The following is a 576,716-nucleotide window of genomic DNA, read 5'->3' as shown; positions in this document are numbered from 1 at the left end:
CCATTGAAATTCCATATATAGTTAGTTGCACTAACTATATATCGCGCACCCGCAATCCACTGCTGATGATGTCACATATTACATCATTCATGACATGGTCAGTGACATCACTGATGACATCACTGATGACATCTCAAATGACATCACTGATGACATCACTGATGACATCTCATTTGACATCATTCTTGTGCTAATACGATAAACCTCTTCAGACTCTAATATAACCTTAGATACACTCAGTGTATACAGACACTCACACACTGTCACTCATCCATGGAGTTACTCACACACCTAGTCAGTCATGCAAAGAAACAATCTCACCTCCATTTCCTCAACTATACAGTTATACACACCTTACTTATTCAAACATATACTAACACATATTTACTCTCTTATACAATCCCTGATACAAGTTCACAATGATCCATACAGCCACTCACACATTCAGTGGCTCTCATGCACAGTTATTTATATATGCCAACTCTCACATGTACTGTGTTTTACATATGTACTTACTATGACATGTAGCATTGAGATATCCATTCACTCATCAATACACTCATGCACACAGTCAACCGCCCATGTAGCTTTTTCCACATGCACTCTTGAACTCATACACCTAGTGAATCAACTGCTCACACATCTATGCACAGAGTCACACACCTCCCAGCCACCCCCACACAAACTCAATCTCCCATAGAAATACTTGGGCAACCAATTAATAACACATATAGCCTCTCGTATAGCTAATGATCAACACATGCAGCAGTTTACATCACAACAGACATAATGATGCACAAATTAAGACAGTTTAGTCACTAACCCATGCATTCAGTGAGACACATTTAATCACTCACTCATACAGTCAGTCACGCACCTACTAAATCCTTCATCCAGACACTTATACATCCACTCATTATTCAATATCTAAGACATATTTTAACTTTACAGAAACATACAGTCACTGGATGTTGTCATCAGTGATGTCATTTGAGATGTCATCAGTGATGTCATCAGTGATGTCACTGACCATGTCATGAATGATGTAATATGTGACATCATCAGCAGTGGATTGCGGGTGCGCGATATATAGTTAGTGCAACTAACTATATATGGAATTTCAATGGTTTTGTGTGAGTAAAATAAGGTTTTCTAAATGCTAATTCCTAACTATATATGGTCTATAACCTATGGTTTTTTCAGTGAATTTTCAAGGTTTTGTAAATGCTAATTCCTAACTATATATGGTCTATAACCTATGGTTTTTTCTGTGAATTTCATTGGTTTTTTAACAGCTAATATCTGTAGCTGTAAAATGTATTCTTCTTTAAATCCAAAAATATATTTTATATGTTTATGAATAATTTTTTTTTTAAATATTTTTTTTTCTTCGTTCCCGCTTCGCGAATCGGGAAGCTTCCCGTTAGCTGACCTTGATGCCGCGAAATAGACCGCGAGCCGGTAAACGTTTCTTTACCGCAAGTGCCGCGTTAGAAAACAACATCGTGACGCCTCCCGTCCGCATGACGTTTCACGTTGTCGCGTGATACGTCATATGACGTGCTACGTTAGCGAACTGGTACGCGAAGCGAGTCGCAAAGCGCAGGTTTCTGGAAGCAAACCGGGAGGCCCTGCAAAGCGCTTAACGTAAACACAGCAAGTCATGTGACTTGGTAATAACACTTTTCATTGGTTCATTTCACTTTTGGTTTCCTAATGATGTAAGACTAGGTCATATAATCTAAAATGAACACTTTTGAATGGTTGAGAACTCTTGTTTTTCCCAAATGATGAAAATCCCTCCTTCTTTCCTCACTCTGACTTTCATCATTGTGAGAGAAAGACCCTTTGTGATCACTGAGCAATGGCTTCTTTAGTAGCTTCAGCTGGTGCTTCCCCACCACCTCCACCACATCCAAGGAAGAGTGGACCACCTGCTCAAGTTGTAATTCAACAAGAAGAAGAAGAAGAGGAACAGGAGGACGAGCACGAAGAGAGGCAGTTTTTGCCTGAGCAGCCCAAGACGTCTCACCGGAAAGAAAACTTCATTTGGCAATTTTTTTAAATTCCCAAAGGTCAGAAAAAAGTAAATGCAAGATACGTAACTTGCCTTATATGTCAAGATAGACTGTCCAGAGGGACCGACAAAAAATACAGTTTCGGAAACTACACAATGCATCGCCATATGACTAGGTGGCATCCTAACAACTACAGTGCTGCACAGTTTCGGAACGACCTAGATAATCTCCCTATTATGGCCAGAAGATCTGTTGTACCGGAAGTAACGGGACCAGAGGGCAGGGAGATGGTGCCAAATATACAAATGAGATTTGGTGATGTAAAACACACCTGCGCATTTTGCGATGGATTCATTTCCTACGGAGAAAAAAGCATCACTCTGATCAACAGAGCTATTGACTATCATATGCAAGTTTGTCCGAAACGCCCAAAATAATAAATACTTCTTTTTTTTGTTTTGTTGCTCCTGTTGAGCCCTTTACAATGAATCGTTTTCATTGCCCCCTCCAAGAAAAACCCAAAAAAATATAAAACTGTTCCGAAAAATTCAAAAACAGTAAAAAAATGTTCAGAAAAATAAAAAATAAAGTTCTTTTCAGAACTACCTCCCCGTTATTAAAAAATTGGTACAATATTTGGAACTGTGCCAACCTCTATTTCTCTTAGTTCGCTTCCTAGTTCGCTCGCTGGTACGCGAACTGGAAGCGAACCAAAAACAGTAAGTATAAGGGAAGGAAACACACACTTATGTTAAAAGAAAGACAGCTATAGGGGAGTAAACTAGAGATACCATTACCCATAATCCACTGCTGATGATGTCACATATTACATCATTCATGACATGCTCAGTGACATCATCAGCAGAGGATTGCGGGTTTTTTGGCAACATGCCTTATCCACGGTTTAATAACGCTGCCTTTTGCTTTATATAAGTTTTCAAATTGTATGAAATATATACCAATAGGTCGTTATGAACCTTTAGGTAGTGCTTTTGTTCATGAGGTCTGGTCGCTTCCATACACATACAGATGTTTCAAAGATGATCAAGAAGTTTATCTGAATGGAGAGGAATGCACTGAGACGCCAGATCATTCACTAATGTGTAGGCACATACAGTTACACGATTCATGCAACAAACACCGACCAAATATGGCTTGCGTGTTGCAAGGCACGCCAGTTCCTGCTATCATCCCCACGTTCAAGTTGTTGGAAAATGGTAGTTATTTGATGCTCAATAATGAAGATTGTTCTGAGTTAATTAAAAGTATTCCTTTTATCGTAACAGTAAGTGAACGGGTTATTTGCTGCAGAAATGTTCTATTTCCTCCCACACATGAACATAGGGAGTTTTCAATCTGGCCACAAATACCAACCTTGGGACACGTTTCAACGGCATGGCAAGAATAAGAGCTCTTTTGTCTCAGAGAGAGGTGGCCTTGAGTTCGGCCCGTGAAACTTTCGTACTTCACATAGCGAACACCCGTACACAGGTTTGCCTTTCAATTTCAGCAACATGTTTCCGACTATCTTTAACGCATCCTCCACAAAATCCCTGGCACACTTTTTTAAAGTTGTTACCAGTGGTCTCGTGACTTCATTTGAGAAAATCTTTGGAGTCATCCCTGCTCCCTTCCATTGTATTTTCTGCACTCTGGTTCGTGGATTGGCATTTTTACTTGCATTACCAGCGGACGCTCTTGTGCTTTTTTACATTTTTAAATATGGATGTCCCTCCTATGCAACCTCCGACCCTGCAGCTGCTGACACTGTTCCGCAATCGCATGCTAGAATATTATGGCACAATGCCGTTGGCGATATTAAGCACGGCATATGGATTATCTTTTCGGTTCTCCTACTTCACCTGTGTCCAGCCTGTATTTCACTGCCTGACCTGTGATTTCGATTGGGCCATTGATTTGTGTCTCTGCGGACCGGTTTCTCCTGACGTCGACTTTAATCAGCTGATGACTCCTATCATTACTCACGAGTTGGTTTGTCCTGGCGAAAGGATTATGGCTGTGGCATTGATGCATGGACTACTTGGTCCCTGGAATTTACTGGCGGCAGCACAGTCTTTCTTGGAACAGAGCTTTCTTGAAAACCCACCGAGCTGTCCTCTGATGGTGATAGAGTATCCGGTGCTGGGAGAGCACGTATGTTCTTTTCCGCTTTTAAATTGGATGGCTGAACTGTTTTCGGATGAAGACGGTGACTTCCTATTGGAGGCTGTTGCAGCTTATTTTGCATACACAGTTATGTCATAGACCTTTTTCATGTTTGATATGCTGAGTACTAGCATTTCATTGACAATTCATTGACTTATTTGTCAAGTTTTTATTATTTACCTTGCCTATTGGCTTAAGACTCGATAAAGTACTTGGCTGTTTTATTTTTCTTTAGCATTGAATTTTCCTAGTTTTTAATGCTTTACCTTGCGGACCGTCCACATATAAACTTGCAATCTGCTCTCATGAGATGGCACTTCTATTATCTTATTCAGTTCGTTTCCGGATCATGAGGAGGTGTCATCTAGGTCCTGGATATCTTTACACCGTGTTAAGTTAGCATGGGCTCATTACCGGTTTAAACGCCATTTTTCCTTTTTTGCAACTTCTGCACACGACACTTAGTTGTTGCTTTAGCTTTCCACCTAGTAGTTCATCGTGGTTTACATGAGAATAATATGTTATTGGTCTACTATCTGCTTTACTTGTTAAACTATATCTGTACAGCGAGTGCTAAAGTTTCAAGAACAACACGATACAGAATTGTTATGAGGTCTGATCTCCACGACTTCATACTCATAACATAAGTGCAACTTCTGCCAATTCTGGGCATGAGGCGGGTTTTATATTGCTTTGCCGAACACACATACACAACAGTTGATGCGGTTCACATGAAGAGAGAGCTGGTGTATGCTGATGTGATTCCTTCAAATCTAAGACACTAAAGTATGGGCACGCCCTAAACCAACACAAAGAGACCTTCTTAGCAAATAATATAATATGTGTATTAGGGAGGGTGAGATATAAGCAACCGCGGGCCGTGGAGGGAGTTACGATGGGGCAGGGAGGCGGGGAGGGGGAGAAGCAGGGTGGAGCCCTCTCTACCTTGCCCCTCCCCCTCCCCGCCTCCCTGCCCCACCGTAACTCCCTCCACGGCCCGCGGCTGCTTATAAGTGTTGCTAACTCTTATTCATTTACAGCATGTTAACATACTGTCACCATTCGCTTTTTATGTACTAGTAACTATGCTGGTAATTTTGCTACTGATAATATGTGTACTTGTATTCTCCACCCTGCTTCTCCCCCTCCCCGCCTCCCTGCCTCACCGTAACTCCCTCCACGGCCCGCGGCTGCTTATAAGTGTTGCTAACTCTTATTCATTTACAGCATGTTAACATACTATCACCATTCACTTTTTATGTACTAGTAACTATGCTGGTAATTTTGCTACTGATAATATGTGTACTTTTATTATCTAAGGTACTACGCCTGAGAAGACGGCATTAGTAAATAAACATTTCAAATACACATCTGTTCTTCTTAACTCCATGTTCTGGTTTCTAAGAAATCTATAACGACCGACTGTTCATGAGTTCCACGTATCCTGAGGTACTATAAGTTCATATTCTGGATTGTCTAAACATTGAGAGTTTGTTATATCCAATGTGACACTGTACCTAGCTTGCTAAATAGTTTTTGATTACTAACGTGAGTTTTGGGACACCCTAATTCGCCGAGGTTCCAATCCTCTGTCCACAGTTCTGTGTGAGAACAGAAACCCTGCGACAGGGGCACCCCCGACCCTTGCTGGAGCTTCATCACACTTGCGATACAACTCCAGCAATGCATTCGCCGAGGTTCCAATCCTCTGTCCACAGTTCTGTGTGAGAACAGAAACCCTGCGACAGGGGCACCCCCGACCCTTGCTGGAGCTTCATCACACTTGCGATACAACTCCAGCAATGCGCCACCTTTACGGCACAGATACATCACGCATCTGTGCTGTTTTTGCCCCATGATGCGCCGCATTGTAAATGCAGCACACCATAGGTGACGGAACAGCGGCACAGAATGACTAACACATCCCTGGTGATGCGCCAGTCATCATAAATGTATCCCTATGCTTCTTATCTTGTTAGAGATGAACCGCCATATGTATCATCAAAGTTTTTTGCATTTCCTAAATAGCGAACTTTAAGGAATAAATAGCGATTCTTTACCATTCCTAGTTTGCGATGAGCTATTTGCTAATTAGCCGAATGTAGCCCAATGAAGCCCAATGTAGCCCAATGTAGCCCAAAGATGGCCGCCAGACACACAAAAAAACAAATGTAGCCCAAAAATCAGCCAGATGTAGCCCAACTATAGCCCAGTGACAGAATGACCAATCAGCTTCGCAAACCTCCGTTACGCGAAGCGGAGCGCTGTTACAGATATATATCTTTTTTTGAACGTTAATTTCTCAAAATCCACTGGAGCACATATATTGAGACCTAGCAAAGGCACATCGGGCTACCAGTCCCTAATATTTTGCCAAGTTTCGTGCAAATCCATTCAGCCGTTCAATTATTATTTTTATTATTTTTTTTTGCCCCGCGGGGCCCTTTTAAAACCTCCACATCAAACCTAGGGGGTCAGCGAGGATCTACTATGCCCCCTTATAGTTATTTCCCCCTTTGTTTTGACCTCCTCTTGTCTCTCGATCCTACCGAGAGACAAGATGGCGGCCGCTACGGACTGTTTGGAATGTTGACAGACGCCGGAGAACCAATCAGCTTCGCTTCACAAAGCTCCGTTGCGCGAAAAGTCCGCGAACCAGAGCGCTGCCTGGTCCGCGCTTACAGATATATATCTTTTTTTAAACGTTAATTTCTCAAAATCCACTGGAGCACATATATTGAGACCTACAAAAGGCACATCGGGCTACCAGTCCCTACAATTTTGCCAAGTTTCGTGCAAATCCATTCAGCCGTTCGGGCTAAAAGTGAGGCCAACCGCCCTATGGAAAACTCAATGTTAAAAACACGTTTTGGGACCCCCCTTTTTTCTCGGCCCCCCCTGGACGAACCCCCCCCAAATTTTCAAGGGCTGCTCAGAAACAAAATGTGCCATTTTCCTGACAATTTCAGCCAATTCCGTCCACAAACGCCAAAGTTATTAGACATAGAATTTTCAAAAAACCCATAGAGAAAAAATCCTAACTATATATACCTACTGGCGACCGCCAGTAGGTAATATATATATATATATATATATATATATATATATATATATATATATATATATATAAATATATCCTTTGCTCCTCGCTATCGCCTCCAATTCACTCCTGGAAAAACGAGCGTAGACCCAATTTATTCGTGCAGTTCATTTATTTAGCCTTTTGCCGCCATTACGCGTTTCAGGAGAAACCTCTCTTGAACACATGTATCATCAATCGCCTTTTAAAGTGCCAGTGCAAAGCAGCCATACATAAACATGGTGGAAAGACTGTTTAACAGAGCACATTTCTCATATATTCACCAAATTTCAAAACACATTTCAAATTGTTTTTCTAGTGTTTCTAATTTGACCCATAGTGGGTACCTATTTTTTTATTACAAATTTGTAAGCAAAAACAAATACTTGCATAAATGCCTGTAGTGCCTGTTGTATACCACCATGCAGAAATAACTTATTCAGTGTTATAAATAAATAATAAACTTAATAAACAGTGAAATACCCTAAAGTGATAAAGAATAAGTAACATATTACAATACGCAGTTTACCAGCAGGACGACCTAACCTGTATAAACCGGAACTCTTTAAAGTGCAAGTGCATTCTGGACAGTAACCGAAACATATCTATTTGCAATAACCAGGGTAAATCTTTTGATAAAACCATCTTAAATATAAAAAGTATCAAAAATATATATATACCTTCTATTCAATGATTATTCAAAACTTAATCCCTAATTTCAATAAATATGTTAAAAGCTAATACTATCCATAAATACATTTACACCCTAAAAAATTATATATTTCAGTAGTTTGGTAACACCATCAGGATGAAGTTCATTCATACAGAAATCATTTTCTTTCATGCAATCCACTATACACAATTTCCTGCACAAGTCATGTCTTGGAAAAAGGATGGTATCAGACATATTCTTGGATTTTTTTGTAATATCAAAAGGTACACCAAAGTGATCAGAGAATCTGTTACTTACCTCCAATGCCTTAAGGTCCGAAACTATGTAACAAAATATATTAAACATAGGGCCTTATTTTGACTTTGGAGGTGTGGGAGCAGGGCCACCATGCCACCGCTTCACTCCCACACCATCAAAGCCAAAATAAACTGCCCGCCAGTTTTTGATTTTCTAAGTCGCTAGAGGGCAGTTCTTTGGCGTTCCCACAGCGGTGCCTTTGAAATAGCCACCGCAATGGGCATGCCAAAACAAGTTCCTGCATGGCATGGTCTGTTAAGTCCATGCTGTGTAGGAACCAGGTGCACATGCAGACAGGGGGACCACCATGTGCCCCCTGCATGCACTCCAATTACCCAGAAGCAACAGGGAGCCTTATAGGGCCCCCTTTGTTTGCCCTCACCACAGTTCTCATGGCGGGCTTACTGCCATGATAACCGTGGCAAAGAGGAAACTCGTAATCTGCCGGGCGGTACCACAGTGGCCCTGTTAAGCATATTGCGACTTCAAGACAGTCGCAACACCGCCGTTGCGACAATGCCAATGTGGTCTGCCTACTCGAGTTGGCATGGGCAGGTTGTACCACTGGTGCGGCGGTGCCCGCACTGCCACTGTGGTTACGGCGGTCCAATTGACCCCAGTAGTCATAATAAGGGCCATGGTATAAAGGCTAGTTTCATGAAAAGTCTTTTCAAAGCTAAATATCTATTACCTGGCCATGTAGAAAACAAGGTGAGAATCAAATTGACATACCAAAAGGTTTCATATCTTTGTCTATGCGGTCTCCTTAATCTGATGCTCTTAAGCACTCTACAAAACAAAACATACTTCCCTACACTCTTGCCATTATCAGACTGTAACCTGCAGATCTGTAACAGTTATTAGTCCTAAAATTACGTCCCTTATCGATCTGTTCCACTAGGATGTTAACTACTTCAACTATAGGAGACTCCACTGGATCCAAGTTCCTTTCCGTGCACCAACACACCCAGGTCTTCCAAACTCCTTTTACCTGTACTAGGTTCCAGGAGCCCAAGATTCCTTGAGGACTTCTTTAGCTTCTCCTGAAAGGCCTGACATATCTGAAGATCACCTGACACTTTCCATTCAAGAAGGGTCAAAGTTCTTGTCTGCACCAGATGATGCTCCTCTACAACTACGTCTTTCAGCAGACCCTCAATTGCAGTAGGAAAAAATTAAACTCCACAGGCGAGTTCCAAAGCCATTGCGAACCATGCCTGCGAATCCCAAAATAGAATTATTTAATAACGGAAGAATCTTTCTCGTCTCACTGTCTGAAGAACCCACTGAATAATTGCGTTTGTCCCCTTCCAACTCTGAAGGAATGCAATCACAGCAAAAGCCGCCTGATCTGGCATCCAACTGAAATACTTACTCAGTTGAAATGTCAGTCTGCTCTATTTCCATAGAACCCCAAACCTGAACTAATTTCCTGAAAGTCTCATTGTTCAGTGTCCAATCGCTCCAACCCCTCAATCTTGAATTCCAGTCCACATTTACATTTGCCTTCCCAGTCAAATACCCTGCCCTCAAGCTGATTTTGTGGTTTCTAGGCTAAATCTGCTATATATATAAAGATTTTGTTTGTCCTAGGCGATTTATATAGGCCACTGCAGAAACATTGTCTGTTATCAATAAAACTGCTCTGCCTTGTAAACAATATCCGAAGCTCTTGAAATCATAAAGACCTGCTGTCAACTCTAAATAGTTTGTGATGCAACCTTTCGGTGCTTGACCACAATCCACCAGTTTCCTATAAACTCCAACTAATTATACTCGCATCTGACTCCAGAATGAAATCTGGTGAACACCCAAAGATTGCCAGGCCATTCCAGGCATTCAAATTCTTCAGCTACCAGACCAGTTTTACCTTCGCCTCTTGATTTAACGATAAGCTAAGCATGTGAGCGTGCTGAATTTTGACTGTTCATTGTTTTAAACTGCACTTAAACTCTACGCTGTTGTACTTTTAAAATCACTTCTCTTAACTTTCCTTAAGACCCGCACTGCTCCCCCGTCCACCACGGGTTTTACCCGCTTGAGTGGAAGGAGTACTCGGCACCTTTCTCACCCCAACCCACTTCCGGGCAGGAGACGGGAGGGGCGGAGCTCACTTCCTTTTTACATAACTGTCAGATCATCGGCGCAGCGGACGTGCACAAGCTGACAAGGAAGCTAAGCATGTAAGCGTGCTTAATTTGAACTGTTCAATGTTTTAAACTGCACTTAAACTCTATGCTGTTGGACTTCTAAAATCACTTCTCTTACCTCTCCTTACGACCCGCACTGCTCCCCGGTCCACCACGGGTTTTACCCGCTTGAGTGGAGGGAGTACTCGGCACCTTTCGCGCCCCAACCCACTTCCGGGCAGGAGACCGGAGGGTGCAGTGTTCTCACCCTATTTACACTGCTGTTAGATCCTCAGCGTAGCGAACGCGCACAAGCTGACAGGGAAGCTAACAGCCTGATTCATGTACGGGCCGTTTTGCGTGTCCCTAATAGCGATCAATAGCGACTCGCTATTGAGGAAACGCAAAACGGCATTCATGTACTTTTCTGAGAAAAAATAGCGACTCGCATGCGGGCGCTAAAGCCGTTAGCGACCCACAAAAAACGCAGAATAATCGCTATTTCCGGCTACCTGCGATCGGGATTGCGACTCGCAATCCCGATCGCACGAGATTGCGCTCGCAATCCCGATTGCACGGGATTGCGAGTCGCATTCTCGCGGGATCAGGAAAACGGGAAGACGCATTCCGAGCACCGTGATGACATCACAACCAGGAAGCAGCCAAATCCCACCCCCAAACACCACAGTGACGCTAACAGTCGACTGTCCACGACGGAAAGCTGCCACCAACCCGCCGTTTGCGCATCCCGACCCCGCCGAAATAGCGACCGCTATGGCAGAGGACCCGCAGGCCGGACCCAGCAACAGCGCTGGCCGAAAGCGCAAATTGAAATTTTCGGAACAGGAGCTGGAGAACCTCATAGAGGGTGTGGTGGCCAACCACGACCAGCTGTTTGGTGCAAACTCCCGGAGGGTCCCGGAGCAGGAGAAGAGGAGGATCTGGGTGGGGATTGCCGCAAGTGTGAACTCTGTGGGAGTTGCGGACAGGTCCCTGGAGGAATTAAAAAAGCGGTGGTACGACCTCCGAGGGCGTGCCAAGGAGAGGGTTGCGGAGCGCCTTGGTGAGGCATCAGGCACCGGAGGAGGTGGCCCGACTGTCCCACCCAACACCCCCCTGGAGGACCGGGTAGAGGACACGTTGGAGAGGGAGGCGTGTGTTGGCGTCACCCCTCTGGACTCCTCCCGCCCCACCCAAGACACCCAAGGTAAGTGGCATGCGACTGCGACCCTGTCCCTATGACCGCCCATGACCAAATAGGCTCACTCATTGGCCCTTAGTCATGCCGTGCATCAGGAAATGCCCTGAAGCATTGTGGGAGACGTAGTATGTCCACAATGTAGTACTACCACAATGCGGCCCGAAAGGTTCCAAAGTGCGCAAATACACAGCCACCCAGGGAATGACACCCAGCATGCATGTAACATCTGCACGTCTGTCAGTCACATGCACCTAATGAGTATCCACTTACCCTCACAGGTGCAGGAGATAGCAGCGACAGTGAGAGGCTGCTGATCGACGAGGAGGCCCAGGAGGAGGAATCCCTACCTGCCACCCAGCCACCAGCCCCTGCGCCAGCGCCAACACCAGCAGCCAGGCCACCCACCTTGCCTGCTGCATCCGCCTCAGGCCCACCGGCTGCCAAGGCCAGGCCACCCACCTTGCCTGCAGCATCCGCCTCAGGCCCACCGGCTGCCAAGTCCAGGCCACCCACCTTGCCTGCAGCATCCGCCTCAGGCCCACCGGCTGCCAAGTCCAGGCCACCCACCTTGCCTGCAGCATCCGCCTCAGGCCCACCGGCTGCCAAGGCCAGGCCACCCACCTTGCCTGCAGCATCCGCCTCAGGCCCACCGGCTGCCAAGGCCAGGCCACCCACCACACCTGCCGCACCTGCAACACCAGCTGCTGCAAGACCTGCAGCTCGTCCACCACCATCTGGGCCAGCCACATCGGCTACACAGCGGCCGACCACCAGGAGGGGCAATGGCCACTTCCACGCATGCATGAGTGTGGAGCGGCGCATGCTGCGTTTACACCAGCGCCAGTCGCAGCAGCAGGGAGCCATCCAGCTCCAGCTGCAGAAGATCGGCCGCAATGTTGCGGGAGTGGGCGACAGGGTGGACCGCATGACGGCGGCCATTGAGCGCATGACGACGGCTATGGAACACAACACTGCTGCGCTGGTGAAGCACCGAAGTGTTGCTAGCAGGCGCCACCACCAGTTGCTGAGCCGGCTGTCCACCTACAGCCGCTCAAATTATGCCTCGGCAAATGCCACCACCCTGCTTGCGCGCCGCTCCTTAACCCAGCAGCACCAACTCGTCCAGTGCTGCGAGGATATCACCCGGGTGCTGGAGCATTTGACAACCGCGGTCACCGCACTGCACGCACCTGTGATTCCGGCAATTGTGGGGGGTGATGATGCTAGTGAGGGTGCCTCTAGTGTCAGCAGCCACTCTGCCACGCAGGCCCCCCCACCTAGGCGCAGCGCAAGGGCTGCCCCACCTCCAGCTGCCCAGGAAGAGGAAGAGGCTCCCAGGCGCCAGCAAATTGTGCGCCGGAGACGGCAATGACATTGTGACAGGGACACAGGCGCAGGCTGAACTTAAGCCTGCAATGGAGCGTCTCATGCAGTATGCATGAATACTGCTTTTTGTATATAGTTGTTACGAACACCCATTTATTTTTTTGTGATTCAAACAAATACATTTATTTTGGTGCACACATACGCCTTGTGTAATCATTACAGTTTGCATGCAATTGTGATATGTGGGGTGGGGGAAGGGGGTGGGCTAGAAATTGTTAGCTGTGATGTGGTTGCGACGTCTGTGGCCTTCAGCTGGGTTCTCCCCGCGTGCATGGTGCGCATGTGCTGGTGGCCGGTCGTCCCCCTCAGATTCACTGCCTGAGATGTCAACTGGTATCCGGCGCTTGGTTGCAATGTTATGAAGCATTGCACAGACAGCCACAATGCGGCAGCACGCTGCAGGACTGTAATACATGGCCCCACCTGTCTTGTGCAGTATACGGAACCTGCTCTTGAGCAGGCCAAATGTCCTTTCAATACAGTTCCTTGTCCGGATGTGCGCAACATTGTAGCGGCGTTGCTGAGGTGTGGCAGGGTTGAGGTAACGGGTCAGGAGGTATTCCCGTAGGGCGTAGCCACTGTCACCTGAATGAGAGGAGCAGATGTTGATTGCCTGTGCAGCGCAGTTACTTCATAGCAATGTGACATTGTCGACAAAGTGTACTTACCAAGTAGGTGTCCTTCCCCAAACTCTCCCCTGATCAGTCGTGTGTGGAGTCCGCTGTGCCTGAAGATAAAGGAGTCATGGGTACTCCCTGGGTACTGGGCCACAATGTCAGTGATGATGGTCTTGGCATTGCAGACCATCTGTATGTTGAGGGAGTGGTACGACTTCCTTGTTGCTGTACATATACTCCGTGCCAGCTGGTGGGCAGATGGCGACGTGGGTACAGTCTATGCAGCCAAGGACATGGGGAAAATGGGCAACATTATAAAATTGTAGTTTTGTGAGGTCCAAATCCTGTTGGCTCGTGGGAAATGTGATGTGCTGGTGGAGCTGGGTGAGCATGGCGTCAACAAAAGTGTGGAGGCAGCGTGACATGGTGGGCTGGGAAATCCCCCCAGCAGCGGCTACTATGCCCTGGAAACTGCCGGATGCCAGGAGGTGCAGGCTGCACAATACCTGCACATGTGTGGGCACAGAATTGTTTCGCCTTGTTGGGTGCTGCATGATGGGGTCGAGTTCTTGTATCAGCCAGGTGATCATTTCCCCATTCAGCCTGTATTTGGCATAAATCTGTTCTCTGGTTTGCCCCAGCAAGGTGACCCGCTGCCGGTAAATCCGTGCCTGCCTCATGCGTCTCCTCCGTGCTGCTCGCTGTAGCCTTCGCCGCCTCACCACCATGTACATCCCAGGCATTGTGGAACGCCTATTGCTGCTGCTGAATGTCCTTATGTGTGATTGGTCAGGCCTGGACCTGTTGGTGATTGGCTAACAGTTTTTCAAAATTTGGTTAATCATGGCTTTTATGGTTACCACCTGCTTTGAGTTGTCCTTAAATTGCGCCGCGCTAATGTGCGATTTAGCGATTTTTCGCTAATGTATTTCTTTCATGAATGCCGATTGAGACAATATTGCGTTTCGCTATTCGATTCGCAGATTCCGTGGTTGGTCGCTATTTCATTTTCGCTAATGCTCGACTTCCCGGAGTCTGCGACTTTTACAGCGTAATCGCTATTCCGCTCGCTATTATTTTTTAGCGATTTCGCTATTTCGTACTTGAATGCCGATTCCGTGTTTTGCACCCGCAATTGCGTTTTCGCTGCCATTGCGGGCGCTATTTCGCTTCATGAATCAGGCTGTAAGTGTGTGAGCATGCTAAATTTTAACTGTTCATTGTTTTAAACTGCACTTAAACTCTACACTGTTATACTTTTAAAATCACTTCTCTTACCTCTCCTTACTACCTGCACTGCTCCCTGGTCCACCACGGGTTTTACCCGCTTGAGTGGAGGGAGTACTCGGTACCTTTCTTGCTCCACCCCACCCCACTTCCGGGCAGGAGACCGAAGGGGGCGGAGCTCTCTCCCTATTTACCCCGATGTCAGATCCTCCGCGCGCAGGCGACACGCTGCCGGTGAGCCCAAGGTGTGCCAAAGGAAAGCCCATCTGCGCCCGTCCATGCCCAGAAGGGTCTAGGGGCCACAACCCCTGCACCTTTTTCCAGCAACTTCATATTTTATAGCCCTGAGAACTATATTCACTAAGAAAGGACGTAAACATAAATTTCAGGCACTCACTCAATGCCGCTAACGGACACTCACGTTGCTCACATTGCAACTTTGCCCTCCAGCCATCCAACAAAAATATGAATCCTGTGACCACCCCACCTCCCCTCAGGATGTTCCTTCTGAACTGCATATCACTCCCAAAACACTCAACTGAACTTGCCTTTCTTCTGGAAGAACTAAAAATTGATGCTCTTTTTCTAACTGAGACATGGCTTCACGCTGAAGCAGACCCCGTCCTCATCCAAACCCTCCCCCCGGTTATTCAATACTGAGGGCCGATCACAAGATTGGTAGAGGAGGGGGCATAGCCATGGTGCACAAAGACATATATAACTGTCGCATCACCACAGGTCAATTTCTCACTGCCCTTCCCACCTCTCTTGTTAATTTAACCTTCACCACTTCCAACTTTACTGTGCTTGGGGACCTCAATTTCCACTTAGACGACCCAAATGACCATATGGCCAAGGAATCAATTACAAATGTATCTACACTTCAGCTCACTCAGAAAGTCCTATCACCCACGCATATCAAAGGCCACCTACTCGACTCGGTCTTCAGTAACCTACATGAGCTCATTGTAGGCACCCCAAAATATCTTCCTTGGTCGGCTCACTTCTTGGTCCCCCTAACTTGGGCAGTCCAGCATCTCCCTTCCCCCCAAAAACTATCCCGGTTTTGGAAAGGAATTGGCCCAAGTTCTCTACTGACCATTGGATGTCAGTTCTCGAAGCCTCTAGACCAGTTAGTGATCCTAATCCCACCCTGGCCAATGAAAAGTTCAACTACTGGATCACAAGCTCCCTTGACTCAGTTCTCCCTAAAAGACCCACCCTCAAGAAATGCAGACAGAAAACGGCCCCCTGGTTCTCACCAGAGCTAAGAGACTCAAAACAAGAATGCAGAAGACTAGTGCGAAGGTGGAGACAGAAGTACTCTGAATCCAGAAAGCTAGATTACAGAGAGGCAATTAGACGCTACAAATCTGAAATTAAAGTAGCCCAAGTTACCTTCTATGAAGAGAAAAGCAACTCAGCCGCAAACTCCAACAAAGTAATTTTCCAAATTGCTAAAACTCTTACCAACCTGCCCCAGAAACAACAAACTTCAGAGGGGGCACTTATACAATGCAACAACGTGGCGGAGTCTTTTCAATAGAAAATTCAAAATATTTATCTGTCCGTCCCAGCCTCCTAGAGTGAACAACCCATTCTTCATATCTCAGGACTGCCCGCTGAAACTCAAGTCTCACTTAGGCAATTTCCTCTTCTGGGCACAGCCTTACTGGATTTAATCATGGCCAAAGTAACCTCAGGCTCACCCACTGACCCTGCCCCCCTCAGTCCCTCAAGTTAGTTGCAAACATCATCCGCCCTGCAATCCTTGATCTTTTTAACTCATCTATTCATTTCATTTCATAATCTTTATTTCGGTACATTAGTACCATAAAAGATGCATAAAAAACACATACATATACATTAAAACATGGTTGATGTTATTGAGAAATACCAAATGAAATAAAGTGCAGTTACAGGAAGGCAATTGTGAGGGCGTATATCATTCATTAAAAACCTTATTTAAATAGTTTAAAAAGGCATTTATACAAATAAAAACATAGAACATTCGAAGATATATCCATAGTTATGCTAGACAATCTGACACTGATAATAGTTAAAATATATATTTTTTATATGTTCACTGTATATTCATCAATGATACGGTTAGAAATGTTTTAGCATAGTGCAACTCTTAGGTCCAAGACAAGGAACTTCTCTACAATTTCAGACCAGCTTTAGTTCTTATAAAATGTATGGCTAGCAAAAACCTACTAATACCAAAGATAATGACCTGGCTAGTATCAGTTTTCAAAATCCTTCCTGCCTCTTTGTATGATCTTACACCTATGTTTAAGCAGAGTGATCCATCTTTTCTGGGGGCCGCATAAGCCGGACAAAAAAACAAGATGTGCAAGTCATCTTCCTTAACCTCGCCTGAGCATAAAGTGCATAAGTCATTACTGTTGTTTGACCACCTTGCTACACTTGTGTTTATCATCAAGATACCATATATATATTTCATATATAGTGTTTTAGCAAGTGGTGGATATACTTCATCTAAAAACCTTCATAACAAGCACTATCTTTAAACATAAGTAACTTGCTTGTTAATGATCCGCTCAAACTATCTGAACTACCGCCAGAAGCTGCCCCGCTTGTAGCAGTTTTTGTGGGTGTACCCTCGTTGCTAAAAGGGGTAGCGGAATCTTCATCGGCCCTGGTGAACAAGGCAAAATCATGGTGTGCTGTGGCGTGTAGTGGTGGGTCTGATATTGCTAATAATGTGATCTTTGCTCGCAGGGTAAGATGGATTGGAAAAAGGCAGAAAAACATCCATGGCGATTGTGTGATTGTTAATTTTAACACCTCTAACGTGGCCCATAGACTGTTTTGGGATGGTTCCAACATCACCAGGGAGGATTATTTAAGACCTATCCCCTTAGGGTATTTTTACCCGCCCTCACTACCGGCTTTGGGTCCACGGCACTCTCACCCAGCCAATTGTAGGGAGTCTAGCCGACCTTTGACAGGTGGGCATATGCCCACGACTCAGCCACACCTCATCCCTGGGGGCACCCCGCCCCCTACGATCACGGCGTTAAAGGAGCCCCAGCATACGGGAAATGAGCCATTGCCAATGATCCAGTCCAACCGTTATGCCCCTCTTTCAGACATAGAGGAAATGGATTAACAACCAGCTAATACACAAAGTATATGTACCAGGCCCCTTATACTAACAGAAATAGATGCCTGTAAGATTATCAGTTGGAATATCGCAGGCCTAAGAGATAAGAGGACAGATATAGCATGGTTGGAGCTGATTAAGGCACATGATATTATTGCTTGCCAGGAAACGTGGGACAGTTCCCCTGATTTTTGGGTGGGTGGATTTATCACTTTTACTACACCTGCAGTCCCAAGTAGGTCAGGGAGAGCTAAGGGGGGCCTAATGTCTCTGTTTTCCCTTAAACTGAAGGGGAGCCTTAGACAGATCCGTTGTGAGTCGTCAAACCTTCTAGTTGTAGAATGGGTAGTCTCACCAGTTTGCACTATTCTTTTCATTAACTTTTATAATGCTTGGGAGAGAATTAACGAAAGAGAACATCTGGTTGGGTTGGATAATTTTCTCTCACTGTTTAGTCTAAATAAATACACTAATTTTGAATTGGTTTTATTATGTGATTTTAATGTACATCTCTGTAATGAACTATGTAGTAGAGATGATCTGGAAGATTCACAGTATAACCAGGTGCCACATTTTAAACACACCAAGGAGGGGGAGGCTCTTGAAGAGCTCTTGGCTACTTATAACCTGTTCGAAGCAAATATCACAGAGACGGGCGATAGGTTAGTCATGTTTAAGGGTACATCCCCTGGTTCTATAATAGATTATATTTTTGTGTCACCAGGTATTTTAGCCAGAGTTAGGAGACATTATGCATTCTTTGTAGCCCATAGTGATCATAACCCTGTTTTGCTTGTGGTACATGGAGATGATTGGCTGCATACCAGGAGTCAGGAAGATTTCCAGGGTCCAGCAGTACGTCCAATAGATCAAGGACGCAGATTAAAATGGGCGAATGTGGTTCCTGAGAACTTCATGCAGGAAATTTTACCAAAGATTGGGCCCCACATAATGACCTGCCAGGAGGTTGGCACACCCGTACAAGCAATTATGAGTAGCTTTGAATTTATCTGTTCAGAGGTCTCTACCGCTCTAACTGTCAAACGCACCCAAGGTACTCCAAAACCACATAGGTGGTTTGACGATGAGTGCTCAAAAGCTCATAGGTTATTAATGGGGGCACTGAAAAGTAGTCCGAGAGATAGGGTTCAGATCTCAGCAGCTAGAAGGGCGTACAAAGCTGCTATTAGGGGGAGAAAGAAAGCACTCAAAGAAGCGGCATGGGACAACTTAACTTCAGCAGCAGTTGTTCGGGATAGCTCACAGTTTTGGGCTACTGTGAACCAACCATTTCTCTCCGAGTCAGAGAACTGCCCTATGGACTGTGTGATACCTGACGATAAGTGGTTAACCCACTTTGGTACCATTTATGGTCCTGGTGAGATGACCGATCAAATTGCACCCTGGGAACCCTTAGTGTGTCCACCATTGGTCTTTACCACAGGAGAGGTCGAAAGGGCCATCCTAGAAACTTTTAAAAAGAAAGCCCCAGGCCCGGACGGGGTGCCTGGCGATTTTTACTTGTTTGCTCCAAAACTGTGGGCGGGGGTTTTAAGTCAGGTTTTCACAGCGGCAAACAGCAATACTTTCCCCAAAAGTTGGGCAACCGCAGTCATCGTGCCAATCTTTAAAAAGGGTCGGCGCGATGACCCAGGTTGCTACAGGCCCATTTCCCTTCTGGACTCTGCAATGAAGATCTTAGGCAGAGTCCTCTTGTTCCAGCTGAGAGAAAACATCAAGAAGGGGGTGGGGCTGTCCAACCTACAGTATGGATTTAGGGACAAGAGGGGAACTGTGGACCAATGTCTCAACCTGCAACTATTAATATCTAAGTACACAGTTGCCAAGGAGGGGTCCTTGTTTCTTGCATTCATGGACCTCTCCTCGGCCTTTGATATGGTCAACAGGGCCAAATTGTGGCCAGCCATGCTGGAGATGGGTGTGGATGGCTCTTTGGTGAACTTTATAGCCTCTTTACATCAGGACTTGTTTGCCAAAGTGAGAGTGACCAAAGAGGGCAGGTGCACCAACTGTTTCAGATCGGAGAGAGGGGTACGTCAGGGCTGCATCCTGGCCCCCCTCCTTTTCACGATTTATATTAATGGGCTTGAAAAACATCTGTTGGCTGTGGAGGGGGACGTTCCGCGTGTAGGAGAGAGAAAAATACCAGCTCTCCTATACGCGGACGATGCTGTCCTGATAGCTCGCACTGGGGTGGGTCTCCAACGCTTGTTGGACTCTTTCGGCGACTTCATGGACCAGCTTAATCTCAAAATTAACACAAAGAAGTCCCATACCATGGTGGTGACCCGAAAGAAGCGCAAAGTTAACGTATTGCATTGTAAGGGGGAGGTTTTGTCCCGAGTAACATTGTTCCCCTACCTGGGCGTCACCTTCGACGAGAAGGGTACATGGGGTCCACAGATGAAGGTAAAAAAGCTGGCTATGACTAGAGCCGCTTCGGCACTTGTGGGGTTCGCAAACAGACTGGGGGCTAGACCCATGGAGGCTCTTCTTAAATTATATAATGCAAAATGCATAGCAATAGCCTCATATGGTGCACCACTATGGGGGTACTTGTCTCATGATCTTTTACAAAGGGCAGAAAATAAATTTCTTCGACAACTACTCTCTGTCCCTCAATCTACCCCTACCTTCTTTTTGCACGCAGAGCTGGGCCTAGACTACCTATCAGATAAGCTGAGACTTGCTCCTTTAACGTGCTGGTTGAAGCTATGGCTGAACGAAGAATTATCTCTCAATCATGCTATCCTGATGGATGTTATGTCTCTTGACCACAGGAAGAAAATCCCCTGGTTAGAATATGTCCGACTAGCTTTTGAAAAACTAGGTCGCCCGGGACTATTCAATTTGCCATCATCTATCAGGGTTGATAACATTAAATGGGTCAAGAAACATTTCATGGAGAATGCAAGGCTGGCACGGGAGGAGCTCGAGTTGCCAAAAACATCAGTAAGAGCACATTATATATTGCTATCCTCCCCATAGAGCCTTACCTTAGCTATGTTAATAAACCTTTACATAGACACCTCCTAATTAAATTTAGATTTGAACAAATTCCTTACGTATTGGGCTGCTTCAAGCAATGGAGCACGCCGGAATTGGGTGTCCCATGCAAATGTGATGATTTTTCGAGCCAGGATACGTTGCATTTTATGATGTTTTGTAGTTTTTTAGAGAGCCAAGAATTAAATATTTGGTGCCCGTTTTAAAAGATAGTGGTTTTATTCAAGTTAGGCCTGCATTGCTATACCTACAGTCTTTAGGTAACATCTTCATTACATACTCTGTGGCTAGCTTTCTAGTCGCAGCGTTTAGAATTAAGTCAAGGCTGAATAAGGGCATTAATGTACCATGAATGTTGATATATACGACCTGTTAATTATGATTGTACATACGTCCTGCTTCCCATGATTGCTTATTGTGTGGCTAACTCTGATGAATTGTATGTACCCTTTTAACTTGTATATATTATTGTGTTTTATTGTATTGGCTTTTATGATTTTAATCAAATCGAATAAAGTGTATTTTGACTGACTGACTGATCCGCTCACTCTTTCATTTAACATGCTATGTTCCATGTATGAGCAGAAAGATGATTTTAAAAATGTTCTCGAATTTCAGGTTATTATTAACAGATCATCCAAGAAATGTGCTAGACTAATCTTATTTAAGCAAATTCTAACATGTTTAAGCCATGCGATACTATTACAGTTGTCCAATTCCATTATTTATTTTAGGCCATCCTTGTAATCTAACAGCTCGTGGGTTGACCAAAGTCTGACCCAGAGCATCAACGGTCTCAGAATTGCATGGTGGTCGGTGCGTTTCATATTCATATCTAGAATAAGTAGTATTAGTGGTGTCCGGACAGGTAGTCTTAGTAAGGCTCTATAGAATTTATTTTCACCGACATCAAAAGTTTTTTTACACATGGGTCCCAATAATTAAGCTCCATATAATGCTGCTGATTGTGCTTTAAACTTAAAAACCTCTAATGTTGGTGAAACTGCTTTGCTAAGGCTATTTCCATGCCTTTTTATAATCGATAACATGTTTTGCGTTAAAGTTATTTTACTTTTTCTCTACCCCCCCGCCAACATGCCTGCTCTGGATCTCATTCACACCTCCTCGTACCCACTCAAACTAGTCACCAAACTGTATGCCCTCTCCCTACTGTCCGCCCCCATTTCTTCTGATCGTGCTCGAGAGGCATGGGGGGCTGATCTTGGCACCGAAATCTCTACAACAGACTGGCTCTATTGTTGCAATCAGACTAAAAAGCTGTCTTCAAATTACTGGCTTCGCTTGATTCATTTCAAGTACTTACATAGGCTTTACCGTACTCCGGTGCAATTACATAGGCTTGGGCTCATTCCCGATGATAATTGGGTCCGCTGTGCTGCCCCTGCGGTGGATTTTGTTCATCTGGCTTGGCTTTGCCCTAGGGTTTCGGATTTTTGGGGGCGGTTTGTTCCGCCATCTCTGACATTACTGGTGCGATGGTGCAGCCCGACCCACCTCTGTGCCTCCTCGGGTTTGTTAAATACTGCCCCAATGCCGCCCGCCACCTGATTGCGAGGCTTCTGGTCCTTGCTAGGCGTAGGGTGGCCATGTGTTGGGGTCGTAAGCCGGCTCCCAAATTTGAGAGTTGGTTGGAGGACGCCTCCCGGTGCCTCACTCTCCTGTCGGAGTTTTGGGATTTGATGCCTGCCAGATCCCGACCAGTTGACATTTGGGGCCCTCTGATTGCCTACCTCCTTTCCCGCTCTCGCCCTATTGGCGCTGCCACTCCCGCGCTCCCCGCCGGCCCTGGGTCCGCGGCGGCCGCCGGTGCTTGTCAGTGACTACCTTCCTATCCTGTTGTGCGTGACTTTGCCCCTTTCTCCCTTGCCCTTCCTTGTTGACCACGCTCAATTTGTACTTCTGAATGTGGGAGGGTTCTTTGACTGAGCTGGAGCTGGACCATTCTTTCAGTGTTTATTTACAGTGCTGACGATGAATATCAGTGTATGCTGGAGCGCCGAATTTGCTATTCATGCTGTGTATTATATTACAGTATTGCACGATGTACTGTGTCTGTCTTGATCTTTTTCAATAAAGGTTTTCAAAAATAAAAAAAATTTAAAAATAAAGTTATTTTACTTTTTTCTATCTGTGTTTTCCACGATAGATTAGAATCTAGAGAAACACCTAAATAGCTAAAATTCTCAACATGTTCCAATTATTGGCCGTTTAGAGTCATGTTTTCCATAAAAGTTTTGTGCGGGTTTATAGCCATGTATTTCGTTTTATTGGTATTAATCTCAAGGCCTTTTTTCCTCCAGTATGTTTGGAATATATTTAATAGGCATTGTAGACCCCTGGGTGTTTGTGATAAAAGTATGGTGTTGTCAGTGAAGAGGGAGCTGGGACCCTTTCGCCCCCCAATTTTCGGGCATCATTGTTACAGCCCTCCAAAAATGATGCTATGTCATTAACAAACAATGAAAACAGTGTGGGTGCCAACACACATCCTTGACGAACCCCCCTCTTTATCGGGATTTGTCTTGTTAGCTCGCCTCCTGGGCCCCACCTAACCTTGGCATAGTTATTTTCATGCAGCTTCATGATCTGCTCTAAAAGGTTGGCTGGTAGCCCTTGGCGGCTGATTGTCTCCCATAACAGTTTTCGGGGGATTAAGCCAAACGCAGCCCGAAGGTCTATGAAGGCTACATATAAATGGCCCTTTCTTATATTTACATACTTCCAGCACAAGCAGCAAAACCCAAGGACCTGATCTATAGTACTTATTTTGGCTCTAAACCCTGCTTCGAACTTTGAGAGCTCTGCTTGTTCCTCCATCCAAATGTTTATATGATTTAAAATATGCCTTGCGCAAATCTTTTGTAAAATATCTCATCTATTCTTTCTGGTACGGTCCCCCTTGCCTGGAAATGTGCCCTGGTCAAGGCCCTTCTAAAAAAAACTAACCTTGACCAGTCTGACCTAGCCAACTATCGTCCCATTTCCCTCCTTCCCTGGCTGAGCAAGGTGCTTGAAAAGCACATAAACACTGCTCTGGTAGAGCACTTAGAATCCAACAATGTCCTCCATTACTCCCAAACCGGTTTCCGCCCTCAGCTGGGGACTCAGTCTGCTCTCCTCGTGGTAACTGAAGAAGCCAGAAGGATACTGGACCAAGGAGGCACTGCCACAACCATCCTCCTTGACCTCAGTGCTGCTTTTGACACTGTCAATCATAACACCTTGATCCTCCGACTCAAGAGCTTAGGAGTGACCGGCACTGCACTAACTTGGCTCCAGTCCTTCCTCAGTGACCGCTTCTTTCATGTGTTTGAAGGAGATGTTGTCTCCAAGCGGCTGCCTCTTAGTTGTGGGGTACTCCAGTGCTCCTCCCTGAGCCTTACTCTATTTAACATCTACATGAGAACCCTGGCGGATATTGTCCACCCATTTGGCATAAAGATCATCACCTACGCAGATGACACGCAACTTGTGGTGGCGTTAAATCACCTGAGAGGTCATCTAGCACCCTAGGTCCTTGCCTAGAGGAGGTTGCCAAATGGATGGAATTCTCTTGCCTCAAACTAAACGGGGATAAGACTGAGCTCAGGCTCCTTGGCAACTCTCCCTCCTTCAACCCTTCTCTGCTTTGGCCTGAATGTCTTGGTCCTGTACCAGATTCAAAAGACCAGATCAAGAGCCTCGCCATGTGACTTGACCGCTCTCTCAGCTTTAACTATCAGGCTACTAAGCTCTCAGCTACTTGCTACGGCTTGCTGAGGATGCTTGGCAAGATCCTTCCCCTTCTCCCTTTCCAGGCGAGAAGGATCCTGGTACAAGCCCTCATCCTTTCCCGCTTGGACTACGGAAATGCTCTTTATCTGGGAGCCCCTCAACTCACCATCCATAAGCTCTAGACTACCCAAAATTGTGCTGCCCATCTGCTGCTGCAGATCCCTCACAGTCAATCTGCTTATCCAGCACTAAGAAATCTTCACTGGCTCCCTATCAGGGCTAGGATTCTGTTCAAAGCCATGTGCCTAGGACACAAGGCCTGTGGTCCAGCTACTTCCCAATCCCTGGTCATGCCCTATCATCCATCCAGAAACCTCTGCTCCAGCTTCTCCTTCTCTGTCGTTACACATAGAATACGGAGGGCCAGACGGGGTGGGCGCTTCTCTTTCAATGCTGCTAACTCCTGGAGTTCTCTCCCTCTCCATCTGCGGAAGGAGTCTAACCTGTTAGCATTTCGAAAACTCATGAAAACTCATCTTTTCAACACCACCCTCTAACACTTGCTTCCCTGCCCACTTGTACCATCCGCAGCACTGGGAGGCCTCTGGGTAGCCATGCACTATACAAGTTCTATTTTGTTCAATAACCTGTTCCTATAGCATAATCCGCTCTGAAAGGCCCTTGCATTTATCCTTTGCAGAGACAGTTAGTGTAAGGGGCCAGGAAAAATCACCTGAATAGAAGAGGACAGTAGACCTAAAAGTCTTGCTAGCACTCGCAGAGTTAAACAATCCTTTTTGAGGTTGTATTGTATTTCCTTCTGAATCTTGGTTATTTTTCTTTAAGGGAAGAAAGAAAACCACAACTATTATGAACTCTAAAAACTCAAACGAGCATGAGGGGATAACAATGGATTTTTCTTTGTTCACTATGAATCTCAAGCTTTCCAGTAGGGATTTGATCATATCCATATCTCTTAATAGTTGAGATTGACATTGGGACATGATCAGACTATTGCCTACATAAATGATTGTGTGAACACCCCTCTCCCTCAGGTAGGAAACAACTGCCCTCATTACCTTGGTGAAGCACCATGGTGCTGAAGAAAGGCCTAAAGGAGGTTAACAAGACTGGCAAAGTCGATTCTGCCAGGTGAATTGGAGGTAAGATTGGTACTCCCTCACCATGGGGATTGTAAAATAGGCATAATTGAGTTCCAACTTTACTAGCCAATCATTCTTCAGCAACATGTCTCTTAAAAGATGGATCCCTTCCATCTTGAAGTGTCTGTGCACCAGGAATGCTCAATTCTCTTAGGTTTATAACACATCTCCATTCCTTGTATTTCTCCTGTACCAGGAAGAGAGTTCTTACGAAGACTCTGCTCTCTATCTTTATTTCTATGCTAGCCCTCTTTACCACCATACATTTTACTTCTTCATCAACTACGATCTGTTGGTTTGCATACAAGAAAAGCTCCCTTGGAGGAGTAGTTTGAAATGGCATATTCAAGAAATCTATTCTAAAACCCTGGATGGTTTCCAAAGCCCATGGATCCTGAGTAATAGCTTCCTACACACGAGTAAAATGTTTGAGGTGGCACTGTTCCCCGGGGAAAGAAAAAGGAGAAATAATTGTATCCACCCTGGTATCCGGAGGGACCTTGGCATTGAGGTTTGTTTCACCTCACACTTTGATAACAGCCCCTTTGAGGATATAAAGTAGGTGCTGCACCGGCCTGATAGCCTCTGCCATTGTGTCTCTGCCTATATATAAAGAACATGGGGCCAGATGTAGGAAGGCAAATACCGGTCTGTAACGGCCGATTTCGGCCGTTACCGACCGGTATTTGGTTCCTGAGATGTAGGGGGCCTAAATTTGAACAATTCTGTAAATTTACCGATTCGGTAAATTTGCCGAATTGGTAAAATACTGAATCAGTAAATTTACCGAATCGGTAAATCTAGATGTAGGTGGCATTTAAATTAGTGCCACCGGCCCTTAAGAATTCGTTATTTACTATGCAATACTATTACATGGTAAATAACGAATTCCTGTGTATATGCACATCTGTGCATGTACACCTGTGCCATGTGGCACACATACATGCCCTAAGGGAATGTATGTGTGTCACATGGCACACAAGCCAGAATAAGGGGTGCAACAGGGTGTCAAAGTGACACCCTGTCCCCCTTGTCAATTCGGTAATTTTACCGAATCGGTATTTACCGATTCGGTAATTGCCATTGATTCCTATGGGCCTCAAAGCCCATAGGAATCAATGGCAATTACCGAATCGGTAAATACCGATTCTGTAAATACCGAATCTTACAGATTCGGTAAAAATTACCGAATTGTTTTCTACATCTGATTTACCGAATCTAGAATACCGAATCGGTAAAATTCGGTATTCTAGAGTCGGTAAATAAGAATTACCTACATCGGGCCCTAAGACCATTGGAAGCCCCTTCTGCCAGCCTGGCCAAAAACACCTGCATTGAAGACCCTATATATATTGGTCTGGGCTTTGTCGAGGGCAGTGAAAGTTGCTACATATTTGCCCAGGCTCTTGTTATGTTGTTATGTTAGCACTACTTATATAGCGCACTGCCACCCCATGGGTATCCTGTCGCTGTATTAGGTGGTTACTGCTACAACACATAAGTGAGTAGCACTTGCTGGGTTAGGACAGGCTACCTGTTTTACTCCTTAGGAAAGAGCCATGTTTTAAGTCTCTTTCTGAACTGTATTAGATCCTCAGTCTGTCTCAAAGTTAACGGAAGCTCATGCCAGAGCAGGCTGCTTCAATACTAAAAGCCCTTCTTCCAATTCTCATTGTTTTAGTCCTGGATCTGCTTACCAAGTTGGCAGATGAAGATCGTGGGTTTCTCGTCGGGGTATACCATTTAAATTTGTTTTGTCGTGGGACAGGCCCAACTCCATGTAGTGCTTTAAACACGATACAGAGTGATTTGAATTGTATCCTCTGCATCAGAGGATATCAATTACACTCCCTTAATGACATGGCAGGTCAGTTGGGAAGCCATTGTTTGGACTCTTTGGAGTCTCTTAATTAGGAAGTTGAGAGCACCTAATAGTATAGTATTACTGTAGTCTAATCAGCTTAGGATGACACTTCTTACCAATAGGACTCTAGCAGATACAGGGAGCATAGGAAGAATCTTTTGTAATGCTCTAATGAGGTAATAGCAGTTTTGTTCACATGGGCTTCAAGGCTGAGTTTGTTATCAAAGACTACACCCAGATTACTCAATGTTTCTGGTGGTATTGGGGGCTTGTTTGACGGATGGGCCAAAAATCAGCCGGAAAAGGGGTGGGGATTTTCGATGCCATGTGTAGGATCTTGGTTTAGTCACTGTTGAAATTCAGGGAGCCTCTTCTAGCCATCCTGCATTTTTTTGCATACACTCCTGAAAGCTATTGAGTGACAATGATTAATCCCCTTCCAGTGATAGGATAAGTTGTGTATCATCCGCATAATTCACTAAGTTAACTTTGCATGACTTGATGATTGAAATCAGGGGGCTCATTTAGATATTAAAAAGTATGGGACTTTATTGCTGAGCTCTGAGGGACACCATGTTTAATGTTTCTAAATTCAGATTGGAAGGGGGTAAGGCTACCGCCTGTTGCCTGTCAGTTAAATAGGACTGGAGCCTCTTTCCTACCGTACCACCCACTCCATTTGCAGCCAGCCTATTCATAAGAGTTTTGTGGTTGACCGTATCGAATGACTGATTGACCTTTGTCAGCTTGCATTCTAAGTTCGTCCATGACTGTTAGTAGGGCGGTTTCAGTTCCATGCTCTGGTCGAAAGCCAAATTGCTCATCTTCCAATTTGTGGTTAGTTTCAAGAAACAGAGAGAGTGTTTTGCTGACAAATCATTCGCTAATTTTCACTGGGTAGGGTGGAAGGGATATAGACCTGTAGTTAATGGGGGACCCGGGGTCTAAGAAAGGTGCCTTCAGAAGTGGCTTAACTAAGGCCTGTTTCCAAATAGATTGTATTACCCCACTATTCAGGGATTGGCAGCAAACCTTATGGAGTTGTGGGAAGAGCTCTCCCTTATCTTCTTTCCACACTCGGTGAGGTAAAGGATTTAGCGTGGACCCTGAGGACACAATCAATGCTAACTTGTTAAAATCATCCTCTGAGAGAGTCTCAAAGTGTTCGAGAGTCTCTATCTCATCTTTGTCCACCTTATCACTTCTCTGAACCAATAATCGCATCTTACCCACCCTACTGAGTGATTTGTGGGGGCCAGTTTCCAACCCCTTAATGATTTTGCTGTTTTTGTTCTTCAAAGAATACAGCGAGACTATCACAAACACCTTGAGTGGGGATAACCTATTTTTGAGGCAGTCTGGTTTAGATTTGTCATTCATTATTTTAAATATGCCTCTGCCGCTGTTAGATACATTCAGAATAGCGCTGGCATAGTGTTCAGTTTTTGCCTTTGAGATCTCCATTTCATAATTACTCATATCTACTTTCAGGGCTATTTTATCCTCCTCCACATAGCATTTCCCCCATTTTCTTCCTGCCTGTTTGCAGCCTGTTTTTAGGAGTTTAAGCTCTATGTTATACCAGAGTGCTGATGGGCTGTATTTTGGAATTATTTTATTGGAACAATACGATCTAAAATATCTCTTATCTGTTTGTGAAATTCTGTGTAATTATAATCCACTGATTTATTTATGTCGAAGAGACAATCCTTTCAGGGTTTGCTTTCAATATTCTTAAAAGTGTATTCCATTTTCTGCCAAGGCGGTTAGTCTCCACATTGGCTATGTGCTGGATCAATCTAGGGTTTGATACCAAGAATTTTATTAAATAATGATCTGTCCAGCATAGAGTTGAATGTTTTCTATTGCCGTGGCATTTTTGGCTGAGAATATTAGGGGCCCGATGTAGGTAATCTCGATTTACCTACTCTTAAATACCAAATCATACCGATTCGGTATTTAAGAGTAGGTAAATTGGAAGTAGGCAGATGTACGTAATTTTTCTTTTTCAATTACCGAATCTGTAAGATTTGGTATTTACCGATTCGGTAAATACCGAATCAGTATTTGCCATTAATTCCTATAGGCCTTGAAGCCCATAGGAATCAATGGCAAATACCGATTCGGTAATTACCGAATCGGTAAATACCGATTCCTGCCAGGGGGAACGGGGTGTCACTTTGACACCCTGTAGCACCCCAATGACAGGCTTGTGTGCCATGTGGCACACATACATGCCCTAAGGGCATGTCTGTGTGTTACATGGCACAGGTGTACATGCACAGATGTGCATGTACACCTGAATTCGTTATTTACCATGCAATAGTATTACATGGTAAATAACGAATTCTTAGGGGCCTGTGGCACTGTTTAAAGCGCCACCTACATCTGCATTTATAGATTCGGTATTTTTACAGAGTCTGTATTTACCAATTCGGCAATTTTACCCATTCGGTAAATACAGATTCGGTAAAAATACAGAATCTGTAAATACATGCCCCCTACATTGGAAAAGGCATTTACCGGTCGGTAACGGCCGAATTCGGCCGTTACCGACCGGTAAATGCCTACCTACATCGGGCTCTAGATCTCTTAACCATATCTTTGCTAAAGAGTAGGCCCTTAGGGTTTTCTGTTGCTTCTTTCTCAGCCATATTGGGGTTGACCTTCATCAGGACTTCTTCGAGGCTTTCTACATTTAGTCCTGCATTAGCATACCCTAGGAGAACAATAGGGTGTGGCTCCAGCCTCTCAGGAGGTGTAGGACTAGCAGGAGGTAATATATGCTCTTCAGACATGTCAATAATCCTTGCCAGAGGGCCGACGACATCAAGGAGGTTATCTTGCCATAGTTTGAGGGATCTCTCAATTCCTTTTCTAGGGTCTCTACCCATTTTGAAGAGAAAGGTAAATAATTCTGGGAACACGTTCAGAGTAAGGCATACTTACATGAATGACTGACCTTAAACATTCAGCCTTAAGGACATTCCTCACTTCCTTCTCAAGTGAATTCCTAATCCACCTATTAATGAAACTGTCCACATGTTCGAGGGGCCACCACCCCGCAATTCTGGGCTGCTTAATATTGTGCGGTGAGAACATTTCCTCTCCTAGAAGATTCTTGACTACATCTTTAGAGGTAGAAGAAACCACATCATTGGAAAGGTGGGATTTTAACTCTAGAGTCTGCTTACCATTCTCCAAAATCCCGTCACAGGTCGACTGAGCCTTTTTACCTGTCATAGAGTAAATTAGGCAACCTATTTACCAATAATCGACACTTACAACAATTCCCAAGTGCCTTTCCCCAAAGGACCACTGACCAAAAATCGAGTTTAAAGATTTATTACAGAAATTAAAACAGCTGAAGATACAGACACCTCAACACGAGGTTCAGAAGATAAATAGGCACTAATACAAACATAATCCTACGGAAAAGTCTTAGGCGGCTTATGAATAAAACGAGAATCAGTTCCAGAATCATCAGGCTAACAAAAATTGCTGTAACTTGGATTCTAGTATGCATTAGAAAAAAATGTCAAATTAATCTGTCCCTACTCTGTACTAAGTGAAATCCCTACTCAACAACAGTCCATCCTAACCAAAAGGTGTCAGCCGTGGTGACTTCCCAAAGAAGTTCGCCCACTCCACTCTTAGACTAGAGTTCCTCATCCAAGCTAAGCTCCTTGCCCAACACGACCACTCTCTCTAACTCCTCAGCCCATCTGCTCTGCCTCCACCCTCGGGGTACTGTCCCTAATACGAAACCCCACAATGTGAGCGACACGCCCTCAGGTACGTCCCTCTTGAAGGTGTTAACTTCTGAAATTTTCCACCATGGCACTTGTCCATCCTTGCCCGTGCAGACGTCCTTGGATCCCAGACTCTTCATCCTTTCAAGTTGCTCTTTCAAATTCCTAATCTACTCCTCCATGTCTGAGTCTAACATTTCTAGCTCTCATACACAATGGGCCCTTCTACTCTACTGTCGGCTCGGTGATGCACCTGCAAAGAAATACATACTATTCGGCTCACATTCTATCAATGTTGCAATATTTTCTAAAAACATCTTCTTTTACCAAACTACAGTTAAATGCTAAGCAAAACATTTTCGATCAGGCCTGCACAATTTCCATGAACTAGGCCTCTGCTTGGTTTATAGGCCCAATGTTTACATGAACACTTCACTCTAATTCTCTAGGCCTCTTACTTTAAGCAAATGCATTTTCTAACTTAAACTAATTATCGAGTACATAAAGCACGGTTATACTTTTCAATTAGTAAATCTGAAGGCACAATAGTAAATCAGTTAAACACACTTCTCATTAGTGAAAGATTTCATTTCAACAGCATCTCTATGTTATGTAGCAAGTGTGGATTTGCACTTTATGACATTAGTTCTGCACATTTTCTGATATCAATCCCTCTAGTACTCTATCCCACATTGCATCTAAACATGATTAGAATCCTCTATGCATATACGGGTGCTGACTACTTGTACATATGATGCACCCCCACAAATTTCACTGTAAATGGTGCTCTCTCAGTTCCCCCCTTTGATGACCCGTGTCATCACCACCCTCACATCATCCTCAGGGTAAGAACCAACTAAACAGAACTTGTGGCCATTTTCCCTCGCTTGAGCATTTCCAACGCTCTCAAGCTGCGGTATTGACTGTCCTGCAGCCTCTCCATTCGCATTTCTTGCGCTCTCATGGATCTTGCCAATCTAGTGGACCTGTACCACTTGTACAATCTCACCAAACCCCACAATCCAATCACACAAGCCACTGCTATGAGAAGGGGTTTCAGTACAAACCCAAGGAAACCCTTCCCTAAATTGGCAAACCAGCTTCCAACTTTCCCAAATGCCTTGCCAACCGTCTCCCATGCATTCTCTTGTGTCAAATCCTCGATTTCATAATGGATTGCAGTAATATTGCTTATATATTTCTCCAGATCCTTAGATTCGTCTGGAATGTAAGTACAACATTCCTGGACCTTCAAACGTTTACAGACTCCGCCCTCTTTCGCTAGGATGACGTCGAGAGCAAGACGTTTCTGTAAAACCATTGTCCTGATTGACGACATCTCACCCTCAACCAACACCAATGACTTGGCTGTATTCATCGACAATTCATCCACTACAGTTGCCAATCGCCGTATCTTTATGTCATTCAAAATGACTCCCAACATAGGTATCGCTGCTCCAAACACATCTCCCACAATTGCTCCAGCACTTTCCCCTCGCTTTCCCCTCCTTTGAGGCCCTCCCTCTAATAGTGCAAAATCCTCGGTATGAAAAATCTTGGGAAAAATAATTGCTAGGTAGCATGTTCCATACCACTTCTCTGGCAATCTCACATACGCATTCCTTCCGCAAACAAAATACACAGTAGGAATCACCTGGACCACACTCTTCAAGAAGTCTTTCGTGTAATATTCCAATGTGAAGGTGTGATCACATGTAGTATGACCCACATACACATTCTCATAATACGTCTGTGGTCGGTGAAGGCACAACTTCCCTTTCTGTACTTCATCTAGAGCTATTGGACCATAACTCCCTCTTGACTTATGCTGTTTCTCTTCTTCGGTCCAATCTACCTTGCCTTGCCCTGAATCCCGCAACTGTTTTTGCTTCGTGTATCTATCTTCCACTTGCTCAATGAATTTCTTCTCTATCTCTGATAGTGAGCAGGTCAAGTTGTGTCGGTGTGCATATGGGGTGTCTAGTTCTTGTGTGGGAATGAAAAAGTATCTGAGTCTGTCCTCTGACTTATAATAATCCCACTTGTTCAAATGCTTGTAATTCGGTACTTCTGGTAACACAGCATCATAATTCGAAAAGAAATATTCAAAATGATTTCGCCCATATAGTATACTAATCAGCAAACTACAGGATATTCCATATGTCAATGGAAGGTGATGGTATCTAATACCCTCATCTACTGAGGCTGACAGTTGCATACACACATAACAGTCCTTCGCATCCATCGCCTCAATGTATTCATACAACAACTTTGCATACGCATTTTGTCCAAAATTTCCTTTAGACAGATCAGTATGTAACCTACGACTTTCATCAGCCAGCAAGGCTTTCTCTCTTCGCTCTCTGTCTTCTTTCTGGCTAGGGGTGGTAGGTGTCGGTGTCCCCACAGCCTTCTCTACCTGTTCGTGTGGTGCAAAATAGGAAACTAAAACTACTATAGCTTTCAAGATGGTAGCGCTCCCGCGCCTCTTATATCAACTGCAGAATTACCCCTACCCTATCGCACCCCAGTGGTTTCGACAGGTCAACTCAGTCTTGGGCCGCTTCCTGTGGGCTGGGGGGCTGCCAGGGTGGCGCTGCGTACATGCTTCTTATCCACTTATTGTGGAGGCTTAGCCACCTCGGATTTGCTATCCTATTACCAGGCCGCTCACCAACTGATCCTGAATGATTGGTGGTATGGAGACAGAAGGGATCCGGCTTATGCCCTCGAACGCACATTGATTGGCGACAATACGCTCCATACGATCCTCTACTCAGCCCGGCTGCGCCGGACTTTGCCAATGGTCACAAGACTCGTCTTTGCAGTGTGGCGGCAGGCTTTACGTCGCATGGGCTGGTGGGGTAGACTGACCGCGGAAACGCCGCTGTGGCATAACGGCCTACTCCCCGAACTTTCCACGTTATCGGGATTCGATGGCTGGGACGCGATCGGAATCTCGCAGCTGGGTCATGTGATGTCCGGGGGGGGGCGCTCAAATCATTCCAGGAACTCAGTACAGAGTTTGATATGCCCCAGTCCCAGTTTTTTCGTTATTTGCAATTTCGACACGCACTGACACCCAGCATTGCCAACCTTGATTCGCTTCCTGAATTTAGTCCGATTGAGGCGAAGGTTTTCATGGGTGACCTCAGAGATAAGAAAGTCTCCCAATTTATCAAACGATGGTCACTCACTGCTCCTCCACCCTTCTTCCCCTGAGGACGGCCTGGGAAGCAGACATTGGTCCCCTGGATGAGGATGATTGGAGGGAGGCCCTGGAATCCCCAAGGGGGATGGCCATTGCAATGCGGTTTAGACTAATCCAATTCAAAGTTCTACATAGGGCCTACTACACCCGTGAGCGTCTGTGGAAGGCAGGCTTGATTGGGTCACCGGAATGTTTGCGCTGTGGGGCTACGGTGGGCACATTGCTCCATACGGTATGGTCGTGTCCTAGACTGATTGGTTTCTGGAGGGGTGTGTGGAGCTGCCTGTCTGAGGTGCTGGGTTGGGATCTTCCCCGTACGCATCGCCTAGGTCTACTCCACATCCTGGAGGGAGTTGGTGGGAACATATATAAACGCCACTTGTTGTTACTGGGGCTGGTGGTTGCCAAAAGGGACCTGGCCTGGGCTTGGAAGGATGAGAGAGCCCCCCCCCCCTGAGTGCGTGGAGAGCCGGACTAGACTTTTGTATGGGTCTAGAGCGACCAATATTTGAGGCACAAGGGTGCCCCCGCAAGCACTTTAAGGTATGGAAGAGATGGGCAGACTATAGGGGATTGACACTGGACCCCCCTGCGGAACCGGAGGAAGATATTTAGGCATACGATGTCCAGCGGGCCTATGAACTACACCACGATTGCCATGCCACGACCAAGCACTAAAGCTATCTGTATACACGTGCACGGGGTTAGGGAGGGACGTTGGGGGGGTGTAGGGGGGTTGGGTAGTTGGGGTTGGGAGGGATAGGGGCGGGTATGGCCGTTTCCTGTCATTTATGCTTTCTCTCGTTTTTGATTGGACTCTGGTCCTGTGCTGTAACTGTACCAAGCTGCTTGGTGGTGTTCTCCTGACTGTGGGGAGCCACACTTATTACCTTGCCCAATCCTATCATTAAAATTTGTTGTGAAAAAAAACCTACTATAGCTATAAGGAGAATCACTCCTCCTAAAAGAGTGCCTACTATGCACTTGGCTCTACGATTCGGGTTTCCAGGCGCCATGGTCTCAGCACAAAGTAGTTCGTTTTTCGGAAAGCACCCAAAAGTCTCTTTCTTTGTTGTTTGAGTCTCTCGAACCACCTTGGAAAGCGGAAATCCCCGTTTCAGTTCTTCTTTTGTTACACCAACAGACAACCCTAACCCTTCTCCGTCCTCTGTGGAAAGTCCCTAAATTTGTTCTTCTTCCACTCGGCTCTAGATTAAGTTCAACAGCTATTTACAAAGTCTTTTCAAAGTTCTGTCAAAGTCTTTTCAAAGTCCCTACAAAGTTCTTAATAATCTATGATTATACGTGCTCCGATTGCCTGCAACACATAGTCCAAAAGTTCCATGCGGAGCACGACTGCGTCATAAGATGGTATTCCGGACCAAATGTAGGAAAAATCAGTCTATCCAGGAGTAAATCACGTATCTTGCTCAGGAGAGGGGGATTAGGAATTGTGAGTGTCAATATGCCTTCAATTTCAAGTCCAGGTACCAACAGTATCACTTCCAGCTTAACATTTGGGATCGTACTGGTCACCGCCACTGACCTCACCCTCCCTGACCTCAGTACACCTGGCATTTGTGAATGGGTAGGTCCACTCAGGAGTGGCGTATCTTCGGCAAGGTACTCTCACCCTCCTTGACCTTCTCGGACCCCTTTGCTCTGATTCTTGTTCTCCCTCCTCCGGATCTGATTCTTCGGACACAGGAGCAAGATCTCTTTCGGAAGCCAGTCTCACATTCATTCGCCTCCGTCTCTCGGGCCAATGATCCTCTGCACTTCTTGCTCTTCTGCTTCTCGTTTGCACACTCTGTTCGTCCCCACTGTCAGCCTCTTCTGCACTCAGATCACCTTCATCGCCACTTCCCCTTTCTGAAGCAGACTCAGTGTCACTGTTGTCGTGGACACGTTCTGCTTGATCAGGAGAGTCACCAACTTCCACTGGCACCCCCGCAGCTTGACTCGACCCCTCCTGTGGGTCCTCTTCCTCGTCAGAATTTCTCTCTTCTAGAGGAGCTGTTCCTTCTAGGGGTGCTGGGACTCGGCGGGTGTGAGAAGCATGGATCCAGTTTGGCAATCCACCACACTTCACAGCAGTAGTTGTGACCAGAATCACCTGGAAAGGTCCTCTCCAACGCACATCCAGGCAGCTCTTCCGCACGTGCTTCCGCACCAGAACCCAGTTACCAGGACACAGGTCGTGACAAAGGTCGCTAGAAGCCGGAATTTCAGCAGCCTGCACCTGAAGAGACACAGAACGTATGACATCAGAAAGTCCCCTGCAGTAATCAAGAATCACATCATCTGTGATATTCAGCAAGGCAGTTGTAGGAATAGATGGCAGTCTCATAGCCCTCCCCATCAGCACTTCATGAGGTGAGAGCCCTGTCCTCCTGTCTGGGGTACTACGCATACTCATTAGTACCAATGGCAATGCATCGGGCCACTTCAGGGATGTGGATGAGCACACTTTTGCCATTCGGGCCTTCAGGGTTCCATTTATTTGCTCCACTATGCCAGAAGCCTCTGGACGGTAGCTACAATGCAGTCTCTGATCAATGTTCAGGGCAGAGCAGAGCATCTTCACAACTTCGCTATTAAAGTGCTTTCCTCTGTCCGATTCCAAAGATGTCGGAACCCCGAATCGTGGCACTAGCTCCCTCAACAATAGTTTTGCTACTGTGAGTGTATCGCACCTACGAGTGGGATATGCCTCAACCATCTAGAGAACACACACACAATCACCAAGACATACCTGAGGCGATTGCACCTCGGCATCTCAATGAAATCCATCTGCATCCTATAGAAGGGTCCACCGGACCTCCCAATGTGACTCAATGTAACTGGAGTTCTTTTCCCAACATTCATCTGCTGACAGGTTACACATCTCTGGCATACTGCTTCCGCAGCCTGCCTAAATTTCGGATTGTACCACATTTGCCTGAACACACGCATCATCGCATCCCTTCCCAGATGCACAGGACCATGTATCTGTCGTGCCATTGCACTCACCAGTTCATTCGGCAACACAGCTCTTCCATCAGCCGAAACCCACATGTCCAAATCTCCTTTGACACAACCAGCCGATTCCCACACCCTTTTTTCATAATCGGACTCCTGTCCCTGCATGTCTCTCAACTCTTCCCATGTGTCTGCCACCTCAAGCATCATGCTTAGTTCGGTTCTTTCCCTTGGTCCCTCAATTGTTTGTTCAGTAAATGAGTATCCCTGCTCCGCACAATATCGTGCGACTTCGTCAGCATAGCGATTCCCCATTGTCACAAAATCTGTTCCTTTGGTGTGGGCTGTGCATTTTGCCACGGCTATCTCTGCAGGACCTTGCAAGGCCTCCAGCAATAACCTGATAAATTCGCCATTCCTGATTGGGGAGCCCGATGATGTAATGTAGCCCCTCTGAGACCACAACTGACCAAAGTCATGAACCACCCCAAACCCATATTGGCTGTCAGTGAATATGGTGATCCGAATCCCGTTGGCTGCCAAACAGGCACGCGTCAACGCAATTATCTCAGCCACCTGCGCGGAGTGTACTCCTTCCAGGCATGCCGCATCAATTATTCCAGAAATAGTACAGACAGCAAACGCTGCTCTCAACTGACCAGTATTGTCTCTTACACATGAGCCATCCACAAAGTAAATTTCATCAGGGTCTGTCAATGGCACATCAACAATATCCGGTCTGGGTTTGGTGCATAGTTCAGTCACATCAAGGCAGTCATGGTCTTCCCAATTATCTTCTAAATCATTTGGTAATGGCAACAAGGTAGCAGGATTCAAGACAGAGCACCTCCTGAGGGTCACATTCTCCGCCGCAAGTATAACCTGCTCGTAGCGTGTGAGCCTGTTGTTGGTCAAGTGCTGTGTCTTGGTCCTGGTCATCAACAATTCCACAGAATGAGGTACATGCACGGTCAGTGGATATCCCATCACGATACTTTCACATCTCTCAATGCTGACACCTGTTGCAGCAACGGATTTGAGACATCCGGGCAACGCTGCGGCTACTGGATCTAAAGTAGCTGAGAAGTATGCGACTGGTCTACGGACTCCTCCATGATCTTGCACTAAGACTGCCAATGCACACCCTCTCTCTCACAACAGAACAATGCAAATGATTTGGTGTAATCGGGCATTCCCAGAGCCGGAGCGCGACACAGGTCCTCTCGCAGCTCGAGAAAAGCCATCAAACAATCAGTGTCCCATGGCACCCGGATCACTCACGTCCTTGTGCGTCAGTTTCTGCAATGGCTTCGCCTTCAGGGAAAAGTTAGCAATCCACTGTCGGCAATAGCCAACCATGCCTAGGAACATCCTAACCTCTTTTTGAGTTGAGGGCACCGTCATTCTCATGATCGTCTCAATCCTGTCAGGCGACACTTTTCTCTTTCCCTTCTCTATTCTGTGACCCAGATACTGCACTTCAGAGAGGCAGTACTGTAACTTGCTGGGGACACCTTGTGTCCATTCTCTGCCAAATGGTTCAGTAGGGCAATGGTGTCAATCCTACAAGCATCTTCTGTGTCTGACGCAACAAGGAGGTCGTCTATGTACTGTACGAGAACAGAGTTCTGTGGCAGTACCAAACTCTCAAGATTCCTTTTCAATAACTGATTAAAGATCGATGGGCTCTCTGTATACCCTTGAGGGATACGACACCATGTTAAAACGTGACTCTCTATTTTGAACGCAAAAAGAAATTGGCTCTCCTCGTGCAAAGGGATGGAAAAGAAAGCCTGACACAAATCAATCACAGAAAACCATTCAGCTTGGAACGGTATCTAAAACAATATCACTGATGGATTTGGTACCACTGGACAGCATGGAACAACTATGTTGTTAATCTTTCGTAAATCCTGCACAATCCTGTACTTCCCACTTGGCTTCTGCAAGCCCATGATCGGAGAGTTACAGGGACTGCCCATAACCTCCTTCAGGATTCCCTGTCTAATCATGGACTCAATCACGGGTTTTATACCTTCAAGTGTTTCTGGGGTCAGCTTGTACTGGGGTGTTCTCGGGAATTCAGCATTCGGTCTTACTTGAATTCTAACTGGCTCTACTCCTTTGATCAATCCGATCTCCTCCCCTGTAAAGTCCGATACCTCCGGTGAGACTGAATCTCTCAAATCCCAAGGGAGTTCTTCCACTGTCAAAGCAGGGTACAATTCAATGCATAAATGTAACAAAAGGAGGGAGGGAGAGAGGCAAGTGGATTCGGTCTCCCTTGGTAATACGTTTAAACAAAATAGAATCCACTCAGAAAGTGGTAGTGATCCCTAAAGTGATGGGGAGCACACAGTGTTGTTTAAATGCCCCTCACACACCAACAGGCCCCTTGGTGTCATGCTTCATCATCGGGGCCTTCGCACCCCTCTACGGGATGCGGCGTGCTACGACTCACGGATACGTAGGAGCACTTGATAGTGAACTATGTGTAGGTGTGTGTTTTGGGGAAGAAGTGTGAGTAGTGAGGTGAGGTGAAAAAGTGGAGGTTTAAAAAAATACCTGGCTCATAGGAAAAAATTATTTATTATGTCCTCGGCTGGTATTGTTAAAAAGTGCAAGGTGAGGTTCACAGATATACGTATTAGGGTATATCAACCTTTAAAAACGTCGACATGTTTCGGAGTACAACGACTCCTTCTTCAGGACGAGGATATGCACGTTATCCTCACCTTACTCACACAATGTTGCAATATTTTCTAAAAGCATCTTCTTTTACCAAACATTTCTACAGTTAAATGCTAAGCAAGACATTTTCGATCAGGCCTGCACAATTTCCATGAACTAGGCCTCTGCTTGGTTTATAGGCCCAACGTTTACATGAACACTTCACTCTAATTCTCTAGGCCTCTTACTTTAAGCAAATGCATTTTCTAACTTAAACTAATTATCGAGTACATAAAGCACGGTTATACTTTTCAATTAGTAAATCTGAAGGCACAATAGTAAATCAGTTAAACACACTTCTCATTAGTGAAAGATTTCATTTCAACAGCATTTCTATGTTATGTAGCAAGTGTGGATTTGCACTTTATGACATTAGTTCTGCACATTTTCTGATATCAATTCCTCTAGTACTCTATCCCACATTGCATCAAAACATGATTAGAATCCTCTATGCATATACGGGTGCTGACTACTGTACATATGATGCACCCCTACAAATTTCACTGTAAATGGCGCTCTCTCATCATCACTGTAGAGGGCATCCCCATCAATATCCCCTTGATCAAGATCAAGTACATACTCATCATACAGCTCCTGTGTCTCCCTGGAGTTCCTCTTCCACAAACTCAATTTCTTGAGTGTCCAAGATATGTGTGCCGCTAGGGGCACCTAATTCTATTGTGTCGTATCAGACATCTCTCTCTTTTGTGCCAAATAAGGCACCAATCCCTTTTGAGGTGCGTAGACCTCCCATCCTTTTTGATGTCCTTCAACTTCCCATCCTCTTAAAGATTATGGTCCCTTTCACAGTATGGTTGGTCTTTCTTCTTCTTTACCTCCTTTATTCCCGGTATCAGAGTCTCCATCCGAAACAAACCAGTTCTTGTTATCTTTTCTTCTTCATAACTTGGTCAATGGTCTCATGTACACCATTACTCATTTTTGTGTTAAATTAAGTTTTTTATGAGTTGCTCATTAATTTTTCTTTCTGTGATCTCATGAGACTCTCTCTCCTTTTCGGGCATAGTGTAAGGAAGGCAAAACTGTATACACGGGACTCTATTAGAAAGAAGTAGAGCTTGTAAGCAGGGCTCCATAAATATTAAATAATCAAAATAACTCTAGCAGTAATCAAGGACTTAAGCAAGCCAATCCTTGTTATAAAGTATAAGAAGCAGCAGTGTGCTAACAGGTGCTGCAGGTGATCAGCTGTTCATAAAGATACTGCAAATGTCAACTGCCAGTGTAACACGTTCAATTATCTCAAGGTGGCAACACAAGCAAATCAATGGGACTCAGCCCAAACCAATATAGCAGTGAAGCTGTGCGTTGGGTCGGCCTAATATCGTTGGCTAACGCCTTTCTCTAATTCCCCACTGCACGCATCAAGATTTGGACACGTGACCAGCATGCTTGTGTGGCAATGAGGAAGTATCTCGCCTGTGCCCACAAGCACTGATCTGGTGCGGCTGTGGTGCGGAGAGCAAGGGAAGAGTTCCCACAAGGTCGCAGGGGCTGTGCACAGGGTGGAGTGGCCCGTGACAGGCCGGCAAGCACAAGCGGGTGCCGGCAGGCACATGATCTGGCACAAAGAATGAGCCAGCTAAGAAACAAGCTGTTTGCATGGCTCAGATAACTGTGAGGTATGGCCCAGAGACAAATACGAAGTATTAAACTGAAAATAAACAGAGAAATGTTTCCATACATTGGAAACCAATCAAATTAAATAACACTAAACAGTCACAGTACACTAGAAGAGAAATACCAACATAGAAGCTGTAATATCAAAATAGTTCTAACCCTACTAACAATACAAAGATTATAAAGAACCAAGTGCTACATATCTGTGCAAGGAGCAGCATTTAAAAGAGGAAGGTGATTCTGTGCCTGGACTATTTTTGTGTATTGTGACTGTTCATTTCTAGATTGCTTTCAGCTTTATGATGTTGTGTTTTTTAAAGTGCTGCTGCGTTGACATACATTTAAGGAATAATACATAATGTTAGCCTCTGGTCTTGTAATGAAATTAGCTGAGCTTCAGCATTTTAGATAACTTACTGGTGTGATATCAGTGCCTTTGCAAAGCCAAGAAGGGTTGAAGTGCAGTAAGTGAGTCTAGATATGACGGCAGCTTGAATCAGCATTTTCCTATGTACCAACAGAAAAAAAGGGAAAACAAATTCAGCATTTTGAAGAGGCAAAGGCAAGTTGAGGTGTTTTTTAAAAAAAAGCTTACCAAAAGACAGTTAGTTGTCAGAAATTACTTCATTACTCCTAGGTTTTGAGCAGATTAAACTGGAGGCAGAGTGGTGGGCAGATCTTCAGGCCACCAAGATTTGTTTCAATCAGTTGGACTGCCTAAGACTTCAATTTCAATCTTAAATGAATTATTTCTTAATGTGTTCAAGTTCATTCAAATCTCTATGGTTGACATTTAGCGCTTGATATTTGATTGTAGTTGTGAAAATTCGCTATCCAGTTTCAAAATGAGTTGAGTATTCTCTGCATAGGAATAGAAGATGAACCTTAATGAATCAATGGTTTTTGCTAGTAAGGACACAAAATGATCGAAGAGGGCAGGGCTTAGTTGTGAGCTTGTAAGACACTGCCTTAGGTTTACCTAATATCAGATTGAAATGGTAGAAAAGTAGTAACCCCGTCTTCTCATGGAACCCCTTGCTAATGCACTTTGCTCTGTAAACATTTTATATCATCTATACGAGGACGACACTCAACTTTAGTTGAAAATCTCTTCACCAGAGGACTTCTTCTCCCTCAACGCCATTCTTCATAATACCCAAAGTTGGCTCAATGGCAACCACCTCATGCTTAATACCAAAAAAACTGAGTTCCTCCTCATCTCCCCTCCCAATCATGCACCCAAGATAGACTCATGGCTGAAGCATCTTACTTCCTTTGATTGCGCCCCTCACATCATTGACTCCGCAAAATCCCTGGGAATCACCATCGACAAACATTTAAATATGCAGGAAAAAATCTACAATACCACCAAAGGAGCCAACTTTCAGCTGAGTATCTTAAGGAAACTTAAACCCTTCCTCCCACAGTCCGATCTAAAAATGGCGGTCCAAGCACTAGTACTACCAAGACTGGACTATGGAAGCACCACTCTCTGTGGTCTTCCTAAATACAAACTAGCACCACTCAGAGCATCACTTAATGCGGCGGCCAGGCTGGTCTCCGGAATAAAAATAAATAACCACATCACCCCGGCCCTTAAGGCTTTGAACTGGCTACCATACGAGTCGAGGATACAACTAAAGATCGCCTGCATGACACACAAAGCCTTACACAGCAACACTCCCAGCTATTTATCACAAAAGCTAGAACGGTCGGGAGGTGGCAGACAATTGCGAAGCGCAAGCTCACTTCTCCTAAAACCTCAATCCTTCCACAAAAAGAGAACTGGATGCAGAGCTTTCTCTGGTATCGCACCGAAGATCTGGAACAACCTTCCCCCAGACTTATGCAGAATCCCTTCCTTTACCACCTTCAAAAAGGAAGCCAAAATGTTTCTCATGAACAAATTGTCACCCTAAACCTTTAACTCCTAGAAGCCTACCTGCCTTTGCTTGTATTCAAACAGCAATGTCTACCTCACCTATATTTTATTATATGCGATCCCCGATTGTATGTACAACTTTTGATAATTATGTCCTGTAAAGCCCCCTGACAACCCCATAGGCTCTGTCTGCACTCTGCCTCTGCTATTATCAAACAGCAATGTCTACCTCATTTGTATTGTAATTTATGCGATTCACGACTGTATCTATAACTTGTGATAATCAGGTACTGTAAAGCGCTCTGATACCCCCGTGGGTCATGTCCGCGCTAAATAAAACTTTATAAATAAATAAAATAAGGCACAATTTCCCACAGCTATTTTATTTTGGCTAATTAGAAAGAGGTATTTTGTGGGAAATGGTATCAAATGCTGCCCATTAGTCAGGTACAATTAACATAGTAGCAGTCCATGAGTCAAGCCAATTTCATATATCTTCTAGGACACAGATTAAATGCTGAAACTGCTTAAATTCAGACTGATGAGGGTGTGAGAGGTCCCACTCTTACTGTTGAGAGCAGAGAACAGAGGTGACATAGGATGCAAGAATTTTAACAAAACCTGAATGCAATGTGATTGGCATATAGTTTGCACAAAAAAAAAACTACAGGTCAGTGTCAGTTGTTTTCAATAGAGTGAGGACAAGGGCCTGCTTCTACTCCAAAGGAAGCAATCATGTTGAAGAGATTAAAAACCTTTGTGAAAACTAACTCTAATATAGATGCCCAGAGTCTGAAGTATCTAGCTGGGCACAGGTCAAGCAGCAAGCCCAAAGTGATGAAATTTAACTTGGAGGTAATATAATCATCTTTCATAGGAGGGAATCTATTAGGAGCATATAGCAATTTGAGAGAGTTGCCTGAAGTGGGGTTAAACTCAACTGAGTGTTAAGATGCAGAGTGTAAGTTTTTGATTTGAGTTTGTAGCGTTGACGGTTTTCATGCTTGACTTCTAAGGCAATATCATATTCCAACATAATTATGGCGATTCAGATGGAAGGCTACTTCATAGCAGAATATGAAAGCCATCCATCAAATGAGCATATTCATAATGTTTTCATTGCTTGCATGTGCATGATGGCTAAATTAGCAGGCGTCTCAGGTAGTTATTTATGAACAGAAAGGAGGCATGACGTGAGGTCACATGAGTACAAGTCACTGGAGCACCAGATCAAGTGCTAGGCTTTCATATGGCAAATTAAGGCAATTCACAGAAAGCAAACCAAGGTTGCAGCTTTTCATGCCCAACTGATAATGATTTGTAAAACAAAAAGCCCAAGACTGAAAATGAAATATGGTTGTGTCATGGAGTAAAGTTGTCCCCAATATATGTGAGACCAGAGGCGAGGAATGTTTTAGAGGAGAGTGGTAGAGATGATTCTGCTAGGGAAAAAACACAAAATATCTTTCTACACTTACACAGGCACACCACCCTATTTGGAAGTCATTCCAGGGAGGACATGCCACTAGCAGACCCTCATCCACCACTTCTATCAGTTCTACCAGGGTGGGGTAGCAATTTAGTCAAAAAGGTTGGCGAGTGGTAGAGTTGATGACCAATCCCAGCTGTCCTATACAGATCCTTTAATAGCTAATTCTGTGAAGGGCCTCCATGAATGGCAGACTTTTATCAAAAGATAAAATATAGTGTTAGCAATATGCTGGGAATCCCCAAAGAATGTCAGTAAGCCTAGTCACAAGGCTGTTCACAATGTACTCCGGCTCCCTGAATGCCAGTGTAAACATTTGCTGGTGGAGTTTTCTCTTTCTGGCACTTTGAAAGGAAGCGCAGGATTAGTCAGGTAAGTAAAATTCCTTAATTCAGTTACGGAGTATACGACCGGTCAGAGCAGTCATTTTATTTATATTTATTTATAGCATTTGTAGAGCGCTTCTGCAACCCTACGGGCATCCTGGCGCTGTGTACATATTGCTGAAAATATTGTGCATCAGAGGAGGGGGATAGTATAAAGTTCTGGTGAGATTAAACGTCATCAACACCAACTGCCAGACTGACTATTCCACATGCCACCATTCAACCACAGAACTCGTGGTCATGGTGGCATGTGTGCTAGTGTTAAAGAAACAGAACCCAACACATCTCTTCCTCGTACAATAATGAGAAAAGACAAAATAAAGAAAGATAATAAAAGAATTAACACAGAATTAAACATGGTTAAAAACAATAATGATGTATCAAAATTTAACATAGTCCTTGAGCAAAACAGGAGGTCTCCTTTCTCTTGCAGAAGGATTAGAACTGGGCTCTACTTGAGTGGTGGAACTGGAACCACTTTGAGTACTGGACATCAAGCTGGGGTCAGTAACACATCTCTGCTTTGACAACCTCTCCATGTTCCACCACTTCCCATCAGTGAGTTTGACATAGCTCTCTCTCAAAGTAATGATCTGCATAGGACACGAAAACCTGGAATGACCTCTGGCATCAAAACCAGGAAGTTTCACTTTAACCCAATCCCTGGCTTTTAAAACAACTTATTTCCTTCCCTTTATTGGCTCACTGGTAATATACTTGCTCTGAGCTTTGTTAAAATTAGCTTTCACTAATTCTGTCTTGACATTGGGTACATTTAAATTTCGCTTACAAGTTCTACCCAATTTGGTGGAAGCCAATCTACCCTTTAATAGTGCAAAGGGGGATACTTTAGTAATAGCATTGGGAGTAGTATGCAAAGCCCAGAGTAAATCCACCAGTTCCTTTTTCCAATCCAATCCATTAGCCAGGTACAATTGAATGAGGTCTTTTATGACTCTGTTGCAGCGTTCCACTAGGCCATTACTGCGGGTATGATATAGCGAAGTAGTGTTGTGTTTGAACCCCTCAATGACACAAAAAAACGTGCAATTCTTTTGATATGAACTGAACCTTGTTGTCAGTTATGAGTTCAATTGGGGCACCCTCCCTCAAAAATAAAGACTGGAGAAAAACCATAACTTCTTCAGTGTTAGCAGACCTCACACATTTCACTTCAGGCCACCTAGAACCATAATCCACAACCACTAGACCATACCTATGCTGTTCAGCCAAAACATACATGGGTCCAATAATGTCTAATCCTAATTTGAACCACGGTTTGTCAGAAACAGGAACCACCTCAATAAGACTGGGAAACGTAACTTTAATGTTGTCACTATTGGCACATGCAATACAGTCTCTGACAAAAAGTTCAACTGCACTACCCATCCCAGGCGACCCAAAAACTTCTCTAATTGTTCTTTTTATGGCCCTCATACCCACATGAGCCTTGTGGGCCAAAACCAAAACCTTGTTCTTCAAAGAATCTGATACAACCAACAAATCTGTTCTTCTCAAAATGCTCAAAGGCACATTTAATTCAGGAAAAACATGTTTGAATAAACTCACTTGACCATCTTTAGGTATCCAAACATTACCTAACATACCAATAACCTGTTGAATGGATTCATCCTCTTGAACGACCAACTTTCACTCCTCCTCAGTAATGCAATTGAAACTAGAATCCCTCATAGAAGCCACAATACAAAATTGATCCTCCAACTGTCGTTGTAAATAATTTGTAAATAATTTGTACTGTATATATTTTAAACTGTATGAAATGTTTTTATCTCTTTGTATGATTTTTAACTAAATCGAATAAAGATATTTTGACTGACTGATCCTCCAACTGCTCCTCAACCTGCTCATTAGAAAGAGGTAACCTGGATAAGCAATCCGCAAAAATGTTTTGCACAACAGGAATGTATTCCAATTGAAAATGGAATTCCATCAACCTGCAATGCCACTTGGTAATACGGGGAGTAGCATTGATGACTCCTTTAGTAGAAAATAAATTAACCAAAGGCTAATGGTCCACCCGGATAACAAACTCCGAACCCCATAAATATTGCCTAAAATAATCCACACCGCACAAACAAGCTAATGCCTCACCCTCAACAACTAAGTAAGTGGACTCTGCACTCCTTAATGTGCGAGAAGCAAAAACAGTAGCTTCCTCCTTTCCCTCTCTTCTTTGGAGAAGGACGACACCCAAACCATACAGGCTGGCATCAGTGACGACAATGGGCTGATCACGTGTGTCAAAAGGTTGTAAAGGGATGGCATTAGTCAACTCTAACTTTATCAATTGAAATTCATTCTCTAGAATGGGAGACCATAGAAATTGTTGATTTTTCTTCATAAGGTACCTCATGTTATGTGTTTTGTCACTACAGTTGGGGATAAACCTAGCGTAGAACTCTAACATGCCAAAAAAAGATGGGATCTGGTCCTTGTTATGAAGAGTAGGAAATCCCTTTATGGCCATCAACAAATCCTCCTTGGGTTCTACCCCCCTGGCAGACAACTTGTAACCCAGGTGGTCCACTTCGTCCACTGCAAATTTACATTTCTCTGCCCTTAAAGTGGCACCTCGGTCAGTTAGAATAGATAATAAAGTGGCCAAAGTTTTGTCAAGAGATTCTACATCTTTGCCCTAAGCCAAGATGTTGTCTTGAAAACATTTGACATTGGAACATCAGAAAACATGGCCTCCATGACCTTTTGAAATACAGTAGAAGCTAAAGCAAAGCCTAAAGGCATTCTTTTGAACCTGTAAGCCCCAGAAGGAGTCACAAAAGATGTGAGGTGGTGACATTCTTTCTTAAGTGTAATCTGATGGTATGCAGAGGACATGTCAAGAGTAGTAAAAACTTTCGCATCCTTCAAAGAACTCAATATTTCCGTGATATTAGGTAGGGGATGTCTGTCCACCCATATCCTATCATTTAGATCCATCAAATCTATGCACATTCTAAGGGCCCCATTCCCTTTTCTTGCTAAAACTACTGGGGACAACCATTCAGAACTCTCTATGGGTTTAATGATGCCTTGGCGACAAAGACATTCTAACCCTAAGAACAATTCTTTCCTAATGGCAAGTGGTACCCACCTGGCCTTGTGCCTAACAGGTTGAGCGCCATGTTTCAAAAGTATTTGATGAGAAAATCCCTTTATTTTTCCAAGACTTTGGCAAAAAACTCGTGGAACGGATGCTTTCCAATCATGTACCCCCACAGTGAAAACAGCTTTAAAATCGTCTTTGGGAACGTCCTGTTCAGGACTATTGGAATCTAAAATGATGCCCAGGTTTTTCTGTTCCAACCATCTAAGAAGTGAAGAGCCATCTTAACCCCTTCAGCGCTGCGCGAATTCCGCTGCGGTGCTGAAGGTTCTAAAGAACCAATGGACTCATGACGGAACGGTTCCGTCATGAGCACAGCTCAACCGACGCTCATGACGGAACCGTTCCGTCATGAGCATGGAAGGGGTTAAGCCACATACACGGTGCCAGGGGTAGAATCCCCCTTAAAAGTTAAAGAACAATCAAATTCCCCCAAAACCTGAACAGGCTTACCTCCATAAGCTATAGGTTTAACCAGGGATTTTCTTAAGGGAACATCAACTAATTTGCTCCATTCTTCAGGACCAAGTAATGTGAAGAAAGAACCAGAGTCAGCCATCAAAGAAATGTTGTTATCATTTATATCAATTTGGCAATATGGTCGCCTGACACTTACAGGATGAATCTTTAAAACATCAGCATCACTTACTGTATCATTGGTATTGTGAGAATGATGTACAACAGACAAAAATTCATCAACATGAGCACTAGATATCACCATGATCTGATTTCCATCCTCGCTGTCTGAGTTAGAATCCACTTGGGACATAGAATCGACAGACAGACCCTTTTTGGTTGAGGATTTTCCAATGACTGGTCTAGATTTACACACCTTTGCAAAGTGCCCCTTCTTTTTGCACTTAGCGCAATATTTATTAGCGGCACGACAGAAAGAAGCATTGCCCTAATGATTTCTACCACCGCACTTATAACATTCTACTATTTTATGTTTGTCACCCTTGATGTCCTTCTTGTTGACAGCCTTGTCTACAGCAACTGCGAGAACCTTGATTTCTAAAGCCATTTGGTCCATGTACATGGCTGGCGTTTCTATATTCTTAGCTATCTCTACAGCTTTGTCTAGAGTTAAGTTTTCTGTCATTAAAAGTTTCTCCTGAATCTTTCTAATATTGGTTTTCTCAACTAACTGGTCCCTCAACATTTCATCCTCAAAGGATTTGTAATCACAAATTGCTGCTAACACTCTCAGATCGCTAAAAAATGCCTCCACAGATTCACCAGGCAATTATTTCCTCATGAAGAATTTTGGCCTTTCCATGTTGATGTTGTGTTTCTTTTTAACTCTAGCATTCATCATCCTTATGGCAGATGCATATTCATCAATCCGGTCACCCTCCCATATAAACACAGCTGAGGGTAAATGGTTTAAAACTTTCCTTCCTTCTGTGCCCAAAGAGTGGCGTAACAACGCAAGTTTTTTCTTTTGTGTAAAAACGACTGCCTCAATGGTTTCTAGATAAGCCTCAAATCCTTCTAACCAAAACTCCCACTCCACGGGAGGATTTCCAGGAGTGGAGAGAAAAGGAGATGGAATAAGTACAGATTGGTGCATAATAGCAAATGAGTGCTTAAATGGTACAAGAAAACAAAAGAGAAGAACAGAAGGTGCAGGCAAAAGGAATGAAAAAAATGCGTACTAAAATGTATATTCAAAATGTAAAAAAAGATTTAGTTGACAAAAAGCAGAAAGGAACAAAAATAATGATGATTAACACATTTTTGTATCAACTTCAGTTGAATATACAGAAAGAAAATGTTGAGGTGTGCACATCACAGATGCGCTGGGCGAATTCAATGAGCAAAGAATGTTTAAACAACAAAAAAAAATAGTTTTTCCAAAGTACCTGCTGTGCGCGTCACCGACGAGCACTTGAAAATGCTTAATTAATTGCAAAAGTAGAGAATTAGACAAGGTACATGGTGTGCGCATCACCAACGTGCACTTTGAATGTGGAGAAAACAGGTGTGTGTATCACCAATACACAAACTGTTGGACGCCTAGATGAGCGTCGTGGTTGCGGCAGGAATCTAAATAGGTTGCCCCCGTAACAGAAAGACAGGAAATGTCATGCCAGGAAAAGGCGAAGAGTTATGATGGTTGCCAGGCCAACATGAAAGCAACGGTACACAGGAGAGTCTTGGTTGCTAGGATGCCGGGAAACCACTGAGGAAGCCAAGCTTGTGGTGATGTAACCAAAATGTAAATACCAACCAAAACTTTGCTGAAACGGACCCTGCCTGGAGGCATCCTTACCTTGCTCGTTGGTGTTGTTTGTGAAACCCACAGCTTGCCGGACCCGCTGCGCGGGTCCCGCTGCGTGTGCAGCCTCCGTGGGGCTTTGGGAGGCGGCCAGCTCATCTTCAAATCCCAAGTGTACCGGCAGGGCTGCGAGCGTTCTAGCAGGGACTCCATTGCCCAGGAGTCCCTGCGTGTTCCACCTGTGGACGCTCTCCCTGCCGGCCACGCCCCCTGTCCCTGGACTTGGTTAAAGCTGCACCCTCCGCGCTCACTTGCGGGAAACTTTGCTGAAACGGACCCTGCCTGGAGGCATCCTTACCTTGCTCGTTGGTGTTGTTTGTCAAACCCACAGCTTGCCGGACCCGCTGCGCGGGTCCCGCTGCGTGTGCAGCCTCCGTGGGGCTTTGGGAGGCGGCCAGCTCATCTTCAAATCCCAAGTGTACCGGCAGGGCTGCGAGCGTTCTAGCAGGGACTCCATTGCCCAGGAGTCCCTGCGTGTTCCACCTGTGGACGCTCTCCCTGCCGGCCACGCCCCCTGTCCCTGGACTTGGTTAAAGCTGCACCCTCCGCGCTCACTTGCGGGAAACTTTGCTGAAACGGACCCTGCCTGGAGGCATCCTTACCTTGCTCGTTGGTGTTGTTTGTCAAACCCACAGCTTGCCGGACCCGCTGCGCGGGTCCCGCTGTGTGTGCCTCCTCCGTGGGGCTTTGGGAGGCGGCCAGCTCATCTTCAAATCCCAAGTGTACCGGCAGGGCTGCGAGCGTTCTAGCAGGGACTCCATTGCCCAGGAGTCCCTGCGTGTTCCACCTGTGGACGCTCTCCCTGCCGGCCACGCCCCCTGTCCCTGGACTTGGTTAAAGCTGCACCCTCCGCGCTCACTTGCGGGAAACTTTGCTGAAACGGACCCTGCCTGGAGGCATCCTTACCTTGCTCGTTGGTGTTGTTTGTGAAACCCACAGCTTGCCGGACCCGCTGCGTGGGTCCCGCTGCGTGTGCAGCCTCCGTGGGGCTTTGGGAGGCGGCCAGCTCATCTTCAAATCCCAAGTGTACCGGCAGGGCTGCGAGCGTTCTAGCAGGGACTCCATTGCCCAGGAGTCCCTGCGTGTTCCACCTGTGGACGCTCTCCCTGCCGGCCACGCCCCCTGTCCCTGGACTTGGTTAAAGCTGCACCCTCCGCGCTCACTTGCGGGAAACTTTGCTGAAACGGACCCTGCCTGGAGGCATCCTTACCTTGCTCGTTGGTGTTGTTTGTGAAACCCACAGCTTGCCGGACCCGCTGCGCGGGTCCCGCTGCGTGTGCAGCCTCCGTGGGGCTTTGGGAGGCGGCCAGCTCATCTTCAAATCCCAAGTGTACCGGCAGGGCTGCGAGCGTTCTAGCAGGGACTCCATTGCCCAGGAGTCCCTGCGTGTTCCACCTGTGGACGCTCTCCCTGCCGGCCACGCCCCCCTTGACATTTCCTGCTTATTTAAGAGGGTGGAGCTACCGCAGCGCGGTAGCGCGCGGGAGCGACCGGGGCGAAGACCGGGCAAAGAGCGGGCCGTTTGAGGCCGTTCGAGGTCTAGGATGTCTGGTCTGGGCCCCTTCTCTTTCGCCCAAGCCCCGCCATTTTCCAAACCTGTATTATCCGATCCCACTGTTTGCGCTGGTTGTCTACATTTTTTTACATATGTGCACACGAGCTAGTCGCAGCAGGGCTGCCAAGGGGGGGTTGGTTCACAATGGTCCCATGGATGATTTTATCACACGCACAAATATTGCTATAGACCAAGAGATTACTAAACTTCAAACTCGAGTTTCCCTTGACTTGGCGGCTGCTAGGAAATTGTCGCTAGAGTTTGCTATCTCCAAGAAATCTTCTTTAGGGCACATAGCACCAGCCATTACTCCGAAGCGTCTGAACAATCAACACTGTGTAACTACGCTGGCGGATGTTCATGACACTCCGGTTTTGCCTATCTCTCTACCACCCCTGTGTCCTCCACCTTTGTCCGTAAGCCCGTCCCCATCTGTGGTCAGCCCTCACCATCAACTTACCCCCATTCTTCATTCTCCAGATATTTCCGATGTGTCCACCTGTTATGGCACACTCGATAGTATTAAGGACAATCTGCACAAAAGGAAGCGCACTCCAAGGTCGGCTTTCTCACGCAAGAAGGCCAAAATTGCTGGGGCACACCTAATCAATGTTGCTAACATCCCGGTGAATGGCGGTATAGGAGGGTATGTTACCCCGTTACAGGCTTCTCAGTGTATTTATACAGTTGGCGCAGCACCCGTAGCCACTAAAGGTAACACACCTAAAGAGAAAGCAGATCTCCACTTAAAGGACCCGGAGGGGAGGGAAGGAGAATTTATAGGAGTAGTTTGGGAGACCCTAAAAAGACTCCTCTCTCCCCTGGATTTAAGACTCTCTCGACTTGAGAACCATCTATTAGAGATGGATAAAAGTATTATAGCCTTGGCTACTCTTGGCTTACGAGGTCTTGAAAACCAAGGTCTGATAGAGAATAATACAGCACCACAGATTCTAATCCCTTCCCCTACAGCCCCGCAGAGTTCAACTTCTCACCCCACTGTGCCAAGCCGTATACAGCCTATCCCTAAACCTCGTACCAAGGGAGTCGCTATCAAAAACCCTGCACCCCTGTCTGGGGCAAATACCCCAAAGGCACCCACCTCTCAAACCCACACCCGTACAAATATGGCTGTTCCTAGGAGGCAGAATACTACCAGTTCCTCCCATCGTCCTACTCAGGGCTTACAGAACAATACTACCTCCCGTTCCACCTTCGGCTCACATAACAAGAGCAATTTTCGAGGGGGGTATATTGATCTCCCTCCAGAAGCCAATGACTACGTGGTGGTATTGACGGGTGTGCCGGAGGCAGCGAATGGCCACCATGAAAATCATTGGTCCTTAAAGAACAAGGTCATGCATTGGCTCAATACGCACAGACCGATTTCTAATGGCCGGACAAGTAGAGTCAAAATGGTACGTAGAGTTTCCTGGGTGGGTTCCTCACGGAAATCTATACCCGGCGACTGTATAGTCGTGACGTTTGAAGACTCATATACGGCTAACTATATCTGTTCATGGGTTGCTGAGGATGAGGGCTTATTCATTACCCCGAGGCCATTGTCTTTCTTCTACCCACCTCGAGATGTACAATCTTATGGGGGCAATTGGTCTATGGTTCACCATCAGCCCAGAAGGGGTTATAATACCAAAGAGCACAATCCAACTAGAACCTGGTTCGGGATATCAACTTCGAACAGGTTCAACTGTCTTGAGGATGTGGATTGACTGCCCAAGCCCCCTGATCCGGCTTTGCCTTCTACGACTTCCGCACCCCAGGTGGAAGTTGGCTTTCCTCTATTGTTGACTACCCTTGTTGGGACTAGCCCTGCCCCCCTTACCCAACCTAGGGCACAGGCCCTGTCAGCACAGGGTGCGCTGCATTCGCTTAATACCTATAGTGTCAATGCAACTGTGTGCGAAACAGTTGCTGTTTCGACGTCCCATACAATTCCTCCCCAGCTCTCCCTACTTGTCGGCCCTAACAGTGATCCCCCTGCCCTTGCCCCTTCGACCTGCCAGAGTCCCATAGATAATTCCCTGCTGAAGATCTTAAGCTGGAATGTGGCAGGGCTCGCACGAAACTTCAATAAGCCAGATTGGAACTCCTTTGTTGATCCTTATGGGATCTGTCTCCTTCAAGAAACCTGGTGCTTGGAGCCCCTCCACAGGGTAGGTTTCACGACATACTCTGTGCCAGCATCCAAACCACAGGGCAGCAAAGGCCACCCATTGGGTGGCCTTCTTATTTGGATCAGTATTGCACTGGGATTATCCATAAGGCACATAAACACCCAATCTCCTGATCTTTTGAGACTCGCTATACAGTGTCCCGGGGGCAGGAAGTTAGAAGTGTTTAATCTGTATTTAAGGGGGGCCAGGGGGGGGGAATTCATTGCTATCCTCAACTGGTGTAGAAGAGGAGCTCAGAGCCTGCAACATTGACTCCCTTGTTGTCCTGGCTGGAGACCTTAACTGTTGCTTTGAACCGTTAGCCAGCGAGGACATCCTGGACACCTGGGAAGATGACACTAAGAGAGGTATTCCTTTGCTTGCTCTGGACCCGATTAAAAAATGGACTCAGAATGTCATCGATCTCAAGTCACTCTGTCTAGAATACGATCTCAGAGCCACCAATGGTCGATCGAAATCAGATTCTAGGGGAGTGCACACCTATAACAGGGTGGGTCACACCTCTAGAATTGATTATATATTGTTAAACCATAATCTATGGCAGCACTTCCGTGACATGGAAGTTCTACAAACATCCGATAGCGACCATAATCCCTTGGTCCTGACCCTCACCCTCCCGTGGGAAGATGGGAATCCAACTTTGCCTCGATCCATCTGGAAATCTTCCCATGAAGTTGTCCCATCTAATTGCGGTAGGAGATTAAAATGGGCTAAAGTTGTTGCGGACGAGGGGAGAATGGCTCAAGCTGAGACCATAATGACAAACGTAAAGTACCACCTAGGTGCATCGGATTCCATTAACGATGTCCTTACGGTATTCACAGAGACTGTCTCTGCCCTGAGTAATTTGTTTATAGTCCCTCAGGGTAGGGTTAAGGCTTTTGGGAGAACGTCAACCAAGGGTAGAGACAAATGGTACTCCTCTGCTTGCCGTGCTGCTAAAAGTGAACTTATCCGGGCGGTTGATATTAAAGACCCAGATCAAATCAGACTTGCTAGGAAAAGTTACAAAAAAATTCAAGCTGTGGCAAGGGAAGCACATGAAACCAATTTTTGGAGAGACCTAATGGACGCTAGCTCCAAAAAGGATACGAAGGGTTTTTGGGATTTGCTCAGAGGTAGGGATAGGCCTGTCGATTCACAACTGACTTGTAACATCACAGGGGAGGCCTGGTTTGCACATTTTTCCAAGCTCTACTCCATTCCATCAGGGGTTCCAGGACAGAACAGGGGTCCCAGGTATAGAGTGTCGGCCGGTAACACAGACAATGACCACACCTTTGCAGCCAAGGAAGTTGAAGGAGTAATTAGGTGCCTTGTTGCCAACAAGGCCGCAGGTCCAGATGGCGTCCCGGGTGAATTGCTACGGGTCAACACAGAGGTGTGGAGCACACTCATTGCCCTACTTCTGAATGAGGCCATGTCTGGTGGATGCCTCCCGGACTCCTGGATGGGTGCGGAAGTCGTCCCGATTTTTAAGAAGGGCTGTAGGGACGACCCTGCTAACTATCGACCTATTAGCCTGCTCGATTGCACCCAGAAGGTAGCAGGCAAAGTAGTCTTAGGAAGGATTTTGCAGTGGGCCGAAGAAAATCAGGTCCTGTCTGACTTCCAGGCCGGTTTTAGATCAGGAACTGGAACTATTGAACAGACATTCCGATTTTTAATGCTCTATTGGTAAGTGGTCGTACTGGGCAAAGGCAGTCTGTATCTCGCATTCATAGACCTGCGGACTGCCTTTGACCTAGTCCCACGTGACCAATTGTGGGATGTCTTAGAGGGTTTGGGTATTCCCCCGTATTTGCTGGCTTTGCTTATTAAGTTCCATGAAAGCAACTTTGCACAAATCAGATGGGGCGAACAGGGCCAAAAAACATCTCGTATCACTGTAGATAGGGGTGTCCGCCAGGGGTGTGTGCTAGCCCCCACTCTGTTTTCACTCTACCTAAACGGAGTGGTGGAGCATCTTCTTAAATAACCATCAGACGCACCCTCCCTGGCGGGCAGGAAGATACCAACTCTCTTATTTGCAGATGATACCCTGTTGATTTCGAAAACTCCGGTAGGCCTCCAAATGTTGCTTACTAGGTTCAAGGACTTTTGTGACTCCAGGGGTTTAGTCATTAACATAAGCAAAACCAAAATTCCTGGTCTTGAACCCCCCTAGGAAGCCAGTCCATCCTCCAACCTTAGACTCAGTCCCCCTTGAAAGGGTAAGGGAATTTGACTACCTAGGCATCCGACTCTGCGACTCCATGAGTTGGAAGGCTCACCACCAAAAAATCATTCTGACTCATAGGATTTTTGGGCTGGGTATGGAGGATAAGATCTGTGAGGAAATCGCTCCTCCAGTAAGGTTATCCCCGCAGACTCAAATTGTTTTAGCCACCTGATGCTTTGTTTCCCCTCCCCCATCATTTTACCAACGATTGTATATTATTGCTCTTTGTACAAAATGTTAGGGGTTCGATTTGCTAAACTGTTTTATATTTTTATCTGTTTTTGTACTGTAATGCTTTTATGAAATGATAAATATTTCAAAATAAAGCTATTCAACAACAACAAATACCAACCAAAATGCCCCGGAAACACTGGCAGGCACAAGGAAGAAGGTGGAGTGATAGAAGGACGTCAAAGAAATGGCTCTGCAATGCGGAACAAAACAACTACACAGTGGCCTGGAACAACCACAATGACAGGGACACGCCGAGCGGAAACAAAACGACGGTCAGAGAAAAAGCAGAGGAATGCAGATTAAGGCCCCAGGAAATGTCAACTCACCACCAAAGTTGCAGAGCAAGAAACAAAGCTCTCTAGGTTCAACAATGATCCAGAAGCTCGAAGAAGATGGCGGTGAGTGAAGAAGCTCCAAAGAGAAAGGGTGTGCTCTGCAAGTCCAGGGTTCAAATCCAGTCGCCGCCAGTAAAATGAAGCACAGGAATCGTCAGGTAAGTAAACTTCCTTTATTCAGTTACGGAGTATACGACCAGTCAGAGCAGTCACCAACCGCAACTGCCTGACTGACCATTCCACATGCCACCATTCTACCACAGAACTCGTGGTCATGGTGGATTGTGTGCTAGCATTAACCCCTTCGCTGCTAGGCCTTTTCCCCTCCTGTGCTAAGCCTTTTTTTGGTGATTTGGGGTAGTGCGCGCTTAGGCCCCTGTAACTTTTTGACCACATAAGGTATCCACGTCAAATTTGCGTCCTTTTCTTCCAACATCATGTGGATTCCAAAGGCGCCCAGGGTTTGTGGATTCCCTTGGAGGGGTCCCAGAAATTAACCAAAATATAGTGACATTTTTAGTTTTTTTCAGAAAAATGGGAAAAACGGGCTGCAAATGAAAGCCTCTGGATTTTTCCTTGAAAATTTTATCAAAAAAGGGTTTGTGGGTCTGAAATCTCCATTTTCTCAGCTTTTAGGGAATGACAGTCTTTTGTCAGAGAACCGATATTTTTCACACAGTTTTGGCATTTTTCTGGGACATAGACTATTTTTGCTATTTTTAGAGCTTTCCACCTCCTTCCAGTTAATGGTAGAAATGAGTTTGAAAGCAAAAATGGATCCTAAAAAGCTGTACATTTTCAGAAAGTAGACAAAATTCTGAATTCAGAAAGGGGTCATTTGTCTAAATCCATGAAGGTTTCTTTATAAAAACTAAATGTTAAATATTGGAATAATTGAAAATGTGTTGAAACAAACAGCCTTTGGTCTCAACGTTTTCACCTATAACTTTTTCTAATCTTGACATCTCTTGAAAAGCAATATACCGTTACATCCGTTAGACCTTCCTGGTTGTGGGGATATATAGGACTTGTAGTTTCACCAAGAACCCGTTGAACCCAGATCCAAAAACTGAGCAGCAACTTGCAATGGTATTTTTTCATTTACTGGGTATAGAGCAGTTTGTCTTGGAAAATGTATGCATGGAAAAATCTGTATGAAAGACACCTATGTATTTCTGAATTGGGTACAAAATATAGAGTTCAGAAACAGTATATAATTGCACATTTTCAAAATTGGGAATACTCATACTAGCATGAGAATTATTGGTCATTTTTCAAAAAAAAAACTTTTTTACACAATGTCTTTCATTGAAAGGGAGAAATGCATGAAAGCTCAATTGGTAATAACAGTTGATTTACAAATCTGAATTACCCGAAGTCTCCCGATAATAATGGTAACTCACTTGTGTGGGTCGGCCTTATGCCTGCGACAGGAAACGGCGCAAAATGCAACGTGGTCACACCTCAATTTTGCAGTTACAAACTGACCCTTTTATGCCAAAGTGCCTACCTGTACTTTTTGCACCCTAGCTCTGCCGGCACCTAGGGAAACCGAGCAAACCTATACATTTTTAAAAAGTAGACACCCAGGGGAATTCAGGATGGGGTGACTCGACTACCTACCACCAGGTTTTGTTACCCAGAATCCCTTGCAAAGCTAAGACTTTGACCAAAAAAACACATTTTCCTCACATTTCTGTGGTGGAAAGTTCTGGAATCTGCGTGGATCAACAAATTTACACCCACCCAGCGTTCCCCCAGGTCTCCCGAAAAAAATGTTACCTCACTTGCGTGGGTAGGCATAGTGGCTGCGACACGAAACAGCGCAAAACGCAACGTGGTCGCACCTCAATTTCCCAGTGAAATCTTGTGCTTTTTGGACAAAGAGACTACCTTTTGTTTTTGAGTCCTAGCTCTGCCAGCACTTAGGGAAACCTAGCAAACCTATACATTTTTTAAAAGTAGACACCCAGGGGAATTCAGGATGGGGTGACTCGACTGCCTACCACCAGGTTTTGTTACCCAGAATCCCTTGCAAAGCTAAGAATGTGACAAAAAAACACATTTTCCTCACATTTCTGTGGTGGAAAGTTCTGGAATCTGCGTGGATCAACAAATTTTCACCCACCCAGCGTTCCCCCAGGTCTCCCGGAAAAAAAGGTACCTCACTTGCGTTGTTAGGCATAGTGGCTGCGACATGAAACAGCGCAAAACGCAACGTGGTCGCACCTCAATTTCCCAGTGAAATCTTGCGCTTTTTGGACAAAGAGACTACCTTTTGTTTTTGAGCCCTAGCTCTGCCAGCACCTAGGGAAACCTAGCAAACCTATACATTTTTGAAAAATAAACACCCAGGGAAATTCAGGATGAGGTGACTCGACTGCCTACCACCAGGTTTTGTTACCCAGAATCCCTTGCAAAGCTAAGAATTTGACAAAAAAAACGTTTTCCTCACATTTCTGTGGTGGAAAGTTCTGGAATCTGCGTGGATCAACAAATTTCCACCCACCCAGCGTTCCCCCAGGTCTCGCAAAAATAAATGGTACCTCACTTGCGTTGGTAGGCATAGTGGCTGCGACATGAAACAGCGCAAAACGCAACGTGGTCGCACCTCAATTTCCCAGTGAAATCTTGCGCTTTTTGGACAAAGAGACTACCTTTTGTGTTTGAGCCCTAGCTCTGCCAGCATCTAGGGAAACCTAGCAAACTTATATATTTTTGAAAACTAGACACCCAAGGGAAGTCAGGATGGGGTGACTCGACTGCTTACCACCAGGGTTTGTTACCCAGAATTCCTTGCAAAGCTAAGAATTTGACAAAAAAAACACATTTCCCTCACATTTCTGTGGTGGAAAGTTCTGGAATCTGCGTGGATTAACAAATTTCCACCCACCCAGCGTTCCCCCAGGTCTCCCGAAAACAAAGGTACCTCATTTGCGTGGGTAGGCATAGTGGCTGCGACAAGAAACAGCGCAAAACGCAACATGGTCGCACCTCAATTTCCCAGTGAAATCTTGCCCTTTTTGGACAAAAAGACTACGTTTTGTTTTTGAGCCCTAGCTCTGCCAGCACCTAGGGAAACCTAGCAAACCTATACATTTTTGAAAACTAGACACCCAGGGGAATTCAGGATGGGGTGACTCGTCTGCCTACCCCCAGGTTTTGTTACCCAGAATCCCTTGCAAACCTAATAATTTGACGAAAAAAAACACATTTTCCTCATATTTCTGTGGTGGAAAGTTCTGGAATCTGCGTGGATCAACAAATGTTCACCCACCCAGCGTTCCCCCAGGTCTCCCGAAACAAATGGTACCTCACTTGCGTTGTTAGGCATAGTGGCTGCGACATGAAATAGCGCAAAACGCAACGTGGTTGCACCTCAATTTCACAGTGAGATCTTGCGCTTTTTGGACAAAGAGACTACCTTTTGTTTTTTAGCCCTAGCTCTGCCAGCACCTAGGGAAACCTAGAAAAACCTATACATTTTTGAAAACTAGACACCCAGGGGAATTCAGGATGGTGTGACTCGACTGCCTACCACCAGGTTTTGTTACCCAGAATCCCTTGCAAAGCAAAGAATTTGACAAAAAAAACAAATTTTCCTCACATTTCTGTGGAGGAAAGTTCCGGAATCTGCGTGGATCAACAAATTTCTACCCACCGAGCGTTCCCCCAGGTCTCCCGAAAAAAATGGTACCTCACTTGCGTGGGTAGGCATAGTGGCTGCGACATGAAACAGCGCAAAACGCAACATGGTCGCACCTCAATTTCCCAGTGAAATCTTGCCCTTTTTGGACAAAAAGACTACCTTTTGTTTTTGAGCCCTAGCTCTGCCAGCACCTACGGAAACCTAGCAAACCTATACATTTGTGAAAACTAGACACCCAGGGGAATTTAGGATGGGGTGACTCGTCTGCCTAACCCCAGGTTTTGTTACCCAGAATCCCTTGCAAAGCTAAGAATTTGACAAAAAAACACATTTTCCTCACATTTCTGTGGTGGGAAGTTCTGGAATCTGCGTGGATGAACAAATTTCCACCCACCCAGCGTTCCCCCAGGTCTCCCAAAAAAAATGGTACCTCACTTGCATGGGTAGGCATAGTGGCTGCAACATGAAACAGCACAAAACGCAACATGGACACACCTCAATTTCCCAGTGAAATCTTGCCCATTTTGGACAAAAAGACTACCTTTTGTTTTTGAGCCCTAGCTCTGCCAGCACCTAGGGAAACCTAGCAAACCTATACATTTTTTAAAACTAGACACCCAGGGGAATTTAGGATGGGGTGACTCGTCTGCTTACCCCCAGGTTTTGTTACCCAGAATCCCTTGCAAACCTAAAAAGTTGACCAAAAAACACATTTTCCTCACATTTCTGTGGTGGAAAGTTCTGGAATCTGCGTGGATTAACAAATTTCCACCCACCCAGCGTTCCCCCAGGTCTCCCGAAAACAAAGGTACCTCATTTGCGTGGGTAGGCATAGTGGCTGTGACAAGAAACAGCGCAAAACGCAACATGGTCGCACCTCAATTTCCCAGTGAAATCTTGCCCTTTTGGACAAAAAGACTACGTTTTGTTTTTGAGCCGTAGCTCTGCCAGCACCTAGGGAAACCTAGCAAACCGATACATTTTTGAAAACTAGACACCCAGGGGAATTCAGGATGGGGTGACTCGTCTGCCTACCCCCAGGTTTTGTTACCCAGAATCCCTTGCAAACCTAATAATTTGACCAAAAAAAACACATTTTCCTCATATTTCTGTGGTGGAAAGTTCTGGAATCTGCGTGGATCAACAAATTTTCACCCACCCAGCGTTCCCCCAGGTCTCTCGAAAAAAATGGTACCTCACTTGCGTTGTTAGGCATAGTGGCTGCGACATGAAATAGCGCAAAACGCAACGTGGTTGCACCTCAATTTCACAGTGAGATCTTGCGCTTTTTGGACAAAGAGACTACCTTTTGTTTTTTAGCCCTAGCTCTGCCAGCACCTAAGGAAACCTAGAAAAACCTATACATTTTTGAAAACTAGACACCCAGGGGAATTCAGGATGGTGTGACTCGACTGCCTACCACCAGGTTTTGTTACCCAGAATCCCTTGCAAAGCAAAGAATTTGACAAAAAAAACAAATTTTCCTCACATTTCTGTGGAGGAAAGTTCCGGAATCTGCGTGGATCAACAAATTTCTACCCACCGAGCGTTCCCCCAGGTCTCCCGAAAAAAATGGTACCTCACTTGCGTGGGTAGGCATAGTGGCTGCGACATGAAACAGCGCAAAACGCAACATGGTCGCACCTCAATTTCCCAGTGAAATCTTGCCCTTTTTGGACAAAAAGACTACCTTTTGTTTTTGAGCCCTAGCTCTGCCAGCACCTACGGAAACCTAGCAAACCTATACATTTGTGAAAACTAGACACCCAGGGGAATTCAGGATGGGGTGACTCGTCTGCCTAACCCCAGGTTTTGTTACCCAGAATCCCTTGCAAAGCTAAGAATTTGACAAAAAAACACATTTTCCTCACATTTCTGTGGTGGGAAGTTCTGGAATCTGCGTGGATGAACAAATTTCCACCCACCCAGCGTTCCCCCAGGTCTCCCAAAAAAAATGGTACCTCACTTGCATGGGTAGGCATAGTGGCTGCAACATGAAACAGCACAAAACGCAACATGGACACACCTCAATTTCCCAGTGAAATCTTGCCCATTTTGGACAAAAAGACTACCTTTTGTTTTTGAGCCCTAGCTCTGCCAGCACCTAGGGAAACCTAGCAAACCTATACATTTTTTAAAACTAGACACCCAGGGGAATTTAGGATGAGGTGACTCGTCTGCTTACCCCCAGGTTTTGTTACCCAGAATCCCTTGCAAACCTAAAAATTTGACCAAAAAACACATTTTCCTCACATTTCTGTGGTGGAAAGTTCTGGAATCTGCGTGGATTAACAAATTTCCACCCACCCAGCGTTCCCCCAGGTCTCCCGAAAACAAAGGTACCTCATTTGCGTGGGTAGGCATAGTGGCTGTGACAAGAAACAGCGCAAAACGCAACATGGTCGCACCTCAATTTCCCAGTGAAATCTTGCCCTTTTGGACAAAAAGACTACGTTTTGTTTTTGAGCCGTAGCTCTGCCAGCACCTAGGGAAACCTAGCAAACCGATACATTTTTGAAAACTAGACACCCAGGGGAATTCAGGATGGGGTGACTCGTCTGCCTACCCCCAGGTTTTGTTACCCAGAATCCCTTGCAAACCTAATAATTTGACCAAAAAAAACACATTTTCCTCATATTTCTGTGGTGGAAAGTTCTGGAATCTGCGTGGATCAACAAATTTTCACCCACCCAGCGTTCCCCCAGGTCTCTCGAAAAAAATGGTACCTCACTTGCGTTGTTAGGCATAGTGGCTGCGACATGAAATAGCGCAAAATGCAACGTGGTTGCACCTCAATTTCACAGTGAGATCTTGCGCTTTTTGGACAAAGAGACTACCTTTTGTTTTTTAGCCCTAGCTCTGCCAGCACCTAAGGAAACCTAGAAAAACCTATACATTTTTGAAAACTAGACACCCAGGGGAATTCAGGATGGTGTGACTCGACTGCCTACCACCAGGTTTTGTTACCCAGAATCCCTTGCAAAGCAAAGAATTTGACAAAAAAAACAAATTTTCCTCACATTTCTGTGGAGGAAAGTTCCGGAATCTGCGTGGATCAACAAATTTCTACCCACCGAGCGTTCCCCCAGGTCTCCCGAAAAAAATGGTACCTCACTTGCGTGGGTAGGCATAGTGGCTGCGACATGAAACAGCGCAAAACGCAACATGGTCGCACCTCAATTTCCCAGTGAAATCTTGCCCTTTTTGGACAAAAAGACTACCTTTTGTTTTTGAGCCCTAGCTCTGCCAGCACCTACGGAAACCTAGCAAACCTATACATTTGTGAAAACTAGACACCCAGGGGAATTCAGGATGGGGTGACTCGTCTGCCTAACCCCAGGTTTTGTTACCCAGAATCCCTTGCAAAGCTAAGAATTTGACAAAAAAACACATTTTCCTCACATTTCTGTGGTGGAAAGTTCTGGAATCTGCGTGGATCAACAAATTTCCACCCACCCAGCGTTCCCCCAGGTCTCCCAAAAAAAATGGTACCTCACTTGCATGGGTAGGCATAGTGGCTGCAACATGAAACAGCACAAAACGCAACATGGACACACCTCAATTTCCCAGTGAAATCTTGCCCATTTTGGACAAAAAGACTACCTTTTGTTTTTGAGCCCTAGCTCTGCCAGCACCTAGGGAAACCTAGCAAACCTATACATTTTTTAAAACTAGACACCCAGGGGAATTTAGGATGGGGTGACTCGTCTGCTTACCCCCAGGTTTTGTTACCCAGAATCCCTTGCAAACCTAAAAATTTGACCAAAAAACACATTTTCCTCACATTTCTGTGGTGGAAAGTTCTGGAATCTGCGTGGATTAACAAATTTCCACCCACCCAGCGTTCCCCCAGGTCTCCCGAAAACAAAGGTACCTTATTTGCGTGGGTAGGCATAGTGGCTGTGACAAGAAACAGCGCAAAACGCAACATGGTCGCACCTCAATTTCCCAGTGAAATCTTGCCCTTTTTGGACAAAAAGACTACGTTTTGTTTTTGAGCCCTAGCTCTGCCAGCACCTAGGGAAACCTAGCAAACCTATACATTTTTGAAAACTAGACACCCAGGGGAATTCAGGATGGGGTGACTCGTCTGCCTACCCCCAGGTTTTGTTACCCAGAATCCCTTGCAAACCTAATAATTTGACCAAAAAAAACACATTTTCCTCATATTTCTGTGGTGGAAAGTTCTGGAATCTGCGTGGATCAACAAATTTTCACCCACCCAGCGTTCCCCCAGGTCTCTCGAAAAAAATGGTACCTCACTTGCGTTGTTAGGCATAGTGGCTGCGACATGAAATAGCGCAAAACGCAACGTGGTTGCACCTCAATTTCACAGTGAGATCTTGCGCTTTTTGGACAAAGAGACTACCTTTTGTTTTTTAGCCCTAGCTCTGCCAGCACCTAAGGAAACCTAGAAAAACCTATACATTTTTGAAAACTAGACACCCAGGGGAATTCAGGATGGTGTGACTCGACTGCCTACCACCAGGTTTTGTTACCCAGAATCCCTTGCAAAGCAAAGAATTTGACAAAAAAAACAAATTTTCCTCACATTTCTGTGGAGGAAAGTTCCGGAATCTGCGTGGATCAACAAATTTCTACCCACCGAGCGTTCCCCCAGGTCTCCCGAAAAAAATGGTACCTCACTTGCGTGGGTAGGCATAGTGGCTGCGACATGAAACAGCGCAAAACGCAACATGGTCGCACCTCAATTTCCCAGTGAAATCTTGCCCTTTTTGGACAAAAAGACTACCTTTTGTTTTTGAGCCCTAGCTCTGCCAGCACCTACGGAAACCTAGCAAACCTATACATTTGTGAAAACTAGACACCCAGGGGAATTCAGGATGGGGTGACTCGTCTGCCTAACCCCAGGTTTTGTTACCCAGAATCCCTTGCAAAGCTAAGAATTTGACAAAAAAACACATTTTCCTCACATTTCTGTGGTGGAAAGTTCTGGAATCTGCGTGGATCAACAAATTTCCACCCACCCAGCGTTCCCCCAGGTCTCCCAAAAAAAATGGTACCTCACTTGCATGGGTAGGCATAGTGGCTGCAACATGAAACAGCACAAAACGCAACATGGACACACCTCAATTTCCCAGTGAAATCTTGCCCATTTTGGACAAAAAGACTACCTTTTGTTTTTGAGCCCTAGCTCTGCCAGCACCTAGGGAAACCTAGCAAACCTATACATTTTTTAAAACTAGACACCAAGGGGAATTTAGGATGGGGTGACTCGTCTGCTTACCCCCAGGTTTTGTTACCCAGAATCCCTTGCAAACCTAAAAATTTGACCAAAAAACACATTTTCCTCACATTTCTGTGGTGGAAAGTTCTGGAATCTGCGTGGATTAACAAATTTCCACCCACCCAGCGTTCCCCTAGGTCTCCCGAAAACAAAGGTACCTCATTTGCGTGGATAGGCATAGTGGCTGTGACAAGAAACAGCGCAAAACGCAACATGGTCGCACCTCAATTTCCCAGTGAAATCTTGCCCTTTTTGGACAAAAAGACTACGTTTTGTTTTTGAGCCCTAGCTCTGCCAGCACCTAGGGAAACCTAGCAAACCTATACATTTTTGAAAACTAGTCACCCAGGGGAATTCAGGATGGGGTGACTCGTCTGCCTACCCCCAGGTTTTGTTACCCAGAATCCCTTGCAAACCTAATAATTTGACCAAAAAAAACACATTTTCCTCATATTTCTGTGGTGGAAAGTTCTGGAATCTGCGTGGATCAACAAATTTTCACCCACCCAGCGTTCCCCCAGGTCTCTCGAAAAAAATGGTACCTCACTTGCGTTGTTAGGCATAGTGGCTGCGACATGAAATAGCGCAAAACGCAACGTGGTTGCACCTCAATTTCACAGTGAGATCTTGCGCTTTTTGGACAAAGAGACTACCTTTTGTTTTTTAGCCCTAGCTCTGCCAGCACCTAGGGAAACCTAGAAAAACCTATACATTTTTGAAAACTAGACACCCAGGGGAATTCAGGATGGTGTGACTCGACTGCCTACCACCAGGTTTTGTTACCCAGAATCCCGTGCAAAGCAAAGAATTTGACAAAAAAAACACATTTTCCTCACATTTCTGTGGAGGAAAGTTCTGGAATCTGCGTGGATCAACAAATTTCTACCCACCCAGCGTTCCCCCAGGTCTCCCAAAAAAAATGGTACCTCACTTGCATGGGTAGGCATAGTGGCTGCGACATGAAACAGCACAAAACGCAACATGGACACACCTCAATTTCCCAGTGAAATCTTGCCCATTTTGGACAAAAAGACTACCTTTTGTTTTTGAGCCCTAGCTCTGCCAGCACCTAGGGAAACCTAGCAAACCTATACATTTTTTAAAACTAGACACCCAGGGGAATTTAGGATGGGGTGACTCGTCTGCTTACCCCCAGGTTTTGTTACCCAGAATCCCTTGCAAACCTAAAAATTTGACCAAAAAACACATTTTCCTCACATTTCTGTGGTGGAAAGTTCTGGAATCTGCGTGGATCAACAAATTTCCACCCACCCAGCTTTCCCCCAGGTCTCCCGAAAAAAATGGAACCTCACTTGCGTGGGTGGGCATAGTGGCTGCGACATGAAACAGCGCAAAACGCAACATGGTCGCACCTCAATTTCCCAGTGAAATCTTGTCCTTTTTGGACAAAAAGACTACCTTTTGTTTTTGAGCCCTAGCTCTACCAGCACTTAGGGAACCCTAGCAAACCTATACATTTTCGAAAACTAGACACCCAGGGAAATTCAGGATGGGGTGACTCATCTGCCTACCCCCAGGTTTTGTTACCCAGAATCCCTTGCAAACCTAAAAATTTGACAAAAAAACACATTTTCCTCACATTTCTGTGGTGGAAAGTTCTGGAATCTGCGTGGATCAACAAATTTCCACCCACCCAGCGTTCCCCCAGGTCTCCCGAAAAAAATGGTACCTCACTTGCGTAGGTAGGCATAGTGGCTGCGACATGAAACAGCGCAAAACGCAACATGGTCGCACCTAAATTTCGCAGTGAAATCTTGTCCTGTTTGGACAAAAAGACTACCTTTTGTTTTTGAGCCCTAGCTCTGCCAGCACCTAGGGAAACCTAGCAAACCTATAATTTTTTGGAAACTAGACACCCAAGGGAATTCAGGATGGGGTGACTCGTCTGCCTACCCCCAGGTTTTGTTACCCAGAATCCCTTGCAAACCTAAAAATTTGACCGCAAAAAAACACATTTTCCTCGCATTTCTGTGGTGGAAAGTTCTGGAATCTGCGTGGATCAACAAATTTCTACACACCCAGCGTTCCCCCAGGTCTCCCCAAAAAAATGGTACCTCACTTGCATGGGTAGGCATAGTGGCTGCGACATGAAACAGCACAAAACGCAACATGGACACACCTCAATTTCCCAGTGAAATCTTGCCCATTTTGGACAAAAAGACTACCTTTTGTTTTTGAGCCCTAGCTCTGCCAGCACCTAGGGAAACCTAGCAAACCTATACATTTTTTAAAACTAGACACCCAGGGGAATTTAGGATGGGGTGACTCGTCTGCTTACCCCCAGGTTTTGTTACCCAGAATCCCTTGCAAACCTAAAAATTTGACCAAAAAACACATTTTCCTCACATTTCTGTGGTGGAAAGTTCTGGAATCTGCGTGGATCAACAAATTTCCACCCACCCAGCGTTCCCCCAGGTCTCCCGAAAAAAATGGAACCTCACTTGCGTGGGTGGGCATAGTGGCTGCGACATGAAACAGCGCAAAACGCAACATGGTCGCACCTCAATTTCCCAGTGAAATCTTGTCCTTTTTGGACAAAAAGACTACCTTTTGTTTTTGAGCCCTAGCTCTACCAGCACTTAGGGAACCCTAGCAAACCTATACATTTTCGAAAACTAGACACCCAGGGAAATTCAGGATGGGGTGACTCATCTGCCTACCCCCAGGTTTTGTTACCCAGAATCCCTTGCAAACCTAAAAATTTGACAAAAAAACACATTTTCCTCACATTTCTGTGGTGGAAAGTTCTGGAATCTGCGTGGATCAACAAATTTCCACCCACCCAGCGTTCCCCCAGGTCTCCCGAAAAAAATGGTACCTCACTTGCGTAGGTAGGCATAGTGGCTGCGACATGAAACAGCGCAAAACGCAACATGGTCGCACCTAAATTTCGCAGTGAAATCTTGTCCTGTTTGGACAAAAAGACTACCTTTTGTTTTTGAGCCCTAGCTCTGCCAGCACCTAGGGAAACCTAGCAAACCTATAATTTTTTGGAAACTAGACACCCAAGGGAATTCAGGATGGGGTGACTCGTCTGCCTACCCCCAGGTTTTGTTACCCAGAATCCCTTGCAAACCTAAAAATTTGACCGCAAAAAAACACATTTTCCTCACATTTCTGTGGTGGAAAGTTCTGGAATCTGCGTGGATCAACAAATTTCTACACACCCAGCGTTGCCCTAGGTCTCCTAAAAAAAATGGTACCTCACTTGCGTGAGTAGGCATAGTGGCTGCGACATGAAACAGCGCAAAACGCAACATGGGCGCACCTCAATTTCCCAGTGAAATCTTGCCCTTTTTGGACAAAAAGACTACCTTTTGTTTTTGAGCCCTAGCTCTGCCAGCACCTAGGGAAACCTAGCAAACCTATACATTTTTGAAAACTAGACACCCAGGGGAATTCAGGATGGGGTGACTCGTCTGCCTAACCCCTGGTTTTGTTACCCAGAATCCCTTGCAAAGCTAAGAATTTGACAAACAAAACACATTTTCCCCACATTTCTGTGGTGGAAAGTTCTGGAATCTGCGTGGATCAACAAATTTCCAACCACCCAGCGTTCCCCCAGGTCTCCCGAAAAAAATGGTACCTCACTTGCGTGGGTAGGCATAGTGGCTGCAACAGGAAATGGTTCAAATCGTACGGTGGTGAATTTACAATACCCTATTGCAAAACTAACTTGATTTTTTTGGGGGGGCACCTGAGTTTTTGGCCCGGGGCTCAGTGGCCATCTTTCGCAACTACCAAACCCAAACAGTTCTGAAAACTAGACAACCGGGGGAGTCCAGGGAGGTATGGCATGCGTTGGTCCCCCAATGTTTTCCTACCCAGAATTCCTTGCAAACCTTAAAATTAGGTAAAAATATCACTATTCCAAACTTTTTTGCGTGGGATCTCCGTGCCGGCAAAAATGTCCTACCACCCAGCGTTCCCCTTGTTCTCCCGAGTAAAATGATACCTCACTTGTGTGGATCCTCCAACGTTCCTTTACCCAGAATCTCTTGCAAATCTCGATTATATCTCAAAAAATTCAGATTTTTCACACATTTTTGTGTGGGAAAGCCTGGCATTACTGGGCTCACACAAATTTCCTCCCACTCAGCGTTCCCCAAGGTCTCCCGATAAAAATTGTACCTCATTTGCGTGGGTAGGCATAGTGGCTGCAACAGGAAAAGGTCCCAATCGTACGGTGGTGAATTTAAAATACCCTATAGCTACATAACCTTGATTTTTTTGGGGGGGGGCACCTGTGTTTTTGGCCCGGGGCTCGGTGGCCATCTTTGGAAACTACTAAACCCAAACAGTTCTGAAAACTAGACACCCGGGGGAGTCCAGGGAGGTATGGCATGCGTGGGTCCCCCAATGTTTTCCTACCCAGAATTTCTTGCAAACCTTAAAATTAGGTACAAATATCACTTTTCCAAACTTTTTTGCATGGGATCTCCATGCCGGCAAAAATGTCCTACCACCCAGCGTTCCCCTTGTTCTCCCGAGTAAAAGGATACCTCACTTGTGTGGGTGCCACAAAGCCACAAAGCAGAACAGGCTAAAAATGAATTTTTAAAAAAAGTCCTATTTAAGTTTGACAAATTAAGCTCCCTACCTTAGTCACAGGCCTTTGGCCCACCCACACAAGTGAGGTATCATTTTACTCGGGAGAACAAGGGGAACGCTGGGTGGAAGGACATTTGTGCCGGCAGCGAGATCACACCCAAAAATGTATGAAAAAGTGGATTTTTTAACCTAAATTTAAGGTTTGCAGGGTTAATTTAGCACAAGAGATGAGTATAGTGGCTAAGGCAGATTGTGGGGGTGAAGAAGGATTGAAGTCTAGTAAAACCGAGGCAGCCGTGATGGTGGGTAGCGAGATATTTTTTAATCTGAGAACATTCTGTATGTCCCCCCAAAAGGTCTTAAATTTGGGGCAAGAAAACAACATATGTACTAGATTGGCTGCATCGGTTAGACATTTAGGGCATTTAGTACGATTACTAAAAGAGGCGTTATGAGACAATCTAGAGATTCTTTCAGGTGTATAATAGAGCATACAGGTCGTTCTAAATTGTTGTAACCTAAGGCTGGATGACCGTACTAATATGTTAATGTTAGCCAGGGAGTGCTCAATTTGATTTGAAGTGATATTTAAACCTAGTTGAGTGCCCCACTTCGCGGCCAGTTTGTCGCCATCATTTGTTTTAAAGGTACTAAGTGTTTTGTATGCCTCGCTAATAATTGATTTATTTTTGTTTGAATATAGACACGTCCATATATCACATTCAGTGATATTTTGAATCTTTTTTTTATTAATCAAATAATCGTGCATTTGCAGGTGTTTGTATCTTGTGGCTTCTGGTAAGTCATATATCTGTTTGAGCGTATTGAATTCCAGAAACCCCTGCATGCCGTACAGATCCGCCAATACCTTAATCCCGAGCGCCGCCCAGTTATAAGTGATAGCATCCGTGAAAATAGCCGGAAGGCCTGGGTTGCCCCACAACGGCAGCTTCGGGTGAAAAAAAGTTGTTTTACAAAATTTTAGTACATTGACCCAAATCCTAACGATGTCTCTAGCAGTCTTAAATCTCACCCTCTTGTAGTAATTCGGGTCATTAACTCTAAGTAAAAAAAATTGTGAGTCTTGTTTCAACATAAAAAAATGAAAAAAAAGAGCTCGGTCTCCATGCATTAAGGAACGTAGACGTGTAAAAAACGCAGACCAGAAATACATTTTAAAGTCTGGAAAGTTCAGCCCTCCCTTATTTGTATTATTTTTCAACATTTTTAGTGACCTTCTAGCCTTTTTATAACTCCATATAAAGCTACTCAGTACCCCATCTAGATGCTGGAAGAACTTATTATTTAGTGCGAGTGGAATAGATAGGAATAAATAAACAAACTTTGGCAAAACCTTCATCTTTATAAGATTAATTCTACTAATCAAATTCAGGGGCACTCTGTTCCATTTTTTTAATAGGAGAGTAGTTTTTTTGATCAGCTCATTATAGTTTATGTTATTAATATCTTGTAGTCTGGCCGTTAATTTAACCCCTACGTAGGTCGCTTCTTTACAGATCTCGGGGATAGCCACTGTAGGGGAGTGATTAGCTATAACTTGCGTCTTCTGACGATTAAGCTTGTAGCCTGACACCTTCCCGAATTTCCCAGCCTCTATAGATATTCCTTTCAGTGCTTCGGCAATGTCAGAAGTATAAACGGCAATGTCGTCCGCATAAGCTGTCATTTTCAGCTCCTGTGAGCCGGAGCTAAAAGGCACAATCAGGGTTTGAGAGTGAAGGGCGAGCAAAAATGGTTCTAACGAAAGGGCAAATAAAAGGGGTGTAAGGGGGCAACCTTGACGAGTCCCACGCATGATGGGAAATTCTGGTGAGGTCAAGCCCCCGTAGCTAATACAGGCGATAGGCTTGTCATAGAGTGCTTGTATACCCTTCAAAAAGTTCCCCCCAAAACCCATTTTGGACAGCACACTCCAGAGATAGTCCCACGCCACTCGGTCAAAAGCTTTTTCAGCGTCTAATAGGATCATGCCGAGTGGGGTGGACTCAGTCTCCGCGACATCGAACGCCGTGATGGCCATATTTACATGTGTCGTTGTATCTCTCCCGGAGATGAACCCGTGTTGTTGTGGGTTAACAATTTGGGGCATGACTGGGGCTAGTCTAAATGCCATAATTTTGGTGAATATTTTCGCATCGGTATTTAGTCTTAGTCTTAGAGATGCATCCTCCCGTAGGGGGATTGACGGGAAAGTCATCTTCAGTCTCTGTCTCAACCTCGTAATCCTCGTATGAGTCCAACTCGATATCCACTGAAGCCATTGTATGTGCTACGAGTTCATTTTGTGTCCCACTTTCAATATCCTCCGAATGGACTTCTGGTATCCCCTCTAAATTATTTGGGGTTGAGTCACAAAGTGCTGGTCGGGTGGCATTTATAGAATCCTGCCGTAGTCCATGGGTTATGATAGAAGGATTACCCCCTTTAGGCAGTGATTGTACAACATCAACATTACAGTCAGCATTGCTGTCCCCCAGTATCATTAGCTGTGCACTCGAGGGGTCAGTAGAAGGACTTTCCAAACCAGCATCTGCTTTGGCATTAATATCAACATCTTGACTGTTTGAATTCATTGCTGTTTCTCCCCCCTCCTGTATTGCCCCCCCTGTTTTAGCTGTCAGTTTGGGCCCCGTTTTAACTGTCTTAGGGGTAGAGCCCTTGGAGCCCTGCATTTGTGTCCCAGCCAAAAGGATAGGTGGCCTCAGTACCTGTTTAGCAGTTGTGGCTGTAGTTTTCTTTCCCTCCGGTAAAGCAGAACCCCCGCTGTCCACTGATGAGGTGTTTTCGATAAGTGCCTCCACAATCGGCGGGGGAGAAACCACTGCTGCCGTTGTAGATACTGGTGCTGCTGCTGCAGGCGTGATGACTATAGCGGCGGGGGCTACGGGGGGGGGGGCCGCCGCCACCACCGCCTGTTTGCTGTTCCTCGTTTGGCGTGGCGGGATTGGGTTCGGATTCTTAGGAGACATTCTTCTGAGCCACAAAACGCCGGCCGTCACTCGCCGGCTAAAAGTAAGTCCAAACCAGCCGATCCCTGAGTTACTGATCCGTTCATGTAGCAACCACCGGAACAGCAAAGCCGGATCAGAAAATAGAAGCATCAGCTTGTTGTGAGGAGGGAGACCGCCAACGTAGTTTGATTTTTAAAAAGAAAAGGATCAACCGTGCTAATGTTTTTTTTTACGTGTGCAGCTCAATGCATTGTAGTTGTAGTTCCATTTAGCACTCTCGTGTCCTTGCTACGCTCTGGAAGGGAGAGGAGAACAGAGAGCCTGCAGGTGAGTCAACCGGCACGGACCCTCACTCCGCCATCTTGGATCCTCCTCCCCATCTACCTACCCAGAATTCCTTGCAAACCTTAAAATTAGGTACAAATATCACTTTTCCAAACTTTTTTGCATGGGATCTCCGTGCCGGCAAAAATGTCCTACCACCCAGCGTTCCCCTTGTTCTCCCGAGTAAAAGGATACCTCACTTGTGTGGGTGCCACAAAGCAGAACAGGCTAAAAATGAATTTTTAAAAAAGTCCTAATTAAGTTTGACAAATTAAGCTCCCTACCTTAGTCACAGGCCTTTGGCCCACCCACACAAGTGAGGTATCATTTTACTCGGGAGAACAAGGGGAACGCTGGGTGGTAGGACATCTGTGCCGGCAGGGAGATCCCACCCAAAAATGTATGGAAAAGTGGGTTTTTTAACCTAAATTTAAGGTTTGCAGGGGTTTCTAGGTAGGAAAACATTGGGGGACCCACGCATGCCATACCTCCCTGGACTCCCCCGGGTGTCTAATTTTCAGAACTGTTTGGGTTTGGTAGTTTCCAAAGATGCCCGCCAAGCCCCAGGCCAAAAACTCATGGGAACCCCCTTGCAAAACCAAATTGTTTTGAATGAATTAAGTTTTCAGTTGGAGAACGTGCGATTCAGGGGACAATATCGCATGAAAATTGTGACAGACAATTTCAAGTTTGCAAGAGATTGTGGACAAAAAACAACAATAGAATTCACCAGAAAGACATGACCATATACTACCATGAATTAACAATAACATCTAAATTTAGAAAGTTATTTATAGCTATAATATACACCATAACTGAGTTACTCAAAAGACAAAGAATCAAGCACGGCTATCTATTCCTCAAAGACACACACATACAGGTTGGATTTGGCACGAGGGCAAGTGATGGTTCAGTACATAAAATTTTATTAACATGATATTTCAAAAAAATGAAATGCTCTGTTAATAAATAAATGCATAAAAACCGAACCAGTGACTCGCAACTCGTGAGCTGTAAAGCCACGAGAAGGCACCAACCGTTTTACAGGCCATTCATGCACCTTTCATACCTGATACAAACCAGACCACTGACACCATCTGGAAGGAAAAGCAACACATTACAACAATCACAATAAGGGACAAGGTACACCCTAATGCAGAAAGAGAATTTTTTTTTACTGCACAGCCATCTAATCCGCAAGCACACACACATACTGGTTGGATTTGGCACGAGTGTGAGTGATGATTCAGTACATACAATTGTATTCGAAAGTAATTTCACAAAAAAAGAAATACACTGCGTATAATTGAAAGTATGATTAACTGAACCACTGACTCACAGCTCGTGAGCTGTAAAGCCACGTCAAGGCACCAACCTCTTTACAGGCCATTCATACACCTTTCGTACGTGTGACACATTCAAAACATTCACACCGCCAGCCGCGGACCCATCACATTTCAACACTCACACCAGCAAACAGCGCCATTCAAGGGCCCATCACTTTCACACGCCCACATTTCTGACACTGCAACTACACAAAATGATGGACTGCGTGGAGTGTCACTCAACTAGCAGTGTGTGTAGTGACCAACAGAAAGTAACTACTCACACACCGCCAGCCGAGCGCCAGTCCACCCACACCACCATCCAAGCACCAGACCATGCACACCGCCAGCCAAACACCACTCAGCGCACACCGACAGCCAAGCACAACTCCGTGCACAGACAGCCAAGTACCACTCCACACACACCACCAGCCAAGCACAACTCCGTGCACAGACAGCCAAGTACCACTCCACACACACCACCAGCCAAGCGCCACTCCACACACACCGCCAGCCAAGCACCACTCCTTGCACAGACAGCCAAGCACCGCTCCACGCACACCATCCAGCCAAGTACCATTCCACCCACACCACCAGCCAAACACCACTCCACACACACCACCAGCCAAACACCACTCCATGCACAGACAGCCAAGTACCACTCCACGAACACCACCAGCCAAGCGCCACTCCACACACACCGCCAGCCAAGCACCACTCCGTGCACAGACAGCCAAGTACCACTCCACAAACACCACCAGCCAAGCGCCACTCCACACACACCGCCAGCCAAGCACCACTCCATGGACAGACAGCCAAGTACCACTCCACACACACCACCAGCCAAGCGCCACTCCACACACACCGCCAGCCAAGCACCACTCCGTGCATAGATAGACAAGTACCCCTCCACGCACACCGCCAGCCAAACACCACTCAGCGCACAACAACAGCCAAGTACCACCCCACACACACCGCCAGCCAAGCACCACTCCACGCACACCGCAAGCCAAGCGCCACTCACTGCCAGCCAAGCACCGCTCCACGCACACCATCTAGCCAAGTACCACTCCACACACACCGCCAGCCAAACACCACTCCACACACACCACCAGCGAAACACCACTCCGTGCACAGACAACCAAGTACCACTCCACGCACACCACCAGCCAAGTACCACTCCACACACACCACCAGCCAAGCAGCACCCTGTGCACAGACAGCAAAGTACCACTCCACGAACACCACCAGCCAAGCGCCACTCCACACACACCGCCAGCCAAGCACCACTCCGTGCACAGACAGCAAAGTAGCACTCCACGCACACCACCAGCCAAGCGCCACTCCACAAACACCACCAGCCAAGCACCACTCCGTGCACAGACAGCCAAGTACCACTCCACACACACCACCAGCCAAGCGCCACTCCACACACACCGCCAGCCAAGCACCACTCCGTGCATAGATAGCCAAGTACCCCTCCACGCACACCGCCAGCCAAACACCACTCAGCGCACACCGACAGCCAAGTGCCACTCCACACACACCGCCAGCCAAGCACCATTCCACGCACACCGCAAGCCAAGCGCCACTCACCGCCAGCCAAGCACCGCTCCACGCACACCATCCAGCCAAGTACCACTCCACACACACCGCCAGCCAAACACCACTCTACACACACCACCAGCCAAACACCACTCCGTGCACAGATAACCAAGTACCACTCCACGCACACCATCCAGCCAAGCACCACTCCACACACACCACCAGCAAAGCAGCACTCTTTTTGCATGGGATCTCCGTGCCGGCAAAAATGTCCTACCACCCAGCGTTCCCCTTGTTCTCCCGAGTAAAAGGATACCTCACTTGTGTGGGTGCCACAAAGCAGAACAGGCTAAAAATGAATTTTTAAAAAAGTCCTAATTAAGTTTGACAAATTAAGCTCCCTACCTTAGTCACAGGCCTTTGGCCCACCCACACAAGTGAGGTATCATTTTACTCGGGAGAACAAGGGGAACGCTGGGTGGTAGGACATCTGTGCCGGCAGGGAGATCCCACCCAAAAATGTATGGAAAAGTGGGTTTTTTAACCTAAATTTAAGGTTTGCAGGGGTTTCTAGGTAGGAAAACATTGGGGTACACCCTAATGCAGAAAGAGAATTTTTTTTTACTGCACAGCCATCTAATCCGCAAGCACACACACATACTGGTTGGATTTGGCACGAGTGTGAGTGATGATTCAGTACATACAATTGTATTCGAAAGTAATTTCACAAAAAAAGAAATACACTGCGTATAATTGAAAGTATGATTAACTGAACCACTGACTCACAGCTCGTGAGCTGTAAAGCCACGTCAAGGCACCAACCTCTTTACAGGCCATTCATACACCTTTCGTACGTGTGACACATTCAAAACATTCACACCGCCAGCCGCGGACCCATCACATTTCAACACTCACACCAGCAAACAGCGCCATTCAAGGGCCCATCACTTTCACACGCCCACATTTCTGACACTGCAACTACACAAAATGATGGACTGCGTGGAGTGTCACTCAACTAGCAGTGTGTGTAGTGACCAACAGAAAGTAACTACTCACACACCGCCAGCCGAGCGCCAGTCCACCCACACCACCATCCAAGCACCAGACCATGCACACCGCCAGCCAAACACCACTCAGCGCACACCGACAGCCAAGCACAACTCCGTGCACAGACAGCCAAGTACCACTCCACACACACCACCAGCCAAGCACAACTCCGTGCACAGACAGCCAAGTACCACTCCACACACACCACCAGCCAAGCGCCACTCCACACACACCGCCAGCCAAGCACCACTCCTTGCACAGACAGCCAAGCACCGCTCCACGCACACCATCCAGCCAAGTACCACTCCACCCACACCACCAGCCAAACACCACTCCACACACACCACCAGCCAAACACCACTCCATGCACAGACAGCCAAGTACCACTCCACGAACACCACCAGCCAAGCGCCACTCCACACACACCGCCAGCCAAGCACCACTCCGTGCACAGACAGCCAAGTACCACTCCACAAACACCACCAGCCAAGCGCCACTCCACACACACCACCAGCCAAGCACCACTCCATGCACAGACAGCCAAGTACCACTCCACACACACCACCAGCCAAGCGCCACTCCACACACACCGCCAGCCAAGCACCACTCCGTGCATAGATAGACAAGTACCCCTCCACGCACACCGCCAGCCAAACACCACTCAGCGCACAACAACAGCCAAGTACCACCCCACACACACCGCCAGCCAAGCACCACTCCACGCACACCGCAAGCCAAGCGCCACTCACTGCCAGCCAAGCACCGCTCCACGCACACCATCTAGCCAAGTACCACTCCACACACACCGCCAGCCAAACACCACTCCACACACACCACCAGCGAAACACCACTCCGTGCACAGACAACCAAGTACCACTCCACGCACACCACCAGCCAAGTACCACTCCACACACACCACCAGCCAAGCAGCACCCTGTGCACAGACAGCAAAGTACCACTCCACGAACACCACCAGCCAAGCGCCACTCCACACACACCGCCAGCCAAGCACCACTCCGTGCACAGACAGCAAAGTAGCACTCCACGCACACCACCAGCCAAGCGCCACTCCACAAACACCACCAGCCAAGCACCACTCCGTGCACAGACAGCCAAGTACCACTCCACACACACCACCAGCCAAGCGCCACTCCACACACACCGCCAGCCAAGCACCACTCCGTGCATAGATAGCCAAGTACCCCTCCACGCACACCGCCAGCCAAACACCACTCAGCGCACACCGACAGCCAAGTGCCACTCCACACACACCGCCAGCCAAGCACCATTCCACGCACACCGCAAGCCAAGCGCCACTCACCGCCAGCCAAGCACCGCTCCACGCACACCATCCAGCCAAGTACCACTCCACACACACCGCCAGCCAAACACCACTCTACACACACCACCAGCCAAACACCACTCCGTGCACAGATAACCAAGTACCACTCCACGCACACCATCCAGCCAAGCACCACTCCACACACACCACCAGCAAAGCAGCACTCTGTGCACAGACAGCCAAGTACCACTGCACGCACACCATCCAGCCAAGTGCCACTCCACACACACCGCCAGACAAACACCACTCCACGCACACTGCAAGCCAAGCGCCACTCCACACACACCGCCAGCCAAGCACCACTCCGTGCACAGACAGCCAAGTACCACTCCACTCACACCACCAGCCAAGCGCCACTCCACAGACACCGCCAGCCAAGCACCACTCCACACACACCACCAGCCAAGTCAGTAAGGACAAAAGAAGACCAACCGGCACCAAGGGAGGCGGACAGTAAAAAACAACCAAAATTAAAACCAACATTGAAACAAAACTCAAATCCTAGGGCCTAGTGGGCCAAAAAACAGGAGGCAAAACGTCCAAAAAAACGGGCCGATTTGCCCCAAGGGCGGGCAGAAATTCAAAAACATAATTACTTGCCACCAGGAAGCGACCAAGGGGTCGCTTCCTAAAAACTAAATTTAAATTCCCTGGTGCTAGTGGGCATTTTCTGCCCCCCCCCCCCCTGGGGGCAAAACGGCAAAAAAAACGGGCCGATTTGCCCCCAGGGTGGACAGAAAAACAAAAACACAATCATGGCCACCTGGAAGCGACCCTTACCCAAGGGGTCGCTTCCCAAAACAAACACATTGCCCCAACAAAAATCCCTGGTGCTACTGGGAAATTTCTGCCCCCCTCCCCTTGGGGGCAAAACGGCCGAAAAACGGGCCGATTTGCCCCCGGGGGGGCAGAAAAACAAAAAGTTAATTGTGAGGCCACCTGGAAGCGACCCTTGCCCAAGGGGTCGCTTCGTAAAAGCAAAAAACAAAATCCCTGGTGCTAGTAGGCATTTTCTGCCCCCCCTGGGGGCAAAACGGCAAAGAAAAACGGGCCGATTTGCCCCCACGGGGGACAGAAAAACGTAAACAAAAAACATGGCCACCATATTGCCACCAAAAAACAACCCTGGTGCTAGTGTGGAATTTCTGCCCCCCCAGGGGGCAAAACGGGCGAAAAAACGGGCCGATTTGCCCCCAGGGGGGGCAGAAAAACGAAAACATAATCATAGCCCGCCTGGAAGCGACCCTTGCCCAAGGGGTCGCTTCCTATAAACTAAATATAAATCCCTGGTGCTAGTGGGGTCATTTCCGCCGCACGATCGCGACGCTGTGCGCGATCGTGAGGCAGAAATGCCCTGCAAAGAGACATCAGGGGAGAGGAAAATCTCTTTCCTCTCCCCTGATGCCTCTTTGCGGCCCCAAACCCCCCCCCCCCCCCAGACATGAGAAACCCACATTCTTTCCAAGCGCGCAGGAAGCAAATGGCTTCCCGAGCGCTGGGAATCCCTGATGATGTCAGCGCGCGCTGTGAGCGCTGCCGTCATCAGGGATTCCCATGGGGGGCGGGCGGGGGCGGCAGCGGAAACTCTTCCGCTGCCGCCCCCAGCAAAACGAGCAAGATCGGAGACCCTCAGGGGGAGCGCCAGCGCTTCCCCCGAGGGTGGGGCTGATGACGAGCTGGCCTTGTCATCAGCGCACGACCGGTGTGCGCCATGACGAGCCCAGCTCGTCATCAGCCCCGAAGGGGTTAAAGAAACAGAACCCAACACACTTGCAGTGGCAAAATGTCGGTCTTGGTTTTCATCACCATAGTGACTTCCCCCTTTGGCATGACAAGCTGGTTTGGTGAAAAAACCACCAATCTACCACCATGATGGATAAAGCAAGATGTGGGATAATTTCAGACACCATTTTGGCTGAGAAGGCACATGATCTAACACATCAGGGGAAAGACATTAAAAGGGTCTAAATCAGATTAGAAGTCTGTATTATATATGGAAGAAGTGTTAGTGAAAGAGGCCACATTTTCAGATAAAATTACTGGTGAGAAAGAGGGGACTGGCCTCATGACTGACAGTAAATTAGCAGTATGACTGAGACTCCATTATCAGAGATGTAACAAATTGTAATTGTATTTATATAGCGCTTACTATCCCTAACGAGGTATTGAAGTGCTTTATGGCAAGTAGCACGCTATTCTGGAACCCAAGGTTAGTAGTTAATGCTATATTACAGGGATATGGTTTTAAAGAGGAGATGTTGTGATCAATGAAATGAGGTACCAGCAAATTGCAGAATTACAATAAGGATTAAGGCAGGCAGGCATGAGACTGAGAGGAGGCATGAATAAAAGTAAAAAATAAAAATATTGAGAAATAGAGGCATGTAGAGGATGGAGGGTCAGAAGAGGGTCGCTCTGAAGAAAGAAAGGAGAAGGAATCATTTGGAAGTATGTGAAGGTCAGTCCTTCATACATGGTTTTAGGAGCATAAGGGGAGACAGCTTTCTGAGATAGCAAGCAATCGGATAAGATAAGCCGAAGAAATAAACATTATACGTGGGGCTCCATATCTGGGTCAGATAGCTTAAACATGGGATTTCAAGTGTACACATCATTTAACGTGAAGAGGCCTAGCGGTTGTGTGTAAAGCCTAGGACAGCTCTTTTCAGGGGCGGCTCCTCCACAATGGCGGTTGAGCGTCGCCCTACCGGCTCAGAGCCAGCAATTAAAAAATAAAACTATATTTTATTATGGTTTCATTTTTCAGCTGCTGGCTAAACCTGCGCTGTAGGGAGTGATGGGGCCGTGCCATGGGAGGGAGGAGGAATTAAGTGGCATGTGCACTTCTAAGTGTGGAGGCATGTTTGGCCGGCCGTCTTAGGCTGGCCAAACAGACATGCACAGTTAGATTTCTCCAAACCCAGCTGTACTACACAGCTGGGTCGGAGAAACAGCACAGACTTCCTGTGCCTGAACGAGTGTTAAAACAGCCAGCTCAGGCCTAATCCCTAATCTGCTCTCATGCTGTTGGTAATAGAACGAGAGGAGCATGGGGATTGCACAGGGAGTCTATGATACTGTCCAGTGTCTTCTGGGACTAGAAAGCAGTGGAACACTGAAGTGCAAGGCGGCCACCAGCTTCAGATAAGTCTTATTTTATTATTTTATTATTAAATCCATTCCGCTCCCCCTCACGCCTCCTCCACCAGCCCACAACTTTCTGATTATGTTGGTCACTAATGGCTGTTTTAAACATAGACAGGAGTGTCCTACTTTTGGTACAGAGTCTGTACACTGCACCAGGGAGCTAGTGCAGAAAAATACGGTCTCAAGATATTTTGTAATTAGCTGTTTTTTTACTCACTCACTAAAAATTAGTTATTAGGCACTGACTGAGACTATCTCGCAATTGGGCAGTCATATTTATACGCTGTATAATCCCATCCAAGTGCATGCTGTGTGTGTTTGTGGCTATTGTAGTATATGTATATCCAACAAAAAGGGGGGGGACACAGGGGCAAGTTGACGAGGTCCAATGTACATACCCCACCAAGGCTGGGTACAAAACGTGGTACAAAGTTCCTCTAAGGTCACAAGGAAGAGAAGGAGCGATACTGTGGTGTGAGTTGGGGTAGGAATGACCCCACTGGTCGTGCAAAGAAAGGGGGAAGTCCCCTTGTCGGAACTAGGGCTCTCACATACCCAGCAAGCTAGGTGTCATGCTTCATCATATGAGCCTACCCCTCGTCTGGTCGGCACTGCAATACCTGACGGGCACCCGTACCGGGGCTCTTTGTCGGGGATCTTTTGTTCCTGCCGGTGGGTGCAGTGGGGGTGAGAGGCCTAGTGTTGTAGATGTGAAAGGGGGTTGAGTGAATCTAAAACAGGTCAGTTTGTCCTAACAATCCATTTATTATAAAAGGTACGCTGCCTGATTAAAAGGGAGGGAGAGGGGTGAAAAGACTAGGAGCAATGTGTCTAGCTGTGTGTACCCTGCTCTCGAGTGATCGACATGTTTTGTGCCTTAAATGTCGTGAAGATCTGGACACTGCCTCAAGATCAACGAAAATACTATCTACACTAAGTGGATAAGTGAAAAATCTACAAACCACTTTGTCTAGTTGATAACCTACACTGTTGTCAAGTATTTACTTGCAACAGTTGCCGGCGGGTGAGATGGACTCCAATAGGGTCCAGAGTTTCAGAACGCATTGAGCCCAAGACCTACCCTGCTGCCGGAACCAGCATATTGTAGTATATGCTCTGGGCCTCATTTATGAGGCCGTGCGTCACTTTTACGCCGCCTGTGCGTCACTTTTTGTGACGCACCAGCAGCGTAAAAAATGTGCCTTGTTGCACCATATTTACAAAGTGACGCATTTAGGTAGATGCGTCACTTTGTAAATCCCTGCGTTACATTATAACTACGCCAGGTATAATATATGCAGGGGGGGCGTTCTGACGCAAGAAAGGGTCATAGAAGTGACGCAGTGAAATCTATAAGATTTCACTGCGTCACTTCTAGGACACAAATGCGTCAATTTCTTACGCCTGCCTCACAGCAGGCATAAGACTGACGCAGGCCCTTTCATATGGGGCTTGCCCCATGTGAAAGGACACATTGCTGGAGTTGTGTCACTTTTGTGACACACTAGCAATGCGTCACTTTTGGGCCATACAGATACGTCAGAAATACTGACGTATCTGTAACTCCTTGCGCCATGATGCTTGATACTGTAAATATGATGCATCATTGGTGGCGCAGGGAGGGTGCAGTGAAAAGTGACGCATCGCTGTTTTCACGCAGCGATGCGTCACTTTTCATAAATGAGGCCCTCTGTATCTATAAGTGAAGCAGAGTGATAAAGGCATGTGGGCTCCATTTTGTCCCAAATGTCTTTTCTCTGATTTGTACATACCGTTCCTTCAGACAGACATTGTAATGTAATGTAGGCCACTTCCTCGATGTGCTGAACTGTGGTAACATTTTCTTTATGGTAAGCAACATTGTGTCTGTCTGTTTGACTACCCAGCTTGAGCTGTCACTTTACACTGTGGGAGTGAAGCTCCACAATTGTGTTTTCACACATTTGAATGAGGTCTGACACAGCACAAAAAAAAAACGTTATTCGCACTGGACATGATGGTGCAACGCAATCAGCGTCCCCGTAACGGAAAACATCTAAAAAAACAACAGACGATAGGAGAAAAAGGAAAAACGTTCTAAGATACCGATCAATTAAACTCTCATATCTTGCTCTAGCACACAGCGAGTGTAAATTGTTCGTGTTCTGAAGAGATTACTAAACGATTTCATTCTAACACTGGTGATAAATATGCGCAGGTTGAGGGAGATCGTCATGTCTACCGGCACCACTGTACAAATACTCTTATTCTTCAGGCTCCTCTTGTTTACACGGACGAAGCCGCCACCCTGTGGCTGATACTAGGAATTGCATCAAAGTGCGCAGGAAAAGTAACAAACCCATTTGATGTATGTATTCTAACAGCAAGGCCACGGGAGTTACCGGATAATCACATTTTGCGGCAGAGTCGACTAAATTATGCGGCAAGAAAAGCAAAATTATGCGGAATAAGGCGGTACATTTTGTTACAGTATTACTTCCTTATTTTGTCACTTTTACTCAGGTTAACTGTCTTTGCAAGGGTGTCACCTCATTAGAGCCAGTTTAACTCCAAATACATTAATAACAAACAGAAAGGGGACCAGTCAACCTTTATAATACCACAGCGCTGCAACGTGTTGGTACCTTATTAGTAACTTTTGATTTGTTTGAGTTAGGAGCAAAATTTTTTATTGAAATCTGGAGATTATGCAGTAGATGATAGATTATGGGGCAAACGCGGCAAATCCGTAATTATGCAGGGAAAATGGTGCAGCTGCAAAATATCCTAATTGCCATGGTTGGTCTAAATGTACTGTACTGGGCTGCATGACAAACTCATCATGGTAGGACTGGGACAAAATGAGCCTAGGGATCCAATAAGGTAGCCAACATTTGTGGATAATAATGTGTCATGAGCCACTGTTTGGTGACTTTTGGGGGATCATTTGTGGCGATATACAGGGTAAAGCAAATTTCCCCAGCTCTTCTTTCAAACCGTCCCTCTCAGTACTTTTATCTTTCATCTTTTCTCTTACCTTTCACCTCTGGTGGTTTGATGAAAGTTTATTCAGCTGTTCAGGTATTCTGCTCCTGTGTTGTGTAGGGCTTTGTATGTGTGCGTGAGAAGATGGAATTGGCTGCATTTGTGAATGGGGAGCCATCGAAGCTTCCTGAGATGCAGTGTAATGTGGGTGCAGCATAGGGGGTAGCCTATGAGTTTTGCAGTGGTGTTCTGGATGGTCTAGAATCTGCGTAGGAGTTGTTTGGAGATTCCAGCGTAGAGTGTTGCAGTAGTCTAGCATGCTGGTGATGAGTGCTTGTGTGATGGTCCGTCTGGTGTTCTGAGGTAACCATTTAAAGATTTTTTGCAGCATGCATAGGTGGTGAAAGCAAGAGGTGCACACTGAATTGACTTGAGCCGTTATGTTGAGCTTGTCATTTAGGATGATCCCTAGATTTCTTGCGTGGGCTGTGGGCGTTGTTCCTAGCTCCAATGGTCACCAGGTGGAGTACCATGGGAAGCTCTTGTTGGTGTTGAGCTGCAGGCAATTCGATAGCATCCAGTCTGCTCCCATGGTCACATAGTTGGTCAAATTTGTTCTACTTGTTTTGTCCATCGGGGAGAAGATGAGTTGGGTGTCACTGGCGTAGGAGATAACGGTGATGTCTTGTGTTCGGATGATGTTGGCAAGCAGTGTCATGTATATATTGAAATGGGTGGGGCTGAGGAACAATCTATGTGTCCCTGTGGGACTCTGCATATCAATTTCTTGGTATATTAAGTGAACGGTGGCAGCCTGAACCTTTAGGATATTCATGTGATGACAGAACAGAATTATTTGGGAGCAGATCCTTGAATGCCAATCTCGTAGAGTTTTCTGATGAGGATTTTACGAGAGAGATGTGCTATCTACTGGAGGAGAGCTGTAAGGTCACAGTCCACTCTCTGGTCACCTCTCAGTTGGATTATGCTAACAGCCCTTATCTGGGGTTACATACCTATCCGATTCACAGATTACAAATAATTCAGAATGTGATGGCAAGGTTAATTTCACAGGTACCCTTCCAGCACCATATGGCTCTTCATTTGAGACAGTTGCACTAGCCCCCAGTGGCCAGGAGGATAGAGTTTAAGGCTCTGACTCTGGCCTTTAGAGCCACTAGTGGCTTTGGCCCATGCTATCTCAAGAAGAGACTTAGGGGCATATTACCAAGCAATAGCGATAATTATCGCTATTGCTTGGTTAGAGACAAAAATGTATCGCTGACCTGCGGCGATTTTTATCGCAGATAAACCTTGGTAATACCAAGGTTTATCGCAAATGCGTTAAAATCTTCCGCAATGCATGAATATCGCTGAAAAGTCCGCGATATTCATGCATTACCGAGCTAATGCTCTAAGCCATGTTATCCACCTCCATTGGATAACATGGCTAAGAACTGCTCAGGGCAGGTGTTAGCTTTTGGAGATATTCGCGCTTAGCATGAATATCTCCAAAAGTTGGTAATTGGAGATAGCGATGTTAGCGACTGTTTCCAGTCGCTAACATCTTGGCACGCCCACTTTGCATGTCATTAGTGATACATTTCTCTGACATGCAAAGTGGGTCCCAAGATGGTCGCTATCTCCTACTAGCTGTCGCTAACTGGTGTTAGCGACAGCTAGGTAATAGGGAGATCATTTTATCTCCGCTTTCTTGGCTTTTAAAGCCAAAAAAGCAGAGATAAACCCCCTTGATAATATGCCCCTGAGTCTTTATCAACTAGAGCGGACCCTGAGATTCAATCACTTGCGACTCCTTCTTGTCCCACGATATATTAAAACCTGACAAAGTTGCAGGTCCTTCTCAGTAAGGACAGCAAAACTCTGGAATGCTCTGCCTGCCCACCTGTGCCTGATCGATACAGAGCTGGAGTTTAGGAAATGCTTAAAAACCTGGCTGTTTACTTAGGTGTAATCTCCAGGTCAGTGTTTTCGTTAGCCTGCTACTAGCTCTGGAACACCTCTTCTGAGGTAGCCGCGTGCTCAACAAATGACTATTGATTGATTGACAGTGTTGAAGTCTTCACAAAAGTCAGGCAGGATGAGGGACTCTGTTTCTCCTCAGTCCCGGATGATTTGAATGTCATATGTGGCTGCTTTGAGTGCTGTTTCGGTGCTGTGTTTCTTTCTGAGTCCTGATTGAGCATTGTCTAGAAAATGGTGTGTTGGAAAGGGGAGTCTCTGGTTGGCGCAGTGCAGCACTGGCGACAAGCAGGGACCCTCTCTTCCACGTCAGGGCTAAGGGTTACCTTCAAGAACAACCTCTGCTTACCCTCTAGGTAGTGTGGCGCAAGCAGTCTAGGCTAATCTCTGGGGCACATAGGGTTAAACATTTGCAGTATCACACCATCACCACCAACCCACCACACAATGACACCAAACTGTATTGAAAAAAATATATTCTCTTTATATTTTCTTAGCAGCAAGCTTGTAAATACAGTCTTAGTTATTTCAAAGATGCGAGGTTCCAGTTACTCTTAGCCAAACAAAAGTCAGTGTCTAATCAGCTTATTTCTGAGATAGTTCTTGTAACACAAAGGCAAAGTTTCCACAGGTAAGGGGTTTTGGGGCCTCCTGCCCTGTGTTAGCGCTGTGCCGCGCTGCGGCGCTCTTGGGGGCTTGGCCCGGCTTCTGCCCGAGCGTCTCCTCCCACCCCACGCCTCTTGCGTGAGCGGCGCGGTCTGGATTCTCTCCCTACCAAGCACACAATGGTTGGGCACAGCGCACAGTACCTTTCTGTTCCTGGTCTTTGGTGAGGCGGACGGCTGGAAGGAGGGGCTGTCCCACGGCGCGTTGTCTTCCCTGGGGGGTGCGGCGGCCTGCGGATCTCAGCTGCAGGTCACAGGGCACCCGGGACGGCGGTGCGTTTACGGGACAGGATTCTTCCGGCACGGTTCGCTTCAGGCTCTGAAGGGGGAGGCTGCAGCAGGCGGGGCTGAGGGGGGCGCACTCCACGAGGCGCGGTGCACTGATCAGGCGAGGCCCGACAGCGAGTCACTTCCCAGCTGCGGGGATGAGGGGTCTCAGCGCCCAAGTTACGAGGGGCACAATTTTGGCAGCGTCTGTCTTTGCGGGGCGGCCTGTGCTTCGGGGGGCAAACAGGCGGCGATGCTAGGACCAGACAGGTCTTCCCTTTCCTATGTGAGCGCTGCTCAGCGTGGAACAGTCACGGTGCTCGGACCAGCAGGGCCAGTCCTCACTTTGTAGCTGGCACACAATCAGGCCACAGTCACGGTGGTCGGGGGAGGGACACGGCTGCACGAATTGGCAGAGAGCGTGGCGGAGGGCACAGCGCTCTCAACTCTCCTCCACTCGGCGCTGTAGGGACACACAGCACACGCCAGCAGCAGCTTCCTTCAGGGGGGTAGCGCCCACTGTTCCTGGGGCGCTGGTCAGGGGGCAAGTTCCCCAGCAAGCCCTTGGAGATCTTTAGCAGAGTTTGGCACAAAGTTCAATAAAAGCAAAAGTCTCTTGTAGTCTCTTCTTTTCCTCTCCTTCTGCAGCAAGGCACCAGACACAGGCCAGAGACAGCACTCCTCCTTGTAGTCTTCTTCCAGGTCCTTCTCTTCGGGCAGAGTTTCTTCTGTAGCGCAAACAGGATCTAATTTACAAGGAGCAGGGCTCCTACTTTTATACCCAGTTTCTTTTGTTCTTACAGGCCAGGGGGGCCTTTGCATAACTGCTCCAGTCCCTGAGCACTTGTGGTGGGTACTTCTGCTTCTGCATTCAGTGTGAGGGCAGGCACATCAGCCGCTCCCCAGGGGGGCGGAGCCAGCATTGTGGGGACAGGGGCAGCCAGGAGCACTTTGTTGACAAGCTTCGGTCCTTCCTGGGCCAGGTGCAGGCTGAGTCATCAGTCGCTCCCCAGGGGGGCGGAGCCAGCATTGTGGAGGCAGAGCACAGCCTGATGCATCATTCAGGGAAACTCCCACCTCCCACTAAGGTGTCATCCTGCTATTCACCACCTGTCACCTCCCAGCTCTGTCACTCACACAACTCAGACAGTCAGATACACACAAAAGCAGAGGCGGGCTGAAATCGTTAGGCAAGCAAATGCTAGCTTTCTAAAAGTAGCATTTGCAAACACAGGATATTAAAATAAACTTTACTAAAAGAATGGGTCAGCTCAGGCAGGTCCCCCAGTTCAGCAATCTGTTCCCCAGTAGGCTCCAGGGCATCCCCCTCAAGGTCTGCTTCCTCCTGGACCGTGGGAACTTCAGGGGCCGGTTTCCCGCGCACCCTGCGCCTTCTCCCTAAGGCCGGTTCCTGGGCCTCTCCTTCAGGCCCCAGGACCTCTTGAGTACCCCTACTGGCTGCCATTGACCGGGTGGTCACGCACACCCAGTCAGGCAGACCCACCATCTTCAGGTGAGTTGTCTTCTCCACCTTTTCCCAAGGGGAGTCCTCCAAGTCATTCCCTAGCAAACAGTCTATAGGCATGGTTTTCCTCACACAGACCTGCAGAGTACCAGAGACCCCCCCCCCACTCGAAGGGAACTTGAGCCATCGGACACTGACTCTCTGAATTGTCAGCATTGACAACCCTACAGTAGGCATGGGGTACAACCTGCTCTTGAGACACCAGGTGCTGCCTCACTGCAGTCACACTGGCTCCTGTATCTCTTAGAGCCTCAGCTTTCCTACCATTGATGGTCACCACCTGCCCATATTTCTTAGTGTTAGAGGGCAGGTAGTTTGTAGGGACCATCTCACTGTCTCCTAGTGAGACTAGGGTCATCTGTAAATGTAAATGTAATGTAAATTGATACTTGTATAGCGCACTACTCACCCGCCAGGGTCTCAAGGCGCTTGTACGAATACCGCTGTGGCACCCATCCTGGCTTTCCCTGTGAGGTGTCCACTCCTGGGCACCCCCAAGGTGGAGGCCAGGCATCCTTAGCGTTGTGGGGGCCGTTGTGGAGATTAAGAAAGCAATTGCCCAGAGTTGCAGAGTGGGACTCCATGGTTGGAATAGGCACCGAGGCGAGAATTGTCAGGTCCGTGGAATTTTTGAGCCCAAGACCCGCCGAGGCGGGGAATTGAACTCTGGTCCCGGGTTAGACCTCTGCATCAGGGTCTGCCGCTCTAACCATTGATACAAAAGGGGATGATGGACGGAGCGTTTGAGCAAATCAAACACTCACCCCCAGTCAACTGATCTGGTTTTAATCCATCACCATTCTTTAGCCCACTCAGCCACCCCATTTCAAACATGGCTATATGCAAATCAGTCTGACCCTGTGCCTCATGGGAACAGTACAGCCCGAACTGCCAAGCCATGTCTTCCATGGACCGGAAACAAGCATCCTGGGACCGGTTTCGGATTCATAATCCTCATCAGCCAGGCTATCTTGAATCCAGTGGCCAAGTGAGCAAGGGACTCACGTCTGAGCATACCCTGCCACACTTAGGGCGAACAAAGCGATACAAAAGGGGATGATGGACGGAGCGTTTGAGCAAATCAAACACTCACCCCCAGTCAACTGATCTGGGTTTAATCCATCACCATTCTTTAGCCCACTCAGCCACCCCATTTCAAACATGGCTATATGCAAATCAGTCTGACCCTGTGCCTCATGGGAACAGTACAGCCCGAACTGCCAAGCCATGTCTTCCATGGACCGGAAACAAGCATCCTGGGACCGGTTTCGGATTCATAATCCTCATCAGCCAGGCTATCTTGAATCCAGTGGCCAAGTGAGCAAGGGACTCACGTCTGAGCAGACCCTGCCACACTTAGGGCGAACAAAGCGATACAAAAGGGGATGATGGACGGAGCGTTTGAGCAAATCAAACACTCACCCCCAGTCAACTGATCTGGGTTTAATCCATCACCATTCTTTAGCCCACTCAGCCACCCCATTTCAAACATGGCTATATGCAAATCAGTCTGACCCTGTGCCTCATGGGAACAGTACAGCCCGAACTGCCAAGCCATGTCTTCCATGATTTGTTCAAATGCTCCGTCCATCATCCCCTTTTGTATCGCTTTGTTCGCCCTAAGTGTGGCAGGGTATGCTCAGACGTGAGTCCCTTGTTCACTTGGCCACTGGATTCAAGATAGCCTGGCTGATGAGGATTATGAATCCGAAACCGGTCCCAGGATGCTTGTTTCCGGTCCAGGGAAGACATGGCTTTGCAGTTCGGGCTGGACTGTTCCCACAAGGCACAGGGTTAGACTGATTTGCATATAGCTTTGTCTAAACTGGGGTGGCTGAGTGAACTAAAGAATGATGATGGATTAAACCCAGATCAGTTGACTGGGGGTGAGTCTTTGATTTGTTCAAATGCTCCGTCCATCATCCCCTTTTGTATCGCTTTGTTCGCCCTAAGTGTGGCAGGGCATGCTCAGACGTGAGTCCCTTGTTCACTTGGCCACTGGATTCAAGATAGCCTGGCTGATGATGATTATGAATCCGAAACCGGTCCCAGGATGCTTGTTTCCGGTCCAGGGAAGACATGGCTTTGCAGTTCGGGCTGGACTGTTCCCACAAGGCACAGGGTTAGACTGATTTGCATATAGCTTTGTCTAAACTGGGGTGGCTGAGTGAACTAAAGAATGGTGATGGATTAAACCCAGATCAGTTGACTGGGGGTGAGTCTTTGATTTGTTCAAATGCTCCGTCCATCATCCCCTTTTGTATCGCTTTGTTCGCCCTAAGTGTGGCAGGGTATGCTCAGACGTGAGTCCCTTGTTCACTTGGCCACTGGATTCAAGATAGCCTGGCTGATGAGGATTATGAATCCGAAACCGGTCCCAGGATGCTTGTTTCCGGTCCAGGGAAGACATGGCTTTGCAGTTCGGGCTGGACTGTTCCCACAAGGCACAGGGTTAGACTGATTTGCATATAGCTTTGTCTAAACTGGGGTGGCTGAGTGAACTAAAGAATGGTGATGGATTAAACCCAGATCAGTTGACTGGGGGTGAGTCTTTGATTTGTTCAAATGCTCCGTCCATCATCCCCTTTTGTATCGCTTTGCTCTAACCATTGAGCCACACTTCTCCGAACAGGATCTCCCATCTGGTTAGGCCACGCCCACCCCTCGCAACTCCTGCCTCTATAAATCATGTGTCTATACAGGAAGCGCAGCGGACGAGCGCAGCGGGCGCGACGATTGCGCGCCAAAGGCACGCATGAGGCAAGCCCGTCTGCGCCCGTCCGCGCTCGACTGGGCTCAGGGCCAGAACCTATGCCAGATCCTTCTCCCACAAGGGTAAGATATTCCCGTCGAGACCTTCTCAGTCTCAGACCCGCTAATGATAGCACTTGCAACTATGTATACGACCTAAACGGTCCCCTTACCAGCTGCATTATCTGCAACCCAGTCCAGTTACAACTCCCCAAACTTTCTGGTCCCCCCCCGGGCCTTAAACTAGCCACATTAAACTGCAGGTCTCTTCCCATGCATGCTATGCTCATTAATCATCTCATGGTAGACCACGACCTGGATATTCTGTTCCTCACAGAAACGTGGATCACCGACCACTCGGATTCAGATGTAGTCATGGCCCTACCCCCGGGCTTCCTTATCCAGTCTCAACCACGCCCCACCGGCAGAGGAGGCGGACTAGCCATCATCTTCCGGGATCACTTATCTTGTAGATCTAGCGATGCCCAAATCCTGGACTCCGAAAGCTGCTTCTTTACCATCCAGCTAGCCCCGACAAGTACTCTGTCTGGCCTATTGGTATATTGTCCCCCTGGCCACTTTGGCCCTTTTGCGGTCGCTCTCCTTGAATCCATATCATCCTCGGCCCATCTCACCTCCAATTTTTCTATACTGGGAGACTTAAACATTCACTTCGACGACCCTCTAGACACAGGGGCATCCGACCTGATAAATGACCTGGCGGCCTATGGCCTCCTCCTTATCAACTCCGGAGCCACACACATTAAGGGACATTTGTTAGACCCAGTGTTCACTAACTGCCTTTCCCTACAAACCAAAGAGTCCCTCCCTCTCCCGTGGACGGACCACTTTTTGGTCACTATCCACTTACCAGGGTCATTCAGGAAACCCCCAAAACCAGCTACCTATACCAGGGACAGGGCATGGGCCAGACTTTCGGCGGAGGACTGGACCAAAGCCCTAAACTCTACAACCCCTAGTCTGCCTGACGATCCGGCCACTGCCGACAAACTGTTCAGGGAGTGGATTTCCACCTCCCTCGACTCCATCCTCCCTATAAAAACTCGGGAGGAGAAAAACAGGAAAATCGGCTCTGCCCCTTGGTACAGCCCTGAACTCAGATCTCTCCGCAAAGAATGCAAAAAAGCAGAGAGACTGTGGAGAAAGGAATGGCTCCATGCCAGTAAGGATGCCTACCGCAGGTCGGTGAGAATCTATAAATCCACCTTGAAGCTTACTAAAGCCGCCTACTATGACGCCAGAATACAAAATGCTACCAACTCGGCTAGAGAATCTTACCTTATCGCCAAAGAACTGCTAAAAATACCAGGGCCATCTTCTTCGCACCCACCCCCACCGGACAGAAGTAATGAACTGGCATCCTACTTCGATTCCAAAATTGCCCGGATACTAGCCTCCCTTCCACCTCCTAGTCCATCCAATCACACCGACCAAGAGGCGGCCACTATTCCTCTGGGCAACAGCTTACATCCCCAGCTGTCCACTTTTAGAGCTATATCTATGGACGAAGTAGCTTCAGCACTGGCCAAGATGAAAAGCGGCTCTCCTCTTGACCCGGCCCCTGTGAGATTCTTAAAAACTGTGTCCCCTAGCATAGCCCCTACTATCATGGAACTAATCAACATCTCTCTTTCGCAAGGCTCTGTTCCCCCGAACTGGAAGAGCGCTGTTGTCAAGGCTCTTCTCAAAAAACCTCAACTGGACCCCGCGGACATGGCCAACTACAGACCTATCTCGCTTCTCCCATGTAGAAGCAAGATGGCTGAGAAATTGGTTAATGTGCAACTTTCCCAGTACCTCGAAGTCAACAATCTCCTGCGTCGGTCCCAAACTGGATTCCGCCCCGGCCATGGCACGGACACCGCGCTCCTCACTGTAATCGAGAAGGCAAGGTGCATTTTGGATTCAGGAGGGTCAGTGGCGGTGATCCTCCTGGACCTCAGTGCAGCCTTTGATATGGTAGACCACCGTGTCCTTCTCAATCGGCTGGCCAGGGCAGGAATCGTGGGTACTGCGCTCGCTTGGATAGACTCATTTCTATCAGGCCGCTCATTTCAGGTTTGGGACGGCAACTCTCACTCTGCCCCTCTTCCACTCTCTAGCGGAGTCCCCCAGGGGTCTTCGCTTAGTCCCACCCTGTTTAATGTCTACATGGCCCCCCTTGAGGATGTTGTTGCCCCCTACGGGATAAAAACAGTGAGCTATGCGGATGACACGCAACTGGTCGTCTCACTATCCCACCTTGACAACCACCCAGATAACCTGTTGAACTGCCTCCAGGACATTCACAACTGGATGAGCGAGTCCTCTCTTAAGCTCAACGGAGCGAAAACTGAAATCATGCTCATGGGCAAGAAATGGACAACCATCCCCCATTCGGTCTGGCCAGACGTCCTCGGTGAGGTGCCAACCCCGAAAAAGGAAATCAAGACACTGGGAGTCTGGCTAGAACCTGAGTTGACCATGAAGACCCAAGCAGCCAAAACAGCAGGAATCTGTTTTGGGCTCATGCGATCCATCCGCAAGATCCTCCCACTTCTTCCTCCGTTATCAAGGAAACTACTGGTTCAAGGTCTTATTCTTGCCCGTCTCGACTACAGCAACGCCATCTACCTCGGGGCCCCTGAGTCCACCCTGGCTAAACTCCAACGCATCCAAAATGCGGCGGCGCGGCTCATTATGGGCCTCCCCCCCAGAGCATCGGCCAGACCTGCCCTCAAGGTCCTACACTGGCTCCCGGTGCGGCAGAGGGTAGAATTCAAGGCCCTGTGCACTGCCCACAAACTCATCAACGGCGTTGGCCCAGCTGCCCTGAAGGATATGGTCACCCCCTACAAAGCCCCCAGACTCCTGCGCTCGGACAACGAACGCTTGGCCATTGTCCCTAGATTCAGGAAGGTACGCACCGGTGGTCGACGCTTTTCGGTCAAAGCGTCCTCAGGTTGGAATTTACTCCCCCGCAGCCTGCGTCTGGAATCCTGTTACCCCCTCTTCCGTAAAAGACTGAAAACTCTCCTCTTCCCCAAATAATACCCCTCCTCATTCCCTCCGGTCTCCAATAACTTTCACAGCGCGGGGATGCCTCCGGGTCACCAGGCGCTCTATAAATCGCTAAATAAATAAATAAAAAAATAAATCTCCACCCCCAGGGACCATCACTTCTTCTCCTAAGTGAACACTAGTCACTTGCCGGGGTGGAGCACCAGTGGGTGCTGTTTTTCCAAATGTGCCCCGGGTCACCACATCTGTAACAATTGAAGGGCCCCTTTGGAACAGGTTTACCTGTCGGGGCCCCGTTCTGCTTCTGGGGTGGGGGAGGCTGAGAACCTTTCTGCTGGTTCCCTTGGGGATTACTTTGGGGGCCTTTAGGGAACCCTTTCTGTTTACCCCTGTCCCCCCCATTCTTCTGCTGGGGACCCTGCCCACCCTTGGCGGAGTCTCCCACTGAACCCTATAAGAATAAGGAGCAAAAAGACGTGGCCACCGCCGGCTGGCGGTTGGGAGTAGATTTTTGTCCAGCGCACGGCTGATTTGAACACATACCAAATAAAGGTGCAGACCACCGGCTCTAAGAAAACGACCAACACTGACTGAATAAGATCTCTTGAACATTTGGAAACCCGCTGCCAACTTGAAAATAAAGACGACTAAAACGAGAAAGCCCTGATGAGAACTTGTCAAATGACAGAGCAAGTTCGAAACGCGTCGGCAATAGCAGAAAGGATTTAAGTGATCTGTTTATTAATCAGACAATTGAAAAATTTGTATTTGTTACAATTTATTTTGTCTCTTGGTCCTTACTGCGAACAGCTTTATTCTTATAATTAAGTTTTTGCTAAATATCATATAACGATTGACGCTTCTCGTATGATTGTATTCACATATTTATGTACACTAAATGATTGTATGTTACTTTGTCACATGTTCTTTTGTCAAATATTCTTTGTCAAATGTTTTTGAGCTAAATGTTTTTTGTATATGTTTTATTGTATGCACGTAGTGTTTTTCTCATGCAATTAATGCCTTAAATTAATGAGATTTATATAAAAAGTAAATGGTTTAAATAAATCAGACCATACAAATCATAACAAAGATTTGGTTTGTTGCTTGAATTAAAATAGCCATCAAAAACTGCAGGGTCGGCATTTCTTTCTTCATAAATTATTCTATGGTCCAGCTTACCCTGTGTCCCGGGACCTAACTCCTCAGTTTTCGTAAGCTTTCTAAAAGTAGCATTTGCAAACACAGGATATTAAAATAAACTTTACTAAAAGAAGTATTTTATTATTCTGAGTTCAGGCATACTAAACATTAATTTCTACCATGTTCCCTGAGCCTGCTGGGATTATAGAGTGTAATAATTCCAGCAGCCCATCTGGCCTAAAGGGAACAGGTAGCCTTACAATAGTGAAAAACGATTTGGCAGTAATTCACTATTAGGACATGCCACACACATCAGAGCATGCCCTACCTAACACTTACAATGCACCCTGCCCTCAGGTCTACCATAGGGGTGACTAATATGAAGTTAAGGGAAGGTTCAGGGGCTGGCAAGTGTGTGCACTTGCCCAGCCAGCATGACAGTACCAGACTGCACGCAGGTTCTGCAATGGCAGACCCTAGACACATTTTAAGGCTGCTTCTGTGGGTGGCGCAACCAGCGCTGCAGGCCCACTAGCAGTATTGGCATTTACAAGCCCTGGCACTCCTGGTGCACTTTACTGGGGACTAACAGTAAATCCAATGAACCAATCATGGACATCAATCACATGTACACTTTACAGTAGGGAGCACTTGCACTGCGGCACGGGTTGGCCGCGGCGCAGTGCCCTGAGTAGCGGACACCAGCAAAACATCTGAGGCACAACAGCAAAAAGTGGAAGGGAAACTCACGCCAAGGTGCCAGGTCTAACATGGTGATTTTCGAAGTGGGTTGTGAGTTGCTTGTTGATGGCCTTCTCATTCACTTTAGCTGCATAGGAAACAATGAGATGGGTCAAAAGTTGCTCAGTTGATTTAGGTTGGCTGTGGGCTTCTTGAGGAGGTCTTTGATTTCTACAAGTTTCCATTCATCCAGGAAAGTGGCAGATATGATGGAGGTGTTGATGATGTGGGTCAGGGTGGTGCTGATTGATGATATTCCCAGGTTGAAGATATGGTGGTGCATGGGTCTCTTGGGCCCCTGAGTGAGGGTCCGCATGTTTGCCATTGTGACATTTCTGGTGAGGGTTATCCATTCAGTCAGGTGGCTATTTAGGTTGGTGGTGGGTAAGTTAGCAAAAAGTTCTCAAGGGTTGGGGTGATGTGTGAATTTACTATAGATGTTTGCACATTTGCTGTGGAAGATGGTGGATAGGTTGTTGCAGAGTTTTTGGGAGGCAGGCTACTAACGAGAGTAGCTGAGGGCAAGGTGAAATCCTTAATGATAGACAAGGTCTCCTTGCAGCTGTTGGAGCTTCCTTCAATGCAGTTCACAAGTGCTTTTTCGTTGGTGTCTATTTGCTGGTGTTAATGTCTGACTGCTGCCTTGTAAGTAGTTCTGTCTGTGGTGTTATAGCTGGCTATCCTTTCACTTTCTAGCTGTCTACAGTGTTGTTTGGTGCCTCAAAGCTCTTCTGTGTGCCAGCAGGCCTGCTTATATGATCTACATTCTTGTTGAGTTTGATAGGAGTGACGGAATCTGCACAGTTTTTAATCCAGTTATTTACGTTGTTGATGTCCTTGTTGAGGTTGCCTGTGGGACTAGGTTGATCCATGCAGAGGCCCCTGAGCCAGTCTGCTTCTGTAATTTTACCCCAGCTGCAGCTTGGAATTCTGAACTTGGTAAGTGTGTTGACTTGAAGTGTGTTGATTTGGAAGGGGATGATGGAGTGGTCGGTCCATGTGAATGGTGTGGTGGAGTTGTAATTAATGCTGTCGCTTGGGAAGAGGATGGGATCCAGTGTGTGTTCCGGGGTGTGTGTTGGTTCTGGGATGTGCTGTTTGAGTCTGAATTTGCTCAAGCTTTCAAGGAGTGCTGTGGAGCAGAGGTTGTTTCAGTCTTCCAGGTGAAAGTGGAGATCACAGAGATAAATGTAGGTTCTGGAGTCGATGGTGAATGGAGCAGCAAAGTTGGTGATGAGGTTGGTAAAGGTGGCTTGTGGTCCGGGTGGTTGGTAGGCAAGGGTTCCATTCAGGTTGAAGCTTTCTGAGTTTTGCAGCTTGAAGTGCAGGTGTTCCATGAATGGGGTGATGTTCTCTGTGGATGTTGTGCATTTGATGGATTCCTTGCAGATGATAGTGAACCTGCTCCTGGCTTTTGAAGGCAGTCATGTTGAGCAATCTTTTAGCCCACTGGGATGGAAGTGGTGATATTGGGAGCCGATAAGGGGTTGAGCCAGGTTTCTGTGATAAAGTGCATCACTACTCAGCAGGTTCCGTATTTCGGTTGTGTGTTTGCTGAGTGATTGTGTTGAGAAGCATACATGCAAGTGGGTGTTGACGTGCAGGTTTGCTGTGGCATGTGGTGTATGGTAGGGGTGTAGGCACTTTTGGTGCTAGTGTGCATTGTGTATTGGGAGGGGCTATTGAAGGCATTGTTAGTATTTGTGGGGAATGGGTGTGTGGCAGCTGGAGAACCAGCAGTGGGTGCAGGTTAAAGCACCTACTGTGGTGTTAGGCACAGCAGCAGTTGGGGACCGGCGTCTGCGGTCTAGCGACCTGAAGCGTGCTGGGGAGTATCACTGGGCGGTGGTTGCACCAGGGTTCCCGTAGCTGGGGTGGTCTTGGCATGGACGGGCACAGATGGGCTTGCCTTGCATCCATGTTGCAGCTGCCATTAAGTAGGTCCTGTGATGGGGAGGAGTGCATGGTGCTGTGATGTAATTTCTTGTGCTGAGGAGTTGCGGGAAATGAAGTCCTCATGCTTGGCTTTGTCTTTCAATTACAGTTCAGGGGGGAAAAGCAGTAGTGTTACTTCTTGTACAGATAGATGATGGGAAATTCAGTGATGGCGCTTACTGTGTAAGTGGGTGATGGGAGATCCAGTGATGTCACTTCCTGTGCTGCTGGATGATGGGAAATGAAGCCCTCTTACTTGGCTTTTTCTTTTAAAGACTGTTTCGGCACGAAAACCAGTAATGTCACTCCTGATCTGATGGGTGGTGGGAAAAACATACCCTTATCAAACATTTTTCCTCTCAGCTCTTTACATCGATTTCACGACACCACTCCAACCTGTCCTTTTATTACATTCCGCCTCTGTTCCGCTCCCCCCACCCATTGTATTCCTTCGCTTGATCCCTTCATGCACTCGGATTTTCTTACTATCCCTATAGCCTTTTTATTCTTTCTCTCGCTTTAGTGAGGCATTCACTGTCCCTTTCCTTCTCTTTGACTTTATTTCTCTGCTCTTTCTTCACCTCTAATTCCTCCTGCTCCAACACCTGTGCCGTTCCAGAGGTTGAGGAAGAGCTGAACCCCATGCTGCACAAAATCCCTGGTTGAACGTCTTGCTCTCCTTTTACAACCACCTGAATGTGGCCAGTCTTTCATTATCACTTTGTCGTAAACCTGCCCTCGCAGACCAACTAAATGTGTATTTGGTGGTCTATAAGTTTCAAAGCACATTTCGGGGGTTTTCTACAATAATAACCACCTAAGAACCCGGCCCCCAGGCATCTTGAAAGATAATGTTCTGGACGGACATTAGTTCCAATCTCTTAACCACATCTTGGAGGTTACCTTGTGCCTTCAGTGTCACTTGCTTTGGAGAGTCGAGAGTTGACTTATCTAACTAGAATTAAATAGTATATTCGGCACTGGAACACCAATGGATTCTGCACAGTAACCACTGGGTTACCCAAGGCCCAGAAAAAAACGCCTGACAATCTCCTTCTACCTTAATGTCTTTATATGAAAGATAAGGAGCGCTCGGAAGCAGGCTCTTTGCAGTTCTGGTAGTGAATATAGTGAATGATATTAAAAAAAGGAATAACTTTGTCAGGACCACCAATAAGCTGGACGATTTACTAGGTTGGGCAGAAACACCAAGACATGGGCGGACAACGCCACCATAAGGCTGAGTGGATAAGTTTAAGCCTTGGGAATCGAAACTTTACATCTAGTGCCAGCTTCACCATTTTCGAAAATATGCTCATAATAAACATAATTCTGTACAGGGACTCCACAGAGCAGAATGTCTGTGGTGACAGCAGTTCATGAAGACTGCCATTCAAGCCAACCACATTCCAGTTGGTCTAATGGGATACTTAGAAATGTTTGAACCAGGAGCTAAGGTTTATGATCCTGGTTTCCCCATGTCACAACATTATGTGATCTTGGGCAATATTTTTTTCATTAACCCTCTGCTTCAGTCTTTTCAGCCAGTAGTGAAAGGACTTAGAATTATCCTAAACACTAGTAATAGGTGTGCAATTAGAAATTTGACCTGAAACCCAACACATCAGAGATATTGCCTGGTGAAGATAGAGCCCAGTTTCATGGCCTGCTCAACAAAATGTGTCTCAGAAGGAAAGTTACAGAACTTGGCACCAGGTGTCCTGCATTGCAATCTTGGTATACCTTGACCAAATTGTTTTATGTTGGACAAATCATGTACTCCCTATTGCTCCATCCTCCTCAATCCTGTTATTTCTAATAGAGACTTCTAACCACAGATTCCTCCCTTCGTGAATTTCACCAGGTGCCAGACTGGATTTGTAAAGTTTCATAGTAGTTACCTTGTGAGTTGATAGGCAGCATCATACAGTTCCGAATCAGGTTCGTCTGGCACTGGACATGACACTGGTCCCCCTATATTTGTGCCACTTCTGTGCGCTAATGTCAGATACATTTGCTCTGCACCTGCCATTGCAGATCAAGAGCTATCAAATTCAGTCACTCCAGAGAGATTTTCCTCTTTAAATTACTTCAGTGTGCAGACAATGTCACCCCCAAGTCAACAGGGTTTAAACCGTATCATGACTGTCACCGGCAGATGTCTGTGATGGACACCCACAATGGCTATCTGTGGTGCCCCTGCTCCAACCACGACTCCATTTCATCTCCATGCTGAAAAATGACGTGAAAGGCCATCAGCAACTAGGAGTCCAAACTAGCGGTTGCCAAACTCCGGAAGCCAAAACCAACGCTCACAGTTGAAGTCATACCAGTCCTGAAGTCACAGTTGAAGTCATACCAGTCCTGAAGTTGAGGGTGTAGATGCACTCCAAAGGCTGCTCCTTGGTAGGTCATCTGCAAGGTCACAGGGCTCAAGTAAGTCAAAATCTCATAATAAGCATGAAAAAACTAAAGTATGGGTCTCCTTCAGCCTGCCATTCGCACCACTCAGGGTTGCACGATGCTCCAGGAACTGCTAGGCATCGGAGTTGTTCCCACCTTATTTTACAGATCCTTAGGCTAGTCCTTCTGCAGTACCACCCTGAACAGACAGTGAAGCTGCAGCAGCTCCAACACCTGAAGGTGGCCATGAACCACTTTTTTGTTGCTACACCGGATCTCTCCAGTGTGTCTTTGGGCCTGACAGATTTGCGGGAACCTTCAAATGACCTACCTTTGGCAGATCCATCCTCAATCTCAACCCTGCCCCTAGATCATGCCACGATGCCAGCACTGCCCTCTACCTAGCCTCCAACTAATCCAGCTCCAGTGTCATCCATGGCCCCATGATCTGCGCCATGCACAATGCCATATTTAGCGCCATGAGCGAAGTCACCAGCATATGTATCAACACTGATTCCATTGTCGCTGGAAGAGGAGCTGATAGTATTATCCGATTTGGAGACCTCCGTGCTACCACCATTACCTAGACAATATGCCATTCTGAGCCTTACTCTGCCCCACATTATGAATTAGACAATCTTGATGATGGTGGCAATATTGTTGATGACCTCCTGGTTGCCAGTGGTATAAACTCCTCCCCAGATATTGGCCTCTCCTCAGCAAATGGTTCCATGGCTACTTAGAAGTCTGCACAATTCACCAAAGTGATTCAGAGAGTGACTGAGATGCTTGACCTCATCCTGCCACTACAGGATATCAAAACTACTCTTCTAACAGAAGTCCTTAATCCTGCTTTATCTACTCTGCTCTCCTTTAACATCACCTTGACACATGTGCTGGTGGGCACCTGGTCTTGCTCTCTGGTCATTCGACAGGTGGCAAGATGGCATATATTTCTTCCTGGAGATCAGAACTTCCTATTGCAACATCCTACCGTGGAGAGTCTTTTTCCAAGCATCAAAGAGCCGCTTGAACACCAATGCATTCCCCACCATCTACCTGACAGGGAAACAAAAAGAACAGAGAAATGTCCCAAATGGATGTTCTTCTTGGCTAGACTTGCATTCATGTCAGTAAAAACCACATGCCTCCTGGCAATATATTTGCATGCATCATGGGACAAAGTGGCAGATATGTTGCAAATGGTCTCAGACGATATCCGTCAAACCTTCCAAAAGATGATGTTGAACGGGCAAGATGCTGCAAAATATTCTATCAAATTTGGTCTTAACACTACTGACTGTCAGGGTAGTGCAACTGGCACCAGCATTGTGCTTAGGAGCCATGCCTGGACTTGCCCCACCAGCCTTTCTGCAGACATCCAATACTCTCTTGTGGATATGCCCTTTGATGGCTCTAGGATGTTTGGATAAGGGGGGCTCTGCCCTTGAGAGTTTTAAAATGAACCACTGTCCTCTCTGTGGGCTTCACTCCACCAGCTTGGCAGTTGCCCCAGCAGCAGCGTCCCATTCAAAGTCTATGGAGGGACTACCTGCTGTAACAAGGACAATAACTGCCTCAGCAACAACAGCCCTCTACTCCTAGCAATATTGAGGCTTGGATACGGGCAAACAGCATCCAGGCTCCCAGTGGCATAAAGCTAACCCCCCTCCCCCCACGGCTGCTGCAAAGCTGCTTTAACTTATTCCTGATAGTGCACAACCAGCCAATAGAAGGCTGCATAGCCTCTCACCTCCCCTGCTGGAGAAGCATCATGCCTGATCAATGGCTGCGCCAGATCTCATAAAACAAATACTCCCTAACTTTTCTCTTCTATTGCCCGGACATGCCACCCCCACTAAACACCTCCAGGAGTAACACTTGACTATACTTTGTGGAGAAATTCAAGATCTCTTGGCCATGGGAGCAATACAGAGGATGCCAGTATCAGAAATAGGGACAGGTTGTTAATCTCATTACTTCCTGGTGACAAAGTAGGAAGGAGGCCTCTGCCCTACCCTATTCTTCACCCTCTGAGCATCTTCCTCTGGAAGAAAAAGTTCAAAATGCTCACCCTGCCCCAAGTTCTGCTCGCCCAGGAGACTAGATCATAAATCTGGACTTGCTTGACCCATATTTTCACATCTCCATCCTGCAGTCCCACAGATGCTACCTGAGGTTTCAGGTAGGTCAAGAACACGCTCAGTTTACCGTGCTCCCTTCTGGTCTTACCAGTACACTTCCTGTGTTCACAAAGGTGATAGTGGTGATCACAGCCCATCTGTGGAGGTTGTGAATAGCAGTGTTCTCATACCTCAATGACTCACTGCTGAAGACTGGCTTGCCTCAAACAGTCGAATAGCATCTCCAGATATCGAACAACCTGTTCACATCAGTGGGTTTTTCAGTCAACCTGCCAAAGTCACACCTTTTTTTTGGGGACCATCCTAGATACAATTCTTTTCCACACTATTCCTGTGCCTCAATGAGTCGAGAACATTTGGGCTATGATATGGTGTTTCAACCCTTGACTTGGGTCTCAGGGAGAATGGCTTTGAAGCTTCTGGGCATGTTAGCCTCTTGCATCCTATTTGTGGACCATGCAAGGTGGATGTATGACAGTACAACGCGTACCGTTTCTACACGTGCCTTTACAACGCGTCTTTAACAACGCAAGTTGTTACAACGACTTGCGCTGTTGGGCGCGGATAGTGAATAGTATAATTTACTATTCTAACAGCAGTCCCCGTGGATAGTAGGGAAAGGTGTTGGAATAGTAAATATACTATTCTTTATCCTTTAGTGCCCTCGAAGCGCAAGTCGTGGTTACGACTTGCGTTGTAAAGGACGCCTCGTAAAAGCACTGCGGGGTAACATCCGCGTTGAAAAGGATGTTCCCCTGCGAGGTGGAACATATGGGCTTTCAAATGTGTTGAAGAGACTGTAAAAACTGTGCACTGGTACCTGCTGGACCACGATTTGGTTGATGGCAGACCCCTCTCCCTACCCCACCAGGAAATAACGATCATGACAGTTGCATTGTTGCTGGGTTGGGGAGGTTATCTAGTGTATGTTGAGATCAGAGAATTCTGGTCTCTATAGCAGTGCCTTTACAGCAAATTGTTGAAGTTGCAAGAGATTCCCTTGGCACTAAAAGCATTCCTTCCTACCAGCAAGGGGAATAGGGTGCGGGTTCTCAGGGACAAAACACGGCTGCCATTGTAGTATTTGCAACAAACAGGGTGGAGTTGGGTTGGGTTTCCTGAACTAGGAGAACTGGTACCTTTGGAAGCAGCCAAACTCTATGGGAATCTACCCGATTGCCCAGTACCGGGCAAGATATTTAAACACCAGGCTACACTAACTCACCAACGGTGCCTATTAGATCACGAATGGCAGTTACACTCAGAGGTGCCACAGGGCATCTTCCTAGAGTAGGGAGAAGTCTTGCTCAATCTATTCACTACAGCGGTGAATGGGCAGGGTCAAAGGTTTTGCTCATTGGAGTTCCTGAGGCAGTTCTCCCTTGAAGACGCCTTCTGTCATCATTGGAGATCAGAACACCTGTGCGTCTTTCTGCCCCTACCCTTCCTGCCGGGAGTGTTAAAAAATATCAGTCATTCTGGTGGCCGTGAACTGGGTGACCAGATTGTGGGATCTGGAAATTCTGCTCGTGAGTACATGTTCAAAGGTTTGGCTGCCCCTTCGAGAGGACCGTGTGTCGCAGCATCAGGGTTGAGTCTTGTGCTCAAGCCTACACAACCTGCACCTCCATGCATGGAGATTGGCAGCAACAGTTGACTGCTTTTGACATTCCTTATGAAGTAGTTGGTGTTGGTGTCATCTTGGAAGCCAGACATCAACCTATCAAAACTGTTTATTTAGGACGCTGTGAGAACTTTATTGTCTGGTGTTCCTCTCAACACTTACAACCCTTCAATGCACTGTTACCAGGTATTATCCTACTTTTTCTGTCTTTAGCTTAGCAAGACCTTACTGGGGCAACGGTAATAGGTTACCTTTTAGCATTCTTATGTATACCTGATCAGCCATCCCTTTTCAAGTTACCTGTTGTGATAGACTTTTTGAAGGGGCTGATCCGAACACCATTTATGATGCTGCAGTAGGACCTTAATTTGGTACTCACTTACCTGATGTGTACTCCCTTCGAACCAATCAACAGATTTCCTCTCCTCCTCACCATCTAAACAGCATTCCTCATCACCATAACATCGACTAGGCGAGTGAGTGCACTTCAGGCATTCTATATAGTCTCACCATATACGTCCTTCTTCCAGGATAAATTTGTCCTCCGGACCAAAGTGGCACCTCCTAAAGATGCTTCGCTGCTAGTCCATTTCAGATGTTTGTTCTCTTCTCTATTCCTTTTTCATCATGGCTGTTTCTTCCTTTATTCCTTTCTGGGTTTTCCCAGATCTTTGTATTCCTTTTCATGTGATGTTTGAAGTAATTTCCTTTGGATGTAATTTCCTGTTCCTGTTCTTTTAGTATGTCTAGACTTCAGTCTGGTTGGAGTGTGCGTTGCAACAAAGCTGAGATCCTTCGCTTTGTTCCTTGGTCCCACCACATGTCGATCCTACTCCTCACTCATGAAGATTTCTACATTGGATTCCTCACTCTCTTGTTTTTTTCAACACTCTGAAGTCTTAATCCAGCAAGGATGTTCTTTACACCTTTGGCTTTTGTCTTCTAAGAATGTGGTCGCTTCTAAAGAGCACTTGCCCATTGCATATTCCAGTGAATGCTAACATTGTGGCTTCCAGAATGAGTCACTTGCACATCAGACAGTGGAAGACACTAACCAAATTACGGATATGCGTTCAGACCAGTTTGCGATGCCAAAAAAGTTCTGACTTTCCAGCATGGACCATGGTGTAGACCTGGCCGCTGTCCTTCAGAAACAAACCATAGAATTGAACAACTTAAGGACCAAGAATGCTGGCCTTCGTCAAATAATCCATTTAAGGTCTTGCAACCTTCCTTCAACTTCTAAGTATTCCAGAGTTCCTTCGAGATTAACTGAGCTTTTTTATGGCCTGGTGGTTTATTTTGCCTATCGACCTCAACAACTTTTTTCTGACAGATCCAAGGTGGGATATCTGAATGATTGAATCTTTGAGAAGTGCAGCTCTGGCTTTGGCAACTACCTTAGTTGTCATGAAGACCCTTGTTTGAACAATTATAACACTTTTTTGGCAAACTTCAAGAAAATGTTTGAGAGATCAGACTGTGAAGCTTCCACCGAGAACGCCTTGTGGGGGATATCCTAGGGAGATTTTGGTGTAGTGTACTACTGTCCCTAATTTTGTGAGCTTGTTGCGGATAAATCTCCATGGTGGGAATGCACTCAGTTGACCTTGTTCCGAAGAAAGTCAAAAGAGGAGTGAAAGAATGAGTTGGAAAGACCTTCCAGTGCTTCCTTATTTACAGAACTCATCGATCAAGTTATTCTGATTGAACACAGACTTAAAAAAAGAATAATGGAAAAATGGGGAAACCAGAGTTCCACTTCTATTCCTCTTCCCTGAGCTTTTAGGTGAACCAAGCCAACTACTGAGCCTACCAATCCTTCGCCTGATGTGTCTGACAAACCACTGCAGCCTGGGTCCACTGGAGGTTCATTTTGTAACGCCAAAAGGGATCAAAGACTTAAGGGAGGCTTGTGTCTCTATTCTACAAGCACAAATCACCTGCTGCACGACTGCACTGTTCAGCCTTCCAGGTCACTGGGAAAATACCAGATTTTGCCATTGTAAGAAAAAAAGAGGTAGAAGATTCTACTCTCCTCCAGTTTTCATCTCCTCCCATGGGCCCACTAAGTCCATTTCGGCCAGACTGTCTCGGTTTCAGCCTTGTTGCATTCAGGTGCCTCGAGAATGTATATGAACTTGATTTATCCGCATACTCCAAATTCCAGCCAGGAAGAAGTCCTCTCCAGATCATGTACAAACTATTGACGGATCTCCATTGATCTCAGGTCTAGCAACGTCCATCAAGGTTCCTCTCTCTTTATGTCTTTGGGAAATCATAAAGAGATGCTTGCCTTTGATCTAATCACGTCTCCAACCGATGCCTTTGTACTTGGCATATCCTCACTGGAATGATACACTCCCTTCAAAAATTGTGAGAACAGGGTCCCAGTTGTTTTTAGTAAGTTGTTAATCAGGCGGGATCAATTGGGCTCCAGTAGTACAAGACCTTTCTAAAGGCCAGCCTCACTCCACTCTAGCCCAGACCGTATGAAGAATTTCTTATCATCTTTCAGAAACGTAGTTCTGTGTCACACACTCCACATAGGGATTTGGATTGTACCATCCGGACAGCACCGAGAGCCATAATTCCCTTTAGTAGAATGCGTCCTCTTTCCCAGTCCAAGAAGCAGGTTCTGAGGAAATATTTGGATGAAAATTCAGGAATGGCTTGATTGTATTGTCACCATCCTATGTTGGATCTCCTCTATCCCTCATCACAAAGACTTCCAAGAATATAAGACCGTGCATTGATTATCAAAGATTCAATAAGGTCACCATTAAATACAGTTAAGCACTTCCAGTCAAAAAGGACATATTTGAGTCATTTTATAGTGCTACATATTTCATGATATCAAACCTCCCCAGAGCTTATCATATGCTCTGAGGAAAAAAAGGGTGATGAGTGGAAGGTGGCCTTTCAGACACCTTTTGTTGTCCAGCAGATTTCCAGAGAATCATTAATTGCATCTCCTTTGTGCAAGTTTGAAAGAAAAGAAGTGGAGTAGTTGTGGTATCGCTGTTCTGAGAGTGGTTCATCTGTAGACCCCTGAAGATCTCTGCCATCTTGGACTGGCCAACCTCTAAGTCCACCAAGGATACTCCACATTTCCCACCCCTAGATCAGATATCCAACTAATCGGAGAGACCCCCTCCTGCCATCCTTCTATCCCTGCCCACACTGAGTTCCCTTCCATTCTGGAATTTGAGCCCACCACTACAGTGGAGGTGCTGGAAACTCTTTTGAAGGTGAAATCTGGCTCCCCTACAGATTCCGTGATCCCGCGTAAATGTAATAAGATCTTTCCTTCTTTGAGTAGCTCTCTTACTAACATTTTTAATGCTTCATTTGACCTCGCCTCGTTCCCCAGTTGTTGGAAGGTGGCTCAGATCAAGCCTATTCTAAAAAAAAACAACAGTGTCCCCACCATCCTGTCTAATTATTGGCCGATCTCGCTTTTGCCTTACTTTGGTAAGGTACTGGAGCATCTTGTTAACAAGCGAGTTTCAACATTTATAGAGGAACAGGGTCTCCTCGATCCCTCACAGTCGGGGTTCCGGGCCGCCCACGGGACCGAGACTGCAGTGATGGAGGTAATGGACAATATCCGCCTTTCTCTTGACAGGGGTGAGTCTGCTGTCCTTGTCTTGCTGGATTTATCGGCAGCCTTTGACACCGTCTCCCACAGTATTCTTCTTCAACGACTGTGGGAGATCGGTGTCAGAGGCAAAGCCAGTGCCAGGTTTGAGAATTATCTGGCCGGCCAGTACACCTATGTAAAGGTGGACACCCTGGAATCCAGTAAGACCCCCCTTCCCATTGGAGTTCCCCAGGGGTCAATTTTGAGTCCTCTGCTTTTTAATCTTTATCTCACCCCCCTGGCTAAAATAATAAAGTCTTACGGCTTTTCTACAGTGTCTTACGCAGATGACACTCAAGTGTTGATTACCTATAGTTTGGATTTTTTTGATACTCGATCCAGATTCCAGAAATGTCTGATTGCCATCAAGGACTGGATGAGTACCAACAAACTCCAACTTAATTGCGGTAAGACGGAAATAATGCTGTTCGGCAAGGCCAAGCTGATATGGACACAGGATTGGTGGCCGCAAGAAATGGGACCTTGCCCCGAGCCCAAAGAAGTGGTTCGTGACTTTGGAATTATGCTCGAACCCACCCTTTCTATGAAGTCCCATGTAAATCTGGTGTCTCGTACCTGCTATGGCATCCTGCGCCGGCTGCGTAAAATATTTAAATGGCTCCCCCTTGAATCCAGGAAACCCTTGATTCAGGGACTTATTATAAGTCGTTTAGACTATGGCAATGCCCTGTTTGCTTCCATAAATGAGTGCCTGTTGACCAAGCTACAAACGGTTCAGAACGCTGCTGCCCGCCTGGTGCTCGGCCTGCCCCTAGGTCATCTACCCTGCCTAGCCTCAGGGAACTACACTGGCTCCCTGTGCGCCAAAGAAGCCAATTTAAGATACTTAGAATTGTTCACAAGCTTCTTATGGGAACTGGTCCTTCTTATCTAGCAAAGAAACTGGTTTTGTATAATCCTCCCAGAGTTTTAAGATCCAGCTCTAAATGCCTCCTGGTCCAACCAAGGGCCAGAACTACGAGAAATGGCTGTCGGGCCTTTTCCTATCTAGCCCCCCTTCTTTGGAACAAACTCCCCCTTCATCTTTCATCCATTTCTAACCACTTGGCTTTTCGGAAGGGTCTGAAAACATGGCTCTTCCCAAATTAACCAGTGTCATCTTCCTAACATAGGGTCGTTGTCTCTTTCTGCTAAGCGCCTTGAGACCTTTTTTGGTGATTTGTGCGCTATATAAGAACCTATGACTATGACTATGACTAAGAGTTTTTTAGGCCTATCTAACTGCTATAGACAATTCATAAAGAATGTTGCCCACATGAGTAGTCATATATTTGCAACTTTGAAAAAGGTGAACCTAACCAAAGGTTTTTCCTGGACCCCTAACGTGCAGGAGTCCATTGTTTACCCCAAGAAGTCTTTTAGCTTAGCTGCTATTCTCTGACATTCAGATCCGTCCATACAATTTATAGTGGTTACTAATCCTTAAAATCTTGCTTTTGGAGCAGTGCTACTGCAACTCCAGTAGGAGGACAACCTGGAGCATCCTATTTAAAATCTTTTGCACGTCCTGAATTAATGTGAGCCATAGCATTCAGTTCTGAAACTCGAGCTCTTTGCTCTAGCGCATGCTTCTATGGAGTGGCAACATCTTTTAACTGTTGAAACATTTGAGATCTTTGCAGAGCATGCAATGTAGAAAGCAGACACGCTTGTTGGGCCTATTTCTTTTATAAGTAGGATATCTATGTTGCTTACATCCCTGGCACGAAGAACATTCTTGCTATGCTTTGTCTAGATGGGACATTTTTTTGGTTCAGAATTTTGAGACACCCGTCCATTTGTTTCCTGAAGGCTGTCTATGAGCAAAGTAATTTTGCAGTGCCTGAGAGATAGCATGCTAAGATTTTTCGGTAATACTTTGATGCTCTGCAGAGTCACAATTTTTTTTCCAGCCAGCCTTGTTGAGCCCTACTAAGGACCTTCAAATTGAGTTTCTGGAAATGTAACAGTACTGCAGTAGCTGGTCATTGTGGGGGTGAGTCAACCTCAGAAATAGTCCTATATTCCAGCTGGTGGCCTACTGTTCACAAGGATGTGAAGCTTTATGTTAAATCCTGTCATGTTTGTTCACGATCCAAAGCAGTCTACAATAAACGTTTTGGCTTTCTCCAGTCTTTACCTTCCCCTCCTCATCTATGGCACATGATTTCCACTGACTTTAATACAGACTTTCCCACTTAAAATTAATCTGCATGACCAAATTCACCTAATTCAGAGGGAAAATCAATAGACAAACCTTGAGCCTCTTCATCACAACTAGCGCAGATGATACCGTTACTAACCAAATTGTCTATCTTTTTGTCCATACCACGCTCTTAGTCATGGTGTAACCCAGGTGTCACATAACCCACTGTGCACATCTCACCTCCGTTCTTTTGAGTCACAACCATCACGACCAGGTAGCTTAACAACAAAGGGTCAAAGACACACAACACGTTGGCACTTGCCAGTCTCTCTTTCACAGATCAAAAACACACATTCCTGTTAAGAATGCTGGTGAGACACTTTACATGGATGTATATTCTGGGATAAAACATGAACAGGGTACATACAAGAAAAGACTTTAACCCTGTTATGCCTGCCACCACTGCCTTCTCCTTTTGCAACGTACCTGCTAAGCCGCACCTCACCCGAACACTTATGTGCAGCCCAGCTCCTGGTCTGCTTCATGCTCCAGTCTTCTGCTCTCCAGGAATCCTCAACCTAAGGTACCAAAGAGCACAGAACCGTTATTATGGACAAAGAATCACCAAGATTAGGGCACTCAAATATTTGCTCTTCTGAATTTTAAGACTCGCTTATTGCAGTTGTGGTCTACATGTAGAGTCTTGAACTTAGCACATGCCACAAACTACTTGGCTGTTATTTCAACAACCATAGAGCTACACTTGAAAGAGAAAGTGAATCTATAATAAGTGCATATGGTTGTGAAGTGGACCAACCTAGAACATTGCTTGAATGACACTAAAAGCAATAGGTATTATAGTTTGCTACTTCTCAAGGTGATCATAATTCCGGCAATATTGAACTCCCTATTGGGTGAGTGTAATACCTATATGTTGGGTAAGTGTAATACTTGTAATCCTTATATTCATTAAGTACTCATTGGAAGGGGAAGTCAAATGCTATAACTAATGTGCTGTATTTACCTATTGACTACAGAGAATGAGAGCACAGGGATCCTCACCACCAGTCACAACCAGGGTAGCGTCCCATCCATGCAAGAAACACCATAGAGAAAGACACTAAAGACATATCTTATTCCTTTGTGCTAGAAATTGGGGTCTCTAGTTGGCAAGGGTTTGCACCTTTGTCCAAGTAGGGGACCTTCCTTCTAGTCAGGATAAGGGAGTTACACTCCTGAAATAACCCCTGCTAACCCCCTTGGTAGCTTGTCTCGAGCAGTCAGGCTTATCTTAGAGGCAGTGTGTAAAGGATGTATGACATTACAACGCATGCTTTTACATCGCATGCCTTTACAACGCAAATATTAAAACGCAGTCCATTACAACGCATAGTGCTTTGGGGTGCTGGATAGTGAATAGTTTAATTTACTATTCCAACTCCAGTCCCTTTGGACACTAGGGAAGGTTATTGGATAGTAAATTAACCTATTCTCTATCCTAGAGCGCCCCCCAGAGCAATGCGTTGTAATAGTTTGCGTTGTAATGGTTGCGTTGTAAAGGCTCTGCGATGTAAAAGTTGCGTTGTAAAGGTTGTTTACCAGGTGTAAAGCATTTGCACATAACCAACAGTATCACAGTGAAAGCACTACAAAAGGACACCACACAAGGTTAGAAAACTATCTAATATTTTTATATACTCAAAACAAGACCAGAAACGAAAAAAAACACAATACAGTACTTAGAAATCTTCAGTAATAAAATAGACTTGAAATATAGTTCCTTGAAGTCGATAGTTCCATATGGAGCTATCACCGCATCGTGAACAATAAATCCAAACAGTTCTGGCTGACCGCGGTGTCGTGGGCCAGCTACGGTGTCGGGAAGACTCGCAAAACAGTACCTTTAGAAATGCAGGGCAACGGCAACCTCTCAATGAGCCCCATATGGCCGGCGTCCACAGGCGTCGGTTCCGGAGGCTGGTGCAGGAGTCGTCGGGCCCTTGAAGTAATACGCATTGCAGATCAAACACCTCACTGTTGAAGTCGGGAGCGCTGGCATCAGCAGGCGTCGGGGCTGGGGTGTGAAGTGCAGCAGTGCGGCGCACGGTGCCCTCAGGTCGCGGTGCGGGCAGGGTTCGGTGACAGTCGTCCAGGGCCGTCGGTGAGACCAGGGCTGTGGTGCAAAGTGATGCGGTGCTCATCACGGTGCTGGCAGACGAACTGGAGTCGATGGTGCTGGCATCGGTAGGCCAAGGCTGCGGGGCGGGATGAGGACGGTGCATACTGTAACTTACAGGCGTTGTCCTCGAACCACGGTACAAGCAGCCGTGTCAATGTCTGTGTGGAGCAGCATCTTGGGCATACCAGGGGGATACCAGGGCGACGGCGTAAAGTGAGGCGGTGCAGAGTGCCGTGCCCACAGGTCGCGGTGCAAGCAGCGGATCAGTGGCGGTGTCAGGTGGCATCATTGGTGAGACCTGGGTTGCGGTGCCCTCTGTGGTGCCTTAAGGACGCGTAGTCGGCAGCGGTGTCGTAGGTGTCGTCGGGTTGCTTTTCTTCTGTTGCAGCACAAAACACACAGTTCCCAGTGCTGATGGCAGAAGAACTTGAAGTATTTGCTGTTCCTGAGACTTCTTCAACAGGGGAAAATTCTACCTCAAGCCCTTGGAGAAACTCACAAAAAAGAAGTTGCAGAAAGTACAGTCCAGTCCTTTCACTGCCCAAGACAGAAGCAGCCACTGCAGGCCAACACAGCAAAGCACACAGCAAAGTAGTAGTCCCTCCTCACAGCTTCTCCAGCTCTTCTTCTTGGCAGTCTTAGTTCTAAAGTTTAGGGGGTTGGGCCCCACTTTTTATAGCCTAAAATCCTTTGTTCCCTGGGGCAGAGAGTGTCTGTGCCCAGCCAGAACCAATCTTGTCCTCCCTGGGGCAGCTTCCTGGCAGAAGGTGGAGACAGCATTGTCAGAGGCAGACCAGGCCCATTCATGTTAAAGGAAATCCCTCCCCTACTCTAAATGCAGCCCAGGTCTATTCAGCCCATCCCTGACCCATTGAGACTCTCTGGAGCCACTGCTCCTCCCCAGCACCTGTCATCCTCAAAGCTATACAATCAATCCACAAACCCAGCAGAGGCACACTGGATGGCTAAGAAAGAAAATACCTTCTTTCTAAAAGTGGTATTCTCAAACACAGAATGTAAAAATCACCTGTACTAAAAGATGCATCTTTAGATTGTGAGTTCAGGAATACTAAACTTTATTTTCCTACCTTGTTCCCAGGGATAGTTATACTCTATCCTATGGGAATAGATAGCCTTGCAATAGTGAAAAACGAAAATGGCAGTATTTTACTATCAGGACATGCCCTACCTTTCACATACACTTCCCCCTGGCCACACGGGTACCTTAGGCCTACCTAAGGGGTGACCAATATGTACGAAAAGGGAAGGGTAGGACCTGAGAAGTCGACATGGCAGTACTAAATTGCACACAGACACTGCAGTGGCAGATCTGAGTGACCTTTTCAGGGCTACTCATGTGGGTGGCACAATCAGTGCTGCAGGCCCACTTAGTGGCATTTAACTTACAGGCCCTGGTACACTCAGTGCACTTTAATAGGGAATGGCTAGTAAATCAAATATGCCAATCATGGAAACACCAATCCATAATAACAATTTACAACAGAAGCACTTGCACAGAGACACTAAACCAGTGAAAACAGAGTCGGAACCGGGAAGTCAGAAAGCAAAATGACTGGAGAAACATGCCAAAAGATGCCAAGTCTAACACCTTCTCTCTTCCCTAAAGCTCTTCCCCTTTTGGGACAACAGCAGGTGTGAGGTTGCACATCTGCACTGACAGTTGTGCATAAAGTGGTTGGGAGTACTATCCTCCTCGTGCAGAGACCCTGTGAATTGAAGGTGAGTGGCATAGCCTAACAAATGCCACCTTATCCTCAGTTGGAGGAGTATCTTGGATGGCTTTTACAAAACCCCGGTGAGGCCCAATTCCCTTTTCAGAGACACAATGTCCCAAACACTACATCTTGTTCTTTAAAAACTCACACTTTTCTGTCTTGACCACCACACCCCTTTCCTGCAAAAATGCTCAGAACTTTGACTAATATAGAGGAATATTAGCAAGCCGCAGCAATAATTATCGCTGAACGCGCTTAGCGCATTTTTTACTATCGCTGGAAATTCTCAACAGGCTAGCGCGGTATCAACAACGCTTAGCGCTTTGGCGAAAATATTTCCAGCAATAGCCGGCGATATGGGGCAACATGGAGATAAGTTTGATGATAGGGCCCTGTGGCCTCAACCCTCGAATCCACCTCCCATAGTAAACATGGTGTATTCAAGAAAATACCAGACGTTAGAATCCAGCGTTAAGGGGGCCTAGCACTAAATTTTAATATCACTTTGCCGGTCCGGGGCATGTTGTAAATATCACAAAGCTGGCTTAGCGAAGTTTACCCGTGCAGTTTAGTCAGGCACGCCTACTTTGCATCTCATTAGCGATACGAAGTTAGGTGTGCTGGAAACGGGCGCTAAGTCAGCAAAACACGCACTAGCGTGTCCTTGTTGATAAAGCGATAAAATAATCGCCCCTTTTCATTTAAAAGCGGATGCTAAAGCGGCGATAATTTGATCGGCAGCCCTTGCTATTATGCCCCATAGAGACATGTTCAATGTGATCTTTTGCAAAAACAAGTACATTGTCAGGAAACTTTGTGACCGTTTGATGCCCTTGATCTTATGACATATTGGGGCTATTTTACAAGCCCCTTGTGCTTCCGGTACGCCACTTCTTTCCATTTTAAAAGTGACACATCTGTGGCGCACGGGGCTTGTAAATAAGCCCCATCATGTGTTAAACAAGCATTGGCATAGCCAATAGGTCTCGGCTTTGGGACCTTATAAGTGTTTAGCCATGCAACGGTTGATGTTGTTGCACCAAGGATATTGTGCTGCATAACTAAATACTTTTAAGGTCACAAAAGCGAGACCTATTGGCTATGCCAATGCTTGTTTAGTAAAGCAACTAATACAAATTTAATTCAATGGAATATGAGGCATGATGGAAAGTTGGGAGAAAGGTTGAAAAAGAGTGTAATTATATTTATAAACAGCAGGATACCTTGTCTCTACTTTACTTAGGAGTCCGGTGACTACACTACTCGCATACAATACAATGGTGACCTGAAATACTCTGATGTAATGAGGCATCCATATCTATACACTTTTTTGTACTATTGAGGTTCGCCACACTATAAAAGGAATCTATCTTCACCTTCTAAACTAGAAAGCTGACTCTAGTAATGAATCACTTGTAAATACTGAATCTGTTTACAACATATTGCAGGTAACATATTGCTGTGTTTCGGTAAGCTATATATTTGACACATCAATAACCTGCAGAAGCCTTTCTACAGAAAGATTAAATGACGAAACATTTAATATGGGGTTACTATAGAGGTATTTTATCTCATAAAGTAAATGTCATTTATCGAATAGTATCATATTGAGCATCTAGATACCCTCTATATTACTGATGCTGAAAGTACGGACCTGGTGCAGCATTCGGCCCCTCTGACCTTAACATGCGGACCCCTGGTCAACAGCAGCACCGGACTGCTATTTACTTGACTCAGCACTATTATTAAAAAATGTTAAATAAACAGCAAGCACTTGTTTAACAGTTAATTAAAGTTAAAGAAAGGAAGTAACTAGGGTATCCTGCACCCCTTACCTTTAGTATTATCTTCATTTTTAAAGACATCTTGCAGCAAAAGTGTAAAATCATGATAGTCTCCTCAGCATTCAAAAAGTGTATTTCATTAACATGCAAGATCGTTTCACCGTAGTACTGCAGATTATCAAGGCATTGAGTATTTTTTTTTTAAAGTATAGTTTTCAAACATAAATTTAGAAACATTCATTTTTCCATGCACCCTAACAACAATATCAATATTCAAACTAAGATGCCTGTTGGTTGTTATGTGCTCTCTGTAGGCGGCCTGTGGTCCTATTATGCATGAACATTATAGTTTATTCAATCGAATACAGGAGAAGGCTTTGTACAGCGCACATCTTTAATTAATGTATTTCGAGGTCCTCTTATGTGATAATGAATAAAAATAATGAAAAGTGACACAAAAATATTACCTTAGATCAGACAATTTGGTTAACTGGGGAAGCCGGTATTAAACCAAGGTTTTCTGATTTCACATTGTGCAAATCCTCTATTAGATGTGTATGGTTAACTACCCTACACCCACCTTGCTGCCAACCCCCATGCCTCCGAATCCCCCATTGCTACCCCGCTGTCAACAACGCGGCCCTCAGTTACATTACATACCAAACTTTTTGGCCCCTGGGAAAATGTTTGTTAGTACCCATGCTGTATATGACCCTGTGAGTGCCATTAATCCACTGCTTTTGCCTGCTCAAGGTTAGTAGAGAACTTTTCTGAAGTTTAGTTTAGAAGTGGCTTGTGCAGGTTAGGGTTAAAGTGAAACATTAGTTTCACCTTATAAGATTTGGTAGTGACTTGTGCATGGATGAGTGTGCCAAACGTGTGTGCTTTTAGGGTGTTGAGTGGGCAGTTGCGCATTGTTCGGCCGGAGTAAAGTGTTTTCTAAATATTGAGTCACAATGCAGCTAGTGTATCAGGTTAGGAATTTATTTCTGAAAAATCTATTCTCCTCCAGTTTCTGAAGAATCCTGGTGTAACTGGTCAGCATTCAGCAGATACTATCATTTAACACACTTGTACATCAAACAAACATAAGGCATCGTACACTTGTGTGTCTCCTCTGCTCGTCCCATGGTACCTCTCTGTAGTATGCTAGGTAGGTTAGTATCTTTACAATGCTTGAAATGTTGGATTCTGTGTTTTCTTATGGAGTCTTGGTTGCATGTGACTGAGGGCAGGGCAGTCGGTCTGTTTGCTGGCTGGAGCTGCCAACTGACCGCCCTGGGTCTTTACGCATTGTATTTATGACATAAACCTACAGCTTCACCATACTCTCAAGGCTCATCAGTTTGCTAGCCCTCTGCTGTCCATAGCCGTCATCTCGCCTTGGTCTGTAAACCTAAACCCCGTGTAGCAGTATGCAGAAGGAGCCCAGCTGTGCCTTTCCAAAAGAGGGCAGCAGCTGCCTCGGGCCCTCAGGCCCCCACACCCTCATCTCAGCCTGAAACCGGAGCCCGAGGTGAGTGATTGAAAACTCAGGATGTGTCCTCCCGGCTCCGGTTTCAGCTCCAAGCAGCGCAGGCAGCGAGCCCTGTGCGGCTACACGCGAGGTAACTCAGTAGCTGCTGAGCTCTTGTAATAGGAAGGCCACAGATTTAATTCCAGACAGGGCTGACTCAGCGTTTAATCCTTCTAAAGTCGCCGCTAGGAGAAGCACAGTGGACTTGCTACATCAACGCCGGGTATGTAAGCACCGTGAGACAATGTAATGCTTGTTCCCTGCTGTGGGTACAATCATTATTCATTATTGTTGACTTGTCATAAATCACTGAACACTAATAGGCGGGGCTCTCTCGCAAGAATGCAGATTGCAACAGCCCGGGAATCACGCCCATGGTACGAGATTACAGCTTCGGAAGGACATACGTACCTACTGCAAAGTCACGTGAAAAGTACACAGGATGCAGGGAAGACCAGAGCTGATCACTTCCGCTCTTCACTAGTTTGGGTATGCAGGGAGAGCTCTACTAAGTATGGGTGAAATGCGCAAATTCCCGTTCCGCATAATCCGCAAATTCGTGCAAATTTGCGGATTTTTTTATGCGTGTTCGCGGGGCACTTTGCGTGTTCGCGGGCCTCTTGCAGCGCACCGACCGCGAAGTTACCCATGCGGTCCTACATGGGAGTGGCCATCGTGTCCGCGTTGCGTATTTCCGTTTCCGGGCGCTGGTTGCATGCTCGCGTTGTGCGCGGGGTGCGATTACATGGTCGCGGGCGTTTTTGCGTGCACGCGGGGGTAATATCGCGCAAACTTACCCACGCGGTCCTCTATGGGCGCGGCCCTCTTGTTTTTCATTCACTGCTATGGTTCTGGGCATACTTTTTCAATCCTCCCCTAATCTTTACATTCCTTTGTTTCTTTGAACTTTTTTTTGATCTTTTTTACTCATTATCTATCCCTCTATTTTTCTACATCTATATTTTGTGTTTTTTTCAACTTTTCGTTACTTTAAAAACTACTTTTTTTACCGCTTTTATTTCATTTACTTTTTCCCTATTCTTTCCTATTTTTTATTCAAATTTCCTGTCCAGGACCATGGCAAAGGGAGCCGGGAAGAGCAAGGGAAAGGGTCCCGCACCCCGTACCCGGCTCACATGCGGGCGCTTAAGGGGGGAGGCAGTAATAGCCCGGGAGATTTTCAGCGCGGTGGAGGTGGCAGCACTGTTTTTTTCGTCCAGCGCCACCTCCCCAAGACCGGCGGCGGCAGGCGGCAGGCTCGGTGCCGGGTACGGGCTCCGGGAGCATCGCAAGCTATGGGAGAAGGTGTGCCGGGCCATGTATCAGGAGTCTGGGGTCCTGTGCACCTACAACCAGGCGACGCTCCGGTGGTCCGACATCCTGGACCGGGAACACGACCTGCTCAACCTGCTTGGCGTGGAGATCCCTGGGCTTGGTGAGTAGTAGTAGCTGTTTAATCACTACTTTGTTTTCTCCTTATTATGATATTGCAAATATTTCTTTTTCCCGAAGAGCATGAATGCTGCCGATTACATTGCAGGTAAATTATGTTTCGAAAGCTTCTGTGATTGCAGGTGCTCGTCTGCTCACTGGCGGTGCTACTATGCTTACTTGTTTTCAATTTTGTGCTCATTTGGCCTGGGTGATGATTATGTATCAGTGTACTTTACAGAACTGCATAATGCTAGACATTAGAAACTCAAGTCCAGTCCTTCCTTTGTACTCCTGCCACTAAGAAGAGATAGTGGTGGTGATCATGATGGACTGTGTCTGTCACTTTGCCTGCATCATAGTTCTGCCTGCCAGTCCTAGTAGAACCTTTTTATAGTTGGTTTAGTGAGGTACATAACTTTCCAAGTAGACGGTCCGCGAATCCAGCAATACTATATCCTAGTAGACCACATCAGATATGGGTCAATAAATTTAGCGCAATTGTTGTCTATTTCCCCGAAATAATTTATTGTTTTTTTGAAATGTTTGATGTGGTTGACAACAATCATCCATGTTTGTGTCTTTCTTTCATGTTGTACATCAGCTGCTCCCCCAGGGGCAAGGGGACACAGGAGGAGGTAGCAGCGCCGGCGGAGCAGGGACAACAGCAGGAAGGCCAGGATCGGTCCGGCGAGGGCTCCTCTGCTGGCCCCAGTAAGTTTTCCTGTTAATATTATTAATTATACTTCCCTATCTTTTACAGCACCTGTATTTTTTCCAAACGTTCCTCATTCTATTTTTTCCTAAATCGTCTTTGATCTTCTTGTAGACTGTTACTAAATTCTTATCCTGCCTCTAGTATGACTTCCTGTGGTACTACTAGATTATTATTAGTCTGTCTGTGTAGCTAACTAAGCTTGCACAGTTGGCAAAAGGTGTTAAACAAAACTCCTATTCTATTCAGCAATAGCTCTATGCACTGAGTGCAGCACTCTGGGTTGTCCATAATGTCTATTGAAGTCTTCTAAATGTTTATGCTTCGACAATTCCCAACAATAAAATGTCTATGGCCACCAAGAATAAGATACTAGTTTACTTTTTGATTGGATAGGAGGACAATCCATACTACTACTGTTGCAGGGACTATTCTGCACAAACAGAACTATGGACAAGAAATATGGCATTGGTTATAAATTATAATAGGCACAGTTAGACTTTCCACATACCTCAGTCATAACAGAAGTTGAACCCCCAATCTCCTTACTGACTAGCTAGTGTGTCAGAGTCATTATTTTGCTCCCGAATGCAGCGATGATTGATCCTCAATGATTATACAACCCAGGACATAAGACTACGGAGTCAGAGTCCCGCCCTCTCTGAGCCAGGGACTCATGTTTGCAAATTGCAAACCCTTTCGCTCACTCACTCATGACCAAAAACCACAGAGTCTATGTAAGTTTTAAAGCTTTATTAAAAGTAAAAACATTTATTAAAATCAACTTCATCATATAAGATAAACGGTGAAGGATTGAAAACTGAAAAGTGGTTGATTTCACACATTAATTGTGGGAGAGCCCTCACCTGGTTGGAACTTCAAGTCTTCTTTGTGGGGATGAATCGTTGCTGACTCCGTCCAAGTGATGATGATCTGATCTTGCTCTTGTTCTTAGAAGGGAAGCTTCTGTCTGTTATGAGAAAAATGGTGCGTGTTAAAAAGCAAGCATTCATCAGTTGTGCCAAAAAGTGTAGCAAGACATGTTACGGCTAAGCATAAATAAAAAACACCTGTAATAATCCCGGGAAAAGGTTGGCTTTAAAGTTGATTTATTGTTCAGCACAGCATCAAGTCCTAGCACAGCAGTGTCCAGGTTACAACTGACAAACAGTACAGAATGCTGTGTGAGGAAAGCTCTGTTAAGAATGCAGAACATAAGAGGAAACATAATATGGCACATGCAGTTAAAGGGAAAGGGTTAAAGATAACATAATACTTCAGCTATACAGAATATAACACATCTCCCTCATTAAAAGAATAAGCATAATATAAATCATACAAAATCCTGTAAGGTAGTAGGTCTTTTTCTGACACGCACATCATCTTTGACTCTTGATGCTACTGAGTCAGAAAAGGTACTCAAACCAGTCTTACTACTGAAATTGTCGCATTGCTCAGAATTATTTTGATACTGGAATTGTACATCATGTTGTATTGGACATTTTGCAACCTTGCTCAAATTCCAGACCTTGCCATCTTGGGTGATGATAGAATTACTGAAAACTTTTTTAACCTGAATTGGTCTACCATACTTACTCATACCCTTGCTAACCATGAAAGGTTTCAAAATCCTGACCCAATCACCCACACACAAACTATGCTCCCTTGTCTTCCACTTCTTGTTGTACCACACAGCTGACTTACTTTGTTTACAACTAACTCTATTCGCAACACTTTGTACATCAACTTCAACCTCTCCCAAACCTTTACATCTTTCCTTAAACCACCAGGGACATATGTTTGACGCAGGATCTCTACCTTTAAGTAATTTGAAAGGACTAACCTCCGTGGTGGTATGAGGAGTTATGCGATAGGTCCAAAGCTTCTCCCTGAGCACATTTAACCAATTTCCCTTTTCCTTAATAGCATCAGCAACAAAACTCTTCAATACACGGTTAAAACGTTCAACCTGTCCGTTCTCATGTGGTTCATAAAGAGATGTCCGAATGTGTTTAATATTGCAAGTTTGCAAGAATGATTTCATCTCTGATGAAACTAACTGTACACCATTATCTGACACTAACACAGAAGGACAACCTTCCCTTGCAAAAACTTCCTTAAAGAAAGCAATAACGACCTCAGAAGTCACTTTAGCCACAAATTTCACCTCTGGCCATTTAGAATGATAATCAATCATCACTAGTGCAAAACGTGAAGCTTCTGGTAAAATATGAAAAGGGCCTGAAACATCAAAAGCTAATTTATTCCAAGGAAACTCACGCCATTTCACAGTTTTAAGGGGTGGAACATACAACTTTAACATCTTATCCTTGGTACAACATTCACTACATTCTCTAACTGTGCGGTCAATATACCTGTCCATCCCTGGCCACCAAAAATTCAATCTTATTAACCGTTTCATGGCTGAAATCCCAGGATGAGTTCTGTGGGCTAACTTAAGAATCAAGGGCCCGATGTAGGTGGCAAATACCGGTCGGAAACGGCCGAATTCGGCCGTTTCCGACCGGTATTTGGCATCTTGAGATGTAGGGGGCCAGATTTTACAGATTCTGTAAATTTACCGAATCGGTAAATTTACAGAATCTGTAAAATACCGAATCGGTATTTTTACCAATTCGGTAATTCCCAGATGTAGGTGGGACTCTTCTGAGTCCCAAAGGCCCTACAAATTCGGTATTTTACCACCCAATCCAATTGGGTGTTAAAATACCGAATTCAGGTGTGCATGCACATGTGTGCATGCTCACCTAGCCATGTGACAGACAGACATGCCCTTAGGGCATGTCTGTGTGCCACATGGCGCACATGCCTATTTTTGGGGTGCTGGAGGGTGTCAAAGTGACACCCCCTGCACCCTTGCAAAATTCGGTATTTACCGATTCTGTAATTACAGAATCGGTATTGCCCATTGATTCCTATGGGCTTTAAGGCCCATAGGAATCAATGGGCAATACCGATTCGGTATTTACCGATTCGGTAAATACCGAATCTTAACGATTCGGTATTTACAGAATCTGTAATACCTACATCTCCCCCCTTCATATTTACCGACTCTTAAATACCGAATCGGTAAAATTCGATATTTAAGAGTCGGTAAATATGAATTACCTACATCTGGCCCCTAATCCTGTACACCAGCTGGCGGAATGCATTTTCCAGATTTGAAAATTAATTCACCTTCCCAACACAACTCATCAGCCACATTATAGAAAGGAAGTAAATCATCCCTGACACTGGTTTTATTTGGCCAACCCAAATAAATAATTAACCTTTTAACATTACCAATTTCTCATCCTCATTTTGACATTTCATCCAAAACTGTTCAGTGATATCTTGATACTGAGGAGAAACCACATCAGATACATTTAAAACAAAATCACATTCACTAACACTGTTAACTTTGTCTTCCTGATTACTACAAGGAAGACGTGATAGGCAGTCAGCAGTAAAAAAAAAATTCCAGGGATGTATTCTACAGTAAAACTATATTACTGTAACTTTGATGCTAACCGTGCAATCCTTGCCGTGGAGTTCCAACCTCCACCAACCGATAAAATATGTACAAGTGGCTTGTGATCAGTTCTCAGAACAAACTTGCTGCCCCATATGTAAATTCCGTAATGTTCAATGGCCCAGACACAGGAAAGCAGTTCCCGTTCAATAACAGCATACCTGCGCTCCGTCTCACTCAATGTCCTAGATGAAAAAAACACATTCCATTCCATGACACCATCCGTCTGAGATAGAACACAACCCAAACCATACAAACTTGCATCAGTGGTGATGATACATTTCTTGCCCATTCTAAAGGGTTTCAAAGTTGGCGAATTAACAATATCATGTTTAATTTCAGTAAATGCTTTATCTTGCTCAGCTTCCCAAACAAATTCATTATTTTGCCTCAATAATCTTCTTAAAGGTTCCATTTTAGTGGCAAAATTGACTACAAACTTGCTGTAGTATTCACACATGCCCGAAAAGGACAGTAGTTGTTCCTTATTGCTTGGAGCTGGAGCACTGAGAATGGCTTCAACATTCGATTTTTTAGGAATTAAACCTTCCCCAGATAACGTGTGTCCTAGGTACTCAACAGATTTCCTAAACAGTTTGCATTTATGTGCTTTAAGTATGAGACCATACTTCTCCAACCTACTACACACTTCATCCAAGTGTGAAGCATGCTCCACCTCATTTTTGGAGAAAATTAAGATGTCATCCTGAAAACACTTTACGAACAAATCAAGGTCTCTGAAAATTTGAAACATAACCCGTTGAAAAACGGAGGCTGCTGATGCCAACCCAAAAGGCATCCTTTTGTATTGGAAAAGACCCATGGGAGTGATGAAGGCTGTATATTTTTTGGAATCTTCAGTAAGCTCAATTTGATGATACGCAGACCTAAGATCCAACGTGGAGAAGATCTGCGCACCATCAAAAAGAGAAACAAGTTCATTGATGTTTGGAAGTGGATGGCAATCAATAATGATATTGGAATTTAGAGCCCTCAAATCAATGCAAACTCTCAATTTCTGATCGAGTTTCCGCAATAAAACTATGGGCGAAACCCATTCCGAAGATTCAATAGGCTCTATAATGTTGTCTTTCAGCAAATCATTCAACACTTCCTTTAACTCATCTCTGACGAGGAACCCCTCTTAGTTTTTGTTTAACAGGAAGTGCTCCTTCCTTTAGCACAATCCTATGTGAAAAATGTTCCAATTTCCCTAACCGCTCGCAGAAAACTCTGTCAAATTTGTTGCTCCAAATTGCTTTCATCACTAGAATAAATGGTATTAATCATTTCCTGCTCACTAGAGAGAGATATGGGATCCTTGGCCCGTGGATTTAATTTGATGCCAAGTTCCCATTGGTCATGCCAACCCAGAACATTGACTCCCTTCGCAGCAATGTATAATTTGATAATAGCTGATCTACCTCTAAAACTTAGCGGTACTATTAAAAATCCCTCAATATCGATCTTATTCCCATTGAAACCTTCTGCAAAAATATCCGAAGGCTGTAATTTAGAAATATCACACACAGTTTGTAATTTATCATTAAGGTATTCCTTAGTGATTATGGTCCACGGAGACCCAGAATCCACCATAAGTTCAATATCAATAGTTAAAACATGAAAGACACATTTTGGAGATTTCTTACTGGCTAAAACTATACACCCACTTTGGACAATAGAAACGACATAACCACGGTTAAGATCTTGTTTTACCTCTTCATCAACCATACTAATGGAAGAAACCTTCGTAGGAGTAATAGTATTAGAGAGTGTGTGTGATTGTCCTGTTCGAAACTGGGCATTAAAACGTTTTTCTCTACACACATTACTAAAGTGTCCAATTCTTCCACATATATTACATGTTTTGTTCAAAGCAGGACAACCTTGAAAAGAAGCAATGTGTGATTTGCTTCCACACCTATAACATAAAACAGAACTACTATAAAAATCTGTTCTTCTATTACTGGAACTAAAAGAATTTTTGGTTCTCACTTGCGTAGGAGTATAATTTTTGGCCTCTACTTTAGGCTTAACAAGACATACTTCTTCTTCTGTATTATTTTTACTAGTATTAGAACTTTGTTTAACAACAATGTCCATCCATTTTTCTGACATTTCAGTGGATTTGGCGATAGCGATGGTTTCTTCCAAATTAGGGTCACCTATACACCACAATTTATCCTGAACCTTTTTGTTTTTGACATGAACAATGATCTGATCACGGATCATTTCATCAGACATGGCTCCAAAATTACAATGTAAAGTTAGAGCCCTTAAAGCTGTGAGGAAATCATCAAAAGATTCTTCTTGTTTTTGTGCCCTAGTATAAAATTTGAAGCGGTTTAAAGCAATATTTGCCGTGGGTTTAAACCTTTTCTCTAATCTACCAAGAGCCTCAGCATAAACATTCATAGGATCACCACTACCAGTGGGAACTGATAACTGGGTTAAAGTTCTAAAAATCTCTTGTCCCTCGGACCCTATACAATGCAGTAAAATACTTTTCTTTCTCTCTGCTCCCATACGTTCTCCATCTATGGCCCTCATATAGTTGAAAAATTCCTCCTTCCACCTTGACCAAGGCATGGGAGGATCACCCTTCACTTGCAAAAATTTAGCGGGAGGGTCAAACTGCATTGTAAAGGTGCAGAACAGTAATACACAGAGAATTTAAAATGAGTAACAATATAACACAACGAAGGAAAATAAAGAGAACTTGCAAAATGACATACACAATAAATATAGCAAAGAATTCGACACAGTGTGTATAAATAAAATGAACAATGAACAGTAATGTAGTTGTTGGAATGAAGTAAGACCGAAGTATTTTAAAGAATCTGGCTGAAGCTCCTCAGGTCTTAAATATCGTATGATGAAGTTTTCCAAAGAATCTGGCTGAAGCTCCTCAGGTCTTGAAGATCGTGTGATGAGAATAGCAACAAAATAAATACGAAAATATGAAACAAGAAACAAAACTGTAAATTGTAAAATAAAGAAGCAGTGCTTTGAAATGATTAAAGAAAAGTAAAAGCGCCGCTTGCAGTTGAAGCTATTCGCATTAATCTGCGAGAAAATCCGGTGAGATGGTTGCTTAGAAACAACTGTGAACAAAATGGAGGCACGTAGCGTGACACGCGTCACGTGGTGATTCGTAGAGCTCCATGATGACGTTTACTAAATGAAGGTTCTGGCCGCATTGCGCAGTGGCTTCCGTCTTTTGCAAGCTCCGGTAATGACCTTGCGCGATGAATTCTTTAGCGCGATGAAATTGTAGTTATATTTGTACACTCGCCAAGATTTCTTTGCTGCGTCTGGTCCTGGGATGACGTGCACCCGCAATGGCTTCCTTACAGCTTCAGTGCGTGTGTGTGTCTAAGAGTGACGTTACTTCAATATTGTCGTCACAGATAGTTAGCACGAAGCGAGTGCGGTTGCTAGGAAGCAGAATGCAGCACTGGTTGCCAAGACGCGCTGAGATGCATGGAACAACGAAGTACGAAGCATCAAATGGCAGGTACAAATGAATTGAAAGATGCAGGAGCTGTAGAGAAGAGTAGAAAATATCCCCAGGTTTCCAAAAATAGACAAACTCCTTGTGAAGACAGTATTCCAAGCAGTAGATGAAAGTAAAATGTTCCTTAATGAAATGAAAAGTCAAAATATATGTAAAATTTCCCAATTTTCCAAAAAAACGCAGAAATGGGTCCAAACTCCGCTCCTGTGCTGAAAATGGCTGGAGTAAAGTTGTCCTCGTCGCCAAATTTTGTAATAATCCAGGGAAAAGGTTGGCTTTAAAGTTGATTTATTGTACAGCACAGCATCAAGTCCTAGCACAGCAGTGTCCAGGTTACAACTGACAAACAGTACAGAATGCTGTGTGAGGAAAGCTCTGTTAAGAATGCAGAACATAAGAGGAAACATAATATGGCACATGCAGTTAAAGGGAAAGGGTTAAAGATAACATAATACTTCAGCTATACAGAATATAACAACACCCTTCCCTGAAGAAAGGGACATTTGTAGTTTAGAGACTAGAGAGTCACAAATAATAAAATTTGTTTATGTAGTACTAGTAACATTTTTTCATTCCTAGACAAACTAGGGAGTGGTGTATATGGCATCTAAGAATATGAAATGTATTTTCTAGGCGGAACATCGGCGCAGCCATCCACCAGTGCCGGGGCCAGCGCGGAGGTGGGCACTCCTGGGGCAGAGGCGGTGCCACAGTCAGCGGGAACAGCTGTGGGGGATGCCACGGTAGTGGCGGGCAGTGGTAAGCTATTATACTGCTTACCTATTGAGATTGCAGACTGCAGAGTGTGCTCTCTGCACGGGTGTATATGTTGTACAGTACAAGTACACTTTACTGTTAAGAAGACTTACAAATGTAGAACTAAGTTTTTGTCAAGCAGGTAGAAGACTTCGCATTAGCAATAGCATTAGCGGTGGTAATTGACAAGTAACCAATGGCCTCCTCTAAATTTGACGTCAACTCAGCTGTGAAAGTTTTATCGAAAAGCCAAGTCAGATAACAGATGAACTTGATGGATGGGATGAACGAAAAGAGAAAGAAGGGTGTAAAGAAGGACGAGCGAGTTAAAAGTAATGACTGGCAAAGAATGATACGTGGTTTTCAATGTTGCCAGAGGTCCCTGGGAATATGATGCATGGCCGGTTGAAGGCTGAAGCAAGGATGGGTGGAAGGAGAAAGGGAAGATGACTGCCTGGGTGGGTGAAGCAGAAACTGTATGTGTGCGCAATATATCCTTTGGTTCAAATGCAAATGCAAGTCAAGCACGGATGCATGGGTGGTGGTTTCCAAAATAAAATAAAAAGGTTGTTTTTCCGTGAGAAAAACTAAGGTTTGTCCAGTTGAGAAATTAAGAAGAATGATTGACATTTACTTTGAATGGATGGATGCCTGGATCATGGTACTATCTTACTCATAGATTATTTACAACAAGGGGTGGTGAGGGACAGAGTCTCTGAATTAAGCAGAATACTCTCACCCAGTCAAGAGATCAGGGCTAGATCCAACACCGTTTTTTAGCTCACTGCACCATCCCAGTTTCAGAACCTGGCTGTATGCAAATTAGTCTGTTCCTGTCCCAGTGCATGATGGGAACAGGGCAATCCAAACTACAAAAGCCAATTCTTACACTGGGAAGGAAACAAGCTTCCGGGGACCGGTTTCTGGCATTACAGCCGTCTTCGGCCCGGCTTGCTTGAATCCTGATGGTGCAATGAGCAAGGGACTCATGTCTGAGTATACCCTTCCACGCTTAGGGTGGACAAAATTATTTACAACAAGGGGTGGTGAGGGACAGAGTCTCTGAATTAAGCAGAATACTCTCACCCAGTCAAGAGATCAGGGCTAGATCCAACACCGTTTTTTAGCTCACTGCACCATCCCAGTTTCAGAACCTGGCTGTATGCAAATTAGTCTGTTCCTGTCCCAGTGCATGATGGGAACAGGGCAAACCAAACTACAAAAGCCAATTCTTACACTGGGAAGGAAACAAGCTTCCGGGGACCGGTTTCTGGCATTACAGCCGTCTTCGGCCCGGCTTGCTTGAATCCTGATGGTGCAATGAGCAAGGGACTCATGTCTGAGTATACCCTTCCACGCTTAGGGTGGACAAAATTATTTACAACAAGGGGTGGTGAGGGACAGAGTCTCTGAATTAAGCAGAATACTCTCACCCAGTCAAGAGATCAGGGCTAGATCCAACACCGTTTTTTAGCTCACTGCACCATCCCAGTTTCAGAACCTGGCTGTATGCAAATTAGTCTGTTCCTGTCCCAGTGCATGATGGGAACAGGGCAAACCAAACTACAAAAGCCAATTCTTACACTGGGAAAGAAACAAGCTTCCGGGGACCGGTTTCTGGCATTACAGCCGTCTTCGGCCCGGCTTGCTTGAATCCTGATGGTGCAATGAGCAAGGGACTCATGTCTGAGTATACCCTTCCACGCTTAGGGTGGACAAAATTATTTACAACAAGGGGTGGTGAGGGACAGAGTCTCTGAATTAAGCAGAATACTCTCACCCAGTCAAGAGATCAGGGCTAGATCCAACACCGTTTTTTAGCTCACTGCACCATCCCAGTTTCAGAACCTGGCTGTATGCAAATTAGTCTGTTCCTGTCCCAGTGCATGATGGGAACAGGGCAAACCAAACTACAAAAGCCAATTCTTACACTGGGAAGGAAACAAGCTTCCGGGGACCGGTTTCTGGCATTACAGCCGTCTTCGGCCCGGCTTGCTTGAATCCTGATGGTGCAATGAGCAAGGGACTCATGTCTGAGTATACCCTTCCACGCTTAGGGTGGACAAAATTATTTACAACAAGGGGTGGTGAGGGACAGAGTCTCTGAATTAAGCAGAATACTCTCACCCAGTCAAGAGATCAGGGCTAGATCCAACACCGTTTTTTAGCTCACTGCACCATCCCAGTTTCAGAACCTGGCTGTATGCAAATTAGTCTGTTCCTGTCCCAGTGCATGATGGGAACAGGGCAAACCAAACTACCAAAGCCAATTCTTACACTGGGAAGGAAACAAGCTTCCGGGGACCGGTTTCTGGCATTACAGCCGTCTTCGGCCCGGCTTGCTTGAATCCTGATGGTGCAATGAGCAAGGGACTCATGTCTGAGTATACCCTTCCACGCTTAGGGTGGACAAAATTATTTACAACAAGGGGTGGTGAGGGACAGAGTCTCTGAATTAAGCAGAATACTCTCACCCAGTCAAGAGATCAGGGCTAGATCCAACACCGTTTTTTAGCTCACTGCACCATCCCAGTTTCAGAACCTGGCTGTATGCAAATTAGTCTGTTCCTGTCCCAGTGCATGATGGGAACAGGGCAAACCAAACTACAAAAGCCAATTCTTACACTGGGAGGGAAACAAGCTTCCGGGGACCGGTTTCTGGCATTACAGCCGTCTTCGGCCCGGCTTGCTTGAATCCTGATGGTGCAATGAGCAAGGGACTCATGTCTGAGTATACCCTTCCACGCTTAGGGTGGACAAAATTATTTACAACAAGGGGTGGTGAGGGACAGAGTCTCTGAATTAAGCAGAATACTCTCACCCAGTCAAGAGATCAGGGCTAGATCCAACACCGTTTTTTAGCTCACTGCACCATCCCAGTTTCAGAACCTGGCTGTATGCAAATTAGTCTATTCCTGTCCCAGTGCATGATGGGAACAGGGCAAACCAAACTACAAAAGCCAATTCTTACACTGGGAAGGAAACAAGCTTCCGGGGACCGGTTTTTGGCATTACAGCCGTCTTCGGCCCGGCTTGCTTGAATCCTGATGGTGCAATGAGCAAGGGACTCATGTCTGAGTATACCCTTCCACGCTTAGGGTGGACAAAATTATTTACAACAAGGGGTGGTGAGGGACAGAGTCTCTGAATTAAGCAGAATACTCTCACCCAGTCAAGAGATCAGGGCTAGATCCAACACCGTTTTTTAGCTCACTGCACCATCCCAGTTTCAGAACCTGGCTGTATGCAAATTAGTCTGTTCCTGTCCCAGTGCATGATGGGAACAGGGCAAACCAAACTACAAAAGCCAATTCTTACACTGGGAAGGAAACAAGCTTCCGGGGACCGGTTTCTGGCATTACAGCCGTCTTCGGCCCGGCTTGCTTGAATCCTGATGGTGCAATGAGCAAGGGACTCATGTCTGAGTATACCCTTCCACGCTTAGGGTGGACAAAATTATTTACAACAATTGTCCATCACCACCCCTTGTTGTAAATAATCTTACTCATAGATAGCATAGGTGTATGTACACAGAGTAGACGGTCACTGGACGAAGTAGGTGTTACTTTGAAGAGCATGTAACAGTGCAACGTCCGTTCCAGTGTAGCAAAGGCATGGAAAAGAAGTTGTAATTTTTCAGAATACTACCATGACTAGTAACAGTAGTTTGCAACCGCAGCATATATCCTGCGATTACGGGGGCCACTCACTACCTCAGTTAATAATTTTATTACAGCTCTGTCATTCATGTGTGGCCTATTAGTGTTCACTCAATAAAAAACAAAGCACCTAAAGTCATCCCATATGTAAGCAAATATCCTGTGAAGGGATAGATAATCATACATTTATTTATCTTCTTCATTTTCCTTTTCTAGTAGTCATTGGCACTGCAGGGTGAAAGTTAAATTAATGAAGCAGTAGCCCTTGTAACAGAGTATGGCCAGTGCCACTCGAAATATAAAAGTAAGAGCTTCACCACCTGCATGTACTAGAGTGGTACAGTAATGCAAGTCTGTGTCATCATGGCTTGTGTCTGTTTTTCTTAGGTGCAAGTTGACGGCGCTGGCATTATGCCGGCTTCCAGAAGTTTACGTACCAATTTCGCTAAACAAGAGAGAAGAAGAAGAAGAAGAAGACTGGTGTACTGTCTGAGTCTAATGTAGTGAGTTCATATAGTGCTAGTAGAATTGATTCCTGAAACTCTCACTAATGTTAGAGCAGAGGCCGAAAAAGTGGGAGGTTAGATAGATACAGGCCACAAATGTTATGTACTGTGCTTGCAAGTTGCTAGTGCTACTGTGACACAACTTTCTGCTGAATTATTTTGTGTTCATCTTAAAGAGCATTGGTTACAGTATGTTTTTCTTTCTTCATATAGATGCTCCTTCCAAACCAACACGGAAGGAGCTGGCTAGAAGGGCCCGGCAAAGGAAGCTGGAGGCGATTGTCGCCGAATATCGGAGGCTGGTGGCCCAGGAGGAGGAGGACACGCAGTCTCAGTCCACAATATCCACCACGACAGCTGCATCCTCCTCCACGCATCCTGCTTCAGCCAGTGGTACCGCAGCCACCCGCCACCGCCAAGCAGCCAAAAAATCAGATGCCCCCCACAGCAGGTGCAAGGCACGCATCCAGCGCCTAACCCTCAGTGTATCCAACCTTGAGCAGGAGATGGAGAGAGTTAAAATCCTGCTCAAGAACCTCCGCAGGGAGCAACGGGACCACCTGGCCAAAGGACACCGCCGGCAGCAGTAGAGGAGGAGAGACTGTTCCTTGCCCCCTCTTTAAAGACTTTTGGGGGGGGTGGGAATTGGGAGTTGGGTTTTTTGGACTTTGGGGACTTTTTATTTCACGGACATTCTTTGGGTTAGGGAGGGGGGCTGGGTCGGGTCTTGTAGGATAGTTTATTTTTGTTAGGGATAAAAATAATTATTTACTTTCAACTTAAACATAGCATACGCGTTTTTACTGATTTGCGGGGGAGGCGGGGGGGGTTAACTGTACGTTTGTTTTCCTGAAACTTAACTGGCTGCTTGATTCAAATTGTCTAAGTAATCGCCCAAATGTTTACAAAAGTAAGTGACACTCACAGAGTTAGTGATTCCAATTGTCCCACTACTTTACTAGTACTACCGTCAGTCTCTCCTCTCTCCTCCTACTCCATTATTCTTCCTCCCCCCCAAACGCTTATCTTACCTGGGATTCGTGTTTGAGAATAGGAATAGGCACAGGGCTGGTTGCATGGCAAATGGCGATTAAGGTTGGCAATCCTGGGAGGATGAAATGGCATTGTTGTGGTGCTAGTAGTGGTGGTACACAGTGGCAGCAGCAGCATATGAAAAAAAAGAAAATGAAACCTTGAGTGGCCTGAGCGGAGCATTAGAACAGTACGATAATTAGCACAGTACACAAGAACAGTGCCATAATTTAGCCTAACAAATGCTAAAGTATTCAAAGTATAACTACTAGTTGCGTGGAGTTTGGCTTTGGCTACTACAAGAAATAGTACTGAGGGGAAGGACACAGCAGCGTAATCATTCGCCACTGTAGGAGGAGGATGTTCTTGATGATCAATCCAGTTGATGGCGCCCATGAAAATCTGATTTGATTTGCAAAGAGTCATGGGTCTGTGTCAAGCTGAGTAAGAATATATCCTCGGATTCCTTCACCAGCCTTGAAATTGATTTTCTGTTGCTTTGACCTTATCCTCCCCAGCAAGTGTATGGAATTAATGTTATCATTTAGTCACACCTCAATGAAAACCACACAGCCCGGGGAAAGAGGGTTAGGGTTTGAAAATTGGATGGGAATGGAGTTTTTTGGGAAAGTTTTGTGGAGAGAGGAAAAAAAACACAGCATGGACAAACAACAAATGAAGATAAACAAATCTTTGGATACAAAGATATCCATAAATCTTTTAAGGGACATAAAGGAACTGCACTACTGCATGCATGAAGTTGATTGCTAAATGGATGGTTAGGTTACTTAAACTAAGTAGTACTTTCTACAACTTACTAACTATGAAGAAACAATGTGACAGTTCAGGGCTGCAGTAATTATGCAATTTCACTTGCCTATCTGCCCTCAGAGAGAATAAACAACACTTAGGGGCCGATTATGATGGCGGACGGACCTGAGTCCGTCCGCCACCATAGAGTAGGAGGGACCGTCCGCAGGGGCAGCGGCGGTCCCTCCATACAGATTAGGGTGGCGGTCACATCCTCTATTTTTAACATTGCGGTGGGTGCAGCTTCAAGCTGCACCCGCCGCAATGTTAAAAAGGCATGCACACCATTTGCGTGCACAAAGCAGCAGGCACCGTGCGGTGCCTGCCGCTTTGTTCACGCAAATGCACCCCCCACGCCCCCTTCACCCAGGGGGCCCGCAACGGGCTCCCAAAGTGAAGGTCCGTATGCTTTTCCACGGCGGAAAAGCCGCTGTGGAAAAGCATACTTTTTACTCCATCATAATATGGCTGGCGGTGTCTGATAGACACCGCCAGCCATGTTAATGCTTTTACGCCGCGGTCGGAATGCGACCGCGGCGGAAAAGCGGCGGACAGATTCTAAGACCCACCAGCCATCCTAATTTGGCGGTGGGTCTTTAAAGCATCCGCGGCGGTTTTCCCGCATCCTCCGGGCCGGCGGTGGCTTCCGCCGGCCCGGAGGATGCGGGAAATCCGCGATCCTAATGAGCCCCTAAGTACATGAAATTAGTTTTAAAAACAGCAAACAAAAACATATACAATGGCTGGAGGGATGAATTTGAAGCAGAGAGCAAACAAATGCACACTCATAGATGTTCACAACAATAACATTATTTAAAAGATAAGGAGAAGTGAAGAGGATACTGTAACTGTATGTTGTAGTTGTCCTGTTGAATTTGGGAAGTTGCGTGCATCCAGCCATTCCTCTTATTCGTGGTACTCCTCCATTCCATCTGACGTGATATTAAAACAGCACAGAGAAAAAAATATATGATACGCTGTGTAGTGCAAAAATAACACTTTCAGTTTCAGAGAAGACAGTATTACATACAAGCATCATTTCGAAAGTGCGTACTCTGAGTCTCCATTTCAAGGATAGTAATTAGTATGGGTGAATTGTGCGGATCTGCGGTCCGCGAATTTGTGCAAAATCGCAAAACAAAATGTGAATTTGCAGATTTTCCCGCAAACTCGCAGATTTTTTTGCGATTTGCATAACTATTACTGGAGTACTTTCTACTGGCTAATCCAGTAAGTGCTACCTCGTTGAGTAAATGTATAGTGCTTTTCCTACACTACAGCTGTGTAAAGTGCCAGAAGAGTTGTCTCCAGTGACATCTGCAATAACGCATTACCGCCAATGTTAGCCTATGAGCCGAAATGCACCTTAGAAACAGGGCCAAATCACCTTTCCCCTCAACCGACAACCAAACTGCTCTTTTTACACAAAATTAGATCTTCCCAGCAGTGCTCCCAGACCCCTAAACCCACTCCCAAAAATCTAGAACAACCCACATTACCCTCCCAAAAACATGCATTACCGTGACCTCGCACAGGCCTTAAAATCGTGCCAAAGCGCACTCTCAAACTAGGCCCAAAACACCTCTTTTCCACCATGGATTTTCTTCAAACCACTTGCAATCAAAACTAGACATTCCCAACTCTCATCTCAGCTAAGCAAATCCACTAAGAACCACCTACAACACACTCCAATCGCACCCTAAAACACGCAATAATCGAAAATTAACATGGGCGCCTATGGCAGCGGTTTCCCTTCCTTGACTTTGCCTAAACACACTCTTCCCATCAATCGAATCCTCCCAAATTTACATGCACAACCACCAATTCCCCCTCCCTACCTCTCACAGAAGCCCCGTTCACCTAGCTCAAGCTGAACACCCGAAACACAATTTCTCCTTGCGCCCCCAAACCGCCCATTGGATAACATAGCAAATTGCGGCTTGACAAAAAATTGCTGTTTTCAGCACTTCCACTACTTCGATCCTCTTGAAACTTACCAGGACACTTGTTCCAGCGATTCCCACGAATCTCAGCAAAGCAGAACAAAATCTATCCACTGGAAGCTGTACAACTTTTCACCCAAACACATGTGCCCGCAAAACACCAAAAAAGGCCAATAACCGGCCAATTCTGGACCAAAAAACACCAAACCCCCTTAAAACCTTGCCAACATCATTATGAATGAGCCTGCATCAGGACCTGAGCCCTAGACTCTGGGAACCCTACTAAATTCAACCCAAAAACCTAGTAAACCGCACTGAACCCCCAAAACAGCCCTAAACCCTAAAAAACACCCAAATTCCCTCAAACCTAGCTCTCAACCCTACACTGAGCTGGCCTAAAAAAATAATATCCACCCGCTTGCAAATTTGCAAATTTTCAGCGATTTTGCGAAATTTGCGGATTGCGAATTTGCCGGCGAAAATCCGCAAATTTCGCGAGCGGAATGGGTTTTTGGCCCACGCTTGCGGCAGTGGCATGCAGACGGTTAAGGCAGGCACCACTGAGTGAAGCAACCTGATGTAGCATACCTAGGCTCTTTGTCACAGAGAGAGAAATCATATCTAATTGTATGCAGCAAGCCACATAGCCCCAATTTTAGATGAACTGCTGTCTGGACTCTGCCTGGCATAACAACACTACACTGCCTCAACCACTCCATACCACGACTAGACAGACATGCAGTTCTGCTGTAGTAGTTGTTGTAGACTGGTTTACCTGTTTGCCACTCACGAATTGGCCATAGTTCTTCCGTAAACCGACGCTGATGATCCATCCATCCCAGTGAGTGACTGTAAAGAAAAAATATATATTATTTAATCAATCATCATGGTATATTGGAAACAGTGTGTCCAGGGACAATTTGCATATTGAAAAATGCAACGTAGTGGCCCCTGCAGTTGAAGTACAATTTCAATTAAACAAGGTAAAAAAAAGCAGAGTAGACTTGAGTTACATTTAGTGTGTAAAAGATTAAATAATAACAGAAGACATATGATTCATTTCATGCACAACAAACAAACAGCAATTGCTTTCATCAGAGCCAGACAGCCATTGCTGTCCACTGCATGCCATCTTCTCATTATTCATTACCTGTTCCACTTTTTGTCCGCATCTTCTTCTGAAAGTGAGGGCCCACAGGGCAGCCTCTCCTGTCAATTTCAGAAGTAACTGTCAGCAATCAGCAAGCATGTAGTCAGTAATTCCAGTCCCACTTGAGGGGACTCGTCTACGAAGACAAAGTTTCTTGATTCTGCGTAATCCAGCCATCTGCCTTGAGGGAAATGGATAGGGGGAGTCTGGAGGAGGAGGATAGAGGATCATGATTGAGTTGTGAACTTGTGAACCTCAAGAATGCAGACTGCGGCAAATCAATAAGGAAATAAGATGAAGACAGTGCTGCTGATGGACTTGTGGTGATTGGGTGATTAGAGTTTTGTTGTGGTAAAAGTTGCAAAACAAAGAAAGACACACAGGAATAAAAGTGAATAAGGACGGAAGAAAACAGGAAGTCATTTTCAGGCCTCGGTGTCAGGGAAGTAGAGCTCGTCTTCAAACTCTGTGAATTGAGACGGGAGTAGGTCAGCTAACAGAGAAGAACTTCCGTCAGTCGGTGTCCTCTTCTTCCTGCGTGCATTCACGTATTTTGTAATATGGTGGTATGAAGTGCTGATTCACCTTGATCATTGTTAACCTCTCCACATTTTTGTGCGAGAGGCGGGTCCTTTTTGAAGTTACAATGGCACCAGCAGCACTGAAAACACGTTCAGAAGACATGCTTGCGAGTGGGCAAGACAAATAATTTAGAGCCAGGTTGGTGATCAGTCGCCATAGAGGCCTTTTCCAATACCAATACAGCAATGGGTTCTGATGAACAAAGACCTATGTTGGGTCATCCAGATAGGCCTGCACCATCGACTCAAGGTTCTCCAGGGTTGCTCCACTTTGCGTACCATCTATGGCCTTTGCATCACTGGAACGAGCAAACCACTGATGAGGTAGCCAATCCGCTTCCGACAATAATATGGCTGGGCCTGGTGCAGGTTAGGATGATGATTAAGCATGAGCGCAAAATCCGCTCCGATCGCGGATTTTGCGGATTTTCGGTAAATCCGCGATCCGCGAACTCTCGCGAATTTACCGAGAATCCGCAATCCGCGATCGGAGCGGATTTTGCGGTCAAAAGTTCAAGCCTGCATAATTTACGATGGCGCCGGCAAGCTGCCAGCGCCATCCTCAAATGGTTACTTAATTAGCTTTGACAGGAAGCTCTAACAGATAAGATAAAGCAGGGGCTCGAGCGCCTGCTTTATTTTATCAGTTGGAGCTTCCTGTTGAAGCTAATTAAGTAACTTTTGCAGGATGGCGCTGGCAGCTTGCCGGCGCCATCGTAAATTATTTACATGGTGTCTGAAGGGCAGGGTTCATTCTGGCACGACGGTCCTGGCACAAAAAATAAACCTCAACAGGAAACACTTGCAGATATCAATAACGCATGTGCCCTAGTTGCAGCTTAAATTCAGTGACTCATTCATCAGCCAAAAAATAATCGTGAGCGTTGTGGAGGCTGGGCAGGTGTGCCTTGTTCCCAAATATACCATCGAAAATCCGCTGTGATGCTGGTCTCTGACCTTTTATACACACAAGAGGCATGTGCGCTCGCATGGAAGCCCCGTCCGTTTGGCCCCGCCCACACACTCGAGGTGTGCACCGTCTTCCCGCCATTTACCCACTATGATGGACATTTCACTCAAGGGACCCTGCGCACTTCGGCGCGATTGCATAGTAACACACACTTGGTCGCTGGAACTAGTTGAAGCGCAAATGCAGGGACTCATTCATCAGCCCAAAAAAAATCGTGAGCGTTGGGAGGCTGGGCAGATGTGCCTTCTTCCCAAATATACCATCGAAAATCCGCTGTGATGCTGGCCAGAGGCATTTGCATCTTTGACTTTCACGAGCGCAATCCCCGTGCTGTTCCTGTGACCAGGGGCTTCTGTCTCTTAATCTGCTGCTCTGATCGGTCTCTGACCTTTTGTATACACAAGAGGCATGTGCGCTCGCATGGAAGCCCCGTCCGTTTGGCCCCGCCCACACACTCGAGGAAGCCCCGCCCCCAAATCCGCCGATCCGCAAAATCCGCGGATTTTGCGGATCCACGATCCGTGAATCCGCAAATTCGTGAATCGTGGATCCGCAAAATCCGCCCATGCTTAATGATGATACGGTTGCTGGTGTCGTTAACGGCTGTGAGGGAAAGTGACTCCCTTCGGCCACAGTTTCAGAAGTGGAAATTGACGCCGGATAGCCTGCTGATTCAGTAGTTCTTCTGACGGTTCCTTCAATTTTCTGCCGCTCTTTTTCGAACCAAGTGACTGACAGAGCTAGCCAATGTTTGTACTTTGAAACATCTGCTTCATTAAAAGGAATGAATGCTTTGCTGGCCACTGCCTTTTTGTACCGTGGATCCAGAATAGTGGCACAAATGTAATGTTGTTCTGTATGTATTTTTTTAAGCCTTTCATTGTCAACTAGGCGGCTTAATATCCTCTCCGCCAACTGATATGCATCTTGCTTTTCAGCATCATCTCGGAACGATGAAGACACCGCCTTCAGTTGGTGCTCTAGCATCCGCAACAATGGGATAGCTTTGTCCAAAGTACAGTCCTCCCTGCTGACTTCACGCGTGAAGACCTCAAAAGGACGAAGCATGTCTGTCTGGCTTTTAACTAGCTTCCATTCATCCAACTCTAGCCACATGTCTGTTATAGTAGAACCCAGTGCAAAGACATACTGATTGATTACGACCCACTGCTCAGACAGACGCTCAAGCATGTAGAAGGTTGAGTTCCAACGTGTTACCACTTCCTGGATGAGTCCTCTGACTGGCAGTCTACGTTCACGTTGCATGTTCCTCAGCTGCTTCCGGGCCTTAAAAGAATAGCTGAAATGTGTGCAGATTCTTCCGCAGGTGGTCAGTAACTTGCTGACTGTGCTTTCTTTATTCAAGAAATCTTGCTCAACAATGTTAATACTGTGTGCCAAACACGGCACTCTGAAATAGCCACCCTCATGCATGACCTTAACTATATTACTGCCATTATCCGTGGAAACATAACCAATCATGCGCTTTCTTGGATGCAGCCATTCATAGACCTTACTCTGAAACTCATCCAAAATGTTTTGTGCAGTATGACATTTCTCCATGGCAAACATGGCTACTGTTGCATGTTTCCGAGTAGCTTGAAAAATTGTGTCAGGGTCAACACCTGCATTTAACTTGTCTCTAACCCCTTTAAAAGAGACCCAGTGTGCAGTGATGCACATGTAATCAAGGGCTTGGCAACTGGTCCACATGTCTGTTGTCAGGTGGATAGTGTGAACAGCACTCTTCTGCAAAGCTGCCCCAATCATCTCCAGCACATCTTGATGTAGTACTGGAACCGCAACTCTGGCAAAATAGGACCGGCTAGGAACCTTCCATTTAGGGCAGACTGTTGCCACAAATTCTAGAAAACCCACCCCTTCCACGAAAGAAAAAGGGAGAAGGCCCAGCGCTAGTATTTTAGCCAGCTTGGCGTTATACAGACGTGCCGTTGGGTGATTGCATTCAAATGGCACCTCCGACCAAAACATGCTTCTAATGGTGGTATGGACCGTTTTACGTGATGATGATGATGATGATGATGCAGACTTCTTCAAACCAGTTAGGCTCATTGATGTACTTCTTCGCATTGGTGTCTCTCCCAGACTCTTGTGTGGCTCATACATGTTGCTGGGGTAGAGGGTGTGGGCGCTACCACTGCAGTGCTGCTGCCTGGGGTACTGGGTGTACCAGAAAAAAATATCTGTCACTTCTTCACTTCCCCCATGCACAATCAGCCCCTCGTCATCATCAGATGCAATATGAATGGATACATTTGGATTTGTTGTACTTTTGTATTCCCGGATCTTCCTTAGGTGCGCCTCCCAAATGATAGTGTGGTATTTTTGAAGATGACCTCTCTGGCCTCCGGTACCATAGTTGGTACCAAGCTTACCCCGACTAACTACACTTTTACAAATCAAACAAATGACAATGTTTTCCACCTTTCTGCTAACACTAAAGAAGTCCCAAACTGGGGACTGGAGATGTCTGCTGGTGGTGGAGGTGCTACTTTCAATGCCAGATAAAGTGGAGGATGAGCGAGGCTGAATTTGACTCTGTTGTGCACTTACAGCACCACTACTTGAGGTAATGGTGGTCGAGCTGGATGGAGGTCCCTGCCGGCCCTTCTGATGAGAAAATATGGAAGCTGTAGGTCGTGTTGGTGTAGTAGTTAACTGCGTTGGTGGTGGTACCAGTGCCACGCCTCCCACATCCCGCTCAGCAGCACTTTGGGATAGGCTCAAAATGTCTGTCTGCATGCCCGCTGGGGCTGGAGTGACGACTGTGATGACTGGGTCGCCGCCAGACTGTTCATCAGCAGCAGAAGACACAACTTCTTGTTTGTCGTCATCACCCATAAGTGGAAGCCTTGCGGGAACCTTCCTTTTAGGCTTAGCTACCTTTGTCGGCTCATGGCGTGCCTCACTCTCAGACTACATTGCTGGGTTCCAATCAACATCAAGATCATCAGCAGGAAGGGTGCTTGAAGAAGAACTTGTAGTAGTAGCCCTCCTTGACCTTTTTCTTGCTGGGGATCTGGAGGGCAATGGATCATCATCAGGAGGAGTGGCTTCCTCGGATGATACCTCCGCTTGAATCTCGATTTCCTGATGTGCCCCTACTTCTGGAGGAACAAGCATTGTGGGCAGTTGTGCCGCTCCATGCGACTCTAGTTGCGCCTCTCCATGCGCTTGTGCCTCTCCTTGCACCTCACCTTGCGCCTCTCCTTGCGCATGTACTTGCACTTGTACTTGCGCTTGTACTAGTTGCACCTGTGGTTGTCAGTGCGGCTGTGGTTGTTGAACACTCGTCAGATGAGTTACACCAAGCATTGATTGGATGCTACTTTCTTGCGATGAGCCAACATCACTGGTCGATGGTGATTGAGCAATTACAGTGGCTGCCTCTGCAGCACTCATGGTCTTGGACCTAACTTGGCGTGGTGGCATTGAGCCCAATGAAGCGGAGGTGCTGCTCCCAGCTTGGTCCCCGGCGGACACCGCTGCTGCTGCAGGCCTAGTTTTTTTTTCCCCAAAAAGGTGTCTGTGTGCGCACCAGTCTCCTTGGTAGGTGGTCCCACTTGCTTCTTCTGCTTCTTCTTACTGACAGTGGCACAGGCAACTTTTTTCGTAGAGGCGCTACGGCCACCTTTCTTTGGGCCCATCTTCTTCAGATGTCAGAACAGCAGGCCGCAGTTGCACGAGTTGCAGAGTTGTCTGTGGCCACACGTGACGTCACGTGACGTTGTGCTGCACACACCGCTGCAGAACTTCTTCCTGGCACTGATGATGAACGATGACTGGTGTGATTCTCTTGTGCACCTAAAAGCAAAGGAAGCCAGAGGAACATCAGTTAAATAAATGTTGCATATGTCGTGCTTCAATTAATATTTACAACTAGGCATTGCATTTATTATTATTACAACAACACACCCAAAAACGGAAAGACACAAAATAAAAATAGCAATTCTAATCCAAAATGGATGTTAAAATTAATAGAAGAGAGAGACCACACAGAGAGAGTTGGTGCATGCACCACTGACTACCCCTGGGCCTAATGGATGAAAGCAAGGCAAACTGGGTGCAGGCCTGAGCACACTGCCTGGCTTCAAAATGGCCCCTTGACCCCCAGCCACATGGACTGGCCCTGCCTGGACCAGGCCTCAAAATGGCGCCCACCCACATGGCCAGGCCCCAACAACACCCCACGAAGTTGAAAAACACACAAAAATCACCACAATCCAATGCCATCCATGCCCTCAACGATGTTTAAATTCAAGACACCCCACAGAAAGACTTGGTCCGTGCACCACTCACTACCCCTGGGCCTAATGGATGAAAGCAAGGCAAACTGGGTGCAGGCCTGAGCACACTGCCTGGCTTCAAAATGGCCCCTTGACCCCCAGCCACATGGCCAGGCCCTGCCTGGACCAGGCCTCAAAATGGCCCCCACCCACATGGCCAGGCCCCAACAATACCCCAAGAATTCAAAAAACACACAAACATCACCACAATCCAATGCCATCCAGGCCCTCAAAGATGTTTAAATTGAATACCCCACAGAAAGGCTTGGTCCATGCACCACTCACTACCACTGGGCCTAATGGATGAAAGCAAGGCAAACTGGGTGCAGGCCTGAGCACACTGGTTGGCTTCAAAATGGCCCCTTGACCCCCAGCCACATGGCCAGGCCCTGCATGGACCAGGCCTCAAAATGGCCCCCACCCACATGGCCAGGCCCCAACAACACCCCAAAAAGTCTAGAAAAACACAAAAATCACCACAATCCAATGCCATCCATGCCCTCAATGATGTTTAAATTCAAGACACCCCACAGAAAGACTTGGTCCATGCACCACTCACTACCCCTGGGCCTACTGGCTAGTGTGGCTTTACAGGCACCCCAAAATCAAACAAAAAAATTCCACATAAAGGGCCAGATGTAGGTAGGCGAATACCGGTCGATAACGGCCCAAAATCGGTAAAATCGGCCGTTACCGACCGGTATTTAGAAAACGGGATGTAGGTGTCAAAAATGTACCGAATCGGAAAATATGAATTGGTAAAATACTGATTCTGTATTTACCGATAACATATTTTCCGAATCGGTATTCACCGACACCTTATTTACCGAATCCTTATTTACCGAAGCGGTAAATAAAAAATCGGAAAAAATGCCCATTGAGATGTAGGAAAGGAAAAAAATACCGATTTCAACAAAATTCGGTATTTAAGAGTCGGTAATTACCAGGGACTGAAAGCAGGTGGTAACCAGGTGCAGGCAATAAAAAGGGCCCAAAATGCAACACTGTTGGCAAAATGGCGGCACTCTATGTGATTGCGAGGAGGCGAAGGCTACAGGCTGCAGGTCTGAGGGTATGGCAAAGGGAGGAGCAGGTGTACAGGCAGAGGATCACTCTATTTCAATTGACTGAGCCTGAGATACTCCAGAGGTACAGGCTGCACCCCAATACCATCATGGACCTAATAAGGGATCTCCACCCATACCTGGATCATCCAACACCCAGGGCCCACGCCATCCCTCCCTCTGTCCAGGTGCTGTGTAGCATACACCTGCTTGCCTCTGGGAGCTACCAGAGTGTGATAGCTGCAGTAGGAGGTGTATCCCAGAGCTGTCTGTCCCGTTTTTTCAGGAAATTCCTGGATGTCATGACTCAGAGAATGGGACATTACATACAGTTCCCTGTGTCAGGAAGGTCTTTTCGGTTAGACAGGCACACATAGTTTCCCCAATCTGTAAGGTTCCTGGTTTGGCAGAGTGTCCTGGTCCCTTAATTAGTTGGAGCGCTCTGGTGTCTAAATACCGCTGGAGGCTGGTCAGGCATTTCCCAGTGCCACGTTTTGCTCCAGGGGTTAGCGCTCTAGCAGTTCCAGGAAGCACGAGCACAGCTGAATATGAAGCGCGAGCGTTCTAATAACGTCGCACTTCAACCGTTATTTCACGAGAGGCGGTAGCTATTTCGCGCTCTCCAGCACTTGTAAGGATTGAAGACTAATACCACGTTTGGTATTTGGTTTTCTCAGCATTTTCGATTCTGAGTTTCAAAGTCGGCATTTCTGTGGTGCCGTCAGCTGTTTTCTTCCCGGCTCGGAAATCCTCAGAACAGGCGTTCCTTCGTCGTGTTCAGCTTCTGTTCCCCTGAGTTCCTGAGGCAGTATTCGCTCTTGTTGAGCCACGCAGCAGTGTCAGCCAGAATCGTCTGCTCCATGTTCCTGAGGCAGCACTCGCCTAATATTTGGTGAGACCTTTCCTTGCTAGCGTTTAGTATTAATTCAAATTACTTCTGCCTTACCTGCAGTTTAGTCCAGAGACTTTTCATTTCAAGTTCTAAGGTAGAAATTCGTTCTTCAGTTATTATACTGTGTATGTTACATGGACTTCAGTTGACTATATTATACGCTCATGAATTAATGAGCAATTGAGTTGTCCTCCGCTTCTATGAACAAGGAGCATTTGCTTATAGGTTGTTTAAACAGAGACTATTGGAATTAGAGCGCCATCTGCTGTCTGATTAAGGCGCCAGCTTTTGGAACAGAACATTTAGACATAGTTTCCTGGAATATTGTGTGGAGTACAGCGTCCTGAGAATTCTACAAGTAAATAATAATATATATATATATTCTTGTGTACCACCTTTATCTTCAGTCTTCCTCTTCCTCCACATATTCCATTGAGACTCAAGTACTTTGCAGAAGTTTACTATTTTAGAGATTTACAAGAGAAGGGCTAACCCCCACACTAAGTCAGGTAATAAAAAAGAGATAAGAATATTTTAGTAGCATAGTCCTTAGTCATGTGCATGAACTTAGTAATGTTTTGCTAAATATTTGCAGGAAGAACATTTCCCTCAACAGAGCAATCGAGGAGAAGAATCTAGTGTGGGCAGTCTCTCTGTTTGTCTCTTCCACTTCCCCTTTCCCCGGCGTCACTGGGGCAAGAGTAATCTGGCACAGTGGTGCGGGGGAGTTGGGAGCACTCATCCCATTCAGCCGGACATCCCTGCGGACACCAGGAAATTACAGGTACTAATCTGACAGATTGAAGTGCCCGCAGTTGCCTTCCGCCTGGGTGTCATGGCTGAGGGACTTGATTTAAAGGCCCTGGGGTCCATTTTGGAAGGCTTGCAGAAGCAGTTGATTGAGACTAGGGAAGAAGTTAGAAAATCAAATCAAGAGACTAGTTTCCTTCGTCAACGTTTAAATGAACTCACAGTTAGTCCTAGACCAGATTTTGGGGGTCAGAGATCTCAAACCTTTAACCCATCTCCATCTTCCTCTGAGCTTACTACTCAGGTGATTCATGCCATGTCCCCCACTATCCCTCTTGCCCCACCAGAAAGATTTATGGGAGATCCAAATAAGGCACAGATATTTGTCACCCAGTGTTCGTTGCATTTCTTGTGCAAACCTGTCATATTTAAAGAAGATCAATCCAAAGTGGCGTTCATGCTGTCGTACCTGAGTGGGGATGCTGCGGCATGGTCTTTGCCACTGGTGTCTACCAATGATCCCAAGTTATACAATTTCGAAGAGTTCAAGACAGAATTTTTACGAATATTTGATCGTAGAGCAATTTCTCAAACTACAGATAATGAGCTTCTAGATTTGAAACAGGGGAATCGCGAGTTAGTGGCATACTTAGCCCAGTTCAATAAACTTATAGTGGAGACTAAGTGGCCCTCTGAAAAAAGAGCAGCGATATTCTACAGAGGCCTGAGAGAAGAACTTAAGGACGGCTTAGCTCAGATTCCCAAAAGACCCACTGATGTGTCCGAATTGATTGACTTGGTTCTTCAAATTGACCAGAGACAATCTGAGAGACGTTCTGAGCGGCGTAAAGAAAATAGACTGTTTCCTCCCAGATTTGATCGGATTCGCTCTGAAGGGCCTAAACCTAAGGAAGAAGTTCTCGCAGAAGAACCTATGCAAATAGGAACGGTTCGAGGACCTTTGAGTAAGGAAGAACGTGAAAAGAGAAAAGTTGGAAAATTATGTATGTACTGTGGCGGATCAGGCCATTTTGTCAAGGAGTGTCCCCGAAAACCGAAGGTGTCGACATGGGTAAAAGAGAAGCTCCACCAGTAGACGGAGTTGCTCTGGTGGACGCCGAATCTAAGTCAACTCCCTTTGTACAGTCCTTGTCTAACACAATGCAATTCTCTGCGCCACATCTCATTCTCTCTTGTCAAATTCATTTTGGTAAAGATCAACGAGCAACAGTAGCAATAATGATTGACTCCGGAGCCACTGGAAATTTTTGCGATATCCTATTTGCAAAAAGTCTAGGAATTAATTTTGTGAGAAAAATCAAACCAGAGCCTGTGCGAGCCGTGGATGGTACTCCACTATCCTCCGGCCCGATAACCTTTGATACCGAAGTAATCTCGGTTTTGGGTCCTGGGAAACATTGCAGTGTCATTTGCTTTAGTTTAATTGACGCTCCGCAATTTCAGTTAATTCTGGGTTTGCCCTGGTTAACCGAACACAATCCGAAGATTGACTGGGCCAAGAGAACTGTAGATTTGAATTCAGAGTATTGCTTGGAGCATTGTTTTCATTCTCCTCCATTGGAGAAGGAAGTAAGTGAATCGTACTGTTTGGCTAACCAACCGCAGATGATTTGTTTGGTGGAACTACCAGAAATTCCTGCTCAATACCAAGATTTGAAATCCGTTTTTGATGAACAAGAAGCGCAAAAACTTCCTCCCCACCGGGAGTATGATTGTACAATTGAATTGGAGCCAGGTGCCTCTCTACCTTGCAGTCGCATTTATGCTCTTTCCGAATCAGAAAATTTGCATTTAAAAGAATACTTGGATAAAAATTTGGCAAACGGATTCATAAGACCCTCTCAGTCTCCAGTTTCCTCCCCTCTTTTTTTCATTCCCAAGAAGGACAAGAGCTTGAGGACTTGCATCGACTATAGGGCTTTAAACTTGGTGACTAGAAAAAATCGGTACCCGTTGCCACTCATTTCCGAACTTTTGGACCAGGTGAAAGAGGCCCATGTCTACACCAAATTAGATCTAAGGGGGGCTTATCACCTGGTTCGGATGGCAGAGGGTGATGAGTGGAAGACGGCGTTTCGGACCCGATTCGGGCTTTTTGAGTACCAGGTGATGCCCTTTGGGTTGTGCAATGCTCCTGCGGCATTTCAGCATTTTGTAAATGATATCCTTCGGGAGTTTTTGGATCGATTTGCAGTCGTCTATATAGATGACATTCTTATTTTTTCCAAGAATATGGAGGAGCATGTCTTGCATGTCCGAACAATTTTGGAATGTCTCTTAAAAAATCAACTCTACGTAAAATTGGAAAAATGTGTGTTTCATACCACAAAGGTCGAATTTTTGGGATTCATCCTTTCTCCGGATGGTGTGTCTATGGATGAATCGAAGCTTAAAGCAATTCGTGATTGGCCAGCTCCAAGTACCGTAAAGGAAATCCAAAGTTTTCTGGGGTTCGCCAATTTTTATCGGCGTTTCATCCAGAATTTTTCTGAGAAAGTGAGTCCAATCACCCGTTTGCTTCGAAAAAATGAAAAGTTTGTGTGGGGGTCTGAGGCGGAGGGGGCTTTTCAATTTCTCAAAGAATCCTTCATCACAGCACCAATTCTGCAACACCCTGACCCTTTGGAACCATTTTTTGTGGAAGCAGATGCTTCCAATTTGGCTATTGGAGGGGTTTTGTCTCAACGCAATAAGAAGACTGGGCAGCTTCATCCTGTTGCTTATTATTCCCGAAAATTGTCTTCAGCAGAGCTCAACTATGCCATTGCTGACAAGGAATTGTTGGCAGTCAAAGATGCCTTTCTGGAGTGGCGACATTATTTATTGGGGGCCAGACATGTGGTTACAGTGTTTACCGACCACAGAAATTTGCAATTCCTAAAGTCAGCTCGGACTTTGACACCACGACAACTTCGGTGGTCATTGTTTTTTGCTGATTTTGATTTTGTACTCACTTATAAACCTGGAGTGATGAATGGGAAAGCTGACGCTCTATCTCGTCTGAATGTGGGAGAAAATCAACAAGCCAGACCGGAGGAATACCTCATTCCTAAGGAGAAGATTGTGGCAGTCTCAGTAGTGGATGAATTGGAAGAGAAAATCGTGCTGGAATTTCTGAAAGAAGAATATCAGAATTGGGAATCTGAAGGTCCAAATCGTTCAGTGAAAGATGGGAGACCGTTTTTTCAAGACAAGAGATTCGTTCCTGGAGGGAAGCTTCAAGTAGAAACCATTCAAAGGTTTCATGATCTGCCTTTGGCCGGACACAAGGGAGTGGTAAAGACTTTGGAGTTGGTGAAGCGGAATTTTCTTTGGCCCGGTATGGAAGCTCAGGTTCGACAGTATGTTGCCACTTGTGAACAATGTTTGAAAGGGAAAAGTCTCAGACAATCTCCACAGGGTCTACTAATGCCATTACCAGTTCCTCCCTATCCTTGGCATACTGTGTCGATGGATTTCATAGTTGAGTTACCATCTTGTCAGGGGTATTCGGTCATTTGGGTGGTGGTTGACCAATTTTCCAAGATGAGTCACTTTGTTCCACTAAAAAATCTTCCTAATGCTACAGAATTGGCCACTTTGTTTGTGCAACATGTAGTTAAACTGCATGGAATCCCTAAGGTTGTCATTTCCGATAGAGGCCCTCAATTTGTGTCTCGATTCTGGCGATCCTTCCTTAAGGGTTTGGGGGTTGACTCTCGTTTGTCCACCGGTTATCACCCAGAAACCGACGGACAGACTGAGAGAGTTAATCAGGATCTTGAACAGTACCTTCGGCTATATCTAATGGAACAAGAGGGAGATTGGCCTTCATTGCTTCACCCAGCAGAATTTGCGTACAATAACTCAGTCCATTCTGCTACAGGCTTTTCCCCGTTCTTCTTGAACTCTGGTAGGCATCCCAATATGTTGGTGGGCAGAGAAGATGTAGATGTCCCTGCAGTCGAAGAGGTTCTACAGAAGTTGCAATCGGCTTATCAGGCTGCCTCTTCTAATTTGGTAAAGGCTAAGGCAGCTTTCAAGAGACAGGCAGATAAGGGTCGTAAGGAGAGTCCAGTTTTTGAACCTGGGGATCAAGTTTGGGTTTCCACGCGTCATATGCGTTTGCGTGGAAATCGAAAGTTCCAACCTAGGTTTGTGGGTCCTTTTCCTGTGGTCAGAATGGTAAATCCAGTGAGTGTTAGATTACTTTTGCCTCAAACCTTAAAGATTCACCCAACTTTCCATGTCTCGTTAATCAGGAAGCATCCTCCTAATCTTCGCAAGGTACTCCCACCAGCACCGGTGCTAGTAGATTCAGTTGAGGAATTTGAAGTCAAAAGAATTCTGGATTCCAAAGTTAGGAAGGGTCAAGTTTTCTACTTGGTTGACTGGAAGGGTTATGGTCCTGAAGATCGATCTTGGGAACCTAGTTCTAATATCCATGCTCCAAGATTAGTGAGGGAATTTCACAAGACTTATCCCCAAAAACCTAAGGAGGGGGTTTTGGTGGAGGGTACTGTCAGGAAGGTCTTTTCGGTTAGACAGGCACACATAGTTTCCCCAATCTGTAAGGTTCCTGGTTTGGCAGAGTGTCCTGGTCCCTTAATTAGTTGGAGCGCTCTGGTGTCTAAATACCGCTGGAGGCTGGTCAGGCATTTCCCAGTGCCACGTTTTGCTCCAGGGGTTAGCGCTCTAGCAGTTCCAGGAAGCACGAGCACAGCTGAATATGAAGCGCGAGCGTTCTAATAACGTCGCACTTCAACCGTTATTTCACGAGAGGCGGTAGCTATTTCGCGCTCTCCAGCACTTGTAAGGATTGAAGACTAATACCACGTTTGGTATTTGGTTTTCTCAGCATTTTCGATTCTGAGTTTCAAAGTCGGCATTTCTGTGGTGCCGTCAGCTGTTTTCTTCCCGGCTCGGAAATCCTCAGAACAGGCGTTCCTTCGTCGTGTTCAGCTTCTGTTCCCCTGAGTTCCTGAGGCAGTATTCGCTCTTGTTGAGCCACGCAGCAGTGTCAGCCAGAATCGTCTGCTCCATGTTCCTGAGGCAGCACTCGCCTAATATTTGGTGAGACCTTTCCTTGCTAGCGTTTAGTATTAATTCAAATTACTTCTGCCTTACCTGCAGTTTAGTCCAGAGACTTTTCATTTCAAGTTCTAAGGTAGAAATTCGTTCTTCAGTTATTATACTGTGTATGTTACATGGACTTCAGTTGACTATATTATACGCTCATGAATTAATGAGCAATTGAGTTGTCCTCCGCTTCTATGAACAAGGAGCATTTGCTTATAGGTTGTTTAAACAGAGACTATTGGAATTAGAGCGCCATCTGCTGTCTGATTAAGGCGCCAGCTTTTGGAACAGAACATTTAGACATAGTTTCCTGGAATATTGTGTGGAGTACAGCGTCCTGAGAATTCTACAAGTAAATAATAATATATATATATATTCTTGTGTACCACCTTTATCTTCAGTCTTCCTCTTCCTCCACATATTCCATTGAGACTCAAGTACTTTGCAGAAGTTTACTATTTTAGAGATTTACAAGAGAAGGGCTAACCCCCACACTAAGTCAGGTAATAAAAAAGAGATAAGAATATTTTAGTAGCATAGTCCTTAGTCATGTGCATGAACTTAGTAATGTTTTGCTAAATATTTGCAGGAAGAACATTTCCCTCAACAGAGCAATCGAGGAGAAGAATCTAGTGTGGGCAGTCTCTCTGTTTGTCTCTTCCACTTCCCCTTTCCCCGGCGTCACTGGGGCAAGAGTAATCTGGCACAGTGGTGCGGGGGAGTTGGGAGCACTCATCCCATTCAGCCGGACATCCCTGCGGACACCAGGAAATTACAGGTACTAATCTGACAGATTGAAGTGCCCGCAGTTGCCTTCCGCCTGGGTGTCATGGCTGAGGGACTTGATTTAAAGGCCCTGGGGTCCATTTTGGAAGGCTTGCAGAAGCAGTTGATTGAGACTAGGGAAGAAGTTAGAAAATCAAATCAAGAGACTAGTTTCCTTCGTCAACGTTTAAATGAACTCACAGTTAGTCCTAGACCAGATTTTGGGGGTCAGAGATCTCAAACCTTTAACCCATCTCCATCTTCCTCTGAGCTTACTACTCAGGTGATTCATGCCATGTCCCCCACTATCCCTCTTGCCCCACCAGAAAGATTTATGGGAGATCCAAATAAGGCACAGATATTTGTCACCCAGTGTTCGTTGCATTTCTTGTGCAAACCTGTCATATTTAAAGAAGATCAATCCAAAGTGGCGTTCATGCTGTCGTACCTGAGTGGGGATGCTGCGGCATGGTCTTTGCCACTGGTGTCTACCAATGATCCCAAGTTATACAATTTCGAAGAGTTCAAGACAGAATTTTTACGAATATTTGATCGTAGAGCAATTTCTCAAACTACAGATAATGAGCTTCTAGATTTGAAACAGGGGAATCGCGAGTTAGTGGCATACTTAGCCCAGTTCAATAAACTTATAGTGGAGACTAAGTGGCCCTCTGAAAAAAGAGCAGCGATATTCTACAGAGGCCTGAGAGAAGAACTTAAGGACGGCTTAGCTCAGATTCCCAAAAGACCCACTGATGTGTCCGAATTGATTGACTTGGTTCTTCAAATTGACCAGAGACAATCTGAGAGACGTTCTGAGCGGCGTAAAGAAAATAGACTGTTTCCTCCCAGATTTGATCGGATTCGCTCTGAAGGGCCTAAACCTAAGGAAGAAGTTCTCGCAGAAGAACCTATGCAAATAGGAACGGTTCGAGGACCTTTGAGTAAGGAAGAACGTGAAAAGAGAAAAGTTGGAAAATTATGTATGTACTGTGGCGGATCAGGCCATTTTGTCAAGGAGTGTCCCCGAAAACCGAAGGTGTCGACATGGGTAAAAGAGAAGCTCCACCAGTAGACGGAGTTGCTCTGGTGGACGCCGAATCTAAGTCAACTCCCTTTGTACAGTCCTTGTCTAACACAATGCAATTCTCTGCGCCACATCTCATTCTCTCTTGTCAAATTCATTTTGGTAAAGATCAACGAGCAACAGTAGCAATAATGATTGACTCCGGAGCCACTGGAAATTTTTGCGATATCCTATTTGCAAAAAGTCTAGGAATTAATTTTGTGAGAAAAATCAAACCAGAGCCTGTGCGAGCCGTGGATGGTACTCCACTATCCTCCGGCCCGAAAACCTTTGATACCGAAGTAATCTCGGTTTTGGGTCCTGGGAAACATTGCAGTGTCATTTGCTTTAGTTTAATTGACGCTCCGCAATTTCAGTTAATTCTGGGTTTGCCCTGGTTAACCGAACACAATCCGAAGATTGACTGGGCCAAGAGAACTGTAGATTTGAATTCAGAGTATTGCTTGGAGCATTGTTTTCATTCTCCTCCATTGGAGAAGGAAGTAAGTGAATCGTACTGTTTGGCTAACCAACCGCAGATGATTTGTTTGGTGGAACTACCAGAAATTCCTGCTCAATACCAAGATTTGAAATCCGTTTTTGATGAACAAGAAGCGCAAAAACTTCCTCCCCACCGGGAGTATGATTGTACAATTGAATTGGAGCCAGGTGCCTCTCTACCTTGCAGTCGCATTTATGCTCTTTCCGAATCAGAAAATTTGCATTTAAAAGAATACTTGGATAAAAATTTGGCAAACGGATTCATAAGACCCTCTCAGTCTCCAGTTTCCTCCCCTCTTTTTTTCATTCCCAAGAAGGACAAGAGCTTGAGGACTTGCATCGACTATAGGGCTTTAAACTTGGTGACTAGAAAAAATCGGTACCCGTTGCCACTCATTTCCGAACTTTTGGACCAGGTGAAAGAGGCCCATGTCTACACCAAATTAGATCTAAGGGGGGCTTATCACCTGGTTCGGATGGCAGAGGGTGATGAGTGGAAGACGGCGTTTCGGACCCGATTCGGGCTTTTTGAGTACCAGGTGATGCCCTTTGGGTTGTGCAATGCTCCTGCGGCATTTCAGCATTTTGTAAATGATATCCTTCGGGAGTTTTTGGATCGATTTGCAGTCGTCTATATAGATGACATTCTTATTTTTTCCAAGAATATGGAGGAGCATGTCTTGCATGTCCGAACAATTTTGGAATGTCTCTTAAAAAATCAACTCTACGTAAAATTGGAAAAATGTGTGTTTCATACCACAAAGGTCGAATTTTTGGGATTCATCCTTTCTCCGGATGGTGTGTCTATGGATGAATCGAAGCTTAAAGCAATTCGTGATTGGCCAGCTCCAAGTACCGTAAAGGAAATCCAAAGTTTTCTGGGGTTCGCCAATTTTTATCGGCGTTTCATCCAGAATTTTTCTGAGAAAGTGAGTCCAATCACCCGTTTGCTTCGAAAAAATGAAAAGTTTGTGTGGGGGTCTGAGGCGGAGGGGGCTTTTCAATTTCTCAAAGAATCCTTCATCACAGCACCAATTCTGCAACACCCTGACCCTTTGGAACCATTTTTTGTGGAAGCAGATGCTTCCAATTTGGCTATTGGAGGGGTTTTGTCTCAACGCAATAAGAAGACTGGGCAGCTTCATCCTGTTGCTTATTATTCCCGAAAATTGTCTTCAGCAGAGCTCAACTATGCCATTGCTGACAAGGAATTGTTGGCAGTCAAAGATGCCTTTCTGGAGTGGCGACATTATTTATTGGGGGCCAGACATGTGGTTACAGTGTTTACCGACCACAGAAATTTGCAATTCCTAAAGTCAGCTCGGACTTTGACACCACGACAACTTCGGTGGTCATTGTTTTTTGCTGATTTTGATTTTGTACTCACTTATAAACCTGGAGTGATGAATGGGAAAGCTGACGCTCTATCTCGTCTGAATGTGGGAGAAAATCAACAAGCCAGACCGGAGGAATACCTCATTCCTAAGGAGAAGATTGTGGCAGTCTCAGTAGTGGATGAATTGGAAGAGAAAATCGTGCTGGAATTTCTGAAAGAAGAATATCAGAATTGGGAATCTGAAGGTCCAAATCGTTCAGTGAAAGATGGGAGACCGTTTTTTCAAGACAAGAGATTCGTTCCTGGAGGGAAGCTTCAAGTAGAAACCATTCAAAGGTTTCATGATCTGCCTTTGGCCGGACACAAGGGAGTGGTAAAGACTTTGGAGTTGGTGAAGCGGAATTTTCTTTGGCCCGGTATGGAAGCTCAGGTTCGACAGTATGTTGCCACTTGTGAACAATGTTTGAAAGGGAAAAGTCTCAGACAATCTCCACAGGGTCTACTAATGCCATTACCAGTTCCTCCCTATCCTTGGCATACTGTGTCGATGGATTTCATAGTTGAGTTACCATCTTGTCAGGGGTATTCGGTCATTTGGGTGGTGGTTGACCAATTTTCCAAGATGAGTCACTTTGTTCCACTAAAAAATCTTCCTAATGCTACAGAATTGGCCACTTTGTTTGTGCAACATGTAGTTAAACTGCATGGAATCCCTAAGGTTGTCATTTCCGATAGAGGCCCTCAATTTGTGTCTCGATTCTGGCGATCCTTCCTTAAGGGTTTGGGGGTTGACTCTCGTTTGTCCACCGGTTATCACCCAGAAACCGACGGACAGACTGAGAGAGTTAATCAGGATCTTGAACAGTACCTTCGGCTATATCTAATGGAACAAGAGGGAGATTGGCCTTCATTGCTTCACCCAGCAGAATTTGCGTACAATAACTCAGTCCATTCTGCTACAGGCTTTTCCCCGTTCTTCTTGAACTCTGGTAGGCATCCCAATATGTTGGTGGGCAGAGAAGATGTAGATGTCCCTGCAGTCGAAGAGGTTCTACAGAAGTTGCAATCGGCTTATCAGGCTGCCTCTTCTAATTTGGTAAAGGCTAAGGCAGCTTTCAAGAGACAGGCAGATAAGGGTCGTAAGGAGAGTCCAGTTTTTGAACCTGGGGATCAAGTTTGGGTTTCCACGCGTCATATGCGTTTGCGTGGAAATCGAAAGTTCCAACCTAGGTTTGTGGGTCCTTTTCCTGTGGTCAGAATGGTAAATCCAGTGAGTGTTAGATTACTTTTGCCTCAAACCTTAAAGATTCACCCAACTTTCCATGTCTCGTTAATCAGGAAGCATCCTCCTAATCTTCGCAAGGTACTCCCACCAGCACCGGTGCTAGTAGATTCAGTTGAGGAATTTGAAGTCAAAAGAATTCTGGATTCCAAAGTTAGGAAGGGTCAAGTTTTCTACTTGGTTGACTGGAAGGGTTATGGTCCTGAAGATCGATATTGGGAACCTAGTTCTAATATCCATGCTCCAAGATTAGTGAGGGAATTTCACAAGACTTATCCCCAAAAACCTAAGGAGGGGGTTTTGGTGGAGGGTACTGTCAGGAAGGTCTTTTCGGTTAGACAGGCACACATAGTTTCCCCAATCTGTAAGGTTCCTGGTTTGGCAGAGTGTCCTGGTCCCTTAATTAGTTGGAGCGCTCTGGTGTCTAAATACCGCTGGAGGCTGGTCAGGCATTTCCCAGTGCCACGTTTTGCTCCAGGGGTTAGCGCTCTAGCAGTTCCAGGAAGCACGAGCACAGCTGAATATGAAGCGCGAGCGTTCTAATAACGTCGCACTTCAACCGTTATTTCACGAGAGGCGGTAGCTATTTCGCGCTCTCCAGCACTTGTAAGGATTGAAGACTAATACCACGTTTGGTATTTGGTTTTCTCAGCATTTTCGATTCTGAGTTTCAAAGTCGGCATTTCTGTGGTGCCGTCAGCTGTTTTCTTCCCGGCTCGGAAATCCTCAGAACAGGCGTTCCTTCGTCGTGTTCAGCTTCTGTTCCCCTGAGTTCCTGAGGCAGTATACGCTCTTGTTGAGCCACGCAGCAGTGTCAGCCAGAATCGTCTGCTCCATGTTCCTGAGGCAGCACTCGCCTAATATTTGGTGAGACCTTTCCTTGCTAGCGTTTAGTATTAATTCAAATTACTTCTGCCTTACCTGCAGTTTAGTCCAGAGACTTTTCATTTCAAGTTCTAAGGTAGAAATTCGTTCTTCAGTTATTATACTGTGTATGTTACATGGACTTCAGTTGACTATATTATACGCTCATGAATTAATGAGCAATTGAGTTGTCCTCCGCTTCTATGAACAAGGAGCATTTGCTTATAGGTTGTTTAAACAGAGACTATTGGAATTAGAGCGCCATCTGCTGTCTGATTAAGGCGCCAGCTTTTGGAACAGAACATTTAGACATAGTTTCCTGGAATATTGTGTGGAGTACAGCGTCCTGAGAATTCTACAAGTAAATAATAATATATATATATATTCTTGTGTACCACCTTTATCTTCAGTCTTCCTCTTCCTCCACATATTCCATTGAGACTCAAGTACTTTGCAGAAGTTTACTATTTTAGAGATTTACAAGAGAAGGGCTAACCCCCACACTAAGTCAGGTAATAAAAAAGAGATAAGAATATTTTAGTAGCATAGTCCTTAGTCATGTGCATGAACTTAGTAATGTTTTGCTAAATATTTGCAGGAAGAACATTTCCCTCAACAGAGCAATCGAGGAGAAGAATCTAGTGTGGGCAGTCTCTCTGTTTGTCTCTTCCACTTCCCCTTTCCCCGGCGTCACTGGGGCAAGAGTAATCTGGCACAGTGGTGCGGGGGAGTTGGGAGCACTCATCCCATTCAGCCGGACATCCCTGCGGACACCAGGAAATTACAGGTACTAATCTGACACCCTGACACACCTGCGGAACTTGCCAAAACTAAAACAGACTTCTATGTACTGGCACACTTCCCGCATGTGATAGGCTGCATTGATTGCACCCACATTCCCCTATGCCCACCTGCAGCCACCGAACACATATACAGAAACCGTAAGATGACGCACTCCATCAACGTGCAGGTGATATGCAATGCAGGGAACATCATCACAGACATAGTTGCCAAATTCCCTGGCAGCACACACGACTCCTACATATTCCAGAACAGCGGAATATACACCAGGCTACTGAATGGAGATTTTGGAGATGGATATCTGCTAGGTAAAAAAGTTGTACACACCCTCAAATAGACCTCAGCTAAATGTACAATGTGAATGTAACTCATGTACCTCTTGTTCTCTCCCAGGTGACAGTGCATATGCCCTGCGTTCCTCTGTGCTGACACCGTACCTCAACCCAACCAACAGACCAGAAAGGCGATACAATGTGGCACACAGGTCCACCCGCAATGTAGTGGAGCGAACTTTTGGACTCCTGAAGAGCAGGTTCCGGTGCCTCCACAAAAGTGGAGGTGCGCGACAGTACATCCCCATCCTGTGTTGCAAAATAATAGTGACCTGTGCCATCTTGCATAATCTTGCTACCAAGGAAGGCACAGAGGTGGAGATTACCCATCATGAGAACATAGATGATGACCGAGAACGTGCAGAGCCCCAGGCAACAGGACCAGCAGCACTAGATGGTAGATTGAGACGGACAGATATAACACAACGCTATTTCTAGGTAAAGTATGACACATACACAGGTTTACTACATGACATGTGTAGTTTAATCAGCACTACATCATCATTGTAACAACTGAAGAGGATCCATGAATGTACGTCAATGTCACTGGCTGCACCTTCTCAGTTTCTGTCACTGTGTGCAGTTGAGTCAATCTTCCGCATAGGTTAGTGCTTGCGTCCTCGCACTACATTGCGGGATTTTGGTGCCTGACCTTCCAATTCCCTGCTGGTGCCTGATTCAGCTTGGTTGCACCTCCCGCTCCTGCGCACCTCCGGTACAGGTGTACTAGAGCCACTCCTGCTGGATGACCCCTCAGTCTCCTCCACACCCGTGTCACCAGCATTGACTGTGTTGGAGTTCAGCATCTGCTCCACCGCAGAGGTCACTCTACCCATGCCCCGTGTTAAGTCTGTGCAGCAGTGCACTAATGCTTTGTGCATAGATATTGAGCGTCTGCAGAGGAGTGCTGTATTGTTTGCAAACCTGTTCATGGCCTTAGTATGTTGGCGCATGTACTGTTGTTCCTTGGCACGCTGGAGATGATCCCTGTCTAACTTGTCCGACAGGACTCCCAAGTATGTAGAAATGTCTGTGATCCCTTGTGCCATTTGCTCCAGGCTAGATGCCATTTGGCTTATGCCCTTGTCCATGTTGGACATTTTGGTGTTCATACAGCGGACCTGCCTATGCATGGCTTGCAGTGATTTGGCCTGCTGGCGCTGTACTTTTACCATTGTGCCCTCCAGGCCACAGAAGACGCTCTCCCCTTCCTGGCCCTCCCCACCCTCACGTGCCCTCCTGCCAAGGACACTGGTGCGCGCAGCGCCTGCTGCAATTGGTGGTCTTGGCCTGTCAGCCACTGTTGCACTATTTTGGGGGAAATCTTCCTCTGATTCAGAGGTCTGCAGGATCCTATGCGGGGGCTCCGCATGCCTACTTTCCCCTCCCGGCAAGGACCCTCTGGACATTGGTATGGGTGTGTTTGTGAGCTCAGGAGATCCAAACAACAGAGGGGACAGTGGGACAGGTGTTGTGGCTCGGACAGGAGTTGATGGCTCCTGGGTGGGATTGTTTCCTCCTTCGACTGCACTCTCACAACTTTTCCTCTTTGCCTTCTCCTCTCTCTTAGTTGGTGCTGCACTCTCCTCCCTCGGTGGAACAGAACTGCGTGACGACTCTCCTGTAGAAACAAATTGACATAGGGTCAATGTTGTTGTTGTGGCTCTTAATAAAATAGTCTGCACACCTTGCATCTGTGTATACATGACTACATCTACCATGATGCATTGCTGTCAGTGAGTATGAGCTCTTCTGCATTGTGATGAGTGTACACAGTGGGGTAGGGGTTTGGATTGGTGGGGGTGGATGTGGGAACATGCCTCTTACCTTGTTTTTTGGTTGCTTTCGCTGTGCTATCCAGGTCTCCTATCCCATGGATGCATTCTGCCTCCATGGTGCTTTCCACTAGCTCCTCTATCGGTGTCAGTTTGGGTGCTTTGCTCCTGCCACCTCCAGTCAGACCAGCATCCTTTTTCTGGCCAGCAATCTTTTTCTTCGTCACAATTCGCAGGTCGTACCACCTCTTTTTGATGTCCTCAATCTCCCGGTGGGTGACACCTATGGCATTGGCTTTGGCCTGAATTGCAATCCAAGTGTTCCTTTTCACAGTCTCTGTAACATGCAGAGACTGCCTCCCGAAATCTTTTGGGTAGTGGGCTACTATCTCTTCCACAGCCACCTGTAGTTCCTCTGGGCTGAACTTTGTCTTCCTTTTTTGCTCACCACCTTCCTTTTGGCCTTCCTGTGCCTCCATTCTGTCACTCTGCTTGCCTCTGGATGCTGTGCTCCTCTCACCTCTGAAGAATTGTTTGTTCTGTTGGTTTCCACCTGCATGGGTGTGGCCCCTCCCAGGTGCTGGGGTGGGGTGCTTCACTCTCATTGGTTGGATTCACCGGGCCTTGGTTGTGGGGTGTGTAGGCTGTCCCTGATTGGTTGGCAGGCTCACATGGCGTGTTTCAAACTCCCGATTCGGTAAATACCGATTCGGTAAATACCGAATCGGAAATTTCCGCTTCGGATTTCTCCGATTCGGTGACTCCCATTCATCCCTATGGGCCATGTGGCCCATAGGGGTGCATGCGTATCACCGACTCGGTATTTACCGATTCGGATTTTTCCGATTCGGTGATTACCGATATGAGTTTCCGACTCATACAGAGTCGGTATCTTTTACCGATTTTTTACCTACATACCATTTACTGATTCAGGAATACCGATTCGGTATGAGTCGGTATTTATGAATCGGTAAATGGAATTTACCTACATCTGGCCCATAGTGAGCTAAAATTCAATGACATAAATGAGATTTAAGTTAAAAAAAACTCTCAGAAACTGTTGTATCATGCACCCATGACTAAACCTTGGCCTACTGGATACTGTGGCTACCCACAATATATGTTTTTTAAAAGTTGTGAAAAAGTTTTAAAATTGTAGTTGCAGCAACTGCAATGCCTCAAACAAACAACACCAATTTACTTGTAAAATCTCAAATCAAAAAGTGATCCAAAAACTCCAAAGTCCCAAAAGTCCTCAAATACAAATATCCAGCAGCAGCCACAAAAAGCAATCCTTCCAGCTCCAGATCCAAATGAAAAGTGACCAGGAGATTGACAAAGCACTGGGAGGAGCCTGCTGGACAGGAACAGGAAGTTGGAGACTCTGGGGCAATTCTTTCCTCACCCCCCCAAAATGGACTCCTTGCACAAAAAAGTGCAGCCAAATCTCAATCTGAGGAGTTATTCTGATCAAAATCATCATTTTCAGAAGGTTTATGCTGCCTGCGGTGGATTTCTTGTGCAGAATTCCAATTTTTGCAAGTTCGGGAAAGCGAGCTGTTCAAATCTCCTGCCGGAAGTCAGCTGCGTGCCGCATCTACGTGTTCGCAATTGTTTACTCCCGCAATACGTGATCGCGGGCCCTTATGATGTACTCGCATTGTCAAACTCTCGCTGTGCAAGATAGCGGGCCGCGATGACGTACACGTGCACGAAAAACTATCGCGCGATCACGCAGCAAGATCCAAAATGGCGCAGCACACGCAAACCGGGAGAAAAACAACTCGGCGGACTCAGAATCACGGTAAGTCAACATAGTGCGCGCGATATTATATTTTTCAAGCGCGACCAAGTAAAAAAATCTGCCAGCTTGCGAATTGCGGATTTTTTGGCAAATTTGCGCGATTCGCGGACTGCAAATTTGCCAAAATCTGAAAATTCCGCAAACGGAAAGGATTTTCCGCATACCGTTAAGCTCTACAGATGCACACATGGTTCAGAAAACTGCTAACAATAAGAACTTGATTTCATAGAGTTACATGCTACACGTTTCAGTTACTAGGAGCTGTAAATAGGAGGTGTTTAAGCATGAGCGCAAAATCCGTTACGCTCGCGGATTTTGCGAATTTTCGGTAAATGCGCGATCCGCGAACTCCCGCAAATTTACCGCGAATTCGCAAATCCGCGAGCGGCGGATTCCGGGGGCAAAAGTTCAAGCCTTGCTGGCCTGTTGTAACTAATTTACGATGGCGCCGGCAAGCTGCCAGCGCCATCCTAAGATAGTTACTAAATTAGCTTCAACAGGAAGCTCTAATAGATAAGATAAAGCAGGTGCTCGAGCGCCTGCTTTATTTTATCTATTAGAGCTTCCTGTTGCAGCTAATTTAGTAACTATTTTAGGATGGCGCTGGCAGCTTGCCGGCGCCCTCGTAAATTAGTTACAACAGGCACAAAACGGTGGCGTCTTCTTGAATAAATATGAAGGGCAGGGTTCATTCTGGCACGACGGTCCTGGCACAAAAATTAAACCTCAACCGCAAGCACTTACAGATATCAATTAAGCATGTGTCCTAGTTGAAGCTTATATTCAGTGACTCATTCATCGGCCCAAAAAACAATCGTGAGCGTTGTCAAGGCTGGGCAGATGTGCCTTCTTCCCAAATATACCCTCGAAAATCAGCTGTGATGCTGGATAGAGGCCTTTGCAACCTTGACTTTCACGAGCGCAATCCTAGTGCTGTTCCTGTGGCCGGGAGCTTCTGTATCTTCATCTGCTGCTCTGATCGGTCTCTGACCTTTAATGCACACAAGAGGCATGTGCACTCGCATGGAAGCCCCGTCCGTTTGGCCCCGCCCACACACTCGCGGTATGCACCGTCTTCCCGCCATTTACCCACTATGATGGACAGCTAACTCAAGGGACTCCTGCGCCCTTCGGCGCGATTGCATAGTAACACACACCTGGTCGCTGTAGACAACTCTCTGGCACTTTAGGCAGCTGTAGTGTTGTAAAAGCACTATACATCTACCCAACGAGGTAGCACTTACTGATTATCTAGTAGAAAGTACTCCAGTTGAGTAGAGGTATGGCACAAAACGGTGGGGTCTTCTTGAATAAATATGAAGGGCAGGGTTCAATCTGGCACGATGGTCCTGGCATGGAAGCCCCGCCCCAAATCCGCCGATCCGCAAAATCCGCGGATTTTGCGGATCCAAGATCCGTGAATACGCAAATCCGTGAATCGTGGATCCGCAAAATACATCTCACCACTAGAGGTGTTACTAATGCCCATTTATAGGGTAAGCAAAGTACTGCCCCCGAAATAATGTCACTTCAATGCCCAGGTTCTGCGGAGCATCCAAGAACGCAAACACTTTTGTAGCTGTTGAATGAACCCACAAGCGGAGACATTACGCAGAGCCCCTGTGTTTCAGCCCCCAACCCTAAGCATGTTGGGACTTGTAGGCATTGTCTTATAATGCAAAAATGAAACTACCATTCCCAGTATCCTTCGTGCGGCTAAAAAAACAAGCATAAGAGCGCGGGTCCCCTTTTGGGCAGCCCCCCCCCCCTCTGTGACGCAGGAGCCCATGTTACTACCCAGCGTAGTGAAATGTGGCTGCGAAGAGAGCATAATTTCAGGATAGCTATATGCCGTTTCTTGCAAAATGCCTTCGTAAATGGAATGTGTACTGCAAGTTCTGCCTCGTGAATATTTGCAATAACAACTTGCAACAAGGTCCTGGTTACAATATGCTGCTGCTGCAATATGCATGCACTTATGTTGTTAGGTCTCGATGTGCAGCTGTGTCTGAAGTCCTGCAGTTCCCCCGGGGCACAGGCAGGCATCCACTTCTGTCATTATAGCTGATGGCAGCAAAAAGACAGAAGTGGATCCCTGCTTGTGCCCCGAGGAGACTGACATAAAAAAACAAGCTTGCTGCGCTTCCGCTGGCAGCAGGGGGGAGGGAGAGAGGAGGGGGCCTGCGGCTGCTTCCCTTACGGGAACAAGCGCAGACGCCATATGTTTGCAAGTTAATTACAAACATATGGTGTCAGCACTCGAGCCCGCAAGGGAATAGCAACAAGTGCACGCGTTGCCTTTGAAGGCAATGGAACGCGTGCACTGTTGTGGCTCAAAAAGGGGACCGATGGCTAAAGGTCTCCTCCTATTCAGCGCATGCGAGCTGCGTAGGGCAAGACCTAAAAACTGAGGTAAGCAAAGGGGCATGCAGCAGTACTGAAACGTGCCAAAAGGTAACACAAACGTTGTATAATGTGGTGATTTCTTTTCAAGTTCTTCTTGAGAGTAAGCTGAAGCTAGAAATTCATGTCATCCAACCCATTGTGGCTAACAACTTATGTTGGGGAAGGGAGTGAATTCAACCCTATTTGTCTGGTAAGGCTGTGGACATTAACACATAATCTGAATTCACTATTTTGCTTGAATGCAACAACCAAAGGCGAGAGCCATAGAGAGGATATCACTGGTTTAACGATCCATCGACTGAATAGGCTCCATTTCCAGATCATCACAAATGCTAAATGGTATATTCTGCATTTTATGCTTTGTATGAATGGCTTTCTTCTTGACTTCCATCATGTGCCTGAGTCATGCACCCTTACTAAATTTGCCTGGAAATACTTTGGGATATTTGTTCAATATTTATTCCAAAAAGACTTCTTCCCTTATCTCTAGGACTTGCTCTCTTACCCTAGGCATTAAGACACAATCTAGAAGATCTTGGGCGCACCACCCCAAGACGTTTAACACTTTCATTGATGCATAAATCTTCCCTTGAATTCTCATGCTTGTGAATCTAAAAGACCTTTTCAGATGTTCAGCACTTTTAGCGCTACATAAACCTTGCCTGTATTTGTCTTGCCTTTATTTCTCTTGCACTTCAACTTAAGTATGCCTTTGAAAAAAAATTAATAGATCAAACCTTCTACCTCACACAAGACACAGATGGATTGTCTGGATTTTGTAGTACCCTTCTTCCCCATTTTTTGTTAAACAAATCTTTTGTGATCATGGTGATCCTTGCACCTAAGGCAACCTGAAAGTGTAGAGTTTTATCTGCAAGGACGCACAGACCCAGTGCTAATTGACATCCGTCCCTCTAAGAAAATGATGTCTTATGACTAGGGGCCAGATGTATGACCATGTTATTTTGCAAGTCGCAAATTGTGCTCAATTGCGAGTCGTGATTTGCGACTCGCAAATTGAAATGCACAACAGTGTCAGAGACACTGTTTGCGATTCTCAATGGGGTCGCAAATTGCATGCCTCATCAATATTTATGAGGCACTCGCATTTGCGACCACATTGAGAATGGCTGGCTCTCCCAGGTATGGTGGCCTGCTATGCTCAACAGACCTCCATGTCTGGGACTACTTTTAAATGAAGCAGTTTTATTTTTTAAATGCAGCCCGTTTTCCTTAAAGGAAAATGGGATGCGTTAAAAAAAAAATGAAACGTTTCCATTTCGTGTTTTAAGGGCAGATAGTGGCCCCTGGGACCATAGCCGGCCCCTAAAAAAAAATTCCCCTGCATTTGTAAAGGGTCCCCTGGGGACTCCTTCCCTTTTACGATTGCATTACCACCGTCTTGAAGAGGGCGGTAGATTGTGAGTTTTTTGCGACCGCGGTTGCAAAACATTTGTACTTGGCTTGTGGGGTTGCTATTAGGAAGGGACACCCCTTCCAAATAGGGAGTCACTAATCACTATTTTGTGAGTCGCAATTTGCTTGCGACTCGCAAAATAGTGTTAGTACATGGCTGTTAGAATTGGGGGTCTCTGGTTGGCGCAGGTTTGTACTTGCGACAAGCAGGGACCCTCTCCTCCAAGTCAGGGCAAAGGATTACTCCCAGAAATAACCCCTACTCGCCCTTTAGGTAGTGTGGCGCAAGCAGTCTAGGCTAAACTCTGGAGTACATAGGGTTAAACATTTGCAACATCACACACAATGACCATCAACCCACCACACAATGACACTAGACTGTATTTTCTGTAAAAATATCTTCTTTATATATATCTTTAGATCAGGCTTGTAAATACAGTCTTTGCGTAGTTTAAGAAAATGGTTCCAGTTACTCTCTGATTATGCCACAGGTCTTTGTATCAGCGTTAAAAGAATTGTTCTGGTGCTTAAAAAAGGGTTGCGGACTCTTCCCTAGTCCTGGTACGTTCCTTCAGCAAGAATTTCAATCAGCCAGGGCCTCTCTGCGCCAACGATCGGACCCGGTCGGCCCAATCTCACGCCTCTAGCGGGATCGGCGGCCGGGGAGTCACTGTCAGCCTGACGAGCGCGCTGCACGGCTGTCAGGGGAGAGAGCGGGGGCCCGGGGAGCGCTCACTGCGCGGCTCCGGGGGCTCGGCTGAGGCAGATGGCGGTGCGAGCGAGGTGGGACAGCGGCTCGCACCGCGGGACGGGAAACAGTACCTTTGTCTTTTTGAAGGGGTCGGGTGCAGGCCGGCTCGGTGGTCCACGTCGCGGTGTCTTCCTCCCGAGGTTGGAGCGAGCGGCGGCTCGGCTCTGGCTCGGAGGTTGGCGTTGCGGCGCGGGTCGGGTAGACGGCGACACACCTCAGGTCCTGGAAAAGGGGGGCAGAGCCCCGGGTAGCAGCGTGAGGCGCACACAAGCCTCTCAGGTCACAGTAGATACTTGGCTAAGTCCGTTCTTGCGGTGCTTCGCAGTTAGGCAGGCGGTAGGGACGGTGATTAGGCCAGCGAGGCTGGGCCTTTCGGTGTCACTTGGTGCCGGCCAGTTAGCAGATGCGGTGCTCGGCGGGACGGGGTGCCAAGGGCCTCGTAGGAGGGGCGCAGGGATTCTTTCACGGCGCGCTCCTCTTTCCTTCAGCAGCTGTGTCGATCAGGTTGCTGGCTCACAGCAGCTCCTTCTTCCAGGGGGACAGGGTAGCGCCCACTGTTCCTGGGGCGCTGGTCAGGGGGCAAGTTCACAGCAAGCCCTTGGAGATCTTGGTAAAAGTTTTGGCACAAGGTGGATAAAAGCAAAGTCTTTCAGTCTTTCTTCTCCTGCTCTCCTTCAGCAGCAAGGCACCCACTACAGGCCAGTCTCTTGGGGTCAGAGTCAGTACTTCTCCTTGCAGCTTCCAGGGTCCTTCTCTTCAGGCAGAGCTTCTTCTTTGCGCAAACTGGATCTAATTTACAAGGAGCAGGGCTCCTTCTTTTATACCCAGTTTCTTTTGTTCTAGCAAGCCAGGGGGGCCTCTGCATAACTGCTCCAGTCTCTGAGTACTTGTTGTGGGTACTTCTGGCTTCTGTATTCAGTGTGAGTGCAGGCACATCAGCCGCTCCCCAGGGGGGCGGAGCCGGCATTGTGAGGGCAGGAGTGGCCTGAGCACTTTGTTGACAAGCTTCGGTCCTTCCTGGGCCAGGTGCAGGCTGAGTCATCAGTCGCTCCCCAGGAGGGCGGAGCCAGCATTGTGGAGGCAGAGCACAGCCTGATGCATCATTCAGGGGAAACTCCCACCACCCATTAAGGGGTCCTCCTGCTAATCACTACCTGTCAACTCCCAGCCCTGTCACTCACACACACCAGACAGTCAGATCCACATCCAAGCAGAGGCGGGCTGAAATGGTTAGGCAAGCAAATGCTAACTTTCTAAAAGTAGCATTTGCAAACACAGGATATTAAAATAAACTTTACTAAAAGAAGTATTTTATTATTCTGAGTTCAGGCATACTAAACATGAATTTCTACCATGTTCCCTGAGCCTGCTGGGATTATAGAGTGTAATAATTCCAGCAGCCCATCTGGCCTAGAAGGGAACGGGTAGCCTTACAATAGTGAAAAACGAATTTGGCAGTAATTCACTATTAGAACATGCCACACACATCAGGGCATGTCCTACCTTACACTTACAATGCACCCTGCCCTCAGGCCTACCATAGGGGTGACTAATATGAAGTTAAGGGAAGGTTTAGGGGCTAGCAAGTGTGTGCACTTGCCCAGCCAGTGTGACAGTACCAGACTGCACGCAGGATCTGCAATGGCAGACCCTAGACACATTTTAAGGCTGCTTCTGTGGGTGGCGCAACCAGCGCTGCAGGCCCACTAGCAGTATTGGCATTTACAAGCCCTGGCACTCCTGGTGCACTTTACTGGGGACTAACAGTAAATCCAATGAACCAATCATGGACATCAATCACATGTACACTTTTCAACAGGGAGAGCATATGCACTTTAGCACTGGTCAGCAGTGGTAAAGTGCCCAGAGTCATTAAGCCAACAAAAACAGGTCAGAGAGAGTATTGGAGGAAGGCAAAAAGTTTAGGGATGACCCTGCTAAGAGGCCCAGGTCCAACACAACCCCCTTCCAGCCAAAACGCAGGGTAGACCAATCACCACTGTGATGGGCTTCCCTGCTTAGGGCGATAGAACATGGACCTGGCCCGCAACAGCAGGGGCACATTCCAGTTCTACGCCAAACTGAACCTATTTCAAATCCTCTGTCCATACTCTCAGGGTCCACCATGCCAATCCATGGGGCACCCTTCTCTTCCTCTGTGGACACCACCTGTGCAGCCTCTAACCTTAACTCGCTCCCAGGTGTGTCCCAACAGGCAGTCATCAAATCACAGTGGCCACTGACAGTAGTCAGGGCTGAGACCCAGGCCTCATGCCTCTCAGGGCTCTCAAACCTCTGTGGCCTCAGAGAGCGGGGGGCAGTAGCCCCAGGTGCTTGGCACCCTTTGTCCCCTCTCCTTCCTGTCAGGTCAGGTATGTCATCCTGGCACTGACCCACCAGCCCCAGGTCTGTACCAGGCGGCTGTACCAAAGACTGGGGTGGCCTTTCCCACACCCGGTCCTCCTCCTTGGGGCTCTGTACCCTCCCACCTGGAGTGGTACCCCCTTCCAGAATTGTCAGGGCACCTGTGGCAGGTGACCTGCACAATTCGCCCACCAGTTCAGGGGTGCTATCCTGCAACTGGGGCACCAGGTCAGGGGGGACACCCTGCACCTGGCCCTTAAACCTAGGGTCTAAACCCTCAAGTTGACCCGGGGTCAGAGGCGAGGACTCCCTCCCTCTGCACCCCTTTCCAGAGTACTGCCCACTCCCAACCGGAGTGGTACCCCTAGAAGCGACATGGGCCAGGACACTGATTACAGTGGTCCTGCCCTCCAGGTCAGACAACACCTGACCCTGGCTTCTCAACTCAGGGACCCAACCCTGCAGTTGAACACTTGCCTGGCGCACCCGGACTTTCCGGGGAGCACGCCTGCCCCCCCTGAGGGTGGCACATAGCTCATGTGTCGTGCGACAGTCTGCCCGGCGCAGATCTCCCAAACCCTGTCCCTCTGACAGTGTGGGAAGATCCCCCAGGACAGAAGTGGTGTCCCCCTGGTCATTCACTGGGGACGCAGCCCTGCTGGCTGGCCCCTGACCCACTGGTTCTTCCACTGGGGACTCTTTCCCCCTCTCGCCCCTCTTTCTGGACTTCTGCACCCTCCCAACTGGAGTGGTACTGCCAGTCACCAGAACTACTGGAGCCCTGTTTACAGAGCCTCCACGTTCTCTAGCCACTGGGGGATCCCCCTCAGCGGGTGACTCATCCGGACAGCCTAGGCTCCCCACCTGGTGTTCCCTTAAAGAACCATCCAGGCTCTGAGACTGGGGTTGGGCACTACCGGGACAAAACCCATTCTCACTCCTTCCCCTTAAGGACAGGACGTGAGGCCCTACACCCATCTCACTACTACAGGACCTAGCTGGGCTACTCTGCGCCACTTCCACCACTCTGGGCTGGAAGATACCTGAGACACTCCCCACAGGATCACACCCCAATGCCTCGGCAGACCCTCGGGAATCCACCACAAGGTCTGCCTCCAATGTGAGCTCCCTGGGGCCAGAGAACTCACTCTCAAACAGGTGTTGGCATAGCTCTGGAAAACTGGGACTTAAAGTATGCTCTCCCACAATTGGATTACACAGCCCCCTAGTAGGGTTAACCAAATTATCCTTCACCTCACCATCCAGCGCCTCACACACATACTCCACACCATTCTTCTGAGACTGGCCAGACAGTAGCGAACTGTCTCTGTCACACAACCCACACTCTTCTGGGCGGTCCTTACACTCACCCACCAGGACCTCAACCATGGGGGAATCCCTCCCACCATTAGGACCATGAACTCCTACGCCAGCTACCCTATTCCCTTCAGGGACGCTGCGCACTACTGGAGCTACCTCATGCCCTTGAACCTCCTGGTGTATGTTAACCCCCTCCAAGTCAGGTGCCATATCTCTAGGTGCGCGCGCTATGCTGTCTGCACTAGATGCATTAAGGTTGCTGCCACCATCTGAGCTGGACTCCACCTCCAACTCAGCAAAGCTCAATCTGTGAGCTACCCATATTTCTTGTTGCTGGGCTGAAGCCCTCTTGGCCTCAAGCCCCTCGAGCTCCAAGTCAAGTTTCCTCATTCTTAAGTCATGCGCAAGCTCCATTTTCATTACTTCCAGGGCTAACTTCCTAGATTCTAGCTCCAGTTGCCCATTTATTTCCAGCTCTGCCAACTTCAATTCATGATCTCGGGTTGCCCGTCTGTCCGCCAGCTCCTCTGGCGACAGACCTCGGCCAGAAACACTGCTACCCAATGGGGAGGTTGCACCCCTCCACTCTGGAGTCAGGGGTCCCTCCAGCTGCTGTTCTGCATGCTCAAATTCAAAATCCTTTCCAGGGGCATTCCTTGCCTTGACCCAGGCCCTCAGCGCCTTTTGGAACTGCTCCCTTCTGGAGAGTCCGGTCATGGAAATGTTCAAATTTTTGCAGAACCTCTTGAGCTGTTTCCTGGTGTAGTTTTCTAGTTTCTCCCAATCACAGTCAATAGAAGAAATGGATGCTGCCTTTTCCATTTTCACTGACACAGGCATGACTTCAAAAACACATTGAGATCTCTTCTCGCAAATCATAAATCCAAAAAAAACAAAGTCTGTGGCTTAGTTACTGGACCGTCATCACTGTGCAATGGTCAATAGTCAATGTATGGACACTGCAAATGTAAATTCGAGATCCTCACCGCTGCGTCCAATGTTAGAATTGGGGGTCTCTGGTTGGCGCAGGTTTGTACTTGCGACAAGCAGGGACCCTCTCCTCCAAGTCAGGGCAAAGGATTACTCCCAGAAATAACCCCTACTCGCCCTTTAGGTAGTGTGGCGCAAGCAGTCTAGGCTAAACTCTGGAGTACATAGGGTTAAACATTTGCAACATCACACACAATGACCATCAACCCACCACACAATGACACTAGACTGTATTTTCTGTAAAAATATCTTCTTTATATATATCTTTAGATCAGGCTTGTAAATACAGTCTTTGCGTAGTTTAAGAAAATGGTTCCAGTTACTCTCTGATTATGCCACAGGTCTTTGTATCAGCGTTAAAAGAATTGTTCTGGTGCTTAAAAAAGGGTTGCGGACTCTTCCCTAGTCCTGGTACGTTCCTTCAGCAAGAATTTCAATCAGCCAGGGCCTCTCTGCGCCAACGATCGGACCCGGTCGGCCCAATCTCACGCCTCTAGCGGGATCGGCGGCCGGGGAGTCACTGTCAGCCTGACGAGCGCGCTGCACGGCTGTCAGGGGAGAGAGCGGGGGCCCGGGGAGCGCTCACTGCGCGGCTCCGGGGGCTCGGCTGAGGCAGATGGCGGTGCGAGCGAGGTGGGACAGCGGCTCGCACCGCGGGACGGGAAACAGTACCTTTGTCTTTTTGAAGGGGTCGGGTGCAGGCCGGCTCGGTGGTCCACGTCGCGGTGTCTTCCTCCCGAGGTTGGAGCGAGCGGCGGCTCGGCTCTGGCTCGGAGGTTGGCGTTGCGGCGCGGGTCGGGTAGACGGCGACACACCTCAGGTCCTGGAAAAGGGGGGCAGAGCCCCGGGTAGCAGCGTGAGGCGCACACAAGCCTCTCAGGTCACAGTAGATACTTGGCTAAGTCCGTTCTTGCGGTGCTTCGCAGTTAGGCAGGCGGTAGGGACGGTGATTAGGCCAGCGAGGCTGGGCCTTTCGGTGTCACTTGGTGCCGGCCAGTTAGCAGATGCGGTGCTCGGCGGGACGGGGTGCCAAGGGCCTCGTAGGAGGGGCGCAGGGATTCTTTCACGGCGCGCTCCTCTTTCCTTCAGCAGCTGTGTCGATCAGGTTGCTGGCTCACAGCAGCTCCTTCTTCCAGGGGGACAGGGTAGCGCCCACTGTTCCTGGGGCGCTGGTCAGGGGGCAAGTTCACAGCAAGCCCTTGGAGATCTTGGTAAAAGTTTTGGCACAAGGTGGATAAAAGCAAAGTCTTTCAGTCTTTCTTCTCCTGCTCTCCTTCAGCAGCAAGGCACCCACTACAGGCCAGTCTCTTGGGGTCAGAGTCAGTACTTCTCCTTGCAGCTTCCAGGGTCCTTCTCTTCAGGCAGAGCTTCTTCTTTGCGCAAACTGGATCTAATTTACAAGGAGCAGGGCTCCTTCTTTTATACCCAGTTTCTTTTGTTCTAGCAAGCCAGGGGGGCCTCTGCATAACTGCTCCAGTCTCTGAGTACTTGTTGTGGGTACTTCTGGCTTCTGTATTCAGTGTGAGTGCAGGCACATCAGCCGCTCCCCAGGGGGGCGGAGCCGGCATTGTGAGGGCAGGAGTGGCCTGAGCACTTTGTTGACAAGCTTCGGTCCTTCCTGGGCCAGGTGCAGGCTGAGTCATCAGTCGCTCCCCAGGAGGGCGGAGCCAGCATTGTGGAGGCAGAGCACAGCCTGATGCATCATTCAGGGGAAACTCCCACCACCCATTAAGGGGTCCTCCTGCTAATCACTACCTGTCAACTCCCAGCCCTGTCACTCACACACACCAGACAGTCAGATCCACATCCAAGCAGAGGCGGGCTGAAATGGTTAGGCAAGCAAATGCTAACTTTCTAAAAGTAGCATTTGCAAACACAGGATATTAAAATAAACTTTACTAAAAGAAGTATTTTATTATTCTGAGTTCAGGCATACTAAACATGAATTTCTACCATGTTCCCTGAGCCTGCTGGGATTATAGAGTGTAATAATTCCAGCAGCCCATCTGGCCTAGAAGGGAACGGGTAGCCTTACAATAGTGAAAAACGAATTTGGCAGTAATTCACTATTAGAACATGCCACACACATCAGGGCATGTCCTACCTTACACTTACAATGCACCCTGCCCTCAGGCCTACCATAGGGGTGACTAATATGAAGTTAAGGGAAGGTTTAGGGGCTAGCAAGTGTGTGCACTTGCCCAGCCAGTGTGACAGTACCAGACTGCACGCAGGATCTGCAATGGCAGACCCTAGACACATTTTAAGGCTGCTTCTGTGGGTGGCGCAACCAGCGCTGCAGGCCCACTAGCAGTATTGGCATTTACAAGCCCTGGCACTCCTGGTGCACTTTACTGGGGACTAACAGTAAATCCAATGAACCAATCATGGACATCAATCACATGTACACTTTTCAACAGGGAGAGCATATGCACTTTAGCACTGGTCAGCAGTGGTAAAGTGCCCAGAGTCATTAAGCCAACAAAAACAGGTCAGAGAGAGTATTGGAGGAAGGCAAAAAGTTTAGGGATGACCCTGCTAAGAGGCCCAGGTCCAACAATGGCCTACAGGATTTTTGCATGCACAACGGGTCACAAACCCATTTGTGCATGCAAAATCCCGTTGTATATCTGGCCCTAATTCTCTTGCCTCACACTGAAATCTTATCTCCCCACATGCTAAGTGCCTGATATTCAACTTTGGCAACAAAGTGACTTATAATCTCTGGAAGGTCTTAACGGTCTATATCTTGCTAGTTAGCTGCAAGTCTGAACACATGTGCTTCGTCCAGTTTGTGCTTTGTGAACAAACCTGTAAACTCAAAGATATACTTAGGCATATGTTTTCAAACTGGAGGTGGAATCACTTGGGGTTCCCTGGATTTATCACACGAGGTAGGCAATGCATAGAGAAGCATCATGCTAAAAACAGTACTTTTTATAGTGAAAAAGTGTACCAGTGATTCACTCTGCAATGGGCCTTTATAAAAAAAAAATGTATTCATGTCCTGGCTGGAAGTAGCAGTCAAAGGAGACACCATAAAATTCTCAACGTCCTCCACCCCCATTTTTTGACAAAGGGGGTGCTCCTTCTTTCAAAAACGAACTCTGAATCTCCTTACCGGCACTTTGCTTCTTGATATTTTGGCCACAGCAGGGTCGCGAGGGATGCTCTTGTTCACACGGCGGTCTACTGCTGGTCTCCCCCATCGCCGGTGCACTCTGCCACCTGTGCACGGCCGCTGAGGGGGGAGACCACAACCCCCAGCGCTCCCCACGGCAGACCCGCCCACGCAAGGATTTAGCGCCAGGCGGCGCTTTAAAAGGAGCTTAGAGGTGCAGCTGAGCGGGTGCTCCTTCTTTCAAAAATGGACAATGAATCTCCTTATCGGCACTTTGCTTCTTGATATTTTGGCCGCAGCAGGGTCGCGAGGGACACTCTTGCTCACACGGTGGTCTTCTGCTGGTCTCCCCCGCCGCCGGTGCACTCTGCCACCGGTGCACGGCCGCTGAGGGGGGAGACCACAACCCCCAGCGCTCCCCGCGGCAGACCCGCCCACGCAAGCATTTCGCGCCAGGCGGCGCTTTAAAAGGAACTTAGAGGTCCCGCGCTGCGGGATGCGTGCGGGCACAGCCTGGCTAAGCCCGGGCAAAGGGCGGGCCGTCTGTGGCCATCCGGGGCCTGTGGAGGACGGGCCGGGCCACCCCCCTTGGACTTATCTTACAGGTTTTTATATTGTATATAATGTACATGGCACTCAATAACAAATAGTGTCTTTTTAGTATAGAAAGCAATCATTTTGTTGGGGGTTACTGTGTGTTACATCAGAGCCTTCTTTTATTTTTTACTTTTACTTGTTGGTGTATGGTAATATTGACTGTTCGATTGACCATATTATTTTATCTGCATTCTGTATTAAATAATGGGGAAGAACATACCCATCCAACCGGTCCCAATAGCAAAACACAGGGTAGTTTCTAATCCACTTCTACCTAGTCTGACAGCTATCGATCGTATGCTGCAGAAGACAATTGTGGTGGTTGCCTCTGCTATTGAAAGCACAGAAAGGCGCCTTTCACTTCCAGCTGGTACCCTTCCTCCCTTGACCGTTAAGAATACCTCAATGTTTACCACTAACTCCCAGGATTCGATGTTAGCCCCATCTTTTGCTGCCTTACCTGGGGTACATCCCATTTCACCTACTAATGACATATCTCTTGGGGTGCCCCCTGCTACCATCGAACCCTTGCCCTCCTTAACGAGGCTATCACTAACACCCCCACTATATACCAGTAATGCAATTCACGATCCTGCTCCTCTAAATGAGGATTCTTTAGAAAAGGTGGGGTGTGGCTCATTTTTTAGCACAATTTCTATCTGCGATATCAATGATAGTCCATGTGTCAGGACTAGAGGGCAGAAAGCAAGGCGTAAATTAAAGCACAGTATTAGGGAGGGTCAAACTGTAAAAAATGGTAAGGGGAATACCACCAGACCTTTTCTCGCTCCCAAAACTCCTGTGGCGGAAAGCCGGGTGCGGGCGAGCTTGTGCATTCCTTGCTGATTACTAGCTGGTTTTAATCTTTTAATCATTTTTGTTTCGCATTTCGCATTTTGTTTCTGTTGTTTTAACTTGTGTCGTATTCTCCTGCTCTATCTCTGTTGCCTGAGGCAGAAAGACGGGTGACGCTTATGCTCTTACCTGCTATCATTACTGCAATTTCCATACTTACTCCTCTACCTTTTTGACTAGCGCGCCGCTCCTACCGTCCCTCACCCATTCAGCCGACTTGGAGCTGAGTAGGCAGTTAACTTCCTCAGTGGCCATCTTGGGGGGAGGCAGGCTCGCTGGTCGGTGGACTAGTGTTGCTGCCTCTCGCAGGAGACGCTATAAATCTAGATGCCCTTTGCTACGCGCAGAGAACGCGATCAGCGGACGCGCCTCCTACGCGCCGAAGGAGCACCTAAGGAAAGCCCGTCTGCGCCCGTCAGCGTCCCGGAGGCGGTCGGGTGCGGGCGGGAGGAGGATCGGGGCTACTCATCTAATGGCAGGATGCTGATATACACGTCTGCAGAGCTTTCCACACTTAGAGGTAATGCCATCAACTGTTGTACTGTATTCCCCAGTAGACCTCGAAGCAACAGGCGCTGCCCTGGTTGTGGATGACTACCAGGTAATGGCTCTATATCCATCCCTGAGAACATGCTTATCTACTTCACTTGCCTACTTCTCAATACTAGGTCTCTTAGCAAGCATGCACTAGATCTATATAATTTACTATCCGAGATTAAACCCACCTGTCTCTTTCTTACTGAGACGTGGTTGGGAGATTGTTCAGGCCCTGATATTGCCACTGCACTCCCTTCCAACTACGTCATCTATAGGAAGGACAGGACCAATGGCAGGGGTGGTGGAGTCGCATTGGTGGTGGACAATCGGTTTGTCTGCTCAATCATTCCCACAGATGACATTCAGGGGGCAGAGGTATTGGGATTTTCTCTGTCGCTTTCACCTTATCAATCCTGTACTGGGCTTTTGGTCTATAGGCCCCCTGGGCCGATTGGCTCTTTCCATTAGGAGCTCCAGTCCGTTATCTCACCTTTGTGTTTGAGATCCAAACATTGCCTGCTTCTGGGCGATTTTAATATTCACATGGACGAGATGGATGCGGTTGATAATATTAAGATCATGGATACAACCATCCCTTTGGGGCTTACCCCTTACCTATCCACCCCCACTCACAATAAAGGCCACATTTTAGATCAAGTCTTCTCTACTATCCCTATTGATGCAACTACTCCAGTACCAGTCCTGTGGTGGGACCATTATCTGGTGAACTTTCAGATTACCCGACTGGACAGAATATCTCCGAGTGCCAATGGCTGCCAATCTCTTGCTTCCCGTGCCTTCCATTGCGTCTCATTCGATATGCTGGCACAGGCCTTGTTATCGTATCCTTGCCAGCTATCGGGTGATCTCGAGGCCGATTTGGACCTCTTGCAATCATGGTTAGCACAGCGCTTGGATGAATTAGCTCCCCCCTTGGCGGCCCATAAAAATTCCTCGCGTGTTTCGGCCCCGTGGTTTACACCTGCACTGACCGAGAGTCGACGGCAATGTAAGAAAGCTGAGAGAGCTTGGCATCGGCACTACGATCCTCCGGCTAAAGAGGCTTATAGGGGCTCCATCAAGAGGTATCACAGAGACATCACCTTGGAGAAAAAATCCTATTTTGCTAGGAGAATTGAGGCAGCCACCAATACGAGCAAAGACATCTTTTTAATAGTAAAGGAATTTACCTCACCTTCCTCGAGTACATCCAAACTTGTCCATTCTGAATTATAGGTCTCTCAATTAGCTGATTTCTTTGCCAGCAAAATCAAAAATATCCATGCATCCTTTTCACCTCCTGGTGATGTTGTAGTTTCCGGTCTCACTCCCCTCTCACCCTCTTCGGTTTCCAAAGGTCCTGTTCTGTCAAGTTTTCCCTCCCTCTCCCACACGGCTTGGCTGGACCTTCTTATTAAGTTGAAGTCATTCTCCCCTATGGATCCCTGCCCGGCCAAATTTCTTGCCAAAACAGCGCACTTGATTAATTCCTTAATCAACCCAGTGCTTAATCGTTCTTTCGGCACAGGAGTGGTCCCGCAGGTATGGATGCAGGCCCTTATTCTCCCTCTGCTGAAAAAACCTAACCTTGATCCTATGACTTACACCAACTATAGACCTATCTCTCTTCTCCTAGCTTTTGCCAAGATTGCAGAGAGGCACGTTCATTCTTCTCTCTCCAATTTTCTGGAGACTAATGACACCTTGCACCATACCCAGTCGTGGCTTCCGGGCAAATTTGAGCACGGAAACTGCATTGCTGGAAGTAACTGAGGTAATCAAGGAGGTTTTGGACTCTGGGGTCAATGATGTTGGTGATGTTGGATCTCTCGGCAGCTTTTGACACTGTCCCCCACAGCCGTCTCCTTTTAAGACTCCGTGAGATTGGTCTGAGGGGGACGGTGTTCAGCTGGTTTGAGTCCTTTCTAGCTGATTACCAACAAACGGTCTGGGCCCCCCTGTACTCAGCTGTAGTGCCGCTATTGGAGGTAGGAGTTCCCCAGGGCTCAATTTTGAGCCCTACTCTTTTTAACATCTATATGGCCCCTCTGGCGGCGCTGGCTGAGTCCTACGGCGCCCGGATTTTTTCGTACACCGATGATACCCAGCTCCTCTTCTCCTGTGATAAGAACTCGGAGTTTAACGGCGATAGTATCAGGGGTTGTCTCGGGGCTATTTTCGAATGGTTTCAACTTAATATCCTCAAGTACAATTCTGATAAGTCAGAGGTGCTTTTTTTGGCTGCCCTCCCGATTCTGGCTGGAAGACCTGGTGGCCTGAGGCCATGTTTCCACCTTTGGCCGCCACCTCCGTGGCCAAAAACCTTGGGGTGAAAGTAGACAGTGGTCTCACGTTAAAGCCTCAGATCCTCGGCCTCGTTGGTCAGTGCTTTGGTCTCCTTAAAATGCTTAGAAAGTTCCTGCCATTACTATCTTTCGCCCATAGAAGAACTACTGTCCAAGCACTGATAGGCTCGCGCCTGGATTATGCCAATGTGTTATATCTTGGCCTTCCGGAATTCCTGATATCACGACTGCAAACTGTGCAGAATTCTGCCGCGAGAGCAATTTTCGGTCTTCATCGGAGATCCAGTGCGAGAGACCTCTTAAAGGCCCTCCACTGGCTTCCAGTTCGGAAGCGTATCATTTTCAAGGCGCTCACTCTAGCATTCAAAGCTCTTCATGGCACAGGTGCCAAATATATTAGGAAAAGACTGAACTTTTATTTGCCTTCCGATCGCCTAGGTCATCTTCATTGGCCTTGGCTTCTGTTCCGGTAATAAAACAAGTGAGCATCGGAGGTCACTCCTTCAAACGTTTGGCGCCACAGCTGTGGAATGCTTTGCCTCTATCCTTGCAACACACTTATTTTAGTTCCAAAAGTGATATTTCAAATGCAATAGTTATTTACAGTCAAAAGATTTAACATTAGAAAAACACCATTACTGACCATCTGGAGAAGGTTAGACAGGTCCTGGGTCATCGTTTTTGATCAGAAAATTGATTTTTTTGGACTGTACAAATAATGATTCAAAAGGTCAATTGGACCGTGCATCATGTTGAATAACCACTTTTCAAACCCTCACAGTGACACAAATTGCCATTTTTACAGACTTTTCCTCATACTCAGAAGTTTCTATTTTCACTGATTTTAGGCAGGAAAATGACTCAAAACACACTTATTCAAGTTCCAAGAGTGATAATTCACATTCAATAGTTATTTACAGTCAAAAGATTAATCATTAAAAATCACCATTCCTGACCATCTGGACAAAGTTGGTCATCATTTCATCAGAAAATTCATTTTTTGGACTGTACAATAAATGATTGAAAATATCAATTGGATCGTGCCTAATGTTAAATCACTTTTTAAAGCCTCACAGTGACCAAAATTTAAATTTTTTCAGAATTTGCCTCCTTCTCAGAAGCTTCTATCTTGACTAATTTTCGCCAGAAAAATTAGTCTAAAAACACTTATTTTAGTTACAAAGGTGATAGTTCACATGCAATAGTTATTTACAGTCAAAAGATTAAACATTAAAAAGTCACCATTCCTGACCATCTGGAGAAAATATCCGGGGTCATCATTTTTCAGCAGAAAATTTATTTTTTGGGCTGCACAAAAAATGTTTCCAAATGTCAATTGGATTGTGCCTCATATTGAATAATCACATTTAAAAGCCTCACAGTTTCCAAAATTGCCATTTTTACTGACTTTTTCTCCTGATTAGAAGCTTTTATTTTTATCGATTTCGGGCAGGCGAATGACTCTAAATACACTTATTTCAGTTCCAAAAGTGATAATTCACATGCAATAGTTCTTTACAGTCACAAAGATGTAACATTTAAAAATAGCCATTCCTGACTATATGGAGAACGTTTGACAGGTATGGGGTCATTGTTTTTCAGCAGAAAATTGATTTTTGGACTGTACCAAACAATTATTTAAACTGTCAATTGGATTATGCCTCACATTTAATAACAACTTTTAAAAGCCTCACAGTGACCAAAATTACATTTTTACAGACTTTTCCTTCTACTCAGTACCTTCTATTTTCACTCATTTTGAGCAGGAAAAGGACTCTAAACACGCTTATTTAAGTTCCAAGAGTGATAATTCACATGCATATTTATTGACAGTCAAAAGATTAATCATTAAATAATCACCATTCCTGACCATCTGGAGAAAGTTCTACAGGTCCGGGGTCATCGATTTCATCAGAAAATTGATTTTTTTGGACTGTACAAAAAATTATTCAAAATGTTAATTGTATCGTGCCTAATGTTGAATAATCACTTTTTAAAGCCTCACAGTGAGCAAAATTGAAATTTTTTCAGAGTTTGCCTCCTACTCAGAAGCTTCTATCTTGACTAATTTTGGGCAGAAAATTTACTCTAAACACACTTATTTTAGTTACAAAAGTGATCATTCACATGCAATAGTTATTTACAGTCAAAAGATTAAACATAAAAAAAATCACCATTCCTGACCATCTGGAGAAGGTTGGACAGGTCCTGGGTCATCGTTTTTAGCAGAAAATTTATTTTTTTGACTGTGCCAAAAAATGTTTCCAAATGTCAATTGGATTGTGCCTCAGGTTGAATAACCACTTTTTAAAGCCTCCCAGTGACCAAAATTGAAATTTTTACAGACCTTTCCTCCTAATTAGAAGATTCTATGTTTACCGATTTCGGGCAGGAATATGACTCTAAATACACTTATTTAAGTTCTAAAAGTGAAATTTCACAGGCAATAGTTATTTACAGTCAAAAGATTTAACATTGAAAAATCACCATTCCAGACCTTCTGGAGAAGGTTCAACAGGTCCGGGGTCATCATTTTTCATCAGAAAATTGATTCAGCGGACTGTACTAAAAATGATTCAAAATGTCAATTGGATCATGCCTCATGTTGAATAACCACTTTTGAGGCCTCACAGTGACCAAAATTGCCATTTTTACAGACTTCCTCTTAGTTAGAAGCTTCTATTTTGACCGGTTTCAGGCAGGAAAATGACTCTAAACATACTTATTTAAGTTCCAAAAGTGACATTTCACATGCAATAGTTATTCACAGTCAAAAGGTTTAACATTAAAAAACGTAACATTCCTGGACATCTGGAGAAAGTTCGACAGGTCCGGGGTCATCAATTTCATCAGAAAATTGAATTTTTTGGACTGTACAAAAAAATGACTCACAATGTCAATTGGAGCGTGCATCATGCTGAGTAACCACTTTTTAAAGTATCACAGTGACCAAAATTTCCATTTTTACAGATTTTTCCTTCTACTCAGAACTTTCTATTTTGAATGATTTTGGGCAGGAAAATGACTCTAAACAAACTGATTTTAATTACAAAAGTGATAATTCATATGCAATAGTTATTTACAGTCAAACAATGTAATATTAAAAAAATCACCCTTCCTTACCATCTGGAGAAAGTTAAACAGGTTCAGGGTTATTGGTTTTCATCAGAATATTGTTTTTTTGGACTGTACAAACAATGATTGAAAATGTCAATTGGATCGTGCCTAATGTTGAATAACCACTTTTAAAGCCTCACTGTTACCAAAATTTCAATTATTACAGAATTTTCCTCCTACTCAGAAGTTTCTTTTTTCACAACTTTTGGGCAGGAAAATGACTCTAAACAGGCGTATTCAAGTTCAAAGAGTGATAATTAACATGCATAATTATTTAAAGTCAAAAGATTAATCATTAAAAAATCACCATTCCTGACCATCTGTTCAAAGTTGGACAGGTCCGGGGTCATCGATTTCATCAGAAAATTGATTTTTTGGACTGTACAATAAATGATTGAAAATGTCAATTGTATCATGCCTAATGTTGAATAATCACTTTTTAAAGCCTCACGGTGACCAAAATTGACATTTTTTCAGAATTTGCATCCTACTCAGAAGCTTCTATCTTGACTAATTTTCGCCAGAAAAATGAGTCTAAAAACACTTATTTTAGTTACAAAAGTGATAATTCAAATGCAATAGTTATTTACAGTCAAAAGATTAAACATTAAAAAACTCACCATTCCTGACCATCTGGAGAAAATATCCGGGGTAATCATTTTTCAGCAGAAAATAAATTTTTGGGGCTGCACAAAAAATGTTTCCAAATGTCAATTGGATTGTGCCTCATGTTGAATAACCACATTTAAAAGCCTCACAGTTTCCAAAATTGCCATTTTTACTGACCTTCCCTCCTGATTAGAAGCTTTTATTTTTATCGATTTCGGGCAGGAAAATGACTCTAAATACACTTATTTCAGTTCCAAAAGTGATAATTCACATGCAATAATTATTTAACAGTCACAAAGATGTAACATTTAAAAATAGCCATTCCTGACTATCTGGAGAACGTTTGACAGGTATGGGGTCATTGTTTTTCAGCAGAAAATTGATTTTTGGACTGTACCAAAAAATTATTCAAACTGTCAATTGGATTATGCCTCACATTCAATAACAACTTTTAAAAGCCTCACAGTGACCAAAATTGCCATTTTTACAGACTTCCTCTTAGTTAGAAGCTTCTATTTTGACCGGTTTCGAGCAGGAAAATGACTCTAAACATACTTATTTAAGTTCCAAAAGTGACATTTCACATGCAATAGTTATTCACAGTCAAAAGGTTTAACATTAAAAAACTTAACATTCCTGGCCATCTGGAGAAAGTTCGACAGGTCCGGGGTCATCAATTTCATCAGAAAATTGAATTTTTGGGACTGTACAAAAAAATGACTCACAATGTCAATTGGAGCGTGCATCATGCTGAGTAACCACTTTTTAAGGTATCACAGTGACCAAAATTTCCATTTTTACAGATTTTTCCTACTACTCAGAACCTTCTATTTTGAATGATTTTGGGCAGGAAAATGACTCTAAACAAACTGATTTTAATTACAAAAGTGATAATTCATATGCAATAGTTATTTAAGTCAAAAAATTTAATATTACAAAAATCACCATTCCTTACCATATGGAGAAAGTTAAACAGGTTCAGGGTTATTGTTTTTCATCAGAATATTGTTTTTTTGGACTGTACAAACAATGATTGAAAATGTCAATTGGATCGTGCCTAATGTTGAATAACCACTTTTAAAGCCTCACTGTCACCAAAATTTCAATTTTTACAGAATTTTCCTCCTACTCAGAAGTTTCTTTTTTCACTAATTTTGGGCAGGAAAATGACTCTAAACAGGCGTATTCAAGTTCAAAGAGTGATCATTCACATGCATAATTATTTAAAGTCAAAAGATTAATCATTAAAAAATCACCATTCCTGACCATCTGTTCAAAGTTGGACAGGTCCGGGGTCATCGATTTCATCAGAAAACTGATTTTTTGGACTGTACAATAAAGGATTGAAAATGTCAATTGTATCGTTCCTAATGTTGAATAATCACTTTTTAAAGCCTTACGGTGACCAAAATTGACACTTTTTCAGAATTTTCCTCCTACTCAGAAGCTTCTATCTTGACTAATTTTTGCCAGAAAAATGAGTCTAAAAACACTTATTTTAGTTACAAAAGTGATAATTCAAATGCAATAGTTATTTACAGTCAAAAGATTAAACATTAAAAAATCACCATTCCTGACCATCTGTAGAAAATATCCGGGGTAATCATTTTTCAGCAGAAAATTTATTTTTTGGGCTGCACAAAAAATGTTTCCAAATGTCAATTGGATTGTGCCTCATGTTGAATAACCACATTTAAAAGCCTCACAGTTTCCAAAATTGCCATTTTTACTGACCTTCCCTCCTGATTAGAAGCTTTTATTTTTATCGATTTCGGGCAGGAAAATGACTCTAAATACACTTATTTCAGTTCCAAAAGTGATAATTCACATGCAATAATTATTTAACAGTCACAAAGATGTAACATTTAAAAATAGCCATTCCTGACTATCTGGAGAACGTTTGACAGGTATGGGGTCATTGTTTTTCAGCAGAAAATTGATTTTTGGACTGTACCAAAAAATTATTCAAACTGTCAATTGGATTATGCCTCACATTCAATAACAACTTTTAAAAGCCTCACAGTGACCAAAATTGCCATTTTTACAGACTTTTCCTCCTACTCAGAAGTTTGTATTTTCACTGATTTTGGTCAAGAAAATGACTCTAAACACACTTATTTAAGTTCCAAGAGTGATAATTCATATGCAATAGTTATTTACAGTCAAAATATTAATCATTAAAAAATCACCATTCCTGACCATTTGGAGAAAGTTCTACAGGTACAGGGTCATCGATTTCATCAGAAAATCGTTTTCTTTGGACTGTACAAAAAGTTTTTCAAAATGTCAATTGGAGCTTGCATCGTGTTGATTAGCCACTTTTTAAAGCTTCACAGTGACCAAAATTGCCATTTTAACACACCTTTCCTCCTAGTTAGAAGCTTCTATTCTGACCGATTTCGGGCAGGAAAATGACTCTGAACACACTTATTTTAGTTCCAAAAGTGACATTTCACATGAAATAGTTATTCACAGTCAAAAGATTTAACATTAAAACATTACCATTCCTGACCATCTGGAGGAAGTTCGACAGGTCTGGGGTCACCAATGTCATCAGAAAATTTATTTTTTGGGACTGTACAAAAAATTATTCAAAATGTTAATTGGAGCGTGCATCATGTTGAGTAACCACTTTTTAAAGCCTCACAGTGACCAAAATTTACATTTTTACTGAATTTTCCTTCTACTCAGGAGCTTCTATCTTGACTGATTTTGGGCAGAAAAATGACACTAAACACACTTATTTTAGTTACAAAAGTGATCATTCACATGCAATAGTTATTTACAGTCAAAAGATTAAACATAAAAAAATCACCATTCCTGACCATCTGGAGAAGGTTCGACAGGTCCCGGGTCATCGTTTTTAGCAGAATTTTTTTTTTTTTGACTGTGCCCAAAAATGTTTTCAAATGTCAATTGGATTGTGCCTCAGGTTGAATAACCACTTTTTAAAGCCTCCCAGTGACCAAAATTGAAATTTTTACAGACCTTTCCTCCTAATTAGAAGATTCTATTTTTACGGATTTCGGGCAGGAATATGACTCTAAATACACTTATTTAAGTTCTAAAAGTTACATTTCACAGGCAATAGTTATTTACAGTCAAAAGATTTAACATAGAAAAATCACAATTCCAGACCTTCTGGAGAAGGTTCAACAGGTCCGGGGTCATCATTTTTCATCAGAAAAGTGATTCAGTGGACTCTACTAAAAATGATTCAAAATGTCAATTGGATCATGCCTCATGTTGAATAACCACTTTTGAGGCCTCACAGTGACCAAAATTGCCATTTTCACAGACTTCCTCTTAGTTAGAAGCTTCTATTTTGACCGGTTTCAGCCAGGAAAATGACTCTAAACATACTTATTTAAGTTCCAAAAGTGACATTTCACATGCAATAGTTATTCACAGTCAAAAGGTTTAACATTAAAAAACGTAACATTCCTGGCCATCTGGAGAAAGTTCGACAGGTCCGGGGTCATCAATTTCATCAGAAAATTGAATTTTTTGGACTGTACAAAAAAATAACTCACAATGTCAATTGGAGCGTGCATCATGCTGAGTAACCACTTTTTAAAGTATCAAAGTGACCAAAATTTCCATTTTTACAGATTTTTCCTTCTACTCAGAACCTTCTATTTTGAATGATTTTGGGCAGGAAAATGACTCTGAACAAACTGATTTTAATGACAAAAGTGATAATTCATATGCAATAGTTATTTACAGTCAAACAATGTAATATTAAAAAAATCACCATTCCTTACCATCTGGAGAAAGTTAAACAGGTTCAGGGTTATTGTTTTTCATCAGAATATAGTTTTTTTGGACTGTACAAACAATGATTGAAAATGTCAATTGGATCGTGCCTAATGTTGAATAACCACTTTTAAAGCCTCACTGTTACCAAAATTTCAATTTTTACAGAATTTTCCTCCTACTCAGAAGTTTCTTTTTTCACAACTTTTGGGCAGGAAAATGACTCTAAACAGGCGTATTCAAGTTCAAAGAGTGATAATTCACATGCATAATTATTTAAAGTCAAAAGATTAATCATTAAAAAAATCACCATTCCTGACCATCTGTTCAAAGTTGGACAGGTCCGGGGTCATCGATTTCATCGGAAAATTGATTTTTTGGACTGTACAATAAATGATTGAAAAAGTCACTTGTATCGTGCCTAATGTTGAATAATCACTTTTTAAAGCCTCACAGTGACCAAAATTGACATTTTTTCAGACTTTGCCTCCTACTCAGAAGCTTCTATCTTGACTAATTTTCGCCAGAAAAATGAGTCTAAAAACACTTATTTTAGTTACAAAAGTAATAATTCAAATGCAATAGTTATTTACAGTCAAAAGATTAAACATTAAAAAATCACCATTCCTGACCATCTGTAGCAAATCTCCGGGGTAATCATTTTCAGCAGAAAATTTATTTTTTGGGCTGCACAAAAAATGATTCCAAATGTCAATTGGATTGTACCTCATGTTGAATAACCACATTTAAAAGCCTCATAGTTTCCAAAATTGCCATTTTTACTGACCTTCCCTCCTGATTAGAAGCTTTTATTTTTATCGATTTCGGGCAGGAAAATGACTCTAAATACACTTATTTCAGTTCCAAAAGTGATAATTCACATGCAATTATTATTTACAGTCACAAAGATGTAACATTTAAAAATAGCCATTCCTGACTATCTGGAGAACGTTCGCCAGGTCTGGGGTCATCAATGTCATCAGAAAATTGATTTTTTTTTGGACTGTACAAAAAATTATTCAAAATGGTAATTGGAGCATGCATCATGTTGAGTAACCACTTTTTAAAGCGTCACAGTGACCAAAATGTACATTTTTACTGAATGTTCCTCCTACTCAGGAGCTTCTATCTTGACTGATTTTGGACAGAAAAATGACTCTAAACACACTTATTTTAGTTACAAAAGTGATCATTCACATGCAATAGTTATTTACAGTCAAAAGATTAAACATAAAAAAAATCACCATTCCTGACCATCTGGAGAAGGTTCGACAGGTCCTGGGGTCATCGTTTTTAGCAGAAATTTTTTTTTTTTGACTGTGCCAAAAAATGTTTCCAAATGTCAATTGGATTGTGCCTCAGGTTGAATAACCACTTTTTAAAGCCTCCCAGTGACCAAAATTGAAATTTTTACAGACCTTTCCTCCTAATTAGAAGATTCTATGTTTACCGATTTCGGGCAGGAATATGACTCTAAATACACTTATTTAAGTTCTAAAAGTGAAATTTCACAGGCAATAGTTATTTACAGTCAAAAGATTTAACATTGAAAAATCACCATTCCAGACCTTCTGGAGAAGGTTCAACGGGTCCGGGGTCATCATTTTTCATCAGAAAATTGATTCAGCGGACTGTACTAAAAATGATTCAAAATGTCAATTGGATCATGCCTCATGTTGAATAAACACTTTTGAGGCCTCACAGTGACCAAAATTGCCATTTTTACAGACTTCCTCTTAGTTAGAAGCTTCTATTTTGACCGGTTTCGAGCAGGAAAAGGACTCTAAACATACTTATTTAAGTTCCAAAAGTGACATTTCACATGCACTAGTTATTCACAGTCAAAAGGTTTAACATTAAAAAACAACATTCCTGGCCATCTGGAGAAAGTTTGACAGGTCCGGGGTCATCAATTTCATCAGAAAATTGAATTTTTTGGACTGTACAAAAAAATGACTCACAATGTCAATTGGAGCGTGCATCATGCTGAGTAACCACTTTTTAAGGTATCACAGTGACCAAAATTTCCATTTTTACAGATTTTTCCTACTACTCAGAACCTTCTATTTTGAATGATTTTGGGCAGGAAAATGACTCTAAACAAACTGATTTTAATTACAAAAGTGATAATTCATATGCAATAGTTATTTAAGTCAAAAAATTTAATATTACAAAAATCACCATTCCTTACCATCTGGAGAAAGTTAAACAGGTTCAGGGTTATTGTTTTTCATCAGAATATTGTTTTTTTGGACTGTACAAACAATGATTGAAAATGTCAATTGGATCGTGCCTAATGTTGAATAACCACTTTTAAAGCCTCACTGTTACCAAAATTTCAATTTTTACAGAATTTTCCTCCTACTCAGAAGTTTCTTTTTTCACTAATTTTGGGCAGGAAAATGACTCTAAACAGGCGTATTTAAGTTCCAAGAGTGACATTTCACATGCAATAGTTATTCACAGTCAAAAGATTTAACATTAAAAAATTACCATTCCTGACCATCTGGAGAACGTTCGACAGGTCCGGGGTCATCAATTTAATCAGATAATAGATTTTTTTGCACTGCATAAAAAAATTATTCAAAGTATCAATTGGAGCGTGCATCATGTTGAGTAACCACTTTTTAAAGCCTCACAGTGACAAAAATTTAAATTTTTACAGAATTTTCCTCCTACTCAGAAGCTTCTATCTTGACTGATTTCAGGTAGATAAATGACTCCATACACACTTATTTTAGTTACAAAAGTGATAATTCACATGCAATAGATATTTACAGTAAAAAGATTAAACATTAAAAAATCACCATTCCTGACCATCTGGATAAGGTTTGACAGGTCCTGGGTCATCATTTTTCAGCAATCCAAATGTAAAGTGGATTGTGCCTCATGTTGAATAACCACTTTTTAAGGCCTCACAGTAACTAATATTGACATTTTTACAGACCCTCCCTGCTACTCAGAAGATTCTATTTTGACTGATTTCGGGCAGGGAAATTACTCTAAACACACTGAAATTAGTTCCAAAAGTGATACTTCAAATGCAATAGTTATTTACAGTCATAAGATTAAACATTAAAAAAAACTCACTATTCCTGACCATCTGAAGAAGGTTCGACAGGTCCTGGGTCGTCGTTTTTCATCAGAAAATAGTTTTTGGGCACTGTACAAAAAATTATTCAAAATGTCAATTGGATCGTGCCTTATGTTGAATAACCACTTTTTAAGGACTCACAGTGACCAAAATTGAAATTTTTCATACTTTTCCTTCTACACAAAATTTGTATTTTAACCGATTTTGGGCAGGAAAATGACTTTAAACACACGTATTTAAGTTCTAGGAGTGATAATTCATATACAATTGTTATTTAGAGTAAAAAAATTAACATTAAAAATCACCATTACTGACCATCTGTAGACAGTTTGAAAGGTCCGGGGTCATAATTTTTCATCAAAAAATTGACTCAGTGGACTGCACCAAAAATTATTCCAAATGTCAATTGGATTGTGCCTCATGTTAAATACCCGCTTTTAAAAGCCTCACAGTGACCAAAATTGCCATGTTTACAGAAAATTCCTCTTAGTTAGAAGCTTCTATTTTGACCGATTTCGGGCAGGATAATGATCCTAAACGCACTTATTTTAGTTCCAAAAGTGATATTTCAAATGCAATAGTTATTTACAGTCAAAAGATTTAACATTAAAAAATTACCATTCCTGACCATCTGGACAAAGTTCGACAGGTCCGGGGTCATCAATTTCATCGAAAATTAAATTTTTTGGACTGTACAAAAAAAATTACTCACAATGTCAATTGGAGCGTGCATCATGCTGAGTAACCACTTTTTAAAGTCTCACAGTGACCTAAATTTCCATTTTTACAGACTTTTCCTTCTACTCAGAACCTTCTATTTTGAATGATTTTGAGCAGGGAAATGACTCTAAACAAACTGATTTTAATTACAAAAGTGATAATTCATATGCAATAGTTATTTACAGTCAAAAAATTTAATATTAAAAAAAGTCACCATTCCTTACCATCTGGAGAAAGTTAAACAGGTTCAGGGTTATTGTTTTTCATCAGAATATTGATTTTTTGGACTGTACAAACAATGATTCAAAATGTCAATTGGATCGTGCCTAATGTTAAATAACCACTTTTTAAAGCCTCACTGTGACCAAACTTACATTTTTACAGACTTTTCCTTCTACTCAGTACCTTCTATTTTCACTCATTTTGAGCAGGAAAACGACTCTAAACACGCGTATTCAAGTTCCAAGAGTGATAATTCACATGCATAATTATTTACAGTCAAAAGATTAATCATTAAATAATCACCATTCCTGACCATCTGTTCAAAGTTGGACAGGTCCGGGGTGATCGATTTCATCAGAAAATTGATTTTTTTGGACTGTACAATAAATGATTGAAAATGTCAATTGGATCGTGCCTAATGTTGAATAATCACTTTTTAAAGCCTCACGGTGACCAAAATTGACATTTGTTCAGAATTTGCCTCCTACTCAGAAGCTTCTATCTTGACTAATTTTGAGCAGAAAAATGACTCTAAAAACACTTATTTTAGTTACAAAAGTGATCATTCACATGCAATAGTTATTTACAGCCAAAAGATTAAACATAAAAAAAATCACCATTCCTGACCATCTGGAGAAGGTTCGACAGGTCCTGGGTCATCATTTTTAGCAGAAAATTTATTTTTTTGACTGTGCCCAAAATTTTTTCCAAATGTCAATTGGATTGTGCCTCAGGTTGAATAACCACTTTTTAAAGCCTCCCAGTGACCAAAATTGAAATTTTTACAGACCTTTCCTTCTAATTAGAAGATTCTATTTTTACCGATTTCGGGCAGGAATATGACTCTAAATACACTTATTTAAGTTCTAAAAGTGACATTTCACAGGCAATAGTTATTTACAGTCAAAAGATTTAACATAGAAAAATCACCATTCCAGACCTTCTGGAGAAAGTTCAACAGGTCCGGGGTCATCATTTTTCATCAGAAAATTGATTCAGTGGACTGTACTAAAAATGATTCAAAATGTCAATTGGATCATGCCTCATGTTGAATAACCACTTTTAAAAGCCTCACAGTGACCAAAATTGCAATTTTTACAGACTTCCTCTTAGTAAGAAGCTTCTATTTTGACCGGTTTTGGCAGGAAAATGACTCTAAAAATACTTATTTAAGTTCCAAAAGTGACATTTCACATGCAATAGTTATTCACAGTCAAAAGGTTTAACATTAAAAAACTTAACATTCCTGGCCATCTGGAGAAAGTTCGACAGGTCCGGGGTCATCAATTTCATCAAAAATTAAATTTTTGGACTGTACAATAAATTATTGAAAATGTCAATTGTATCGTGCCTAATGTTGAATAATCACTTTTTAAAGCCTCACTGTGACCAAAATTACATTTTTACAGACTTTTCCTTCTACTCAGAACCTTCTATTTTCACTCATTTTGAGCAGGAAAATGACTCTAAACACGCGTATTCAAGTTCCAAGAGTGATAACTCACATGCATAATTATTTACAGTCAAAAGATTAATCATTAAATAATCACCATTCCTGGCCATCTGGAGAAAGTTCGACAGGTCCGGGGTCATCGATTTCTTCAGAAAATTGATTATTGGACTGTACAATAAATTATTGAAAATGTCAATTGTATCGTGCCTAATGTTGAATAATCACTTTTTAAAGCCTCACAGTGAGCAAAATTGACATTTTTTCAGAATTTGCCTCCTACTCAGAAGCTTCTATCTTGCATAATTTTGGGCAGAAAAATGACTCTAAAAACACTTATTTTAGTTACAAAAGTGATCATTCACATGCAATAGTTATTTAAAGTCAAAAGATGAAACATTAAAAAATCACCATTCCTGACCATCTGGAGAAAAGATCCGGGGTCTTTATTTTACAGCAGAAATTTTATTTTTTGGGCTGCACAAATTTTTTTTCCAAATGTCAATTGGATTGTGCCTAATGTTGAATACCCACATTTATATGCCTCACAGTGACATGTTTACTGACCTTTCCTCCTGATTAGAAGCTTTTATTTTTATCGATTTCGGGCAGGAAATTGACTCTAAATACACTTATTTCAGTTCCAAAAGTGATAATTCACATGCAATAGTTATTTACAGTCACAAAGATGTAACATTAAAAAATAGCCATTCACAGTGACCAAAATTGCCATTTTTACAGACTTTTCCTATTACTAAGAAGTTTGTATTTTCACTGATTTTGGTCAAGAAAATGACTCTAAACACACTTATTTAAGTTCCAAGAGTGATAATTCATATGCAATAGTTATTTACAGTCAAAATATTAATCATTAAAAAATCACCATTCCTGACCATCTGGAGAAAGTTCTACAGGTCCGGGGTCATCGATTTCATCAGAAAATCGTTTTCTTTGGACCGTACAAAAAGTTTTTCAAAATGTCAATTGGAGCTTGCATCGTGTTGATTAGCCACTTTTTAAAGCTTCACAGTGACCAAAATTGCCATTTTAACACACCTTTCCTCCTAGTTGGAAGCTTCTATTCTGACCGATTTCGGGCAGGAAAATGACTCTGAACACACTTATTTTAAATCCAAAAGTGACATTTCACATGAAATAGTTATTCACATTCAAAAGATTTAACATTAAAACATTACCATTCCTGACCATCTGGAGAAAGTTCGACAGGTCTGGGGTCATCAATGTCATCAGAAAATTGATTTTTTTGGACTGTACAAAAAATTATTCAAAATGTTAATTGGAGCGTGCATCATGTTGAGTAACCACTTTTTAAAGCCTCACAGTGACCAAAATTTACATTTTTACTGAATTTTCCTCCTACTCAGGAGCTTCTATCTTGACTGATTTTGGGCAGAAAAATTACTCTAAACACACTTATTTTAGTTACAAAAGTGATAATTCACATGCAATAGTTATTTACAGTCAAAAGATTAAACATAAAAAAAATCACCATTCCTGACCATCTGGAGAAGGTTCGACAGGTCCTGGGTCATCGTTTTTAGCAGAAAATTTATTTTTTTGACTGTGCCAAAAATTTTTTCCAAATGTCAATTGGATTGTGCCTCAGGTTGAATAACCACTTTTTAAAGCCTCCCAGTGACCAAAATTGAAATTTTTACAGACCTTTCCTCCTAATTAGAAGATTCTATTTTTACCGATTTCGGGCAGGAATATGACTCTAAATACACTTATTTAAGTTCTAAAAGTGACATTTCACAGGCAATAGTTATTTACAGTCAAAAGATTTAACATAGAAAAATCACCATTCCAGACCTTCTGGAGAAGGTTCAACAGGTCCGGGGTCATCATTTTTCATCAGAAAATTGATTCAGTGGACTGTACTAAAAATGATTGAAAATGTCAATTGGATCATGCCTCATGTTGAATAACCACTTTTGAGGCCTCACAGTGACCAAAATTGCCATTTTTACAGACTTCCTCTTAGTTAGAAGCTTCTATTTTGACCGGTTTCGGGCAGGAAAATGACTCTAAACATACTTATTTAAGTTCCAAAAGTGACATTTCACATGCAATAGTTATTCACAGTCAAAAGGTTTAACATTAAAAAACTTAACATTCCTGGCCATCTGGAGAAAGTTCGACAGGTCCGGGGTCATCAATTTCATCAGAAAATTGAATTTTTTGGACTGTACAAAAAAATGACTCACAATGTCAATTGGAGCGTGCATCATGCTGAGTAACCACTTTTTAAAGTATCACAGTGACCAAAATTTCCATTTTTACAGATTTTTCCTTCTACTCAGAACCTTCTATTTTGAATGATTTTGGGCAGGAAAATGACTCTAAACAAACTGATTTTAATTGCAAAAGTGATAATTCATATGCAATAGTTATTTACAGTCAAACAATGTAATATTAAAAAAATTACCATTCCTGACCATCTGGAGAAAGTTCGACAGGTCCGGGGTCATCAATTTAATCAGAAAATAGATTTTTTTGCACTGCACAAAAAAATTATTCAAAGTATCAATTGGAGCGCGCATCATGTTGAGTAACCACTTTTTAAAGCCTCACAGTGACAAAAATGTACATTTTTACAGAATTCTCCTCCTACTCAGAAACTTCTATCTTGACTGATTTCAGGTAGAAAAATGACTCAATACACACTTATTTTAGTTACAAAAGTGATAATTCACATGCAATAGTTATTTACAGTCAAAAGATTAAACATTACAAAATCACCATTCCTGACCATCTGGAGAAGGTTCGACAGGTCCTGGGTCATCATTTTTCAGCAGAAAATGTATTTTTTGGACTGTGCCAAAAAATGATTCCAAATGTCAAGTGGATTGTGCCTCATGTTGAATGACCACTTTTTAAGGCCTCACAGTAACCAAAAGTGACATTTTTAAAGACCCTCCCTGCTACTCAGAAGATTCTATTTTGACCGATTTCGGCAGGAAAATGACTCTAAACACACTTAAATTAGTTCCAAAAGTGATACTTCAAATGCAATAGTTATTTACAGTCAAAAGATTAAACATTAAAAAAACTCACTATTCCTGACCATCTGGAGAAGGTTGGACAGGTCCAGGGTCATCGTTTTTCATCATAAAATAGTTCTTTGGGACTGTACAAAATATTATTCAAAATATCAATTGGATCGTGCCTCATGTTGAATAACCACTTTTTAAGGACTCACCGTGACCAAAATTGAAATTTTTACATACTTTTCCTTCTACCCAAAATTTGTATTTTAACCGATTTTGGGCAGGAAAATGACTTTAAACACACATATTTAAGTTCTAAGAGTGATAATTCATATGCATTAGTTATTTAAAGTCAAAAAATGTAACATTAAAATCACCATTACTGACCATCTGTAGACAGTTTGAAAGGTCCGGGGTCATCATTTTTCATCCATAAATTGATTCAGTGGACTGCAACAAAAATGATTCCAAATGTCAATTGGATTGTGCCTCATGTTAAATACCCACTTTTAAAAGCCTCACAGTGACCAAAATTGCCATGTTTACAGAAAATTCCTCTTAGTTAGAAGCTTCTATTTTGACCGATTTCGGGCAGGATAATGATCCTAAACGCACTTATTTTAGTTCCAAAAGTGATATTTCAAAAGCAATAGTTATTTACTGTCAAAAGATTTAACATTAGAAAAATTACCATCCTGACCATCTGGAGAAAGTTCGACCGGTCTGGGGTCATCAATGTCATCAGAAAATTGGTTTTTTTGGGACTGTACAAAAAAATGATTTAAAATGTTAATTGGAGCGTGCATCATGTTGAGTAACAACTTTTTAAAGCCTCACAGTGACCAAACTTGACATTTTTACTGAATTTTCTGCCCAAACATTATTAAATTTATGGTTAGCACCGCTGAAAGGGTGCATAAAAGACTCCGAGCCATGTCCTGAACGCCCCTTTTCATGTCTAAACTGCCACTTTCAAGCATCTTATGCCAGCCAGAACAACAGGGAAAATAAAGTGAAAGCTACTTCATTAAGTGGATTAAAAAGCTTTCTTTTGAATGTTCGCTCCCTCCCCAAACACTATCTGGAAGTATGGGACCTCGTACATACACTGCAGCCAGATATCTGTTTTCTAACGGAGACCTGGCTAAAACCCCACACAACCCCAGCTATAGCACTAGGGGTTCCCTTAGGCTATAAGTTTCTAAATTTAGATCACCCGGAAAAAATAGGAGGGGGGTTGGCTATTATGTACAAAGAACATCTGAAAGTCACTATATTAGAGCAAAAGTATAGCCCGCTATTAGAAATAATGATTTTTAAGATTAGTCTAGCCGCAAAAACCTTCTGGAAAGGAGCGTTAGTTTATCGTCCTCCGGGATCTAACCCGGGTTTTGCCCTTTCACTTTTGGAGCTATTAGCCCCACATTTTAAAGCAAGGGACGATTTTATTCTTCTTGGTGATTTTAACATTCACGTAGACATCCCTACACACCCAGAAACCCTATCCATGCTTGCTGATTTGTCCACCCTAGGCCTAGAATTACAAAATAGTGAGCCTACACATACAAGGGGTCACTCCCTGGATTTACTTTTTTCTAATTGCCCCAAAGTACGTGTCAACCTGCTGTTCAGATTAACTGGTCTGACCACTTTTTAGTGGAATTTTCCCTACTGGGCATGAACAAGCCTTTACAAAAAAACACTCTCCCGCCAATTTGGCGTCGACAGTGGCATAAAGTTACGGTGGATGAGCTGCAGAGGCAGTGGAAACAGCCTATTTTAACTGAAAAGGATAATGTGGAGTCCACACTGTCTAAATTTAATAACTCTCTTATAGAAGCAATTGATTTACTAGCCCCTTTAAAGTTACATAAACAATACCCCTCCTTTAAGCAAGAAATATGGTATACTGAAGCATTAGGAACTGAGAAGCAGGGATGCAGAAAGATAGAAAAAAATGGAGGAAAACTCGAACAGAAGATAATAAGAAAGAATATCAAAACGCCCAATCTAAATATTATAAAAACATAAAGTTGCCAAGGAAAAACAGTCTTACGCAGCAACTAGTAGAGGCGGGCAACTCCCCCAAGGAACTATATAAAATTCTACAGGCATTCACTAAACCAACAGCCTGTGAAAGCCCAGATGACTTTTCCCAGGCCCTATGTGATGACATTTCTTTGTTCTTTGAAAACAAGATTAATATGATTTATGATAAAATAACGAAGGCCTCTAGCCAAAGGAACAACATCTTAACTCCCTCCATTATGTCCACATGTGGAGAAAATTCACTTATGACTTTTCCGGCAGTTAGTGATTTAGACCTTCCCTTCCTCATTAGCCACATAAAATCGGGATCCCCTGATGATTTTCTGCCTGCTAAAATGGTTGCCTCCCTGAGCGCTTTGCTTGGATCTCAGATTCAATCAGTTATAAATCTTTCATTACTGGAAGGACAGGTGCCCATGGAGTGGAAGAAAGCGGTGGTGAACCCCATTCGTAAGAACGCAGCACTTCCATGGACAGATCTTTCAAACCTCCGGCCCATCTCTCTCCTGCCATACCTTAGCAAAATGACCGAGAAGCATGTGAACACCCACTTGTCTAATTACATCGAGACAGTGGAGGGTCTAGACCACTCTCAATCTGGGTTTAGACCCAATCACAGCACCGAATCTGCCCTCCTCTCAGTGACCGATAACATCAGGACGGCACTGGATGGAGGGGGCTCCATGATTCTGGTGCTGTTAGATCTATCTGCTGCCTTCGACACGGTGTCACATGAGATACTTCTCGTCATTTGAGGGAGGTGGGTATAGGAGACGTGGCTCTGTCCTGGTTGTAGAGTTTTCTCTCAGGCCGCTTACAAGGAGTCAGATTGGGCTCCCATTATTCCATCTCAAGGGAGCTTACCAAGGGAGTGCCACAGGGCTCATGCCTAAGTCCGACACTCTTCAATGTGTATGTGGCCCCCTTGGCAGACATTGTAAGAGCACACGGGTTCACCCCGATTTCGTATGCTGACGACACCCAACTTCTGTTCTCTTTTCAGACCCTCACGCCCGCAATACAAAAATCTTTTGCGGACGGTATGAGGGCAGTATCGGACTGGATGGCCTTAAATTGCCTCCAGTGTAATGTAGGCAAGACAGAGGTCATGCTGTTCGGAGAGGCCACTCTCCTGTGGTCTCCAGACTGGTGGACCTTGGACCTTGGACCAGCACCTAGCCCGAAACAGACCGTAAAAAAAATTTGGAGTGCGGTTAGATCAGGCACTATTGTTTAAAGAACATACGAGCCAAGTTGCAGGATCCTATTTCCGTGTTATCGGACTCTTATGTCGTGTTTTTCCATTCTTGCCAGATAACTACAGGAAAACACTCGTACAGACTCTAGTGATCAGTAGACTTGACTACTGTAATGGCCTGTTCATCTCGGCCAACGAGGAACAACTAAATAGACTACAAGTGGTCCAGAATACCGCGGCGAGACTTGTTCTCAACGCCCAGCCTAGGACCCCCTCGCGCCCCCTTCTGGCCAAACTCCACTGGTTGCCGGTTAGACAGCGTGTCAAATTTAAAATCTGTTGCACCATACATAGGTGTTTATTTGGCACTGGCCCCAAATACCTGAAGGAAAAATTTAATTTTTATAGTCCAGGACGCTCCCTGCGCTCTAGTAGTCAGCAGCTACTTCAAGTTGCAAGGATTAGGAGAGCTAGACAGGGAGGCCGAGCTCTCTCCTATAAAGGCCCCATTCTCTGGAACTCACTCCTTTTCACTCTGAAATAAACAACTAACTTTCTGTCCTTCAGGAAATCTCTAAAAACCCATTTATTTTTAACATCCTAAATATCAGCTACTTCACAGTACATAATTTTGATTGGGCTCTTCTGGTACAAGCGCAAGCGCGGAGATACCCCTATGGGGGTCGAGTCCTGCGCTATACAAGAATATAAATAAATAAATAAATACTCCGAAGCTTCTATCTTGACTGATTTTGGGCAGAAAAATGGCTCTTAACACACTTATTTTAGTTACAAAAGTGATAATTCACATGCAATAGTTATTTACAGTCAAAAGATTAAACAAAAAAAATCACCATTCCTGACCATCTGGAGAAGGTTTGACAGGTCCTGGGTCATTGTTTTTAGCAGAAAATTTATTTTTTTGACTGTGGCAAAAAAAAATTCCAATGTCAATTGGATTGTGCCTCAAGTTGAATAACCACTTTTTAAAGCCTCACAGTGACCAAAATTGAAATTTTTACAGACCTTTCCTCCTTATTAGAAGCTTCTATTTTTACTGATTTTGGGCAAGAACATGACTCTAAACACACTTATTTAAGTTCGAAAAGTGACATTTCACATGCAATAGTTATTTAAAGTCAAAAGATTTAACATTGAAAAATCACCATTCCAGACCTTCTGGAGACGGTCCGGGGTCATCATTTTTCATCCGAAAATTGACTCAGCGGACTGTACTAAAAATGATTCAAAATGTCAATTGGATCATGCCTCATGTTGAATAACTACTTTTGAGGCCCCACAGTGACCAAAATTGCCATTTTAACAACCTTTCCTCCTAGTTAGAATCTTCTATTTTGACCGATTTTGGGCAGGAAAAATACTCTAAACACACTTATTTTAGTTCCAAAAGTGACATTTCACATGCAATAGTTATTCACAGTCAAAAGATTTAACATTAAAAAATTACCATTCCTGACCATCTAGAGAAAGATTTTTTTGCACTGAACAAAAAAAATTATTCAAAGTATCCATTGGAGCGTGCATCATGTTGAGTAACCACTTTTTAAAGCCTCACAGTGACAAAAATTTAAATTTTTACAGAATTTTCCTCCTACTCAGAAGCTTCTATCTTGACTGATTTCAGGTAGAAAAATGACTCCATACACACTTATTTTAGTTACAAAAGTGATAATTCACATGCAATAGTTATTTACAGTCAAAAGATTAAACATTAAAAAATCACCATTCCTGACCATCTGGAGAAGGTTCGACATCATTTTTCAGCAGAAACTGTATTTTTTGGACTGTGCCAAAAAATGATTCCAAATGTGAAGTGGATTGTGCCTCATGTTGAATAACCACTTTTTAAGGCCTCACTGTAACTAAAATTGACATTTTTACAGACTCTCCCTGCTACTCAGAAGATTCTATTTTGACCGATTTCAGGCAGGAAAATGACTCTAAACACACTTAAATTAGTTCCAAAAGTGATACTTCAAATGGAATAGTTATTTACAGTCAAAAGATTAAACATTAAAAAAACTCACTATTCCTGACCATCTGGAGAAGGTTCGACAGGTCCTGGGTCATCGTTTTTCATCAGAAAATATATTTTTGGGACTGTACAAAAAATTATTCAAAATGTCAATTGGATCATGCCTCATGTTGAATAACCACTTTTAAAGGCCTCACAGTGACCAAAATTGACATTTTTACATACTTTTCCTTCTGCACAAAATTTTTATTTTAACCGATTTTGGGCAGGAAAATGACTTTAAACACATGTATTTAAGTTCTAAGAGTGATCATTCATATGCAATTGTTATTTAAAGTAAAAAAATGTAACATTAAAAATCACCATTACTGACCATCTGTAGACAGTTTGAAAGGTCCGGGGTCATCATTTTTCATCAAAAAATTGACTCAGTGGACTGCACCAAAAATTATTCCAAATGTCAATTGGATTGTGCCTCATGTTAAATACCCACTTTTAAAAGCCTCGCAGTGACCAAAATTGCCATGTTTACAGAAAATTCCTCTTATTTAGAAGCTTCTATTTTGACCGATTTCGGGCAGGATAATGATCCTAAACACACTTATTTTAGTTCCAAAAGTGATATTTCAAATGCAATAGTTATTTACAGTCAAAAGATTTAACTTACCAAGCCGTGAAGTGAACGGCCAGCGTGTCCAGTGTGTCCAGGCCTCAGCGCTCCAGCACCGCCGTGAGGGGAACGGCCAGCGCTATCGGGGGGACACCAGACTACATTACCCAGGTGCCCCGGCGGCGGGATTGACGCTGCACGAGCGCCCGAAGGCGCCTTAAAGAACGGAGCGGCCAGAGCTCCCTGGGGGGACTTACCAAGCCGTGAGGTGAACGGCCAGCGTGTCCAGTGTGTCCAGGCCTCAGCGCTCCAGCACCACCGTGAGGGGAACGGCCGGCGCTACCGGGGGGACATCAGACTACATTACCCAGGTGCCTCGGCGGCGGGAGTGACGCTGCACGAGCGCCCGAAGGCGCCCTAAAGAACGGAGCGGCCAGAGCTCCCTGGGGGGACTTATCAAGCCGTGAGGTGAACGGCCAGCGTGTCCAGTATGTCCAGGCCTCAGCGCTCCAGCACCGCCGTGAGGGGAACGGCCAGCGCTACCGGGGGGACACCAGACTACATTACTCAGGTGCCCTGGCGGCGGGAGTGACGCTGCACGAGCGCCCGAAGGCGCCTTAAAGAACGGAGCGGCCAGAGCTCCCTGGGGGGACTTACCAAGCCGTGAGGTGAACGGCCAGCATGTCCAGTGTGTCCAGGCCTCAGCGCTCCAGCACCGCCGTGAGGGGAACGGCCGGCGCTACCAGGGGGACACCAGACTACATTACCCAGGTGACTCGGCGGCGGGAGTGACGCTGCACGAGCGCCGAAGGCGCCTTAAAGAACGGAGCGGCCAGAGCTCCCTGGGGGGACTTACCAAGCCGTGAGGTGAACGGCCAGCGTGTCCAGTTTGTCCAGGCCTCAGCGCTCCAGCACCGCCGTGAGGGGAACGGCCAGCGCTACCGGGGGGACACCAGACTACATTACCCAGGTGCCCCGGCGGCGGGAGTGACGCTGCACGAGCGCCCGAAGGCGCCTTAAAGAACGGAACGCCCCTCGCACCCGCAAGTCGCGCGCGGGAGCTGCCCGGGACAAGGGCGGGACCATCTGTGGCCGTCCGGGGTCGACCAGGGACGGGACGGGCCACCCCCCTTGGTTTCAATTGTGAGTACGAGTTTAATTCTGTCGGGATAGTGGCATTTTGTTGTCCATAAATCATTGACTGTGACCCCACTGCCTGCGACTTTGGAAATACCCCCAACATGTCTATCCAATCTACCTTACCAGATAATTACCTATTGAAAGTAGTCACTAGAATAAACAGTGACAGAAGGAAATCGTTTGGCAAAGGTAACTTACCTGACCCTCCTTTGGTTTCATCTCTGGACCCTACTAATACGGATGTCAATAACACCAATAATACCATCATAGCAGCTGAGACTGATAATTTCTGTATTGATGTTGAGTCCACTGATGTTGAGGCCCCTGATGACCTTACTGTGATGGAAGATATACCTAATCCATCTGAGCCTCTTGAAGGCACCCCCCAACAGTCCACCAGGGCCACAAAATTTATGAGAGCCTGTAGGAAACCGGCTTTTAAACGGGGGAACCATTTGGCAAGAAAAAAAAAAAGGACACCATAAATAAGGAGAATACTGGTGAAATAGGGGCAACATCTAAAGTCAATTGTGTTTCCATCAATACTGACCAAATTGATCTGTTAGTGAGTACTATTGATGATAAATTGAAGTTGGTTGTGGAGCCTTTATTAGCTAAAATCGATGAATTGGGGGCTGAAGTATTAAGACTGAGGGCTGTGGTGGATCAGCATGTTACTAATTTGGATAAATTTATACCAATTATAAAGGATACTACATGCATTCAATCTGCACCCAAACAAGATAATGGAAGGCCTCGCCATGTTAACAGCGCCCCTCTTGCTACTACTGGAGCAAAACAAGCACCAAAGGTGACACCTGTATTGGCTCGCCCACTAGACCTTGACGCGGTCGACCTCAGCACATACCGGCGGTTGCGTCAGCAGCCGTAGTGCCTGTAGGTTTAAACCCTGATGCAAGAACACTACCAGCAGTAAATAGAGACAAGATCATGCCGATGCCAGTCGTGTCAGCCACACCAGCCGCTTTAGCGGGCACTGATGGGGTATCTGTAAGGATATGTAGACGACCAGTAGATCTTCCCCCTGAATGTGTACCCTATGTTGTGGTCTTAACTAACGTCCCAGCTTTAACCCAGGCCCCAGATACCCAGGAGTCCGGGGATTCTTTAAAAAACAAAACAATTTCAAGGTTGAATCGTCATTGTGGTTATCCAGTTGGCTACTCTGATCAAATTATATCTATCAGAAGGGTTAACTGGATTGGTAATACCCGGAAGAATGGTGGGGGTGATTGTGTGATTATTAATTTTAAACACCCGCAACATGTTGCGACGGTCTTGCTCAGAGCAGCTGCAATAACGCAGTCAGAGACAGATGTCGTTGCAAGACCATTGGGCTATTTTTATAACCATCTTCACAGGTTGCCTTCTGCTAACCGTAGGGAGGGGGCTACTAACTCTAATGTCAATTTTTCATCTATTGGAAATAGACCTGTGTTGCCCACCTTTAGCCCTGGTCTTCTTGATGGCAGACCTGTTTCGCCTATGTATATGTGGAATTCTGTCCCCGGAGGGATCAGATATGTAACACACACCCCCAACTTTGTACCTACTTGTGATAGCATCTTTTCATCTGCTAATGGGATGGTTTACCAAGTCCCAATCCAGAATAGGTACCAGTCCCTGAGTTTCCTGGACCAAAATGATTGACATCAGAAGGGATCTGGAATTAGGAGGGATGTTAACAAAAATTGTAATGGAGAGTCAGTTACGTTTGAAAATGAATTGGTTAGTAATGTACTTATAAATTGTATGTCTACTGAAGGAAATGATGAGAATTTTAGATATAACATTGAGCTTTCTAATTTAGATGAGAACCTGTCCATATTGAGTGATGGCCCGCCAAACGTTAGCCATTGTAGGAATAGTGAAATTTGCTATATCGCCAGTTGGAATATTGCAGGCCTGACGGCCAAGGAAGATATCTTAGGATGGAAAGAATTTATTGGTTTATTTGATATTATTTGCTTGCAGGAAACATGGTGCAAAAATTTCAAGGGTATTGATGGCTTTGTATCGTATGAACTTCCTGCCTTGGCATCACCCTCTGGTAGAGCAAAAGGGGGGTTGTTGGTTTTGATTTCAGTCAAGTTACCAATTCTGGTGAAAAAGCATGTATTAGTGGGGGCTCATTCCCAAATTCTATGGCTAGCACAAGAAGCGGGTAGAAATATCCTTTTGGTAAATATTTATAATAATATATTTGATGGCACTAAGCACACAGCAATTACTGACTTAGAAAATGCGCTAAGTAGTATTATGAATAATTTTAATGGTGTTTATGAATTTATTTTTGTGGGGGATTTTAATATTTCAGTTTGCCCCTTATCATCTCAGAAGTTATGTGGTGTCTACGATCGTTTGGGGGATGCCGATGTCCATTTTCCCCATAATCTGTATGGAGAAACTCTGAACAGTTTTCTGATAGATTATGATATGGAAATTTTGGAAAATGGAAAGAACGACTTAGGAGAAAGTCTACCGACTTTCACAGGGAGGGGGGCCAACACTGTCATTGATTTTATGTGCATGTCCTATAACCTAACCCCCTTGTGCTCAGAACTAAAGGTGGTGGATGTTATGCTAAGTGACCATAATTGCTTAACTATTGAAGCCATGATCTGGAAACCTGCCCCCATTTCCGATTCGGGTACTGTTGTTAATATTGAACCCCACAGACCTAATGGTTTTAGGTTGAGGTGGATAGGGGATAAAGCCGAAATAACATCTGATTCTATCATTAATAGCTGTATGATAGAAATCACGGCGATCCTCGAACAGGAAGAAAACATGGCTGACAGTATTGATCACTTTGGCAGGATTAATGCAATTATCAATAAGAAGTTCACTAGAGTAGCTGGGTACAATTGTAGACAAAAAAGGGGGTGGTTCGACCATGCCTGTTCTGCCGCCCGGAAAGACCTCGAAGAGGCCTTAGCAGTCAAACCGAGAGACAAGAGTCTGGTGACCCAACTTAGGCTGGATTACAACATGACACTTAAGCGCAGAAAGGCTGAACTCCAGCAGGAAGCGTGGGATAATCTCAGCCAAGCAGCAGAACTGAAGAATTGTACACTGTTTTGGGCCACTGTGAATTGTCCATTTCTTAAGGACAAGAAGGTTCCGGAGCTAACGTCTAACGTGAGTAAGGAATCATGGATTCAACATTTTTCCATTATTTTTGACTCTGGTAACGGACCGATCTCCTCTGGAGATAGTTGGCCTATTGTTGCCTTAAATATCACGATATCTGAGGTTATGGATAGTATTAGAGCCAGCAAGGGAGGGAAGGCCCAGGGACCAGACGGGGTGCCTATAGATGTGTACAAGACCGCCCCGGAGATATGGGGCCCATTTTGGTAAAAAAATTTAATACAGCAGTTAGTTGTGAGATACCATCAACATGGGCTGAATCAATCATTGTTCCCATTTTTAAAAAAGGTGAGCGGGGTGACGCAAAAAATTATCGGCCGATATCCTTATTGGATTCATCGGTAAAAGTCATGAGCCGGGTCCTTTTAATCAGATTAGAGGAATGGGCAGAGACCAACGGGATCTTAACCGACAGTCAGTTTGGGTTTAGGAAGGGTCGTGGCACCATTGAGCAATGCTTGAATTTAGAACTTTTGGTAGGGAAATACACCCAGGCCAAAAAAGAGTCTATTTATTTATGTTTCGCTGACCTTAGCAGTGCTTTTGATATGGTAGATCACGCTAACTTTGGGCCAAACTAATTGAAATGGGAGCCCCTGAAGGCATAGTTCACTTCTTGGCCCGCCTGTATGAAAAATTATGTACCAGTGTTCGGTATGGAATTAATGGGGAGTGTACGAGCAAGTTCAGGATCGGAAGGGGAATAAGGCAGGGGTGTGTTTTAGCACCCCTGCTCTTCACACTCTTTATTAATGAGGTGGATTCTGTCCTACAAACAGTTGCGGCGGACGTCCCGAGAGTTAACAATCTTAACATCCCGGTGTTACGTTATGCGGATGACGCCGTGCTGCTGTCAACGACCCCGTTAGGTCTTCAACGTTTGATGGACAGGTTTGTACTGTTCATCAAGAGTAGGAAGCTGGTGATTAATAGGACAAAAACCTATGTTATGGAGTGTGGGTCAGGACGATCTAAAAAGAAATGTAATTCCCATTATTCCATAGAAGGTGAACCGGTCCAAAAAGTTGATACATTTTGCTACTTGGGGATTACATTCACCAAAAACGGTAATTGGGATATCGAACACAAAGCTGTTAAAACAAAGATGACGAGGAGTGCCAATGGGGTATTTGTATTTGCCAAGAAGTTGGGGAATAGGCGTATTAAAGACATGTTAAATATTTTCCAATCCAGATGTCTTTCCGTGGCCTTTTATGGGGCCGGAATATGGGGTGTGTCACCAGCCGGGAGTCTGCAGGTAGAGGAAAATAATTTTCTGAAAAGGCTCCTGTGCTTACCTAAATCTACCTCCAATAACTTGGTACATAAGGAAATGGGGATCCAATTTTTGAACGACATGATTATGTTAAGACCCTTATTATTGTGGCGCACGGTATGGCTGAATGATGGTACTTCTCTGAATAGAGCCATCATTAATGATTGCCTTACTTTGGATCAGCATCTAAAGATCCCCTGGATCAAATATACGATTGATAGTTTCCAGAAGGTTTTTGGGTTTAATGTGTCCAATGATCGAAATTGTGCCTCTGAAATTTCTAAGTCCAATTTGAAAATCACCTTCTTGAATTATTGTGCAGAGAGACGTGCTTTGGAGGAATTGAATCTCTCTACCTGTATGTTGTATAACAGTCTGAATGACTTTATTGGACTCCAACCGTACCTGACACAGGTGACAAGAGTTTCGCACCAGTTTGTGCTGACCAGGATGAGGATGGGAACAGTACATTATCCAGTAGCGTGTCCCAATGTAAAAATGCACCCATCCGGACCTTGTGCTTGTGATAATAATGCTGAGCAAAGCACTATGCACTTTCTTTTATCGTGTCAACTGTATGGTGAACTGCGGAAAATTTTCTTAAAGCCCATGTTGAAAAGATTTGGAGTAAGAGCAATCAACGACTCTATGAAACTGCTTTTTAATTTCCACCACCCGGACATTTGCTTTTTTACGGCTACTTTTCTGCTTAAAGCAATTGGTGCTAGGAAAAGCATGTGTTTTTAATTATTTTAATTATTTATTCCATCCCCTTCTGGATAATCATGTATTATGTGTTTTTGTTTTTATTACTGATCAAATGTTCTGTATTTATTACTGTGTGTGCTTTTATGGACATGTTTTCTATGCTCCGAATAAAGCCTTATGAAACTGAAACTGACAAAGATATACATCCTTTAAGATGATCGCCAGATAAAGTTCTGCCTTATCTTCTATCATTATCTAAGTCTGGTCTTATGTTTACGTCGGTTAAGTTACATTTAGCGGCCATCTCGACCTACAGACGTTCTGCAGGAGCTGCATCCCTTTGCTCTAATCGCCTGATCAAACAATTTCTAAAGGGGCTTTTCAGAACTTTACTATCCATCAGAGATCCTCTTCCAGAATGGAGACTCAATCTGGTGTTACAGTAGCTCATGAAGCATCCATTTGAGCCTGTTCACAAAGCTGACCTCAAGTACCTCTCCTGGTAAACAGCACTTTTAGTGGCGCTCACCTCTGCTCGGAGAGTCAGTAAAATCCAGGCTTTCACTATCAAACAACCTTATTTGAAATTCACCAATGATTATGTCCTCCTCAGAACGAATCCACCGTTTATTTCGAAGGTTCCCTCTACATTCCATCTTAATGAACCTGTTATACTGTGTTCTTTCTTTCCAAATCCGTCTTCCTCTGCTGAGAAATCTTTGCATACCTTGGATGTTAAAAGGTGTCTGAAATTATATATTTCACATACTGTGTCCATCAGAAAATCTGATCAATTATTTTTTTCTTATGGTGGTCAAAAGCCAGGAACAGGTGTGACTAAATCCACTATTGCAAGGTGGATTGCATCTACTATCCAATTCTGCCATTCTAAAGCTGGACATCTTTTATCTATGAAACCCAAGGCCCACTCCACAAGGGCAGTGTCCTCATCTACTGCTCTGATTGTCGGAGTACCTTGTTTGGAGTGCTGCGACTTGGAAAAATGTGCTCACTTTTACACACCATTACTGTCTTGATCTGGCAACAGAAGCTGAATTAGCAGTGGGTCAACCTTTTAAATAAGGTAAGCCTCTGTAAGGAGGTGATTATATCATTACATGGTGACATATTTACGGTGTATTGTTGCTTTCTGGTTTTCAGACAGTGTTTCTCAAATATATAGATGTACATATATATATATATATATATATATATATTACCTACTGGCGGTCGCCAGTAGGTATATATAGTTAGGATTTTTTCTCTATGGGTTTTTTGAAAATTCTATGTCTAATAACTTTGGCGTTTGTGGACGGAATTGGCTGAAATTTTCTGGAAAATGGCACATTTCGTTTCTGAGCAGCCCCTAGAAATTTGGGGGGAGTTCGTCAAGGGGGGGCCGAGAAAAAAGGGGGGTCCCAAAACGTGCTTTTAACATTGAGTTTTCCATAGGGCGGTTGGCCTCACTTTTAGGCCGAACGGCTGAATGGATTTCCACGAAACTTGGCAAAATTGTAGGGACTGGTAGCCCGATGTGCCTTTGCTAGGTCTCAATATATGTGCTTCAGTGGATTTTGAGAAATTAACGTTCAAAAAAAGATATATATCTGTAACAGCGGACCAGGCAGCGCTCCGGTTCGCGGACTTTACGCGTTACGAAGCTTTGTGAAGCGAAGCTGATTGGTTCTCCGGCGTCTGTAAACATTCCAAACAGTCCGTAGCGGCCGCCATCTTGTCTCTCGGTAGGATCGAGAGACAAGAGGAGGCCAAAGCGAAGGGGCAAATGACCATAAGGGGGCATAGTAGATCCTCCCTGACCCTCTAGGTTTGATGTGGAGGTTTTAAAAGGGCCCCGCGGGGCAAAAAAAATAAAAATAATAATAATCGAACGGCTGAATGGATTTGCACGAAACTTGGCAAAATTGTAGGGACTGGTAGCCCGATGTGCCTTTGCTAGGTCTCAATATATGTGCTTCAGTGGATTTTGAGAAATTAACGTTCAAAAAAAGATATATATCTGTAACAGCGCTCCGCTTCGCGTACTTTTCGCGTTACGGAGCTTTGCGAAGCTGATTGGTTCTCCGGCGTCTGTAAACATTGCAAACAGTCCGTAGCGGCCGCCATCTTGTCTCTCGGGAGGATCGAGAGACAAGAGGAGGCCAAAGCGAAGGGGCAAATGACCATAAGGGGGCATAGTAGATCCTCCTTGACCTCTTAGGTTTGATGTGGAGGTTTTAAAAGGGCCCCGCGGGGCAAAAAAAATAATAATAATAATAATCGAACGGCTGAATGGATTTGCACGAAACTTGGCAAAATTGTAGGGACTGGTAGCTCAATGTGCCTTTGCTAGGTCTCAATATATGTGCTTCAGTGGATTTTGAGAAATTAACGTTCAAAAAAAGATATATATCTGTAACAGCGCTCCGCTTCGCGGAGATAAAATTATCTCTGTATTACCTAGCTGTTGCTAACACCAGTTAGCGACCACTAGTAGGAGATAGCGACCATCTTGGGCCCCACTTTGCATGTGAGTGATATTTATCACTAATGACATGCAAAGTGGGCATGCCAAGATGTTAGCGAATGGAAACAGTCGCTAACATCGCTATCTCCTATTACCAACTTTTGGAAATATTCGCGATAAGCGCGAATATCTCCAAAAGCTACCACCTGCCCTGAGCAGTTCTTAGCCATGTTATCCAATGGGAGGTGGATAACATGGCTAAGAGCATTAGCTCGGTAATGCATGAATATCGCTGAGTTTTCAGCGATATTAATGCATTGCGGTCGTTTTTATCGTATTTGCGATAAACCTTGATAATAGCAAGGTTTATCTGCGATAATTTCTGACGATGCTTAGCGATAAAAAATTCGTTGCTAAGCATCGTTAGGGATAAATATCGCTTAACTTTGGTAATATGCCCCAACGTCTGTTAACGTTAGATTCGAAGGAAATCAGGAAGTGTTGAAAAACATTGTCTGCGCCATCTTGCCTTTTTTCAAATGCCACACTTTTGTCGTGCACGGCAGTCATTTTAGATGCCTTGACCAGACCCACTCTCTGCACGCTGTCGATCCTTAGCATGGCTCCCCACCCTCGCAAGCATCTCCCCCAGGCAGTGGTCACCCCCGCTCTCTGTCTTATGCATGGGTAATAAACCTCCCCCCATCTGCGCTGCTCTTCCCTGAGAATCACACCCTGTGCCCGCCCGACACCTCCCTTTCGCCCTATTCAGTACCGCACCCTCTGACACTTCTTTTCCTGTGTGTCCGATTGTCCAGGCCGGTCCTAGGCTATCAGCTAGCCCTGCAGATGTAGTTTATGGCCCCAGCTGTAAAGAATCACCCCTCTTCAAAGGAGTTATAGTAGATCAAGGCCCACACTCGATGAGATCCGTCACAGCAGACGCGTTCCTATTATCTGAAAACCATCCTGTATTGTGATTGGGGAGGGGACCGAGCCTGAAGCGGAAGATTCCAGGGATGACTCTTTGTACATCAAAGTTTTTATAATTATGTGTCACTTTAAAAATATATAGCACTCCAACAAAGTAGTAAGATTATAAAACTTTAATAACTTATAAATATATACAACAAAACAAAAACAGTAATAACATAAACACATTTTTAGGGAAAAACAACGAAGTAGCGGTCGGCTGTGCGAATAGTCCCAACGCAGCACAACGTCCAGATTTCTGGACGGCACCCAGGTGATGTTGCCTGGGTGCCGCACTGATTTCGGCATCCGGCGTGGGGCGTCGCGGGGGGTGGGTCATCAGTAGCAAACTGTTGTGCGAATAGTTCCAAGGCAGCAGAACGATGGCACCAAGGTGATGTCCAGTAAGTTGCCGCACTGGTTTTGGTATCCTACAATGCTGCTCCGAATAACGGCGTGGGGCGCCCCGGGGGGGGGGGGGGGAGGCGGCGTGAACGGGCCTCTCCAGGTGGAGTCTCGTCTGTTGTAGTGGGGCGCCCCTTTACCGTTTCAGTTGCCATTCCGTCTGCTTTTGGTCCACTGTGTCAAAAGCCGCAATTCAGCTGAGTTGCGCCCACTCTTGCGGTGCAGCGATAGGCGGCTGTCACAGGACTCTCAAAATGGCGGCAGGCTGTTTCCTTTTTGGGCCTGGTCCACTGAAATGGCCCTGGGACACCTTGGAAATCGGACGCTTGTCTGCTAGGTCTTGGACCCCATTCTCGAAAGCGTCCCCTCCGCCTTGAGGATTCATCAAAAGTTTTGGGGGCCCCCGACTCCTGCAGGCTTCTGGTGGGGAGCGGCTGCCATGATTGCTCGCGGAATGACCACGACGGAGCCACGAGATGGTGGTGCTTTCATGGTGACTCCAGCTTCAGTCTGAAACATCCAGAAACAAGGTGGGACTTTCATCGTTTGGGAAAAAAAAAAAGTTTTCATCCAATGAAAAGTGTTATTTTTAGGTCATATGATCAAGCCTTCCATCATTAGGAAACCAAAAGTAAAATGAACCAATGAAAAGTTTTATAAACAAGTCACATGACCTGTTATGCGGCATAGGGTATGCGGAGAAAATACGTTGGCACGTGAGGCGGCGTCAGTAGCGGACCGATGTGCGAATAGGCCGAAGGCAACACAACGCGCCAAGATCCGGATGGCACCGAGGTGGTGTCCAGCAAGTTGCAGCACTGGTGTGGCCATCCTACAATGCTGAAAGTCGGCGTGGGGCGCCCCGTTGGCCTGTGAGTTCGCGTCAGTAGCGGACCGATGTGCGAATAGGCCGAAGGCAGCACAACGCGCCAAGATCCGGATGGCACCGAGGTGGTGTCTAGTAAGTTGCCGCACTGGTGTGGCCATCCTACAATGTTGAAAGTCGGCGTGGGGCGCCCCGTTGGCCTGTGAGATGGCGTCAGTAGCGGACCGATGTGCGAATGGGGCCAAAGGCAGCGCAACAATATTTTCTGAATAGAAGACACCACAAGGCGCTGAGATGCCAAGATCCGGATGGCACCGAGGTGGTGTCTAGCAAGTTGTGGCACTGGTGTGGCCATCCTACAATGGTAAAAGTCGGCGTGGGGCGCCCTGTTGGCCTGTGAGATGGTGTCAGTAGCGGACCGATGTGCGAATGGGGCCAAAGGCAGCGCAACAATATTTTCTGACTAGAAGACACCACAAGGCGCTGAGATGCCAAGATCCGGATGGCACCGAGGTGATGTCTAGCAAGTTGCTGTACTGGTGTGGCCATCCTAAAATGCTGAAACTCGGCGTGGGGCGCCCCATTAGCCTGTGAGATGGCGTCAGTAGCGGACCGATGTGCGAATGGGGCCAAAGGCAGCGCAACAATGTTTTCTGAATAGAAGACACCACAAGGCGCTGAGATTCGGTTACCACCGAGGTGATGTCTAGCAAGTTGCCGCACTGGTGTGGCCATCCTACAATACTGCTCCGAATAACGGCGTGGGGTGCCCGAAGGGGGGGGGGGAGGCGGCGTGAACGGGCCTTCCTAGGTGGAGGCTCGTCTGCTGTAGTGGGGCGCCCCTTTACCGTTTCAGTTGCCATTCAGCTGAGTTTCGGCTGCTCTTGATGCTACAGCGACAGGCGGCTGCAACAGGACTCTCAAAATGGCGGCCTGTTCTTTGGATTTGGGCCTGGTCCACTAAAATGGCCCTGGGACACCTTAGAACTCGGACACTCGATTTTTTTTTCCTTTCCTGTACATGCAAAAAAAGGTAAATGCCCGGTACGTTACACGCTTCATCTGCCACGATGTACTCTCCAGAGGAACCGAAAAAAAATATAGTTATGGTAACTATACCATGCATCGTCATATGGAGAGGTGGCACCAATTAATTATAGTGCTGCATAAAAGAGAGATTTGGAGGAGAACCCCCGACCTGCCAGTACATTCATCAAAGAAGTGGCACTGACAGCATCAGAGGCAAGGGAAACGGTCCCAAATATTTAGAAGTACTTTGGAAAGATTAAAATGACATGTTTAGATTGTGGCACATTAATTTCATGTGGACAGATGAGTGTTACTCTAATAAATACAGCATATGAACATCATCATAGTCGATGGTTGCTAGAGACATTTTGACTATATCCTGGACCTGCCCGTCCTCGCCCAAAATGGGGCCGGAATAAATGGGACTCGTAACTCCTTGTTGTGTACTGGTTGCAGAACCTTGAAATCACGAGATACGTATGCAGTTTTGAAGCACATGGCGGGCGGGGACGAGAATTGATTGAATATTTCGACATCCCTATTGATATTAAGTTCTGATGTGTTATTGATTACTGTACTATTGAAAGTTCGAATTAACGTCACCCATGGTACTTGCCCGCAAATGTATATCTAGATAATTTTATTGTAACTCGCCCTGTCGTATTTTAATTATAAAATGTACGTCCACCAATTCCGCAACTGTTAGACACCTTAGTTCTTGCAACCTAATGGCCCGCCCGTTACGTTCCTCTACAGTGTAAATGTCTACTCATCATATACGATTACAGTTTGCTCCGTGGCCGGCCCACGTGGTTATAGGCTCGTATTTGTATAATGAAATTTTCACAATAAAGGTTTTTAAAAGAAAACATGGTAGTAGTATATACATTGGTAAAGTTTTTAATAATAGTGACTGTTTTAGAATCATTAAAAGGCAAGTGAAATAAAGCAGACCAATTACATGAAGGGTAAAAGGTATAATACGCAGGAACGCAGTAAAGATAAATGGTCAAGGGCTGTTGTGTTTTCTACTCCTGCAACATAAAGTGATCGATAAGAATCTCATATTCAGGCGTATCGGCGACTAAGACAGCAGGTCGACCCTCTTTTGCTCAACGGCTCCGTCATGGGACGAAGAAATGCTCTTTTTCTCGAAAAAAGAATATATTTTACTTGCAGGACAGTTGTAAATTTTCCGGGAAAGTACATTAGCCTGGAACATTATAACATATATTTAAGAAAAAATAATGTTCGGAAGTAATAAAAAGCGTAATTTTTAGGTCATATGACCAAGCCTTTCATCATTAGAATAAGAAAAGTAAAATGAACCAATGAAAAGTTTTATTAACAAGTCACATTACTTGTTATGCTTACGTTACGCGCTGCGCGTCGCGCCCCGGATGACTTCCGGATGCGCTAACGCGGCGCGTCATATGACGCATTACGCGACAACGCAGGTCCAGAATATAGTCAAAATGTCTCCACCAACCAGCGGTCGGAACACAACCCCTTTCAGCAGGCTAAATAGTTCTGTTAAATGACAACAGAAGGGACAGGCAACAAGAACCATCAGTCAAAGAGGGGAGGGCTAGTTCTTCTCTACCGGGTTACATTGGGGCGCTACCGGAACTGATCGAATTGGTAGTCTACAGTGTTTCTGGATGTTTCAGACTGAAGCTGGGGTTAGCATGAGAGCACCACCATTTCGTAGCTCCGTCGTGGCCATTCCGCAACCAATCATGGCAGCCGCTCTTTATCGTTATTTTGGGCGGGGTGGGTGGCGGAGCCGAGCTGTTTTGCAGCCATCATTGTGTGGAGTTCAGTTCATCTCACTAGTTTCGTATTTGTCATGAGGGGTTGTTCCTAATGTTTCTATTTTAGCGAGGTCAAAAAGAGATCCCATTAGTGGCCTACTGATTTTGCTCGATTCCTTTTGTTTTTTTACACGATTTTTCGTTATCTGCAAAGACTAAACAGAGTATTGCGACTCTGTGTTTGTTTGTAAATAGAGAATGAACCAAAGAGAACCAATTCTAAAACAGTAAATGCTTGGATAACAATCAATCAAATGGAGAGAGAAGCAGGCACGACGTATTACAACGGGGGCAAAGGCCTGCGTTAACTACCTTTCACTATCTGCAAAGAGAGAGTACTCCTAATAGAAATGAGGGGGGGGGGCAGCATTCAAAGCAGATCAGTGTGCATAAACACGAAAATGTTTTTACTTACCACGTACTTGACATTCGACAGCTTATGATATTTGCTATTAAAAAACCATTGAAATTCACTGAAAAAACCATAGGTTATAGACCATATATAGTTAGGAATTAGCATTTACAAAACCTTGAAAATTCACTGAAAAAACCATAGGTTATAGACCATATATAGTTAGGAATTAGCATTTACAAAACCTTGAAAATTCACTGAAAAAACCATAGGTTATAGACCATATATCGTTAGGAATTAGCATTTACAAAACCTTATTTTACTCACACAAAACCATTGAAATTCCATATATAGTTAGTTGCACTAACTATATATCGCGCACCCGCAATCCACTGCTGATGATGTCACATATTACATCATTCATGACATGGTCAGTGACATCACTGATGACATCTCAAATGACATCACTGATGACATCACTGATGACATCTCATTTGACATCAATGACCACATCACTGATAATATCATTCATGTGACAATACAATGCATCTCCTCACATTTTAATATAACCTCTGTTTCACCCAGTGTTAAATACAGAGTATAATTTTTGAAACCATTGACACACCAATACTAGTTACTACATACGCACTCACTGATTCCTACGTCTACACACACCTTCACTCATTCACCCATACAATCATTCATACATACAATCACTCATCTTTACAACACTATCATATGCACTCATACACCTATACAGACACTCACAGTCTGCCACTCATCCATGGAGTTACTCACTCACCTAGTCAGTCATGTAAAGAATCAATGACACTTCCATTTTCTTGTCTATACAGTTAAACATAGAGCACCTTACATTTTCAAACATATACTAACACATACTTACCTTCTTATACAATCATTGATACAAGTACACATTGATCTGCACAGAGTCACACACCTCCCAGCCAGCCACACACACACTCAGTCTCCCATACAAATACTTGGGCAATCAATCAATAACCCATATAGTTACTCATACAGCTACTGATCAACACATGCAGCAGTTTACAGAACAACAGACATAATGATGCACAAATTAAGACAGTTTAGTCACTAACCCATGCACTCAGTGAGACACATTTAATCACTCACTCATACAGTTAGTCATGCACCTACTAAATCCTTCGTCCAGACACTTACACATCCACTCAATCTTCAATATGTAAGACATATTTAAACTTTACAGAAACAAAAAATCACTGGATGTTATCAGTCATGTCATCAGTGATGTCATTTGAGATGTCATCAGTGATGTCATCAGTGATGTCACTGACCATGTCATGAATGATGTAATATGTGACATCATCAGCAGTGGATTGCGGGTGCGCGATATATAGTTAGTGCAACTAACTATATATGGAATTTCAATGGTTTTGTGTGAGTAAAATAAGGTTTTGTAAATGCTAATTCCTAACGATATATGGTCTATAACCTATGGTTTTTTCAGTGAATTTTCAAGGTTTTGTAAATGCTAATTCCTAACTATATATGGTCTATAACCTATGGTTTTTTCAGTGAATTTTCAAGGTTTTGTAAATGCTAATTCCTAACTATATATGGTCTATAACCTATGGTTTTTTCAGTGAATATATATATATATTCACTGAAAAAACCATAGGTTATAGACCATATATAGTTAGGAATTAGCATTTACAAAACCTTGAAAATTCACTGAAAAAACCATAGGTTATAGACCATATATAGTTAGGAATTAGCATTTACAAAACCTTATTTTACTCACACAAAACCATTGAAATTCCATATATAGTTAGTTGCACTAACTATATATCGCGCACCCGCAATCCACTGCTGATGATGTCACATATTACATCATTCATGACATGGTCAGTGACATCACTGATGACATCTCAAATGACATCACTGATGACATCTCACTTGACATCAATGATCACATCACTGATGATATCATTCATGTGATAATACAATGCATCTCCTCACACTCTAATATAACCTCTATTACACCCAGTGTTAAATAGAGAGTATAATTTTTGAAACCATTGACACACCAATACTAGTTACTACATACGCACTCACTGATTCCTATGTCTACACACACATTCACTCATACAATCATTCATACATACAATCACTCATCTTTACAACACTATCATATGCACTCATACACCTATACAGACACTCACACTCTGCCACTCATCCATGGAGTTACTCACACACCTAGTCAGTCCTGAAAAGAATCAATCACACTTCCATTTTCTCATCTATACAGTTAAACACAGAACACCTTACATTTTTGAAACATATACTAACACATACTTACTCTCTTATAGAATCACTGATACAAGTACACATTGATCTGCACAGAGTCACACACCTCCCAGCCAGCCATACACACACTCAGTCTCCCATACAAATACTTGTGCAACCAATCAATAACCCATATAGCTACTTATATAGCTACTGATCAACACATGCAGCAGCTTGCACAACAACAGACATACTGATGCACACTTTCAGACAGTTTAGTCACTAACCCGTGCATTCAGTAAGACGCATTTAATCACTCACTCATACAGTCAATCACGCACCTACTAAAACCTTCATTCAGACACTTATACATCCACTCATTCTTCAATATGTAAAACATATTTAAACTTTACAGAAACACATAATCACTGGATGTTGTCATCAGTGATGTCATCAGTGATGTCACTGACCATGTCATGAATGATGTAATATGTGACATCATCAGCAGTGGATTGCGGGTGCGCGATATATAGTTAGTGCAACTAACTATATATGGAATTTCAATGGTTTTGTGTGAGTAAAATAAGGTTTTGTAAATGCTAATTCCTAACTATATATGGTCTATAACCTGTGGTTTTTTCAGTGAATTTTCAAGCTTTTGTAAATGCTAATTCCTAACTATATATGGTCTATAACCTATGGTTTTTTCAGTGAATTTCATTGGTTTTTTAACAGCTAATATCTGTAGCTGTAAAATGTATTCTTCTTTAAATCCAAAAATATATTTTATATGTTTATGAATAATTTTTTTTTTAAATATTTTTTTTTCTTCGTTCCCGCTTCGCGAATCGGGAAGCTTCCCGTTAGCTGACCTTGATGCCGCGAAATAGACCGCGAGCCGGTAAACGTTTCTTTACCGCAACTGCCGCGTTACAAAACAACATCGTGAAGCCTCCCGTCCGCATGACGTTTCACGTTGTCGCGTGATACGTCATATGACGTGCTACGTTAGCGAACTGGTACGCGAACCGAGTCGCAAAGCGCAGGTTTCTGGAAGCAAACCGGGAGGCCCTGCAAAGCGCTTAACGTAAACACAGCAGGTCATGTGACTTGGTAATAACACTTTTCATTGGTTCATTTCACTTTTGGTTTCCTAATGATGTAAGACTAGGTCATATAATCTAAAATGAACACTTTTCATTGGTTGAGAACTCTTGTTTTTCCCAAATGATGAAAATCCCTCCTTCTTTCCTCACTCTGACTTTCATCATTGTGAGAGAAAGACCCTTTGTGATCACTGAGCAATGGCTTCTTTAGTAGCTTCAGCTGGTGCTTCCCCACCACCTCCACCACATCCAAGGAAGAGTGGACCACCTGCTCAAGTTATAATTCAACAAGAAGAGGAAGAAGAGGAACAGGACGACGAGCACGAAGAGAGGCAGTTTTTGCCTGAGGAGCCCAGGACGTCTCACCGGAAAGAAAACTTCATTTGGCAATTTTTTAAAATTCCCAAAGGTGAGAAAAAAGTAAATGCAAGATACGTAACTTGCCTTATATGTCAAGATAGACTGTCCAGAGGAACCGAGAAAAAATACAGTTTCGGAAACTACACAATGCATCGCCATATGACTAGGTGGCATCCTAACAACTACAGTGCTGCACAGTTTCGGAAAGACCTAGATAATCTCCCTATTATGGCCAGAAGATCTGTTGTACCGGAAGTAACGGGACCAGAGGGCAGGGAGATGGTGCCAAATATACAAATGAGATTTGGTGAAGTAAAACACACCTGCGTATTTTGCGATGGATTCATTTGCTACGGAGAAAGAAGCATCACTCTGATCAACAGAGCTATTGACTATCATATGCAAGTTTGTACGAAACGCCCAAAATAATAAATACTTTTTTTTTGTTTTGTTGCTCCTGTTGAGCCCTTTACAATGAATCGTTTTCATTGCCCCCTCCAAGAAAAACCCCAAAAAATATAAAACTGTTCAGAAAAATTCAAAAAAAGTAAAAAAATGTTCCGAAAAATAATAAAAAAAATTTAAAACAACAAAAACAATAAAAAAAAAAGTTCTTTTCAGAACTACCTCCCCGTTATTAAAAAATTGGTACAATATTTGGAACTGTGCCAACCTCTATTTCTCTTAGTTCGCTTCCCAGTTCGCTCGCCGGTACGCGAACCGGAAGCGAACCAAAAACAGTAAGTATAAGGGAAGGAAACAGACACTTATGTTAAAAGAAAGACAGCTATAGGGGAGTAAACTAGAGATACTATTACCCGTAATCCACTGCTGATGATGTCACATATTACATCATTCATGACATGCTCAGTGACATCATCAGCAGAGGATTGCGGGTTTTTTGGCAACGTGCCTTATCCACGGTTTAATAACGCTGCCTTTTGCTTTATATAAGTTTTCAAATTGTATGAAATATATACCAATAGGTCGTTATGAACCTTTAGGTAGTGCTTTTCTTCATGAGGTCTGGTCGCTTCCATACACATACAGATGTTTCAAAGATGATCAAGAAGTTTATCTGAATGGAGAGGAATGCACTGAGACGCCAGATCATTCACTAATGTGTAGGCACATACAGTTACACGGTTCATGCAACAAACACCGACCAAATATGGCTTGCGCGTTGCAAGGCACGCCAGTTCCTGCTATCATCCCCACGTTCAAGTTGTTGGAAAATGGTAGTTATTTGATGCTCAATAATGAAGATTGATCTGGGTTAATTAAAAGTATTCCTTTTATCGTAACAGTAAGTGAACGGGTTATTTGCTGCAGAAATGTTCTATTTCCTCCCACACATGAACATAGGGAGTTTTCAATCTCGCCACAAATACCAACCTTGGGAGCAGATTTCAACGGCATGGCAAGAATAAGAGCTCTTTTGTCTCAGAGAGAGGTGGCCTTGAGTTCGGCCCGTGAAACTTTTGTGCTTCACATAGCGAACACCCGTACAGAGGTGCAGACCCTTTGCAATTCAGATTTGCCTTTCCATTTCAGCAAGATGGTTCGGACTATCTCTAACGCATCCTCCACAAAGGCCCTGGCGCACTTTTTTAAAGTTGTTACCAGTGGTCTCGTGACTTCATTTGAGAAAATCTTTCGAGTCATCCCTACTTTCTTTCATTGTATTTTTTCCACTCTGCTTCGTGGATTGCCATTTTTACTTGCATTACCAGCGGACGCTCTTGTGCTTTTTTACATTTTTAAATATGGATGTCCCTCCTATGCAACCTCACGCCCTGCAGCTGCTGACACTGTTCCGCAATCGCATGCTAGAATATTATGGCACAATGCCGTTGGCGATATTAAGCACGGCATATGGATTATCTTTTCGATTCTCCTACTTCACCTGTGTCCAGCCTGTATTTCACTGCCTGACCTGTGATTTCGATTGGGCCATTGATTTGTGTCTCTGCGGACCGGTTTCTCCTGACGTCGACTTTAATCAGCTGATGACTCCTATCATTACTCACGAGTTGGTTTGTCCTGGCGAAAGGATTATGGCTGTGGCATTGATGCATGGACTAATTGGTCCCTGGAGTTTACTGGCGGCAACACAGTCTTTCTTGGAACAGAGCTTTCTTGAAAACCCACCGAGCTGTCCTCTGATGGTGATAGAGGATCCGGTGCTGGGAGAGCTCGTATGTTCTTTTCCGCTTTTAAATTGGATGGCTGAACTGTTTTCGGATGAAGACGGTGACTTCCTATTGGAGGCTGTTGCAGCTTATTTTGCATACACAGTTATGTCATAGACCTTTTTCATGTTTGATATGCTGAGTACTAGCATTTCATTGACAATTCATTGACTTATTTGTCAAGTTTTTATTATTTCCCTTGCCTATTGGCTTAAGACTCGATAAAGTACTTGGCTGTTTTATTTTTCTTTAGCATTAAATTTTCCTAGTTTTTAATGCTTTACCTTGCGGACCGTCCACATATAAACTTGCAATCTGCTCTCATGAGATGGCACTTCTATTATCTTATTCAGTTAGTTTCCGGATCATGGGGAGGTGTCATCTACGTCCTGGATATCTTTACACCGTGTTAAGTTAGCATGGGCTCATTACCGGTTTAAACGCCATTTTTCCTTTTTTGCAACTTCTGCACACGACACTTATTTGTTGCTTTAGCTTTCAACCTAGTAGTTCATCGTGGTTTACATGAGAATAATATGTTATTGCTCTACTATCTGCTTTGCTTGTTAAACTATATCTGTACAGCGAGTGCTAAAGTTTCAAGAACAACACGATACAGAATTGTTATGAGGTCTGATCTCCACGACTTCATACTCATAACATAAGTGCAACTTCTGCCAATTCTGGGCATGAGGCGGGTTTTATATTGCTTTGCCGAACACACATACACAACACTTGATGCGGTTCACATGAAGAGAGAGCTGGTGTATGCTGATGTGATTCCTTCAAATCTAAGACACTAAAGTATGGGCACGCCCTAAACCAACACAAAGAGACCTTCTTAGCAAATAATATAATATGTGTATTAGGGAGGGTGAGATATAAGCAGCCGCGGGCCGTGGAGGGAGTTACGGTGAGGCAGGGAGGCGGGGAGGGGGAGAAGCAGGGTGGAGCCCTCTCCACCCTGCCCCTCCCCCTCCCCGCCTCCCTGCCCCACCGTAACTCCCTCCACGGCCCGCGGCTGCTTATAAGTGTTGCTAACTCTTATTCATTTACAGCATGTTAACATACTGTCACCATTCGCTTTTTATGTACTAGTAACTATGCTGGTAATTTTGCTACTGATAATATGTGTACTTGTATTATCTAAGATACTACGCCTGAGAAGACGGCATTAGTAAATAAACATTTCAAATACACATGTGTTCTTCTTAACTCCATGTTCTGGTTTCTAAGAAATATATAACGACCGACTGTTCATGAGTTCCACGTATCCTGAGGTACTATAAGTTCATATTCTGGATTGTCTAAACATTGAGAGTTTGTTATATCCAATGTGACACTGTACCTAGCTTGCTAAGGGGTTTTTGATTACTAAGGTGAGTTTTGGGACACCCTAATTCGCCGAGGTTCCAATCCTCTGTCCACAGTTCTGTGTGAGAACAGAAACCCTGCGACAGGGGCACCCCCGACCCTTGCTGGAGCTTCATCACACTTGCGATACAACTCCAGCAATGCGCCACCTTTACGGCACAGATACATCACGCATCTGTGCTGTTTTTGCCCCATGATGCGCCGCATTGTAAATGCAGCACACCATAGGTGACGGAACAGCGGCACAGAATGACTAACACATCCCTGGTGATGCGCCAGTCATCATAAATCTATCCCTATGCTTCTTATCTTGTTAGAGATGAACCGCCATATGTATCATCAAAGTTTTTTGCATTTCCTAAATAGCGAACTTTAAGGAATAAATAGCGATTCTTTACCATTCCTAGTTTGCGATGAGCTATTTGCTAATTACAAATTACCCATTCATTTCCTTCATTTCCATAGGACGGTTGGACTCACTTTTAGCTCGAACGGCTGAATGGATTTGCACGAAACTTGGCAAAATTGTAGGGACTGGTAGCCCGATGTGCCTTTGCTATGTCTCAAGATATATGCTCCAGTGGTTTTTACGAAAATTAACTTTGAAAAATATATATTGGGCTACATTGGCCTATATATATGTTGGAACCCAAATGTAGCCCAATGTAGCCCAATGAAGCCCAATGAAGCCCAATGTAGCCCAATGTAGCCCAAAGATGGCCGCCAGAGACGAAAAAAAACAAATGTAGCCCAAATATCAGCCAGATGTAGCCCAACTATAGCCCAGTGACAGAATGACCAATCAGCGTCGCAAACCTCCGTTACGCGAAGCGGAGCGCTGTTACAGATATATATCTTTTTTTGAACGTTAATTTCTCAAAATCCACTGGAGCACATATATTGAGACCTAGCAAAGGCACATCGGGCTACCAGTCCCTAATATTTTACCAAGTTTCGTGCAAATCCATTCAGCCGTTCGATTATTATTATTTTTATTTTTTTTTGCCCCGCGGGGCCCTTTTAAAACCTCCACATCAAACCTAGGGGGTCAGCGAGGATCTACTATTCCCCCTTATGGTCATTTGCCCCTTCGCTTTCGCCTCCTCTTGTCTCTCGATCCTACCGAGAGACAAGATGGCGGCCGCTACGGACTGTTTGGAATGTTGACAGACGCCGGAGAACCAATCAGCTTCGCTTCACAAAGCTCCGTTGCGCGAAAAGTACGCGTCCTGGAGCGCTGCCCGGTCCGCTGTTACAGATATATATCTTTTTTTAAACGTTAATTTCTCAAAATCCACTGTAGCACATATATTGAGACCTACAAAAGGCACATCGGGCTACCAGTCCCTACAATTTTGCCAAGTTTCATGCAAATCCATTCAGCCGTTCGGGCTAAAAGTGAGGCCAACCGCCCTATGGAAAACTCAATGTTAAAAACACGTTTTGGGACCCCCCTTTTTTCTCGGCCCCCCCTTGACGAACCCCCCCCAAATTTTCAAGGGCTGCTCAGAAACAAAATGTGCCATTTTCCTGAAAATTTCAGCCAATTCTGTCCACAAACGCCAAAGTTATTAGACATAGAATTTTCAAAAATCCCATAGAGAAAAAATCCTAACTATATATACCTACTGGCGACCGCCAGTAGGTAATATATATATATATATATATATATATATATATATATATATATATATATATATATATATATATATATATATATATATATATAATTTTTCATATTCATGCATATGTATTTGCTGCTTTCCCTTATTAGGGTTGAATGTTGTATGGCATTGCTGTATTGGTTTTTATGAGGTATCTATTGTTTTTTCCTGTGATACCCACCATCCACTATACAACTAAGGATTATTTACTGATAACTATTCTGATTCTAAGCATATGAATATATGAAAGATACCCCAGTACTGGATAAGACAACAAGTTACTTACCTGTAACTTCAGTTATCCAGTATTGGTATCTTTCATAGATTCACATGCGACCCACCCTCCTCCCCGGAGAGGCTTACCTTATTGCTATTGCATACTTACTGTCACTTGTGCTACGAAAATCTGAGGGTTCGCCTCTCTGTGGAGGGTTCTAAGAGGGTGCTGCAGCCTGATTGGCTGGGTTCCAAATTTGGTTCTTTTTACAAAAGTACTAAGATAGGCTAATGTAGTGACTTTGTTGTCCATAGTTGTAGGAGAGTAGGGTCTGCTTCCTATGGTTACCCCCACTTTTTTGCTGTGATTCTCTGGCTTTTCGACTTTAGTCTGGCTGTGGCCCTGCTAACCAGGACCACAGCCTAGCTCTTCTCTCTCTAAATTGTAACCATGTACTTTAGGTACATACCAGATTGGGTATTGGGTCACCTCTGTGAGTCCCTTTATAGTGTACCATAGGTACCCAGGGCATAGGTGAATCCAAGTTCCACCAGGGGCTGCAGCATGTATTATGCCACCCCTGGCTGGCCCTCCAAACTGACACCACAGGTCTGCAATTGCAACCTGGGTAAGGTGGTGTAAGCATCCCTTACTTAGATTTAGTATACCTATATCTATATATATATATATATATATATATAGACACATAAGAACCTATGAGCCACTCCTATGGCAGGCCTCGACAATCCTGGAGGCGGAGTGCTTGGTTTTATGTGAGAGGGTGCCCTAGCATAAGCTGAGCCCCTCTGCAGCTTTCGTAACCATCTCCTTATAGCAGTTCTATGATATAGCCATACCATATACTCTTAAGTGCATTATAATCCTTGCAGTTAATGCTAACTTTGGTTTGGCTTTATCAAAACATGTAGTGTAAGGTGTCAAACACTTTGGAATACTACCCCCCCGCCAGTCCTGGCGGCGGGTATAGCATTCCACCCTTCTAGAGGGAGAAGACATGTAGTTACTGTTAAATGAGGTAAAAGTTAAACAGAGCCCCAGCATCACAAAATGGATGCTGCTGCCACAGACACGAGTCTGACAATAGGTTTCCTGTCCATGAATAGCCCGGTTGAAACCAGTTGCTGGGGCACTCAGCCCCAGCTCTGGCGCGAAACTGGACAAAGGGAAGGGGGTGTAACCACCCCCTCCCCAGGCCCACCCATAGGAGGAACCTTCAGGTAGTCCAGCCCACAAACTTAGTATAAGTGTAGGAGCTGTGTCCCTAGGACTTTAGATTACCCTGGACAAAACTTTGATACATACATCCTGGACCTTCGATGTTCCATTTCGAATGGATGACGGAAGGCATCTCCCTTGTGGTCAAGGAGTTACCACCCTGTTCAAACAGGCACCCAGAGCAACTTTGCCGGTCTGCATTTTCGAGGCTGCCGCCGGATCCCGAAGAATCTGCGACACAGGACACGGACTTCCAGACATCTCTGACCCCGACCTTCGCTCGCAGCAAAGCTTAGACACGTGGCGGACACGAGAGACGTGGGACCGGAACTCCTGGACATTCAGCATTTTGCTACCTGCACGCCCTTCCTGAAGCATCACGAAGTTGTGCACTGGGGTGCTTGAAGCCCCGAGCACCATTTGCACTGAAGCTCAGAGCCCCACGCTCCATGAGTGACCCGTGGGCTCCGCTCCTGCATTTCAGCTTGACGCGTCTTCCCGGTTTCTTACCCGTTGGCTAGTCACCCCCCGAAGACTTTCTTTTACAATCAACTTGCTTTCCTGCTTTCTCCAGGCTTGCTCCAGCTTCCCTTCAAAGGAGAAGCGCCACAGACCTTGCTGGTCTGAAACAAATCCAAGTTCGACATCCTGCGTGGGTTGCGGTTGCCAAGGCTTGTTGGCTCCAATCCGGATACCAACACAGCAGTCAACTAGATCCGTCATGGGACAGCTCGAATCCAGCTCCTGGTCATCGTTGATGCCTCCTGGACCTCGTGGCTGAAGAGACAAGCTTCACTTCTTCACCTGAAATCACTCGACATTGGCTGGCAGCTTTCCATTGCCATCCTGGTCACTGGCAAGTGACCCAGACTCTGTCCCTTCTGCTTTCAGGCTCTTCAGATCTTCGATCCACCCTTGGATCCACCTGGACACTTTTCCTCGGGTCGCATGCAGCACTTCTTTGCAGCTCTCCATTGAAAACGACGACGAAACCTGACACGAAAAGGCACCTATGCACCCGGCTTCCCTGGGTGAGGTAACACGAGTACTTCGGTGCTCCCGTGGGTCTTGACTCTCGAAGTGTCCTAGTTTAAAAGGGTTCCATCGTAGTCCATCCGGAAGTGTCCTTAAATTGTACTTTTGTAACTTCTTCGTTTCCCATAGAAAGTCAATGGTAACCCACAGCTGTGTTTAGACACTGCACGCGTCTCCCGTGGGCCTCCTACTTCCCAACCTTTGGTTGTTTAGAGTAGCCCCAGCGACTCCACAGGCCCTAGGCCTGCTTTCTATGCCAGACGTGGTTCTTATACAACTATTTTAGTATAAGGTTTGTGAGTCTCTTAGGGCATAATGTATATTGTGCAACTTATTGTATTCTAATTGAGATTCTTGTAATGTACTTTGACCTCTGACCTCATAAAGAGTGCAGAGGGGTTGTGTTTAGATTAATACATATATATTTGATATATACCTTGTGTGGTGTCCTTTCATTTGGTACTCAAGGGATTATAATTGGTAAAACAACTTGCTTAATACGCACTCTGAAGTCTTAGCCTGATGACTGCTGGTCCATGCTACCACTAGGTTAGCTTTCTATAAGGTTGACTTTACAACCACCATCAATAAGGGTCGATTAGACTGGTGTAAGGTGCCCACTAGAACTAGTGGACATCATATGCCAGGCTATCTTCTCACAATAGTAGCCTATTGTATTATGTTTTTTATGACTATTATGTATATCTTGTATTGTACCGCGATACTCCCACCTCGTCGGCAGGGATGATTCTAAGCATGTGAATCTATGAAAGATACCAATACTGGATAACTGAAGCTACAGGCAAGTAACTTGTTTTCTTGTCTGAGGAAAAAGTGGACGTGAAGAAACTGAGAGCAGAAAAATCTAAAGCCAAAGATTCATCATCATTTTCTTTGCCTCATACACCCCTTAAAAATAAAAGGCTTCAGAGACAAAGGCCCCATTGTCGTTCCGGTCAACGTAAACCAGAGTATCTTCTGTCACGATGCCGACGAAGACATCGACGACCTCGACGTCGACTACATCCTCGACGATGATCATCTCGACAACGACTGCATCATCAACGACATGAACGATGAAATTATCGTCGACGACGGGACCGTCGATGATACCGTCGACGACACTGTTGACGACGATTGCACAAACCTCATCGACGGCGATCCTAATAACACAGTCATCTCTCTCGTCGACGAGCGTTCCGTCGACCACGAGTTTCAAATTTCCGATGACAAAAACAACAGAGTTCACTGCATGGACCAAGATCCCACCGCTTCCCCCTTCTAAACGTCTGGATTTACAGGACTCAGAAGATGAAGGGCCGTATGGAGTGGCTTATAGTCCCTGGCAACTCCAAATTAAAAAGCGAAGAGACAGATGAGGAGGAAGTTCAGGGAGAATTGTTGTTTTTAAAGATCGCCCAGTTCAAGGTTCCAAAAGGCATGAATCATTCCAGCAAGCCTATGATTACAACGAGGAAGAGGAGGATAATGTCAGGAAAGACACAAAAGCCATGCCTGTCTCTTTAGTCTCCGACTTAAGACATATAATTAACGATTATTATCGCTGTTTCCCAGATGCCAATAACCCTGCTTCCAATAACACAAGGGTACCACAGCAGGGGGTTCAGACTCTGGTGGTTCAACTCCCACCTCAAGTGCAGACAGTGCCTACCCCTAAAATAATAACAATTAGGGATGACTTCATGGAAAGTGAGCAGGAGGAGCAGACAGAGGAAGGAGAATTACAGGAAGACGACCCTGGGGGCCAATGAATGGGATCAATATGTTACTTCTTCTCCAGTACCATCACCATCTCTGGCAAATTCACCACTGGAAGACATCAGTGGTTTTCCTGACTTAATAGAGAAAGCCTCCAAAAGGTACGAACTTCCTTTGCCGGTAAAGGAAAATGAGTGTTTTCTTTATGACTTTAAGGAAACTTCGAGAAAAACCATAAGGACAATACAAATCATCATCCACATCTGGGATGAAGGGGTGAAGATTATGAAAAATCTGGCATTAGTTGCAGCCTCAGTTCCTAGGATCAAGAAAATGTATTGTGCCCCAGAAACATCACCAGCGTGCCTAATAGGTCATCCTAAACTGAATCGGTTGTTATGCAGGCGGCGCAGAGATGCTCCAAGAACCCGGCCTCTGCTTTGTCAGCTCATCCTGACAAGGAGGGAAAAAAGATGGATGGCGCAGGGAAGCGCTTTGCAGTGTTGGCAGCAGCTTTCTATCAAAGCCACAAATGCATTGGCACTTGTCAGATGATATAACCAACAGATGTGGACGGACATTGCTCCACTTTAGTCTCATCTTCCGGAAGACAAGAAAGAGGAGGCAACTATAATTCTACAAGATGGGGCTAGAGCTGCTTCTGAGTCCATTGGCATAGCCATGGGCATCTCATCAATTGGATTCAGACAGATGGCTGTAGCGGTATCGCTTCAAAGACAAGGGTGGCTGATGGCAACATCTTTCAGACCCAAAGTCCAGGCAAAGATCGTAGACATGCCCTTTGATGGGGAGAACCATTTCAGAAGGCACATGGATGATGTGGTGCAAGGAGTAAAAGCGGACACAGACACCGCAAAAACCTTAGGATCCCTTCAACAAGGAAGATTTCAGTCTTTTCGTGGAATAGGGTCAAGCGGACATTTCAATCAAAGATCTTCCTTCCAATCTAACAGGTATCAAACTTACCAGCAGGGGTACGATCAATACTCCGACAGCCAACAATTTCACTCCTCTAACACCTCTTGCCAGCAGCAGTCTAGAAGAAAGCCTGCCGCGAGGGGAAAGGTACAGGACTCTAATAGGAGACACTGACGACCTCCGGGCCCCTTCCACCTCACCTCATCCCAATCAGAGCCATTACCTCTCTCACTATTATCATCAGTGACTGTCAATAACATCGGACAGATGGTGTTGGATATTATACATCAAGGCCACACCCTGGAGTTTATACAAAAACCTCCAGCTCAAAACCTCCAGCTCAACCACCCATTAACAGGACTCAAAACCATCTCTCAGCATTCAAGGCAGAAGTCTTGGCCCTTATTGTGAAAGGAGCAGTAGAGGAGCTTCCAACTCAACACCGTGGGAAAGGTTCTACTTGCAGTTTTTTCCAGATACGAAGAAAGCAGTCCACCAAATTCAGGCAGGTAATGGATCTCAGAGACGCGAACAAATATATTTTAAAAAAAATTGTTTTGCATGCTGTCACTTCAAGAAATTCTCCTAATGTTGCAGGAGATTACATGGCATCATTAGATCTCTTAGATGCCTATTTTCATATTCTGATTCACATCAAACACAGACAGTATCTACGACTCGTGATGGCGGGGCGCTAATACCTATTCAAAGTATTACCCTTCGGTCTCAGATCCGCGCCGTGGGTATTCACAAAATGCATGGCGCTGGTTGCAGCGCACTTGAGACAGCAAAGACACCAGATATATCCGTATCTGGATGACTGGCTCATAAAAGGTGCATTGTTCCAGGATGTACGGAAATCCCTAGAATGCTGCATGGTTTTGTTCCAAAGTTTAGGACTGCGGATCAACATGGAAAAGTCTTCACTCGTTCCAGCGCAGTCGCTTCAGTTCCTAGGAGCCAAATTACGAACTCAAGAAACAAAAGCCTACCCCTCAGAAGAATTCACACAAAAAATAATGGACCTGACAGCACAATTAAAATCAAAAAGGTTCACTTCACTAAGAATCTTCAAATCGACTTCGCATGCGGCCGCTGCAAGAACTTCTTGACAAGCAATTGGTACAAGCCCTAAGATACTTCGAGGATCAAATCATTATCAACCCTCAGATCAGAAAAGCTCTGCCACTATCTCCAAGCTATGTCATGACGACAGACGCCTCATTACCCGGATGGGGAGCACACCTTCAGGAACTGGAAATACAGGGCCATTGGACAGGGCAAGAGGCCCAATTACACATCAATCTCCTCGAGTTAAAAGCAATCTTCCTGGGCCTGCAGGCATTCCTTCCCAGAATCCGAAACTCGCCTGTTCTAGTCAGGACAGACAGTACGACAAAAATGTTTTACTTACTGAAACAAGGAGGCACAAAATCAAAACTCCTCTCAGCACAAGCCCAAGAGATTTGGAAATGGATGTTACAACACAACATTTCTCTGCAGGTCCAACATGTCCCTGGAGTACACAACAAGAGAGCAGACCGCCTAAGCAGATCGGCCTCAACCTGCCACGAATGGGAACTAAATCAAACCCAACTCTTAAAAGATATTCAGGTTATGGGGCACACCAACTTTGGACCTGTTTGCAAATCAACACAACAAGAAATGCAAACATTTTGAAAGCCGATTCCCTCAAGCAGGGTTGTGGGGAAAAACGCTATACATTCGTTGGACGGGGATGTTTGGAAACACGTTTCCCCCGTTCCCTTTTATACCAAGGATTCTACTGAAAATGAGATCGGAAAATGAGATCGGAACCGTGCCATATAATCATAATAGCGCTTTGCAAACATAATGTTTGACTTCTGATCACGCAAGGAGCAATTTCCAGCTACTGTGCCACTTATTTTATTTTAAAAACGCCGAATTTTAAAAGTGCTCTAATTTTCATACTGTTTGCATACAGCATACCTGGCATACTTGGCACTCACTTGCCACTATTTTCGCTCTGTTCCTGACATTCCCAGCCGATTTTAGGGCTGTAGATCGAGGGCTAGTGACAACAGCATTTACGGCGGCCATCTTGAGTGAGGGGGCGAGAGTGGTGAGAGCGCTCTAGTGTCCGGTATTTAAGGAGCCCCTAGGAAGCAGGCGCGAGATCCCAGCGCTTTGCAAACATAATGTTTGACTTCTGATCACGCAAGGAGCAATTTCCAGCTACTGTGCCACTTATTTTATTTTAAAAACGCCGAATTTTAAAAGTGCTCTAATTTTCATACTGTTTGCATACAGCATACCTGGCATACTTGGCACTCACTTGCCACTATTTTCGCTCTGTTCCTGACATTCCCAGCCGATTTTAGGGCTGTAGATCGAGGGCTAGTGACAACAGCATTTACGGCGGCCATCTTGAGTGAGGGGGCGAGAGTGGTGAGAGCGCTCTAGTGTCCGGTATTTAAGGAGCCCCTAGGAAGCAGGCGCGAGATCCCAGCGCTTTGCAAACATAATGTTTGACTTCTGATCACGCAAGGAGCAATTTCCAGCTACTGTGCCACTTATTTTATTTTAAAAACGCCGAATTTTAAAAGTGCTCTAATTTTCATACTGTTTGCATACAGCATACCTGGCATACTTGGCACTCACTTGCCACTATTTTCGCTCTGTTCCTGACATTCCCAGCCGATTTTAGGGCTGTAGATCGAGGGCTAGTGACAACAGCATTTACGGCGGCCATCTTGAGTGAGGGGGCGAGAGTGGTGAGAGCGCTCTAGTGTCCGGTATTTAAGGAGCCCCTAGGAAGCAGGCGCGAGATCCCAGCGCTTTGCAAACATAATGTTTGACTTCTGATCACGCAAGGAGCAATTTCCAGCTACTGTGCCACTTATTTTATTTTAAAAACGCCGAATTTTAAAAGTGCTCTAATTTTCATACTGTTTGCATACAGCATACCTGGCATACTTGGCACTCACTTGCCACTATTTTCGCTCTGTTCCTGACATTCCCAGCCGATTTTAGGGCTGTAGATCGAGGGCTAGTGACAACAGCATTTACGGCGGCCATCTTGAGTGAGGGGGCGAGAGTGGTGAGAGCGCTCTAGTGTCCGGTATTTAAGGAAACGGTCTATATCCGCGCTAGCGGTCGCGTTTGCGGAAGCGCCTCCTCAGCGCCGGAGTCACGCCAGAGTCAGCCCGTCTGTGCCCGTCCGCGCCTCGGGCGTGCCTCAGGGCTATGGCACCACCATATGGTTCAGTCCCCAACCTACCACAGGTACCTATAGCCGATGTAGCAATACATTCAATAGAATCCCCCTACATCAAATATACGTCTGTCGATTTGAAGGCTCTACAACCAGCAATAAAACCCTCCTGCAGGTTGTTAAAATTGGGGTGGGAGAAGGATTCCTGTCAAACCTGTCAATTACATATTGACCCTGTAGGGATCAAATCCACGCTGTCTGATTCCCTCAAGAACTCCTCAAAATCAAAGACAAAATCCTTTTCCTTTATTAGCCTCAACTGTCGCTCTTTACCAATGCATAAACTAGAAATTTTTAACCTACTCTTAGATGAAGCACCCGACGCATTGTTTATTACTGAAACCTGGCTCAAAGAAAGTTCGGGTCCAGACATAGCTATGGCACTTCCGGACTCCTACGCTATCACCAGACTTGACAGGGAAAAGATACCTGGCGGAGGAATTGCCATCATCTTCAAAAAGATTTTTAATTGCGAATTTAAACCTCTTTTATGTGATGGCTGCCAAGCGGCGACATTTAAACTTACGCTAGCCCCTTATTTCACTTTAGCCGGAGTCCTTGTGTATCGGCCTCCGGGGGCAGCATCCAAATGGGTGACAAATATGTCTGCACTTATCGGACCGTTAGCCATGAGAACTGCCAATTTCACAATCTTAGGCGACATAAACTTGCATCTAGAGGATGAGGAATGCTCTTTAGCTAAAGACTTCATAAATGACTTAGCAGCTCTCAATCTAACCTTAAAGAACTCAGGGCCTACACATCGTGCTGGACACCTGCTAGATCCCATCTTTTCCAATCTTAACAATATTGTGACGCATTCTGCCCAGCCTCTGCCCTGGTCCGACCACTATTTGGTTAAATTTGCCCTTCAGGTCGACCCAATAAATAAAGATAATACTCCCCTACCCACCCAGTTTATAAGAAAGTGGAAACAACTTGACATTGACAGTCTCAATACCCTCCTGGAAGAACATAGGCCTTGCACTAAGACCACTGTTCAACAGCTTTCCTCCACAGTACAAAACTGGCTTCTTGCAGCCATTGACTCCACCCTGCCCAAAACAAAGCTTAAACCCAACACCCACCGCTCTCCTGCACCCTGGTTCAACGATATCTTACAAAATGAAAAAACTAGATGTAAAAATCTTGAACGTCAATGGAGGAGGAGTTACTCACCTGTAATCAAGGAAAAATACAAAATTCAGTTAATAGCGTATCAAAAGCAGTGTAGCAAGGCTAAAGCAGAATTCATCTGCACAAAAATCACAAATGCCTTAGACCACTCCAAAACACTTTTTAAACTAGTAAAAGAGCTGTCTGGCTCTAATACGTCTCAACTCCCACCTGAACTTAATAAAACTCAATGTGACCTACTAGCTGCCTTCTTCATCAATAAAGTCGACCAAATTCACCAAGACATTAATCAAGCTTCTAATAAATATAAGTTAACCACTGAAGCTACCCCAAACTGTGCATCACCTACCTCGGGTAATGCTCCAGGCATTCCGGATTGCTCTACTCCGGTTAATGCATCTTCTGTCACACTTGATAGTTGGCCCTTGCTGAACCCTGATATGGTTCAAAGGCTGCTAAAAACTATTAAATCTGGCTCACCTAAAGACCCATTGCCATGCTCAGTCTTAAAGCAACTTAACAGCAACGTCTTGGTTACCATCACTGATCTTCTCAATGCTTCGTTACTGGAACAATTTGTACCCAGTGAATGGAAGCATGCAATGATTCATCCGCTCTTGAAGAAAGCTGGAGCAGACCCCAATTTGCCAGCTAACTTCCGCCCAATATCCTTGCTGCCCACCTTTGCAAAAATATTGGAGAAACATGTACATCGTTGCCTCACTGATTTCATTACCACTCATGACCTATTACCATCCCACCAGTCGGGATTTCGTGCAGGCTTTTCCACAGAAACTACCTTGCTGGGGGTAACCGAAAATATCCGCCGCATGGTGGACAAGGGCGAAACAGTGGCACTTGTGCTGCTTGACCTCAGCGCGGCATTCGACACCGTGTCGCATGCGGTCCTCGCCCAAACACTCCACTCCCTGGGCATCCGTGGGGCAGCTCTCAACTGGATTAGATCATTATTGGAAAACCGCACGTTCCAGGTCTTCTCACAAACTGCCTGCTCCGATACCATGACATTCAAACACGGAGTTCCACAGGGCTCTATTCTTAGCCCGTTGCTTTTCAACGTGTATATGAGCCCCCTGGCCAAAATAGTGGAGGAAACAGGGCTTTTAATGTTTTCCTACGCTGATGATTCCCAGCTGCTTTTTTCTTTATCAGCTGCAGATTCTGATAATTCCTCCACCCTACAACTCGGACTCTGTAAAATCGCCGACTGGATGCAAAAAAACTTCCTAAAACTTAACGGCGAAAAAACCGAGTTAATCGTGTTGGGCAAAAATAAAGAACTTTGGGGACCCCAACATTGGCCAACTGAAATGGGCACCCCCCCTACCCCGGTTACTCATGCTCGCAACCTGGGCGTCATTATTGACGACTCACTCAGTTTACATCAGCAAGCGGTAAAGACTTCAGCCACCTGCTTTGCCATATTAAAATGGCTAAAAAAGATCTGTTGGATGCTGCCTGAAAACACCAAGAAAACAGTTGTCAATGCCCTAATAACATCTAGGCTAGATTATGGCAACGTTTTGTACCTGGGGGCGAACAAAGCTACTGTCCGCAGGTTGCAATCAGTGCAAAATGCAGCAGCCAGACTTCTCTGTAAAATTCCCATCTCTACTCCAACCACTAAATACATCAGGAAGCTACACTGGCTAAAAATTGAAAACCGAGTTAAATTCAAATCTCTATGTTTTATGCACAGGATTTCCACCAACACCGCTCCTAAATATCTGCAAAACCTGGTGCGCCCCTACCGTCCTTCCAGATCTCTTCGGTCTTCCACGGCAAATCATTTTGAAATTCCAAGGACCAGGCTGTCACGCATGGGTGGCAAGTCCTTCTCATTCCTAGGACCTTCGCTCTGGAATTCAATGCCACATACATTGCGGTCTGAGTCGAATTACATCACATTCAGAAAAGCCTTAAAAACATGGCTCTTTAACATCTAGTTTCTGTAACCGCATTGCTATTGGGATCTGCCGCGCCGGGAAACCCTTTGTTGGGTAGCTGTGCGCATTACAAATGTAAACAAATAAATAAATAGCCCCGGCTTGGCCGAGACAGTTCTGGTACTCGGAACCCCTCCAGCTGTCAGTGAATCCCAGAGCGCAGCTTCCATTGATTCAGGATCTGATCTCCATGAGAGAAGGGAAAGTTCTTTATCCGCAGTTAACCTCACTGAACTTGTCAGCCTGGAACCTCATGAGCATGAATATTATTCCTTAGATATCCTCAATTTTATTCCTTAGATACCCCTCAAGAATGCTGGGATATATTATCAACTGCTCGAGCAATATCTACCAATAAAACTTAGATAGCAAAATGGAAGAGATGTTGCCATTGGTGTTCGTGTCAAGATCTGCATCCTTTTCACTCTTCGCCGGGGCTGATACTTACTTACCCACTCCACCTAGCCAAAGCTGGACTCTCCCATGCATCAATAAAAGTACATCTTGCTGCTATATAAAGATATCAAAGAACACTAAATCATCCATTTCTTTGGTCACAGAGAGTCATAAAGGAATTCCTAAAAGGTCTGTTCAGAGTGTTTCCACCTATTAACCAGCCGTCCATTCCGTGGCAGCTCAGTGTAGTCTTGTCACATCTCATGAAGCCCCCGTTCGAACCGATTCACAAATCTGACTTACAGTTCATCTCTTGGAAAGTGGCCTTATTACTCTCACTCACTTCCGCCAGGAGAGTTAGTGAGATCCAGGCATTCTCTGTCTCAGAATCTTTTCTTCAATTCAAGTTAGACAAGGTAATTCTCGGGACAAATCCTAAATTTATCCCCAAAGTACCTATGGCTTTTCCATCTCAACGAACCAATTGTATTACCCACATATTTCAGGAATCCATCATCTGCCGCGGAAAATTGCTGCATACTTTGGACATCAGAAGATACCTCAAATTTTATACTGACAAAACAAAATCCTTTCGGAAACCAGACCAGCTGCTTGTTTCATTTGCTGGACCCAGAAAAGGCTTCGCTCTCTCAAGATCTTCCATTTCAAGATGGATAGCCTTTGCAATCCCTTTATGTCATGAGAAGGCAGGAAAGCTTTTGCAAGCCAGAGTTCACGCTCATTCGACAAGAAAGATGGCAACGTCAACCGCATTGTTTGCAGATTATCGCTCCCGGACATCTGCAGAGCGGCAACATGGACAAATGCACACACGTTTACCAGGCATTACTGTCTGGAAACAAGGCAAAACCCTGCTTTTGTGTGTGCAGTGAAAGTATCATGGGAGGCGCTTGAATGCAAAACAAGCTGCAATTGGTTACTTCCCATATCTGCAAGAAATGTCGTATCCTTTCTACCTCTTCAAGTATACAAGTTTGATGTGGTCAACAGTGAATGGTTGCTTTGTGTGAGTCTCCTGCAGCCATTACTTTAAGGCAATCTCATTCATGGCTTTGATCAGCCCTGGGGAGTATTTCTCTTTCACCAACCTCCTATTGGTGGTTTTAGCGTATCAGTCCTCATTTTCAATCCTTTAGTGTAACAGCCTGCGCTCACTATAAATAAACGTCACAACATGACAATTTAAACATGTCATCTGCATACGTTCAGCTTCAGTTAACGGAATCTGTAAAATATCCATGAGGTGCATCTGGAAAGAAATGTGCAAAACTTAGAAGTTGTTCAGTTGCCAAACATGGTGGACTCTGTCCCGATCTACTACTTTGTCTCCATCTGCTAGCTGGACAAGGATGAGGCAAAAGATTTAACAGGTGAGAGGGCTGTTCAGATGATCAGCAATTAACACACTAAGGTCTACATCTGGCACATCATGGTGTAATGAGATATGAACTGAGGGAGCGGGGACAATACAGAGAGACTTACATAGCAACTGACTCTCTGAACCAGTGAGTAAACTTGCAGCCATCCTTGCAAACATAAATAGTTGAAGGTTCGATCCAATTAAATGTCAAAGAGTAACTTATTTCTTTGAGCATAGTTATCATAATGCTATGTTTTGAAAAGTAAAAGAGTAGTTTATAACTCAAGCATATATTTTAAAAATGTAAACTTGAAGATGTTGAATATAGACAGTTTAACCTGTGTTGTTAAGTCAGGGGGAAGTAGTCATGTATTCAGGGATATGTCCACAGCAACATGGATGCAGCTAATGTTGTGGAAATCTCCTAGGTGGGTGGATTCTGTAGTACCTTGTCTGTCAATAGCAGCTATCATCTCTGTGTGGGCTTTGTGATATCCTCTCTGTGTGAGCTTTATTATAGAACTGGCCTTAAATGCTGCTTTTTAGTGAGAGCAGCTGCTGTTAGACCTGGCATCCTTTGGTGTGTTCTACCTATTTTCTTTGCTTTCTGATCTCCTGCTTTTGATGGTCTGCTAGACTTCGTTTTTGCTGGTCTAGTGTCTCTGCACACTTTGCCACTGCTAATCAGTGCTAAAGTGCAAGTGCTCCAACTGTAAATTGTATTATGATTGGTTTTTCATGATTGGTGCATTTTATTTACTAGTAAGCCCCTAATACAGTGCACCTTGTGTGCCCAGGGCTTGTACATCAAATACTACTAATGGGCTTGCAGCTCTGGTTGTGCCACCCACACAAGTAGCCTTTCAAAGTTATCTCAGACCTGGCAATGCAGTGTCTGCGCGCAGGTTTACTACCATGTCGACCTGGCAAGTGCACCCACCTGCCAGGCCCTAACCTTTCCTTTTCTTACATGTCAGGTCCCCTCAGCTAGGCCCAAGATGTCTTACATGTTCTGAAAGTGAAATACTGTCAATTTTGTTTTCACTATTGAAAGGCTATCTGTCTCACAGACTAACATGGGAGTTGCTTTGTAGCATCTTACAAGCATAACTTTCCATTGGGACAAGATGGAGAAATTGAGTTTAGGCTTCCTGAACTCAGAATTTAAAGATGCATTGTTTAGTCAAAATGTTTTTTATGTTGTGTGTTTGAAAATGCCACTTTTAGAAAGTGGACATTTTCTTGCTTAACCATCTTGTGTGCCTCTGCCATTTGTGTATTCCCTATCTGGTTTCAGAGCAGGGGATGTGCTTATACACTAGACAGACACAAGGGGGGAGGGGGGAGATTGAGGTGTGTCCTGGCTTTCCTGGGTGACTCACAGCCAGGCTGAATAGACCTGGCTGCATTCAGAGTAGTGGTAGGAGTTGTTGCTTGCACCTGAATGGACTGTGGCTGCCTTCCACAAAGCTGTCTCCCACTCCTTAACTGAGCCTGGCCTGAGCCTGAGCCAGGCAGAACTTGTTTATGTATGCAACTGGAATTTTGCTTGTGCCAACTTTGAAGGGAAATGCGGCATAACTAATGGGGCCCAGGCCCCAGGACTTTGGAACTCCTTGGGATCAAGAAACCTGCCAAGAAGAGCAGGAGAAGCTGTTGGGAGGGACTACCACTTTTCTTTGTACTTTGCTGTGTTGGCTTACAGTGTCTGCTTCTGTCTTGGACAGTAGGAATTACCTTTCCACAAACTTCTTCTTCTGAGTATCTCCAAGGGATTGAAGTACTGCTTGCCCCGTTAAAGAAGGCTAACGAACAACAAAGACATCGCCTTCATCTGGGTACCGCCTCTGGGACCATGGGTTTCAGTTGGCACAGAGGTAAACAGCAATGCAAGCCAACACCGATGGCGGCACCGTGACCTGAAGACACTGTAGAGGGCACCGCTTCACTTCACATTGCAACCCTGGTCTCACCGACGACACTGTCTTCTGCTGCCACGATCCGCTGCTTGTACCGCGACCTGTGGGCACTCCACACCGCCTTGCTTCACTCCATCGCCCTGGTCTCACCGCCACCTCCGCTGCAAACTGACATCGCCACTGCTGCCTGCACTGTGGTTTGGGGGCACTGCTCAGAAGTTACATGACGTACTGCCCCGTCCCACATGGTAGTCTCGGCCCACCGACGCCAGCTTCCTCAATTCCAGATCATAAACAGACTTTGTTGCTTGCACCGTGACTGTAAGCTCCGCGACGAGCACCGCCCCACTTCGCACCGCAGCCCTGGTCTCACTGACGCCGCTGGATGACGGCCACGGGGCCACCCCTGCACTGTGACCTGAGGGCCCAGCACGCCACACCGCTCGACTCACACTACAGGCTCGACATCCGCTGCAGCCGGTCCGCACGGTGAACTGCACCTGCTAAGCCAAGGATCAGCAGGTGCAGTTCAGTCTTGGTGCAGGCTCTCTGTGCTTGGAAAAACAACAGTTGATGGACAGAATGCAGAACAATGTCATACATTCACCCCAGTACAGAGATCTGGGTCTAAATCCATCGTTTTTTTGCTCACCATGCCATTCCAGTTTGAAACCAGCCATATGCAAATCAGTCTTGACCCTGTGCCCCATGGGAACAGTCCAGCCCGAACTGCCAAGCCCGGTCCTCCCTGGACTGGAAACAAGCATCCTAGAACCGGTTTCGGGCTTTCAGCCCTCATCAGCCACGATAGCTTGATTCCAGTGGCATGGAGAGCATGGGACTCACGTCTGAGCATACCCGTCCCACTCAGGGTGACAAATGCAAAAACAACAGTTGATGGACAGAATCCAGAACAATGTCATACATTCACCTCAGTACAGAGATCTGGGCCTAAATCCATCCTTTTTGTGCTCATTCCATTCCAGTTTGAACCCGGCCATATGCAAATCAGTCTTGACCCTTTGCCCCATGGGAACAGTCGAGCCCAAACTGCCAAGCCAGGTCCTCCCTGGACTAGAAACAAGCATCCTAGGACCAGTTTGGGGCTTTCAGCCCTCATCAGCCAGGATAGCTTGATTCCAGTGGCATGGAGAGTACGTTGTTCTTCATGCACAATATATGAGGGGACACCCTGTGGGACCTTGAGGAGCCTTCTCATGTATTTATTCTCCTCCACCTGCAAATTGTCTGAGTTGGCGATCCCCAAGAGTTCTGCACTGTAGGACTTGGCCCTTTCCCCAGAATTTTTCGTTTTTTATTCCTTTAATTTAGGGTGCCCCCTATTGTAACAAAAGGGTATAGGCCTTGTGTAGTGAAGAAAGCCCTGTGTATGTCAAACTAATGTTAAGGTGCAGGTGCTTTCTTCCCCTAACATGGCTGCCACTGACCCCTGCTACTGCAGCGCGGTCTTTGTGGGCGCATTCTAGTGGCCAGGAGCTGGCTGGAACCCTCAAACAATGTATCAATACTAGCCTGCCCATAGCCAGAATGGTGAAACCTCCTAGAACCTCCTGGAACCTTCTGGAACAGATGAGGTGACACCAACTGCCACTGCCAACTGTCAACTGGCACTAAATAAGGAAAGGGAGGAAAACTTTCCTGTCAGACTGAGGGAGCACAGACCTGGGGGAGAACCTACGCAGGAGCTTTAGGCAGTGGGGCCTAGACAGGGACCTATGACACTGGTAGAGACAGGGCCTAGGTGCTGACTATCAAGTGTTGAGGTATCTTGAATTTGCCCCTCCTGACCTGGCCCAGCGAAAGGGGAACCCCAGGTCTGCTTGAAGGGAACTTGCTGAGGAGACTTGATATCAACCATCAACTTCAACATTCCCCGCCTTCAAGGAACCCAGAGACTGCAATTTACAAGGGCGCAAGAAATATAAAGCGCCAAGAAGAAACCAAATCACCACAGGACTTTTGAGAAATCAACCAGGTATTGGCGCTGTAACACTCCCTGCGCTCCCTGACGCCACCAGGGATCCCTTTTTCTGGATTGCCACTGTTGTGTGAACTGTCCTGTGGATCCTGCTGATCTGACTCCAATTAATATAAACTGTCTGCTGGCTAAGCGCTCTTATTCCCTGGCGCTAGCACCCTGCACTACCTGTCCTGAGGAAAGTGCTCCACTGAAGTGAATGCTAAGCGCTATCTCTGCGTAGCGCTAGCCTCCTGAACTGCTAGCCTAACTGAATTGCCTGAGGCTCAAGCACTGTAACTGCCTGCAGAAGCGCTAGAACCCTGAAGCGCTATATCTGCCTGAATTGCTAGCCTGCTCTGTCTGAAACTGTACTGATGCAAATAATCTACCTGTGAAGCGCTATTGCTGAAACTACCAAGCGCTAGCACCCTAGACTACCTGTCCTGCTGGCGCTACCTGAACTGCCTTATTTATGGGAATGGCCCAAGAGAAGCGCTGTGCCTGCGAAGCGCTGGGGCTGTAACTAACCCTGAGTGCCCAGCGCTGTCATTTGAGGATCTGTGGCTGCTAGGAGCGCTATTGTGGAAACTGCCCAAGCGCTACTGCTGTCTGAGCGCTAGCTCCCAGAACTGCTGTGTCCCCTGCGAAGCGCTGTACCAGAGAAGCGCTATCTCCAGGACTGCCATATTCCCTTCCCCTACAACTGACACCAGAAAGCCATTACCAGCGCTGTTACTGCGAAGCGTTGTGAACCTGAGAGCTCGGCTGCTGCCTGGGGACCCTTGAGGTACTGTGAAGCGCTGTACATCCAGCATCTGTCATTAACTTCAAGCGCTGCATCAGCGAGGCGCTGTGTGCCCAGGACCTGAATTTGCTGCCTGGCGCTGTGTCAGAAGGCTCCCTGAACTGGGGAATAGCCCCATTGGCCCTTCAAGTACTGGAACTGGGCCAGGCCCCCCCCCAAAAGACACCGTGGGGGCCTCAGCTAATAAAAGTTAACCCCTGCCTGGGGTACAGTTGCATGCCAGTTAGTGTAGCCCTATGCATGTTTATGGCTGAGTAATGCAGCGTTTATTCTCTCATGAAATGCTGAGCCTTTTTATGGGGTACTTACCTGATGGAAAGTTTTATACTCCTGCCCCAGTGTGCTAACTTCTACCTACCAACAGGGATACTCTTGAATACTGAAATGTTTTATCCCTGTGTCAAGAACTGCAGAGCAAGGAATTGGTTAATTGTGCCTGTCTAATGAAAGGTTTTGTTCCAACCTGAGAATTCCTGCTCATGTGCCATTGTCTTACTGGTTCTTAGGCACAGGGTTTAGATATAATTCATGGAAGGTTGATCCCTGCTTGAGGAGAATGTTATTCTGGGTAAATGAAATGTTTAGTCCTACATAAGGGGCTGTTATTTTTAAGCTGCAGGAGCTAGCAAAACCTTATTACAGGCCCTGCCGATTTGAGGAGCTTGCTGCGCAACATTGCTAATGGGGCCTGAGTTCTAATGACCTGTTTATTCCTGATTAAGGAAATGGTTACTTCTGCTAATTGAATGTTTTAACCTTTATTGAAATAAGTTATTGCTATTGAGAATATGAATGGCTCTACATGAAATGCTGTTCTCACCTGCAAACAGGATATTTCCTAATGAAAGGTCCCTACTAGATTAAGGGGGTGTTTACCCTGGTATTGGACTGTTTTAGAGGGCCCATGGCCCACAGTTTATAGGCCTCAATTCATAAAAGGATAACCCCTGATTAGAGGATGTAATAGAATGCCTACAGTACCAGGATGAAGAGTATTAGCAAGGGCTAGGCCCAAACCCAGGGATTATCCATATTTCGCTTAGTGTCCTGTTCAGCCTAGGCCTTATGAAAGGTTTACCTGTTAGTAAATGTTTACTCCTGCTCAGAAAAGTGGTTACTAGCATAATGAGATGCTCATCCTTGCTGGGTACCTTGTTTTAGAATGCTTAAGGAGATGGTTAATCCTGCACATGGGGCTGTTTATTCTTAATGAAATGTCTTCTCCCACTTTGTGCTGCATTTACTGGAATCTTAAAGTTACCTATTCACATGTTTACTGCTGTATAGCGGAGCGTTAATTCTTTCCTGATTAAAACACTGAAATGTACTATTGAAATGTTGGTTCTTGTCAAAATGAGCCGCTCACTCTTGGCTAAGTGCCTGGTTATTTTACCTGAAAGGGTTTAAGGAAATGTTCACCCTTGCTTGGTGAGAAGTGGGTAAAATGCCTGCAGAACCAATTTGGTTGTCTTCTAAATGTTTTCTTACAGTGTAGTGTAGTTCCTATTATCCCAATAGGCTCTGCGCATTGGAATAATATCTTCAATAGTATAGACGTAGGACAGAGGTTAACTAGGTCTTCTACTGTCGATATTAGACTTAAGTTTTGTGTGCCAGCTTGCTCAGAGTTCACTAGAAACTTTCTCGAATAGACGAGGAGAAGTTTAACCTCCCTGGATAGACAAGAAGGGATTTCGTTTCTGACAACCATAGAGCATGACAACTTTGCTCTCCCTAATCAAGAGTATATCTCTAGAGTTGTGTGAAAACAAAAGACAACTATTTTACTCAGTCAGTACGTACATACTTAGTTCCACCAGATTGTAGAGAAAGAAGAGATGGGCGTGTTCAATAAAAGGTGTTATTTATTGATCAGTCTCTTTTTCTCATACAAGAGAAATGAATCGCTACAGTTGCAATACTTAAGGTTAAGTAAAGTGCATACAGTAAAAGCAGGATTATAAAATAATACTGTAAAAGCATTGATATGGTTTCTTAGCCATATGATACTTTAAAATGGATAAAAGATATACATACATATATATATTGACTAATCATACTCAACTGGTGCTTCTAACTACGCCTACCCCGGTGTACCTGACCTAAGCCTAATATGTGGGAGGGAGTAAGTAAGTAGCAGTTTAAGTTAAGTTTGTTTTGCCAAGAATCTGACTCAAGAATTCTCTGTAAGGGGTTAGTCAGTTCAGTACCTGGGATTTAGAAGGCAGGAGGGCTGGTATCTCTGTCTCAGGACTCGGTATCCCAGTCACCCGCAAGGGCAAGCTGGAAACGCTGGAAGCTGGATTTCTCGGCAGGAGAAAAGGCAGCGTCTCTCTCAGCGCGTCAAAAGGGAGGGGCAGCATCCGTGGGCTTCCTGCATCAGCTGGGCTCTCCGGCAAGTAGTCACTGCTCCAAGCTCATCACCACCGTGTCTTTGCTTAGGGCAGCGTCGGTATATTTATACCTGATAGGTGCCGGGTTTGACGTAAGGATGGACATAAGACGTCAATAAAAGATGTCATTAAGAACTGGTCGTTCTTACATTTTTTACAGGAGTTCTTGAACGAAAACAAAACAATAGCAGCGGTGATTTCCCAGGTTTGCTGGAGGTTTGGTTTGTTTAGAGAACTCGTTGTGCCTTTCTAGGGGGCTGGAGGAATAGTGCTTGCTCAATGTGACAGCATGCGCTATGAATCAATCTGAAAACGGGTTTCTGTGCCGTTGTATGGACATTAGTGAATAATAACCGTACAAGGGTCAGAAATAGGAGTATCGATACAGGTCCCTAGATAAACACACGACAACAGGTGCTGGCAAGAAACAAAGCCAAGGTCAGGCCTGTGGTTATCTATTACTTAATATTTTCTAATATTTATCTTATATTTAATATTTATTCATCTAGTATTTATTGACAAGTGTTGTAACACATGTATTTTAAAGGAAAGCTAATAAGCTAACAATATTGCAATTCTTGATTATCCTGATCCTGCTCTATATAAAAGTTACTTGCTTTTTATACAAACTAACTGGAGAGGCGTCACTCATTGCGTGCCCATTTTTACTGTCTCAGTGGTTGCGTGTGCTGTATGGTCGCCTTACACATAAGCTTTCGGATGCCTACCCGCTTGTGCCATGCTACCCACGGGGAGCTGGTGACCCCAGTTCCAACATGCACCATATGCCACTTTAGAGCAGCATTGCCTCCGGTTTCTCCAAAATATTTAGCTATGCTAGCAGGGGTCTAACCTGGAGCCTGTCCTCTATAAAGGCCCCACCCAGTTCTTCGTGCACAATATATGAGTTGGCGATCCCCCAGAGTTCTGCACCATATGCCACTTTAGAGCAGCAAATGGAGTTGTATAGATTCATCATTTGCTCCGGGGACCAGCGGCCTATTCTACGGCCAAAATTCATAATTGCCCCTGTACTAGACACTAGCCTATTACAACGCTCTTCGAGTAGTGCTTTAAAATTTAGATGCACATCAATTAAAATGCCCAAATACGAGAAAGACTGCACCTTCTCTAATTTGTGTTCGCCTATTCGATAATTGAAACTTTCCGTGGTTTCAGCCCTGTTTCCATTACATACGACTTGGTTAGGTTGGCCGACAGGTCTAGTTTATTCATAAAATCCGTGAAGCCGTCTATCAATATCTGTAGGCCCTGTGGGGTTCGTGCCAGCAATACCGCGTCGTCAGCATAGAGCAAGACCGGAATTGCTCTTCTGCCTACTCTAGGTGAGTCCACATTTAGGCTTAAAAGGGCTTGTTTTAGGCCATTTATATACAAAGAAAACAGGAATGGTGCCACGATACACCCCTGTCGCACACCACTAGTACATGTAAAGGACTCAGTGCATCTGCCATCTGAATTATACCTTACATTGGCCGAGGTGTTCCAGTGTAAGGCTTTGAAATTTTTTATAAGATCCTGGTCTGCCCCAAGGTTACTCATTTGGGCCCACAACTTCTCCCTATGGACGCCGTTGAATGCTGCGGTAAGGTCCATAAACGCTAAATAGACCGTTTCATTACTACCAATAGTATAATTAGCCACAAGGAGATATACGTTTATACATTGGTCTGTTGTGGATCTCTTGGCCCTGAAACCATACTGGACATCAGTGATAATCTGTTGATCCTCAGCCCAGATCATCATACGGGTTAAGACAATGCGTCCCAGGACTTTGGCAGTGACATCTATGAGGGAGATAGGGCGGTAACACTGGGGGTTATCCCTATTCCCCTTTTTAAAAATAGGCACTATTGTGGCCGTTGACCAAGAGCGCGGAAGCCCCGTAGCTATGGCAACATTTAATACTCTTGTTAAGATTGGGGCCCACAGGTCCACCTTACTTAAGAAGAGGTCCGGCGGGATCCCATCCGGACCCGGTGCCTTGTTTTTGGTGAGACCCATAATGCCTACAATAATCTCCTCTAGGGAGAATTTGAGTGTTACATTTCACCTCCCCATCCCCTCACCATTATACAGTGGCTGACTATTCCTCCGATTGTAAAGCCCTTTAAAGTGCTCTACCCAGTGTCCCGGGAGAACATTAGAACCTATCTCTGCACTGTTTGCATCTTGGAAGCAGGGATTATTAATTATCTTCCAGAAGGTGAGTGTATCTTTCCTTTCTGCAGCTCTTCTCAGGTCTTCCCAAGTTTGAGTTTGGAGGGCCATCTTCCGTCCCTTTAGCGTCTGTTTATAGTTAAGCCTGCATTGCATCACCCTTTGTTTATCCCTTGGATTCAGTCTTAGTGAGGCTCTTAGCTTTCTCTGTGCAAGGGAACATGCACTGTCAAACCACCTGGCGTCCTTTTTGGGGTTGGCCTGTCCTGTAATTTTTAAAGGCTGTCTATTAGGCGACCCATTTCTTCAAATAGATCCACTAAATGTGACCCTTCCAAAGATGAGTCTAAAGTAGCCATAGACGGAGGGGAGTGAAAACAGTATCAGAAATACTGCTCCTGCACCGGAGCTATCAAAATGCCATTTATCTCAGTTGTTCTCGCCTCCATCTCAGGAATAATCATTCCCACGGCCTTCGACTTAAGACAATTGAGTTGTACTAAAAGAGATGTTTTTAAATCTGAAAAGTGAGCAAAGGAGTGTGTTTGAGCAGCAACCATTGGACACTGTGTCGATTTTAAGCCCAACACTGCACCCACTTAAGTTCTAAATCTTAAAATATGCAGCTAAATACAAAATTAGCAAACGCTCACTGTAGTCAATATTGAAAGTTTTCAAACAATACACTTAAGAAGAATGAAGCGTAGCTCCAACAGTGCCTTGCACCGTATCACGTACCACGCTGGGAAGGCATGCTCTCAAATCCAGCAGTATCATCAGGGACTTCATGGAGGCGCATGTGAGAACCAACATGCATCATATCAAAACCTCAAACATTACACCTGTGGAACTCGAGTGAAGGTTGCCTTCAGGCAGAGGGCACATTAACCGATGCCTGTGGGGCCTCATATGGACTTGCATCACTGGCCCATCATACCTACGTGCAAGCCACCCAACAGCCAGGACTAGGCCTCCGCCTTGGCCTGGGAACTGCAAGCCCACCTGATTTTCTGACATAGCCCTCAGCAGTGCATGCTGCTAGGCAAATGTGGATCGTACAGCAAGCACAAGCCTCTATGATCCAGCAACTGAGCACTGAAGGTACTGCAAGCACGGTTTCAGTGTCACAGATGACCACCCTACTAGCCTTAGGGGTTTTTTCTCACCTCCAATGTTGATCTGACCAGGTGTCCCTAACCTGGCTGCATTCAGGCTCATAGGGCGATAGATAGTGTCGACTCTGCAAGTTACAATAATGTCAGACACACAGACTAAGTGTATTTTTTTTATTTGGTTTAGTCCACTTGCAAAAAAATAAAAACACGTTAATCTCATTACACAAATTAAAATTATAGTAATTTTTGACTTTCCAATTATTTTCACAGAATCCCCTGAAACTTCAAACTATTTTTTTCACAAGAATTCTCATGTAGGCTGCAACAGCATAGAACAGTTCAGTTAAAACATCTTTGATATGATGCATAAGAGCTTCACATTTATTTATAATACAGGATTACTACTTTTGTTCCAGAACAACAACAACAACAATGACCCAAGTGTCATGCATATCCATCAAAGTAAATTCCTGAGGTCATAAGGTCCAGTATCTAAATTCAACAATGGGAACTAAGAATCCTGGGCTGAAATCCCAGCTCTTCATGCCTGAACGATACTGTGATCCTGAGCAAATCACTTTACCAGTCAATGCTTCATTTTCTGTACCTAGCAAAATTGGAAGCGGTCCTTCAGACGGTAGTACCGAAATGAGTAAAGATGTCAGTCAAACCCAGGGTACTGGTGATCCTCCGCAAACAGGAAATAGACTCTGGTCTGTGACAGAAGACCAAGACCAGGGTGTGCAGGTACCAGAATCCAACAGCCCTGAGAGGCCACACTAACAGTGCCATACAAGTGTCTTATAACATAACAAATTATTAAGATCCCAGAACTGACGCCATCACCAAATGCCTCACTCATATATGATTCAGCGGAATATAATATAGCCCAATACAAAACAATAATAATATAACTTTAATTGTAGAACCTAGACAACGTTTTTTGGTTCACTCATCCCAACATCACCTACCAGATTACATTTAAATGCCTTATAAAATGTTCGCTGGCATCATATATAAGCACATACAATGAATCAACTCTGCACCTCCCACCTCCACATTATAGTGTTCATTATTGGGACTGTGCACAAAGAATGCACATATAGGATGTCAGTTAGGGTGGCCAGATCGTGCGACCCCAAAAACCGGGACATTTCACAAAAATAGAGGAGGGACTACAATTTTACATCAACAAAGTGGCAAAGAATGACCGCGCTCCTCAACATAGAAACACAGAAGAGTGTGCATCGAAAAAGCCATGCAATGTTGAACTACAAGGCTAGAGAAGTGTGGAAGCAAAGTGGAAGAAGACAAGTGGAGAACAAAAAGTGCAAGAACACACCTATGTAAGGCAAAAAAGTAAGCCAGACAAGTGTGCATCCCAACTTTGCCAGAAGCACATGCCAATGGCCCTCGCACATAGGGAGAAAGACATCTGAGCTCAGCAATATCCCCCAAAAAATAAAAGAGAGCTGAGGTGAAAACAGAAAAAAGTCCATACCTCGGCGGTTCATGGTCCGGAGCCGGACGGCCACTTTGACTTTACTGTCAGACATGTCGGCTCTGCATCGTTTTGTTTAACTCAGATGCTCTGTCCATCACCACCCCCTTTTCTGAATCGTTTTGGCCACTATAGGAGTGGCAGGGTATGCTCAGACATGAGTCCCTTGCTCACTGCACCATCAAGATTCAAGCAAGCCGGGCCGAAGACGGCTGCAATGCCAGAAACCGGTCCCCGGAAGCTTGTTTCCTTTCCAGTAAAGAATTGGCTTGGTAGTTTGGTCTGCCCTGTTCCCATGATGCACTGGGCCAGGGTCAGACTAATTTGCATATAGCCAGGTTCTGAACTGGGATGGTGTAGTGAGCTAAAAAACGGTGATGGATCAAGCCCTGATGTTTTGACTGGGTATGAGTGTTCTGTTTAACTCAGATGCTCTGTCCATCACCACCCCCTTTTCTGAATCGGCTCTGCACGGCGGCTCCCTCCCGGGATTACGGACTCCCTGGAGTTCGGCTGCAATCACGCGAAGCCCCGAGGGCATTGCGGGCGGCACCGGGCTCGGGAATCCTGTGCACAGCTCTTGCCCGGCCGCCCTGTGCGCATCACAGACCCGCAGCCTCCTCCTGAGGGTCCCGGCCGCCATCTTCCAGCGCCGCGGCACTAGCAGCAAAAGAGCTCCGGGATCTAGCACAGCCGGGAGCCCCGTGTGCTCCCCCAGAGAAACCGTGACTGCCGGAGACAGCCAAAAGAGCCGCCCCACAGAAACCCCCGAAGCTTCTTTACGTGCCTTTCCAACTCCTCCTCATAGCTCATACAATTACGTTTTTAAGAAACTAGTGTCACGCGCTGTGCAGTGTGGTACAGAAACATATTCTTGCACGCAGTTACCTTCGGGCATGGTTATCTTTAGGCTTTAGAGTACACGGAAAATACATCAATTCATCAACTCGATGACACTGATACGGGTAGTGACCTGCAGGTTACGAGTTCGAATTCCGAAAGATGAGCTCGGAGTCCATGATTGCGAACTCAATGAAACGAGGGCAGACCCTTGAAATGTACTTGCACCTGTTATTTATAGTTCTTTGAAACGGCGAAAGTGCATTATGAAGCACATTATGAGCCATTGAGGTGGACACGGCAGCAAATTCGTAGAGTCTAGCCGGGGCTCGGGCTTGGCTGTAAGAATGTAGGAACGAGTCGAGCCATCACAATATTTGTGATGTAAATCTCACAACAATATAGTACAAGTCAGGTCCCGGGCCGGCAGCCAATCACAGCGCGGCCCGGGGAATGACGTCACGGGGGTGTCCCGGCCGGCAGATTCGGGGGCGTGTTTTTCGCGCTCTCCCCTTTCCATTGGCTGGAAGGTAAAATTCCAGCCAATGGGAAGAGGAGAGGGCGTGACTTAAAAAAAGACACAGAAACGCCCCCGAATCGCGTTTTCACGGGGAAAGCGTGATTGACAGCCAATCTCTTCCAATGGCTAGCCTCCATTTATGGAGCTAGCCAATGGAAGACAGAGGCGGAACCAAAGCCCCATATCTAGGACATAAGATTTTGCCCTGGGCGGAGCAACTGCTACGCAGTTGCAACGGCAGGGGGAAACCTAAAAACAAGTTCTCTGTTTAGGCTCACATAATCAACGACATATTAAAATATAGATGCACACTGTTTGCATATGTTTTATCATCTCCACAATCTCACATTACTCTGCTTAATGAGTTAGACAGGGGTATCACAACACTATGCAATCACCACATACGCAAAGGCATTCCGGGCCCATGCTAACTCCATCAAAGTAGGGTCAATGTAGGAGGCTGGGACGGATGTTCAAGCGAGGTAACTTGCTGGCATATTTACAAGCCCCTATCGCCACAGGAACGTCACTTTTAGTGACGTTGCCCTGGCGATAGGGGCTTGGCCCTATTCACAAGGCAGAGTTAAACCACTTAACATGGCTTAACACCGCCTTGTGAATAAGGCACCCGTTCACGGTGGTATGTAACCTTTACCACACATTTTTTACAACGCAATACCATTACCACGCATTTTTTACAACGCAAAAACTTTTACAATGCATACTTTTACAACGGATACTATTACAACGCAAGTACTTTTACAACGCATGTATTTTACAACACATTTTTTGGGTATTTTTAGGGTTCAGGGCTAGGTTTGGGGTTTTGGGTAAAGGGGTATTTTTAGGGTTCAGGGCTAGGTTTGGGTTTTTGGGTAAAGGGGTATTTTTAGGGTTCAGGGCTAGGTTTGGGTTTTTGGGTAAAGGGGTATTTTTAGGGTTCAGGGCTCGGTTTGGGTTTTTGAGTAGAGGGGTATTTTTAGGGTTCAGGGCTAGGTTTGGGTTTTTGGGTAAAGGGGTATTTTTAGGGTTCAGGGCTAGGTTTGGGTTTTTGGGTAAAAGGGTATTTTTAGGGTTCAGGGCTAGGTTTGGGTTTTTGGGTAAAGGGGTATTTTTAGGGTTCAGGGCTAGGTTTGGGTTTTTGGGTAAAGGGGTATTTTTAGGGTTCAGGGCTAGGTTTGGGTTTTTGGGTAAAGGGGTATTTTTAGGGTTCAGGGCTAGGTTTGGGTTTTTGGGTAAAAGGGTATTTTTAGGGTTCAGGGCTAGGTTTGGGTTTTTGGGTAAAGGGGTATTTTTAGGGTTCAGGGCTAGGTTTGGGTTTTTGGGTAAAGGGTTATTTTTAGGGTTCAGGGCTAGGTTTGGGTTTTTGGGTAAAAGGGTATTTTTAGGGTTTAGGGCTAGGTTTGGGTTTTGGGGTTTTTGGGTAATGGGTATTTTTGGGGTTCAGGGCTAGGTTTGGGTTTTGGGGTACAGGGGTACAGGGTAAAAATAAATTAAAATTAAATTAAAATACATTTTATTAATTTTAATTAAGGGGTACAGGGTAAAAATAAATTAAAATTAAAATTAAAATAAAATAAATTATATTAATTTTAATTAATTACATTTTAAAAAATATATTATATACTTACCAATACTTACGTTGTAATGGGATGCGTTGTAAAGGTATATGCGATGTAAAAAAATGCGTTGTAATAGTACTTCGTTGTAATGGATCCTGCGTTGTAAAAATTGCGTGGTAAAGGTAGGCGTTGTAAAAGGATGCGTGGTAACGTCATACATCCGTTCACGGTATTCTTACCATGAAAGGGACGGGAAATAGGTGTTGTGGTGGGTGTTCTAGCACAACACCCATTGATCCTGACGCTGCCCCATATTGGGGTGCGAAAATATGGGGCAGTGCCAAAATTAAGACCAGGCAAAACATGGTCTTACTGTGGCAAAAACAGCAGAAAAGCTTTATTTGTCCTTGTATTTGCTGTTTCTATGTGTCCTGAAAGGCAGCACACAAAGAAACAGCAAAACGCCATTGATTGATTATGTGCAGGAAGGTGTCCCTTCCTGCACATAAACAATCATAAAAAATAAAATGACGAGTTGCTACTTCTATGTGTGCTGACAAAGCCCACAGAACTAATGACAAATGAAACACAGCCATAAGTATTTATTCAGAGTATAATCAATAATCTCCCTTCACCATATCCGTTGGTGCTCAGGCTGAAGAAGGTGAGCGAGAAAGTATAATAAGTAAATATGAATGAAAGGGAAGGAGTTTTACAGAAGTGAGGGAGAGAAGAATAGATGGCCTCTCTGTCCTCCCTCTTAAATTATACTGCGCACTCCCACAATAAAGTATATGTGACGATTCTGGGCTTCATTTACGTGAAGTGGCGCATCGCTGCGTGAAAGCAGCGATGCACCACTTCTCAGTGCGCCCTCCTTACAACACCAATGATGCGTCATATTTACAATCTGACACATCATGTCGCAAGGAAGGATAGATACGTCATTATAACTGACATATCTGTTAGCGCAAAAAGAGGCGGATTGCTGGAGTTGTGTCGGAAGCCTGATGCAACTCCAGCAATGTTCTTTTCAAATGGGGCAAGCCCAATGTGAAAGGGCCTTCGTCACCTTGTGAGAAGTTGGCCTGGCATATGCTGTCCACTATTCTAGTGGCCACCTTGCACCAATCCAAACAACCCTTATTGATGGTAGGTTTAAAGACAACATATATAGAAAGCTATCCTAGTGGTAGCTGTGGAGAGCAGCCTTCAGGCTAAGTCTTGAAGGAAAGTAAAGCAGCTTGTTTTACCAATCTATAATCTCGTGAATGACCAAATGAAAGGAGAACCACACCAGGTATATATATATAAAATATATTTATTTAATCTAAACACATTCCTCTAGTGTCTTTATGAGGCTAGAGGCAAAAGTACATACAGTAAACTTATTTAGCACACAGCAAATTAGCACAATAAATGATTAGCCCTAGGGGCATCACAAACCATATACTAAAGAAGTGGTATAAGAACCACGACAGACATAGAGACAAGGCCTAAGGCCTGTAGAACCGCTGGGGCAACCAGGAACCACCCAAGGTAGGGATGCAGGAGACCCACGGGGGACGCGTGCAGTGTCTAAACACAGCCGCGAATCACCATTGACTTCTATGGAGAAAGTTGTGATTCGAATTTTAAAGATTAGGGACACTTAGGAGTGGACTTGGAGCAAACCCCTTGGGAACTAGACAGTTCGGGAGTCAACACCCACTAGAGCACCAGAGTACTCAAGTTACCTCACCCAAGGAAGCCGGGTGCATAGGTGTCTTTTCGTGTCGGGTTTCGTCGTCGTTTTCTATGGCGAGCTGTGGAAAAGTGCTGCAGGCCTCCAAGTGGAAAGTGTCCAGATGGATCCAAGGGTGGATCGGAGATCTGAAGAACCTGAAAGTAGATGGGACAGAGTCTGGGTCACTAGCTAGTGACCATGCAGGCGATGAGCAGATGCCCACCGATGTCGGGTGCTTCCAGGTGAAGAAGGTGAAGCTTGACTCTTCAGCCACGAGGTCCAGGAGGCATCAATGACAACCAGGAGCTGGATTTGAGCTGTCCCACAAAGGATGTTGAGTGCTGAAGTGTTGGTATCCGGATTGGACCCAACAAGCCTTGGCAACAGCAACCCATGCAGAAAGCAAAGATTGGCTTCGGAGCAGACCAGCAAGATTTGAGGGACTCACCCTTTGAAGGGGAGTCAGGGCACATCTGGAGCAACTAGGAAAGCCCAAAAAACAAAAGAGTTACCTTCGTGGGGACCCACCAGTTGATGGACCAGGGATCGCGAAGGGGCCTCAAGCAGAAATGCTATAAGTGGGCCCATGGAACACTCGTGGAGTGTAGGCCCACAATCTTCGGTGCAGATGGTGCTCAGGGTTTGGACTACATATAGCCCAATGCACAACTTCAGGAAAGCTTGTGAAATAGGTGCACTATCAAATGTGCACGGTGTCCAGGAGTTCCGGTCCCACGTCTCTCGTGATGGCTGCGGGTCTCAGCTTTGCTGGGATCTCGTGTTGGCATCTGAGATGTCTGGAAGTCCATGCCCTGTGTCGCAAATCCTTCAGGATCCGGCCGGAGCCTTGGAAATGCAGACCGGCAAGATGCTTCTTTGGTGACTGTTTGAACAGGGGAGTCACTCTTTGACCCCAAGGGAGATTCTTCCGTCTTCTAGTTGATATAGAATGTCGAAGTTCCAGGATATATGTTGCAGAGTTTCGTCCAGGTATAATCTAAAGTGTTAAGGACTGGGTTCCTATACTTATACTAAGTTTAGGGGTTGGACTAACTCTAAGATCGCACCTATGGGAGGACCTGGGGAGTGGGTGGTTACACCCCTTCCCCTTTGTCCAGTTTTGCATCAGAGCAGGGGCTATGTGCCCCAGAAACTGGTTTGAACTGGGGTATGCACAGGGACACCAAGTGTGCCCCAGGCACTGTCTGAAAAGTATTCACTGAATGCACCCACCCTGCCCAAATACACTAAAGGCTGTCTGGGAAGGTGGTTACACCTCCCTGTGACAGGAAACCTATTGTCCAGGCCTCCCCTGCCGGAGTTTCATCCAGCAGCAGGAGGTCAGACTTGTGACTGTGGCAGCAGCATCCATTTTGTGATGCTGGGGCTCTTTCAAACTATTACCGGTTAGACCAATGTGTACATGTCTTCTCCCTCTAGAAGGGTGGAATTCTACCCCCGCCGCCAGGTCTGGTGGGGTGTAGGATTCCAAAGTGTTTGACACCAAACACGGCATGTTTTGATGCAGCCATCACAAAGTTAGCATTTACTGCGAGGTTATAATGCACCTAAGAGTATATGGTATGGCTGTATCACAGAACAGCCTCAGAGAATGTATTCCGAAAGCTGCAGAGGGGCTCAGCTCATGCTTGGGCACACTCTCACACAAAACCAAGCACTCTGCCTTCAGGATTGTTAAGGTATGCCATAGGAGTGACTGATAGGTTCATATGTGTCTGTATTTAAAGGTAGATATAGGTAAACTATATCTTAGGAAGGGATGCTTACACCACCTTACCCAGGCTGCAGTAGCAGACCTGTGGTGCCATTTTGGAAGGCTTCCCACGGGTGGCATAATATATGCTTCAGCCCCTGGTAGGCCTCTGGGCTACCTGTGGCCTTGGTATCTGAGGTACCATATACTAGGGACTCACAAGGGTAACCCAGTAACCAATCTGGAGTGTACCTAAAGTACATGCAATCAATTTAGAAAGGGAACAGCTAGGCTGGGGTCCTGGTTAGCAGGGCCCCAGCCAGACTAAAGTCGAAAAACAGTGAAACACCAGCAAACGGTGGGGGCAACAACAGTAAGCAGATCCTACTCTCCTACAACCCTTACGGCTGCCATGAGGCAGGCGTAAGGTTCTGACGCATTGGCATCCTAGAAGTGGCGCAGCGAAATCTCATAGATTTCGCTGCGCCACTTCTACGACCCTTTCTTGCGGAGGTACGCCCACCCTGCATACATTATACCTGGCGCAGGTATAATGTAGCGCAGGGGTTTACGAAGTGACGCATCTACCTAGATGTGTCACTTCGTAAATATGGCGCAACATGGCGCATTTTTTACGCCACTGGTGCGTCAAAAAAAGTGATGCACCGGTGGCGCAAAAGTGATGCAGAGGCTCATAAATGAGTCCCTCTGTATCTATAAGAGTCTTGGGAATCAGGGAAAACATAAATGTTTGTTCAGGGGATCCGGAGGATTCCTTAATTTATTTACGTTTAAAACAAAAAGGGAATGGTTGTCTGCTTTTCTGTATCTGCCCCAGTGCCTTCTTGGAGATGTAGTGCCCTTCACTGATATGCGTGCTTTGTTTTATTGAAAAAAGAATAGAGTAGCTCTTACCTCAACACCCCATGCATGGAACATTCCCTCCCTTCTCCCTTCTCCCTCCTTGTGAAGAACTCCATCGTTTTATCCCCTTGGACTCTCCAGAGTCCTTCACAACGTCCTTTGGGGCAATCCACCACACTTCCACCCAGTACTCATCTTTTTCACTTCCAAGAATGGATCCATCTTCTATCTCCTACTCGACGTCTTCTGCACCAAAATACTGGATGGCTGCTTCCTTCCACTGCTTCGCAGTGTACAGAGAAGCATCCATCTCTTCTCCGCCTGCTTCAGTTTCTCCTGTCTCGCTGTTGGTGTTCCTCTTGCTGGTATTCTAACCAAGAATCAATCTGTTCACCATTTCACCCTTCCATTCACCTGCTGATATCAACGATTTCTCCTTTATATTTTCTCATAAATGTATTCTTTCATCCATCATTCAATCTTTCACTATTACATCCATCCAGTGGACATTCCACCTATCCATCCGTACAGACCTCCATCCTCTATGCTTGCATCCATCCACCTACACATCCACCATTTGACTTATCCATCCATCAATAAAACCTTTTATACACAAATTGATTCTTTTGCCTATCCATTCCTATGGTGCAAGGGGGCCTGCGATCGCACTAGACAGCTGTAATTAGCACCAGGGCAGGGGGAAACGCCGGGCTGCACAGTATTCTTGTAAATATGGTGCAGCCCTGCATTTCAAAAGTGGCAGAGCGTGGCGTTAAGCCAACAAAGCTAATGCCAATTACCGCCAATTCACTTGTAAATATACCCCTTGGTTTATTTCGCAATGGTGTCTTTATTTTTCAGTTTCTTGTGCTTTAAAACATACATATGAGGTTGTGAGGAGTTTTTCCGAAATGATGGTAGGTTTTTAATCTTCTTTGTTTCCTTCTATCGTCTTCGGATGTGGAGAAACAAACAGAATTTATGACAAACTAAATGCAGCGGTAACTATTTACTCAGAGTATAATCAATAATCTCCCTTCGCCATATCCTTCGGCGCTCAGGTTGAAAAAGGTGAGCGAGCAAAGAATAATAAATATGAATGAAAGGGAAGGAGTTTTACATGAGTGAGCGAGAGAGGAACAGGTGACCTCTCTGTCCTCTCGCTTAAATTTTACTGACCGCTCCCCCAATAGGGTATATGTGTCAACTCTGTATCTATCAGAGTCTTGGAAATCAGGGGAAAAATGAATGGTTGTTCAGGGGATCTGGAGGTTTCTTCAATTTAGTTACCTTTAAAACAAAAAGGAAATGGTTGTCTGCTTTTCTGTATCTGCCCTAGTGCCTTCTTGGAGATGTAGTGCCCTTCAGTGATATGCGTGTTTTGTTTTATTGAAAAAAGAATAGAGTAGCTCTTACATCAACACCCAATGCATGGAACATTCCCTCCCTTCTCCCTTCTCCTTTCTCCCTTCTCCCTTCTCCCTTCTCCCTCCTCCCTCCTTGTGAAGAACCCCAGCGTTTCATCCCCATGGACTCTCCAGAGTCCTTCACAACGTCCTCTTGGGCAATCCACCATTCTTCCAGCCAGGACTCATCTTCTTCACTCCAGAGGATGGGTCCATCTTGTATCTCCTGCTCGACATCTTCTCCACCAGAATACTGGATGGCTGCTTCCTTCCACTCCTTCGCATTGTACAGAGAAGCATCCATCTCTTCTCAGGCTAATTCGGTCTCTCCTGTCTCCCTGTCGGCGTTCCTCTTGCTGGATGTCCTTTCTGGTTTTTCCGCTTCCTTTGTCTCTTCCAACCAAGAATCAAATCTGTTCACCCGTTCACCATTCCATTCACCTGCTGATATCAACCATTTCTCCTTTACATTTTCTCATAAATGTATTCTTTCATCCATGATTCAATCTTTCACTATTACATCCATCCAGTGGCCATTCCACCTATCCATCCGTACAGACATCCATCCTCTATGCTTGCATTCATCAACCTACACAGCCACCATTTGACTTACCCATCCATCAATAAAGCCTTTCATACACAAATTGATTCATTTGCCTATCCATTCCTATTGTGCAAAGGGGCCTGCGTTAGCGCTGGGCAGCTGTAATTAGCACCAGTGCAGGGGCAAACGCGGTGCAGCACAGTATTCTTGTAAATACGGTGTAGCCCTGCATTTCAAAAGTGGCAGAGCGCGGCGTTAAGCCAACAAAGCTAATGCCAATTACCGCCAATTCACTTGTAAATATACCCCTTGGTTTGTTTTGCAATTGTGTCTTTATTTTTAGTTTGTTGTGCATCAAAAGATACATATGAGGTTGTGAGGAGTTTTTCCGAAATGATGGTAGGTTTTTAATTTTCTTTGTTTCCTTCTAGGTATTCGGAGGTGGCAACACAAACAGAGATCAACCAAACACAGTCGTAAGTATTTATTCAGAGTAAATCCATAATCTCCCTCCACCATATCCTTCGGCGCTCAGGCTGAAAAAGGTAGGCGAGAAAGAATAATAAGTAAATATGAATGAAAGGGAAGGAGTTTTACAGGAGTGAGGGAGAGAGGAACAGATTACCTCTCTGTCCTCTCTCTTAAATTCTACTGCCCGCGCCCCCAATAGGCTATTTGGAAAATCTCTGTATCTATCAGAGTCTTGGGAATCAGTGGAAACATAAACGTTTGTCAGGGGATCTGGAGGTTTCCTTAATTTAGTTACCTTTAAAACAAAAAGGAAATGGTTGTCTGCTTTCTGTATCTGCCCTAGTGCCTTCTTGGAGATGTAGTGCCCTTCAGTGATATGCGTGTTCTGTTTTATTGAAAAAAGAATAGAGTAGCTCTCACCTCAACACCCAGTGCATGGAACATTCCATCCATTCTCCCTTCTCCTTTCTCCCTTCTCCCTTCTCCCTCCTCCCTCCTTGTGAAGAACCCCAGCGTTTCATCCCCATGGACTCTCCAGAGTCCTTCACAATGTCCTCTGGGGCAAACCACCACTCTTCCACACAGGAATCATCTTCTTCACTCCAGAGGATGGGTCCGTCTTGTATCTCCTGCTCGACATCTTCTACACCACAATACTGGATGGCTGCTTCCTTCCACAGCTTCGCATTGTACAGAGAAGCATCCATCTCTTCTCAGGCTACTTCCGTCTCTCCTGTCTCGCTGTCGACGTTCCTCTTGCTGGATGTCCTTTCTGGTTTTTCCGCTTCCTTTGTCTCTTCAAACCAAGAATCAAATCTGTTCACCCATTCACCATTCCATTCACCTGCTGATATCAACCATTTCTCCTTTACATTTTCTCATAAATGTATTCTTTCATCCATGATTCAATCTTTCACTATTACATCCATCCAGTGGCCATTCCACCTATCCATCCGTACAGAAATCCGTCCTCTATGCTTGCATCCATCAACCTACACAGCCACCATTTGAGTTACCCATCCATCAATAAAGCCTTTCATACACAAATTGATTTATTTGCCTATCCATTCCTATTGTGCAAAGGGGCCTGCATTAGCGCTGGGCAGCTGTAATTAGCACCAGTGCAGGGGCAAACGCCGGGCTGCACAGTATTCTTGTAAATACGGTGTAGCCCTGCATTTCAAAAGTGGCAGAGCGCGGCATTAGGCCAACAAAGCTAATGCCAATTACCGCCAATTCACTTGTAAATATACCCCTTGGTTTGTTTTGCAATTGTGTCTTTATTTTTAGTTTGTTGTGCATCAAAAGATACATATGAGGTTGTGAGGAGTTTTTTCGAAATGATGGTAGGTTTTTAATCTTCTTTGTTTCCTTCTAGGTATTCGGAGGTGGCAATACAAACAGAGATCAACCAAACACAGTCGTAAGTATTTATTCAGAGTAAATCAATAATCTCCCTCCACCATATCCTTCGGCGCTCAGGCTGAAAAAGGTAGGCGAGAAATAATAATAAGTAAATATGAATGAAAGGGAAGGAGTTTTACAGGAGTGAGGGAGAGAGGAACAGATGACCTCTCTGTCCTCTCTCTTAAATTATACTACCCGCTCCCCCAATAGGCTATATCTGACATCTCTGTATCCATCAGAGTCTTGGGAATCAGTGGAAACATAAATGTTTGTTCAGGGGATCTAGAGGTTTCCTTAATTTAGTTACCTTTAAAACAAAAAGGAAATGGTTGTCTGCTTTTCTGTATCTGCCCCAGTGCCTTCTTGGAGATGTAGTGCCCTTCAGTGAAATGCGTGTTTGTTTTATTGAAAAAAGAATAGAGTAGCTCTTACCTCAACATCCCATGCATGGCACATTCCCTCCATTCTCCCTTCTATCTCCTCCTTCTAGTGATGAACCCCAGCGTTTCATCACCTTGGACTCTCCAGAGTCCTTCACAACGTCCTCTGGTGCAATCCATCACTCTTCCACCCAGGACTCATCTTCTTCACCCCCGAAAATGGGTCCATCTTGTATCTCCTGCTCTACGTCTTCGCCACTAGAAAACTGGATGGCTGCTTCCTTCCACTGCTTCACATTATGGAGAGAAGCATCCAGCTCTTCTAGGGCTGCTTCGCTCTCTGCTGTCTCGCTGTTGGCGTTCCTCTTGCTGGATGTCCGTTCTGGTTCTTCCACTTCCTGTTTCTCTTCCAAATAAGAATCAATCTGTTCACCCTTTCACTCTTCCATTCACCTGCTTATATCAACCATTTCTCCTTTACATTTTCTCATAAATGTATTCTTTCATCCATCATTCAATCTTTCACTATTTCATCCATCCAGTGGCCATTCCATCCATCCGTACAGACATCCATCCGCTATACTTGACTTATCCAGCCATCAATAAAACCTTTTATACACCAATTGATTCTTTTGCCTATCCATTCCTATGGTGCAAAAGGGCCTGCGATAGCACTAGACAGCTGTAATTAGCACCAGGGCAGGGGGAAACGCCGGGCTGCACAGTATTCTTGTAAATATGGTGCAGCCCTGAATTTCAAAAGTGGCAGAGCGTGGCGTTAAGCCAACAAAGCTAATGCCAATTACCGCCAATTCACTTGTAAATATACCCCTTGGTCTATTTCGCAATGGTGTCTTTATTTTGTACTTTGTTGTGCTTTAAAACATACATATGAGGTTGTGAGGAGTTTTTCCGGAATTATGGTAGGTTTTTAATCTTCTTTGTTTCCTTCTATCGTCTTCGGATGTGGAGAAACAAACAGAATTTATGACAAACTAAATGCAGCGGTAACTATTTACTCAGAGTATAATCAATAATCTCCCTTCGCCATATCCTTCGGAGCTCAGGTTGAAAAAGGTGAGCGAGCAAAGAATAATAAATATGAATGAAAGGGAAGGAGTTTTACATGAGTGAGGGAGAGAGGAACAGGTGACCTCTCTGTCCTCTCGCTTAAATGATACTGCTCGCTCCCCCAATAGGGTATATGTGTCAACTCTGTATCTATCAGAGTCTTGGAAATCAGGGGAAAAATAAATGGTTGTTCAGGGGATCTGGAGGTTTCTTCAATTTAGTTACCTTTAAAACAAAAAGGAAATGGTTGTCTGCTTTTCTGTATCTGCCCTAGTGCCTTCTTGGAGATGTAGTGCCCTTCAGTGATATGCGTGTTTTGTTTTATTGAAAAAAGAATAGAGTAGCTCTTACATCAACACCCAATGCATGGAACATTCCCTCCCTTCACCCTTCTCCTTTCTCCCTTCTCCCTTCTCCCTCCTCCCTCCTTGTGAAGAAACCCAGCGTTTCATCCCCATGGACTCTCCAGAGTCCTTCACAATGTTCTCTGGGGCAATCCACCATTCTTCCACCCAGGACTCATCTTCTTCACTCCAGAGGATGGGTCCATCTTGTATCTCCTGCTCGACATCTTCTCCACCAGAATACTGGATGGCTGCTTCCTTCCACTCCTTCGCATTGTACAGAGAAGCATCCATCTCTTCTCAGGCTAATTCGGTCTCTCCTGTCTCCCTGTCGGCGTTCCTCTTGCTGGATGTCCTTTCTGGTTTTTCCGCTTCCTTTGTCTCTTCCAACCAAGAATCAAATCTGTTCACCCGTTCACCATTCCATTCACCTGCTGATATCAACCATTTCTCCTTTACATTTTCTCATAAATGTATTCTTTCATCCATGATTCAATCTTTCACTATTACATCCATCCAGTGGCCATTCCACCTATCCATCCGTACCGACATCCATCCTCTATGCTTGCATCCATCAACCTACACAGCCACCATTTGACTTACCCATCCATCAATAAAGCCTTTCATACACAAATTGATTCATTTGCCTATCCATTCCTATTGTGCAAAGGGGCCTGCGTTAGCGCTGGGCAGCTGTAATTAGCACCAGTGCAGGGGCAAACGCGGTGCTGCACAGTATTCTTGTAAATACGGTGTAGCCCTGCATTTCAAAAGTGGCAGAGCGCGGCGTTAAGCCAACAAAGCTAATGCCAATTACCGCCAATTCACTTGTAAATATACCCCTTGGTTTGTTTTGCAATTGTGTCTTTATTTTTAGTTTGTTGTGCATCAAAAGATACATATGAGGTTGTGAGGAGTTTTTCCGAAATGATGGTAGGTTTTTAATCTTCTTTGTTTCCTTCTAGGTATTCGGAGGTGGCAATACAAACAGAGATCAACCAAACACAGTCGTAAGTATTTATTCAGAGTAAATCAATAATCTCCCTCCACCATATCCTTCGGCGCTCAGGCTGAAAAAGGTAGGCGAGAAATAATAATAAGTAAATATGAATGAAAGGGAAGGAGTTTTACAGGAGTGAGGGAGAGAGGAACAGATGACCTCTCTGTCCTCTCTCTTAAATTATACTACCCACTCCCCCAATAGGCTATATCTGACATCTCTGTATCTATCAGAGTCTTGGGAATCAGTGGAAACATAAATGTTTGTTCAGGGGATCTAGAGGTTTCCTTAATTTAGTTACCTTTAAAACAAAAAGGAAATGGTTGTCTGCTTTTCTGTATCTGCCCCAGTGCCTTCTTGGAGATGTAGTGCCCTTCAGTGAAATGCGTGTTTGTTTTATTGAAAAAAGAATAGAGTAGCTCTTACCTCAACACCCCATGCATGGAACATTCCCTCCATTCTCCCTTCTATCTCCTCCTCCTAGTGATGAACCCCAGCGTTTCATCACCTTGGACTCTCCAGAGTCCTTCACAACGTCCTCTGGGGCAATCCACCACTCTTCCACCCAGGACTCATCTTCTTCACCCCCGAAAATGGGTCCATCTTGTATCTCCTGCTCTACGTCTTCGCCACTAGAAAACTGGATGGCTGCTTCCTTCCACTGCTTCACATTATGGAGAGAAGCATCCAGCTCTTCTAGGGCTGCTTCGCTCTCTCCTGTCTCGCTGTTGGCGTTCCTCTTGCTGGATGTCTGTTCTGGTTCTTCCACTTCCTGTTTCTCTTCCAAATAAGAATCAATCTGTTCACCCTTTCACTCTTCCATTCACCTGCTGATATCAACCATTTCTCCTTTACATTTTCTCATAAATGTATTCTTTCATCCATCATTCAATCTTTCACTATTTCATCCATCCAGTGGCCATTCCATCCATCCATCCGTACAGACATCCATCCGCTATACTTGACTTATCCAGCCATCAATAAAACCTTTTATACACCAATTGATTCTTTTGCCTATCCATTCCTATGGTGCAAGGGGGCCTGCGATAGCACTAGACAGCTGTAATTAGCACCAGGGCAGGGGGAAACGTCGGGCTGCACAGTATTCTTGTAAATATGGTGCAGCCCTGCATTTCAAAAGTGGCAGAGCGTGGCATTAAGCCAACAAAGCTAATGCCAATTACCGCCAATTCACTTGTAAATATACCCCTTGGTCTATTTCGCAATGGTGTCTTCATTTTGTAGTTTGTTGTGCTTTAAAACATACATATGAGGTTGTGAGGAGTTTTTCTGGAATTCTGGTAGGTTTTTAATCTTCTTTGTTTCCTTCTATCGTCTTCGGATGTGGAGAAACAAACAGAATTTATGACAAACTAAATGCAGCGGTAACTATTTACTCAGAGTATAATCAATAATCTCCCTTCGCCATATCCTTCGGAGCTCAGGTTGAAAAAGGTGAGCGAGCAAAGAATAATAAATATGAATGAAAGGGAAGGAGTTTTACATGAGTGAGGGAGAGAGGAACAGGTGACCTCTCTGTCCTCTCGCTTAAATTATACTGCTCGCTCCCCAATTGGGTATATGTGTCAACTCTGTATCTATCAGAGTCTTGGAAATCAGGGGAAAAATAAATGGTTGTTCAGGGGATCTGGAGGTTTCCTTAATTTAGTTACCTTTAAAACAAAAAGGAAATGGTTGTCTGCTTTCTGTATCTGCCCTAGTGCCTTCTTGGGGATGTAGTGCCCTTCAGTGATATGCGTGTTCAGTTTTATTGAAAAAAGAATAGAGTAGCTCTTACCTCAACACCCAATGCATGGAACATTCCATCCATTATCCATTCTCCCTTCTCCCTCCTCCCTCCTTGTGAAGAACCCCAGCGTTTCATCCCCATGGACTCTCCAGAGTCCTTCACAATGTCCTCTGGGGCAATCCACCACTCTTCCACCCAGGAATCATCTTCTTCACTCCAGAGGATGGGTCCGTCTTGTATCTCCTGCTCGACATCTTCTACACCACAATACTGGATGGCTGCTTCCTTCCACAGCTTCGCATTGTACAGAGAAGCATCCATCTCTTCTCAGGCTACTTCCGTCTCTCCTGTCTCGCTGTCGACGTTCCTCTTGCTGGATGTCCTTTCTGGTTTTTCCGCTTCCTTTGTCTCTTCAAACCAAGAATCAAATCTGTTCACCCGTTCACCATTCCATTCACCTGCTGATATCAACCATTTCTCCTTTACATTTTCTCATAAATGTATTCTTTCATCCATGATTCAATCTTTCACTATTACATCCATCCAGTGGCCATTCCACCTATCCATCCGTACAGACATCCATCCTCTATGCTTGCATCCATCAACCTACACAGCCACCATTTGAGTTACCCATCCATCAATAAAGCCTTTCATACACAAATTGATTCATTTGCCTATCCATTCCTATTGTGCAAAGGGGCCTGCATTAGCGCTGGGCAGCTGTAATTAGCACCATTGCAGGGGCAAACGCCGGGCTGCACAGTATACTTGTAAATACGGTGTAGCCCTGCATTTCAAAAGTGGCAGAGCGCGGCATTAAGCCAACAAAGCTAATGCCAATTACCGCCAATTCACTTGTAAATATACCCCTTGGTTTGTTTTGCAATTGTGTCTTTATTTTTAGTTTGTTATGCATCAAAAGATACATATGAGGTTGTGAGGAGTTTTTCCGAAATGATGGTAGGTTTTTAATCTTCTTTGTTTCCTTCTAGGTATTCGGAGGTGGCAATACAAACAGAGATCAACCAAACACAGTCGTAAGTATTTATTCAGAGTAAATCAATAATCTCCCTCCACCATATCCTTCGGCGCTCAGGCTGAAAAAGGTAGGCGAGAAATAATAATAAGTAAATATGAATGAAAGGGAAGGAGTTTTACAGGAGTGAGGGAGAGAGGAACAGATGACCTCTCTGTCCTCTCTCTTAAATTATACTACCCGCTCCCCCAATAGGCTATATCTGACATCTCTGTATCTATCAGAGTCTTGGGAATCAGTGGAAACATAAATGTTTGTTCAGGGGATCTAGAGGTTTCCTTAATTTAGTTACCTTTAAAACAAAAAGGAAATGGTTGTCTGCTTTTCTGTATCTGCCCCAGTGCCTTCTTGGAGATGTAGTGCCCTTCAGTGAAATGCGTGTTTGTTTTATTGAAAAAAGAATAGAGTAGCTCTTACCTCAACATCCCATGCATGGCACATTCCCTCCATTCTCCCTTCTATCTCCTCCTCCTAGTGATGAACCCCAGCGTTTCATCACCTTGGACTCTCCAGAGTCCTTCACAACGTCCTCTGGGGCAATCCACCACTCTTCCACCCAGGACTCATCTTCTTCACCCCCGAAAATGGGTCCATCTTGTATCTCCTGCTCTACGTCTTCGCCACTAGAAAACTGGATGGCTGCTTCCTTCCACTGCTTCACATTATGGAGAGAAGCATCCAGCTCTTCTAGGGCTGCTTCGCTCTCTGCTGTCTCGCTGTTGGCGTTCCTCTTGCTGGATGTCCGTTCTGGTTCTTCCACTTCCTGTTTCTCTTCCAAATAAGAATCAATCTGTTCACCCTTTCACTCTTCCATTCACCTGCTATTATCAACCATTTCTCCTTTACATTTTCTCATAAATGTATTCTTTCATCCATCATTCAATCTTTCACTATTTCATCCATCCAGTGGCCATTCCATCCATCCATCCGTACAGACATCCATCCGCTATACTTGACTTATCCAGCCATCAATAAAACCTTTTATACACCAATTGATTCTTTTGCCTATCCATTCCTATGGTGCAAGGGGGCCTGTGATAGCACTAGACAGCTGTAATTAGCACCAGGGCAGGGGGAAACGCCGGGCTGCACAGTATTCTTGTAAATATGGTGCAGCCCTGCATTTCAAAAGTGGCAGAACGTGGTGTTAAGCCAACAAAGCTAATGCCAATTACCGCCAATTCACTTGTAAATATACCCCTTGGTCTATTTCGCAATGGTGTCTTTATTTTGTAGTTTGTTGTGCTTTAAAACATACATATGAGGTTGTGAGGAGTTTTTCCGGAATTATGGTAGGTTTTTAATCTTCTTTGTTTCCTTCTATCGTCTTCGGATGTGGAGAAACAAACAGAATTTATGACAAACTAAATGCAGCGGTAACTATTTACTCAGAGTATAATCAATAATCTCCCTTCGCCATATCCTTCGGAGCTCAGGTTGAAAAAGGTGAGCGAGCAAAGAATAATAAATATGAATGAAAGGGAAGGAGTTTTACATGAGTGAGGGAGAGAGGAACAGGTGACCTCTCTGTCCTCTCGCTTAAATTATACTGCTCGCTCCCCCAATAGGGTATAGGTGTCAACTCTGTATCTATCAGAGTCTTGGAAATCAGGGGAAAAATAAATGGTTGTTCAGGGGATCTGGAGGTTTCTTCAATTTAGTTACCTTTAAAACAAAAAGGAAATGGTTGTCTGCTTTTCTGTATCTGCCCTAGTGCCTTCTTGGAGATGTAGTGCCCTTCAGTGATATGCGTGTTTTGTTTTATTGAAAAAAGAATAGAGTAGCTCTTACATCAACACCCAATGCATGGAACATTCCCTCCCTTCTCCCTTCTCCTTTCTCCCTTCTCCCTTCTCCCTCCTCCCTCCCTGTAAAGAACCCCAGCGTTTAATCCCCATGGACTCTCCAGAGTCCTTCACAACGTTCTCTGGGGCAACCATCATTCTTCCACCCAGGACTCATCTTCTTCACTCCAGAGGATGGGTCCATCTTGTATCTCCTGCTCGACATCTTCTCCACCAGAATACTGGATGGCTGCTTCCTTCCACTCCTTCGCATTGTACAGAGAAGCATCCATCTCTTCTCAGGCTAATTCGGTCTCTCCTGTCTCCCTGTCGGCGTTCCTCTTGCTGGATGTCCTTTCTGGTTTTTCCGCTTCCTTTGTCTCTTCCAACCAAGAATCAAATCTGTTCACCCGTTCACCATTCCATTCACCTGCTGATATCAACCATTTCTCCTTTACATTTTCTCATAAATGTATTCTTTCATCCATGATTCAATCTCTCACTATTACATCCATCCAGTGGCCATTCCACCTATCCATCCGTACCGACATCCATCCTCTATGCTTGCATCCATCAACCTACACAGCCACCATTTGACTTACCCATCCATCAATAAAGCCTTTCATACACGAATTGATTCATTTGACTATCCATTCCTATTGTGCAAAGGGGCCTGCGTTAGCGCTGGGCAGCTGTAATTAGCACCAGTGCAGGGGCAAACGCGGTGCTGCACAGTATTCTTGTAAATACGGTGTAGCCCTGTATTTCAAAAGTGGCAGAGCGCGGCGTTAAGCCAACAAAGCTAATGCCAATTACCGCCAATTCACTTGTAAATATACCCCTTGGTTTGTTTTGCAATTGTGTCTTTATTTTTAGTTTGTTGTGCATCAAAAGATACATATGAGGTTGTGAGGAGTTTTTCCGAAATGATGGTAGGTTTTTAATCTTCTTTGTTTCCTTCTAGGTATTCGGAGGTGGCAATACAAACAGAGATCAACCAAACACAGTCGTAAGTATTTATTCAGAGTAAATCAATAATCTCCCTCCACCATATCCTTCGGCGCTCAGGCTGAAAAAGGTAGGCGAGAAATAATAATAAGTAAATATGAATGAAAGGGAAGGAGTTTTACAGGAGTGAGGGAGAGAGGAACAGATGACCTCTCTGTCCTCTCTCTTAAATTATACTACCCACTCCCCCAATAGGCTATATCTGACATCTCTGTATCTATCAGAGTCTTGGGAATCAGTGGAAACATAAATGTTTGTTCAGGGGATCTAGAGGTTTCCTTAATTTAGTTACCTTTAAAACAAAAAGGAAATGGTTGTCTGCTTTTCTGTATCTGCCCCAGTGCCTTCTTGGAGATGTAGTGCCCTTCAGTGAAATGCGTGTTTGTTTTATTGAAAAAAGAATAGAGTAGCTCTTACCTCAACACCCCATGCATGGAACATTCCCTCCATTCTCCCTTCTATCTCCTCCTCCTAGTGATGAACCCCAGCGTTTTATCACCTTGGACTCTCCAGAGTCCTTCACAACGTCCTCTGGGGCAATCCACCACTCTTCCACCCAGGACTCATCTTCTTCACCCCCGAAAATGGGTCCATCTTGTATCTCCTGCTCTACGTCTTCGCCACTAGAAAACTGGATGGCTGCTTCCTTCCACTGCTTCACATTATGGAGAGAAGCATCCAGCTCTTCTAGGGCTGCTTCGCTCTCTCCTGTCTCGCTGTTGGCGTTCCTCTTGCTGGATGTCTGTTCTGGTTCTTCCACTTCCTGTTTCTCTTCCAAATAAGAATCAATCTGTTCACCCTTTCACTCTTCCATTCACCTGCTGATATCAACCATTTCTCCTTTACATTTTCTCATAAATGTATTCTTTCATCCATCATTCAATCTTTCACTATTTCATCCATCCAGTGGCCATTCCATCCATCCATCCGTACAGACATCCATCCGCTATACTTGACTTATCCAGCCATCAATAAAACCTTTTATACACCAATTGATTCTTTTGCCTATCCATTCCTATGGTGCAAGGGGGCCTGCGATAGCACTAGACAGCTGTAATTAGCACCAGGGCAGGGGGAAACGTCGGGCTGCACAGTATTCTTGTAAATATGGTGCAGCCCTGCATTTCAAAAGTGGCAGAGCGTGGCATTAAGCCAACAAAGCTAATGCCAATTACCGCCAATTCACTTGTAAATATACCCCTTGGTCTATTTCGCAATGGTGTCTTCATTTTGTAGTTTGTTGTGCTTTAAAACATACATATGAGGTTGTGAGGAGTTTTTCTGGAATTCTGGTAGGTTTTTAATCTTCTTTGTTTCCTTCTATCGTCTTCGGATGTGGAGAAACAAACAGAATTTATGACAAACTAAATGCAGCGGTAACTATTTACTCAGAGTATAATCAATAATCTCCCTTCGCCATATCCTTCGGAGCTCAGGTTGAAAAAGGTGAGCGAGCAAAGAATAATAAATATGAATGAAAGGGAGGGAGTTTTACATGAGTGAGGGAGAGAGGAACAGGTGACCTCTCTGTCCTCTCGCTTAAATTATACTGCTCGCTCCCCAATTGGGTATATGTGTCAACTCTGTATCTATCAGAGTCTTGGAAATCAGGGGAAAAATAAATGGTTGTTCAGGGGATCTGGAGGTTTCCTTAATTTAGTTACCTTTAAAACAAAAAGGAAATGGTTGTCTGCTTTCTGTATCTGCCCTAGTGCCTTCTTGGGGATGTAGTGCCCTTCAGTGATATGCGTGTTCAGTTTTATTGAAAAAAGAATAGAGTAGCTCTTACCTCAACACCCAATGCATGGAACATTCCATCCATTATCCATTCTCCCTTCTCCCTCCTCCCTCCTTGTGAAGAACCCCAGCGTTTCATCCCCATGGACTCTCCAGAGTCCTTCACAATGTCCTCTGGGGCAATCCACCACTCTTCCACCCAGGAATCATCTTCTTCACTCCAGAGGATGGGTCCGTCTTGTATCTCCTGCTCGACATCTTCTACACCACAATACTGGATGGCTGCTTCCTTCCACAGCTTCGCATTGTACAGAGAAGCATCCATCTCTTCTCAGGCTACTTCCGTCTCTCCTGTCTCGCTGTCGACGTTCCTCTTGCTGGATGTCCTTTCTGGTTTTTCCGCTTCCTTTGTCTCTTCAAACCAAGAATCAAATCTGTTCACCCGTTCACCATTCCATTCACCTGCTGATATCAACCATTTCTCCTTTACATTTTCTCATAAATGTATTCTTTCATCCATGATTCAATCTTTCACTATTACATCCATCCAGTGGCCATTCCACCTATCCATCCGTACAGACATCCATCCTCTATGCTTGCATCCATCAACCTACACAGCCACCATTTGAGTTACCCATCCATCAATAAAGCCTTTCATACACAAATTGATTCATTTGCCTATCCATTCCTATTGTGCAAAGGGGCCTGCATTAGCGCTGGGCAGCTGTAATTAGCACCATTGCAGGGGCAAACGCCGGGCTGCACAGTATTCTTGTAAATACGGTGTAGCCCTGCATTTCAAAAGTGGCAGAGCGCGGCATTAAGCCAACAAAGCTAATGCCAATTACCGCCAATTCACTTGTAAATATACCCCTTGGTTTGTTTTGCAATTGTGTCTTTATTTTTAGTTTGTTATGCATCAAAAGATACATATGAGGTTGTGAGGAGTTTTTCCGAAATGATGGTAGGTTTTTAATCTTCTTTGTTTCCTTCTAGGTATTCGGAGGTGGCAATACAAACAGAGATCAACCAAACACAGTCGTAAGTATTTATTCAGAGTAAATCAATAATCTCCCTCCACCATATCCTTCGGCGCTCAGGCTGAAAAAGGTAGGCGAGAAATAATAATAAGTAAATATGAATGAAAGGGAAGGAGTTTTACAGGAGTGAGGGAGAGAGGAACAGATGACCTCTCTGTCCTCTCTCTTAAATTATACTACCCGCTCCCCCAATAGGCTATATCTGACATCTCTGTATCTATCAGAGTCTTGGGAATCAGTGGAAACATAAATGTTTGTTCAGGGGATCTAGAGGTTTCCTTAATTTAGTTACCTTTAAAACAAAAAGGAAATGGTTGTCTGCTTTTCTGTATCTGCCCCAGTGCCTTCTTGGAGATGTAGTGCCCTTCAGTGAAATGCGTGTTTGTTTTATTGAAAAAAGAATAGAGTAGCTCTTACCTCAACATCCCATGCATGGCACATTCCCTCCATTCTCCCTTCTATCTCCTCCTCCTAGTGATGAACCCCAGCGTTTCATCACCTTGGACTCTCCAGAGTCCTTCACAACGTCCTCTGGGGCAATCCACCACTCTTCCACCCAGGACTCATCTTCTTCACCCCCGAAAATGGGTCCATCTTGTATCTCCTGCTCTACGTCTTCGCCACTAGAAAACTGGATGGCTGCTTCCTTCCACTGCTTCACATTATGGAGAGAAGCATCCAGCTCTTCTAGGGCTGCTTCGCTCTCTGCTGTCTCGCTGTTGGCGTTCCTCTTGCTGGATGTCCGTTCTGGTTCTTCCACTTCCTGTTTCAATTCCAAATAAGAATCAATCTGTTCACCCTTTCACTCTTCCATTCACCTGCTATTATCAACCATTTCTCCTTTACATTTTCTCATAAATGTATTCTTTCATCCATCATTCAATCTTTCACTATTTCATCCATCCAGTGGCCATTCCATCCATCCATCCGTACAGACATCCATCCGCTATACTTGACTTATCCAGCCATCAATAAAACCTTTTATACACCAATTGATTCTTTTGCCTATCCATTCCTATGGTGCAAGGGGGCCTGTGATAGCACTAGACAGCTGTAATTAGCACCAGGGCAGGGGGAAACGCCGGGCTGCACAGTATTCTTGTAAATATGGTGCAGCCCTGCATTTCAAAAGTGGCAGAACGTGGTGTTAAGCCAACAAAGCTAATGCCAATTACCGCCAATTCACTTGTAAATATACCCCTTGGTCTATTTCGCAATGGTGTCTTTATTTTGTAGTTTGTTGTGCTTTAAAACATACATATGAGGTTGTGAGGAGTTTTTCCGGAATTATGGTAGGTTTTTAATCTTCTTTGTTTCCTTCTATCGTCTTCGGATGTGGAGAAACAAACAGAATTTATGACAAACTAAATGCAGCGGTAACTATTTACTCAGAGTATAATCAATAATCTCCCTTCGCCATATCCTTCGGAGCTCAGGTTGAAAAAGGTGAGCGAGCAAAGAATAATAAATATGAATGAAAGGGAAGGAGTTTTACATGAGTGAGGGAGAGAGGAACAGGTGACCTCTCTGTCCTCTCGCTTAAATTATACTGCTCGCTCCCCCAATAGGGTATAGGTGTCAACTCTGTATCTATCAGAGTCTTGGAAATCAGGGGAAAAATAAATGGTTGTTCAGGGGATCTGGAGGTTTCTTCAATTTAGTTACCTTTAAAACAAAAAGGAAATGGTTGTCTGCTTTTCTGTATCTGCCCTAGTGCCTTCTTGGAGATGTAGTGCCCTTCAGTGATATGCGTGTTTTGTTTTATTGAAAAAAGAATAGAGTAGCTCTTACATCAACACCCAATGCATGGAACATTCCCTCCCTTCTCCCTTCTCCTTTCTCCCTTCTCCCTTCTCCCTCCTCCCTCCCTGTAAAGAACCCCACCGTTTAATCCCCATGGACTCTCCAGAGTCCTTCACAACGTTCTCTGGGGCAACCATCATTCTTCCACCCAGGACTCATCTTCTTCACTCCAGAGGATGGGTCCATCTTGTATCTCCTGCTCGACATCTTCTCCACCAGAATACTGGATGGCTGCTTCCTTCCACTCCTTCGCATTGTACAGAGAAGCATCCATCTCTTCTCAGGCTAATTCGGTCTCTCCTGTCTCCCTGTCGGCGTTCCTCTTGCTGGATGTCCTTTCTGGTTTTTCCGCTTCCTTTGTCTCTTCCAACCAAGAATCAAATCTGTTCACCCGTTCACCATTCCATTCACCTGCTGATATCAACCATTTCTCCTTTACATTTTCTCATAAATGTATTCTTTCATCCATGATTCAATCTCTCACTATTACATCCATCCAGTGGCCATTCCACCTATCCATCCGTACCGACATCCATCCTCTATGCTTGCATCCATCAACCTACACAGCCACCATTTGACTTACCCATCCATCAATAAAGCCTTTCATACACGAATTGATTCATTTGACTATCCATTCCTATTGTGCAAAGGGGCCTGCGTTAGCGCTGGGCAGCTGTAATTAGCACCAGTGCAGGGGCAAACGCGGTGCTGCACAGTATTCTTGTAAATACGGTGTAGCCCTGTATTTCAAAAGTGGCAGAGCGCGGCGTTAAGCCAACAAAGCTAATGCCAATTACCGCCAATTCACTTGTAAATATACCCCTTGGTTTGTTTTGCAATTGTGTCTTTATTTTTAGTTTGTTGTGCATCAAAAGATACATATGAGGTTGTGAGGAGTTTTTCCGAAATGATGGTAGGTTTTTAATCTTCTTTGTTTCCTTCTAGGTATTCGGAGGTGGCAATACAAACAGAGATCAACCAAACACAGTCGTAAGTATTTATTCAGAGTAAATCAATAATCTCCCTCCACCATATCCTTCGGCGCTCAGGCTGAAAAAGGTAGGCGAGAAATAATAATAAGTAAATATGAATGAAAGGGAAGGAGTTTTACAGGAGTGAGGGAGAGAGGAACAGATGACCTCTCTGTCCTCTCTCTTAAATTATACTACCCACTCCCCCAATAGGCTATATCTGACATCTCTGTATCTATCAGAGTCTTGGGAATCAGTGGAAACATAAATGTTTGTTCAGGGGATCTAGAGGTTTCCTTAATTTAGTTACCTTTAAAACAAAAAGGAAATGGTTGTCTGCTTTTCTGTATCTGCCCCAGTGCCTTCTTGGAGATGTAGTGCCCTTCAGTGAAATGCGTGTTTGTTTTATTGAAAAAAGAATAGAGTAGCTCTTACCTCAACACCCCATGCATGGAACATTCCCTCCATTCTCCCTTCTATCTCCTCCTCCTAGTGATGAACCCCAGCGTTTTATCACCTTGGACTCTCCAGAGTCCTTCACAACGTCCTCTGGGGCAATCCACCACTCTTCCACCCAGGACTCATCTTCTTCACCCCCGAAAATGGGTCCATCTTGTATCTCCTGCTCTACGTCTTCGCCACTAGAAAACTGGATGGCTGCTTCCTTCCACTGCTTCACATTATGGAGAGAAGCATCCAGCTCTTCTAGGGCTGCTTCGCTCTCTCCTGTCTCGCTGTTGGCGTTCCTCTTGCTGGATGTCCGTTCTGGTTCTTCCGCTTCCTGTTTCTCTTCCAAATAAGAATCAATCTGTTCACCCTTTCACTCTTCCATTCACCTGCTGATATCAACCAATTCTCCTTTACATTTTCTCATAAATGTATTCTTTCATCCATCATTCAATCTTTCACTATTTCATCCATCCAGTGGCCATTCCATCCATCCATTCGTACAGACATCCATCCGCTATACTTGACTCATCCAGCCATCAATAAAACCTTTTATACACCAATTGATTCTTTTGCCTATCCATTCCTATGGTGCAAGGGGGCCTGCGATAGCACTAGACAGCTGTAATTAGCACCAGGGCAGGGGGAAACGCCGGGCTGCACAGTATTCTTGTAAATATGGTGCAGCCCTGCATTTCAAAAGTGGCAGAGCGTGGCGTTAAGCCAACAAAGCTAATGCCAATTACCGCCAATTCACTTGTAAATATACCCCTTGGTCTATTTCGCAATGGTGTCTTCATTTTGTAGTTTGTTGTGCTTTAAAACATACATATGAGGTTGTGTGGAGTTTTTCTGGAATTATGGTAGGTTTTTAATCTTCTTTGTTTCCTTCTATCGTCTTCGGATGTGGAGAAACAAACAGAATTCATGACAAACTAAATGCAGCGGTAACTATTTACTCAGAGTATAATCAATAATCTCCCTTCGCCATATCCTTCGGAGCTCAGGTTGAAAAAGGTGAGCGAGCAAAGAATAATAAATATGAATGAAAGGGAATGAGTTTTACATGAGTGAGGGAGAGAGGAACAGGTGACCTCTCTGTCCTCTCGCTTAAATTATACTGCTCGCTCCCCAATTGGGTATATGTGTCAACTCTGTATCTATCAGAGTCTTGGAAATTAGGGGAAAAATAAATGGTTGTTCAGGGGATCTGGAGGTTTCCTTAATTTAGTTACCTTTAAAACAAAAAGGAAATGGTTGTCTGCTTTCTGTATCTGCCCTAGTGCCTTCTTGGGGATGTAGTGCCCTTCAGTGATATGCGTGTTCTGTTTTATTGAAAAAAGAATAGAGTAGCTCTTACCTCAACACCCAATGCATGGAACATTCCATCCATTCTCCCTTCTCCCTCCTCCCTCCTTGTGAAGAACCCCAGCGTTTCATCCCCATGGACTCTCCAGAGTCCTTCACAATGTCCTCTGGGGCAATCCACCACTCTTCCACCCAGGAATCATCTTCTTCACTCCAGAGGATGGGTCCGTCTTGTATCTCCTCCTCGACATCTTCTACACCACAATACTGGATGGCTGCTTCCTTCCACTGCTTCGCATTGTACAGAGAAGCATCCATCTCTTCTCAGGCTACTTCCGTCTCTCCTGTCTCGCTGTCGGCGTTCCTCTTGCTGGTTGTCCTTTCTGTTTTTTCCGCTTCCTTTGTCTCTTCCAACCAAGAATCAAATCTGTTCACCCGTTCACCATTCCATTCACCTGCTGATATCAACCATTTCTCCTTTACATTTTCTCATAAATGTATTCTTTCATCCATGATTCAATCTTTCACTATTACATCCATCCAGTGGCCATTCAACCTATCCATCTGTGGAATTTTAGTTTATGAACTGAACATCATCTGCGCCATCTTGTCCATTCCCCAGACTCACGTATGAACATACACGACAGCCATTTTAGGTACCATGATCTCCCTGTTCACGATCGATCATCAGCGCACTTCCCTGACCCTGCAAGCCTCCCCCATGCACTCTGGCTGACCCCGCACCCACATGCGCAAGTCATGAACCCTCCTCTTCCACATGACTCTGTCTCTAGGAATCACACCTCGCGCCTGACCAACACCTCCTTTCCTTCCATGAATGCCCCTCTTTCGATAAATACACTGACCCTTTCTTTCATGAATACCTCTCCTTTGATGACCCCTTCCTCTGAGCCGAATTGTCTGTACGGACCGCTGGTCATCCCTTGGCCTGGGGATACAGTTTATTGCCTTCCACTGTATGCACTCGACCCTTTTCAACGAAGCTACTATTGATCATGGTTTCCCCACCCCTTGAGATTCGATCAGGCGCACACATTCCAAAGGAATCGGCGGAACACTCAGCTGCATGATAAGCCTCCTCTTATTGTATGGGGGGTGAGGACCTCTACTGTAGCTACGTGTTGGAAAGAGCCGGAACTGGAGGAGGGGGGGGGGGGTACCGGGGATGTCATCTGTCGCTACCTCACAATGTCTTTATTGTAATAAAGAACGGTCTCATTCATAAAGCAGTGTATAAAAGGTCGGGCCTCAGAGAGGCTTTCAGAGAGCACCTCGAGACGATACCTTGTTGTCCGATCTGATGTGTTCTGCTCCGTCGGAATAAAACGTGTTTCCTGTCTTCCTGTCTCCAGCGCCTGCCTCTTTACTTTTGATAATCTTCATAAGGTATTAGAGGCGTTTAACGCCGGGCAAAATTACTTAAGAAACATCGACTAAATCGCCTGACCATTTTTGCTGACCTTCAACAATTGGCGTCCCAACGTGTGGGGCCCATCAGCGACACGTGGATCCGGTGGGAGAGGTCCCAACGACAGAGTGAACGACTGCAACGATCGGAAGAGCTCCTGTCCGATAGACCCTCGTCTGACAGCCGATCATCTGAACTTCACTGGTTCCGAGCAGACCTCTCCCCGAGTGATCTACTGTCCTGACTGGGAACCATCAGGAGTGCCACGGTAGCAGCAGAGAGTAGAGGACGATCGGGCGCTGGAAGCGGAAGACGAGAAACTGTCCATACGGTCCGGGTAAGGTCGTGTAACACGACAAACTAAGAAATATTTGATTGTTTGATTGAAAATACTAGTATTACTCTCCGAATTGTTGGTTCTCTTTGAGATTCTCTGTCTGCAAACTGAGAGGGATAAAAGTATTCTCTCTTCCTTTGCATGCAGCGAAGGGTAGGTAACGCAGGCTTTTGCCCCCGTTGTAATCTGTCGTGCCTATCTTTTCTCCCCCACTGATTGATTGTTTGCCCGAACATTGTTTGTTCGAGGTTTGTTTTTCTCGAGAATTCTCTGTCTGCAAACGGGGAAGGGTAAAAAGTATTCTGTCCTCCTTTGCAGATAGTGAAGAATAGGCAGTGCAGGCTTTTGCCCCCGTTGTAACCCGTCGCGCCTATTTCTTTCTCGCCACTGATTGTTTGATTGAACGAACATTAATTGTTCGATATTGGTTCTCTCTTTGGGTATTCCCTATTTGCGAATACTGCAGAATAAAAATATTCTGTCTAGTCTTCGCGAAGTAGTGAAGGATAGGTAGTGCAGACTTTTGTCCCCGTTGTAACCCGTCATGCCTATCTTCTCCCCATTGGTCAGTAGTTGGATCAACCCGGACCACTTATTAGAGATGAACCATCCAGCTCCATTGGAAGGCACCCCTAATAAGGACATGTTCACTAAACAAGGACTAGTCGCTATAGCTTATAGTAAGTTATGGCATAAATATACGAAAAGGGACCCCGAAAGTCAGTGGCCACTGATAGGTTCCTTTGATGATCATAAAATAAAAGCGCTAGAAACAGCTGTTAGAATAAATAAGGCAACACCCACTATGCTCGATAGTATCGGCGTGTGGCGCAAAGAAGCAGAGCAACGAAGGAAAAGAGAAGAAACAAAAATAGGGAAAGAATTACGAAAGGCAGCCCACCTGGCAGCGAAGGAACTAGATGAAGAGATAAGAAGGAGAGAGGAAGTTAGACAAATGCAAGAATCAGGGTCAACAGGCCAATGCCCTGTTAGGACCCCCTCTACGCTCTACCCAGAAATGCCCTCCAAACAACGGGCAAACGACGAGTTACTGCTAGGTCCTCCGATCATCTACATGCCCCCTACTTATGCCCCCTGCCAGCCACTGGCACAGCACCTACCAGTCCTGAGTGCGGGCGAGGGTGACCCTAGCGCTAGTGCCCCGGCTCTTACGGCCTTCGCACCAGCCACATCGGGAACATCAGATGAACTCGAGACTAGCAAGCAGCTAACGGCAAGACCAAATAGGTTGAGCAAAGATGAGCGGGATGGGATTGATAAGATAGCAAAGACACTGGTAGAACGGAAAGAGAGCGAAGAATATGCGATGGATATGTGCAATTCACATGCCGGTAGCCACAGGCGGCATTTCATTTTACGGTTCAGCTACCACACCCTGAACGCATATGAGGATAGGTATCAGAATAAGGGCACTTCCCTGACCCTGCAAGCCTCCCCCATGCACTCTGGCTGACCCCGCACCCACATGCGCAAGTCATGAACCCTCCTCTTCCACATGACTCTGTCTCTAGGAATCACACCTCACGCCTGACCAACACCTCCTTTCCTTCCATGAATGCCCCTCTTTCGATAAATACACTGACCCTTTCTTTCATGAATACCTCTCCTTTGATGACCCCTTCCTCTGAGCCCAATTGTCTGTACGGACCGCTGGTCATCCCTTGGCCTGGGGATACAGTTTACTGCCTTCCACTGTATGCACTCGACCCTTTTCAACGAAGCTACTATTGATCATGGTTTCCCCACCCCTTGAGATTCGATCAGGCGCACACATTCCAAAGGAATCGGCGGAACACTCAGCTGCATGATAAGCCTCCTCTTATTGTATGGGGGGTGAGGACCTCTACTGTAGCCACGTGTTGGAAAGAGCCGGAACTGGAGGAGGGGGGGGGGGGTACCGGGGATGTCATCTGTCGCTACCTCACAATGTCTTTATTGTAATAAAGAACGGTCTCATTCATAAAGCAGTGTATAAAAGGTCGGGCCTCAGAGAGGCTTTCAGAGAGCACCTCGAGACGATACCTTGTTGTCCGATCTGATGTGTTCTGCTCCGTCGGAATAAAACGTGTTTCCTGTCTTCCTCTCTCCAGCGCCTGACTCTTTATTTTTGATAATCTTCATAAGGTATTAGAGGCGTTTAACGCCGGGCAAAATTACTTAAGAAACATCGACTAAATCGCCTGACCATTTTTGCTGACCTTCAACACATCCGTACAGACATCCATCCTCTATGCTTGCATCCATCAACCTGCACAGCCACCATTTGACTTACCCATCCATCAATAAAGCCTTTCATACACAAATTGATTCATTTGCCTATCCATTCCTATTGTGCAAAGGGGCCTGCGTTAGCGCTGGGCAGCTGTAATTAGCACCAGTGCAGGGGCAAACGCCGGGCTGCACAGTATTCTGGTAAATACGGTGTAGCCCTGCATTTCAAAAGTGGCAGAGCGCGGCGTTAAGCCAACAAAGCTATTGCCAATTACCGCCAATTCACTTGTAAATATACCCCTTGGTTTGTTTTGCAATTGTGTCTTTATTTTTAGTTTGTTGTGCATCAAAAGATACATATGAGGTTGTGAGGAGTTTTTCCGAAATGATGGTAGGTTTTTAATCTTCTTTGTTTCCTTCTAGGTATTCGGAGGTGGCAACACAAACAGAGATCAACCAAACACAGTCGTAAGTATTTATTCAGAGTAAATCAATAATCTCTCTCCACCATATCCTTCGGCGCTCAGGATGAAAAAGGTAGGCGAGAAATAATAATAAGTAAATATGAATGAAAGGGAAGGAGTTTTACAGGAGTGAGGGAGAGAGGAACAGATGACCTCTCTGTCTTCTCTCTTAAATTATGCTACCCGCTCCCCCAATAGGCCATATCTGACATCTCTGTATCTATCAGAGTCTTGGGAATCAGTGGAAACATAAATGTTTGTTCAGGGGATCTAGAGATTTCCTTAATTTAGTTACCTTTAAAACAAAAAGGAAATGGTTGTCTGCTTTTCTGTATCTGCCCCAGTGCCTTCTTGGAGATGTAGTGCCCTTCAGTGAAATGCGTGTTTGTTTTATTGAAAAAAGAATAGAGTAGCTCTTATCTCAACACCCCATGCATGGAACATTCCCTCCATTCTCCCTTCTATCTCCTCCTCCTAGTGATGAACCCCAGCGTTTCATCACCTTGGACTCTCCAGAGTCCTTCACAACGTCCTCTGGGGCAATCCACCACTCTTCCACCCAGGACTCATCTTCTTCACCCCCGAAAACGGGTCCATCTTGTATCTCCTGCTCTACGTCTTCGCCACTAGAAAACTGGATGGCTGCTTCCTTCCACTGCTTCAGATTGTGGAGAGAAGCATCCAGCTCTTCTAGGGCTGCTTCACTCTCTCCTGTCTCGCTGTTGGCGTTCCTCTTGCTGGATGTCCGTTCTGGTTCTTCCGCTTCCTGTTTCTCTTGAAAATAAGAATCAATCTGTTCACCCTTTCACTCTTCCATTCACCTGCTGATATCAACCATTTCTCCTTTACATTTTCTCATAAATGTATTCTTTCATCCATCATTCAATCTTTCACTATTTCATCCATCCAGTGGCCATTCCATCCATCCATCCGTACAGACATCCATCCGCTATACTTGACTTATCCAGCCATCAATAAAACCTTTCATACACCAATTGATTATTTTGCCTATCCATTCCTATGGTGCAAGGGGGCCTTCGATAGCACTAGACAGCTGTAATTAGCACCAGGGCAGGGGGAAACGCCGGGCTGCACAGTATTCTTGTAAAGATGGTGCAGCCCTGCATTTCAAAAGTGGCAGAGCGTGGCGTTAAGCCAACAAAGCTAATGCCAATTACCGCCAATTCACTTGTAAATATACCCCTTGGTTTATTTCGCAATGGTGTCTTCATTTTGTAGTTTGTTGTTCTTTAAAACATACATATGAGGTTGTGAGGAGTTTTTCCGGAATTATGGTAGGTTTTTAATCTTCTTTGTTTCCTTCTATCGTCTTCGGATGTGGAGAAACAAACAGAATTTATGACAAACTAAATGCAGCGGTAACTATTTACTCAGAGTATAATCAATAATCTCCCTTCGCCATATCCTTCGGAGCTCAGGTTGAAAAAGGTGAGCGAGCAAAGAATAATAAATATGAATGAAAGGTAAGGAGTTTTACATGAGTGAGGGAGAGAGGGACAGGTGACCTCTCTGTCCTCTCGCTTAAATTATACTGCTCGCTCCCCCAATAGGGTATATGTGTCAACTCTGTATCTATCAGAGTCTTGGAAATCAGGGGAAAAATAAATGGTTGTTCAGGGGATCTGGAGGTTTCTTCAATTTAGTTACCTTTAAAACAAAAAGGAAATGGTTGTCTGCTTTTCTGTATCTGCCCTAGTGCCTTCTTGGAGATGTAGTGCCCTTCAGTGATATGCGTGTTTTGTTTTATTGAAAAAAGAATAGAGTAGCTCTTACATCAACACCCAATGCATGGAACATTCCCTGCATTCTCCCTTCTCCTTTCTCCCTTCTCCCTTCTCCCTCCTCCCTCCTTGTGAAGAACCCCAGCGTTTCATCCCCATGGACTCTCCAGAGTCCTTCACAACGTCCTCTGGGGCAATCCACCATTCTTCCACCCAGGACTCATCTTCTTCACTCCAGAGGATGGGTCCATCTTGTATCTCCTGCTCGACATCTTCTCCACCAGAATACTGGATGGCTGCTTCCTTCCACTCCTTCGCATTGTACAGAGAAGCATCCATCTCTTCTCAGGCTAATTCGGTCTCTCCTGTCTCCCTGTCGGCGTTCCTCTTGCTGGATGTCCTTTCTGGTTTTTCCGCTTCCTTTGTCTCTTCCAACCAAGAATCAAATCTGTTCACCCGTTCACCATTCCATTCACCTGCTGATATCAACCATTTCTCCTTTACATTTTCTCATAAATGTATTCTTTCATCCATGATTCAATCTTTCACTATTACATCCATCCAGCGGCCATTCAACCTATCCATCCGTACAGACATTAATCCTCTATGCTTGCATCCATCAACCTACACAGCCACCATTTGACTTACCCATCCATCAATAAAGCCTTTCATACACAAATTGATTCATTTGCCTATCCATTCCTATTGTGCAAAGGGGCCTGCGTTAGCGCTGGGCAGCTGTAATTAGCACCAGTGCAGGGGCAAACGCCGGGCTGCACAGTATTCTGGTAAATACGGTGTAGCCCTGCATTTCAAAAGTGGCAGAGCGCGGCGTTCAGCCAACAAAGCTAATGCCAATTACCGCCAATTCACTTGTAAATATACCCCTTGGTTTGTTTTGCAATTGTGTCTTTATTTTTAGTTTGTTGTGCATCAAAAGATACATATGAGGTTGTGAGGAGTTTTTCCGAAATGATGGTAGGTTTTTAATCTTCTTTGTTTCCTTCTAGGTATTCGGAGGTGGCAAAACAAACAGAGATCAACCAAACACAGTCGTAAGTATTTATTCAGAGTAAATCAATAATCTCCCTCCACCATATCCTTCGGCGCTCAGGCAGAAAAGGTAGGCGAGAAAGAATAATAAGTAAATATGAATGAAAGGGAAGGAGTTTTACAGGAGTGAGGGAGAGAGGAACAGATGACCTCTCTGTCCTCTCTCTTAAATTCTACTGCCCGCGCCCCCAATAGGCTATATGGAACATCTCTGTATCTATCAGAGTCTTGGGAATCAGTGGAAACATAAACGTTTGTTCAGGGGATCTGGAGGTTTCCTTAATTTAGTTACCTTTAAAACAAAAAGGAAATGGTTGTCTGCTTTCTGTATCTGCCCTAGTGCCTTCTTGGAGAAGTAGTGCCCTTCAGTGATATGCGTGTTCTGTTTTATTGAAAAAAGAATAGAGTAGCTCTTACCTCAACACCCAATGCATGGAACATTCCATCCATTCTCCCTTCTCCTTTCTCCCTTCTCCCTTCTCCCTCCTCCCTCCTTGTGAAGAACCCCAGCGTTTCATCCCCATGGACTCTCCAGAGTCCTTCACAATGTCCTCTGGGGCAATCCACCACTCTTCCACCCAGGAATCATCTTCTTCACTCCAGAGGATGGGTCCGTCTTGTATCTCCTGCTCGACATCTTCTACACCACAATACTGGATGGCTGCTTCCTTCCACTGCTTCGCATTGTACAGAGAAGCATCCATCTCTTCTCAGGCTACTTCCGTCTCTCCTGTCTCCCTGTCGGCGTTCTTCTTGCTGGATGTCCTCTCTGGTTTTTCCGCTTCCTTTGTCTCTTCCAACCAAGAATCAAATCTGTTCACCCGTTCACCATTCCATTTACCTGCTGATATCAACCATTTCTCCTTTACATTTTCTCATAAATGTATTCTTTCATCCATGATTCAATCTTTCACTATTACATCCATCCAGTGGCCATTCCACCTATCCATCCGTACAGACATCCATCCTCTATGCTTGCATCCATCAACCTACACAGCCACCATTTGAGTTACCCATCCATCAATAAGGCCTTTCATACACAAATTGATTCATTTGCCTATCCATTCCTATTGTGCAAAGGGGCCTGCGTTAGCGCTGGGCAGCTGTAATTAGCACCAGTGCAGGGGCAAACGCCGGGCTGCACAGTATTCTTGTAAATACGGTGTAGCCCTGCATTTCAAAAGTGGCAGAGCGCGGCATTAAGCCAACAAAGCTAATGCCAATTACCGCCAATTCACTTGTAAATATACCCCTTGGTTTGTTTTGCAATTGTGTCTTTATTTTTAGTTTGTTGTGCATCAAAAGATACATATGAGGTTGTGAGGAGTTTTTCCGAAATGATGGTAGGTTTTTAATCTTCTTTGTTTCCTTCTAGGTATTCGGAGGTGGCAATACAAACAGAGATCAACCAAACACAGTCGTAAGTATTTATTCAAAGTAAATCAATAATCTCCCTCCACCATATCCTTCGGCGCTCAGGCTGAAAAAGGTAGGCGAGAAATAATAATAAGTAAATATGAATGAAAGGGAAGGAGTTTTACAGGAGTGAGGGAGAGAGGAACAGATGACCTCTCTGTCCTCTCTCTTAAATTATACTACCCGCTCCCCCAATAGGCTATATCTGACATCTCTGTATCTATCAGAGTCTTGGGAATCAGTGGATACATAAATGTTTGTTCAGGGGATCTAGAGGTTTCCTTAATTTAGTTACCTTTAAAACAAAAAGGAAATGGTTGTCTGCTTTTCTGTATCTGCCCCAGTGCCTTCTTGGAGATGTAGTGCCCTTCAGTGAAATGCGTGTTTGTTTTATTGAAAAAAGAATAGAGTAGCTCTTACCTCAACACCCCATGCATGGCACATTCCCTCCATTCTCCCTTCTATCTCCTCCTCCTAGTGATGAACCCCAGCGTTTCATCACCTTGGACTCTCCAGAGTCCTTCACAACGTCCTCTGGGGCAATCCACCACTCTTCCACCCAGGACTCATCTTCTTCACCCCCGAAAACGGGTCCATCTTGTATCTCCTGCTCTACGTCTTCGCCACTAGAAAACTGGATGGCTGCTTCCTTCCACTGCTTCACATTATGGAGAGAAGCATCCAGCTCTTCTAGGGCTGCTTCGCTCTCTGCTGTCTCGCTGTTGGCGTTCCTCTTGCTGGATGTCCGTTCTAGTTCTTCCACTTCCTGTTTCTCTTCCAAATAGGAATCAATCTGTTCACCCTTTCACTCTTCCATTCACCTGCTGATATCAACCATTTCTCCTTTACATTTTCTCATAAATGTATTCTTTCATCCATCATTCAATCTTTCACTATTTCATCCATCCAGTGGCCATTCCATCCATCCATCCGTACAGACATCCATCCGCTATTCTTGACTTATCCAGCCATCAATAAAACCTTTTATACACCAATTGATTCTTTTGCCTATCCATTCCTATGGTGCAAGGGGGCCTGCGATAGCACTAGACAGCTGTAATTAACACCAGGGCAGGGGGAAACGCCGGGCTGCACAGTATTCTTGTAAATATTGTGCAGCCCTGCATTTCAAAAGTGGCAGAGCGTGGCGTTAAGCCAACAAAGCTAATGCCAATTACCGCCAATTCACTTGTAAATATACCCCTTGGTCTATTTCGCAATGGTGTCTTTATTTTGTAGTTTGTTGTGCTTTAAAACATACATATGAGGTTGTGAGGAGTTTTTCCGGAATTATGGTAGGTTTTTAATCTTCTTTGTTTCCTTCTATCGTCTTCGGATGTGGAGAAACAAACAGAATTTATGACAAACTAAATGCAGCGGTAACTATTTACTCAGAGTATAATCAATAATCTCCCTTCGCCATATCCTACGGAGCTCAGGTTGAAAAAGGTGAGCGAGCAAAGAATAATACATATGAATGAAAGGGAAGGAGTTTTACATGAGTGAGGGAGAGAGGAACAGGTGACCTCTCTGTCCTCTTGCTTAAATTATACTGCTCGCTCCCCCAATAGGGTATATGTGTCAACTCTGTATCTATCAGAGTCTTGGAAATCAGGGGAAAAATAAATGGTTGTTCAGGGGATCTGGAGGTTTCTTCAATTCAGTTACCTTTAAAACAAAAAGGAAATGGTTGTCTGCTTTTCTGTATCTGCCCTAGTGCCTTCTTGGAGATGTAGTGCCCTTCAGTGATATGCGTGTTTTGTTTTATTGAAAAAAGAATAGAGTAGCTCTTACATCAACACCCAATGCATGGAACATTCCCTCCCTTCTCCCTTCTCCTTTCTCCCTTCTCCCTTCTCCCTCCTCCCTCCTTGTGAAGAACCCCAGCGTTTCATCCCCATGGACTCTCCAGAGTCCTTCACAACGTCCTCTGGGGCAATCCACCATTCTTCCACCCAGGACTCATCTTCTTCACTCCAGAGGATGGGTCCATCTTGTATCTCCTGCTCGACATCTTCTCCACCAGAATACTGGATGGCTGCTTCCTTCCACTCCTTCGCATTGTACAGAGAAGCATCCATCTCTTCTCAGGCTAATTCGGTCTCTCCTGTCTCCCTGTCGGCGTTCCTCTTGCTGGATGTCCTTTCTGGTTTTTCCGCTTCCTTTGTCTCTTCCAACCAAGAATCAAATCTGTTCACCCGTTCACCATTCCATTCACCTGCTGATATCAACCATTTCTCCTTTACATTTTCTCATAAATGTAATCTTTCATCCATGATTCAATCTTTCACTATTACATCCATCCAGTGGCCATTCCACCTATCCATCCGTACAGACATCCATCCTCTATGCTTGCATCCATCAACCTACACAGCCACCATTTGACTTACCCATCCATCAATAAAGCCTTTCATACACAAATTGATTAATTTGCCTATCCATTCCTATTGTGCAAAGGGGCCTGCGTTAGCGCTGGGCAGCTGTAATTAGCACCAGTGCAGGGGCAAACGCCGGGCTGCACAGTATTCTTGTAAATACGGTGTAGCCCTGCATTTCAAAAGTGGCAGAGCGCGGCGTTAAGCCAACAAAGCTAATGCCAATTACCGCCAATTCACTTGTAAATATACCCCTTGGTTTGTTTTGCAATTGTGTCTTTATTTTTAGTTTGTTGTGCATCAAAAAATACATATGAGGTTGTGAGGAGTTTTTCCGAAATGATGGTAGGTTTTTAATCTTCTTTGTTTCCTTCTAGGTATTCGGAGGTGGCAACACAAACAGAGATCAACCAAACACAGTCGTAAGTATTTATTCAGAGTAAATCAATAATCTCCCTCCACCATATCCTTCGGCGCTCAGGCAGAAAAAGGTAGGCGAGAAAGAATAATAAGTAAATATGAATGAAAGGGAAGGAGTTTTACGGGAGTGAGGGAGAGAGGAACAGATGACCTCTCTGTCCTCTCTCTTAAATTCTACTGCCCGCACCCCCAATAGGCTATATGGAACATCTCTGTATCTATCAGAGTCTTGGGAATCAGTGGAAACATAAACGTTTGTTCAGGGGATCTGGAGGTTTCCTTAATTTAGTTACCTTTAAAACAAAAAGGAAATGGTTGTCTGCTTTCTGTATCTGCCCTAGTGCCTTCTTGGAGATGTAGTGCCCTTCAGTGATATGCGTGTTCTGTTTTATTGAAAAAAGAATAGAGTAGCTCTTACCTCAACACCCAATGCATGGAACATTCCATCCATTCTCCCTTCTCCTTTCTCCCTTCTCCCTTCTCCCTCCTCCCTCCTTGTGAAGAACCCCAGCGTTTCATCCCCATGGACTCTCCAGAGTCCTTCACAATGTCCTCTGGGGCAATCCACCACTCTTCCACCCAGGAATCATCTTTTTCACTCCAGAGGATGGGTCCGTCTTGTATCTCCTGCTCGACATCTTCTACACCACAATACTGGATGGCTGCTTCCTTCCACTGCTTCGCATTGTACAGAGAAGCATCCATCTCTTCTCAGGCTACTTCCGTCTCTCCTGTCTCCCTGTCGGCGTTCTTCTTGCTGGATGTCCTTTCTGGTTTTTCCGCTTCCTTTGTCTCTTCCAACCAAGAATCAAATCTGTTCACCCGTTCACGATTCCATTCACCTGCTGATATCAACCATTTCTCCTTTACATTTTCTCATAAATGTATTCTTTCATCCATGATTCAATCTTTCACTATTACATCCATCCAGTGGCCATTCCACCTATCCATCCGTACAGACATCCATCCTCTATGCTTGCATCCATCAACCTACACAGCCACCATTTCACTTACCCATCCATCAATAAAGCCTTTCATACACAAATTGATTCATTTGCCTATCCATTCCTATTGTGCAAAGGGGCCTGCGTTAGCGCTGGGCAGCTGTAATTAGCACCAGTGCAGGGGCAAACGCGGTGCTGCACAGTATTCTTGTAAATACGGTGTAGCCCTGCATTTCAAAAGAGGCAGAGCGCGGCGTTAAGCCAACAAAGCTCATGCCAATTACCGCCAATTCACTTGTAAATATACCCCTTGGTTTGTTTTGCAATCGTGTCTTTACTTTTAGTTTGTTGTGCATCAAAAGATACATATGAGGTTGTGAGGAGTTTTTCCGAAATGATGGTAGGTTTTTAATCTTCTTTGTTTCCTTCTAGGTATTCGGAGGAGGCAACACAAACAGAGATCAACCAAACACAGTTGTAAGTATTTATTCAGAGTAAATCCATAATCTCCCTCCACCATATCCTTCAGCGCTCAGGCTGAAAAAGGTAGGCGAGAAAGAATAATAAGTAAATATGAATGAAAGGGAAGGAGTTTTACAGGAGTGAGGGAGAGAGGAACAGATGACCTCTCTGTCCTCTCTCTTAAATTCTACTGCCCGCGCCCCCAATAGGCTATATGGAACATCTCTGTATCTATCAGAGTCTTGGGAATCAGTGGAAACATAAACGTTTGTTCAGGGGATCTGGAGGTTTCCTTAATTTAGTTACCTTTAAAACAAAAAGGAAATGGTTGTCTGCTTTCTGTATCTGCCCTAGTGCCTTCTTGGAGATGTAGTGCCCTTCAGTGATATGTGTGTTCTGTTTTATTGAAAAAAGAATAGAGTAGCTCTTACCTCAACACCCAATGCATGGAACATTCCATCCCTTCTCCCTTCTCCTTTCTCCTTTCTCCCTTCTCCCTTCTCCCTCCTCCCTCCTTGTGAAGAACCCCAGCGTTTCATCCCAATGGACTCTCCAGAGTCCTTCACAATGTCCTCTGGGGCAATCCACCACGCTTCCACTAAGGAATCATCTTCTTCACTCCAGAGGATGGGTCCGTCTTGTATCTCCTGCTCGACATCTTCTACATCACAATATTGGATGGCTGCTTCCTTCCACTGCTTCGCATTGTACAGAGAAGCATCCATCTCTTCTCAGGCTACTTCCATCTCTCCTGTCTCGCTGTCGGCGTTCCTCTTGCTGGATGTCCTTTCTGGTTTTTCCGCTTCCTTTGTCTCTTCAAACCAAGAATCAAATCTGTTCACCCGTTCACCATTCCATTCACCTGCTGATATCAACCATTTCTCCTTTACATTTTCTCATAAATGTATTCTTTCATCCATGATTCAATCTTTCACTATTACATCCATCCAGTGGCCATTCCACCTATCCATCCGTACAGACATCCATCCTCTATGCTTGCATCCATCAACCTACACAGCCACCATTTGACTTACCCATCCATCAATAAAGCCTTTCATACACAAATTGATTCATTTGCCTATCCATTCCTATTGTGCAAAGGGGCCTGCATTAGCGCTGGGCAGCTGTAATTAGCCTCAGTACAGGGGCAAACTCCGGGCTGCACAGTATTCTTGTAAATACGGTGTAGCCCTGCATTTCAAAAGTGGCAGAGCGCGGCGTTAAGCCAACAAAGCTAATGCCAATTACCGCCAATTCACTTGTAAATATACCCCTTGGTTTGTTTTGCAATTGTGTCTTTATTTTTAGTTTGTTGTGCATCAAAAGATACATATGAGGTTGTGAGGAGTTTTTCCGAAATGATGGTAGGTTTTTAATCTTCTTTGTTTCCTTCTAGGTATTTGGAGGTGGCTACACAAACAGAGATCAACCAAACACAGTCGTAAGTATTTATTCAGAGTAAATCAATAATCTCCCTCCACCATATCCTTCGGCGCTCAGGCTGAAAAAGGTAGGCGAGAAATAATAATAAGTAAATATGAATGAAAGGGAAGGAGTTTTACAGGAGTGAGGGAGAGAGGAACAGATGACCTCTCTGTCCTCTCTCTTAAATTATACTACCCGCTCCCCCAATAGGCTATATCTGACATCTCTGTATCTATCAGAGTCTTGGGAATCAGTGGAAACATAAATGTTTGTTCAGGGGATCTAGAGGTTTCCTTAATTTAGTTACCTTTAAAACAAAAAGGAAATGGTTGTCTGCTTTTCTGTATCTGCCCCAGTGCCTTCTTGGAGATGTAGTGCCCTTCAGTGAAATGTGTGTTTGTTTTATTGAAAAAAGAATAGAGTAGCTCTTACCTCAACACCCCATGCATGGAACATTCCCTCCATTCTCCCTTCTATCTCCTCCTCCTAGTGATGAACCCCAGCGTTTCATCACCTTGGACTCTCCAGAGTCCTTCACAACGTCCTCTGGGGCAATCCACCACTCTTCCACCCAGGACTCATCTTCTTCACCCCCGAAAATGGGTCCATCTTGTATCTCCTGCTCTACGTCTTCGCCACTAGAAAACTGGATGGCTGCTTCCTTCCACTGCTTCACATTGTGGAGAGAAGCATCCAGCTCTTCTAGGGCTGCTTCGCTCTCTCCTGTCTCGCTGTTGGCGTTCCTCTTGCTGGATGTCCGTTCTGGTTCTTCCGCTTCCTGTTTCTTTTCCAAATAAGAATCAATCTGTTCACCCTTTCACTCTTCCATTCACCTGCTGATATCAACCATTTCTCCTTTACATTTTCTCATAAATGTATTCTTTCATCCATCATTCAATCTTTCACTATTTCATCCATCCAGTGGCCATACCATCCATCCATCCATCTGTACAGACATACATCCTCTATACGTGACTTAAACAGCCATCAATAAAACCTTTTATACACCAATTGATTCTTTTGCCTCTCCATTCCTATGGTGCAAGGGGGCCTGCGATAGCACTAGACAGCTGTAATTAGCACCAGGGCAGGGGGAAACGCCGGGCTGCACAGTATTCTTGTAAATATGGTGCAGCCCTGCATTTCAAAAGTGGCAGAGCGTGGCGTTAAGCCAACAAAGCTAATGCCAATTACCGCCAATTCACTTGTAAATATACCCCTTGGTTTATTTCGCAATGGTGTCTTCATTTTGTAGTTTGTTGTGCTTTAAAACATACATATGAGGTTGTGAGGAGTTTTTCCGGAATTATGGTAGGTTTTTAATCTTCTTTGTTTCCTTCTATCGTCTTCGGATGTGGAGAAACAAACAGAATTTATGACAAACTAAATGCAGCGGTAACTATTTACTCAGAGTATAATCAATAATCTCCCTTCGCCATATCCTTCGGAGCTCAGGTTGAAAAAGGTGAGCGAGCAAAGAATAATAAATATGAATGAAAGGGAAGGAGTTTTACATGAGTGAGGGAGAGAGGAACAGGTGACCTCTCTGTCCTCTCGCTTAAATTATACTGCTCGCTCCCCCAATAAGGTATATGTGTCAACTCTGTATCTATCAGAGTCTTGGAAATCAGGGGAAAAATAAATGGTTGTTCAGGGGATCTGGAGGTGTCTTCAATTTAGTTACCTTTAAAACAAAAAGGAATTGGTTGTCTGCTTTTCTGTATCTGCCCTAGTGCCTTCTTGGAGATGTAGTGCCCTTCAGTGATATGCGTGATTTGTTTTATTGAAAAAAGAATAGAGTAGCTCTTACATCAACACCCAATGCATGGAACATTCCCTCCCTTCTCCTTTCTCCCTTCTCCCTTCTCCCTTCTCCCTCCTCCCTCCTTGTGAAGAACCCCAGCGTTTCATCCCCATGGACTCTCCAGAGTCCTTCATAACGTTCTCTGGGGCAATCCACCATTCTTCCACCCAGGACTCATCTTCTTCACTCCAGAGGATGGGTCCATCTTGTATCTCCTGCTCGACATCTTCTCCACCAGAATACTGGATGGCTGCTTCCTTCCACTCCTTCGCATTGTACAGAGAAGCATCCATCTCTTCTCAGGCTAATTCGGTCTCTCCTGTCTCCCTGTCGGCGTTCCTCTTGCTGGATGTCCTTTCTGGTTTTTCCGCTTCCTTTGTCTCTTCCAACCAAGAATCAAATCTGTTCACCCGTTCACCATTCCATTCACCTGCTGATATCAACCATTTCTCCTTTACATTTTCTCATAAATGTATTCTTTCATCCATGATTCAATCTTTCACTATTACATCCATCCAGTGGCCATTCCACCTATCCATCCGTACAGACATCCATCCTCTATGCTTGCATCCATCAACCTACACAGCCACCATTTGACTTACCCATCCATCAATAAAGCCTTTCATACACAAATTGATTAATTTGCCTATCCATTCCTATTGTGTAAAGGGGCCTGCGTTAGCGCTGGGCAGCTGTAATTAGCACCAGTGCAGGGGCAAACGCCGGGCTGCACAGTATTCTTGTAAATACGGTGTAGCCCTGCATTTCAAAAGTGGCAGAGCGCGGCGTTAAGCCAACAAAGCTAATGCCAATTACCGCCAATTCACTTGTAAATATACCCCTTGGTTTGTTTTGCAATTGTGTCTTTATTTTTAGTTTGTTGTGCATCAAAAGATACATATGAGGTTGTGAGGAATTTTTCCGAAATGATGGTAGGTTTTTAATCTTCTTTGTTTCCTTCTAGGTATTCAGAGGTGGCAACACAAACAGAGATCAACCAAACACAATCGTAAGTATTTATTCAGAGTAAATCCATAATCTCCCTCCACCAGGACTCATCTTCTTCACCCCCGAAAATGGGTCCATCTTGTATCTCCTGCTCTACGTCTTCGCCACTAGAAAACTGGATGGCTGCTTCCTTCCACTGCTTCACATTGTGGAGAGAAGCATCCAGCTCTTCTAGGGCTGCTTCGCTCTCTCCTGTCTCGCTGTTGGCGTTCCTCTTGCTGGATGTCCGTTCTGGTTCTTCCGCTTCCTGTTTCTTTTCCAAATAAGAATCAATCTGTTCACCCTTTCACTCTTCCATTCACCTGCTGATATCAACCATTTCTCCTTTACATTTTCTCATAAATGTATTCTTTCATCCATCATTCAATCTTTCACTATTTCATCCATCCAGTGGCCATACCATCCATCCATCCATCTGTACAGACATACATCCTCTATACGTGACTTATCCAGCCATCAATAAAACCTTTTATACACCAATTGATTCTTTTGCCTCTCCATTCCTATGGTGCAAGGGGGCCTGCGATAGCACTAGACAGCTGTAATTAGCACCAGGGCAGGGGGAAACGCCGGGCTGCACAGTATTCTTGTAAATATGGTGCAGCCCTGCATTTCAAAAGTGGCAGAGCGTGGCGTTAAGCCAACAAAGCTAATGCCAATTACCGCCAATTCACTTGTAAATATACCCCTTGGTTTATTTCGCAATGGTGTCTTCTATTTGTAGTTTGTTGTGCTTTAAAACATACATATGAGGTTGTGAGGAGTTTTTCCGGAATTATGGTAGGTTTTTAATCTTCTTTGTTTCCTTCTATCGTCTTCGGATGTGGAGAAACAAACAGAATTTATGACAAACTAAATGCAGCGGTAACTACTCAGAGTATAATCAATAATCTCCCTTCGCCATATCCTTCGGAGCTCAGGTTGAAAAAGGTGAGCGAGCAAAGAATAATATATATGAATGAAAGGGAAGGAGTTTTACATGAGTGAGGGAGAGAGGAACAGGTGACCTCTCTCTCCTCTCGCTTAAATTATACTGCTCGCTCCCCCAATAGGGTATATGTGTCAACTCTGTATCTATCAGAGTCTTGGAAATCAGGGGAAAAATAAATGGTTGTTCAGGGGATCTAGAGGTTTCTTCAATTTAGTTACCTTTAAAACAAAAAGGAATTGGTTGTCTGCTTTTCTGTATCTGCCCTAGTGCCTTCTTGGAGATGTAGTGCCCTTCAGTGATATGCGTGTTTTGTTTTATTGAAAAAAGAATAGAGTAGCTCTTACATCAACACCCAATGCATGGAACATTCCCTCCCTTCTCCTTTCTCCCTTCTCCCTTCTCCCTTCTCCCTTCTCCCTTCTCCCTCCTTGTGAAGAACCCCAGTGTTTCATCCCCATGGACTCTCCTGAGTCCTTCACAACGTCCTCTGGGGCAATCCACCATTCTTCCACCCAGGACTCATCTTCTTCACTCCAGAGGATGGGTCCATCTCGTATCTCCTGCTCGACATCTTCTCCACCAGAATACTGGATGGCTGCTTCCTTCCACTCCTTCGCATTGTACAGAGAAGCATCCATCTCTTCTCAAGCTAATTCGGTCTCTCCTGTCTCCCTGTCGGCGTTCCTCTTGCTGGATGTCCTTTCTGGTTTTTCCGCTTCCTTTGTCTCTTCCAACCAAGAATCAAATCTGTTCACCCGTTCACCATTCCATTCACCTGCTGATATCAACCATTTCTCCTTTACATTTTCTCATAAATGTATTCTTTCATCCATGATTCAATCTTTCACTATTACATCCATCCAGTGGCCATTCCACCTATCCATCCGTACAGACATCCATTCTCTATGCTTGCATCCATCAACCTACACAGCCACCATTTGACTTACCCATCCATCAATAAAGCCTTTCATACACAAATTGATTCATTTGCCTATCCATTCCTATTTTAAAGGGGCCTGCGTTAGCGCTGGGCAGCTGTAATTAGCACCAGTGCAGGGGCAAACGCCGGGCTGCACAGTATTCTTGTAAATACGGTGTAGCCCTGCATTTCAAAAGTGGCAGAGCGCGGCGTTAAGCCAACAGAGCTAATGCCAATTACTGCCCATTCACTTGTAAATATACCCCTTGGTTTGTTTTGCAATTGTGTCTTTATTTTTAGTTTGTTGTGCATCAAAAGATACATATGAGGTTGTGAGGAGTTTTTCCGAAATGATGGTAGGTTTTTAATCTTCTTTGTTTCCTTCTAGGTATTCGTAGGTGGCAACACAAACAGAGATCAACCAAACACAGTCGTAAGTATTTATTCAGAGTAAATCCATAATCTCCCTCCACCATATCCTTCGGCGCTCAGGCTGAAAAAGGTAGGCGAGAAATAATAATAAGTAAATATGAATGAAAGGGAAGGAGTTTTACAGGAGTGAGGGAGAGAGGAACAGATGACCTCTCTGTCCTCTCTCTTAAATTATACTACCCGCTCCCCCAATAGGCCATATCTGACATCTCTGTATCTATCAGAGTCTTGGGAATCAGTGGAAACATAAATGTTTGTTCAGGGGATCTAGAGGTTTCCTTAATTTAGTTACCTTTAAAACAAAAAAGGAAATGGTTGTCTGCTTTTCTGTATCTGCCCCAGTGCCTTCTTGGAGATGTAGTGCCCTTCAGTGAAATGTGTGTTTGTTTTATTGAAAAAAGAATAGAGTAGCTCTTACCTCAACACCCCATGCATGGAACATTCCCTCCATTCTCCCTTCTATCTCCTCCTCCTAGTGATGAACCCCAGCGTTTCATCACCTTGGACTCTCCAGAGTCCTTCACAACGTCCTCTGGGGCAATCCACCACTCTTCCACCCAGGACTCATCTTCTTCACCCCCGAAAATGGGTCCATCTTGTATCTCCTGCTCTACGTCTTCGCCACTAGAAAACTGGATGGCTGCTTCCTTCCACTGCTTCACATTGTGGAGAGAAGCATCCAGCTCTTCTAGGGCTGCTTCGCTCTCTCCTGTCTCGCTGTTGGCATTCCTCTTGCTGGATGTCCGTTCTGGTTCTTCCGCTTCCTGTTTCTTTTCCAAATAAGAATCAATCTGTTCACCCTTTCACTCTTCCATTCACCTGCTGATATCAACCATTTCTCCTTTACATTTTCTCATAAATGTATTCTTTCATCCATCATTCAATCTTTCACTATTTCATCCATCCAGTGACCATTCCATCCATCCATCCGTACAGACATCCATCTGCTATACTTGACTTATCCAGCCATCAATAAAACCTTTCATACACCAATTGATTCTCTTGCCTATCCATTCCTATGGTGCAAGGGGGCCTGCGATAGCACTAGACAGCTGTAATTAGCACCAGGGCAGGGGGAAACGCCAGCTGCACAGTATTCTTGTAAATATGGTGCAGCCCTGCATTTCAAAAGTGGCAGAGCGTGGCGTTAAGCCAACAAAGCTAATGCCAATTACCGCCAATTCACTTGTAAATATACCCCTTGGTTTATTTCGCAATGGTGTCTTCATTTTGTAGTTTGTTGTGCATTAAAACATACATATGAGGTTGTGAGGAGTTTTTCCGGAATTATGGTAGGTTTTTAATCTTCTTTGTTTCCTTCTATCGTCTTCGGATGTGGAGAAACAAACAGAATTTATGACAAACTAAATGCAGCGGTAACTATTTACTCAGAGTATAATCAATAATCTCCCTTCGCCATATCCTTCGGAGCTCAGGTTGAAAAAGGTGAGCGAGCAAAGAATAATAAATATGAATGAAAGGGAAGGAGTTTTACATGAGTGAGGGAGAGAGGAACAGGTGACCTCTCTGTCCTCTCGCTTAAATTATACTGCTCGCTCCCCCAATAGGGTATATGTGTCAACTCTGTATCTATCAGAGTCTTGGAAATCAGGGGAAAAATAAATGGTTGTTCAGGGGATCTGGAGGTTTCTTCAATTTAGTTACCTTTAAAACAAAAAGGAATTGGTTGTCTGCTTTTCTGTATCTGCCCTAGTGCCTTCTTGGAGATGTAGTGCCCTTCAGTGATATGCGTGTTTTGTTTTATTGAAAAAAGAATAGAGTAGCTCTTACATCAACACCCAATGCATGGAACATTCCCTCCCTTCTCCTTTCTCCCTTCTCCCTTCTCCCTTCTCCCTCCTCCCTCCTTGTGAAGAACCCCAGCGTTTCATCCCCATGGACTCTCCAGAGTCCTTCACAACGTTCTCTGGGGCAATCCACCATTCTTCCACCCAGGACTCATCTTCTTCACTCCAGAGGATGGGTCCATCTTGTATCTCCTGCTCGACATCTTCTCCACCAGAATACTGGATGGCTGCTTCCTTCCACTCCTTCGCATTGTACAGAGAAGCATCCATCTCTTCTCAGGCTAATTCGGTCTCTCCTGTCTCCCTGTCGGCGTTTCTCTTGCTGGATGTCCTTTCTGGTTTTTCCGCTTCCTTTGTCTCTTCCAACCAAGAATCAAATCTGTTCACCCGTTCACCATTCCATTCACCTGCTGATATCAACCATTTCTCCTTTACATTTTCTCATAAATGTATTCTTTCATCCATGATTCAATCTTTCACTATTACATCCATCCAGTGGCCATTCCACCTATCCATCCGTACAGACATCCATCCTCTATGCTTGCATCCATCAACCTACACAGCCACCATTTGACTTACCCATCCATCAATAAAGCCTTTCATACACAAATTGATTAATTTGCCTATCCATTCCATTGTGTAAAGGGGCCTGCGTTAGCGCTGGGCAGCTGTAATTAGCACCAGTGCAGGGGCAAACGCCGGGCTGCACAGTATTCTTGTAAATACGGTGTAGCCCTGCATTTCAAAAGTGGCAGAGCGCGGCGTTAAGCCAACAAAGCTAATGCCAATTACCGCCAATTCACTTGTAAATATACCCCTTGGTTTGTTTTGCAATTGTGTCTTTATTTTTAGTTTGTTGTGCATCAAAAGATACATATGAGGTTGTGAGGAATTTTTCCGAAATGATGGTAGGTTTTTAATCTTCTTTGTTTCCTTCTAGGTATTCGGAGGTGGCAACACAAACAGAGGTCAACCAAACACAATCGTAAGTATTTATTCAGAGTAAATCCATAATCTCCCTCCACCATATCCTTCGGCGCTCAGGCTGAAAAAGGTAGGCGAGAAAGAATAATAAGTAAATATGAATGAAAGGGAAGGAGTTTTACAGGAGTGAGGGAGAGAGGAACAGATGACCTCTCTGTCCTCTCTCTTAAATTCTACTGCCCGCGCCCCCAATAGGCTATATGGAACATCTCTGTATCTATCAGAGTCTTGGGAATCAGTGGAAACATAAACATTTGTTCAGGGGATCTGGAGGTTTCCTTAATTTATTTACCTTTAAAACAAAAAGGAAATGGTTGTCTGCTTTCTGTATCTGCCCTAGTGCCTTCTTGGAGATGTAGTGCCCTTCAGTGATATGCGTGTTCTGTTTTATTGAAAAAAGAATAGAGTAGCTCTTACCTCAACACCCAATGCATGGAACATTCCATCCCTTCTCCCTTCTCCTTTCTCGTTTCTCACTTCTCCCTTCTCCCTCCTTGTGAAGAACCCCAGCGTTTCATCCCCATGGACTCTCCAGAGTCCTTCACAATGTCCTCTGGGGCAATCCACCACTCTTCCACCCAGGAATCATCTTCTTCACTCCAGAGGATGGGTCCGTCTTGTATCTCCTGCTCGACATCTTCTACACCACAATACTGGATGGCTGCTTCCTTCCACTGCTTCGCATTGTACAGAGAAGCATCCATCTCTTCTCAGGCTACTTCCGTCTCTCCTGTCTCGCTGTCGGCGTTCCTCTTGCTGGATGTCCTTTCTGGTTTTTCCGCTTCCTTTGTCTCTTCCAACCAAGAATCAAATCTGTTCACCCGTTCACCATTCCATTCACCTGCTGATATCAACCATTTCTCCTTTACATTTTCTCATAAATGTATTCTTTCATCCATGATTCAATCTTTCACTATTACATCCATCCAGTGGCCATTCCACCTATCCATCCGTACAGACATCCATCCTCTATGCTTGCATCCATCAACCTACACAGCCACCATTTGACTTACCCATCCATCAATAAAGCCTTTCATACACAAATTGATTAATTTGCCTATCCATTCCTATTGTGCAAAGGGGCCTGCGTTAGCGCTGGGCAGCTGTAATTAGCACCAGTGCAGGGGCAAACGCCGGGCTGCACAGTATTCTTGTAAATACGGTGTAGCCCTGCATTTCAAAAGTGGCAGAGCGCGGCGTTAAGCCAACAAAGCTAATGCCAATTACCGCCAATTCACTTGTAAATATACCCCTTGGTTTGTTTTGCAATTGTGTCTTTATTTTTAGTTTGTTGTGCATCAAAAGATACATATGAGGTTGTGAGGAGTTTTTCCGAAATGATGGTAGGTTTTTAATCTTCTTTGTTTCCTTCTAGGTATTCGGAGGTGGCAACACAAACAGAGATCAACCAAACACAGTCGTAAGTATTTATTCAGAGTAAATCAATAATCTCCCTCCACCATATCCTTCGGCGCTCAGTCTGAAAAAGGTAGGCGAGAAATAATAATAAGTAAATATGAATGAAAGGGAAGGAGTTTTACAGGAGTGAGGGAGAGAGGAACAGATGACCTCTCTGTCCTCTCTCTTAAATTATACTACCCGCTCCCCCAATAGCCTATATCTGACATCTCTGTATCTATCAGAGTCTTGGGAATCAGTGGAAACATAAATGTTTGTTCAGGGGATCTAGAGGTTTCCTTAATTTAGTTACCTTTAAAACAAAAAGGAAATGGATGTCTGCTTTTGTGTATCTGCCCCAGTGCCTTCTTGGAGATGTAGTGCCCTTCAGTGAAATGCGTGTTTGTTTTATTGAAAAAAGAATAGAGTAGCTCTTACCTCAACACCCCATGCATGGAACATTCCCTCAATTCTCCCTTCTATCTCCTCCTCCTAGTGATGAACCCCAGCGTTTCATCACCTTGGACTCTACAGATTCCTTCACAACGTCCTCTGGGGCAATCAACCACTCTTCCACCCAGGACTCATCTTCTTCACCCCCGAAAATGGGTCCATCTTGTATCTCCTGCTCTACGTCTTTGCCACTAGAAAACTGGATGGCTGCTTCCTTCCACTGCTTCACATTGTGGAGAGAAGCATCCAGCTCTTCTAGGGCTGCTTCGCTCTCTCCTGTCTCGCTGTTGGCGTTCCTCTTGCTGGATGTCCGTTCTGGTTCTTCCGCTTCCTGTTTCTTTTCCAAATAAGAATCAATCTGTTCACCCTTTCACTCTTCCATTCACCTGCTGATATCAACCATTTCTCCTTTACATTTTCTCATAAATGTATTCTTTCATCCATCATTCAATCTTTCACTATTTCATCCATCCAGTGACCATTCCATCCATCCATCCGTACAGACATCCATCTGCTATACTTGACTTATCCAGCCATCAATAAAACCTTTCATACACCAATTGATTCTCTTGCCTATCCATTCCTATGGTGCAAGGGGGCCTGCGATAGCACTAGACAGCTGTAATTAGCACCAGGGCAGGGGGAAACGCCGGCTGCACAGTATTCTTGTAAATATGGTGCAGCCCTGCATTTCAAAAGTGGCAGAGGGTGGCGTTAAGCCAACAAAGCTAATGCCAATTACCGCCAATTCACTTGTAAATATACCCTTTGGTGTATTTCGCAATGGTGTCTTCATTTTGTAGTTTGTTGTGCTTTAAAACATACATATGAGGTTGTGAGGAGTTTTTCCGGAATTATGGTAGGTTTTTAACCTTCTTTGTTTCCTTCTATCGTCTTCGGATGTGGAGAAACAAACAGAATTTATGACAAACTAAATGCAGCGGTAACTATTTACTCAGAGTATAATCAATAATCTCCCTTCGCCATATCCTTCGGAGCTCAGGTTGAAAAAGGTGAGCAAGCAAAAAATAATAAATATGAATGAAAGGGAAGGAGTTTTACATGAGTGAGGGAGAGAGGAACAGGTGACCTCTCTGTCCTCTCGCTTAAATTATACTGCTCGCTCCCCCAATAGGGTATATGTGTCAGCTCTGTATCTATCAGAGTCTTGGAAATCAGGGGAAAAATAAATGGTTGTTCAGGGGATCTAAAGGTTTCTTCAATTTAGTTACCTTTAAAACAAAAAGGAAATGGTTGTCTGCTTTTCTGTATCTGCCCTAGTGCCTTCTTGGAGATGTAGTGCCCTTCAGTGATATGCGTGTTTTGTTTTATTGAAAAAAGAATAGAGTAGCTCTTACATCAACACCCAATGCATGGAACATTCCCTCCCTTCTCCCTACTCCCTTCTCCTTTCTCCCTTCTACATTCTCCCTCCTCCTTCCTTGTGAAGAACCCCAGCGTTTCATCCCCATGGACTCTCCAGAGTCCTTCACAACGTCCTCTGGGGCAATCCACCATTCTTCCACCCAGGACTCATCTTCTTCACTCCAGAGGATGGGTCCATCTGGTATCTCCTGCTCGACATCTTCTCCACCAGAATACTGGATGGCTGCTTCCTTCCACTCCTTCGCATTGTACATAGAAGCATCCATCTCTTCTCAAGCTAATTCGGTCTCTCCTGTCTCCCTGTCGGCGTTCCTCTTGCTGGATGTCCTTTCTGTTTTTTCCGCTTCCTTTGTCTCTTCCAACCAAGAATCAAATCTGTTCACCCGTTCACCATTCCATTCACCTGCTGATATCAACCATTTCTCCTTTACATTTTCTCATAAATGTATTCTTTCATCCATGATTCAATCTTTCACTATTACATCCATCCAGTGGCCATTCCACCTATCCATCCGTACAGACATCCATCCTCTATGCTTGCATCCATCAACCTACACAGCCACCATTTGACTTACCCATCCATCAATAAAGCCTTTCATACACAAATTGATTCATTTGCCTATCCATTCCTATTGTGTAAAGGGGCCTGCGTTAGTGCTGGGCAGCTGTAATTAGCACCAGTGCAGGGGCAAACGCCGGGCTGCACAGTATTCTTGTAAATACGATGTAGCCCTGCATTTCAAAAGTGGCAGAGCGCGGCGTTAAGCCAACAAAGCTAATGCCAATTACCGCCAATTCACTTGTAAATATACCCCTTGGTTTGTTTTGCAATTGTGTCTTTATTTTTAGTTTGTTGTGCATCAAAAGATACATATGAGGTTGTGAGGAGTTTTTCCGAAATGATGGTAGGTTTTTAATCTTCTTTGTTTCCTTCTAGGTATTCGGAGGTGGCAACACAAACAGAGATCAACCAAACACAGTCGTAAGTATTTATTCAGAGTAAATCCATAATCTCCCTCCACCATATCCTTCGGCGCTCAGGCTGAAAAAGGTAGGCGAGAAAGAAAAATAAGTAAATATGAATGAGAGGGAAGGAGTTTTACAGGAGTGAGGGAGAGAGGAACAGATGACCTCTCTGTCCTCTCTCTTAAATTCTACTGCCCGCGCCCCCAATAGGCTATATGGAACATCTCTGTATCTATCAGAGTCTTGGGAATCAGTGGAAACATAAACGTTTGTTCAGGGGATCTGGAGGTTTCCTTAATTTAGTTACCTTTAAAGCAAAAAGGAAATGGTTGTCTGCTTTCTGTATCTACCCTAGTGCCTTCTTGGAGATGTAGTGCCCTTCAGTGATATGCGTGTTCTGTTTTATTGAAAAAAGAATAGAGTAGCTCTTACCTCAACACCCAATGCATGGAACATTCCATCCCTTCACCCTTCTCCTTTCTCGTTTCTCTCTTCTCCCTTCTCCCTCCTCCCTCCTTGTGAAGAACCCCAGCGTTTCATCCCCATGGACTCTCCAGAGTCCTTCACAACGTCCTCTGGGGCAATCCACCATTCTTCCACCCAGGACTCATCTTCTTCACTCCAGAGGATGGGTCCATCTTGTATCTCCTGCTCGACATCTTCTCCACCAGAATACTGGATGGCTGCTTCCTTCCACTCCTTCGCATTGTACAGAGAAGCATCCATCTCTTCTCAGGCTAATTCGGTATCTCCTGTCTCCCTGTCGGCGTTCCTCTTGCTGGATGTCCTTTCTGGATTTTCAGCTTCCTTTGTCTCTTCCAACCAAGAATCAAATCTGTTCACCCTTTCACCCTTCCATTCACCTGCTGATATCAACCATTTCTCCTTTACATTTTCTCATAAATGTATTCTTTCATCCATGATATAATCTTTCACTATTATATCCATCCAGTGGCCATTCCACCTATCCATCCTTACAGACATCCATCTTCTATGCTTGCATCCATCCACCTACACATCCACCATTTGACTTATCCATCCATCAATAAAACCTTTCATACACAAATTGATTCATTTGCCTATCCATTCCTATTGTGCAAAGTGGCCTGCGTTAGCGCTAGGCAGCTGTAATTAGCACCAGTGCAGGGGTAAACGCCGGGCTGCACAGTATTCTTGTAAATACGGTGTAGCCCTGGACTTCAAAAGTGGCAGAGCGAGGCGTTAAGCCAACAAAGCTAAAGCCAATTACCGCCAATTCACTTGTAAATATACCCCTTGGTTTGTTTTGCAATTGTGTCTTTAATTTTAGTTTGTTGTGCATCAAAACATACATATGAGGTTATGAGGAGTTTTTCCGAAATGATGGTAGGTTTTTAATCGTCTTTGTTTCCTTCTATTGTCTTCGGATGTGGAGAAACAAACAGAATTTATGACACCCTAAATGCAGCGGTAACTATTTATTCAGAGTAAATCAATAATCTCCCTTCACCATATCCTTCGGCGCTCAGGCTGAAAAAGGTAGGCGAGAAAGAATAATAAGTAAATATGAATGAAAGAGAAGTAGTTTTACAGGAGTGAGGGAGAGAGGAACAGATGACCTCTCTGTCCTCTCTCTAAAATTATACTGCCCGCTCCCCCAATAGGGTATATGTGACATCTCTGTATCTATCAGAGTATTGGGAGTCTGTGGAAACATATAGTTTGTTCAGGGGATCTGGAGGTTTCCTTAATTTAGTTACCTTTAAAACAAAAAGGAAATGTTTTTCTGCTTTTCTGTATCTGCCCCAGTGACTTCTTGGAGATGTAGTGCCCTTCAGTGAAATGCGTGTTTGTTTTATTGCAAAAAGAATGGAGTAGCTCTTACCTCAACACCCCATGGATGGAACATTCCCTCCCTTCTTCCTTCTCCCTTCTCCCTTCTCCCTCCTCCCTCCATGTGACAAACCCCAGCGTTTCATCCCCATGGACTCTCCAGAGTCCTTTACAACGTCCTCTGGGGCAATCCACCACTCTTCCATCCAGGACTCATCTTCTTCACTCCAGAGGATGGGTCCATCTTGTATCTCCTGCTTGACATCTTCTCCACCAGAATACTGGATGGCTGCTTCCTTCCACTGCTTCGCATTGTACAGAGAAGCATCCATCTCTTCTCAGGCTACTTCGGTCTCTCCTGTTTCGCTGTCGTCGTTCCTCTTGCTGGATGTCCTTTCTGGTTTTTCCGCTTCCTTTGTCTCTTCTAACCAAGAATCAAATCTGTTCCCCCCTTCACCCTTCCATTCACATGCTGATATCAACCATTTCTCCTTTACATTTTCTCATAAATGTATTCATTCATCCATGATTCAATCTTTCACTATTACATCCATCCAGTGGCCATTCCATCCATCCATCCATACAGATATCCATCAGCTATGCTTGCATCCATCCACCTACACATCCACTATTTGACTTATCCATCCATCAATAAAAACTGTCATACACCAATTGATTAATTTGCCTATCCATTCCTCCATCCATCAGTCATCCCATCCACTTTCTATTTACTTCTCCACCCATCCTCTCAGTCTTCCATTTACCATGCCATCCATCCCTTCTCTTAAATGACTAATTACTCTGTCATCCTTAGATCCACCTACCTAGCCACCCATCCTCTCAGATTTCTATTTTCTTTGCCATCCTTTCTCCCACCCATCTACCCTCTCAGATTTCCATTTGCTTTTCTATCCATCCTTCCATCCATCATCTCAGATTCTCATTTACTACGCAATTCTTTAAATCCACTCACCCCTCCATCCATCCTCAGATTTTCATTTACTCTGCCATCCTTTCACCCATCCATTCACCTATCCATCCATCCTCTTAGATTTCAATTTACTTTGCTATCCATCAATCCACCCATCCATCCATCCATCCATCCATCCATCCATCCATCTATCCATCCATCTTATTTTTCCATTTACTCTGCCATCTTTTCATCCACTGACCCATCCTCTCGGCCATCCATCTATCTGTCATTTCACTCACTCACCCTTCCAACTTGTCACCCTCCCACCCTTTCACCGATCTATACATACTTTCACCCACCCATCCTTTCTACTACTCATCCATTCTTTTGCCTGCTCACCCTTTCCTGCACACATCCATCCTTTTACCCACCCTTCCTAACATTCTTTTGTCGATCCATCCTTACACCCACTCATATGTCTATTCTTTCATCCACCCATCCTTTCACCCACTCATCCATCTATCCTTTCATTCACCAACCTTTCACACACTGATCCATCCTTCCTTTCATCCACCCATTCTTTCACCCAGTCATGCATCTCCTCACCCATCCTCCTTTCCCTATCCTATCAGTCTATCTTTCTTTCTTCTGTTTAGAGATAATTACAAGTCTTAATCTGCTATGCTACAGATATAGAGGTCCATAAGAACCCTACCCTCACTGTAGCTGGTAAAGCGGGGCTTCACAACATCTTGGCCTCTGGAGGTGACTGAGAAAATAGCCAAAATCTATCAAAATTAGGAAACATCGGAAAAAAGAGCTCTCTAAAAAAGTGTCTGTTTTTTTCCTAGAAAAGAGCATCAACAATCAGTTTGCTAACCTAAAGTTTTTAGGAAAATGCAGAATTTAATCAAAAAAAGTTTTTTTGCCACAGTTTTGACATTTTTCTTAGGGGTAGCCCATTATCCCTATTTTTAGGTCTAGACTATTATATCCCGCAGGGATAAATAGACGAGAGTATAGTAGGCAAACCAAGCTCTGAAACCCTTGCGGATTTCGTACAGTTCATGTGGTGCACTCGTGCGAAACGCGCGTCCACAACAAATCCATCAGCCTCCCTCCCACAGGCATCTGAAGCTTCCCCAGCGTGCGCTCGGCCCCAGGCATTCACCCCAGCACGCCCTCGGCCTCACTTCTCCTCCCCCCTAATTAATTGCTGCAGTTTCACTTTCACGCCCGTGAGGCCGTGCTCTCACTTCAAAGGAATGAGCACCCCACCCCCGCAATGCTGAGACATTTCCCGACCGCTTTTAATTTCATTCTCCCAAGCAGCATCTTGTTCCTCGCACACTCAATGGTGAACGTGCATGTTGCGTCTCTCTTGCCCCATCCTGATTTCCGTGTCATAAAGTAAGTGCCTTTAACTTGTTTTTTTTAAATTTTGGATCCATTTCACTCCAGTCTCTTGCCCCCTCGTTCACTATCCCTCCTACATTTCCCCATTCCACCCCATCTCTGTCCTCCCCGTCTCCCATCCAATCCTCTTTCTCACCCACCTGATTTTCTTCTCCTAAGCCCCACCCACATTTCTTTCGCCCCTCTCTCTCCTCCTCCCTACCTCGCCATCCCGTTACTCCCCCACCCCTCTTTCTTTCTATCGGCATTTCCGCAAATAGCTTTTTAGTGGCAGGCAGTTGTATCTTATGCCGCTTTTACTTTGCCAATCCGCCAGACTCCGGTTTTGGTTCGTGGTTTCTAAACATTTAAAATGATTTTGTTTTACCAGCAGCAGCTTTTGTCGCAAGTTCACACATGCTACTGCTCTTGCCAAAACGACAAACAATAACATTACAGTTCGCAATACCTCGCCACCCCGTTACTCCCCCGCCCCTCTTTCTTTCTATCGGCATTTCTCCCAATAGCTTTTTAGTGGCAGGCTGTTGTACCTTATGCCGCTTTTACTTTGCCAATCCGCCAGGCTCCGGTTTTGGTTCGTGGTTTCTAAACGTTCAAAATGCTTTTGTTTTACCAGCAGCAGCAGCTTTTGTCGCAAGTTCACTCATGCTACTGCTCTTGTTTTAGAATTGAAGATGTTGGGTTTACTTTTTGTGAGATTCATGGAGTGGTGGTAAATGTAAGAACTTTTGGCCAGGCTATTTGACTGTTGACTTGTATGGCAAAGAAGTGATCTTTGGACAAGACTTCTAGGTTGTCACATATTTCCAGGAAGCTTCTAGAGGAGGCAACAGACTTATTCTCCAACGAGACTTTGAAGTCCTAAGTTGCTAGGAGGAGGTTGTGGTGAAGGGCAGGCATCTGAAGCTTTCCCCAGCGTGCGCTCGGCCTCAGGCATTCAAGCGTGAAGCTTCCCCAGCGCGCGCTCTGCCTCGCTTCTCCTCCCCCTAATTCACCCCTGCAGTTGCTTCCCGGCCGCTTTTAATTTCATTATTCCCTTGTTTTTGGTACCACACAAATCTCAATATTCAATGACCTGGTGATTATTATTGTTTGTTCCCGTTACAACCGAACTATATTTACATTTTGCCATTAGGTATATAAAACCACAAACATCTGAAAAACTTAAAGGCAAGCAGGACTAGTGTTGTATAGACTAACGTTGGTTGCTGCCCACTGACGTATTTCACTTTAGCTCTAGCTCATTATGCCGAGAGCTTCACTTCAAAGGAATGCGCCCCCCGCCCCCGCAATGCCGAGAGCATTTCCCGGCCGCTTTTCATTTCATTTCGCGGCCGCGGTTTAATTCATTTTGTTTCTTATTTTCTCCAATATGTTCTTCAATATATTATTCCCTTGTTTTTGGCACCACACAAATCTCAATATTCAGTGACCTGGTGATTATTATTGTTTGTTCCCGTTACAACCGAACTATATTTACATTTTGCCATTAGGTATATAAAACCACAAAACATCTTAAAAACTTAAAGGCAAGCAGGACTAGTGTTCTATAGACTAACGTTCAAGCAGTTTATTTTAAGGCCCATATGTCAACTTATACATCAAGTGTATATCATGGTGTGTGACTAATGGCATTCTGGGACCCCCTCTCCTTTATATAACTCACTAATGTGGTCTGATCTGTCGGAGGCTCCCTCTGTTGGCTGAAATGACACGCCAACACCACAGCACCACCACAGCACCACTCAGCGCCACCACAGCATCACTCAGCACCGGTATACAACCTTTACAACGCAACTTTTACCACGACCTACCATTACCACGCATTTTTTACAACGCAGGATCCATTACAACGCATACCATTACCACGCATGTATTTACAACGCAGGTACTTTTACAACGAATACCATTACAACGTAAGTATTGGTAAGTATATTATTTTATTAAAAATATTATTTGGGTTTTTTGGTAAAGGGGTATTTTTAGGGTTCAGGGTCAGTTTTGGGTTTTTGGGTAAAGGGGTATTTTTAGGGTTCAGGGTCAGTTTTGGGTTTTTGGGTAAAGGGGTATTTTTAGGGTTCAGGGTCAGTTTTCAGTTTTTGGGTAAAGGGGTATTTTTAGGGTTTAGGGTCAGTTTTCAGTTTTTGGGTAAAGGGGTATTTTTAGGGTTTAGGGTCAGTTTTCAGTTTTTGGGTAAAGGGGTATTTTTAGGGTTCAGGGTCAGTTTTCAGTTTTTGGGTAAAGGGGTATTTTTAGGGTTCAGGGTCAGTTTTCAGTTTTTGGGTAAAGGGGTATTTTTAGGGTTCAGGGTCAGTTTTCAGTTTTTGAGTAAAGGGGTATTTTTAGGGTTTAGGGTCAGTTTTCAGTTTTTGGGTAAAGGGGTATTTTTAGGGTTCAGGGTCAGTTTTCAGTTTTTGGGTAAAGGGGTATTTTTAGGGTTCAGGGTCAGTTTTCAGTTTTTGGGTAAAGGGGTATTTTTAGGGTTCAGGGTCAGTTTTGGGTTTTTGGGTAAAGGGGTATTTTTAGGGTTCAGGGTCAGTTTTGGGTTTTTGGGTAAAGGGGTATTTTTAGGGTTCAGGGTCAGTTTTGGGTTTTTGGGTAAAAGGGGTATTTTTTGGGTTCAGGGTCAGTTTGGGGTTTTTGGGTAAAAGGGTACAGGGTAAAAATTAAATATAATTAAATTTAAATTAAATTAAATTAAATTAAATTAATTAAATTAAATTAAATTACATTATATTAATTTTAATTAAAATAAATATTTAAAAATATTATATACTTACCAATACTTACGTTGTAATTGTATGCGTTGTAAAGGTATATGCGTTGTAAATACATGCGTGGTAATGGTATGCGTTGTAATGGATCCTGCATTGTAAAAAATGCGTGGTAATGGTAGGCGTGGTAAAAGTATGCGTTGTAATGTCATACATCCCTCAGCACCACCACAGCACCACTCAGCACCAACACAGCATCACTCAGCACCACCACAGCACCATTCAGCACCACCACAGCATCACTCAGTACCACCACAGCACCATCACAGCACCACTCAGCACCACCACAGCACCACTCAGCACCACCACAGCATCACTCAGCACCACCACAGCACCGCAACACCACTCAGCACCACCACAGCACCACTCAGCACCACCACAGCACCACCACAGCATCACTCAGCACCACCACAGCACGACCCAGCACCACCACAGCATTACTCAGCACCACCACAGCACCACCAAAGCATCACTCAGCACCACCACAGCACCACTCAGCACCACCACATTATCACTCAGCACCACCACAGCACCACTCTGCACCACCACATTATAACTCAGCACCACCACATTACCACTCAGCACCACCATAGCATCACTCAGCACCACCACAGCACCACTCAGCACCACATCAGCATCACTCAGCACCACCAGAGCACCACTCAGCACCACCAGAGCACCACTCAGAACCACCACAGCATCACTCAGCATCACTCAGCACCACCACAGCACCACTCAGCACCACCACATTATCATTCAGCACCACCACATTATCACTCAGCAGCACCACTCAGCACCACCGCAGCATCACGCAGCACCACCACAGCACCACTCAGCACCACCAGAGCATCACTCAGCACCACCACAGCACCACTCAGCACCACCACAGCATCACTCACCACCACCACAACACCACTCAGCAGCACCACAGCACCACTCAGCACCACCACAGCATCACTCAGCACCACCACAGCACCACTCAGCACCACCACATTATCACTCAGCACCACCACATTATCACTCAGCACCACCACATTATCACTCAGCACCACCACAGCACCACTCAGCACCACCACAGCACCACTACAGCATCACTCAGCACCACCACAGCATCACTCAGCAATACCACAGCACCACTCAGCACCACCACAGCACCACTCAGCACCACCACAGCATCCCTCAGCATCACCACAGCATCACTCAGCACCACCACAGCATCACTCAGCACCACCACAGCACCACTCAGCACCACCACAGCATCACTCAGCACGACCACAGCATCACTCAGCACCACCACAGCATCACTCAGCACCACCACAGCATCACTCTGGAACATTACAGCATCACTCTGGAACACCACAACATCACTATGTGCTACCACAGCATCATTAAGCGCCACCACAGCATCACTCAGGGCCTCCACAGCATCACTCAGGACCTCCACAGCATCACTCAGGGGCACCACAACATCACTTCGCGCCATCACAGCATCAATCTGTGCAACCATTCAACAACAACTAGTTCAAATATGTTCTCTCAATGTTTCAAGCTTTATTACAAATGTCACAAAAACATGTTAATATTTCACTTCTGTTCTTGGGTTTTCGTCACAATAAAATACACTGAACATAATCTTCACAAAAGTTATTTACAAAAGTTTAAGCTATTGCCATTATAAATTTCAATCACTTTTATTTAAGTATTAATTATTTAAAAAAATTAAAAGCCATTGTTATTTGTAATATCAATACATCTAAGTCACGTAAATACAAAACATGTTGCATTACAAATGCTATAGGTGTCACATTTGCGAAAGTTATAACTATTTGCATTGTAAATGACAAAGCTATTAGTTTAGCTATTTTCAAAACCAACACATAAATAAAAAAAATTGTCATTTACAAGACCAATAGCTCAAACTTTCCTAATGAGAGACCTATTGCATTGCAAATGCTTGTTTGTGCTTCCAACCTATTTACAGTTTGTGGTGGAAGCAGGTGTGAAATGCATTGGTGATCCAAGAAAGCTTTAGATTTCTGAAAAGTATACATAATTCGGAATTTAGCAAGGAGTAATTTGTGTAGATCCTGCAAGGTTTTCCCGAAGATATTTACTGTTAAAATAAAAACAAATTTGAATATGAGAATGAAAAAACAATCATATGTGACATTTTACCTGTGACCTCTTGTCACGAAAGGAAATTTACAAAAGCAACATACCGTTATGTCCACTAGACCCTTCTAGTTCCAGAGACATACAGGTTTTGTAGGTTTTCCAAGAACTCGTGGTACCCAGCACCAACATCTGAGCACCACCTTCCAATGGTTTTTCATTGAGTACCACCTATGCAGTAATTCATATGGTAAAATATAAGGAATGAAAAATGAGTGAAGGAAACCTATTTATTTCTGAAATGTACAAATAACCACTGCTCCTAAACTCAGTTTCCTGTGTACATCGATACATTTGTGAGTAACCCATACTAGCATATGATTACAAAATATCTTCTTTCTTACACACTGGCTTACATTTGGAAGGAACAGGTAAAGAGAAATCCAATTGGTAGCAATACAGTTTCTACTATTCTGTCTTGCCGCATGTATCCTGATATAACTGGCACCTTACATGTATGAGTACGTCTGGTTTCCAGTGTCAGAGAAATGCCCCAAAATGCAACATGTACACATTACATTTTTCAGCTGCACACTGGCACTCTTTTTGCTATGTGGCAAGCTGTGGATTTTGGGCCCTAGCCGAGCCATTATCTATGGAAACCTAGTAAACCTGCACATTCATTAAAACTAAACACCTAGGGAAATCCACGTTGGGGTGACTTGTCCTTGCAAACCTCAAAAATAGATTTAAAAAAAACATTTTCCTCACATTTCTGTGATGGAAAGTTCTGCAAATTGTGAGGAGCCACACATTTCCTACCAATTAGCATTCCACAAGTCTCTCGATAAAGATGGAACCTAATTTTTGTGGGTAGGCCTAGTGCCTATGACAGGAAAGGCTCTAAACTGCAAAATGGACACATCACATTTTTTGACTGAAACCAGACCCTTTTTAGGTCTCACTGAGTCAGCGCATGCGCTGACCTGGGAGACTTTAGTAGGTGAGTTTTTAAAGTGCTGCTGGCTGGCCTAGCTTGCATTTACGTGTGCGTGCACGTGCGCAGCCATCGTCTTTCAAGGGTCATTAGCACCACTTGGCCGCACATCTTGTGGCTCCTGCCATGTCAGCCGCCATCTGTCTCCTCCTGTCATGGGTCATTAAGTGCATGCTTCTTCCCGTCTCCTCGTGTGCTGCTTTCCTTCTCTCCAGTCACCCCGTTGAATCACTCCCTCGACCATTCTTCCGTTGCACCCTCCTGCAGCCTTATATGTATATTTTTAATTATTCTTTAAAAAAAAGAATTTGTGCTACTTTATTTAATTTTGGAAACACATGAGTTAATGCGTGCTTATATCATCACACTTGCGCACACACACTGGGACAGAATCATGCTCTAACCTCCGTGTTTATTGAAATCGTTTATTTCCCAGTCATTCTTTAAAAAAAGTCATTCTTTAAAAAAAAGTATTTGCGCTACTTTATTTAATTTTGGAAACACGTGAGTTCATGCGTGCTTACATCGTCACACTTGCGCACAAACGCTGGGGCAGAATCATGATCTAACCTCCGTGTTTAATGAACTCGTTTATTTCCCAGCCTTTGAAGTTATGGCGGTTATCATTTCCACACCGTGCAGTCTGAGACAGTCAGCTGGAACATGAAACTGCTGCTGATACAGTGTATCCTCTTTTCAAACTTTTGCCACCATGGCAACCCCACGCAGACGGGATCAGCCAAAGCCCTGCGGTCGTCCGCTCTCAGGCAAGATGGTAAGTGCACGCTCTGCTCGTGCTGCTGTTTTTTTTAAAATCGCGCCGCTCCTCACAGAGCGCCCCTACCCCATCACAGAGCGCGTCTCTTTATCGCTCTATTTATATGGTCCTGCTCCCGTCTGTCAGCTTATCCTCTTTGATGTAGGGTTCTAACATCCGGCGAACTCTGGTGTGTTTTGTGGACGTTGAGAGTTTTGGTGGGTGAGAGGAGATGTTGCACAGGCCATGGGAGAGGCAAGGCAATGTGAAAGGAGCTCACAGGTACGAAGGGATGTGTGGGAGATAAGCTTCAAGTGGTAGAAAGTGTATATGTGATTTCGAGAGCAGCACATTACCAATGCATTTTTGCTGTGCTGATTGCGGAGAGAAAAACAAAGACACGCATGGCGTCATCAATGAAAGTTAGACTGAGTTTGATCGTTTCCTCGCACACACACTGTTCCACCGTTTGTTCCTCATTTGCTTTGCTCACTGAAACAATGAGGTTTTTTTTTTTTACAAAAGCTGCAGACATATTGAACCAGGGCAGTTTGCTTTTCTTTTTCTTGCCTTGAAACTTCTCTGTTTCGATGAATGGAATGATTTAAACTTTCATCGATGGTGTTGCTGTAAGTGGTGATATGTATGGATCAAACCCAGATCTTTTGACTGGGTGTGAGTGTTTGATTGGTTCAGATGCTCCGACCATCACCACCCCCTTTTGTACCGCTTTTGGCCGCCATAAGTGTGGCAGGGTATGCTCAGACGTGAGTCCCTTGCTCACTTTGCCACTGGATTCAAGCAAGCCGGTCTGAAGATGGCTGTAATGCCAGCAACCGGTCCTCGGAAGCTTGTTTCCGGTCCAGGGAAGGCATGGCTTGGCAGTTCGGGCTGGACTGTTCCCATGAGGCACAGGGTCAGACTGATTTGCATATAGCCATGTCTGAACTGGGGTGACAGAGTGGGCTAAAGAACGGTGATGGATTAAACCCAGATCTTTTGACTGGGTGTGAGTGTTTGATTGATTTAGATGCTCTGTCCATCACCACCCCCTTTTGTACTGCTTTTGGCCGCCATAAGTGTGGCAGGGTATGCTCAGACGTGAGTCCCTTGCTCACTTTGCCACTGGATTCAAGCAAGCCGGGCTGAAGACGGCTGTAATGCCAGAAACCGGTCCTCGGAAGCTTGTTTCCGGTCCAGGGAAGGCATGGCTTGGCAGTTCAGGCTGGACTGTTCCCATGAGGCACAGGGTCAGACTGATTTGCATATAGCCATGTCTGAACTGGGGTGACAGAGTGGGCTAAAGAACGGTGATGGATTAAACCCAGATCTTTTGACTGGGTGTGAGTGTTTGATTGATTTAGATGCTCCGTCCATCACCACCCCCTTTTGTACCGCCTTTGGCCGCCATAAGTGTGGCAGGGTATGCTCAGACGTGAGTCCCTTGCTCACTTTGCCACTGGATTCAAGCAAGCCGGGCTGAAGACGGCTTTAATGCCAGAAACCGGTCCTCGGAAGCTTGTTTCCGGTCCAGGGAAGGCATGGCTTGGCAGTTCAGGCTGGACTGTTCCCATGAGGCACAGGGTCAGACTGATTTGCATATAGCCATGTCTGAACTGGGGTGACAGAGTGGGCTAAAGAACGGTGATGGATTAAACCCAGATCTTTTGACTGGGTGTGAGTGTTTGATTGATTTAGATGCTCCGTCCAGCACCACCCCCTTTTGTACCGATATGTATGGAAGAAACACGCCTAGACATCAACCAGCACCCAGGGCTATGAAGATTATATAAGATACATTATTTAAAAAACAACAACAAATGTCGATGTTGCAACAAGGTCAGATCTATGTGGTTCCTGCACATGATTGTCTGTTGTATTGAGATTTTAAAGTCATGCTAGCCTTATTTATTTATTTAGGCGATTTGTTAAGCGCTCAATTACCCGTGGGTGTCTCGGCGCTGAGAGAGAGAGCTGGTCCATGAGGAGTTATTGCGTGAACAGCCAGGATTTTATCTGCTTGCGGAAAGAGAGAAGAGATGTGGAGGCTTTGATGAAATGTGGAAGACTGTTCCATAGTTTAGAAGTGGTAACTATGAAGGATCTGTCTCCCCAGGAGACTTTCTTAGTCCTGGGAACCTGCATGAGTCCAGCGGTTGAGGATCTTAGGGATCTAGCAGGTTTGTAAGGACAGAAGGAATCTTTCAAATACGCTGGACCTTGACCATGAATTGCTTTAAAGGCAATACAGAGGGCCTTGAACTTAGTTCTCTTCTTTACAGGCAGCCAGTGAAGCTCTCGGAGTGTCCCAGAAATGGGGGCATACTTAGGACATCCCGTAATCAATCTGGCCGCCGCATTTTGCACCAGTTGTAATTTCTTTAGAACACCTTCTTGAGCATTGACTAGCAGACCGTTACAATAGTCAATGCGGGCCATGATGAGTGCGCTAATCAACGTTTTTGTCATAGTCATGGGAAGATAAGGTAGGAGTTTTTTTATCATTCTCAAGGTATAGAATGAGGAGGATACTACCGTGTTGACGTGGTGCATGAAGGTGAGTTTGGTGTCCAGTATAACTCCGAGATTTCTTGCCTTGGTCACAGGGGAAGGGGGGGTCCCAGGGCATCAGGCCACCATGTGGGAGACCAAGCAGGGGAGAGATTGCCAAACAGCATCACCTCCGTTTTATCGGAGTTTAATTTCAGGCAGTTTCTTGCCATCCAATTACTTATTGCCAGCATTCCCAGATTAAAGTTGGCGGCCACTTCATCTCCGTTTTTGTTTATGGCTAGGACAATCTGGGTGTCGTCGGCGTAGGATGTAACTGCCAGGTGATGGATTTTTATGGTCCTCGCTAAGTCTGACACATAGATGTTGAATAATGTGGGACTTAGCGAGGACCCTTGGGGAACACCACAAGGAAGAGTGAAGGGAGGTGAGTTGAAGTTGCCGAAGGCAACGGATTGAACTCGATCGGTGAGGAATGAAGCAATGAGTTCTTTCGCTGCACCCGTGATGCCTGCCGTTTCGACACGGTCGATCAAAGTGGGGTGATCGACCGTGTCGAAGGCCGCAGACAGGTCCAGCAGAATGAGCACCGCTGATCCTCCACTGTCCAAAGACTTCCTGATTTCCTCTGTGGCTTTTATAAGCGCAGTTTCCGTCCCGTGTCCCTTCCGGAAGCCAAATTGTGTTTCGTCCAGGCAGTTGTTTTGATCTATAAAATCTGAAATTTGTGTATTCATTATTTTTTCCACAATTTTGGCAGGGAGTGGGAGGCAGGCGATAGGACGATAATTGGCAACTATCGTCGGATCAAGTGAGCTTTTTTTGATAAGAGGTTTGACAATGGCTTTTTTCCAGATGGAAGGAAAAGTAGTGGACCGGAACATTGTAGTAAAAATATCGGTGAGTTTAGGGCTTATAATTTCGGGGAAGTTTTTGAGAATGGCGGGGGGACATGGGTCTTCCGGAGATCCGGAATTCGTGGTGCGTAAGAGATGAGACACCAATTCAGAGGAGATCTGAGAAAATTCCTGGAAGGAACTGAGAGGGTTTGTTCGAGGGGGGTTGGTAGAATTCATGTCCGACGGAGTTTGGTCATTAGAGGCGAAATGAGGGTGTCCAGTACCATTGGCATGCGCTTTAAATTGGGAGAAGATGTCCGTGACTTTTTTTTGGAAATGGTTTGCCAGAGAGTTACATAATTCTTGGGTATATGTAATAGGGGTGGATGCTGTTTGTCCAGAGAGACGCGTCACTACCTCGAAGAGTTGTTTGGTTGAGTCTTGAGCGAGATTAATTTGACTGCTATAGTATTTACTTTTCTCCTTGATAATTAGTTGTTTGTAGTTAAGCAGCATGATTTTATAGAGGGCTTTTTGCTCTGGATCGTAGTCACGTCTCCATTTGCGTTCTTGGCGCCTACAGTGTTGTCTTTCCAGTCTGAGAATATCATTGAACCAGGGTGAGGACTTGATGTTTCTGTTGGAGGATTGTTTCTTAAGTGGGACTGTTTGATCGATAGTGTTTCGGATCCAAGTGGTATAGTTATTGGCAGCTAGTTCAGGATCAGCCTCAGTGGGTGGTAGGGAGGTCAATAGTGAGGATTGGGAAGCAGGAATGTCGATGCTTTTCCAGGCTCTGAATGTATTTAAGGGTGAGGAAGTGTGGAGTCGTGGGGGAGTAGGTTGTAGTGTAAAATCAAAAAGAATAGCAGAATGGTCCGTCCAGGTAAAGGGAAGGAGATCCTTTATTACTAGGGATTTCTCGCTAGAGAATAGACCGTCGAGAAGATGGCCCGCAGTATGCGAGGAGCCAGTAACCAATTGTGGGAGTCCTATAGTATTTAGTTCAGATAACAGAGCAGTAGTATCAGGATTGTCCAATAGCTCAAGATGGAAGTTAAAATCACCTAAAAAGGTGTACTGACTTTCACCTGCCAGTGGTTCAAGAAGCATGGGTAAACTAGCAAGGAAAGGACTGCGAGGTCCAGGAGGGCGGTACATAAGTGTACCTTTGAAAGGGGGCGCATTAGGGATAGAGATAGAGAAAGACAAAGCTTCACAGCAAGAGGTGGGGATAGTTTCTGTTCGTACTGTTAGGTTTCCACGGTATATGATGGCTAGTCCGCCTCCTTTTTTAGGAGGAGGTCTGTCCAGTCTAATATTAGAGTATCCTTCAGGGGTAGCAGTAGCGAAATCTGGTCCGCAGGAGAGATCGCCCCATGTTTCGGTAATGAAGAGGAGGTCGATGTTGTGGCTCTCAATGAAATTGGAGATTTCATATTTATGCTTAGGGAGGGAGCGCACGTTTATCAGAGCGGCTATACATGATTTAGGTAGTGTCTTTTTGTTTGTGATCGTTGTTTGTGAGGGGCGGTAGTTATTAGTGATAAAGGAGCATTTTGGGCAGATGTAAGGAAGGTGGCGTGGTTGTTTTGCTAGATTAATGCGCTGGCATTGATGCGCAGTGGAATTTAGCGAATGAAGGTAGTCGGAGTTGTACATAATGGTAGTTGCAGGGTTGGTAATGGTGGAACGAGTAGGGGGAGAGGCCCTAAGCCCGGTCCAGGCGCCTTAAGCCTTGAGAAAGTTCTGGGCCTGCATTCCATGATAGGGAAAAACACATGCTGGCTGGCAAAAAGGCATATGATGAACCCCTATGCAAAGAAGCATTGGCATAGCCAATAGGTCCCGCCTTTGGGACCTTATAAGTGTTTAGCCATGCAACAGTTGGTGTTGTTGCACCAAGGATATTGTGCTGCATAACTAAATACTTATAAGGCCCCAAAGGCGAGACCTTTTGGCTATGCCAATGCTTGTTTGCTAGGTGGGTAGCTGTGGTTTTTGGGCCCTAGCTCAACTGGTACCTAGAGAAACATACCAAACCTGCTTTTTTTTAAACTGGACACTCAGGGGAATCCAGCGTGGGGTGACTTGCGTGTCCCTTACCAGAAGCCTTCCAAACCATAAACTTTCACTAAAAATAAAAATGTTCCCCACATGTCTGTGATGGAAAGTTGAGGAGCCACACATTTCCTACCACCTAGCAGTCCCCCAAGTATCCCAAAAAAAATAGTACCTTACTTGTGTGGGTAGGCCTAGTGCCGGCAACGGGAAAGGGTCCAAATTCAGCATGAACATGTCACATTTTTTTACTGAAAACTGGCCCTTTTTTCAATGTGGGTAGCTGTGGATTTTGGGCCCTAGCTCAGTCAGCAAATAGAGAAATGTATCATACCTGCACATTTTTTAAAACTAGACACCCAGGGAAATCCAAAGTGGGCGACTTGCATGATGCATGCCAGTTTTTCTTACAGAGAAGCCATTGTAAACCTCAAATTTTGACTAACAATACACATTTCCTCAAATTTCTGTGATGGAAAGTTCTGGAATCTGAGTAGCCACACGTTTCCTACCACCTAGTGTTCCCTCAAGTCTTCCGATAAAAATATTACCTCACTTGTGAGGGTAAGCCTAGTGTTCGCAAAAAGGAAAAGCCCTCCAAACCTCAAACTTCGGTTATGCATTTTCTTTCCATTTCTGTGACGTAAACTTCGGGAAACAATAGCGATTCAAAACATTTCCAACACCCAGCCTTCCCCCACTTGTGCTAATAAAAGCATGCATCAAACCAGGGCCAATAAAGTCCTGTGAGGCGAATCTAATTGACCCGAGTTCCAGTTGTGCCTCCCTTTTCCAACTGCACCTCTCCCATTGAAATTGGTGCTCAGAGGCTGATATATGCCTCTGAGCACCGATGCAGTGAAGGTGAAATGAGCCTATTGCCTCAGTTTGCTTTCACTTTCATTGTAATGACTTCAGCGCACCATGCACTCCATCATTATAAAAATAAATGACTCGGGGAAGCTCCTTACTAGCAGCCCACCTCAGAACTAAAAAATGAAATCCCCCTGGTGCATGAACAAGAAGGATTCCTTCCTACCCCTAATGCAAGAATAACCTGGAACCAATCACAGCACCCGAGCGCTGCTGCACTGCATGGCAGTGGCACATCCATAGCATGCAAGGGATTAACTAGGAAAAATAGTGTGGTGTTTACTATGGCATGAGAACTTAGGTGCTCTAAGCAACAACGTCTGAATGTTTTTTTCCCAAAAATTAAATCAAGAGCAATTTATTGCACCTGTCAAATAACATACGCCACTGAATTGTTATTTATCATTTGCAATAAAAATCGCACCTAAGACTAGGGCACCAGTAATGAGAGCCGAAGCGGTGTTCTTCAGTTCCAATATCACCATGCCCTCTTTCCAAGATCATGCATGATCCCAATCACATGATAGTACTAGGTATCATGCCACAATTTTACTCTAGGTAATTACTTCTGCCACTCAGAGGCCATCTTTACGAGTAGATTCTCAACTATGATGGGGCTGAAAACAGCTGTTACCGGCCCCTTCAGAACTATGGGAGCTGGTTGCATGGCAAAACCACACATGCAATTACAATGGATGCATTAATAATGCGGTCATTACAATGACCACATTTTTACCATGCATGCCTTTACAATGCATGCCTTTACCATGCATGTGCCTTTACAGCGCATGAGTTTAAAAGGAAAATGTAAGTATTTAGCAGGTATTATACATTTACACACAAACACACTGTTAGAACCGGGGTCTCTAGTTGGCCGGGGTATGCACCCTAGTCCAAGTAGGGACTACCGCTTCCGACAGGGTAGCTTGGCACAGAGCAGGAAGGGTTACGAGGCAAGGTGTGAAGTATTTGCGCAACACACACCAACAGTAACACAATAAAAACACTCACAAAAGAAACACCACACCAGTTTTATATAAAACTAAGAATATCTTTATCTAAAAATTGTGCTAGAACCAAAGGCGGTTAAATACAGTTTCTAGGCCAAAATCAACAATCCGATAAATGCTGTTTCACATCAAAAAGGTACATTTATCCTCCTCTAGAAATGGGGCCAGGTTCAAGAATGGTCAGATCATTCCCTGCACAGTAGAACATTAGCCACAAGTCAAGTCTCTGAGGAGAGGGCCACAAATACAAGGTGGTAAATGTCCCTTAAGTTCCGTAGAGATGCACTTTTCCCAGTCCTTACCAACCCGGGACACTCTCCTTTTGGTTGGAAGATATTTGGAGTTATTGGTATCCGTCACTCTCTCCTTACAAATGCGTGGTGCCCTTTTGGGATTATAGGGCCCATCTGCCCCCCTTAACGCCCCCTTCCTCGCCGTGATGATAACGATATGCAGTAATGCGGGGCACTGAGGGTTTAGTAGGAGCCAACGTGATCTTTGACCGGCTCGGAGCAAGGAATGCAGAGTCCCCCGGCCAGGCCATGATGAAATCAAATATGCCGCGTGGTCCGTGCTCGGCTGTCCTTCCCCTGCCGTTTTTTGCCGTATTTAGTGTGTTTTGTCGTTCAGTTTTGCTTGTTTCTCTGTAATTGTATTTCCCTGCCCCTGCCGTTTTTTGCCGTATTTAGTGTGTTTTGTCGTTCAGTTTTGCTTGTTTCTCTGTAATTGTATTTCCCTGCCCCTGCCGTTTTTTGCCGTATTTAGTGTGTTTTGTCGTTTAATATTGCCTGTTTCTTTGTAAATTGTATTTCCCTCCTGTTATTTGCCGCCGTTCGCCCTCCCTCCCCGCTTCCCGCCACCGCCGGTAACCCCGCCCCTTTGGCCTTCTGTACCCTCCCCGCTCCCGCCTCCCGGCTGCTCCGCCCACCCGCGCACTTCGCCATATATGGCGACCGTGCGGCGCAGGTGAGTGTGACCTAGCTCTAGGACACCCCCGCGCCGCACGGCCACCAGCCGCTGCGTGTGCCCCCCTTGCCTGACTGCCTCGCTGCTGCCTGCCACCGCGTGACCACGCCCCCTGCCCCCGAGCGGCGTGGTCCGTGCTCGGCTGTCCTGCCCCTGCCGTTTTTTGCCGTATTTAGTGTGTTTTGTCGTTCAGTTTTGCTTGTTTCTCTGTAATTGTATTTCCCTGCCCCTGCCGTTTTTTGCCGTATTTAGTGTGTTTTGTCGTTCAGTTTGCTTGTTTCTCTGTAATTGTATTTCCCTGCCCCTGCCGTTTTTTGCCGTATTTAGTGTGTTTTGTCGTTTAATATTGCCTGTTTCTTTGTAAATTGTATTTCCCTCCTGTTATTTGCCGCCGTTCGCCCTCCCTCCCCGCTTCCCGCCACCGCCGGTAACCCCGCCCCTTTGGCCTTCTGTACCCTCCCCGCTCCCGCCTCCCGGCTGCTCCGCCCACCCGCGCACTTGGCCATATATGGCGACCGTGCGGCGCAGGTGAGTGTGACCTAGCTCTAGGACACCCCCGCGCCGCACGGCCACCAGCCGCTGCGTGTGCCCCCCTTGCCTGACTGCCTCGCTGCTGCCTGCCGCCGCGTGACCACGCCCCCTGCCCCCGAGCGGCGTGGTCCGTGCTCGGCTGTCCTGCCCCTGCCGTTTTTTGCCGTATTTAGTGTGTTTTGTCGTTCAGTTTTGCTTGTTTCTCTGTAATTGTATTTCCCTGCCCCTGCCGTTTTTTGCCGTATTTAGTGTGTTTTGTCGTTCAGTTTTGCTTGTTTCTCTGTAATTGTATTTCCCTGCCCCTGCCGTTTTTTGCCGTATTTAGTGTGTTTTGTCGTTTAATATTGCCTGTTTCTTTGTAAATTGTATTTCCCTCCTGTTATTTGCCGCCGTTCGCCCTCCCTCCCCGCTTCCCGCCACCGCCGGTAACCCCGCCCCTTTGGCCTTCTGTACCCTCCCCGCTCCCGCCTCCCGGCTGCTCCGCCCACCCGCGCACTTGGCCATATATGGCGACCGTGCGAACGCGCAGCATTGACGCGCAGCGGGCGCGCCGAATGTGCGCCGAAGGCGCGCCAAAGGTAAGCCCGTCTGCGCCCGTCCGCGCCTGGACCGCGGCCAGTGCCAGGACCCCTGGCCCCCACCGACGGAAGACGACCCGACGAACCTACAACGCCGCCGAACTCATCGCACTCAACACCGGCGGCATCCCGGGGTGCCACCGAGCCACCCCGAAGCACACCCACGGACCCTTCAGCTGCCACGCCTGCCAGTTCTCCTGCATCCGGACCTACCCTGCACCCGCCAAGCCGAACACCAGCAGCAACCACCTCAAGTGCATCCTGCTCAACACCCGCTCCGTCCACAGACACGCCATCGAACTCTGGAACCTTCTCGACACCACAGCCCCTGACATCGCCTTCCTCACGGAGACCTGGATGAACGCCTCCTCAGCGCCCGACATCGCCATCGCCATCCCAGAGGGCTACAACATCACCCGGAGGGACCGCACCGCCAACCAGACGGGAGGAGGCATCGCCATCATCCACAGAGACACCATCCGCATCACGACCAACACCAACGACACCCTGACCACCGCCGAACACATGCACTTCCAGATCCACACCGACCCGAGGACCACCCTCAGAGGCACCCTGATCTACCGACCCCCGGGACCACGCACACGATTCAGCGAGGACATCGCCGACTTCATCAGCCCGCATGCCCTCCCCTCCGCCGACTACATCCTCCTGGGGGACCTCAACTTCCACCTGGAGAACAACAGCGACCAGAACACCATCACCCTGCTCGACAACCTCGCCAACCTCGGACTCAAGCAGCTGGTGTCCACCCCCACCCACCTCGCCGGACACACACTCGACGCCATCTTCTCATCCAGCAAAGACATCGCCTTCAGCCACGCCACAGGACTCCACTGGACGGACCACAGCTGCGTCCACTTCACCTTCAAAAGAACGACGATCCACCACCACCAGCAACAGGTTGCCCGAAGAAGCTGGAACAAGATCACAGCCGACCAGCTCACCGCCTCCCTGAGACAGCACCCTCCTGCCGGCTCAGCGAACCCCAGCCAGGCCGCCGACAACCTCACGAAGTGGATCAGCAACTGCGCGGACGAACTCGCCCCGCTGATGACCCCGCCCAGCAGACCCGGCAGCAGAAAAGCCCCATGGTTCACCGACGAACTCAAGTGCTCCAAGAAGAACTGCCGAGCCCTCGAGAAAGTATGGAGAAAGGAACCAACAGTGGACAACATGAACACCCTCAAGCTCGCCACCCGGAAACACCACCAACTGATCCGCGCCACCAAGAAAAATGCATACAAGGACCGGCTGGACAACAACGCACACAACTGCAAGGAACTCTTCAACATCGTGAAGGAGCTCTCCAGCCCTAACGCCGGAAACAACGACATCACCCCGTCGCAAGACCTCTGCAACTCCCTCGCCTCCTACTTCCACAACAAGATCGCGGACATACACAACAGCTTCAGCATCCAACCAAAGCACGCCACAACCGCAGCAACGCCACCCACCACCACCCTCCACGCCTGGACTCCGGTCAGCACCGAAGACACCGTCCGCACAATGAACTCCGTCCACTCCGGATCTCCGATCGACCCCTGCCCCCACCACGTCTTCAACAAGGCCGACGTTGTCATCGCACCCCACCTGCGGGACATTATCAACACCTCCTTCGACACCGCCACCTTCCCGGAGAGCTGGGAGCACGCAGAACTCAGCGCTCTACTCAAGAAACCTACAGCGGACCCCACCGAACTCAAGAATTACCGTCCCATCTCGCTCCTCCCGTTCCCGGCCAAAGTCATTGAAAAGACCGTCAACAAACAGCTGGCCGCCTTCCTCGAGACGAATGGATCCCTCGACCCCTCACAGTCTGGCTTCCGAGCCAACCACAGCACCGAGACCGCCCTCATCGCTGCCACCGATGACATCCGAGCCATGATGGACAACGGAGAAACAGCGGCCCTTATCCTCCTGGACCTCTCCGCGGCATTCGACACTGTCTGCCACCGCACCCTAGTGCAGCGCCTCGGCAACATCGGAATCCAGGAGAAGGCACTGGAATGGATCACCTCCTTCCTCGACGGAAGAACACAGAGAGTCCGCCTACCACCGTACAAGTCAGAGGCCACCGAAGTCATCTGCGGCGTCCCTCAAGGATCCTCGTTGAGTCCCACCCTCTTCAACGTCTACATGAGCCCCCTCGCGGTCATCGCACGCCAACACAACCTCAACATAATCTCCTACACCGACGACACCCAGCTGATCCTCTCCCTGACCAACGACCCCGCCGCCGCCAGAGCCAACCTACACGAAGGGATGAGAGATGTAGCCGAGTGGATGTCGACCAGCCGCCTGAAACTGAACTCAGACAAGACGGAGGTCCTCATCCTGGGCTCCTCGCCCTCCGCCTGGGACGACTCCTGGTGGCCCCCCGCCCTGGGCACCGCACCCGAACTGACGGACCACGCACGCAACCTGGGCTTCATCCTGGACTCCTCCCTCTCCATGACCAGACAAGTCAACGCCGTCTCCTCGTCGTGCTTCAACATCCTGCGCATGCTACGGAAGATCTTCTGGTGGATCCCCACCGAGACCAGGAAGACTGTCACCCAGGCCCTCGTCACCAGCCGACTGGACTACGGCAACGCCCTCTACGCCGGAACCACCGCCAAGCTCCAGAAGAGACTCCAGCGGATCCAGAACGCCTCAGCCAGACTCATCCTCGACATCCCACGAAACAACCACATCTCCGGACATCTGAGAGACCTGCACTGGCTCCCCGTCAACAAAAGAATCACCTTCCGCCTCCTCACCCACGCACACAAAGCCCTACACGACCAAGGCCCGAGCTACCTCAACAACCGAATCAACTTCTACGCTCCCAAGCGCCACCTCAGATCAACCAGCCACGCCCTCGCCGCCGTCCCCCGCATCCGAAGAGCGACAACAGGAGGAAGGTCCTTCTCCTACCTGGCCGCCAAGACCTGGAACTCCCTCCCAACCGACCTGCGCCTGACCCAAGACCACCTCTCCTTCAGGAAGAAGCTCAAGACCTGGCTGTTCGAGCAGTAACGGCACCCCCCCCTCCTAGCGCCTTGAGACCCTACGGGTGAGTAGTGCGCTCTATAAATGTCTTGATTGATTGATTGATTGATAAAGCAGATAGCCGCCTGAGGGCTTCCCCGTGCTGCGTGAGTGGATCACTGTGTACACTAGCGGGATTCTGAGGCGGTACATGTCTAGAGCAAGTGGGGGTAAAGCCATGTTTTAAGGATTTTTTTTAATCGGGTCTTGTTCATTTAGTTACTGAGCTCAGTGGGCATAGCATTACAAAGCATAGGGGTCAAATGCGAGAAGGATACAACTCCCAATCTGATCATTTGTACCTTTAGCAATCAAGCATTGGAGGATGTTACGGTACTGCTAGGAGTGTAAGGTATCAGAAGAGCCACTATCGAGGAGGGTCCATTATAGTTGATTCCCCTATGCGCCAAGTAAAGTGCCTTGAATTCTACCCTTTCCTCCACTTGAAGCCAGTGCAAGCCGCGTTACTTTAACGGCCGCACGACCAATGCTTGTTATTTGTTACCCTTGTTTTTACTTCACTTTCTCCTCTCATATTACCTCTCAGTCACTTTCTTTTCTTCATCAGTTTTCTCCCTCTCGCGTTGTTTTCATCAGATCCCCTATTAGTTTTCTCCCTTCACATTTTCCTCTCGCTCAACCTTCCCCAAATAGCTTTCTCTTCTCACACCCTCTTCTCCCTTAATCTCAATATCCGCCCTTACTTCCCCTTATTAGCCTTTCCCCCTTTTCTTTGCCTAAATGCCCTCTCTTTCCAGCACTCTTTCTCCCCAGTTCATCCACATGATTACTTTCCTGGACTTTCTCTTCTCACTTCCTCCTTACTGGCTTTCTCCAATATCTCTCTCTCTATCACATTACGCTCTTCTCTTCCTCAAGATGCCCTGGTCTGGCCACACTTTCTCTTCTCCTTACGTCATCCTCCTCTCGCTAATGCTACCCTCCATCCATCACTTGCTCACTCACAGTGGTGCAGTGATTCTTCGATGGGCCATAACGAAAGCAAAGAAAAGTGTTCCCCGCCCCATGGTTGGGTAGTAAAAGACGACCACAAATAATGTGCAGTGGGTCCTTCACGCACTCGGTCCTGGTGCCACCGCCCAAACATTTACTTAGTTGTTCTAAAGCACAGGGTACAGCACAGACCCAGATGTCAACCAACACACACAACAAATGTGACAACATAAAATCAATAATTCTAAAGCATCTTCATTGCTCCTTTACCTTTGGAACAACAGAAGGGTTATTTATGGGGTGCTGTAGCACCCCACTCACCCCTATTTCCAGCGCATGTGAAAATTCTCAGGACGGCCCCCACAGCAAATGCACCCACAAATGTAAAACTCTGCTGTGTTACATGGACTGTGGCAGTAAAGTCAGGCATGACTCAGTTCCAGAACGTGAGGGGATTTGCAGTTTCATATTATGTGAAATCAGCTCTAAGGCATTAGAGAGCTTTACATGATCACCAGTTACCTTACAAAAGGATATTTTCATTTTTTAGGGGCATGTGCAAATAGATATATGCCCAGAATCACAGGATGTTCAGAAGACGCTGGGACTCTAACCTAGTTCCTCAGTTCTATTAAGCTGCTCAATGCGCACAAAGCCCAGTGGAAAGTGTTTAGTCCCATGGGCTTCAGAGCCACACTTTAGTGCTACAAAGGTCAGGTCAGGAGATGGGGTGGGGGGGGGCCTACCCTGGGTGTCACAGTTCTGAATAGCGACTGTATGTCCCAGGGCAGGGGGCCCCACACATGGGCCTAGAGGTCTGATCCATTGCTGCAGGGCACAAGGGGCCTCTCCTACCCTGGGCCTCTTTGCGCTGGATAAGGGATGTGAGGCCGAGAGAAGGGGGCCCCACACTTGGGCCCTGATCCAAAGCATGGAAGCCCAGGGAAGTGGGGACCACCTCCCCAGGGCTTAGAAGAGGTGTGTGGCTTTGACTATAAACTTTGCTAAGCCACAGCTTCTCCCTCTTCTACTTTGCCGCCTCTCCTCACCTATTACTTCTCTGCCGATCCTGAAAACAAAAGGGCCATTTGTTGCGTGGAAACGCAAATGGCACCTTTTCAACAGAGCACAGCCCCGCCCTTGACCTGCTCACACACAATAGTCTTCCCTGCTGTCCCAAGACCCCTGGCCAATCTTTCCATCCCCCATGCCCGTAATCCCAGGGCTGACAGCACGCCTTTGGCACCTCATTAGCAACATGTAAAATTGCAGTGATCGGAGGGGAGGGGGCCCCGGAGGAGCAGGTGGCCTGACTTTAATGAAGCCTTTCACATCGAAGCGAGGCCGAAGCGAGGCCCCATGTTTTTGAGCTGAGCGCGAGGCCCTGGGCAGCTGCCCATACTGCCCATGCCTAGCGCCGGCCCTGGTGGGGGGGGCTCCTTTACCAAGCAATAATAAAAAAAAACCTTTCCAGTCGCTTCAGAGATCCTCGGCCTTTCCCAAGGCTTCACCTAGGAGAGATAACCGAGATACGGTGGAAGAGCTGCGCGTGGGGGTGGGGGCTCAGGCTGGAAGCATCTCAATTTAGCGCACACAGACAGGCTCTCTCTCCCACTGTACATGAGGCAATAGCAAAGTTTCACTAACCTCACAGAAGGACCCTCCACCTCCAGTCTATGCAGGCGGCCCCGATGTCACGGACTTCTCTCAGTCGGCTACAGTAAGATATTTCATGCTTCAAAGGGGGCGGTAATATCAATAGCTAGCACATGGTGCCCGAGCCGATGAAAGCCGGTGGACGGTGCCGTAGTCAAAGGCTGCGCTACCCTCTAAAGATGATGACATGCTGCGCCGCCCGCAAATTATCCACCCCAGCCTCATCGAGCGCCCAAAATAAACTGCGCGCGCTTCCGCGCAGTGACGTCCCACCGTGATGACATCACTCTGCCAGTAACAACCGAGCCGCGGCAGTTTATTCAACCAGGATACATAGCACTAAAGCTACCTGCAGCCTTAGCTCAGCTGAACCCCAAGCCTGCTAGAACAGCGCTCATAAGCCACGGGCGGCGCGATGCCACAGACTCTGTTTTAAATCAGGCTTTACAGTCAGGCTTGACAGTGACAACCTCAAATACTGATAATGCACTTAGCTTTTAAATATGCTGATTTGCGTGACAATCCTTTCACATGCGGTAATGCGGTAATGTAACTTAAAATGCGTTAGTGTCACACCGGATATGTGACACTTGGCAGGGCTGCAGTCGGCATATTTAAACATCCCTGCAATCCCGGTCAGCGGTGGAGAATGTATCTAGACCAGGGATCTCCAACCTTTTCTGTAGCGAGAGCTACTTCTGCTCAAGGAAAGTCGTCCTGAGCTACTAGCAACATTTATTAACTGTAAAATAGGGACTACACTATGACCACCCTAAGCAGGGTTATCAGTAGTTACCACCCAAGTATTCCTGGTGCGGTTACCATCAGAAATGCCAGGAAAACATTCATCAATATAAAATGCCTCCACCTGACTTATGAAGTAACATTCAAATCTAGACATGCCCTATGGCACAAAGTACATACGTACAGCAGTAGGTCTCCCCAGCTCAGCTTGAATTATCATTCATCAGTTTCTGAAAGTGCACTTCTTTCTATCAAATACCACTTTCCACTGCGGGCAAACAAACTCAATTTAACAGAAGAAAATCCATATTTGAAAACAAAAACTGCCTTTAAAAATCCGTTTTCAGATTTCAGAAAATGCAAGGTCCCAAAACATCAGCTTTTCATTTTCATCAAGTACTCCCATGTACAAATGCCTCATATGGACAGACTACTTTGAATACCCAGGTATTACAGTCTTGGGCCACAGATGCTCACACAAACAAATGATGGACGGAATGCTGAATGAATCATACATTCACCCCCAGTCAAGAGATCCGGGTTAAATCCATCGTTCTTTTGCTCACCATGCCACCTCAGTTTAGACCCAGCCATATGTAAATCAGTCTTGACCCTGTGCCTCATGGGAACAGTCCAGACCGAACTGCCAAGCCAGGTCCTTCCTGGACCGGAAACATGGATGTCTGTATCATGCAAATAATGCCCACCATTGTACTAGGGCCACATTTGGGCCAAGCTTGAAACCATGAGGGTCAAGGCAGAGACCATATATCAGCCATGACCATTATTATACCAGGGATACGTAAATGTAGGCCAGTCATTCTCCCAGTATGTAAATGATGGCTGCCAGTATACCACAAGTAGACCAAAAATACCCCAAATAGTCAAGGATGACCATTATTTTTCCATTGGCACTAATATGCCAGGAATGAGCAGGTATTATGTCAGAGATAACACCCTTATGATGGGGGTTAGCAGAGACATTTGGTGGCCATTGACACCAGGTGTAGCTATCAAGAAGCAATAGTGTTTATTAGGGATGCACATCAATGCTGATGAGTCTCTTCATTTTCTCTGGTCTGAATCATGCCCTGTTCTCCTCAGGTCTTGAGCTGGTTATACACCCAACTGACACATTTTCACTCTGACGCCTGCAGTCCCACACTTTGGTGGGTCAGCATGCATTACTGCTCAGGCTACTACTGTCGTACTTCTTTTATGGTCCACTGGTCACACACATGTTGTGACTGATAAAGCAGGGATACAAAATGGTCAATCCCCTTGTGGCTTAGTTATATTGAGATTAGATACAGACTGTCAAGTAGCAAGCCCTATAGGCCGATAGTGTTTGAGTGTTTAGTATAAATTACTGCCATAGGTTTGGCTGGCTGTCACTCTTAGGATCTTGAGATCAGCAGTGCTGCCTTCTTTAATAGGCGTCTACTCTCCGAATTTGATACTGGGCTTGGCTTCATCTCTGAGAGCTACTTTGAAGGTACTGGGGAGCTACCAGTAGCTCCCGAGCTACTCGTTGGAGACCCCTGATCTAGACAAAGCTTTCTTCAGCGGTACGCGGTCAAGGCCACACAGCGCTCTTTTGCCCCAGTGCTACTCAGTTCAAATAAAGCCTTCCAGCGCAGTCAGGCCCCAGGTAAGCGGCGGTGCTTTCTGCTGCACAGCGCTTTGTTTCACAGCACTACCCAGCGTGCTCAGGTCCCCGGGAGACAGCAATGGGTCAGGCTCACAGCGTTTCCTCCTCACAGCTCCTCACAATTCACGTAGGGTCCCCAGGCAACAGCAGTGTTTTCCAGCGCTGCAGGGTGACTCCTGGGAAGATGACAGATGGCTAATGTCTTTTCAGTTCCGTTTTGCAGCTGAGCAGTTCCCCAAGCTGCAGGGACAGTCCTTGGTGGTTTTTGTGTCCTGGTGATCCCAGTTCCCTTGGGATCAGTCCTTGTGGATGGTGTGGAAACACTCTGGTGATGTTGCTTCAGTCTCCCTGACAGGGCAGGATCAGCAGGCAGGAGGGGCAGCTCAGTAGGTAGGGGCAGCAGTTCCTTGGAGCAGTCAGCCTCCTTCCCCAGTGGCAATCCTTCCTGGCACAGCAGTCCTCACTCCCGCAGAGCTTCTTTCAGGTTCAGCAGTGTAACAAAGTAGTGAGGCCACGACCCTCCCTTATATATCTTCCAGTCTAGGGGCTAGAAAGTGGTAGAAATCTCTGGAAGGGTCTAGGGGCAGGAGCTTCTGGAGGAGTCCAGGGAGTTCTGGTATGTTCCCTGCCTTCCCTGACCTGGCTGTCACATTGACGAGAAACAGGCAGTTAAAGCTACAGTGGGCAGCCCATCACAGCCCATCCACGGGGAGAAGGTGTGAATCACCACTCCCACATCCCAACCTGGGCAGCTATCAGTATGCAGAGGGGAGGGGGGGTCTACAATGCCCAGTCTAAGTGTAGGCAGAAAAAGGTCCACTTTCTAAATGTAGGTTCCCTAACCCCATATATCACTGGAAAGGATTCCCCGCCCCAAGTCCCACAAGACCAAACATCACAGACTTATTAGGTCCCTGTCGGAAATTATCCCATAAGGGGGGGTTCCCAATGTTAGCCTATGGAGGAATAAGCCTTACTGCGGTAGCAGGGGCTTGTGACCGATATGCCAGCGTCATATGGTTTTAGGGGAGAGCACATGCACCTCAGCATTGTTTAGCAGTGGTGAGGCGACCAGAGTTCTAAGTCCAAGATAAAAATGGGAGGCGAAAGGGCAAAAATGTAGAGGAAGACCACCCTAAGGCTGACAGGTCCAACACACACACACACACACACCCACACACACACACTCACACACACACATGTATATGTATATCCATAGATAGATAGATAGCTAGATAGCTAGATAGCTAGATAGATAGATAGATAGATAGATAGATAGATAGATAGATAGATAGATAGATAGATAGATAGATAGATAGATAGATAGATAGATAGATAGAGGCTTTATATTTATCCAGTATTAGGGTATCTTTCATAGATTCACATGCCTGAAACATTTCCCGTCGTCGTAGTGGGAGTCCCACGGTACAAATAACATAGCAGTAAATAATGAAAAACCATAGACCCATAGATGCAAACATGCATTATATAGCCTATTAGTCTCTCTTTGTAAAAAGGACCAAACTAAAACACACAACCAATCAGACACCAGCACCCTTTAGAACCTTCCCAAGAGAGGCTGAGTTCCTCAGATTTTCACCGCACTTTGTTGTGTAAGGGAGTCTGCCTAAGCCTGGCTCAGTTCTTCCGTGATTTCAGACAAGTGCATATCTTATACTTTGTCAGGATAATGTCGGATTCTAAGGGATTATTTAGACCTTGCCAGTCCTGTGGGAAGAAGAATGTTCACATTGATGATGCCCACAAAGTCTGTATTTATTGACTTCATCAAAAGCATGAAGCAAGGCACTGTAAGATCTGCCGCACGTTCCCTACTAAAACCTTGAGGGATAGAGAAGGATGGCTTTTATTGTGGTTAAAAAAGAAGAATAACGCCTCTTCAGATGCAGAAAATGATACTTCGTCTAAGTCTCACAAGAGACAGAGGTCGCCTGAGGAGAGAAGGAAACTACCAAAAATCTCTCACATGGCAAAAGAATCCCTTAATCAGAAGAAAAAGACATAGTCTCCTCAGGAATTTCATCCTCTCAATCTGCTGGTACTTCTAAAACAAAATCTGCTAAGAAGACCTCTCTGAGTTGAATAGACTTACCTGCTACTTCCAGAACTTCAACAATGTCATCTTCCAGACCGTCGACGACAATAACTTCAGCGGCAAGTCTTAAATGATCTATTGCATCAACATTGCCTTTATCATCGACAACACCTCTGTTGTCAGAGGGCATCCAAACCAAAAGCCTCGACGTTGACCGCACCATCGACGAGCAAGCATTTGTCGTCGACAAAACCATCACGACGACATCATCGTCGACGACACCACCGTCAGTGGCGTCGACGACGACCCCATCGTCGACGACACCACCGTCGATGATGACATCGACAACGGCAATAAGCCCACCGACGAAGATTTTACTGGCAGTGATGTATGCCAGTTTTTCAACGCCGCTTTTGCAAAGGGCGCGCATGGAGTTTAAAACCTCAAAGATTTCACCTCTCGCTCCCAGCAATCTTCTGGATTTTGAAGATACGGACGACGAGGAGGGTCAATTTGGAGCGGCTTATAGCCCATCACAGTTGAATGTGAAAAGTCAAGAAGATGATGACTATGCTGAGGAGGAGCACTACTACCAACAGTATGAAGCCCTTCCTGCTCATTATAGACACATTGAGCAGCCTGTGCAACAACCTGCTTAATTCCCACCAGCGTTACTATTAGACCCCCAGAGTATGCTGCAGGACTACAGAAAGAGGTTCCCTCCTCAAGAACAGGAAATTGTAGTACCTCCACCACAGCCAGCAACTCCAGCACCTTTGCCGCCTCCTGTGATGCCAAGTCCCATTATCCCTCTCCCTCCACAAGAGGACCCAGCTACCTCTGACGAAGAGCAGGAGGAGGGGGAGATTCCTGACCATGCGACACCTGCGGACGACCTCATCGCCCTTCGGATTCACCTCCTGAAGACATAGGAGGTTTACATAATATTATGGATAGGGCTGCTGTTAGGTTCCACCTACCAACTGTTGTACATCAGGAGGACTGCTTTCTGTATGACTTTAGGGAACAATCCAGAAAAATTGTGAGGTCAATACCTATCATCGATCACATTTGGTAGGAAGGGGTGAAAGTGATGAAAACACCACCCTCTGTAATCCCTGTCCTGCCAAGACTGGTTAAAAAAAAATATAGAGCCCCTGAGGACTCTCTTGCTTGTCTAACAGGTCACCCCAAGGCGGATTCAGTAATCTAATGCACACAACGAGGGGTGGAGAGGAAACGACCACAGATAAAGATGAAAACAAGCAGTGAGACACTGATATGTTTTGAAAAACTGCCCTCACTCACACACAAATGTGTGTGATATGCTTCATCATCGGGTCTGCTTACAAAACGCCCTGGCGTAGCCACGCACAGGGCGGAGCATAGGGAGGGGGAACATAAAACACAAAGACAAAAACAAATTCGGAAGTGACAGACAGTGTTCACAACAGAAAGTGTTAGCCCAGGACTGGGTACAGTGGTAGAACAAAGTGCAGTCAAAATGGTGAAGTTAAAACTGGCTCATGGATACCTATCATACCTTTATTCGTAGGCTCCAAGGTCTGGATTAAAAATTGGATGAGGGATGGTAGTGTTAAGGGAGGAAGTCAGGATCCTGTAACACCCCTCCTTAAACTGCTAGAGTCAACATGTTTAGACCTAATAGTGCCCACATTCAACAGGTCACGTCGGTCTTCATCAGGACGTCTTAATGTCCCAGTCCCTCGAAACTCCCTTACCTTAATCAGGCGCTAAGAGAGGTAATAGGTGATCAAATCGATCTCTTCCATCTGGTGGGGATTCCGCCAACACGGAATCTACATATTGTGGAGAAATAAACATAATTCTAGAAACGTGATTCAAACCAATATCATAGCAGTATTACAATATTGAATCAACATACCCTCCAATCACATGTTGTATCCTTCCATAGAAACACATTGTAATGTCCCCAAAGGCATCTAACTAATAAATCAGTATGCCCCCTATTTTATCAATATTTAAAATGAGATGTGTTTTAAATTCTCATCACTGTTACTAAAGTAGTTTGAGCGCAACACAAGCTGGTATAGATGGCATCAGTATTCTACGATATTCATAGCATTTAAAAAAAAGAAAAATTCTTCGGGATCTCATATATTTGAACTTCGATACGCCGCCGTACCCCCGGGTTGACGGCATGGGGCTGTGTCATTGTACTATTATACTGAAATGTTTGATTGAGAGCCGGCTCGATGGGTTATAGGCGAGGAATGTCAACAGTGATCTAAGTAATAAAGGTCTTTAAAAAAAAAAAAAAAAAAAAAAAAAGAAAGAAAAATTATCCAAAGTCAGAAGTAACGTATCGATCATGCATCACCAAGCATCAAAAATACCTCACCGAGTTTATTGAAAGATTAAACTTGTAATGGCGTCAGGTGGGAGGAACTCCAAGGAACACAACCTGTGTTCATAGCACCAAAAGAGGAGTAGGGAGAGAGAGGAGAGGACATGTAAGAATACACATACACAGCGGGTATGACTACGCATGAGTCTCTTCTCCCGAGTGCTATATTGGTACTGCCTGTCTGCCCCTTCACAATACCTCGAACAACATTCTCAATCATATTAGCCCCCATGGCGAGTCCCGCAACTCGGAAGACCACACCCAGTTATTATATAAGGAAAAACACAGTTTCTCGATCAGCAGACTCAGGCACACCCCTCTTTTACCCCAATTTTCATATTCCGAAGCGGTCACCCGCACCTCTCGTGATCTTGCCCTTGGTAATGTGCATGACGGTGCAGGGCCCGAACGTACTCGTAAGAGCCCCAGACCAGCTACTGGATTATAAAAGAGAGAAGTTAGAGAGACGATCAATCACGCCATTCAGATACCACACAGCCATCTTACTGTCCCGTTGGAGCCTCCGGCACCTTTTGTGCCCGTGTCCTTGACGCCGCGTAGACAAAGATGAAGTCTATTACCTCTCTTACCTCCAGATGCATCAAGAACTCATTTTGCTATTCCTTAATAGCGAAAAATAACGATTCGCTATTAAGGAATAGCAAAATGCAATGCATGAAGAAATCACTAAAAAAATAGAGATTTCTTAAAATTCCTTAATTGCGCCTCGCAAATTGCGAGGCGCAATTAAGGAATACCTCCCCATTCATTCCTATGGGCGTAGAGGCCCATAGGAATGAATGGGAAGACATTCTCAATTTGCGAATCGCAATTAGCGATTCGCAAATTGAGAATGCAATTTCAAGGGTGCAGGGGTGTCCAAAGGACACCCTGTTGCACCCTTGAAATTGATCTGTGTGCAACATGAAACTTTGAAAAATGCACTTTAGTGCATTTTTCAAAGTTTTTGCAAATTACCATGAAATTCAACTTCATGGTAATTTGCGAGCCCTATTAGCGAAATCGCTATTTTTTAAACTTTAATGCATTGCATTTAAGGAATCTCAATTTGAGATTCCTTAAATACAAGTAATTGCAATTTTGCGATTTCTTAATTTGTGATTTTTGCATTTGGGATGATGCATCCCAAATGCAAAAATACCGGTCGCAAAGGGGCGGATTCTGAAATCTGCCCCTTAGCGAGCGGATTTTACCTTGATGCATCTCGGCCTAGCGCCTGATTAAGGTAAGGGGGTTTCGAGGGACTGGGACGGTAAGACTTCTTGAAGAAGACCGACGTGACCTGTTGAATGTGGGCACTATTAGGTCGAAACATTTTGACTCTTGCGGTTTAAGGAGGGGTGTTACAGGATCCTGACTTCCTCCCTTAACACCACCATCCCTCATCCAATTTTTAATCCTGACCTTGGAGCCTACGAATAAAGGTATGATAGGTATCCATGAGCCAGTTTTAACTTCACCATTTTGACTGCACTTTTTTCTACCACTGTACCCAGTCCTGGGCTAACACTTTCTGTTGTGAACTCTGTCTGTCACTTCCAAATTAGTTTTTGTCTTTGTGTTTTATGTTCCCCCTCCCTATGCTCCGCCCTGTGCGTGGCTACGCCAGGGCGTTTTGTAAGAAGACCCGATGATGAAGCATGTCACACACATTTGTGTGTGAGTGAGGGCAGTTTTTCAAAACATATCAGTGTGTCACTGCTTGTTTTCATCTTTATCTGTGGTCGTTTCCTCTCCACCCCACGTTGTGTGCATTATGTACACTCTAGGGGGTTCGGGGTTGTAGAGTAGTGGTTTGACCCTCTCCCCTTCTTTGTGTGGAATAGGATTCAGTAATTTCTCAGGCGGCTCCAAGGCGCTGTAAGAATCCGTCCGCTCCTATTACCTCCCCACCTGATAAGGATGGTAGACGTCTTGACACCATCGGAAAGACATTTTCGTTGATTGCAGCGATTTCTGTAAGGGCGGAAAATGCTCTGGCAATGCTGAGCAGATACGATCGTCAGCTATGGTCTAATGTAGGGGAGATTAAATCCTTCCTCCCGGAAGAAAATAAAGATGAGTTTGCTAAACTCGTCACTGAAAGAGAAAGAGCAGTGTCAGAGCTGATTGATATCGCTATGGACATTGCCACTACCAGTTTTAGGGAGTTAGCGAGTGCTGCTGTCTTACGGTGTCACGGGTGGCTGAAGGCGACAAGTTTCCGCCCGGAAGTGCAATCCAAAATCTTGGATATGGCTTACGATGGTGATAGCCTCTTTCGCAGCCACATTGATGAAGCGCTGACTGCCATCAAAAAAGATACTGACACAGCTAGAGCTCTAGGTACCCTTCAGTACCTCAAGGTTCCTTTTCGAGGAGCTCGGGCAGAGGTTTCTCAAACTACAGAAGTAATTACCAGCCACGCCAAGGTTATCAGCAATTTAACCGCCAACCAAGTATAGCTGGTTTCTCTCGACAAGGCTCAAGATGGAAATCAGCATCCCAAGGCCGTGACTCCGGCCGCAAACAATGAGTTCAGTCGGGTACCAGTGAGAGTGCCTCTTCCCTTAAAAGGTGCAAAACTCTCCATGCATTTACACCAGTGGCACAAAATCACCTCAGACAAGTGGGTCCTAGATCTTGTATCTCACAGCCACACCTTGGAATTTATTCAGATACCACCCAATACCCCCCCAGGGGATTGCACCCACCTCGTCTACATATGCTCAAGAGGGAAGCGAAGATCATGCTTCAGAAGAGAACAATATAAAAAGTCCCTTTCTCGCAGAGGAAATGTTTCTACTCCAGTTTTTTCCTTATTCACAAGAAATTAGGAGAGTGGAGGTCTATCTTGGAACTCAGAAAGGTAAACAAATTCTTGAAGACTCGAACATTCAGGATGGTCACTCTGGCAGACATCTAGCGTCGCGACTTCATGACGTCATTGGACCCCGACGACGCTTACTTTCATATCCCTATTCACCCGAAACACAGAGAGTTCCTAAGGTTCACAGTGGCTGATACCCACTACCAATTTCGAGACCCTCCCCTTGGTCTCAAATCGGCTCCAGGGACATTCTCGAAATTCATGGCCTCCGTAGCAGCTGCATTAAGAAACAGTGGTCATCAGGTATTTCCACTAGACGAGTGGCTTCTGAAAGTGCTGTCGGCTCATCTAGTGGAAGCAGCAACGGAAGATTGCATTTCCCTGTTTCAGCGCTTAGGCCTATCATTAAACTACCAAAAATCCTCACTCATTCCCAGCCAGAGAATGTGTTTTCTGGGAGCAATTCTGGACACCATTCAGAACAAGGCCTTCCTTTCCCAGGTAAGACAGCAACAATTACAGACACTAGCACTAAGGCTGTCCAGAAAAAAGTGTGTTTCTGTAAGGGCGTTCAAATATCTACTAGGAATGCTTTCATTGGCAATAGACCTAGTGCCAATGACTCAACTACACATGAGACCTCTTCAAGAGGGGCTGCAATGCCAGTGGATACAGACCAAAGGCTCTTTAGACGACATACTAAAGATCATCCGCTAATGAAAGAAACGTTCCTCTGGTGGGCACAACAATCAAATCTATCCAAAGGACTTTCTTTTCTCCCAGTTATTCCAGACTACATTGTCACAACAGATGCTTCTATGGAAGGCTGGGGAGGACACTTAAAGGGCCTACAAGTTCAAGGAAATTGGTCCTCAGTTCAACGCAAAATGCATATAAACAGACTGGAGTTGAAAGCCATCTCTCTCTCACTCCAAGCGTTCCCCCCACTGATTCTGGGATCCTCGGTTCTAGTCCGCACCGACAACACCGCAAGCATGTTCTATATAAACAAATAGGGAGGAACCAAGTCCCTATATCTGTCACAAGATGCCCAACAACGTTTAGACTGGCTAACGCTCCACAAAATCTCTTTAACAGTGGAACATGTCTCAAGTTTAAGAAATACCCTAGCAGATACCATGAACAGAGCAAACAAAGGCTGTCACGAGTGGGAGCAGGAACAATCACAGCTGGGCAGGATATTTGCGACATGGGGGAAACCAGAACTTGATCTCTTTGCAAATCAAATCAACTCCCAATGCTGATTCTTCGCAAGCGGATTCCCTCTCCCAGGATCTCAGGGGAATGGGCTTTCGATGCGCTAGTCAGGTATCTATGCGTATGCCCTTTCCCCATACCAGATTCCCAGGGTCCTCACGAAGATCAAGTGAGAACGTTGTCACATTCTGCTCATAGCCCCCAGACGGCCCAGGCAACTCTGGTACTCGGAACTCCTCCTGTTGTCAAAAGCGATGCCCATTCGCCTTCTCCCAACGCCAACACTGTTATCCAGGAACAATAGACAAGTGTGTCACTCGGAACCAGCCACACTGCAATTGCCTGCTTGGCTCCTGAATTCTTTGAATTTAAGGACCTAGACATTGACCAGGACTATAAAGAAATTATAGCCAAGTCAAGAGCTGACAGCACCAATAGAACATACAAACTTAAATGGAAGCGTTTTTGTGTAAGGTGCAGACTCAAAGCCTTAGATCCTTTCTGTTCTGCTGCTGAACAAATCCTACCTTATTTACTCTTTTTAGCGAAATCTGGTCTCGCACACTCTTCAGTTAGAGTTCACCTGGCTGCTATATTGAGATACCGACGATTGCCCAAGTGTCCCTTGTTATGGTCATCAAGAATCGTTAAAGAGTTCATGAAAGGATTGTTTAGGATTTTTCCACCTATCAAGGCTCCACCTTCAGAGTGGCAACTAAATGTAGTATTGTCTCAGTTGATGAGGCAATCTTTTGAGCCTATACGTAAAGCGGAACTGAAATTCTTAACCTGGAAGTCGCTCTTCTCGTGGCTCTCACCTCCGCAAGAAGTGTTAGTGAAATACAAGCGTTCACTATATCTCATCCTTTCCTATGGTTTTCTACTGATAAGGTCATTTTAAGAACAAATCCTAAGTTCATTCCAAAAGTACCCTCTCAATTCCATTTGAATGAACCAGTTGTCCTCGGAACTTTTTTCCCTAACCTGTCCACACCGGCTGAAAGAACATTACACACTCTTGACATAAAGAGCTGTCTCACGTTTTACTTGCAACGCACAAAAGAGATCCGCAAAACAAATCAGTTGTTTGTGGCTTATGGTCAGAACTGCCAAGGAACTACAGACACCAAAGCTACCATAGGTAGATGGGTAGCGAATGCGATACAGTTTTGCCATGACAAGGCTGGCAAACCTTTATCTCTAATTGTACGAGCGCACTCCACTTGAGCAGTCTCCGCTTCTGTTGCTCTATTTGCCGGAGTGCCACTTGACAAAATCTGCGGAGCAGCAACGTGGAGAAGCTGATAGGGAAATATTGGGACCCTGCCAGGATCAAATGAATGAAACTCACCTGACATAGCAGGATTGCTCAGAAACAGAGTAAAATGTATTTATTGGCAACCAAAAGCATGCATCAATGGTAATTAGCAAGGAAGAAGTCAGATCTGCCACCTTAGGGGCTCTCAGGCTGCTTCTTCACAGAGTGACATGTTTCTAGGTGCTATACACATTTAGAAATGCCATGTCAACGGAACTACAATAAGGCACCAAGCCAAATAAGGCTAACATGGATGTGCAATGTCTGGGCCATGCAAGTTATAAACAGCCAGATATGGGCAGACCAGAAAGGCTGGCTCTGCACTGTGTTAGCAACTTGCACAACCAGATTAAGAAATATCATGTAGTCAGGACAGGCAAAGTGGCCTCTAAGGGGGTACAGAATAGCCTGTTGAAGCTTGTCCAGTCAATGTCATATAGGAAGCCCTTTGGAGCTCTAGGCCTCATGTTAATGTGATATACCTAAGCATGATATCTTTTGAAGTGCATACACATAAATTTATATATATATGGATATTCATGTATATTTTGCTACAATGCTCCCTTTTGGATAGACCTATCCAACATTAGTGTAAAACCAAAATATATATATATGTATATGAAGGAAACATTAGTTACATATCTTTGGATGGCATTACACAGGGCCCGATTCACAGAACTTAAGACAAAATCCTAAACTTACTACCATTTTGGTATTCAAAGAAGGCACTTACTCATTTTGGTATTCACAGAAGGCACTTACTCATTTCGGTATTCACAGAAGTTAGGAGTCCTAACTTTAGGACTCTTGAATGCCTTCTGTGAACACCGAAAGTCTTAAAGTTAGGATTTTTCTCAGTTTAGGAGTAGTAAAGTTAGGACTAACTTTACAACTCCTAAACTGAGAAAAATCCTAACTTTAAGACTTTTGGTATTCACAGAAGGCATTCAGGAGTCCTAAAGTTAGGACTCCTAACTTCTGTGAATACCAAAATGAGTAAGTGCCTTCTGTGAATACCAAAATGAGTAAGTGCCTTCTGTGAACACCAAAATGGTAATAAGTTTAGGATTGTGTCTTAAGTTAGTTCTGTGAATCGGGCCCACAGTGTTTGAATAAGATGCATATATTGTCACTGTGATATGAGATCATTATTATATCAGCAGGCTGTTGTGATACCGGCAGTAAGTGTCCAACAAATATTGTTTTCTGTGCAATGCATAGTGCTACAGTGTCACTTTAGTCACTCATTTCCCGGGCACTTTCTGCAAGTGTCAATGATTTAAAGGCACGCAGTGAGCGGTCATCTGCTTCTCCTCCTGGTCTGCAGTCATCTTGTTCAGGGGCGGTTTCACGGAACTGCCCTGCGTTGTCCTCTTCAGTCTATTTTTTTGCAAGTGCAGACCATCACCTTTCTTCGAGACTGCATCGTGCACTTCACTTAACAGCATCAGTAGATGTCACGTCCCTCTGACACTTTATGATGGGCCCCCATGGATTGTATAAATGGTCTGGGCTGTCCTCTTCTTGACAGCTGTGTTGCTCAGGTCCTATGGTGACAGATGGTCATCAATTTCTTGTACCGTGCTCTCAGGCGTTTGGCTGCTGCCCTGCATCTTGTCTCCTCAATCCCTTCATGGCTTTGGTTCACCGTCTGTGGTCCAGTCCACCTAGAACTAAAAGAAACAGCTTTTAATTTTCTCACCATGACCATGTCCCCATAAGCACTTTAGAAGTCCTTGCCACATTGCAGAGCGTACTAAAGTAAAAGCACCAGGCCATTGCAGGCCTGTTCCATCAGATGCCTTTACTAATAATCTGGTTTTTGTTTATTTTTATTTTGGAGTTCATTTACTCCTCCTAACCTCAAGTTGGAGGGTGGTATGGTGTATGCATGTTATACTTTATTCTCCAAAACAATCTCTTTAGCATAAATGTAGTCACTAAGTGATCTCCTTCTATCGCTGTTTATGCCCTGGTGGGTCCTAACCTTGGAGAGATGGCTTTACTGAAATACTGCACCCCCAGTTGCTGCATTATTCTTCCCTGTTGGACACACCTCCATTCATTTGGAAAACATATCCACCCACACCAGCAAACATTTAAATCCATTCACTGGGAAGCAACATGCATCTGCACATTCATCCTCCCTTGTGCAATATTAGAGGGTCCCTGCTCCAGTCTTGTCAGGGAAAGGAACATACTTTGTGGTGGCAGAGGCATCTCATCCTGGTAGGCCCACATTCTCTTCATTATTCGTCTCACATCCAACATCAATCCTCACTCTATGTTCATCTAGTGTTGCAGACCATTGTGCTTCCTTTACATTAGCTTGCAACAATTGTCTCTCAGTGAGCTGTATTTTTGGAATGCTTTGTTCATTAGTCCCATCTGCACTGGCTGTAACATGCTTCCATTTAATGCTGTGTCAGCAACGGCATCACCTTTGGCTAACTTAGTATTAGCTCCAGTGTAGGCTTCACATTTTATTACCGTTATCCTGGTGGATAATAGTATTGCTTTTAACAAGATCCTTACTAAAGGACCATTTTTAATAAGGCGCCCTTTTCTGCAATGAATCCGTAATATTTCCACAGCCGGACACAAATAAGAAGTGCAAAGCATAATGTGAGTCAATTTAAATGTTAAAAGTTTTACCCTTGACTAGTATTCATGCTTTTGTTACAGCATACAGCTTATCTTACTGGGTAAATGTTTCAAGTGGCAGAGCTGTACTTAAGCTATTGCTACAGCATACCCTGCTCTGTAATCAGTGTCTATCAGTCTGCTAGAGGAACCATCAGTGTACCACTCCTATAGTCTGCCTTTTCTAATGGTGTCTAATCTTCGCGTGGTGCCACTTTCTACAATCTCAACAGCAACTTACCCAGGGGCCTCATCTGTCTCTAAGAGAATGGATCTCATCAGAATAAAACATTGCAGGTAAAACTTTTGTCAACTGAACACGTGGACCTCTTATTATGACATTACAATTAGACAACATGGTGCCATTATAACCTGTGTGCCTGCCAGCTGAAAATGCTGTGTCGATCCAGACAGCAACAACTGCACCAAATGTGACACCTAGACAATAGAAGTATAGTCCCAACACAATGAGAGCCATCCTCTCCACCATCACAGCTGCTGACCCCTAATTACTGCAGAAAGCAAAGTCACATAGTTGTGTCCCACAGGCCTTTCTTTTCCAGCTTTCTCAGCACACCATGTGCAACACCACTTTATTTGCAATGTTATTTTGCTCTGAAATATAGATGGAAAGACAGTTTGTAGTCAGGCAGTCCCCATGCTGGCGCAGCACACAATGTCTCTTTCAATTTCCTGAAACAGTTTGCAAGTTCATTAGTCTTATCATCTGCATTCATGGACTCATTGATGCCAGCAATTCATTATTCCCAGGAAGGGCATTATTCCTTTCTTGGTGGGCATGAGCTGAATGCCCTGAAACAATTTTATTCTGTCAGGTGGCATGTGACGTGTACCTTGGAATATCACAGAACCCAGGTAAGTCACCTCTTTTTGGCAGCACTGGCATTTTGACAATGATGCTTCTCTTCTGGATGTAGAAGAGCTACAGTGTCTTTTGCACAAGCTTTCACAGGCCTAATGTGATGGAGATGTCACAAGGAGGTCATCAACCTACTGCAAGATGATGTTACCACCTTCCAGGCATAGGTGGCCCAAGTCTCTCTTTACTGCCTGTGCATTGACATTGGGACTCACAGTGAATGAAGTGTACTGGTATCCCAGCATGACGGCAAATAGGCTTTCACTCTGTAGATGGACTTTTTTTTTAATTGTATTTATTGGCATTTGCAAAAGAGAGAATACATATACAAGTACATATTCCAATTCAGTACTTAAAGGATGTACAATCCAGGCGTACAGCCAAAACAAATCCTAACATCAAAAGCAAGTCAGGTCAATAGGTTATACCTTAGTCGGATTCAACTGCACAAAATATCGGACAAGGTTACATATATACATTTCAGAGTGAATAATAACATCGGGTGGAGTAAAGGTCACACAAATAGCACATCACAGCTTCACGGGACAATCCATCCAGGTGCGTATCTGGGAAAATGGGAACATCATGCATGTACAGCGCACATAACAAATGCCGCGGGGGCACCTAAAATACCTCGGGTCTGCGGAACAGAGAATGACAGCATCTCCTACTCCCAGAGACTCAGCCTAAACATATTTAAGGTACTTCTTCCGAGTCACCCGTTCGAGGTGATTGTGCCTGCGTCCTAGTCCATTGCAAAAAGGGTTCCCAAATATCTCTATGTCTGGAAGCCGCAGGCATCAGCTCCCAGAATAGCCCCAGTTGTGTGTGACCATAACTTACATCCACCAACCATGCCTTAAACGTGGGTATCTGTTTTTTACCCCACCTTATAGCGATTTGCCGTCGGGCATATAACAAAAGGAGGGCATGGAGTTTCCGCTTTTGGGGCACAGTATCCTTTACAAGGCCTAGCAGGCCCAGATGTGGAGTAATGGCGTCGGTTCTATCGACTATTTGATTGACCGCCTCGAAAATGTCACTCCAGAATTCCCTGCGTTTCGGACATTCCCAGGCCATATGAAGGAATGAGGCAGGCTCGAAACCACATCTCCAGCATCTGGCATCCTCCCTCAATCTCAAAATTTAAAGTGAATGAGGCACAGTTTGTAATTTGGGGATAATTCGAGCAGCTGCTCACACAAAAGGCTAGCGGGGGATCTAATTCTTCATTCCAGAGCTTCAGGGACTGTGGTTTGACAATCGGAGCTTGGTCCTGCATGGTTGTGTATAGTCTGGTCACATGTTTGCGTGGTGATGCTCGTGCAAGGATATTTTGCAGAGCCTGAAATGTAGGGGGAGCTTCCGGAAAGCCGTCCCACAATGTTTGACATGCCGTCCTGAGTTTGTGATATGCAAATTTCTCCCTGAAAGGCACCTCATCGCCATCTACACCAGCAGGGGGGGGCTAAATGTCCCATCCGGGTACAAATCCGCAAAGGTTAGCAACTGGGTGCCATCTAGCTCAACCACACCTCCGCCTTCCTCCAAGCAGGCCAGTAAGGGATTGTTACGAAGGGGGACCGCTGGAGCAAATAGTACGGGGAGACGGGCACGCCGCTGAAGAGCTCTCCAAGCCCATCTCAATGTGTCCGCAGTATCTACATCCGCGCCAGGGTGCTGCGATTTTTTGTAGAGTGCTACCATCAATGACGTCGGCGCCACTAAGTCTATCTTGACCGCGACATGTGGCTGGCACGGAGTCTGGTACATCCAGAAATGCAGCATTTGGGCTTGTGCACATAATGCATAGAGCTGCATATCTGGAGCAGCCAACCCACCTTGTCGCAGCGGCAAAGTCAGGAGGTCATAGGAAATTCTTGCCTGGCCACCCGCCCATATGAGGGAGAGCAAGTGGGAACGGAGACATTTAAAAAACTGCTGTGTGAGCGGGATCAGTATATTCGTAAATAGATACAAACATTTTAATAGTATCACCATCTTCGACAGTGCCACTTTTCCGGCGACCGACAGAGGAAGTTTGGCCCATATCGCCACTTTACCCTCGAGCCATGCAATGGCCCTTCCAAAGTTCATGGTCCAGATATCCTGCAAATTGCGACACAGCCAGACTCCCAGGTATTTAACCTCCTCCGCTTCCCAGCGCAATGGATATTCAGAGATGACCTCCGGGGTCCCAGCAGTCAACGGAAATACGACTGATTTCTTCCAGTTGATAGATATCTCTGACAGCCCCCCGAATTTCATAAATTCCCATAACACTGGGTCCAGATTTAGTATATATAGGGTGACATCGTCAGCGTACATGGATATCAACAAATTGCGAGAGCTGAAACCTATCCCCCTGGCCGTATGGTGCTGGCGGATTTGGGCCGCAAGAGGTTCCATGGCGATGGCGAATAAGAGCGGTGATAGTGGACACCGCTGTCTGGTGCCCCGTGTGACCGGGAATGTTTCCGATATCAAGCCGTTAATCCTTACTCTGGCCAAAGGCTCAGTGTACAGCAGCTTGATCCGCCGTATGAACAGAGGGCTTAGCCCCATGCGTTGCAGAATACAAAAAAGATATGGCCATTCAAGGGAATCGAATGCCTTTGTGGCATCCAAAAATATGGCGGCTGCCTTGACTGTGGGGTGTAGGTAATGCAGGACTGAGAAAATCGTCCTTGGATTGTGCGCCGTGGAACGTCCGGGTATAAACCCTGATTTGTCCAGGAGGGCCACCATCGGGAGAAGAGGTTGAAGGCGGTTTGCCAATAGTATGGCATACATTTTTACGTCCACATTTATTAGTGACAGCGGGCGGTATGAATCCAGCTCCACTTCATCTTTGTCCGATTTCAACAGCACCATAAGGAGTGCCTCCCGCATGGATGTCGGAAGGATCTCTGCCTCTAATGCTTCCTCATATACCGCATGCAGGTGCGGAGCGAGTTCTTCGGCATAGGCTTTATAAAACGCAGTTGTTAGACCATCTGGTCCCGGGGCTTTGTTCAATGGAAGGCTCTTTATGACCAGCTTAATATCTTCTATTGTCATGGATAGGTCCATGTATTTCTGATGTGTATCATTGAACCACACCAGTGCAACTGAGTCAAGGAACTCCTGCATTCCGTCTGCACATTCGGTCTGTGTGGCAGTGTATAGATGAGAATAGAAGGCACGAAATTCGTTCAGGACCTCCATTTGCCCTATCACAGTGTTGCCCTCAGGGGTTTTAATCGTGTGGATGCAAGGTGTGGATGCAGATTTACGAATCATGTTGGCCAATGTGCGACCCGGCCTATCCTCTTCACCATAGCGTCGGGCCTCAGCATATTTACCTAAAAATGTAAGTTCCCTTTGGGCCTCTTATGCGTAATCTAAAAGCTTTGTCTTCAGTTCTTTCACCACCTGCAGACTAGCTTCATTGCAGAAACGCTGCTCGAGCTCTGTAACTTGCGCCTCTATTGTCGCTAAGGTACCTCTAATGGCCTTCAGGACCCCAGCCTGTCTCGATATACATTTTCCCCTTATTACCACCTTGAAGGCGTCCCACAGAGTTGCGACCGTGGACACCAAACCAGCGTTTAGGTCAAAATAGTCTACAATGTCGGACCTAATTTCTTCCCTGAATGCATCATCTAATAGGGCGTGTTGTGGGAGTTTTCAGCTAAAGGCCTTAGTTGGCAGATCAAGGAGAGCAAGTGTCAGCAGACAGTGGGTGTGATCTGATAAGGAGCGGGCAAGGTGGTGTACCTCAACCGTCCAGGCAGCTACATCTGAGGTCACAAGCCAATAGTCTAACCGGGACCAGGCAGCATGATGACTTCAAATGCACGTCCCCTCCCGCAAGTCTGTTTGTCGGAGTCTCCAGATGTCAATCAAATTCCCCTCCTCCATAAGGTCATGAAGGGCCTGACCTGCAGCGGGGTGTAGTGGTCTAGGCGCCCCCTTCTATCCAGCGTGTCACTAAGCACCACATTGAAGTCCCCTCCGCAGATTATGGTATTGCAATTAGTAGAAGCTATTTTTGACCAGACCTCCCGAAAAAAGTCCGGGGAGTCTACATTTGGTCCGTAGAGAGCCGCCAAGACAACAGGTTTTCCACCCAGGCGACCCTAGAGTATTATATACAGACCGTCAGGATCTGCCTCAACTGCACATTCTCTCCAGTCCAATCCCCTACAGAGAAGTATGGCCACCCCTCGCGCATAATTGGAATAAATTGCAGAGTGTACATCCGCCCACCTATTATGTTTCAAGTGTGGTGAGGGTGTAGAATTCAGGTGGGTTTCTTGTAAAAAGCATACGTCTATGTGGTGTCTCACTAAATATGCATGCACTAAACGTGCCTTTCATCCATCATTCAGTCCCCGCACGTTCCAGGTGAGGATTTTAAACAAATTAGTATTCGTCCCTATCGGAGTGCCTGAAAAAATGTATGTGTGCCCGCCAGCCTAATACATGTAACCTGTCCGTGCATCTTTGGAAGAGGTAGAAGACCTGAAAACTTAAAAACCATAACCAACCCAACTTTCCCCTCCTCCCCCCCACCCGCTCCAACCCCGCAATCAGGTTGTGACAAATCCCCCCCAAATCCACTGAAAAAACAAAACATTGGGAACCACCCCTCGGAGGCGCGGAAGCACACGCATACACCCCCGTTCACACAGGGTGGCTGAGAATTTGATAAACGCTTCAGCAAGGCCCCAGTATAACAGTAAAGGATTAAGACAGTGCATAATAACGAAATTGGCAGAAGGATAGCATATTATCTAAGGAGCAATTTAGGCAATTTGTCAGTGGGGCGTGCAAACAATAGCATCAAAACAGCAGTGTCCTTGAGAAATACAGCCACAGCACAGTTAACGGCACCGACAGTAGAAGGCCGGTGGTTCAATCATTGTCACTTAGGTGGCCATTGGCTCTGTTTTTCTCGGCGCCTGCCGCTTTCCCTCTATGGCCACAGATGTGCTTGGCAAATTTAAGAGCAGATTTAGCATCAGTGAAAAAATGCGTAGTGCCATCATGGGAGACCTTGAGTTTAGCAGGGTATAAGAGCGAGTACGGGATTTCAGCTTCCAGCAACAGGCGTTTTGAAGGGAGGAACTCCCGCCGTGCGGCCTGCACTGCCGGCATAAAGTCAGGGTAAAATGAGATGGTATTACCTTTATGTATAATTCGTCCCTTTTCTCTCGCGAGCTTTAACACCGTGTCTCTATCCTGATAATTCAGGAGTTTGGCAAGTATTGGTCTAGGCGTACCGCCCACCGGTGGTTTCTGGCTAAGCACTCTATGAGCACGCTCCACCACAAAGATGGGGGAGAGGCGAGGATCAAAAAGCTCATGTAGGAGATCTGTCACATACACTTCCATCCTTGAGATGGCCGTTGTCTCCAGAATTCCCGTGATTCGGACGTTGCTCCTCCTGGAGCGTGCCTCCAAATCATTGTTCTTTGCCCGTATGACTGCCAATAACTTGTCCATACTCAAGATTTGCTCTCTGGTTTCTTGTTAGAACTCGCGGTGTTCAGTATGGCGATTCTCCAAGCAATCTAGCCGTGTTTCATGATTGGAGACTTGGGATTTCACTGTCTCAAGCTGGGATGTCAAGGTGTTCAATTTGGCATCTGTGTTTCTGAGACTAGTGCGCATTTCCAGCATTAGCGATCTGAGCTCTTCCCCTTGACTTTCACCGGATACATCACCACCCGCAGCTCCCATGGCATCCTGGTCTGGGCCCGCTGGTTTCTCAGGGCGTTTGCTTTCAAAGTTGATTTTAGGTTGACGGGCATCGTTCCTGCCCATGGCGCCCTATTAATAGAGCGCGGCAGGCTCAGTGTAGAGCGAGGCCTGGCGTGGCACGTGCGGGGCCTTCCCCACTACTTCCGGCTAGGGACAAGGGTCTAGGTTCTGCAGCAGCACATAGTGACACAGAAAATATCCCCACGAGTGCCTCAGGTAAGTCCTACCAATCTCCACCCGTTAGCTTAATGTGGGGTAGTGTTAAAGCCTGCAGTACAGCCCGCTATAACCATGGCCGTGACTCCAGCGTCAGCAGATCACAGGACAACAACGACCGATGCACCCCACTGCACAGGCCGGAGTGACGCGCACAAGTCCCCGGAGCACACGCACTTGGTAGGCCCAGATATGTACCCTCACAATCCGCAGGGACAGTTGTAACGCAGGGCCCAGGTTAAGCCACTAACATGGGTAGAGGTGCAGCAGCGTGAACACGGGCCTTCTCCACAGCACCCAGTCAAGTAAAATGGCGGCGGCCTGCTCTCACAGTCCAAATGCATTCGGCCATTTCTCGCCCCCACCGCGTCACCAGTATCAGATCTGGCCCCGGGTCCCACCATCTAACCTCCGGTAAGGGTGATCACCACTCTGTCCGAGGCTCGGGCACACCACATGCAGCCGGCGCAGGCGTGGGATCCTCAAGCCCAGCAGGTCTCTAGGTCGCAGTGGGCACAGGGCGGATCCACAGACCATCTGCTTCGCCTCCCCCGGTGTCAGGATTGCACAGCGTAGGTGATCTCCCGGCCACTGTCCCGCAGCTTTTTAAAATGGCGCCGCACAGATCTGGGGAACCACTTCTTCAGGGCAGGCCGCGGTCTTCTCGGTGGATGTGCTGCCAGACGAGTTGGCTCAGGAGTGCCGCTGCATATCTATTTGGCCAAATAATCAAGTCCCAGCCTACACAGCGTTCATCGCAAGAGCTCCGCTTCGACCACGGGAGGCCCGTACGACCACAGGCTCAAGTTTGAAGCACGTCCGGTGAAGCCAGGCCGAGGCCCGACAGCATCAACAGCCTCACCCCGGCCTCTTCAGTTGTCGGCTCTGAGGCACCTCAATCTCCGTCTCAGCCCCCGAAAATCGGTCAGAAGTGCACCCGGGTGTCCGCACTGCAATGTGATGGAGTTGTGCCCTTGAAGTTGCTTTTTTGGCAGGATTATTGAAGGATGTATTGCTCAGCCGGCGGAGCTCGCTCGAGAAGCGGCCATTTCGCTGCCTGGCTAGAAAAACCCACCCCCCCCCCCCCCTGTAGATGGTCTTTAATGCTAAAACCCACTAAGGAGAGGAGAGAAAAATACTCTGCCTCTACAGGTATAAATAACAATGTACTGGTGTCAGGCACAACAGGCTCTAAGGGAATAACAAGTACATAAGGTAATCACTTTATGGGGACAGCATGTTTTCACCACCCTTTCTTTTTTTTATTTTAATGTTTTATTCATTCTAAATATCACTTTATGGGGAGGGCATTTTTCCAAACCTCTCCGTTCCCTAGATCTATAACCTTATTGTTATGTGTACATACATCCATTTCCTTTTCATATATAACAAACTGCAGTCTAACAGCATCATTCATCATCTCTCAACACATCCACTCGTACTCTACAGGGGGTGCATACAACAGAGAATCCTTACTGAAGCTGCAAGCAGTAAGTGCCCTGTTCTATCCTATCCCTAGATATTTGTGAGTAAATTCCATTGATTAAAAAATATACATATACTGCTGCAAAAAATTATATTTATTTATATTAAAATTGTGAAATGTATCCCTTTATCTCCCACGTTAGGGGAAACATCTTCCACCTTAGTGGAAACATGAGATTCTCCTTGGGTGTGTTTGATTCCTTCACCCTGAAACACTGTGCAACAATAACACTGATACCCTACTCTCATGTACTCTTTGGTATCTACGCTGTTCCCCTTTATAATGTTATTCAGTAGGATAAACCCCACCCTACCCATCTCCTACACTGGAATTATTTCTCAAGAAAACAGTGATATCCCCATCTGCTCCTAAAAGAATATGCAATATCCAGGAAGGCTTAATCAAGGACATAATTTCATTGTAACAACTAGGTACATTCTTCCATTTATTAAATGTAGTTCAATTACTAATGACGATATCCTGAATATTATTAACATGAATTGAGCATTAATTTGCCCCTACATTTCCTATGCACATGATAGCCTCAGACATCATCAGAGACAAATTTATTTTAACATTCTCATAAATTAGCAAATTTTATTTTATTTAATGCTGTGAGATTATTTGTAAATTACATGTAGTGATTTATCCTACAATGTTAGAATCAGGATATTTAATTAATACTTTATTTAATTAGTTGTTTAAACTACTCTTCAACATTACAAGCTGTATAGACTAAATGTACAACTTGTATTTACACAATTATATGTATTTACACAATTATACATGTAGATGTCTACATCAGGAAATGTAGTGATGCTGTCACAGTCTAATGTAGGCTTCTGAAAGTAAGTTGAAATCACACTTTTTTAAGATACTTTAAAAGTTCTGACTTATTTTCTTTCTACAAATATTCTAGCTTGACTAGAGAGTCTGTGCATGTGACTCTCCGAAATCTTTTAGATAAATTCAATTTATCAGTGATCTGCTATCAAAATGTGTTTAAATTAAGGACTGTCACAGTGGCTAACTTCGGATAAAAAAAAAATGCTCCAAAACTCCCTGCGTGGACTTTTTCTTTCAGTAGTTGTGGTCAGTTCTAAATAAAGAACTCTGACCCTTAAACCTGTTGTCCCTTGTCTGAACGACGTTACCCCATGTGCACATCACATTTGAAAGTATCTCTCGAGAAGCAGGACTGAAAAGCATTCCTGCTCCGTGCCTGTGTGCTTATAATTGAAAGGTATGATGCACTTTTATTCCTTATTATTTATTTATTTCTTGTGCACTGTGCGTGTTAGCACCTAAAAAATTGGCACAAAATTTCCGTTTTCAGAATGCCAAAATTTGCTCAGATCTATCGTGCATTAAGGCGCGCAATGTAATTCTCAAGTCTGTACAGCTACTCTTTGCATAACTTTGTAAGTGCATTTCAGACTGCAGCCAGTAGGCCATATTAGGAATCATATTTTAAGGTTGTCCCTAAGATTCAGTAATATTGTCATAGCTAGAGAAACTTAATATTCACCCTTTTAATTTGCCCCTTTTATTAATTCTATGTGTTAAATCCACCTTTGAAAGACTGAAAGGTCATTTGCAGCAAGGCAAGTTAGTTATTTAGCTTACATCTCACTTACCAACTGGTGACATCACAGTCCTCCAATGTCCCACTTTCAGACACCATTCTGATAGGGAAATACTGGCACCCTCCCAGGAACAAATGAATGAAACTCAGACATAGCAGGATTGCTCAGAAACAGAGTGAAATGTATTTATTGGTACCAAAAGCATGCATCATTGGTAATTAGCAAGGAAGAAGTCAGATCTGCCACTTTAGGGGCTCTCAGACTGCTTCTTCACATAGTGACAGGTTTCTAGGTGCTATATACAGCTAGAAATGCCATGTCAGCTGAACTACAATAAGGCACCAAGCCAAATATGGCTAACATGGATGATGTGCAATGTCTGCACCATGCAAATTATAAACAGCCAGATATGGGCAGACCAAAAAGGCTGGCCCGGCACTATGTAAGCAACATGCACAACCTGATTAAGAAATATCATGTAGTCAGCGCAGGCAAAGTGACCTCTAAGGGGGTACAGAATAGCTTGTTGAAGCTTGTCCAGTCAAGGTCAGATAGGTAGCCATTTGAAGCTCCAGGCCTCATGTTAATGTGATATATCTAAGCATGATATCTTTAGAAGAGCATACACATGAATTTATATGTATGGATATTCATATATATTTTGCAACAAGGACAACCCACATGTTCTCGCAACATTACTGCCTTGAGTCATCGCACAGAGCCGACGCAGCTGTTGGTCAGGCAGTACTACGAAACCTTTTTCACTAAGGGTAAACAAATTTTCCTAAACGTGTTCTGCATGTTTATCTATGTGTATGCATAAGGTAGATAGATAGATAGATAGATAGATAGATAGATAGATAGATAGATAGATAGGTGTGTATCCTTATGTTAACAGGCACTGGTGAATCATCAGTGATGTCATTTGAGATGTCATCAGTGATGTCACTGACCATGTAATGAATGATCTAATATGTGACATCATCAGCAGTGGATTGCGGGCGCGCGAAATATAGTTAGTACAACTAACTATATAGGAGCAATTTCAATGGTTTTGTATGAGTAAAATGTCCAGCTAACTATAACACCACTAAAACTTATAGTTTTTTGAGTGAATTTCAAAGGTTTTTTAAAAGCTAATTCCTAACTATATAACTCCTGAAACCTATGTTTTTTTCAGTGAATTTCAAAGGTTTTTTTAAATGCTAATTCCTAACTATATAAGGCCTGAAACCTATGTTTTTTTCAGTGAATTTGCAAGGTTTTTTAAATGCTAATTCCTAACTATATAAGGCCTGAAACCTATGGTTTTTTCAGTGATATATATATATATATATATTCACTGAAAAAACCATAGGTTATAGATTATATATAGTTAGGAATTAGCATTTACAAAACCTTGAAAATTCACTGAAAAACCCATAGGTTATAGACCATATATAGTTAGGAATTAGCATTTAAAAAACCTTATTTTACTCACACAAAACCATTGAAATTCCATATATAGTTAGTTGCACTAACTATATATCGCGCACCCGCAATCCACTGCTGATGATGTCACATATTACATCATTCATGACATGGTCAGTGACATCACTGATGACATCACTGATGACATCTCAAATGCCGCGAGCCGGTAAACGTTTCTTTACCGCAACTGCCGCGTTAGAAAACAACATCGTGACGCCTCCCGTCCGCATGACGTACTACGTTAGCGAACTGGTACGCTTACCGAGTCGCAAAGCACAGGTTTCTGGAAGCAAACCGGAAGGCCCTGCAAAGCGTGTAACGTAAACACAGCAGGTCATGTGACTTGGTAATAACACTTTTCATTGGTTCATTTCACTTTTGGTTTCCTAATGATGTAAGACTAGGTCATATAATCTAAAATGAACACTTTTCATTGGTTGAGAACTATTGTTTTTCCCAAATGATGAAAATCCCTCTTTCTTTCCTCACTCTGACTTTCATCATTGTGAGAGAAAGACCCTTTGTTACCAGTGAGCAATGGCTTCTTTAGTAGCTTCAGCTGGTGCTTCCCCACCACCTCCACCACATCCAAGGAAGAGTGGACCGATGTGTGAATGTGTTCACTGTATGCAACAACTTTGACACTTACAGAAGCCTCACCTTCTCCATGCCTCCTACACAGTTCTACATGTACATCATAAATGCAAACAGAACAGAATTAATTATACATGTTAAATGGTTTATTTTTGATGTTCTCAGAATGTATCAAATTTCACTAAAAACAGTGACTTGAAGGTATTCATCATATAACAGCGGGAAAAAAAAACACAATCAAAATGATTGTGTTTAAAAAACCCATACAACATAACAAATCAGAATTCAGAACTCCTTAAAGTTAACTTACTTTCCATGACGGCCAAGGATGTCCTATGAACAGCTTACACTCTGTTGTGCTGTTATTACTTTCAACCCGCCACTTTCTGAAAGAAAACCTCCATCGTTTTCAAAAACATGTTACATACAATAAATGACTTCTTGCTCTCTACCACAAGTTTCCACAAGGCCAAATCTTGTCAGACCCATTTATAACTCTTGGATTTCTTGTAAGCCAATCCCGTCTTTTCGCATTTCCGCAACTTTCAGAATTAAAATGTTGAAGATCATTTACACAATCCTGGACTAGTAATATCTTCCCCTTCTTGCTCAATCATGTTCTACATTTCCTATCACACTGATACTGCTTACTATGAAGCAGACTTACACTACCTTTATGACTAGTACAATTATTTAATTCTCTACATCACTTTTAATCACAAAGCAATGTAAAACAGTAGACAGCATTGCAGACTTACATTCCCTCTACTCCATGTTTTGATTGGCTGCTTCAATTAGCTTATAAAAAGAAATAGTTTTTCTGAACTCATTCAAAGTGCACGTATTTCTCAATGACGTCCAGTGTTATGGTAAAAAGTTATGTCTCTGTACTACACTTATCCTCAAGGCCAAATAGTGTAGGAGCCATGAGAACTTCTTGAAATTCCTCAGAGCACATCCCGAGATTCTTTCCCTAAAATTTTGGTTTTAAAAACACCAGGTAAGAGTTTTTAAGGTCATATGGCAATTTTTTTTTGAAAATTAAAACAGAATCATTGCAGAATGACCAGCCATTTCTACACTTTAAATAAGCTGTATAATGTCCTGATGTTATTGAAGGACCATCATGATATATAATTGCTACAGTTACAAAAGTCCTTCCTGATATTGACAACTGTGAAGCCACAAAATTTTTAATTAAAGTTGTCAATTTTGTTCCATCAGGTCTACATCGTTGGAACATTAAAATGACATACTGGCCATATGTTCGTATAAATAATGTGGACATCATTTCAGATTTACATTGGCTACACTCCATGTTGTGATCAGCTGCTTTTACTAGCTTATTAAAAGAGACTGATTTACTGTCTGGCAAAGTTAAATATATAAATCTTTCTGAGTCTACACTAGTAGTACTTGATACCCTACAGTTCTCGCAGTCATGCTGCCATTGATAAGAAAGCCCAAACAGGTGATCTACATCTACACCTTCATCATGCAATACATCAAGCATATACATTAAAAACTCCTGACAATCTTGCTGACTATTTTGAGAGAATTGTGTTTGGCCTGAACATCTGTCTAACAGATTTCGAATTTCAGACACACTTTCTATGTTTGTTCTATCAGTGCTACATTTCTCTAACACAGAATTTAACAAACTGCAAAATCTTTGATCAGAATTGACCACAATCTCTTCTTTTACATTTTCTAGAGAAAACAAAACATTAACCACTACATTAGCATAGCAGTTGACACCAGAACTGTTTTCAAATTGAAAACCAACAACATCTTCAACAGAATCCTTTTTGTTTCTGCTTATAATTTCAGGTTCATCGACTTTTCGTCTTTTTGCTACAACCTCCCCAGTATTGGTCACATTTCTTCGTTTCCGGCCTACCACACGTTTCTCAAACAAAGGATACTGAGGCAAATGTGGCGCATACTCTCTTCTCAACCTATTGTATTCCTTAACACAATCTAGATCCGCACAAATGTTTGTGACATCACACTCAATCAAGTACAATCCCGATAAAGTCCTAACTCGTGACAATGCCATACCCTCCTTGAACACAGAACTGCCAATATTCACCAATGCACAGTCTACACTTAAACCTTGCGATTTATGGATTGTCACCGCATATGCCAAGCAAACAGGAAACTGCTTACGACGAACATATAAGTCTTTTACAAGCAAAAATCTAGCAGAACAACGAGCAATTAGCTGTACTTCCTCAATGCCATCAAATTTAATTTTTAAAAATTCAATTCCATCTCTATTTCTGTATTTCACAAAATCAACAACATTACCCATTGATCCATTTACCAGACTTCTTTCAACATGTAAATTCCTTCTTAAAATTATACGGCAGTTCAAGCACACATTCAGAGTCTTTTCAAAACCCGCAGTTTTAGATATACTCTTCTCTAATGAATCCAATTTTGTTTTCAGATTCTCAGACAAAATAATTGTTGATCCCATATGCTCTACTCTGTCAATAGCTTCCAGTTTCACAATCTCTTGCTTTTCTAAATGCAACATTTTGTTGTTGAATTTGGCACATTCTGCAGAAGTTGGCATCAAACATATTCCAGATTTTTTCTCAGTAACTTTCTGAAAAATATTCTCAGGCACAACATCTTCGTCTGGATATAAATGTGTCAGTAATCGTGCATGTAAAGCTTCTTTCCCATGCTCGGTCACTTTTCCAATTCTAACATCTTGTAGAATAGTCTTGTAAACTTCATCCTTTGCCTGACGCATATTTTCATGCAGTTCAGCATAATTGAAGTTTAACCATATATTGACGTTGCCAATGCTCCCTAAGCACTTCCTGGTATCTTCATGCGTGAGCATTTTGAACACAGGTTGCCCTTTCACTGGTGTCAGCTGCAGAAGATCTCCGAAAACAATGATGTGTTTGCCACCAAATAACACATCATACTCTGTTTTGAGAACTTCTTGCATTCTCAAATGCATAAAGGCAAGCATGACATTGGAAACCATGCTTACTTCGTCAATGATAAGAAGTTTCATTTTCCTCAAGACTCTTGAAACTTCAAAACAAGCATCTCCAGATAGCTTGTGATATTCTAATTTGTTGTCATGCTCCACTGGCAGCATCAGTAAACGATGTAAAGTAATCCCTTTAATGTTATGTGCTGCCAGTCCAGTTGGAGCGGTGACAACACAAGACAGCGATGACTCTGTCCTTTCCTGCAAATAACATGAAATTGCTTTAATAAGGAAACTTTTTCCAGTTCCCGCTTCTCCACTCACGTACAGTCGGACAGGCTTCAATGACGTACATGAGCACTCCTTCTTGTCATGACTTAATCCATGATCAATTTGCATGGTAAGTTCGTCATATATTTTCCTCTGCTCAACGTTGAGTTGTCTTTCCAACTCTTCTAAGTTAACCGCATCCTCCTGAGCATGTGCCATGGCTCTTTCCACTTCATTCATAGCAGTGGCAGCTTCATTTTCGATAAGAGGTCCTCCTAGTGGATCCTGACTCAATGAAGCAGAACTCTGACTGTCCTGAGAACTGTCTCTGGCAATCTCGGCTGCAATCGTTGCTTCCTGCTCAATTTCCACATTCAACATTTCTACATATTTGGGAAAAGCAGGACATTCTATGGTCTCCTTGGCAGCATTGAATGAGTCTTCGTAACAAAGGAAATCTCCAAGCAGTTCCTCTTCTGCACGCCAAGGCTTAAAAAGTTGCAAAAGTGCTAAATAGAAAAACTCCTTTTTTTCAGGAGATTCGCCACTCAATTTTCGATGGTTTATCAAGTGGCATTTTCTTTGCTTGACCAGACATCCCTCACTTCCTATTACAGCATACACTCCTTTCTCAGTATCTTCTTTGATGTTCCTCTTGAATATGCAATTTTGCAGAACCTCATACAGACAAACATTCTCGAGGTGACTGCTTCGATTTGGATAATATGTATCCAACATGTTGCTCTTCAAAATGTCGGTACTGTTTGGCTCCTTTTCCGCCAAATACTCAATTTCCCGCACAGGTTTCAGAACTCGATTACGCGTTGCAGCAAGACCAACACTCGCCCAAACGATACTCCTGGACTTGGCATAGAGACTTGCTGAAGACAACCGGTCAGAACATTCGTAAGCTCCGATTTCTCGATGCGACAACATCTTCAGACTGAAACTGTACAACTTCTTGCTGAGGCTCTTTTCATGGGAAATGTCCTCCCACATATCCTTCAATTCTGTCTTCTCTTTTTTGGTGATGTAAGATGTCACATACCGAGCCACAGCCATACAGTTATCAGCCACAAACTGTATATCCATGTTAGCATTCCACATGGACAAAATCACCGGGTTGTAGTCGTTGATGTACTTAGACTCTTCGTTCCTCTTCAAATTGTATGTGTTTTTAGGTGATTTCTTCATCACATTATGTCGCAGCGAAGACATCAAACTGTTCACTCTTCCTTTAGAAATCACCGATCGTGGAAAGCCGAAATGACATTTGGTGTAGAACTTGTCTTTGTTCCGGAATTTACGACGACAGTACTTTCCACATCGATGGCTTTGGAAACGTAGAACTTTTTCTCTTAGGCTTTTTTTCTCCTTTGCGTTTGGAACAGCACACGTAGAATACTGTTCTATGAAACTCATCACTGAGTCTTCTGCATCCGTTCCAAATTTAGGTGCATCCTTGATCCACAGCAACATATGTATATGAGGAGCACCTCTTGCTTGGTACTCCTTCCTCCAGAAGAAATCCAACACCTCTCCAAGAGGTGGATTCTTCTTATTCATGATGAAAGACATCATACCTTCAAATCTATGATTGAAGTACCTACATACATTGACTGGATCCAAAGAGCACAGTTCTCCGGGTGTCTTGAATTCGATGTTTTCTACGTTAGCATTTGCCTCTCGTAGAAATTCAAGTAAGTCTTCCCAGCCATACTCAGCACAGCTCAAAGTGAGGAACCATGTGGGAGTTCCTAAGTTCCTCAGCATACATTTTAAATCACCATGACGACGGTACCAGTACTCATTAGTACCACGCTGACACGCCATGAGATTAATCAGGTGAGAATCCAAAATACTGTCTTGGACATTGACTTTATCCATAAAGTCACTTGCCGAGATGTTTTGCATGTGTATACCACTTTTCAAGATGTGGTTCACTGCATATGACAGTCCAGACAGATCGCTTTCAAACAGGAGATGAAACAAATAAGGAATGCATTGTCGAAACCTAGGATCTCCTGCATACAATCGCAAAGTCCGGTATTCAGAAGCAGGAATTTGATGAGGTCGCTCATCATATCTTCCTCCCTGACCTGTTGGAAAAAGCTGTGGGAAACACCGAGCTTCCAAACTTTCCTCCCAAACACTAATGGGACTCCCTTTCGCTTGTTTCATTTGAAACAACTCAATAGCATTCCCCATGACTTCCTTGGAATGCAAAGGATGAACACTATAATGTTCATATATTTCTTCACTAGTACAGGGTTCTACTTTCTCAATTTGACCAGCACACAAATCGCTATCCTCTTCCTCACTTACTTCCTCTTCTGCAACATATACATTTTTATAGTATTTATTATTTTTTTTCAAATACAATGTTGCCCTTTTGACTTTCCTAACATCTACTAAATCTTGCCATATTTTCTTATTCTTTGTCGGAACCCCATTAACTAAGATAACAAGAGGTTCCTCTTCCACTTTTTCTACTCCAATTGTGTTAATGTTTTTCTTCAAATCTAGAGGCAAATAAACAACTCTTCCCTTTAATCCTCTCTGTAAATCTGATGGAGGCAATTTCCCTGTCTTTGGCTCCATTCTTACAATAGCCTGAAAGGGATGGATACTTTGAATCAAAATAGATTCATAAGTATTTAAATCCTTCAATTCAGAAGGAATCTCAACCAATTCCAGATTATTATGAACTGCTCTAGCAGGCATCTGGTTTTGATTTAATTTGTTACAACAATAAGTACACACACGTTGATCCAATCCCAAATCAAAACAATTTTCTACCATCAAGTATGTTGTAAAATCCTTCCATTCACCATTATTTTCCCTTTCACTTTTTCCATATAAATCCACTAACTTAGTCTGATTCTTATAATAAGTGCGTCGACAACACACACAAGTGAAATTTGGCCTCTCACTTGATTTCACCTCAAACGTCGCAATTTCCCTCTGGAAATTATCTGTACTGGAAACCTGTACACTATCTTCCACATTACTCTCTTCTTCTTGGTCAATTTCAACATTCTCCTCTTTACTTCCAAAGTAACAAAACTCAATTTCTTCACATATATTCTTCACATCTATTTCAGAACCATGCAAAAGAGCAGCGCATAATTGTTTAAGCATAATTGCTGGACTCTTAGCATAATACAACATTCTAACTAATTTCCTCACTTTATTATGATGCACTGCTAGCATCCTGAAATGATGAAAAACACTCTGGCATACTCTCCTGGAAAGACAAGCCAGTGAATGACCATGCAAACCTATCACTTCTCTCACTCTGCAAGGATCTAATTCTTGCAACAACTTCATTTTCTGCTTCAAACTTTTCTTATTAAATGACCGTATAAAATCACAAAGCAAATTGATGGAATCCTGTCGTACACTGCAAATACTACTACACTTCCAGGTGTACACAGGACCCTTAGGACGTCTCCCTAAAACCTCCTTACCTAACACCTCTTCTATCTCTGTTCTCACAAGTTTTTCTTTTTCAACTGGACAACCATCTTTCACTTCATAAGCTCGACCACTGGTGTCAACTGTATGCACCAAATCATTATCCTGGAAATAACTCTCCTCATTAAAAAATGCCTCAGAGCTTGAACTATGCATCCATTCTCCAGAAAAAACTTCACAAAAATTACTACGATTAACTATTCTCTTCCATCTACTATTTCTTTTGAAATCATAAATTGCCTTGTTTAGCTTCCTAATTCTATTGATTGTCAAAATAAATAACTTACGTTTAATTTCAAATGCCTGATCAATAACTTTCTCAACAATTTTTTTCTCTTATAAAAAACCACTTTCTGTTGACCTTTCTTAATATTTTTTAACAAATTCCCAATTATCCTGTTGCGGAACATTCGTTTACGAATGTCCCTAAACTGTTGTTTCCTTCTACTTTCATGCATAGAGTTATCTCTTACTCTAGCAGTAACATTTCTCATTGGCCTTTCCTTACCATTTGAATTGTTTCTCCTTTTCTGGACTGAAACATTTTCTGTAGTAATATTTTTTTTACTAGACATATTTCTTATGACTGTTTTTGGACTCTTACCCGGTGCTTTCTTGGTGACTTGACAAATCTTTTTGTTAGAGGACTGCTGCATTATTCCATGGTCCTGCTGTCTTTGACGTTTTGCAGCCTTTCTCACTCTTTCTTTGCTTGGCATCCTAAAATCTTGAAATAATCTGCAGTTGAATCTGTGGTAAAATATAATAAAAAATGTTATTAACCACTATTACCCAACAGTAAATTAATAACAGTCATCAAAAACTTACCACACTACTTAAGTATATAATATACTGAAGCCTATCTCCAATTTTTCACTGAACAGGACTCATCTCTTCTTAACCTTGGATAAACCTCACCTACTCTGTGTCCCCTGCACATAATTAAATGTGAAGGGGCAGATTTATATTAACTAGCACATCCCCAGGGATGCACCAGTTAACGTGCACCGCTGCTCTGCCACCCACGGTGTGCCGCATTTACAATCAGATAGGACAAAGCTACATCAAAACCCTGCGCCTGCTTGAAGCAGGCATAGATCTTGACGCAGGTAGGCTGAAAGCTAAAGCAACAACTAAGTGTCGTGTGCAGAAGTTACAAAAAAGGAAAAATGGCGTTTAAACCAGTAATGAGCCCATGCTAACTTAACACAGAGTAAAAATATCCAGGATCTACATCAGTTTGGGGTTCACGAACCTGGCAGGTACAAGGCACTAAGGCTTTCCACCGTGCATGTCTCATCCCAAATCATATGTTGTTTGTGAATGAAACAATTTCCCAGACCAAATGCTTTGGATTGGCTACTTCTAAAAAATTAAACACCCCTACTATCCCGGAGTTAGAGGAATATAATAGTTGGAGTAATTTTACTCGTTGTCCATTAAAGATTTACAGGCCCTACTCCGTAATTCTTCCTTTAACATTTCCAGTAAAAATCCAAAAGGTTGACTGCTTTGGCAACGTGCCTTATCCACGGTTTAATAACGCTGCCTTTTGCTTTATATAAGTTTTCAAATTGTATGAAATATATACCAATAGGTCGTTATTAACCTTTAGGTAGTGGTTTTCTTCATGAGGTCTGGTCGCTTCCATACACATACAGATTTTCAAAGATGATCAAGAAGTTTATCTGAATGGAGAGGAATGCACTGAGACGCCAGATCATTCACTAATGTGTAGGCACATACAGTTACACGGTTCATGCAACAAACACCGACCAAATATGGCTTGCATGTTGCAAGGCACACCAGTTCCTGCTATCATCCCCACGTTCAAGTTCTTGGAAAATGGTAGTTATTTGATGCTCAATAATGAAGATTGTTCTGGGTTAATTAAAAGTATTCATTTTATCGTAACAGTAAATGAACGGGTTATTTGCTGCAGAAATGTTCTATCCTCCCACACATGAACATACGGAGTTTTCAATCTGGCCACAAATACCAACCTTGGGAGCACATTTCAACGGCATGACAAGAATAAGAGCTCTTTTGTCTCAGAGAGAGGTGGCCTTGACTTCGGCCCGTGAAACTTTCGTGCTTCACATAGCGAACACCCGTACAGAGTTGCAGACCCTTTTAAATACAGATTCGCCTTTCCATTTCAGCAAGATGGTTCGGACTATCTCTAACGCGTCCTCCACAAAGGGCCTGGCGCACTTTTTTAAAGTTGTTACCAGTGGTCTCGTGACTTCATTTGAGAAAATCTTTGGAGTCATCCCTACTTTCTTTCATTCTATTTTTTCCACTCTGCTTCGTGGATTCCCATTTTTACTTGCATTACCAGCGGACGCTCTTGTGCTTTTTTACATTTTTAAATATGGATGTCCCTCCTGTGCAAGCTCCCGCCCTGCAGCTGCTGACACTGTTCCGCAATCGCATGCTAGAATATTATGGCACAATGCCGTTGGCGATATTAAGCACGGCATATGGATTATCTTTTCGATTCTCCTACTTCACCTGTGTCCAGCCTGTATTTCACTGCCTGACCTGTGATTTCCATTGGGCCATTGATTTGTGTCTCTGCAGACCGGTTTCTCCTGACGTCGACTTTAATCAGCTGATGACTCCTATCATTACTCACGAGTTGGTTTGTCCTGGCGAAAGGATTATGGCTGTGGCATTGATGCATGGACTAATTGGTCCCTGGAATTTACTGGCGGCAACACAGTCTTTCTTGGAACAGAGCTTTCTTGAAAACCCACCGAGCTGTCCTCTGATGTTGATAGAGGATCCGGTGCTGGGAGAGCACGTATGTTCTTTTCCGCTTTTAAATTGGATGGCTGAACTCTTTTCGGATGAAGACGGTGACTTCCTATTGGAGGCTGTTGCAGGTTATTTTGCATACACAGTTATGTCATAGACCTTTTTCATGTTTGATATGCTGAGTACTAGCATTTCATTGACAATTCATTCACTTATTTGTCAAGTTTTTATTATTTAGCTTGCCTATTGGCTTAAGACTCGATAAAGTACTTGGCTGTTTTATTTTTCTTTAGCATTAAATTTTCCTAGTTTTTAATGTTTTACCTTGCGGACCGTCCACATATAAACTTGCAATCTGCTCTCATGAGATGGCACTTCTATTATCTTATTCAGTTCGTTTCCGGATCATGGGGAGGTGTCATCTAGGTCCTGGATATCTTTACACCGTGTTAAGTTAGCATGGACTCATTACCGGTTTAAACGCCATTTTTTCCTTTTTTGCAACTTCTGCACACGACACTTAGTTGTTGCTTTAGCTTTCAACCTAATAGTTCATCGTGATTTACATGACAATAATATGTTATTGCTCTACTATCTGCTTTACTTGTTAAACTATATCTGTACAGCGAGTGCTGAAGTTTCAAGAACAACACGATACAGAATTGTTATGAGGTCTGATCTCCACGACTTCATACTCATAACATAAGTGCAGCTTCTGCCAATTCTGGGCATGAGGCGGGTTTTATATTGCTTTGCCGAACACACATACACAACACTTGATGCGGTTCACATGAAGAGAGAGCTGGTGTATGCTGATGTGATTCCTTCAAATCTAAGACACTAAAGTATCGGCACGCCCTAAACCAACACAAAGAGACCTTCTTAGCAAATAATATATTATGTGTATTAGGGAGGGTGAGATATAAGCAGCCGCGGGCCGTGGAGGGAGTTACGGTGGGGCAGGGAGGCGGGGAGGGGGAGGGGCAGGGTGGAGCCCTCTCCACCCTGCCCCTCCCCCTCCCGCCTCCCTGCCCCACCGTAACTCCCTCCACGGCCCGCGGCTGCTTATAAGTGTTGCTAACTCTTATTCATTTACAGCATGTTAACATACTGTCACCATTCGCTTTTTATGTACTACTAACTATGCTGGTAATTTTGCTACTGATAATATGTGTACTTGTATAATCTAAGATACTACGCCTGAGAAGACGGCATTAGTAAATAAACATTTCAAATACACATGTGTTCTTCTTAACTCCATGTTCTGGTTTCTAAGAAATATATAACGACCGACTGTTCATGAGTTCCACGTATCCTGAGGTACTATAAGTTCATATTCTGGATTGTCTAAACATTGAGAGTTTGTTATATCCAATGTGACACTGTACCTAGCTTGCTAAGGGGTTTTGATTACTAAGGTGAGTTTTGGGACACCCTAATTCGCCGAGGTTCCAATCCTCTGTCCACAGTTCTGTCTGAGAACAGAAACCCTGCGACAGGGACACCCCTGAGCCTTGCTGGAGCTTCATCACACTTGCGATACAACTCCAGCAATGCGCCACCTTTACGGCACAGATACGTCACGCATCTGTGCTGTTTTTGCCCCATGATGCGCCGCCATGTAAATGCAGCACACCATAGGTGACGGAACAGCGTCACAGAATGACTAACACATCCCTGGTGATGCGCCAGTCATCATAAATCTATCCCTATGCTTCTTATCTTGTTAGAAATGAACCGCCATATGTATCATCAAAGTTTTTTGCATTTCCTAAATAGCGAACTTTAAGGAATAAATAGCGATTCTTTACCATTCCTAGTTTGCGATGACCTATTTGCTAATTACAAATTACCCATTCATTTCCATGCAGCAGGAGGCCCATAGGAATGAAGGTGCAATTTGCGATTAGCAATTACCTCATCGCAAATTACGAATTTTTCCGAGGGTGCAGGGGTGTCTCAAGAACACCCTGCTGCACCCCTGAAAAAGAAATTTGGGGGCATATGGCGCACATAAATTTTGAAAACATTCCTTTACCTCAAAAACGATTTTCAACTCATAATTTGAAAACACTGCACATGGGGAAATGACTTAAAATGTCCTTAAGACACATAAAAGCGTTTTTTGATTGCCTTTGCAGCATGTTTCAGTCACCTTTAACATGCCTATGTAACGCAAACATTCAAAATGTAAATTTGCCATGCACAGGTGGGAGCATATTTACAAGCAATTTGCTCCACAGACAAACTTCTTACATTGAAATGGGAAAAATAACATCAGAGACTCTCAATTACCTTATAAAGAAGCAGACACCATTATGTCCTTCTCATCAATATTAAAACCATTGCTTTTTCTCAAAAACGATTTACAAGTCATAATTTGAAAACACTCCACAGCTCCTATGCACATAAAAGCCCTGTCAGTACTAATACTTCACATTTTCTCCAATTACAATTTCTCAAAGAAACAAAATCTATTTGTAAAACACTTGAGACAAAGCAACATTTGAAAAACACAACTTTCTTCATAATTTTCTCCTTAAAGCACACTATTTTCTATCTAAATTAAAGAAATCTTTTCTCACCTTAGCAAATACTTTGAGTTTCAAAACAGTCTCAGAAACACACCAATTTGTCTTCAGCAGAGCAAAAGGTATGCACTCCAGAGTCTGCAGCTATCAAAAGCACAGAAATGCTGTAATTCCTCACACATATCTCTCATGTCACCCAATCAAAACTCTTCCCTCACTTTTTTTCAAATGAAAACCCTTCCCCCCTCTGCCATTTCATGCCTTTTCTGCATAGCAACCACCTCTTGCAAGACCTCTGGTGTTTGCAAGTTCACACAACAATGTTGCAATTGAACTCTGAACTCTCAGTGCACCTGCATATCCAGAGCATTCTTTCATTTAATGATTTTTTTCTTCGCCACTCAAAATACATCTTTCAACGAACTCATCCATGCACACTAACTTTCTGTTTTCAGCAATCAAAATCCACCAATCACTCTTACTGCTTCATTAACACAGAAACTCCTCAGTTTTTTTCATTTTACACTCTCATTTTTTCAACTGCCATTTCATTGCCACACTTCATCTGACTGCAGGAGAACCTTCTCTCGCCATGTTTTCTGTCTGGATTGTTGGACATAGTTATATCTATTGGGCTCAAAGGTACGCTGAAAACAGGAATTTACCTAACCTCAATTTACAAGATGTGGAAATTAAGTGGTTTGGCCACAGAGGATTAAAATGTCACCAATTGATACCATTGGTGAAAACCTTTATGCATTTGCCAAAACCTGACCTGTTAATTGTGCACTGTGGAGGTAATGATTTGGGCACTTTGACTGGGGTAGGTCTGGAAATGCTTTTAAAGGACACCTTTGAGCAATTGATGGCACTTTTTCCTCAGACTGCCTTGGTATATTCAAATATATGCCAAAGACAGAAATGGAGGTGGTCGAACCAATTTTGTCCACAAATTGAGAAATCGAGGAAGCATGTAAACAAATCTGTTTCAGCTTACATGAGAGACCATGGAATGGGCTCCCTGTACAACAATAACTTGCGTTACTACATGCAAGATATCTACAGAGGAGATGGAGTTCACTTCTCAGATGAGGGCAACAGAGTTTTCATTTTGAATTTAAGACTGTGCATTGGTACCTACTTATAAGTACCTAAATGTACCATAAACCCAAAAGCTCTTCTCAGAGCTACCCTACATCTGATCACTCACAATTATTATTTTACTCTAACTTTTTTCACTAATTTTCAAGAAAGTACGCTCCCCAGAACGCTACCCGGTTCGCGAACCGGGCGCACTCCACGCAAAAAAACAAAAAAAACTGTATATTTTTTTTTTGCCCTGCGAGACCCTTTCAAAGCCTCACATCAAACCTAGGGGGTCAGGGACGATCTACTATGCCCCCTTATGGTCATTTGCCCCTTCGCTTTGGCCTCCTCTTGTCTCTCGATCCTACCGAGAGACAAGATGGCGGCCGCTACGGACTGTTTGGAATGTTTACAGACGCCGAAGAACCAATCAGCTTCGCAAACCTCCGTAACGCGAAAAGTACGCGAAGCGGAGCGCTGTTACAGATATATATCTTTTTTTGAACGTTAATTTCTCAAAATCCACTGGAGCACATATATTGAGACCTAGCAAAGGCACATCGGGCTACCAGTCCCTACAATTTTGCCAAGTTTCGTGCAAATCCATTCAGCCGTTCCATTATTATTATTTTATTTTTTTTTGCCCCGCGGGGCCCTTTCAAAACCTCCACATCAAACCTAGGGGGTCAGCGACAATCTACTATGCCCCCTTATGATCATTTGCCCCTTCGCTTTGGCCTCCTCTTGTCTCTCGATCCTACCGAGAGACAAGATGGCGGCCGCTACAGACTGTTTGGAATGTTTACAGACGCCGGAGAACCAATCAGCTTCGCTTCACAAAGCTCCGTTGCGCGAAAAGTACGCGTACTGGAGCGCTGCCCGGTCCGCTGTTACAGATATATATCTTTTTTTAAACGTTAATTTCTCAAAATCCACTGGAGCACATATATTGAGACCTACAAAAGGCACATCGGGCTACCAGTCCCTACAATTTTGCCAAGTTTCGTGCAAATCCATTCAGCCGTTCGGGCTAAAAGTGAGGCCAACCGCCCTATAGAAATTAACATGGGAAAAACGTGTTTTGGGACCCCCCTTTTTTCTCGGCCCCCCCTTGATGAACCCCCCCAAAATTTTCAGGGGCTGCTCAGAAACCAAATGTGCCATTTTCCTGAAAATTTCAGCCAATTCCGTCCACAAACGCCAAAGTTATTAGACATAGAATTTTCAAAAATCCCATAGAGAAAAAATCCTAACTATATATACCTACTGGCGACCGCCAGTAGGTAATATATATATATATATTATATATATATATATATATATCCACACAGCGGTTCAGGTTTCCCAAGTCGTTAAGCGCTCATTATGGGTGCGTCTCCCTACGGAAGAACCACACCGTTACGTATTCAAACACTTCTTTCGATTCCACAAAAGAATTTGGGCGCACTCCTTCTGGATTTCCACAATAGGATTTTATTGCGATCTTATTTGCATGAAAGCGAGTGATCTACGCGTTTCGATGCCACAAGCATCTTGCTCACGATCAACTTTACACTTTTTTTTCAAATCATTTACAGCATTAAAAAAAATGTGTATTACATCACTTCCTGTATCCTGAGTGCATTGCATTGTGGATATTATAGTTTTTATATAAAAAATCACCAAATTGAAATTATACCACATAACTTTTTAGTAATAACCCATTATTTTAGGTTGTATTGGAGTCCTTATGGCAAAGTCCCACTTTTTGCAATTTTGTTCTCTTTTAATGTTTAATACCCTCCAGTGGGCTTATGTAGTTTTAGCCTTTTGTTTTGATCCATTCAGTGGGAAGTTATTTTCCTTTTCATTTTCACTCCAAATATAAACTTTTTGTTCTTTTTTTCGGTTATTTTTCTTTTCTTTTTTTCTGTCTTTTTTTCACTGAACCTCTTTTTTTCTTCCTTCTTTTATTTCACTTTAGTGTTACTTTGTTTTCCTTTTTCATTTTTTTCTTTCGGTATAATTCCATCTTTTCTCCAGCAAAGATTTTTTTATGTATGTATATGATGTTATTTTTTAAAGGTGAATATATAACTCCTCTGATTGATTGAGGCCATGCGGACTTCGAGTTCTGAAGTTTAGAATGTGGCGTGATTCCTTCTGTCTTAGAGTTTTCTCTCGATCACCTCCTCGGATGTTTTTCGGTATCGTCTCAATGCCAAAGAATTTAAATTTTTGCCAATCTCCATTATGTGCTTGTTCCATGTGTTTGGCAACAGCATTTGCCCTGTCCTTATGGGTGGTTGCTCTTGCATGCTCCATGATGCGTTTTTTTAGTTCGCCTTTTGTACTTCCCACGTACATCAGTGGGCAGGGACATTCTATCCCATATATAGTGTATTCAGTTTTGCAGGTAATTAGTTGGCGTATTTCCCATTTTTTGTTGTTTGGCATTTGTACTTCCTTCGTTTGCTTCGCAATTTGACACATTTTACATCCATAGCATTTAACAAAGCCGGTTGTTTTTAACCAGTCCTTTTTCTTTTCTTTCTTTGTTTTGCAATGACTGTGGATCAGATGATCCTTCAAATTTGGTGCCCTCCGATAAGTTATTGTTGGATGTTTCCCGACTATTTTGCCAACTGTGTCATCCAAGTGCAGGATTTTCCAATTCTTTCTCAAGATATGCATGATTTCATTACTACTTTCAGAATAATCCATGATGAGTCTGATCGGTTCCTGTTCTTCATTTTAATTTTGGCTTGAACGTTTTAGGCATTCATCCCTGGGTTTTTCATTCGCCTTTTTCCAGCATTTTTCCACATTGCCTTGATTATATTTTCGATTCTTGAATCTTGTTTTTGTTATGGCACTGTGTTTTTGCCACTCCGTTTCTTCACTGCAAATTCTTCGGATGCGGAGAAACTCCCCATAAGGGATACTAGAAATTAGTGATGGTTGGTGGAAGCTTGTAGCCTCCAACGTTGCATTGGTTGCCGTTGTTTTTCTATGCAGGGTGGTATGAATTTGGTTGTCCTCGATATAGATACGTGTGTCAAGGAAAGTTACTCCATGATTGCTTATTTCATATGTAAATTTCAACCCTGACATACTTTCATTGATGATTTTGTAGTAATTTTCAAACTCATTCGGAGATCCATCCCAAATGATGAGTAAATCATCTATGAATCTTATCCAACTGACAATTTTGTTGGTCATGTGGTCATTTTCAGTTGCCCAGGCAATTTCTTTTTCCCAGTAGCCCATTGTTAGGCATGCATAGTTCGGGCTGAAGAAAAAACCCATTGCGGTTCCGTTGCTTTGCCGATATAGTTCCTCACCAAATAGGAAGATGTTTTGTGTAAGGCATAACGATATCATGTCCTGCAACATCTGATTATGATTTTTATATTTGATGTTCCGATCCTACAAGAAATAATTGCATGCCTTTATCCCTATATCATTGCCTATGTTTGTATAAAGGGATACGACATCCATCGTGACCAGCTGGTAGTTCTCTTGCCATGGTGTATTTTCTAGTTTTCTCAATAGGTCATTAGTATCTTGGATGTATGAGCTTAATTGCGTCACATACGGTTTCATCCCAGAATACGTAACCAAGGGCAGGCAGGATACATTAAATAAAGGGAATTTATTAAAACTAATCAACCTAATTCCAGAATTAAGGGGCATATCTACTCAAGACTTGGTAGCAGTCGAGTTCCGCCAAAATAAAGATAACCCAGACATCGAGGACTCAGTGATCACCTGGGCCAACAGAGGATCATTCGAGTGCTGGGGAATCACCCTTATACAACATATGCGGCCGAGATACCCATACCCACTCTCAAAAAGCACATTTAACTCTAGAGGGGAGGAATAGGATCCAACCAGTTGTAAGCTGTCATCATGCCTCCAGGGTGCCCTATCAGCTTCACAGGAGCAACCTCTTGGAACAACAAACACCAGTCCATCCCAGGCCCATACAGGAGGGCCCTGCAGCACCCAACAGGACTGGTCATGGATCCCGATGACCCTAAACCAAAAGAATACCTAATTCAGATGAGACACCAACTTCAGACAGACACTCTCAAGACATAAGCACGGGCAGGAATCACTGGGTGAAAATCAACATGGGCACCTGGAACACCCACGGATTTAGTAGCATGGAGCAGGACCACGAGACACAATCCTTTTTCCAAAACCACAATATCATCTTGCTACAAGAGACCTGGAACTTGGTACCCCCTCCCATCCCGGGTTTCTCAGAATATCATATACTTGCAGATAGATCGTCCAACTACGGCAACCCTTGTGGAGGGTTATCGACGTACGTCTCACAGGAATTTAATTGGGAATCCGAGAACCAGGACATGGGGCCGAACTGTCCAAGTAACAAAAATTACAAGAAAACCTCTGCATCAATTGTTACTAATAAATGTATACATTCACCCTGATCGTTCAACCAAAAAAGAGAAAATGACCACACTTGTCAAGCTCATCAAAGCTCTCCAGAAATCAAACTCCCAAAGTTCGTTGATTATATCAGGAGACTTCAATTCTAACCTAACGAGCAACGGGTCACTCCTCCATAATCTAAATTACTGGAACAATCCGCTCTCCTTCAGAAATCTTCAAGCACTGGGCCTATCATTACTAAAAACCAAGAAAATAGGTACTCCATCGTTAGTACCAACATACATGAGCGGCAAGGTCATGTCAACCATCGACTTCACAATAATCAGTGACAACTTATTAGACGCCATTGAAGACTACGAGATAGTCCAACGTACTGAAAGTGACCACTTTACCCAAATCACACGAATTAACATTGGGGTTACCTGGTCCGAAAAGTTAATCTCCCTGTCCCAACAACCTGAGAAGTTAAATCTACGAAGACTAAGATGGAGAGGCCGGGAAATGAAAGCTATCCATGAAACAGCGAGCAACTTTATGTCAAATCACGAACTCCAGCAAGACCGAAACTACATAAATAAATGGGAAAAACTGTTAGAGACCCTGACCCTCAAGCACTCCGCCCCTCCTGCTCCACTAAATGGGACAAAGGTTCAGAGAGAGGGAAAAAAGCAAAATTTCCCGGGAGCAACGGAGGGAGATAAGGAACAAAAACCAGTGAATCAAACCTAATTACTTCCTCATCAGGAGTGTGAGAAGAAAATACCGCAAAATGGTGTGGATGGCAAAGGCCAAACAAAAAGAAGCAGTGTAGGTAAAACTGTTACTCGCAAGCAAAAAACAAAATACTCAGGATATCTGGGGCATTATTAACAAATTAAACAACGGCGAAGTAATGTCACGGGACCCCGGCATTACCAACAGAGGTTGGGAAGACCATGTAAAGAACCTCTACCTAAAAAGGGAAGTCCCCTTCATCGAAAAAACTCAATGCTCAAAAACAGCAACGGAAGCGAGAAATCCGGTAGGAAGATCGGACAAGGCAATGACGCCCACTGGCTCAGACAGGGAAAAAACGGCGAGCAACCAGCCAATGACAATTTCCAGCGAAAGCGTTAAAAGGCTCATTCAGAAACTCAAACCAGAGGGTGCACCGGGACCAAACGGCCTCCCCACCGCCGTATTCAAACACAACCAGGACTTCTGGGCTAACCAGATAACGGCTCTGTTTAACCAGGTCTTCACCCGAAGCCAGATTGCCATCATCGTGGAGAGGAAACATCATTCACCCGATTTTCAAAAAGGGAGACAGAAGGTTGATTTCCCTCATAGATGTGGAAGCAAAACTCAACGCCTCATGTATTTTGGAGGAGATCCAAGACTGGGTGGACAACAACAATTTAATTCCCAGCTACCAAATCGGATTTAGAAAAGGGATGGGGACAACCACAAACCTGACTGCCCTTGCCCTGTTGATGGAAAAAGCCAAAACAATGAATCATTGTCTATACGGTTGCTTCATCGACATTAGAGCCGCATTCGACCGCGTGGTCGAGACTTTGGGCAAAGCTCAAAGAGTGGGGGCTGCCACACAACCTACTTAACGCAGTCATGCTTCTTTACACGGACACCTGGGCAAGGGTAAAACAAGGCCAAGGAACAAGTCTGACGCACAAAAGAGAAACCCAGGATGGTCTAAAACAGGGGTGTGTCCTGGCCCCGTGCCTATTTAATCTATACCTTGCTGACTTAGGTAGACATCTAGGGGGAATCGAAAGCCATGCTCCCAAACTTGGCAACAACTCAATTCCAATTCTGCAGTTTGCGGATGATATCGTCCTTTTAAATAAAACTCCAATAGGGCTGCAAAGATTAATAAACATGTTACAATCCTACTTAGACCAAGAAAATCTGGAACTAAATAGGGACAAAACAAAAGTAGTACGATTAATGGAGCATAAGAGCATCAAATTTAGATGGACATCAAATAATCAAGTGTTAGAAGACCAGCAATCTTAACGGTACCTGGGTGTGACTCTCGGCCAAGGTAACGCAAAAAAAGAACACTCACTGGCACTAAAAGCAAAGTCACAAACGTTAATGTATGCCTACAGGCAACTCCAACTAAAAATGGATGGCCCAAACCACACCCACCTCCTAAAAGTAATGGCCGCTCAGATCCTGCCTACATTATCATATGGACTGGCGACATGGCTTGGAGGGGAGGCCGGAATACTAAATGATCTACAAAACAAAATATACAAGGCTGTACTCAAACTACCCAAATCTGCATCAGCGGCTCAAGTGCGTCTTGAATTTGGACTTCAAAATCAAACATTTCGCTCCATGTCCAGATTCGCAAAACTATGCCACAAACTTCGTTCGGCTCAACCAGACTCAATAAACAACATCTGCTGGCAAGAAATAAACTTCGACGCTGCCCAGCCCTTGAGAAACTCGTGGGCAACCTACTTGAGAACCTGCCTCTCTGAGCTCGAACGACAAGAAGTTTGGAACAAAAAAACTGAACAAGCACTCTTTAGCAAAATTGCCAACACAACCGCTAAAAGGAAGTCTCTACTTCAGGACAAAAAAACTCAGACCCACAGACGTCACGCCTGGACAGTTATTTCCTCCTATAACTTCCAAAAACCACAAGCTTTTCTGGCCATCCACTTTAGCCAATATCTAAAAAAACATCTACACAGATTACCGACTGGGTCTGCACAAGTCTAAGGACCTAAGACCATCCTGGAAACACCAAGAAGATAGCCCACAATACAGACTGTGTGGATACCATAACGAAACCCTAACCCACTTGTTTTGTGTGTGTCCAGCTCTTATGGCACCGAGAAGACTGCCCCTACAGGACATCGTGCTCCAACTGAACATTACAACATGTCGGCAGGCGGTCATAACCTGGCTGGGAGGATCTTCTCCAATCTTGACCTGTGAGGCCTCAAATTCATGATTGAAGTAAGAAAACAGCTGCAGGACAGTTAGTGAAGAATCTTAACTCCCACATCGGCACGCCCCAGTTTAACAGAGTTACAAACATTCCTTATGGGGGGACTCGAGAAACAGTTTTAAAATTATTTTTTACGAAGCTTTTTAACATTATCCCGTTTTGTATATGTGGACCACTTCTAATTTTATATTGTAATGATTTTTATTAATCCAACAATAAAAAATGATTGATTGATTGATTGATGGTGGTGTGCTACTCATATGCTGCAATCCTACAAGGACTAGTCAGGTGGCTAGGTTAACAACTGGTTCAAATGGTCTCATTGTCTTCTTGGGTGACCTCATTACAAACTGATTAAATAGTCCATCCAAGACACCACCGGCGTGTGGACTAGGTTGTTCTTGATCTGCTACCCCTCTGGTCAGGGTAGTGTCCAGGACACAAGACGATTCAACAATGATTGTGTGATTTGCAACTAATAGTATAGTCTGGGATTGCTTCCTCTTGCAGTGCGGAGAATTGCCTGTGCCTTACTATACTATAGAGTACTGATTAAGTCAATAATAAGGACAGTTATGCATTGTGTGCTTCAAGTGCCTAGAAATGGAATAAACCATCAAGTGAAATCTAAGCAAATTGATATCTTAAACTGAGGTCTGCAGAAAAGTTCAGACTTCTGGGCCTTATTGTAAATGGATTGACTTACAAACTACTACACAGAGCAAACAGATGAAGGTAGACGTATGCAAAATGAGGATATCCACCAATCAAACTGTGTATCAGAGTGACCAGCACAGTGATATGCATGATACTTTGCATTGCCAATCTCAAGTGGTCATTTAGTGATGCGACTTGACTTGCTCTGAAAAATTATATTTGATGATGATGACTTGCTCGGAATGGCTATGTTAAATGGCAGAAGAAAATGAGCCTATGGGCGTATATCAACATTTGGAACAAATATCTGACTTTTCCGGAATTTACAGAAGATTCCCGGACTACTTCACAGAAGGTGTGCCTATCCCAGGCCTAGCTCTGAAATCGTTTTATGAATCCCAAACTTTGTAACATGCTGTCAGGTGCCCCACAAGTATTACCTGTTTCTTGCGGAGAGATCTCGCAGAGACGACATGAGCTATCGCCCCCACGCCCACCTTATCCTTATCTGGGAATTGACAAAAAAACAGGATGAAGATGGAAATGGGGAAGGTAGTTAAGAAATGGCAGAATAACGTCAGAAAAGGCCAGAAGAGGACATCCCTCTGTTGGAATGACCGTGGACCGCAACTGGACAGGAAGACAATGGAAGACCAATTACAATCAGCCCAAACACACCTTTCTCCCAATCACTAACATATGCTCATGCGGAATTGAAAGATTACCACATATCTGGACATCATAAGTCTGTAGCCATTCTCGAAAAGAAGAATAAAGCACTCCTGCACAACGGAAGAAAGAACCCCACAATAAGCGCTCCAGCGCGGTGTAGCAAGGTAAGGACAGGCTCACGGTAAGCGCTCCTGCGTGGCTAGGCCAGTCTGCAAGACAACACTAGCAAGCTGTTCTGCGCTTACTACAAGTCAATGAAGGCAAAGCAAGCATGAAGGTAAGCACTTCTGCGCTATTTGGCCATGGTTAAATGGGGCAAGGAAACAAATGCGTAAGCGCTCCTGCGCTAGTTGGCCATGTTGATGGGTGCTAGCAAGCGAGCGAGCAAGCGTTCCAACATTATTGGCATAGTCAAAAATGGGCAAAGAAATCAACCATGTAAGCGCTCCTGCGCTATAGGCAAAGTCAATGAGGGCACGAAAGAAAAGGGAAACGAACAGCGCACCAGCACGGCTCGGAGGTTACCTAAATTCAAATGCAAATTCAAAAAAGCTTTATTTCGATATTCAAAGTAATATCATAAAAGCAACATTGTTAAAAACAAATATATATCACAAAGTGCCAGTTGCGTTACCATCACGAGTACACCATATATTTCAAACAAAGGTATAATCTCAAAGTGCCAAGTGCATTAAAAACAAAGAATAACAATAAGGTAACAAGCCAAAAGGAAACATATACATTAAAATCTAATAGGTTAAAAAGGTCCAAGATACATGAATATATATCATATATTACATCGAATTCCTAAACTTTACCAAGAGTTTCAAAAATTTTGCTAGGGTGCTGACCACTTCCATATTTTCTAGTCGTTGCAGTCTAAGAAAAGCGTTTCTACAAGACCGGAGGCCCCATTCCTTAAAAATTGGTTTAACTGGGATCTTTCTTGGAACCTCATAAAATTTACAAAATAAAATACTATGCATATTAGTTTGGGGGGCGAGATCATCACAGGGACAGGGTGGTAAATCTCTCGACCAGTCGTTACAGGCTGGGAAAGTAATTAAAAGATACAAAGATCCCAGTCTGAACCTTGAGAGGAGCATTCTGATGTAACAATTAAGATCACTTGCAAGGTACAATTGGAGTCCCGGTTCAGAGGTGATTTGCTGATAAGCCAAAACAGAATGTTTGAGTTTTTCTATAGACCATCTTTTATTCGCTAGATGGTCCATTGCCAATTTTCGCAGGGCTTTCCTAGGCTTATCCAGTATTATGGGTATCTTTCATAGATTCACATGCCTGAATCATTCCCCGTCGTCGGGGTGGGAGTCCCCGGTAAATAATTATAGTAATGTCACATGGACATATACTTAGTACTAGGCCAGAGGCCTCACATTAGTAGCCTATCTAGGTCCTTATGTAAAAAGGACCAAACTTTGGCCAGTAGCCAATCAGCCCTTATCACCCTCCTGACCTTCCTGGAAGGAGCCCTTGTCCCTCAGATTTTCTACCGCATGTCGTGCTGAAGGGAGTCTCCACTGAGCTCTGCTCAGGTTTTTTCCTATATCCTTTTATCCTTTTATTCTTCAAGTTTTGGTAGTAAATATGACTACTACTCCTAAAAAAGGGCTTTTTAGACCCTGTGCCTCTTGTAGTAAAATGAGGTTACATATAGAGGACAAACATGAAGGTTGCCTGTATTGCCTCTATCCTCAGCATTCTGCCAAGGAATGTAAGATTTGTCGCACTCTCCCGGTCAAGACATTGAAGGACAGGGAAGGGCGACTGCTTCTGTGGCTCCAGAGACTAAAGAACAAAGAGCAGGTAGTCTCCTCAGGTGAGAGCGAGTGTTCCTTCAGGAGCTTCCACTCCGCTTCAAAAAGGCCTGGACAGTCATCTCCAGATCAGTCTGTGGCGCCTCCTCACAAGAAGCCAAAGTCTATTGAGAGTCATCCTATGGTCAAGCCTTCTCTTCAGATGACAGAATTCAAAAAGCCTGCTATAATGTCGTCTAGCCTGCCTGTGACGTTGTCGACAGTCTCCATTTCGACATCCACGGCGTCTACTTTCTCCATGGCATCGACTTCTACCACGTCGATGACGATGGGTAGGTCAATATCTTCTGTCATTCCTGTCACAAAATCGTCGTCGTCGCCTTTGACAGCGCTCCCGTCGACGTCTGCTTCATCATCAGCGAAGGCAACGCTTCCAGCGTCGACGAAAATCCCATCGTCGACGAGGACTTCCTCGTCGACGAGGATCCCATCGTCGACGAAGATCCCATCGTCGGCGAAGATCCCATCGTCGACGAAGACACAACCGTCGACGAAGATACAGCCGTCGACGAGTTCCTCGTCGGCGAGGACACCGTCGTCGACGAGGTCGTCGACGCCGCCGTCGACGACGAGACCGTCGACGACGAGACCGTCGACGGCGCAGTCGACGGCGCCGTCGACGGTGGCATCGTCGTCGTCGAAAGCTACAGTGTCGACGCCGCCGTCGACGAGGATGTCGTCGTCGTCGACGAAGACATCCATGACAATGAAAACACCTGAAACATCAAAAATAGTAGACGCTACACCATCAACAGACACCGCGTCAAAGGATTTACACTCCAAGGGCTCTCCCTCATTGAAGTATACCTATACACACTTTAAAATGTCGTCATGTTTGGTCACACCAGAGATGACCTCACCCAGCAAGGTTCAACAGTTGTTGCCAACGCAGTTTTTAGACACGGAAGATCCAGAAGATCAGTCCATGTTTCCCATAGCATCCAGTCCCTCTCATCTCAACATCAAGATTCATGAGAGTTCGGACAGTGAAGATTTTGAGGAAATTACAATTCAAGAATCAATTCAAGAGCATACCACTGTTCAGCCTATGGTGTGCCTTTCGGCTTCAATTGTTTCTGACCTACAATTTCTGATTTCAGATTATAAACAAAGATTTCCATCATCTGCTCCTGCCTCTGGAGTACAGGTACCACAGGAAACACCAACTCCTAAACATCGACAGCGGCCTCTCCCGCGGGATGTGCATCAGGAACAAGAGACATTTCCTCCTCAAATTTCTACGGATGAGGAAGATTATGAGGAAGAAGTGAGAATTGATGAGGCCCAAGATGAAGAAGGCGAAATACATGATGACGATGATATGGATTCTGATGATAATACTAACCCAGATCCAATATCCCCAGACCAGGTACAGGACGATTCAACCCCTGAGGACTTAGGGGGATTCCATAATATCGTAGGAAGAGCAGCTGCAAGATTCAACATCCAAATAGCATCAGAAACGAAGGACTGTTTTCTTCATGATTTCAAAGAACCCTTCAAAAGGTCAGCTCGCTCCATTCCAGTAATCGATTATATATGGGAGCAAGGACAAAAAATAATGAAAACTCCTCTCTCTCTCATTCCAGTGCCGGCTAGACTTGAAAATAAATACAAAGCCCCAGACACTGCACCCGCATGTTTGACTGGTCAAACTAAACCTGATTCAGTTATATCTCAGGCCGCTCAGCGGAAGTCCAGCAATCCGTCAGCGACAATGACCGCTCCTCCTGATAAAGAAGGAAGAAAGCTTGATGCCATTGGCAAGAGATTTTTCTCCATGTCCGCCCTATCAATCAGGGCTGCAAATTCTCTGGCTTTACTAGGTCGCTATAATCAACAGATATGGGCAGATATAGCCCCATATCTGGGGGCAATTCCAGAAGACCAGAAAGACGAGGTTAAAAAGATTTTGCTGGAGGGTGAACGCTCTGCTTCAGAGATGATAGAGGTGGCCCTGGATATTGCTTCCACAGGGTTCCGTCAATTGGCGGGAGCAGCAGTTTTAAGGCGCCAGGGCTGGCTTAAAGCCACAGCATTCCGGCCTGAAGTGCAAGCCAAAGTCCTCGACATGCCTTTTGATGGGGAGCGCCTTTTCGGCGAACATATTGATGACATGCTACAAGGCATTAAGAAGGATACCGAAACGGCGAAAGCTCTAGGCACTCTACAATTCAAGCAGAATTCCTTTCGAGGGTCCAGAGGTCGAGGACAACAGTCTCGTGGCAACTATCAAGGTTACAAGTCCTCTTATAATTCTTCCCAACAGTACAAACCTCAATATCAGCAGAGGCAACAACAACAAGGACAATCTTCATATAACAAGTCGTCCTTTCGAGGAAGAGGAGGAAAGAAAGACAATAACAGACGTCAATGACTGCTTTCTCCAGCTGGCCTCCACCTCTTCTCCACAGTTCGTAGTTGGAGGAAAAATTACCAACTTCCTTCACAATTGGAAGAAAATTACTACAGATCGTTGGGTGTTGCAGTTAGTCCGCTTCGGACACACTCTGGAGTTTCTCGAGCATCCTCCTCCAAATCCACCATGTCCGGCGCAAACCCAAAAATCTACACATACTTCAACAGGAACTCTTGCTAATGCTTCAGAAAAAAGCAGTGGAAAGAGTTCCTCGAGAACAAAAGGGGAGAGGATTCTACTCCCGATTCTTCCTGATCAGAAAAAAGGAGAAGAAGCAGTGGAGACCGATACTGGATTTGAGAAACCTAAACAAATACCTCAAGAAGCAGTCTTTTCGTATGGTTACCCTTCAGGAGGTATTACACCTGCTCAATTCAAAAGACTATATGGTATCCTTGGACCTCCAGGATGCCTATTTTCATATCCTCATTCACAAGAGTCATCGACAATTCCTGAGGTTTACAGTGGCTGGCAGGCACTACCAGTTCAGAGTCTTACCATTCGGCCTGAAGTCAGCTCCACGCATCTTTATGAAGTGTCTGGCTCCGGTAGCAGCATACCTTCGCCAGCATCATCATCAAGTCTTTCCCTACCTGGACGACTGGCTTGTCAAGGCTCCTACTCGGACAGGCGTGGCCAAGTCCTCTACCGCCTGCCTTCGTCTCTTCGAGAACTTAGGCCTAACGCTCAACCAGGAAAAGTCAAATCTACGTCCATCACAACGTCTCAACTTCCTAGGAGCGACATTGGATACACAACAGGAGAAAGCCTTCCCTTCCAGGGAACGTCAGGTCAAGCTGAGAAACCTGGCCGTCCAAATTCAGACCAAAAAGAGAGTCAGGGTTCGACTATTCAAGTCGTTGCTAGGAATGATGTCTTCCAACATATTTCTCATTCCGCATTGTCGTCTCTACATGCGACCTCTACAGGAAGCTTTAACAAATCAGTGGATCCAAAGTACAGGATCTTTCGACGACTGGGTCAAGATCACTCAGGTCATGAAAAAGGCTCTGAGATGGTGGCTTCTGGGCGACAACTTGAACAAAGGCCTTCCTTTTTTACTTCCAGTCTCCCCTTATGTCATAACCAGGGACGCATCCCTGGAAGGATGGGGAGCGTTCCTTCAGGAATTGCAAGTACAAGGTCAGTGGTCAGTGGCAGAAAAACGACTCCACATCAATGTGCTAGAGTTACGAGCAGTACGCTTAGCTCTTCGGGCATTTCTACCCCGAATCAGGAGCTTCCCAGTGCTTGTGAGGACGGACAACACCACCACAATGCACTACCTAAACAAACAGGGAGGTACTCGATCCAAGACGTTGTCTCGCGAATCTCAGCAAATTTGGAGGTGGCTACTCCAGCACAACATTCCTCTGCGGGCAGAGTATGTCCCAGGAGTAGACAACATCCTGGCAGACTCGCTAAGCAGACAGCGCTCAATTTGCCACGAGTGGGAGCTCGACCAGAAGACGCTCGACTCAGTGTTCTCCCGTTGGGGCAAGCCTCACCTGGATCTCTTTGCGACGGAAATGAATGCGAAATGCCAACGTTACGCAAGCTGGCTTCCCCAGAAAAGATCCCTAGGGAATGCTTTTTCGATGACATGGTGCAAGACCTTTGCTTACGCCTTTCCACCGTTTCCCCTAATCCCAAGGGTTCTCCGGAAATTGAAAGCAGAGAGTTGTACCATGATCCTGATAGCCCCAGCGTGGCCACGCCAGCACTGGTATACAGAACTACACCTTCTATCGCTGGAACCTCCAATTCTATTCAGGACATACAATGAACCAGGGACAAGTCCAACATCCGGATCCAACATCTCTCAAATTATCGGCTTGGCTCCTGAGTTCAGAGAGTTCCAAAATCTAGATCTTCCACAGGAATGCAGAGTCGTTCTAGCCCGGGCCCGGGCTGAAAGTACTAATAAGACATATTCCCTTAAGTGGAAAAGGTTCTGTTTGTGGTGTAGGACTCAGAAATTGCATCCGTTCACTTCTACTCCAGCACAAATTCTGCCCTATTTGCTCCACCTAGCCAATTCAGGGCTGGCACACGCTTCAATAAAAGTCCATCTAGCGGCCATCTCCAGGTTTAGACGGTCTTCGTGTGGCGCTTCACTATGGACCAACAGATTGGTCGAGCAGTTTCTGAAGGGATTATTCAGAACTTTCCCTCCAGTACGAGTGTCACCACCTACATGGCAACTAAATGTGGTACTAGCTCAACTAATGAAACACCCGTTCGAGCCAATTCACAAAACAGATCTTAAATATTTGTCATGGAAAACAGCTCTACTACTGGCGCTCACGTCAGCAAGGAGAGTGAGTGAACTGCAGGCTTTTTCTGTGCAAGACCCTTTTATCCAGTTTAAGAATGACAGGGTCATTTTAAGGACTAATCCAAAATTTATACCTAAGGTTCCGTCCTCTTTCCATCTTAATGAACCTATTGTCCTGAGATCTTTCTTCCCAAATCCATCATCTGCGGCTGAAAGATCTCTACACTCATTGGACCTCAAACGATGTCTCAAGTTCTATATACACAGGACAGAGCAATTTCGGAAGTCCAACCAATTGTTTGTGGCATTTAGTAGGCCCAGGAAAGGCCTAGCATTGACAAAACAAAGCATTTCCAGATGGATTTCAGCGGCCATCGCATTCTGTCACCAACAGGCGGGCCATCCTCTGCCTTCAAAGGTTCGAGCACACTCCACTAGAGCGGTAGCCACCTCCATGGCGCTCTTTGCTGGGGTACCCATTGTCGACATCTGCAGAGCGGCGACATGGAAGACGCCGCATATGTTCACCAAGCACTACTGCTTGGATTCTGTACTTATGAAGGATGCAGCAGTAGGACAGGCTGTCCTACGTCATCTATTTCATTAGAGGTGAGCCTTCTTCCTATCATCCCACCTTCCAGGTAATTTATCGCACATTTCTTATCAGGTTGTGAGTATCATGTAAACTGTGTAACAACTTATGATAAGTTTATTATGTCTTTCAAGATGTATGTGAGAAATGTGCTCATTATTGCTTGCTATTCTGATTCAGGCATGTGAATCTATGAAAGATACCCATAATACTGGATAAGAAATGCGTTACTTACCTGTAACAGCAGTTATCCAGTATTGGTATCTTTCATAGATTCACATGCAACCCACCCGCCTCCCCTGGAAGGGCTCACCTAAGTCTTCTCAGTAGGTACTACTTGGCACGGTGCTTACGAAAATCTGAGGGACAAGGGCTCCTTCCAGGAAGGTCAGGAGGGTGATAAGGGCTGATTGGCTACTGGCCAAAGTTTGGTCCTTTTTACATAAGGACCTAGATAGGCTACTAATGTGAGGCCTCTGGCCTAGTACTAAGTATATGTCCATGTGACATTACTATAATTATTTACCGGGGACTCCCACCCCGACGACGGGGAATGATTCAGGCATGTGAATCTATGAACGATACCAATACTGGATAACTGCTGTTACAGGTAAGTAACGCATTTCATTCTTTCCATGGTGGATGGGTGCTTAAAAAACTCGGGATGACCAATCTCGGTCAGCATTGTTTCCACATAAGACAGCCATTTGATTTGCCTTATACCATCAAGGTTTAGGCAGTCTGAAATTATATTGCGATTAAAGGCTGTCTCGGGAGTAACCCACAGCTTATGCCATAGCAGGATAGGCTCGGTTTTTATAATATCGGAGATATAGGGGAGACCCAATTCTATATGAATAGGATAGCTTGCTGAGGATTTAGGAACCCCCAGAAGATATCTAAGAAAGCAATTTTCAGATTGCTGAATTGAGGTTGAGGTATCAATCCCCCAGATGCCAGAGCCATAAGTGGCCGTGGATACACATTTAGCTTTATATATTAAAATCAACTCCTTGACGGGTCTACCCCCAATTTTGGCCGCAAAATTCTGCAAAGCTCCACCGCCCTTGAGAATGCTAATTTTCTAGCCTTAATTGCTGTATGCCAGGAGCACTTCCTGTCAAACGAGATCCCAAGATAGGGGAATTGGTCTGTTGTCTCTACCCTTCTACCCTCGAGGAAAATGGGACAAGGTGCTTTCTTTGTTCCACGCCCACAGGACATGGAAAAAGTTTTTGATAAGCAGCGCTCCTGTGCTACTTCGGGAAATCAATGGTGTCCTGAAGGAAGAAACAAAGGTCGGCTCAGGCGTCAATACAAAGCGCCGATCCGGGGTGAAACCGCTGATGTTATGCGGAGTCCCCCCGGAAGCGCTGATGACGTCACTGCGGTTCCCGGTATTGAAGCTGGACTGCCAACCATAGTAACCCGGAAGTGAGGCTACTCGCTTCCGCCTGATCTAAGGATCATGCGTACCCCACAGGTAAGAAGGAAAGGGAGGGGGGCTACCCTAAGAACCATGACACATGCCAAGGCATTTTATCATGTGTAACTGTGCATGGAGTACATGTACATAAGCACAAATACCTTGCAATAGTGCAACTGTATTACGTTTTCCTTGAAACCGTTCATTTATTAGCATATTTGAGTGTGGGCCATGCAGCCTTTCTCTACAACTGTAATAAATGCTACCATGACAGGAACGTGGGATGTATTTGACCAGTGTTTGCCAGATTACCTTTCCCGTGCCCTGGTAATATTGGCAAACCAATCGTGTATATTGTTTTTCTCATTTAGTGGGCGTCTATGCGACACTTCAGTACAATACCACCAAATTGACAGGTATGGATCATGTACATACCATATTTAGTTATTGTCACTGTGCAAAAACAGCGGTGGTTGAAATATGGCATTCAGAACCATGGAATCGTACCGGTGAATTAATTATGTCCTATAACCAGAAGTGACGCCGACAGTAACGCCATTCTCGTGAATTGCAGATTTTTAAGCAATAAAGAGCATAAAAGACTATTATTAACAAAATAGAGAATGAGGCACAGACGGTGTATTTACCCAACTCAATATAACTGAATTTATAAATGAAAGAATCAATTGTCCTTCGGAAATGCGAACGTCTGTCTGTCTAACCTACAGATTACTTACAGACAGCTGCAGCAGCGCGTGGTGCTCAGGTCCCAATTGGGACTGGGGAGTTTCCTCTTTAAGGACTGCTGTTTGAAGCACCCCATCAGCTCACAGCACCTCGAATCTGCTGTTTGTTATCAGCTCCATCACCCACGGGTAGGTGTCAGATGCACAGTGAAAAAAGCAAAAGTCTGAGCGACCTACACATGCATAGACCTCGGGAATTAGAGAGCTCCGTAAAAGCTATAAATTGAAAAACATTCTGTAAAGAAATGTAACCCTGAGATCTGCTGCTGTGTCTCTTCATATAACTTTATTTTCAAAAGAGGGGCGAAGGAGATGCGAGAAACAAATCTCGAAGGATGCCAAGTATTATGTCATATTCTTAAGCAGACGGGAGAGGGCGCTCTCTAGATTGCTATTATTCTATAGTACGGGCACGCAAGCTCTCTTTTCTAATGGTTCTTTTTCTTCTACATACACATCTTGCTCAGCTTGGTGGACTCTAGTAAAAGGAGAAGAGTGTGATCTGTTTCTAGTACTCGGTCCCTGACCCAGTGTCTCTTTCAGTATCATCAAGAAATACCAGGGCTGCGACTTGTGTTTAGTCAATACATCTGAATTGAGCATGTCATCACAGATGGGGATGCAGCTCAGTGGTAGAGCGCATGTATGAGGCCCTAGGTTCAATCCCTCGCATCTCCAGATTACATATCTGTATTTCACGAAAATTGATTTATGTTAAACCATTGTGCCACTTAATAATTATTTGCTGTGCACGAAATATACATGTATTTAGTAAGGAGGAAAACAGTATTGAAAATGTGAGTTAGCTCGAACAGATTTTGAAAGCTCGAGGCCGTTAACCTATGAAACATTTCATGCGCGTTTGCAATGACTCATAAAACGTCACGTACAAAAAGCTGACAAACCAGCTGAACTAATAAAACCAGACATTGCATGTTTTCAATTTATGCATGGTTTCAGAGGAGGCTTGTTCCACGGAATGAATTAAAGTCTTTGGGGCATATGTATCAAGCCCTTTTCCCATTCACAAATGGGCCAATTCTCAGAATCGGCCCGTTTGCGAATGGGAAAAGGCCTTTTGGGATGTATCATCCAAAAAGACATCACAAATGAGAGAATCGCAAAATTTGCGATTCTCTACTTTGCGAAAGCATTTCAGGAATTGCAAATTGCGATTCCTTAAATGCAATGTAAAAAGCACCCAAGTTGCGCGATTTCTCCTTAAGAAATCGCAAATTACCACCAACTTGAAGTTGGTGGTAATTTGCGATTTCTTTGAAAAATGCACTTTTTGGCATTTTTCAAAGTGCCATGTGGCGCACATACATGCCTTTAGGGCATGTCTGTGTGCCATATGCGCACACATGCTAATTTCAGGGGTGCATCAGGGTGTTCTTATGACACCCTTGAAATTATTCTCAATTTGCGATTCTCTAATTGCGAATCGCAAATTGAGAATGTCTTCCCATTCATTACTATGGGCCTCCTGGCCCATAGGAATAAATGGGAAGGTATTCCTTAATTGCGATTCGCAATTTGCTAATCGCAATTAAAGAATGCTAAGAAATCGCTAACTATTTGCAAATTTTTAAATACATCTTGTTTGCGATTCTCAAATAGCGATTCTCAAAAAATTGCTAGTTGAGAATCGCAAATAGAGTATTTGATACATATGCCCCTAAATTTGTTTCAGTTCCTGCTTGTCTGCCTTCTAGTGTGAGCGTGCGGTGGGAACGTGTGAGGCAGAGGAAACACCATGCGCATGCACAGCGCTGGTCCGTGCGTGCACATGGTTCGTCTCCCTTCGCCCACCAAAGCGGCAACAATAGATTCTCGCCAAGTGAAGCAGCTGCGCTGCGTTCGCTAGGCAAGACCTAAAAAAGGTTACAGGTACGTTATAGTTATGACATAGAATTTCTATGAGTGGGCCTGTGTGTGGATGTATGAGTGTCTGAGCAGGTCTGTGACTGGGTGTGTGAGTGTCTGAGTGGATCTGTGAGTGGGTGTTTAAGTGTCTGTGCGGGTCAGTGAGTGGGTATGTGATTGTCTGGGTGGGTCCGTGACTGGGTGCGAGAGTGTCTGAATGGGTCTGTGAGAGAGTGTCTATTAAGTTGCTCTGAATCATAAGTATATAATAAATTGGTTTATTTATTAACAGCACGGCAGCACATCTATCCAGATGTAGATTCCAGGCGCAACTGCAGTCTTTCACTGGATAAAATTACAGAGATTCCAAACGGAGCTTAGAACAAGAACTTAACCATAACGTCAGCTTGAACAAAGTAATTTAAAGAGATAGAGGATGAAATGCAACACATCCCCCTCATTTACTAAATGAAAAGAATCGTTTAAATAAACAAGACAACAGAATTAAACATAATCTTCAAACCTTTTGGGAAACAGTCTCATACGGTTAGAAGTTTTAACCCTTGAAGAAACAGAATCTTCTTTGGTAGTTTGGTTTGGGTCATGAACAATATCAGGAATAAACTTGTTGTTAAAAGCAGAATTCACTTGAGTATCATGAAACATGTTAACTGGACATTTGGCAACTCTTCTAATGTTCCATATCTTACCATCTTGAGTGGCAACAGAATGTATAAAAACTATTTTAATCTGGATAGGTTTTCCAAATTTATGGGCACCTTTGCTGATGATACCCGGTTTTAATATCCTGACCCAATCACCAATTTCAAAAGATGGAATCTTGGTTTTCCACTTTTTGTCAAACCATGCCCAAGTCTTATGTTGTTTTTTCTCAACACTAGAAGCTGTGTCTCTTACACATTCACTGTCTAAAACCATTCTTTTACACTTTTCCCTAAACCACCATGGGCATATTTTGGAAGCAGGTTCCCTTCCTTTCAACAATTTGAAGACTGACTTTAGTCGTTGTGTGAGGAGTTATTCTATATAACCATTATTTTTCTCATTTCCTAGTTTAATTGATTCAATTATTAAATCTTTCAAAACACTGTTAAATCTTTCTACCTGACCATTTTCATATGGCCCATATAATGATGTAAATACATGTTTAATGCCACATTTACTCACAAAACTTTCATTTCTGTAGAAGTAAATTGTACTCCATTGTCTGTAACTAAACAAGATGGACAACCTTCACATGCAAAAACTTCTCTTAGAAAGTTTAAAACAACACTCGTGGTAATTTTCGCTACAAATTTTACTTCTGGCCACTTTGAATGATGATCAACTAAAACTAATCCAAAGCGAGAGTTTTCTGGTAACATGTTAAACGGACCAGAAATGTCAAAAGCTATTTTCTGCCAGGGTTCTTTAGGCCATTCAATCATTTTTAAAGGAGGAGTTTTAACACTCAACATTCTCTCAGATACACAAAATACACATTTCCTGGCAATGCGGTCAGTAAATTTGTCCATTCCTGGTCACCAAAAGAAATTTCTGACTAGACGTTTCATAGATGAAATGCCAGGATGTGTCTTGTGTGCTATACCGAGAATGACATCCTGCATTTATTTGGGGGGAATACATTTGCCATTTTTAAAAAGATCTCCTTCAAACTCCAAATCTTCTGCAACTTTGAACAAAGGTAATAACTCAGGTCTAATTTGATTTTTGTTGGGCCAACCTTCCATGATATACCTTTTAATCTCTAGCCAATCTTTATCCTTATTGACACACTCATTCCACATGCTTTCGCTTATATCTTGAAATTGTGCAGGCATAATGTCACCAATGGTTAGAACAAAATCAGACTCTTTGACTACACTTACTCCATTTTGAGTACATGGCAATCTAGAAAGAAAATCCGCTCTAACATTTTTCCTCCCTGGTACATACTCAGTCTTAAAATTATATTCTTGAAGTTTGGAGGATAGTCTGGCAATTCTGGCAGTTGAATTCCATCCTCCACCAGAAGAAAGAATATTGACCAAAGGTTTGTGGTCAGTCCTTAACGTAAATTTACTGCCCCACACATACAGCGTGTAGTGTTCAATAGCCCAAACACAGGCAAGGAGTTCTCTTTCTATCACAGCATACTTTCTTTCGATCTCATTTAGTGTTCTTGAAGCAAATGCTACATTCCATTCTTTTAAAAAAAATAATAATAATTTTAAGAATATTTTTATTTGCATTTTTATGGTGCATAAACAAAACAGGCATGTCACATACAACCAGTCTTCAGCTACATTACATTCTTCTCTACCACTCCGTTGTGAAAGAACACCACCAATACAATAAAGACTTGCATCAACTGTGATAATACATTCCTTCTTTAGACAAAAAGGTTTCAAAGTTGGTGCACACACTATTTCTTGCTTTATATCATCAAAAGCTGATTGTTGAGCACCAGACCAATCATATTTTGCATCTTTTCTGAGTAATACTCTCAAAGGTTCCATTTTACTTGCAAAATTATTAACAAATTTACTATAGTACTCGCACATTCCCATAAAACTTAACAACGGTTCCTTGTTAATGGGGGCTGGAGCTTTTAAAATGGCATCCACATTAGATTTTTTTGGAACAACTCCATCTTAGGTCCAATGTTGAAAACACCTTGTTACCTTCCAGCATGGATACAACCTTGTTTATATTTGGAAGAGGATGGCAATCAATAATAATATGGTATTCAAAAGCTCTAAGGTCCACACATACCGTTACATTTTTATCAGCTTTACGCACTAAAACTATGGGTGAAACCCATTCTGAAGATTCAATCTCTTCAATTACTCCTTCTTTTGTGAGATCTTTCAGCATGTCTCCAAGATCCTCTCTCACATTAATGGGAACACACCTGAGTTTCTGTATTACAGGTTGTGCTTCTCCTTTTAAAACAATTGTGTGCTCAAAATCCTTAAATTTTCCTAATTTGTCACTAAAAACATTTTAACATTTTCCAACTAACTCTTTAGCTTTGTCTGTTGAGTCTAACACAGCTACATTGTGTTTCAACCCATACTCACCTAATGTAACTGGCCCAGACGAGCGTGGATTTAGCATGATACCAAGTTTCCACTGATCACACCATCCTAGCAGATTTACACCCTTCACAGCAATGTACAACTTAATATCAGCAGATCTTCCTTTAAATACCAGAGTAACATTAAAATAACCCTCCATGGCGATTCTTGACCCATCAAAACTTTCAGCAATGATGTCACTGGCATGTAATGTTTTCGCATTACACATTACTGATAGTTTGTCTTTAAAATATACCTTTGATATGATGGTCCATGGCGATCCTGAATCAGCCATGAGTTGTAAAGCTACTCCAAATACTTGTACAATACATTTGGGTGACTCAAGTAAAATTTCTTTCTTCCCTTCTACATTTCTCCCTACGATGGACACTACAAATCCTCTTTCACACTCAGAATTACCAAAATTCTCTTTTTTTTCAACATCATCAAGTAACTTCTCACTTCCAGTAATCGTCGATATTGACCCTGTAGAAGTTGTGTTGTATCTCTGCAAACGTTGCTAAAATGACCTAACCTACCACTCTTTCTGCACTCTCTGTTAATAGCAGGACAACCCATGAAAGATGCTAAATGGGTTTTACTACCACATTTATAACATGAATTTTGGTTTCCAAATCTTCCATTTCCTCTAAAAAAATAACTACTATTGTTTGTATTTCCTTCAAATTTCTGTTGAACATTTTCTTGCTTGCTAATATAACTCTCAGGTCTATCTCCAACTCTACTCTTAATTGCACACACTTCTTCTGCACCTTCATTTATTTTTGTATTTTGCCTGTTTGCATCCAACTTTCAGATTGATCTACTGCTTTGGCATTCACAATGGCTTCCGATAAATTAGGATCACCCATAACCCACACATTTTCCTTAACCTTCTTTTTTTTAATATGCAATATTATTTGATCTCTAATCATTTCATCTGCCATTGCGCCAAATTTGCAATGAACACATAAAGATCTTAAAGCAGTTAAAAATAATTGAAAAATGTGTCTTCTTTTTGTGCCCTAGTATAAAATTTAAATCTGTTCAAAGCAATGCTGGTAGTTGGCTTGAACCTTTTTTTAGTCTCTGTAAGGCTTCAACATAAGCATTAACATGTTCTTTTCCTAATTGTGGTGTGACTTGTGGTAATGCTCTAAAAATGTCCTGTCCCTCTGATCCCAAGCAGTGTAGTAGAATACTTTTCGTTCTCCATCAATTGCCTTCATATAGTTTTAAAATTCCTCTTTCCACCTTGTCCAAGGTAACGGAGGATCACCCTTGTTTTGTAAAAATGTACCTGGTGGATCAAACTGCATTTTTATATAGATTCTTTATCTTGACTTCTTTCTTGTTGAAACCTTTTTAATTAATCCTTAGTCATTAAATAAAATATTTTTACTAAATGAAATAAATAAGCTCTTTATTTTCATAGATAATCTTTCTTTTTCTTCCTTAAAATGCTGTTAGTCAATCCCTCTTATAATATCTCTTGAGTTAGCTTATGTATATTTATTTTCCTTATATAAGAATTGTTGCCTCGAAGATCTTTGAAATTACCAAAATTCACTCACCACTTGTCCACACATTCTGTTCCGCCGTGTGACAAAATGCTTTCTTAAAAACCTCTTACGATTTCTTTCCCTGTTAATAACTGACAAACCTGTTTCGACACGGTAATAGTTTCCGTGTTTTCGTTGCTATGGAAACTCAAAATGGGTTCCACGTTGCGTACTCCGTCGGCGTGCGTCTCCACGTAATTTCCCTTTGACGCGATGACGTGTATGTTACAAACGCTAGCTAAATACTCTTCACTGTCGTCAGGATACTTGCGTGTTCTGTTCCTGGCGTTCTAACTTTCCTCTCCGAAGCCGATGACGTTGCGGTATGTTTTCTTTTGAAATCCTTCGTTGAGTTATGTTCCGATTCCTTCTAATGTAGCGATTTCTTCCATTTGAGAACAACTTTTCCAAAAATCGCCTCCCAAATATATGCGCAGAAAGCCTTTCCTTAGCTTTTTCCGAAATTTTCTGCAGCACTGTCCACTGTTTAAAATGTTTTTCACCCCAAAAAAAACAAAACAGCTTCAGGTTCTTGAAATTCTCCGTTCCCGTGCTGATGCTGACTGGAGAAATTCTTCCTTTTCCCTCGTCACCAATATTAAGTTGCTCTGAATCATAAGTATATAATAAATTGGTTTATTTATTAACAGCACGGCAGCACATCTATCCAGAGGTGGACTCCAGGCGCAACTGCAGTCTTTCACTGGATAAAATTACAGAGATTCCAAATGGAGCTTAGAACAAGAACTGAACCATAACAAGGCACATGCACAGAGCGTCAGCTTGAACAAAGTAATTTAAAGAGACATAGGATGAAATGCAACAGCGTCATATATGTGGGCATTTGGTAAAAGTAATGTATCTCTAGGCTTTTGTTCTCAGCACGCAGTTAGGTTGGAAGAACTAATTAATACAGTGTCATTTTAATCAACGCCTGTTTTTTTGGTTTTCTTGCGAGATATACCTCTTTAACTTTGATGGTGCATAATGAGTGGTTTGGTTGTTGCTCCAGCTCTTGCTGTGGGGATGTTAAAGAGTAATACGCCATAATCACTGTTGGACTACAAGCACACAAAGCCGGCATTATGTTTCAAAGCATGTTTTATTTTTGCACCCACGCTGTTACATGGCTGTCTTTGAACCACCTCTTCATTTCAGTAACCACGTAACAAGCACAATCAATGTTTTTATTGGAAATCTTCGATTTTTCTCCTCCTGAAAGTGACAGGACTGATCTAAAGGAAATGTCACCCCATGCACTGACATTTCCAGTAATGTTCACAGCACACCACTTATCACCAAATATATCACACAATAATTTCCACAAAAACATAAGACAATCCATTGGGCTCTTGATGATTCCTTCTTTCTTTTCAATTTATTTTATTAACTCAAATCCCTTAAGCCAACGCGTTTCGCCGGGGTTATGGTAACCCACCGGCTTCATCAGGGCTGGAAATGATACAAAATGCGCTTTTACAATTTTATCCCACAAGAGCTACAAAAACCTTTACAGAGCCCATAGTTTCAAACACTCCTGTGCAAACATTACTATAAAATTCATGTGTGCAGCATGCATGACACTTACAAACATAATGCCATGCTCTTCCATCGGTTACAATACCCATATTGCCACATTTTGAAAAGACTCAAATTAATTCCAGTGTAGGTGACCGGCCGTAACCCCAAACCAGCTGAGACCACTGTTTTGTTTAAAGTTAAATCGCCCGTGTGAAAACAGCTAAATAAAGCTACATCCTAAGATGTAGTTACCTCAACTTTGTGTTACTTCTTGATACCTGGTGTAAGACGAAATTTGTTTAGGACACCAATTAACCCTGACAGATAAGGCAAGGCTAGATACATTGCGCATTTGTTCTGTGATTAAAATATTAACAAGACGATTCCCTACCTTCTTGGGAATTATGCTTCAGTTTCAATGAGGATCTTTGGAGTTTCCATCATATTAAAATCGTATATATCAGTATCTGTGCCATAAAATAAATACGCGTAGTAATACCAACAGTATATTTTTCATATGAGAAAAGTTGCATTATATCCAAGACCAGCATAGAGAACTATATAGCCAGTCTTACCTGCCAGCACCGAATATAGCGTGCGGTGAAGGATTTTCTAATACTGACACCTTGACTTGCTGAATATTTGTGCCTCAATCCAATAGATCTGTAACCAACATAAACCACTCTTTAGCCCATTTTTTGCATATTACGATTCTACTCGCCCCCCAACAAAGTCTATTCCATACACCTACCGGTGAATTGCCGATCTTGATTTCTAAGTACGGTCCTTTCACCGCCGCCTGCTACTCAATCTGTCTCCCCCTGTCAAATTACAAAACCAGAGCTATCGTCACAATTCTAGAAACGCTACAAACGTGCGATTGTATCATTCCAAAATCCCCTCTCTGTCCTCTTACCTAAAGTTAGGTGTACTGCTCCACCCGAGTACAGGCGACCTCCACTTCTTTCCCAGTTTGCATATAACCGCAAGCTGCTTGTAGTCCTAGAAAGCGGACTGCAATTTAGAGCGCAGGTCCGCCTTCCTTGAATGGTAAAAAACTACAAAATACTTCAAACACTGTCCACTACGCTTTGATATAAGTAAATCTCAAACTGCTACCGGTGGGCAAACAAATGTTAGAAATGTTGTAACCTAATTCCTAACAACCGCATGTAAATATTGTGATTTCACCAAAACCGCCCAAATCCTTCATTTACCATATAATGGTCATTCAATATCCAAGACTAAATATACGAGCATTATGAACTTTGCCCTACTATTCTCTGGCTAAGCAACAATCATATAGATTGCATCCCTATCGATGTCTTCACCAATATCGAGCAATAGAGTTCCATAAGCCCTTACCTGTTATATGAATATACTTTTCTTGTTCAAACAATCCCATTCGTATCTTAAAACCAGTTGTTATACCAGGTAAGTTAGCTCTCTTACTTTCCTTCTATTTATGTGAGAGCTCTCCCTTCTCAGGCAAACCCACCCAAGTTATAGGTTCAATTGCTCCAGGAGTGAGTTTGCTTCAATATCCTATGCCTACCATAGGTGAGCTTCACCCTATTTTCTGAAGCCAAATGCTCAGTTCAACAATGCCACACAATGCTCAGTTCAACAATGCCACACTTGATGCCCCATATTTAATCACCTAGAAAATATTGTAACTCCTGATCAAAATTCAAGTCGTCCTCCACGGCCCTCAGATGCATGATCCACCTTGCCTCCTGTCTCCTCAGTTTTAGTTCTCTGTTCCCCCCTCGTGGGTCAGTGCTTATGTGTTCAATGCCATAGAATTTAAAACTTCTACTTTGGTCCTGCATCGGAAAGTTGTGCACATGTTCCGCTATTGGGTACCTCAAATCATTGTTCTTCACCACTCTTAAGTGTTCGCTCATCCTTTCCTTTAACATGTGTATTGTGCTCCCCACATAGATTTTCAAACAATTGCATTCAATAATATAAATGACATACTTAGTACTACACGTAATGTTTGTTGTAATGTCATACATTTTGCTCTCATTGATCTGAAATCTTTTCAGATCAATGAGAGCAACATGGAAAGGATGAGCGAACACTTAAGAGCGGTGAAGAACAATGATTTGAGGTACCCAATAGCCAATAGTATTTGAAAGCTCTGCATACATTTTTTAAAAACACATACTTCGGAGAGTCTGGATCAAATGTTTCAGTTTTTAACAGAGCTCGTAAAGTTCCTTGATCAGCATGGACCAGGTTATATGCCCATCTAATTATATTTGTGATCCCTCTGGAAAAAGAGCTGACTAATGATAGTTCAAGCCGGAGAGCTTGAACCGGCACAGCTTGCGGCATCCTGATTAGTTTCCGCAGGATTTTCCCTTCTTTGATATCAATTTATTTCCAGTCTTTGATTGGAATATGTTCTATTGCATATGATAGAACGGCTGGAATTTTAGAGCTATAAACCTGTAGCAAAGAAGAGAGGTGTCTTTGACCGGTGGAGGTATATAATCTTTGGAGGGCTCCTATATGGACGTCTGCTTTTCGACCCATTTTTTGCAAGTGAGGCAGGTTGTACAGGGACTGGGTGAAAATTCTCCCGAGATATATATATTCTTTTACAATTTCCAATGGGTTTCCCCCTAGTGTCCAGTTATATTTGACAAGATTCTTCTTTCCTGTGAATGGTACTATTTTTGTTTTGGTGACATTTGGAATTAAATGATTTTCTCCAGTATATTTGGTAAGTGCCAACAGATTTCTTTGGAGTCCAAATGGGGTCAGGTCTAGAATCACTACGTCATCTGCGTACATCAAACAGTGGATTTTAAAATTTGCAATCTTAGGTGGAAAATTATTTACCTGATTAAGGTTTTCCGGTAGGTCGCTCAGATATAAGGAAAACAGCAAGGGAGCTAATAGGCATCCTTGACGCAGACCATTTAAAGTTGGTATTGGACTTGTAAGGCCCTTCTCTCTCCCCATTTGGACTTGGCACCATGTCCCAGAGTGCAGTGAGATTATTAGATGAAGAAGATTTTGAGGGATTCCCATTTGCTGCAGTTTTTTCCAAAGTTTGTCTCGGTCAACCCTATTAAATGCGGTCGTAAAATCAACGAAAGCTGCATACACTGCCTGCGACTTTCTGATCACGTTTTTTTCTAGTAGTGTTTGGAGTACTGCGATGTTATCTGTCACCGAATGTTTGGATCTAAACCCGGCTTGGTTAAGTGGAATAGAGCCGGTAGAGAAGGCCCACTCTTTTAGATGGTCTAGAACAGCAGCGGCAAAAATCTTCCCGGTTGCGTCCAGGAGATCGATCTGGCGGTAATTGCTTGGGAGCAGCCTGGAGCCTTTCTTGTGTATTGGAATAACAATACTTCCTTTCCAGGACTTTGGAGTTTTTCCTGTTCTATATATGTATTTAAAGAGGCATGCTAAAAGCTGACTCCATTCCTTTGGGTTGTTTTTTAGGACCGTAATTGGAATTTGGTCTGGACCCATTGCAGCCGATGGTTTTGCTTTTTTTATTATTCTATTTGAGATGGTACTGGAGCCACGATGTGTAAGCTTTTTTCCTGCCCTCTATTAGTTTGCAATAATAAGTCGCAGTTGGAGGTTTGATTTATTTTGTATAAGTTGGTTATGTATATTTCCCATTCTGAGGGTGGTACAGGGTTTGCTTTTAGCTGTTTTTTTGTTCCCGTTTCTAGCGCTATTATGGTCCAACAGGAGCGTTTGTCCTTTTGTGTAGCTGCTATTTGTAAATCTATCCATTTTTTGTCTTGGATCTTTTGTTTTTCTTTTGCTTTTTTTCTTCTACAAAAGTGTTTTAGCTTGTTAATTTCCAGTTTTCTTGCCTCAGAAAAATGAAGGAATTGTTCCCTGATTAATTTATTTAATTCCTTTGTCCTGGGTTCAGTATTCCATCTTTTAAAACTTTGTTTTTTTATTAGTCGTTGATTTATGTTTTCCTGTAGCATTTGGACTAGTTTCTTAAGCACTGCCTCAAAGTTTATTATTGGGATTGTTGTTACTAGATTTAAGTTCTTTATTAGTTGAGTGATTTTATCAAAGGATCTAGAGTTCCACGTTACCCGACCTTGAATAGGATTTACCAGTGGCGTGTTCTGCAATTCCATTATGTGCACTGGAGAAGTTTGTTTCAATATTAAGCCAGTTGTTAGTTGTAGAATTGCATGATCACTTCCTTTCTCAAATGTTATGTTAAGTTGGTGGGCAGATCCAAAGAGGCCTAAGCTACAGATCATGTAGTCAAGAATTGATGCTTTCAGGCCGCCTTTTCTTGTGTAGGAAGCTGGGATATCGCCTTCGACGTTACTGTTTAGTATGACTCCGTTCAAGTTTGCAAGTATTGATAGAATGATTTTCCCTCTCTTATTTGATTTACTTCCTGAGGGAAATTGTGGTATAGGTATTGCCAATGGTTGTTCCTTTTCTCCTGATTCCCGTTTTTCCAAAAGATCGTTAGAGATTTGCCCATTTAAATCACCTTTTAGGAATATTAACAGGTAATCCTGTTCTTCGACCACCTTTTCTATGCCCTCTAGAATATTCAACCCTAGTGCGTCCATTTTTGCTCCTGGGGGTATATAGAGATTAAAAATCAGCATTTTGTCTGTGCTTTTGGTCTTTTCTGTCCCAATTTTGATCTTTAAACATTGGAAGTTCTTAGAATATGTGGGTATGATTTCCTGTGCCCAATAGTATTCTTCGGATAGAAGAATTGCTATTCCTCCTTTTGCGTGCCCATGAGTAACTGGCTCAGCTGGAATATCGTAAACAAAGTAATCAGGATGATCGAAATTTGTAGTAGCCCATGTTTCTTGTAGGGCCACTATCCCTGGATGTTCTTGCATGATTGTTGCTAATTTCTCTTGGGTTTTCCCTGCGATATTCCAGGAGCAGATGGATAGGCCTTTGCTAAAAGGGGCGCTTGATTACATGACCCTGTTTTTTGCAGTTGAGATTCTCTGCAATCCATGCCCAGGTGTTATCGTTAGGTAGTTTATCCTGCTCCGGAGGACTCTTGGTCCAGCTTCGCCTAATTCCGTTGGTTATTGATACTGAGATGGCTTCTTTATGCATATTTGTCAAGTTTTTATTGGCTTGCTACTACTTGATGGTATCTATTTGATAGACTTTACGTTGTTTCGCATTTGTTTCCTTTTTCTGGGGCCACATCAAAACCGCATTTGTGGAGATTCTCTATTTCTTTAAGTATGATTGCAGGGCTAATAGGTGACCAGAATTCAGCTATCACTGTTGTTGTTTTGGTCTTATCTGGAAAACGTACTAGTTTGATGTCATTACTTACTAGTGCTTGTAATGGCTGTATCCTTTGCAGCAGGTTTATTATTCTAGCTCGGTTTAGGGGGTCTTTGCCGGAAGGAAATAAATCAGAGAATTCCAGTCTACATGTGGAATTTTTCTGCTCTTCAATAGACATCTTCCTAATTGGTATAGCTTGTTGTTGGATTTCCTTTTGTAAGCATGGTTCGGTTTCTGAGAATCTAGGAATAAAATTTGGTGTGATAGGATTTAACATTGCTGGATTTACCGATTGGGTCTTTGAGGTTGAAGGCTGATCGCTTTCTTTCATAGTGTTATTAGTTGCTTCTCTTTCCTTCTTTTCTGTGGTAATTTGAATTGGTGGAGATATTCCTGGAAATCTTATTTTTTGGGCCTTCTGCTTTGCAATCCTTCTGTTTTCTCTTTTCTTTGTCCGCTTCCGGCAATTGATATTTGTTCTCCTTTTCTTAACTATTGTTTGACGAGGAGGGGAGCCTAGTGACATGTTTATTGAGATTTCTTTTGTTTTTTGTTTGGTCGTGTCTAACCCCTTTGATGGGCTTTTTGACTTTAATTTATTAAAAATTGGATAGTATGATATAGTTTGTATTTTTGTATTAGAGTCTTTTGAGTCCTTGAAAAGTTTCTTTAATGAATACATTTGAATACTTGTGTTCTTTTCGTTTTTTCCTTTTTGTTTGCAGCGACCAGTTTGAGTGGCCATGTCGACCTTTATCGGGAGATCTACTGTTGGTGATGATAATTGTGTTGCAGCGAATTTGCCCTCAATTGGTCTTTCTTCGGATGCTCCGGTTTGCGCAATCTTTAGATGCTGTTTTCCCCTTTTTTTCTCGACCATATGTTTTAACATTCCTATTTGCGTGTCCAGCATCTGGTCAGAGTTTTCCAAGATGTTCCCTAATTGAGAAAGAACAGATTCCAACATTTTTTCCAATGTAACTAGGGCTTTGGACACCGGCGTTTTTTCATGGGAAGGATCAATGGATTTTAAAAATAGAAAATCTGGGGTTTGTGAGAAAGAATCTTGTGGGTCAAATTGTTTTAGTGGCGTGCTGTTCTAGATTTTGGAATGCTCCTTTTGTTGAGGTATATTAAAAACAAGATCTTTCAAGTTTATGTCGGGGCAAGTGATATCGTATTCCGTGTTTTCCATCCTCTGTTGGTCTTCTTCTTTTTCGGTTGCTGTTGTTACATTTTTGATATTAGGATACTCCGAGCTTTTGTTGTTTGCTAATTCCTCTTGCCCTGTGCTGTTGGTGACCTCCGGTGTGTCTTTGTTTTGTCATTCTTTTGTTTGATTTTGTTGGGATTGCTCCGAGGCCTTGTTTTTTTGTTTCAAAAAATATTTCGTTATTCCAGTCGGTGATTCAGAATTTTGAGGGTGAATCATCTTTCCGGCACTCCTTCTTATCACTTGCTCGGTCCCTAATCTTTTCATGTAAATTGTGCGTGTTCTCAATTTTTTGTATGCCATACTGCAAGAGATGGGCTTAATATGAGTCTCTCGCACTATACTGGAGATAAATGACGTTTAGTGTGGGAGCGAATTTTGGCCTTCTTTCGAAGCTCTCATTCCTTTGCTTATCCTCTCACAGCCTTAGGGTAACAATCTCTGGATTTACTATATCCCGATCCGTTGGGGTAAAATCACACCGTGCTAGAATAGAAGGCTGTAGGACCAGCATGTACCTTGAATTGGGACAAGTTGGCTGTTTGCACTGTTATGCAGCTTTAACAAGCGGGCCTGGCTGTTCCTGTCGCAGCGAGCTACTCCGCGGCACAGGCCTCAGCAGGAAAACAACTCCGGTCTCACAATAGGATCCCCCAGAGACTCCAGTCGCAGCAGGGTGCTCCGTGGCACCAGCCCCGGTGGGCGGAAAGAGAGAGGGCAGCTCCGGTCGCAGGCTCCCTGACGATTCTAGCCCTACCGGGTATCAGGGTAGAGGCGGCTCTGGCTGCAACACCGGGTGGAAAGGGTGGAAAGGGGGGGCGGCTCCGGCCGCAGCGCAGGCTCTCCAGTGGTTCTAGCCGCGGGAGGCTGCTCCTACGGTACCCGCCCCTCCAGGTGAAATGGAAAGTCGGCTGCGGCCGCACCACAGGCTCCTCGACGGCTCCAACCGCGGCAAGGTGCTTGGCCGAGCGATAGGGTGAAGGCGGCTCTAGCCGCACCTCCGGGCGGAAAGGTAGGGCTCGGCTCCGGCCGCAGCAAAGGCTCCGTGTCAAATCCAGGCGCAGCAGTTCGGTCAGTACGGCTCCGCACAGGAGCTCAGGAGCTCGGGTGCTTCAGGAGTGCACCGGACCCAGCAAAGAGCACCGGCACCCGTGATAGCAGAGAGCAGCAGCGAAAGCACTGAGTCTGGATTCTGGATCTTGCGACTCCCCAGTAACAGCCTCGGCCTTAGCTGCCCCAACACACGGTGTCGACTCTCCTCTCCTCCCCTCCCTGCCCCGCTCTCTGGGCACCTCACCTCCGGGGGCTCCGCTGGGGAATGATGTCAAATGCCAGCATTAGGAGCACTATGTTAGCGGCAGCGGCTCCTTGCTGTCCTCATGGGTTTGCGACTTGCGGCTCTCGGCTTCCATTAAGGTTCTTTGTGGGTTCCTTGCGAGTCGCGGGTCAAGGGTCGCGGGTTTGTGGTTTTACCGGTGCCGGTACTGGTGCTGCCTTCAGCCTTCAGCCTTCCCGCAAAAACCTCCCAAGGTGGCTTCACGGTTCAGTACGCAGGCCGTAATTAAAAGTGGCTCGCGGTACTCGTCTCCCCGCTGCCTCCGCTGCCTGCAGCTCTGAAGCTCTCCCGCTCGCCGAAAACTCTGGAGCTCTCACGAAAACCAGGACTGGAACCAGGTATCAAGAAGTAACACAAAGTTGAGATAACTACATCTTCGGATGTAGCTTTATTTAGCTGTTTTCACACAGGCGATGTAACTTTAAACGACACAGTGGTCTCAGCTGATTTGGGGTTACGGCTGGTCACCTACACTGGAATTAATTTGAGTCTTTTCAATATGTGGCAATATGGGTATTGTATCCGATGGAAGAGCTTGGCTTTATGTTTGTAAGTGTCATGCATGATGCACACATGAATTTTATAGTAATGTTTGCACAGGAGTGTTTGAAACTATGGGCTCTGTAAAAGTTTTTGTAGCGCTTGTGGGATAAAATTGTAAAAGCGCATTTTGTATCATTTCCAGCCCTGACGAAGCCGGTGGGTTACCATAACCCTGGCGAAACGCGTTGGCTTAAGGGATTGGAGTTAAGAAAATAAATTGAAAAGAAAGAAGGAATCATCAAGAGCCCAATGGATTGTCTTATGTTTTTGTGAAGATTATTGTGTGCTATATTTGGTGATAAGTGGTGTACTGTGAACATTACTGGAAATATTGTTGAATCTTAGGATTGTTTAGAGAGAAGTGGGGTGTTCGCTTCACCCATCTAGTTTGCAAGCACCCAAGGAAACTGTATTGGAGATTTATAAAAGAGTGTATTGCTATATGAGCGATAGGGATCTCCTTAAACACCCAACGTTAGAAATCATGAACTGACATGCCTGCCTGGAACTGAAAGGTATATGCCCTAGAGCATAGGTAGCCCTTTTTATGGCTTTGGTCCAGGCCCTACAAATCTGCAGCCTATACAATTTGCTATATTAGGAATGGAATGTTAATTAACCCAGTGGTATATGGCCTAAAGTCTTATGATTGGAATTTGGATGAATACATCTTTAACATGGCATGTTGAAATAAGCCTTTAAAGTACAAGTCCCTGGAACTTTTTGTAATATGTTTTTACCAATAGCCTAGGGGCATGCTTCTGTGTAATGACTTGTAATTAAACCTTTTTCAAGACGATTTTTGGAACATTCTTCCCATTAGCTTCACAGTCCCATAATGAATCACGAAGAGGGCAGTTCCTGTGTTTGGAAAGCCAAGCAAGTTGGCCTCTGAAGAGCAGAAGACTTGCATACATGCTAGTAGGCATGATTCATGCGGGAGACTCTCTATTTTTGAAGCAAAAAATGTTTTTTCCACTGACTCCCACTTGAAATTGCCTCTGCTTCAATAGAAGCCAATGGGGAAAAAACATTTTCCATATATATATATATATATATATATATATATATATATATATATATATATATATATATATATATATATATATATATATATATATATATATATATATATATATATATATATATATAGCGAGGTCAAAGGCTCTGGTTTCTGCTGGCTCGCAAAGAATGTACTGGGCTCCATCAGTAACATATGGGCTTACTTAGAACTAACATATATAATGCAGCTAATTGCTGAGCCATCATTTTAATTTAGTGGTCTGTGGTTTGCTACCATAAGACACAGAACTCCTCTATAAAAGAAAATACAAAACTATAGCACATCAGTCTTACCTTTTAGTAACATTTAATGAAAAAAAAAGGCAAGTATAGTAGTTCCCAACAGCTGGGATCGCATATCCTCCCCGCTGGTTAAAAAACAAAAGGTGGCAGAATTTACGTATTTATTAGCACATCACAAGTTCTTTCCGTGCCACTCCCTCTCTTCCATACATGACGTGACCTCACCCTCACCTGCTTTTACATGTTTTTGTTAAGCGCATTTCTTCAGGTTTTTTTGTTGCAGATTTATACAGACCAAACTCATTCGAAGATAATGGAGCACTTTACATGAGCACTCGATTTATTACACGAGGTCACATTCTTTTTTTTGTAGGCACAGGAAGATTAAGTGATTTGCCCCGAATCACAGGAAGTCGAACCAACGCCAAGACTAAAACCCGGTTTCCTAGTTCAAGTGCCGGTCATACATCTTGGGTGTAAGACCGCTATCATGCTTTCATTTTCACACTAGGTGCTGTTATTAAACACAGCTACATATGTGCATGGGTAAAGCAAAGTATCTCGTTTGGGAATGCTCCTATAAATCACTCTGAATGAGAGGCCTAGTACTTTATGAGCACTGCTGCAAGGTTAATGCAACGGGCGCAGTTTTTAAATGTGAATGCACTTTGTGAATGTTTTAATATGCTGCTTCTTTAACCAAAGCAAAACAATGGAACCAGAAATTATGTCAAAGATGAGCATCTGTCAAAAATCTTTTTTTTTCAATTTTGCTTGGCCTGGTATGCGATTTTCTGGATGAGGGAGACCATGTTATCCCATGGCATCTTCCTCGACCCCCTATGAGTTGGCGCAGACCTGAAATTGCACGGCCTCAAGAGCGGGTATGCCGAGGTTAGGCTAAAACACTGCAGGCACAGTCTAACCCTCCACCTTATTTTAAAATGTAAAATCATTTCCATTTTTTCTGGCTCTTACCAGCAACTAATCTTTGCTGAAGTTGTTGCACTGTAAATGTTTATTCTTTCACAATACAGAGCAGACTGGAGTTTATTTCAGCATAAACGGATAATAATCAAGCTCACTGTGGCAAAAAAATGCAAGCGCAGTCACCATAATTAGTTTTTTTTAATTTAGGGAGAATTTGTGAACCTACCCGTGATTTTGTGCCAAAATTAAAAAAAAAAAAAACCCACGGTGGAGTTCCTGGGGGACCCCACCACCAGACCTAGTGGGTCAGGGTATTCATACCCTGCCCTCTTTTCTTTATTTGTATAATATTTTGGGATTCAATTGAGTCTGAGTCCCAAAATGGCTGCCAAAACTTCCTCGTTGAAGTGTTGGCATCCAATCAGATTTCAGTACAGGGATTGTCCCTAGATATAAAAACTTGTTTTTCTGGTTAATATCTCAAAAAACCTCTGAACAGATTTACACTAAATTAGAAAAAGAACACTTTCTGGACCAAGAGCTAGCTTTTTGTAAAATTTAGTGTCATTCTGTTCACCGGTTCAGGCTGCGGTCGTGTTCAAAATCCCTATCGGAATTAACATGGGGAAAACATGTTTTGGGACCCCACCTTTTTCTCTGCCCCGCATGATGGATCACCCTGAAAATTTCAAAACTGCAGCTGAGTGTCGTATTAGTTTTGAACATTTTGTGAAGATTCATCAAATGCGACCAAATATTTTGGTGGACGGTCCTGTCGGAGAAAGGGACCGTCCGACACAGGGGCAGAGGTCCTGTGCGTCAAATTAGGATGCATCCGCCACAGTGGCGGGTGTATCCCGCAATGCTAAAAATGCATGTTGTGCGTTTCAAAGCACAACATGACAGGCACTGCGCGGTGCCTGCCATGTTGTACTTTGAAAAGCAGGGGGTACCATAGGTACCCCCCATGTGCACCCCCCAACCCCCCCCTTCACACTGGGGGCCCGCAACAGGCCCCCAAAGCAAAGACTGTATGCCTTTCCACGGCGGCAATGCCGCCGTGGAAAGGCATAGAACCGCCGGCATCGTAATATGGTTGGCGGTGTCTTGCAGACACCGCCACCATATGTAAGCACTTTTTCCGCCAGTAGCGAAGGCAACCGGCGGGAAAGCGGCGGATGGTCTTGCCGTACGCCGCGGACCCCCAAGCCATCCTAATGTGGTGGGGGGTCATTTCAAGTAGAATGGCGGATGGATTGCCCCCGCCGGTCCGGCGGTGGCTACCGCCAGCCCGGTGGAGGCAATCCGTCCACCATCCTAATCGACCCCAAAGTTCTAACGATAAATATCTACTGGCGACAGCCAGTTGCTATATATATATATATATTTCCTATGGGTGGCCCCCCTCCCTCTTTTCTTTACAATAATAAAACATTTTAGAAAAGAAGGCAAGCCCCAGGGGAAGGCGTCCTCCGTGCCAAATTCAGCATGGGAGTGGGGCCGCACAGCCCTCCTCCGCCTATTGTTGTTTAATAAAAATAAACTAAAAGGCATGGCCTTGGGGCCGAAATTGGCCCAGAATGGGGTGGCCGTGTAGCCCCTCCCCATTAAAAAATGCTCTGGACCCAGCAGATGGGGTCCCTGGGCCAAAAACGGCTCAGGGAAGCGGGGCCATGCTCCCCCCCTCCCCTAAATATTTTTTTTTAAATTGAAAAAAAACTCCATAAAGTTGCTGAAGGCCACACCCCTTTCACCACCACTCTGCAAATGTGCCGCCTGACTCTCTGTCCACTGTGTGGCCTGAAGTCCCCTTGGCTATAGGGTCCTTGGGGGCCAATAAGTCCTCCTGTTACTACTTTCAGTGGGTCCCAAACAGCAGGACTACTGAGAGGACTTGGACATGCCCCCTTTCTCCACCACTCTGCAAACATGCCTCCTGGTGCATTGCTGGTTGGAGGATGAAGCCCCCTTGGCTGCTGAGGGTCTTTGGGAGCCAACTACCCCATCTGTTATCTCCAGTAAGTCCCACACAGCGGGATTGCTGAGATGTTGTTGGAGGCCACATCCTCTTTTTCTATCACTCTGCAATCACACCTCCTGGCGCACCGCTGGTTGGGGGCTGGAGTCCCCTTGCCTCCAGAGGATCCTTGGAAGCCAACTCCCCCTTGTGCTACCTCTGGTAAAGTCTCACAGAGTGTGATTGCTGTGAGGACTTTGGAGGCCACAACCCCTTCCTCCACCACTCTGCAAACGTGGCTCCTGGTGCACTACTGATTGGGGATAAAGTCCCCTTGGCTGCTGAGGGACCTTGGGGGCCCAAAAGCCCTTCTGTTACCTCCAGTTACTGCCTTACAGTGGGATTCCTGAGAGCTGGTCTGATGTCTCACCCCTTTCTCCACTAGTCTGCAATTGGAACTACTGGTTAAAAAGCCATAGAAATTATCTTAAAAAAACAACGGTTTCAGGGACATTATAGTTAGGAACAAGAATTTAAAAAAACTTAGAAATTCACTTAATAAATCAAACCTTATAGGGATGTTATAGTTAGGAAATAGAATATAAAAATCCTTAGAAATTCACTGAAAAAAACAAAGGTTACATGGACATTATAGTTAGGCTCAGATTTCACTCATACTAAAACAGTGAAATTCAGCAGTTATAGTTAATTGAACTAACTATAACTTACGCCCCCTCAATGCACTGTTTATGACCTCACATATTACATCACTCATAACAAGGTCAGTGACATTACTGATGATATCACTGATTACATCATCTACAGGCCCACTCACACACCCATTCACAGAACGATTCCAGTACTCATATACCAACTCACTCCTTCATAGTGGCACTCATACTTGCACTCACTCGCTTGTACAGCCACTCAGACAACCATTCACTCGCCAGTACAGCCACTCATACAATCATTCACTCACACGTACAGCCACTCAACACAGCCTCTCACTCACATGCTCACATACCCACACAACTACTTACATACCCATTCATACATCCATACAAGCACTCATACATCCACTCACTCACCCATAAAGCCATTCACACAAACACTCTCCAAGACAGCTACTCACACACCAACTTACTTGAACAAAAATCCACTCAAATAGCCACTAATTCACCCACACAGCCATTTACACACCGGGTCACTGACTCACTCAGACACCCACTCATGGGCTCGCAAAGTCACTACACACCCACCCGTAGAGCCACTCACTCTGCCACTAACTCACTCATACAAACACTGACACACCCATTCATTCACCAATACTGCCACTCACACAGCTTGTCACTCACCCTCATAGCTACTCACACACCCACATATAAACCCATGCTGCCACTCACACACCCATACACACAAGGATACTTATAGTCACACAGCTACTCACTTAATATATGTTAGACACTAAGTAATGGTGCACCTAGTATACTAATTTGACTTTGTAGTAGGTTAGTACATATGTTTGACACTGATAAACTCTTTAAAACACTTACTCTCTAGATGATATCATCAGTGATGTAATTTGAGATGCCATAGGTGATGTTATTGACCATATTAGAGCACTGCATTGCGGGGGTGTAAGGTAACTATAACTGCTGAACTTCACTGGTTTTGTACGAGTGATATCTGAGCCTAACTATAATGTCCCTGTAACTTTTGGTTTTATCAGTGAATATGGAGATATATATATATATATATATATATATATATATATATATATATATATATATATATATATATATATATATATATATATATTTAGATATATATAATACACTTGCCTTTATACTTGCCTTTTGCATGGTAATGGCATGCATTTTAAAGGCGGGTCCTGGTACAAAAATGCGTGGTAAAGGCATGTGTGGTAAAGATGCATGCAATTTAACACTTGCATTGTAATGATATGCGTGGTTTAGACCGTGTTGAAATTGCATTGGTGTTCAGGCTCTGCTCCCCCGGGGGCGGCCTCCACTAAGACCCCCGGTCCAGCCACTATCCCCCTGCCCCTGGGAGTGGGGGGGCCGAACCGAGGGGCACAGCAGAGGCACCCCCCACATGGTCGCACCACTGCGAAGGTGACCCGGTGACCAGTACCCATTTCCTCCTTGCCACAGGCTCCGCCCTCAGTTGCGTCATTAATTGTTTACTTCTGGTTCACCTGAACCAAGGGCTTTGGGGACCTTGCCAGTGACCCCCTGGGTCCTGACTGCCTCGTTTGTGGTCTGTGCCCGCTTCGCAACCTGCTTTTTTGTATTCCTCTTGGATCGCTTTGTAAGTACCGCCATGCCTCGCTGGGAGCTATCGCTGCCAGTGAGGCCCCCCCCCAAGCCATACCTGCGGCCACATTCTTGAGAACTACCAACAGCCCCTTGCATTCAATGCTGCTAGCATATTCCTTAGCAGAACATCTGTTCCAGTGTCGATAGGTACACCCCATCTGCTCTGTAATAGTGCGGCTGCCTCAAGTTAATCAGGTGTGCCTGATGCTACCTAAACCTGGCCCCCGTTAGAAAGTTGGCTATGAGGCTATTTAGCCTCTTCCTTGACAACTCCGTGCCATTTTGGGAGCGCGCACCAGCCCATACCCTTCTAGGAATGATCTCGGACCATACAACTTCTGTGGTGTCCATGCTCCTGGCTAAATTGGTAAGATCCTTCTTTAACATTAAAGTCGTTCACCCGCCCTATTACTGGAAGGTCATTTCCCCCTAGATGAATTACTCCCACACTCGGGTCCTTAGAGCCGGTGCGGAATTCTTTAATGATGCTCCCAAATTCTCTCCAATTTAACCCTGGCTTTCCAACCCATCGCACCCATGTCCTTTGAAACGGGAACGTTGCATTCCACCCAATGCTGTGGGCTCTGTTAGCAGCCATGGCCCGTAAGAGGTCCCACCTGATCTGTCTTAGAGTGTCGCACCCGTAGGGATACCTGGTGTGTGCCTAGAGATATGTCCTTCACCAACAGGGCCCTGCTGCTTTTATCCCCTTTTGCCCTGGCTACCAGTTCGATAATGCGAAAGGCCCCAAAGAAGGACAGGGAAAACGTTAGCCTAAACAACTTACTTTCAAATTCCGAGTAGCACACCCAAGGGAGATGGTCCATTAGAACCTTTAGAGTGTTAAAATCAATTGGGGACCTGCGATCCAGCTTTTTGCCTTCCCCCTTGGCCCACCGTTTCAAGGCTGCCCTAAGAACAAAACCTTTAGTTGGATCGTCAAAACTCTTTAGCTTTGAATTGTATGCTATTGCTGATAGATGCTCCCAAACCCATGACCTAGATTTGCCGCCCCCCCCCCCCCCCGCCCACACCACGAACTATTTGACCCGTGTAGGAAGGTGGATACCTGACTATGGTTACCCCAGATTGTTTGCATAGTGTTTAGCTGGTTTTCGACTTAGTTGGCCTGGGATCCTGCTAATCAGGGTCCCAGGCTATTTGCTCTCTCTGTAAAATGGACTCCATGTACTTTAGGTACATCTGCAATTGGACATTGGGTCACCTTATGAGCCCCTGTACAGTGTAGTATAGGTACCCAGGGCATAGGTGCACCCCAGGCCTACCAGGGGCTGCAGCATATCTTTTGCCACCCCTGGCTGGCCATCCAAACTGACACTACTGACTGATCACTCAGCTGGGGCAAGGTTGTGTAATCACCCCTTGCTTAGATATAGTATTCCTATATCTAACCTTATATCTAGACACATATACACCTATAAGTCACTCCTATGGCAGGCCTTAACAATCCTGGAGGCAGAGTACTTGGTTTTATGTGAGATGAGGCTCTAGCGTGAGCTGAGCCTGTCTACAGCTTTCGGAACCATGTCCTTATAGCTGTTATAAGATATAGCCATACCATATACTCGCGGTTAAAGGCTAACTCTGGTTTGGCTTTATCGAAACATGTCGTGTAAGGTGTCATACGCTTTGGAATACTACCCCCTCGCCAGTTCTGGCAACGGGGATAGCATTCCACCCTTCTAGAGGGAGAAGACATGTTGTTCCTACTAATACCGCTTAAAGTTAACCAGAGCCTCAGCATCACAAAATGGATGCTGCTGCCACAGACACAAGTCTGACCTCCTGCTGCGTGGAGTCCTTCCAGTGAGGGAGGCTTGGACAATAGGTTTCCTGTCTTGGGAGGTGCTAGCACCACCCCAGACAGGCTCTTGTGTATTGGGGCTGGGAGGGCTGAAAGAAATGAGACACTGCCTGGGGCACACAAGGTGTCCCATGCATAGTCCAGTTCAAACCGGTGCTGGGGCACTCCAGCCCCAGCTCTGGCGCGAAACTGGAAAAAGGGAAAGGGGTGTAACCACCCCCTTCCCTGGTCCTACCCATAGGAGGGACCTAGCAGGTAATCCAGCCCCTAGATGTGGTATATAGGTAGGAGCTGATCCCAAGACTTTAGATAAATCCTGACTGAAACTTGAAACGAAACTCTGGACCTTCGACGTTCTACTTGAAGATAGAAGACTGAAGAATCTCCCTTGTGGTCAAGGAGTGACCACCCTGCACAAGCAGGCACCATCCAGCAATCAACGGCTTGCTTTGTCGATGCTCCCATCAGAGCCCGAGCACAGAGCCTGACAAGACCCAGACTTCCAGACTTCCTTCAGCCCGATCCACAGCCCCAGCAAAGCTGAGACCCGTGGAGGTGACGCTTGACGTGGGACCGGCCATCTTGGAAAGTCAGCGAATTGCTTTCCGTGCAACTTCCGAGGCACCCTCGAAGTTGTGCATTGGGGATTGAGAAGCCCCAGCCCCGAGCACCAACTGCACTGAAGATCAGCCCTCCACACTCCACGAGTTCTGCGTGGGGCCCTTCTGCATTTTCCTGCTCGACACGTCTGTCCGGTCACTTGCCCATTGGCTAGTGGCCATCTTGACGACAAACTTTTGAATTTACACTGCTGTTCTGGTTGCTCCAGATTGGCCCTTGCTTCCCTGAAAAAAAGAAGCCCATCAGACCTTGCTGGTCTGATTAAGAAGCCAATTTTGCTTCCTGCGTGGGTTGCCTTTGTCAAGGCTTGTTGACTCCAATCCGGAAGCCGACACCGCCGACAGCGAGAGCCTTTGTGGGTCAGTCCGTGCCTGACTCCTGGTAGTCGTCGACGCCTCCTGGTCCACGTGGCTGCAGAGACAAGCTTCATGACATCACCTGATTGCTTCGCGACATCGCCTGGTTCCTTCCTGGTTCCTTCCTGGTCACTGGCTAGTGACCCAGACTCTGTCCCCTCTGCTTTCAGGTACTATTCATCCTTGATCCGCCCTTGGATCCAACCGGACACTTCTCTCCTGGTCGCCTGCAGCATCTTTCTTCAAGGCTCCATCGGATTCAGCGACGAAACCCGACGCACTATGACACCTATGCACCCACTTACTGTGTGTGAGGTAACGCGAGTACTCCGGTGCTCCTGTGGGTATTGACTATCCTAGTGTCTAGGTTTCAAGTAACTTTCATAGAGTCCAGTCAGAAGTGCCCTAAAAGAACTAGTTTCTAATTCTTTCGTTCCCATTCTAACTCTATGGTAACTTGCGTGTGAGTAAAGACTCTGCACACGCCTCCCGTGGGCCTCCTACTTCCTATCCTTTGGTAGTACAGTGTAGCCCCAGCGATTCCCTAGGCCCTAGGCCTATCCTTTGTTTGTGACGTGGTTCTTATACCACTATTTTAGTATATGGTTTAGCGTGCCCCTAGGGCCCTACTGTATTTTGTGCAACTTATTGTATGATAATTAACTATCTTGTTATGTGCTTGTGCCTCTGACCTCATAAAGAGTTCAGAGGGGTTGTTTAGAAATAAATACATATATATTTTATATATATCCTGTGTGGTGTCCTTTCATTTGGTATTAAAGGGGTTACATATGGTAAAACAGCTGGCTTCACATGCCCTCTTGAGTTTCGCCTAAGACTGCTTTGTCCATGCTACCACTAGGATAGCTGGTCTATAAGGTTGACTTTACAACCATCACCATAAGGGTTGTTTGGACTGGTCCAAGGTGCTCACTAGAATAGTGAACATCATATACCAGGCCAACTTCTCAGAACCCGCATCCCCAGTTGCTGAACATTGTCTGGAAGCTCGGAAGACTCCGCAGTAAAGTTCCAAAAAGTGTCAATACAGCGCCGATACCGGTGTCTTGTTCCCACCGCTAAAGCCTCTTCAGCCATATTCTGTAGTTCATTTTCTAATGCATTAGTCTCCAATATTCCTCTTTGAAGGGCGTCATTTCCTGCTGCACCTCTGGCCATTCTGCCCAGAATCTTTCCCACTGCAAGCGAGAGAGCATGAGCAGCCTTGTTCTGAAGCCCTGGCACATCCTTAGCTGTTATCTGGATATTTTACCGGAGACACCTGCTCACTAAATGCCTTAATAAGCCCAATATTATGGGACATGACGCTGCCTGATTATTAATTGCATGGACGGCTGCCAAGTTGTCTGACCGGATGACCAGACTCTTGTTAGCCAAGGTGTCCGACCATATTGACAATGCCACCACAATGGGAAAGAGTTCTAACGCTGTAATATTGTTGGTGAGGCCACATCATCGCCAGGCAGGTGGCCACCCTTTGGCACACCACGCAGAACCCAATATTGCCCCAAAGCCTCCTTGCATGGAGGCATCTGTGTACAGTTGCGCCCTCTCATCAGCTGTCCATAGCAACGGCCATATTCTAACCCCCAAAAAACTTTGGAGAAAAGACTACCACATCTGCAAGTCTTCCTTCAGCCCCTTCTTCAGCCTGGCAAAATGATGTTTTTGAGTCATGCCCGCTGTGGCCCCTGCCAGCCTTCTTGAAAAAACTCTCCCCACCTGAATGACCATAGATGCAAAATTGAGCTTCCCCATTAAATCTTGGACGTCTTTTAAATTTGCGTTCTCTTTTGCCAATACCTTTTTAATAGCTGCTGCAAAGTCCTATACTTTCTTCACTGGGAGGCTTGACCCCTTCCTCTGAATCCAACTCTATCCCCAAAAAGTTAACTTAGTTGTGGGGCCTTCCGTTTTTCTGCTGCCAATGGAACCCCCAAGCCCTGCGACACAACCGTGAAGGCTTCCAACGCCTGGGCACATTCAGGGGAGTTGGCCTTGCCTAGAAACAAGAAGTCATCCAGATACTGGAGCTTGCCACCCACTTGCTGGACCTTGTTCGTTGCCCACTCCAAAAAGGAACTAAATGCCTCAAAATAAGCGCAGGAAACGGAACAACCCATGGGCATACACATGTCATAGTACAACCTATCTCTGAACTGGAACCCCAGCATATGAAAGCTGTCTGGATGCACTGGTAATAGCCTGAAAGCTGATTCAATGTCGGCTTTCGCCATGAGGGCTCCCATCCCCGCCTGTCTGACTTACTTGATGAATTCATCAAATGTTGCATAGGAGACTGTGCAAATATCCTGGCTTAGCCAGTCCTTTACTGAGTTGCCTTTGGGATAAGAGAGGTGGTGAATCATTGGTTATTTGCCTGCCTCCTTTTTTGGAACAATACCTAGCGGAGAAATAATGAAGTTGTTCCTTAAAGGGGCGGTGCCAAATGGGCCCGCTATTCTTCCTAGCTGCAGCTCCTTTTGTATCTTTTCTGCAACTGTTTCCGGAAGTTCCTCCACTGAGCGAATGTTCCTAGATGACCTGCCTGCTAAAGGACCACAGTAAGGTATTTTAAACCCTTCTTTGAAACCCCAATAGAGTAGTTCCCTCTCCTCACCCTTTGGTTAATCTTTCAAAAGTGTTGCTAGCAATTAAAATTTTATTGGGGATGGGCCTTTTGTTACCTGGCCCAGACTATGGCTGACCCATGAACGTGGCGCCGGGTGCAATTCTAACGAGGTCTTTGCATGCCAAAGCGGCATGGTCTCCGCTACACTGGGAACACCCATGCCGAAATCTGCATTGTAGCCCCCAGGTGCAATTGCCAGCGTTGAACAGTTGACAGGTAGTATCCCTAGGTTTACGCTGCAGCGTCTGCTTGAATTTGTCTACCACCTTTGGCCCTCAAAATGCCTGCTGATGCTCCTGGGGCGGCTGCTGGTTCCTACCTATGATCTGCCCCTGGCCTAGCTCTGATCCTGGGGAATTTTGCATTGTAACAATGCAGACTTGACGTTGTTCCCCTTGATGCCCTGCTGTCATTTGCCCCATGCCCGCTGGGAACCCCACCGCCGTCAATGGCTGATGGCCCCTGCCCCCGTTGAATTGCCCATTCACAAGCCCATTCTTGCCCTGTGGTAGCTGCACCCTAGCCTGCATGGTGGACATTGGAAAACCCGTGCCTGTCTGCAGGCTAGGCCCCACCTGTGTGAACTGTGGTCCTACTGATCCCAATTGCTGTTGCAGCGTTTGTCCTCCACTTGCCTGTTGCTGCACGGGACCTGTCCACGTATGTTGCTGCCCCCCGCTGCCCAGAGGGGACTGCTGACAGGGCCCAACTCCAGCACCTTGATGCTGGGGCCCCTCCATTGTTCCATGTCCCGCGTAGGTGATCCTGTGTTGAAAGGGTACCTGTCCCACTTGCTGCTGTGGGAATCTTGTCACTAGTTGTTGACCCAACCCGTATTAAGCATTCGCCAAAGAATGTGCCTGTGTATTGTTAGCCTGCCAACCCTGTCCCGATGGTGGTGCGACCCACTGCTGTACCCCACTCCCTGCGCCCGCTAACCCTAACCCGTAACCTGCTTTGGACCCCATCTATTCCATCCATCCATTCATTCGCCTCTCTTTCATCCCACGACATCGAGGGTGACTCCTCCATGCGTTGGTGGAAGTTCAGATCATATTGCAGCCACCCCATGCCTCCATGTCGTCTGAACCTGTCTAGGATAGCTCAGTTGTATCTACTCAATGCTGGACCTTGCTCCTGGACCTTCTCTAACATTATGGCTGCCAATAGTGCAAAGGCGTCTAACCAGTTGTTAATATTTTCCTCGGGCCTGATCCTCTTCCTATCCTTGCTCTCTCTGCTGGGCCCAGATTCTCGTAACGTGTCTACCCCCCTGCGCATATGCTCCAGTAGAGTGAAAATATCAATGAATTCCCTCTTCCAAACTCTCTCTTTAACCTCCAGTGTTATATGCCGTGCTTCTGACCGTGCCCCGTTCAGCCCCCCTACCCCTACCTTCCTCTACGATGTGGTGTTTTTGTCACTATTTTGGGATGCATTTGCCAAGGGAACTTTTCCCAGTGTAATGTTACTTTTAACAGACTGAGCCGCCACTTTCCTTCCAGCCCCATTTCGCCCCCATGTTCCCTACTCCCCCCTCCCAGACTTGTATTGGGGACCCATCCCGTGCCCCGCCTGCCGTGATCCCTTCATCGACCATCACCCCCTCCCCATTCCTCTTCCCAATGGGCTCATGCCAATTATTGACCAGTTTTCTAACGACTTCTGACAACTCACCTAAGGAACCACTTCCCGTTGTTAATGCCCCTTATTTACTTGACTGGTCTTTGTCCTCTCCCATTTGCCTACTTGGCGCAAACGCCCGCAAAATTTCCGCTGCCTGTGAATCTTCCCCCATTATTGCCTTTGCTGTTAAGTCTTCTGTAGGCGTCCTTGCCTTTTTGGCTTCTGCGACAGAACCACCCCGCCCCCTCACCTTCTTTTCCATGCCCTGCCTTTCCCCATGTGTCGCTGCATAAGTATGGCCATTAATAGGAACACCATCCCCTTGCCACTCTTCCACGTCCTTGCATTGTCCACCACCTTCGGGGGCAGGTAATTGCATTTGAGCTATTGCCAGCTCCCAACCTTCCCAATTCTTTGCCTTTGCTGTTGCTGCAAAGCTGGCCCACAGCTGCTGAGCATCCTGGCCGCCGCGGTACTCCATTTCTGGGATCACCCCGCTAGGTCCAGCCTCCTCGTTTGCTGCTAGCTCCAGTGCACCGCCGTTAAACAGTCCCTCATCTCCCATCTTGCTCAGAAGCGACTGGAGCAATCCCGTTTTCTGTAGCTGACCTAAAAATTGAAAATGGTGTTAACCTTGCAAGTAGTTGTTGTGAGTGCCTCTTCCGAGTGGGGTAGCTATTAAGACCAACTAGTGCCAGCGCCCCGACCCAAGGGGTGCCTAGGCTTGCTATGGTGCCCTCCGGCCTCCTCCCGCGGTGTTCCATATCTTTGCATCGAGTCGCCCCCCTGTCATTGGTGTACTTACCTTCCGTCAGGTCCCGACCCCTTGGGCTCGTTCCTGCCCCTTTGCTTAGTCCGTGACCTCCACCACTACTGACACCGCTTTGCTCACTCACTCCGTCCTTCACCGTCCAATGTATTCGGACCTTGCTCAACTCTGTATTAGAAACCACATGTTAGTTTTCCTCTTTGCACCACCTGTCCATAGTTGCACTACAATCCTCATGCGTTTTTTTTCTTCTATGTTGCCTTCCCCAACCCATGCGGCAGCCTATCCGTATGTGCCTACTAGACGAAACACTTTTAACCCCCTTGTTGACCCTTGCCCAAATCGCTGCCACCCCTGTGACCCTCCCACCCCGCCGACCTTGGTGGAGGCGCGCTGGGGAAAGGGGCAGAGGGCGCTAGGCGCTCACCATTCTCCCAACCCCCTGTAGTGTCTACCGAAGTCCCACCAAGGAATACGCGCCAATCAGGTATAGTGTACAGAATGTCTTTATTATATCTTCGTGCAGCCTCGCATGTACACGTCCATACTCCGTCCCCGCTCCTGACATTCTGCCCTCCGCCCCCTTGACTGGATGTGGTGTCGGTGTCCTGCTCCCAAAGTCACATGACCCTGTGGGTCCTAGTGCCCAGCTGTCGGGTCACAACATCTCCCCCTTTGTTACAAACAAATGTTTTCATGACGCATTCTGTGACCACCACTGGTGAGCGCTGAAAGTGATAGTTATAGATAGGTAGCTAGAGAGAGATAGAGAGAGAGAGATAGATATAGGGAGAGAGAGAGAAAAGAGAAAGAAAGAGAGAGAGAGAGAGAGAGAGAGAGAGATCTGGTCACTCTACATCTCTTCAATTAGTCTCTGTGGTTTCTTGCATTTTCTTCTGGGTCTTGTTTCACTTTCGTTTCTTTGTTCATCATCTTCCTCATTCGCTGCTGTTGTAGCTTGTGTTGGCACTTCTTCCCTTTCTGTCTTCAGTTCCTTAAAGTGTGAGCTGCTTCTTGTTATGTTGTATCGACTTGCCGCTGCTGTTATCATTGGTCCTTTTACTTCCGTCACAGTCTGCGGTTCTTTGGAGAATGTGCTGTCAGACTTTCTTTGCTGCCTTTGCCGCACCACTACGGTGTCGCCTTCTTTTATTTTTGGTTCAGAGGCATGCCTCTGGCTATCAGCATATGCTTTCATCCTTGCCTTCGCCTCTCCATCTTTGACAGCTATGTCGCTTCAGTCTACACTCATTTTTGCTTCTACTTGTGGCAGCCTGGTCTTGCTCGAGCGACCTAGAACTAGTTCAGCTGGGCATCGGCCTGTGGAGCTGTGAGAGGTATTCCTGTAGTCCCTCAGTACCTGGCATAGTGCCTGTCCTGTCGATATTTGTGTCAATTTAGCTCTTTGAACTGCTTTCTTTATGGTCCCCATGAACCGCTCCGCCATTCCATTCGCTTGAGGCCACAGTGGTGTTATCTTCCGGTACCTGATCCCGAGGTATTCCATGAACCGTCGGAATTCTTCTCCCGAGAATGGCGGACCATTGTCAGTTTTGAGTGTTTGGGGTGAGCCACATGCAGCAAATACCTCATCCATTATCGGCAGAGTAGCGTTTGCGGATGTGGATGGCACTTGTCTCACTATTGGAAATCGTGAAAACTCGTCTATGATGACCAGCAGGTAGCTTCCTGTCTCTAATGGTCCATAGAAGTCGGCCGCCAATTCTGTCCACACTGCCTGGGGTAGTTCAGACATGTGTAGCGGCTCTGGCTTTGGTGGTGGTCCCGTCTCCTGGCAGATGTGGCAACGCATGTCAATTTCCTCGACCATGCTGTCCGGTCCCGGGAGCCACACTTTTTCTCTCAGCATTTTCTTAGTTGTCACTATTCCTCGGTGTGACTCATGTGCCAGTTCTATTGTTTGTTTCCTCAGCTTTCGGGGCATCACTATCCTTGTTCCTCTCATCAGGATGCCATTTTCGGTCTCAGATAGTTCTTCACTATTTTTTTTTAATGCTAGCAATTACTCCTTTATTACTCCATGACCCAGAGTGCTATTGTTGTTCATATGTCTCTACCTTTGTTGTCTCGTTACTTTCTGGATTGCTTGCATGGTGGGGTCTCATTTCGTTTCTTGTTCCAGCTCTGACATTGTTATGGAAGCGGGCGTGTTGTGTTTCAGGATGAAATTCAGATATTCCTCCGCCATCGTCGTAGCCTTAGCCTTGTGTGGCAAAGGATGCCTGAACATATAGTCAGCTGGGTTGTGTTCTTTGCCAGGCTTATGTATTATTTTAAAATTGTTGTCCATCAGCCTTATTCCCCACCTTTCTATCCTGGGTGGTATCTTGGTGTTTGGATTGCCATAGATTGTGATTAGGGCTTGGTGGTTTGTTACTATCGTGAACAGTTTCCTGTATATGAACATGTGATAATGTTCGCACGCCCACACAACTGCCAAACTTTCTTTTTCTGGTTGAGAGTATGCTCTCTCAATGTCCGATAGGCTTTTGCTTCCATAAGCCACTACACACCTTGGTGAGTCCTTTCCTGGTCTGTGCTGGGCCAGTATGGCGCCCAATCCGACTGGGCTTGTCTACTGTTAGTTCAGTTCACAACAGTGGGTCAAAGTATGCCAGATGATCGACGGCCGTCACAGACTCCCCTATGTCTTCAAAGGCCTTGCTGCACTCTTTTGTCCATGCAAACGTCTGTCCTTGCTTTGTCAACTCCCGCAGCAGTGCACTCACTGTTGCAAAGTCCTTGATGTACCTTGCACAGTAGCTGGTGAGGCCAAGGAATGACCTTACTTCTGCCAGATCGCTTGGTTGTTTCGCTTTTTCCAGAGTTTCTACCTTTCTGCGATCTGGTCGCATTCCTTTTTTTGAAAAGATGTGCCCAAAGAACACCAACTCATCTCGTCCCAATTCACACTTGTCTTCATTTAGTGTGAGTCCGGCCTCTTCTAGTTGGGAGCATACTTCTCTTAGCGCTTTGTCGTGCTCCTCGTCTGATTTGCCAAAAACCAGGATGTCGTCGCTATAGTTCAAACTGTTTTTCACTGGTCTTATCACTTACCTGATGGTCTCTTGGAATATCTCGGCTGCTGACGATATCCCAAAGCTCAGACGTTTATAGCGGAATAGGCCTAGGTGTGTGGAGAATGTCGTTATATATCGTTACTGCTGATCTAGTTCTTACTGGTGATATCCTTTGCACAGGTCGAGTTTGGAGAATCGTCTTGTTCCTGTTAGGCAGCTAATCAAGTCATCAAGGTGAGGCCCAGGGTGTCGTTCTCTTTCAATGGTTGTGTTTGGTACCCTCATGTATACACAGATCCTGATTTTCGAAGTGTTCTTCTTCGGTACAGCCACTATTGGCGACACCCAGGGTGTCGGTCCTTCTGCTGGTTCTATGATGTCTTGCTTCAGTAATGATTCTATTTCTTCCTCAACTTGTGGTTGCAGGTGTATCGGTACTCGCCTGTGGTGCTGAGCTACAGCTTTTATTGTTTCGTCAATGTGGAACGTAATTTGTCGCCCTTTTAACTTCCCCAGTCCTTTTAGTAGTTTTGGATACTCTTTTAAGATGCTTCCTTTTTCTGACAAGTTGTATGTCATCTCGAGCAGGCCCATTACTTGGGCTGTGACATTGCTTAGTAGGCACGGTGGTGGAATGTCCCCTCTCAACACATGAATCTCCTCTTTGATCGTCTGGTTCTTGTATGTCAGGTTGTCTGTAAATTTTCCCAGGTTCGTTACTGGCTTTCTTGAACCCCATGTGAACACTTCTACTCTTGATGGTTGCAGCATTGGTTTTATTTCCATCTTCTCATATTCTGATGCGCACATTATGTTGCATGTGGCACCGCTGTCAAGCACGAATCTTGTTCTGTGTGGCCCTACGTCTATAGTCACAGACTCTGTCTTTTTGATTGTTTTCTTATCTACTAGGCGGATGCTTTCTTCAGTTTTATCTTCGTCCTTGGACATGAGGTACAGTCGCTCCACCTTTTCTTCTTCTTCTTCCTCACCTCCTGACTCTAACGATGAGCTTCTGTTCGTTGTTCCAATGTGCCTGACATGCCTGCTTGTCGTCATCCGTGGCCTTACTGGCCGCCCTCTTTCGTTTCTAAACTGTACCCCTTGGCACAAACTGGCAAAATGATTACTTCGGTTGCATTTTCTGCAAGTCTGATCGAAAGCTGGACATGCACCTCGGTGTGGAAATTCCAATCCACATTTATAACATTGTGACCCTTGTTGTTTCTTTGTTGTTTGGTCATTCTGCCCCTTCTTCCAGTTGCCGGCGCGGCTGTTGTCTGTTATGCGGTGTGCCTGCTCGACATGCCGCTCCATTTGTTTCGCATGCATCGTTTCTCTTGCGTCTGCTCTCGCCGATGTTAGAATGTTCTCTAGGGATGTCGGTTCCTTTAGTATCCTTGTGCGGAATTCTGTGTTGCGACACCCTTCAATGATCCTTAGACAAATTGCTTGCTCGTTGTCGTACTTGTCGAACTCGCAGTATGTTTCTAGCTTCCTTAGTCGCGTTGAAAAATCATCCAATGACTCGTCTGGTTGTTGGAATGCTATGGTGAAGGTGTATCTTTAGAAATCGATATTTCTTTGAGGGTCAAACTTGTTTGTCAAACACTTGATGAGTTTTTTGTATGTTGATGTCTCACTTGCTGGCAAAGTCATGAAAAGATCATCCACCTCCTCACCCACTAGGTTTAGGAACAGGCCTAATTTTTTTTCCTTTACTGCGTCGGTTGCTTCCATGTATCTTTCAAATCTTATGACCCACCGCTCCCATCTTATTCCCACTTGTGGTTCCGATATGTTGAATGGGAGGGGTCTGCGGTATTGTGCACTTTGTTTTGGTGCTGCCATTTCTCTTTCCTCTATTTCTTGGTCTTATGTGTCTCTTTGTACTTCTTTTCTTTATTTCTTCCCTCTTTGTGCTCTTTCTGGCTCTTTATATATTGTCCCTCTTTCATTTGCTTTGTGCTCTTTCTGGCTATTTATTTATTGTCTCTTTTTCATTTGCGACCTTAGTGCTGCTCTCTGCGTTCTTTTAGTGCTTTTATTTGATCTCTTTCTGCCTTTTTCGTCTTCGCCTGACCTCAAAATGGCCGCCGGCTTTTATTGCCTTCCTATTGGCTTATCCGCCTGACCTCAAAATGGCCGCTGAGGTTCTCGCGAGGTTTCTGGACCAATCGGCTTTTGCCTGACCTCAAAATGGCCGCTCCTCTTTCTCGCGTGCTGATTGGTCAAATCCGCCTGACTTCAATATGGCCGCGAGACTCTCGCGAGAGCTCGCACCGATTTCTTTCACTTTGCTCGCTCGCACACAGCGCTTACCAGGATCCGATGAATTTCCTCTTGCAGCGGTCGGGGTGGGTTCCCGCGTCGCTGCTCTTCATCCACGGGCCAAATCCTTTCCGTTCCTCGTTGCGATGCAATCCAGGGTGAGCTCTTGGTTATTCCACGATGCAGCTCGATGTAGAGAACATGTCGATTCGTAAAGCCTTCGTCGCCAGTTGTAGTGTCTACTGAAGTCCCACCAAGGAATACACACCAATCAGGTATAGTGTACACATGTCTTTATTATATCTTCGTGCAGCCTCGCATGTTCACGTCCATACTCATTCCCCGCTCCTGGCATTCTGCCCTCCGCCCCCTTGACCGGATGTGGTGTCCGGTGTCCTGCTCCCAAAGTCACTTGACCCCGTGAGTCCTACTGCCCAGCTGTCGGGTCACGACACCCCCACCCCAAACTCCCGGCCTGAGCCTTGCACACTCTCCCCAAGGCTGGAGGGGTGGGCAGAGTGGACCCCCCCATTCTAGGCCCCCTGTGCTCCTTGCAGTCTTGTACTGTTTTACGCTCCATTCCGCCCGATCTCCATACACTGCTGCATCATTTCATTTTGTTCCTTTGCCGCACACTTTATGTAACCCTGCCGCATTAGTTCAGCGGGACGTGATATGCGTCTGCCTTTAACACTTTACCACCCTCTTTGCTGCGGAGTACAGGATGGTCATCACCTAGCGCTTTGTATTTGGCGCTAGGGGCCTGTATACGTATTGCTCCATTGTTCTCCTTTATCCTGCCTTTCCTTCCCATCGTCCACTGGCACCCCCTTGCACCGAAGGCCTCATCCAACAACGTCACGCACCACACTATTGTTCCTAATCGTGACACGCTCTGACACCTTCGGGTAAAGTCTGCGCTATATAAAATGCACCAATTAACATAAATAAAACTCCGACCCTGGCCAGCATTCGCCGTGTCTGGCGACCGGCTGCTCCCTGACTCCCTTAGAGCCCCCCTCCCGCCCCTCGCATAAAGAAACTGGATCAAGTATCACCTAACCACTCAAGTGTACGCAAATCATCCAGTCTTGTTGCTATACTTTGCATCTTGATCCTTTCAGTTCTAATAGGAAAAACAAATCAGACATCAGAATGAAGAGAAAACACTGGACTGGTGGCCTAATGCAACTGCCACGGTAAAATTGAGATCTACACATTATATATGTTGTTACATATATAAATACGTGCGTTCGCTTGAAATGTGTACTCTCTCACAGTTCACAAGAAATACCTTTTCAGCTCCAAAAACAGTCAGACTTGACATTGTCAGGCTTGTCTGTCATTCGTTCCTTTCTTTTTCAGTTGCTTTCTGGTACTTGTCATTTTTATGTTTACATTATTAAAACAAAGTACACGTTCCTAAATAGATCAAAATTAATACTGTGTGTTCACAGCATTGTATGACTTTTTTGCCTGCACTTATATCACATGCAATCATCTTATACAGGCAGGCTGCACATTTCGAAATATCAAATATATTTTTTGTAATATCCTTGCTAGCAATAGACAATAGATCTTTTTGGAGCCACAATTTTTGAGGAAATTCTGCACTAGATTGAACGCTGGCCGAGGCAGGCTTATTCATTGAGGTCTTGCTGCAACACACGAGGGCCCCGGCCCCTCCTTTCCCTTGGAGCAGAAACAATTAGAAGCAGATGAGAGAGTGCCCAGGGACCCCAGATGTTATCCCTCCCCGCTCCCATAGCGGCTCCTACTCCCAGGCTCTCGCAGAGGGGCGGGAAGGAGCGGATCGGGTAAGGAGAGGAAAATATACATCCTAAGTCCTAAGGGGAAATGTCGCGGCACATAGAGGGTTCGTTGGTATTCTGCTAGCAGCCTGGTAACAGCGGGGTGTTTCGTGCTCGCTTCTCGTGTCTTCAGTATGTTTTATCCGCCGGAACAACAGTAGCTGCGTTTCAACTGACCTGTTGTTATTAACGGCCTTGATGCCTGTTGCTAGGGCATCTTTTTGTCTGGCAGTGCCTCCTGCTGGTCTGTGTGACACTGAGAGCCAATACAATTGTGTCTTTGAGAATATTAACCCCTTCGCTGCTAGGCCTTTTCCCCTCCTGTGCTAAGCCTTTTTTTGGCGATTTGGGGTAGTGCGCGCTTAGGCCCCTGTAACTTTTTGACCACATAAGGTATCCACGCCAAATTTGTGTCCTTTTCTTCCAACATCATGTGGATTCTAAAGGTGCCCAGGGTTTGTGGATTCCCTTGGAGGGGTCCTAGAAATTAAGCAAAATACAGTCAAATTTTCGTTTTTTTCAGAAAAATGGGAAAAAACGGTTGCAAATGAAAGCCTCTGGGTTTTTCCCTGCAAATGCTATCAAAAAAGGGTGTGTGGGGCTGAAATCAGCATTTTCCCAGCTTTTAGGGAATGACAGTCTTTTGTCAGAGAACCAACATTTTTCACACAGTTTTGGCATTTTTCTGGGACATAGCCTATTTTTGCTATTTTTAGTGCTTTCAACCTCCTTCCAGTTAATGGTAGAAATGAGTTTGAAAGCAATAATGGATCCTGGAAATCTATACATTTTAGAAATGTAGACAAAATTCTGAATTAAGAAAGGGGTCATTTGTCTAAATCCATGAAGGTTTCTTTAAAGAAACTAACAGTTAAATATTGGAAAAATTGAAAATTAGTTGAAAAAAACAGCCTTTTGTCTCAACGTTTTCACCTGTAACTTCTTGTAATGTTGACAGCTCTTTGAAAGCAATATACTGTTACATCCGTTAGACCTTCCTGGTTGTGGGGATATACAGGACTTGTAGTTTTGCCAAGAACCCGACGAACCCAGAGCCAAAAACTGAGCAGCAACTTGCAATGGTATTTTATTATGTACCGGGTATAGAGCAATTATTCTGGGAAAATGTATACATGGAAAAATCGGTATGAAAGACACCTATGTATTTCTGAATTGGGTACAAATTATAGAGTTTATAAACAGTATATATTTCCACATTTTCAAAATTGGGAATACTCATACTAGCATGAGAATTATTGGTCATTTTTCAAAATGATTTTTTTTTACACAATGTCTTTCGTTTTGAAGGGAAAAATGCGTGAAAACTCAATAGGTAATAACAGTTGATTTGCAAATCTGAATTACCCTCAGTCTCCCGATAGAAACGATACCTCACTGGTGTGGATCGGCCTTTTGTCTGCGACAGGAAATGGGGCAAAATGCAACGTGGTCATACCTCAATTTCGCAGTTAAAAATTGACCCTTTTTTTGGCAAAGTGCCTAGCTGTAGTTTTTGCACCCTAGCTCTGCCGGGTGCAAGGAAACCTAGCAAACCTATACATTTTTGAAAAGTAGACACCCTGCGGAATCCATGATGGGGTGACTTGAGTGCCTCCCACCAGGTTCTGTTACCCAGAATTCCTTGCAAACCTAAAAAAGTGTACAAAAAACACATTTTCCCCACATTTCTGTGGTGGAAAGTTCTGGAATCTGCGTGGATCCATGAATTTCCTTCCATCCTGCGTTCCTCAAAGTCTTCCGAGAAAAATGGTACCCCACTTTTGTGGGTCGGCCTAGTGCCTGCGACAGGAAACGGTACAAAACACAACGTGGTCACACCTCAATTTCGCAGGGAAAAATGACCATGTTTTGGCAAAGTGACTAGCTGTAGTTTTGAACCCTAACTCTGCCGGGACCTAGGGAAACCTAGCAAGCCTATACATTTTTGAAAACTAGACACCCAGGGAAATTCAAGATGTGGTGACTCGACTGCCTCCCACCAGGTTCTGTTACCCAGAATCCCTTGCAAACCTAAAAAATTTACCAAAAAAAACGCATTTTCCTCACATTTCTGTGGTGGAAAGTTCTGGAATCTGCGTGGATCAACAAATTTCTACCCACCCCACGTTCCCCAGAGTCTTGTGAGAAAAATGATACCTCACGTGCGTGGGTCAGCCTAGTGCCTGCGTCAGGAAACGGCGCAAAACGCAACATGGTCGCACCTCAATTTTGCAGTGAAAAATGGGCCTTTTTTGGCAAAGTGCCTACCTGTTGTTTTTGAACCCTAGCTCTGCCGGCACCTAGGGAAACCTAGCAAACCTATACATTTTTGAAAACTAGACACCCAGGTGAATTCAGGATGGGGTGATTCGACTGCCTCCCACCAGGTTCTCTTACCCAAAATCCTTTGCAAACCTAAAAAATTTACCAAAAAATGCATTTTTCTCACATTTTTGTGGTGGAAAGTTCTGGAATCTGCGTGGATCAGCACATTTCCACCCACCCCACGTTCCCAAAAGTCTTCTGAGAAAAATGGTACCTCATTTGCGTGGGTCTGCCTAGTGCCTGCGACAGGAAACGGCGCAAAACGCAACGTGGTCGCACCTCAATTTCGCAGTGAAAAATGGGCCTTTTTTGGCAAAGTGCCTACCTGTCGTTTTTTAACCTTTGCTCTTACGGCACCTAGGGAAACCTAGCAAACCTATACATTTTTGAAAGCTAGACACCCAGGTGAATTCAGGATGGGGTGATTCGACTGCCTCCCACCAGGTTCTCTTACCCAAAATCCTTTGCAAACCTAAAAAATTGACAAACAAAACGCATTTTCCTCACATTTTTGTGGTGGAAAGTTCTGGAATCTGCGTGGATCAGCACATTTCCACCCACCCCACGTTCCCAAAAGTCTTCTGAGAAAAATGGTACCTCATTTGCGTGGGTCTGCCTAGTGCCTGCGACAGGAAACGGCGCAAAACGCAACGTGGTCGCACCTCAATTTCGCAGTGAAAAATGGGCCTTTTTTGGCAAAGTGCCTACCTGTCGTTTTTTAACCTTTGCTCTTACGGCACCTAGGGAAACCTAGCAAACCTATACATTTTTGAAAACTAGACACCCAGGTGAATTCAGGATGGGGTGATTCGACTGCCTCCCACCAGGTTCTCTTACCCAAAATCCTTTGCAAACCTAAAAAATTGACAAACAAAACGCATTTTCCTCACATTTTTGTGGTGGAAAGTTCTGGAATCTGCGTGGATCAGCACATTTCCACCCACCCCACGTTCCCAAAAGTCTTCTGAGAAAAATGGTACCTCACTTGCGTGGGTCTGCCTAGTGCCTGCGACAGGAAACGGCGCAAAACGCAACGTGGTCGCACCTCAATTTCGCAGTGAAAAATGGGCCTTTTTTGGCAAAGTGCCTACCTGTCGTTTTTTAACCTTTGCTCTTCCGGCACCTAGGGAAACCTAGCAAACCTATACATTTTTGAAAACTAGACACCCAGGGAAATTCAGGATGGGGTGACTCGATTGCCTCCCACTAGGTTCGGTTACCTAGAATCCCTTTCAAACCTAAAAAATTGACAAAGAAATGCATTTTCCTCACATTTCTGTTGTGGAAAGTTCTGGAATCTGCATGGATCAACAAATTTCCACCCATCCCGCGTTCCCCAAAGTCTTCTGAGAAAAATGGTACCTCACTTGCGTGGGTCTGCCTAGTGCCTGCGTCAGGAAATGGCGCAAAACGCAACATGGTCGCACCTCAATTTCGCAGTGAAAAATGGGCCTTTTTTGGCAAAGTGCCTACCTGTCGTTTTTTAAACCTAGCTCTGCCGGCACCTAGGGAAACCTAGCAAACCTATACATTTTTGAAAACAAGGCACCGAGGGGAATTCAGGATGGGGTGACTCGACTGCTTCTCACCAGGTTCTGTTACCCAGAATCCCTTGCAAATCTAAAAAATTGACAAAAAAAACGCATTTTTCTCACATTTCTGTAGTGGAAAGTTCTGGAATCTGCGTGGATCAACAAATTTCCACCCACCCCACGTTCCCCAAAGACTTCTGAGAAAAATGGCACCTCACTTGTGTGGGTCTGCCTAGTGCCTGGGTCAGGAAACAGCGCAAAACGCAACGTGGTCGCACCTCAATTTCGCAGTGAAAAATGGGCCTTTTTTGGCAAAGTGCCTACCTGTCGTTTTTTAACCCTAGCTCTGCCGACACCTAGGGAAACCTAGCAAACCTATACATTTTTGAAAACTAGACAACCAGGGGAATTCAGAATGGGGGGACTCGACTGCCTCCAACTACGTTCTGTTACCCAGAATCCCTTGCAAACCTAAAAAATTCACACAAAAAACGCATTTTCCCCACATTTGTGTGGTGGAAAGTTCTGGAATCTGCGTGGATCAACAAATTTTCACCCACCCAGCGTTCCCCCAGGTCTCCCGATAAAAATGGTACCTCACTTGCGTGGGTGGCTCAAGGACCCGCAACAGGCAAGGGCCCAAAACCCAATGAGGCGACATCAAAATTACCTATCACAAACCAACCTGGTTTTGCAAGGGGGTTCTCATGAGTTTTTGGCCCGGCGCTCGGCGGCCATGTAGAGAAACCTACCTAACCCATACATTTCTGGAAACTAGAGACCCGGGGGAGTCAATCGAAGTATGGCTTGCATGGGTCCCTCATCATTCTCCTACCCAGAATCCACTGCAAACCTCAAATTTCACAAAAGAAATCGCTTTTTTCTCACATTTCTGTGTGGTAAAGTTGTGGAATCTGTGTGGATCCTCAAAATCTTTCCCACCCAGCGGTCCCCCAGGTCTCCCGATAAAAATGGTACCTCACTTGCGTGGGTAGGCATAGTGGCTGCAACTGGAGAAGGCCCAAATCGTACGGTGGAGACTTAAAAATTACCTATAGCAAAACTACCTGTTTTTTTTGGGGGGGGGGGGGACCTGAGTTTTTTGCCCCGGGCTCTGTGGCCATCTTGGGAAACTACCAACCCAAACAGTTCTGAAAACTAGACACCCGGGGGAGTCCAGCGAGGTATGGCATGCGTGGGTCTCCCAACGTTTTTCTACCCAGAATTCCCTGCAAACCTTAAAATTAGGTAAAAAAACACTTTTCCATACATTTTTGCGTGGGATCTCCGTGCCGGCACAAATGTCCTACCACCCAGCGTTCCCCTTGTTCTCCCGAGTAAGATGATACCTCACTTGTGTGGGTGGGCCAAAGGCCTGTGACTTGGAAGACCCCAAAACAGTGCTATTTACAAGAAAGCACCGAGAATTCAAAACGCTACAATTTTTTTAAAATACATTTTTAGCCAGTTCTGCTTTGGACACCCACAAAAGTGAGGTACGATTTACTGAATAGGCTGATTATATGATTTAGGATTATACTGACCTTATAAGGCCAACAAAGTGAGGGTAAGAATTATCACAGGGTGAGAATCGGCAGCTGTCACTTGATTTCGCCATAGTAACCATTTTAGGACAATAACTTGAATTTGACACTCCTTAAAGCTTACTGCATAATCCCAATATGGGGCTTGAGGTCAGACACACATTAGTTTATTTGGCCAGTAATTGAGGTCTTGCCTACGTGTCTGCATCATCACACAGTCACATGGTCACGCTTGTGTGGAATCACATGCTTCTTGAAGATGCCAGGGAGAAGGGTTTAAATCCTACACGCCAGATCATGCAGGCATCTTTGAGTCAGTGGAGGCGGAATAGGATGGTGGCAATGACCAGATGCAGTGCATTTGAGTGCATTGGGGATTGAGTGACTTGAGATTGCCTACTCGTACATTGAGTACCCATGGCCATTTAGTTAATATTCAGAGAGTACCTACCTACAGATGGCCTGAGATCCCACGTGTCCTAAGGGCCCTGATTCTAGTGGGGAGTGGGTAAGAGCCTAACAATGAGCCTGCATTCGATTCACAGTGATCTTAAGATAATTTACTTATGATTCACACATTTATCACATTGATCAGAGAATGTGGTACATGTGGTATCACCAGTTGTGTAACATGGGCCCACGCAGCCCCACAGTGTGGGGGGCCCAAAGCTCCAGGTGGCCCCTCAGCACAGTACTCTGGACGGAGAGCTACTGATTGAGTCTGGAGGGTGCCCTTCCACGTACCTTACAGGGGGGCCCCCTCAAGTTTTGTTATGCCAGTGGGTATCACTGCACAAAAGAGGTCTGTGTGAATGTCATGTTTTTGACAGGTATCACGGTGTGACACCCAAAGTGTGGAATGTGTAAATATTAACATAAACATGATACACATTTGTATCCTGTGATGTGAACGTATCACATTTTAATTTGTTTATATAAGTATATTTTTATGGGTCAGTTTCCATTTTTTGAATTAACCCTCCAAAGACAAAGAGGTGTAAGTTATATCACAATAAATAAAGATTTGGTGATCATTTGAGTGGGTGCACACTGTGAATATACATTAGGGTCCACTACATGTAGATTAGGTTTTATTAGGTCCTGATGAATTGCCATAGATCTGTAGAGACTGAAAAGGACAAGAAACATGTAGACCGATTAGGAGAATATATAGAAGAATATTTCCCAATATTTTCCCTATTGTTTTTAACCTCTAACAGGGAACCCTAGAAAAAAAGTACTTTTGTAGGGGTGCCTTGGTTGATTTTAACGTTTGTTTAAATGATCTACTCATTTGTATTGTGAATAGCCGCTTAATTACACAAAGTTTAGTTTATTCACTTATGGCAAATTGGGGAAAAAGATCTCTGACAAAGCGCCTCTTTTTAGAGGTCCGTTGAGCGTTGCAGCACCGTCCAATGAGGATTTAGCCCAGTGATGAAGCATTCCACCCCTTAGGGTCGGAGAGGGCTGAAGGTCTGAAACACTCTCTCTGATCTTATCACCACCCAGGAGCACAAGTTGGGTTTCCCATGGTTTGGTTAGGAACATCACACCTTGTCTAACTGTAGTAACACCATCCTGGAGATTTTAAATGTTTAATTTTGGCAATGACAGATATAACTTTTTTATATCATAATAGGTTTCTTTAGGTTTGTAGTATGCTCCAAAGGAAATTATTTGGCATATGGTATCTCCAGGTAGGGTGTCTGTTATATCTCTGGGTTTGTGGGTTTGCAAGCAGTAGAGGGTATGGTAAAATTTTCCAAATGTTTATGTGATCTGATAATCACCTTTTATTCCACCCCCATTTTGTCCAAAACTGATTGCACCCCCTCCCTATTCACCTTTGATGGCAATGTATGCATCTGAATGATGTAGCAATCAGCCTTCCCTGACCACCAATTTCAGTGGTCCCACATGATGTCTTGAAGGACCTCCCCTGTGTTGGTGTATCACATGTACTGAGCAATAGTTTTATTCACCCGCTGCAATGTTGCACTTATTGCGTAAACTACTATCTCAGAGCCTCCATGAACCGGGTACTTCCCTTTTTGCTGACATGCCAGCAGCCAATAGACAATGGTGTGTGGTCCGACTGAGACATAGCCTCTTTGTTCACTGTGTGAGCAATGGCTTGAAGAGCCAGGCCAGCCAGAAAATAATATATCCAGTCATATGTTTTATGGAATTCTGAGAAAATGCGTAATCCCTCTGTGTGGGGTGAGTCTATGGAGATTGACCAAGTCTCATAGCCGGATTTTTGTTTTCTTAGAGAGGACCCCTGTTTGTCCGAAGTGCTGGCCGGACCTGTCCAGATCATTGTTCAATGCCACATTGAAGTCTCCACCCACTAGCATGTCAGTTTCTTGGGTGTGCATGGTATTAGTGATTGCTTTTTGCAAGAACTGCTCTTGATGATCGTTAGGAGCATGGACATGAGCTGTCGTAAAATGTTGGTAGGCTAGCATTCTTCCCTTAATTTCAGTACTTTTCTCCACTACCTCTCCTTTGAAGTCTCGGGAAATGAGTACAGCAATCTCTTTTTTTTTCAGGATCTGTAGATACATATTGGTAAGGGAATCAGCATTACTTTATCTTGTCCACATCTTTGGACAGAAGGTGCATCTCCTGGAGTAGGCAGATTTCATAGCCTCCACCCTCTTGCTGCAACGAGGAGAGGAGAATTGCTATTTGCTTTGTCGGGCTATTTAAACCATGAACATTGAGGCTGCCTATCTTAATATCATGAGTAACGTTAATTCGGCAGCCAGATTTGTGCTACATTGGCTAGGTAGGCATATGTAAAGGATCTGCCTGGCCTGTTTTTATAATCAAAGTATAATTGTATTCTAACATCTGTGTTTGCATTGAACTATCTTTATATATTTCTAAACATGGGCACATGCGGTAGCCATAAACGAAACAACAAAGTAGAATCATGACTTGGGCTCTGTTTAGCTGAAGAAATTCATAGACTTCTACTTGGCAGAACTAGAATTTCTGGGAGCCTCCCTGGTGCTGCTTCATATTTCTGCTCAATTAACCACAAATGTATCGACAGAAAATGCTGGTGCCATTCTCAAGCTTTCTGCAGTTGGGGCAATGTGGTGCTTGATTATTGATTTGCAGCTGAAACATCCTGTTTATTGACAATTTCATGAATTCCCTACATACTTTTGTATCGGCAACCTGGGACATTAGGCTGGCCATAACAGCCATTGAAGACATCTGAATGCATGCAGGTGCCTCAGGGCATCCTGCACAAAAATGCAATCAGATGCCTTTCCCTTGAGGCTACACCCCAACAGGTGTAAGGACTTGGATGAGGAAGATTGATAAGTTCATAAAGCAGATAGCTCATGAGTGGGGACCCAAAACCTGGTTCCAAGACACCCATCAGATATCACTGATCCAAAAGCCTTAGTGACAGAAAGTCAAGAGGTTAAGCTGTTCATCCCTAAGGAAGACAATGTAATTTTACACCTTACTATCTCACACTAAAATAATGTTAGTCATAGGGTATGATGTATGCAATTAGGTTCACAAAGATCTCTGTATGCGAATGCAGAAGTGAACATGAGTGAGTCCTGTTTTAAGTGCATGTCATTTGGGACATGATGACATTTGATGTTTTGGATGTCAATGCTAGTTCTGTCAAGCTTCCTACTAGTAAGAGCAGGAATATTATATTTTTTTGTATAGTCTCAAGCAAATCGTTGTTCAGTATGCTGAACATGTGAATGAACAGTGTTAGGAGCGATAACGAAAAGTATCCTTATTTGCATCCTGAGAGTGTTTTAAGATGATGCACTTTACAGGCTTCGTTTATAAACATATCACTAACGGCCTGAATTAGAGTTTGACGGACAGTTTACTCCATCACAAATGTGACAGATATCTGGGCAACCTTTTTGCTACTGGATAGATATAATTAGGGCTCCCGGTTTGATGGTATTTTTTTTTAACATTTCCGTCTGTATTTATCCAGATCTATTTTTGGTCATTTTATCTGTCTTCATACACTTTTTATTTTGTCGCAAGCAAAAGAAGACGCTGTAGCTAGTATTTGTTCACATTTATATAAACAGGCAATGCGCACTTGATTGTTAGAGGTTTAGATAGATTTATGTAGATGGATGAATGGGTTACTGCTTTTAACAAGGTGATCCTTTTGTTACTTGCAGTTAGTATCAATCCTACTAATATGGCACAGTGAGCTATGAAGGACCCTGTAACCCTCACTATGTTATGTAACACATCCTACACATTGATTTACACACATATGATGTATTGTCAATGTATAATGTGTGATGTAAAGCGCTCTGACACTCTGCATTGGAATGAGAAGTGATATAGCGTTTAATGAGAAATATAACAAAATAGTGTTATTTAAATTGTTATTTTTGTAGATCCTGGGACAGATTTATTTTTATATTTTATTTTTATTTATTTAGTTAAAGAGTTTTATATAGCGCTGGCTAGACCCGGAGGTATCAGAGCGCTTTACATGAGAATAAACAATGTAACAGAAAAAGTTCAACAATTACAAAATAAATCCCCCAAAAAATAGGCAATACAATTAGGAGAGGGGAGAAAGGAGAGAGAAAGGTGGTGGAGGGGGCAGGGGAGGTGAGAAAGGGAGGATAAGGGAAGAGACAGTACGGAGAGACGAAAAGAAGTCTGTCTAAGGACCGACAGGGTAGGTGAAGACCAAGGAGGTAATCCACGGCCCATCGCACCTATGGCTAAACCAGGTAGCTCCATCAGGCAGCAGACAAAAAAGTTCAGTCTCAATACATTGAGAGAGGGAAGAAGGAGAGACATAAAAAGAGGGAGGATGCCAGAGGAGACAGCAGGAGGGACGAAATGAAGTGCAACAATGCCTTAAGTACCTGTGAAGTGATGAGCTGTGTATATTTGTTTTCCCTCAATTGCTTTTAGGTGTGCACCCCCTTACCCCCGCATAGTTCTCAGCCAAGATACTTATACAAAAGGAGGCCTTAATGTCGACCTTTGTAATGGGCGCAGCTGAAATTCGATAAGCCCTCTCCCCACCTGCACTCAGACAGGCTCATCTTCTTTTGGCAGACAGCATTAACGTTAAACAAATTTATTGGCATTTTTCTGTTTCTATTGATTAATACAGACAAAGGTAAAATATGTTTCCATCTGTATTCATATGCAAAAATCAGTTTAGCCGGAGCTTTAGGTATAATGTACTTTTAGTAAGGCAGACACAATATCTGTCACATTTGTGAGGGAGTAACTTATCCACCAAACTCTGTATAAGAAGCTAAGCTTTTCATTTACCTGGCTGAGCCAGGAGCAATCTGTAATATGCCATCATATACATTAGGAAAAGGATAAATCACATACGCTCCTGCAATAACTCTGCACTCCTATCTAGGGCAATGAAATAATCAATAAAGCCTGGTGAGATATTATTATCTTTGACAACATTGCTTATAATAGAGAGAGCTTACTTCTTGTTATGACACTGATGGAAGTATAATAATAGAAGTGACAATGCCACAAATTATAGTGGAAACATTATTTTCACCTTTTTACCACAGAAATGCAATAGATTGTTCACATCAAATACAAGGTGATGGATGGAATGCTTGAATTAAACTGAGCCACTCTAAATCGCTTGAGGTTGCCCCGATCCATAGTTTTTCACACAATATGTCACGTCATTTTGGACCCAGGCATATGCAAATCAGTATTGCCAGGCCAGGTCCTTCATGAACCAAAACACAAGCAACCCAAGACCAGTTTCTCTCTTATTAGGGCTCATTAGCCAGGTATAACTTGGTTCCAATGGCACATGAGCATGGGACCCACATATGGGTATACTCATCACAGTTAGGACATCAAAAACAAGGTGCTGGTTGAATGCTTGATCTAATCTCAGTCAGTGGCAATCGCTCTGGCTGTATCCTGAGCCATTGTTTTACGCCGACCATGTCACCTCAGTTAGGACCCAGTCATATGCAAATCAATCTAGACCATACTCAATGGGGACAGTCCAACCCAGACTGCCAGGCCAGATCGTCCCTAAACTGGAGCACAAGAAACCCAGGACTCGTTTTGCCCTTATTAGGCCTCATAAGCCAGGTTCAGCTTGGTTCCATTGACACAGTCAGCATGGGGCCCACATCTGGGCATACCCATCACACTTAGGGCATCAAAAACAAGGTGACGGATGGAATGCTTGAATTAATCGCAGCCACTTGTGGCTGAAAACCTAGCACTCCAGCAAATTGACTCTTGATGCTGCTACCTGCTTCAAACTTGACATTCTCGGCATCACGAAGCATAGAGAGCTTTACCCTGAACTCACTCCCAGGCCCACTCGCCCAGACAATCTCATCAGGCAAAACAACTCTTCAATTCCTGACCCCTTTATCCCTCACTGTAATGGCTGGACTAAACTTACAGTCACATAGCTGAACACACAATCCCTGGCTAAACACCAACTAGAAATCAGATAAACCGGACATTTTCTTTCTCGTTGAAACTTGGCTCATCAAAGAGTTCACCCAAGACACCCTAGCATCACTCCCTAGTAATTATTATATCCTTCTAGCTAAAAGGATCCCCCGGGAAAGTAGGGGGAAGAGTTGCAGCCATAGTTCACCAGAAGGTACAGTTTACTTCTCTCGCAGCAATGGGCCTTCCATCAGTTGAATGCTTAATTTTATAACTTGATTACCCACATTCCCCCCTCATATGTGCACTAATTTATCGACCTCCCTATCATACGCCATCATTACCCCAACATCTGGGTGAATAAATCTCCCACCTAGCCATCAACTACGCCAAATTCCTAATTAGTGGGGATTTTAATTATTGGGCTAATAATACTATGGGCGGCACCAGCTCTGCTGAACTGACGGACTTCCTTATAGGGCCGAACTGTAACCAGCATGTGACTGTCCCCACTCACGTCAAAGGTCACACTCTTGACCAAGTTTGGACATCCAACCTGATGGTCTCTAATTTAATGATCTCCCCTTGCACCTGGTCGGTCCACTATTTTATAATAATTCTCCCTCACCAAAGTGTACTTAGCCAAGCCTAATTTGAAGGTGGGCCGCATGGCAGGAAGTTGGAGACGCTCCATCACTGAAGACTTCTGCACTTTGCTGGCCAGTATAGTCCCATCTGAACAGCTGTTGATTAACAAACACAAAGAAGGCATTAAATCTTGGCTTGAATCCGCTAGTGACAATTCTGTACCCATTAAGAAAGTCAATATAGCCAGACCCCACGATGCCCATTGTTGGTTCTCCGACGGCCTGAAACTTAAGAAACTCACCCTACGTCAAGCAGAACGGATCTAGAAATTAAATTACTCTCCAGACAAAAAAGATGTATTTATAAATCATCTTAAACAATGTAAAAATGTCATCTTACAAACCAAGGCCACCTATTTTTCCAACAAGATATTGAGCTCATCTAACAAATCTAAAGAAATCTTTGCTTTTATGGCTGAACTATCCAAGGCAGCGTCACAGAAAAACCTGCCCCCACTCAAGCACTATGTGACTCTCTTAATACCTACTTTATTGAAAAAATTGCTACAATTAAGTCTAGCATACCTGCTAATTCCCCTTCTATAGCCCTACTATCAACGGTCAGGAACCCCCACTTGCTAGAACAGGTTCCTCTCATTACCAGGGAAGCCTTCTCTAGTCTTCTAAGGTAGGTGAGATCTTTGACCTGTTGAGTGCAAACGAATCATACCCGAGGGGATCTCTCAGTGCTATGGGAGACAGTAGGGAGTTCACACCTATCTAGAATAACCATGTCTTTAGAAGTTTCTTAAAACTGGGTACCTCGCCGAAGCCCTGATGTTTAATGGCAATTTATTCCAGTGGCTCGTGGCCAAGTAACAGAAGGCTCTACCGCCCTTCCTTACCCTCTGTATCTTCTGAATACACAGAAGGTTGGCATTACTAGATCTTAATTGTCGTGCCGGCTGATACCGCCTGAGTTTATTGCTGAGATACACAGGGCCTTTCCCCTGTAATGATTTGAAAACAACACAGAGCATCTTAAAGATAGCTCGTTTCCTCACCGGGAGCCAGTGTAACTGGTTCAACCGAGGGGCCGATGGGGTCCGTGCCGGCTTGTTTAGGGCGAGGCGGGCTGCTGTGTTCTGCACTACCTGTAGACGTGTTAGTAGGTCCTCCCTGGCACCCACCAGCAGCGAGTTACCATAGTCCAGCCGACGGGTTTTCCTCGCTGACCGAGGGATCAAGGGAAAATTTTTCCTGAGCATCCTCATTGTGCCAAAACACGTGCTGAACACTGTCTTGACCTGCTCCTCCATAGATAATTCATCATCTATCCTGATGCCCGGATTCTTGGCCCATCTCCTAGGTAACGGAGCCTCGCCCAGCTCGGGTGGCCACCACCAGGGGACCAAATTGCCTCAGCCTTCCCGAAAAGCAGAATTTCCGTTTTTGAGAGATTAAGTTGTAAGAAATTCCTCCTCATCCAGACGGCAATACTAGACATGCAGCTTCTAAATTTCCGTTGGGTTGACATAATATCTTCCTCAATGGGGACAATTAGCTGCGTGTCATCCGCATAGAAAATAGTCTCAAACCCGTGGCCTCTGATGATATCTGCTAGGGGTGTCACATATACATTGAACTGTGTCGGGCTCAGTACCGAGCCCTGCGGGACACCTCTATCTACCCCTATTGTCTGTGATACAAATGGCCCCAACTGGATGCTCTGTGTATGTCCCGATAGAAAGCTCTGGATCCACTCAAGAGCCGGTTGCATGACGTTACAACGCATACTTTTACAACGCATACCTTTACAACGCATTTTTTACAACGCAACATCCATTACAACGCATTCCATTACAACGCATGCCATTACAACGAATTTTTAAAAACTACCTTTACAACGCATACCATAACAACGCATAACATGACATTGCATGTATGGTAAGTATTGGATAGTGTAGGGGGAAAAATTACTATTCTAACTCCAGGGGGTGCAACAGTAGGGTAAGTGTTGGATAGTGTAGGGGTAAAAATTACTATTCTAACTCCAGGGGGTGCAACAGTAGGGTAAGTGTTGGATGGCAATGGTATGCGTTGTAATGGTATGCGTTGTAATGACTGCGTTGTAATGACATGCATTTTAGTGGTATGCGTTGTAGTGTCATGCGTTGTAATGGTTGCGTTGTAATGGCATGCGATGTAATGGATGTTGCTTTGTAAAAGTTTCGTTGTAATGGTAGTGCATTTTAAAAGTTGCTTTGTAAAGGTTGTTTCCCCAAGAGCCTTACCCCTCACCCCGATCCCCCTTAGTCTGTCCAGCAGCAACCGGTGTGAGATGCTATCAATGCCACTGACAGATCAAGGAGGACTAGGAACACTGGAGACCCTCCGTCTAATGTAATCCTAATGGTATCCATCACTTCTAACAGTGCAGCCTCTGTGCTGTGCGATGCACGGAATCCAGACGGAGAGGGATCCAGGAGGTGATTTTGTTCCAGATAGTGGGACAGCTGTTGGTTCACTAGAGTTTCCAGAACCTTCGAACAACAGGGGAGGAGAGAAATAGGCCTGTAGTTCTGCAGCTCAAACGGATCCGCCGTCGCCTTCTTTAGGAGTGGCTTGACCCGCGCTCTTTTCCACTCATTTGGAAATATGGCTGTCTCCAACGAGATGTTGTATATTTTAGAAAGCGCATCTACTGACTGTTTCCCTCCGCATATATTAAGGGAAGCCTTCCTCACTAGTCTGGATCCTCCTCTGGTGCTTTTGAATAACTGTATATAGCAGAAGGAGAGAGTCAGGGAACTTACATAAACTATGTGAGGTGGGAACTCCTGGTCCCCGGACTGAATTGTAACAACAATGAGGAGTACCCCCTCAATCAAGAAAGCAGAGTAGTTACTCTGTTACAGGAGCTAAAAGCTCGGGTCAGCACATTGTGCCCCAACCCGTTATCGGACAGTACATGTCCTTATAGAAGACCCCTCACTCACCAACCTAGTTGGTGACATGCTTCATCATCGGGGTCCCACCCCATAGGCCGAGTGCCCACAGGGTGTGCTGCGACACCTGACTACAGTGGAGCTGGTTAATTTTTCTTTTATATGTGCATAAGAATTAAAATGACAAGTGTGTTAAAAAGGGCCAAAACTACTCACTTCAAGTATTTATTCTTGAGTGCTTGAGCCCTTGTAAAAGCAGTGTGGCACCCGTGCCTAGTTAGGTAGGCTTTGGTGTCTCAAAACGTAAGGTGCGTTAAAAATAGCGTAGTGTGCTATGTGAGATTTTAACAAGAAAAATAAGGTCTACATGTTTCAACCAAAATTATAATTCAAAGGTTTTCGTCAGGACCGTGGTGATTGAACTGGGTGATCCGCACTCGCTAAGGTGCGCCCTGCCCTCGTTCAATTTGGAGATTACAAAAATGCAATCTCGTGTAAAAGGGTGTGTCTTTTTCTTATTCGGGTAAAAAACCTAGAAGACAAACGAGGGGACAAAATTGGAACCACGTACCAGGGTAGACAAAACAAAGGAGTATATTTAACACATATTCTGCTGGTCGTAATCACACATACAAAAAGGATTAATAGATGGAATACTCATGCCAACGTTTCGTTAAAATGGTAGGGTCCATCTTATGCGCTCAAAGTAGGGGTGCTCCAGTGCTAGTTGCCGGAACGTGCTTTAAATTAAATACCCGCGCCTGGTTGAGGTGTCGGTCTGGCTTGGCGACTGGGTATATTGTGGGAAGAGACAGAGGTGTGTGAGAGTGATTTCTATCATACTACGATGTGGAGTATAGTGATATCGTTATTTGAAGCAACCCTGGTAGGGCGACTATGTTACATAGCTTTGGTGGGTGTTACGTATAGTACTAGCGTAACTATAGTGAATCATAACAACGATACAGTAAAGCTTACTTTTGAGGCGGTAACTACCGCTTCATGGGCATCCGCAATTCCAAGTCGGCAAGTGTCCGTCACCTGTATCAATTGGAAATAGAAACAGTGGATGAGCAGGGATCTGCCCTTGTTCGATCGAGAATGATGAAAGAACTGTGCGGTGGATAGCTGCCCCGCATAAAGGTCGGCGTGGTTACACTTACTTGCGACTTCTGTTCGTCTCGCGGTAAACCTACTTGGTTACTGCTAGAGATGCCCCGTGGAATGACCGGCTGTCTCCGAAATGCTGGAAAAGTAGGCCGCTCGGTATTTCCTGGTTGGGCGTGGCGTCGGCTCGTGACCCTCGGTGAGCCAATCGGAGTACGGTCAGGGGGAGGGAGCTGCTTACTCTCTCGATCGCGTAGTGACTAGGGTGTGACGGGGAGCGGTCCCGTTACTATGGCAATCATACTAAACAGTTTGTATGAACGGGAGGAAGCATTTCCTCTGCGAAGTTCAGGCATATTAGTGCAGGAAACCCCTACAATTGAGGTAATTAGGTGAGGGGGTATATTGACAGAAAAGGAAAAGGAATGGGGAATGGCAGGTAATTCACAAGGGAATCCGATCGTAATTCCAGGTATTAACCTGTACAGTGTGGCGCAGAGAGGTCAGCTGGTTCATGACAGCATGCTCTGCTATATAAGACAAGTCTTTACGAGAAAAATGTTTACTCCATCACTGTGTTCCATGGGATATTATCGTTCAGGCCAGTTTTATGAGTGGAAAGTCTATACACCCACCTCTGTTCCTTCTCGAACAGCGTTGACTAAGATTGGCTCCTGGTTTAACTTGCTCGATAATTGTCCACTGTAACTCATCAGGTGTATGCCCAACCGACAAATAATGTTCAGTGAGCCTTGTGTTGTTTTTTTTAAACCTGATAGTCCTCCTGTGTTCTCCAATGCGTAGTTTGACTTTTCTGCTAGTCATTCCTATGTAATGTAGATTGCATGGACATGTTAATCTGTAGACGACGTTCCCGCTGTTACAGTTAGTTTGCCCTCTGATTGTCCAGGTCTTGTTGGGTTCCAACTGCAATGTCTTGGTATTGTTGGTGAATGGGCAGACGCTGCAGTTCCCACATTTATAGTGGCCTGTCACTTTCGGTAGACCCCATATATTGGTTATCGTTTCTCTCTCTGGCGTCTCCTTCCTTGGTCGGGTGTTGACTATTGCATCCTTGATGCTCCGTGCCTTTCTGTGTGAGAACAGGGGTTTCTCCCACTTCAAGTTACCTGTATTTAGTATGTTCCAATGTTTCCCTATTATTCTGGTAACTTCATTGGAAATAGTGTTATATGTGGTAACACAGGTCAGGGGGGTCTCATCCATTGATTTTGGTACGTTCTCCAGTAGAGCCGCCCTCGGTTGGTTGCGTGCTCGTTTCTGATTTTTTTTAAAGATTTTATTAGGATATCCCCGATTCCACAATTTTTGGGTGAGATCGTGGGCTTGTCTCTTATAGTTGTCCAGTTCGCTGCAATTTCTGCGAATACGCAGAAATTGGCCATAGGGCAGGTTTTCACGCAAAGGTCTCGGGTGAAAACTTTCAAACCGTAGCAGGTTGTTTTTAGCAGTGGGTTTGTAGTGAGTGACCGTTGTCAACTTTCCATCCTCTTTAGTTATCGTCAGATCTAGGAATACCAAAGTATTCAAATCCTTTTCATACGTGAACCTCAGATGGTCGTCACATGTATTAATCCAGTTGAAGAAGGATGCTAGGGTCTCTTCTGTACCCTTCCATATGGTCAGCACATCATCGATGTATCTTCTCCATAATAAAATGTTGGAACTGTAGGGGTTGGTATTGCTGAGAATGTACTTTTCTTCGAAATCATGGACGTAGAGGCCCGCCACGCTCGGCGCAAAAGTACTGCCCATGGATGTACCCCCAGTCTGTAGGAATATCTTGTCCTCATATTCAAAATAATTCCTTTTGAGGGCCAATCTGGCACATTCCAGAATAAATTGTCTTGGGGTTCTCGATGTCCAATCCTCCTTATCTAGGGCCTTTCTAAGTACCTCCAGTGTGGCATCCTGAGGGATACTGGTGTAAAGGCTCTCAATGTCAAAACTCACCAGGATGGTGTCATTATCCACGGTGAATTGATCCAGAAGTTGCAATAAGCTTTTAGTGTCCTGTAGGTATGTGCTGGTTTTCTGTACCATGGTTTTGAAGAACACATCACAGAAATGAGACAAAGGTTCCAAAAGGGAACCCAGACCGGAAACAATAGGTCTACCGGGAGGGGGCGTTTTGTTTTTGTGCATTTTCGGGAGTGTGTAAAAATAAGGTATCCTCCCCTCACTCTTACTTAAGAAGTCCGCCTCATGTTTTGATATGTATCCTTCTGCTTCACCGTACTCCACAAGTGATGTTATCTCGCTTCTCAGATCTTCCGCACAGAGCATCGAGGATGCAATAGTCAACACCCGACCAAGGAAGGAGCCGCCAGAGAGAGAAACGATAACCAATATATGGGGTCTACCGAAAGTGACAGGCCACTATAAATGTGGGAACTGCAGCGTCTGCCCATTCACCAACAATACCAAGACATTGCAGTTGGAACCCACAAGACCATGACAATCAGAGGGCAAACTAACTGTAACAGCGAGAACGTCGTCTACAGATTAACATGTCCATGCAATCTACATTATATAGGAATGACTAGCAGAAAAGTCAAACTACGCATTGGAGAACACAGGAGCACTATCAGGTGTAAAAAAAACAGCACAAGGCTCACTGAACATTATTTGTCGGTTGGGCATACACCTGATGAGTTACAGTGGACAATTATCGAGCAAGTTAAACCAGGAGCCAATCTTAGTCAACGCCTGTTCGAGAAGGAACAGAGGTGGGTGTATAGACTTTCCACTCATAAAACTGGCCTGAACGATAATATCCCATGGAACACAGTGATGGAGTAAACATTTTTCTCGTAAAGGCTTGTCTTATATAGCAGAGCATGCTGTCATGAACCAGCTGACCTCTCTGCGCCACACTGTACAGGTTAATACCTGGAATTAGCGATCGGATTCCCTTGTGAATTACCTGCCATTCCCCATTCCTTTTCCTTTTCTGTCAATATACCCCCTCACCTAATTACCTCCATTGTAGGGGTTTCCTGCACTAATATGCCTGAACTTCGCAGAGGAAATGCTTCCTCCCGTCCATACAAACTGTTTAGTATGATTGCCATAGTAACGGGACCGCTCCCCGTCACGCCCTAGTCACTACGCGATCGAGAGAGTAAGCAGCTCTCTCCCCCTGACCGCACTCCGATTGGCTCACCGAGGGTCACGAGCCGACGCCACGCCCAACCAGGAAATACCGAGCGGCTTACTTTTCCGGCATTTCGGAGACAGCCGGTCATTCCACGGGGCATCTCTAGCAGTACTGAAGAAATGAAGTAAGGAGGGTCATAAAGGGGTTGTTTAACGACCAAAGCAACTCGAGCCCCTACAACTACTAGAAAAACAAGAGGAGATGCCTGGTCCACAAAACAGTTTGTGTGTCGTGTCAGAACTAGAACCGTGAATCCATCAGATCACAATTAGAATAACACTGGGCTGAAAAAGTTCCCATCAGCCCACCCTTATGGTGGAATATCGTCATGTGGGATACATATCATGAATCCAGATCTCACCCAACGCACCTGGTGATGATGCGGAGATGGATTTTGAAAGTATTATTCTAGACCACAGTGTTTTTCAGGTAGTGCTAATGGAGTGCAGTGCTAGTGGAAAATAAAGTGAAGATAAAGTGAAGATAAAATTGACTCCTGGGACAAAAATTAAGTTTAATAGGTATTGTCCTAAGGTCAAAAATTAAAACCGCGCCTGATAGTTTAAAATAATAACTATCTGGTGGCGTGATGCAGTGAGGTCGACATGTTTCAGCTTAAATGGACAGAGTGTCCAAGCTTTCTTCAGGACCGGATGGAAAAAGCAACTGCAATTGTGAAAGTTTTTGCTAATAATTATGCACAGATATAATGGATTACTCCTACCAGGTACTTTGAACCCAAATGTTTTCTGGCGGATATCCAATCATTCATTCTCTCCTAAAAGAAAAAAGTACATAATAGCAAGCAGTGAAATGATGCATGATGGTATCTCGGTAAAAAGAACACAACACAACAACACAAACAAGGCGAAAGAGAAAGTCTCTGCGCCACTCAGAAGACAGAAAGTTCTCCTGGTATTATCAATACACATTTAGGAGTAGAAACGTTAGTTGTAAAATATAGCTTTCCCGGCATTCTGTGGGAAGTTACCTCGCCTCACCCGGCACCCGCTCGGGGAGAAGGAGGTCCCGCTCTGTTAGAGTGGAAATGTGAAAGAGAACCTCAGAGACCCTTCAGAGGTACATCGATACATTAATCAATCATTCCCATTGATCTACTAACAAAAAACAGTTGTCCTAAAAGAGACTCAACCCATATCAACACATGGCTGTGACTAAGCATGGAGAGATAGTGGTTAGAACATGAACCTAGTGAACTCTCATCTAACAGACAGAAAGAGAGAGTGTCAGCTATCTAATAGAGCAAATCAATTAATGTTAATGGAAGGCTCTATTTAAGAGAAAGCAAACTAGTGAAAAGGGCAAACAGAATCCCTTTAAACAGCAAGATAACAAGAGCTTCGTCATATCTACATCCCACAGCATAAGGTCTTGCACAATCATGAAGGACCCTACCTATCCGTCGGTTCCTCTGGGCCAGCGTCCGAGAGGGAGTGGAGGTGACCCCTCGCTGCTCGCGCGCCTCTTTTTATACCTGGTTAATTGATTAACAAGCTGCACCTGGCTGAGCCTAGCTGGTGTAGCACCGGCGCAAAATCGAGCACCTTTCCTTTAACGCGCATGCGCCGGCAGTGTACATAACAGCGCATGCGCCTGGTAGTGTCTGCATGGCAGCGCATGCGCATAGCGGTGACACTGCTTTGACCGCGCCTGCGCGTCAGAGCCACGGCGAGCGCCTACGGCAGAATGAATTCGGGGAAACAATTATAATGGACAGAGTTTCGTGGATGTATTGGCAATTCCAACTATCGTATTGAAATTGCCGTTTTGCCCAGTGTCTGAGTAAGGTTAAAAGAACATTGTGAATAACAATGTAAATGATAGCAAAATAACAAAAATAATAACAAAGAGGCGACCAACACAGCCAAATCGGAATGGAATAGTGCAATAAATGAAATCACTAAGATGTAATTTCATGGTATATTTTATAAGCATACTGCAATATCCTAAGTTGAAAAAACTCTATATCTCACATAGCTATAGGAATTCTCTTTTGCTATTCAATAGCCATCATCCTCGCTCCCTTAAGGAAAACCTTCCTGTTGGTCAATTCCTCCGACTCAGGAGGAATTGTTCATCTAAGGAATTGTTTAACAAACATGCGACCATCCTTTCTACCCAATTGCAGGAACGCCAATATCCCAAACACCTCGTTAAAAAGGCATGGAAGCGTGCATTTAATAACAATCGCGAGGCACTGGTAGATAGACGTCCACCAAAACCACCACTTGAAAGGTTAACATTTGTCAGTACATTTAATACACTGTCGAACAGAATCCAGAGGACTGTACGAAAACATTTGGGGATTTTGAACATCACTGACGCTAACATTCCCCTACCTCTTTTTTCGTTCAAGAGAGCACCTAGCCTGCGTGACACCCTGGTCCACACGAGGCCTAAGACACAGATCACTGAGAGATCTATGACCCTGTGGGATCTACCTCCTGTTTCGGGCCATCACCCGTGCGGTTCATGTAGTGTTTGCCCTCAGACGAGCAAAACAAATATGGTTGATTTAGGGACAGGGAGGACGTGGCTCCTTAAAAAACACACTAACTGCAATACCGACAAAGTCATTTACATGATCACCTGTCCCTGTTCCCTCAGATATATCGGATACACTACCCGTAAAATCAAACTAAGAATTGGGGAACATAAAAGTACTATTAGGTGCCACAAACAATCCACGAGACTTACCAATCATTTTCTAACCTTCAAGCACACAGCGGATGACATGAAGTGGGTGGTCTTAGAACATCCATACATCCCCCCCCCACATAAGTGATGTGTCAAGATTCCTATTCATTAAAGAACAGAAATGGATTTTCCATCTTAAAAGTGACACTAAGGGCCTTAATGACGATATACCGTGGACGTCACTTTAAATCATTCAAGACTAGTCTTAGACATTGATATTACACATTGTATATCATGGCTTTTACTGAATAGCTGATAACATCTATGCTGCACCCTATAGCTATGTGAGATATAGAGTTCTTTCAACTTAGGATATTGCAGTATGCTTATAAAATATACCATGAATTTACATCTTAGTGATTTCATTTAGTGCACTATTCCATTCCGATTTGGCTGTGTTGGTCGCCTCTTTGTTATTATTTTTGTTATTTTGCTATCATTTACATTGTTATTCACAATGTTCTTTTAGCCTTACTCAGACACTGGGCAAAACGGCAATTTCAATACGATAGTTGGAATTGCCAATACATCCACGAAACTCTGTCCATTATAATTGTTTCCCCGAATTCATTCTGCCGTAGGCGCTCGCCGTGGCTCTGACGCGCAGGCGTGGTCAAAGCAGTGTCACCGCTATGCGCATGCGCTGCCATGCAGACACTACCAGGCGCATGCGCTGGTATGTACACTGCCGGCTCATGCGCGTTAAAGGAAAGGTGCTCGATTTTGCGCCAGTGCTACACCAGCTAGACTCAGCCAGGTGCAGCTTGTTAATCAATTAACCAGGTATGAAAAGAGGCGCGCGAGCAGCGAGGGGTCACCTCCACTCCCTCTCGGACGCTGGCCCAGAGGAACCGACGGATAGGTAGGGTCCTTCATGATTGTGCAAGACCTTATGCTGTGGGATGTAGATATGACGAAGCTCTTGTTATCTTGCTGTTTAAAGGGATTCTGTTTGCCCTTTTCACTAGTTTGCTTTCTCTTAAATAGAGCCTTCCATTAACATTAATTGATTTGCTCTATTAGATAGCTGACACTCTCTCTTTCTGACTGTTAGATGAGAGTTCACTAGGTTCATGTTCTAACCACTAGCTCTCCATGCTTAGTCACAGCCATGTGTTGATATGGGTTGAGTCTCTTTTAGGACAACTGTTTTTTGTTAGTAGATCAATGGGAATGATTGATTAATGTATCGATGTACCTCTGAAGGGTCTCTGAGGTTCTCTTTCACATTTCCACTCTAACAGAGCGGGGCCTCCTTCTCCCCGAGCGGGTGCCGGGTGAGGCGAGGTAACTTCCCACAGAATGCTGGGTAAGCTATATTTTACAACTAACGTTTCTACTCCTAAATGTGTATTGATAATACCAGGAGAACTTTCTGTCTTCTGAGTGGCGCAGAGGCTTTCTCTTTCAGCTTGTTTGTGTTGTTGTGTTGTGTTCTTTTTACCGAGATACCATCATGCATCATTTCAACGCTTGCTATTATGTACTTTTTTCTTTTAGGAGAGAATGAATGATTGGATATCCGCCAGAAAACATTTGGGCTCAAAGTACCTGGTAGGAGTAATCCATTATATCTGTGCATAATTATTAGCAAAAACTTTCACAATTGCAGTCGCTTTTTCCATCCGGTCCTGAAGAAAGCTTGGACACTCTGTCTATTTAAGCTGAAACATGTCGACCTCACTGCACCACGCCACCAGATAGTTATTATTTTAAACTATCAGGCGCGGTTTTAATTTTTGACCTTAGGACAATACCTATTAAACTTAATTTTTGTCCCAGGAGTCAATTTTATCTTCACTTTATCTTCACTTCATTTTCCACTAGCACTGCACTCCATTAGCACTACCTGAAAAACACTGTGGTCTAGAATAATACTTTCAAAATCTATCTCCGCATCATCACCAGGTGCGTTGGGTGAGATCTGGATTCATGATATGTATCCCACATGACGATATTCCACCATAAGGGTGGGCTGATGGGAACTTTTTCAGCCCAGTGTTATTCTAATTGTGATCTGATGGACTCACGGTTCTAGTTCTGACACGACACACAAACTGTTTTGTGGACCAGGCATCTCCTCTTGTTCTTCTCTAGCAGTAACCAAGTAGGTTTATCGCGAGACGAACAGAAGTCGCAAGTGTAACCACGCCAACCTTTATGCGGGGCAGCTATCCACCGCACAGTTCTTTCATCATTCTCGATCGAACAAGGGCAGATCCCTGCTCATCCACTGTTTCTATTTCCAATTGATACAGGTGACGGACACTTGCCGTCTTGGAATTGCGGATGCCCATGAAGCGGTAGTTACCGCCTCAAGTGTAAGCCTCACTGTATCGTTGTTATGATTCACTATAGTTACGCTAGCACTATACGTAACACCCACCAACGCTATGTAATATAGTCGCCCTACCCGGGTTGCTTCAAATAATGATATCACTATACTCCACATCGTAGTATGATAGAAATCACCCTCACACACCTCTGTCTCTTCCCACAATATACCCAGTCGCCAAGCCAGACCGACACCTCAACCAGGCGCGGGCATTTAATTCAAAGCACGTTCCGGCAACTAGCACTGGAGCACCCCTACTTTGAGCGCATTAGATGGACCCTACCATTTTAACGAAACGTTGGCATGAGTATTCCATCTATTGATCCTTTTTGTATGTGTGATTACGACCAGCAGAATAGGTGTTAAATATACTCCTTTGTTTTGTCTACCCTGGTACGTGATCCCAATTTTGTCCCCCCCCGTTTGTCTTCCAGGTTTTTTTCCCGAATAAGGAAAAGACACACCCTTTTACACGAGATTGCATTTTTGTAATCTCCAAATTGAACGAGGGCAGGGTGCACCTTAGCGAGTGAGGGCTCCCAGTTCAATCACCACGGTCCTGACGAAAACCTTTGAATTATATTTTTGGTTGAAACATGTAGACCTTATTTTTCTTGTTAAAATCTCACATAGTACACTTTGCTATTTTTAACGCACCTTACGTTTTGAGACACCAAAGCCTACCTAACTAGGCACGGGTGCCACACTGCTTTTACAAGGGTTCAAGCACTCAAGAATAAATACTTGAAGTGAGTAGTTTTGGCCCTTTTTAACACACTTGTCATTTTAATTCTTATGCACATATAAAAGAAAAATTAACCAGCTCCACTGTAGTCAGGTGTCGCAGCACACCCTGTGGGCACTCGGCCTATGGGGTGGGACCCCGATGATGAAGCATGTCACCAACTAGGTTGGTGAGTGAGGGGTTTTCTATAAGGACATGTACTGTCCTATAACGGGTTGGGGCACAATGTGCTGACCCGAGCTTTTAGCTCCTGTAACAGAGTAACTACTCTGCTTTCTTGATTGAGGGGGTACTCCTCCATTGTTGTTACGCTTTTGAATAACTCCCTTAAGCAGGGAATTGGCACAATGTATTTAAAGGAGCAGAAATTGTCCCCATCTTAAAGAAAACAGGGTCAGACCCTTTAGCTCTGACGAACCATCGCCCCATTTCCCTCCTCCACTTTCTAGCCGAGGTTCTGGAAGCCCATGTGGCAAGCTGTCTCAGCACCTTTATTGAACATTCTCACTACCTCGACCCCCACTACGTGGGCTTCCGTCCAGCTCCTTCCACAGAGGCCGTCATCATCACAGTCCTAGACCAACTTAGAAAGGGTGCGGACAAGGACATTACTAAGGATCTGGTACACCTTGATTCTTCTGCAGCATTCAACACAGTCAACCATGAACTTCTGTCCAACCGTGTCAGCAACGCCGGGATCCAGGGCCTGCCTTTAAGTGGCTATTATCCTTTCTGGAAGACCGCTCTCAAGCTGCACGCCTCGCCCACCTTTCCTCCCCCAAGGTCAAACTTACCTGTCCAGTGCCACAGGGCTCTTCCCTCTCAACACATCTTTTCAACCTGTACATGCAGCCCCTCATTCGCTTCCTTGGAGAAAGGAAGGTCTGCACCTTTAACTTTGCCAATGACCTACAATTGATATTCGATATCGATCAGTCGGCATCTTCTGTCTCCAATTTCCAATCCACCTTGCAATTCATAAGTGACTGGATGAACAGCAACCATTGAAATTGACCCAGATAAAACAGAGCTGATTCTAATCGGCGGGCCATCTAACCCATTGGAATTCCAACTTCTGGCCAACCAAACTGGGAAACCCCCCACTTCCCTCGAGCTCAACCAAAAGACTGATCATCACTATTGACAATGATCTTTCTACGAAAGCCCAGATTGGGACAGTGGTCTCTTCCTGCTTCTTTCAGCTTTGAAGGATCAGGAAGATCAGCATATTCTTTACTACTGAAGCCCTGACCCAAGTGGTATTGGCCCTAGTCATCTCCCACATTGACTATGCCAACTCACTCTACGTTGGCATCCCGGCATATCAATTAAAACGATTACAACTGGTGCAAAACCGGGCGGCCAGACTAATCTACCACCAGCCTAAATGGCACCACGTTATCCCGTTAATGAAAGAATTATACTGGCTACCGGTAGCCGAACACAGTGCTTTTAAGCTGGCCTGCATCATCTTTAAAGCTCTTCATGGCACAGTCCGGTGTTTGTGTCCTCTCGGGTGCAGCATTATGTCCCCTCTCGGAACCTTAGGTCTTCCCATCTGAATCTTCTTGTCATCCCATCCTTCAAATGCAAGAAATTTTGGGGACTAAGATTTTCGGTCCTGGTCTCGCCAATTCTGGAATTCTCTCCCTCTGGACATCAGATTACTGACCTCTTACGCTCAGATCAGGAAACTCTTAAAGACCTGGCTGTTTCTCCAGGCATATGATTAAGTCACTCAAGCAGTAGTATCCCTCAGACCCCAGCGCCATGAAACCGTTTGGTGTATGTGCGCTTAAAAACTCCTTTAACATAGCATAACATAACACTTGCGATTGCGCGGACCGCATCCAAATCCATCATTTTTTGCTCATCATGTTATACCTCACTTTGGACCTGCCTTGTGAAAATCAGTCCTGGGACCGAGCTGTACTGTCTGTGGCTGAAGTCCTTTTTTCCACAGGTAAGAGTGGGGGCGGTCGTCACAACCGCCCCACCTGGTATAACGCTACATGCCGCATGCCAAATTAGACCTCCTGACTTCGATCAAGGAAGGTATAGACAGATCTGTGATACAGGCCAGGAGAAGGGACTATAAGCGCCTGATTACCCATGCCAAGAGCGAATGGGAACAGGAGAAATGGGAAAACCTCACTATTTCACTAGCTAATAGGGACTCTCGTAAATTTTGGCGTATTGTCAACACGGGGTCCGAGGTGCTAGCCTCGGCTATAGAACCTAATATTTCAGCCAAGGCCTGGCAAGATCACTTCCAGTCCCTCTACAAGGTTCTTGACGGGGCCCCTAACAGCCCTCCACCTACCATTACCGTACTATTAGAAGGGGATCCCTTCACAGAGATGGAGGTACGAGCAGCCATCGCAGGGCTGACATCAGGCAAAGCACCCGAACTGGACGGCTTACCGGGCGATTTATTTAAACAGGAGCCTGATGTATGGGCCCCTTACCTGGTGATGCTATTCAACGCTGTCTTGGGGGGCATGGAGGTCCCCTGTACTTGGCTGGGCGCAGAGATTGTTCCCATATTTAAGAAGGGATCACCTCTGCTCCCAGCCAACTACAGGCCCATCAGCCTCATAGATGTACCCCAGAAAATATTTGGCAGGCTGATACTCAACCGCCTCCAAAATTGGATAGAGGAACTTACCATCTTAAGTCCCTACCAGGCAGGATTCAGAAGGGGGGTCTCAACTACGGACCAGATATTCTGTCTGAATCTTCTGTTCTGGAAGATCGGGGTAATCGAGGGCGGCAGTTTGTACACTGTATTTGTGGACTTGCGAGCCACCTTCGACTTAGTGCCAAGAGACAGACTATGGACCGTATTGGCGGAGCTGGGTATCCCGGCTGACATCTTGACCATTCTGATAAGATTACACCAGGGGAATTTTGCACGTGTCAGGTGCGGTAGAAATGGGGCACTTTCTGGAAGGTTCCCCGTTGACAGGGGGGTGAGACAGGGTTGTGTGCTTGCACCGACCCTGTTCTGCCTCTTTGTCAATGGGGTAATCGCCCATTTGACCAGGATGGGTGACATTGACGCTCCCAAGCTTAATGGCAGCAGGGTGCCCGCTATTATGTTTGCGGACGACACCCTGCTGCTGTCCAAGTCCCCCATGGGAATACAACGGGTCTTGGACGGGTTTTCAGCTTTCTGTGTGGAGCGGGGGCGTGAGATCAACGCCATGAAAACCAAATACATGATTCTCAACCCCCCTCCTCAACACGCCCCAACCCTACCATAGGCGCACTGAGACTTTAGAGGGTTCTTACCTTCGAATACCTGGGGGTAACTATCAACCTGGATATGACCTGGGACACGCATCGGACCAAGGCCAATATGAAACTGGCCCAGCTAACGGGTGGCATTTGTAGGATGGCAAGTAGGTCGACCTACAAACCTTTTGGACCCGTCCTTCAAATATACAAAATGCAGGCAAGAGGGGCAGTTACATATGGAGGGGAACTGTGGGGTCACACACCTGCCCAAAACCTGCTGACTATTGAAAACAAATTCGTCAGGCAGTTGGCAGCCCTACCCCCAAGCACCCCGCTTCTCCCGATGAGACTAGACCTGGGTCTCAGACCAATCACAGAAGAGCTGGGACTAAAACCAATAACTTTTTGGCGCCGAATTTGGAGAATGCCAGAACTCATGAATTACAGGACTGAGCTCCAAGAGATCCTACGCCTGCCAAATGCAACACAAATCCCATGGCTGAGATACATAAAACAAACATGTGAGAGCCTAGGAAGACCAGAATTATGGCTGGACCCGGGAAACGCATGTTGTAGGATCCAACGCAAATTCCTCTCGATGGACTTCTATGAGCTAAAATTACTGGCCTTAATAGGGAGTACACGGGAGGGGTCCCTTACAAATCTGTTTATTAAATCTAAAGATTCGTACTATCTAGAGCACGTTCTCGATGGCATTTCTCCCGTTTTGACCAGAAAATTATTTATGCAGTGGCGATACGGTACACTCCCCCTTAGGGCATTCACTAACCGTTGGGCCCAGCCATCGTCTATAGAACAGTGCCCGGTATGCCCACACCACCAGGAAAATGATTTGCATGTTATATTCTTCTGTAATGCTTATCAAAGATCGAGGAAATATTGGCTTGTTCCACTTCTTAAAAATCTAGGTTTCAGGCACTACCTCCCAGCTTACAGAATATTAAAAACGGATCTATCACCCCCGATTGTGTTTGCGGTGGCAACATTTCTAACTGCGATGTGGCACACCCGTACTCGCTACATGAAGTCAGAGACAGACTCGTGATAAATGAAATGTAATGATGACTCTTAAATGTAATGCACTGTAATTGATTTTAATAGGCTTATTGTAACGCTTCTTAATCTCTGTCTCATTTGGTATAATTTTAAATTGATTTTAAACTGTTTGTATTTCTTTTATGATCCAAATACATTGAAATAAAGACTGAAATGAATGTTACGTGGTCACCCTCTCCAACACCACATGATAGCTCTGAATTTACAGAATTCATACTTCCACTTTTCCTCCCATGCATTTAAGCCCTCCCATTTGGCTTCAGTTCAACTTCCTGCATTTTACCTACTGCATAGCCCTGTGGCAGTTTCTTTCAGGATGAAGGGTCATCAGCTATTCCCCTACCTCAGCAATTGGCTGATTAAAGTACCAAAGACATTTTAATTGTCCATGGCCATAGAAGCTTGCCTAAAGTTTTCACAAACTAGGTCCCCTTGTGAATTATCTTGATCATCAACTCATTCATCCCAGAAGATTCTGTTCCTAGGCCACAACACTTGATACTGTCCAAGACAAAGGACTTCCTATCCTAAGCCAAGCAGCTAACTCTGTAGAAACTGACTTCTAAATTTTTTAAAAAAAAGATATCGGTGCGTTGGTTCAATTAGCTTCTGGGCATCATGTCCTCAGCTATCAATATGATCCCTCTTGCGCACCTGGAAATTAGACTCTTACAGGAACAGCTACAAAACAACAGATGCAATCTAAAGAATTGTTCAGGGGCTTGGTGATCTTTCCACATGTATGATAAAACTCTAGACTGGTGGTCCCAGATCTCCCACTTATTAGAAGACCTCACGCTCTAACCCTAAATTCCTCACTTCGTAATGACTATGTATGCAACCCTGGAGAGCTGGGGTAGCCATCTACAGACCCTACAATTTCGAGGAAAGTGGTCTCCGCTCAAAAAGAGCATGCATATCAATCACCTGCAGCTCAAATCCATCCCACTCTGTCTACAAGCTTACCTGCCAATGATAGCAGAATCTTCGGTGGTAGTTCGCACGGGCAATACCACCAGAATGCAATGAAGCGGCCTCCACGAATAAAAGTTTGATCGGTCGGCACCAAATTGTTGTGGGACAAACTGGCTCTATGCAACTTGTCATCCACATCCAGGATCCGAAAGGACAACTTTTCGAAACTTGGTCCAGGATCTCGGTTTAATTCTTTGTTTTCCTTGATACCTTTAATACATAAGGTTCTCAGCAACAGGAAGGTGGAGCGGGGTCCTCTCATCTTGGTAGCCCCCCACTATTTTCATATTCTTTCAATTTAAGGATTTGACTATTACACAGGAGTATAAAGACATTTTTGCCAGGTCTTGTGCTGATGGCACCTACAAGACTTACTGACTGAGATGTAAGCAATTCTGTCTCTGGTGCCATTAAAACATTGTGCATCCATGTATCTCTGCTTCAGAGCAAATCTTACCGTACCTTCTGTCCTTGACAAAATCAGGACTAGTATATTCTTCAATTAGAGTTCATCTAGCAGCTATTTCTCGATATAGACGCTCCCTTAAACGTCTGTCTCTTTGTTTTACCAGAATTGTATAGCAATTCATGAAAGGTTTGTTTCGCATTTATCCACCTGTTAAGGCTTCACCTCCTGAGTGGCACTTAAATATAGTCCTGTAGCAATCTATAGGGCTGACATCAAATACCTGGCAAGTGGCTCTTCTATTGACCCAAACATCAAATAGGGGTTAGTGAAATACAAGCGTTCACGATAAAACATCGTTTTATTATTTTTTCAAATAAATGGTTATCCTGTGGACGAATAGAATTCCAGATTCATCCCTAAGGTTCCTTTGAAGTACTGGGTTTTTCGGAACTCAGCGGTGCCAGGGACACACCCTATGACTTCGAGTCCTTCCTGTTTTGGACTACAGAAACTTAGAGTCTTCTTGGTGAAGTCAAAGATCGAGTTTATTGGCTGCAACCAGGTAACAGGTATCCTAGAAGTACAACACGGTGTATATTCTCAGGAGACTGCTCAATCTTACAAAGCCAGCCTTCTCTTTTTATACAAAATATTATGCTTCAGGCAAACATTCCTTAATTTACAGTTGACCATTCACATATTTTCACTACAAAGAAAAAGCAGAATCATGATGACAAGCTTATTTTCAGTTTTTCCAACCCACAATAAATCACCCAGGAAGGCCCAACATTTTCATCAGATATCGACGGACCCCTAATAAATTCGGGCACCTCCTCCTTGTAAAGCAGGTCATAAAGTAAGGAACAGGGACAGGTGTGTGTAAGATTAGGCGTGGTTTGTGTGCGATGAAAGGTTTATGGCATGTTGTGCCTTGATACTATCTCGATCGGCCACTGGGAGAGGAACTGACCGAACAGGTTTGGCCTTGGGCAGTGGAGTCAGCTTGCCCAGGTCGTGCAGGAGTCAGCAAAGGTGTACGTGTCCTTCAGACTCGTTTTTGGCCTTATTCACCGGCCTATGTGAGGGCAATCACAAAATGGCTGCCATATACAAAATGGAACCTGAGGGTTCAGGACGGAATCTCTAATTTCAGGGTTAAATCGTCACTCGAATATGACGAAAATGCTTGTGCATAGTATACCAGCCATTCTCGGTCTGCTGATATAAAAATCGTCATGATACGACGATGTTTACAACACAGGTCCAGAATTTTAAGTACCACAGACCCTCCTTTTGCCCTTACATAGGCAATAACCTATACTCACGCTAATCTGAGTCCAGGTCTATATTCATAAAGTCATTGAGATGTTGCTGTAGCATCATCCTATTACTTAGCTCGTCCCTCGATACAGGTTTCCTTACACACGATGTAGCACAGAGGCCACATATAGCAGGAGCACACTGTACACACAGACAGAACAGGAAAAGAATGGCTAAGATCATCCCAACGACCATCAGAATCTTCCATCCCCAGGCGGATAACAGTCCCCAGAACCCCCCCATCAACGACCAATCTCCTTTATCCACATGAATAGATTCAGAGATCTTATGTAGTTTGGAGATGGCCTGGTACACTGTTGGAGCGTTATCTGGAATGAAAACACAGCAACTCGATTGGATCACTCTGCATACCCCACCTCGGTCTGCAAGTATGACGTCTAACGCGACCCTGTTCTGAAGACGATCCGACTGGAGCTCAGCAGTCAAGTTACTAAGGGCACCGGTAGTTTCAACTATGGTGGATTCAACCACCCTTGTCAATTGCCTTATGTTCCTGCTGTTAACCATGGGTCCCCAAAACGGCAGAAAACCCTTAAAGAAGTCTCCCAATTCTTGTCCTGCAGTGTCTTCTTTACTGAAAACACCTCTAACTATCCTTGTCTTGTGGTAATCTGCCGCAGCGGTGTAGGTGGGAGGCAACAGGAATGACACAAAACATGTGCCCGAAAAGTCAGGGGGCAGCCATGTATAGGCTCTATCATGGCAGATGAAATAGGTACCCTTAGCTGCTAAGAACGAAGGGGAAGTCTGGGACGCAAAAACATATGTCTCAGTGCAGATGCTTTTCCCTAACTGAGCTCTGGGATTCTTGCCAGTACCTTGCAGACATAGGTGACCCTGATGGGGTACGATCCAAATCGGGGAGGATTTCTTAGCTCGCTCTTTTTCACTCAGAGTAACTCCATATCCGGTCACGTTCCATCCAATATATGCTAGTGTCTCATCTCTCTGGATAGTCTCATAGGAAGTATCTTCCCTAATCATATCTACTATACCCTTAACTAGAGCACTATTCTTAGGATTATCTTTCATAGAACGTAGGGGGTAGACTTCATGTGCGTAGATGAACATTGTTCTGTATGCCCACACAGAACCATTGTGGCTGAATGGCAGGACCAGATAAGGGCTACCTTTATGTCAAGTCAAGTCAAGTCATAAAATTTATATAGCGCACTACATACCCAGAGGGTTTCAAGGCGCTTAGGAAGGGGAGGAGGATTATTTGTCAAATATCCACGTTTTAAGCTGCTTTCTGAACGCTAGGTGATTCTGGGTGAGGCGAAGGTAAGCGGGGAGTGAGTTCCATGTTTTGGCAGCCAGGTATGAGAAGGATCTGCCTCCCATGGTGGTCTTGTTGATGCGAGGTACAGTGGCGAAGGCTAGGCTGGAAGAGCGAAGTTGGCGGGAGGGGGTGTAGAAGGACAGTCGAGAGTTGAGGCAATCTGGTCCGATGTCGTAGAGTGATTTGTGTGCGTGGGTAAGCAGACGGAAAGTAATCCTCTTATTGACGGGTAGCCAGTGGAGGTCTTTAAGGTGACCAGAGATGTGTTCGTTGCGTGGGATGTCTAATATGAGCCTGGCTGAGGCGTTTTGGATTCGTTGTAGTTTCTTCTGGAGTTTAGCGGTGGTACCTGCGTAGAGGGTGTTTCCGTAGTCCAGTCGGCTCGTGACTAGAGCGTGGGTGACTGTTTTCCTTGTTTTGGAGGGGATCCAGCGAAATGTTTTTCTGAGCATGCGAAGAATGTTAAAGCAGGAAGAGGATACGGCGCTGACTTGTCTGTTCATTGAGAGTGAAGAATCCAGGATGACGCCAAGGTTCCGTGCGTGGTCTGTCGGGATGGGTGCATTTCCGAGGGCTTCCGGCCACCAGGAGTCGTCCCATGCAGAGGGGGATTTACCTAAGATGAGGACTTCTGTTTTGTCTGAGTTCAGTTTCAGACGGCTTTGTTTCATCCATTCGGCGACTTCTTTCATTCCTTCGTGTAGGTTAGTTTTGGCGGTGCTGGGGTCCTTGGTGAGAGATAGGATCAGTTGAGTGTCATCCGCGTAAGAGATGATGTTGAGGTTGTGTTGGCGGGCGATGGCCGCGAGGGGGCTCATGTATACGTTGAAGAGGGTGGGACTGAGTGAGGATCCTTGTGGTACGCCGCAGATGATTTCAGAGGCCTCGGACTTGAATGGTGGGAGGCGGACTCTCTGGGTTCTTCCGGTGAGGAACGAGGTGATCCATTCCAGTGCCTTTCCTTGGATTCCGATGTTTCTGAGGCGTTGTAAAAGGGTGCTGTGGCAGACTGTGTCGAAGGCTGCAGAGAGGTCGAGGAGGATGAGGGCGACTGTGTCTCCATTGTCCAGTAGAGTTCGAATGTCGTCTGTTGCTGCGATGAGGGCGGTCTCAGTGTGTGTTTGACTCCGAAGCCAGATTGTGAGGGGTCGAGTGATTTGTTGGCTTCGAGGAAGGCGGCGAGCTGGTTGTTGACAGCTTTCTCGATGACTTTGGCCGGGAATGGAAGAAGCGAGATGGGGCGGTAGTTTTTGAGTTCGGTGGGGTCTGCTGTTGGTTTTTTCAGAAGGGCGGTGAGTTAAGCGTGTTTCCAGTCTTCTGGGAAGGTAGCGGAGTTGAAGGAGCAGTTGATGACGTCTCGGAGGTGCGGAGCTATGATGGAGTCTGCTTTGTTGAAGATGTGGTGAGGGCATGGGTCTGTGGGGGATCCAGAGTGGATGGAATTCATCAGGCGTATGGTGTCCTCCGTGGAGATTGGGTTCCAGGCGTTAAGGGTGTTAACGAGGGGAAGATGGTCAGCTGGTGGTAGGGTGGGTTGGCTTCCGGGTTGTTTGTCAAAGCTGTTGTGGATGTCAGCAATCTTGTTGTGGAAAAAAGAGGCTAGGGAGTCGCAGAGGGTTTGAGAGGGGGTGATGTCGTTGGAGTTGGCCGAGGGGTTGGAAAATTCCTTGACGATGTTGAAAAGTTCCTTGCTGTTGTGGGCGTTGTTGTCAAGTCGATCCTTGAATGCTGTTTTCTTGGCTTTTCGGATTAGTTGGTGGTGAGTACGGATGGCGCTTTTGAAGGCGTCCTTGGTGCTGGTGGATGGGTCTTTTTTCCAGGCCTTTTCAAGGGAGCGGCACAGTTTCTTGGACTTCTTGAGGTCATCGTTGAACCATGAGGCCTTCTTGATGCCAAGTTTGTGTTGACGTTTTTTCAGTGGTGCTAAGGTGTCGGCGGTGTTGGATAACCAAAGGGTGAGGTTGGAGGCGGCTTCGTTGGCGTTAGAAGAGAGGGCTGGGGAGGTTTGAAGGAGCGATGTGGAGATTTGCTCCGTGGTGATTTTGTTCCAGTTTCTTTGTAGAGTTGGTTGGAGGTGGATGATGGGTTTCGGCTTGTTGTAGGTGAAGTGAACGCAGCTGTGGTCAGTCCAGAGGAGATTCGTAGTGTGGCTGAAGGAGACATGGTTGCTGGAGGTGAAGATGGGGTCAAGTGTGTGACCTGCGATGTGGGTGGGGGAAGTGACCAGTTGTTTAAGTCCGAGGTTGGCGAGGTTGTCCAAGAGGGTGGCGGTGTTGCGGTCGTTGATCTTTTCAAGGTGGAAGTTGAGGTCTCCCAGAAGGATGTAGTCTTTGGAGGGGAGCGTGTGTGGGGTGATGAAGTCCGTGATGTCTTCACTGAATTTTGCGCGGGGTCCTGGTGGTCTGTAGAGGAGGGTGCCTCGGAGTGTGGTTTTGGGGTCGATGTGGATCTGGAAGTGAAGGTGTTCGGAGTTAGCGAGGTTAGCGTCAGAGCTGGTTGAGATGCGGATTGATTTTTTATGGACGATAGCGATTCCTCCTCCTGTATGGTCGGTGCGGTCCTTGCGTGTGATCTTATAGTCATCAGGGATAGCGATGGCGATGTCAGGGGCGGAGGAAGCGTTCATCCATGTTTCCGTTAGGAAGGCGACGTCAGGAGAGATGGTGTCTAGTAGGTTCCAAAGGTCAATGGCGTGCCTGTGGACCGAGCGGGTGTTGAGAAGGATGCATTCTAGGTGGTTGGGGTCGGGAATCTGTGTTGTGGTCGCAGCGGAGATGTTGTCGGTGCCGCTAAATTTGCAGGAGAGGCAGGAGAACGGTCCATGGGTGCGTCCAGGAGCGGCTTGGACGCAGGTGGGGGCGCGACCGGGGTTAAGGGCTAGGAGGGTGGCGGCATCGTAGGTAACGCGGGGGGGCTGGGCAGCGCGAGGGGCAGGGGGACTGGCGCTGGACGCGGTCCGGGCGCGGACGGGCGTAGACGGGCTTACCTTTGGCGCACCTTCGGCACGGATTGGGCGCGGACGCTGCGCGTGGACGCTGCGCGTGGGAGCTACTGTCATATATGGATAGTGGGGGGGAGGGGCGAGGGCGTCTCAGCTGGGAGGCGGGGCGGGCTAGGTAGGAGCACAACAACAACAAAATGGAGGGCGCTTGGGGGGAATACAATTTACAGGTCGGAAAGTCGCGTTGGGAATCAGAGCAGTGCAACAATCAAAGCGGAGCACAAAGCGCACGGCAGGCAATAGAAATGACACAGTTTTAAGCTATAAGCGCTAATTAACTATACCACAGCCAAAGCGTACAGCAGGCAATTGAAATTATACAGTTTTAAGCAAGAAGCGCTAATCAACGATACCACAGCCAAAGCGCACAGCAGGCGATTGAAATGACACAGATGTAAGCAGGAAGCGCTAATCAGGGATACCACAGTCAGAGGGAGCGACCACTCAGCTGGCAAGCGTCGAGTGAGTCACAGCGTTTCAAGGTAACGGAGCGCTGAAGTAGTCTGTGGGAGGGCGTCTCAGCTGGGAGGCGGGGCGGGCTAGGTAGGAGCACAACAACAACAAAATGGAGGGCGCTTGGGGGGAATACAATTTACAGGTCGGAAAGTCGCGTTGGGAATCAGAGCAGTGCAACAATCAAAGCGGAGCACAAAGCGCACGGCAGGCAATAGAAATGACACAGTTTTAAGCTATAAGCGCTAATTAACTATACCACAGCCAAAGCGTACAGCAGGCAATTGAAATTATACCGTTTTAAGCAAGAAGCGCTAATCAACGATACCACAGCCAAAGCGCACAGCAGGCGATTGAAATGACACAGATGTAAGCAGGAAGCGCTAATCAGGGATACCACAGTCAGAGGGAGCGACCACTCAGCTGGCAAGCGTCGAGCGTCTTTATCCATTGTGTGAGGCATAAGACCACACACCCAACGGTTAGTCATGTTCATTACTAGTTGGTGTTGGTGCAAAAGCTGAACGAAGGAGTTAATAATAAACTCTAATCTCCTAACGGGCTCATGTTCAGGAAAAGGGTGGAAAGAATGCGAGGAAACAGTAGGAGGAGGTATGGACTGTGTAGTGGGTGCAAATGTCACTCGAAAAGAGAATAAAACATATCCTACTAAAAACATCATTACACTGAACAACATAAAAATGCATAATATCAAAAAACTTTTCTTGGTCATCATTCTACATATTTTATCTTTAAAGTTCATTTCCTTGGCAGGCCTCTTCATCTCGAAAAACTCCATCCTCTCTAAATGCTGCTCGCGATGGTAGGGTGTTCTATGCTAAGGATTGCTTCTGTCAGTCCAGGGCAACAACTCCCTTAGACCAACCAGAACTGTCGACCTAACGTCTTCAACTGCACTCCAAAGACTTGGGCAACCGCGACCCTACAGCTGAATCCAGATGGTGGTTTGAAAAACAAAAATGAAAAAGTTTCTCAGATGAGAGAGCTGCACTTAAAAAAATTTAGCAAAGAAAAGGAAATTGTATTAGTCCATAGTTCTCGGCCTCAGGTTATAGCGTCTTTTTCCAGGTAATGTCTGGTCTTGGAACAGGAGTTCAGGCTCTGTAGTGTCCAATTGAATTGACGGTGGCACAGCTTCTTGTAAAAGATTGTCACTTTCACGTTCAGAAATTGTTCCTTTTATACGTGCATCGCTGAAAGGCAGAAAACGAGGCACAGTCTCAGTCTCAGAGTCAGCAACACCCTCCTGGACCCACCGGTCGTACGGCAGAGGCAAAGGGCCCCTCTTGCAGTGTACGCAGTGGATCCAGTTTTTCTTTCCTTCCACTCGAACGGCTGATCTCGTTGAGAGAAGAACAAGGTAGGGGCCGGTCCAACGGGGCTGGTCATTCTTTGCCTGCTGGAAATTCTTGACCAGCACCCATGATCCAGGAGTAATAGGATGTCCTGGAGCTTCAGAGACCTGAGGCAGAGTATCGTGAACCTGTTGGTGTAAAACACGCAATTTAGCTGTCAATTCATACAAATAATCAAGCAGTACAGGGTGTTCGATCTCACTGAATTTTGTCGGCCTTGGCACTCCCCATATGTTGGCCGGACGGCCGAACACAATTTCATAGGGACTAAGTCCCACTCGCGAATGCACAGTCATTCTTGTTGATAGGAGTGCTAAAGGCAGAGCGTCAGGCCATTTAAGACCAGAGCTTGCTTGTATCTTGGCCAGTTTTAGTTTTAGTGTGCCATTGTAGCATTCTACTAGTCCAGCTGATTGGGGGTGATTTGCAGCGTGGAATTTTTGCTGGATACCTAGCCCCTCACATACTTTCTTCATCACTCGTCCTACAAATTCACTCCCATTGTCACTCCAGACCATTCTCGGCATTCCAAACCTAGCGAAAAATTCTTTGACAAGGGCTTTAGCTGTGGACAAGGCAGTGTTGTCTTTCAGGGGGTATGCTTCTACCCATCTCGAAAAGGCACAAACAACAACGAGTACGTATTTCAAATTGTTGCACCTTTCCATGTAGATGAAATCTAGCTGCAAAGCCTCGAACGGATACGTTGGAGGCGCAAAATGAACAGCTGGAGTTGGGGTTCCCCTACCAGGATTGTATTTCAGACACACCATACAATTTTTGACCACATTCTCTGCACACTTGGGAATTCCAGCATTTTGCCATACTGGAGCCAGCAACTTACAAATCCCTTTCACACTGATGTGAGCCATTCCATGGGCCATTGTAACCACTGCAAGTACGTATGCATCGGGTAACAACCATCGCTGATGCTCTGACAATTCAACCCAACAACCATTTGTATCCAATTTACCCGTACTCTCTCTCCACACACTCAATTCTTTCTCTGTAGCTTCAGCTTGAATAGACTTCACACTCTCTATCGTGTCTTCACACATTCCCACGTCACCAATCCATCTTGCAGGGCACGCAACATACATTCGACTCATCACATCCCTTGCTGTTTCCTTTGCAATTTCATCAGCAAATGCATTGCCACGACCAACATCATCAGTAACCTTCTTGTGTGCACTGCATTTCACAATCGCAGCTTGTAAGGGCAAAGTCAGTGACTCAAGAAGCTCATTTACCAACTGACCATGCTGTATCTTAGCTCCATGCGAAGTCAGGAACCCACGTTCTTTCCACAATCGTCCAAAACTATGGGCCACACCGAAAGCATACTGGCGGTCAGTATATATGGTCACTTTCATTCCTTTTGATAACACACACGCTCTTGTAAGTGCAATCAACTCTGCTGCTTGAGCTGAATTATGTGGGATACATGCAGCTTCAACAATCGTATGCAAAGTCGTAACAGCATATGCCGCAGTCGTATCACCATTCGGAAGCTTGAAGCATGAACCATCCACCCATAAGGTACCATCACACTTCACAAGAGGAGTGTCCTGAAGGTCTACTCTCCCTTTCGTTTCTCCTTCTGTTCTGAGAAAACAATCATGCTGTTCAAAAGCATCTGTCTCTGCTACAATCGGCAACAACGTAGCTGGATTCAATGTGTTGCATCTCTTTATGTGTACATGACTCGCTAAAAGTGTGAACTCATAACCTGACAATCGAGCACTAGTTAAGTGCTGTCTCTTGGTCCTATTTAACAACGTGTCCACTGCATGTGGACCCATCACAACCAATGTATTATTCATCACTAAACCAGCAGACTGCCGAATAGAAACAGCTGCTGCCGCTGTGGCTCTTAAGCAACTTGGCAATGCTTTAGCTACCGGGTCCAAAGTTGACGAAAACTACGCGCATGGACGCTGCTTGTTTCCGAACAACTGTGTCAACACTGACAATGCACAACCTTCTTTCTCATGGACATACAATGTAAAGGGCTTACTGTAGTCGGGGGTACCCAACACAGGAGCCGAACATAATGCATTGCGCACTTCGGAAAAACTTTTCTGACACTCTTCAGACCATGGGAGGGGATTCGGTGTATCTTTACCAGTTAATGCCACCAAAGGTTTGGCCAACAAAGAAAAATTCGGTATCCATTGTCTGCAGTATGATGTAATGCCCAAGAAAGCGCGCACTTCTCTTTGTGTCCTTGGCACACTCAATTTCGTTATTGCCTGAATTCTTTCTGGGGTCAGTTTCCTTCCGTCCTTCGATAAGAGATGACCTAAGTAGGTCACTTCTTGTCGACAATATTGCAATTTTGAAAGGGACACTTTGTGGTGTAACTCAGACAAATGACGCAACAACGACAATGTGGCTTCTTTGCAGATTTCCTCAGTATCTGCAGCAACAAGCAAATCATCAACGTACTGAATAAGTGTAGCGCCATCAGGTAAAACAATCGTTTCAAGCTGTGTTTTTAAAGCTTGACTATATATTGATGGTCTTTCACAGTAGCCCTTGGGGGCGCGTTTGAAGCGGAAGCTTCGGCTCCTAAACTGAAGCCGAAAATATTTCTACTCTCCTCGGCAATCGGGATGCTGAAGAAAGCATTCTTCAAGTCAATCACGAGAACCAAGTCGCGGAAGCTGGAATCATAGTCAATAGGGCAGTGATATCAGGAACAACTGGAAATTGTGGCACAATGATTTTGTTCACCTCTCTGAGATCAATCACAAACCTGTAAACAGGTGGCTGAGAAGGGTCAGTACGCTTCAAAACAGGCAGAACAGGACTATTGCAAACGTTGCCTCTTGTCTCTTCAATTACATCTTTTTCAATCAAATCGTAGATGATCGCTAGCAACGCTTTTTCACTTTCACTAGAAATGTTATATTGGGGAATTCGGGGCATTTTAACATTGGCTTTCAATGTCACAACATATGGCGGTATTTCCAAAAGACCCACATAATTAGGACCAGTAGCCCAAAGAATATCAGGAAGAAACGACAATTCTGTCGGAAGTTTATCCTTCGACAAATATATTGGAGAAACCACTTTCTTACCCAGTGTAAGTTGTACTCCCGAAGGAGAACAGTACAAAGTCGCATACAATCTTTTCAATAGATCCAATCCTAACAAGTTTTCACCACAACCTGTCGTTAGAATAAGGGGTGCTTCGAATTCACAAGGTCCAACAGAAAGGGACATAGGAATAGAAATCTGGTTCCTAACCGGGGCGCCAGAAAAACCTACTGAAACATTCATTTCGCCAGACAAAGGTGCGCCAGGGAGTTTAGAGTGCATAATAGAACTCTTCGTAGCACCAGTATCCAACAGAAAAGGCTCTGACACACCTGATGTAATCACCTCAACATAAGGTCCATTCTGATCTACTGGAACTGAAACAACTCCCTCTCTTTGTCTATGGCTGTCCTAGCAATCATTACCTTCCATACCCTCATCTTCCGCATAGTAGTCATCAGCCTAGTACTGAGGCGTCCTACCAGACGAGTTATTCTGCTGATCAAAGCTATTCATTGAATTTTGAGGCGGAAAGGAACATGCGTTCTGGGGGAAATTTCCACGTCCTCTACCTCTAGGAGCTTGTTGAACACCTCGACCTCTTGCACCAGAAGCACCATTCATACGCTGTAACAAAATAGGACAACTATACTTGAAATTACCCTCTTCCTTACAATATGAACACTGATTGGAACCTATAGGAACACGCTGTTGAGGATACTCAAACCTTTGCGAGTTCCTCTGAAACTGTTGAGGTTGCTGATAGTTACTCTGACCACCACGTGGCAGATACGCCTGTTGTAAAAGGACCTTCGTTTTTAACTCTTTCGTTTTCTTGTCTGCTCTATCCTTCTCATCTTTGTCCCTATTTTCGTAGCACTGTGCAGTAGCCAATATCTGTGCTGAAGAAGAAACGGCCCACGAACTTTCTGAATCCTTTAATTTCTTACACAACTCGGGAAGCAAATTGTGCACAAACTTGTCAACGAACAACCGTTGACCACCTTCTGTACTCATATCTTGACCACTGTGGTTGATAAACGTTTCTTCGAACCTGGTGAAGAAATCAGACACGGTTTCATCTTTCTTCTGCTTACACGCAGACAATTTGTCCCAATTCACTCGCATAGCAGGCATTAAAGTCTTCATGTATGTAACAATCCTACCAGGAAGTTCTGCAACTAAAGGTTCTGGTTTAGCATCACTAATTTGTCGGCCATCTGCAGCACCAATATTAGCCCATGTGTCGCCTAATTCTTGTGCGTGATCTGTATGACGAATCAAACCCCATAAAGGCTGCGGAACAACATTTCCAAACAACATGTCTAGGTCAGCTAAATTCATAATACATGAGTCTGCCATCTGGGAAAGTTCCTTATAGTACCCTGCAGGGTTTTTACGAGGGTCAGGCAAAGTCTGTTTAAGGGCCAGAACTTCAGCTCGCTTCCATGGGACATGTACCCAAACACGCTGAACATGAGGCAGAATGGGCGGATTAACATTTGGGTCGCCGTCTGTCCAAACTGGGGGAACTTCTCTCATTGGATATTGTCTCACCTTCTTTTTAACGGAGGAATCAGGCTCAAACAACAACTGAGAAATACTTCCACTCCTAAATGACAACAATGTCGCAACTGCTTTCTTAACATCTGAACCCACAATTGTGCCTTTCCCAAACTCGAACCGTACACGACATAACTCAGGTGGATTGGGCTCCAAATCATTCTCCTCTAAATCCTCACAAAGAAAAGTACACATTTTATCAAAACGTACCTCTGCTTTGGTGCTTCCCACTGATGGAAGACATCCATAACAGACTCTAGCTCATATCTTGTCGGGTCTGTAACCCATTTATGTGCCAAATAATCCAATGTTTCCTGCTCTCTAGAGTCAGGCAGTTGACTACGCAACTGTTTGCGTGTTGAAACAGGGGTCATACTTGTTGCCCCAAATAGAGGATACAGAAGACTAGCGACAGTGTCAGTCATTCTCTGTCGAACAGAAGGAGAAGTCGACGAGAGAACAGGAGGAAAAACAGAGTGAGGCAAGGTAGATGCAGATGCAGACGCAGAGGCAGTATCAGAAAGATTACCAGAAGAGGTAGTCGATGTAGTAGGCAAAGTCGTAGGAAGTATAGGGGGAGCAGGTAGTAAAGTCGGCGGCCCTTGAGGAGGCTGCGCCATAGGAGTAGGAGCCAGCTGAAGAAGAGCTGGCGGCTGTGGAAGAACTTGAGGCACAACAATCGGGGGTTGCACGACTAAAGGTTGTGGAGGTGCTGTAGCACTCTGCGCATAGGGGGGTGGCAAACTCAATAAGTGTGACATTAGGGGGTCTTTTTCAAGTTCTTTTGCTGCATCTTGCTGAAGAGGCGGCAAAACTAGATAACATTTATCAATCGCCATTTTACATTGCCTGTGCAACTGCTCACTTGCCTGTTCTTCTTCGTTATCTTTATACTGCGTAGCAGCTTGCATTATCGAGATACCCCTTTCTCTCTTATTTCTCTTTGCTAATTTAATTTCTTTCTGTTTGGCTTCCGTACGCCATAGGCGGAAAGAGTCAAACATCGCCGGCCGGGCTTTCTTCTTAAAAGGTTTGACCTCCAGATTATCTAACATGTCCGTGTCAAAACTACCATACTGGGGCCATTTTAGAACACCATCCTTTCTGGTGTATCGGATCCATACTTCATTATATGTGATGGGGCCTACGCCATGTTTCACATAAAGTTCATACGTTGGAGTTCCAATTGGAGGAACCGGACACGAGTCCTCCAATCGGGAATCACTATTACAACCAAGACAAAACAAATTACCGAGTCTGCTAAGACCAGGCATCTTCGCTCTCTAGTCTAGCTTCAAACTTCAAAGGATTATCGAATACGATAGTCTCGTGAATACACGAGTCCCTCGGCTTTGGTACTTGCAAGTTCCAAATCAAAGATCCCAAGGGAATACCCAAACTAAGAACCAAACTAAGGACTGGGAGACGCTCCACTTATACTTAACTGAGGTATCGATGACGTCACCAGAAGACTCGTCTATCGTTTCGCTCTACCAATCATCAAGGGTCCAAAACAGGGCGATAGTCAGGGCAGCAGTCCTTCGTAGCCGTCGGGAAGCGGGGAACCTCGCAGCAAAGACTTTCGGACCACGTCGACATGCAGGGGTCGATGAAGTGGCAGCCTTCCTCCAGAATTTTCACACGAAGCTCCTCACGAACCTCTGGCTTGGACCGGTACCGCTGAAATCGCCCCATGTTGGGCACCAACTGAAGTACTGGGTTTTTCGGAACCCAGCGGTGCCAGGGACACACCCTATGACTTCGAGTCCTTCCTGTTTTAGACTACAGAAACTTAGAGTCTTCTTGGTGAAGTCAAAGATCGAGTTTATTGGCTGCAACCAGGTAACAGGTATCCTAGAAGTACAACACGGTGTATATTCTCAGGAGAATGCTCAATCTTACAAAGCCAGCCTTCTCTTTTTATACAAAATATTATGCTTCAGGCAAACATTCCTTAATTTAAAGTTGACCATTCACATATTTTCACTACAAAGAAAAAGTAGAATCATGATGACAAGCTTATTTTCAGTTTGCCCAACCCACAATAAATCACCCGGCAAGGCCCAACATTTTCATCAGATATCGACGGACCCCTAATAAATTCGGGCACCTCCTCCTCGTAAAGCAGGTCATAAAGTAAGGAACAGGGACAGGTGTGTGTAAGATTAGGCGTGGTTTGTGTGCGATGAAAGGTTTATGGCATGCTGTGCCTTGATACTATTTCGATCGGCCACTGGGAGAGGAACTGACCGAACAGGTTTGGCCTTGGGCAGTGGAGTCAGCTTGCCCAGGTCGTGCAGGAGTCAGCAAAGGTGTACGTGTCCTTCGGACTCATTTTTGGCCTTAGTCACCGGCCTATGTGAGGGCAATCACAAAATGGATGCCATATACAAAATGGAACCCGAGGGTTCAGGACGGAATCTCTAATTTCAGGGTTAAATCGTCACTCGAATATGACGAAAATGCTTGTGCATAGTATACCCGCCATTCTCGGTCGGCTGATATAAAAATCGTCATGATACGACGATGTTTACAACACAGGTCCAGAATTTTAAGTACCACACCTTCACAGTTCCCTTTAAACAAACCTGTCATTGTTGCGTTTTACACAGAACTATGTAAAAGATACCAATACTGGATAACTGTAGTTACAGGCAAGTAACTTGGTTTCTTCTTCATTAATGGGATTCGTGAAACCTAACAGTGGCATATCACAGGAGATGCTACTTTGCAGCATCTGAGCATGGGAAAACTACAAGACAACATCAGAATTTTGTATTTTGGACTTTTCCTACTTTATACGCTAATATAATCAATCATCTTTTCCCTTGAATTTCATAGAAACAGAGCAAAATCCTGCAGCCCTCCGCCACCGACAGGATGGAGGTAAAATGTTTGAATTTTTTAGTTTACAGTGTGAATGTCGTTGATTTGCAGAAACCACGGAAAACAAAGTGCTTATAATGCACTGATATGTAGAATAAGTTCCCTTCATTCACATGGTTTCTCTCACTTTCAGTCTCTCATTTGAGTCCAAGAAGCCTCACACCTTAATTGCCTTGCTTGTGTGGAATGAGGCTTATGCACTTTGGGGGTATGGTAGACTAACAAAGTGGGTTAGCAGAAACATAGAATGAGCACCAGGGACTATTTTATTGCACATAGAATGCGTGAAAAATATGTGTCCTACTGCTAAAGTGTAGCTCTGATAATACCAACTGAATGCATGGTTGAATGACAGGATAATAGAGGAATGGAGTTCACATTGTATTAACAAATACCTAGAGCTCTGAGGAGCAGAGAGAGGAATCACAGAAAGGGGTTGAATAAAGGACATAATGCAGTTTCATAATATAATGCCAGAGGAAAGATGGGAGGTTAGAGGAAGTGGTTGTGGATAAAAGACATGTGGTAGCCAATACAAGGGCATGCCACAAATTACACAAATCTTTCTGGCCTTGATGTGAGAGGAGATTAAAGCCTAGATCTAAAATAGATTATAACATCTTTCTTTCTTTCTTTCTTTCTTTCTTTCTTTCCTTCTTTCTTTCTTCATTCCATAAAAAGTAATTATTTCATGTTATCTAGGTTTCTATCGCTCAATCTAGTTTTCTTTCTTTCTTTCTTTCTTCATTCCTTTAGTCATTATTATCATTATTTAATGTTCTCTTGGTTTCTGTCTCTCAATCTAGTTTTCTCTCTCACTGTCTTTCTTTTTTTCTTTCTCTCTTTGCTTAGATACATATTTTTTTTATCCTTCTCTATTCTTCATTTCAGGAAGTGGCTGTGTTTATGTTGAACCTACTGGAGAGAGGACGTGTCGGCGGTTCCGCATGAAACTGACTAGGCACTGGGACTAAGGACATTCCTGCAATATTTGAATGCAGAAACCCGGTTAAGAAGTCCCCAGGAAAAAAGTGAAGACCTGCTCTCGCATCAAACACAGGGACTAAAGATATCAGTATCCAGGTGTATAATCAAGCAAACAACCTACAGGATATCTTGCGCAAATTAAAAGATGTAAGAAAACGCCTCAGACACGAGGAAGAGTATTCTCCGGTTGAAATTGAACAAATCGAATAAGAGTGGAAACCCCACAGTGAGAAGGTTGACGTAATAGCAATCCAAAAAGAAGATCATAAGTCTGTCCTGAAGAAGGTGCTGAAAAAGAGCTTAACGCACCGAAACGCGTCGACAAGGGACTTTCTTTCAAACTATGTATTTTGATGTTTGAATATCACTTTTTTAATGTATGAAAAAAAAAATGTAATTTGTTTTTTGAGCGTTGAACCAGAATAGGAATTGTTTTATGTATTAGATTAGGATTGCTCTTGAGTACATGCTCAAAAGAAATGTTTTGTTATTAGTTTTATGTAAATGATTTTAAGTGTAATAAAATGTTGAGAGATACAAGTGACTTCAGTGTTGTGCAGTAATAATTACCTAAAACCACTTTTTGAACACTAGTAACATAAGATTAGTGTGTAGACCAGTCGGTCACAAAGCAAAAGTTAATGGCACAGAAAGGAATCTCTTTTTACTGTGTTTATGTTGATGCTGTGCCATTCAACGCTGCACTACAAGGAACACAGTGGCCCGTGGGAAAGACACCGAGACTTTGACGTAGTTTTCCGGAGACGGAAAAAAAAATCCGTAAAACTACGTCTGAAAGACCAGCCTACAGCCCGTTTCACGCAAGACGGCATTACCCGCCGATTCTTGGGGGATCTTAACTTTACACTTTGGCTCCGCGCTTGATACTACGGCCGCTGTGGGCCTTTGTTTGTTTGAACTTTACCCGACTAGGACCGGGTTGGAATTATCACCGGTCCCCCGATACCACCCCATTACACGTTCTTCAGCCCTGAAGAGTCACGGGTATTTCCCGAATTGACGAAACACGTGTCGGCTGGTGCATGTTCTTTGGCTCTCCTTGACAGGAGTTCCATTCTGACTCATAAAAACTATTACATATGAAAAGAACCATTGGTGTGCGATTTTATCATTCCATTACGCATGTGATTACTCTCACAGTTTAATTGACTCCCAAGTGTGCTCTGGACTTTGCTTATAATCTTGGGTAGGTGTCTGTTGTATTTCTCTGTGGCACAGTTTGTGCATCTAAGACTGTTTGGAATAAATACACACTGCTATTGAACCCCAGATAAAAATGTGGCATTCAGAATTGAAGAGGGAAACAGCTCTCAAAATCTAAACATTCATTGTCGCAGCCAAGCCTCATTTTCCAGAAGCACTGGATCAAGCTCGTCTACGTGCTTGTAATAATATGGGTGCTTCTCAGGACACACAGACTCACACTTGCCTCCCTCTCTCTTCCAGCTGTTACAAGTTCCCCTGCAGAGCTTTGCTGCTCTGGTTATGGCCTTTGCTCTCATTTGAAAGCCTTCGGAATGCTCATGAAAATATTACAAGGAGGCTGGGAATCAGGTCACCAGAACACTTGATAATATTCTTCCTTGTGTCAGGAGGGTCAGGCACGGGGAAGGGATGTGTGGGTGACTTCAATATTTTACACATTTAGTCCACGCCCCCTCTCCTGCCATCTTGTGTCTGTCGGACACCAGCCCAACTACAGAGAAAGCTTCTCAAGAGGACAGCGGTTAAAATGGACACACTTCAGATGGAAAGTGGCACACAACTGACTTTGGGCCAGCTCTACCAGCCTCTTAGAGGCCTGGGATGTTGGGAATTGGCACACCCACCTTCAGAAACAGCAGCATTGAAGAGGATAGACAGATCCTCCCCACACGCCCCCCCCTCCAAATATGACAGTCTTTTGTCTCAGCCCTACAGCCTCTCTCTCTCAAAGGCATGCGATTGTATACTTCCGGATCATTTTACCACGACCATCCATGCTCTACGACCCTTTGGATGCACTGGCATGGTTATGAGCTGACAGACCTTCTGAGATTGGAGACCCATGGTTGATATGTGGTAGTGGAGAGGATGTGGTCTCACAGGTATAGAGGGTGGACCTCGAAGCTCGAGAACCGGGTTCGAGTCTCGGCAGGGATGCTCATCATCCTGTGATTCTGGGCAAATTACTTCATCTCTCAGCGCCTACCAAAAATTAAATGTGTTCGCCTGTAACGTAACTGGTGCTCATGTAAAGCACTCTGATACCTTCAGGTTGAGTTTGCGCTATATAAAACTCTTTGGGGAAAAAAACATATTCAGACATATTGGTCATTGATGCTGAGCACCACTAATGATATAAGGGGAATTGCTCTTCATCCTCATGCCCTGCTGATAATGCTAGGTTACACTGGAGAAGATAGTTCCTACCCACTCACAACTCCTACGGGGAGACTAACTGTGCGGGTTATTGGTTCCAAGATTATCTATAGCCAAGTGCTGGAAATCGCAAGCCACTCCGCTGTTATAGACTCTGGTGGCCCACATCCTTGAATATCTTTAACATGGAGAAGCTGACATCCCTATTCTGTAACACCCTCAACACATTTGAACGGATACCACTAGATTGTCTAATAAAACCCAGGTCTGATAGGAAGTGTCGCTGGTCGGCGTGCAATAAAGAGAACGCCGCCTGACGATGAGCTACACAGTCTGAACGCGAGCTTTACTATCCAAACACAATCTGGTTGTTCAGTTTCAGTTTACGTCTTTATTTCGATCTGGTTGTTTATTACACAAGCCTGACAGAGTTATTAGCACTGAGCTGTTCTGTCAACAATAACCCAGGCACAGGGAGACAGGAGAAAAACAAGCAGCCGCGCCGAACCAGGGAGAGGAGGGGGACCACTCCCCCAACCAGACCTATTGGCTATGGGTTGTGGGTGGATGGATGGGTGGATGGGTGGGTGGAATTGCGAAAATTATTGATGGGTGCATGATGGATGGGTGGATGTGTGGGTGGGTGGATGGATGGATGGCTGGATGAATGGATGGGTGGGGGATGGATGGATGGATGTATGAATGGCTGAAAGGGCGTACAGTCCGGCCTCTGTGACCAAATTGCACGCTAAAGTGTGTTTATAAAATGGTTTTAGGCATAAGGTATGCTGAAACTGGTGTACTTTAATTGTTGTAGGGATATACCCTACGACTGAATAATACCAATTTTGTCTCTTAAAAGCAGAATTGCTGTTTTTGAGGAATTAAGTTGTAAGAAATTCCTCCTCATCCAGAGGCAATACTAGAAATTCAGCTTCTAAATTTCCGTTGGGTTGACATATCTGCCTCAATGGGGACAATTAGCTGCGTGTCATCCGCATAGGATATAGTCTCAAACCCATGGCCTCTGATGATATCTGCTAGGGGTGTCACATATACATTGAACAGGGTCGGGCTCAGTACTGAGCCCTGCGGGACTCCCCTATCCACCCCTATCGTCTGTGATCATCATCATACTTTATTCGACAATTAAGTCATAAAAGCAAACATAAAACCACAGTATTTCAGTATAAAATTCCATTAAAACAACTTTCAATAAATATCTAAGATTTGAATTAAACTACTATAGACGATTGCCGAATATCAATTATTTTGAGTGCATAAAAGCTAAGTTCATAAAACAAAATCCATCATTTTCAACAGTACAGGTGGTATTGCACATAAGTTACACAAATTGAGTAGGCCCACATATTTACACACAGTCTGCAAACAATAATCAGAGCCCTTCCGCAACAAGGCGCATACGGATTACCCAATCCCATTTCAGAAATTTAGCCATGGCAATAGCAATTACACGGCAGGGGTCACTACTTAAAATTCTTAAAGCCTCAGTGTACCTTCGTGTACCAATCGCTCTGCAGATAGGCTTAACCCACATGGCTCTGGGTGCAGAATATAAGGGGCAAAAGAAAAGAAGATGACTTATTGTTTCTCGTTCTTCACCACACTTGCGGCATTTATCCCTACCGTTTTCCCCTGCCCAATTGGCTGTAAAAGACCTACCTGGAAGGGAGCCTACTCTAAATTGAAAATAGAGTTTGCGGTCCTGATTTTTCTCTATGGCATCCCAATACAATTCCAGTTTCGGTTGGGCCTTAAATTCTAGGAAACGGCCTGTTAGGTGTGAGGAAGAACCCCTTATACATACTTCTGCATTTATCATCTCCCAATAGCTTACTTTCAGAAGTTTCTTGGAAGGGAATATAGCTTTTGTCCGGTCGTCCCATAGCTCTCGCAGTCCCAACCTAATTAGGAGGGACCGAATGGACTTCAGCCAGTGAATTTTTTGGGAGCCATCTTTTATCATAATCTCCCGTAAGCCTTGTGCATAATGTTTGAGTTCCTCTGTGGTCCACAGTCGGCGCCAATACAGCAAGGGCCATAGAGAGGCAAGGTCCTGGACCGCTTTTTGTCCAAGATCCCACATTAGAGGTGTTAAAGGGGTACTTGTAGGGACGCTAGTTGCTTTACGCAAAAATTCGTTTTCTGCTAGCGTCAGATTTTTCAAATTCTGAAATCCCCATAGCTCGGCACCATACAATGTCGAGCTTAGCACCTTCATCCTATAAATTTCCAATAGTGGTCTAATGGGCTTTGTTGTTGATAAGCTAAACTTTTTCAGAAGAATACCAGCCTGCTGATGATGTTTTAATACTGCAATATCTAATTGGCTGATCCACCCCAGATCTCTCTGGAGTGTGACCCCCAGATAAGTGAAGGCGTCAACCCGCTCTAGCGGGGCGCCATTCATATACATCGCTCCTCTGAAAGGTTTAGCAGGCCCAGATGATATACGGCCGTTAAGGACCATAAATTTCGTTTTTGCCGTGTTTATTTCAAGGCCTCTCTTCAAGCAGAAAATTTCAAAGCGCTTTAAAGCGCGCTGGAGCCCACTTGGTGTTTTTGACATAATCAATGTATCGTCCGCGAACATGAGGATCGGGACCCGCTCACCACACATAGCCGGGGCATCGGTAGGGATCAGGGAGAGGAACTCAGCCACCCCGTTCACGAAGAGCGAGAACAAGGTCGGTGCCATGACACAGCCTTGTCTCACTCCCCGCTCAACCGGGAAGGTTTCCGTTACCTCTCCCTGACGACCCCACCGAACCCGGGCAAAAGTATCCTCATGTAGGCGGACGATTAGGCTCAATAGTTCAGGCGCCATCCCCAGCTCTGCAAGGACTTTCCACAGGATTTTACGCGGAACAGGGTCGAAAGCCACCCTTAGGTCAACAAAGACCGCGTACAAGGTGCCTTTCTCTAAGATCACCGTACGCCAGTATAACATGATAAACCTAAAGACCTGGTCTATAGTACTTGTTTTCGGGCAAAAGCCAGCCTGGAGGTGACTCAAGATGTTATCATCATCCATCCAGGACTGGATTTTGCCCAATACAAGTCGACCCACAATCTTTTGGATCGAGTCGATCAGACTTATCGGTCTATAATTAGCTGCTGACGACTTATCCCCTTTTTTGTACACTGGCACTATCTCTGCACCTTTCCATGATTGGGGCACCTCCATCCCTTGTGCTATGGCATTTGCCACATACAGGATATATATCCTCCAGCGGGTTCTATTATTCAAAAATACATCTGCGGGCACACAGTCCATGCCTGTGGCACGACCCTCATTAACTAGGCCTAGTGCCCTGTCCACTTCTCCTAAAGTGAAAGTGGCTTCTTTATAAAAGACGTGAACAAACACCCCCTCGCTACTATTAGCTACACTGCTGGCATATTGGGGGCTAAAATACTCAACCCATGAGTTTTGGTCAACATTATATTGAGGGCTCTCTTTATGCCCTCCCCTGTCCCATTTAAAAATATTCCCCAAAAATGTAGGGTTTTTAGATTTACATGCCATTTTGAGATCTTGCCACCAGTTCTGTTCCCATTCCTTTTTTGCCACATATTAAGTTTGTCCATAATTTGAACGGGCCAGCTTTATTTTCCTTAAGTCTTTGGTCTTTAAAGCAAGGCCTAAATCTCCCCTAGCTTGACGGCAGAGGTCATTATACCAGGTTTCCTATTTTCTGATCTGGGATCTAGTGCCTAGGTTAGGTATGCAAAAATTAGGTTTGCAAAAATATTTTTTTAATTCAGCAAACAGGCTATTATGAATCTCCATCAGAGGTTGATGTGAAGGGCCAAGCAAGGTGGCCTCCTCAATAGCTGCTAATGCTCCTTCCAAGTCCTCACTAATGTCAGAAATGATTTTCTGATGCCCCACAACCTGGCACCACTTAAGGTGGCGCTCATCATTTGATAATACCAAATCAGGCAAGATTGACCTTCCAGGAACCCCATTCTTTTTACGAAGTCCCATATTAAACGATGCCGAAAGAGGGTTGTGGTCACTCTCAACACGAGCGACCACCTCCATATCGAAGAGAGTACTCCACAACTTAAGCGGGACAAGCAAATAATCAATATTACTTGCCCTTGCACCATTGTCAAACGTTTCCTTTCCCATTTTATCTGACAATGTGCGCCCATTAGCAGCCCTTAGCTGATTCCCCATACAGAGGCCCTTCATCTGTATCAAGGCCTCTGTCCATTTTTTTTATAGGATTAGTACCCAGTTGTGGTATTCCCCACCTAAGGTCCTCCTCCTCTGTTAAGCCAGTATCGTCCAAACCGAGGGGCTCAAACCTAGTATTAAAGTCCCCCGCAATTAAAGGTAGTATACTGGGGGGAGTGGCCTGTAACAATGTATCTACGTTTGTAACCACATCTGATTTCTTACCACCCGGGAGCCCCCTTGCATATACATTGTGAATATCAATTCTTTAGTCATTTGGAAATTTGAGTCTAACAACTAAAACGTCACTACTTGCCACCGAAAGCTGCTGAATGTGGCATTTAAGACTCTGTCTGACCCATATGACCAGAGCACCCATCGTCTGTGATACAAATGGCCCCAACTGGATGCTCTGTGTACGTCCCGATAGAAAGCTCTGGATCCACTCAAGAGCCTTACCCCTCACCCCGATCCGCCTTAGTCTGTCCAGCAGCAACCGGTGTGAGATGGTATGAAATGCCACTGACAGATCAAGGAGGACTAGGATCACTGGAGTCCCTCCGTCTAATCTCATCCTGATGGTATCCGTCACTTCTAACAGTGCAGCCTCTGTGCTGTGTGATGCACGGAATCCAGACTGAGAGGGATCCAGGAGGTGATTTTGTTCCAGATAGTGGGACAGCTGTTGGTTCACTAGAGTTTCCAGAACCTTCGCACAACAGGGGAGGAGCGAAATAGGCCTGTATTTCTGCAGCTCAGACGGATTCGCCGTCGACTTCTTTAGGAGTGGCTTGACCCGCGCTCTTTTCCACTCATTTGGAAATATGGCTGTCTCAAACAAGATGTTGTATATTTTAGAAAGCGCATCTACTGACTGTTGCCCTCCGCATATATTAAGGGAATCCTTCCTCACTAGTCTGGATCCCCCTCTGGTGCTTCTGAATAACTCCCTTAAGCAGGGCATTGGCACAATGTATTTAAAGAAGCAGAAATTGTCCCCATCTTAAAGAAAACAGTGTCAGACCCTTTAGCTCTGACTATCACCCCATTTCCCTCCTCCCCTTTCTAGCTGAGATTCTGTAAGCCCATGTGGCAAGCTGTCTCAGCAACTTTATAGAACATTCTCACTACCTCGACCCCCACTAGGTGGGCTTCCGTCCAGCTCATTCCACAGAGGCCGTCATCATCACAGTCCTAGACCAACTTAGAAAGGGTGCGGACAAGGGCATTACTAAGGATCTGGTACTCCTTGATCCCTCTGCAGCATTCAACACAGACAACGATGAACTTCTGTCCGACCTTGTTAGCAACGCCGGGATCCAGGGCCTGCCCTTAAGAGGCTATTATCCTTTATGGAAGACCGCTCAAGCTGCACGCCTCGCCCACCTTTCCTCCCCCAAGGTTAAACGTACCTGTCCGGTGCCGCAGGGCTCTTCCCTCTCAACGCTTCTTTTCAACCTGTACATGCAGCCCCTCATTCGGTTCCTTGGAGAAAGGAAGGTCTGCACCTTCAACTTTGCCAATGACCTACAATTGATATTTGATATCGATCAGTCAGCATCTTCTGTCTCCAATTTCCAATCCACCTTGCAATTCATAAGCGACTGGATGAACAGCAACCATCTGCAATTGAACCCAGATAAAACAGAGCTGATTCTAATCGGCGGGCTATCTAACCCCTGGAATTCCAAGTTCTGGCCAACCAAACTGGGATCCCCCCACTTCCCTCGAGCTCAACCAAAAGACTGGTCATCACTATTGACAATGATCTTTCTATGAAAGCCCAGATTGGGACAGTGGTCTCTTCCTGCTTCTTTCAGCTTTGAAGGATCAGGAAGATCAGCAGATTCTTTACTACTGAAGCCCTGACCCAAGTGGTATTGGCCCTAGTCATCTCCCACATTGACTATGCCAACTCACTGTACATGGGCATCCCGGCATAACAATTAAAACGATTGCAACTGGTGCAAAACCAGGCAGTTAGACTAATCTACCACCAGCCTAAATGGCACCACGTTATCCCGTTAATGAAAAAATTATACTGGCTACTGGTAGCCGAACACAGCGCTTTTAAGCTAGGCTGCATCATATTTAAAGCTCTTCATGGCACAGTCCGGTGTTTGTTTCCTCTTGGGTGCAGCATTATGTCCCCTCTCGGGAACTTAGGTCTTCCCATCTGAATCTTCTTGTCATCCCATCCTTCAAATGCAAGAAATTTGGGGGACTAAGATTTTTGGTCCTGGTCTCCCAATTCTGGAATTCTCCCCTCTGGACATCAGATTACTGACCTCTTACGCTCAGTTCAGGAAACTCTTAAAGACCTGGCTGTTTCGCCAGGCATATGATTAAGTCACTCAAGCAGTAGTATCCCTCAGACCCCAGCGCCATGAAACCGTTTGGTGTATGTGCGCTTTAAAAGCTCCTTTAACATAGCATAACATAACACTGGCGATTGCGCGAGGCCGCATCCACATCCATCATTTTTTTGCCCATCATGTTACCTCACTTTGGACCTGCCTTGTGCAAATCATTCCTGAGACCGAGCTGTACCAACCAACTGATGAACCCTAACTAGGGTTAAACCAGTCTTGGGTTGCTTGAGTTTGATTCTAAAAACTCAGGTCAGACTGTTCCCATTGGAGCAGGGTCAAGATGGATTTGCATATTTGGCTGTGCCAAACTGAGGTGACATGGTGTGCAACATAACAATGGATTAGGATGCAGCCCGAGTGATTACCAGTGGCTGAGATTAATTCCAGCATTCCCTCCATCATTTTTTTGTTTGCTTTGGTGTGTCACTCAATGTGGGACAATTGTGCCCAGACATGGGTCCCATACTCACTGTGGCAATGGAACCAATCTATACCTGGCTGATGAGCCCTAACTAAGGCAAAAGCAGTCTTGGGTTGCTTTTGTTCTGGCCCAAGGAGTGCGTAGCCTGGCATTCAGGGTTGGTGTTTCATTGGAGAAGGGTCAAGACTGATTTGCATATAGCTTGGTCCAAATTGAGGTGGCCATCTATTTAGGTAAATATTATCTTGTCACTACTGTTTCCAAGAGCTGCTATAAAACATTTGTTGATGAAACAAAATCATGCGGCTCGACCACATTAAGGGCAAAGTTTGTGATTGTAATCACTCCATCTGCCAGGCTCAGTGTTAGGCCATGTGCAAGCAGAGTCTACTGGACCTCAACTATGAGGATTGAAATCGTTTGCCAATAATGTCCCGTGGACCAGCCTACTATGGCGCTGTAAACTGGGTCAAATACAACCTTTTCCACACTTGACTCTCAGTTGTGGTGATGGAGAGATGTTCAAGGCTACTCAAGGAGGTAGTGTGGAGCTGCTCTTGCTCAGTGCTCAACAAGCACCTCTTCCCCTGTTTTTCTATATCCCCACATTGATACAGGCTATTTTCCTCAAGCCCAGGTGTCACCCTGAGTAAAGATTATAAGTTACTAGCATTAATGCAGTTCAGTTGTACTTGGTATCACTCTCAAAATAGGGGCACCCAGTTCTCTCACCCTCTCAACTGAGAGGTTGTGCACCATTTTGCAGCATTTTCTTAGATCATACTTCTTCCACTAGGCCCATGCTGAATAGTGGGCCTGACAAAAGCGGGGCACCAGTCCGGTATCGACAGAGGCCAGATCGGAAAATGGATGAGTATCTCTACAGTCAGGATCTCAGCTATGTACTCATGCCAACATTGTTAGTCATCACTGGGGTCTGATCAGGCAAGCTGACACTTACAAGTACAACCTCTTCTGAATGGTCATGATGTCAGGAGATGTATCATTGAACTGGTCAGGTCAAATGGGCAATTGTAGCTCCCTAATGGGCTAATCACTCTGAGTAATTCTGGCCATACACAGCCCTATCACACTGTGTGCAGTTGCGGTCATGCCAGACCTCTGGTCATTTTTGGCAGTCTCTTAAAGGCTATTCAACTCAAGCAGGCATTGGCCCGTACAGGCTGACGTTTCTGTTAGCTTGTAGAGACACGTTCAGATCAGATTTCAACATATACAAGAGTTCATTAGGCCTCAGTAATTGCAGTTACAATGAAAGCATTTCCAATGAGGAACCAACATGGAGAGATTACTGGCCCCAACAAGAGGTTGAACAGATCACTCTCTTTAGTCCTTCTCTTCAATACGCCTCAAAGACACCTGGACATGCTGCAATTTGCTCCTCCTGGACCAACACTCGTAGAGCAGGGTTGGCTTGCTCCTTGGCTTTCACAGGAGGCAGGTTTCTAGATGCTATAACACAGGTAAACCTCACTTCCAGCAAGAGAGCCAGACTCATAGATGTCCCTTACCTGTGGTAGACTGATTATCATGCAGACACCAGGCAGGTTTCGCAGCAGTCCTTTGAGTACTCTGTGGAGCACTCTCTTTCTTGGCTGTAGAGGACTTGGACCTGGAACAAAAACTGGGGTAGCGAGGTCCCACTTTTATTTACCAATATCAGACAGGAGATGTTTACCCACTATCTGTGACCGTAGAACTAGTTTGGGGAGGTTCTCTCTTCATCTATTCTAAGATGCTCTCCAGACACTGTCTTTGTGCAGAGTGATGCATGTCAGAGAAGCGGCACAAAGAGCAGTAAGGTTTTTCTACCTGACTTGCATCAGCCAAACTGAAGAAGTAACTATTGAATGACCAAAGGACAGGCCTCACCTATAGGTTTCCTCACCTTGCACTTTCATCGGCAGTCCCCCCTTCACCACTACCATCCACCAACTGGCAGTGTTCAGAAAGTCTATTCAGCAACTCCTTGCTAAGCAAAAGGCCTAATAACATTTCTTAAAGGAGCCCTGTTTCCACTCCTCCCAATTTACTGTCTAGTTCTCCTCCTTCCTGCTTCAGGAATATAAAAAAATAAAATCCACTGTCCATGTAAATAGCCTCTCCTTCAAACTGCGCAAAGGCTAACACACATGAATCCCACATAACTCCATTACTCTGAGTTACTCATACACACAATGCATATAACATACTGGAAGGGTGACCAGATGTCCCGGATTCCCCTGGGCAATCCTAGTTTTCAGTGAAATGTCCCGGTGTCCCGACACATTTTTTCATTTGAAATAAATGTTCCGGTCAGGTAATTCAGCAAAGCACAATTGAAAAAAGCATTCTCTCCTTCCACAAGCGCCTCTGAAGACAGAAAATGTATCTGTTTCTGTGTTATATATATATTTATTTTAAGTAAGCCTCTAATATTTCTTATTTTCTTTCTATAATTGGTTATTGTATATTACATTTATATTATATACCACTATTTTTTTTGATTTGGTATGTGTTTATCAGAAAGTACATTAATAACTGATTTTATTTTTAAGAATTTTTTGTCGGCACAACATTGTCACATTTACTGTGGAGAATCTATGATCAGTAAATGTATTTCACATACAGAAAAATACACTTAAAGACATTTTTTTAAATAAAGTTTGTCTAAATATTTAGTAAGATATTGTTTTAACTTTTGTTTCTGTGACCAATTTAGAAGAAAAGCACCTTTTCAAAAAAATAATTATATTTGCAACTATCAACGTCCTCTGGGTGCCATCAGTAGACATGAAGAAAGCGTGGTTTGTACAAAGTGTAAAACATATATATGTAGACACATTCTATGACAGTAAGCATCACTGTATCGCTAAGTCTCTTATTTACTGTATAAGTATTTGAGGTGCTCTGTGAGACGGTACATCAGTATTTTAATACTTCTCAGTACATCTATGAGTGGGTGCATCAGTGTCACAATAGGTCTGTGGTTGCGTAAGTCTCTCAATCTGTGAGTAGGTGCATGAGTTCCTTTGTGCATTTCTAAGTATATATGACTGTCTGTCTGGACCTGTGAGTGGATACATTAATGTCTAAGTGGGTGTCTGAGTGGGTGAGTGAGTGGGTGCATGAGTGTTTGAGTGGGTCTGTGAGTGCATGAATCTCTCAGTGGGTCTGTGACTGACAGCATGAGTGTCCGTCAATGGTTACATGGGTCACTGAGGGCGTCAGTGATTGGGTACATGAGTCTCTGAGTGTATAACTGACAGGGTGCATACGTCTCTGAGTGGACCTATGAGTGGCTGTGTGAGTGACTATATGGGTGTGTGAGTATCTGAGTGGGTCCATGAGTAGATGTATGGGTGTCTGAGTTGAGCTGTGAATGGGAATATGAGTGTCTCAATAGATCTGTGAGTGAGAGCATAACTCTCTAAGTGGGTGAGTGAATGGGTACATGCATGAGAGTCTGAGTGGGTCTGTGACTGGGAGGGCGAGTGTCTGGGTGGGTCTGTGAGTGGATGCATAAGCCTTGACTCTGTGAGGAAGTAGGTGCATGTATATTTGAGTCAGGAAGTGGGTGGGTGTATGAGTCTGTGAGAAGTGAGTAAGTGAGTGACAGAGTCCATAAGTCTCTGAGAGGGTCTGTGACTGAGTGTGTGAGTGACTGTATGGGTCTGTGAATGGGTCTATGAGTATCTGAGTGTATCTGAGAGTGAGTGTATGAGTGCCTTAGTGGGTCTGTGAGGACATACGCAAGTGTGTGAGGGGGTCTGTATGTAGGTGCTTGAGGCTTTGAGTGGGTCTATACATAGGTGTGTGACTCTCGGAGTGAGTTTGTAAGTGGATCTATGAAATGGTAAATGAGTGCCCAGGTGGGTCTGTGAGTGGGTGTAAGAGTCAAGTACGAATTAGACTGTACGCATGAGTCTATGAGTGAATCTCTAAGTATGTGCATGAGACTCTGAGTGGGTCTGTACATGGGTGCATCACTTTCCAGGTGAGTCTGCAAGTGGGTGCATGAGTCCCAGAATGGGTATGTGAGGGGGTACATGAGTATCTGAGTGGGTAAGTGACAGAATGTATAAGTGTATGGGAGGGTATGTGAATGGGTGTATAAGTGTCTGAGTGAGTTTGTGAGTGCATACATGAGTGTGTGACAGTGACCAGGGAGTGTTTACAAATATATATATTTTTAAATATATTCTCACCAATACTCGTGGTGACATCGCGATATTCGCAATGTCCCCGTGATGGAACACAGGGGGTCGCGCTGGCGATCACGTCATCATCGCGAATATTGTGCACACATAAAAAAATCAATTTTGGGCACATAACTTGCATCACTAACACACCTATTTCTCAAACATGGGTCAGAGTACCTCTACCCTGACCCCTTATGTGGGCTTTCACACAAAGTTGCAGCCACAACTTTAAGTTCAGGTTGCGTCCATCCAATCTGAGCATTCCTGTTGGCGCGTGCATTCGCTCTTAATCGTGAAACTACCACAAAATATCCGTGGCCAGAGATATAGCTATAATTTTGGGCCTAAATTTCTACCAAACTATTGGATGGATTTGCACCAAATAAAAAAAGCACAATCTGCATAACAACATCTACCTTTCTGCCAGATGTTGTGTAATTCAACCCAGCGGTTCGAGCTGTAGGTTCGACGACGCATTCCTATGGGAAGTAAGATTACAAAGGCACCCTTTTTTTGTGCCCCTATTTCTGCACAGATCACCCCCAAACTGTTCATGACAACCAGAATCTACTTTGACACTTTTTGGGAACATTTCATAGATTGGTCAAGCAACGCCAAAGTAATAGGCAAGTCAAAAAATGCTTTTCCTATGGAAACTAGGTCATAACTATAACTACCTACCGGCCTCACCTCGGGAACGCTGCACTCGCAGCAGGGCTTCTTCCGTGACCGGAGCCGGACGCTATAATCCGAACCAAACCGAGTTGCCCCTTATGGAAGAGCCACACCAGTATAATCCTGATGACATTTTTTTATATCTGTATGCAGGCTTCGTGATTGAATAAAGAAGGAATTGAACCTACCTGGTGTGTCTTTTCCATAAGGGGCAACTCTGTTTGGTTTGATATAGATGTGTATATATATATATATATATATATATATATATATATATATATATATATATATATATATATATATATATATATATATTCATGTAAATCTCCTTCCCAGAAAAGAGCAGAAACCCATGTGGAGGATTAAAAAGCGCACTTTATTAAGAAAAAGTCTTTGGCGAATGCATTTCGGCAATGTTAGCCTTCGTCAGCGCCCCTCTCCGACCTCTTCTTGTGCTGTGGCGTAGGCAACCCTGCCTCAAAGTAGATGTAAAGAACCTTGCTCCGCCCCCTGATGTCATGGAGCACACCTGTGTGGTCCTGTGGAGCCGGACCCCAAGTCCCAGAATGCCTCTGTATGGTGCAAGCCAGGTAGGAAAATGCTCGACGGGGTGACACTGCCGGAGTGGAAATCGAGCGCAGGCACAGTCGTGAAGCAAGTTGGGAGGTAAGGCAATTTCAAAGTCCAGTGCCCCCTCGAGTCCTCCACATATGAACGCAGCAACCTCTCCGCCTGGAAACTATGCACGGGGGTTGACTCAGTGGTCCCGGTCACCCAATTGGAAATATAAATACCTCCAAACCGCTGTATATCCAGGCGTCCTGGCGGGTACAAGACGTATGTGTAACCACAACCAATGTACAAACGCTCGGCAGAGCAAACCAGACCGTCCTGACCTCTTGTGCTGCGGGGTCTTCTGTAATGCGCGCTGGCAGTCGCATAAAAATGTTCATGTAAATCTCCTTCCCAGAAAAGAGCAGAAACCCATGTGGAGGATTAAAAAGCGCACTTTATTAAGAAAAAGTCCTTGGCGAATGCATTTCGGCAATGTTAGCCTTCGTCAGCGCCCCTCTCCGACCTCTTCTTGTGCTGTGGCGTAGGCAACCCTGCCTCGAAGTAGATGTAAAGAACCTTGCTCCGCCCCCTGATGTCATGGAGCACACCTGTGTGGTCCTGTGGAGCCGGACCCCAAGTCCCAGAATGCCTCTGTATGGTGCAAGCCAGGTAGGAAAATGCTCGACAGGGTGACACTGCCGGAGTGGAAATTGAGCGCAGGCACAGTCGTGAAGCAAGTTGGGAGGTAAGGCAATTTCAAAGTCCAGTGCCCCCACGAGTCCTCCACATATGAACGCAGCAACCTCTCCGCCTGGAAACTATGCACGGGGGTTGACTCAGTGGTCCCGGTCACCCAATTGGAAATATAAATACCTCCAAACCGCTGTATATCCAGGCGTCCTGGCGGGTACAAGACGTATGTGTAACCACAACCAATGTACAAACGCTCGGCAGAGCAAACCAGACCGTCCTGACCTCTGTGCTGCGGGGTCTTCTGTAATGCGCGCTGGCAGTCGCATAAAAATGTTCATGTAAATCTCCTTCCCAGAAAAGAGCAGAAACCCATGTGGAGGATTAAAAAGCGCACTTTATTAAGAAAAAGTCTTTGGCGAATGCATTTCGGCAATGTTAGCCTTCGTCAGCGCCCCTCTCCGACCTCTTCTTGTGCTGTGACGTAGGCAACCCTGCCTCGAAGTAGATGTAAAGAACCTTGCTCCGCCCCCTGATGTCATGGAGCACACCTGTGTGGTCCTGTGGAGCCGGACCCCAAGTCCCAGAATGCCTCTGTATGGTGCAAGCCAGGTAGGAAAATGCTCGACGGGGTGACACTGCCGGAGTGGAAATCGAGCGCAGGCACAGTCGTGAAGCAAGTTGGGAGGTAAGGCAATTTCAAAGTCCAGTGCCCCCTCGAGTCCTCCACATATGAACGCAGCAACCTCTCCGCCTGGAAACTATGCACGGGGGTTGACTCAGTGGTCCCGGTCACCCAATTGGAAATATAAATACCTCCAAACCGCTGTATATCCAGGCGTCCTGGCGGGTACAAGACGTATGTGTAACCACAACCAATGTACAAACGCTCGGCAGAGCAAACCAGACCGTCCTGACCTCTTGTGCTGCGGGGTCTTCTGTTATGCGCGCTGGCAGTTGCATAAAAATGTTCATGTAAATCTCCTTCCCAGAAAAGAGCAGAAGCCCATTTAAAAAGCGCACTTTATTAAGAAAAAGTCTTTGGCGAATGCATTTCGGCAATGTTAGCCTTCGTCAGCGCCCCTCTCCGACCTCTTCTTGTGCTGTGGCGTAGGCAACCCTGCCTCGAAGTAGATGTAAAGAACCTTGCTCCGCCCCCTGATGTCATGGAGCACACCTGTGTGGTCCTGTGGAGCCGGACCCCAAGTCCCAGAATGCCTCTGTATGGTGCAAGCCAGGTAGGAAAATGCTCGACAGGGTGACACTGCCGGAGTGGAAATCGAGCGCAGGCACAGTCGTGAAGCAAGTTGGGAGGTAAGGCAATTTCAAAGTCCAGTGCCCCCACGAGTCCTCCACATATGAACGCAGCAACCTCTCCGCCTGGAAACTATGCACGGGGGTTGACTCAGTGGTCCCGGTCACCCAATTGGAAATATAAATACCTCCAAACCGCTGTATATCCAGGCGTCCTGGCGGGTACAAGACGTATGTGTAACCACAACCAATGTACAAACGCTCGGCAGAGAAAACCAGACCGTCCTGACCTCTGTGCTGCGGGGTCTTCTGTAATGCGCGCTGGCAGTCGCATAAAAATGTTCATGTAAATCTCCTTCCCAGAAAAGAGCAGAAACCCATGTGGAGGATTAAAAAGCGCACTTTATTAAGAAAAAGTCTTTGGCGAATGCATTTCGGCAATGTTAGCCTTCGTCAGCGCCCCTCTCCGACCTCTTCTTGTGCTGTGACGTAGGCAACCCTGCCTCGAAGTAGATGTAAAGAACCTTGCTCCGCCCCCTGATGTCATGGAGCACACCTGTGTGGTCCTGTGGAGCCGGACCCCAAGTCCCAGAATGCCTCTGTATGGTGCAAGCCAGGTAGGAAAATGCTCGACGGGGTGACACTGCCGGAGTGGAAATCGAGCGCAGGCACAGTCGTGAAGCAAGTTGGGAGGTAAGGCAATTTCAAAGTCCAGTGCCCCCTCGAGTCCTCCACATATGAACGCAGCAACCTCTCCGCCTGGAAACTATGCACGGGGGTTGACTCAGTGGTCCCGGTCACCCAATTGGAAATATAAATACCTCCAAACTGCTGTATATCCAGGCGTCCTATATATATATATATAGATATATATCGACACCAAATCCTGTTCACATGAAATTGCTTCAGCATATGATTGCAGGAACAGACCTCCACACAGGGTAAAGTTTTCTGATGTTCGTTTATTATTCAGATCACAACATGATGCGTTTCGACCGGGTCACCCCGGACTTGATCACATGGCATGCTCGACATCCCGGGTGGTTTAAATACTTTTTTTTACAATGTTTTCCCTCCGTTTGTGAACAACAGAGAGGTAAAAGACAGACTTTATATGGGGAGTTTGACTTACTAAAAGAGGTACCTATTTACAATATATTAATTGATACTAACAGCAAATTTAAACAAAAAGTTGCCAAAATATGTAAACACTTTTGCTAAATTTAAACACGCTTTAAGAGTAAATTTAGGTACTTAAATTTCCTAAAGTCACACCACTCCCAATTTTCTCCATTTTCCTTCAATGTGCAAAATGCCCAATACTGGGCAAGTGCCCTAAGTCGAATTCCAACACTGCCTGTCTATTTCTGAAAGTGCATATGCATAATATTGTAAACTTGAGTATTTAAGAAATATATGATAAAGTGCAATTTCCTATCGGTAAACTATTAAAATCATAGAGAACACGACAAGATCAAAAAGATAAAAAGTTCAAACAGATGGAGCGGATGCAATTAATATATCCTAATTTTCAAAGTTATATGTGTTAATACAATAAAGTGCACATTGAGATGATCCAGGTCCCAAACAAAAGACTGCACTCAAGGGGGATTATTTCGTGATTTTATTAAAGTGCAGAAAACCCTCTCCCTGCCAACAGATGTGTTTCGGCGTTGCCGCCTTTCTCGGTGTGGGCTACCATAGATCGAACCACCATTTTTAATATTTCTTTGGCTACGCAAAAACTAGGAAATCAGGACAGGCCAGATATAGAAGTAAGGAGGCACAAGATTGCAGCCGGTTTTAAACAAGACTTTTGATCGCCCCACTGTGGTTTAATTTTAACACTGATTACTTTTTTACAAGACAGACTCACTGGAGTAATATACATGAGTGCAACTACGAATACCAGATGGCTCTGCATGTGGCCACGGCCAATGAGGCGGTTCATGAGGATTTAAATCAAGTTGCTCCCCGCCGTCTTGTTCTACATATGAATTGCCAATGATTAAGGGTTGATAACCGAAACGCGTCTGGCAGTAACATGAATGATGACTGTGTTTTAACCTGTCTGCAGCGTTCGGGGAATATCACCTACCTTGTTCGAGGCTTTTGTGATATATATATGTATATAGGTTTTATTGTGGACAGCAAAGCTGAGAACGTACCGTCACTTTTTTGGTTCATGGCACACTTTGCTTTTATTCCCGCACTATCGCACAAGTTGTGTGACATCACTCTACCCCCCCCCCCAGCAACAACCCCCAAAGACCTTCTACAGGGGACTCTGGGACTTGTAGTTTTCCCAGGACATACGGGATGCTACACAGGTGTGCTGCTTCAAGGTACTGGGGGCGGTGCGGACTTGCTACATCGAGTTCAAATAGAGGCGGGATCCTGAGCAAAGTGCCTATTCACCCGTGGAGACTTTGGGCGCTGACGAAGGCAAACATCCGCCAGAAATGAATCCGCCATTGATCACATTAAAGCCTCCAAATGTTTCCCCTTGGGTCTCTGTTCTTCTTTGTTCGGAAGGAGTTTCTTTGCATATATATATTTATATGCGCTTATTTGTTTGGCTACTCAAACACCAGGAAACCAGGACAGGCCAGATATAGAAGTAAGACTAAAGACTATAGTTCTACTTTTATTCCTAGCGTGTCACAGATTTTAGTTCTCAAAATCTGGTCACCCTACATACAGGATACACAGATAAACAAGCACAACATGCACTTGGCATGTTAACAATCGGACCTGGGAAAAGGCTTAGAAGCGGAACTTTACATAAGTGGACCATAAGGCCTCCATTTCAGTGACACGACGTAAAAAAGTCTGGTCACAACTATGGACCCGAAAAATACGCCATGTTGCCACCAACACTAAACCCACAACATATATATTAGTCCACTCTCTGACAAGGAGGGCACGGTTGATGAACATCTCCCCGTCGTGGGATGAAATTTTTTATCCATGAATGGGGTATCTTTCATAGATTCACATGCCTGAATCATTCCCCGTCGCCGAGATGGGAGTCCCACGGTAAAATACAAAAGTAGTGCCATAAGTAATAAATAGGCCAAAGGCTATATCTAAGTAGCCTATCAACGTCCTTATATGAAAAGGACCAAAAGTCAGCTCCAACCAATCAGCTATCAACACTCCCAACAGAAGCAGTTGTCCTCAGATTTTTACCAAACGTCGTGTGTAAAGGGACTCTCCCAGAGGTCTGCTCAGTTTCTTCAGCTATTACTTCTTTTTGGATCATCCAAGATTATACTGCATGTTTCATTTCTCTGACCCTGGCAGTAATATGGCAGAGTGGCAGAAAGCAAGGTAATAGACCACGAAATATGTCTAACCTTTTCCTCAAAAACTCTCACGTTCTGAGGGATGAGGCTATTATTGGTATTACAGAGACTTAAATCTGTCACTTCTGATGAGGACAACGAGGATTCCTTCACCTCATGGGAGAGGTCAAAGGGAGAGGGCGCGCCAAGAGTCTCCAGAAGGTGTGCAAGAAAGCCATAAAAAAACGTACCTTGACTCTTGATAAGGCACTTCTCACAGAGAGAGGCAATTGGAAAAAACGTCCTCAGATGCAGATCCTACAACTCACTATTCATCCCTGACACTACATCAGGGAAGTCCTCATAACCTGACAATAAGGAGTCTATAACAAAACTCCATGCCTACTATTACTGCCTCACCAATATTGACCTCATCTACGATGGCCTCCTACGTTGGTAGTCTACGATGGTCATCTACGACAGCCTCATCTATGATGGTCGTAGATAACGGCCTCATCTACGACAGTCGTCGACGGAATAGGTGACATTACAACGTATGCCATTACATCGCATGCCGTTGCAATGCAAACTTTTACTCAGACTTTCTGTTGGAGGGCACTGGAAGTTGGAATAGATTACTTTTCTATTCCAACTCCAGTGTGTGCAACAGTAGGGAAGGTGTTAGAGTTAACTCCAACACCTTTTACCCACTGCTGCACACCTTTTGCATTGCAACGACATGTGATGTAATGGCATGCGTTGTAATAGTTTTGTTGTAAAGGCTGTCCCCCTCGTCAACGATGGCCTCATCTACCACAGTCGTCGGCGACGGCCTCACCTATGACAGTCGTCAACAACGACCTCATCTACGACGGTTGTCGGCGACGGCCTCATTTACGATGGTCGTCTACAACAGCCTCGTCTATGACGGTTATCTATGACGGCCTCATCTATGATGGTCTCACCTACGAACTGCCTCATCTACGACGGCCTCATCTACAATGGCATTGTCTAGGACAGCCTCATCTTGATGACAACATCATCTACAATGATCATCTACGACGGTCGGCTATGATAGCCTTATCAATGAGGCCTCATCTATTTATGGCCTCAACTACGTTTGGCCTCATCTACGAATGGTCTGATCAACGAATGGCCTCATCTATGTATGGCCTCATCTACGGATGGCCTCATCTATGAATGGCCTCACCTATGATTGCCTCATCTATGATTGCCTCATCTACGGATGACCTCATCTACGAATGGCCTCACCTATAATTGCCTCATCTACGATGGTATTTTCTATGACAGTCGTCTACGACAGCCTCATCTATAATGATTGTTCATGACGGTCATCTATGACGACGGCCTTGTCTGGGATTACCTTGCCTACATAACCATGTCTATGACGGCCTAGTCTACGATGAGAGTCTATGATGGCCTCATCTGATAGAGACTACTAGCCGCAGATTCCGTAACGTAGAATATCTCCTAGGCGTGAGACTGGACCCGGAAAACTTTCTTGCCAGCATCTCTGCGCGCCGGGGGCAGTGCCACGCGACTCACCTGACGTCCTCAACGGGAGTGACATCAGCAAGGTCACATAAGCCCCACCCCGGGGCACTGACATCAGTTTTCTTCTTTTCCGCGTGCAACACGGACCCGAATCGTGTACTCTGGCCTGTTTCAGGCCTCCCTTTTTTGCATTGATAGTTTTTCTTGAGAACAGTGTGCGTACGCCTTTGGGCTTCAAAACGTGCTCATCTTGCGCGCGCCAGATGTCGGTGACGGATCCTCAATACATCTGCATGTGGTGTTTGGGGGAGCATCACGACTCCACAGACTGTGAGGCATGTCAGCAAATGAAACCGAAGTCCAGCAGGAGTCCCGGATGAAACACTTTTCGGCACGCATGTCCAGGTCATCGTCATTGTCGTCGCCACGTCCGTCCCCCGCGGACCGCCTCCGTCTCCGACATCGTCCTTCTCCCAGGCCGCAAAAGCGTTGCTCACCTGTTGGTAAGTGTTGCAGTTTGTCCCAGAGGGCTGGTCCCCGACCTGTTGGGGGCATGGGTTCTCCACGGGTGGTGAGGCCCTGTGCGTCGCCACCCAATGCGCCATTTCCCGGCATGGGGTGACTAGATCCCAGATGGAGGCCTATGCGGCAGCCTTGCAGGACTCGTTGGCTCCTCCTGGGACGTCTGCGGATCCCTTGCTGCACGCGGGTACTTCTGCTGCGTCGCCTGCGGCTCCGACCCTGGCACCGACAGGTTCGGCTCCAGGTTCGGAGAATGTGGTGCCGTCGGGGTGCGACCCTTCGGGGTTCCCTCTTTCGGACCACGGCGCCTCTGCCTCCCTGCAAACCCTTGTGGGGGTCCCTGTGGTGTCGCGGGAGGTTGCTGGGGCGTGTCCCAGAGTAACCCTCGGTCCTCTGGGCAGGCGGCGGCCTTGTCCGAGGCCGAGGTGACGCCGCTCAGGCGCTGGCGGTTTCTGGCCATGGTGGCGCTGCTGGTGCCGGCTAGGGGTCGGGCATGTTCTCGAGCCCCCTCCTCCCTCCTTGTAGGTGGCTGCCTCATTGGGGGTCGAGTCTACGCCAGTCTAGGCCAGAAATTATTAAAGCCTGGAGAGTATAGATCTGCAGCTTCTTAAACCACATCTGCTCTCTACGCAACCAGAAGCTTCATCAGACCCGAATCTTGCCTCCTCAAACTATTCAAACTGGCTGCACAAGGCTTTTAATCTTCGGGTGCCACAATTCTTTTTCTAAAAATCGTTGTGCCCCTTCCGCTCCTTGGTTTTCAGAAGCCATCAGAGTACAGAAGCAACTGTGTAGAAATCTTGAGAGACATTGGCGAAAAAACTATAACAATAATGACAAAACTCAATATAAAGACACACTCATGAAATACAAATTGCTGATTGTACAGGAGAAAAGCAAATATTATATTGAAAGATAGAATCCGCGCAAGACTCTAACAAACACCTCTATCAGGTAGTAGCCAAATTATCAGGACTGACATCGAACCCCACACCAGCCCCCTCACAGGCCTTATGCGCCTCTTTGGCTAGCTATTTCTTTGAAAAGGTTAATGACAGCTACATTAACTACTCTCAACCCAAGACTGATGATCAGTCCCCAATCCTTGGCATTACTGAACCCTCCTCTTCTTTCTTGCAATTTGATAGGATATCATCTGACCAGATCTTAAATTTAATTTCTACTACTAAGTCAAGCTCTGCCACCAACCCCTGTCCACCAGCCATCCTAAAATCCATCGCCGACCTTATTGCACCTAGTCTATCTAACATTTGCAATGAGATGTTTACATTGGGCGTATATCCTCGGATTTGGAAAAAACAATCATTAAACCTCTGTTAAAAAAACATAATCTTGATCCTAATGATACAAAGAATTGCGATTCTCCTATTAACATGACCAGAGAATCTGGATTTCATTAAAGACACGGAGGCTAACATTATGCATTAATCCTTTACTGCAGCTCACAAACAGCCGCTTACATCACAAAGACTAGAATAAGAACAAAGTGACATCATAGTATCCATAAAAGGCGTGTGCCAGGGAAGATCAGCCTCTTTTAAATGTCTCGAACGACAGGTCAAGCTGCAAACGAAGAATACATCTTAAAACTTGAACGAAGTATTGTCGAACCTTGGAAAATCCATGGAGATTCATCAATTTGAATTTTCTGGAAGAAAATAAAGCAAATCAAGAAAGGCACAAAGTAACCTTCAGAAGAAGCAATAAGAAAATCATAACATAAGGTTAAAAGGGCATGAAACATTGAAAACATTGTAAAGCAAATCCATCCTCAATTTCCCTCCAGGGAGGGACGGGAGGGATAATGTTAGCCTCCGTGTCTTTAATGAAATCCAGATTCTCTGGTCATGTTAATAGGAGAATTGCAATTTCATTACAAGACAGGAGGCTACATTATGCATGTTGGTAGCCTTGAATCACAACGTCAGAAACATGTTCAATTGGTTTACAATAATGATGGGCAAAGGTAGAGGCATTAGACCAATCAGCAGCCTTAAGGATAGCATCCAACTTACCACCCGACCAGTATGACTTGCTGGCCATTGCGCTTCTTAGTGAATGAGCTTGAAATTTAGAAAGGTCAATACCAGCGAAGTTCATAGCCAATTTAACCCATCTTGCGATAGAGCAGGATGAGATGGGTTTAAAGGGTTTGACATAGGAAACAAGAAGTTGATTTGCATCAGGAGGGCGAAGAATAGACATCCTGGAGTCGTATTCCTTCATGCAATCAACCACACAGAGTTTTTTGCAAAAATCAAAACGTGGATAGAAGATAAAGTCAGACATGGTTTTAGTTCTCCTAAAGATTTCAAATTTAACACCAAACATGTCATAACATCTATTAGAGATGTCCAGAGCTTTAACATCAGAAACTCTGCAACAAGAAACTAAACAAAGAAGAGAGGCAAGCTTAATAGAAAGACATTTCCTGTTAAGGAGACAATTGTCAGGCCATGAACAAAAAACGTCAAGCAGAAGTTTAACATCCCAAACAGATTGGTATTTAGGGCGAGGAGACCTTTTAAGTCTAATACTCTTGAGTACTCTACAAATGATAACATTCTTACCTACCGTCTTACCGTTGACGAGAGAATGTCCCGCTGAAATTGCAGATCCAAAGCAATTAATTGATCTATAGGAGAGACCATTGTCGAAGAGTTCTACCAAAAAGTTAATTATGTTAACGATAGGAGCCTCCACGGGATCCAAGTTCCTCTCCAAGCACCAACGAGACCATTTCTTCCAGATGTTATTATATCTGTAGTGGGTTCCTGGTGCCCATGATTCACCAAGGAGAGTGAGAGCAGATGACGAAAGTCCAGACAATTGGTTAGATTGCCTGACACTTTCCAAGCAAGAAGGTTCAAACTCACTGAAAGAACTAGGTGATGATCTTCTCCGTTTGCATTTAAGAGGAGGCCCTGAGTTGCGGGAATCAGGAAGGGAACGTCGCAAGAAAGTTCCAGAGCTGTGGGGAACCAGGCTTGAGACGGCCAGAAAGGAGTTATCAGGACAAGAGAGCACTGTTCCTGTCTCACTTTCTGCAGAACCCTTTGAATCATTGCGAAATGCGTAAGGGCGAAGAGGAGCCCAAGGTTGGAGAAAAGCATTCACAGCCAGAGCACCCAGGTCTGGCATCCAGCTGAAATACTGAGGGAGTTGGAAGGTCAACCGGCTGGCAAAAAGGTCCACGTCGAAAGGACCCCAGAAGTGATTCAGGGAATTGAAAATTGTCACATCTAGTTTCCAATCGCTGAAATCTTGAAGGAATCTTGAGTTCCAATCTGCTGAGATATTGGATTTCCCTGGGAGATATTCCGCCTTCAAAGCAATCTTGTGTTCGAGACAGAACATCCAGAGTTTCTTGGCCAGATCTGATAGGTCCGCAGACCTCGTACCACCGAGTCGGTTGATATAAGAGACTGCAGAAACATTGTCCATCTTCAGAAGGACAGATCTGCCCTGAAGGGAGTGTCTGAAAATCATAAGAGCATAGAGACCAGCAGTCAATTCTAAAAAATGTATATGGTGAGAAGGCTCTGAATGGGTCCATACTCCGCCGGTGTCTTGGTCGAGGAGACGTGCTCCCCAACCGTGAAGGCTGGCATCTGACTCCAAAACAAAGTCCGGGGTTGAGCCGAAGAAAGCCCTTCCATTCCAGGCGTCCAAATGTCCAGCCACCAAGAGAGTTCCAGTTTCGATTGTTGGTCTAGAGAAACATGGTCCCGTACCAAAGACCGGACCGAAGTGCATTGGCTTTCACCCTCTGGAGAGCACGGTAATTCAGTGGACCTGGGAAGATAGCTTGGATCGAAGAAGAAAGTAGACCCAGGAGCCGGGCTAATTCTCGGAGAGAGAGATTGTTGTTTCAAAACAAACCTGATCTCTTTCCGAATTTTGGCAATTTTCTTTTTGGGAAGTAAGAGGAGACAACTGGAGGTGTCCACAGTGAAACCTAGGAATTCTAGAGATTTTGAGGGCGTCAGAATGGATTTTTCCCTGTTTATAATGAAGCCAAGGTCCTCTATGAGGTCCATGGAGACCTTGAGATCTTCCAAGACTTGTGCATGAGTTTGAGACATGATGAGGATGTCGTCTAAGTAGATAATTAGTCGAATACCTCTTGCTCTCAGAATGGAAACGATCGTTCTCATGACCTTGGTGAAACACCAAGGGGCGGATGAGAGACTGAAAGGGAGAGCCTGAAATTGAAAGAGGTGACCGTCCCAAATAAATTGGAGAAAGGGTTGATGTTCCTCGGCCATAGGGATGGTAAAGTAGGCGTCTTTTAAGTCCAATTTGACCAGCCAATCTCCGTGAAGGAGAAGGTCCCTGAGAAGATGGATTCCTTCCATCTTGAAGTATCGATAAACGAGGTATTTGTTTACCTCTCGTAGGTTTATCACCGGTCTCCAACCTTTGTCCTTCTTCTTGACTAAGAAGAGGGTACTTACAAATTTCTTTTGGGACCAAGGTACCTCGATAATGGCACCTTTCTTGAGCATAGAGGAAACCTCCTCCCTGACGATTGCTAGAAGTTCTAAAGGAAGGTCTAGAGGTTTGGGTGTAGTGGTCTGGTAAGGAGTGTCTACAAAGTGTATCCTGAATCCCCGAACTGTCTCTAGAACCCACGGGTCCTGAGTAAATCTTTTCCAAACATGAAAAAAGAGTTTGAGTCTTCCCCCGACCCTGGGAGGTGAGAGAGAAAAAAGGGCACTTACTTTGAGAATTGTTGTTTGATGCTCCACGGGAGGAGAAGCCTCTGCCATGGGAACCGCGTCCTCTCTGAGGGTAGAATTGTTTGTTGGAAGGGTAGAAGCCTCTTCCGGTGGCACCTCTTTCTCTGCTGGATGAGAAGGGCCGGAAGGTTCCATGGCCGGAAGAGTGGCCCCTTCTTCCGGCCTGCCCAAAAACATTTGTTGGGAAGACTCTTCTCATGTTGTTCTGGGCCCTATCTAAAACGGTGAAGGTGGCGACATATTTGCCGATTGTCTTGATCATATCTTCTCCAAATAGAAGACCTTTAGGCTTATTGGAGGGCTCTTTTTCAGCAAGGTCCTCAAGTTTGGGGTTAATCCTATTGAGGATAGTTTTCCTTCTTTCCATGTTAAGACCGGAATTAGCGTTCCCTAGGAGCACAATCGCCCTCTGGCTCCAACCTCTTATTAGCCCAATGTCAAGGGGAGTATTGGAAATATGAGATTCCTCTGCTAAATCAAGGATTCTGGTAAGTGGGCCGAGGACATCCAGGAGGCGGTCTTGGCAAGCCTTAAGGCCTCTTTCCAGACCTTTCCTGGGATCCTTTCCCAGTTTAAATAAAAACTTTATTAGGTCTGGGTCTAGATTAGGGGTCTGGCAGACCTTATCGTCAATCCATGGTCTCGGGCATTCGGATCGCATGGTATTGCGTGTATCTCTTTCAAGAGTATTCCTTAGCCACTTTGTAATAAACTTAGCGACATGGTCGTGAGGGAACCATTTAGAGCTATTTGGACGGGAGATGTTGTTAGGGGAGAACATTTCTCCACCTAAAGGGTCAAGAATTGCGTCTTTAGAGGAAGGGGAGGAGTCCGCCTCAGAAAGCGCATTTAGATCCATGTCGTCCAAGTCGTTATCGTCAAGATCAAAAACGAACTCGTCATAAGGCTCATCATATACTTCTTCTACATCGAAGTAGGAGTCTGAGTCAGCACAAGCACTGTCACCAATTTTGCCGCTGAGGGCACCTGCCAAAACTGTGCCGCCAGGGGCACCCATCCTATCTGAAAGAAACAGGTTAGTATTAGATTCCTTACATTAGATTCCTTACCTTAGAATATCCCCAGGCGTCAGTCTGGATCCGGAAACTTTTGCGTAGCAGTACCCCTGCGCGTCGGTAGGCGTCGTCTGCAGGCGTCCCCTGCGGCTCCGCGTCGTCGGCGTCGTGCGCCGTGATGACGTCGCTGGAGTATATAGACGCCGCCTCCGCGCGCTGACGTCAGTTCTTCTTTTTTCCGCGCCAGTTAGCGCAGATCCGAAGAGCAGTACTCCGGTCTTTTGACCAAGTGTTTGAAAAAAAAACTTAATCCTTCTCGGTGCGGGTAGGATGCCTGGGTTTAAGAGCTGCGACGAGTGCGACCGCATGATGTCGGTCACCGACCACCATCGACTCTGCCTCCGGTGTCTGGGCGCGGACCACGACGTGGAGTCCTGCGTCGACTGTCGGGCCTTGACTGGAAAAGCTAGGCGGGAGCGGTCCCGCAAGCTTCTCGAGCTCCGAGTGTCGGCCCCGCGTCGAGAGCGGTCCCGGTCCGGTCGGAGGTCGAGGGAGCGGTCGAGGGAACGATCGCGGAGCCGCCATGGGCGCTCCGGGAGTCGCCACCATTCCTCCGGTTCGTCAGGTAAGCACAAGAAGTCGGGGCGTCGCCATCGCACCCCCGACTCCCCCCGACGCCCGCGTGCTGCGGCCGGGGGCTCGGGTGACCCCACCCCCGCGGGCCCGCGTGGGTCGCCGACGCCGTCTACCCCATACCCGTCGGTCCCTGGGGAAGGCGCGTCGCGTGAGGAGATCGAGGCCTTCCTCATTGCTATGAGGGCGAGGTCTCCTCCGGCGGGGCCTTCGGCGCCTGCGGGGCCGTCGGTTCCGTCTGGGGGCACGAGCGGTTCGGGTGCTTCTGCCCCGACGCCGCCGGTGGCTCCGGTCCCGGCGCCGCTGGGTCCCTCAGGTTCTTCGCCGGCTGGTCTCCCGGCCTCTCCGGCGTCGGTTCCTTTGGGCCAACCCGTGGTACCGCCTCCGCGTGGTGCGGCGACTCCGCCGTCGGCTCCGGCCGGCGTCGGGTCCCCGGCACCGGCGCCGCGCGGCGCCACCCCCCTTTCCTCCCCGACTCCGGACACGGAGTCGGACCGGCGTCGGCCGACGCCGGATCTGACGCCGATGGGGCCCGTTGACCCCGATGTCTATATCGTCGACCCAGAATATGGGTATGATGAGGATGAGTATGGAGAGGGTCGGGAGGGGTCTGAGGACCCTTTATCCCGTGCCTGCCAGTATGATGTGGACTGGGTAGGTGATCTGGGTGATGCCAGTGGCCTGGACGAGTCGCCCAACCCTGGGTTTGTCTCCCCGTCCCCTGTGGCGTCTGAGGCAGGTGCTGCCTATTCAGTGGTCCTGATGAGGGCTGCCAAGGCCTTACACCTTGAGCTCCCCGTCGCGAAGGTCAAACCGAACATTCTGACCGAAGTGTTTAAACCGCAGTCATGCCCCCAGGAGCCTCTGCTGCCGTTTAATGAGGCCCTGACGGATGTCCTTTTGGGCACCTGGTCCAGGCCCGCTTCCGGTGCACCGGTTGACCGGAATGTGGCAAGGCGTCACCGTCCATGCTCGGACGACCCTGCCTTTTTATCCACCCATCCCTCCCCGGAGAGTCTGGTGATCCAGGCCTCCACTTCGCAGTCCGCATTTCCTTCGGCTCCGCCCGATCGGGAATCAAAGCGGTATGACCAGTTTGGTAAAAAGGTCTTTTCCTCTTTGAGCGCTGGACTGCGGTCTTGTAATACCGCGTGCCTCTTGGGCCGCTACACCCACTCCCTGTGGGACACGGTCGAAGAGTGTTTGCCGCAATGCCCCCAGGAAGTGCGGGACAAGCTTACCCGGGCCTTGGTTGAAGGTCGGGATGCGGCGCGGTACTCGATCCGTTGTGGTCTGGACACGACCGACTCCCTGGGACGGGCCATGTCCACGACGGTGGCGATTCGTCGCCATGCTTGGCTGAGATCTGCCAACTTCTCGCCAGACGTCCAAAATACACTCATGGACATGCCATTTGATGGCAGTCGCCTGTTTGGTGACAAAGCGGACCACGCGCTGGAGCGCTTCAAGGACTCCAGGGTCACGGCCAAGTCCTTGGGTCTTTCGGCCCAGCGCCAGCAGACGGGTTCGTTTCGCCCCTTTCGTGGCCAAGGGAGGGGCGGTCCCACACGTGCTGCCAGCCACGCGCCGCAGAACGCTCCCCAGCGCGGTGGCGGCCGTGGTTTCCGCCGTGGTGGCGGTAGAGGCCAGCGGCGAGGTCAGTCCACGCCTCCCCCGACTGCTGCATCCAAGCCTTCCTAGTCCAAGCTTTCGGGCTCACGTGACGCCAGTGGGTGGCAGGGTTCGCCATCACCACTCCCGCTGGCGCACGATAACATCGGACAGGTGGGTGCTGCAGCTCGTTCGGAGGGGCTACGCCCTCCCCTTCGAGTCCACTCCTCCAGCCATGCCACCGCAGAACCACCGTGTGTCGGGGGACCACTTGACACTTCTGCAGGAGGAAGTTACGGCCCTCTTGGCCAAGGGGGCCATCGAGCGCGTTCCTGGGCCAGAAGTAGGGTGTGGTTGCTACTCCCACTACTTTCTGGTGCCCAAGAAGGACAAAGGAGGCCTGCGTCCTATCTTGGACCTACGGAACGTCAACGGCTTCCTCCGGAAGGAGAAGTTCAAGATGTTGACTTTGGCTCAGGTCTTGGCTGCTCTAGACCCACAAGACTGGATGGTAGCGTTGGACTTGCAGGATGCGTATTTTCACATCCCCGTCCTGCCGGCCCACCGGCGTTACCTGCGGTTCACGGTAGGCCACGAGCACTTTCAGTTTATCGTGCTCCCATTCGGCCTTACCAGCGCCCCACGGGTGTTCACGAAAGTGATGGCGGTGGTCGCAGCTCATCTGCGCCGGTTAGGGGTGTCAGTCTTCCCCTACCTCGACGACTGGTTGTTGAAGGCGGGCTCGCCCCAGACAGTCGTCCACCACCTTCAGATGACGGCAGACCTCCTGCACGAGCTGGGGTTTTCCATCAATGTGCCGAAATCACACCTGTGTCCCTCTCAAAAGCTCCTTTTCATCGGAGCGGTTCTCGACTCGGCGCAGTTTCGGGTTTATCCCCCGGAACGGCGGGTCCGGGATATTCAGGCTCTGATTCCCATCTTTCAGCCGTTATCCCGGGTTTCGGTCAGGTTGACGCTGCGGCTTCTGGGGCTGATGGCCTCCTGCATCCTACTGGTGCATCACGCCAGGTGGCGGATGCGGGCTCTGCAGTGGGACCTGAAGTTTCAGTGGGCCCAGCATCAGGGCAACCTATCCGACCATGTCCTGATCTCGGAGGGCACTGCGAGACAGTTGCAGTGGTGGCTTACGGACCGCGATTGGGTCAGAGGCAGATCCCTCTCCCTTCCCCAACCGGAGCACGTGGTTGTGACAGATGCGTCCCTCCAGGGCTGGGGTGGCCACTTGGGAGAGGCGGAGATCAGAGGCATCTGGTCTCCGGCGGAGTCCCGGCTCCATATCAACATGTTGGAGCTACGGGCGATTCGCCTAGCACTGAAGGCATTCCTCCCCTTTGTCAACGGGAGTGTAGTGCAGGTGTTCACGGACAACACCACCGCCATGTGGTACTGCAACAAACAGGGCGGTGTGGGGTCGTGGACCCTTTGCCAGGAGGCTCTGCGTCTCTGGCAATGGCTGGAACGTCAGGGCGTGACTCTGACGGTTCAACACCTGGCAGGTTCTCTGAACGCCAGGGCGGACGAACTCAGCCGTCGGTGCTCGGTGGATCACGAATGGCGTCTGAACTCGGACGTGGCGAGAGGCCTCTTTCAGCAATGGGGAGAGCCTTGGTTAGATCTATTCGCCACAGAAGAGAACGCGCAATGTCATCAGTTCTGCGCGTTGGAGTTTCCAAGACGGCACTCGCTCGGCGACGCCTTTCGGCGCGAGTGGAGCTGCGGTCTGTTGTACGCCTTTCCGCCTATACCACTTCTGCCCAGAGTGCTGAAGAAGATCAGGCGCGACCGGGCCCAAGTTATCCTTGTGGCTCCGGACTGGGCTCGAAGGTACTGGTATCCCGAGCTACTCAGCATGACAGTCGGTCCCTCGATCCGCCTGCCCCTTCAGGAGGACCTTCTGTCGCAGCAGCAGGGGACGGTCCTCCACCCGAACCTGTCCAGTCTCCACCTCCATGCTTGGAGATTGAGCGGCGACAGTTGAGGCCATTTGACTTGCCTCCTGAAGTCTGTGATGTTATTCTGGCAGCCAGGCGTCCCTCCACAAAGTCGGTATACGCCTGCCGGTGGAACAGATTTGTGGCATGGTGCACAGCAAAGGCTGTGGACCCCCTTTCTGCCCCTCTGTCTGAGGTTCTCCTCTTCCTTCTTTCCCTTGCCCAGCAGGGCTCTGCTCTGGGCACTATCAAGGGCTATCTTTCTGCCCTTTCCGCCTTCTTAAGGCTACCTGATCAGCCATCTTTATTCAAGTCCCCTATTGTCTTACGATTCTTGAAAGGCATCACGCACATGTATCCACCTGCTCCGTTCGTGATGCCTCAGTGGGACTTGAACCTGGTTCTGACTTTCCTGATGTGTGCTCCCTTTGAGCCTCTTCATTCCTGTCCTCTCCGTCTTCTCACTTTAAAGACGGCCTTCCTGGTTGCCATCACCTCTGCCAGGAGAGTGAGTGAGCTCCAGGCCCTTTCTGTTAAACCTCCTTTCTTGTCTGTTCATCCTGACAAGGTGGTTCTTCGGACTAGACCTTCTTTCCTGCCCAAGGTAGTCTCTGCTTTTCACATTGGGCAGTCCATCACCTTGCCCTCCTTCTTCCCGCCTCCGCATCCTTCAAAGGATGAAGAGCGGCTCCATCGTCTGGACCCAAAACGTGCGCTTTCATTTTACATGGATCGCACACGCCAGTTCCGGGTGGATGACCAACTGTTTGTTGGCTACGTGGGTGAGAAGAAGGGAAGGGCGGTACAGAAGCGCACCATCTCTCGGTGGGTCGTCCTGTGCATCAAAGCATGTTACTCTTTGGCTCGGAAGGAGCCTCCTGTTGGGCTGAGGGCCCATTCCACTCGGGCTACGGCGGCTACTACTGCCCTGGGCCGGGGAGTCCCTTTGCAGGACATTTGCCAGGCGGCTACGTGGGCCTCGCTGCACACCTTTGCGAGGCACTACTGCCTGGACAGTCAAGTCCGGAGGGATGGCTTCTTTGGCCGTTCGGTCCTCCAGGACTTTCTGGTGTAGGTTGTATTGGTTCGCAGACACACCACCGGGGTTGGTATTGCTGGGGTATCTATTCTAAGGTAAGGAATCTAATACTAACCTGTTTCTTTCAGATGAACAAGTTACTTACCTTCGGTAACGATATATCTGTAAGAAACAGTAGTTAGTATTAGATTCCTTACCGCCCCGCCCATCCTCCCCGTTCTGCGAACTGATACCTAGGGTTAAGGACATCCCTTTCAGGGCCCTAGTTTCAAATGGCACCAGTGTTAGTTCTCACATGGCTCTGCGTGTTCTGGCGCGGAAAAGCTGTGTGCAAAGAACTGACGTCAGCGCGCGGAGGCGGCGTCTATATACTCCAGCGACGTCATCACGGCGCACGACGCCGACGACGCGGAGCCGCAGGGGACGCCTGCAGACGACGCCTACCGACGCGCAGGGGTACTGCTACGCAAAAGTTTCCGGATCCAGACTGACGCCTGGGGATATTCTAAGGTAAGGAATCTAATGTAAGGAATCTAATACTAACTACTGTTTCTTACAGATATATCGTTACCGAAGGTAAGTAACTTGTTCGATCGTGCCGCAAGGGACACCAATACCTTTTGAGGCGCTATGGCCTCCCATACTGCGTGAGGTGTTAGGACCTCCCATGTCAACTGGATTAGGAATATTACCAGTAGTGCCTAGATTGTGCTTGACTTTCTTGGTGGATTTAGATAAGGAAAGATCATAAGTTGTATCGCCTTCAACACTTAGCGCTCTTTTGTGAGACATGACTTCTTTTAGAGTATTAATCATGCATGATCTCATCTCTTTTTTAAGAAAATTCTTAAAAGAAACCCTTAGGTGGGGTAGGGGAGCTTGAGACAGCGTCGTCAGGTTCCAGGTCAGACATAATGCCAATATATGTCTGATATATACCAATATATAAAGGGAATAAGGTGGTACTGAGGATTGTTATCAGTATTAAAATAGGTTAATTAATGTAATCGAGTTCTAGCAATAAAATGTACCTTTAGTAGTGTCTCAAAAGTTCGCTTAAGAACCCAAATCAATCCAAATCAAATATATTCTCTATTTAAAATCTCCTTTTTTTAAAAAATATTTTTTATATAATATATTTCCAAAGAATGTGCCACGCGTAAATAAAGGTAAAAAGGCTTTCCGTTTGCCTTAGCAATGTATTGGGCAAGGTTAAGGATTAAACAACAGGTGATCGTTGGTGAGGGGAGCCTTTTCGAGCAACTGACGCGCTCGAGAAAGGGAACCACGAAGGAAAGAGGAATGACGCTTGGGAGGCAGGGTGCGCGATGCCGCCGCTGCCGAGGGTCATTCCTCTAATGCGGGAATGAGTGTGCGCGAGGCATCGGGTATTCGGAGCGTGAGGTAGGCGCGAGAGATAAACGATCATTTATCGTGAATTATGACTATTATCATGAACTATGATTATTACCTTGCTAAAGGACTAAAAAGGATTATGTAAGCACGCAGGGAACGGAGATGTGAGAGGAGTAAAATTAAGAAAGACGGACAAAAGCGTCACGAAGGTGAGGGGAAGACAACCATAAATTGGAAGTCTTTAGGGAGGGGGGTTACGGTGAGGGTAACGCGACATCAGAGATGTTCAAAGAGTTAACTATAACAAAGATAGGGAAAAAGTTATAATAAGTAGAGAAATTATCACAAAGCTTAAAGGCTAATGGCATACGCTCTAAACATTTGGTATAAACAAATGGTTAATAAACAATATCAATAAGCAAATACAAGAAGATAAGCAAATATAAGAAGACTTCAGTAAGAAGGCAACTTATCTGTTTGAGAGCCGCATTTAAAAGAGGCTGATCTTCCCTGGCACATGCCTTTTATGGATACTATGATGTCACTTTGTTCTTATTCTAGTCTTTGTGATGTAAGCGGCTGTTTGTGAGCTGCATTAAAGGATTAATGCATATTGTAGCCTCCTGTCTTGTAATGAAATTATAGACCTATAGCCAGTTTGCCTTTTCCAGCAAAAGTCTTCGAAAAAGTGATGAATACTCAATTATCTAAGTTTATTGAAGATCACCATCTCTTGGATGACACACAATTCGGTTTTCGTAAGGGCCACGGAACCGAGACAGCGCTTATTAAAGCATAAGAAGATATTAGGATGACACTAGATCAGGGTGAGACCGCTGTCCTCATACTGTTGGATCTATCAGCGGCATTTGACACGGTCGATCATGCCATCTTGATCAACCATGTCACAAAAATAGGTATCAAACATACTGCCAGAGCCCTGCTGACTTCTTTCCTTCCAAATCGTACGCAATCAGTGAATCTCGGCACCTTCAATTCTTCTCAACTGGCCCTCCTGTGTGGTGTTCCGCAAGGATCATCATTGAGTCCGACACTATTTAACATCTATGTGTCGGACCTAGCCAAAGTCATCAAAGCACACGGGATGGGCCTCACATCTTACGCTTATGAAACTCCACTGGTGCTTGCCGTACACAATGATGGTGATGAAGTAGGAGCTAATTTCCAGAAAGCTATGTTGGCCATCTGTAGTTGGATGGCCAACAATTACCTTAAACTTAGCTCTGAAAAAACAGAGGTCATTATATTCGGCAAACTACTGCCAAACTGGTCCTCCTCCTGGTGGCCAGCTTTGTTGGGTCTCCTTCCACTGCCAGTCACCAAGGTCAGAAATGTGGGCGTCATATTTGACGACAGGCTGTCCTTTATTCCTCATGCTAATTCTGTAGTTTCATCATCATTCCATAAACTGCGAATGATAAAAAAGCTCTTACCTTTTTTACCTCTTAGAGCTGGAAAGACACTAGTAAGCACCTTAGTTATGTCTACCATTGACTATTGCAACGGGCTTCTTATTAACGCTCAAAGCAAAGTCCTCCATAAACTTCAAGTGGTTCAAAACTCAGCAGCTAGAATGCTTTCAGGTACCCCCAAATACAAGTCCATCTCACCCATATTTCAACAGTATCACTGCCTCCCTGTAAAAAATCGCATTAAGTTTAAAGCTCTTTGTATTGCATACAAAGCCTCAAGTAATTCGGGACCTTTGTTTCTGAATGAGGCCCTTGATGCTTACATTCCAAATCGGGCCTTACGCTCTTCCACAGCAATTTTGCTACATGTCCCTCGGACTAAGACAGCATCATGAGGTGACAAGCGATTCATTATTGCAACGGCGAAGCTTTGGAATTTCCTCCCAATTCATATCAAAGCCAGCCAGTCCTTACTTGCTTTCAGAAAAATGTCAAAAACATGGTTGTTTACTCAATAAGCTATTCTGTCGTCGGGTTCATGTCCGTTGTCCTCAGCACCGAAACACCTACGGGTATTTGCGCGCTTTACAATCTCATAAATAAATAAATAAATACGGCTCTTTGGCTGGCTCCGGCCCAGCCGCAGTCTCCTGCGCCGCGCGTCCCCTTCGGCGCAGGTCGACGTTGACCTGCCCCCGGTTGTGGAACCTATGGCACAAGGCCGGCGTCGGGTTGTGGATTCGTCTTCGGACACCCCCCCCTTTGCAGAGGTTCGGCGGTTGATGGTTTCATCTTCTCTGGAGCTGGGTTGCCGCGTCGTGGCTTTTTCCCCGGTGTCGTCTAAGGACAGCTCCTCGCCGTCGCCGCAGCCGCAGACTTCGCCGGAGGCGCCTCAGGTCCCCATTCCTCGGTCCCCTTTCCCCCTTTCCGAACTTGACCTTTCCTTCCTCAGGTGGGATTGGGGGACGACCGCCTTAGCTTGCAGCCGTCACCCACAGAGGAGCTGCTTTCCTCACTGCGGGGCCCTGCGGAGGCGGGTGCTGCCTTCACTCGGGCTGTTTCCACGGCTGTGGGAATCTTGCACAAGCCGATCCATGTGAGAAGTTGGCCTGGCATATGATGGCTGTCGTGTTTTGGCAGCTCCTGAGTTAGCGTTTAGCACAGCTACACGGTCTTTTCTGTTAACTTGACCAAAACGAACGGGGGCCATTTTGAATCCCTCTGACTTCCGTTTCAATGAACATGCTGCCTCGTGGTCAGTGTGCCCTTTCGTCCTTTCTCGATACCCATGGTCACTAGTCTGCTCGGCAACAGGCTATTTTTAGTACTGGTCAAGCGCACATGCGCATTTCGCACCAATTGGTCACTCTTCAGGAATGTTCACGCTAACTGACCAGTGCTGTTGAAACTCCTCCCACATGTTGGCTGTGTTCCAAAAATGACCTTATATGTACCTAAAATGTGTAACTTGTAACCGCCTATCTTTTTATTGCTATTAAACTATATAAAAGAGGTCGTGCACCGATGTTCGGTGTGCTACTTCTTACATTACCGAAGGGTGCTGTGGGAATGTATCACCACCCCATGGGGTCTTAATAAAATTGTCTTTTACCTTTTCCAGTGTCCGTGCCAACTTCTATACTAAGGTGTTCGAGAGTTTAGCAGAGTATGTAGGCCTGATTTGAACCCAACACCACAATTGGCGACCACGAAGGGACTCATCGGCGACTCGGAGGCCCGAAGGAGAGGTCGTGACGAAGGTTAGGAAACTCGCCATGGACGCGATCGCTGCCATTGAGTGACCCGAGTCTCGGCACCCACGGTGTGTTTTCCCTTCCTTCCGATCTGACCTTCCAGGTGGCACCGGTCCTCGACTGAGATTCTGATCTTGGATTGTCGTGATGTGCCGTTTTGGCTGATTCGACCACAGAACTTGGCAGTTGGACTTTGGACGTTTGAAAAGAAAATTGGTAAGCTTTTGAGTGGTGAGGTAGTCTACTGACACTTACTGTGTTTTTTTTGAAACTTTGAATTTTGAATTTGAATCTGTTAGCTAACGTTTTGAATCTTTGAATTTTGAATTTGAATATGTGAAGTGCACCTCACATAGGCAGGCATGTAGGGATATTTCTCTGATTTATTTGATTTGAATAGTGCACCGTGTTAGGTGTCATTTTGTAGTATCGCGGTTTCGTGGTACTTTTTGAAACATGCCTGTTTTTAGCACACTCCGTAGGATGTGCTGTTCTGAAAATGGTACCAATTATCGATTGAGTGAAAAACAGCCGGCTCCCCCAGAGGGGACTCCAAATCGTGAAATGTATGTTAAATACGGTATTCCACCTATAATGTATAGTGCATTATGGCATAAGTATACTAAGACTGATCGTGAATTACAGTGGCCACTATATGGGTCGTTTGACCTTCGAAAGGTACAATATGTAGAGCAGTGCTTGTTTCAGCGAAGGTCTAGACAAGATATGTTTGATTGTGTGCGTACGTGGGAGAAAGAGGTGCGTGAACGAGCGAAACGTGAGGAGGCCTTGGCGGAGAAAGTGCAGCGGAAGGCTGCACATGACAAAGCTTTACAGCTACAGGAGAAGGAATTACAGGACAAGAAAGAGAGGGAGAGACGAGAACGTAATCTACAGGTTAATGGTCAATTCCCTATCAGGCGTCCTCTCTATCCAGTCCTTACTAATGAAACAGATGATTTTTCATTACTAGATCGTTGTCCGCCTCCGTACGTCGCACCTACGGCTCCGAACGAGGACTCGGACGAGGATAGTGATCGAACACAGCGTACCAGGTTATATACGGAACGAGCTACGGAATTGCGCTCGATTGCGCGAAAGCTAAATAGTAATACTGTTACTGTTTCTGATGTTACTAAACAAATGGAACAGTGGTCTGATAAGGAACGACTGTATTTTTTAGATCATTTTGGAGATGAAGTTGTTGAGCGATATAGAAAATATTCTCTCGAGTTAGAACCTAAGGAGATATCTAAGGCTCGTGAGAATTTTCGTAAAGGTCTTTTTGTTCTTTCAGATGCGGACGACTTCTTCAAGCGTTTGCTTGAACTGCGTAATGAGACGACACGGCTACGGGAGTTGGAAAAATCGAAGAATTCGTCTACGTCCGGAGCAACGGGGATATCCAAAGAATGCCCTATCTTTGAAACAGATAAGATCGCTGCGATTAATGTTAGACCTATGCGAGAAGCTGCGCCTTTATATGTCCCTCATAAAGGGGATGGCACAGATGATGATAAAAGCTCCAAAGACGCGAAAGGGTATTTTGTATATAATTGGGTTTATACGCCTTGGAATAGAGCAGATGTTATGGCGCTTAAGAATGCGTTACCTGATCCCCGTAAAAACCCTGCGGCTTTTCATGAAAATGTTGAAAGTGCAATTTCTTCATGTATCATGACGTTAGTTGATATTGATCTATTTTTCGGGTTGATATTGCCCCCTGATATGTGGAGAGTAATTCGTAGGTTTGATGACCAGACGACTCTCGGGGCCACTTGGAAAGATATTGTTCAGGCTGATTTAGATAGAGAACCAGCATGTAAACCGTGTAAATTAATATTAGATCTTCCAGGTGCCATACTAACAAAATTAAAGACTCTTGCTCCCGCTAAAAAGATTGATTGGACTATATTAGCCTCGTGTAAGCAGAAAGCGGATGAATCAGTTTCTGATTTTTTCTCTCGCTTCGAGGAAGCGTTCCATGATTACAGTGGTCAATTATTGACAGAAGATACTGGCAGGCATCTATTCGTTGATAAGTATGTAGCTAATCTCCTACCGGAGATTGCGAAACGATTAAAAGCGAGTGAAAGTTCATGGACCACAGCAACCCCTGCTTCTTTATTGACTATGGCTCAATATTATGAGAGACAGGAATTGGAGGCGAAAGAAAGTAGTGAAAAGAAGGCGAAGGAATTGAAGACGAAGGTAATGTTAGCTCAGGTTCAGGCTACGAGAGGGACCAATAGAGGAGGGCGAGGATCATACAGTAATGCTCCTCCCCCTCGTTCTGACATTTCTGTGAATCAATGTGCATACTGCAAACAGTTTGGGCATTGGATTACAGACTGTCCGGTGTTTCGAGAGCAGCGTAATTTGAGGGGACGAGGAAGTGGGAGATCTAGGAATTATTATGGAGGGTCAAGAGGAGGTTATGGCACGAATGATCGAGGAGGTTATGGCATGAATGACCGTGGAGGATATGGAGCAAGGGGTCGTGGTCAGTCAGATTATAATACGTTTGATAACCGCAATCAATATCAGATAAATGAGGGTGATCCTGCTGAACCACGGGATGAGCATTACGCATAGGATTGCGTAGGATGGGGTGTGGAATCGGTTGAGGTACCAGTCGATCAGAGGGGTCCATACATAGAAGCACATGTTTTGGGTTCTACTGATCAATTTCTGGTCGATACAGGAGCTACTCGTAGCGCCTTGTCCAAACACTTGGTTCCACGGGCTCCCCTGTCTGGCGAGGTAATTACAGCAATAGGGTTCGATGGAACACCTACTTCTAGCCCACTGTCTCAACCTGTTGCATTTCATGTTGATAAATTTGCTGCCCCTTGTCCCTTTTTGTTGTCCCCAAATACACCCGATAATATTATTGGACTCGATATGTTAAAACACTTTCGAGCTACTATTCGCTGTGCCCCAGAAGGAGTGCGAGTTGTGCTGAATGAGAATTACCCAGACTTTGAGCGAGTGTGTTTTCTCCATGAATCTGAAGTATTGGCCTCCTTACCAAATACGTTATGGGCCACTTCTGACACGGATGTGGGGCAGATGTTAATCCCTCCAGTACGAATTACTGTAAAGGAGGGAGTATCTTTACCACGTGTCCCACAATATAAGATTTCTAGAGAAGGGGAACTTGCATTAATACACATTGTTAATGATTTGATTTCTGCAGGAGTAGTTGAGGAAGTTTCTTACAATGTTTGCAATAGCCCAATTTTACCGATCCTTAAGAGAGACACAGATACTAAGGTTTATCGTTTCATTATTGATTTGAGGGAAATAAACAAGATAGTAGTGCCTCAGTACCCAGTGGTGTCTGACATCACCACGTTGCTTACGTTGGTTCCATCGACGGCAACTACTTTTACAGTTATCGATTTGAAGAATGCCTTCTTTTCGATCCCTGTACATCCTGACAGTCGATATCTATTCGGCTTTACATTAAATAATAAATCGTACAGATTCTGTCGAATTCCTCAAGGCTATACTGAAAGTCCTAGCATTTATAGTCAAGCATTAAAAAGACAGCTTGATTCTTTTGACTTACAAGAGGGAGTGGTTCTCATTCAATATGTAGACGATATCTTACTTGCTGCAGACACGCCAGAACAATGTGAGAAGAGTACCTTTGCTTTGCTTTCCTTCCTGGCCAAACATAATCATAAAGTTTCGAAGAAAAAGCTGCAATATTGTAGACCAAAGGTGACCTACCTCGGTCATCTTTTGTCTAAGGAGGGCCGTGCATTGACACCAGATCGAATTCAAGCAATCCTAGATACTCCAGTCCCTCGCACTCAGAAGGATGTTCGCGCCTTTATAGGTCTGACGTCTTTTTGTAGGCAATGGATACTGGGTTTTTCACATGTCGTTAAACCATTGTTGGCATTATTGTCTAAAGATACACCGATTCCCATTGAATGGACGGATGAATGTCAGAATGCTTTTGAGCAATTGAGACAAGCTCTTTGTTCTGCACCAGTGTTGGGTACACCTGATTACACGAAGATCTTTACATTATATGTACACGAGAAGGATGGGTGCGCATTGTCAATGTTAGTGCAGACACACGGAGACAAACAGAGGCCTTGTGCATACTTCTCGGCGGTACTCGACCCTGTGGCTCGAGGATTGCCTGGATGTTTTCGAGCAGTTGCAGCAACAGCAGTTGCGATACGACAAAGTGAGGGAATAGTTTTGTCACATAAATTGTTGGTGCTAGTTCCCCATGCGGTAGATGCGTTACTGAATCAAACGAAAACACAGCATCTAACCAGTGCCCGTCTGACAGGATATGAGCTAACGTTGTTGGCGCCGCACATCACACTAAAACGATGTGCAGCACTAAATCCTGCTACTTTATTGCCGGATCCTGTTGCTGAGACCCAGAAGGAAGAACAACATGATTGTGTTTTTCTGACTGAGGAACAGACAAAGGGTCGTATTGATTTACAGGATACGCCATTTCCAGATGTAGATGGGGAACTGTGGGTTGATGGGTCATGTGTGAGGCTACCAGATGGTACGACTTCCGCAGCTTATGCGATCACGACACTTAAGACTGTGGTAGAAGCAGCACGGATACCCCAAAAATCAGCTCAAGCGGCTGAGTTGATAGCCTTAACGAAGGCATGTGAGTTAAGTGCTGGACTATGTGTGAACATTTACACGGATAGTCGTTACGCTTTTGGAGTAGTGCATGATTTTGGCCTACTTTGGAAGGAACGAGGATTCCTGACTTCACACGGAGTACACATCATGCATGGAGAATTGGTGCGCGATCTCCTGAATGCACTGTTGTGCCCAAAGAAAGTTGCAATAGTCAAGTGCAGTGCACATAAAAAGGTGACGGACAAAATAGGACAGGGCAATGCTTTTGCAGATCGCATTGCAAGAGAGACCGCTATGCTACAAAATAATTTCCCCATGTATGTGGTGAAGTCACAAGCTGAGCGGTGGCATGATGCTAGAGAAGAAATACTCGATATACAGAAGTCAGCATCAGAGGCAGAACTTGTGAAATGGGCCACCGAGGGAGTATTGGATGATGAGGGTTGCTGGCGTAGTAAAGATATGGAGAGATGGAAACTACCCATGGCCTATTTACAAACAATGGTGCAAATGACACATGGACTGGCACACATTGGAGCTCTCGCAATTACTAAATTGCTTACACGAGTTTGGGAAAATGCTGACATTGCTAGCACGGCTAAGAGAGTAGTGCAGACCTGTCTGATATGTTTGCAGCATAATCCTGGACAAGGGACTCATACTCCTAAAGGTGGGTTTGTTCCACCTACTGCACCATTCGAAGTACTACAAATGGATTACATCCAGCTGGAACGCTGTAATAATCTCAAGTATGTTCTAGTAGTGGTGTGTGCCTTCAGCAAATGGATTGAGGCTTACCCTACGAAAGACAATACAGCGTTGACAACAGCTAAGGTGTTACTGAAGGAGTACTTCCCGCGCTACGGTGTTTGTAAACTTATGTGGAGTGATAATGGCCCTCATTTCATTGGAAAAGTAGTGGAATATGTCCTGAAAGGATTGGGAATCAAACAACGATTCCATGCTGTCTTTCATCCGCAATCAGCAGGTTTAGTAGAACGATACAATGCAACTCTGAAGCTGAAGCTAGCAAAGATAGTGGCATCTACATCTCTGAAATGGCCGGACGCTTTGCCTCTGGCATTGCTGTCCATTCGATCAGTGCCACATTCTCGATCTGGCCTCACACCCTACGAAGTGGTGTTTGGAAGGCCTATGAATATTTGGGGAGTTCCGAAACCTCGTTTGATACATGATATGCCTTGTATAATGATGAACGATTATCTGGCACGATTGACAAATGATTTGCTTTCTATTCATCAACAGGTTCGAGAGGCGCTCCCTGATAACTCCATTGGTGAGGCTCACGATCTCCGCCCTGGGGACCACGTGATGGTCAAAATCTTTGAGCGATCCAGCAGTTTGGAACCGAGATGGCATGGCCCTGAGCAAGTGCTGCTAGCTACGCGAACTGCTGTGAGAGTCACCAACAAGAAGCGGTGGATTCATTCAACGCACTGCCGACGCGTCTCTCCGGATCTGGTGAGCCCTGTGGTGCTATCCGACTACAGAAAGATTTTGGATACAGAAAAGAGCCCAGCTGTCACGCCTGATGAATTGGAGGGAGCCTTCCCGGACCACGTTGTTTCTGATAAAGTGAAATATAATCTACGCCCCAGGAAATAAGCTTCCTTTTGTGTTCTTTTTGAAACTGGTTGGTAACCGCTCTGAGGTTTGTAAAACGGAAGCCGGGAATATCAAGGGGGGGGGATCAGTTCTGCCCAGTGTAGCGACACCCGTCTTGAATCCCGGAGAACAAATCAACGGCAGCCTCGGTTCAGAACCATCGTTTTTTCTTTTTCTCGCTTAGTGTTGCTTTTTGAAGAGTATTGTTTTATGAACCATGGCATCTCCTTCGACACGAAAAGGGAGAATTCTTGGTGCTGTTTTGTTTCTCTTGACCGTAGTGGTGATCGCAGTATTAGCTTGGACTATAGAACTGTTGTTTCCTGTACGAGAACATTTACTGCCCACCACTCCAAGTCCATCTGAACATTTTCATTTTACTCTGCCTTTCCACGAAGAAAGACATAGGCAGACTTATTTGAACAACAGTTTTATTAAGATTTTGCATCATACTCATAACATGACCAATACGTCCAATTGTTGGGTATGTGGAATGTTGCCCGGACATCAGAAGAAGGGAGGAACACCACTCATTCCTCTCCCGTTTTCTCATAATGGTTCTTGTCATGCTTGGTACACTCTTCTTTTTACTCTGCGATGGCCAACGAAAGGTGGATTACTTTTTCGGTTGAATAAAATATGCTATAACGATAAAGATGGCTATCCACACGCTGAAGGAACTAAATTTGAATGGGAAGAATATCGTCCGGACAATGTTTCTACACCTCGTGTGTATACGAATCAAAGACTTATAAATGTTACGAACATGCATATAATAACCGTCATCGATACAAAAGCAGATTTGTGTATTAGAAATAAAGGTACAATCCCCGTAGGTCGCAGTGAATGTAATATTACACTTACCTTTGATACACCAACTGGAATTGCATTTGTAGCTTCGCATAACACATATTTCGTTTGTGGAAATAAGGGATACCATCGTCTACCATTGGGATGGTTGGGAACGTGTTATATAGCATTTGTATTACCACCTGTGTTTATTGCTCCTCCCATGTATCACAATGATTATGTTTTGTACCATGATTTCATATTGAATAGAGCGAAACGATCAATAGACCTTGATGAAATAGACCAGACTGATACCACTTTGCAACAATATGTAGATTTCAATTTGGGGTTATTTTCATTCGTAGGAGCTGCATTAAATAGTAGAAAGATAAGGCGGCTTACACGTGTGGTGGAAGCCGTTGCCAACGAAACTGCTTCCGCTTTAGGGAATATTACTGAGGAATTGCAAATTACCAGAATTGTAGCGCTCCAGAATAGAATGGTTCTAGATGTGATACTAGCTGATAGAGGTGGAGCATGCCGCGTCATCGGAAGTAGTTGTTGCGTGTACGTACCAGATAACTCACCTTCTGTATATGATTCGATTACAAAATTACACAAGATAGCTGCTGAGATCCACCCAGAGAATGGAACATGGACCTTTTCTGGTTGGTTCTGGACCCTGCTTAGTACTTGGGGCTGGAAATTGTTAACGATTCTCTGTGTTTTTATTGGAGTACTATTTTTCCTTTGTCTATGTATTCAATGTGGCCCTACATTATGTTCTATATGTATCACAGCCTGCATTCCGTCCAAACGAACTATTGTCAAGCAAGAGAAACTGAGCAATGATGAAGTATTAAAAATTATGGCTATTAACATTGAGGATGAACGTTCTGACTATGTCCACTATGAGGTAGCTTTTGCTAAACGCTAAAAGGGCCGTCTGTCGTGTTTTGGCAGCTCCTGAGTTAGCGTTTAGCACAGCTACACGGTCTTTTCTGTTAACTTGACCAAAACGAACGGGGGCCATTTTGAATCCCTCTGACTTCCGTTTCAATGAACATGCTGCCTCGTGGTCAGTGTGCCCTTTCGTCCTTTCTCGATACCCATGGTCACTAGTCTGCTCGGCAACAGGCTATTTTTAGTACTGGTCAAGCGCACATGCGCATTTCGCACCAATTGGTCACTCTTCAGGAATGTTCACGCTAACTGACCAGTGCTGTTGAAACTCCTCCCACATGTTGGCTGTGTTCCAAAAATGACCTTATATGTACCTAAAATGTGTAACTTGTAACCGCCTATCTTTTTATTGCTATTAAACTATATAAAAGAGGTCGTGCACCGATGTTCGGTGTGCTACTTCTTACATTACCGAAGGGTGCTGTGGGAATGTATCACCACCCCATGGGGTCTTAATAAAATTGTCTTTTACCTTTTCCAGTGTCCGTGCCAACTTCTATACTAAGGTGTTCGAGAGTTTAGCAGAGTATGTAGGCCTGATTTGAACCCAACACCACATGGCCACCATTGTAGTGGGCACCTTGCACCAGTCCAAACGACCCTTATTGATGGTAGGTTTAAGACAACCTTTATAGAAAGCTATCCTAGTGCTAGCTGCAGAGAGCAGCCTTCAGGCTAAGTCTTGAAGGAATGTAAAGCAGCTTGTTTTACCAGTATATAATCTCTTGAATAATCAAATGAAAGTGCACCACACAAGGTATATATATAAAATATATGTATTTATTCTAAACACAACCCCTCTAGTCTCTTTAGGAGGTTAGAGGCCAAAGGACAATACAAGGACTTAATTAGTATACAGAAAATTGGCACAGTATACGTTTTGCCCCTTTAGACTTAGACACTTCGAGAGTCAAGACCCACAGGAGCACCCGAGGACTCGTGTTACCTCACCCAGGGAAGCCGGGTGCATAGTGTCGGGTTTCGTCGTCGATTCCAATGGAGAGCCGCGAAGAAGTGCTGCAGGCGACAAGAGGAAAAGTGTCCGGATGGATCCAAGGGTGGATCGGAGATCTGAAGAATCTGAAAGCGAAGGGGACAGAGTCTGGGTCACTAGCCAGTGACCAGGATGGCGACAGGAAGATGCCAGCCGATGTTGGATGCTTTCAAGTAGAGTAGGTGAAGCTTGACTCTTCAGCCACGAGGATCAGGAGGCATTGACGACAACCAGAAGCTGGCTTCAAGCTCTCCCACAAAGGATGTCAAGTGCTGCAGTGTCGGTATCCGGATTGGACCCAACAAGCCTTGGCAACAGCAACCCATGCAAGATGACAAGATTTGCTTTGGTGCAGACCAGCAAGGTCTGAGGGACTCACCCTTTGGAGGGGAGTCAGAGCACGTCTGGAGCAACCAGGAAAACTCAAGAAACAAACAATTGTCCTTCGCGGGGACCCACTAGCCAACGGACTAGAAATTGCGAAGGAGCCTCAAGCTGCGGTGAAGCAAGCAGACTCACGGAATATTCGTGGAGTGTTGCCCAAAGCACAACTTCGGGAAGTAGGTGCACTTGCAAACTTGCAGGATGTCCAGGAGTTCCAGTCCCACATCTCTCGTGATAGCTGCAGGTCTCAGCTTCGCTGGCGACTTGTGTCAGACTCGGAGATGTCTGGAAGTCCATGTCCTGTGTCGCAGAGTCTTCAGGATCCGGCGGGAGCCTAAAAAATGCAGACCAGTAAGATGCATCTTTGGTGCCTGTTTGAACAGGGAGGTCACTCCTTGACCTCAAGGGAGATTTCTTCCGTCTTCCAGTCAATATGGAATGTCGAAGGTCCAAGATTTCATCTTCAGAGTTTTGTCCAGGGTAATCTAAAGTCCTAGGGACTGGGTTTCTATACTTATACTAAGTTTAGGGGTTGGACTAACTCTAGGGTACCACCTATGGGAGGACCTGGGGAGGGGGTGGTTACACCCCTTCTCCTTTGTCCAGATTCATGCCAGAGCTGGGGCTGAGTGCCCCAGCAACCATTTTAACTAGGAAATGCATGGAGCACCTTGTGTGCCCCAGCCAGTGTCTGAAAAGCATTCACAGAATGCAACCCACCCTGCCCCAATACACTAAAGCCTGTCTGGGGAGGTGCTGGCACCTCCCTGGACAGGAAACCTGTTGTACAGGCCTCCCCCTGCCGGGTGTGATGCTAGTGCTCTTTAAAACATTTACCGGGTGTGCCAGTGTGTACATGTCTTCTCCCTCTAGAAGGGTGGAATTCTACCCCTGCCGCCAGAACTGGCAGGGGGGTAGGATTCCAAAGTGTTTGACACCATACACAACATGTTTTGATAAAGCCTAACAAAAGCTAGCATTTACCGCGAGATTATAATGCACTTAAGAGTATATGGTATGGCTATATCATAGAACAGCTATAAGGAAGGGTTTCCGAAAGCTGCAGAGGAGCTCTGCTCATGCTAGGGCACCCTCTCACACAAAACCAAGCACTCTGCCTTCAGGATTGTCAAGGCCTGCCATAGGAGTGACTTATAGGTCAATATGTGTCTGTATATATAGGTCGATATAGGTATACTATATCTAAGTAAGGGGTGCTTACACCACTTTACCCAGGCTGCAAGTGCAGACCTGTGGTGCCATTATGGAAGGCTTCCCAGGGGTGGCATAATACATGCTTCAGCTCCTGGTAGGCCTCTGGGGTACCTATGCCCTTGGTACCTAAGGTACCATATACTAGGGGCTCACAAGGTAACTCAGTAACCAATCTGGTATGTACCTTAAGTACATGATATCAATTTAGAGAGAGAACAGCTAGGCTGTGGTCCTGATTAGCAGGGTCACAGCCAGACTAAAGTCGAAAAACCAGTGAAACACAGCAAAAAGTGGGGGTAACCATAGGAAGCAGACCCTACTCTCCTACAATCCAGCTGCCCATTTCCCCACGGATCATCTTCTGAAGGTCCTCCATCAGGGTTCTGGTGGTCGGGAGCTGCTTCTTCTCTTCGAGGTTTTGCTTCACACTTCGCTTTAGGAGGCTTGGGGGCGGCCCGCCATGGGGGACCCGGTGCCCCAGCAACTTCTGCACCGCCACCGCCCTGTGCCGCATGACCCTGTCTGTCTTTCCCTTCTCCGTTCTACCCGGGGCCTTCTGTTACAGACTGCCTTTCCCTCCCTGCCATCGGTGTTGTCTCCCCCGTCACGGGAGGCCCGCTGGTTAGACTCCTGGGGGCGCAATATCTTCGCCTCCACCAGTGCGGCCTTGCGGGCCCTTAACACGCTGTGTGTCTTGGCTTGGGCCACTTCTTGCTTGTGGGACTCGGCAGAGTCTCTTCTGTCTGCTGTTTCTCGGGAGGGTGCCTGTGTTGATCTGCGGCACCATGTGTTGGATGGCCGGGAGCTGGCGTCATTCATTCTTTGCTCCCCTCTGGACATTTCGGAGGTGCTTGGTCGTACCATGGCTTCTTCTGTGGCTGTTCGCTGACATGCCTGGCTACGGGATAGTGTGTTCCCGGAGAACGTTAGGGAACGGCTGGTGGACCTTCCTTTTGATGGCACTCTTTTGTTCCTCGCCCCTGCGAACTCTGCCATTCAGAGGTTTCTGAAAAAGCAGAACAAGTGCCTGCACCCTCCTTATTTATTATAACGTGGTTATTCCAATTAAGACCAAACTAATACTTAATTACGTTCGATCCCGGTACCTTGATTTGTACCACTCACTTTTCATTTTTAACAAAATTTCATACGTTTGAGGCAGAAAAACAAATACACATTGACATTTACCACATATATATATACATTTCATACGATACAACGAAAATACTATTCACAAATTAGACTACAAAACATCCGAATAACATTTAGATAATAAACATTGCAATTATTATTTTCTCAATCAAAGAGCAACTTCATGATTTATCACAAGACAATCATCAAATGCCCAGGAACATAGTAACTTTTCATTAGTCCTAGTGTATACTCAATATACTAGTCTGTTCCCGTTGGTATGCCGACGCGTTTCGAGTTAGGGCCACGAAGGTTCCCGAACTCTCTTCAAGGCCTTATGAGTAATCTGTATTTTTTTTTAGTCAGAAAAGAAGCGGTATATTCACAAACTTCTCAGAGGAGCGGGGCGTTTCTATTTAATTAGGCGGTGTGGACATGTCATGGCGCTGCTGCTCCTCGTATCTAATTTTTGATAATAATCCAGCTCAGGCAGTATCGCTGGTCACGGCCCGCATATGTTGATTTCCTGTATTTATTCGCACTCCTCATAAGGCTCAAATCCCTGTTATTTTCATTTTGATCTCTTAGGCGATATATATCATTGGCAGTCCATATTTTGTTGCTAATTATGTACACTGCACACTGTTTGTTTTGTCTGGTTCGTGCCGAGCGCACAGGCGTCTGCTGATTAAAAAAGGTCCAGCCTGCCCCTGTCCCGTTTTAGGACCTAACTCCCCTGGTTTTCAAAATTCAGAGGTTTCTGGCGGGGCTTCGTCGTCCTCCTCCTCCTCCGCCTTCTCCCCCTCAGTGACCGGTGAGTTATTCTGGTTTTTTGGGAGGTGTTCTTCCATTGTTTTCTGAGGCCTTGTTACGAGTAGCCCCCGTGGTGTGTGTTCTGTGTGATTGTTGTGCCTTCCGGTCCTTTTGTTAGGACTTTGGTGCTGTTGGCTGCTTGTCGGGCCCCTTTTTGATTGTGGTTTTGGCTGTTGGTAAGCCGTGTTGGCCCTGAGATTAGGCCTTCTGTGTATTCTTTTTGGCTGCTTGGCAAGCTGTCTGCGGTTCCTCTGCAGGTCTTTTTTGTTTGTCCTCTGCTGCGGATACTTTCACCTAAGAGGATTCCCATGTCTTGGGACGTCACATGCCCTATGTGGGGTATTGGTAGCTATTATATAGCTCTGTCATGTGCTGGGAGGTGTGGTCATCCTTCAGGCCTCTGCTCTTGGTGGCGTCACAGTATGTCGCAGGTGCGATCCTCTTACTTATGGTTTTGGAGAGGCTTGCATTGCGCCAAAGTCTGTCCTTTTTTTGGATCGCTGTGTCACTAGCCTGGGCTGGCCTGCTGCCTGCGTTTTAGCATTGTAACTCTACCTGGTTCCACTTCTTTCGTGGGCCTGTGTGTGACGGGCCCTTCTTGGCCCTCCTGGCCTCTAGTTCGGCTGGCGTCTGGCTTGTCGCGGTGCAAAGTTCCGTGATGCTGGCTGTACATGCCAGAGCAGACCTGTAGTTCTTCTGCACTATTGTGCCCTTGGTCCCTTCTTCTCCTGTCTGCCTTTTTTGGCTGAGGTGTGGTTCAGTCTTGTCTATTGCCTTCCGGAGGTGACGGGCTTGGATGCCCTCTTCACTGGGTGTGTTCCCGGTGGGGGGGGGGGGCTTGCCTTGGTCCTACCTCTTCTCCTTGGAGTCTCAGGATTGCTCTTCTTTCTTGGTGCTCCTCTGTGTTGCCTATGCCTCTGGGACTTCTGGTGGAGATCCTTGGTTTTTTGGCGGGGCTCGGGGTGCTCTGGCCTCCCTTTGCCATGTCCTTGTTTCCTCCTTCTGGGAGAGGGCGGGTCGCCTCTTTGCTTGTCTTCCCGCATCTCCTCTGGGACTGGTGGTCTTCTGGATGAGGGGGTTCTTTTTTGCCTCTGGGACAGGGCTCTGTTCCCTGTCCGGTTGACTCGTCCCCTTGGGGCCGTGTGTTGAGTCCAGGCTGGTCGGTCCCTTCGCAGACCCTCCTTCCCTTTGGGTATGGCTAGGGTATCTATTCTACGTTATGGAATATGCGGTTAGTAGTCTCTATCAGATGTACAATATACTTTCCTTCGGTAACGATGTATCTGGTAGAGAAGTTTCTAGCCTCAGATTCCTTCACGATCCACCCTTCCTCTCCGTTTCTGCGAGGACCCTCTGCTTGGGTTTCTGTAGCTGCCTCCCTATGGGTAACTTGCCTTCTGTGGATATTCTCTTTGTTTTCTTCCGGTCAGGCTCCCTCCAGCTGGTTTCTGCTCTGCGTGGGGGGCCTACCTTGCTCTTTCCCTCTGTTGTTGGAATTTCTGATCCCCACATGGACCTTCGTCGTGGGGGCTTCTTTTACCTGTCCTTGGACTCCTGTTCCCTTCAGATGGCACTGTGGTCCGCAGATGGGTTCCCTGTCCTTCCCTCCTCCTCCTTTCAGGAGGTATGCCCTTCTTTGGCAGGGTGTTCTGAGGTTGGGTTACATTTTCTCCTCTGTCATGTGACACTTTCCCTTGTGGTTGTAGCTGCGGACTTCTTCCTCTTTTTCTCTCTCCTTTTCTGTTGAGGTGCTTTCACATGCTTGTGCCTTCAGGATGGCTCTAGATTTGGCTTGCAGGGTAGTTCCACTGAGTGGTGCTTTGCGCTTTCTTGCTATGGCCTTGCTGCTCTAGCCTTCTGGTGCCTTACTGCCACCCGGTGTTTTCGCCTTGGCTTGCACGAGTTGTTCCTTAGTGTGGTGCTCTGCTCCTTTTCTGCTCTGACCCGCTGTTGCCGCCTTCTGGTGCCTTGGGGCCGCCGAGTGGTGTGCCTCGCCTTTTTATGTCTCTCTATTTGTTCTCTGGTTTTCGCACACTGTTCCCATGCTCTCCTCAGTTTTGTTGTGATGGCTCCGCGTTGTGGCGTGGAAAAGTTCTCCGAAGCAAACTGACGTCAGCGTGCCGGGGTGGGGCTTATGTGACCTCGCTGACGTCATGCCCGTGGATCACGTCGGGCGGAGTCGCGTGTCACCGCCCCCCAGCGGGCAGAGATGCTGGGCAAGAAAGTTTTCCGGGTCCAGTCTCGCACCTGGGGGATATTCTACGTTAAGGAATCTGCTGCTAGAATCTTCTCTATCAGATACATCGTTACCGAAGGTAAGTAACTGGTACATCTATGACTGCATCCTGTACAACGGCCTTGTCGATGACAAAAATTATCAATATCAGCCTAGTCGTCTACGTCTACCTAGGCAACTATGATCTCAATGACAATACACCATAGTAATCAACAAGTACAAAAGATAGATAGTCTAGAATAGCTTAATGACACGAATTAATGGGACTAATACGAGTAAGTCTATAACAGTATCCAATATATGGAGAGGCAATATGTGGAGCAAATTTCTTCCTGGGAACAACCAATTCATATCTGGTAATGACAGGGAGAAGACCAACAACTGCTGGATTCCCCACCAGATGATTTATGATGGTTTCCAGACCCTTAAGGAACTTGCAGCCAAACGCTTCTAACTTCCAAAAGCAAATAAGAAATGGTCTGTTCTCCTTCTGCTTTTAAAAAGAAAAGCTGTGAGACCTATTCCAATTGTTGATTTATCCAGGAGGAATTGCAATCATAAAATACCCTGTTACATATAAGCCAGCCTTATCAGCAAGGAGACGTTCTCAACTATGCCTGGTGCTACGGTGTGGGCTGCCCAATCACTGGCAATAATGGCCTTTTATAATCACGAGATCGAGCTCAACATTGCCACATACATAGAATTTCTGCCGGAAGACAGATAGGGCAAAAATTACAAAAATAAATAAACATGAAAATAATTTATATATATATATATATATATATATATATATATATATATATATATATATATATATATGTATATATATAAACACACAATACTCCACCTTGCCGGGGGCCTCCAACTCTGCAGGGCGGGCTCCAAAGCAGGAATGGAGAATCCTGTTTGAATAAGGCACACGAAAAAGACGGAGCCCACAGCTTCGGTATCAATTCATGCTGAGACTTTATTGCTCTGAATAGCGTGGCAGCAAGAACAACTTAAACACCTTACGCGTTTCAGCACACAGCGCCTTGTTCACAGGCAAGTTGAATTAAATATTATGTCCAAGTGGTCATGTGATCTTCATTTCCGATCACGATTCCCAGAATGCATTATTATTCAAATTCACAGCTGGGCTTGACTTCGTATTTTATACTGCATTAGTAGCGTTATATTACTGTCAAAGTCCATTTAAACGCTAATATTCACACTGCATTTGGGGAAAGTATTTAAAAAGCATAGTGCACTTCCCTGCCACGCACTGGGTACTTGCTTGAATTGAAGACACGAAGTCCGTCGGAAAGAGGACAACTCCTCCTTCGTTTCCCTTTCGCTTGTGTCACCACCATTAAGCTTGGAAATCCACTATTTGCTGGTGTGACATAGCGCGAGTATATATATATATATATATATATATATATATATATATATGTACTCGTGACCAAGGTCCCGAAACGCGTTGAGTGGATTTGCCAATGAGTTTTGCAGAATAAATACTGCGTTTCATGCATCTTCGAGTCTGTGTTGTGCTGTGTTCCGGTGGGATCCATTGGAGAGCTTGCATGAACTTTGGTTTGATTATTAAGTTCGCCACCTTTTCACGGACCGCTGTCACAAGCGGCAGGGTCATGGCGTCTCTCGGCGTTTGCCGAGTTCAGCGATGAATATATATATATATATATATATACATATTCACTGAAAAAACCATAGGTTTCAGGCCTTATATAGTTAGGAATTAGCATTTAAAAAACCTTGCAAATTCACTGAAAAAACCATAGGTTTCAGGCCTTATATAGTTAGGAATTAGCATTTAAAAAACCTTTGAAATTCACTGAAAAAACCATAAGTTTCAGGAGTTATATAGTTAGGATTTAGCTTTTAAAAAAAAACCTTTGAAATTCACTCAAAAAACTATAAGTTTTAGTGGTGTTATAGTTAGCTAGACATTTTACTCATACAAAACCATTGAAATTGCTCCTATATAGTTAGTTGTACTTACTATATTTCGCGCACCCGCAATCCACTGCTGATGATGTCACATATTAGATCATTCATGACATGGTCAGTGACATCACTGATGACATCTCAAATGACATCACTGATGACATCATCCAGTGAATGTGGTTTGCTTCGTTATTTAAATATGCATTATATATATAGCAATTTGCATTGAAGAATAAGTGGATATATATAAATAAATATTTGGATGGAGGATTTAGTAGCAGTGTAATTGACTGTTTACTTGACCAATTTATAATGTCTCACTAAATATAGTGGATAGTGACTAAACTGTGTGAATATCTGTATTACTTTGTCAGTTGTTGTGTAAACTGATTCTACAGTTGGTTACTACCTATGTGAAAGTCTATATTAGTTATTGATTAGTTAACTGAGTATTTGTATGGGAGTGTGAAAGTGTGTATGGTTCGGTGGGGGGGGGTGTGACTGTCCAAAGATGTGTGAATAGTTGATTCAGTAGATATATGAAGTTAAAACTACATGTTCTAACAGTTGTTTGGGTGAGTGAATATCTTTATGGGTGCGGTGATGAGCAAATATATTTCTCAATGGTACAGGTCCAACAAACAAGAAAAATAAAAGGCAGTGTATGTGTCAGTTGTTGTATATAAATAAGTATACATAAGACACAATGATTGTGTGAGTGACTGTATGGATAACTGTATACTTGTAATAATGATTTTATAATTCACTAAGTATGACTTACTATCTAAATGAATAGAAGAAGTGGTGTTTGTATAAGTGTTTTGCTAAGTAAATATGTAAGTATGATCCATTGTTTGCATAAGTGAGTAGGATGACTTCATATGTGAATAGGATGCGTGCTGTTGTTTAATGTCGATATAGATGTATAAGTATTTTTGATAGTGTTCTATTGTTCATTGACAGCATGTATGAGTGAATCCATAGGTAAGTGATTAGATGTGTGTATACATCTATGAATCACTGAGTGGATTTTTAGATACTTGTATTGCTGTGACAATGGATTTAAACATGATACTCTGTATTTTACAAAGAGTGATGAAAAATTGTAATATTGTATGAAAAGGTGTATGTGATTGTCACGTGGATGATGTCATCAGTGATGTCATCAGTGATGTCATTTGCGATGTCATCAGTGATGTCACTGACCATGTCATGAATGATCCAATATGTGACATCATCAGCAGTGGATTGAAATATAGTTAGTACAACTAACTATATAGGAGCAATTTCAATGGTTTTGTATGAGTAAAATGTCCAGCTAACTATAACACCACTAAAACTTATAGTTTTTTGAGTGAATTTCAAAGGTTTTTTAAAAGCTAATTCCTAACTATATAACTCCTGAAACCTATGGTTTTTTCAGTGAATTTGCAAAGTTTTTTAAATGCTAATTCCTAACTATATAAGGCCTGAAACCTATGGTTTTTTCAGTGAATTTCAAAGGTTTTTTAAATGCTAATTCCTAACTATATAAGGCCTGAAACCTATGTTTTTTTCAGTGAATTCGCAAGGTTTTTTTAAATGCTAATTCCTAACTATATAAGGCCTGAAACCTATGGTTTTTTCAGTGAATTCGCAAGGTTTTTTAAATGCTAATTCCTAACTATATAAGGCCTGAAACCTATGGTTTTTTCATTGAATTCGCAAGGTTTTTTAAATACTAATTCTATTAGCGGATAACGTTTTTATATATTAAAACGTTTTTTAAATCTCAAATGTCTGCTTTGCTAACAGAGTTTTTAAGCACAGGCTCTTTTGTCGCTGGTGGCCATCTTGGGAGACTGCATATCAGAATTTTTTTTATGAAATATAAGAGAATTTGAGAAGTCACTCAAAATGTGCCCTAATTTTTCTTTCTTCAGCACTAATCATAATTTCTATGGCAAAATGAACCACCTCATTTTGTTCCTTTGCAAATTAAATGTTTTAAGTGTTAACACTTTATTCCAATCAAGATGACTTCAGGTGTGCCATACTTTTGTCATAAGTAAGACTGTTAGCACTCTAGTTGTTCTTTAGAACACTCTGGACATTCTGTCAAGGGCTATAGTTGGGCTACATCTGGCTGATATTTGGGCTACATTTGTTTTTTTTGTCTCTGGTGGCCATCGTTGGGCTACATTGGGCTACATTTGGGCTCTAACATATATATAGCCCAATGTAGCCCAATATATATTTTTCAAAGTTAATTTTCGTAAAAACCACTGGAGCACATATCTTGAGACATAGCAAAGGCACATCGGGCTACCAGTCCCTACAATTTTGCCAAGTTTGGTGTAAAACCATTCAGCCGTTCGGGCTTAAAGTGAGTCCAACCACCCTATGGAAATTAACATGGGGAAAACACGTTTTGGGACCCCCCTTTTATCTCGCCCCCCGCTTGACGAATCCCCCCCAAACTTTCAGGGAAGGACCGGAGCGCCGCGGGGCAAAGTTAAGGAAAATTTCAGGAAGATTCCTCAACCAGCGCCAAAGTTATTCCCAATAGAATGTTGCGATTTCCCTATGGAAAACAATCCTAACTATATATACCTACTGGCTATCGCCAGTAGGTAATATATATATATTTGAAAAAGATTCTACAGGGGTTGAAACCTCCTCATCAGTAAATATATATTGTGCTAGAGATATAGCCTCAATAGGTATTTCACAAATGGCAAGGCCAGTGGTCCTTAGACGCCAATGTTGGTTCAAGATCACTGAATATAGAACCTGAGGTGCAAATATATCTAATATTTTTACCATACCATTGTGCTGTTCTGTTTGGCAAGCACGTTGACAACACCTTGCAAGCAGTCAAGGATGACTCTGACACCGCAATATTTTTTGTTGCATTCAATTTCAAAAGAAACACCCTTTTGAGTAACCCTGGACAAAGCACTACGCAAATTGCATGTAGCACAGCGCAAACACGCGTAGCATAGCGTAGCGCAGAGGTAATTTTTTTGCTTGCTCGCGGCCCTCAACGTCAAGTAAAATGACATCCCGGCGAGACTTTTTCCTTGTTCATCAAGTTGCCGGTTGCGAGCGTGGAAAATAAACCTTTCGGCGAGATTCTCAACGCGGGGAGGTCAGGTTTCTCATTGCGAGTGGTTGCGTATGCTTGCGACCGCTCACAATGAGAAACTACCAGTCCGTGTTGAGAAAGCTGCATCTGGAGTAAAAATCTACTTGAACAGCAGTAAAAGACATCTCGAACAGTGCAAGATGCCGTTTTCAATGATTGCACAGTGCGGACAAGCATCCGGCACTGTGCAATCATCTCGAACAGCGCTCTACGCAGTTCGCGTAGTGCTACGCGTAGTGCGAAGAGCACTTCGCATAGCTACGGGTAGCGCTACTTCGCAAACTACGCCCAGGCTTACTTTTGAGGCACTTGTGAAAGAGATACTCATCTGTATCAAGAAGGATGCCAAAGTTATCAGACTTAATAACACTATCAGTAGTCTTTAAGATAGCTTACCTACAGTGACAATGTTCTAGTGCTGCTTACGCCATCCTCTGGGAGAAACAGTTCCAAAATGGTGTCATCTACTACAACAAAAGGAGGGTGCCCCCCTCCTCACCTGCATCTGCTTAGAAAAGGAGTGATGGCTATGCTACCCCGAGGTTCCTTAGAGAAAGGAGTACATTTTAAGCAAACAACAGGCTTCTATTCTCTTTTATTTCTTCATAGACACAAAAATAAATGTTTGGCTATCCATCGTAGATCTCTGGAAATAAAACAAGTATTTCTGAAACCAATACTGTTACGTGGTCACCCTCTCCAACACCACATGATAGCTCTGAATTTACAGAATTCATACTTCCACTTTTCCTCCCATACATTTAAGCCCTCCCATTTGGCTTCAGTTCAACTTCCTGCATTTTACCTACTGCATAGCCCTGTGGCAGTTTCCTTCAGGATGAAGGGTCATCAGGTATTCCCCTACCTCAGCAACTGGCTGATTAAAGTACCAAAGACATTTTAATTGTCCACGGCCATAGAAGCTTGCCTAAAGTTTTCACAAACTAGGTCCCCTTGTGAATTATCTAAGATCATCAACTCATTCATCCCAGAAGATTCTGTTCCTAGGCCGCAACACTTGATACTGTCCAAGACAAAAGACTTTCTATCCTAAGCCAAGCAGCTAACGCTGTAGGAACTGACTCCTAAAAAAAAAGAAAAAAGATATCAGTGCGTTGGTTCAATTAGCTTCTGGGCATCATGTCCTCAGCTATCAATATGATCCCTCTTGCGCACCTGGAAATTAGACTCTTACAGGAACAGCCACAAAACAATAGATACAATCTAAAGAATTGTTCAGGGGCTTGGTGATATTTCCACATGTATGATGAAAACTCTAGACTGGTGGTCCCAGATCTCCCACTTATTAGAGGACCTCACGCTCTAACCCTACATTCCTCACTTCGTAATGACTATGTATGCAACCCTGGAGAGCTGGGGTAGCCATCTACAGACCCTACAATTTCGAGGTAAGTGGTCTCCGCTCAAAAAGAGCATGCATATCAATCGCCTGCAGCTCAAATCCATCCAATTCTGTCTACAAGCTTACCTGCCAATGATAGCAGAATCTTCGGTGTTAGTTTGCACAGGCAATACCACCAGAATGCAATGAAGCGGTCTCCACGAATAAAAGTTTGATCGGTCGGCACCAAATTGTTGTGGGACAAACTGGCTCCAGATTTCTTTACAACTAACAAAACCCGCAAATGCCAATTCTATGCAACTTGTCATCCACATCCAGGATCCTGAAGGACAACTTTTCGAAACATAGTCCAGGATCTCGGTTTAATTCTTTTTTTTCCCTTGATACCTTTAATACATAAGGTTCTCAGCAACAGGAAGGCAGAGCAGGGTCCTCTCATCTTGGTAGCCCCCACTATTTTCATGGGTGGCTCCTGAATTCTTTCAATTTAAGGATTTGACTACTACACAGGAGTATAAAGACATTTTTGCCAGGTCTTGTGAGGATGGCACCTACAAGACTTACTGACTGAGATGTAAGCAATTCTGTCTCTGGTGCCATTAAAACATTGTGCATCCGTGTATCTCTGCTTCAGAGCAAATCTTACCATACCTTCTGTCCTTGGCAAAATCAGGACTAGTATATTCTTCAATTAGAGTTCATCTACCAGCTATTTCTCGATATAGACACTCCCCTAAACGTCCGTCTCTTTGTTCTACCAGAATTGTACAGCAATTCATGAAAGGTTTGTTTCGCATTTATCCACCTGTTAAGTCTTCACCTCCTGAGTGGCACTTAAATATAGTCCTGTTGCAATTGATGAAGCAACCCTTTGAACACATCTATAGGGCTGGCTTCAAATTCTGGCAAGTGGCTCTTCTATTGACCCACACATCAAATAGAGGGGTTGGTGAAATACAAGCGTTCACGATAAAACATCCTTTTATTCTTTTATCAAATAAATGGTTATCCTCTGGACGAATAGAATCCCAGATTCATCTCTAAGGTTCCTTCACAGTTCCATTTAAACAAACCTGTCATTCTTGCGTTTTACACAGAACTATGTAATTCTGCGGATGAATCCCAAGTTCATTCCAAAGGTTTCCACACAATTTCACTTGAACGAACCAGTAATGCTACAAATTTTTTTACCAAATCCATCCAATCCAGCTGAAAGGACATTTCATCCATTGGATGTAAAAAGGTGTTTGAAGTTTTATCTTCAAAGGACAATGGATATTAGGAAGACTGATCAACTGTTAGTGACCTACGGTCAAAGAAAACAGGGAAAAGCCACAATAGCCAGATGGATCGCATCTGCCATTCAATTCTACCACGAAAAAGCCAACAAACCTCTCAAGGTGAAAGCTAAAGCGCACTCCACCAAAACTGTCGCTGCATCACAGCTTTGTTCGCTGGAGTTACATTGGACAAGATATGCCGTGCTCCGACATGGAAGAATGTCCACACGTTCACAACACACTACTGCCTCCAATCTGCACATAAGGAGGATGCAGCGGTTGGACAAGCTGTGTTAAGTCATCTCTTTCACTAAGGTCAGATTCTTTATATTTCTTTAATGCTTGTATATTAGTAGCTTTCTTTACTGTTGCTTTGCTTACAGTGTTCATGTTCCTATGTTTATCAACTTATACGTTTCTTATGCTGATATTCACTGTATGAGTATTGCCTTTATGCTTTGTCATTGCAATGTTTCAAGATTGTGGATGTATATTGGGAGTTTTAAACTACATGTCTGCCACCATCCACAAATGACAGTACAATTGGGGTACTGCTTGCTATTCTGGTTCAGGCATGTGAATCTATGAAAGATACCACAATACTGGATAAGAAAACAAGCTACTTACCTGTAACTACAGTCATCCAATATTGGTATCTTTCATAGATTCACATGCACCCACTCTCCTCCCATGGAACCAGTTCTCAGTGATTTTAGGGATATTTACTTCCCACTTGTGCTTGGAAAATCTGAGGAGAACTGCTTCTGTTGGAAGTGTTCTATGTGCTGATAGCTGATTGGTTGGAGCTGACTTTTGATCCTTTTCATATAAGGACGTAGATAGGCTACTAAGATATAGCCTTGGACCTATTTATTACTTATGGCACTAATTTTGTATTTTACCGTGGGACTCCCATCTCAGCGACGGGGAATGATTCAGGCATGTGAATCTATGAAAGATACCAATACTGGATAACTGTAGTTACAGGCAAGTAACTTGGTTTCTTCTTCAGTAATGGGATTCGTTAAACCTAATAGTGGCATACCTCAGGAGATGCTACTTTGCAGAATCTGAGCATGGGAAAACTACAAGACAACTTCAGAATTTTGTATTTTGGACTTTTCCCACTTTATACGCTAATATAATCAATCATCTCTTCCCTTGAATTTCATAGAAACAGAGCAAAATCCTGCAGCTCTCCGCCACCGACAGGATGGAGGTAAAATGTTTTAATTTTTTAGTTTGCAGTGTGAATGTCGTTGATTTGCAGAAACTACAGAAAAGAAAATGCTTATAATGCACTGATATGTAGAATAAGTTCCCTTCATTCACATGGTTTCTCTCACTTTCAGTCTCTCATTTGAGTCCAAGAAGCCTCACACCCTAATCACCTTGCTTGTGTGGAATGATGCTTATGCACTTTGGGAGTATGGTAGTCTAGCAAAGTGGGTTAGCAGAAACAAAGAATGAGCACCAGGGACTATTTTATTGCACATAGAATGGATGATGTCATACATTACAATGCATGAAACATATGTGTCCTTCTGCTAAAGTGTAGCTCTGATAATACCAACTGAATACATGGTTGAATAACAGGATAATAGAGGAATGGAGATCACATTGTATTAACAAATACCTAGAGCTCTGAGGAGCAGAGAGAGCAGTCAAAGAAAGGGGTTGCATAAAGGATAGAATCAGGCTGGGAGGGCGCTTACTTCTAGGAGAGGGCAGGTCTAATGTACACACATCTTCACAATCCCTAAGGTGCCCAACTACATCACCAACTTGCCTTCCCCGTGACCACCAGAATGTCCGGATGGATTTGGGGTTGGCCACGGAAAATCGTTTTGCCCCCCTGTCGGGTCTGGAGGACATAGACTGACTATCAGTCAACTCCACACGCATGACAGAGGAGGTAGGGCATTTAATTAATGATGAAGTGGGGGTATGTAAGCTACTCAGCTGGAATGTGGCAGGAATTAATTTCAAACACAAGGACAAGGAGTGGATTAGATTTGTCTCTGGGCATAAGGTTATTGCCCTACAGGAAACATGGGCCACTACCGCTAATTTTTGGATGGACGGGTTTACCAGATTTGCTAAAGCTGCTACCCCTAGCTGTGTTGGTAGAGCTAAGGGATGCCTCCTAATTTTATTTTCCCTAGAACTTAAAGGATCTCTAAGACAGATCAACATTGTCTCCCCCAATATCCTTATTGTTGAAAGGGAAATCAGCCCCTCCAGGAGGACATTATACATTAATTTTTACAATTCCTGGAACAGGGACAACAGCGATAATAATATTGCCAGACTAGATGCTGTTTTAATGTCAGTCAGTCAGAATACACATCTCGATTCGGAGTACATACTATTGGGAGATTTTAATATTCACCCCTGTAAGTTAATGTGTGGCTCAAGTAACAAGGAGGGGGGAGAAGGTCTCAAAGGCCCTCACTTCGAGCATACGAAATCAGGTGAAGAGCTAGAAGATCTTCTGGCTAACTTTAACCTCTTTGAACCGGAGGGGGGCTCAAGAATAGCTACCTTTACGGGTACTGACCCCGAAACAATTATAGATTACATTTTTGTAACACCAGGTATCTTAAACAGGGTCATCACCTATTGCACAGTTCCCTCCCATTACAGCGATCACAATCCTGTTATACTTGATGTAGCTTGGGGAGATTTTATGGGGCCAATCCCGGGGCCAGTAAAAGCAGGGCATACCTTACGCACATCCGACCAGGGTAGAAGACTTAAATGGGCCAAGGTGGTTCCGGAGAACTTTTATGCAGAAGTTTTCCCGAAAATCGAGGCCCAGGTGGCGGTGTGCCAAAACCCAAATGCCCGGGACTGTGAAATTATAGGGGCCTTTGAGACTATGTGCAGGCAGGTCTCACAGGATCTTTTGGTAAAACCCAGGAAGGGAGTGTGTAACAAGCAGCGCTGGTTTGACGCTACTTGCTCAAAAGCACATAAATCCTTAATGGCAGCCTTGAAGAGAACACCTAGGATAAGGGCTGACATTGTCACCTTGAGGAAGAATTACAAGCTAGCAGTCAAGACCAGACAAGACTATATTAAACGTGAAGCCTGGGAGAATCTCCTCTCCGCGGCCGTTCTGAAGGATAGCAGGCAATTCTGGGAAATAATCAAACAGCCATTTTTCTCTGATTCAACTAATGATGTCATGGACTGTGTTATCTCAGATGACAAATGGCTGGCCCACTTTAGAAAGGTGTATGTAGACAACGAGACGGCTAGTCAAGTATGCCCCCTGGTGGCCTTGGATGCCGCTCCCATTTATTTTAAAAGATCTGAGGTGGAGAAAGCTATTTTGGCCACTACCAAGAACAAGGCTCCTGGACCTGACGGGGTGCCGGCTGACTTTTATATACATGCACCCAAGTTATGGGCGGGGGTCTTGGCTAATGTCTTTAACGCTGCGAACGGCAACTCCATACCATCCACCTGGGTTATCTCTACCATCGTCCCTATTTTTAAGAAGGGCCAACGGGACGATCCCGGGTGTTATAGGCCCATATCCCTCTTGGACTCTGCAGTTAAAATCTTAGGCAGAGTCCTTTTGGTCAAACTGAGGGATAGTGTAGAGTGTTGCGGGGTGCTGGCCGACATTTAGTACGGGTTCAGAGAGAAGAAAGGATTGGTTGAGCAATGATCCAATTTACACCTGTTGATCTCAAAATATACGGTGGCCAAGGAGGGGTCCCTATTCCTAGCGTTTATGGACCCCTCCTCGGCCTTCGACTTGGTGAACAGGTCTAAGTTATGGACCACCCTCCTGAAGATGGGGATAGATGAGGCGTTGGTCAAGTTCATGGCCTCTCTTCACCAAGAGCTTTTTGCTGCAGTGCGGGTCACTAATGAGGGAAGGTGTACGTCCCGTTTTAAGTCCATGAGGGGGGTCAGACAGGGCTGTATATTGGCCCCGTTGCTTTTTACCATCTACATTAATGGCTTGGGCGCCTATCTAGAGGATGTTGAGGGTGACGCTCCGCGTGCAGGAGCAGTTAAGATCCCCGCGCTCCTGTACGGGACGACGCGGTGCTGATAGCTCGCACTGGTGTCTGTCTGCAACGTCTTCTGGACGCCTTTGGCACATTTATGGACCATCTGGATTTCAAAATAAACACAAATAAATCCCATACTATGGTCGTGGGGCGCCAAAGTAGCAAGGGGAAATCGAAAATCTTTGAATGTAAGGGCGAGGTCGTCACCAGAGTCTCTACGTTCCCCTACTGGGGGTTCTTTTTGACTAGAGGGGATCTTGGGGACCTCAGGTTAGGGCGAAGAGGTTGGCGGTGACTAGATCATCAGCAGCCCTTATGGGATTTGCAGGCAGGTTGGGTGCTAGGCCGACGGAAGCCCTTTTGAAGATTTATAAAAGTAAATCAGTTGCTCTGGCCTCATATGGTTCACCCATTTGGGGTTATGTAAACCTGGAACCAATTCAGAAGGCGGAAAACAGATTCAAACGGACCCTCCTGTCTGTCCCACAGTCTACACTGACTATTTCCATTCATATGGAGGTGGGCCTAGATTTCATCACTGATGGGCTGAACATGGCACCCTTGATCCTCTTGCTAAAGACCTGGCTCAATGAAGAACTGCCCCTTAACCATAAGATCATGGCCGATGTCATGTCTTTGGACCACTTTAAAAGGGTGCCATGGTTGGCCTACTTGATGAAGTCGTTCTCAGACCTGGGACCACCAGAACTCTTTACATCCCCCCGGGATATCAAGAATCAGGACATTGACTTGATCAAGAAGCAATTCATGGGCAGGGCGAGGCAGGGCGTGTCGCGAGGAAAAGGAACTACGGAAACCGGCAGCGAGGAGACACTATCTGCTTGTAAATTCATTTGCACTAGCACCTTACCTTGGTTTAGTTACGATCCCATTCCATAGGTTTCTCCTGACTAAGTTTAGGTTTAATTTGTTACATTTTTATTTGGACAATTTTAAAACGTGGGAAAAACCTGAATTAGCCCCCCCTGTTGTTGTGATCACTTTTCAGTCCACGATACCATGCACTTTGTTATGTTTTGTGTGTTTTTCTTAGAGCCTAGGAAAAAATATCTGTTACCTGTTTTAAAGGAGGCTGGCTTCACACAAGTGAGACCAGCCCTGCTCTACCTGCAATCATTGAACAACATACGCATTACATTCTGTATGGCCAATTTCTTGGTGGCAGCAGCCAGAATTAAAAAAACACATCAGAACAATGGGCCTCTTTAAATTGCGTTTAATCATTGTATTTGAACTTTGTACAACACTAAATGAACTCAATCTGCCTTTTTATGAACCTCATGTATGCACTGACTTGTATGATACTGTAAATAGTTTTTATTTGTATGAAATGTTTTTATCTCTTTGTATGATTTTTAACTAAATCGAATAAAGATATTTTGACTAGAATCCAGTTTCATAATATAATGCCAGAGGTAAGATGGGAGGTTAGAGGAAGTGGTTGTGGATAAGAGACATGTGGTAGCCAATACAAGGGCATGCCACAAATTACACAAATCTTTCTGGCCATGATATGAGAGGAGATTAAAGCCTAGATCTAAAAGAGATTATAACATCTTTCTTTCTTTCTTTCTTTCCTTCTTTCTTTCTTCATTCCATAAATAGTAATTCTTTTATGTTATCTAGGTTTTTATCGCTCAATCTAGTTTTCTTTCTTTCTTTCTTTCTTTCTTTCTTCATTCCAGTCATTATTATCATTATCTAATGTTTTCTTGGTTTCTGTCTCTCAATCTAGTTTTCTTTCTCACTGTTTTTCTTTTTTTCTTTTTCTCTCTCTTTGCTTGGATACTTATTTATTTTTATCCTTCTCTATTCTTCATTTCAGGAAGTGGCTGTGTTTATGTTGATGCTGTGCCATTCAACGCTGCACTACAAGGAACACAGTGGCCCGTGGGAAAGACAACGAGGCTTACACACAGCCAGATTTCTGACGCATAAGGAGTTATCCGTGGATGTATGATCATACATCGCGCACCATGACATCATGGGCTTTAACCCCGCGGTGAATACATCGCAAAGCCCAACACTTCGCCATCTTTTACATCGCAATGAAGTTAGAATGGCAATGCGTTGATTCCTATTGGCAAGCATGAAACATCGCAGGCGCTTAAATCGCACGTCATGACAACGCGTGTTTTGACTTTTTTGTTGTCCCAATGCATGATCCCGCCTCTAACCCTTGGCCGCCATTCCCTCCGTTCCCCCCCCCGTCGTCCCCACAACGCTAATTCAATTATTTCTATTTCCCCACATATTTTTTTTTCATAAATACTTCAACTGTAATTCCAACATTATTTAAAGGCTCACCTTCATTATTGGGAAAATCTTCTTGGGGGGGTACAAAAGATGTCGCCCACCGTGTCTCCAGCCATTTCTGACTCAGTCGTGCAGCTGACCAGACGTTAGTCCAACGTTCCCGTGGCCAAACATCCGCCCTCAACGATTTTCTCTGAATAGGTAAGTCTTTGCAATGAGGGCAGATACCAGAGGAATGTGTGTTTCCCACTCCCCCTGGGAGACATGAAAGACGTAGTAAAGCTGTGATGTGAGAACGGAGATATGTTTTCAGCCTGCTCCCTACATTTTATTAAAGTTTAACTTTGGGTCTAGTTTGCGCTATATAAAACTCACACAAAAATCATGTACTTCTAGCAAAACGATTACACGTATATCACTGTACAGATTCTGAAAAGGCCTTCATTAGAAAGAATGGTCATAAAAATAGATGATATTCAAACGTGAATATAAAATTGTGTTGTCCTTGCAAGTTCTCATTGATATAAATAAAATGTGCATTATCGGACCAATACACGTATACCTAGTAAGGTACATTCATAATAAATTATTTTTGAACCTTTAAAATCCTTTGTGGTCTGCAGTTTTACTCATCTTAGCTCCTGCTTTGCTCTCTGGGAGGCGGGAGGGGTTGATGCTGAGACAGTTATTTGAGACATGAAAGAACTGTCTTTACCAAAGCCCTATCGGCTCCCTGTTTCCTCCTTCACATTCAGCATTAGCAGATTTACCCCTATATATGATACAAACCATCAATATTAATGCATGCAAACGTACCCCCTGCTTCTGGCAGGGGTGAGGGGTCAGAGTTCAGGCAAAAGGACCTGGCCTAATGGCTAGAGCGGTCGCCCTTGAACCTGGGGAACCAGGTTCGAGGTCGGCAGGGATGCTCCACATCCAATGATTGTGGGCAAATCACTCGATCTCCCCGTGCCTAAAAAAAAATGAATACATAACTGTCGCGGATGTAAAGTGCTCTGATACCTTAACCCCTTCGATGCGGATGACAAAGCCAGCTCGTCATGCGCGTTACCTGCGCTACGCGGATGACGAGCTGGCTTTGTCACAAACCGCGTTTTTTTAAAATTTCAGCGCACAGCGGGAAAACCCGCTAGCGCGCATGCGGTTAAGGTAGAGTTCGCACTATCTAAAACTCGCTCGCCCTCCCCAAAAAAAAGCATCAGACTGCATCTCATTTTCACGCCATTTTGTGAAGCCCATATTTATGGACACTGGTCAAAACAGTAAGCTACTTTACATAGTATTTATATAGCACTGCATGGAACCGAAGGAAGATACTGATCGCTACTTCATTTGCATAATGTATTCATTGTAAACTGGATCTGCACCCTGTCAGCTGTGGATGTTCTGGGCGAGCAATGAGAGCTGGCTTGCGGGCCCAGGAAACTGCACATCAAAAGGAATTTGGCTGTACATTTCAAGGAAACTGGGAATATGACTGAGGGCTTGCACAGTTTTATAAAAACCTTGATGACACAGTGAAGAAGACATTTGGTCAAGTTACAAAACTGTCCACTATAAAACAAGGAAGCAAATTGTGTAATCTTGGGTAGGTGTCTGTTGTATTTCTCCGTGGCACAGTTTGTGCATCTAAGACTGTTTAGAAAAAATACACACTGCTCTTGAGCCCCAGATAAAAATGTGGCATTCAGAATTGAAGAGGGAAACGGCCCTCAAAATCTAAACATTAATTGTCACAGTCAAGCCTCATTTTCCAGAAGCACTGGATCAAGCACGTCTACGGGTGCTTCTCAGGACACACAGACTCACACTTGTCTCCCTCTCTCTTCCAGCTGTTACAAGTTCCCCTGCAGAACTTTGCTGCTCTGGTTATGGCCTTTGCTCTCATTTGAAAGCCTTCGGAATGCTCAGTAAAATATTACAAGGAGGCAGGGAAGCAGGTAATCAGATAACTTGATATTATTGTTCCTTGTGTCAGGAGGGTCAGGGAGGGCAAAGGGATGTGTGGGCGACCTCATTATTTTACACATTTAGTCCACGCCCCCTCTCCTGCCTTCCTGCGTCTGTCGGACACCAGCCCAACTACAGGGAAAGCTTCTCAAGAGGACAGCGGTTAAAATCGACACAGTTCAGATGGAAAGTGGCACACAACTCACTCTGGACCAGTTCTACCAGCCTCTTAGAGGCCTGGGATGTTGGGAATTGGCACAATCACCTTCAGAAACAGCAGCATTGAATAGGATAGACAGATCCTCCACACACGCCCCCCCCTCCAAATATGACAGACTTTTGTCTCAGCCCTACAGCCTCTCTCTCTCAAAGGCATGGCACTGCAAACGATTGTATACTTCTGGGTCATTTTACCACGACCATCTAAGCTCTACGACCCTTTGGATGGACTGGCATGGTCATGAGCTGACAGACTGTCTAAGATTGGAGACCAATGGTTGATATGTGGTAGCGGAGAGGATGTGGTCTCACAGGTATAGAGGGTGGACCTCGAAGCTCGAGAAACGGGTTCGAGTCTCGGCAGGGATGCTCAACATCATGTGATTCTGGGCAAATTACTTAATCTCTCAGCGCCTACCAAAAAACTTAACGTGTTCGCCTGTAACGTAACTGGTGCTCATGTAAAGCACTCTGATACCTTCAGGTTGAGTTTACGCTATATAAAACTCTTTGGGGAAAAAACATATTCAGACATACTGGTCATTGATGCTGAGCACCACTAATAATATAAGGGGAATTACTCTTCATCCTCATGCCCTGCTGATAATGCTAGGTTACACTGGAAAAGATAGTTCCTACCCACTCACAACTCCTATGGGGAAACTAACCGTGCATGTTATTGGTTCCAAGATTATGTATAGCCCAGTGCTGGAAATGGCAAGCCACTCCGCCGTTAAAGACTCTGGTGGCCCAAATCCTTAAATATCTTTAACATGGAGAAGATAACATCCATAATCCGTAACACCCTCAACACATTTGATCGGATACCACAAGATTGTCTAATAAAGCTCAGGTCTGATAGGAAGTGTCGCTGGTCAGCATGCGATAAAGAGAACGCCGCCTGGCGATGAGCTACACAGTCTGAACGCGAACTATACTATCCAAACACAATCTGGTTGTTTATTACATAAGCCTGACAGAGTTATTAGCACTTAGCTGTTCCGTCAACAATCGCCGAGGCACAGGGAGACAGGAGAAAAACAAGCAGCTGTGCCGAACCAGGGAGAGGAGGGGGGCCAAGCCCCCAACCAGACCTATTGGCTATGGTGAGTGGATGAATGGATGGGTAGATGGATGGGTGGATGGGTGGGTGGGTGGAATTGCGAAAATTGTTGATGGATGCATGATGGATGGGTGGATGTGTGGATGGGTGGGTGGATGGATGGACGGCTGGAAGAATGGATGGGTGGGTGGATGGATGGATGAATGGATGGATGGGTGGTTGGATGGATGGATGGCTGAAAGGGCGCACAGTTCGGCCTTTGTGACCAAATTGCACGCTTAAGTGTGTTTCCAAAATGGTTTTAGGCGTAAGGTATGCTGAAACTGGTGTATTTTAATTGTTGTAGGGATATACCCTTGCATAGTCCCATGGACTTTAAATTCAAAATTGTGGGGTGTCATCGCTAAGTGCCAAAGCACAATAGCACAAAAGGTAAAACCGCTTACATTGATAGTTTGTGAGTGAACCCATTTTTTTTTGTAGTCCAATTTGGTAGGTGCTGGTTTAAGTAATATTTGCACGATTTTTATTGTATCCAAAATATGTAGGGTTATTGGCGCCATCCAAATCATTGTTGTTTCCTTTTAATTGAAGTAAAGTACCAATAACCGTCTACACCTTTTACGACTTGCAACAGCAAATTATGTACATGTTTGTGTCTTGGAAATGATTCCTATTTTTTTTTCTGTTAGAGCAAATGTCTGATCTGAAGATGGCCAAATACATCACCTCCAGCAGAGGAAACCGTCTACTAAAACACAGTGGTTATATATATTGTAAGGAGAGACATTCAGAACCACGGGGTCATTGGAGGTGTGTGCATTACTACTCCAACCATTGCAGAGGCCGAGCGGTTACTCTGGGTAAGAAGCACGACCACAACCACTCTGCCTCTGCAACTGCAATTGAAGTGAGAGAATCTATAAATGAAATGAAAATGATTGCAAGCAACTCCAATGATCTGTGCGGAGCTATTTTGTGGGAGGTATCCCAAAACATTCCTGAACATGTTGCTAGTAGTATGCCCACTATTCCAAGCTTGCGTAGAATAATCCAACGTAATAAACAGGTAACTAAACCTAAACGCATTACACCACAAACCTTTTCTAATATAACAATTCCTCATGAACTTTCTCTTACTGTTGCCAACGAACCGTTCATATTGTATGACAATGAAAATGCTCTAAAGTGTATTTTAATATTTAGTACCCCCCGTAATTTAACTAGGTTGGAGAACAGTGATGGTTGGATGATGGATGGTGCCTTTAAAAGTACGTCCACCCCTTTCACCCAAATATACACTATTCACTGCTACATTAACAGCACAGTAGTTCCTTTAATGTACAGTTTACTACCAGACAAACAATCCTCAACATATACTGAATTTTTGTCAGTCCTAAAATAAAAAATTCCAAACTAAAGTCTGAGAAAAGTAATCATGGACTTTGAATTACCAATGCTGAATACTATAACCAAATTGTACATGGATACCCAAATCCAAGGATGATTTTTCCACTTTTCTCAGGAGATTTGGCGTAAAATCCAAATAACATCCCTAATTGACGATTATGCGTCTGACAGCAAACTACAGTTTGAGTTTAAAAAACTAACCGAACTTTACTTCGTTCCTCCTGACAGTGTAGACGAGTACTACATATCGATTACCGAGTCTGAGTACTTTATAGCAAACAAAGACAAATTGGCACCGATTTTAAATTATTTTGGCCATAGATTGGACACATAGATTGGCCATCTAAGCAGGTCTGGTCGCCGGAGGAAACCACGTTTTCTTGTGGACTGGTGGAACTGCTACTCGACCTGCTTAGAGGGAGGAGCAAAGACAAACAATGCCATAGAGGGTTGGCACAACTCTTTAAACAACAGTATTGGCAAACCGCACCCCAATTTCTACCATTTTTTTGAGATTTTGCGAAAGGAGCAAAGCTACCAGGAAATGCGCATGTCACAATCGTTAGCATGTACTTTAAATCCACGTCTTTCCCATCGCACAAAGGAAATGTCGGCTCAACTATTGGCAGCACTAAAACATTTTTCCTTGTTCTGTGGTTAATGGCTACCTAGCTTCCATTGCACACATACTGAATTCCTTTGCCTAAGAATGTTAGTACGTTACTCTTTTTACAGTAAATTTGTATAATAAACAATACTGTCAATGTCATATGCAAATGTACCACTGACAATTTCGGTTTAACATCAAACAAGAATGCAAAACATGAAATCATGGCGTCATTGTTTCCAGTGTAAATAACATGTAAATAATGTCAGTAATTACACAAATCAGAAGTATCTATTTATGTGATCAATCCAATGTAATGCGAATAAAAATGGACGGAATTTCCCATAGTGTTTTGTGCACGTTATATTGCTTATTCCCCTGTGTTATTAGTTTGAACAAAACTGCAACAGTTAGTGAAATGAAAGTTTACGACGTGATGAGCGCATAAAGTGTTCTTTCTGAGGTGTGCGTGCGCAGTAACAGCAGAGCGCTTCAAAGGGAACATTTATAATATATATATGATAGTTTCATATACAATCATTGACTTTTGCAATTTTGGTGATCCATGCATCCACCCACCCATCTATCACCGGCTGAGCGACAATCCATCGATCTTATACCCTTGAATACAGCCCTGAGGAAGTCGCAAAAAGATCGTTCCAATTGCGACGAAACACATGTCCGCTGGTTTTTCTTGAAAATTAAAACACTGATCATATTCAAAATTCACCAAGAGATCATCTCTGTATTTGTTAGCTTGTATTATGAACTGCATATGTCTATACTAATAGAATCTAATTTATGTGTGCCTAGGTTTATGCTTGAAATATATATTGTGAGAGTTTGTTTCCCGCACTCAGTTGGGGGGTTATAGGGCTTATCCCCTCACCTAGTTGCACCATAAAGCGACATCTTTTTCTTTAGTGGAGAAGTGTGGCTCAGGGGTTAGAGGCGGCAGACCCGGAATCTGAGATCGGTCCTGGACCAGGGTTCAATTCCCCGCCCCGGCGGGTCTTGGGCTAAAAATTCCACGGACTCGATAATTCTCACCCCGGTGCCTCCTCGACTCACGGGTTCACACTCTGCGACTCTGGGCAACAGCTTGCTTAATCTCCACAACGGCCCCTCGTGGCGGGATGCCTGACTTTCACCTTGTGGATACCCTGCTATCTCACAGGGGAATATCAGGAAGGGTTCCCTAAGCAAGCGCCGGGACACCTGCTTTGCGGGTAGCTGTGCGCTATATAAGCTCAACTACATTTACATTTACATTTAACTATTGCGTCCACTATAAGCAGAGGGCCTAGAAAATCCCTGGTCACTCAAAAAACCCTTATTCTTGACTAGTATCATCAACGCTGCGCGAAGACAGATACGGACGTCCTCGCTGCTTTCCTTTAGTGATTGCAACGGCGGCACCCCTCAGATCGACCCACCGGCTGTTGATTAGGATCGATTATTATAAAGGAATAAGAATCCACTTCTCCAAGAATAATTATCGAGTCTGTCGGCTGATATTCTCTCCCCCCCTCGAAGGACCCACTCAAGAAAGTGCATACGTCCATTTAGGCTGTCCTACCTCCCCCTTTCGAGTCCTGATGAAGACCCGACACAGATGCATTCAAGACTGCACTAACATATAGGGTCGAAACATCGACGCTCTTTACGTGTATCCGTCCACACAAAGTCTCAAATAAAATAAGGGAATAATTCATCCAGTGTGACAATTGTATTCAAAAGTGGACATCCATGATCTAATGTTTTGTCTATTTGTATGATTATGTGTCATTTGTTTCAGTTTTGTATAGCACCCTGTCACCAGTCACGACCTGATCACTAAATGTACATAGGGTCTATGTATTTCTTTGTTTGGACAGCTATCCATAAAATTGTGGATTTATTCACAACCAAGGTTGTGATGAAATGTGCGTTTAGCGCCTAAAGAACTTGCTCAAAATTTCAGTTTTCAGAATGTCATAATTCGCTCAGAACTATCACTCATTAAGGCACACAATGTAATTCTCATGTCTGTACAGCTACTCATTGCATAACTTTGTAAGTGCCCTAAGATTCAGAAAAAACTGTCATTGCTAGAGAAACTAATATTCACCTTTTTAATTTTGATGCACAGTATATTTTAACCATTTAGACATTGAAACTTGACACACACTTTGCACAAGGTAATTTTCTGTAGTGCTAAATATTATTGAATTTTTCCTAATAGTGCAAAAACGGTTTGAATGCAATGACTTTTAACAATTGTTTTCATGTAGCAATTTTTGGGGGGAATAATGATCACTAACCCTTTTGATGTTTCCACATATGAAAAGCAAGCCTCATTTCTTTCCTTTTGCCTTTAAATGCATTTTTTTAACACTAAGCACATAAGCTTTACTGAAACATAAAAAGTTAGTGTCACTTTTTAAAGGACAGTAATTATTTACCATCAAATCATCAAATCCACAGATGTGCTTATTTAGAAAAGCAACAAGAAAATAAGTCCTTGATTTTAATCCTTTCTCTTTTATCCAAAATAATGAAGCTGTATTTCTAACTGTTAAAATCAGTAGTTTTTAACGCACCTGCCTTCATACCATGTTATACTAATCTAAAACCTAGTTCCCACAGCTTGATCTGTAGCTTGTGGCCGGGCATAGCCACGTGTTGTTTACTCAGCTGTGCTTTACGACCAGCAGGCGTTAGCTTCTTAAGCTTTTCCAGGAGAAAAAGGCATTGCTGTATTGTAATGTCCGCACACAAATCCCACAAAGATGATAAACCATGTGTTACCTCTGTTTGTTCTGACAGACAGCTTCCTTCAGACAGACAGCTTTGAACAGCTGTTTAAAAGCTCTTTCTTCTAGCCCCGGAATGAGCACGGTGTAGTCTATTTGGAACCCAGGCATTCCAAGCCAGTACAAATCTGTTGTTTTGCAATGTGAAAAAGAGGCGCTTTTATTTTTAGCAGCAACTAATTACTCAGATAATGAGAATACCTTTTAATATTAGGATATTGCTGTAACATTTTGTATTGAGTCCTAGTGTACAGCACACAATTTTTTTTTCTTGCTATCTGGCCTATTTTTTTGATATTGAGTATTAATTCTAGTGTTTCTTTATAATTGTGTTAATATTCATACATCTATACTTTGTTACCGTTTTACTTTTAATGGTAGCGTGCAGCTATTTAGCAAGTGTGATATAATTAATTCATTTAATTTTAAAGTGCAATTCTTTCAATGACATATACAAAATACAATGCCAACAACAAACCAAATTGAGCTTATTCCAGTCATTTTCAAGAAGGGGCTCATACACTGAGAACACACAACACTGCTTGTTAAGGCAAGCCATTCTTACACAAAAAACACAATCACTACTCACTCAAACAAGTACTTCACAAGCATCAACACCTGTGTCAGTGCACAAACCACATAGAAACTCAAAAAGAACAATTAACCCACAAATAAAAACTTAGGACAAAAGCAAGAAAAAGCCCACAGACTGTACTCAAACCAAACCATTTTTAAATACTAATTATAAGTAATATTTACAAACAAAAGGAGTCTCAAAAAAATAGTACAGAGATTACACCAATAAAAATAGACAGCCGAAAGACTGTGCCATGTTTAAAAAGACAGGCTCTAGCCCCAGACCTTTTCCAAAATACACCAAATTACCAGTTGGGCTGGCAGAGCACTCTAAAGCACTCCTGTATCACCACTTATGAATTTTAATAAGTGCGTAGATCAGGATCCTCCTAAGTGTATTTGTCCCACTGTATACTTTACATTATGGAAGAAATACCATATTTAATGTACATAAACCTATTTAGGTATCCCCTCTAGGGGAATCAGCTGAGTACTTTCTAAAGTCATATTGGTACCATCAAATTGCAACACATTCTATGAAGTGTGCTAGGAGCAGGCATGCCAAAAATATGACACTGCGATGTAATATAATCCTAAAGCGGATTTCCTAAGAATTATCCAAAAGTAGAGAAAAATCTCCTCATTACCTGCCTTTATTTGCTGCAGCAAACAAACAAACAAACCAAAACCTTGGCCAAGCTATACCAAAGTGTTGCATCACGACATTACCAAGCAAAAGCTTCCAACTGCCAAGTTGTGGGTGACCTAACGGTCGTTTTGAAATACTCACGCGAAAGAAGATCTCAGTCGGGACGGGCTGTCACCTAGAGAGTCAAATCGGGAAAACCGGAAAACACTTCTGTCTGCAAAGACAAAGGGTCTCCTCCTGCAGGGTACCTTCCTCACTGGATTCCTGCCTTCCTTCACGACTGCACTCTTAGATGGCCGGGTCTCCGATGAGCTCCTCGTTCAGGCGCCAATTTTTGGAATAAAAAGCCTTTTTTAGGGGCTCACTGAAGCACCGATCCTTAAACCAACAAAGAAGAGATTGGCATGGAAGCTGTAATATTAAAGAGAATAAATGTATTAACCTCACATGAGGGAGACTGCGTTAATACGGTACCCTCAGGCCATTGTATGAGGTAGTCTAAGGAGTACAGAAATCAAGGGCCTTTTATACCCTATATACTGCTGAGTAAGCATGGAGACTCAAAAAGAGGCAGTACAAGTGTGCACACAAATAGCCAGTTACATATAAGGATACATAAGAATTGCTTAGTCAACAGAGTGGGAGGAGTTACAATATTTCTGACATTAGTTAAAATAGCCTGACAGTTACTTTAATAGCAGGTGCATTCTGGCAGCTAAAGGCCTTTCTGAGCATATGCAGTGCTCTGGCTCAATGCTGAAGGAGTTAACTGTAACTGATGACTCAAGCAGAATACAAGGGTAGGCAACAGTGAAGAGGGAGAAGCACATGGCAAGCACATGGCTAACTAAAATGGCTAAAGTTTAAAGGGTTTGTGGGGAGCACTCCGTTTTAGACTAAATATTCAACCTATTCAATCGGTGCTGCAACTAATCAGGTGTGTCAGACCCGTATATCTCGAATGCTAGTTTAGGTGAGATTAATCTCATCTAGTTGCGCACTGTTCACCACGTGTTATCCAACACTTTAAATCATAATCAATGTTAACACAATAACATAATTGAACTTCAGTTATTTAATTCATATACTGATTCATTCATATTCATCACAATGTTATAACCAAGTACAGTCAAAATTCAATTGAACACATTATCTTATAGTACTCAATGCTTTAAAGAAAACCAACATTTTAAGTTCATGTTATAACCACACAAAATTCATAGCACTTAATTTTCATATTCATGCCCAATGCATTTCGGCACTACATTGTGCCTTCATCAGGGGCTGATCTCTAGAGCACCCGATTGTAAGCAGGAGAACGCGGGTTTGACCCTACTGTTTAAAACATTGGCGACGTTATCTTCAGGACAGGAAATAGTACTCTTAAGATCGGAACATTCCACACAGATCAGGGTACCAAGCCTCATATATACTTAGTTCACTGAACAGACTTACTTCTATCAGAGATCAGCCACTGATGAAGGCACAATGTAGTGCCGAAATGCATTGGGCATGAATATGAAAATTAAGTGCTATGAATTTTGTGTGGTTATAACATGAACTTAAAATGTTGGTTTTCTTTAAAGCATTGAGTACTATAAGATAATGTGTTCAATTGAATTTGGACTGTACTTGGTTATAACATTGTGATGAATATGAATGAATCAGTATATGAATTAAACAACTGAAGTTCAATTATGTTATTGTGTTAACATTGATTATGATTTAAAGTGTTGGATAACACGTGGTGAACAGTGCGCAACTAGATGAGATTAATCTCACCTAAACTAGCTAACTAAAATGGCTGCCACAAACAAAATGGCTTTAGCTGATGCTAACAGCGATTTCTGCTAGTTTCCACAGTTCCAGAGCCTGGCTGCGTTAAATGAGAATAACCGACCCCCGCTTCTGGCTTTCTTGATCCTGGGGGCAATGACAAGGTTCATAGTCTCTGAGCGAAGAATTCTGTTCGGCCAGTAGGACTGGATAGTGGTGTGGAGAATGGCAGGGCCTATTCCAGCTTAAGACTTCTGGACAATACATAGGGCTTTGAAATTAACTCTCTCCCAGACGGGAGCCAGTGGAGCAATTTCACAGCAGGTTTAGCTGAGTGATGTTTAGGAGTGCCTGATAGAAGTCTTGCTGCCCAGTTTTGTATAGTCTGCAGTTTGGAAAGGGTTGCGATAGGAGAACCCAGATAAAGGGCGTTTTCCCATAGTCCAACTGGGACAAGATAAGGACCTGGACCATGATTTTTCTTGCCTGGAAAGGAAGAAGGGGAAGAACCTTCCGAATCATTTTCAGGATACCATAGCATGTGTCCGCTGTCTTCCATGATTGTACCTTAAAGGTGAGGTCCTGGTCCAACCAGACACCCAGGCGTTTTTAACAGGGTCTTAGGGGTGGGAGCCAGACAGAAGGTGGTGGGCCAGATAGGAGTTTACATCAAGGGGAGAAAAAATTCCCTAAGATCATTATCTCTATTTTTTCCCCCATTCTGTTTCAGAAAGGACTCATTCATCCAGTTGGCAATTTCTTTTAAGCATTGGCGCAGGCTGGGAGGTGAACTTTTGGCTCTATTGAGCCCAATCACAAGTTGTGTGTCATCTGCGTAGGTGACTATGGGAACCCCAAAAGGTAATACCACCTCTGCTAGGGAGCACATGTAAACGTTAAATAAGTTGGGACTCAGGGATGATCCCTGCGGTACTCCGCAACAAAGGGACATCTGCTAGGAGGTCACCTCGTTGTCAAAGACCTTGAAGGATCTGCTAATCAGAAAGGACAGTAGCCATGACAGAGCAGTTCCGGTAACTCCCAATTTTCTGAGTCTATGTACAGAAGAAGGACCACAACAGTGCCTCTGAGGTCGACAATCTTTCTTGACTCTTCCACCACTGATAGCAAAGCTGTTTCTGTTCCCTGGCAGGGTCGGAAACCTGTCTGGGTCCAGTGAATGAGTTTGTGGGTCTCTAGGAAAGAGGACAATATTGACTTGAAGTATTTTTCAGCTATTTTGCTGACCCCCCGGAGAAGTGATATGGGGCAATAGTTTCCAAGAGTCGAAGGATCAAGGCTAGGTTTTTTAAAAGTGCTTTTACCATGGCATCCTTCCATAGGGGAGGGACCACTCCAGTGGAAAATTAGGTGTTAATCAACTCAAAAATGTAAGGGGAAACAACTCCTGCCACTTGCCTCATTATCTTTAGGGGGGCTGGGTCTGTAGGTGACTCACTTTTTACCTGGGTCAGGAGTCTTTCCAGTACTGTCATTTACATGACCGGGATAGTTTCCAAGGGAGGCTGATTGTTATTAGTGTGGGGGTGGGGGGGGGTGATGTACAATCTTTAATGGGGGGGGAATGAGGTGAAAATAGTTTCAATTTTATTGAAAAAGATTTCCACTAAATTGTTACGTGTGCCTGAGGTGTCAGGGATAGCCGGAGGAGGGAAGACTCTAAAGAGAGTTGTGGCGATACGAAAGATCTCACGGGCGGAGTTACCTGCTGAATTTTTTTATTTTTGTAGAAGGCTGCCTGAGCTGGTTTGATTTCAGCTTTGTATAAATTGATAGCTTCTCTGTATTTAAGTTTCCTATCGCTAGAGAAGCTTTTCCTCCAGCTTCTCTCAAGTTTCTTACAAGTTTGTTTTAAGTCCTGAAGTTTGGCTGAGTACCATTGTTGTTGTTTACTTCCTATTATAGTTTCGGTCCGTTTTACAGGAATGCGCAGGTCAAGTGATTCTTGGAGCCAGTTATTGAATTTATCATTGGCAGTAACAGCATCCGAAGATGACTCCGGTCTGGTTTCTTCGGGCATCAACTTGAATGGATGGGTTTCGTATATAGAGCCTTGGGGGACGGGGACCAGGTAAATGGTATGACGAAGTGGTCTGACCATGGGACAGAGTTAGGTTTCTCTCCCATTAGGTCCTCCAGGTATGAGAAGATGGGATCTAGTAGATGCCCTTTTATGTGGGTAGGCTCACTGACTTGTTGAAGCGGATAGGCTGCGAGATTATCTGTGATTTCGGTTGCTGACGTCTGTAGAGGGTCATCAAAGTGGAGATTGAGGTCCCTCAATAACGTGAAATTGGCCGATGTACTGGTCAGGTTTGCTGCCAGATCGGCTAGGGAGTTACAAAAATCTACTGAGGGACCCGGGGGCCGATAGATTAAAATACCCGAGAAAGTGAGGGCTAGGGAGAATTCAATGGAAAAAGCAGCGTTCTCACAGTCTGGGATAAAACTACTAATCATTCAACAGGTTAAACAGTTCCTATAGATAATAGCAATCCCGTCCCCTTTCTCTGTGGGCTCTGTATGGAATAACCAGGGGGGGGTGCCTGGACGAGGTCAGGGTCAGAACTAGGTTTGAGCTATGTTTCTGTAAGAAACAAGACCTTTGGCCTTTCTTCTTCCAGAAGGATAGAGATTTCTGCCGAATGTTTGGGCAGTGACCTGCAGTTTAGCAGGAACATTTTATATTTCCTGGGTTTAGTAAAGTTGGTGTGGGTGTCTGTTGTCAGTTGGGAACGGCAATGAGGACATTTAAAAGGGCCACTGACGGGGGAGATGAAGTGTTTACACACATTCTCCAGTATTACATCTTTCATAGATTCACATGCTTGTATCTTCCCCGTCGTCATGGTGGGAGTCTCACGGTAACAGAATGACCAAAGCAGTATCTTAGAGAAGAAAAATTGCATAGAAAAGCCCCTAGGGACTGTAGTATTTGGTAACCAGACCTCCTCATTGTTTGGTCCAAAAGTCAGCCAATCAGCACTGCTGCCCTGCCCTCACACTCCCCAGCAGAAGCTTCCTGCCTCAGATTTCCAACCGCCTTTGTGTGAGAAAGGAGTCTCCCTGAGCTCTGCTCAGTTTTGCTGTTCCTGAGTGAACTATTGACCTTTTATTTCTACTATCTTTTCATCTGAATTAAGGTATTGTGTGTACCTAATTACTTTCATAATGGCTGAAAGCTCTAAAAAGAGGCTTTTCAGGCCTTGCAGATCCTGTGGAAAGGCTAGGCTTTTCTCTGAAGATCCTCACAAGGACTGCTTATATTGCCTTCATCCTAAGCATGTGGCCAAGGATTGTAAACATTGTAGAACCTTCTCTGCTAAAACTCTGAGGGACAGAGAGGCTCGTTTGCTGTTCTGGCTTAAAAAGAAGAAGGCCGCATCAGACTCAGATTCCTGGGAGGAATCCTCTACATTAACACCTAAAAAGAGAAAGGCCTCACATTCTGAGGAGAGGGTGGAGCCTAAAAAGGTTCAATCTAAAGAGAAGGTGGCGTCATCTCTCCCTCTTACTCCCCTCAAGAAGCCGTCAGGTCAGAAAGGGGCAGGGTCTGCTCCGTCGACCAGTTCCCTGGTTTCTACTGCAAAATCTGTGGTAAAGTCTTCAGCCCCGTCGACGACTTCACCGTCGACGATGACTGTCTCGACGACGGCTGCTCCGTCGACGACAGGATTTAAGGCGTCGACGACGACCACGTCGACGAGTATGACCATCCCGTCGACGAAGAAACCGTCGACGATGAAGACGTCGTCGACGACGAAAGGCTCGACGCCGAAGACGTCGACGACTCCGTCGACGGAGACCCCGTCGACGGCGGTCTCGTCGACGATGACTTTGGTGACGACGGCTCCGCCGACGATGGCTATGTTGTCGACGACACCGTCGACGACGACTGTAATTTCAACGGCAAAGGCTTTTAAGTCGCCACAGTTGAAGACTATGATCTCTATTCGATCTTTTCAGTTGTCGAGGGGCTCGGCGACTATAAGCAAATCTGCAGAATTCACGTCGTGGACGCAGATTTCGCCTCTACCACCATCTTCTTTACTGGAACAGGAGTAAGAAGGAGAGGAGTCGTCAGGTGCGGCCTACAGCCCCTCACAACTCAGAATAAAGAGTCAGGACACAGACGAGGAAGAGGTGTTTTCCTTCAAGGAGAGAGCTCAATCTACGAGATATGAATCTTTCCAGGAAACATGTAATTATAATGAGGAGGACGAGCAGCAAGAAGAGTCGCGAGAGGAGTTGCGAGAAGAGTCAGTCTCCATACCTACTTCTCTTGTCCCTGACCTGAGGTTCATGATTAATGACTATTATCGTCGTTTTCCGGAGGCAAATGCGCCTCCGTCATCTACGCCGGTGGTTACATCGCAACCTCCGAAGACCCAATCTACTCCTCAGGAGCAGGTGGTGAGGTCACCACCAGTGATAACAATCAGGGATGATCTGACGGAGTCTGATGATGATGATCAGCCTGAGGAAGGTGAGCTGGTACAAGATTCTACGGGACAGGAGTGGAATGAGTACATTTTGCCGTCGGCTCCTTCACCTATTCCGTCGCCAACCACTTCCCCTCCTCAGGACATTGGAGGTTTCCATGACATTATGGATAAAGCGGCAAAAAGGTTTGATTTGGATATGGAGGTTAAAGAAACTGAATGTTTCTCATATGATTTCAAAGATGATGCTAGGAAATCTGCTCGCTCAATTCTGATTATCCATCACATTTGGGAAGAAGGCCTGAAAATTTTAAAGACACCGGCTTCCATCGCGGTTTCGGTTCCCAGAATCGAAAAGAAATATAGAGCACCAGAGTCTGCTGCGGCCTGTCTTATAGGACACCCGAGACCGGAGTCGGTGGTGACGCAGGCGGCGCAGAGGCACTCAAAGAATCCAGTTGCTACTTCATTGGTGCCGCCAGATAAGGAAGGACGTAGGATGGATGGAGCCGGGAAGAGGTTTGCGGTCATGGCAGCCTCTACGATTAAAGCAGCCAATGCAATGGCCCTTATTAGTCGTTTTAATAGGCAGATGTGGTGTGATTTGGCACCCATTCTGTCTGCACTGCCGGAGGATAAGAAAGAAGAGGCAGCGGCTATTCTTCGAGACGGGGCAAAGTCAGCATCAGAATCTATTGACATTGCCATGGATGTATCCTCTATGGCGTTCAGGCAGATGGCAGGAGCAGTTTTGCTCCGGAGACAGGGTTGGCTAAAGGCAACATCCTTTCGTCCGGAGGTGCAAGCAAAGATTGTAGACATGCCTTTCGATGGCGAAAATCTATTTGGGAAGCACGTCGACGAGGCGCTACAGGGTATCAAATCAGACACGGATACAGCTAGAGCGCTGGGATCCCTTCAGCAAGGACGGTTCCAGTCCTTTCGTAAAAGAGGTGCAAGGGGTCAATTTAATCAGAGGTCTTCATTTCAGACCAACAGATATCAACCTTATAACCAACAAGGATATAGGCAATACAATACAGGCAATCAGTACAGGACCTCCAACTTCTCTTAACAGCAGCAGTCTTGGGGCAAGTCCTCCAATAGAGGGAGGAATCAACAGTCTAACAAACTACAATGATTTCAGGCAGGCGCTCCCCACACAACAGATCCCGGAAAACGACCACTATCTGTCTCAATACTTCAACAGTTGGATGTCCATTACATCAGACAAATGGGTTTTGGACGTAATAAGCAGAGGCCATACCCTAGAGTTTGTGGAAATGCCACCAGATCACCCACCGGTGCTCAGGCATCATCAACATCGCCAGGATTTGAAAAAGGAAGTCCTTACACTATTGCAGAAAGGGGCTATAGAGGAAGTACCTCTACAACACCGAGGGAAAGGCTTCTATTCATATTTCTTCCTCATCAAAAAGAAACAAACTATGAAGTGGAGACAGGTATTGGATTTGAGAGATCTGAATCAATACATAAAGAAAATTCCCTTCCGAATGCTTTGATTGCAAGAGATCCTTCTAATGTTAAAAGAGAAAGACTACATGGCGTCACTGGATCTCATGGATGAATACTTCCATATCACAATTCATCGGAAGCACAGAAAGTTTTAAGGTTCGCTGTGGAGAGTCGCCATTTCCAATTCTAGGTGTTGCCTTTTGGCCTCAAATCGGCCCCGAGGGTGTTTACCAAATGCATGGCCCCGGTGGCGGCCCACTGAAGGTTGAAGGGACATTGCATTTACCCATATCTCGACGATTGGCTGGTGACAGGACCGTCATTCACAAGAGCCGGAAAGTCCCTTCAGTGCTGCATCCGCCTTTTCCATCGGTTAGGACTAAGGACCAACTTGGAAAAGTCTTCACTGATTCCAGCTCAGGGCATTCAATTCCTAGGGGCATGGATATGCACCAAGGAAACGAAAGCATACCCATCCGAGGAAAGGATGAGAAAAATAATAAGCCTTGCAACATCCCTTCAAACAAAAAGGTTCACTTTTGTGCGGATGTACAAATCCTTGTTGGGGATGATGTCCTCTTGCATCCCACTGATTCCAAACTGCCGTCTTCGAATGAGACCCTTGCAGGAACATCTAGACGAGCAGTGGGTTCAGTCCAAAGGAACCTTCGAAGATCGGATTATCATCACTCAACGTATGAAGGTGGCCATGTCATGGTGGAAGGTTCAGAAGAACTTGAATCAGGGTCTCAACTTTGTACCTCAAACTCACAAATATGTGATGACGACGGATGCTTCGTTGCAAGGATGGGTCGCACACCTCCAGGAGCTGGAAATCTAGGGTCACTGGTCAGAGTGGGAGGCACAGCTCCACATAAATTTGTTGGAGCTCAAAGCGGTGTTTCTGGGGCTCCAAGCTTTCCTACCCAGAATACAGAACTCGTCGGTGCTCATTCAGACGGACAGCACCACGACTATGTTTTATCTTCTGAAGCAAGGAGGAACAAGATCCAAACCTCTTTCTGTGCTGGCGCAAAGAATTTGGAAATGGCTGATAAACAACAACATTTCTATTTGGGTGCAGCATATACAAGGCATCCTCAACACAAGAGCAGACGTCCTGAGTCACACGACAAGTGTGCTGCACGAGTGGGAACTGAACGACACTCAGCTTCACAGAGTATTCCAAAGATGGGGCACACCAACGTTCGACTTGTTCGCAACCCGGGACAATTCGAAATGCGATCAGTTTGCGTCCAGGTACCCTCAGCGGGATTCCAAAGGAGATGCGTTTCACATGGACTGGACAGGAATGTTCGCTTACGCGTTCCCACCAATTCCTTTAATACCACGAGTGATTCGCAAAATGAGATCAGAACCTTGTCATGTCATTCTGATAACACCAGCTTGGCCGAGGCAGGCATGGTTTTCAGATCTGCTGCAGATGTCGAAAGGCAACAAGGTGCAATTCCCGACATTCCAGAGCCTCATATCAATGAGCAACGGACAAATTCTGCATCCGGACCTTCCATCGCTAAAATTATCCGCATGGAACCTCATGAGCGGGAATTTCAAGCCATGAGTATTCCACAAGACTGCCGACAAATACTTTCACAATCCAGGGCTATGTCAACCAACAAGACATACACAGCCAAATGGACACGCTTCTGTCACTGGTGTACTAGTCAAAGTCTACATCCATTGACGGTACCCCCAGAAGGTATTCTGCCCTACCTGTTGTCGTTATCAAAAGCAGGTCTGTCTCATGCCTCGCTGAAGGTGCATTTGGTGGCGATTTCAAGATTTAGGAGAACGCCAGACGAGCCGTCTCTCTGGTCCCACAGGCTGATAAAAGAGTTTGTTAAAGGGCTCTTTAGAGCTTTTCCACCCATTCTACGACCGCCAGTACCCTGGCATCTCAATACAGTCTTTACGCAGCTTATGAAGCCACCATTTGAGCCTATACACAAGACAGAATTACAATTCCTCTCTTGGAAGACATCCCTGCTACTAGCTCTGACCTCGGCGAGGAGAGTTAGCGAAATACAAGCCTTTTCGGTGGAAGAGGCTTTTCTGCAATTTCGACAGGACAGAGTTATACTACGGACAAATCCTAAGTTTATACCCAAGGTCCCTACTTCTTTTCACTTGAATGAGCCAATTATTTTGCCTACCTTCTTCAACAATCCCTCATCTGAAGCAGAAAGAGCGCTGCATTCTCTGGACATCGCTAGATGTTTGAAATTCTACATCGAACGAACAAGAACATTCCGCAAATCTAAACAGTTATTCATTGCATTTGAAGGTCAGAGGAAAGGGCTACCTCTGTCAAGACTGAGTATCGCCAGATGGATATCATCGGCTATCATTAAGTGTCATGAAAAAGCTGGAAAGCTACTTCATTCCAGAGTGACTGCTCATTCCACAAGAAAGATGGCAACATCGATAGCCTTATTTGCAGGAGTGTCTCTACCTGACATCTGCAGAGCAGCGACTTGGAAGAGTGTGCATTCATTTACCAAGCACTACTGTCTTGACACTGCGTGGAAAGAGGACACGGCAGTGGAGCAAGCTGTTCTGAAACGTCTGTTTCAATAAGGTATTCTGTATTTCTCTATTAATACCCTATGCAATGTGTGTGTGTATATATATATTCATTCACTGAAAAAACCATAGGTTATAGACCATATATAGTTAGGAATTAGCATTTACAAAACCTTGAAAATTCACTGAAAAAACCATAGGTTATAGACCATATATAGTAGTTAGTTGCACTAACTATATATCGCGCACCCGCAATCCACTGCTGATCATGTCACATATTACATCATTCATGACATGGTCAGTGACATCACTGATGACATCACTGATGACATATCAAATGACATCACTGATGACATCACTGATGACATCTCAAATGGCATCACTGATGACATCACTGATGACATCTCAAATGACATCACTGATGACATCACTGATGACATCTCAAATGACATCACTGATGACATCACTGATGACATCTCATTTGACATTACTGATCACATCACTGATGACATCATTCATGTGATAATACGATGAACCTCTTCAGACTCTAATATAACCTTAGATACACTCAGTGTAAACAGACACTCACAGACTGTCACTCATCCATGGAGTTACTCACACACCTAGTCAGTCATGCAAAGAATCAATCACACCTCCATTTCCTCAACTATACAGTTATACACACCTTACTTATTCAAACATATACTAACACATATTTACTCTCTTATACAATCCCTGATACAAGTTCACAATGATCCATACAGCCACTCACACATTCACTGGCTCTTATGCACAGTTATTTATATATGTCAACTCTCACATGTACTGTGTTTTACATATGTACTTACTTTGACATGTAGCACTGAGATATCCATTCACTCACCAATACACTCATGCACACAGTCAACTGCCCATACAGCTGTTTCCACATGCACTTTTGAAACCATACATCTAGTGAATCAACTGCTCACACATCTATGCACAGAGTCATACACCTCCCAGCCACCCACACACACACTCAGTCTCCCATACAAATACTTGGGCAACCAATCAATAACCCATATAGTTACTCATATAGCTACTGATCAACACATGCAACAGTTTACAGAACAGACATAATGATGCACAAATTAAGACAGTTTAGTCACTAACCCATGCACTCAGTGAGACACATTTAATCACTCACTCATACAGTCAGTCATGCACCTACTAAATCCTTCATACAGACACTTATACATCCACTCATTCTTCAATATGTAAGACATATTTTAACTTTCCAGAAACATACAGTCACTGGATGTTGTCATCAGTGATGTCATCAGTGATGTCATTTGAGATGTCATCAGTGATGTCATCAGTGATGTCACTGACCATGTCATGAATGATGTAATATGTGACATGATCAGCAGTGGATTGCGGGTGCGCGATATATAGTTAGTGCAACTAACTATATATGCGAATTTCAATGGTTTTGTGTGAGTAAAATAAGCTTTTGTAAATGCTAATTCCTAACTATATATGGTCTATAACCTATGGTTTTTTCAGTGAATTTTCAAGGTTTTGTAAATGCTAATTCCTAACTAAGGGGCCGATTACGATTGCGGATTTCCCGCATCCACCGGGCCGGCGGAAGCCACCGCCGGCCCGGAGGATGCGGGAAATCCGCCGGGGAGCCTTGCAAGACCCACCGCCATATTAGGATGGCTGGTGGGTCTTACTATCTGTCCGCCGCTTTTCCGCCGCGGGCGGATTCCGCCCACGGCGGAAAAGCATTAACGTGGCTGGCGGTGTCTATCAGACACCGCCAGCCATATTAGGATGACAGCGGAAAGATGCCTTTACACGGCGGCATTTCCGCCGTGTAAAGGCATACGGATTTGTGTTTGGGGGCCCGTTGCGGGCCCCCAGGGGTGAAGGAGGGGTGGGGGGTGCACATGGGGGGTACCTATGGTACCCCCCTGCATTTGCCTGCACAAAGCGGCAGGCACCGTGAGGTGCCTGCCGCTTTGTGCATGCAAATGCACAACTTACTTTTTTATCATTGCGGCGGGTGCTGCTTCAAGCAGCACCCGCCGCAATGATAAAAATACAGGATGTGACCGCCAGGGTGGCGGTCACATCCTAATTTGCACGAAGGGACCGCCGCTGCCCCTGCGGACGGTCCCTCCTTCTCTATGGTGGCGGACGGACTCAGGTCCGTCCGCCATCATAATCGGCCCCTATATATGGTCTATAACCTATGTTTTTTTCAGTGAATTTCAATGGTTTTTTTAATAGCAAATATCAAAAGCTGTAAAATGTATTCTTCTTTTAAAGGAAAAATATATTTTATATGTATTTAATATAATTGTTTTATGTATATACATTTTTTGAGGGAACGAATTTATCAACTATCATGCTGAAGAAGAGTGTTGGGAAATAAAAACAAAGAGGAGGACTAAGAGGAAAGAACAATCAGTTCAAAAATACAATTGCTTTAAAGCATGAAGTGCTTTTCCACACATGTACATTTAAATAACCCATATTAGAACATACAAAATATCTACAGAGGAGACGGTGTACATTGAATTTTAGACTCTTCATTGGTACCTACTCTATTCAGAGCTACCCTACCTCAAAGCACTCTAAAATATTATTTTAATATTTCCCTTGGTTTTCCCCTTGTTACGCTTTCCGGAACGCTACCCGGTGCGCGGACCGGGCGCTAACCGTGCGAAAATTTGAAAAACAAAGGTTGTTTTTTTTACATATATGGGCCTCCTCAGCCACCCTCAGAAAACCTAGGGGTCAGGATATGTCTCCCGTGCCCCCTTATACCCATTCCCAACATTGTTTATCCTCCATCTTGTGACTAAATTCGTCCGAAACACAAGATGGCGGACTCCCGTTACGCTACCAATGAGCTACCCGGTTCGCGTACCGGGTAGCGCTTCCACCGCGAAAAATCGAAAAAAAAATTATTTTATTTTTTTGCCCCGCGGGGCCCTTTAATAGCCCCCACATCAATCCTAGGGGGTCAGGAGGGGTCTACCTTGCCCCCTTTCATTCATTTCCCCCTTTGTTTATTTCCACCTCTTGTCTCTCGATCCTACCAAGAGACAAGATGGCGGCCGCTCCGGACTGTTTAGAATGTTGACAGTCACCGGAGAGCTAATCCGCTTCTCCTCGCGAAGTTCCGTTACGCGTCTGGTACGCGAACCGGGGCGCTAACCGGGACGCTGTCACAGATATATATATTTTTTTGAACGTTAATTTCTCAAAATCCACTGGAGCACATATCTTGAGACCTAGCAAAGGCACATCGGGCAAACAATCTCTACAATTTTGCCAAGTTTCATAGAAATCCATTCAGCCGTTCGAGCTAAAAGTGAGTCCAACCGCCCTATAGAAAACTCAATGTTAAAAACATGTTTTGGGACCCCCTTTTTTCTCAGCCCCCGCTTGACGAAACCCCCCCAAACTTTCAGGGGACGCTCAGAAACAAAATGTGCCATTTTCCTGAAAATTTCAGCCAATTCCGTCCATCAACGCCAAAGTTATTCAACATAGAATTTTCAGAAATCCCTATTCAAAAAAATCCTAACTATATATACCTACTGGCGACCGCCAGTAGGTAATATATATATATATATATATATATATATATACATATATATATATCGTGAAAGCAAGAGTCCCGAGATGAGAGGAGCAAACAATGGCTGGTGCTGGCGGCGAGATTCAGGACACCCTCGTGAAACAATGTTTTCAACAAAGATTCTTCGAAGAAGACGCCGCACACTACCTCGATTATATTGACTTATAGATTTATTTTCTGTAGGTTCCCCACCTACGCGTTTCGGACAAGCAGACTGTCCTTGATCACGGTTAACAAACACGTGTCCATCATTTGTGTTTACCTTAAATACATGCAAACTCCACTTGGCTGTTAGGATGCATTGTGGGTTCAGTAGTTTTTTAGGTTTTTCAATTTTTAGTTACATTTTTAACTAGCAATGCGCTGTTACAAGCCGGATCGCGGCATTTTTGCCGCCAACTGGAAGGTTATTGTTGAGTATTATACAATTTGCGCTGTAGCATATGGCATAACGTCATAGCTTATCAATATATTTATATTTGAGCATTTAGAAAAGCGCAGATTGTTAAAGGATCTAGTTCAGGACTAAGTGTCCATATGTTACAATTTATGGCTGAGTGCCCTAGACCCTATTTAAGTCGTTTGAATCAGTTAAGGCTTAGTGCCTTGTATTCCAGTTGTGCCGTTGAATGCTTTGATCAACAGCTGGCACAGCGCAAGGATAAAACTCTTATATTGTTATTTGTCACATATATTGCACTTTGATCAATCATAAGGAGAAATGTTCAGGAAACAAAGATTGGTTGTCTGTAATTGGAAATGTTCAGTTCATCAAAATTATAAGTGTACATAAAGTTCTTCGTCGGTGTTGAGACCCCACGGGTTTCTAGTTTTGAACCTAATGATTAATTTGGATTCTAGGCGTCTTAGTCTCGTAACTCGATCACCACCTCTTTCGTTCTCCCCCACCATGGCGATTCCCGCATATTTCATATTTTTCCAGGTTTTTCCAGGGTGGGTCTTAAGATGTTTCGCTGTCGCATAACTCATGTCCTTGTTTTGAATGGCTCTGGTGTATTCGAGTATTCTCTTTTTGAGTGGGCATATTGTTGAGCCAATGTATTTTTTGCCGCAGAAGCACACAATTTGATAGACCACGAATTGTGATTCACATGTTATCTTGTCCTTTATTTCAAAGGTTCTTCCCTTTGGATCTGTTAGGGTTTTGATATTCTGGCCAATTGTGCATGCCTTGCATGTTGAGCACTTGCTGAATCCCAGTTGTCGTTTCTCTAGCCAACTCAAGATTTTTACTTTTTTAAAATGGCTGTTGACTAGCGTGTCTTGAATAGAAGGAGCTTTCCGATAAGAGATTAGGGGTCTATCACCAATTAACATTCCTATCTCAGTGTCCTTTTTTAGCACATTCCAGTATTTTGACAGAATTTGGCGGATTTTGTAACTTTCCTTTGAAAATGTTAGAATCAGTCGTGGTTTTTCTTCATCTGTGTTCTTTGTAGATTTATTTTTTGGTATCAAAGTGTCTGCTCTCGTTTTTGCTCTTGCTTTTTGTTCGCCTCTAGTTATGTCTGATTGTTTATATCCTCGCTTGGAGAAACAATCTTTAGTTTCTTTAAACTTGTTTTCCATTTCAGTCTCTTCAGAGCAATTGCGTTTCATTCGTAGAAACTCCCCATAGGGGATGCTTTGTTTGAGTGAGACAGGATGGAAACTTGTTCCATGCAACACACTATTCGTAGATGGTTTTTTTCCTAATACAGTTGTTTCCAATTTATTATTTTTGATGTAAATCTTTGTGTCAAGAAACTCTATTTCCTTTTTTTGGATGTTCGATGTAAATTGTAGTCCCACTTCATTCACATTCAGAATCTCAATGTATTCTGTAAGTTTTTGTTTAGTACCCTTCCAGAGAAGGAACAGATCATCTATAAATCTGAGCCATATAACCACATCCGTGGTGTATGGCTCGTTTTCTTCTCTCCAAGCTATGTTCTTCTCCCACCAACCCATGGTGAGATTGGCATAGCTTGGAGAGAAGGAAACTCCCATGGCACAGCCGCAGATTTGTGTGTAGGTTTTTTTGTCAAAGGTGAAGATGTTGTTTTCCAGACAGAAGGACATCATGTCCAGTAGCATGTTGGTATGTCTCAATTCAGATATTGGTCTCTGATTTAGGAAGTACTTTATTGCATTCATGCCTATATCTTGTTGGATCGAAGTGTATAGCGACACAACGTCTATGGTTGCCAGCCAATACTCTGGTTGCCATTCCACTGCCATGATGATTCTAAGGAAGTCTCCAGTGTCTTTAATAAATGAACTTAGAGTAGGTACTAGCGGAGCCAGAAAGTGATCCACATAAGAGGCTACATTCTCGCATAGTGATCCGCAGCTTGATATTATTGGGCGTGCAGGTGGTTTTATTAGAGTCTTGTGTATTTTCGGAAGAAAATAAATTGTTGGCATTATAGGATGATTAAGTATCAAAAAAAAATTTCTTCCTTACTTATTAGGCCATTTTCTTGCCATGCTTCGATACGTTTGTGTAGTTCCCTTGTCATATCCACAGTTGGAATGTGCTCTAATACTTTGTAGTTGGTTCCGTTGTTTAGTTGGCGATAGGCTTCCTCCAAGTAGTCAATCTTGTTTAGGATCACGATATTTCCTTCCTTGTCTGCTGGCTTTATTTCTATCATTGGATTTGACTGGAGATTTTTTAATGCAATGCGTTCGTTTTTGGTTACATTTTCTCTTTTGTTGGTAGTGTTTTTCATTGTCTCCAGTTCTGCCACAACCAAAGTAAATCTATAAGTCAATACAATCGAGGTAGTGTGCGGCGTCTTCTTTGAAGAATCTTTGTTGAAAACATATATATATATATATATATATATATATATATATATATATATATATATATATATATATATATATATATATATATATATATATAACATTTCTATGGCAAAATGAAACCCCTCATTTTGATCCTTTTCAAATTAAAAGTATTAAGTGTTACCACTTTATTCCAATCAAGATGACTTCAGGTGTGCCATACTTTTGTCTTAAGTAAGACTGTTAGCGTTCTAGTTGTTCTTTAGAACACTCTGGGACATTCTGTCATTGGGCTATAGTTGGGCTACATCTGGCTGATATTTGGGCTACATTTGGGCTCTTTTGTCTCTGGTGGCCATCTTGGGAGACTGCATATCAGAATTTTTTTAATGAAATATAAGAGGATTTGAGAAGTCACTCAAAATGTGCCCTAATTTTTCTTTCTTCAGCACTAATCATAATTTCTATGGCAAAATGAACCCCCTCATTTTGTTCCTTTGCAAATTAAATGTTTTAAGTGTTAACACTTTATTCCAATCAAGATGACTTCAGGTGTGCCATACTTTTGTCATAAGTAAGACTGTTAGCGCTCTAGTTGTTCTTTAGAACACTCTGGGACATTCTGTCACTGGGCTATAGTTGGGCTACATCTGGCTGATATTTGGGCTACATTTGTTATTTTTTGTCTCTGGTGGCCATCTTTGGGCTACATTGGGCTACATTGGGCTACATTGGGCTACATTTGGGCTCTAACATATATATAGCCCAATGTAGCCCAATATATATTTTTCAAAGTTAATTTTCGTAAAGACCACTGGAGCATATATCTTGAGACATAGCAAAGGCACATCGGGCTACCAGTCCCTACAATTTTGCCAAGTTTTGTGGAAATCCATTCAGCCGTTCGAGCTAAAAGTGAGTCCAACCGCCCTATGGAAAACTCAATGTTAAAAACACGTTTTGGGACCCCCCTTTTTTCTCGGCCCCCGCTTGACGAAGCCCCCCCAAACTTTCGGGGGACGCTCATTTTCCTGAAAATTTCAGCAAATTCCGTCCATCAACGCCAAAGTTATTCAACATAGAATTTTCAGAAATCCCTATTCAAAAAAATCCTAACTATATATACCTACTGGCGACCGCCAGTAGGTAATATATCTATATGTAGAATCTGATTTTGTTATACATGGTTTTCTATTCTTATCTGTCCTGTATATTTTCAGATCATGTTCTAACGATATTTCAGCAACAGAACTTCCTTCTGGGTTCTATCCTGGAAACGCTGCAGGCTTTGTGGGTACTACTTACTACTCTGATACAAGCATGTGAATCTATGAAAGATGTAATACTGGAGAAGGAATTAGTTACTTACCTGTACACTATAGTTCTCCAGTATTATCTTTCATAGATTCACATGCGCCCGCCCACCTCCCCGTTTCTCAGGCAGAACTTATTGTCTCGGTATTTATCCAGGTCTCTCACTTGGGGCCGGAAATCTGAGGCAGGAAGCTTCTGCTGGGGAGTGTGAGGGCAGGGCAGCAATGCTGATTGGCTGACTTTTGGACCAAACAATGAGGAGGTCAGGTTACCAAATACTACAGTCCCTAGGGGCTTTTCTATGCAGTTTTACTTCTCTATGATACTGCTTTGGTCATTCTGTTACCGTGAGATTCCCACCATGACGACGGGGAAGATACAAGCATGTGAATCTATGAAAGATAATACTGGAGAACTATAGTGTACAGGTAAGTAACTAATTCCTTCATTATCGGGCCTGCTAGGCTGAGTAGCTCTTCTGCCTCATAATGCATCTGTTGGGGAAGGCGAGATGCAGGGGTAGTGACCCCTGGCCCCGACCGGACTTGGACGGGTGCAGACGGGTTTGCCTTTGGCACGCCCGCTGCGTGCGTCCGGTCAGGCATCCTGGCTAAGAGGGTTCTGCCCCTGGATGTAAGGGAGGTAGGGGGAGGAGCCACGTCCCTCCGCTTCAATCAGCAATCAGCTGTGGCAGCCCGGGGACCAGCTGTGCAAAATACAATGTGCAGAGGTAGAGTAAAAGCTAGCAATTGAGAACAACCCCCAAGTTTAAAAACAATAGATTTTTAAGTTTTAAAAACTGCCTTAACCTTGGCTGGCGTTTCTGCAGGTACGCGCTGCTGCTACTGCCAGGCGTTCTGCCAGGCTCATGGCTAAGAGGGTTCTGCCCCCCGGAAGTGAGGGAGATAGGGGGAGGAGCAACGTCCCTCCGCTTCAATCAGCAAACAGCTGTGGCGCACCGGGGAACGCCAGTGCAAAATACAATGTGCAGAGGTAGAGTAAAAGCTAGCAATTGAGAACAACCCCCAAATTTAAAAACAATAGATTTTTAAGTTTTAAAAACAGTGCCTTAACCTTAGCTGGCGTTTCTGCAGGTACGCGCTGCTGCTACTGCCAAAAGTTCTGTCAGGCTCCTGGTAAGAGGGTTTTGCCCCCGGGAGTGAGGGAGGTAGGGGAGGAGCCACGTCCTTCCACTTCAATCAGCTGTGGTGGACCGGGATCCGGCTCTGCAAAATACAATGTAGAGGTAGAGTAAAAGCTAGCAATTGAGAACAACCCCAAGGTTTAAAAACTATTGATTTTTAAGTTTTAAAAACAGTGTCTTAGCCTTAGCTGGCATTTCTGCAGATATGCGCTGCAGCTACTGAAGGAGATTCAGGTCCTCATTTTTGCGGCTGTCCCTTAGGCCTTACTGTAGGTAGCAGCTGCAACCCTTTGTTTGCCCTTTCATACTTGTGGGAATAATCCTGTGAACACTGGAATGTGTAAATTCACTCCTCAGTGTATTTAATAAAAGATGGCATGTTATGAGGCATTCACATTGTCCAGCAAATGTAAAATTAAATAAATTATTCTTTATTGTAATAAAAAAAACAAAGATTTGGTATATTTTACAGGGTGCTGATCTATCTGAGATTGCTAAGTAAAATTGGAAATACTCAATTTTATTTAAAAATCACAAATTGAGCATAAATGGTCTTCCATTTTCATGTCTGACTTGATAGTGCAGCTATCTGGAGGACCTATTGTTATCAATGCTTTAAAATACACATAGAGAGAGTTTTGGCTCTGAGCTGAGGGAATCGAGGGCACCCAGCTGCATTGGATGTGAGGGTGATGTTGGACAGTGAAAATGACATCCATTGCCAGCTCTGGGTGTCCGGGGGGCCCATCTTTGGAACGAGAGACGTTTTTGTTGAAGACAGGGAGGCTGTCCACTCGGTCCCAGCCCCGCAGTGGCATTCATCTTGTGATGGGGCAATTGCAGAGAACGATTCTTCTTGACTGGCTGCTCTGTGATAGTTCCAGCAACCCCCCATACCCCTGCAAAGAAGTTGCAGGCATCGGAGTGGTACAGGCATCTGTGCTAGTATGGAGGTCCACTTCATCTTGCTTTCAAAGCTTGCAGACACTGGAGCTTTTTCTTGGCGAGCCGCCTCACCCGAATTGAAGCTGCAGAATAGTTACTGCGCCTGTTGCTGTAAGACCCATTTGATGGCAGCTAAAATGACTGTACCAGAATCTGAGGGAGGAGCACCTCACATTTCAAAGAGGCAACGAATTCTGACCAACCGAACTCAGGGTGAGTTGAAGCTAACTTGCCCTTCCTGGAGCCTTCTCTTGGTGCGTCTGTCTCTCCCTCGGCTAATTTATTCTCTGTTCCTCTGCCCCCTGCATCCTTGCTGTTAGGATGTTTATTCCTGATAAAATTTCCGTCCTCAAGCCTCCACCTCTCCCTATTAGGAGGGGGCACCATTTGAGGATTCCCCCTAGAACTTGGCCTCCACCTTGGTGCTCACACTGTCGGTGAAACCCATTCTGATAGAAGAGGTCTATTTTTACCCCTTTTCTCCCTTAATACCTGCGAACAACACATCAAAATAATAGCGGCGGCCATCTTAGAGAGGGCTTCTGCCCGTGTCCCAATCGCCAGGAATTGGCACCTATTTTGGATTGGCCACTTATCTCTCACTTCTAACCCTCTGCTGAGGAGCACATAAACTCAATAGGAAGACACCGCCTCTAACCCACTCTCAGGAGTACTGCCACCAAGAGTTCAGGAACTGTATACACTGTAACTTTTAGGATGCAATCTATTTACCTTATCATCTGGAAATCAGTCTTCAAACAGGAGGTCTGAATCCACATAACACTCTGGTCATTCAAGAGTTCCCAGTGGCTCTTTAGTGGTAGACATCTAGGCCAACTTGTTTCCATTCAATATGCCTCTACCCTACCGACAGGACTGACTACTTCTAACCACTTTATGGTTCATATGCCTTAATATCTTATTATTTATTCATCATGCAGGCCTCTGCAGAACCACCTCCTCTGCACCCCCCAACAACCTAAACCCCCTGTACCGAACTCCTTCTCCATATATGGCCCCCAAACTTCTGAGCGAATACCACCAAAAACTTCAAACTCAGACTAATCAAACAACACCCTGAAACACTCATAACAGATATCTATTACAACACCTCCAAAGATTCTAAAAACACAAACTCATCTTCCACACAACCTGACCGGCAAAATGGTGCTCAACCCTAACTAACCTTCTTCACATTACAAAATCCACCAACATCCCGTACAGCAGAAAACTGACAATCGTCACCTCCCCACCTTCAAAGGAAAAGCCACCCTATCCATCTACAGAAACGGAAATATCCTGATCCAAGATTATGATTCCAACCTTTGTTCCTTTGTCTACATATTCCTGACATTACGTAATGCTGTTACCTCAAAGCCACCCACCCACCCCAATCCGAACGCCAGCTCAGGCCATAACGCAAGATGGAAAACTAATGAGACCCAACAATCACTCTTACACTAGGTACACCGTTATAACTCTCTATGCCCACTCCTCTACCCCAACTGAACCTGCTTACTCCACCTCTCCTGAATACATCACCCCCACCCTCATGCTGTAAACCTTCCGCCAATCAGAGTAAGGCTATCAGACCTGCCACTAGCAACAACAACTACCCCTTTCAACCCATCAGCACTCCCAGTAACCCGTACTTTACCCTACCCCCTACCTTCCATGAACCAATACATAAAAAACACAGCCAAAAGTACATTCTACAATTAAAACTCTTACACAAAATCAAACCCTTCCTCTCCAGAATGACCTAATAACTGCGACACAAGCGACGGTACTGTCTAAACTGGACTAGGGGAACACCAGCCTCACTGGCACCGCAAAGTTGCCCCTAGCCCACTTAAGAGCCACACTAACAGTAGCAGCAAGGATGGTCACCGGAATAAAAATACACAATCACATCTCCCCCTCCGTAAAAAATCTCCAGTGGCTCCTGTCCGAAGCCCGCTGCCGCGACATAATGACCTGCCTCACACACAAAGTCCTCTACACCGGGTAATTAGCATACCTTGCGTCCAAACTATGAAGGGCAGGACAATCAAGAAATCTAAGAAGCACCAACACTCTTCTGTTCATCTCACCAAAAAACACAAACAAAAAGCTCTGCACGCTCCTTTTCAGGCAATGCCCCCAAAACCTGAAACTCCCTCCCAGTCCAGATCAGGACGAAAGCTTCCTATATGAGTTTAAAGACAGCTAACAGATCTTCTCTACAGTCAACCCCTCAACCCTCCGTACCCTATCCTTGCTTTCTATTCACAGTAGGCTTGCTCCTCTCCTGAACTTATGTGACCCAATGCTGAAAATGTCTGTGATTTCGGCAGCTCATGTTTCCTAATCATTGTTTGATCCTGTCTGTAAAGTGCTCTGATACCCCCGGGTCCTGCCAGCAATATACAAAACTCTTTAAAAAAAAATCCACTTCTCACTGTGTTTGTTTAAATCACTGGTGGGTGAGATCTATTGGGAATGGTGTTCCCCATCTTTTTTAATTTTACACTAACACTAGTTCCCATACTCCATGTAATCCCACCCCTAAATTCACCCATTGCACTCATCATAATTGCTAAACGTCTTTTATGTGCTTCAACTACTGCTTTATATTTTATGCAGGACTATGTTACATCTCAAAAGTACACAACTTTATCACACACTACATTCTTTATCTTGTAGATGCATTGTTTACATAAAACACTTGTTTTTGTTTGGGGGTTGCAGAAGGCTTTTTAAATGTTTTTTCTCTACTGGAAAAGGAAATCCACAGCTATTGACTTTTTCAGGGCTTGTTTATTCTGTTGTTTTGTTCTGGTGACAGTATGAGTCCACAGCATTGATTATTTACAGCTCAGGTGTATGAAAAACTAACTATAGGATTATGTATAATCTATCACTTTAATTTGACACAAAGGTTTTACATGATTTTAGGATTTTAGGATTCATCTGAATGTAGTAGATTGCCAGTTGTATGATGTATAAGGCCCATATGTCTAAAGTGTTTAGAAACCAACACCAAGGTGTAAAAACACTACATAATTTAAATTGCAATAAAAGATTAAACCATTTAGCTTCAAACCAGAAGGGAAGGGGAATTCTTGGGACATAAAACCCAGATAGGGCATGTTAACTGGAAGGGAGCCCTAAACCATTCCTCAGCATTGGCCATGTTCCATCATAATAACAGATTCAGCATCCTGGACCAGGTAGACTGACGGTGGAGGTGCCGTTTGTCCACATTGGCCAACACTGAAGAATTAGGCTTCCCAGGTGTTAGGGGGGGCTCGCCAGGGATTGAAGGCCCCATTAACCAACATAGCCCTCAGGGGGGTGAGAGCACACCTGATGAAACTAGAGGTATTGGAAGGGGGGGCAAGAGGAGTAAGCATGTTGCTGTGCTGCTTGGTGCCCCGTCTTCAGTAACACAGGAGGGTGTAAGTAGTACGGGCACTACTATGACTATGGGAAGGGTTCAAGAGAGAACGCTGAGGGAGAAGGGGCCTAAACCCGGGATGGCGGGGATGCATATTGATGACTTGTTACTTGGGGTGGTTAATTGCAATGGGGTACAAAAGAATTCTACACCCTGGGAGGCAGATGGCGATATCAAAATACTTTCATGGAACCTGGCCGGGATTAAAAACAAGCTTACTAGCCCAGACTCGGGTTTGTTTGTAGAAATGTATGATGTTTGTTTAATGCAGGAAACCTGGGCTCTGGAAAACGTACAATGGAAAGGTTTTGCAGCATTCAGTAACCCAGCTACAACGAAGGGGAGGGGTACACCATCTGGAGGATTAAGCATTTGGGTGGGTACGCACTTGGGGGCAAAAGCCGAACAGCTGCTAACGAATTCCCCGTGTATTTCTATCCCTTCCAGCTAACACACAAATTGCCCTAATTAACATTTATTCAAGGCCCACGCAGAGTGGGCAGGCGTCCAGAGTCATTGACCAATTGAGAGACTTCATACTGGCTCTCGACCATGAAATTAGTTTAATAATAGGGGGCGATTTTAATTGCCAGTACGAGCCCCTTAATAACGCGAGTATGGATGACCAAGATAATGAGAACCAGTACTGGCATATTCTGGAACCCCTGATTCCGCCTGTCAAAGCATGGACACCGATGGTCCTTCAAATAAATTTGTTTGCCCTCTCTCTCTCTCTGAGGGCCTGTAACGGGAGGCTCAAATCGGACAGACCTGGTTTACCAACTTTTAACAGAATAGGGCAAACTTCAAATATAGACTATATCTTGGTCAAATCTAGATCATGGGATAGGGTACGGGACTTCAAGATACACCAGCGGAAAGATAGTGACCACAACGCCTTAGTTGTGACATTCAAGTCAGGGAGCTGGGGACTGTCTAATCCTGTAGAAGTGCCTAATTCTACACAACAACCTCTCTTGCTACAAAATAACAGGCGGAGAGTAAAATGGCCCCATATACAAGACTCTCCAAACAAATTAGCACACATATACCAGCAGGTTGTGCCGTACCTCAGAGAAATGGCTGAGGTTGGGCCTCCAGATAATCAAGTAGGGCAGGACTCTAGGCCGTCAGAAATACACAAACAGTTGACCTCTAAACTGTTTGATGAGTTCTATCCGGAAGGAAAGGCCAAGCTAAAACCGGTCCCATGTCATCCCTGGTTTAACGCTACTTGTTGTAAAGCCAAAAGGGATTTGCTGGAAGCTATAAAGGCTAGGGATAAACCAAGGATACAGCAACTCTGGCTGCAGTACAAGCGGGTCACTCAATCTGAGAAGAAGGATTGGGAAATTAACAAATGGGATCATCTAAGAACTGCCCTACAGCGCAAAGACTTGAAATCCTTTTGGACTATAGTCAGTAACAGAGATAGGGAGGGTAGATCAGCGACTGAACTTAATATAGCATCAGCAGTGTGGGAAGCCCACTTTGGAACACTGTATGCATACCAGGGTACTGAAGAGCTATCACCTTCAGCTCCAAGCCTCCTTCATGAGTATCGATTGGGGGTGGGGGGGGGGCAGGAGATTACTAGTGCTGAAGTTGAATCAGCTATTGTCAAGCTACTACCTAATAAGGCACCGGGTCTTGACAAGCTCCCGGGGGACCTATTCCGGGCAGAACCAAAGATATGGGCTCCATACCTCTGTGTTCTGTTCAATGCCATTCTAAGGGGAATGGAACCGCCAGATACCTGGCGGGGTGCAGAAATAGTTCCCGTCTATAAAAAAAGGCTGCCCCCTAGTTCCGTCTAACTACAGGCCTATAAGCTTGATAGACATTACCCAAAAGTTGATGGGACAAACCATTCTAGAAAGAGTATTGGCCTGGGTTGAGGATAATGAGATCTTGAGCCCTTTCCAGGCGGGCTTTAAGTCGAGCACATCAACTATTGACCAGATATTCAGACATCAGGTCTTGTATTGGAATACAGTGAGTGTAGAGGATGGCAGCCTCTACCTAATTTTTGTTGACCTGAGGTCTGCATTCGATCTGGTCCCCAGGGAAATATTTTGGAGTGTACTTCTAGATCTTGGTATCCCACTATATCTCTTGGATGTCCTAAGAAGGCTCCACTCTGAAACCTATGCCCAAGTTAGGTGCGGGAAGCATAGAGAATTGTCAGCTCGCTTCCCGGTAAAAAACGGGGTGCGCCAGGAGTGTGTCCTGGCCCCCACCCTTTTCAGTCTATACATTAATGGGCTTATAGACCACCTACTTTGGTGTGCTTTCTGACGGACCCTTCGTTTGCTGCCTGAGGAGATTCAGCCTGTGTGTCTGTTTTCCGTTCCACGCCTGTTTCCCGTCCCACGCCTCGCGGCCCCCGCTCCGCGGGCGCCGCTCGTGGCATTTACACATTTGGATTGCCTGACTGCAAGGTGACCGGCCACGGAGACCAACAGCTTCAGGGACTGCGAGGACCAGCGGGTGCAGCGTTTTCCAACTCGCCGCAGCTGGTCCTCTTCCCGCCCCCTCCCACTATTTAGAATCAGCCACTGACGCGCTAGCGGGACGCGCGCTGAGCAAAGCGCGGAGCGAAGCCCGGGCAAAGGGCGGGCCCTCTTAGGCCCTCAGAGGCCTGAGGAGACTGGGCTGGGCCGGACCCCCTGGCTGAGTGACTTCCACTCTAGGGAACTTGGAGTAAGTTGATCCACGCCTATCCTCATTTCTATTTTTGCTGTGCTTTGCATCGCTCTACGATTTTAAATACGCCAATGTCTTCCACAGTACTGAGTCCGGAAATTGTTGTGAGAAAAAGAACTGGGGGAATGACCAATGGAACTTTGGATAATTTTATAATCAAAACCCCCGCAGATAGTTCTAAAGACCTATTCCTAGCAGAGCGGAGAGCTGAGCGCCGTCGTTCGATTGGCAATCTTAAGAGTAGGTCTGTGACTGAGCCAATACAAGCTTTAGATTCTAACATCATGCAAAGTACAGACTCTATTAATGACATGCTATCAATGGACAATGTACCCTTATTGCTTAGAGAATGTTTGGCGCCCTCTATCAGTCCCATCCAAATCTGCGCCAGCAATACAATTCCTACTACTAATAGCATACTCAGTTTATCTGAGGTGATTATGGTACCAACACCTACGCCCCTTAAGCCAGCTAGAGATAATGGCAAGATCAAGAGAACTCTTTCACATAAAATCTATGGCCCACCACCTACTAAAAAAAGACGTAAAAAAGCGGGCTTAACCAAACAGAAGCTGAGTCATACTGAATTTGGCAAAAACCTTAACACTACCACTCCTATTGTCAAGGGTACTACCGCTGCTATAGATACTGTTGAAATTACAACTACACTTCCATCATTTCCACCTTCTCTACCACCAGATAGTGAGGCTCATACCGATTCTATCCAAGTGGGTGATGGGACACAATCAATTCCAAATACAGATCTACTTGATAGCATTGAACTGATAATGAGAAGCTACACCCTAGCAATTGTAGAAAGGCTAAAAAATATGGAGCTTAGACTAGGGAAAATTGAGTCTGTCTTGAGTAATAAGGAAAATATACCCAGGATAGACGAAAATAAAGAGGTAGCTAATGTACCAACACTAACCCAAAGCTTATCATCTGCCCAACCCCCCCAATTGTATTAAACAAATATACATCCTCTGCCACCACTCCGTCAACCACTACGTTGCCGGCTCTGCCACCCGCATCTAACCTAATGCCTATCAGTACAACACCTGTACCAAATAACCCCCTAACAACACATAAAAGCCAGCCTAAAGTACCCCCTAATAGATCAATAATGAAATCTATTTCTATTCCAACCATCCCCGCTAGCAAGTCAACAAGGGATTTGGGTCCAACATTGAATGGAAAACCAAGATCGGATGAGGGGGCTAACAGGTATCCTAGGGGGGCACACACCAGGAGACCTCCTATTGAACTTCCGCCGGAAGCCGTACCGTTCGTGGTGGTTCTCACTGGGGTACCTGAGTTGTCCGAGAATAAGCGGGAAGGCTTCTCCCAATTGAAAAATAAGGTCATGCATTGGTTGACTACATACAGGCCAATTGCTAGTCACATTAATGGTGACATAGTTCATGTACGTCGCCTACAGTGGTTAGGAGGAAGACCAAAAGACATTGGGGGAGACGTGGTTGTAGTCAACTTTAGGGACCAGAACGCAGTTCGTTACATTTTAAACTGGCGACAGGGTAGTACCACCAATAACATCAACCCCCGCCCACTAACATATTTTTATCCTAGATCTGCAGTCTTCCAACAACAAAATTTACAAAGTAATGCCATCTCCATTAATCATTTTTCAAATATGGAGTATATGAGCAATGCACCTACTGTATATTATCCAACTTCAGCTCCTTCTACGCCAGGGTGGGACACTATACCCCCCAGGCATAATTATGTAGCACCCAGCAGGTTTAATTGCCTATTACCTCTTACACCTCTGGAGATATCTAATAGGTATGAAATATTCAGTGGTTTGGAAGACTGCGATTGAAGACTAAGGAAAAGAGGGGAGGGGGGAGGAGATGCTAATACCCCTGGTACTGATGGATTCAAGGAGGCTGATGCACTAGGAGTTCCTAAGGTAGATATTTTAAACACTGAAATCAGCCCAGCAGCAGAATTGTCAACCCCAGTTTATCATTCCTGGTGCGTTCCCGAAACTCAGGGTTGGAATAATGACAATGACACAGTGATAGTAGAGGAGGTAGTGAATGCATTCCCTAATTTCCATACTGGAAATACCCACCGACTAAACTATTCATCTGAGAATAAACTGCTTGAATCAATTAATATTGCTGCAAGTAATAGTGTAAGTGGGATTACTCTAACCAATACGTGTACAGACGATAACAATTCTATTTGTTCTGTAATGTTGGATAGAGAAACACCGATTGCAGGAGTACAGGTTAGAAGCCAGACTGAGTTGGGGTGTTTTTTGACCGGGGAAGTTTGCACAAGTAATAACTGGGTTCAAAATCAAACACAGTCATACAAGGGAGGTCAATATGTGGCATCCTGGAACGTGGCAGGACTAAAAAGTAAGCTGGCGTCCAGGGATTGGGCCACCTTTATAGACAATTATACAATTATAGCCATGCAGGAAACATGGGCCACCGAACCACAATATAGATCTGGGTATCTCCACTTTGCGATTGAGGCAACACACACAAACAAAGGCAGACCAATGGGGGGCCTGACCACTTGGATCAAACAGGATGATAGATATTCAACTACTCAACTTGAAACAAATTCCAGAGATATATTGGTGGTAAAGTTGAAATCCCCTCTATTTGGTGACCTTATAATTTTTAATGTGTATGCTAGAGGGAAACCAGGGGGGAAGATGTCAGAGGTAGTTGAGGCAATGGGTCAGTATGTCAGTACCTGGAGAGGAGGTGCAAACCTACTTATATGTGGAGACTTTAATTGCACCTACGAGCCTCTGGACCTCAGTGACTTAGAGCTCTCTGAGGAGGAAGATACTTGTTGGCAAATTCCCCCATTAAATTTATCGCCAATAAAAAAGTGGACCCAAGCAGCACTTCAACTTAAGTCCTTCACCCTTGAACATGGGTTACGAGCAGTTAATGGGAGAACAGCAGGGGACAAGCAGGGTGAACCAACATTTAATAACGGTATGAGTTCAAGCAGAATAGATTATATAATAGTGAATCTTGAACTCTGGTCCTCTGTCTGTGAAATGTGTATAATTCCACGACCTGAGAGCGACCACAACCCGCTTAGTCTCGAGCTACTGCTATTTAAGGGACAAGGCGCAGTGAAAGCTGACTCAACAGATGATATTGTTATGACTAATGACACAAGGCGGCTAAGATGGGCTGAGTGCTTGGATGACCCAAATATTATTAATGAGGTGGAGGTTCTGGTAAAGGAAGCAACTGTTGAAATACAGGGACAGACATCACAAGTAGATTATGACAATAGGGTAGTTCAGATTCATTCGACCCTTTTTTTTAAACTAAGTAAATTTTTTAGTATTCAAACGAAGAAACATTCTGGCAAAGGTAGACTGAAACCCGAGTCTTGGTATGACAAAAAATGTAGGGCAGCGTATAAATCTCTAGCCTTAGCAGTAAGATCGACCAATAGAGAGATCATACAAGAAGCGAGGAAATATTATAAAAGGACGCAATTTGAAGCTAAGAAAGCGTGGGATAATAAATATTGGGAGGAATTATTGGAAGCTAGCAAATTAAAAGATATGACGGCATTCTGGCACTTGGTAAGGTGGGGTAAAGGGAACCAAAAACCAGTGCCTGAAAATCTTGTCCCTCCAGAACGATGGATAGAGTATTTCAGGATTCAGTTTGCCAATGATAATTGCTCCCAATCAACTGCTTTGGATTCAATTATCCGTCCATTATCTACTAGTACACTTTTGTTTACTATGAAAGATGTTGATAATGCCCTCAATTTAATCCCCAAAGGCAGAGCCCCGGGCCTTGA

At 44.9% G+C, this 576,716-nt stretch overlaps 1 protein-coding gene and 1 long non-coding RNA gene across 2 annotated transcripts; one reads left to right on the top strand and one right to left on the bottom strand.

The window, feature by feature from the left end:
• Positions 1 to 195,307: 195,307 nt before the first annotated feature.
• Positions 195,308 to 546,999, bottom strand: LOC144781762 (uncharacterized). The gene is made up of 4 exons (XR_013601061.1): positions 546,802 to 546,999; positions 200,208 to 200,280; positions 195,604 to 195,676; positions 195,308 to 195,362 (listed from the first exon to the last, which is right to left on the bottom strand). It is a non-coding gene; the product is annotated as an uncharacterized LOC144781762 (long non-coding RNA).
• Positions 204,717 to 471,461, top strand: LOC144782566 (uncharacterized). The gene is made up of 21 exons (XM_078661947.1): positions 204,717 to 205,067; positions 258,693 to 258,737; positions 260,111 to 260,155; positions 262,900 to 262,944; positions 265,677 to 265,721; positions 268,469 to 268,513; positions 271,246 to 271,290; positions 274,038 to 274,082; positions 280,240 to 280,284; positions 283,033 to 283,077; positions 284,451 to 284,495; positions 287,244 to 287,288; positions 288,663 to 288,707; positions 290,089 to 290,133; positions 292,886 to 292,930; positions 295,168 to 295,212; positions 297,960 to 298,004; positions 299,379 to 299,423; positions 302,178 to 302,222; positions 469,886 to 469,930; positions 470,822 to 471,461. The coding sequence occupies exons 1-21, from the start codon at positions 204,717 to 204,719 to the stop codon at positions 470,879 to 470,881; spliced, it is 1,266 nt and encodes a 421-aa protein (XP_078518073.1). The 3' UTR covers positions 470,882 to 471,461.
• Positions 547,000 to 576,716: the final 29,717 nt, after the last annotated feature.

Source organism: Lissotriton helveticus, chromosome 9, assembly GCF_964261635.1.
Source record: "Lissotriton helveticus chromosome 9, aLisHel1.1, whole genome shotgun sequence".
Taxonomy (NCBI): domain Eukaryota; kingdom Metazoa; phylum Chordata; class Amphibia; order Caudata; family Salamandridae; genus Lissotriton; species Lissotriton helveticus.
The sequence above is the reverse complement of the archived record's forward strand: the minus strand, read 5'-3'. Positions and strand labels throughout refer to the sequence as shown.

What these genes read in the sequence shown, in the direction of transcription:
- LOC144782566 (XM_078661947.1), top strand. Translation starts at nt 204,717, where the DNA reads ATGGCTGACAGTATTGATCACTTTGGCAGGATTAATGCAATTATCAAT. An exon ending in GAGATCAACCAAACACAGTT is followed by an intron (nt 288,708 to 290,088) that starts GTAAGTATTTAT and finishes GTTTCCTTCTAG; the next exon opens with GTATTTGGAGGTGGCTACAC. An exon ending in GAGATCAACCAAACACAGTC is followed by an intron (nt 299,424 to 302,177) that starts GTAAGTATTTAT and finishes GTTTCCTTCTAG; the next exon opens with GTATTCGGAGGTGGCAACAC.